This window comes from Aquarana catesbeiana, linkage group LG03, assembly GCF_042186555.1.
Source record: "Aquarana catesbeiana isolate 2022-GZ linkage group LG03, ASM4218655v1, whole genome shotgun sequence".
NCBI lineage: Eukaryota > Metazoa > Chordata > Amphibia > Anura > Ranidae > Aquarana > Aquarana catesbeiana.
The window spans coordinates 550,435,458-550,953,380 of NC_133326.1; the positions used below are offsets into that span (position 1 = coordinate 550,435,458).

The 517,923-nt window shown below is 44.0% G+C and overlaps 3 protein-coding genes across 13 annotated transcripts in view; 1 reads left to right on the forward strand and 2 right to left on the reverse strand.

The window, feature by feature from the left end:
- The first annotated feature begins 418 nt into the window (after positions 1 to 418).
- RAD52 (RAD52 homolog, DNA repair protein) lies at positions 419 to 257,922 on the forward strand. Its single transcript, XM_073621619.1, is given in 13 exon segments — positions 419 to 497; positions 34,019 to 34,103; positions 35,355 to 35,456; positions 74,122 to 74,215; positions 120,660 to 120,727; positions 133,235 to 133,353; positions 134,143 to 134,218; positions 147,397 to 147,620; positions 159,986 to 160,101; positions 160,104 to 160,142; positions 232,603 to 232,704; positions 245,152 to 245,370; positions 257,643 to 257,922. Coding segments are annotated over 12 exon segments (1,308 nt in total). The 5' UTR covers positions 419 to 497; positions 34,019 to 34,022; the 3' UTR covers positions 257,711 to 257,922.
- Positions 257,923 to 397,905: 139,983 nt separating this feature from the next.
- Positions 397,906 to 517,923, reverse strand: part of LOC141132778 (serine/threonine-protein kinase WNK1-like) — a 252,474-nt gene continuing 132,456 nt past the window's right edge. For 2 of the 11 annotated variants that reach the window (XM_073621620.1, XM_073621631.1), the window contains 26 exons: positions 499,238 to 499,326; positions 497,643 to 497,862; positions 493,424 to 493,751; positions 491,038 to 491,192; positions 479,690 to 479,758; positions 475,843 to 475,953; positions 463,864 to 464,337; positions 463,370 to 463,603; positions 447,034 to 447,113; positions 446,667 to 446,829; positions 445,105 to 445,221; positions 444,844 to 445,014; positions 444,682 to 444,739; positions 437,844 to 437,975; positions 435,959 to 437,421; positions 428,523 to 428,606; positions 428,181 to 428,267; positions 418,085 to 418,154; positions 414,892 to 414,962; positions 412,419 to 413,008; positions 410,845 to 411,047; positions 410,492 to 410,674; positions 409,504 to 409,596; positions 404,246 to 404,287; positions 403,413 to 403,603; positions 397,906 to 400,890 (listed from right to left, as the gene is read on the reverse strand). In XM_073621620.1, the coding sequence (XP_073477721.1) occupies positions 400,570 to 400,890; positions 403,413 to 403,603; positions 404,246 to 404,287; positions 409,504 to 409,596; positions 410,492 to 410,674; positions 410,845 to 411,047; positions 412,419 to 413,008; positions 414,892 to 414,962; positions 418,085 to 418,154; positions 428,181 to 428,267; positions 428,523 to 428,606; positions 435,959 to 437,421; positions 437,844 to 437,975; positions 444,682 to 444,739; positions 444,844 to 445,014; positions 445,105 to 445,221; positions 446,667 to 446,829; positions 447,034 to 447,113; positions 463,370 to 463,603; positions 463,864 to 464,337; positions 475,843 to 475,953; positions 479,690 to 479,758; positions 491,038 to 491,192; positions 493,424 to 493,751; positions 497,643 to 497,862; positions 499,238 to 499,326 (5,799 nt within the window). In that variant the 3' untranslated portion in view covers positions 397,906 to 400,569. Of the gene's footprint in view, positions 400,891 to 403,412; positions 403,604 to 404,245; positions 404,288 to 404,324; positions 405,925 to 409,503; positions 409,597 to 410,491; positions 410,675 to 410,844; positions 411,048 to 412,418; positions 413,009 to 414,891; positions 414,963 to 418,084; positions 418,155 to 428,180; positions 428,268 to 428,522; positions 428,607 to 435,958; positions 437,422 to 437,843; positions 437,976 to 444,681; positions 444,740 to 444,843; positions 445,015 to 445,104; positions 445,222 to 446,666; positions 446,830 to 447,033; positions 447,114 to 463,369; positions 463,604 to 463,863; positions 464,338 to 475,842; positions 475,954 to 479,689; positions 479,759 to 491,037; positions 491,193 to 493,423; positions 493,752 to 497,642; positions 497,863 to 499,237; positions 499,327 to 517,923 lie in introns of those variants that run through there. The other 9 variants (XM_073621621.1, XM_073621622.1, XM_073621623.1 and 6 more) reach the window with 9 other exon arrangements.
- LOC141132780 (uncharacterized) lies at positions 479,767 to 483,991 on the reverse strand. The gene has a single exon (XM_073621632.1). The coding sequence runs from the start codon at positions 482,413 to 482,415 to the stop codon at positions 481,237 to 481,239; it is 1,179 nt and encodes a 392-aa protein (XP_073477733.1). The 5' UTR covers positions 482,416 to 483,991; the 3' UTR covers positions 479,767 to 481,236.

Here is a 517,923-nt window from a genome sequence, read left to right on the forward strand (position 1 = left end):
GTTAGAAAAAAAAAAAGCTGTGCATTTATGGAGCTGTGGGACTTTTATATATATATGTGCAGTCCATAACCAATTCCAACTGCTAATCCAGCATTGCAAACCAAAAAGGATTGGGAAGTGGAACACTTGCTACACGCACCAGGACGTGTAAGTATACAGTTCACGTATTTTTGAGGAGCACAAACATGGCGCACGTCTGCTTCAACCATGACTAGCTTTCTTTGCATTCGTACACCGAGTTCTAAAGATCTTATTCCACGATGATTCGGTCACTGATGACTCTGAAAACATTTGCTGAGCTTTAAAAAAAAAGTAATAAAGAAAACTGCTTTGCTGTACACCCAGCCTCTCAGCCACCCGCCACTCCGTTCAGTCAGAGTGAAGCCACTGCCTTGGGTGTAGGCGGCGTGTCTATCTCTTTTACGCAAGCCGACTGCGCGGCTCGCTGATTGGCTAGGAGCTGGAGGCGGGAAGTGTTGAGAAGATCCGGAGCGCTGGTGAGGCGACGGCTGAGGGAGGGTGTAATGGCATACCAGTGTATTTTATACAGCTGTAGGGAAATAATGGACGTGATTATTTGCTGTATTTGTTACCTATCAGCTACCATAGGGTTATATTAACATAATACTGTTAGCAGGCCATATCATGGTTATCACATAAAGCTAGGTTCACATATGTACAGATCAGGGTGCATAATCATGTGTGTTCCTGACCCACAGTCAGACCTGCTCTTTTAGGAGACTTGCAGCCCATATCTGCAAAATGCCTGCGTGAATGCATGGTGCTGTGGTCCCAGGTGGTGTGTTTGCAGGAACTTTCCCCTGCAAGTATAGCAGCCCATTCAAATGAATAGGCTGCTGTGCCCTTGCAGACGTGAGCCACGCCATCTAAACAAATGTAGACCTATCCGTTTCTTTCCCTGCATTTCTCACGGTTACATGAATGAGCCACTGTACCTGCGATGTTCACATGCAGAAGTGTGAATCTGGCCTTAGGGGCCCATCAACACCTTTTTGTTGTATTAAATTGACCCATTTACCACTTCAGCCCGGGAAGATTAGGCTGCTCAATGACCAGAGCACTTTTTACAATTTGGAACTGTGCTGCTTTAACTGGTAATTGCTCAGTTATGCAATGCTGTCCCCAAACAAAATTTGCATCCTTTTTTCCCCCACAAATAGAGCTTTCTGGTATTTGATTGCCTCTGTGATTTTTATTTTTTGCGATATAAATGGAAAAAGACCGAAAATTTCGAAAAAAAAAAAAATATTTTCTAATTTTTGTTATAAGAAAAATACAATAAACTCAATTTTAGTCTATATTTAGGCCAAAATGTATTCAGCCACATGTCTTTGGTAAAAAAAAAAATGTCAAGCGTATATTTATTGGTTTGCGCAAAAGTTATAGCGTCTACAAACAAGGGTCCATTTTCTGGAATTTACGCAGCTTTTAGTTTATGACTGCCTGTGTCATTTCTTGAGGTGCTAAAATGCCAGGGCAGTACAACCCCCCCCCCCCCAAATGACCCCATTTTAGAAAGTAGACACCCCAAGGAAATTGCTGAGAGGCATGTTGAGCCCATTGAACATTTTATTTTTTTGTCACAAGTGATTGAAAAATTACAAAAAAAGAAAATTACACAACATCGTCACTAGCTATTTGCTGAGAGGCATGTTGAGTCCATGGAATATATTATATTTTGCCACAAGTTTCAGGAAAATTATTATTTTTTTTTTTTTTTACAGAAAGTTGTCACTAAATGATATATTGCTCAAACATGCCATGGGCATATGTGAAATTACAGCCCAAAATACATTCTGTTGCTTCTCCTGAGTACACGGATACCACATGTGAGACTTTTTGGGAGCCTAGCCGTGTACAGGACCCCGAAAACCAATCACCACCTTCAGGCTTTCTACGGGCGTAAATTTTTGATTTCACTCCTCACTACCTATCCCAGTTTCGAAGGCCATAAAATGCCAAGATAGCACAAACCCACCCCAAATGTCCCCATTTTGGAAAGTAGACACCCCAAGCTATTTGCTGAGAGGCATGTTGAGTCCATGGAATATTTTATATTTTGCAACAAGTTGCGGTTAAATAACAATTTTTTTTTCTTTTTTGCACAAAGTTGTCACTAAATGACATATTGCTCAAACATGGCATGGTTGTATGTGGAATTAAACCCCAAAATACATTCTGCTGCTTCTCCTGAGTACGGGGATACCACATGTGAGACTTTTTGGGAGCCTAGCCGTGTACAGGACCCTGAGAACCAATCACCGCATTCAGGCTTTCTAAGGGCGTAAATTTTTGATTTCACTCCTCACTACCTATCACAGAATATGTCCAGATAGCACAAAACACCCCCAAATGACCCCATTTTGGAAAGTAGACACCCTAAGTTATTTGCTGAGAGGCATGGTGAGTATTTTGCAGCTCTCATTTGTTTTTGAAAATGAAGAAAGAAAAAAAAGAAGTGTATTTTTTTTTTTCTTTTTTCAAAACTTTATCACAAAAAGCGAGATCTGCAAAATATTCAACATGCCTCTCAGCAAATAGCTTGGGGTGTCTACTTTCCAAAAAGTGGTTGGGGGGGGGGGGGTTGAGTTGTGCTATCTGGGCATTTCATGGCCTCCGAAACTATGATAGGCAGTGAGGAGTGAAATCAAAAATTTACACCCTTAGAAAGCTTGAAGGCGGTGATTGGTTTTCGGGGTCCTGTACGCGGTTAGGTTTTCCAAAAAGTCCCACACGTGGTATCCCCATACTCAGGAGAAGCAACAGAATGTATTTTGGGCTGTAATTTCACATATGCCCTTGGCATGTTTGAGCAATATATCATTTAGTGACAACTTTCTGTAAAAAAAAAAAATCCTGAAACTTGTGGCAAAATGTAAAATATTCTGTGGACTCAACATGAATCCCAACAAATAGCTTGAAGTGTCTTCTTTCCAAAATGGGGCCATTTGGGGGGGGGGGGGGGGGGTTGGGCTGGGTTATCTTGACATTTAATGGCCTCCAAAACTGTGATAGGTAGTGAGGAAGGGAAATCATAATTTCTCAAGTCGTCTTCCAGGACGGCACCCTGAGAGATGACTGGTCCACCTGACAGGAAACACAATCAATCAAGAGGTTAAAGGCCCCTGCCCCTCCCGATGCTCCTCAGTTTTTGATTGTGTTTCCCCACAGCGAAACCGTTTGTTATTTTTCTGTTGACCTAAAAGCCTGGGGCTGGTGGTCTCCCCCTGGGAGCTGGACCAAATGCCTGGGAAGCCTCTGGGTCCGGCCGGATGGTTCTCATCCTTCCTGGGGGGTTTCCCAATCCGTGTCTCGGGGGGGGGGGGAGGCAGCAGACCGTGCTTCTTTCCATGGAAGAGCCCCCCCGAGTGCTGAAGAACCCTGGGTGCGGTGGTGTACCCAGAACTTCAGGGGCCAAATTTCCTGTTGCCCTTCCTTACCTGTGCGGTGGCCGCGCAGTTGCAGGAGTTGGTGGTTTTCCTTCTACTGGCTACAAGACCACAGGAGGTGAGTCTGGGACCCGTTCTGGAGTCTGGCCAGGGCTGCTATTCGTCCGCCTGTCCACCGACCGGAACGACCGTTCACGGGAGGTCGCGCGGCAAGAAGCTCTACATGGAGCGCTTTTCTTCCAGGGACCTTGCTGAGTGTAGCTCAGCACCATTTTCCTGAAGATCAGGAAATGACATCACTTCCTCCTCTAAGAGGAGGAAGTGGGAAGGGCTGCAGCAGGAAGTGACCTTAGGTCCAGTATCACTTCCTGTCTTCGGAAGCATACAGAGGATATAAAAAGCCACAGGGAACAGGCGCCCATGTCTCCTCTGCGTTCCTGTATGCAGCACCTCCAGGGAGAGATTGGAAGTAGCATGAAACATGAGAAGGAGAGACCTGCAGGGTCTGTGGCCATGGAAGAAACCACAGGGGGTGAGTCTGACCGGCCTTCGGAGGTTTAGAGGGGGAGGGTACCCCAACTCTTCTCCTCTGACTCTCACAGTGTATGCCTGTGTGTTTTTTTTTCAGGGGACGACGCTATTGCCCATGAGGTTGCCAGCCGTCCTGTGAAATCCTCCACCCGCTTTAAACGATGTGGGAACTGTAATGATAGGCTACCCCCAGAACATCCAAAGCCCTTCTGTTTTAAATGCATACAGAAGTTGATAGGGAAGGAGACATCTCAGATAATGAAGGAATTTCTTACTGTGCAAACTGAGATGCTGTCCACCTTAAAGCGGGGGTCCACCTATCTATCGTTTTTTTTTTTTTTTGGAGTTCATTCACAAACTTTTCTTCTCATGATTATCTACTCACATGTTCTGTGTAATAAGTCCGCCTGTGTCCGATTTTGTTGTAAAGAATAACTTATAAAATTCACTGAAGGCGGTTTCCATCTTCATTGTGGGCATTTGAAGCCCACAAGCATGTATTTCCTGGATGCGGTGAATGCTGTGCTCCCAGCATTCACCGAGATGTTGTGATAACGCTGTTGCACAATGCATGCTGTGAAGCCTGAGACTAGCTCCCAGGGGACTGTGGGAGGTCTGGGAGAGGCTAGAATCACGCCTACTCCCATGGGAGGAAAACCAGGAAGTGCTAAGAAGATTAGAAAAAAAAGGTAATTACGGCGATTTAAATTTTTTTACACAGCATGTCAGCATCTAGGCAAGGAAGAGAATGCATAGAGATAATGTTTAAAATTTGGGTGGAACTCCGCTTTAAAGTCTTTTCAGGCCACCCTTAAACCTAGGGATTCAGAGGCTCACTCTAGTAAGGATGCCTCTTCCCAGGAGAGCTCCGCCTCCTCTAGGAGGTATCGGGCGGAGGTACTGAAGTATCCACTCCCCCACGATTCAAAGGAAGAGTGTGATTTAGAAGTTCCTAATCAGGAGTTTTCTGATGAAGGGGTGGTGGACAGCCAAGAGGAGGATGGGAGGGAGGAATCCAGGTCTAGCAGACCTATATTTTCTGCCGACGACATGGAAGATCTGCTGAAAGCTATTTATGCCTCAGAAGAGATTCAGGAGCCTGCTGCACAGGTGTCCGCTCAGGATAGGAGGTATAGAGGCTTGATTAAACCTCAGGCCAGGGTCCTTCCGGTACATTCCGCCCTTAAGGAAGTCATCTTAAGGGAATGGAAAGAACCAGAAAGAAGGCTTCTGAAATATAAAACCTGGAAGCGTAGATGCCCCTTCTCTGAGGAGAATGAGGAAAAGTTTTTCAAAACTCCTAGGCTAGACGCTTCCTTAGCACAAGTCTCTAAGCAATCAGATCTTTCCTTTGAAGATACCGGTAACTTAATGGATCGCAGGGCTGAAACCATTTTACGCAGAGCCTGGGAAGCTAACGCTGCGGCTATGAGCCCCGCATTGGCCTCAGCTTGCATCGCAAGGAATGCCGACACGTGGGTCTGTAAATTAATGGACCACGTATCCCGAACCTCAAAATCCAAGGAGGTCCTGGATTCTCTGGAGGTCATAGGGAATGCTGTCGCATATTTAGCAGATGCTGCGGTTGAGACAATGCGTACAACCGCTAAGACAGGTGCCTTACTAAACTCAGCCAGGCGAGCCCTCTGGGTTAAAACCTGGGATGGGGATAGCTCATCCAAGACCCATCTATGTGGTCTCCCTTTTGAAGGGACGCTCCTTTTTGGTGCTGGCCTAGATCAGGCTCTACCGAGAAGGGGAAAAAATTTCCTACCAAACCTAGGAGAGAGAGGAAGCGTTTTTTTCGTGGCCCCCAGGCAAGGAATCGCTTCTCCGAGAAAAAGGTCTCCCCTAATAGACGTTGGGGCGCAGGAAAAGACAAACAAAAAACTGGCGTTCTCTTTTCCAGCCAGAAGTCAGTTGACAAGACCCCCAAATGACTTTCCGGTAGGGGGCAGACTTTCCCACTTTGCCTCTCAGTGGGAAAGGATCACCCAAAGCCCCTATGTACTTCGGATCATAAGAGAGGGTTACAGATTGGAATTTCTCTCCCCTCCACCCCCCAAGTTTCTCTTGACCTACCTTCCCAGGGATCCCTGCAAGGTGGTAGGAATCCTTCATAATATAAGAGAGCTGGCCAGTCAGGAGGTTATAATACCTGTTCCAGTGGACCAGCAGGGTCAGGGGTTTTATTCCCACATTTTCGTGATACCAAAACCCTCAGGAAGGTATCGTCTTATTATAAATCTAAGGAACCTCAATGTTTTTCTTCGTTACAAGAAGTTCCGCATGGAGAGTGTCTATTCCCTCAGGAGACATCTCCTCAAAGAAGTGTTTATGGTGACCTTGGATTTAAAAGACGCCTACCTTCATGTCCCCATTTTTCAGGGCCATCAAAGCTTCCTGAGATTTGCGATCGCCTCTCCAGAGGGAGTGCAACACTGGCAGTTCACAGCCCTCCCCTTTGGACTGGCATCCAGTCCGAGAGTCTTCACAAAGGTCATGGCCGAGGTGGTGGCTTTTTTGCACCTCCAGGGAGTGGCATTGATTCCCTACCTGGACGACATTTTGATTTACAGTCGGGATCAACTACTTCTGGATCTATCCAGAGTAATGCAGACCTTAGAAGACCTGGGATGGATTGTCAGCAGGGAAAAGTCCTCACTGACTCCTGCTCAGACAAAGTTGTATCTAGGTTTCCTGGTGGACTCCTCAGAACAAAAGTTAATTCTACCTCAGGGCAAGGTAGAGGGCCTCATATCAACGGTCAGGTCGCTGTTACAGGCAAGCACCATCTCCTACAGAGGTATCATGAGAGTTCTGGGTCTAATGACGTCAGCTATCCCAGCAGTTCCTTGGGCACAGCTATACTCCAGGCCCCTCCAGCACTTCCTTCTATCCTCTTGGGACAGAAGAAGAGACTCTCTGGACATAGAGATAGCCATTCCTGTCGAAGTAAAGAACTCCCTTCACTGGTGGCTCCTTCCTCAGAGGCTTCAAGGGGGCCTCCTTTGGAGCCAACTTCAGCCTCTCAGGTTAACTACAGACGCAAGTTCCTGGGGGTGGGGAGCCCACCTAGAGGAACTAATAGCTCTGGGGTCCTGGAATTAAGAACAGAAAAGGGCCTCCTCCAACTTTCGAGAGCTGTTGGCCATAGGAGAAGCACTAAAGGCTTTCGTGGGAAGGATCAGGGGCCAGGAGCTGCAGGTCTTGTCAGACAATGCCACAGCAGTGGCGTTCCTGAATCATCAGGGGGGTACCGGATCTACAGCACTCCTATCCCTATATGCAGAGATCCTGTCCTGGGCGGAAAGTCGGGTTCCTTCCATCTCCGCAGTCCACATAAAGGGGACATTAAATGTAGAGGCAGACTACCCCAGTCGGCAGCCGATTCTGCAGGGGGAATGGGAACTGAATCCAGAGGTCTTTTCCCTGGTAAGTCGGCAATTCGGCGTTCCAGAGATAGATCTCTTTGCCCGCAGGAAGAGCAGAAGGGTAAAGAGATTATTTTCCCTTTCTCGAGAGAGAGGCTCAGAGGGGATAGACGCGTTGGCACAGGTCTGGGACTTCCGACTGGCCTATACCTTTCCCCCTCTGGGACTAATTCCGAGGGTCCTTCAAAAACTGTTCCTCTCGGAAAGCAAGTTGATTCTAATAGCCCCTTGGTGGCCCAAGAGAGCCTGGTTTCCAACCCTGCAGGGTTGGTCCATAGCCCCACCGCTTCAACTCCCGGTCCGGGGCGATCTTCTCCTTCAGGGTCCTGTCCGCCACCCAGACCCCAGCTTCTTCAAGCTGACGGCCTGGTTCTTGAAAGGCAGAACCTGCGGGAGAAGGGGCTGTCGGACAGAGTAGTGGATACACTGCTCCTTAGTAGGAAGCCAGTCACAAGGCGTATTTACGCCAAGACCTGGGCGATTTTCTTTCGCTGGTGCCAGGAGAGAGGGACTTCTCAAAGAGAGATCCCTGCTATCTTAGAATTTCTCCAGGATGGAGCAGATCTAGGTTTGGCAACCAAGACCCTTAAGGCGCAGGTTTCAGCCCTGTCCTGTTTCCTTGAGAAACGTTTGGCATTACACCCCCTGATCAAGAGATTTCTCTTGGTCAGGGAGAGGTTGTCCCCTGTTCAAATGTCCAGGTGTCCTCCTTGGGACCTTACACTAGTACTGGAGGGGTTAACAAAGGCCCCATTTGAACCGATAGATCAGATTCCCCTTAGGATCCTGACCTTTAAATTAGCCTTTTTACTAGCAATCACCTCAGCTAGGAGAGTAGGTGACATTCAGGCTTTTTCTATTAAAGAACCATTTTTTTCTTTAGGACAGGGTTATACTTAGGCAGGACCCCCTGTACCACCCTAAGGTAGCATCAAAGTTCCATAGGACTCAAGAAGTGGTGCTGCCTTCCTTTTGTAGTAACCCCAAAAGTGAAGGGGAAGTTTCTTTTCATTGTCTGGACGTCAGACGCTGTTTATTATCCTACCTAGAAAGGGTTAAGGAATTCAGAAGGTCCAGCCATCTTTTAGTTAATTTTTCTGGCCAAAAGAAGGGCCAACAGGCATCCAAGGCTTCTATAGCTAGATGGATTAAACATACCATTTCGTTAGCCTATGAGCAGTCAGGTAAAGCAGCTCCTAGAAATCTTAGAGCGCATTCCATGCGATCTCTGGCAACCTCCTGGGCGGAAAGGGCCGGAGCTTCGGTGGAGCAGATATGTAGAGCCGCTGCATGGTCAAGCCAGAACACGTTCCTGAGGCATTATAGAGTGGAGTTACTATCTCCTCAGGACCTGGCATTTGGCAGGAAGGTCCTGCAAGCGGTGGTCCCGCCCTAAAGGTAGGCCTGAGCTACTTGCTCTTCTCTCAGGGTGCCGTCCTGGAAGACGACTTGAGAAAAGAACCAGTTACACCTACCGGTAACGGTGTTTCTGGGAAGTCTTCCAGGACGGCAGGCCTACTTCCCACCCGTTCTATTTAGGAAACATGTAATGTTTAGAGTGTGTGGTGGTTATGTTTTTCACTCTCGTGCACTGGTGTGGGTCAATACTTTGTCACAACTGAGGAGCATCGGGAGGGGCGGGGGCCTTTAACCTCTTGATTGATTGTGTTTCCTGTCAGGTGGACCAGTCATCTCTCAGGGTGCCGTCCTGGAAGACTTCCCAGAAACACCGTTACCGGTAGGTGTAACTGGATCTTTTTACGCCCTTAGAAAGCCTGAAGGCGGTGTTTGGTTTTCGGGGTCCCGTACGCGGCTAGGCTCCCAAAAAGTCTCACACATGTGGTATCCCCATACTCAGGAGAAGCAGCAGAATGTATTTTGGGGTGTAATTTCACACATGCCCATGGCATGTTCAAGCAATATATCATTTAGTGACGACTTTGTGCAAAAAAAAAATACAAAATTTGTAATTTTCCTGCAACTTGTGGCAAAACATAAAATATTCCATGGACTCAACTTGCCTATCAGCAAATAGCTTGGGGTGTCTACTTTCCAAAAAGGGGTCATTTGGGGGGGGGTTTGAACTGTCCTGGCATTTTATGTACAACATTTAGAAACTTATGTCACACATCACCCACTCTTCTAACCACTTGAAGGCAAAGCCCTTTCTGACACTTTTTGTTTACATGAAAGAATATATATTTTTTTTTGTGCCAGAAAATTACTTTGAAACCCCAAACATTGTATTTTTTTTTAAAGCAAAGGCCTTACAGATTAAAATGGTGGGTGTTGCAATTTTTTTTTTTTTCACACAGTATTTGCACAACGATTTTTCAAATGCACTTTTTTTGGAAAAAACACAAATTTTTTAAATTTAATGCACTAAAACACACTATATTGCCCAAATGTTTGATTAAATAAAAAGATGATCTTATGCCAAGTACATGGATACCAAACATGACATGCTTTAAAATTGAGCACAAACATCTTTACAGGTTACCACTTTAGCTTTACGAGGAGGTCTACTGCTAAAATTACTGCCCTCGATCTGACCTTCGCGGTGATACCTCACATGCATGGTGCAATTGCTGTTTACATATGACACCAGACCGACGCTTGCGTTTGCCTTTGCGCGTAAACACAGGGGGTGTTTTTTTTAAATATTTATTTTGCTTTTTTATTTTATTTTTAAACTGTTTCTTTCATTTTTAAAAATAATTTTTATTCTTATCTCAGGGAATGTAAATATCTCCTATGAGAGCAATAGTTAGTGACAGGTACTCTTTTTTGCAAAAAATTGGGTCTATTAGACCCTAGATCTCTTATCTGACCACACCAAGATTGGTGTGATAAAATGCTTTCCCAATGGTGCTGCTTAAATCCGGCGAAACCTAAGTCATGAAATGCTCGTAGCTTCCGGTTTCTAAGCCATAGAGATGAGTGGAGCCCTTCCTTCTGGTCTGTAATCAGCTCTATGGTCAGCTAGTGGAACCACCGGCTGCATTCTCGGGTTCTCTGTTGGGACAGGAGAGCCTGTGAAAACCATGGAAGACGGTGGGGGGGGGGGGCGTTCCCTCCCACTGCTTGTAAAAGCAGTCTAGAGGCTAATTAGCTGCTAGGATTGCTTTTACATGAAAGCCGACCACTGGCTGAAAAGAATGATACCAAGATGATACCTAAACCTGCAGGAATCATTCTGGTATAACCACTCAAAGTCCCACAACATACCAGTATGTCACTGGTTCTCGTTGGGCATACATTGTAATGTTCTTTTTTCTTGCAGCCTGTAGGCTGAACGAAAAAAAGAGATTGATTGGTGGGTATGCCCACTATTAGAATACTGCCCTTCATCCACCCACTTCTAATGATGGGCATACATGCACCATTTTTTTTTAATTGTGCTGGTGAAATCACCTGCTACAGCGCTGCAGTCGCTGATTTACGTATCGTGGGGGCAAACGCTGTTGTTGTCAAGATAAATAAATCAGTGCTGCAGCTGAATGGCGTACCTGCTAAGCAAATGATGGTTAACAATAAAACAAAGTAACATTACACTATAACAGTAAGACATACCATACCTGCAAAGCAAATACAATAAAACATTGTAAAAACAAAACTTTTTTTAACGCATTCTGTGCCTAAAAAATTTATGCCGAAGCATGGGGGCAATCCGCCTTAATGTTAGGAGCAAATCACTCCTCCATCCCTGCCCCATGCTTCGGCATATATGCTGTGTTTTTAACTGTGGTGGTGAAATCACCTCCTACAGGTCTGGAGTCACGGCTTTACGTATCGTGGGAGCAAACGCTGTTGCTGTCAGAATAAATAAACCTGTGCTACAGCTGAATGGCGTACCTGCTAAGCAAATGATGGTCAACAATAAAACAAAGTAACATTACAGTATAACAGTAAGAGATACCATACCTGCAAAGCAAATACAATAAAACATTACAGTTCTGAAATACAGTAACAACAGAAAGAGAACAATAGATACAGAACAATAGTGAACAGACAATAGTGAGCAAACATAAGAGAGAGAAGAAAAATAAAACCACAACTATTTTTGGCTTTTTTATTTTATTTTTTTTGTTTTTTTTTGGTTTTTTTTTTGCACTTTAAAAAAAAAAAAAAAAAAACTGAACGTTCCAGATTAGGGTCTCTCAAAATGTGATGGCCATCTCCTCTTTCGAGGCCCTGTGTTAGTGTGCCCTAGGGCTGTGCAGTGCTGTACCCTACGCTAATACTCCACTAGTGTGTGGTAGCGTTTGAAACAGTCACCGATTTAGAGACCAGGTTGGTCAGGACAGGAGGGACAATAACAGTGGGTGTCACGCCTAAATCCACGTTTTATGCAGACACGACATCTTCTTTGGGGTGTTCTTTGGGCAGGGGTACCAGGGAGGACGTACGGAAAATGCCTCTCATGCAGCCAGCTCACTGCATTTGCGTTGAGAAGGTGGGGCATAGCACTGGCTGGAAACAGAAGGGCTCTGACGATCCCTTCCTGGAATTTTAGGAAGGATCCAGTTCGTCCTGAAGCTTTGTATAGCAGAAAATGTTCAGCAGAGCCAATTGAAATAAGTATACACACTTTTTTGTATCAGCGTCTGGCCTTACGGGCAATTAGGTACGGCGCCAACAACTGGTCGTTGAGGTCCACCCCTCCCATGTTAAGGTTGTATTCGTGGATACAGAGGGGTTTCTCCACAACACCAGTCGCTGTAGGAATTTGGACTGTCGCATCTGCGTGAAGGGAGGACAGAATGAAAACATTCCGTGAATCCCTCCACTTCACTGCTAACAAATTATTACGCTTCAAACTGGCTCTCTCCCCCCCGTCTAAGTCGGGATTCTACAAGCCGTTGGGGGAAGCCCCGGCGATTAGGTTGCATGGTGCCACAGGCGCCAATTCCACAATCAAAAAGGTGACTAAAAAGTGACACGCTTGTGTAATAGTTGTCCACGTACAAGTGGTACCCCTTTCCAAATAAGGGTGACAACAAATCCCACACAATCTTACCAGCCCTCCCTATGTAGTCTGGGCAGTTCTCGGGCTCTACGTGACTATCTCTTCCCTCGTAAACCTTAAAACTATATGTATAGCCTGTTGCCCTGTCACAGAGCTTATACATCTTGACTCAATATCTGGCACGCTTGCTGGGAAGATATTGTTTGATAGACAAGCGGCCAGAAAACTTAATCAGGGACTCATCAACGCAGACAACTTGATTGGGAGTAAACAAGGCTGCAAACTGCTGCTTGAGGTGGTTTACGAGGGGCCGAATTTTGTAGTGCAGGGTCAAATCCAGGGTCACCCCAAGGACAACAGAGTTCATTATCATTGAAGTGCATGAACCTCAAGATCTGCTTGTATCGTGTCCTGGTCATGGAGGCAGAGAACACGGGCATATGGTGAATTGGGTCAGTGGACCAACATGACCCCAACTCACTCTTTTTAGTTATGCCCATGAGGAGGGATAGGCTCAGGAAGGTCTTAAATTCGGAAACCGTAATAGGTTTCCAATCTCTGGCAAGGGTCAACTGGGGATTAGCCGAGATGAATTGACCAGCGTACAAATTGCTTTTGTCCACAATAGATCTTCCATGAAAAACAGCAAATAAAAATCAAGTGACGTAAAATCAACTGTCTCCACTGAATTCCGGGTTGGCCAGTGAATGGGGGAAGTACGGGTGCTGTAGAAGTGGTGGGCTCCCAATTCGGATTGACAAATGCAGCAGGAAGGGCACTATGGGCTTGATGGGCCTGTGTTTGTCTTTTTCTTGGTGGCTGCGGGACACTAGTTGTGCTAGCCACCTCACCAGCTTGAAATGCACTTATGGGACTCGCCACGTCACCACGTGATACTGTAGTGCTGGATGTATGACCAGGATGTACTAGGCCGCTGGTGCTTGCCAGTTCACCAGAAGGATGAGCGGCACTAGTACTGGCTCTCTGCTCTATACGAGAGCCCTGCAGTTCTTGCACCTCAACGACAGCAGAAGAACGGGGTCGGGTAAGCCTGACCTAGGCAGGGACCACTACTCTGTCATCAGAGCTATGTGTCAGGATGCCGCTGCTGTCTACATGTTCGTATTCTGAGCCTGAATCTGACAGATGGGTGACTTCCTCTTCGCTATCTGTCATGCTCAGAAACGTGTAGGCCTCTTCACTACTGTACCTTCGATTTGACATTTTGGTCTCTAAATTTACTGGTACAGTAGTGAGTATCACAGGAAAAAGAGCCCCTGACTGTCAGCGACTGCTACAAAAAAAACTGTTAGCCTTCGCAGGGATCAGGCCTAACGCTGCAAATGCTGCAGTTATGTGTTTAGTGTTTTTGTAAGTGACAGTGATTGATACTGCTCTTGGGTGGGCTGGCCTGTGCGGAGGGGCTAAACGCAGGTGCTAGCAGGTATCTGGGCTGATCCGGCTAACACTGGGTTTTTGGGAACCCTAAACTGCTGGAGACGCTAGTAAAGATCTGATCAGATATTGATCCGTTCAGACACTATACTACTAAGGGAGGTATATGGGGTGTGTGTGGGTGTTAGCACTAGTGGCACTAATCTGACGCTGCCTGGGGCGACGCAGACCCTCACTGACACTGATATCACCCGCCGGGTGATCAGGGGGTTAAACCTTTATTTAGGTAATATACGGCAGGTGCCCTGACGCTATAAAAAAAAATAACTAGCTAACCAGCGTCACCCGTGACACTAATACGTGATTACTGGTGACGGGGTGATCAAGGGGTTAAACCTTTGTTAAGGGGGGTCCCTAGACTTATCTGGGCCTACCACTAAGTACCCTAACACTGATTTTTGGTACTAATGACACCAGTACAGTGATAAAAAAAAAAAATTTGAACACTGCACTGGGTGACACAGTGACAGGGGGTGAAGGGGTTAACGGGGGGGGGGTGATCGGGGGTGAGACGTGTACCTACGTGTACTGGTGTCAGTGTAGTGTTGGTGCACTTACTCTGAGATGTCTTCTCTCCTCTCTCTGGAACAAAAAGACTTCCACGAGGAGAGATGACATCACTTCCCCTGTCCGTGTTTACACTTACACAGGCAGGGCAGGATTTCACTCGTCAGGACCGATCAGCAGGTCCAGGTCAGAAATCATTGGCCTGGGCCTGAGGACTGATCAGTTCTGAAGTGAATCCGATCATCGTGGCCGCCTAGGGGGCGCACGTGCCCGACGTATAGCTATATAACCTGCTGCAGTATAACTGCGGCGGCTGGTCTGGAACTGGTTAAAAAAGGAGAAATTCATTTAAAAAAAAATAAATGCACATTTTTTGCAGGTAAAATGTGCATTTATTATTTTTCTTAGCTTGGAAAGCATTGCACCAGCGATCAGCAGACTGTCAGTGTGAGCTGTGTGCCCCTACATTGTATGGCCAGGCAGGTTCACACTGACAGGAATGCCCCGTACACACGATCACACATTTCGACAACAAAATCCATGGATTTTTTCCGACGGATGTTGGCTCAAACTTGTCTTGCATACACACGGTCACATAAATCTTTTCGGAAATTCCGAACGTCAAGAACGCGGTGACGTACGACGAGCCGAGAAAAAGAAAGTTCAATAGCCAGTGCAGGTCTTCTCCTTGATTCTGAGCATGCGTGGAACTTTGTGCATCGGAATTGTGTACACACGATCGGAATTTACGACAACGGATTTTGTTGTCGGAAAATTTGAGATCCAGATCTCAAATTTTGTGTGATGGAAAATGTCCAATGGAGCCTACACACGGTCGGAATTTCTGACATCAAGCTCCGATCGAACATTTTCCGTCGGAAAATCTGACCCTGTGTACGGGGCAGAAGACTTAATGAACTACCACAGCGCCATGTTAGTTCATTGAGAACTACAAGCCGCAAGCTGCAAAGGATGTCAGGGCTTGTATTTAAGTCATACACAGAACTTTGAATAATTGACGCAGCCGTGAGCCGCACTGTTTTCAAAAAGTGACAGCTAGTATGGGGAACTGTGCTGTCACAGGGAAAGAGGGCAGTGGGAACATGTGGCATGTCCCCAAAGATGAACTTAGCCGTTAAAGAGTAACTCCACTTTTGTTGAGAAAAAAACATTCCCCTCTGGGGGATCTATGTACATTGCAAGGAATTTAACAAACTTTGATGCAGGATCCTACTGCTATTCTGAAGAAATCACTGTTTGTTCCTCCGTGCTGAGTAATAATTTTTCTCAAGTCATCTTCCAGGACGGCATACCTGAGAGATGAGAGGCTCCTCCCCACAGGAAACACAATCAATCAACAGCTGTTTTAAGTCCACACCCTTCCCCCCGATCCTCAGTTTTTGATTGTGTTTCTCCCTACACGGCAAAACTGTTTGTTTTTTTCCAAATGACCGAAGCCTGGGGCTGGTGGTCGTCCCCTGGGAGCCGGACCAAATGCCTGGGAAGCCTCTGGGTCTGGCGGGATATATTTATCCTTCCCGGGGGTTCCCCTATCCTTTCCTCGGGGGGGGCAGCAGAAACTGGGAAAGCCCCCCTGAGAGCTGAAGGCCCCTGGGTACAGTGGTGTCCCCAGAACTTCAGGGCCCTTTATCCTGTCTCCCCCCCCTTACCTGTCCGGACGTCCGTTCAGACGGGGGTGCTGGCCGTCGGTTCTTTCCAGGGGGATCGCATCCCCTGACTCCTGGGTTCCTGGTAGCTCGCGTGGGCTGCTGGGGAGGGCACCGCCTGAACGACCCGCGTTCTTACCCAGGAGGGAAGGTTGAGAGTCAGCAGGAGCAGGCACCAGTTTACTATGGTGAATGTCTGCCTAAACCACCTCAGATGGGAATGAGGAACGTACGGCATTGCCCCCCCCCCCCATGTGTATATACTGACTGGACAGTGCAGGACACAGCCTAACCTTGCAGCTCCCTAAAGGGACAGCAGTTGTGTGTGGGGGGGGGGCACTTTAGCGGCTATCCTCCTTGCGTGTGGACCATAAGGATGGAAAAGCAAGCCCGGTGGCTGTGGCAAAAGGGGAAGACTACAACGGTGAGTCAAAAATCCCCAATCCCAGCCAGTTGGTTTCTGGGCATTTGAGATAATCTCCCCTGGGGTCTGGATTCAAATAGCCCAGAAGCTTTTGCTAAAGACACCAGCCACAACTCCCTCCTACATCAGAGATGCTGTATGGTGGACAGGTGGTGCAGAGGAGCGAGTGTGCCTAAACCACCTCAGATGGGAAAGAGGTATAAGGCATTTTTTCCCCTTCCACCTGTATTTACTGAGTGGTGCAGTGCAGGACCTGGGGTCTCCATAACAAAATAGCCCAGAAGCTATTGCTAAAAACCACCAGCCACAGCTTCCTCTTATAGCAGAGACACTGTGGTTATCACAACAGTAGGTTGCCAGCCTCTCCCTACATACCCGGTTGTGGTACATTAGTAGGGGTGAATACAGCAAAGAGGGTGACCTGCTAGAACAAAGAGTTCTTTACTGGCCAGGTATACCACTGAACAAGTTATTAATGGTGCAATGGTTGAAGGATTCAGGAGTAAGCTCCCTTGCTCAGCAGGTGCACTAGGTTATCTGGCTCTATTAGCCCAGCTGCTAGGAATCTGCTTAAAGTTGCTCCAAGATGCTTAAAAGCTGACCTAACTTTCAACAATGTGGCAGGGACCAAGCTTCTGTGTGACACAGTAGGGGTTCCCTTGTGACAGATCCTCCTTTTGGGGGTTGCTTGCTATGGGTAACTTTTCATAAGCTCCAACCTCCCACTCCACTCTTACATTGTGGTTATATTTTAATGCAGGGAGTAAGAAAAACCTTTTTGTTGGTTTGGGCTACAGTCCACTCAGTGACAGATCTAAAAGCGATTTACCATAAATCGTTTTTCCTATATCCTTTGATTAAGGATTTTCTGTGCAAATATATGCAAGAGCTATATGATTGCTTCTTTAACCACTTCAGCCCCGGAAGGATTTACCCCCTTCCTGACCAGAGCGTTTTTTGCGATTCTGCGTCGCTTTAACTGACAATTGCGCGGTCGTGCGACGTGGCTCCCAAACAAAATTGATGTCCTTTTTTTCCCCACAAATAGAGCTTTCTTTTGGTGGTATTTGATCGCCTCTGCGATTTTTATTTTTTGCGCTATAAAGAAAATAAGAGCGACAATTTTGAAAAAAACGCATTATTTTTTACATTTTGCTATAATAAATATCCCCCAAAAATATATAAAAAAAACATTTTTTTTCTTCAGTTTAGGCCGATCGTATTCTTCTACATATTTTTGGTAAAAAAAAATCGCAATAAGCGTTTATTAATTGGTTTGCGCAAACGTTATAGTGTTTACTAAATAGGGGATAGTTTTATGGCATTTTTTTAATAATTTTTCTTTTTACTAGTAATGGCGGCGATCAGCGATTTTTATTGTGACTGCGACGTTATGGCGGACATGTCGGACATTTTTGACACATTTTTGAGACCATTGTCATTTATACAGCGATCAGTGCGATTAAAAATGCACTGATTACTGTGTAAATGACACTGGCAGTGAAGGGGTCAACCGCTAGGGGGCGGGGAGGGGGTTAAGTGTGACCTAGGGAGTGATTACTAACTGTAGGGGGATGGGCTGTGTGGGTGACGTCACTGATCTCTGCTCCGATGACAGGGAGCAGAGATCGAGTGACACTTGTCACTAGGCAGAACGGGGAGATGCTGTTTACAACGGCATCTCCCCGTTCATCCGCTCCGTGAGGCGATCGCGGGTATCCCCGCGGCGATCGAGTCCGCGGGACCCGCGACCCAACTCACGGAGCTCCCGGCCGGCGCACGCACGGGCACGGCGGGAAATTCAAATGGACGTACAGGTACGCCCATTTGCCCAGCCATGCCGCTCTGCCGACGTACATCGGCGTGCGCCGGTCGGCAAGCGGTTAAGGGCTGCAGGTGGCTATTTACCTCCAGACTAAATTGGTAACCACCTTTTTTAGAGGTCTTATATTGGTCTCTAGGGCTGGGCTCATTGAGACTTTAGTTACTGATCAGCCCCACCCGTGTATGAGCTGGCTAGCGTTTGCTCAATCTACGGAGGTAAGGTAGGACAACAGCTACTATAGTAAGGTGTCCAACTATTTTAGGATTGGTTCCTTCACTGGTGGTGAAGGATTAGTATCTACAGCCCAGGCTATGCCTATAAAATAATTTGCCCCTATTTGGTTATTTCATAAAGGGATACACCATGACTCCTTCTTGGCTGCTCACCAGTAGACCTCAGTAGTGAAGGTTTGTCCTTGCTGGGGTGTTTGGTGGCACAAGTACACATTGAGATTTGTGACATCTCTGCTGAAGCTTGTTGGGTGTTTTTTATATCCTAAAGGTACTGCTTTGTTTGGCTACAGATCAGAAAATACAACAGGGAAGGTGGTATGTACTTTCTGTTTTTTTGCCGCACGCCAGAAACGCACATCATTGAGTCTGGTGATGACATTTCTGCTCATAATTGTTATATTGGTCTTATGAGGCGCTACGGAATCTACTTTACCGGGGCCCTAGAGCTCCCTTTCCTCTTACATTAGCAATGAGGGCGGTCATACGGGCATGGTCAGTGGCAAATTCAATACGCCCTATACCTTCCGGGCACATTTCTCCCTATAGCCCTCTTTGGTTTAACTCGAAATTGCCAGAATTCGGGTCCATTCCCGACCCTGGGGTATGGGCATGCAAAGGCATCAAATATATTAATCAAATTTGTCTTGAGGGCAGAATACAAACTTTTGACAGGTTGAAGCAACAGTATGATTTACCTAACTCACACCTGTTTAGATTCCTGCAGCTTAGGCATGCCTTCAACACCCAGTTTGAAAACGCCCAAGTGGCCTTTTACACCTCGAATCTGGAGACTCTGCTCAGAGATGAAGCTCTATCTAAGCCCTTATCTACTATATATAAAGCACTACTCCCCAACGTACACGCGGGGCTAGAAAACCTCAGGGCACAGTGGGAGGTAGATTTCCCTACACTAGACACAGAAGATTGGGAAGAAATATGGGAATACCCCTTTTCACAACTAGTATCAGCTAGAGATAAACTAGTACAATTTAAAATAGTACATAAGGTATATTACACACCTGTGCGCTTACATAGAATCTATCCATCTATCTCTGCCTCTTGTTGGAGATGCAACTCAGCATCAGCGGATTTCACTCATATTTTTTGGAACTGTCCTTATATTGAATCTTTTTGGGTTGAGGTAACCAAGTTTATTTTGACTGTCACCACTGTCCCCGTGCCATTGTCTATAGAGGTATGTCTGCTGGGACTGGTGGAACCACTGGCCCCACGCCGGGCACTCAGAACCCTGCTAGGATTATTACTTTACTACGCCCGTAAATCTATAGTACTCAGATGGAAGGCCTCATCTGCACCTTCATTAAATTTCTGGAAGAAGTTAGTGAATGCGGCTCTACCCCTGTACAAAGCTACTTACCTGTCACGTGGCTGTGGCAAAAAATTCCACAAAATATGGGATATTTGGACGGAATCCCTGTCCACTAATGCAGATTCAATTGATGACTAGTCCACTCTATTAGCACCGGGAATGGCACAAGTGACATCCCTGATCTCATGAACGTCACTAGGCTGCTCAATCGATAGTTATGGGGAGGGGGGAATAGGAATATGTTTACTGCAATGTACATCTTATTTCATGATTGACTAGTGGGCAATACAGGATATACATGGATTTAGAGGTACTACTTTGAACATTCTGTGCAGGTGGTTGAGCGTACAGTAGTTTAATTAGAATATATATATATTTTATATATGTATATATGGGTTTTTTTTTCTTTTTTTCTTTTGTGTTTTTTGTATTAGTGTGTAGTTCTTATGACCGAGCCTGGGTATGCCCAATAGGCTCTGTTTTGTGGTTATATTTACCTTGAAATTACAATAAAAATAACTTAAAAAATAAATAAATAAATAATTGTTATATTGCTGCACATCAGACCTACACAAGATTGAGGTCTGTCTGGGGGGTTTTTGTGTCCTGTATTACTGCCTTATTGGTTGCTTATCAGAAAGGCAGCAGGAAAGATTGATGGCAGGGGTAGTACATATACTGCCTTTGGTAATTGGTACAGCACCACAAGGTGGCGTCGTGCTGATTCAGACAGTGCTATTAACGGCAATAGCTGCCGATTTTAGGCATGCAATTTGACATGTGAGTCGCATGCCAAATCGCTTCAATATGGATGTGCTATCTCTATTCAGAACTGTTATTGCACATCAGAGATATACAAGATTGAGGTCTGTCTGTGGGTCCTGTATTACTGCCTTAATGGTTGCTTATCAGAAAGGCAGCAGTGATGATGGATGGTCCTGATTTTGTTGGAAAATACAAAATTGAACCTGTGCCAGGGGTAGTACACATACTGCCATTGGTAATCAGTGCAGCACTACAAAGTGGCCTGTGCTGATTCAGACAGTGCTATTAACGGCAATGGCTGCCAATTTTAGGCATGCGATTTGACATATTGAGTCACATGCCAAATCACTTGAATATGGATGTGCTATCTCTATTCAAGATTGTTGTTGCACATCAGACACATACAAGATTGAAGGTTGTCTGTCCTTTATGTCTTTCATTTACTGCCTTATTGGCTGCATATCAGAAAGGACACAACAGTGAAGATTGTTTGTCTTTTTCTGATTTGTTTTTGCTGCTCAGCAGGGAGACACATTGAGGGTGATGACATCTCTGCTCAGTATTGGTATATGCTACACATCAGACATACACAAAGATTGAACATTGTTTGTGTCCTGTATGTCCTATATTTACTGCCTTATCGTCCGTATATCAGAAAGGCATAGCAGTAAGTGGTGTTTCTCATTGATCTTCCTTGCTGTTTCTTAGGTATACACAGTAGGGGGTTGTTGGCTGCACTCCTCCAGGGAGCCACAGCATGGGGACCCCTTGTTTGTTCGACCCGAAAACTGCTTTTCCTGCGACCTGTGTAATCTTGAGGTCTGTGGTTCCGTAAGCAGGGACTGCTGGAGACGCTGCGACCTGGAGTCGCACAGTCACGAATGGTACCCTTTGGAAGCCATAGTATATGACTTCTCATGCGTCTTGCAGTCCCAAGTGGCAGGTTGGGTCGCACGGGTGTGGGAACCCTAAGCTTATCTGTACCTTCTGGTTCAGGTTTTGCAACGCAGCAGGAATACTCATTGTGGAGTTATTGCCTTATTTTGCAGTAGACCAGAAAGATTGCAGCTGTAAAGGCTGTCTGTTGTTTCTTTGTTTTTATGTTGCTGCACAGCAGAAGTACTCAACATTGAAGCTTGTTGGTGCTTTCTGTTTCATATTGCCTTACCTTATGGCACTTCAGAAAAACACAATGCTGTAGGTTGCTTGTGTTCTTTCTCTGTTGGTTCTATGTAACTGCACTACAGAACTGCATAACAGGAAGGATTGTCTTTTATAACTGTACTTGGTGGTTCGTCATAAATACGCAACATAGACGTTTGGGTCTTTCTGTCTTCTCTTTATAGCCTTGTTTTGCTGTACATCAGTAAAACACCACTGTAAAAGGGGGTTCCCGTCCTTTCTGTATTTACCAGTTATGACCTAGCTAGCTGCACTTCAGAAATGCGCAGCATTTAAGGTGTGTTTGTGTCTTAATGCTTACATATTGGCCGCACATCAGAAAACCAGACTGTGAGGTTCAGATTTGGGTCTCTTCCCATATTTGATATTTTGGTTTAGCTAGTCACACTCAGATACACAACATTGTTGTCTATGCTTGTGTCCTTTCTGTCTAAATCTATTGTGCTTTGTCCACAATCTATGATTTTTTTATTTGTGATATTAATAATACATGTATCACCTTTTTGTATTTCAGCCTTCTCTTCCGTGGAAGGGCCAGGAGTTCTGGCTGCAGATGTCACATGTCAGAAAGCCTCGACCCCTTACATTCAGGGATGCCAGAGCCATTTCCTAGGGTAGAGTTATGGGTCACTCGAGGAAGGCGACAATGAATCGCCCTGTTTAATAGGAACTTAGGAAGTTCGGTTCAGAGGAGTTTTATGGCCTGAAGATGAAGTATAAACATGTATACCCGACCAAATAGGTTACAGCTCGGTGCATGGCCTTCATTTTGCCCTTCTAGCAAAACTAGATGTAGCAATTTGAGTGTTCTTCTCCTGCTATAGATGTTAATCTCCTGAGTAGGCTCTCAGGCATAAGTAAAACTATAGATTGGGCATGCCTTAAACCCAGGGATTAAGTTTTTATTAATCTATTTCCCTTAAGTAGGTTTCCCTTCAGTCTTTGCTGACATAAAGATAAAAATGAACAAAAAGGGGTTGTCTGTCAGGGGCCCCCCTTTTTTGGCAGTTTGATTTCCCTGGACAGGGTTGTGTTAAGACAGGCCCCCTTATGGATCAATGTAGTGTCCTTGTCTTACAACACAGGTCTCCGATTAATCTTTTTGGTGGTTGTAAACAGCACCTATAGGCAGAATAGGCCATTGTTGGTAGATGTGTGACAGGCAACATTGATAACCTACAAGTTTAACATGTTTTCTGATTCCATCTTTAAGAGCCAACTCCACCTAGATCCTGCATCCGAAACAGAGAAGGCAGGGACACCGGTGGAGTAGACCGGCAGATCAGCCGCATGATCCAGCTAAGATACCTTCATCAAGCATATGGAGTAAAGGTAAAGCTTACTGCAGAACCGAGGTTCGCCAAGAGAGTCTTGCAGTGGTCCCACCCTAAGGTAGGCCTGAGGTACTTGATTATCCTCTCAGGTGTGCCGTCCTGGAAGATGACTTGAGAAAAGTACTAGTTACTTACCGGTAACTGTCTTTCTGGGAAATCTTCCAGGACGGCAGGCCTACTTCCCACCCGTTGGAGGAGGGAAAATTTTAGAACACTAGAAGGTGAGTGCCTATGAGGAATGATTTCCCTTGTGAACCAGGTTCAAGAGTTACTTCTCTACAAACTGAGGATCAGGGGGAAGGGTGCAGACTTAAAACAGCTGTTGATTGATTGTGTTTCCTGTGGGGAGGAGCCTCTCATCTCTCAGGTGTGCCGTCCTGGAAGATTTCCCAGAAAGACAGTTACCGGTAAGTAACTAGTACTTTTTTTTTATAATTATCAATCAGCTGCTGCACCTGCAGGGCACTAATGAGGAAAGCTGCTGGGCCTGCATCCCTTGTTCCTATTGGGAGTATCTCACCAAAAATGACATTTTTGCTGCAGGGGATGCCTGAAATCTGACATGTATCTTAGTGCAGACTTCTGGGAAAATCTGTGAGCCAATCACACGAACAGGAAACTATGTTTCTGGGGGACATTCTGTGTAAAGAACACCTCCAGGTAGCCATATTGCATTTTAAGAAAATTACAGAGCTGCAGATTGAAAAGGAATGGTAATTTTGAATGACATTCAATTACAATATGACTTGTGTCACAATTGTATACGCTATATCAGTGTTTCTCAACTCCAGTCCTTGAGGCGCCCCAACAGGTCATGTTTTTAGGATTTCCCTCAGATGAAATAGCTGTGGTAATTACTAAGGCAGTGAAACTGATCAAATCACCTGTGCAAAATAATAGAAAGCCTGAAAACATGAACTGTTGGGGGGCCTTGAGGACTGGAGTTGAGAAACACTGTGCTATATTTTTTTTTTATATGCTATTCCCCCCCCCACGAAAGTGGAGTTACCCTTTAACCACTTCAGCACCGGAAGAATTTACCCCCTTCCTGACCAGAGCACTTTTTGCGATTCGGCACTGCGTCGCTTTAACTGACAAATTGCGCGGTCGTGCGACGTGGCTCCCAAACAAAATTGACGTCCTTTTTTTCCCACAAATAGAGCTTTCTTTTGGTGGTATTTGATCATCTCGGCGGTTTTTATTTTTTGCGCTATAAACAAAAAAATAGCGTCAATTTTGAAAAAAAAAACGCATAATTTTTTAATTTTTGCTATAATAACTATCCCCCAAAAATATTTTAAACATTTTTTTCCTCAGTTTAGGCCGATACGTATTCTACATATCTTTGGTAAAAAAAAACGTAATAAGCGTTTATTGATTGGTTTGCGCAAAAGTTATAGCATCTACAAAATAGGTGTTAGTTTTATGGCATTTTTATTGATAATTTTTTTTTTCACTAGTAATGGCGGCGATCAGCGATTTTTATCATGACTGCGACATTATGGCATTAATACAGCGATCAATGCTAAAAAATTGCTTTGATTACTGTAAAAATGTCACTGGCAGTGAAGTGGTTAACCACTAGGTGGCGCTGTAAGGGTTAAGTGTGTCCTAGGGAGTGTTTCTAACTGTGGGGCGGAGGGGCTATGTGTGAAACTACACTGATCGCCGCTCCCGATCACAGGGAGCAGAGATCAGTGACAGTGTCACTAGGCGGAACGGGGAGATGCTTGTTTACATTAGCACCTCCCCGTTCTTCCTCACCGTGAGACGATCGCGGGTATCCCCGCGGACATCGGGCCTACGGGACCCGCGATCGCGGTCACCGAGCTCCCGGCGGGCAAGCCGCCTCTTAAAGGGCAACATACAGGTACATTAATCTGCCTGTACGTGCCCTTTTGCCGCAGTATATCTGCGTGAGGCGGTTAAAGCTAATTTACATTTAGTTTCCTGTCACTTTAAATCATTTGTTTGGGCCATGCTGGTCTAAACAAACTATTTCCTTCTCTAAGCACTGCATGTAGCTTCAGCTACATACAGTACACAGTGCTGGCTTCCAGCTGTGAGACAGACTTCCCGTCTCACACCTGAAGAAAACAGAGTTGGGCTTAGTGGCGTTCAGCCATTCATTTGCGGCTTGGTATTCTGTGAATGAATACAATGCTTCCTCTGGCTGGGTCATAGGTGCAGGCTGAAGACATCATGCTCTCCAACTTAGCCAATCAGAGGAAGCTTTGTATTCAGTCACAGAATACAAAGCTGCCAATGAATGCCTGAGCGCCGCTCAGCCTGACTCTTTTTAGTTTGGAAGTCTCTGTCTCACAGGTGGAACCCAGCACTGTGTATTGTGTTTAGCTGAAGCTACATGCAGTACATACAGCGCTTAGAGACACTGCAGCACTTAAAGTGTGAGTTCATCCTGTAAGGTGAACTTACACAGGACCCCCCCCCCCCCCCCCCAGTGTCGATAACCTGGACCGTGGAAGTCTCCCATTCTGAGACCTGGTATATCTGCGTCAGGAATCCGAGGCTTAGAAATCCCCTCGGCATCCACGCATCTTCTTCATAGCTGACAGAAGCTGCTGATTGGTCGGCGCGGTCAATGTGATGTCGCTGACCAATTAGAATGCTTAGAAACGTCCCTCCTGACGAGGTATGTTTTGGACATTCAGCTCAGGGGATTTCTAAGCCCCGGACTTCTGACGCAGATGTACCCAGCCTCAGAATGGGAGATTTCTGCGGTCCAGGTCAGCGGGACCGGGGGGGGTGAGGGGGTCCTGTGTAAGTTCACCTAACTTTCCCTTTAAAGAAATAGTTTGTTTGGACCACTTTGGTCCAAACAAACTATTTAAAGTGACAGGAAACATGGAAATCAGATTGAAATAATTTCCAAATGCACCAGGAAAAAGTTGCATGTTGAATTTCAGGAAGTGCAATGTGAGGGCCTACTCACATTGCTGCATCTGTGTTTACTTGTGTTGGTGCACTTCATTTTTATGGCACCCCAGGGATGGAAGTGCATTTGTAGCACAGCATGGCTTGGATGACAAAATATTCACATGTTTTTCTATTTGGATTAATTTCCTAAACAAAAATTGTTAATCTTGTGTGAAAACATTTATAAATAGACTCCACAGTATAAGTGATGTGGCGCTGTGAGGAGGGGGTTGTTTTATATTTGTCTCCACACCAACAATTTGGCAATTTATACATTTTTATCGTGTGACCTATTCACCGTGCGAATATGGTATCTATTGCCATAGTCTGTAAGAACTGCAGAGGCTTGTTTCAAGATGTTGCTAGCCAAAATTATCACAGTCTTTGCGGCTTTGTTATAAAAGTGGATGTAAACCCGAAAAAATGTTTTTTTTTTTTTTTTTTATCATACTATAGAGTATAAGATTTGCTATTATTTGAGCCCAGTCTTGCCACACAGAGTTAATCCATCTCTGAGCAATCCTCTTTTATTGTTCAGTGAGACAATTCTTGACAAACTGAGAAAAACTTTGTCAAACCCTTGCTGTGAGTGACAGGTGATTTACATCTCCTGCATTAGCCTAAGAGACATGCAGTATTTTTAAATTCCCTCCCCCACTCCTTTCTTCAGCAGCTCTGCAAGGATTGGCTGTTCCACACCTCACCATGATTTGGCATGCTGAAGTCATGTGGTTACTTTCCTGTCTTTTCACTGGATGTTAGAGATCATAGCAGAAGTTCAGTGTTAGAAATACACAGAGAAAATGCATATTGACAAGGGGAGTGTAGAGGTGGGCGGGGAGTCTACTGACATCACGACTCCACCCACTGAGCTCCAGACAACAGACCCACCCACAGAATCTTCAGTTTTTCGGGTCTAATAACAGACAGAGGGGGAGACATTTGACAGGTAAAGATACATGCAGGAGGCATGTATATCCTTATAGATGACCCCTATGGCAGTAGTTTAGAAAGGATGACATTGGGTTTACATCCACTTTAAGGCTCCCTGATGACCATGTATGCATTGTATAAAGTATGTCTGTACTCTTGATCATGAGAATATCTGAAGTTAAATGACTGTTTACATGCATCAAAGCAGTTGTAAAGCGTGAGGGCCTCAAAGTCCATTGGCATATAATTTAATTCCTCTTCTTGCTGCAATGATGGCACTCACAAAAAAACATTGGTATGAATATCTTCACGATGGACGTGTAACTTATTGGTGCTTGTGTTCACAGGAGAACAGGAAGAGCACTAGAGAGGTTTACGCATGGCCTTTCTGATGTGCATGTGTCACCACGACAGGAAAAGACATGCGCCAGGGACTGACAAGCAGGGATGAGCTCAGGCATGTTCAGACAGGAATCAGAACCTGCCAGGAAGCTGTCACTGCGGGCAACCAATCATAAGTGGTATAGCCATGCTGTGCCCCTTGTATACAGTGCCATGAAAAAAGTATTCATACCCCCTTGAAACTTTCCACATTTTGTCGTGTTGCAACCAAAAACGTAAATGTAATTTATTGGGATTTTCTGTGATAGACTAACACAAAGTTGCACATAATTCTGAAGTGAAAGGAAAATGATAAATGGTTTTCAAATTTTTGCCCCCTTTACCCTGGTACCCCAAACTAAAATGTAATGGAACCAATTGCCTTCAGAAGTCACCTAATTAGTAAATAGAGTCCACCCATTTAATTTAACCACTTAAGGACCAGCCGCCGCAGTAATACTGTGGCAGGTTGGCTCCCCTGGGCGAATTGCCATAATGGTACGTTGGCCGCTTTTAAGAGCTGTAGGGGGGAAGAGTGCGACGCCAGGGGCCAATGCGCATGGACGGAGGTCGCGATGGCTGCCAGCCACCAGTGATCGCCCCTGACAGAGACAGAACGGAGATCTGTCAATGTAAACAGACAAATCTCCTTTCTGTCAGGGGAGGCGAGACAGATCTGCTGCTCCTAAAGATTAGGAAGAGCGGTCGGTCTCATCCTCCAGGCAGTCCCATCCCCCCCACAGTTAGAACACACATGAGGGAACACATTTAGCCCCTTGATCGCCCCCTAGTATTAACCTCTTCCCTGCCAGTGACATTTATACAGTAATCAGTGGCTATTTTTAGGTCTGATCGCTGTATAAATGTCAATGGTCCAAAAAAAAGGGTCCGATCTCTCCGCCGCAATGTCGCATATTTATTATATTTATAATTTTTGGACATTTATTATATATTATTATTATAGCAAAAAGTAAAAAATATTGTTTGTTTAATCGTACATCACGGGACACAGAGCCATAGTAATTACTATGAAGGTTATAGTCCACCTTCAGGTGCTAGACACTGGCACACCCTAAACAGGAAGTTGCCTCTCTGTATAACCCCTCCCACTACTGGGAGTATCTCAGCTTTTTCGTCAGTGTCTTAGGTGTTGGTCACGAGTAAAGATGTGCTGTGCTGAGCTCCACTGGAGCAATCCTTGCTGGGGCTAGCTATGCAGCCGGATCTATTCAAATTTTTTTTTAGGCCGAATTGAATGATACCTGGGCCTCGTATCTGAAGAAACGAGGATTTGCCTGTAATGCTTCTCTTTTTAGAGAGCTGGCCCCCGGGATCCAGTGCTTTTGGTATTAAGGCCATAAAGTTTTACTGGCGGGGTGCTTTTTACAGGTCCAGGACTGTGGGTTCCCCGAGGGTCCCAAGTTTCTGAAGGTTTGTTAACGGAACCCACCGTGAAGAGTGAAGATTGGGTTTGTTGGTTTTACCACAGAAAACCCTGTGGCGGGAAAGGTAAGTGGAGTTTTTCTAAGGAATTTTTAAATTTAGTTATGAAATGTCTCCTTTAAAGTAAATGTTGTAATGCCTAAGCCACTGGGGGCTGTATGGAGCACGTACCTTCTCATGCTTTGCTCAGAGTCACGCTGTGTCACAGAAGCAGCAGACTTTTTTCCTCCGGCTAGCAGGCAGTCCTCCAGTGAGTTTGGGGGGGTTTGCTTCCTCCAGACACCCCCACCTGAGCTGAACTCTTCCCCTCTTCAAGAGGCCCAGTATAAGGGAGAACTAAAAACGATCACCAATGTTTTCTTTCACCGCCCCTACACGGTGGCGGCTTCCAGGTCTCCTCCACGCCATCCCTCCCTCATTTAGCCGATCCCGTCGGATTGGAGGCCCGTGCTTGCGCGGGAAAACCCTTTTTTAAAAAAGAAATGAGGGGGGAGGTGATGCGACGGTGGGGGCGGGGCTTAGCTTGGCATCCTCCAACATGGGAGCGTGTTTTAAAAAAAAAAAAAAAGAAAGAAAAACTTATGCTGGCTGCAAAATTGTCCCCCTCATCCGTGTTATCTCTGGTCAGCATGATTCTCTAAGTATATAAACAGTAAAAAAGGGAGGATAGACCATATTGGCCCCATAAAGAATGAGGAAGGAGATCTTGTTACAAAGGATGGGGAGATGGCAGCGGTATTGAATTTATTCTTCTCCTTAGTCTTCAGAGGGAATCGGGGGGGCTTCAGTAACCAAAACTGCAGTGTTTATCCTCATGACACATCACAGGAAGCACCCTCATGGCTAACAGAGGGCAGAATTAGAGAGACTTGGAAAACGTAACATTAATAAGTCACCGGGACCATATGGCTTGCACCTGAGGGTCCTAAGGGAACTCAGTCAAGTAATTGCCAGACCATTGTTCCTAATTTTTACTCAGTCTACTAACTGGAATGTTACCAGCTGATTGGAGAAAAGCCAATATAGCACCAATATTAAAAAAGGGCCAAAATACATCCCTGGGAATTACAGACCAGTTAGCCGAACATCAATAGTATTAGTAGTAAGATTTTAGTAATTAAAACGGTATTATCAGTAATCGGCATGGATTCATGAAGAATCATTCTTGCCAAACCAATCTATTAACCTTCTATGAGGAAGTGAGCTGCCATCTAGATAAAGGAAGGCCCGTAGATGTGGTGTATCTGGATTTTGCAAAAGCAGTTCCCCATAAACGTTTACTGTACAAAGTAAGGTCTGTTGGCATGGACCATAGGGTGAGTACATGGATTTAAAACTGGCTACAAGGGCGTGTTCAGAGGGTGGTGATAAATGGGGAGTACTCGGAATGGTCAGGGCTGGAAAGTGGGGTCCCCCCAGGGTTCTGTGCTGGGACCAGTCCTATTTAATTTGTTCATAAACGACCTGGAGGATGGGGTGAACAGTTCAATCTCAGTATTTAAGGACGATGCTAAGCAGGGCAATAACTTCTCCGCAGGATGTGAAAACCTTGCCAGAAGATCTGAACAAATTAATGGGGTGGGCAACTACATGGCAAATGAGGTTTAATGTGGAAAAATGTAAAGTAAGGCATTTGGGCGGCAAAAATATGCATTCTACTCACTGGGGCGAGAACCGCTGGGGGAATCAAGGATGGAAAAAGACCTGGAGGTCCTAGTAGATAATAGGCTCAGCAATGGCATGCAATGCCAAGCCTCTGCTAACAAATAAAACAGAATATTGGCATGCATTAAAAAGGGGATTAACTCAATAGATTAAGTGATAATTCTCCCACTCTACAAGACTGGTCCGGCCTCACCTGGAGTATGCTGTCCAGTTTTCAGAAAGTATGTACTGGAAATGGAGCGAGTACAGCGAAGGGCAACAAAGCTAATAAAGGGACTGGAGGATATTAGTTATGAGGAAAGGTTGCGAGCACTGAACTTATTCTCTCTGGAGAAGAGACGCTTGAGAGGGGATATGATTTAAATTTACAAATACCACACTGGTGACCCCACAATATGGATAAAACTTTTCAGCGGAAGGGAGTTTAATAAGACACGTGGCAACTCATTAAAATGAGAAGAAATGAGGTGTAACCTTTAACTGCGTAGTGGGTTCTTTACTGTAAGAGCGGCAAGGATGTGGAATTCCTTTCCACAGGCGGTGGTTTCAGCAGGGAGCATCGACGATTTAAAAAAACTATTAAATGGGCTCCTGAATGACCACAACATACAGCGTTATACAATGTAATACTGACATATAAGGAACACACATATGTTGGACTTGATGGACTTGTGTCTTTTTTTTCAACCTCACCTACTATTTAACTCCACAAATCTGGCCTTTATGGAAGAGTGCCAAAAAGAAAGCCATTGTTGAAAGAAAGCTATAAGAAGTCCCATTTGCAGTTTGCGAGAAGCCATGTTGGGGACACAGCAAACATGTGGAAGAAGGTGCTCTGGTCAGATGAGACAAAAATTGAACTTTTTGGCTTGAAAGCAAAACACTATGTGTGGTGGAAAACTAACACTGCACATCACTCGGAGCAAACCATCCCCAATGTGAAACGTGGTGGCAGAACATCATGTTGTGGAGATGCTTCCAGCAGCACAACAACTCTGAACATAAAGCCAGAGCTAAAATGGAATGGTTTAGATCAAAGCATATTCATGTGTTAGAATGGCCCAGTCAAAGTCCAGACCTAAATCCAATTGAAAATCTGTGGCAAGGCTTGAAAATTGCTGTTCATAGACACTCTCCATCCAATCTGACAGAGCTTGAGCTATTTTGCGAAGAAGAATGGGCAAAAATGTCACTCTCTAGATGTGCAAAGCTGGCAGAGACATACCCCAGACTTGCAACTGTAATTGCAGTGAAAGGTGTTTCTGCAAAGTATTGACTCAGGGGCTGAATACAAATTTACTCGTGTCCGAACCCGTCTGAGTTCATCCCTACTGACAAGGCTAGTAGGAATTAGCAGTGCAATCTAGTGTTGTTCTGATAAGGGAAATACACAGGAGCAGTGCATAATATCAAGATACCAAAGTACTTGTAAATTGTATAGGATCATGCATAATCCATCTGTTCGGGAAGTGTTACATCCCTGGTTCCCATTAGTGCTCAGTGCTTCCTCCTGCTGGCCCCCTACATCACTAAAGGACACAATAGTGACATAGGGACTGACAAGAGGAACCAGTAAGCAATTGGTGACCCATGATCTAACACTATGGACAGCTGGATTTGGTAGGATCTTCAGCTAGCAATACCTCTTCTGTTGCAGATGTTACTTGTGTGGCAAAAAGAAGAGGTGAGTATTTAAAGTCATTCTAAAGACATTTTTTATTTTATAAAAAAAAAAAAAAAAAACTTGTTATACTTACTTGCTCTGTGCAATGATGTTGCATACCTCACAACTTTTTGAGATGGTAACGAGGGGCACCTATTGGCAAAAGTATGTAGGCATAGCGCACATCCCCTGTCATGTCCCCTAAAGGACAATTATTCAAAAAAAGATAAGTTAAACCCACAAGGGCTTTCTTTTTACCACTACATTTCCTTTATACTGCCTTTTGATGTGTACAATTACGACAAATTAGAAATTGGTTGAAAGGTTTAGCACTGTGAAACACTTTTTGAAAGATAAATAGTGATAAATAGTGCATTTTAAATACAACTATATAGATCTGACTGAAATGAGGGACAAATGAGGAGGAAAGAGGGACTTTATTACAATCCAGGCACAGTCCCTTTAAATCAGGAACAGTTGGGAGCTATGATATTTCTCCACTGGAAACAAGGCCAAATGTCAAAAAGAACTGAAGTTAACACAAATAAAAGCAGGTGCTCTAGACTGTTAAATCAAAATGTAATTGGCCAGTACATGTATGAATGACTGCAGGCAACAGTGAAACATGGTGAAGGATACCTGTAGACTTCGGGTTGCACTTCTAGATTGAAGTGGTTGGTTTTGTCAAAACTGATGGCATCCCCAATGCTGAGAAAATCAAGCACATTTTTTACCCATGTAGTATCATGAGGGAGGCATCTGATTGGTCCCAACTTACTTTTGCAGCATGACAATAACCCCAAACATATAACACACACTGTACGCAGCAAAAATCATAAAGAGCTATTTGCTGAAAAACTGTTTTAGGGAATTTACAGGTGTTATGGTCCCCATAGAGCAGCAGTGAAAGGATGTAATACAGACAAAGCTGTGGAGGAACTGTGGCAAAGCTTCCAGAATGCTTGGAAGTGTACAGCATACTTGCACATTATGGCACACTCTAGCGTGCCCTTCTCCAGGAATGAGATTTGGGGTCCATTTGCTACTTCAAGTCGGCCACTTTCCCCACTGATTGTTCTAAACGTTAACATGTCTTTTTGGCTATTGGGTAACCATTGGCGTTGTAACTCCTGCACCAATTTATATCTGTTATATCTGCCTTGCCTTCAGCTTTACTATAAGCCTTTATTGGCTTCTACAGCCGCAGTGGAGTAATTCACAATAGGAGCACTTTCATTCAAGTCAGGTCTCGGCTCTATGCCCACCTTTCTTCCTGTGCTTCTGCTCTGTTGCACATTAGAGATTACAAGGTTGGTCAGCCATTGCTGGTAGCTGTTTTCTGGCTGACAAATTTTAAACTTAAATGAATTAAAACACATCAAAACTTATGTCATTACAAGTACTAGAATGCGTATTGATGAACAATATGACATGCATTGACATTCAAAACAATGTGGATTGCAACCCGTGATGATGCAAGTTCATATGAATTTACATGCGAGTTTACATAAATGTTGATGTGTTTTCATTGATTTCAGGTGTAAAAAGGCCTTAAAAGTCTTTTGCTGTAAACTTTGAAGAATGAATTAGTCCACAATGCCTGCAGCTACAGAGGTCAGCGAGGGATTTTAAAGTTTATGTACTGCATTTTAGAATATGTAAATACTTTGAAGGCCTGGAACTAATATTTCCTGGTTTTCGATTGTTTAATAAGCTGTTTGGTTGGAGTTAGTTTTTTTATGGTAAAACGACTCCCAGAAATGGGTCTTGTCTATTTGGATGTTAAAGGTAAACTCTCATTGAGTGCTAAAGCCAGCACAATTTCAGAAATTAGGTTTATTCTTGTTTGTTTTGCATACAGTTCTATTGTGAGAGTAGGTTTTGTTCTTATTCATTTATCTGACCTTTTTTCCTATTTGCTTACTGTCAGAGCTATGTCTGCAGGTCAGACTGGAGACCTGGTAAAGCCTGGGCAGGTAGGATCAAGTGGAAATGGACCTTCATCCTTTGGACAGGTAGGTAACTTTGTAGTAGTTTATAGAATAATAATCAAACCTCATTATTTTTATTCTCTGGTTCTTGGGTATTACTGTGCATGGTTTCCACGCTGTAGGTAGCTGTTCATGTGTGTTTCTTAGGGCAGTGTCACTAAAGCGATTTTTGCTCATACGAAAAAAATGATTTGTGGTTACTGAAATGTTCAGGTTGCAGTACTCCAGACAACAAAATAAAACCTGACAGGGATTTTTACTATTTCCTACGCTATCCAAAATAAAAGTTTAGATATAGTTTAAAGTTTATAGCTAAATCTGTTTTTTGTTTTTTTTGTTGTTTGTTTTGAAGCGGCCATAGAAGAGATTTTTTTTTTTTTTTATTCCTATCTCTGTCGGAGAGATTCACACTATTTGTCCTGGTGACAGAAAGTAATAGTGAATCCAAAATGTTAAAATTTTCACCAAAACAGCAGTTGCTTTGGAGTAATTTATTTTCACTTTCTGTTGAACCTTATTCAAGTCCCGTTCCCATTGGGACACGGATAGCAAGAAATATGACATTAGAGTTTAAAGTGATTGTAAAGTCTCGTTTTTTTTTTTGTTTTTTTTTTTCTATTAAGATAAACAAACATGTTATACTTACCTGCCCTATGGAGTGGTTTTGCACAGGGCAGTCCAGATCCTCCTCTTCTTGGGTCCCTGACTGGAGCTCCTGGCCCCTCCCTCCTGTTGAGTGCCCCCACAGCAAGCAGCTTGCTATGAGGGCACCCGAGCTGAGCCGCAGCTCCGTGTATCCATTCAGACTCAGAGCCACGCCTAGGCCCCACCGTCTATCTCAACTCATTGGCTAACTGAGTTGGACAGCAGTGGGAGCTAATGGCGTCACTGCTGTGTCTCAGCTAATCAGAAGGGAGAGTCCTGGAAGACCAAGGCATTCGTGGATATCGCTGGATCCAGAGGGAGCTCAGGTAAGTATTAGGGGGAGATGCTGCACACAGAAGGCTTTTTATCTTAATGCATAGAATGCATTAAGATAGAAAACCTTCTGCCTTTACAACCACTTTAATTCACACTCACAATCTAAAACTACAAGAAAATGGTTATACATACACATAAAAGGTAGCAGTGGACTCGCTTGTCTCCCCAAGGATGCATTTTTTATAACGATAATCTAGAAGCTTACTATGTCTGCACCTAGCATTTAGTTTTTCTTTTATGGATTTTAAGCCATCTGTCTGACATATTGATAGGCTTTGTTTTTTCCTGTTGCAGCACAAGTACACAGCGGAGGAGTACCAGGCTATCCAGAATGCTCTGCGGCAGAAGCTGGGACCAGAGTATATCAGCAGCAGACAGGCAGGAGGCGGACAGAAGGTACAAACGTCCTGTCACTTTGTCCTGCTGACATATGTTTGGTGCTCACAATATCCACTGAATCCAAGACTGCCGCATAAACCTAAATTTTTGGATTGGTCCATGTGTTGTAGCTGATTGCTATAATCCTGTTGACAACTAAATCTCTTGTATGACAAACTCAGTTCTGCTATTTTACAGAAAAGATTTAGTCGTACAGTACAGGAAAATAGGCTTCTGTATACCTTGACCATGGGTTGTATGCTGCCACTGTCAGGCGAGGACACTGGCAAACAACGTTGTTAAGACAGCCTATATTACCCCTACCACTCCCAGCAATTATCAGTTTTCCTAAGGCTAGGTCCACACATGTCCGGGGCGAATTGCCCCTCAGTTTTCATTGCGTATTTCCAAAGGAGCTGTGTAGCTGCGATTCAGATTCAAATATTTGGAGCCAGCATCCATCGGGGTCCCTAACATTAGCTGGTTGTTAAAGCGGTAGTAAACTCTGAGGGGGGACCCCCCCCCCCCAAAAAAAAACCTGCAAGATAATGGCATAATGTGATAGTATGCATTGCATACTAGCACATTGTGAAATACTTACTTTAAAACGAACCCCCCGCAGCGGTGCCCGGTCACCGCTGAGGGGGCTGACATGTTCCCCCGGTGTTTCTTCCAGGTTTAGCGGGCTCCGGCGCTGTGAGTAGCAGGAGACACAATGACGTCACTCCCGTGCATGCGCGCTGGAGCCCTCGATTCCGGCAAGAAGTTCTGAAGTTCCATCACGATATGCTGGACCTTCAGAGCGCATGCGCCGCTAGAGTCAGCGGCTGCATGCAGGATGAATATCTCCTAAATGGTGTACGTTTAGGAGATATTAATTTTACCTACAGGTAAGCCTTATTATAGGCTCACCTGTAGGTAAAAATCACAAAGTGGGGCATACAATCGATTTAAGGAGCAGGGCTGGAAGACGCCTGCCAGGTCCTTAACGGATTGCCAGCAATAAAAAAAATTGTCCCCCCCAATCCATGCCATGCCCTTTCGGGTCTTGTATAGATTTTATGGGGAACCCCACACCAAAATTTAAAGTAATAATGGCCTAGGGTCCCCCCAAAATTCATGCCAGACCCTTATTTGAGCATGCCGCCTGGCAGGCCCCCCACCCCAAAGCACCTTGGCCCCTTGTTGATGGGGACAAGGGCTTCTTCCCCACAACCCTGGCCAGTGGTTGTGGGGGTTTGTGGATAGGGGGCTTATCAGAATATTGAAACACCTTTTAACAAGGGGGCCCCCAGATCCTGCCTTCCCATATGTAAATAGGTAGTGTACCCCTACCTTTTCACCAAAAAAAAAAAAAAAAATGCCAAAAAGAAATAAAAACAAAGACAGTTTTTGATAAGTCTTCATTAACCGCTTCCCGACCAGCCGCCGCAGTTATACTGCGGCAGGTTGGCTCCCCTGAGCGAGCCGTCGTAGCTGTACGTCAGCTCTTTAAGACACTTTAGCAGGGCGCGATGACCGCCGGGCACCTGTGATCGCTCATGACAGAGCGAGAACCGGAATCTGTGTGTGTAAACACACAAATCCCGCTTCTCTCAGGGAAGTAGAGACAGATCGTGTGCTCCTACTAAGTAGGAACACCGATCGGTCTCCTCCCCTAGTCAGTGCCATTCCCTCACAGTTGGAACACACTTAACCCCTTGATTGCTCCCTAGACTTAACCCCTTCCTGGCCAATAACATTTATATGGTAATCAGTGGCTATTTTTAGCTCTGATCGCTGTATAAATGTCACTGGTCCCAAAAATTGTCCGATCTGTCTGCCGCAATGTCGCAGCCACAATAAAAATCGCTGATCACCGCCATTACTAGTAAAAAAAAATAATAAAAATGCCATAAATCTATCCCCTATTTTGTAGATGCTTTAACTTTTGCGCAAACAAATCAATATATGCTTATTGCGATTTTTTTTTTTTTTACCAAAAATATGTAGACAAACACATATCGGTCTAAACTGAGGAAATTTTTTTTTTTTTTTTTTTTTTTTTTAATTTTGGATATTTATTATAGCAAAAAGTACAAAATATTGTGTTTTTTTTTATAAAATTGTCGCTCTTTTTTTGTTTATAGCGCAAAAAATAATAACGGCAGAGGTGATCACATATCGCCAAAAGGAAGCTCTATTTGTAGGGAAAAAAGGACATCAATTTTGTTCGGAAGGTACAAACAAACGTCGCACGACAGCGCAATTGTCAGTTAAAGCGACGCAGTGCCGTATCTCAAAAAATGTCCTGGTCAGGAAGGGGGCAAATCCTTCCGGGGCTGAAGTGGTTAAACAAAAAACAAAAACCATGTTCCCCAGTGTAGATCCGGTGTCAATCACAATGAATGCCACTGACCCGAAAGAAAAACAAACAAAAACTCTGCAGCCATTGCTGGCTCCCGACCACCTGCCTGCTCTGTCATCTGACAGTTCTTAAATAGCTTAGGGGCGGGGCCACTAGGCCCCCTCTTGTGACGTCATCGACCATTCGCTATTTAAGAACTGTCAGACAGCAGAACGGGCAGATGGCGGGAGTTTTCATCTGCACCAGCACTAGACTGGAAGTTCAGGGAATTTAGGGATTTGTACTTTAACAGTATTTAGCCTACAGACAAAGATCATGCATTATCCTGTGTAGTGCCATGCTGCTTGGCTTATATTTTAAATAAATAGAAACATCTGACACTGGAATGTGATGATGTATTCTACTATAGACTGTCTGTACAGACAAGTAACGCCATGGATCTACATGGTCATTGTACATCTTAGGCAGATGAAAGGCTGGTAGATAGATTCATAATGCCTTAATGGGTGGTGGTGGTGGGGGGTCAGGTTTGGCTATGCTTTTCCCCAATATCTTTGCTTCCCCTAGTCATCAGGAAAATCATCCTAGACAAAACAGAACAAATTTTGATAGCCCCATGGGTGAAAAAAGAGCTGGGTCTCAGCTCTGAACTCTTTGACAGTCCGTTCTTCCTGGATTCTGCAGTATTGTCTAGATTTTTTATCGCAGGGACCGATGTGCCATCTGAATTCTTGGCTCTTCCACCTGATGACTTGCAGGCACATAGCTGATAGCCATAAAGTGAATACCAGGAAACTATACACTAAAGCTTGGGAGACATTTTTACACCCTGCCAAAAAAAAAAAAAAAAATTGGCATACTGTCAAATTCAATTCCTACAGTTCTTGGTTAACTCCAGGAAGGAGTTAAAAAGGGATTGTTCTTTCCCTGGAACCCCTCTTGTGTACAGTAAGGGCACACCAGGGCATTGCTAGCTACCAAAAATCATTGGGGTCGCATAAAGTAGCCGTGTTTGCAGATGATTTGATCTTTTTTCTGATGGATCCGCTCACTTTTCTTCTGAAACTACTTAAGTCCATACAGGATTACTAAACTCTTTAGTTTTTCCGAATCAACTTATCCAAGTCCTCTGTCCTAAACATTACGGTCAGTAGTGACACGGTCCACTCTCTTTGTTCCCTCTCCACTTGGTGAATAACTCTCTCTATCCACTATTTGGGAGTGGACATCACTCCCGACCCCTCTGCACTTTTCTCAGCCAACTTTGCCCCCTTGCTTCTTCATCTCAAATCTGACCTACTCCACTGGCACTCGCTTACATTAACCTGGTTCTGCCGCTGTAGTGCGCTCAAGATGACCATGCTACCTAAGGTGTTTTACCTGCCACAGACGGACACCAGGCATCCATGGCGCAGATCTGCAAGGCAGCAACTTGGTCTTCTGTCCATACATTCACTAGATTTATCAGATGGATGTAAGAGGGCATGAGGATACCACTTTTGGGCGCAGTGTCCCGTGATGTATGAACAAGAAAATAGGATTTTTTAAAACAGCTTACCTGTAAAATCCTTTTCTTGAGATTACATCACGGGACACAGAGCTCCCTGCCCCTCTTCGGGAGATATCTCCCGAAGAGGGGCAGGGAGCTCTGTGTCCCGTGATGTAATCTCAAGAAAAGGATTTTACAGGTAAGCTGTTTTAAAAAATCCTATTTTTTCCCCAAAAAATTGCGTTTGAAAGACCGCTGCGCAAATACAGTGTGACATAAAATATTGCAACAACTGCCATTTAATTCTCTAGGGTCTCTGCTAAAACAATATATATAATGTTTGGGGGTTCTAAGTAATATTCTAGCAAAAAATATTGATTTGTACTTGTAAACAACAAGTGTCAGAAAAAGGTTTAGTCTTTAACCACTTGCTTACTGGGCACTTAAACCCCCCTCCTGTCCAGACCAATTTTCAGCTTTTAGTGCTGTCCCACTTTGAATGACAATTGCGCGGTCATACAACACGGTACCCAAATGACATTTTTTTCCCACAAATAGAGCTTTCTTTTGATGGTATTTGATCACCTCTACGGTTTTTATTTTTTGTTAAAAAAAATTTAAAAAGACAGAATTTTTTTAAAAAAATTATATTTTTTTTATATTTTGTTATCAATTTTTGCAAACAGTTAATTTTTCTCCTTCGTTTATGTACGCCGATGAGGCGGCACTGATGGGCACCGATAGGTGGCAGTGATGGGCACTGATGGGTGGCGGTTATGGGCACTGATGGGTGGCAGTGTTGGGCACTGATTGGGCACTGACTGATGGCAGCACTGCTAGGTGGCACTAATAAGTGGCACTTGTGGGCATTGATAGGTGGCACTTGTGGGCATTGATAGGTGGCACTTGTGGGCTTTAATAGGTGGCACTTGTGGGCTTTAATAGGTGGCACTTGTGGGCTTTAATAGGTGGCACTGTGGGCACTGGCAGATGGCACTTGGAGGCACAGATGAGGCATCTGTGCCTCCTTCCTCTTCGGGACCGATGTCCCTTTGACATGAGCCGGTGATCGGCTTTTTTTTCCTCCTCACGCTGTCAGCGTGAGGAGAAAACGAAACCGATCACCGAGCTTTTGTTTACATCATGTGACCAGCTGTCATTGGCTGACAGCTGATCACATGGTAAGGGGCCGGGACCGGCCCCTTACTCGGATCTGTGATCACCCGAGTCTCCGTGACTCGGTGATCACAGCGCGCACACCGCGCGCCCTGCAGGGTGCGCGCGGTGCGCGTGCATAGGGGAGGACGTCATATGACGTCCTCCCGGAGATTGAGGTCCGCGCTGTAGCCGTCATTCGGCTATGGCCCGGACCTCAAGTGGTTAAGTGGTTAAACTTCCCTCATTTACAGACCGAAGTTCATCCCTTTGATCTAAAAGGTACAATGTTTCTCTCTATCTCCGTCCTAAGGGATGTTATCATAAACTTGGCAGGCTTGCCTGTTTTTTTTTTTTTTTTTTTTTTTTTTTAAACAGCTCTCAGCTGTGAGCAGAGAAATCTGTATAGAATTGGGAAAATGCTTTAAGATCGTGAGGGGGGAGGAATCACAATCTGAATTTTTTTTTTTTAACGATTAATCGTGCAGCTCTACTACATGCTTTCCATCAACTCTGACCAGCTTCCCTATCCCTGGTGAAGAAAAGCATCCCCACAACATGATGCTGCCACCACCATGTTCCACGGATGGTGTGTTCAGGGTGATGTGCAGTGTTAGTTGTCTGCCACACTTAACGTTTTGTTTTTAGGCCAAAAAGTTCAATTTTGGTCTCATCTGACCATATCACCTTCTTCCACATGTTTGCTGTGTCCCCCACATGGCTTCTCGCAAACTGCTAATGGGACTTTTTATGGCTTTCTTTCAACAACGGCTTTCTTCTTGCCACTCTTCCATAAAAGCCAGATTTGTGGAGGTGCACAACTAATAGTTGTCCTGTGGACAGATTCTCCCACCTGAGCTGTGGATCTCTGCAGCTCCTCCAGAGTTACCATGGGACTCTTGACTATTTCCCGGATAAATACTTTCCTTGCCTGGCCTGTCAGTTTAGGTGGACGGTTTAGGTCTTGGTAGGTTTGCAGTTGTGCCATACTCTCCATTTTCGGATGATGGATCGAACAGTGCTCCCTGAGATGTTCAAACTTGAGATTTTTTTTTTTTATAACCTAACCCTGTTTTAACCACTTGCCCACTGGGCACTTGAACCCCCTTCCTAACCAGACCAGTTTTCAGCTTTCGGTGCTCTCACACTTTGACAATTACTCAGTCCTGCAACGCTGTACCCATATGAAATTTTTGTCCTTTTTTCCCCACAAATAGAGCTTTCTTTTGGTGGTATTTAATCACCCTTGGGTTTTTTATTTTTTGCGTTTATAAATCAAAAAAGACTGAAAATTCGGTAAAAAAAAAAATTCTTTGTTTCTGTTAAAATTTATTTGCAGAGTATTGACAGAGTATTGCACAGTGTTAACAGAGTATTCACAGAGTATTGCACAGTGTTGCAGAGTAGTACACAGTGTTGGAGAGTATTGGCAGAGTATTGCACAGTGTTGCAGAGCATTGCACATTATTGGCACTGAGCAGCGCTGTGGGCACTACACATCCAGCCCACAGCGCTGCTGCAATCTCTCCCCTCGCACTGTACCGATCGGTACAGAGAGGGGAGGGAGGAACCGGCGCTGTGACGTTACGCCGGTTTGTTTACAAGTGATCGCTCCGTCATTTGACGGAATGATCATGTGGTAAATGGCCACGATCAGCGGCTGTTTACCGTGATGCGCCGAGTCCTCAGGTCCCGGCGGTCACGGATGTTCCCGGGTGCGCACCCCAGGGGGCGCGCGGGAGCAACATTCTGGAAGGACGTCCATGGACGTCCACCCAGAAAAAGCCAACCGCGCTGTAGCCGTCTTTCGGCTATGGCCCGGTCAGCAAGTGGTTAAACTTCTCCGCAACTTTATCCCTGACCTGCCTGGTGTGTTCCTTGGCCTTCATGATGCTGTTTGTTTACTAAGGTTTAGAGCTGCACAATTAATCGTTAAAAAATCGTGATCTCGATTCACCTCCCCTGATGATCTCTCCTGCAGAGTTTGCGATTCTTTCCATATAAACAAGTGGAGAGACTTTATCTGCTCATTCAGCTGTCAAAAGAAAGCATCCAGGCATTCTGCCAAGTCTTTTAACTTGAAACATTGTAACTAAGCTTTCTTCTTAGATCAAAGGGATAGGACTTCTGTGTAAACAAATAACCCAGGCAGTCTGCCAATTTTTCAACAACCTGTAAATGCAGGAAGTTTAACCACTTAAAGTCTAAATCTTTTTCTGACACTTCTTTCTTAAGTTAAAATCAATATTTTTTGCTAGAAAATTACTTGGAACCCCCAAACATTATATATATTTTAGCAGAGACCCTAGGGAATAAAATGGCAATTGCTGCAATAATTTGTCACACTGTATTTGCCCAGCGGTCTTTCAAATGCAATTTTGTGGGAAAAAATACACTTCAATGAATAAAAATAAAAAACGAAACAGTAAAGTTAGCCCAATTGTTTTTTGTTTTAATGTGAAAGATGATGTTACACCGCGAGAAACGTGAGAGAATCGTGATCTATCTTCTAAGCAAAAAAATCGTGATTTTCATTTTAGCCAGAATCGTGCAGCTCTACTAAGGTTCTCTAACAAACCTCAGGGGGCTTCACAGAACAGCTGTATTTATACCAGAATTAAGTTACACACAGGTGGACCTAAAGCTAGTGGAACCTATTGCCTTCAGAAGCCACCTAATTAGTAAAAAGTTACTAATTAGGTGACTTCTGAAGGCAATGGGTTCCACTAGATTTTAGTTGGGGGTATCAGAGTAAAGGGGGTTGAATACAAATGCACACCACACTTTTCAGATATTTATTTGTAAAAAATTTTGAAAAACAGTTATTTTCCTTCCACTTCACAATTATGTGCCACTTTGTGTTGGCCTATCACACAAAACCCCACTAAAATACATTTACATTTTTGGTTGTTTTAATGTGACAAAATGTGGAAAAGTACTGATGGATTAGAGATAAAACAATTTCAGCATTCATCAGTTCTGGCCAGTTATTACCTGCTAGCATTACAGCTCGCTCCTTAAGGTCAATGGCCTCATCAGGAGCAAGGAGGGCAGATGATTCCAGGGAAGGAATCTCTAATGCTGCAGTATGGTCCTCAAGCCATACTTTCACTTTCTGGAAGCGCCTACCACATGGAAATGTCCAGCCAGGACTTTTGCTTCAGAAGGAAGGTGTTGGAGGCATTAGTGTCCACCCCCCCCCAAAGGTTTGTTTACATGTTTATCCTCTCAAGTAGCTGCCCTGGAAGATGATTTGGGAAAACCATGGTTACACTTACAGGAAATGGTATTTCCGAGAATCTTTCAGGACAGCATTCATATTCTTACCCAGATCCTGTTGGTGTAATAAAGTGTTGGTGTTTGAAACTATTGCAGTTTTATCTAAAAATTCCTCTTCAGTACATTGGTTGAGGTTCTTTACTTACAACAACCGAGGATGGGGGGGGGTGTGTCTTTTTAATATCTGTGACAGACCTAGCCGGGAGAGAGACTTTTGGAGGGGACTGTATGCTAGCCTCTTGCCGATCGATCGGGGGCCCTTGCATTTGGGGGAACGGTGCTCTTTGTGAGCTGTATGCCTGGGGACCCTTGAGGTGGTATTACTGTGGATTCGGGTCCTGGTCCCCCAGGTTACACAGACTCTGGGGACACTGGATTTGCCATATTGGAATAGTGGCTGATTCATAATGCTGGGACAGATAATGTTAGGAGATGCTGATGTAAATTCCAGCACCTGTCTGTTGTCTGCTAAAATGTGTATTGTAAATAAGTCTATAGTATGGGATCTAAGAGTCATTAGATCCCCATTGTTGTTTGTGTTAATTAGCTCTGCTATTGTGTGAAGAAGAGTCTATGTTGATTGTGATAATGTTGATTGGATTTTCTGAACTACAAGACGGCCAGTCTGGCCTAAAAGTCATGTCTGAGTCATCTAGGCTGTCTAAAGGGATTAGTTAATTAGCTCATGTTAATTAGGTTACAGCTGTATTGTTAGAGTAATATGAGCAGGAGGTCTGCACCTCCACTTTTAGTGTATAAAAGCCTGTATTTTGCAATAAAGTGAGATTCCTGGTTAAACTTACATACAGCCTGCCTGGTGTTTGTTCTGAGCTATCACAACTGGACTAGAACGGCACAGAGCTGTAGTTCTAGTCCCGGAGCATCGGATGACCGAACAATCAGATGTTGTGATCTGCAGTCTGATTCTATAGCAGCAGAGGAGTGTCGGGAGAGTGGAACTGAGCGAGCACGGGGCTCGTTACAATATCTTTCTGGTTCGTGTTTCCTGTTGAAGGCGGAGCCAATCTCTCAAGTAGCTATCCTGGGAGATTCTCGGAAATACTGTTGCCAGTAAGTGTAACCATGTTTTTTTGCTAGTTTTCTTAGGTAATAGACAATAATGCTCTACTGAGAACAGATTTCAGGCCTTGAAATTCTGATCTTTCTGAAAGATAATACATTCTGCTGGACAGATTGAACTTCTGAAAAACTGCAAAGTTGCTGGCTGAATCACCAGATGAAAATATAAGACAGCCAAAAAAAAAGGAAACAAATACAGCTCACAGCTATGACATCTAACAATTGGTAAACTGCAATATGATAAATGTTTGCTTTTGGATTTAATACTGCTTTAAGTCCAGTGATGGCATTCACCCCATCCTAGACTTAAAATTTCTCAACACCTTCTTGCGGGTCTTAAAGTTCCAGATGGAATCTGCTCAGTCTGTAACTACAGTAGATCACTGCAACTAGTGCCATTTCTAGCATCTATAGACATGAAGGATACATCTTTACATATTCCATCAGTGGTTCTAATGGTTTGTGTTGGGCCTGCAGCATGTCTACTTTGTGGCTCTTCCCCTTTGGCCTGTGCAAGACAGACCTGTTCTCTTTGGCCTGTCTTGAATGATCACTCTCCCCCCATCTACCTCTCCCCCCCCGGCCCTGGAAGCCAATGTGGGTTGAACGATAGACACTTGGGATCTTTGGGTGGATTCTCAGCCTACAGAATTCTGCATTGGATCAAACCCACCACTTGTAGTACCTGATCCTAATCTTGAACATGGCCCAAGCCTGGGTGTTTCCTCCCCGTGAACTAGTGTTTACCTTCTGAGCTCACGTCCAGACCCTTCCTACCAAAAAGCTTTTGGCGGTCTAATTTTGCATGAAGGTACCAGACATCATGGTGTCCTGATTCAAGGTTGTGATATTTGTACAGTTTCACTCCAGACCTCTGTAGCTCAAAGTACTGACACCATGCTCCAGTACTCTCAGGACAGGCTGATGAGTCTATGTCCCAAGGCCAGGATATCCCTAATCTGGGGGCTGATTAGCCCTGTGCTGGAATCAGGGAAGTACTTTCCCTTTTAACCTGGGGGAGGTCTAATAATGGATGCCAGCCTCTTGGGGCTTGGGAGGTATGCAAAAGGATGGTAACGGTTCAAGGGACATGGCCATTGAGATTGATCAGCCTCCTATCAACATTTTAGAACTAAGGGCCATTCGCTTATCTCTGCTGCTGTGGACCAATGAGCTTCAGGGCCGACCGACAACACCACGGCTATGGGCTACATGAATTGGGACCACGCCAAAGACCATGTGGCCCTTCGAGAAGCAGGCTTATATCTGGCTTTGGCCGAAAGGCACATTTGTGCCTTGTCCACAATTCACATTCCAGTAAAGACAGTTGGCAGGCAGACTTTTTAAGTTCGCGCCTGGTTATGGTGGAATGGTCTCTTCACTCAAAATGTTATGTGTCACTTGTCACCACTGAGGGATGCTGGATGTAAATCTGTTGACTTTAATAACACAGTGGACATGTTTGTCACCAAGATGAGGGATCCAACAGCCTTTACAGTGGACACATTGCTGACCTTATTTCTCCAGTACATAGTCTTCCTTGGCTGCTTTGCAGGATCAACATGGTTGGACATTCTTTAACTCCTAGGAGACATACAGTATCTCACAAAAGTGAGTACACACCTCAAATTTATGTAAATATTTTATTATATCTTTTCATGTGACAACCCTGAAGAAATGACACTTTGCTACAATGTAAAGTGGTAAGTAACAGTGTAAATTTGCTTTCCCCTCAAAATAACTCAACACACAGTCCCCTTCATTTTATCAGTGTGTTGTACCTATAAACTCACCCTTCGGTGAGGCCTAGCAATCCTGCTCTGTGCTACATCTTCCTCCAGTGTATCCTTTGAGTCAATCCACCTAAACCAGACCTTCCTAAACTTCTTAGGAGCCTCCCCTGGCCTCATATGTCATCCGGTATAGCAGAACATCCGCATTCACAACCTTCACCCACACCCTTAACGTCAGTTGTTCTCCAAAGATCCACCTCCTAGCTATAAGTTTCCAGACTCCAAAATATAGAATCCTTAGAAATAGTTTGGTATATACGCCCAACTCCTCTTGGTCAAAATTCCCAGGAGGCATCTCAAGGGGGAACATATATTAGGGAGGTCAAATTTATCAGATGTACAGTGCCTTGCAAAAGTATTCACCCCCTTGGCTTTATACCTATTTTGTTACATTACAGCCTTTAGTTCAATGTTTTTTAATCTGAATTATATGTGATAAATCAGAACACACTAGTCTAAGTTGGTGAAGTAAAATTGGAAAATTAAATTGTAAAACTATTTTTCAGAAATAAAAAACTGATAATTGGCATGTGCGTATGTATTCACCCTCTTTGTTATGAAGCCCATAAAAAGCTCTGGTGCAACCACTTACCTTCAGAAGTCACATCTTTAGTGAAATGATGTCCACCTGTGTGCAGTCTAAGTGTCACATGATCTGTCATTACATATACACACCTTTTTGAAAGGCCCCAGAGGCTGCAACACCTAAGCAAGAAGCACCACTAACCAAACACTGCCATGAGGACCAAGGAACTCTCCAAACAAGTAAGGGACAATGTTGAGAAGTACAAGTCAGGGTTAGGTTATAAAAAAAAAAAATATCCAAATCTTTAATGATCCCTAGGAGCACCATCAAATCTATCATAACCAAATGGAAAGAACATGGCACAACAGCAAATCTGCCAAGAGATGGTCGCACACCAAAACTCATGGACCGTGCAAGAAGGACATTAATCAGAGAAGCAGCACAGAGACCTAAGATAACCCTGGAGGAGCTGCAGAGTTCCACAGCAGAGACTGGAGTATCTGTACATAGGACGCCAATAAGCCATATGCTCCATAGAGTTGGGGCTTATGGCAGAGTGGCCAGAAGAAAGCCATTACTTTCAACAAAAAACTAAATGCCACAATTTGAGTTTGCGAAAAGGCTTGTGGGAGACTCCCAAAATGTATGGAGGAAGGTGCTTTGGTCTGATGAGACTAAAATTTAACTTTCTGGAGCAAACCCAACACATCACATCTCCCAAAGAACAAACTTCCCCACAGTGAACCGTGGTGGCTGCATCATGCCGTGGGGATGTTTTTTAACAGTCGTGACTGGGAAACTGGTCAGAGTTGAGGGAAAGATGGATGGTGATATATATATATAGAGATATTCTTGAGCAAAACCTGTACCACTCTGTGTGTGTGATTTGAGGCTAGGATGGAGGTTCACCTTCCAGCAGGACAATGACCCCAAACACACTGCTAAAGCAACACTTGAGTGGTTTAAGGGGAAACATGTAAATGTGTTGGAATGGCTTAGTCAAAGACTAGACCTCAATCCAATAGAAAATCTGTGGTCAGACTTAAAGATTGCTTTTCACAAGTGCAAACCATCCAACTTGAAGGAGCTGGAGCAGTTTTGCAAGGAGGAATGAACAAAAATCCCAGTGGTAAGATGTGGCAAGCTCATAGAGACTTATCCAAAGTGACTTGGAGCTGTGATAGCTGCAAAAGGTGGCTCTACGAAGTATTGACTTTAGGGGGGTGAATAGTTATGCATATTGACTTTTTATGTTATTTTGTCCTATTTGTTGTTTGATTCACAATAAAAAAAAAAAATCTTCAAAGTTGTGGGTACGTTCTGTAAATTAAATGATGCAAATCCTCAAACAATCCATTTTAATTCCAGGTTGTGAGGCAACAAAACACCAAAAATGCCAAGGGGGTGAATACTTTTGCAAGGCACTGTAAATACACTCACCATAGACCACAGGAGGCCTATCTTAGGGCATTCCCAGACCATGTGACTAAAAGTCCCTTCCGCCCCAATACATTTGTGACAGGTTGCAGAATCTCTCTTATGCATGCAAAATAATGTAGCTGGTGTATAGTTTGCCATTTCTGTACCCTCTCTCAAAAAGCCCTTATAATCGTTGTCAAATTTAGTTCCAAGAACCTAGAAATAGGAAGCTGCACCAGAATCCCCAAATATTTAAACAATTTTGACAAAGGAATGGGGCAGTCCGAGGAAACCGCCACAGTCATCAATGGGAAATGTCTAGTTAATTCGGAACCCAGAATAGTCTCCAAACTCCTGGATCAGCCTGAAGGCCGCCGAGAGTGAGGGACCCGGATCCTGTAGATACAGTAGCATGTTGTCCACATATAAGGAAACGCGTTCCTCCAACTGCCCCACCTGAAGACCAGACAGGTTAGTACTAGATCTCAGCCAAGCCGCAGAGGGCTCTATGGCTAGAGCAAACAGGAGGGGAGACGATGGACAACCTCGCCTAGTCCCATGGAAAATAGGAAAGGATTCCGATATAATACCATTAACCCGTAATCTTACCAGCGGTTCCGTATACAGTAGCCTCACCAAGGAGATAAAGACAGGACCGAATCCATAGGATTCCAAGAGACGGAACAAGTAAGACCACTCCACCGCATCAAAAACCTTCTTGGTGTCTAAAGAGGCCACTACCCTTGTCCCGGAGTTGTTATGTTTAGTCTTAAGGTTCACAAAAAGCATCCTGACATTCATCTGAGCACATCTACCTGGGATAAATCCCATTTGATCCGCATTAACCAGTTATAGGATAACTGTTTGCAGTCTCTCTGCAATAATCTTAGCCAGAATTTTTGTATCTACATTCATTAATGGGATCGGATGGTAGGAGTCGCACTCCCTAGGATCTTTCCCACCTTTAGGGATCAGAACCACCAAAGCTTCTCTCATAGAAGGTGGCGTTCTACTCTCCGATCTGGCCAAAGCAAACACACGAAGCAGGCGAGGCGCTAAACTATTCCTAAATGTGTGGTATCACTCTGAGGGAAGACCATCAAGACCAGGAGATTTTCGGGGAGCAAAAGAAGAAATTGCCCCCTCCACCTCTTCCACAGTAATATCCTATCTTCATTTGTCAATACAGGTAGATCAATATTAGCTAAATAGGTCTCCAATGCATCTCCTCCCGCAGAGGCAAACGACACATAACGTTCCCCTAAAGAATTGAGTAAAGATATGTAGACTTTCAGCCGTGTCACACACCTCAGATTGGTGCCTATTTGTAAACACTTTTTATATAGACAGACATATTCCAGTCTAGCTAAGTGTGCCAGAAGTCTGGTATTCTTATCCCCAAACTCAAATATGCGCCTACTTTTGTGTAATCCTAAGTTTAGTAGTCTGATCAGTCAGAACAGAATGTGATCCCTAGTTTTTTCCCTCAAGGCCAGTAATCCCTGGTACCGTAGAGGCCCGCTAACCTCAGCAATAAACACCCCTCTCGAAGTATCTTTAAAAGCTTCCCACTGAAGGGAGTAGACCCAGCATCCCTATTTTCAACCCAAAAGAGGCTGATAACTTGATTACAATTGATCTTAACATATTCCTCTTGCAATCAACTAGCTTCCATCCGCCAATGACGGATCCCGAGTTTAAGCCCAATATTAAGTTCCATCAGAATGGGAGAATGGTCAGAGAGAGCTCTGGGCAGATACAGTTCTGCTCCATAAGTTTACATGCCCTGGCAAAATGTATGATTTCTTGGCCATTTTGTCAGAGAATATAAACAGTAGAAGTCTGACGACGAAACGTGCGTAGGGCGGGTTACGAACGTCTTGCAGCACCTCTAACAAAGGGAATTCGCTGACTTTTGGCATGCTTGATTTGTTCATTTGAAATGTGAGTACATTTGTCTGTTAAGTTTTAATAAAAGTTCTCCTATGGTTTTACGCGATGGGCATACCTTCTTTCCTTTACATGTAATTACTACACCACAATACGCAAGTAAAGTTTGGGGGATATCCTTGATTGCTGCACAGTGGCAGACACTGTGACCGCGCATACCCCTGCAGGGGAAAGGAGAATCCGGTGAGTGCAAGCATTGTCAGAGCATGCAGACAAGGCACTAATTAAAGAAACCAGCACCTGGATAAGAAGCTTTCCTACAGATATTTGACCCTCAAAGATTGAACACTACAAAATACTCCAAAAAGAACTTGTTTTTTTCATAAACGGAACTTTTCCTATCCAACCAATACTGGTCACAGCACAAGAGTCACTATTTATGATGGATACTTTGCACAATGTTGTATGGATTTGTATGATTTAACACTGGTCACTTTAGTGATGCTGCACTATGCACTTTTGTTGAATAATTGAAGCACCTTATGTTGCAATTGTACCTTTAACAGTAAGGACTTGGCACCAGTCACATATTTATTCATTTTTTCATTTTTGGCACACACACTTTAGGAATTATAAAGTCATTTTAAAGAGAGGTGTTTTTTTTTTTTTTTTTTTTTTTAACACTTTCCACCTAGATGATATTACATCTATATCCACAACTACTTTATTACTTAACTTAAAGGGCACAATGCACCTTTGTTGAACAATTGGAGCACCAGTTGTTGTATTTTCATTTTGAATAGAAATATTCACCACCAGTCAGTTTTATTCAATTTTTGAACATATACAGGTTTTAGAAGCAATTCTATAAGGATACTAGGCAATACATTCACTACAAAGAAAGAAGAAAAAAAAAAAATTTTTGTCTCCATAAGGGTAGCGCCATACTACTCCTGCTTTTTTACCATTTTTTAATACTTTCCACTTAGGTGGTATTGTATGTGTAGAGTCAGCAGCCATATCCATAACTAAAACATTCAATTCATTGCGCGGCTTTACCCCATACACCTAATATAGATAACACAACTTTTCTTTCACTCATGGTTAGTGTTTGGCTGAACCCATTTATTATCAATCAACTGTGTTTACTCTTTTTAAATCATGACAACAGAAACTACCCAAATGACCCTGATCAAAAGTTTACATACCCTAGTTCTTAATACCGTGTATTGCCCCGTTTAACATCATTGACAGCTTGAAGTCTTTTGCGGTATTTGTGGATGAGGCTCGTTATCTTCTAAGATGGTAAAGTTCCTGTAAATTCTTTGGCCGTCTTGCATGAACTGCACGTTGCGATCTCCCCAGAATGGCTCAATGATATTGAGGTCAGGAGTCTGAGGGGGCCACTCCAGAACCTTCGCTTTTTTCTGCTGTAGCCAATGACAGCTCGACTTGGCCTTGTGTTTTGGATCATTGTCAGGTTGGAATGTTCCTCCAGTATTTTTTGATAACATACTGCATTCATCTTGCCATTAATTTTGACCACATTTTCTGTGCCTCTGTAGCTCACGCATCCCCAAAACATCAGCAATCCACCTCCGTGTTTCACAGTAGGAATGGTGTACCTTTCATCATAGGCCTTGCTGACTCCTCTCCAAATGAAGCGTTTATGGTTGTGGCCAAAAAGCTCAATTTTGGTCTTATCCCTCCAAATGACTTTGTGCCAGAAGGTTTGAGGCTTGTCTCTGTGCTGTTTGGCGTATTGTAAGTGGCATTTGCGTAGTAATGGCTTTTTTTCTGGCGACTTGACCATGCAGCCCATCTTTCTTCAAGTGCCTCCTTATTGTGCATCTTGAATCAACCACACCACATGTTTTCAGAGAGTCCTGTATTTCACCTGAAGTTATTTGTGGGTTTTTCTTTGCATCCTGAACAATTTTCCTGGCAGTTGTGGCTGAAATTTTAGTTGGTCTACCTGACCTTGGTTTGGTTTCAACAGAACCCCTCATTTTCCACTTCTTGATTAGAGTTTGAACACTGATGATTGGCATTCTCAATTCATTGTATATCTTTTTATATCCCTTTCCTGTTTTGTACAGTTGAACTACCTTTTCCTGCAGATTCTTTTGACAATTCTTTTGCTTTCCCCATGAATCCAGAAATGTCAGTGTAGCACTGGATGAAAGATGCAAGGGTCTGTCAGGAGTCCAGCAACTCATTGACCTTTTATATACACACACTAATTACAGGCAAACAGATCCCAGGTGAGGATGGTTACATTTAATAGCCATTCAATCTCCTTTGTGTCAACTTGTGTGCATGTTTATCAGGTCAAAATCACCGGGGTATGTAAACTTTTGATTAGGGTCATTTGGGTAGTTTCTGTTGTCATTATGATTTAAAAGGGGGGAAACATAGTTGATTGACAATAAATGGCTTCAGACAAACACTAACCATGAGTGAAAGAAAACTTTTTGTGTTGTCATTCATATTCTCTGAAAAATGGCCAAGAAATCATAAATTCTGCCAGGGTATGTAAACTTATGAGCACAACTGTATGCCACCTCCCTGATCAGCTCCAATCCCTCCCCCTCACTAAGGACGGTGTCTATTCTGGATAGCGATTTATGTGTTTCAGAGTGGAAAGAATATTCCTTAGTGTCCGGATGGCCCTCCCAGCCTTTCCATGGCCACTGCATTAAAATCACCCAAAATGAAAATCTTCCCTTCCGCTTTCTCATATGTGGCCCGTCGCATATCCAAATGAGAGAGCGAGAAGGGAGGGAGGGACATATGAATTCACAAATGCCAGGACCTTATTCAGCACTTTAACCACCAGAATAACACATCTACCCTTAAAGTCAGTCTTAACCGCATTCATGGATATGGGCTGGGCATAGCTTTAGTAACCAATGTAGAAACTCCCCTGGCATAGGAAGTAAAACTGACATTAAAAGCTCCAGCAATATAGGCCCTTTTTAGAGAGAACCCTGGCGCCCTGCAAATGAGTCTCATGCAATAGAATTAGGTGTGGTTACGGCCCCTTTCACACTTGTGCGACTTCACTGCGATTTCATGGACAAAGTTTTGCCGCGATTTTACTGCAATTTTTGCACCATTTTGCCGCGATTTGGGAGCAGTACTACTTTGTACAACTGTGCCACGACTTTGGCATTAACCATGCTTATGCTTACAAAGTCGTACTGAAATCGTGTCTATATTATTCAGGTACGATTTGCATGCTACTTGAGGGTTTAACATTGAGGTCTATGTACATCAACTCGCATGGAAGTTGGACCAAAGTAGTGCAGGGACTACTTTGAAGTCAGCACGACTTAAAGTCGTGCCAATATGAATGGTAGTCATTGAAAATCATGGAGAATGACTTGTCATACGATTTTGCAGTACAAAATCGTGGGACAAGTCGTATAAGTGTCAAAGGGGCCTTATACTACTTAATAAGGAACGCTTAAATTTAGAATTAAGGCCTCGGACGTTCCAGGACACAACTCTAAGATTCACCTCTATTGCAAATGATCATGAAGCAGATAGGTTCCCCCCTGTAGTGGCTGGAAACAAAAGGCCAGGGCTCCCTCCCCAGCAGAAAATCTAGCAGAACAAGGGAGATAGACAGCAGCACATTGCCAGGGATGATATACTTTACACACACTGACCATAAGAAAATCCAGTTCATGTAGAAAAAATTTGCCCAAAAGAAAAAAACACCCATAACCCCCCACCCAGCCACAACATGCCAAGTGCTTGGATCCCATAACCATTAACTAAGGAAAGCGAAGCTGATGTGAGACTTGGCAAAGCCCCACAGCCCCAGCACCAAGAGGTATGAGTCCTTAAATGCAGTCTAGAAAAAATAAAACCAACTTGAGAAAAAAAAACAAAACATAGTCCGTGCAGTATACAGAACAGTCTGCAGGTCCCTATTATGTAGAGATACATCTGAACAGCAAAAATATATATGTATATAATAACAGCACAGGTCGTCCGGAGTGCTGGGGAAGTAAATCTGTGGATCAGATTCCCGGGCAAGGTGTCGCATGACAGAAAGGGGGAAAACAAAACTCCCAGACAGGACTTCCGCAGAGCTTACACACTCCCTCCATGATCTCAGCCGAGCAATCATAGTTGCTAGGGAGGATGTGGGGAATTTCCACCCCTCGGGCGACCCTGGGCATCCAATCATCCTAAAGCCTCAGTAGGGCTTGTGAAGAAATAGACTTTCCCATTATCCACAATGCGCAGTTTAGCTGGGTAAAATCTACTGTAAACCAGATGCAGATCGCTGAGGTGCTTCTTTACTTGGTGAACACTGCCCTCTGTTTTTGAGTGGCAGCCAAAAAAATCAGGGTGAATTGAGATCCGATAGCCATTAAACTCCAGCTCAAAACCAGTCCTGGCCCCCTTCAGAATATTCTCCCGGTCACGGAAATGCAAAATCTTCGCTATCATAGGGCGGGGATTACTCCCTTCGGCGGGGCTCTACTTGGGACACGATGCGTCCGTTATATAGCAAACAGGTTAGTGAAAGTACCAGGAGCCATATGCTCTTTGAGCCAGCCCTCCAAGAACTCCTCAGGGTGTCTCCCCTCTGGGAACCCCACCAACCGAATGTTATTCAGTCGCATGCGATCCTCCATGTCGGCCATTTTTTAAGTATCCTCAGATAAGGTTTTCTTTGCCACCTGGACAGCAGTGTCCATAGGCCTGACAGTATCTTTCAAGGAAGCAATACGTTGATTTGCAACCTGAGCCTTTTCCCTGATTCTCTGCATATCATGCTTCATTAATGAGAACTCAAGTTTAAGCTCTCCAAATGAATCAATAAGTTTGTTCTGACATATCTGTATGGCTGCCATGATCTGTGTAAGGGACGGCTCATCCTCATCTTCCTCCCCCCAGCCTGCTCTGCCCGTGCGGGCCTCCAGCCTGTCCAGAGATCTCCCTCTGCATTTTAGGTGGGCCCTCTGTGGTCTGTGACTCACCCGGTTCTGTGCAGGGGACGCAGGTTGAGCAGGCTCCACATTTCTCACCAGCAGGGGCCATTCTTCCTCCTCCTCCCAGCCACCGGCGCCTTCTTGGGATCCCCAGGCAAATCAGTCCAGCCGTACTCCTGGTGTTTTAGGTGGAGGTGACCATCCTCAGGGGTGCCAGTGATGTCCCTGCACACCTACCCCAACTGTCCGGGTCAGGATCGAGCGTTCTGCTCACAGGATTAAGGCAAAATCAAAAGCCTGCAGATGGAGCTCTGTCCCTGCGGTCCTCACATGCTGTGTGCTGGCTCTGCCCCCCAGGTGGTTTCCACCTTAATCAGGACATCCTCTTCTCTTTTGTCCATCTCCAAAGCACCCCAAAGTGATTTCTTTACATTGTTATACGTAATACATGCAGTGCAAGTTTAGCTCTCCTCTACTGCCTTTATTTGAACTTCAAATTCTTTGTTTGTCCTACCTATGGTCTCTTGCAAAGGCTGTCACGCATCTTGTTCATCTCTAGGTGGATTAGACAGATGGAAAGATGTAAATTATTCTCTCCCTGTTAAGGTAAGTCTCCCCTCTATTCTGGCGTTTTTCTCTGATTGCTAAAAAAGTGAGGATCGCTGGGAGTGGGAAAGGTTATATAGCTGTCCTAAAAAAAATTATTTGCCAATGTTCTCATCTGAAGGTGGCAGTATATAACCCATGTTAGTGGGTCCTGTAATGTACTCTAAGAAAAATATTTTACATGTATGTCAAAAAACCTTATATTTGATACCAGAGTTATTTGCAAACAAACTATTAGTGCTGCTTAAAGTGGTTGTAGACCCTTACCTACTGTATACCCAGTGAAGTGACTGCCCTCAGGTTATACACAGAAATTAAATCCTCCATATGTAAGTTGTACCTGTTTATCTGCAGGCTTCTGCAGAGGGGTGGAGAGCTGAAGTTACACTCTGCAGAGCTCATTGAGGAGAGCTCTGGGAGCTGATTAGAGGGAAGGGACCAGGGACCCCCACCCCTCCACACAGGACACGGGAACAGAGCTGAGGCTGTCAATCAGCTGGTCTCCCTCCCCGTCACCTTTTTTCTCTTGGTGTCAGGAAAACTTATCAGAAGTGATTTATGCTGATAGCAGAGGAACAAGGCAGCAGACAAATGACACTTTGTGCTCCTAATTGAGACCAGTACACACTCTAGAACGGGTAGGCAACCTTAGAGAGATGGAGATCTACTTAAACAACAACGATGAAGTCAAAGATCAGCGGGCACAGTGTCCTGTTAGGGCCGGTTCACACCAGAAGGTGATGCCAGAAAGGCATGTTCCATGTGTTTCCTGCATAGTGTTCAAAATGCACTCCCTTTGTGATCTACTGCGGGTGATGATACATTGTTAACCCCAAAATAGATCCCAAACGCAGTGGACACAAAAACAAAAAGTATTACAAGAGTGTTCAGGAATCAGGAGTGCGTTACGCTCAAAATGCAAGGATCGGGAGTGTATTGCGCTCAAGATGCAGGGATCGGGAGTGCATTGCGCTCAAGATGCAGGGATCGGGAGTGCGTTGCGCTCAAGATGCAGGGATCGGGAGTGCGTTGCGCTGAGACGCAGGGATCGGAAGTGCGTTGCGCTGAAGACGCAGGGACCGGGAGTGCGTTGCGCTGAAGACGCAGGGACCGGGGGTGCGTTGCGCTCAAGATGCAGGGATGGGCCATAGCATTGCCCACTGCCACCTTCACCTCACCCCCACACACACACACATAGTAGTGTAGTCCCCCCCCCCCCCTTTCCCTCCCATTGCATCCTACCGGTGCACACAGGAGACCAAGAAGCAGCACAGTTCTGTAGAGCTTTTTTTTGGTGGTATTTGATCACCTCTGCGGTTTTTAGTTTTTGCGCTATAAACAAAATAAGAGAAAAACAACTATATTTTTTACTTTCTGCTTTAAAACATATGTAATAAAAATATGTAAAAAATCAAATTTCTTCATCAGTTTAGGCCAATTTGTATTCTGCTACATATTTTTGGTAAAATATATCCCAATTAGCGTATATTGATTAGTTTGAGCAAAAGTTATCACGTCTAAAAACTATGGGATAGATTTAGGGATAGGAGTTTTAGTTTTTTTTTGTTTTACTAGTAATGGCGGTGAACAGCGATTATTTATTTTTTGCAGGACTATGACATTGCGGCTGACAAATTGACCAATACAATGATCAGTGCTAAAAAAATGCACTGATCACTGTATAAATGACACTGGCAGGGAAGGAGTTAACAGGGGCAATCAACGGGTTAAATGTGTTCCCTGGGTGTGTTTACTAGCTGTGTGGGGGATGCTGACACTGGACAAAGAGAGAGATCTGTGTTCCTGACCACTAGGAATCACAGATCTCTCTCTTTGTCTGTGACAGAATGACGGCCTGCCTTGTTTACATAGGCAGACCGCCGTTCTGTTAATACCGAGCATGATCGCGGATGGCCAGCCCTGCTGATTGGCTCCAACTGCGTCCAATCACAGCAGGAGCGGGTCGCCGTTGGCGCGTGGGCCCCAGACCAGGGAGTGCGGACAACGTACAGGTACGTTGTTTCGCGCAGTCGGGCCGCCCTGCCGCAGTATATGTGCAGTGGGTGGTCTGGAAATGGTTAATTGAACAAGTCTAAGGCCTGGTTCACACTGGTGCAACATGAAAATTGTGCGACTTTTGTCCTGACTGCCCTGCAACTTGGGTCGGACATCAATCCGACTTCCCTACTTCTTTAACCACCTCAATACTGGGCACTTTCACCCCCTTCCTTCCCAGACCAATTTTCAGCTTTCAGTGCTCTCTCGCTTTGAATGACAATTACTCAGTCATGCTACACTGTACCCAAATGAAATTTTTATCATTTTGTTCACACAAATAGAGCATTCTTTTGGTGGTATTTATTCACCACTTCGTTTTTTATTTTTTGTGATATAAGCGAAAAAAGAGCGAATATTTTGAAAAAAACCCCAAATTTTCTACTTTCTCTTTTAAAAGAAACCAAAAAAATTAAATTTTGTCGAAAATTTAGGCAAAAATGTATTCTACCACATGTCTTTGGTAAATAAAATCCTGATAATTGTATGATCATTGGTTTGTGTGAAAGTTATAGAGTCTACAAGCCATGCTACGCATTATTGAAAATGTATCAATCCTAATGCACTAATGGCCTAATGCACTGATCTCATTTCTTGAGGCCCTAAAATGTCAGGACAGTACAATAACCCCCCAAATGACCCCTTTTTGGAAAGAAGACAGTCTGAGGTATTTAGTAAGAGCCCTTTCACACTGGGGCGGTTTGCAGGCACTATTGCGCTAATAATAGCGCCTGCAAACCGACCCGAAAGTGGCGCTACTTTCATTCCAGTGTGAAAGCCCCGAGGGCTTTCACACTGGAGCGATGCGCTGGCAGGACGGTAAAAAAAAGTCCTGCCAGCAGCATCTTCGGAGCGGTGAAGGAGCGGTGTGTATACCGCTCCTTTACCGCTCCTGCCCATTGAAATCAATGGGACGGCGCGGCTATACCGCCGGCAAAGAGCCTCTGCAGAGGCACTTTGCGGTGGTATTTAACTCTTTCTCGGCCGCTAGCGGGGGGTAAAACCGCCTCGCTAGCGGCCGCATACCGACGGTAAAACGCCGCTAATAATAGCGGCGTTTTACCGCCGATGCCGCTCCCGCCCCAGTGTGAAAGGGCTCTAAGAGGCATAGTGAATTTTTTGAAGTTGAAATTTTTTCCCCACAATGCTTTGGAAAATTAAGAAATATAGATTTTTTTTTTCTTCACTAAATTGTCATATTTACATATTTACAAGTTATTTCTCGCACACGGTGCAGGCATAATTGCAATTACACCCCAAAATATATTCTGCTATTCGTCCTGAGTATGTCGATACCTGATGTGTGAGACTTTTCCACAGCCTGGCCACATACAGAGGCCCAACATCCATATAGCACCATCAGGCGTTCTAAAGGCATAAATTACACATTTCATTTCCTGAGTACCTATCACATTTTTGAAGGCCCTGGAGCACCAGGACAATGGAATTACCCACAAAATGACCCCATTTTGGAAAGAAAACAACCCAATGTATATTCTATGAGACATAATCAGTCTTTTGAACAGGTCATTTCTTTCCACAAGTTTTTTGGAAAATGTGGAAAGAAAATGAAAACCTATTTTTTTTTCTCACAAAGTTGTCAATTTAGAAGATCTTTCTTACACATAGCATGTACATAGCCAAAATGACACCCCAAAATACATTCTGCTACTCGTCCTGAGTATGGCGATACCCCATGTGTGAGACTTTTCCACTGCCTGGCCACATACAGAGGCCCAACATGCAAGTAGCACCTCCAGGCTCCTAACACATAGCATGTACACACCAAGAATTACACCCCAAAATACATTCTGCTGAGCAAAAGGTAAAAAAAAAAAAGCTCATCTGTGGTTTTAGCAGGCAGGAATACCGTTCCAGAGCAGCCAAAGCATTTGTCCAGACAGCCAAAGGAAATGTCCAGGAATTGTCCAGGCAGCAGACAGATATGGAAAAGTATGAACATGGTTCAGTACAGTCCAAGGTTTAGCAGGCAGTTCAGGTAACAGGCATAGGCATGGCCAGTCCAGGTGGCAGGCAAAGGCATGACAAGGTCATGTGGCAGGCAAAGGCATGGCCAGTTCAGGTGGCAGGCAGAGGCATGACCAGTTCAGGTGTCAGCAGGCAGCACTTTGTACATTGGGCCTTGGTCAGGTAAGACCTGAGGACAGGGGTAGAGGCTTCTTCCCACCCAAATCTCTACGAAGCCTGGGAGTCTCCAGACCCTAATCCGAGAAAACTAAAAACCCGGAGAAAAATGTTTTCTCCACTCGGAAAACCTTTTCTGGAGCCCCTCACATATGTGAGACCCCTGTGCTGTACAGTGGCAGGGCAAATGATCAGTTCAGGAGGCAGGCAAAAAGCATGGTCATTTAACAGTCCAGGTCAATTCACGTTGAAGGCAGAAAGATGTTTGGCAGAGGCATAGTTGTTAACAGTCCGGGTCATTCACAGAAATGGCAGATAGTGGAAAAAAATCATCTTCCCTGTACTAATAGTGTAGTGAAGTATGATAGCTCCGATAGCACGTTCCAATACAGAGGCCTGGTTGGGAGGGACATTGGGGACAGTAGTATCTGGTGTCACGGCGAATTCCTCTACTTGCACACACACGACTTTTTTGGGGGGTTTGCGACCTGTTTGGGTAAGAGGGAGGATTTCGGGAAAGTGCCTTTCATGGAGTCTGGCTAATGAATCGGAGCGAATTAGTTGAGGGGCTTGGCCTTGGGGATAGAGAAGGGCTGTGACAACGTCTTCTTTGAATTTTAGACTTTGGGTGCACTTAGAAAAAATGATATATGAATTAAATAGGGCAAGTTGCGTCAAATAAATGGCGACTTTCTTGTACCAAAATAGTGATCTCCTGGTGGCCAAGTAGGGCTGCATCATTTGGTCGTTCATATCCACCCCCCCATGTATAGGTTGTACTCATGCACACATTTTGGCTTCTGTATGGGGCCTCCTCTTGTCTGAAGTGCCACCAAGGTGTCGTCATGTATTGTTGAAAGGATGTAGACATCTCTCTTTTTTTTATCTCTCCATTTCACCGCTAGTACTTCTTCAGTCCGGATACTGGCCATTTCACCCTGCTTCAATTTCTTGGCGACCAATCTTTGTGGGAAGCCAAATTATAAAGTCATATGTGTAACCCGCGGCCCTGTCACACGCCTTATAAAATTTTACCCCACGTCTGGCTCTTTTACTGGGGAGGTATTGTTTTATTCCGAGTCTTCCGGTGAAGTGTACCAGGGATTCGTCCACACATATATTTCTATCAGGGGTAAACATCTCCTTGAAGCTGGTGCAAAAAAAATTGATTAGGGGCTGAATTTTGAATAATTTATCATAACTGGGATGATTTCGAGGGAGGCATTGGGCATTGTTATTGAAGTGTAAAAATCTCATGATCATCTCATAACAGGTTCTGGGCATCAATGAAGAATAGACCGGCATGTGGTGGATAGGTTGGGTAGACCAGTAGGAATGGAGTTCATTTTTTTTGTCAGCCCCATGTTGAGGGTTAGGCCAAGGAAAATTTTAAATTCTTCCACGGTGAGGGGTTTCCAAACAAAAGGACGGGCATATGAGGAACTTGGATTGTTGGCTAGATGTTGGCTGGCGTATAGATTACATTGCTCCACAATGTAGGTTAGGAGATCATTGGTAAAAAATAAATGAAAATAATAAAGTGGGGTTACATTTTCCGTCTGCATCTGAGGGCCTAGCTGGGCTGTAAAAAGGGGTATTACAGGTTCTACTGATGTATCGGGCAGCCATGTTGGATACAGTAGAACATCTGGGAGGCTAGTATGGGCACTGCCTCGTTGATGGGATCCGTTGCTAGCATCTGGCCTATCTTCTAGGAAGGTTGCAGAACTGCTGGTGGATGCCTGCCTATCCCGGAGTGCTGCGCTGCTGGTGGATGCCCTGGAGTGCTGCGCTACTGGTGGATGCCTGCATATCATCCTGGAGTGCTGGGCTGCTGGTGGATGCCTGCATATCATCCTGGAGTGCTGCGCTGCTGATGGATGCCTGCTGGATGCCTGCTGGTGGATGCCCTGGAGTGCTGCGCTGCTGGTCAATGTCTCCTCCTGCTCATTTCTCCTGATTCTCCTTGTTAGGATTCTATCTTCCTCTGTTTCCAACTCGGAGCCACTGCTTTCCACTGGCTCGCTGTCCGAGTCTGACGGAGAGAATTCCCCGCTACTCTCGTCCAACATACTCTGGAGTATTTGGAGAGCCTCCTCTGCGCTGTAAGATCTTTTCGTCATGTTGGTGGGCAGATGTGTCAGATGGCAGGCGGCAGATGTGCCAGATGGTGGGTGGCTAGATGTGCCAGATGGTGGGCAGATGGCGGGTGGCAGATGTGCCTGATGGCGGGTGGCAGATGTGCCTGATGGCGGGCGGCAGATGTGCCTGATGGTGGGCGGCAGATGTGCCTGATGTTGGCGGGCAGATGTGCCTGATGATTTGCGGGCAGATGTGCCTGATTGGCGGGCAGATGTGCCTGATGATGGTGGGCGGCTGATGTGCCAGCTGTTGACGGGCTGATGTGCCAGCTGTTGACGGGCTGATGTGCCTGATCATGGCCAGATGGCGGGAGGCAGATGTGCCTGATGGCGAGCGGCAGATGTGCCTGATGTTGGCGGGCAGATGTGCCTGATCGTGGGCAGATAGCGGGTGGCAGATGTGCCTGATGGCGGGCGGCAGATGTGCCTGATGGTGGGCGGCAGATGTGCCTGATGATTGGCGGGCAGATGTGCCTGATGATGGTGGGAGGCTGATGTGCCAGCTGTTGACGGGCTGATGTGCCAGCTGTTGACGGGCTGATGTGCCAGCTGTTGACGGGCTGATGTGCCTGATCATGGCCTGATGGCGGGCGGCAGATGTGCCTGATGGCGGGCGGCAGATGTGCCTGATGGCGGGCGGCAGATGTGCCAGATGTTGACGTATGAGATTCCCCCCCAAATCCATACCAGACTCTTATGCGAGCATGCAGCCTGGCAGATCAGGAAAGGGGGAACCGTACCACGCCACATGCCCTCAACATAGGGGGTTCTGCCCCCCCACCCCAAAGCACCTTGTCCCCATGTTGATAGGGACAAGGGTCTATTCCCCAGAACCCTGGGCTGTGGTTGTGGGGGTCTGCGGGCAGGGGGATTATTGGAAACTCAAAGCCCCCTTTAAAGAAAGGGTGCCCCTAGGTCTTGCCCCCCCCCCATGAGAATGAGTATAGGGTACTGACAGGAACCGTGAAACAGACGGAGACAGAAAATGCAGTAAAAAAAACACACCTTTTAATAAAGTGGTAAAAATAGCACAAATAGTAAATGTAGTCAAAACATAGCCAGGGTTTGGTAGCCAAGTTGGATAGACAGAACAAGCCAGGAAATCGGGAAGCCAGAGATCAGCATAGTCAGAGGCAGCAGGCAGGATTAGGAACCAGAAGGGATGTAAGCCAGGCAAGTCTTCAACAGGAACACAGCACAAAGTCTCTAGATATGTTGACCAAGACAAAGGCGCTAAATAAATGAGCCAGGCTGTTTAAATAGCCAGAAGGGGCTTTCTGTGGGCTGGACTGAAGAGCAGGAAATGAACACCAGGTGAGCAACTGTGGAACGTTGAGTGCTGACAATTAACCGACAACTGAGCAACCTTAGCACTGAGAAGGGAGAGCTAAGCCTGGCCCTGAGAGTGCCCCCCTCCTCAACTAATGCTCCCCTCAGAGGACCACCAGGTTTGAGGGGAAAATGCCAATGGAAAACACAGAGGAGAACAGGAGCATGTACGTCTGAGGGTGAAACCCAAGAGGGTTCCTCTGGACCGTACCCCTTCCAATGAACCAGGTACTGTATGCGCCTACGGGAGTCAATGATTGATTTCATATTCCTCATGGTTCTCAACCTGCATTGGGCGAGGATGTGGTACCGAGGTGGTGAAGCGGTTGCACACTAAAGGTTTTAATAAGGAGACATGAAAAACATTCGAAATACGCATGTTAGAAGGTCTAATGCATAAGCCACTGTGTTGATCCTACGAAAAGGCCCAATAAACCATGGTGCCAGTTTCAGTGAGGGAACACAGAGTCGAAGGTTACGAGATGACAGCCAGGCCCTGTCCCCAACCTGGCAGGAAGGCGCAGGCAGGCATTGGCGGTTGACATGGAGTCTGTACCTCTCACTGGCACATCGCAAGGACTCTTGGACCTGCACCTAAGTGGAATAAAGACCACAGAGATGCTCCTCTAACACAGGAATTATTTGAGTTACAAATGAGTCAGGCAACGTGGATGGTTGGAAACCATGATTCACCATAAATGGAAACAATCGGGAAGCGGTATTGAGGGCCCTATTGTGGGCAAACTATAACAGAGTTGAAACTTCTCCAAGGCTTGGTTGGCTTGTTCTGCGGCCCCATTGGACTGCAGGTGATATGCAGAGGAGAAAGAAAGCTGAATTCTTAACTGTGCATAAAAGGCTTGCCCAAACCTGGAGACAAACTGGCTATCCCTATCGGAGATGATAACCTTTGATAGCCCATGTAACCAAAAGATCTTCCAAACAAGAATGCATGCCAGTTCTTTGGATGTAGGCGACTTCTTTAGTGGTATACAATGTGACATTTTCGAGGACCACCATGAGAATAACTGTGTTGCCCTGGGAGTTGGGTAACTCCACAATAGACAGGAGGGTCCAAGGCCTCTATCCATTGGGTATGGGGTGTAGGAGGCCCACTGTAAGGTGTCACAGGAACAGGCACCGACTCAACCTTGAAAGCGGAGGAAAACTGACGCGACAATGCGCCGGCCCTTACATTCTTAGTACCGGGTAAGCATGAGACTATGTAATTTGAAGCTTGACAGAAAAAGAGCCCATCGTGCTCTTCTGGGAGATGAGCATTTTACCTCTGACAAGAATGTGAGATTCTTGTGGTCAGTCAAAATGAGGACGGCACAGATGCCTCCATTCTTTAAGCACTAAAATGCACAGGAGGCTTCTGCAAGCGCTCCTTAAAGGAATGTTTCTCTCTGAGTCTGGAGTCGATGAGAATGGCAAACATGATCAACTTCTCCAGATCCATAGGTATGTCTTGGGCTGCTATCTCATCTTTGATGTTATCTGAGAGACAATAAGAAAAAGCAGCCACGAGGGCCTCATTGTTCCAAGCGACCTCTTCTGCCAGAGTACGGAATTCAATGGCGTAATCGGCAATAGTTCTTGTACGTTGATGGACATGAGGCTCTTGGCAGCAGAAGTGGAGAGTGCGGGAACGTCAAATACCCTTTTAAAGGAAACCACAAACTCAGGGTAACTCAGGACAATGGGTTTTTGCATCTCCCATAGAGGGTTTGCCTAGGCCAAGGCTCTATCAGAAAGCAAAGAAATAATGAAGCCTACTTTGCTTCTGTCTGTGGGGAACGCCTGGGGCAGCATCTCAAAGTATATCCCAACCTGGTTGAGAAAACCTCTGCATTGAACTGCCTCCAAATCGCTGGGGAAGCGGAGCGGAACCAGACATACCTCTTACAGAGGTGATATTCGAGGCAGGTGCCTGCACAGAGACTGGAGCAGCAGCAGGGACGGCCTGCAACACAGGTTGTATCGAAACAGCCACAGTGGGAGGATCCAGGTGAGCAGTGCGAATCAGGAGCATCTGTAACGCTATGGCATACTGATCCATGTGGTGATCCTGCACATTTAACCTGGAAAAAATATTACAACAAGGTGGATTGCCTGCACCTTCGGAATTCATGGCGTTCCCCTACTGACAGGAACCATGAAACGGACGGAGACCGAAAATGCAGTAAAAAAAAAATCACACCTTTTAACCACTTAAGGACCGGCCTCGTTTTGGATTTTAGGTGTTTACATGTTTAAAACAGTTTTTTTTGCTAGAAAATTACTTAGAACCCCCAAACATTATATATAGTTTTTTTCTAACACCCTTGAGAATAAAATGGCAGTCAATGCAATACTTTTTTTTTGCACCGTATTTGCGCAGCGGTCTTATAAGCGCACTTTTTTTGGAAAAAAATCACTTTTTTGAATAAAAAAATAAGACAACAGTAAAGTTAGCCTAATTTTTTTTTTATATTGTGAAATATAATGTTACGCCAAGTAAATTGATACCCAACATGTCACGCTTCAAAATTGCGCCCGCTCGTGGAGTGGTGTCAAACTTTTACCCTCAAAATTCTCTATAGGCGACGTTTAAAAAATTCTACAGGTTGCATGTTTTGCATTACAGAGGAGGGCTAAAATTATTGCTCTCGCTCTACCGGTCGCGGCGATACCTCACGTGTGGTTTGACCACCATTTTCATATGCGGGCGCTACTCACGTATGCGTTTGCTTCTGCGCGCGAGCTCGTTGGGACGGGGGGTGTTTAAAATTTTTTTTTTAATTCTTATTATTTATTTTGCATGATTTTATTTATTTTTACACAGTTTAAAAAAAAAAAAATTGTCACTTTTATTCCTATTACAAGGAATGTAAACATCCCTTGTAATAGAAAAAAGCATGACAGGACCTCTTAAATATGAGATCTGGGGTCAAAAAGACCTCAAATCTCATATTTACACTACAATGCAATAAAGAAAAAAAATTTTAAAAAGTCATTTAAAAAAAATGACTTTGAAAAAATTGTGCCTTTTAAGACGTATGGGTGGAAGTGACGTTTTGACGTCGCTTCTGCCCAGCAGTATCATGGAGACGAGTGGGCGCCATCTTAGCCTCACTCGTCTCCAGGCACAGCACAGAGAAGGACGCGATCGCCTCCGCCGCTACCGATGGTTCCGGTAAGCGGAGAAGGGCACTGGATCACAGCGGGAGGGGGGGCCCTCTCCCGCCACCGATAAAAGTGATCTTGTGAATCCGCCGCAGAGACCACTTTTATCTTAAAGCCGACCGCGGCACGAAAACGGGGATACCAGGGTTATGGCAGCTAGCTGCTGCCATAACAACGATATCTGCCGCCAAAGTTTGGACATACATCAGCGTGCGGCGGTCGGCAAGTGGTTAATACAGTAGTAAAAATAGTACAAATAGTAAACGTAGTCAAAACATAGCCAGAGTTTGGTAGCCAAATTGGATAGTCAGAACATGCCAGGAAATCAGGAAGCTAGAGATCAGTGTAGTCGGAGGCAGCAGACAGGATCAGGAACCAGAAGGGAGGTCAACAGGAACACAGCAGAGGGTCTCTAGAAATGTTGACCAAGGCAAAGGTGCTGAATGAATGAGCCAGGCAGGTTAAATAGCCAGAAGGAGCTGGCTGTGGGCTTGACTGAAGAGCAGGAAATGAACACCAGGTGAGCCACTGTGGAATGATGAGTGCTGGAAATTAACCGACAGCTGAGAACTGAGAAGGGAGAGCTGAGCCCTGCCCTGACTGGTACCCCTACCCATTCACCCAAAAAACAAACAAAAAAAACTCTAGTATAATGAAAACATGAGTCAGTTTTTGACAAGTCCTTTATCAAAAATGAATAATGTGCCCGTGATAGCTCCAACATCAAACACAATGTCTTACACAGCCGCCGCTGAACCTCTAAAAAAAAAAGAAAAAACGCTCCTCCTCCAATGCTGGCTCCCGCCATTCTGTCAGCTCCGGTGTCTGACAGTTCTTGTGTAACTTTGGGACATGGCCATCTGGTGACATCACCCAGAGACCTCGCCCCCTGGTGACATCACATACCCATCATGCCTGGGGCAGTGATGTCACAAGGGGTGATGTCTCCGGTTGATGTCACCTGATGGCCACACCCCATAGTTATATATAAACTGTCAGACACCAGAGCTGACAGAATGACAGGAGCCAGCGTTGGAGGAGGAGTGTCTTTTTTATTGTCAAAAACTGACTCTACACCGAGTTCCACTATTACACTACACTGTTTTTTTTTTTTTGTTTTTTTTTGGGTGAATGTGTAGGGGTACCTCATGCTCATTCACATGGGAGGAGGGGCGAGAGCTGGGGGCCCACTTTCTTAAAGGGGGCTTCCAGTTTCTGATAAGCCCCCTTGTCCGCAGACCCCTACAGCCTAGGACCTGCCAGGCTGCATGCTCGGATAAGGGTCTGGTATGGATTTTGGGGGGAGCCCCACGCCATCGTTTGAAAATGATTTGGCCTGGGGTTTCCCCTCAATTCATACCGGACCCAAATGACACGTATGTATTATTCTCAATACATTTTGCATTGCTAACATTGCCTCTGAGCACACGTTGTATGTCACAAGTCGGATCAGTTAAGATGCTGATCCGACTTGGATGCGACTTCAATTAAATTCAGTGGGCTGAAATCAGACCCAAGTCGGACCAATGTAGTGCAGGAACCTTTTCAAAAGTTGGACCGACACATGTCATACCAGTTAGGACAGCTCTCATAGGGAAACACTGATTTTTACATGTCATGCGACTTGTGCTCTCAAAGTCAGAGCGATTGTCGCACCAATGTGAACCGGGTCTCAGAAGCTGATTGGCTACCATGCACAGCTGCACCAGGTTTTGCACGCTCCAGTTTTAGAATATTAACTCCATTATGTGTGTGACTCACCTTGCTCCTCTACACAATAGCACAGAGACCTTTAAATCAGGACTAAAGTATTTATTTATTTTTCTGCACGTCACTTGGCCCGGCTATCTCACTACAGGTAATCTCCTGCACACTTTTCACCTCTCCACTGACACCTGCAGTGGCCTCCCGGATCTGCACACCCACTCTTCGGTTTATACATCTCTCCCTTTGTGATGGGTCTTTTCCACCTTCCCCACTTTTGACACCAGTTGGCTTCACTCCCTGTCTCCTCTTCCACATCCACCCCTTACCTTCACTCCATTCACTCACAATCCCAATTCTCTCCTTTTCATCCCCAGCAGTTATTCCCGGGGCTCGTCACCTGCCCCCATTTGGTGGCCCCAGTAGGCGCTCCGGCCACTTTGCCGGTTGGGGCCGATGGTCTTTTTGGAGCGCGCTCTCTGCCTCAACCCCGGGTAAGATTCAGTGTGCCCGGACCAACACTGCATCACAATGTATGGGCTATCATTCACCCATGCATTTCTTGTGAGTATATCAATATAAACTTGTATGTGTATACGCCAATTTTCCTCATACTTTCACTGATACATAGTTATTGTTATTTTTTTCAACGCAGCTACACTGCATCAGACTCCTGACGATTGGTTGTAAGCCAAGAAACGCGTTGAGTTAACATCAATTGATGCATACTTTTATTCACTGTATTATGTGATATATCATTTTACTACGTTTTGTACATATATAACCATCATTTGAACCATGTCTGTAAACCTACTCATGTCCACATGCCCCATTGTGGCCCAAATGTATCTCTTTTATCATGTATCTGATTTATTGATTTTTTTTTGTAATAAATCATGCATTATCTTCTTGCAATATATTTTGTCGGTATCATCACTAGATACAGGATTGTCTTTAGTCATCCTACTATACTAGTTTTGTGATGTGGATACACTCACCGACATGCCTCACACAAAGTCCCGCTTTCATTCTCCATTGCTTCGTAATTTATGGGATGGAGGCATGTCGGTGCCTGCACACAACACAAGTGGACAGGTCACAACCCCATTTTTGATATTTGAATACCAGGGTGGCAGACACCTGTTCCCTGTGACCTGATAATCCACCTATCTAGCTCATACTCTTCAACCCCATCCACCCCACTATGCCTTACTTACCCATCCCCCTTTTTTCTTCCATTCCTCTTATGTTCCTATACTCATTCCCTATCCCTTGTCTGTTTTGCTGTCTCCCTTTTCTCCTTGGTATCATTCATGTTATAGAGACCTACGGTCCGCCTCTCGCTTACTGACTCATTTCAGTGCAAGAGTTACCCCAACACAGCTATTTGATACCGTTAGCATATTTTACTTGTTTCTATTTTTGCCATTTCCCCCTTTTAGCTATAATAATACTGATTCAATTCAGGGCTAAAAATTTGTGTCGTTTTGTTCCCCCCTTTAGTCAGGCAAACACTGATTTAATTCAGGGCTAAAGTTGTCTCTTTTTTTCGTCCTGTGGTTTTGTTCTTTGTTCCTTGCTTTTTTCGTTTTTATCTTTTGATTTTATTTGTTTTCTCTTTAGTCAGGCAAGATAAACTGATTCAATTCAGGGCTAAAGCTGATCTATAATTTTTTTTTACATTCATTCTTTTACCTACCCATCGTTTTTCCCATCCTCTACTCTTTCATTCCCTGTTATCCCCGTAGTTATACTATATATCCAAGTCCCTAAGTAATGCATCCACACTCTCTTGCTTAATGATTTCATTCATTGCAAGATTCTGTGGCTACCATAATACATTCTTTGCCATTCTCTGTTTCCAATCCGGGCAGAGACTAAAAGCCTTCATATGGCCTGTTTATTCTATGAACTCTGCCTCTTCCCAGGCTTTCTATCTCATTTTATCATTTTTTTGTTTATATTTCCCTTAAACTCAATTTTTCCTGACCCTTCACATATCTGTTTTATACTTTCAGGATGCAGTGGTTGCAGGGACCCATCTGCTCTCTTCCCGGGGTTGCGATGCGCCCAGTCCGCGACCCGCCGCCCGCCCTACTGCTGACGGGGGCGGGCCCTGGCCTCGACGCATCGGCGTCATCTCTCCTACGCCCCGCCTCTGACGCCTTTGGCTGCTATAGGCGGAGCTCACAGGAGATTTACCATCCAGGACCTTGGCGCTGCGGGGTTGGGGATCGGCCGTTTGATGCCTCTGGCCGCCCGCCGCGTCATTATGTCCGTCAATGACGTTGGCGTGAGCGTGCCCCTAACCCTCGGCTATATAACGGCCGTCACTGACCGAGCGCCTCGAGTGTTCACCATGTCCATCTGGGGCACGTCACTTGGCCCGGCTATCTCACTACAGGTAATCTCCTGCACACTTTTCACCTCTCCACTGACACCTGCAGTGGCCTCCCGGATCTGCACACCCACTCTTCGGTTTATACATCTCTCCCTTTGTGATGGGTCTTTTCCACCTTCCCCACTTTTGACACCAGTTGGCTTCACTCCCTGTCTCCTCTTCCACATCCACCCCTTACCTTCACTCCATTCACTCACAATCCCAATTCTCTCCTTTTCATCCCCAGCAGTTATTCCCGGGGCTCGTCACCTGCCCCCATTTGGTGGCCCCAGTAGGCGCTCCGGCCACTTTGCCGGTTGGGGCCGATGGTCTTTTTGGAGCGCGCTCTCTGCCTCAACCCCGGGTAAGATTCAGTGTGCCCGGACCAACACTGCATCACAATGTATGGGCTATCATTCACCCATGCATTTCTTGTGAGTATATCAATATAAACTTGTATGTGTATACGCCAATTTTCCTCATACTTTCACTGATACATAGTTATTGTTATTTTTTTCAACGCAGCTACACTGCATCAGACTCCTGACGATTGGTTGTAAGCCAAGAAACGCGTTGAGTTAACATCAATTGATGCATACTTTTATTCACTGTATTATGTGATATATCATTTTACTACGTTTTGTACATATATAACCATCATTTGAACCATGTCTGTAAACCTACTCATGTCCACATGCCCCATTGTGGCCCAAATGTATCTCTTTTATCATGTATCTGATTTATTGATTTTTTTTTGTAATAAATCATGCATTATCTTCTTGCAATATATTTTGTCGGTATCATCACTAGATACAGGATTGTCTTTAGTCATCCTACTATACTAGTTTTGTGATGTGGATACACTCACCGACATGCCTCACACAAAGTCCCGCTTTCATTCTCCATTGCTTCGTAATTTATGGGATGGAGGCATGTCGGTGCCTGCACACAACACAAGTGGACAGGTCACAACCCCATTTTTGATATTTTCTGCAAAGATGTTGATATTGTAAGCTAAAGCCGAACTACTTACCTTCAGTCTTGCACAGTTGTGCCGCTGCCTGTCTCATGCTGAGATTGTTTCCTCTTGTTTCACTGTGAACTCCCTACAGTGTACATTAGAAGCTAAAGAAAGTCACATAGAGCCCACCTAATTTCCTGTCTTGAGAACATCCAGTATCCTCTATTGCTTCACTCCCCAGCCTGACTGTCCCTTTTAATTAACTTATTTTAGTTCTTTCAATCATGGAGGTACAGAATCACGTGAGCATTACCTAGGTAGGTCTGCATGCAAATACTGTCAGCCTAGGAAAGCCCACTTCCGCAAACTGACATTGAAGCCACAAGGCATTTTTTAAAAGTCTTTGTGTATGTCGTTACAATACAAGACTGACATTTATACCATCAAAGTCAGATACTCCTATCAGTATCATGTTGGAAGTCCTAATTGGAAACATAAACATTAGAACAGAACGGCAAATGTCCTTTTTAGTAATACACAGTTTTCCAAAGACTTATGAGAGGACAAATGGGGGGATAAGGGGGAAGATGGCCATAAACAACTCTATGGTCAGGCCGATATCCAGAATTACTTTGTAAGTGGAAGAGATTAAATAGTCATTAATTGTATACATGTTGTGGGGTATATAAGTTGTCATTTAAACTGGAGCTTTTACTATAAACCAAGCATAGGTGAAGGAAAGAATGGTAGAAGTCAGATTGAGTGATGGAGGGGAAAGAAAAAGGACTGGGGTGTCAGTAAAGTAATATTGACAGGAGGCAAAGGGGGTTGCTACTCTCCCTGGGAAGTGGGTAAGGGTTAAAAAAAAAAAAAAGAGGGAAGGGTAAGGTTGTGACATGGGCAAAAAAAAAGGGGGCTGAGGGTAGCCAGTTTAGGGGTAGAGAATTGGTAAAGAGGTGTGATTTTGAGACATGATGCCTAAATATGCATCTGTAGTGGTGAAATAGTGTCAGGGTCTCCATGTCCATCCTAAGTTTTCCTCCGAGTTGTGCAGTGTGGAAGGGAGATCTTCCATAGTCATGATGTCATCTACCTTATCAAACCAAACAGATTTAGAGGGAGGTTGGACCTGCTTCTACATTAGTGGAATACAGGCTTTTGAGGCATTTATTCCCTCAAGGCATTTTAATATTTACATGACTCCTCCCAGGAGCCAGCCTATTGCTTGCATCAAGCCTGAACGCTCTTGAGAGGAGTACTGAGCCCCTCCCACCAGCCATGATCTACATTTGTTACATAGAGAAGCACATTGAGTTGGGTGATGAACTAAAAAGGTTTTTAATAATAATTGAAAGGTTTTATGTAAAAATTGAATTTGCTTTTGATGGACAGGAAGGAGGACAAACTAGGGAAGGCAAACCATAAGAAGATTAAATGGTAGTGACTTCTGTACTATTATATATCTGTTCCATGGCAAAAAAAAAAAAAAAAAAGTAGTTCATAAAGAACTTCCTGCGAGGGAAAGATTACCTGAAATGCTGAGATATTTGATTTCTCTTTAATTCCATTACATAATCTCCCAGAGAGTAGCCATGACTCATGACTAATTATTCTGTTTGTCAGGTTTGCTGGGGGTGGGGGGAGGTTGATTTGCATATTATAAAGTTAACCAGTTGGAGCCTGCCATTGCTGACCACCTGAAAATACCAGTTGCCAGTGTTTATGCTGATCTACTGAGTTCAAAACACAAGCTACTGACCTTGAACAAGTATTTAGATCAGGAGTGTCAGAGATCAGTTAACAATCCTTCTCTACATTCTTTTCCCATGTGAGTAACTCAGAAGGTATTACTATAATGGAGTCCATATGACATCCAGACAACTACTATTGACAGCTGTCTTTCTGTGCTGGCAGGTTCCCTTTAACTTACAGCCTTGTGGTGTTTTATGGTATCACAGTATACATTTGCTCCTTTTAATTGCCCAGAACAATCAATTGCTGTGTAATGGAAGGTGACTAGAGAAGGTTGGTTGGGTTCTGCTAAGTGAACAAGCCACCTAATGTTGTGAGGCGTATTCCACAATAAAGGAGGAGTTTCAAATGGATTTGATTTGTCTTTGTGTGTAATGACTAGGTAAGGATGTAAGCAGTAATGAGGAGGATGTTGCAGAAACTTAAACAATAGCTTCACTTGGAATGTAATTTGCGAAGAGCGGTTTGTTTTTTTCAGGATGCATTATCAGTGTATCTTTTTCTCTTATAAGGTCTGTTATATTGAAGGGCATCGAGTAATCAGCTTGGCGAATGAGATGTTTGGGTACAATGGCTGGTCGCACTCCATTACTCAGCAGAATGTGGGTGAGTTTCAATGACGGAAAACAAAAAATAGACATTCTTTCAGTTTTAAGAAATATATTCTGGTTATAATTCCAGGAACTATTTCTATAGTGTGTAAGCTTTTGTCAAACTCTGGATAAATCCCAATGTAACAACAGAACTTTCATTTGAATTTGCTGGACTTTGAGACACCCACCTTATCGGCAGGTTGCTTTGCCTGAAGCGGATCTGGCCTTTCAGTTGACACCTATGAGTGGTCTTGTTGGGTGCTAACTGCTTAAATCTTATTCTACAGTACCAGACACAGGCTGAGTATAACCCTAACCCACTCAGAGTCCTCAGTTTTTTGCTAGTGTCCTAAGGTGATGGACCATTTCTCTCCTACAGAGAAATCACTTAGCTTAACCACTTGAGCCCCGGACCATTATGCTGCCTAAGGACCAGAGGTCTTTTTCCAATTTGGCACTGCGTCGCTTTAACTGCTAATTGCGCGGTTATGCAATGCTGTACCCAAACGAAATTTGCGTCCTTTTCTTCCCACAAATAGAGCTTTCTTTTGATGGTATTTGATCACTTCTGCAGTTTTTATTTTTTGCGCTATAAACGGAAAAAGACCGAAAATTTTGAAAAAAAATGATATTTTCTACTTTTTGTTATAAAAAAAATCCAATAAACTCAATTTTAGTCATACATTTAGGCCAAAATGTATTCGGCCACATGTCTTTGGTAAAAAAAATGTCAATAAGCGTATATTTATTGGTTTGCGCAAAAGTTATAGCGTCTACAAACTAGGGTACATTTTCTGGAATTTACACAGCTTTTAGTTTATGACTGCCTATGTCATTTCTTGAGGTGCTAAAATGGCAGGGCAGTACAAAACCCCCCCAAATGACCCCATTTTGGAAAGTAGACACCACAAGGAAATTGCTGATAGGCATGTTGAACCCATTGAATATTTATTTTTTTTGTCCCAAGTGATTGAATAATGACAAAAAAAAAAAAAAAAAAAAAAATATTTACAAAAAGTTGTCACTAAATGATATATTGCTCACACAGGCCATGGGCCTATGTGGAATTGCACCCCAAAATATATTCAGCTACTTCTCCTGAGTACGGGGATACCACATGTGTGGGACTTTTTGGGAGCCTAGCCGCGTATGGGACCCCGAAAACCAATCACCGCCTTCAGGATTTCTAAGGGTGTAACTTTTTGATTTCACTCTTCACTGCCTATCACAGTTTCGGAGGCCATGGAATGCCCAGGTGGCACAACCCCCCCCCAAATGACCCCATTTTGGAAAGTAGACACCCCAAGCTATTTGCTGAGAGGCATATTGAGTCCATGGAATATTTTATATTTTGACACAAGTTGCGGGAAAGTGACACTTTTTTTTTTTTTTTTTTTGCACAAAGTTGTCACTAAATGATATATTGCTCACACAGGCCATGGGCCTATGTGGAATTGCACCCCAAAATACATTTAGCTGCTTCTCCTGAGTATGGGGATACCACATGTGTGGGACTTTTTGGGAGCCTAGCCGCGTACGGGGCCCCGAAAACCAATCACCGCCTTCAGCGTTTTTAAGGGCGTGAATTTTTGATTTTACTCTTCACTGCCTAACACCGTTTCGGAGGCCATGGAATGCCCAGGTGGCACAAACCCCCCCCAAATGACCCCATTTTGGAAAGTAGACACCCCAAGCTATTTGCTGAGAGGCATGGTGAGTATTTTGCAGCTCTCATTTGTTTTTGAAAATGAAGAAAGACAAGAAAAAACTTTTTTTTTTTTTCTTTTTTCAAATTTCAAAACTTTGTGACAAAAAGTGAGGTCTGCAAAATACTCACTATACCTCTCAGCAAATAGCTTGGGGTGTCTACTTTCCAAAATGGGGTCATTTGGGGGGGTTTTGTGCCACCTGGGCATTCCATGGCCTCCGAAACTGTGATAGGCAGTGAAGAGTGAAATCAAAAATTCACGCCCCTTAGAAAGCCTGAAGGCGGTGCTTGGTTTTCGGGGTCCCGTACACGGCTAGGCTCCCAAAAAGTCTCACACATGTGGTATCCCCGTACTCAGGAGAAGCAGCAGAATGTATTTTGGGGTGTAATTTCACATATTCCCATGGCATGTTTGAGCAATATATCATTTAGTGACAACTTTGTGCAAAAAAAAAAAAAAAAAAAAAAAAATTTGTCTCTTTCCCGCAACTTGTGTCGCAATATAAAATATTCCATGGACTCGACATGCCTCTCAGCAAATAGCTTGGGGTGTCTACTTTCCAAAATGGGGTCATTTGGGGGGGTTTTGAACTGTCCTGGCATTTTATGCACAACATTTAGAAGCTTATGTCACACATCACCCACTCTTCTAACCACTTGAAGACAAAGCCCTTTCTGACACTTATTTTTTACATGAAAAAGTTTTTTTTTTTTTGCAAGAAAATTACTTTGAACCCCCAAACATTATATATTTTTTTAAAGCAAATGCCCTACAGATTAAAATGGTGGGTGTTTCATTTTTTTTTTTCACACAGTATTTGCGCAGCGATTTTTCAAACGCATTTTTTGGGGAAAAAACACACTTTTTTAAATTTTAATGCACTAAAACACACTATATTGCCCAAATGTTTGATGAAATAAAAAAGATGATCTTAGACCGAGTACATGGATACCAAACATGACATGCTTTACAATTGCGCACAAACGTGCAGTGGCAACAAAATAAATACATTTTTAAAAGCCTTTAAAAGCCTTTACAGGTTACCACTTTAGATCTACAGAGGAGGTCTACTGCAAAAATTACTGCCCTCGATCTGACCTTCGCGGCGATACCTCACATGCATGGTGCAATTGCTGTTTACGTTTGACGACAGACCGCCGCTTGCGTTCGCCTTAGCGCAAGAGCAGGGGGCGACAGGGGTGCTTTTTTTTTTTTTTTTTTTTTTCTTTATTATTTTTTTGCTTTTTTATCTTATTTTTAAACTGTTCCTTTCATTTTTTTTTTTTTTAAATCATTTTTATTGTTATCTCGGGGAATGTAAATATCCCCTATGATAGCAATAGGTAGTGACAGGTACTCTTTTTTGAAAAAATTGGGGTCTATTAGACCCTAGATCTCTCCTCTGCCCTCAAAGCATCTGACCACACCAAGATCGGTGTGATAAAATGCTTCCCCAATTTCCCAATGGCGCTATTTACATCCGGCGAAATCTAAGTCATAAAATGCTCGTAGCTTCCGGTTTCTTAGGCCATAGAGATGTTTGGAGCCACTCTTGTCTCTGATCAGCTCTATGGTCAGCTGGCTGAATCACCGGCTGCATTCTCAGGTTCCGTGTTGAGACAGGAGAGCCAGAGAAAAACACGGAAGACGGTGGGGGGGGGGGGCATTCCCTCCCACGGCTTGTAAAGGCAGTCTAGAGGCTAATTAGCCGCTAGGATTGCTTTTACATGAAAGCCGACCGCTGGCTGAAAAGAATGATACCAAGATGATACCTAAACCTGCAGGCATCATTCTGGTATAACCACTCAAAGTTGTGAATGGCGTACCTGAAGACAAAAAAATGGTTAACAATAAAGCACAGTAAACAATAAAGTATAAATAATTACATACCTGAAAAACAAACATGATAAAACATAATAACAATAACAATAACAATAACAACACTGCAGAATAGAATACAGTAAAAAAAGAGCAGAACAATAGAGAGAGAGAATAGAGAGAGAGAACAATAAAACGACAACTATTTTTTTTTATTTTATATATATTTTTTTTTTTTTTTACACTTTTTTTGTAACTAACTTTTATAACTGTAACCGGTTCCAGGTTCGGGTCTCTCAAAATGCGATGGCATCTTGGGAGACCCTGTGAAAGTGTGCCTAGTCTGTGCAATGCTGTACCCTACGCTAATACTCAACTAGTGTATGGTAGCGTTCAAAACATTCACCAATGCAAAGACCAGGATTGTCAGGACAGAAGGGACAATAATAGCGGGTGTCACGTCTATATCCGCGTTTGCTGCAGACACAACATCTTTTTGGGGGGGGTTCGTTGGGTAGGGGTACTCGGGAGCACATAAAAATGCCTCTCATGCAGCCGACTGCATTTCGTTGGGGGATGTGAATGGGGGAAGTACGGGCGCTGCAGAAGTGGTGGGTTCCCAATTAGGATTGGCGAATGCAGCAGGAAGGGCACTATGGGCACGACGGGCCTGTGTTTGTCTTTTTGGTGGCAGCGGGACACTACTTGTGCTTGTCACCTCACCAGCTTGAACTGCACTTATGGGACTCGCCACGTCACCAAGTGTTACTGCAGTGCTGGTTTGACTACGACCGGGGTGTACTAGGCCGCTGGTGCTTGCCAGTTCAATAAAAAGCTTCCAAAAAAACTGTTAGCGATCGCAGGGATCAGGCCTGACTCTGCGAACGCTGCAGTAATGCGTTTAGTGTTTTGTAAGTGACAGTGATCGATCGATACTGCACTTGGGTGGGCTGGACTGGGCCGGGCGGAGGGGCAAAACGCAGGTGCTAGCAGGTATCTGGGTTGATCCCGCTAACACTGCGTTTTTGGGAACCCTAAACTGCTGGGGACGCTAGTATAGATCTGATCTGATCGGATCAGATATTGATCCGTTCAGATACTATACCACTAAAGGAGGCGTATGCTGCGTGCGTGGGTGTTAGCGGTACTGGCGCTAACCTGACGCTGCCTGGGGCCGGTGCTTGCTAGTTCACCAAAATGCTACCAAAAAAACTGTTAGCGATCGCAGGGATCAGGCCTGACTCTGCGAACGCTGCAGTTATGCGTTTAGTGCCTTGTAAGTGTCAGTGATCGATCGATACTGCACTTGGGTGGGCTGGGCTGGGCCGGGCGGAGGGGCACAACGCAGGTGCTAGCAGGTATCTGGGCTGATCCCGCTAACACTGCGTTTTTGGGAACCCTAAACTGCTGGGGACGCTAGTATAGATCTGATCGGATCAGATATTGATCCGATCAGATACTATACCACTAAGGGAGGTGTACGGTGCGTGCGTGGGTGTTAGCGGTACTGGCGCTAACCTGACGCTGCCTGGTGCTTGCTTGCCAGTTCACCAAAATGCTACCAAAAAAACTGTTAGCGATCGCAGGGATCAGGCCTGACTCTGCGAACGCTGCAGTTATGCGTTTAGTGTTTTGTAAGTGACAGTGATCGATCGATACTGCACTTGGGTGGACTGGGCGGAGGGGCAAAACGCAGGTGCTAGCGGGTATCTGGGCTGATCCCGCTAACACTGTGTTTTTGGGAACCCTAAACTGCTGGGGACGCTAGTATAGATCTGATCAGATCAGATATTGATCCGATCAGATACTATACCACTAAGGGAGGCGCATGCTGCGTGCGTGGGTGTTAGCGGTACTGGCGCTAATCTGACGCTGCCTGGGGCGACGCATATCACCGCCGGGCGATCAGGGGGCTAAACCTTTATTAGGTAATAAACGGCGGGTGCCCTGACACTATAAAAAATAAACGAACTAACCTGCGTCACCCGTAACGGTTATACGGTGATCAGTGGTGAAAGGGTTAACTAGGGGGCAATCAAGGGGTTAAAACATTTATTAGGTAGTATATGGGGGTCCCTGTCACTATAAAACGCTGACGGCGAACCTAAATATTTACCTCACTAACTAGCGTCACCAGCGACACTAATACAGCGATCAGAAAAATGATCGCTTAGCAACACTGGTGACAGGGGGTGATCAAGGGGTTAAAACTTTATTAGGGGGGGTTAGGGGGGTACCCTAGACCTAAAGGGGGGTAATATTCACTGTCCCAACACTGTAACTGTCACAAACTGACACTATGCAGTAATCAGAAAAAAAAAAAAAAAAAAAAAAAAAAAACCTGCTGGTGTCAGTTTGTGACAGGGGGGGGGGGTGATTGGGGGGGGATCGGGGGGCGATCGGGGGGGGGATCGGGGTGTTTTGTATGCCTGGCATGTTCTACTGTGTGTGTAGTGTGTTGTGCACTCACATTGATGTCTTCTCCCCTCGGCGCTGGAACGGAAAATACCGAGCCGAGGGGAGATGACATCATTTCCTTTGCTGCTGTTTAGCATACAGCAGCAAAGGAGTGTTCCCATTGGCCGGCGGCGATCGCGAGGGGGGGGCCACGAACGGATGGCCTCCCCCTCATCTCGGATCGCCGGGGAACAGAACGGGACCGCTTCGGGCACCGGGGGGGGGTCCGATCGGACCCCCCACCCGCGAGAGGCAAATCACGTACATGTACGTGATTTTGCCTGCCCGTGCCGCCTTGCCGACGTAAATCGGCGTTAGGCGGTCCTTAAGTGGTTAAAAGTGTAACAAAAGGAAAACTTTTTTTTCTAACTTCATTTTGGAAGAGGGGTTGTAACCCTTCACTTCCTGTCCTATAACCAAAACGGGAAGTGAGAGGAAATCCCTCCAAAATTAGGGAATTCCTGCGAGTTACCAGGATCACCAGAACTAGCATTCCCATTGGAAGATTTCCCCTCTAGTAGTGTTCTGATTTCAACCCAAAATTTGGGATTTTCTTTTACTTTCATTTTCGATGACAATGGTAAACAGGACAAATAGAGATAGTAAATCTCCCTAAGGAGGGCTCAGACACTGTTAAGGACTGGCAGGTGTTCTAATCCCTCTCCACTCTATCCAAAACTAAAACAAAAGTTTTGTTACATTTTAAATATTTTTTTTTTTTAATTCTTTGATTAACGAATTTGACTCTTGAATGGGCTTCACTGTCTACTAATACAACTGTAGTAGCAGTGCATCCAGATTGGTGCAACCTTGATAAAACCTTGGAAACTGTACCTGGACCCCATGCTGTAGGCATAGTCTGTAATGTTGCTTCAGACACTGGTTCCTGTATGGGCACTTACCTTGGCACTTGGTGCAACGTGTGTAGTTAGCCGTAGGGTACTATACAGGTCCATGGTCCATTCCTATGAAACCCAGACCCTGAAGACCCCTTCAGGGGTATACGCAAAGTGATGGCTGAAGCCTGGACCCTATGTAGAGACCGGCAATGTGGACAGGTAATACAGGGTCACCCTCTATCTCTGACCATTGCTGTGTTTGGAATGTATTCACTTTACAGTGTAAACATGGCAAACTTGGCACTAACCGCCTCTCAGAGCTTGGCATCAGGTGGATGACCAGGTGTTACATCACACCACAGGTCGCATATTTTACAGACACTTACGCCTATACTTTTTTATAAGGTACCCAGTCGCATCCTCCGTCCTTTCGACCACAAGGACTTTGATACAGGATGGTCTTCACTTGGGTAGCTGTGTACTCTTTCTCGGACACACTTACCCTATATCCCACATCCTTCTCTATGAGTACCCTGTAGGTGAATACTTTTACCTGTACTTATGGCAGAAACCAGGTGAAAGGGGGCCACAGCAAATGCTCCTGCAAACATTTGTTTTGCTGAAGGCCCGCAAAATACTCAACTGCAGAATTACATTGCTTCCCTTGCACTAGAGCAAAACCCGTTTTTAACACTGGTCTTTGCATCTGATTCTAGCTCTATCTCAGAAACGCCTACCTGACTAAAGCAGATGTTTCTGCAACAATGTCACAATTCCTTGGACAACTAACAGCTTTAATAGGGCCATCACTTTCCATGGTTCAAAAACGCCAGGGTCCTTTCCCAACTCCACCATGTCTACCTGAATCCGATCCTGATAGGCAGACATAGAACCAGAGATGGCTCTTCCTTTACAATTTGTGTAGTATACAGTCCCCTAGGACAGACTAAAGATTATGATAGATGAGGTAACTTAAATAGCATTGAAGCGAGAGGTTTTAATTATGAGTAACTTCAACATGCCTGACATTATCTGAAATGTAATAGAGGCACTGAATTGGGTTCCTCTGAAACAGTAAAGCGGATGAGGGAGCGAGCGGCTCCGCGGGAGGACCGGGCGGCTTGGGCGGGTGAGAGCAGGCTAGGTGTGAGTGGGGGCGGCTGCCCAATCAGCGAGCCGGCGTGCAGGGGAGCAGAGAGATGACATCATCTCTCACTGCCCCGCATCCCTGCAGTAACTGTTCAGGCAGTGTGGGCAGCAGAGAGATTACATTATCTCTCTGCTGCCTGATCTGGGACAAGGAAGAAAGAGGCAAGCAAAACACCACCTTAGCAGCTATGTGACAATCCGCAAGGTGTGTCAGGTGACGTGGCAAGTGACAATCATCAATGTGTGGCAAGTGACAATCCGCATCTGGTGGCAGGTGATGTGACAATCTGCAGTGTGTGGCATGTGACGTGGCAAGTGACAATGTGCAAGGTGTGGCAGGTGACGTGGCAAGTGACAATCCACATTTGGTGTCAGGTGACGTGGCAGGTGACAATCTGCATCTGGTGGCAGGCAAGTGACAATCCGCAATGTGTGGCAGGTGACGTGGCAAGTGACAATCCGCATCTGGTGGCAGGTGACGTTTCAAGTGACAATCAGCAATGTGTGGCCGGTGACGTGGCAAGTGACAATCTGCATCTGGTGGCAGGTGACGTGGCAAGTGACAATCCGCAATGTGTGGCCAGTAACGTGGCAAGTGACAATCTGCAACGTGTGGCAGGTGACGTGGCAATTGCCACCCCGAGAAATTTGTTGCGGGCGGGCGGATGAGGGATCGGGCGGCTCCCCGAGCGGATGAGGGAGAGGGCGGCTCCCCGAGCGGATGAGGGAGCGAGCGGCTCCGCGGGAGGACCGGGCGGCTTGGGCGGGTGAGAGCAGGCTAGGTGTGAGTGGGGGCAGCTGCCCAATCAGCGTGCAGGGGAGCAGAGAGATGACATCATCTCTCACTGCCCCGCATCCCTGCAGTAACTGTTCAGGCAGTGTGGGCAGCAGAGAGATTACATTATCTCTCTGCTGCCTGATCTGGGACAAGGAAGAAAGAGGCAAGCAAAACACCACCTTAGCAGCTATGTGACAATCCGCAAGGTGTGTCAGGTGACGTGGCAAGTGACAATCATCAATGTGTGGCAAGTGACAATCCGCATCTGGTGGCAGGTGACGTGGCAAGTGACAATGTGCAAGGTGTGGCAAGTGACAATCCACATCTGGTGGCAGGTGACGTGGCAGGTGACAATCTGCATCTGGTGGCAGGCAAGTGACAATCCGCAATGTGTGGCAGGTGACGTGGCAAGTGACAATCCGCATCTGGTGGCAGGTGACGTGGCAAGTGACAATCAGCAATGTGTGGCCGGTGACGTGGCAAGTGACAATCTGCATCTGGTGGCAGGTGACGTGGCAAGTGACAATCCGCAATGTGTGGCCAGTAACGTGGCAAGTGACAATCTGCAACGTGTGGCAGGTGACGTGGCAAGTGACAATCCGCAACATGTGGCAGGCAAGTGACAATCTGCAACATGTGGCAGGTGACGTGGCAAGTGATAATCCACAATGTGTGCCAGGCGACGGTGGCAAGTGGCATGCTCAGGGCTCCCACAGATTCTGCATTATGGTGAGTTGAACCATTAAATTTTATATTACAATATATTAATAGAAATAACAACCATGGTGCTGGGATAATTGAAGCGCCAACACCAGCCATTTCCTCGATAAATTGCCCACAAAAGAACGTATTTTCTGGCATTGCCCCTCCCGAGACTAGACTCTGGATCCGCCCCTGTTTGCGATCAATTGTCTAATGTTGTGGTGGGGAAAATTTTGGATTCTGGTGACTACTAATGTCTTTTGGTTTGGTATCCAGCACTGCAAATATACGAAAACAAAACTTTTGATTTCAAAAGGACAGATTTTGCTGAAATAGATGAATTTCTAAAAAATGAATTAAAAGGTTGGAGTAAGACAACAGGAGTCAGTGGACACTGTTAAAGTCTACCATTCTGGCGGTAACTAGATTACAGTGATTCCTGGGAACAGAATGTGTAGCTCAGTGCGGGTCAACTTTCTTGATATGGGGGGCCTCAGGTGCAGCCCCCAACATCACCAAAGGGCCACACATAAAATTCAGTGAATATACACTATCAGCGACAGCAAACACACAACAGGATCTAGTCAGACTATGAGCTTGATACAGGATTTTGTCTGAGACTATGGACATGATAAAAAAGATGGTCAGAGACTGTGGACATGATGCAAGAAATGTCAAGACTGTGGACATCATGTAAGGGATATGACCAGAGACTATAGACATACTACAGGAGATGTTCAGACAATACGAACATGCTATAGGCCTTTTGGAGATTGGAAACATGCTTTAGACCGGGTTCACACTATCTGCAGCCTCTGCTCACAGCAGGGGGTTCGGTGAGTCCCTGTTCTCTGTTTTTTTTTTTGCCTAAATTCGGACCTGAAATGGAGCCAAAGACTTTCAGGACCCTTTTTCGAGCTGGTCACAGACTCCTGTCATGCGAATTGGATGCGTTCAAAGTCGCATTGTCCGCATCCAATTCACATAAGTGTGAACCCAGCCTCAGAAGAAAATCCTAAACTGGAGACATTATATGAAACTGCTAAAAATCACTACTATAACAGTGCACTAGGAAAACACAGATTAGTGTTGTTAGGGGCCCCGAGGGCTGCACAAAAAGTGCCAATGATAAATAGAGAAGTATATAAAAATGTATGTGGCAGAGGATTGCACGCCATTGTCTATACATAATTTCATGTGGCTACATCTGTAATATAGATCTTTCCTCACTAATTCTATTTCATGCCACTCTCTGTAAATTTGGGATGATCTCAACTACTCTGGGGGACGTCTATCGCCACCCCTACCACTATTATTGATCCGACACAATCCCGTTTTTGACCCTGGTTTTGAATCACTGCACGCCTTCAAACAATGGAGTACCCTAAAAATTACTCTGTCACGCTCGTGTCCATCGACGGCATAACATCTTTTACAGACCCTCAAACATCCCACCATTTTCCTCAGGCAGGGTTGTTCTCATATTTGCAAGTCAAGCATTATGTTTCCTCCACAATTTGATTATAAAGAAATAAATTGACTTTTGCCCCTTTTGAATCAAAATGTCAAAATTACCTTCGTTCTCTGAGAATGATCTCCCTTCTGTACAATTTATTAATTCAAATATATATGTATACAATTTAACTTCTCTAAATTTACTGTGGAAACGATTCCTTGTGTGACTGATTGGGAAAAGGATCTGGGTACATTTGGAGCACAATGAATGGGACCCAATTTGGCACACCACCATGTTCTGCACTCCGGATGCAGCCGTGGTTGAGACTAACAATAAAGTCCTTCTTAGCTGGTATGTGGTGCATGTTAGATCCTCGTCAGCTCCGATGTTCACCCGACCTGCTTTCATGGATGTTCGAACATGGGCACATTCCTTAAAGTGATTGGAAAGTCTTGTTTTTTTTCTATAAAAATAACAAACATGGTAAACTTACCTGCTCTGTGCAGTGGATTTGCACAGGGTAGCCTTGATCCTCCTCTTCTCCGATCCCTGGCTAGAGCTCCGTGCCCCTCCCTGCTGTCGAGTGCCCCCACAGCAAAAGGCTTGCTATGGGCGCACTCGAGCTGAGTCACAGCTCCCTGTGTCCATTCAGACACGGAGCCGCTGCCTGGCCCTGTCCTCTCTCTTTCCTGATTGGCTAACTGACTTTGATCGAGAGCAGCAGGAGCCAATGGAGCTGCTGCTGTGTCTCAGCCAATCAGGAGGGAGAGTGGACATCGCTGGACAGAGATGGGGCTCAGGTAAGTATTAGGGGGTTAAATAGAGAAAATGATTTTGCACAATATTTTAGTGAATAAAGGTGAAATTAATAACTATAAATTGTGCATCCAGTGTGCAAGGCATACAAACCTCTAAATAGTAGTGTACTAAATGATGTGGCATAAACAACACTCACTATAGGGACAAAATTGTCTCACATGTATAATGGATGCTGTGAATCCTCATATATAAAGAGAAAAGCTTAATATGTGCAAAGCAGTGCAATATGACCATGTGTGCTGATAATACCGCAGTGAAAGGTTAAATTAAAAATACACTAAAATAGATAAATTAAAAAATATATAAATAAAATGCACAGTTGGAATAATGAACGTGATTCAGTCCATGAAAAACAATCAGTTATAATGGAGAGTCTCTTATATGTGGGATTTGGAAGATAAAAGGTTCTCTAATCAGTAACTGGCTGATGTTAAAGTGTGGTGAAATGACCCATTAAAACTCCATGTAATGTCTTCTGAGTGTGGTCTCGCAGAACTCTCACCTTCAAACTGATGTATATTAGCATGAAGAATAGGTTGTTGTAATTTCTAGTGGGTTCTGTCAGTGAAGTCCTTAGATCTCTCCCTTAAATTCCTCCATCGATATCTCCTCCTCTGTGACGGTGCTCCGTACACCCCGAGGCTCCGGTGTTTTCCTTCTCGGGGCTTCCAATCCGAAGGACGTTACGTTGAATCTCAGCACAATCGCAGCACAAAAATTTCCATAGGCGAAGTTTAAAAATTTCTCCAGGTTACCAGTTTTGAGTTACAGAGGTGGTCTAATGCTAGAATTATTGCTCTCGCTCTAACGTTTGCGGCGATACCTCACATGCAGTTTGAACGCGGTTTTCATATGCGCGCGAGACTTACGTATGCGTTAAATTCTGCGCGCGAGCTCGGCAGGATGGGGCGCTTTAAAATTTTTTTACTTGAATTTCTTCTTATTTATTTTATTTTTTATTTTTACAATGTCCTTTTAGAAAACATTTTTGGGTCAGTTTAATTCCTATAACAGGGGATGTAAACATCCATTGTAATACAAAAAAAGCATGGCAGGACCTCTTAAATGTGAGATCAGGGGTCAAAAAGACCTCAGATCTCATACTTACACTAAAATGCAATAAAAAAAATTCCCCTTTAAGACCATTGGGCGGAAGTGACGTTTGACATCGCTTCCTTCATACAGTGGTGTGGAGCCGTGCAGGGGCCATCTTTCCCTCTGCATCCAGCCTGTGAGGGAGGAGGACCCAAACGTCTCTGCCGCTACCGACGGCTCCGGTAAGCGGTGGAGACGACTGTAGGGGGGGCCTTTCCCGCCATCGATAAGTGATCTTGCGGCGAATCCGCCACTGAGACCACTTTTATCTGAAGAAGAGGTCAGCGAGGAACGGTATTCCTCACCGACGTACAACTGCGGCGGGCGGTCCGTAAGTATTTTAGTCGTTAAAAAAAACACGATTTCGATTCAACCCGACTTCATGATCTTAATCCCACATGTCCATGATTCATGTAACAAGCGCAGAAGCCGTTCTCTGCTCAGAGCGGTCAAAAAAGAAAAGCCTGCAAAGTTTGCACTGAGAGATAAAAAAAATTGCATCATTTGGTTCTTTTAGATCAAAGGGATGAAATTCGGTCTGTAAATGACGTCAGTTTAACCACTTCAATACAGGGCACTTATACACCCTTCCTGCCCAGACAAATTTTCAGCTTTCAGTGCTCTCACACTTTGAATGACAATTTAGGCCAGGTTCACACTGGTACAACACGACAGTCGTATAACTGTGGATCCGACTTTGCCCTGCGACTTGAAGTCCGACATCCGTCCGACTTTCATGAACGGGGATCTGACTTAAATCCTGACAATGCCAGGCACTTTGTGTCTGGTATGAATCTTTAGGGGGAACTCCGCGCCAAATAAAAAAAAACAGCATGGGTTTCCCCTCCAAGACCATACCAGACCCCTTGGTCTGGCATGGATTTTAAGGGGAATCCCGATGCTGAAAAAAATGGCATGGGGTCCCCCCAAAATCCATACCAGACCCTTATCCCCCCCCCTGGAACTGTACCAGGCCACATGCCTTCAACATGGGGTGGGTGCTTTGGGGGCAGGGGGGCCCTGCGCCCCCCACCCCAAAGTACCTTGTCCCCATGTTGATGAGGACAAGGGCCTCTTCCCGACAACCCTGGCCGTTGGTTGTCTGGGTCTGCGGGCGGGGGGCTTGTCGGAATCTGGAAGCCCCCAGATCCCCAACCTATGTGAATGAGTATGGGGTACATTGTACCCCTACCCATTCACCTAGAAAAAGTGTCAAAAATAAAACGCAGTACACAGGTTTTTATACTTAATTTATTAAGGCAGCTCCGGGTGTCTCTTCCGATTTCTTCTACCCTCTCCAGCTCTTCCCTCCTCCGCTGATGTCTGCCTCTGCCGGTTCTTCTCCCCTCTCTGCTTCTCCTTCGCTGTCTGCTGATGTCTTCTAGCCCTCTCCGGTTATTCTCCCTCTGTCCGCTGTCTTCTGCCTCTGCCGGGTCTCCTCTCTGAGCTGTCTTCTCCCTCTGTTCTTCTGATGTTGCCTCGATGTGCTCTCCCGGTGTAATGCCAGAGCCGCCATGTGCTATGACTTATAAAGCCATGGGGCGGGGCCATCCGGTGATGTCACAAGACCCCACCCTTTATGACATCACCACCCCATCATGCCCCGGGCAGTGATGTAATAAGGGGGCGTGGCCTCTATATGATGGCACTGGATGGCCCTGGCCCATGTTTTTATAAGTCATAGCACACGGGGGATCTGGTATTACACTAGGAGAGCACGTCGAGGCAACGTCAGAAGAAAAACAGGGAGGAGACCTGGCAGAGGCAGAAGACAGGGAGACGAATCGGAGAGGGCTCAGAAGACCTAACTGGAGAGGGGAGAAGAACTGGCAGAGGCAGAAGACATCAGCGGAGGAGGGAGAAGAGCCGGAGAGGGGAGAAGAAATCGGAAGCGATGCCTGAGCTGCCTTAATAAATTACTTTAAAAGCCTGTGTACTGCGTTTTATTTTTGACACCTTTTTTTAGGCGAATGGGTAGGGGTACAATGTACCTCATACTTATTCACATAGGGTGGGTGGCCAGGATCTGGGGGCCCCCTTGTTAAAGGGGGCTTCCAGATTCCGATAAGCCCGCAGACCCCGACAACCAACGGCCATGGTTGTTGGGAAGAGGCCCTTGTGCCCATCAACATGGGGACAAGGTGCTTTGGGGTGGGGGGTGCAGGGCCTCCCCCTACCACAAAGCACCCACCCCCCCATGTTGAGGGCATGCGGCCTGGTACAGTTCCGGAGGGGGGTGGTCGCTCACGCCTCCTTACCCCCTTTCCTGACCTGCCAGGCTGTGTGCTCGGAAAAGGGTCTAGTATGGATTTTGGGGGGGACCCCACATCCTTTTTTTCCGGCGTGGGGGTTCCCCTTAAAATCCATGCCAGACTGAAGGGTCTGGTATGGTCTTAGAGGGGGAACCCATGCTGTTTTTTTTTTTTTTTTTTTTTTTTTTTTTTTCGGACCAGTTAAGACGGCTCTCATAGGGAAACATTGATTTTCACACGTCATGTGACATGAGCTCCCAATGTCGGAGCTTTTGTCGTACAAGTGTGAACCCGGCCATAGTCATGCTACACTGTACCCATATTACATTTTTATCATTTTTTTTCTCAAAAATAGAGCTTTCTTCTGGTGGTATTTAATCACTGCTTGTTTTTTTTTTTTTTTTTTTTTTTGCGCACTAAGCCAAAAAAGAGCTAACGTTTTGAAAAAAAAATAAAAAAATTTTTTAGTTTCTATTGTCAAATTTTGCAAATAAGTCCTTTTTCTTCATATATTTGGGCCATTTGCTACATATCTTTGGTAAAAATAACCCAAATTAGTGGATATTATTTAGTCTGTGTGAAAGTTATTGAGTCTACAAGCTATGGTGCCAATTATTGAAAATTGATCACACCTGATGTACTGACGTCTCATTTCTTGAGATACTAACAAGCCAGAACAGTACAAGTAACCCCCAAAAGAACCCTTTTTGGAAAGTAGGCAATCCAAGGTATTTAGTAAGAGGCATGGTGAGTTTTTTTAAGTTGTATTTTTTTCCCACAATTCTTGGTAAAATAAAGAATTTTATTTTTATTTTTTACACAAAATTGTCATATTAACAAGTTATTTTTCTCACACAGCACATGCATGCTTGCAATTACACCCCAAAATACTTTCTGCTACTCCTGAGTATAGCGATACCACATGTGTGAGACTTTTACACAGCTTGGCCACATACACAGGTCCAACATCCAAGTAGCACCTCCAGGCATTCTAGGAGCATAAATTAAACATCTAATTTCATTTCTACCAATCACATTTTTGAAGGCCCTGGAGCACCAGGACAGTGGAATTGCCCATAAAATGAATCTATTTTGGAAAGCAAATGCCCCAATGTATATTCCATGAGGCATTATGAGTGTTTGGAACGGGTCATTTTTTTCCCGCAAGTTTCCAGAAAACACAAACTTGTCAATAACAAATTTCTTACACATAGCATGTACATAGCAAAAATGACACCCCAAAATACATTCTGCTACTCCTCCTGAGTATAGCGATACCACATGTTTGAAACTTTTACACAGCCTGGCCACATACGGGGGCCCAACATCCAAGTAGCACCTCCAGGCGTTCTAGGAGCTTAAATTACACATATAATTTTCTGACTACCTATCACTCTCTTGAAGTCCCTGGAGCAACAAGATGCAATGGAAATACCCACAAAATTACCCCATTTTGGAAAGCAAATACCTTTAAATACCTCACGGTATATTCTCTGAGGCATTATGAGTCTTTTGAACATGTCGTTTTTTTCCACAAGTTTTTGTAAAATGTGGGGAAAAAATTTAAACTTATTTTTTTTTTAACACAAAGTTGTAAATTTATAAGATATTTCTAACATATAGCGTGTACATAGCAAAAATGACACCCCAAAATACATTCTGCTACTCCTGAGTATGGCGATACCATGTGTGAGACTTTTACACAGACTAGCCACATAGAGAGGCTTAACATCCAAGTAGCACCTCCAGGTGTTCTAGGGACATAAATCGCACACGTAAATTCCTGCCAACCTATCACATTGTTGAAGGCCCTTCATATTTCTAACACATAGCATGTACTGTACATACAAATTACAATCCAAAATACATTCTGCTGAGCAAAGGGTAAACAAAAGATTACCCGTGGTTTTAGTAGTGCAGTGGTCCACAGAGGAGAGCATCTGAGCAGGCAGGAATGTGGACAGCGACAGCAAAATTGGCAGCAGGCAGGAATACTGTCCATAGTCAGTACAGGTAGAGATATTGTCAGTACAGCCAAAGTATTGGTCCAGGCAACGGGCACATGGTCCATAAAAGGTCCTGGGTCAGCACAGTCAAAGTATTGCTCCAGGCAGTAGGCAGGACCATCAAGCTTAGGACCTCGGTCAGGAAAGAATGGGGACGGGGTGGAAGCTTCTCCCACCTAAATCGCTTTGAAGCCTCTGGACTCCAGACCCTCTACTGGGAATTACAAAACTAAGAGAAAACCAAAAACTGTTTTTCTCAACTCGGAACACTATTCTGAAACCCCTCACATATGTGAGACCCCTGTGTAGCAGGGTGAAACATCAGTCCAAGTGGCAGGCAAAAACATGGTCAACAGGTCGAGGTCAGTGCTGGTAAAAGGCAGAAATAGATAGTAGGCAGAGGCACAGTCGATACAGTCCAGGGTCAGTTCATGTGAAAGGCAGAAACATGGCGGATAAAACAATGCGGACGGCAGGCAGAGGCATAGTCGATAAACAGGCCAGGGTCAGTTACATGGAAGGCAGTGATATGGTTGATTGAGTTACCAGGGAAATAATCAGCACAGAAATTGAAAATGGGAAAATGGCTTAGAAATATGAATAGAATAGAAAATAGGCTAATCGTTTATGAGAGTACGATAGTGTCTGAAGCATTCTCCGATGCTTAGGCCAGGTTGGGAGGGACATTGGGGACAATGGAAACTGTTTTTTTTTTTTCCTAACCCCTCTTTTGCTGCACACGCAACATTTTTTGTGGCGTTGTCTTCCGGTTTCTGATGGTGGAATATTGTCAGGGAAATGGCGCTCATACAGTCTGCTGACACAATCAGAGCGAATGCTTTCTGGGGAGGGATCCTTGCTGATAGATCAGGGCAGTGACAATATCTTTGATAAATTTGAGGAAGGTATTGGGTATTTCCGTTGATTTTTGATAGGTGATGTATGCATTATAAATAGTAAAATGGAAAAATTAAATTGCGACTTTTTTTATACCAGAAGAGGGACTTTTGTGTTGATAGATAGGGCTGCAGCTGGACGGGACTGTGTCTTCTGTGAAGTTCCACTGAGGTGTCATTGTGGATAGTGGACATGATGTACACATCTTTCCTATCCCTCCCCTTCACGGCCAAAATTTCCTCGTTTTTCAGGCTTGCCGATTCCCCCTCTTTGTAGCCTTGTGGTGACTAGACGCTGTGGAAAGCCCTTCCTGTTTTTTTTTTTTTTTTTTTTTTTTTTTTTTTTTTTTGCTGTACCGCAGGCCAAAGTTTTCTGAAGGTATAGGTCATGGAAAAGGGACAAATGTAAATGTGATACCCCTTTTGTAAGAGTGGGAATGCCAACTCCCAGACAATTTTCCTACTTATTCCAATGTACATTGGACACTTAGGGGGCTGGAGCTTGGAGGCTTTGCCTTCGTACACGCGAAGGGTATTCGCATATCCAGTGGAGCTTTCACAGAGCTTGTTGAGCTTTAATCCGTACCTGGCCCTCTTACTGGGGATATACTACTTGAATCCCAGCCGGCCTGTGAAATGGACCAGGGATTCATCCACAGAGATGTTCTGGTCAGGGATATAAAGTTCGGCAACCTCTTAGAAAAAAAAATCAATTAGGGGGTGAAATTTACACAATTTATGGAAGTCGGGGGGGGGGGGGGGGGGCACTGCGAGTTATCACTGAAATGCAGGAAGCACAGTATAATGTATAGCGTGACCTGAACATGACAGCTGATAAAATTGGCATGTAGTGGATGGGGTTGGTAGACCAATATGCATGCACTTCGTTTTTTTTTTTTATTTTTTTTTTTTTGTGTGTATGTTGAGCGTAAGGCCTAAAAAGGGGAATTGTGGCTGACCCTGTGCTAGAAGGCAGGCACAATGGGTTTGTGAAGGCATCCGGAAGATGGGTTTGGGCCCTGATTCTTTGGATCTGGCGTGAAATTTTAGCGCTTGTACTGGGCCTTTCCTCCTTGGGTCTATCGCTGTTGGCATTTGCCGATTGGCCATTGGGGTGTCTGACACTGCTGGCAGCTGCCTGATCTTCAATCTTCTCTTCGCCTGGAATACTTGGGTTTGATGCTAGACAAATCCCAAGCAATAGTCTTACTTTTAGGGAAGAAACTGCTTTCTATTAGAGCTCAGACTCGGGATCAATAAACCCAAAAGCAAACATTTATTATACTGCAGCTTACCATTTCTTAGATGTGATGGCTGCATTACTTTTCTTTTTAGGACTTTCTTTCCTTTTTTTTCCCCCCGTGATCCTCCTAGCAATTATGTTTTTTTTTTTTTTTTTCAACAAAACGAGCTGTCCTACAGATCTAGCAGTTAGACCGTTGAGACAAACCATTTACCACTGACAAGAAACTAAAGAGATTGCCTCAATCAAATTAATCTAAGAGTAGGGGTGGGTACCATCATCCATAATATTGGATTTTGGAATATATACATATACAAAACACATTACAAGTACCTGGGGCTGCCCCAAAACATGCCCATGGTAAATAAAAGGACTATCTTGGTACCCAAGAAAAAGGCGATGATTATAATTAAAATAACAACCGTGCATAGTTCATACAGAGGATTTCAAAAAGTTGGTGAACCCCTGACAAGGGTGCTTACAGTGATCATCTTTTATATATTAGATGTAAAATCCTTATCTCAAAAGGAAAGAAAACTATTGCTGTAAGTGAATATAAGGTATTAACTAGAGTCTGGCTTCAATTTGTTAGTATATTTAAATCTGATAATTCATCTAACACTTTGCTCCTGACAATGTTGCCGAATGGTGCTCCCTGTGCGCTTTCATTCAGAGTGGTGGCACTAAAACAGGGGGAGGGCTATCAGCCAGATCACCAGGTGAAAACAGTGGGAAAAAGCCTTAAAAAAATGCAGCCACCACATACATTTAAAGGCCAAAGAGTCACCCTTCTGTGAGATTCTCCATGAAAGTTCTAGGTCTCATGGTAGCCTTTTCGAGGCTGTCCTATTCATCTAATTTCTTTTGAGACCTCTCCAACACAGCATCTTGTTGGCATGGAACAAGCAGACTCCTTCTCATGACCTACCCATGCTCCTGTCCAGCCAAGCAAGGAAATCCCTAGCTTGGTGAATCTACAACCCAGCCTTTACAATGGGGAAGTCTTTTTTTCCCTTCCTTCTCACTGAAACGTGATAATGACATATGCCAGTCTTTTAAGTTAGAGTAATCCAGTCTCACACAGTTCAAGGAACATGGTGATCCGTGGAAGCCAAGCTACCCATCAGCATCCAGGAGCTCTGAGCAATAAAGGTGGCTCTGCAACACTGGACTTCTGTTCTGCAAGGACACCCAATCAGGATGCAATCACACGCCACAGCTCTGGCCTACATCAACCACCAAGGGGGCACCAGGAATCATGCAGGCTTGAGGGAAGCAAGCCAGATCATCTTTTGGATGCAGAAACATTGTCCAGCGATATCTGCTGTTCATTTCCCAGAAGTGAACAACTGGAAGCCAGGTTACCTCAGTCATCACTGCCTGGACCAAGGGGAATTGGCCCTTCACTCGGACATCTTCAACTCAATGTGTTGGAGATGGGGGACTTTGGACATGGGTATCCTGGCCTCCAGATTCAACAAGTTACCTCTCTTTGTGGAAATGACCAAGAATACTGGCATCAGATGCCTTGATAATTGCTTAATTTCTATTTAGGCTGATCTATTGCTTCCTTCCTGTGGAAGGCACAAAATAAAGAGCATGAAAAGAAACTGGCATCTTCATTGCATCAAACTGGTACAGAAGAGCTTGATACATAAGACATACTTAAACAACTCCTAGCCTCTTCCTTACAGCCCCCTAGCCTCATCCAACCTGCTTTTGAGTCACTAGCTTGAACATCATGGCTTTTACAGCCTATATTTTAAGGGAAAGAGAGATCCCCCGAGTCTATTGTTCCTACTTCACTAAAACCAAGAAGAGCCACTTCCAGAAAGAACTACTACTGTACCTTGAAATTCTTCTTTGCCTGGTTTGAGCAGTCACTTAAAGAGGGAGTCCCGCGAAAATTTTTTTTTAAAAGTCAGCAGCTACAAATACTGCAGCTGCTGACTTTTAAAATATGGACACTTACCTGTCACAGGGTCCAGCTGATGTTGGCACCTGAGGCCGAACCGTCCCTCGGTCCACGGATGCTGCCGCCGCCACCTTCATTATGGGAATCAGGAAATGAAGCCTTGCGGCTTCACTTCCCAGTTCCCTACTGCGCATGCGCGAATCCCGCAGAGCAATCTGAATGGTCCGTGCTGTCTCTGGGACCCGTGTGTGTCCCAGCAGACAGCGAGACGGGAAGAGGCATAGACTCCCGTGGGAGTCTATGCCCGGAAGTGGGTGCAGATACCTGTCTTAGACAGGTATCTGCACCCCCCTCCCCCCTGAAAGGTGCCAAATGTGACACCGGAGGGGGGAGGGTTCTGAAAAGCGGGTGTTCAATTTTTGTGTGAACCTCCGCTTTAAACCCCAGAGATTACTCTGTACCTCGCAATTTGGCCTTCCTACAATCAGGACTTAACCAGAACTTAAAGCACTCTGAAAGCACAGATTGTACATTCTTTTTTAAAAAATTCTCGGTCTCGATATCCCTGGTCAAAACCTTTATTTAAGGTCTATCTCTAATCATCCCCCTTTACGGCACCCTGTGCTTTGTTGGGTCCTCAATCTGTTTCTCCCTGTCCTGCAGAAACCACCCTTTGAATCCATAAAGGATAACCTCATAGATAATCTCTCCTGCAAAGTGACCTATTTGGTTGCTTTAAAATCGTCCGAAAGTGTCTGATTCTGGTAAGGAGCTTGTAACGTGGGTCAGAAGTAGATTTTTTTTATTTTGTGAAAGCAATTTCTAATCCAGAGACAGTGTGTAAAGAAGTCATTTTATCTGCATAATTGATCAGTTTGCTCCTGTGCTCACCCACAAAGGCTCCACTCAGCAGATAGCACAGAAATTATTGTATCATGTACCAGATACCTTGGCACTAGCAATTTGGGGCTGAACCCAAGACTGAAACCAGACCCTCAGGATACTTTGACCCAGGAGCCTCTTCCCGGTGCCACTTGGCCCTCACATCCTTCTTTGCCTCTGCTGTTATTTGCCCTTCTACCCAGTGAACCTGATGCCCCAGTCCTACACTTTTTTTTTTTTTTTTTTTCTGGACACCACAACCTTCCCTGGCTGGACTCTGCCAATCCTTATTCTATGGATTACCTCACTCTTTAATCTGTGACCCTTGTGCTGCCCTGCTGCCTGGGTGCACTGCAAACTGCAGCTGGATGCTCAGGACCTGCTCTGTCTGCTTCCCTGGATCCAGGAGCCTCCTGTGCCTACTCTGACCCTTTACCTTCTGCTGGACCCTCCATGTGTTGAAAGAAAAACAGCATGTAATGTAAAGTTGTTAATAAACTGACAATACTGTATGCATTATAACATTGTATGCAGCAGGTGTCACTGTGGTATTATAGTGTATAGTTCTTATATTCTATGACATAACAGGATGTATTGTCTGTCTATGCTCAATGTACTAGTCTGTGTTCTCTTCCTGTCTGTCTCCATGATGATAAAAGGCATGTAATATATTTCTCCATAAAAGTAAAGCTGTTTGCTGTATCCAAGAAGCTTCCAAAGCATGATGTCAATACTCAGCTAATAGGTTATGGGACCCAGGCATTGGAGAGGATACTACAGGCACTTAGCAGCACCCAGGCACTGGAAAAGAGAATTCTGCAAGACAGTGAGTCATGAGTCACATAGTTACATAGTAGGTGAGGTTGAAAAAAGACACAAGTCCAACCTATGTGTGATTATGTGTCAGTATTATATTGTATATCCCTGTATGTTGCGGTCATTCAGGTGCATCTAATAGTTTCTTGAAGCTATTGATGCTCCCCGTTGAGACCACCGCCTGTGGAAGGGAATTCCATATCCTTGCCGCTCTTACAGTAAAGAACCCTCTACGTAGTTTAAGGTTAAACCTCTTTTCTTCTAATTTTAATGAGTGGCCATGAGTCTTGTTAAACTCTCTTCTGCGAAAAAGTTTTATTTCTATTGTAGGGTCACCAGTACGGTATTTGTATATTGAAATCATATCCCCTCTCAAGCGTCTCTTCTCTAGAGAGAATAAGTTCAGTGCTCACAACCTTTCCTCATAAATAAGATCCTCCAGACCCTTTATTAGCTTTGTTGCCCTTTGTACTCGCTCCATTTTCAGTACATCCTTCCTGAGGACTGGTGCCCAGAACTGGACAGCATACTCTAGGTGCGGCCGGACCAGAGTGTTGTAGCGTGGGAGAATTATCGTTTTATCTCTGGAGTTGATCCCCTTTTCAATGCATGCCAATATTCTGTTTGCTTTGTTAGCAGCAGCTTGGCATTGCATGCTATTGCTGAGCCTATCATCTACTAGGACCCCCAGGTCCTTTTCCATCCTAGATTCCCCCCAGAGGTTCTCCCCATAGTGTATAGATTGCATTCATATTTTTGCCACCCAGATGCATTATTTTACATTTTTCTACATTGAACCTCATTTCCCATGTAGTTGCCCACCCAAATTAATTTGTTCAGATCTTTTTGCAGGGTTTCAACATCCTGCGGAGAAGTTATTGCCCTGCTTAGCTTAGTATCGTCTGCAAATACAGAGATTGAACTGTTTATCCCATCCTCCAGGTCGTTTATGAACAAATTAAATAGGATTGGTCCCAGCACAGGACCTTGGGGAACCCCACTACCCACCCCTGACCATTCCGAGTACTCCCCATTTATCACCACCCTCTGAACTCGCCCTTGTAGCCAGTTTTCCATGTAACTCACCCTGTGGTCCATGCCAACAGACCTTATTTTGTACAGTAAACGTTAATGGGGAACTGTGTCAAATGCTTTTGCAAAATCCAGATACATCACGTCTACGGGCCTTCCTTTATCTAGATGGCAACTCACCTCCTCATAGAAGGTTAGTAGATTGGTTTGGCAAGAATGATTCTTCATATATCCATGCTGATTACCGGTAATGATACCGTTCTTATTACTAAAATCTTGTATATAGTCCTTTATCATCCCCTCCAAGAGTTTACATACTATTGATGTTAGGCTAACTGGTCTGTAATTCCCAGGGATGTATTTTGGGCCCTTTTTAAATATTGGTGCTACATTGGTTTTTTCCAATCAGCTGGTACCATTCCAGTCAGTAGACTGTCTGTAAAAATTAGGAACAACGGTCTGGCAATCACTTGACTGAGTTCCCTAAGTACCCTTGGATGCAAGCCATCTGGTCCCGGTGATTTATTAATGTTAAGTTTCTCAAGTCTAATTTTAATTCTGTCCTCTGTTAACCATGGAGGTACTTCCTGTGTTGTGTCATGAGGATAAACACTGCAGTTTTGGTTTACTGAAGCTCCCCGATTCCCTCGTGAAGACTGAGGAGAAGAATAAATTCAATACCTTCGCCATCTCCCCATCCTTTGTAACCAGATGTCCTTCCTCATTCTTTATGGGGCCAATATGGTCTGTCCTCCCTTTTTTACTGTTTACATACTTAAAGAATTTCTTGGGATTTTTTTTTGCTCTCCTCCGCTATGTGTCTTTCATATTCTATCTTAGCCGTCCTAATTGCACCCTTACATTTCTTGTTGTATTCCTTATAAAATCTGAATGCTGAGGATGATCCCTCAACCTTGTATTTTTTGAAGGCCTTCTCCTTTGCTTTTATATGCATTTTTACCTTGGAGTTAAGCCATCCAGGACTTTTGTTCGCTCTTTTAAATTTATTACCCGATACATTGGCTAATGCCCTTATTTAATATGTTCTGAAAGCAAACCCATCTCTCCTCTGTATTCTTTGTTCCTAATATTTTATGCCTTTTAGCAAGGTTTGTAGTTTAGGGAAGTTGGCTCTTTTGAAATTCAGTGTCTTTGTATTCCCTTTATGTCTGTAAAAACTGTATACAAGCAGCTGAAAGATGGCAAGCGGTTCAGATGTAAAGTTTGCTATTGCAAAGCTGAACAATGAAAACTGAAATTACCAGCTGTGGAAGTTTAAACTGGAAGTGTTTATCAGCAAGGATGACTTGTGACAAGTGCTAAATACAGACAGACCCAGAGACGGAGGACTGGGATAGGAAAGATAGACAAGCAAAAGTGATTATAAGCTTGCTAGTGGAAGATGACCAGCTTATTCACATACGAACAGAGAAAACGACCAAAGGTATATGGACTTCATTAACAAAAAATGCGTGAGCATTCAAGCCTCAACAGTAAGCTCTTTCTACTAAGAAAAAGATGAGACTAGAAAAAGGCCAGCAAATGTGTGACCACGTGAAAGCTATGCTAGAGATCATACTGCAGCTGCGTGCCATCAGAGAGGACATCATAGATAACCATATTGTTGCTCTGCTCCTCTGCAGCCTTCCAGAGACATATACTGCTCTTATTAACCAGAAACGAGACCAGAACAGGAGCTGACACTGGAATATGTCAAAGGCAAATTAATTGCTGAATATGACAGAAGGAAAGATAATACACACCATGATGGCAAAGCTCTTAAGATGTACAAAAGCACAAAGCACAACAAAGAAAGCAGAGCCTGTTTTTGCTGTAAAAGGAACGGCCATTTAAAAAAAAGGACTGTTCTATCTGGAAAGCCGAGCATTGAAAACTAGAGCTATCCACAAAAGAGATTTAAAGCAGCCACAAAGGAAACTGCAGACACATCATGGAGTGACACCTTTAACCGCTTGTCCATCAGCAGCCGTTTTACGGGGCAGGTCGGCTCTCCTGCGCAAATCGCCGTAGCTGTACAGCGGCTCGCGCTGCTGGAGCATGCCAGCGGGTTAGGCGGACTCGATGTCCACCGGCGATCCCCGATGGCCTATTACAGAGGCTGGACGGGGAACTGCCTTTGTAAACAAGGCGATTTCCTGTTCTGACAGGTGACATGGCAGGGATCTACTGTTCGCAGTGATTGGGAACAGTGATCTCTGTCATGTTGCAGTAAGCCCATCCCCCCTACAGTTAGAAGACACCCAGGGAACACATTTAACCCCTTGATCACCCCCTAGTGTTAACCCCTTCCCTGCCAGTGACATTTACACAGTAATCAGTGGCTATTTATAGCACTGATTGCTGTATAATTGTCAGTGGTCCCAAAAAAGTGTCAAGTGTCTGATCTGTCGGCCGTAATGTCACAGTCCCACTAAAAATTGCAGATCGCTGCCATTTACTAGTAAAAAAAAATTAAAATAATAAAAATGCCATAAATCTATCCCCTATTTTGTAGACGCTATAACTTTTGCGCAAACCAATAAATATACGCCTATTGCGATTTTTTTTTTTTTTTTTTTTTTTTTTTTTTTTTTACCAAATATATGTAGAAGAATATATATCGGCCTAAACTGATGAATACATTTTGTTTTATTATATTTTGTTTTTTGGATATGTATTCTAACAAAAAGTAAAAAAAAAAGTTGTTTTTTTCCAACATTGTTGCTCTATGTTAGCGTGAAATAAAAAAACGCAGAGGTGATCAAATACCACCAAAAGAAAGCTCTATTTGTGGGGAAAAAAAGAACGTCAATTTTGTTTGGGTACAACGTCGCACGACCGCGCAATTGTCAGTTAAAATGACGCAGTACCGTATCGCAAAAAATGGCCTGGTCATTAAAGGGGCAAATCCTTCCGGGGTGAATTGGTTAAAGTGACACAAAGCGGCAAGCCACGTGGCTGGTGCATAGACCCAGGTGCGACAAGCTACATGACTAGCGATGAGACCAAACATTGATTACAGTGCAAAAGACAAAGTTTTCCTAGTAAACAGGAAAAGGATCACTGCACAAGGTAAAGGTCAGGGCTTCCTGAACTGCATTACACCACAAGGGAAGCAGAGTATCCTTGTAAAGAAAGGATCCAGAACTATCATTGCAAACAATGGTCTCACAGTTAAGTTTCAGGGTGATGAATGCACAGTTCACAATAATAAGCGATTCCTTGCAAAAGGAAAACTGGATGATCACCTATACAAGCTCATCACCACAGAACAGCAAGCCAATATAGCCTCTAATGACCTACACAACAAATGTTATCACTTATGGCACAGGTGGCTCGGACCCAGAAGTCCAGAAGCTATACAGGACATTATAAAAAAAGGTTTATCAGAAGATTTGACAATAGCACCTTGCAAAGTACTCATGAAATGCAAGTGGTGTATTGAAGCAAAAGCCACACGTGCTCCCCTTCCGCAAGCATCCCAAAGATAAACTACCCACCCCCTGCAGCTCATACACAGTGACGTATCTGGTCCAGTGAAAACTCCCACGTTAGGTGGGAACAGATATCTACTGACCTTCATTGATGATTATTCCAGGTACACAACTACTTGTCTGATGAAACACAAGAATGAAACATCAGAGAAACTTCAAGAGTCCGATGTCATGTCTAGCATTAAATTCCAACGTAAACCAGGAATAATACGCACCGACAATGGCAGAGAATACATAAGCAAAGAAGTGGCCTCTTACCTGAAGAGACCAAGAATAGTACACAATACAAACACACCATACACTACTGAACAAAATGGTGTAGGAAAAAGTAAAAATTGTACTCTTATAGAAATGACCAGGTGCATGTTGTTGGATGCCAACCTACCTCACAAGTACTGAGGAGAAGCAGTCATGATTGCAACCTACCTACAGAACAGACTACCCCTTAAAAATACTCCATTCGAAATGTGGCATGGATCAAAGCCTACTACAGGGCACATCAGAGTGTTTGGATGTAAAGCATATGCCTATATTCCAAGTGAAAAGCGATCCAAGCTGGATAACAGAGCCATAGAGAGCATTCTAGTATGCTACAGTGATCAAACTAAGGGTTACAGAATCCTACACCCAATGATTGAAAAAAATGACAATAAGCCGTAGTGTTTATTATGATGAGAGCCCATGATCAGAAACACTAATCTCTGAAGGCTGTTAAGTGAATATGCAAAGCAAACCAGAAGAAAAGGTCAATCAAAGCGAACCTGTGCAGGAGTCAGAACAAGATTTGGAACTCACATCGCCTAAATCAGCTTCCCCACCAGATCCTGCTGAACTGCCTGAAGTCAGGAGATCCACTCAGACTACAAAGGGGATACCATCCCGCAAGCTGTCATACACTGTCAAAACAGCATACTTTAACCAACATCCTGGAAAGACAGAAATAATCCCAAAACATGAAGCCAATAAATGGAGAAAAGCAGCAGAAGAAGAATTAAAGTCACTTCAAGAAAATAAAACCTAAACACTCACAGAGCTCCCTCCTAACCACAGAACTATAGGACTTTCAAAGTAAAGTCAGACACAGAAGGGAATATCCACAGATACAAAACCTTACTAGTTGCCAAGGGTTACTTCCAGAAATTCAGTGAAGATTGCGAAGAAACATTTGCTCCCGTCGTAAAACACTCCACAATCAGAGCGCTTCTTAGTATTGCAGCCGGGAAGGGAATGCAAGTGAAACACCTAGATGATAAAACTACTTTCCTATGTGGAGACATTAAGAAAAATCTCTATATGGAGCAATCACCAGAGTTTGAGCAAGGGGACAACCTTCTATGTGAACTTCAGAAGAGCATCTACGGTCTTAATCTGCAAGGATGTAGAATGAGAAAGTGAACAAAGTACTTATCAGAGAGGGATTCTCAAGAAGTAAAGCACACCCCTGTCTCTACTCCAAGAATCAAGAAGACAGATGGATATACATCCTTATCTATATTGATGACATTATAACTTGTTTTGAACATGAAGGGGATTACAACCAGATAGTTCACAAGCTGAAAGAAAATTTAGAAATCAAAGAACCAGAAAACATTAGCTACTATATGGGAATCCAAATAGAGAGAGATGATGATCGAAGTTAGCTTCTCAACCGATCTCAGAAAATCTCAGAAATCTTGGAACAGTTCCATATGCAAGATACAAAGGAAATTAAAACTTCTATGGAACCAGGCAATCTAAAGAGCAATGAAGCAGAAAACTTGCTACCCAACAATGACATGTATCGCAGAGCAATCGGTAAGCTGCTATTTGTTGCCACTGTGACAAGACCAGACATAGCCGCAGCAGTGGGCATACTGTGCAGGAACGTTTCAGCCCCCTGTCAGTGTGACTGGAATGCAGTAAAAAGAGTGATGCAGTACCTCGAAGGAACAATGCAGATGAAGTTACGGTTACCTGCAACATCCAATCCAAAACTGGTCGGACATGTGGATGCTGATTGGGCCAGGGATTGCACAGACTGCAAATCCAAAAGTGGATTCATCTTACAGTATGGGGAAGGACCCATAAGTTGGTCTTGTCAAAAGCAGACAACTGTCGCTCTATCTTCAACTGAAGCAGAGTACATTGCAGCAGCACACACTTGTCAAGAAGCGATATGGATTCGTCAACTTTTTGTGGACATTGGGATAGACATGTCAAAACCTATTCCCGTTTTTGAAGACAACCAAGGTTGTATAAAGCTTACGCAATCAGAAAGGGTCAATCCTAGGACCAAACACATCAACGTCAAGTATCGCCTACTGAGGGACAATCAAGAGTAAGATCTTATTGACATTCAATATTGCCCATCAGAGGAGATGACTGCCGAGGCACTCGCCAAGCCTTTGTTGAAGAAACGTCAATTAATTATTTCCAGAAGAAGCTGAATATAATTTGACAAAGCACATGCTGTTGAGAAGGGGTGTTGAAAGAACAACAGCATCTTATGTAAAGTTAATAAACTGACAATACTGTATGCATTATACCTATCTATGCAGCAAGTGGCACTGTGGTATTATAGTGTATAGTTCTTCTAGTCTATGATGTTACAGGATGTATTGTCTATCTATGCTCAATGCACTTGTTTGTGTTCTCTTCCTGTCTGTCTCTATGATGATAAAAGGCATGCAATATATTTCTCCATGTAAGTCAGGGGTGTCCAAACTACGGCCCTCCAGCTGTTGCAGAACTACACTTCCCATGAAGCATTGTAAAATTCACAGACATTACTAGGCATGATGGGAATTGTAGTTCCTGAACAACTGGAGGGCCATAGTTTGGACACCCCTGATGTAAGTAAAGCTCTTTGCTGTATCCATGAAACTTCTAAAGCATGATTTCAATACTCGGCTAATACCATGATCTTCAGAAGTGTGAGTAGCCCCCTCTGTTACCCTATGATCCCTTCCCTGTGAACTGTTTACCTTTGATTACTGCCTTGTGAACTGCTGCTGTGTGGCTGCTAACTTGGGATTACTGATCAGCATCCCTGCTGTCTGTTCCTGCCTAGATTGCCCCTTGTGACCTTGGACTTTTTGATTGTGGTACCATATTTCTACTCAGGACACACACTCTGCTGTTTCTTTCATTGAGCCTTAGCTGGTTACCTGTTGACTCACCAATATGTTGTTGCACCCTAGGGCTCGACAAATCCCAGGTCGCCATGGGGACTAGAAATTGTGTCCTTGTCTGGGCTTTTGTTAGCCCATTCACTGCAGGGATGCACAATTTATATCGCCCAATGCCTGGGACATGCAGTTACGGGTCCCGGGCAGGTAGTTTTTGTAACATTTAGCTCTGCTGTGGGCAAGCATGCACCATGTATCCTGGGCTCCGCTTGCCCATCAGCAGGACCAGGACCGACATAGCGGGTGCCGCCGGGTAGAGGGGTGGGAGGAGAGCAAACACACATCCGCTCTCCTCCCCATCTTGTTCCTGACCCGGAAGCGAGGTGTATGACGTCACTTCCAGATTCACGTTTTCAGAAGGGAGGTGAGCCAACACAGGTCCTGCCCACACAGCATGCAACACACACACACACCAAAAACTCCACCCCAACAACCTCAAGTGTCAAATCCCCACACCCCCGAGAGCCCCAAAGGGACTCGCATCCCCTGAAATCACCGAGTGAGAAAGCTGTCCCACCCAACAACACCACAACTGAATGAGACAGCTGCCCGACCCCCAAATCAAATTTATTTATTTATTTTTTTTAAACTGGCTTTTTCATTATTTTAGCTGGCTATTTGTCAAGCCCTGTTGCACTTTATTTTCCTTTTGTGGTCCTGCTGAGTCTCCCTGGCTGTACCTTACTGTTATCTTGCACCCCTTAAGTATACCGGAATAGCCCAATAAATACCTTGCATGTTGAGTTCCTTTTGATTTGCCTCCGTATGCTCTCTTTGCACTCCTAGTTCATCACTGAGCCACTCCTTATTCTTCACAAAGAAAAAGGTAATCTTATTGCCAAGACCACCTTTTCATCCTAAATTGGTATCTTTCTTCCACCTTAATGAAGACATACTCCTGCCATCTTTGCCCTGCTCCTAAACACCCAAAGGAAGTTGGTCTTTACTGCCTGGATATAGTCAGAGCGAGTCAGTTTACTTCATAGCAACAGCTTCTATGAGAAAGATGGACTCACTGTTCTTCCTACTCTCAGGACCTCACAAGGGTATCCTGCTTCCAATGGACAATTGCTAGATGGTGATATGACTGATTTCTGATTGGGACTCTAAAACAAAGTTAATACTGCAGCTGCAGGAACAGATTCACAGGACTCAATCACTATGTTTAAAATGTCCGTTCAGTGAAAATTTATTATTACATGTTATTTTATACATAGATAAGAAAGGGGTGGTGTGAGTTGTTATTAAAAACTAACAAATAGAAATATGTTATTAAAAGCTAACAAATAGAAATATATTATTAAAAACTAGTAAATAGAACAATTGCAAAAGTAAAACCTTGAGAAGGGAGGGGGGAGTAGAGAGCGTTTAGTAGGAGACGTGTCTGTGTGTTAGGTGAAGGTTACAGAACACATTTCAACAGTGAGAACAAAATGGAGTCTTTTGTGCTTAAATGAACAGTACAGTGAATGTCCATGTCATTTCCCCTCTTTTGTTTATTTGACAACATTCTTGTCCGCGTTACATTCAGCCGATTGCTGGTAACTCCTGTTACATTGGCGCAGAGAGACGGTGTCCTGTTCAGCTCTCTCCTAGCTTTCTCACAATAATGGGTTCATCAGGGCTGGTGGTACATTTGTTGGTACAGCGGGTAGTCACACAAAGGCATAGCCTGATGAGGAAGTAAATAACAAATATGAGAAATAGGAACATCACAATGTAAGCGCCTAGTTTCTGTAACCATGTTGCTATGCCATATAAAAAATTACCAAAACCTCCTAAACCCTGAAAGGGGTTCCATCCATCTTTAGCAATATCTCTGGCCTTATTCTGTAGTTCTCTTATGTTAGCAAGATGCCCTTTAATAATGTCCTCATTATCAGAAATGTATATACAACAGTCAGTGCGAAATACCTTACACATCCCACCTTGAGGTGCAGTGAGATAATTTAGCGTTAATCTGTGCTCTAATACTACTTTTTTAAGCTGAGCCATTTCTTCATTTAATAAACCTATATCAGTGGTAGTAAGGTTAATAATATCATCTACAATTATAGTGTAATTATTTATTCTTTTCATTGCTTCAATTCCCCATCCTGTCCAGGAAGGGAACCATGACCATGCCATGTCACCTTCAGTGAACAGCTCTCTTTTGAACACTAAAGGGTATTCTGGACTTTGATCTGGTCGCACTGTATCTTTGCCAACAGCCAAAGCAGGTACTAACTTCCCAATATAACATGTACCTGTAACATTAGTAGGAAGCCAGGCGTAAGCTTTATTTCCACATATATAATATAACCCTCTACGTATGGATGGTATGCCTGCTCCTAAAAAACTGGAAGCAATAACATGGAATCTCAGGTAACCGATATTTTCACATATTAGGAACTGTGAGCAATTTGTACTATAAAGGGTTCTATTTAGTTCTGGATCTGGGATATAATAATATTGACCATAGTTTCCGCCATAAACTGTAATTTTTGCTTTGGTGCAATCTGAAAGGCCCAACCGTGTACATTTAGTGTTAAACGGGCATGTAATGTTTAAACAAATCTTTGGAGTTCTCAAAAAATGGGGGAAACAAGGGATGATGGGATTATTGCGGTGCCACCAAAATTCAAAATTACTAGAATGATATTTTATATAAAATCATTTATTTTATTGATATCAAAAACATCTAAAATGTTTACATGAAGGAGTACAAAAAATATACAAAGCAAAAACAAAAACAGAAATACAGTGCAAATAAATGACCGTTACCAAAGATGTTGAGGGGTGATCATAGTCTTATGTTCCCAACTAGTTTCGCCAAAACATTGGCTTCATCAGGGCAATGTAGAGATGTACTGCAGAGAGTAAAACCACTATAATAAAGAAAAAATGCATTATTGGATCAACATAGTCTTGTAATGCTGGAGGCAAGCCAATCGCATCGCATAGCGGTCAAATTGCCGCCCCCCCATATCCCACGGTCTTCCCACCCCTCACACACCTGAAACATACCATGCAGGCTCCAAAACGCAAGGGGGACACTACCGAGACACTGAGAATGGAAGTTGCACTCAGCCCAGTATTTGGATACAGGGGAATTAAAGGGCGCCTAAAAAGAGAAGTATAGCATATAAGTATTGAAAATTCTTTTAATTTTGTTTAACAAAAGAGACCTAAGCCTCAATTACATACCCTAATTATATGCAAAACCAAGGCACTCAATGTTGCGCAGTTGCCCCGCCCGCCTGTCCGCTCCTGATCAGCTGATTCATATCATGCTGATCAGGTGGGGGTTTTAAAAGGCAGCCTTGCTCTCAGTGTGTTTTTTATCTCCTTGCTGTGGGACCATCCTGGGAAGCTGGCTACATATGTAAAAGGTAATAGATCCAACAAACTTTTTTTCATCACAGCAAGCATCTGTCATTATATTGCCACATATGGCTGTACTGGCTGAACTTTCTTGCTAACAGTCCCTTTGTTATATGCATTGACTTTCAGATCATCTATAATAACCAGTGTTACCAGAAAGACTCATTGTGGAGGTTCCAACGTTTAGCCAAGATATTGGCGGAACCTTATTCATAGGATGCATTTTTTCTAACTTAATGCGTATTCGGTAAGCCCTACTAACTATATCCAACATATTTCACTATGTCCTCCAAATCTGAAATTCACTGATATATTTATGTGTATCAATATCATTTTTCTCATACCTTTTTTTTCCCCTCTCTTGAATCTATTTTACAGTCCTTTTGATCGCATTCATGCGATTTTTTACATGAACTGACTGCGCTGTGAATCTCCCTTGTGCAACATTGAGTGCCTTTGTTTTGCACATAATTAGGGTATGTAATTGAGGCTTAGGTCCCAAGTGTTAAAATTAAAAGAATTTTCAATACTTATATGCTATACTTCTCTTTTTAGGCGCCCTTTAATTCCCCTGTAGCCAAATACTGGGCTGAGTGCAACTTCCATTCTCAGTGTCTCGGTGGTGTCCCCCTTGCGTTTTGGAGCCCGCATGGTATGTTTCAGGTGTGTGAGGGGTGGGAAGACCGTGGGATATGGGGGGGCGGCAATTTGACCGCTATGCGATGCGATTGGCTTGCCTCCAGCATTACAAGACTATGTTGATCCAATAATGCATTTTTTCTTTATTATAGTGGTTTTACTCTCTGCAGTACATCTCTACATTACCCTGATGAAGCCAATGTTTTGGCGAAACTAGTTGGGAACATAAGACTATGATCACCCCTCAACATCTTTGGTGACGGTCACTTATTTGCACTGTATTTCTGTTTTTGTTTTTGCTTTGTATATTTTTTGTACTCCTTCATGTAAACATTTTAGATGTTTTTGATATCAATAAAATAAATGATTTTATATAAAATATCATTCTAGTAATTTTGAATTTTGGTGGCACCGCAATAATCCCATCATCCCCTGTTTCCCCCATTTTTTGAGATCTTCGACTCGGGATGAGGTGCCGTATCTGGTAGGACACACCACCCACCATCCAAATCTTTGGAGTGTTTATCTGTTTCGAAACCATCAAAGTTACTGATCTGTGCTCGTTAGCTGTGGAGACGATGTATGAGCCATTTATTCTGGTCCTGTTTAGATCAGTGAAATTGAGAGGCATTGCTATCATGGGTATTGTTCCTGTTTGGGGATGTAAGTGAGAACACACCCAGCAGTTACTAGCATTGCTATGGGTTACATACAATTTTAACATTTGGATGAAAGGGTTATTTTTCCATGTCTCAGTTCTCACAAACAACAAAAAGAAAAGAAACATTATCATAATTTTTTCAAAGGATATCATCACTTCAGGATTTTCTCGCAGTGACTGGCGTGAATCCAGGTGGGCTTTCCTTCCAACTTGACAGCAGAACCGGTTGTCAAAAGCACCAAATATGATCGATCAAATTTTGGTTCTAGTGGCTTTCTGACGTGTCGCTTGATCACCACCCAGTCACCTGGTTGGATTCTGTGAATACCTGAAACAGAATCTGGGACGGGGATAGATTTATAAACACCTTCATGTATTTTATTCAATGTTCTTTGCAAAATCTGAAAATATTCTAACAGATTAGAGTGAGAAGCCTGCAACTGTTGGGGAAAATATAGCCCTGTTTTGGGTTGCCCTCCAAATAAAATCTCATAGGGGGACAGCCCATGTCGTTGTTTAAGGGTAGTTCCTACAGAATATAGGGCTAATGGCAAAGCTTCCACTCATCCTTTTCCTGTATCTGCTTTAATTTTTGCACATCTATTTTTCAAAATTCCATTAAGTCTCTCAACTTTACCACTACTTTGTGGATGATAAGGTGTATGGAAAGCTTGCTGTATGTGAAGTGCTTCCATTACCTCTTTCATTACTTCCCCAGTAAAATGGGTTCCTCTGTCACTCTCAATAGTTTCAGGAACTCCATATCTACAAACTATTTCATTCAAAATTTTATTTTTTTTTTCTGTTTTTGCATTTGCTTTAGCTACTGGCCAGCTCTCGGGCCAACCTGAGAACATGTCAACATACACTAAAGCGAACTCATAGGTGCCAATTCTGGACATCTGAATGTAGTCTATTTGAATTCCTTGAAAAGGGAAATCTAGCTTAAGAGAATGCTTTTGGGGAACATGGACAGGCCTCCCTGCATTGTACAGAGCACAAGTGAGACATGAAGCACAAAACCTGGCTGCAAATGCACTAAATCCAGGTGCTATCCAATAGCAGTCAGTAAGTGCCACCATCGTGCCCTTAGCAAGATGACTGACGCCATGTGCCAGTTGTGCTAAAACTGGGTACAAACTCCTGGGTAGACACCACCTGTTGTCAGCTCTCCACAGGCCCTGCTGATTTTGGGTAGCATTACATTTAATCCACTTATCCTTCTCTTCATTAGGGGCCTGGTTCTGCAACTGAATTAGAGTTTCTACATCCCACTGCTCTTGATGAGGGGAATCTGTCCCCGCTACCTGGGTGACCCCTACAGTGGGTGTGACTTCAAATGCCATAAGGGCAGCATCCGTTGCCGCTTGGTCCGCTAAAGCATTTCCTCTGGCTGTCATGTCATTTCCCCTTGCATGCCCTTTTACCTTCAAGATGGCAACTTCTGCTGGTTTCTGAAAAGCCTCAAATAGCCGCTCTATGAGTTTTGCATGTCTCACTGGCTTCCCTGCACTAGTCAGAAAGTTCCGTGCGTTCCAGATAGGCCCAAAATCGTGGGCTATTCCAAATGCATATCTGCTGTCAGTGTAAATGTTTCCCCTTTGATTCTCTAGAAGATTACATGCTTTGACTACAACACACAACTCCGCTTCCTGTGCTGACATCTGGGGTATCAATGTTTCCTGATGTAAAATGGTGTCTGTAGTTGTTACAGCAAACCCTGTGTGTGGCTGACCATCATCAGTATAAAATCTGGAACCATCTATGAATAAGTGTGTGTCACAATCTGATAAAGGCTCATCTTTTGCTGGTGTGACAGAGGCCCTTTCTACCTCCATAAGAGCCATACAATCATGAGAAAAACTCTCAGGTTCTACATCAGTACCATTTGTTGCATCTTCCTCATCAATTATAGGAAGAGTAGCCGGATTTAAATTAACACATCGTTTGATTGTTAAATTCGATGGAGCAAAAAGAGCAGACTGGTACTTGTCAAATCTACTGGCAGACACATGTCTGGTATTTACTTGATTCATGATTTCCTGTACTGCATGTGGCACATACAGAATCAGAGCAGAATCTAGTACAAGCTCCGTTACTTTGTCTAGCAGCAAAATGCAGGCTGCTATGGCTCACATACAACTGGGGGAGCCTTTGATGACAGGGTCTAATGAGGCTGATACATACATCACAGGCCTCTGTTTGTTTGTCTCCATGTAGCTGGGTGAGTACACCTGCAGCAAATCCATTGACTTCATGACAGAACAACGAGAAAGTCTTAGTATAGTCAGGAAGTCCAATGGTGGGAGCTTCAGACAAAATTTTAATATGCTCCTTCATCTGCAATTCATTGTCCCATGTGAGTTTGAAAGGGTTTCTAGTGGTAGCCTCATATAGAGGAGCCATAAGTTCTGATGCATTTGGAATCCAGTCCCTACAATATCCAACTAACCCCAGGAAGGCACGTAGTTGCCGTGCATTGCCGTACGTTTCTTGGCTTTTCAAAGTTTTGTAGAGTTTTAACTTGATCTGGGGCTAGGTGACGGATTCCATGTGAAATGCAGTGACCCAGGAAGATCACTTTCTCTTGGCAGTATTGTAGCTTATCTTTGCTAACTTTGTTGTTACTGTTATAGAGAAACATGAGAAGGCTTACTGTTTCTCTGCTACAAATGTCCTTTGTATCAGAACAAATAAGCAAATCATCTATGTACTGAAGCAAAACTGTGTTTGGGTGTGAGGGGGACCATTGGTCCAATACTTGCTTTATTGCAGTATTATATTCAGAGGGGCTACTCACACAGCCTTGGGGCAATCTTGTCCATGCTAACTTTTGGGCATCATGGGTAAATGAAAAAAGGTGCCAGCAATCTGGGTGCAGGGGCACCGAAAAGAAAGCATTTGCAAGATCAATTACTGTAAAGCAGGTGCTGGAGGCAGGTATTCCACTTAGTAAAGTGCGGGGGTTGGGCACGATCGGGGTATCTGCCTCTATTATATTGGTAATGGCTCTCAAATTATGCACCATGCGGTATGTCACCTGCCCACCCTTCATGTCTGGCTTATTTGCAATTGGGAACAGGGGTGTATTGACTTGGGACTTAATTGGTACAACAACCCGTGCTGCTTTCAGTTGAGTGATTTAATCCCTTATCCCCTCTGAGCAATACTCAGTAGGTACTGTTTAATCTGTGGGAGATGGGCTCCTGGTTTAATTGTTGTCATGACTGGGGTGCAATCCAGCAGACCTACATCATATTTTCTGGTGGCCCATAATTCAGCGGGAATCACTTTCAATTCTGGTGGAAATGGCGGAGTGGAGTCCTGGATTAAAAATACTCCACAGGCAGAATTTAAAACTTCTGAAAGACTACTGACCACTTGGACTCCTGTAGGAGTGTAGTCTATGTTTGCTGAAATTTGGTTCAAAATGTCAGCTCCCAAAAGATTGGTAGGAACTGTGTCTGAAACTAACACTTTAGTGACAATTTCTGTTTGCTGTCCTAGCCTGAGTTTAAGTGGCTTGGACTTAACCAAATCAGTAGAGGTCCCAGTTAGGCCAACACCAGAGATAGCATTTGTAGATAATAATCCTGGAGGTAAGTCCTCTATATTAAAAACACTTCGGCTTGCACCAGTATCAATTAAACAGGTTAATTCTGTTTCTCCTCCAGGATAGGGGAGTTCTTGTAATAATACTTTTACTCTGGCCTCGGGACCATTGTCTCCCCTATTTAACATGATTGATACTGGCATTCCATTTTCCTATTCCTGATCCACTGCTTTTGACAGAGAACTGGGATCAGCATGAGGTGCCTCTAAGCTCTTTTCCAGTCTACGGTCGGGAAGATGGCAGGATTTGGCTATGTGTCCTTCCCCATCACAATTGTAGCATATAATTGGTCCCCGATTGCCATGATTTCTGAAATTGCCTTTGCCTCTTCCTCTTCCTCTCTGCTTCCCCATGTACAAAACCTTGGGTTTGCTGTCTTTTTGGTTAATCCTGTTTTCTATGGATAACAGGATAGGCAGGACGTCTCGAATAGACATATTGCCTGCCTCAGGCCTTGCTGTGAACAACTTTTCTTTCAACTGGGGTATTAAACCATCAAGAAACCTTTGTTTCACCAGTTGTGTAGATGGACTTGCAGTCTCTCCCGCCTTCTCTTCCTCTATTTTAATGCCTGCTTCCTCAGCCATATCGCTTAACTGCCTCCAAGAAGCCCCTGCTGCTTCCTCTTCCCCTTGATTAGCATTCATAAATTCAGCATATCTGGTTTGTCCATATATTTGGGGCAATTTTTCCTTCAATTTCTCACAAACCTCCCGTCCACTAACCATCTTACCTAGATTTTTGACGTCTACACCACATTCTTTAAGTATATAGCCAGACATGTTGCTTCCCACTGCTTTAATAAGAAGCTGATGAATGTCAGTAGCAGAAGCCTCATATGCTTCCTGTGCAGCGCTAAGTTTGTTTGCAAACCCAATTGGATTCTTTCTAGGATCTCCCAATCCCTCTAATATGGCTCTCATATCTTGGGGACTAAAAGGTACATGCCATTTAATTTGAGACTTACTGTCAACAGCATTACCTTCAAAAACTAATTGGGTTCTGACAGGATAAACTGCAACAGATTGCTCTGTGCCAGGGGCAGAAGGGCTGGCATCTCCCTTCCTTCTCTCTTCATCTTGCTGCCACAATTTGGAAATTATGGTTTGCTCTGGAAGTTCAGACTCTATCTCTCTTTCTCTGGCCAAAGCCTTAAGTTCAGAGAGATCTAGTTTTGCATATGTGCCTTTTGATTTATGCCAATCATCTGTTTCTAGGATACGAGCCAAAATCCTCTTTGTAGGTTGATATGGGGCTGTTAAACCTCTGCTCTCTACTATATTGCATAGCTCATCTTTTGTGTGTTCCATGTAATCTAATTCTTTTGCTTTTGTACGTGGACCCCTTAAAGCCAAACTGGCAGCCACATAAGGTGGGGGGTCCTCCTCTACAGAGTCTTCTGGCCAAACGTAGTAAATTTGGGCAGTACTTTTATTAAATATCTCTGTCAAGCCAGTTTGATTTTCTACTTTAGCTTCTGTCTCCCATGTGCAAGCTATTCTCCACGTTCCTTCACTGCACAGTAGTGGTCCATAATCGTGCAGAAAAGTTTGCCATACTTGTAAATCAAAAGTCCCTTCAGATTTTAAAGGTTTAGCTGTTCCCTTTGTCCATTCTACCCATTTATCTAGGGGCTCAGTATAGGCGGAACCGTACCTTCGGTTCATATATTCTCTAGCACTCATCTTGCGCTGGGCATTTTCTGAAGGCCTCTCTCCCTTCATTCCCTTAATTAATTTAATGCCCATAATAACTGGCCAGTCTTCTCTACTTGTGCCTATACCCTCTTGCCTCTAAAACAAATAGTACAGCAAATCTGCAGATTTACAAGAATAGTCTGCACTTATCTACGTGGATAGAAGGGGTTTATGACAATAGACAAAACACTCATTAAGAGACCCTCCTTGTCTCTTCTCTTCTGAGTTTTATCTGACCCTACCATGCGCCTCTGACCCAGGTCGCCCACAAGGAGTCAACGCAGGGAACTGCAGAGGATTTTCCCTATCCACACACAGTCCAACCCGTGAAGGGGGACACATACACATTCACACATACACGTTACCCAACCAGAAAGGTCCGAGAATGGTCTGGTTTCCTTGAGAACCGACAGATAGGATACATAGGAAAAGGCAGAAATATAGCAAGCGTAAGGGCAGCTTACCTAGCCGACATTTGAGGTCTGCGTTTCCCGATGATCCCGCTCGAAGCGCGGTTCCTTCTGGAGACTCTGCCAAACTCCTGGCTGGCTCGCCAAGACTGATATGACTGATTTCTTATTGGGACTCTAAAACAAAGTTAATACTGCAGCTGCAGGAACGGATTCACAGGACTCAATCACTGTGTTTAAAATGTCCGTTCAGTGAAAATTTATAATTGCATGTTATTTTATACATCGATAACAAAGGGGTGGTGTGAGATGTTATTAAAAACTAACAAATAGAAATATGTTATTAAAAGCTAACAAATAGAAATATATTATTAAAAACTAGCGAATAGAACAATTGCAAAAGTAAAACCTTGAGAAGGGAGGGGGGAGTAGAGAGCGTTTAGTAGAAGTATCTGTGTGTTAGGTGAAGGTTACAGAACACATTTCAAAAATGTGAGTGAGAAAAAAATGGAGTCTCTTGTGCTTAAATGAACAATACAGTGAATGTCCATGGATAAGACAGCTCATCACCAGAGCTTTCAAGCCAAAGAATAAAGCTTTTCCTACGCTTTTTTGCGCTCACTCCACCAGGTCAGTGTATGTTTACTAGACATTCTGGCAAAAGTTTTGGAAGGCCACCACCAGGACCTCTGTTCATATCTTTTCAAAGTTTTACCAGGTCCAGTCTCCTATGCTTTCAGCTGCAAGGTTCTAGCTGTGGCATTCTGAAGTTGGGGTTTGTTAACCCTTGTTTTTGTTGTTGGGCCTATTGCCACAGATTTGTTTGCCTGGTTTTTGCACACCCCTCTAATGTTCTGCTTTGGAATGTCCCAGGCTCTATGAATATTAAGCCTGTGTCCTGTACTGTACAATTAGGATAAGAATTTTGACTTACCTGTAAGTTTTTTGGAGTAGAGAACAGGATACAGATCACCTTTCCTTCTAATCCTGGGTTACTCTTCATTACTTGCTAAAATTGAGGACTCGCCAAATGGTGTAAACCAGGGGTCTCAAACTGGTTGCCCTCCAGCTGTTGCGGAACTACAAGTCCCATCATGCCTCTGCCTGAGGGAGTCATGCTTGTAACTGTTAGCCTTGCAATGCCTCATGGGACTTGTAGTTTCACAACAGCTGGAGGATGGTCAGTTTGAGACCCCTGGTGTAGACTTATGTGGAGGATGCCCAGGGGGCCTTGTCTCCAAAAGCTTTGCCAGCGTCCAATCACCTGAAGGTATCAACCTATAACCCAGGGTCTATGAATACTAAGCCTGTGCTGTAAACTGTACTCTAAGATATGGAATTCACAGGCAAGTCAAAATTAATTGTATTGTTTGGGGCACAGTGAGTGATCATCTGATATATTCTGACCTGACTCCCCAAACATTTGCACAAAGGACCCTAGCTGTTTGATATCTCGCCAAATATGCCTGTAATTTGAAAATATCTTGCAGCTCATACACGGGTTTATTATCGTCGAAAATGGGTTGGTTAGGCTTCATTCACACCACTGTAAAAAACGCATATACGAGTGTTTTGTTAACCACTTCAGCCCCGGAAGAATTTACCCCCTTCCTGACCAGAGCGTTTTTTGAGATTCGCCACTGTGTCGCTTTAACTCACAATTGCGCAGTCGTGCAACGTTGTACCCAAACAAAATTGACGCCCTTTTTTTTTAACACAAATAGAGCTTCCTTTTGGTGGTATTTTTATTTTTTGCGTTATAAGCAAAAAAACAGCGACAATTTTGAAAGAAACACAATATTTTGTACTTTTTGCTTTAATAAATATCACCATTTTTTTTTTTTTTTAAAAAAAAGCTAATTTTTTCTCAGTTTAGGCCGATATGTATTCTTATACATATTTTTGGTAAAAAAAAATCGCAATAAGCGTATATTGATTGATTTGCGCAAAAGTTATAGCGACTACAAAATAGGGGATAGATTTATAGCATTTTTATTATTATTTTTTTTTTTTTACTAGTAATGGCAGCGATCTGCGACTTTTATCGTGACTGCGACATTATGCCGGACACATCGGACAATTTTGACACATTTTTGGAACCACTGGCATTAATACAGTTATCAGTGCAATTAAAAATGCATTGATTACTGTAAAAATGTCACTGGCAGTGAAGGGGTTAACACTAGGGGGCGGTGGAGGGGTTAACTGTGTTCCCTGCTACATGATGCTAACTGAAGGGGGAGGGACTAACTACAGGAAGTGACAGATCGTGGTTCCTAGCCAATAGGAAGTCACGATCTGTCAGAACAGAACAAGGAAATGTGTGTTTACACACACTCGTCCCTTTTCTGTGTCTACTGGTCACGAGTCACGATCGCTCGTGGCCGGCGGTCATCGCGGCCGTTGGCCGCGGGCATGGGCACCCCCCGCTATGCAGTGGGCACGCGCCTGCTATCCGGACCCCGCGAGCCAACGTACAGCTATGTGGTTTCGCGCAGGGGAGCCAACCTGACGCAGTATAACTGCGGTGGCTGGTCCTGAAGCGGTTAATTATAGATCTTAATGCAGCTTCATTGTTTTCAATAGTCATTCACACAGGTGCGCAAACGTGCACTGCATTCAGATCTGTAACACGGAATCCAAAAATCTGCATTGAAGAACATGCGCCTTACGTGTATAAACTTATGTATCTTCATTTGTAAGCACGTAAATAAAGTCTAAATTATCATTATGTACGCATTTTAACGTATATATAGGCAAGTATCATTTGGCAGGAACGTTTCTCCTAGAAAACACATGCGTAATAAAATCAGATCCTTGTACTAACACAAGCGATGTTAGTAAAGCAGTCTCCCCTGCTGTGCTATTGTGTTCTGAAGGGGACTGCCTTGCCAGGACACACCAATCGGTGCTGGCCGAAAGTTGGCCAGTTCCTGCCAATCCGGAAGTTTATGGCCAAATTTCGGCATTATAGTCAGCTGGATGGTCACTTGCCTGTTCTCTGTTCATGACTAAATAAATTGACTTCGCCCCATAATCTTATTAGTGCTACGTAAATTGAGTTTATAAATTATGCTCTTACTTGGCCTAGCGAAGGCTTCCATCCAGTGCTGCCAGTTGGCATTGCATTACTCGTGAGGAATAGCAGCTCTGGGAGGGACACTTATCTGGCAAATTAGTAGCAAAACTAGATCCACACTTATTGAAAATCGTGCTGCCTAATGATTGGCAAATGATATGCAAAAGTTTTTTGTGTGTGTATTTGTTATCCTAGTCCTGGACAGAGGGCCAAAACAGTTTTGCAGTGGTCTTTAACAGATTTGGTATATATACAGTGGGGACGGAAAGTATTTAGACCCCCTTACATTTTTCACTCTGTTATATTGCAGCCATTCGCTAAAATCATTTAAGTTCATTTTTTTTCCTCATGAATGTACACACAACACCCCATATTGACAGAAAAACACAGAATTGTTGAAATTTTTGCAGATTTATTAAACAAGAAAAACTGAAATATCACATGATCCTAAGTATTCAGACCCTTTGCTCAGTATTTAGTAGAAGCACCCTTTTGATCTAATACAGCCATGAGTCTTTTTGGGAAAGATGCAACAAGTTTTTCACACCTGGATTTGGGGATCCTCTGCCATTCCTCCTTGCAGATCCTCTCCAGTTCTGTCAGGTTGGATGGTAAACATTGGTGGACAGCCATTTTAGGTCTCTCCAGAGATGCTCAATTGGGTTTAAGTCAGGGCTCTGGCTGGGCCATTCAAGAACAGTCACGGAGCTGTTGTGAAGCCACTCTTTCGTTATTTTAGCTGTGTGCTTAGGGTCATTGTCTTGTTGGAAGGTAAACCTTTGGCTCAGTCTGAGGTCTTGAGGACTCTGGAGAAGGTTTTCGTCCAGGATATCCCTGTACTTGGCCGCATTCGTCTTTCCCTCAATTGCAACCAGTCGTCCTGTCCCTGCAGCTGGAAAAACACCCCCACAGCATGATGCTGCCGCCATCATGCTTCACTGTTGGGACTGTTTTGGACAGGTGATGAGCAGCCTGGTTTTCTCCACACATACTGCTTAGAATTAAGGCCAAAAAGTTCTATCTTGGTCTCATTAGACCAGAGAATCTTATTTCTCACCATCTTGGAGTCCTTCAGGTGTTGTTTTTAGCAAACTCCATGTGGGCTTTCATGTGTCTTGCACTGAGGAGAGGCTTCCGTCGGGCCACTCTGCCATAAAGCCCCGACTGGTGGAGGGCTGCAGTGATGGTTGACTTTCTACCACTTTCTCAGATCTCCCGACTGCATCTCTGGAGCTCAGCCACAGTGATCTTTGGGTTCTTCTTTACCTCTCTCACCAAGACTCTTCTCCACCGATAGCTCAGTTTGGCCGGACGGCCAGCTCTAGGAAGGGTTCTGGTCGTCCCAAATGTCTTCCATTTAAGGATTATGGAGGCCACTGTGCTATTAGGAACCTTAAGTGCAGCAGAATTTTTTTTGTAACCTTGGCCAAATCTGTGCCTTGCCACAATTCTGTCTCTGAGCTCTTCAGGCAGTTCCTTTGACCTCATGATTCTCATTTGCTCTGACATGCACTGTGAGCTGTAAGGTCTTATATAGACAGGTGTGTGGCTTTCCTAATCAAGTCTAATCAGTATAATCAAACACGGCTGGACTCAAATGAAGGTGTAGAACCATCTCAAGGATGATTAGATGAAATGGACAGCACCTGAGTTAAATATATGAGTGTCACAGCAAAGGGTCTGAATACTTAGGACCATGTGATATTTCCGTTTTTCTTTTTTACTAAATCTGCAAAAATGTCAACAATTCTGTGTTTTTCTGTCAATATGGGGTGCTGTGTGTACATTTAATGAGGAAAAAATGATTTTAGCAAATGGCTGCAATATAACAAAAAGTGAAAAATTTAAGGGGGTCTGAATACTTTCCGTCCCCACTGTAGATGAGAAATTGTCACTCAAGCGTGCCGAATTAAGAATTGCTTAGGCCCCAATTCACACCTGGGTGATTTTCTGGTTTTATATTGTCATCTCTTTTATAACTATTTTAGAACAGCAACAGAGGGATTTCAAATCAAACTGCTTGTTTAATTTATATTATTCATTTATTATAATAAATGATTATTCAATATCAGTCTAATACTCATTTTCACTGCTTCTTCTAAGCATCACCTTGCTGTACGACTAAAGTAATGTCTTCCATTGTATGTAATGCTGTAGAGATTTGCTTTTTTCCAGATGTAGCACCACTTCTGCAAGTTAGATGATGGCATCTGCCAGTACTGGATGTGGACCTCAGCTTTGACCAAAACCAGCAGTCCTGTCAGCTTCTGTAAAATGGTTGACTGTTAGCTTCCATTTGCTAATGACACCTGAAAATACAACAGAATAGAGTTGAGCATGAGTTGCAAAAGACAATTCCATTTGCACATAGTACAATGCTTTCAGTCATTGAAACAATACCCTGTTGTAGTGCTAAAAAATTCAAGGAGAGCGCATAGATCTTTGTACTAATTTTATGTTTTCTGTACAGATTTTGTGGACCTGAGTAATGGAAAGTTCTATGTTGGAGTGTGTGCGTTTGTCAAAGTCCAGCTGAAGGTAGTACATTTTAATGATCAGATCAAGCTTGTACCTTGTCCTGATATCTTTTTTAGTTTTTTGTTTCATTTTATTTTTTTCGGCACTGTTCATATTAACTCCAGGCACAATATTTTTTTGGTATGGCCTGGCAAAAGAAAGGTTCTGTAAGTTTGTTGTTGCTTTGGGTTGCTCTTTCCTCACTTATGTTGTCACCAGGATGGTAAGTAAAACTATTTTGCAATAAAAAAAACAGACAGAAGTAGAAATCTGATGGACATTCAGTGCATCCACACAATAAGTGCTTTGTTGTCTCATTTCTCTTGAACCCTTTCGCTGCCAGGTCCTGCGCTCTATTAAACTCAGGTGGCCAGACAACTTTTACAATTTAAACATTTTTTTCTTTTAATTTTTCCCTTACAGCTTTTAGTGTTTGTAAAAGTTCCTCAAACCATACATTTTATGAAAGCAAAGGACCAGTAGAATAAAAAGAAGGTGCTACTGATTTTTATAGATCCAGCAATAGTCGCACAAATATTTATCAAAATAATAATATTTTCTCTAAAAGTACACTAAAATCATTATTAGCCAACACAAACACAGCGAAACTTAAAACAATGCTTTATCTAAATATTTCTGCTAAAAGTACACTAAAATTACTAGCACACATAAACACAGCAAAACGTACAAAATTTCTGCTAAATTCCTACAAAATCAATAAGTTAAAATTTGTATTGTGTTAATCAATAACAAATATTTGTACATTTTAAATTGTTCCTTTTTCTGCAATGGTGAAATTCAAAGGTGCTTAAAACTGTTTGTGACTAGAGCTGCATCCAGACAGCCTTTGGTACTCTATGGGGGCTACCTAAAAGACAAATATTGCCAAACCTTTTTTGGCTATACTTCTCTTGTGGGTCACAGAAGTGCACTTACTTGTGCTCTTAAAATGTCAGGTTTCTGTGAAGTAAAAAAAATGAGACAGATAACTTATTTAAGAACTTTTTCCACCTTTTAATGTGACCTATAAACTGTACAACTCAACTGAAAAACAAGCTGAAATCTTGGGGAGTAAAAAAAAAAAAAAAAAATTTGCCTCTGATTAACCCCAAATAAAGTTCAGCTGTTCTAGTGGGTTTTTTCTGACATTTTCTTAGTCTCATCCTACAGCAAAAGCCATGGTCCACAGAGTGCTTTCAAAGCATCAGAGGGATCTCATTGTTAAAAGGTGTCAGGAGAAGGGTACAAAAGAATTTCCAAGGCATTGGATATACCTTGGAACACAGTGAAGACAGTCATCATCAAGTGGAGAAAATATGGCACAACGGTGACATTACCAAGAACTGGACATCCCTCCAAAATTGATGAAAAGACAAGAAGAAAACTGGTCAGGGAGACTGGCAAGAAGGCTTCAGTAACAATAAAGGAGCTGCAGTAATATCTGGCAAAGACAGGCTGTGTGGTACAAGTGACATCAATCTCCCGTATTCTTCATGTGTCTTGTCTTATGAAGAAAAACATTCAAGCCCAGCTAAATTTTGCAAAAACACATCTGAAGTCTCCCAAAAGCATGTGGGAAAATGTGTCATGGTCTGATGAAACCAAGATTGAACTTTTAGGCCATAATTCCAAAAGATATGTTTGGCACAAACACAACACTGCACATCACCAAAAGAACACCATACCTACAGTGAAGCATGATGGTGGCAGCATCATGCTTTGGGGCTGTTTTTTCTTCATCTGGAATAGGGGCCTTAGTCAAGGTAGAGGCAATGATAAACATTTCCAAATTCTAGTCAATATTGTCAAAAAACCTTCAGGCTTCTGCTAGAAAGCTGAACATGAAGAGGAAATTAATCTTTCAGCATGACAACGACTCAAAGCATACATTCAAATCAACAAAGGAAGGGCTTCACCAGAAGATTAATGTTTTGGAATGGCCCAGCTAGAGCACAGACCTGAATACGATTGAAAATCTGTGGGGTGATCTAAAGAAGGCTGTCCACAGGAGATGCCCTCGTAATCTGACAGATTTGGCGTGTTTTTACAAAGAAGAGTGGGCAAATATTAAGATGTGTCATGCTGATAGACTCATACCCAAAAAGAATGCTGTAATAAAATCAAAAGGTGCTTCAACAAAGTATTAGTGCAAGGGTGTGCACACTTTTGGAACCATAATATTTTAGCTTTTTAGTTTTTACTTCCTTCCACCTAAAAGATTTCAGTTTGTTGTTCAACTGAGTTGTACATTTTATAGGTCACATTAAAGGTGGAAAAAAATCTGAAATTATTTATCATTCTCATTTTTTTTACATCGCAGAAACCTGACATTTTAACAGGGATGTGTAGACTTTTTTTGAGAACTGACAATTTTTATTGATTTTTCATAAAAAAGGGAATTTCCAACATAAAATACAGGAAAACACGCTTTTTTGTTGTGAAAGTACATCTGGCAAGTAATCAACAAACATCTTGGCCAGTGATAAAGTTCAGTGCAGGCATGCATAGCTTACAACCATTGGCAGTATGTATAATTGTCATGTGAAATAGATGGTACACCAAAATCTAGCCTGCATAAGTGCGCGTAAACAAATGGAGGAGGAGAAAAGTATAATGAAAGGGTTAAGGGGAGTCAGGGATAGGAGAAGAAAGAAACGGAAGAAAAAGTAGTAAAGGAGAGAGAATAAGAGAAGACAACCACCCGCCCTAAAAGCTCCACATCACCTAATAGGCACTAACATAAGTGCAGATAATCTCTGGGAGATCGAGGGCTACGGAGTATTAGGTTGTAGGAGTCTCCAATAGGACCCATGGCTCCCATACTCGATTATGTTTATCAAGAGTGTTATTTAGAGAGGCCGTCAGGTACTTCATTCTTTTAACATCTCTGATCCTGGAGTGCAGCTCGAACAGTGAGGGGGGTTCCCTCTTTTTCAACTTCAGGGCTACCAAATACCGCACTGCAGTTAGCACGTGGGCTAAGAGCTTTTTTGACAGTTTAGAAAAGTATGTGAGTGGGAAGCCCAGAAGAAAAGTTTTCGCGTTGAAGGGGACCTCAATACAAAGATGGATTGAAGCAGGGAGTGCACCTTCTGCAAATAGGGGATGAGTAGAGGGCAGGTCCAATAGATATGATATAGCGTTCCCCTATCTTTATGACATCGCCAGCATTGGGGATCGGCAGAGGGGTATATGGAGTGGAGCAGGTCAGGGGTCTGGTACCAATGAAATAGAATCTTATATTGATTCTCTTTATAGAGTGTACAGATGGAGCTCTTAGCGGCCTGCGACCATATGAGCTGCCACGTGTTCAGGGGTATATCTACACCCAGGGCCTGCTCCCATTTACCCATATATGCATGTCGTGGTCCGGCTGGCGATAAATCCATGGTCAGGAGCTGATAAGTATGCAAGATAATACCTTTAGGGGACGAGCCCCCTAGACATAGTTTTTCAAATTCAGTTAGAGGGGAGAATTGGAGATTCGCTACCAAAGATTGCGCATAATGCTGTATTTGTAACTAACTAAAAAAAGCCTGTCTGGGTATGTTAAAGGCGTCTTGCAGATCTTGAAAGGATCTCAGGGTTCTGGTTCTGGTGTCTACCAATTGACCATAGCGAAATGGGGCCTTATCCATCCAGAAGTGAGACATCTGCGAGGTCAAACTATCTGGGATATTGGGTGTGAATAGGAATGAGGTGACTAGGGAGGAGGTGGTGGTAAGCAGGTATGTCGATTTTGCGCGCCGCCATAACGTGCGCAGAAGCGCCATTGGCCCTAATAGCTGTATACCGCCAGACACTACATCAGAACTCCATAGCATGGAATTCGGGTGGACAGGGGCTAACCATAATTTTTCAATTTGTGTCCATCGGTTATAGGCATGGAGAATGCACCAAGAGGCTACAGGGCGTAACTGGGCAGCTAAATAATTCTTTGCTATGTTAGGGAACGCAAGGCCACCTTGAATGCGTGGAGGGTACGGGACCGTTCTAGCGATATGGTGCCTCTTATCGTTCCAGAAAAAATGTATCAGGTCGCCCTGGAGTCTCTTAAAGTGCGAGGTTGGGATGGGGATAGGTAGTGTCTCAAAAAGGTATTAGTTTAGGCAGAATTGTCATCTTTAAGGTCGCAAGGCATCCGAAAAGAGATAATTTTAGAGACTTCCACTTGGCTAGGGAAGCCCTGATGGAGGTGTATAGTTGGGGGAAGTTGGTTTTATAGAGAGTGTCGTGTGTAGGTGTGAGGTGGACCCCGAGGTATTTTAAGGAAGAGGTCTTCCATGTGTAATTAAATGTTTGTGAGAGGGCTGATAGTGTTTGGTGGGATATATTGAGGGGGAGGCCTTCCATCTTTGAGTTATTGATTTTGTACCCTGAGAGGGCACTATACCGGTCTAGTTCTACGTGTAGATTCGGGAGAGAAACATAGGGTTGCGTGAGGGTGAGGAGGACATCGTCAGCAAATAAGGATATCTTAAAGTCTCTAATACGGACTGGGATACCGTGGATTTTTGGGTTCTTTCTAATATGGGCTGCTAAGGGCTCAATACATAGGGCATATAAAAGAGGAGAAAGTGGGCAGCCTTGTCGGGTCCCGTTGGAAATCCTGAAAGCAGAGGAAGAGGCGAATTGGGTCCAGGGCCGAGGGAGATGAGTATAAGTGAGTGATGGCTCGGAGAAAAGGGCCTTCAATACCAACCCGATGGAGAGTTGCAAACAGGAAGGGACAGCCCAGCGTATCGAAGGCTTTTTCCGCATCTAAACTGAGAAGTATTGCGTGTAGACTTTTTATATTTACTGTATGTATGTTTATTTTCTCAAGTCGCCTTTGAGAGAGTGCAGCTCCACCCATTTTCCAGGAAACACATACAGCCTTTGCCATGGTGGAAGCGCATGCTGGAACCAGGGAGCTGCGCTCTCTCCAAGGTGGAGGGTGTAGGCTTACCTCTGTGTCTTTTCTTTTGCAGTGACCATCCCAGCATCCCCCAGTACGGGCAGGAGGTGTTCCGAAGTCCCCGGTCTCTCCAGCTCAGGAATTACAAGGTCCCGCAGGTGGCACGGTGTCTGTGTGCCCGGGGTCCGCTGGCACGGCCCTGGTGGCCGGGCGGATGCCACTGCTGGTCAGCGATGTGTCGGTTCCAGGTCCCGGACGGAGGGTGACATTATATCCGGTGACGCGACTTCCTGCAGGGGCGTGGTGCCAGTGGTTCTAAGCACCTGGAACGCAGAGACTAGGGGGCGAGTCCGTCGACCGGCGCTTCCGGTTCCGGCCCCCATTGATGACCCCGGGAAAATTTAAAAACCAGATGCGATTGCATTGCTCGAGGCACTTTTTCCTTTCTGTCCGGTGGTGGTCTAGCTGTGCACTAGGGGTTGGTAAATTAGTTTAGGGGCCCTAGGTGAGTTTAATTTTTTCTCATTGCAGGAAAAAGCGTTAGGAAAGTCCAAGCATTCAAATCCACCAAGTCAGAGGAAATGTCCCTCCTGGAAGAACCCCCTTTAGAGATTAATGGCAGAAGGCAATGTGCAGGTCCTGTATTAAGGACTTGGTTGAAGTGGAAACGTCCCAGCAATACAAGGACTTGCTCTCTTCAGTACAGGAACTTACGAGCTCACTGAGTTCAGTCAAGTACATGCTGGTACAGAGCCTGGCAGTCCCAGGTTGAGCCCCAGCATCCACCATCCAGCCCGAGGACATCCTCCTCCAGAGCAGTGAAGGTTGTGGACTCAGGTGATGAGGGGGCAAGTACTCTTCCCTCCCTCAGGGATTCAGATGAGGAGGAGGAAGACTATAGCCGAGCCCCTAGGTACAAGCTATCTTTGGAAGAAGTGGACAACCTTCTGAGAGTGATCTACACTACCATCGAAATCCAGGAGGAGAAGGCGCAACTGTCAGTTCACAACAAAATGTACCAGGGACTGGATGGCACTAAACACAGAGTATTCCCAGTCCATAGCGTCCTCTTTGAGAAGGTAAAGAAGGAATGTACCCTGAGAGAGGCCCCTTCTTTTCCAAGACCCTTAGAAGAAGGTTTCCCTTCAAAGATAAGGAGTCAGAGGTATGGAATAAGAAACCACGGGTAGATGCTGCATTCTCGCAGGTTTCCAGATGCACAGACCTAGCATTCGAGGACATGGGGGTGCTGGAGGATGCGATGGATAAAAGAGCGGACTCCCTCCTGAAAAAAGCGTGGGATTCCGCATTAGCCAGCCTCAAACCCGCTATGGCTTCCACGGTTGTCGCAAGGAACCTTGAATGCTGGGTAGAGAAGCTGAAGAGCCACGTAGAGGCAGGCACATCACGGTAAAATCTTTTGGAGTCCTTTCCATTGATACTGAAGGCAGTAAAGTACATGGCTGTTGTATCTGCTGAATCAGTTAAGATGACAGCAAGGTCGTCAGCGTTGGGGAATTCAGCCAGACATGCTAAAAACTTGGTCTGGTGACACAGCTTCCAAAATTAAGCTGTGTGGCTTACCTTTCTCGGGTGATCTTCTTTTTGGTCCGGACCTTGAAACAGTCTTGGACAAGACAGCCGACAAGAAAAAGCCTTCCCTTACAAGAAGAAACAACCTATCAAAAATAATTTTCATGCTGTTCAACAGCCCCACAAAAATAGGGATCAAGACCACAAGAGCCGCTGGGTCTCCCAAAGGGGTAAGGGAAGAGGAGTTCTCTTCAGATCTCCCCCAGACCAGCCCCCTAAAAACAAATGACAGTCTTACCCAAGTAGGGGCAAGACTGTCTGCCTTTCACCTTCAGTGGAACAAAACAACTACAAGCCTGTTTGTGAAAAACATCATTTCCCAGGAATACAGTCTGGGTTTTCAGAGCCACCCCCAAGCAGATTCTATGTTATGGCCCTGCAAAGGGATCAGGAAAAAGCTTCTGCAATGATGATCCTGCTGCAGGATCTGATTCAACAAGAAGTGATTATCCAGGTCCTAGAAAGTCAGGAAGGCCGAGGCTTCTATTCCCATATCTTCCTGGTGAGGAAGCCTTTGGGAAAGTATCAGTAGATTCCGTACTTAAAGATCCTGAACAGATCGATCCACTACAAACATTCAGGATGGACACGATCCATTCAATCACGTGATTACTGACTCCAGACTGTTTCATGGCATACCTAAATCTAAGGGACGCCTATTTACATGTTCCCATAACTCAGGCTTCTCAATGCTTTCTACGTCTTGCCCTCAACTTTGGGACCTCAGTCTGGCATCTCCAATTCAGAGCTCTGCAATTCGGACTTTCATCCTCCCCCATTATCTTTACAAAGATAATGGCGGAAGCTCTGGAACCTCTGAAGCTGAAAGGAATTTCAGTCATTCCATATCTGGACGACCTGTTGTTTTTCGCAGACTCCGAAGAACAAGTCTTGACAAATCTCCTGGTGTCTGAGGCTCTCCTCAAGGACTTAGCGTGGCTCTTAAATCTAGAAAAATCGAATCTAGAACCCACACAGGAGATGAAGTTCCTAGGCTATAACATAAACTTGGTGCTTCAAAAAGTTTTTCTGCCACAGGAGAAGAGGGAGAAGATCCAATCTGCAGTGAGACAGGTTCAGACCAACCTCTCAGTGTCAGTCAGATCAGCCATGGTAGTCTTAGGCCTTCTCGGAATCAATTCCAGCTATTCAGTCGGTCAGATTACATTCCAGACCCCTCCAGATGAATATCTTACAAAGATGGTCACACCAGGAACCGCTAGAAAAACAGATCAAACTTACCTCAAACGTAAAGCAGGTGCTCTGGTGGTGGAGGAATTCAACTAACCTGGCAAAAGGTCTTTCCCCTAGATAAATTTCTAACAACAGACGCAAGTGCTTGGGGATGGTGAGCCCACCTAGACGGTCAAAACTCTCAGAGGGCCTGGTCCGCAGTGGAAGCCGGAAAGTCCTCATTGGCGGGAACTGAAGACGATCTTTCTAGGTCTTCTAGCTTTTCAACAAGTGGTAAGGGGACAACACGTTCAGGTTCTCTCAGACAATACAACTGCAGTAGCTTATGTTTTGAAACAAGGAGGAACCAGGAGCAGAGGGCTCCTAGAGCTGGCCAGTCAGCTACTTACCTGGGAAGAACATATTGTGGCCTCATTTTCAGCAATCCATCTGAAGGGATCCCAGAATCTGCTAGCAGACCTACTAAGCAGAAGGAGACTGGTGGAAGCAGAGTGGAGTCTGAACCAAGTTTTCTTGATGATCTCCGAAGCTTGGGGGCAACCTCAAATAGATCTGTTCGCCAGCCAACAGAACTCGAAAGTACAGAAGTTCTTCTCTCTACACGGAGAAAACCGGGCAGTAGACATAGATGCTCTCGCCCATCTGTGGCATTACCAGCTGAGCTACGCCTTTCCCCTGATACCACTGGTTCTAAGGAAATTCAGGGAGGAAAATACCAATCTGATCCTGGTCACTCCCTTCTGGCCAAAAAAGCCCTGGTTCGTGAGACTACTAAACCTGGTCACAGAACCTCCATGGAAGCTGCCGCCCAGAAAGGACCTGTTAACACAGGGGTCAGTGAGCCATCCGGAAGCAGAACGACTACATCTAACTGCTTGGTTTCTAAGGAAGACCTCCTGAAAGCCCAAGGGACTGTCTGATAAATTAGTGAAGACCCTACTTTCCAGTAGAAAAGAGGTAACTCGGGCCATATACCTGAAAGTTTGGAAAAAATTCAATTCCTGGTGCACTTCTAAGGGCCTCCAGGTCAAAAGTTTAGTGTCAGTCTTAGAATTTCTCCATGATGGAATGGAGAAGGGGCTGGGAGCCAGCACCCTGAAAACCAAGGTGGCGGCTCTATCAGGTTTTTTTTTTTGAGAGGACTCTATCCAGAGAAGTCTTAATTTCAAGATTTGTTAGGGTACTTGCACGAAATAGGCCAGTAGCCCTCAAAGTTTTTCCCAGTTGGGATTTGTCTGTTTTACAGGATCTCATGGGAGCTCCGTTTGAACCCTTACAGCGAGCATCCTTACAGAACTTAGTTCTTAAAACTATTTTTCTGGTAGCTATCACGTCAGCAAGAAGAGTCAGCAAGCTTCAGGCCCTGGCAGTCACAGAACCTTTTCTGAAGGTCTTTTCAGACAGAGTGATCCTTCAAACAGACCCAGCGTTCCTACCCAAGGTTTCTTCGACCTTTCCCCGCTCACAGGAAATAGTCCTGCCCACTTTCTCTTTTCAGCTCCTGCCAATACAGGAGAAGAAGCTTTTCACTCACTGGACGTGAGGAGATGTTTGTTACACTTTCTAAATGTCACTAAAGATTCAGAAGGTCAAACGCTCTCTTTATGATATTTTCAGGCTCACGGAGAAAGCTTACAATAGCACGCTGCTCAGATGGCTTAGATTGGCAATCACGGAGGCTTACAAGGCCAAGGGAGAAATACCCCCCTCAAATATTGCTGCTCATTCTACAAGATCAATGACAGTTTCCTGGGCCGACAGGGCCGGTGCTAATCCTGAACAAATTTGCAGGGCTGCCACTTGGTCCAACTACTCAACATTTCTCTGACATATTATAGGTTGGACTTGCTGTCCTCCGCAGATCAAACCTTCGGCAAGAAGGTACTGCAGGCAGTAGTCCCACCCTAGGGTAAGTTTCTCGGGTTATCCTCTTCAAGGTTGTCCTGAAAGGCGATTTGAGAAAGACTTAGTTAGACTTACCGGTGATGGTATTTCTAAGAGCCTTTCAGGACAACCGCTACTTCCCTCCCTTGCTTCTCTTAGTAGTTTTAAGTGTCTATCATGGTTGTTTGGTGGTTTTCTGTTTTTCAGTGTGTTGGAGACTACACAATAACAAGCCATGGTGGAAGAGGAGGGATTTAAAGGCTGCATGTGTTTCCTGGAAAATGGGCGGAGCTGCGCTCTCTCCAAGGTTGTCCTGAAAGGCTCTTAGAAATACTGTCTCTGGTAAGTTCTAAGTCTTTTTCAACAACCCCAAAATTCTCCTTTAAAATTGCCAGAACATCATATGCCCTCTTAAAGCAAAGAACCTGTAGAATAAACAGATGGTTGTTGCAATTCTTTATGTCCACAATGTTTGCACAGCTGTTTATTAAATGCTTATTTTGAGGAGAAAATATAATAAAATGAGTTATAGCGCAAACACACACAATATAATGCCCGATTTTTTTTTTTTTTGGTCTCATGCATACTGGACGCTTTCTAAACTCTCACATGTATGTTGAGATTGAAGTTTGCATAAACATGCTCACCCTGGGCATGCATTTGCTTTTCTGGGTGTGTGTAGGATAGAGAGGGTTACGATAAAAAACAATTTCAAAACGTTTTATTATAATCTTTATTTCTCTTAAATTCATTGAGGGACACAACTCTTCTATTCTTGACCTTAGGGTTATAGCACCACCTACAGGGGTAGAACACTAGGCCGAAAAAGAATACAGAGCCACCTTATGGGCAGTCCTAGCTGGTATAAGTCACCATAAGCAAGCCAGTTTTTTTATGCCTAGTGTTTTAGGAATAAAGCTTGCCATAGATGGAGCGATTTTCTTTCCTGCAACCACAGGTGACTGTGTTAATGGGGGAATCCCTCCTGCAGAGCCATTGTGTTCCACCAGGCTGCAGATTTTGTCCAGCCTTCTCTGTGCCCATAACCTTCACACCCTGAGGAGGTTGTGTTGCAGTCCTTGGCTGTGATCTGGGTGGTTCATGTATACCTGTCTGCTACAGCTTCCTTCAGGAGGCTGCATTCTTTTTTGTAATGATGGATGGCCCCTAGAATCGCCTTTCTTTCTCCCCTGCCGTTATTTCCTGAAGGATTCGGCAGATGTTTTCTACCTTTAAGAATTTGGCTTCCCTTCCTTCCCACCCCTTCCCTTCATGGCACACTGCTCCAGAGCAATTGGTGCCTCTTGAGCATTCTTACATCAGGGTCTGTGCCTCAGGTTTGCAAGTTGGCTTCCTGGTCATCTGTGCACACTTTTACTACTTTGTTGTGTTCTCATCTTCAGATGCTTGTTTTGGCTGTGTTTTGCAGGCCGCTGTTTATCGTCCCTTGTCCCCCCCGGGAGGGAGGGTTTGTATGGGTGTTTGGCATGTTTGCCTAGTTGCCTGGTTTTGGTTTGCCCCCCACTCATTGAGGCACTGCTTTGGGATATCTCTATGAGCAAGAATAGAAGAGCTGTGTCAGTCAATGAACACAAAAGAAAATGAGATTTTTTTTTTCTACTCACCGTAAAATACCATTCTCTAAATTTGATAGATACAGCAAACACCCTTATTCTTGAGTTTTTCTATCTTCTTACACTGCTTTGTGACTATCTGGCTAGCTGGCTTGCCCATCGTGCAGAGGAGGTTTATATCAGCTAGGGCAGCCCCTAAACAGTACTTTGTACTTTTTCTGCCTAACGTCCTACTAGTGTGGTAGTGCTATAACTATGTGGTCAAGAATAGAAGAGCTGTGTACATCAATGAACTCAGAGAAAGGGATTTTATGGTGAGTAGCAAAAAATCCATTTTTTTTTATTGCTATCACAAGGGGTTAACAAACCCCCATGTGAGAGTATTGTCAGGTGAAAGCTACTCTTTATGGGCAAAATCTCCCCTGCCCTCCAAAGAAGTGTGCCCACACTGTGAAAGCGATCTTTTGCTTTACAGCTGGGAGGTGCCTGAGGAAAATGGGCACAAGCTGATGGCTGCTATTGCAGCCATCAGCTTGTGCTTAACCCTGTAATCTTTGAGCATACGTCCAAAGGGCTGAACTAGTTAAGTAGCCCATTTTGGGGCTAATATGTTGCTAATATAACTTAGGCAGTAAATCCGCAAGCCTGAACTGCCACATGAGAGTGTGATGGGACCATTTATATCTGTCAACTTTTACCTTTATCGGGAAATGGAAATTTACATTTGCATTTTTGGGGAGGCTTTAGCATTAGATAGAGGTTATGGGGGAAGCACAAGGGAGGCAAGTACAGCATACATACTGTGGGTAAAAGACAAATTTACTTATTTTATATTGTGTGACGTACGTTTCATCAAAGTTAATCCCTCTGAAAAGTTACAAAATTTCACCCAACATTGAAAAGGATGGGCACTGATTTTAAGAGCTGGCTCATGAAGTCTGTGTTTTTACAATCCATACTAGTATTGCATTTAGTGTAGGGACCACACAAACCTGTTAGATGCAACCACAGCCAGAGTCGCTTTTCCACCCCTTTTATCACTGGCGCAGTAAATGTAGGAGCCATAGGGTTTTATTTACTAAAGACAAATCCACTTTGCACTAGTAGTGCACTTGGAAATGCAGTCGCTGTAGATCTGAGGGGGAACATGCAAGGAAAGGAAAAAACAGCATTTTTGCTTGTACATGATTGGATGATAAAATCAACAGAGCTTTCCCCTCATTTCAGAACTTCCCCTCAGATCTACAACGACTGCACTTCCAAGTGCACTTGTAGTGCAAAGTGGATTTACCTTTAGTAAATCAACCCCATAGTGTTGGATTGTTTTAGTATATTTGCTATCCTGTTACACAAAAATGTTCAAACTTTTCTCTATACCCCAACCAGGACGGCTCCTTCCATGAAGATGTTGGCTATGGCGTTAGCGAGGGACTGAAATCTAAGGCATTATCCTTGGAAAAGGCTCGCAAGGAGGCTGTCACTGATGGATTAAAGAGAGCGCTCAAGTAAGAGAGACTCTTGAGTTGTGTGCTTCAGCCACACTTCTACATTTTCCAGCTATTCTGTTTTACTGCCCTATCTGAGCAATGTTTGGCTTGCTTATATACACCAGTAAATATGATATGCAGATATTTATAAAAAAAAAAACTTGATGCGATGGGTGCGTATGATCTGCTGCTTTCTTTCTTAAAATGTTATTTGTTTGCTGTCACACATACCTTGGCCAAATATCAGGAATTAGGGCTTCGCTGACTGCAGGCATGTTCAAGGCCATTGAATTGGAAATTAATGAAGCCTGGGACCAGAAGTTTTAGAAACCTGTTAGCAATGGCAGATCACATAAAATTTTTTTTACGTTTTGGATAGCATGAGAAAGTGCTAAAACCACTGTCAGGTATTTATTGCTATTGGCTGCATGTGCTGATCGAATGCTGGTTTTCCAGCAGGACTGTTCAACAGGAGCCATTCTAACGACTGGCTTCTGTTGAACAGAGAGGAGTAGACATGTACCATGATTCAGCTGGTTCTTGCGGAGTACGTGTGATATGTACCCGGCTTTAAACCATAGATTGATGAATTTTCTAAGCCTTATTTTTGTTTTCCGTTGAACACTTGTGCCACGCACCCTGAAATGCACACTGTAGACAACATTCATTTTTTTCATATCTGAATTTAGCTAAATATATATATATATATATATATATATATATTTTTTTTTTTGTCACTGCTTTACAAAAGGTGGTTTATCTCTTTAAAAAATAGTTATTAACCCCCCTTTTTTTTTTTGGTGCTAGGTGTTTTGGAAACTCTCTTGGCAACTGCATCATGGACAAAAATTATCTTCGAGCCGTCAACAAGCTGCCCAAATTGGTCAGTGATAGTCAAGATTGGTATTGTACCTGCTAATTTGACTCCTGTTCTTTTCTGATTTCAAAGCCTGTACCCATTCCTTGAATGCCTATATCAAATACTTTCAATTTGGATGTGGATGGGCAAAATAAGCAGTTAATGAGAGTCTAATAGAATTGACCACACATTTTAAAATGTGATTGTGCGGTCTACTAAAGTTAAAGTAGAACTATAGGCAAAACTTTTTTTTCAATTTGGATAGCGTAAGGGAAGGTTATAACCCCTATCCCATTGCAGAGATTTCCCTTCACTTCCTGTCCCATATAACCAAACAGGAAGTGAGAGAAAAACACTGCAAATTAAGGGAATTCCTTGGGGACCCCCAGGCCATCAGATCTAGTGTCCCCATTGGAAGATTTCCCCCTATTACTTTTCTGGGTACAACCCAAAATCTGAGACTTTCTTCTACTTTCACTTTAAATGATAATGGTAAACAGGACAAATAGGATGAATCTCCTTAACCGGGGCACAGACAGCAATAAACTGACAAGCGTTCTTATCCTTCACTCCATCCAAAACAAAAAAAAAAGTTTTGCCTTTAGTTATACGTTAAGATATAATTGTATGTAATTCAAGAATTTTGCGGGCTCATTTGAAATCCATTGTGTTAATAAAATTTGGAAGAAATTGTATGCAACGTTACTTGTATAAACTGGAACAGTAGTAAAGATGGAATTCTGCTTTAATTTTATGAAAACACCTAAAATGTTTCTGCTAGACCCTATATGATCTTTGCTTAGGCTTTTCTTTCAAAATAAGCAGCATTCTTGGAAATATTTTTTTTTTTTATCTTAATTGTGCATTAAAAGATCACAGGTGGAGTCTTCGTAGACCCTCGTAATATGCTCCTACCTTCAGGTGATTATATACTGGCAAGCTTTTGAGGACATGACCTCTAAGCACTTCTCCCATAACCCTACCACACTCTGTGAATCCTCAGTTTTGTGCTAGTGTTTAAGGGTGATGGACCTTTTGGGCACTGGATACTGTAGGGGTGCTCACCTCGGTACTTTGTGCAATGTGTGTAGTCAGCCGCAGTGTGCTATACAGGTCCAGGGCTGTTGGACATCCCTATAGCATCCAGACCCTTCAGGGGGTATGCCTACTTTGACAAGTGAAGCCTGGACTTTATTTAGGGCCTGCCATCAGGGTCAGGTAAGACATGATCACCCCTGTATCTCTGCCCATAAAACGGGGACTATGTTTATTCATTTTACAGTGTAAACTTTTCAAACTTGGTGCTAAAACTTGGCCACTCAGAGCTTTGTCAAACCACAAGTTGCACACTTTAACGGCAGTTTTAGCTAGAACCTTTCTAACATACTCAGGTGCTTCCACCCACCTTTTTCACCACAAGGACTTTGCTCCAGAATGGTTTACACCTGGGTCCCTGTGTTTTACTTCCTTACCCGATATTTCGCACCATATTCTGTGAGTGACCCTAAAGGAAAAATACCCTCACCTGTAGCTATGGTGGAAACCAGGTGAAAGGGAGCCACTGCAAAAACTCAGGCAGACATTTGCTTTGCTGAAAGCCTGCACAACACACCATGCTTCCCTTACACCAAGGCAGGACGATTTCAATGCCAGTCTCTGCATGCAACTCAAGTTCCATTCCGGCATGCAACAAGCAGCTTACCTGACGACAAAGGCAGATTTTTCTGCATCTGTGTCACAATTTCTCTGACAACTAATGCCAAGCCCTGTTTCCAGTTTCTCTGTTCCTACCTGAGTCAGATCCCGATATGACCGGCCTAGAGGAGGAGAACATAGAACAGCACAAAGGACCCAGAGGTGGTGTTAGAGGAGGCTGTGGAAGATTTCCCACCGCCAGACTCTTATGCACCTGAAACTGCAGCTCAACGTAAAATTCTTACTAATGTGAATATGCTCACTTCTGCATTGTTTCATTGGATTCTCCTCTGTCTTGCCATGCCCCTTTGGGTACAGAGACCTGCAAATTTTTTTAAAAGACAAATGTCTAACGAATGTGTTTAAATAGCGAAAGCCTTAGACATTGTGTATGTGAACAAAATCCCAGTGTTGTGCTGAAGATAAATAGTAACTTGTTGACAAAATATATTTCAACGCAAAATACGCGAATAAATAAATGAAAATTGGTATGTGTAGGACCTAACTTTTGTTTTTAGCCTCTGAAATCCAATTGTTATTTGATTTGTGTTAGTCTCTGGCAATTATTTACCAATAAATTTATATATATATATATAATCCTGGCTGTGCTCCTGTGCGTAATTTTACCCAAACTTAGTGTGGATTATTCTGTTTAGATGTTTAGTAGATATAAAGTGCTAGTCTTGTAAATAAAACGCTGTAATCATATATTACATATCGTTGCGTAAGTAAGTAACAAAGTGCAAATAGTGCTTAAAACCAAGAAGGTGCTGGTATACTCTTTGCTAATTAAAAAGTGACTTGTGCTTACATATAATAAAGTGATTTGTGCTTAGATATAATAAAGTGACTTGTGTACAAAAAACCCATGCTTATTGGAAAAGACAGTTTAGTTTCTTTTAAAAGTCTTTTTATGTGGTTCAAAGGGGTAAATCCTCTTTGGAAGACCATATTGTGTGAGAAACTTCTTATCCAGGTGCTGGCTTGGTGATGGTGCCTCTTAAACGTGCTCTTATTATGCTTGCACTCAACGGATAACCTTACCCCTGCAGGGGTACGAGCAGTCACAGTATTTGCCACTGTGTAGCAACTTTGGATGTCTCCGGTCTGTGCTTTAAGTGCTGTTTACCGATTTACATATGTTCATCATAAAAGAGAGAAGGAATGCCCATAGTGTAAAACCGTATGGAGAAGCTTTATTGTAACATAAAAATATTGTACTCACATTTTAAAAGGTAAGTTTAAGCATGAAAGAGAGTAAATTCCATCACAAACAGCCTGTGCAAGACGTTCGTAGGTCCCTCCCTGCGCGTTTCGTCATCAGACGTCTACTGGAGCTGTAAATCGGTAAACAACACTTAAAGCACAGACTGGAGACATCCAGAGTTGCTACACAGTGGCAAATACTGTGACTGCTCGCACCCCTGCAGGGGTAAGGTTATCCGGTGAGTGCAAGCATAATAAGAGCACGTTTAAGAGGCACCATCACCAAGTCAGCACCTGGATAAGAAGTTTTTCACACAATATTGTCTTCCAAAGAGGATTTACCCCTTTGAGCCACATAAAAAGACTTTTGAAAGAAACAAAATTGTCTTTTCCAATAAGCACGGGTTTTTTGTACACAAGTCACTTCATTATATCTAAGCACAAGTCACTTTTTAATTAACAAAGAGTATACCAGCACCTTCTTGGTTTTAAGCACTATTTGCACTTTGTTACTTACGCAACGATATGTAATATATGATTGCTGCGTTTTATTTACAGGACTAGCACTTTATATCTACTAAATGTCTAAACAGAGTAATCCACACTAAGTTTGGGTAAAATTACGCACAGGAGCACAGCCAGGATTATATATATATATATATATATATATATATATATATATATATATATATATATATATATATATATATATATAAAATTTTATTGGTAAATAATTGCCAGAGAGTGTAACACAAATCAAATAACAATTGGATTTCAGAGGCTAAAAAAAGTTAGGTCCTACACATCCCAATTTTCGTTTATTCACGTATTTTGCTTTGAAATATATTTTGTCAACAAGTTACTATTTATCTTCAGCACAACACTGGGATTTTGTTCACATACACAATGTCTAAGGCTTTCGCTATTTAAACACATTACCTAGCCTCTACACAGAAGTAAGGAGACCACACAAAGCACAAAACGGTGGTTCATCAGTAAAAAATTTTACCCCACTAGAGCAGCGCCATATCTACACCTGCTTTCTATATACACCCTAATACACTCCACCTAAGTGGAATTGTATCTGCAGAGGCAGCAGCTTTATATCTCAGTAGTACCCATATCCATTGCGCGGATATACCTTACACAAATGTCTAGCAACTTTCCCTGTTCACAACAGAATAGAATGGGCAATGTATTACAGTTGGGTCTCTCCAGAAAAGATTTTTACTCCTCTGAAAATCAAACTCTGTCCAGTGGAAAAAGTGTTCATTAATAAGTGGTCTGTTCCGGTAGTTGATCCTGCTATCGGTTTTAAGTAAACATCTCACTGTACCATTTGAAGATGATCCTTTGTTTAGAGGTATGGATGAGAAGTTTGAGACCCTCTTAAAGGCTCCCTTTACACTCGCAGGCCCAGCTCTTCAACCAGCTGTTGCTGTCATTTCTGGCTGTCACACTGCAGCTAACTGGACTAGGGCAACAAACAACCCACATGATCCTGTATGCCGGGTCTGTGCCCTAACTGGGCAACTACAGCAAATAACTTCTGCTCTGCTCTTTTGTGTGTGTGGATGGCCTAGAACAAATAAATACATACTTTTATAGAATGGCTCTAATCTCTATTAACATTTGCAGAATCTTGTAGCTCAAAACCGGGACAGCTAAAGCTGCCTGTAAAAGACGCCTCATACATATGCCATTTGAAGGAGTCTGTCTTTGGTGAGGCACGTGACGATTTCAGAAACAATGTCACATGAGGGAAGGTTCTACTTCCTTAGTGGAAGACTCCAAAACTCCACTCCATCAGTCCCTACAGCTTCAAAATGAAGACCACCTAATTAGTCTACCTAACCTTTGACTTCAGAACCTCAGCCCTTTATTTCGATGCAAGTCTTGTCCCAGAAAGCCCACCAAGTCTTCCTAAAGCCCTCTTCCCAATAAAGGGAAGCCCTCACTCCTTAGAGTTGGGGGACACCTGTGGGCTCAATTAGTTTTTCCAAGGGGTACAAAATAAGAGTTCAAAATTCTTCACAAAGGTCCCAGCATCTCTTTTTCCACTTCTCAGAACTCTGGGCATTCAGGTCACAGGTTATCTGGATCACCTTATCCTGAAGGACTTATCTCACTTCCAGCTGTCAGCAAACATCCACAGGACAATTCAGATGCTCCAGTTTTTCATTTGGGTAATCAATTTCCAACAATCTGCCTTCCAGTTTTCTTTTCACCTAGAATACTTGGGTCTGGTCCTGGACATATCCCAAGCAAATGTTTTCAAGCTCACGCTGAAAAATTGAGGTCAAACAGACATCCTAAAATGAGATTCTCTAAGAGAGTTCTTTGATTCATGGTAGCCTCCTTCAATGCTTTGCCATTGACCCAATTGAATTCAAGATCTCTCCAATACAACATCTTGTCGATCCGGAACAAGCATACTCCACTCAACCTGCCCATGTCTCCTGTCCTGCCAAGCAAGGAATTCTGTAACTTGGTGGATCTCCAGCCCAGCCTTACCATTAAGGAAGTCTTTCCTTCCTTATCAATTAAAGATGCTAGTCATTCAGACTGGGGAGGAGTGTTCCAGTCCCTCATGGTCCAGGGAACATGGTCTTAGTCCAGACTGATCTATGTTTCCCCCCCCCATTGCAAATTCGTCTGCTGCACAAGATAGAATAAAAGAAGAAGATGGTGATTGTCATTGCACCAAATTAGTCTAGAAGGATCTTTTACATAGATATAATCAGACTACTGTCTCTGGGCCCTCTGTTCCCTCTGGCTTTAGTAGCATGGCAGTTGAAGCCTACATCTTAAGAGACAGATTTGTTGGTTATTCTTTATATTCTGAATCAAGATTTACCATATATATGTAAAATTATATAAAAGTAAATAGTGGCACTAATAACTCAAAACATAAAACACCCAGTGATAAGCGTTAAAATCAGAATACATGAACATAAATATCATCATATTCCGTGCTTAAATAGTCCATAATTGAGACATGATGTCTCACACACTCTTCTACACAATGTAATCTTGGGTTCTTCCACCACACCACGTGCACTTGGTAATTCCACTCCCCTCTGGATATGCACTCACCAAATAGAGATGCCTTGCACTCTCATCCTCGTCAATAACAGCATCAACCCTCACAGGGTTAAGAAAAATAGAAAATGGGTTCAGCGCAAGCTACAATATCATGCACTATCATAAGCTGATGCAGCACCTAAAATTAGTGATAACTAATAAAGAAAATGTGAAACAATAAAGGGTGCAACAGTAGTGCAGTTAAAAAAAAACTGGACAATCAATATGTGAATACACAATTAACGTGAATTAAAAGTCCATATTAATGTCAAATATTGCTGTGAAACGTGAATAAATGGATCTTCTATATTTGCTCCAATCACCGTGTAGTACTAAAGTGCAAAAATGCTTAAAAAAAAATGCTTCACCCGAAGTGGTATATCAAAGCGCTCACCAAATTACATCGGCCACCAGGCATGCAGTAAACAGAAAAAATTCCTTTCATCCGATGTATCCCTTCATGGGTTTTATAGCATAGGCCCGCTAATTGTGGATCAACCAGATCTCAATCCAAGCGAAAATGGTATAAGATGCTATATGCATCTTATATCCGCTGTACCTTGAACTGGATTTGTAAGTGCAGCCTTTTAAGCTATTAAAAACTTTATTAAACTATCCATGCCTTTCTGTGGCTTTTCATGGCGGAGCCACTTTTTGCAGATGATTTGGATGTGAGCTGGTTTTACTAAGGAGTTACCCATATGTATATACCATTTTCACTTGGATTGAGATCTGGTTGATCCACAATTAGTGGGCCTATGCTATAAAACCCATGAAGGGATACATCGGATGAAAGGAATTTTTTCTGTTTACTACATGCCTAGTGGTCACTTGGTGGCCGATGCAATCTGGTGAGCGCTTTGATATACCACTTCGGGTAAAGCACTTTATTTGAAGCATTTTTGCACTTTAGTACTACATAGTGATTGGAGTAAATATAGAAGATCCATTTATTCACGTTTCACAGCAATTTTGACATTAATATGGACTTTTAATTCACATCAATTGTGTATTCACATATTGATTATTCAGTTTTTTTGAACTGCCCTTGCAGGGTTAAACATCCACCGATCTCCAATCGTGTAACAGATGTCAATAGACTCTCCACATAAAAAAAGTGTAACGCATGATGCCTCATAGCACACTGTACTGTACAGTGGAATGAATGACGCACCGCAGTATACCAAAGCACATATACCTTATTATTATATTATATTTTGTTATACAGGATTTTTATAGTGCCAACAGTTTGCGCAGTGCTTTACAAAATGAAGCCAGACATTACAGTTACAATACAATGTGATTTTCTTTGTGGCAGAACTATTTGTAATGAATCTGCTGCCTCAGTGGGCAAAGTAACATGCATTATTGCACCACAATGGATTGCTACAGTGTGAATCAGCTCTTAGACTAGCAGGCAGAAGCAGATCTCACACTGCAGATTTACAGTTAGAAGGCTACAGATCAAGGGATCCTAGGCACAGGAATGGTACTGCTGTTTTTTAGGTGGTACTCAGGACTAGGGATGAGCCGAACACCCCCCGGTTCGGTTCGCACCAGAACATACCGAACAGGCAAAAAATTCAGCAGAACACACGAACACCGTTAAAGTCTATGGGACACGAACATGAATAATCAAAAGTGATAATTTTAAAGGCTTATATGCAAGTTATTGTCATAAAAAGTGTTTGGGGACCCGGGTCCTGCTCCAGGGGACATGTATCAATGCAAAAAATTTTTTTTTAAAGTCAGTTTTTTAGGGAGCAGTGATTTTTTTTTTTTAATGCTTAAAGTGAAACAATAAAAATGAAATATTCCTTTAAATATCGTGCCTGGGGGGTGTCTATAGTATGCCTGCAAAGTGGTGCATTTTTCCCGTGTTTAGAACAGTACCACAGCAAAATTATATTTCTAAAGAAAAAATTGTCATCTAAAACTGATCGCAGCTGTAATGAATTATCGGGTCTCGGCAATATAGATAAAACTCATTGAAAAAAAGAGCATGGGATCCCCCCCCCCCCCAGTCTATTACCAGGCCCTTCGGGTCTGATATGGAAATTAAGGTGAACCCTGTGCCAAATTTTTTTTTTAAATGGCGTAGGGTTCCCCCCAAAACCTTCAGGTCTGGTATGGATTTTAAGGGTGAACCCTGCGCCAAAAAAAAAAAAAAAAAATGAATGGCGTAGGGGTCCCCCCCAAAATCTATACCAGACCCTTATCCGAGCACGCAACCTGGCAGGCCGCAGGAAAAGAGTGGGGGACGAGAGAGCACTCCCCCCCTCCTGAACCAGGCCACATGCCTTTAACATGGGGAGGGTGCTTTGGGGTAGCCATTTCACAAAAAGTGTCAAAATGTTAAAAACGACAAGACACAGCTTGGGGACAAGTCCTTTATTTTGTAACGCAGTTTTTTTTTCCTTTTTTTTTTTTTTTTTTTTTTTTTTTTTTTCCTCCTCCTCCCAGTTTTTTCTTTAATTTTTACAATTTACCTGCTCCTGCAGTCAAATTTGGCAGAGTTCCTCCGATTTTTTTTTTCCGAAATCTGCCGACTCCTGACGATTATTGCCGATTATTACCGATGATGAATTTATGAAGAAAGATTATTTTGATTTGTAAAATGTTATAGCAGAAATGAAGAAAAACTTTATTTAAAAAAAAAAAAACAGTCTTTTTTTGATTTTATTTAGCAAAAATTAAAAAAAGCAGCGGTGATTAAATTACCACCAAAAGAAAGCTCTTTCTCCAAAAGATGATAAAAATTTGATTTGGGTACAGTGTAACATGAATGAGTAATTGTCATTCAAAATGTGACAGCAAGAAAATATGAAACTTGGCTTGGGCAGGAAGGGGGTGAAAGTGTCTGGTATTGAAGTTGTTAACCGATTCAGCCTCGGAAGATTTTTACCCCCTTCCTGACCAGAGCGTTTTTTGCGATTCGGCACTGCGTCGCTTTAACTGACAATTGTGCGACGTGTCTCCCAAACAAAATTTACATCCTTTTTTTCCCACAAAGAGAGCTTTCTTTTGGTGGTATTTGATTGCCTCTGCGATTTTTATTTTTTGCGCTATAAACAAAATAAGAGAGACAATTTTGAAAAAAACGCATTATTTTTTACATTTTGCTATAATAAATATCCCCCAAAAATATATAAAAAAAAATGTTTTCCTCAGTTTAGGCCGATCGTATTCTTCTACATATTTTTGGTAAAAAAAAAAAATCGCAATAAGCATTTATTGATTGGTTTGCGCAAAAGTTATAGCGTTTACAAAATAGGGGATATTTTTATGGCATTTTTCTTAATAATTTTTTTTTTTTTTACTAGTAATGGCGGCGATCAGCGATTTTTATTGTGACTGCGACATTATGGCGGACATGTTGGACATTTTTGACACATTTTTTGGGACCATTGTCATTTATACAGCAACCAGTGCTATAAAAATGCACTGATTCCTGTGTAAATGACACTGGCAGTGAAGGGGTTAACCACTAGGGGGCGGGGTTAAGTATGTCCCAGCGGAGTGATTACTAACTGTAGGGGGGATGGGCTAGCAGTGTCACTACACTGATCACTGCTCCCGATTACAGGGAGCTGTGATCAGTGACACTTGTCACTAGGCATAACGGGGAGATGCTGTTTACATCAGCATCTTCCCGTTCGTCCTTTCCGTGAGGCGATCGCGGGTATTCCCGCGGCGATCGAGTCCGCGGGACCCGCGACTCGACTTACGGAGCTCCCGTCCGCCGGCGCGCACGCACTGGTATGGCGGGAAATTCAAATGGACGTACCCTGTAAGTCCATTTGCCCAGCTGTGCCATTCTGCCGACGTACATCGGCGCGCGCCGGTCAGGAAGGGGGTTAACTTTGCCTTTTGGAACATGTTATATGTGTATTTAGGGTGTAACATAGCGCTATAATGCAAATTCCCTGCAACCGCTGTCCGTTTTTCAGGGATCTGTGAATAAATGATCCACAAGTCCCATCTACCACTAAGATGAGCTTGTAGTTCTCAGTGGAAAAAGAGTGTGGTAATCCACCATACTTATATGTATACGTACGTACGTAATCTGTTGTCCGTGCGTTGCTGTTTCTGCTAATGAGAAGTCAATCGATCAATCAACATCTTATGAACATGACTGACGTTTTATTAAAATTTCAGTTCGATCAGTGCTGATCTGTGAAATCTGGTGGTGGGCAGGCGGGGGAGTCTCCCTGTTGGCAGAATACAATGACACAGGGGGGAGGATTCCTGCATCCACACCGAATGTTTGGATGACAGAATTGGTTCATGTTTTTGTGAACCATGTATGAGCGGCTTTAGGCTCCATGCACGACTGGGCTTAAAAAACGCCAGTTCCTTTGGCAGAAAAAAATGCTCATATAGAGTGTTTTTTGTACATAGTTAAAGTGGATGTAAACCCAATGTCATCCTTTCTAAACTACTGCCATGGGGGTTATCTATGGATATACATGCCTCCTGCATGTATCTTTACCTGTCAAATGTCTCCCCTCTGTCTGTTATTAGACCCGAAAAACTGCATATTCTGTGGGTGGGTCTGTTGTCTGGAGCTCGGTGGGTGGAGTCGTGATTGCAGTAGACCTCCCGCCCACCTCTACACTCCTTGTCAATATGCATTTTCTCCTGTTTATTTCTAACATTGAACTTCTGCTATGATCTCTAACATCCAGTGAAAAGACAGGAAAGTAACCACATGACTTCAGCATGCCAAATCATGCTGAGGTGTGGAACAGCCAATCCTTGCAGAGCTGCTGAAGAAAGGAGTGGGGGAGGGAATTAAAAAATAATGCCTGTGTCTTAGGCTTTCACTCACAGCAAGGCGGAGTATTTGACAACGTTTTTCTCAGTTTGTCAAGATTTTTCTCATTGAACAATAAAAAAGGATTGCTCAGAGATGGATTAACTCTGTGTGGCAAGACTGGGCTCAAAATGATAGCAAATCTTATACTCTACAGTATGATATAAAAAAAAAAGAATTTTGGGTTTACATCCACTTTAAGGTGAGTTTTGTGTTTTTTTTTTTTCTGCCAGAAAGCTCCAATCAGAAACGCAGAAGTTTTTTTTTTCCTGCCTCTAAACGCTGAGCTCAAAATAAGCCTGTAATCATCCTAATGTGCATGGACACATAGGATAACATTGAGCTGTTTCTACATGAAAAACATAAAACTCCTGTAGAAGCAGCGCTTTTTAAACCCCTGTGTGCATGGAGCCTAATGCCCTGTACACACGAGCAGAATGTCCGACGGAAGTTTTTTATTGTCTATTCCAATTGTGTGTGCCTCATCGGACTTCTTTATTCGAAAATTCTGATGGACCTATAAATGTAATATGTTCTAAATATTTCTGACGGAACCAATTTCTATCGGGAAAACCAATCGTCTGTATGCTGTTCCGAAGGACCAAAAATGACACATGCTGTGAAGCAAGTACGAGACGGAAGCTATTGGCTACTGGCTATTGAACTTCCTTTTTCTAGTCCCGTCGTAAGTGTTGTATGTCACCGCGTTCTGGATGGTCAGACTTTGGGTTGACCATGTGTAGGCAAGAACGCTTGAATGGAATTCCATCGGAGTTCCGTCGGAGAAACCTTTGCAGTTTATTCCGACGGCAAAACCGGTCGTGTGTACACAGCATAAGCCTTTCATGCAGCTACCTTGACTTTTCAAGTGCAATTTTCCAGATGGCCAGTAGATGGCAGAATAATATAAGACGTTTAAAGCGGGATTCCGGCCGGGGAAAAAAAATGTAAAGTCAGCAGCTACAAACACTGTAGCTGCTGACTTTAAATAAGCACACTTACCTGTCCTGGGTGCCCACGATGTCAGCCGCCCGAGGACGACCCGTCTCTTGGGTCCCGGCACCGCCATCCTAACTAAGGGAAACAGGCAGTGGAGCCTTACGGCTTCACTGCCCGTTTCCTACTGCGCATGCGCGAGTCACGCAGCGCTTTGTGAATGGGACACGATGTGTTGTGGGACACACACAGTTCCCATAACACACCGCGCCCCATTCCGGAGAAGACTGAAGATCACCGCGGCGTAGGAAGAGGCAGATTAGGAAGACTGCCTATCAACAGCCATTTCATGTAAGTTAAAAAAAAATTTTTTTTTTTTTTTTTCCATTTTTTTTTTAGGTTTTTTTTTTTTTATGCAATTTTTTTTTCAGGGTGGACCTCCACTTTAATATGAGGCAGAACACCTACTAGCATATTCCGGGCTTGGCCAAAATTATTCTTTTGTATTGCTGATGGTATGCACAGGGACTTCCACACCAGTTATTATTATACAGGATTTATTTAGCGCCAACAGTTTACGCAGAGCTTTACAATATATACCAGTTCATCATTAAAGTGGATCTTTCCATCTATTAAATCTTTTGCCCTTGTTGATTTAACTTTGGATAGTACATTTTTTTTCTGCCAGTAAATACCTTCTACAGCCCACTTCCTGTTTCTTGTCTGGTAATAAGCCTAGGCTTGTGACATCATGCACAGCTCTCTCTCTCACTCTTGTTAGAATTAGCCAGGAAGGGAGGGGAGATATGTCATAAGAGGGCCAATGAGAGCTGCAGAGATAGAGGCGTGCCTCTGTGTAAATCCAGGAAGTGAAAAGGCAGCAGCTTCATCTGCCCACAGTTAGATTGGCTGCAGCCAGACTTAGTGGAGAGAGATTTCTGCAGCATATTTGGCAAGTACAGAATTACAGTATATATAAAATAATATGCAAAGTGGCTGGAGGGAAGCTTCAGAATGGCAAAGATGTTTTTATTACAAATTATGTGAGCAGAGTGCAGCTCCTCTTTAAAGAGAACTTATGAGGAAAGAAATTTGAGCTCTTTCCTTAATAACCTTTTTAATATCCTTGCTTTGGGGCTGTCATCTTCATACTGTATTTGCTACCTAGCGGGTCACTAACCTATTGTAGAACAGGTTAGCAGGACAGGATTTCAGATTTCCATTTCAGTGACTGATTAAACCAGGATAAGAATAACGGCTCCAGAACATGCATTTTTTTTATTACAAGTCAGCAGCAACAGCTCCTATAATTCTATATCCACAGGTTGCTTTTAATCTGAATCTTTATTGATTTCAGCTGCAGTGAGTTTTTTTTGTTTTTAGCTCAATCTGTGCAATAAAAATGAAAGTTAGTCCTGTTAAGCTCTTTATACGCTTTACTAACAAACAAGTCAATGCTTTTCAGCCTCTTCCGGATCTTGATGGGGCACAAACAAAGCGGCAGGACTTTGATGCTTCCCTGGAAAAGGCTCGATATAACAGTCTGCTACAGCAACAGAAAGACATAGACCAAAATCGTCCAGAAATGGCTGAGCTGCAGCTGACATCATCATGTGAACAGTCTCCTCCCAAATTGCACCAAGAGGACAGTAAAAAGACTAACCCAAGACCCAACGTCTGTGGCTCTAGGTATGTGACTCCATCCTCTACTGTTTTTTACATGATTTGCATGGAAGAGTTGCATGGTTGCCATAATAACATCGGACCGCTCTGGATTTACATGTTCCAACATATTGTAATATGTATATTTCCCCACTCATCTTCCAGGTCAGCAAACTGAGGGATGATTGGTTCCTTCTTCAGGTCACCCGACCAGGATTCTTTTGGGTTATGTTGCAGCGGTGGCTTATGTCAACTATCGGGAGGGACCGGTTTTCTTGCAAACATAGCTGGCTGATTCTGCCTTGGATTAAAACTTCTTTTTCCTGCTCTGTCTGCCGTGTTTATTCCAGGCTTGGGAAATTGGCTGGCAGTTTTTACTCAGTTGACAGCGTTCAGATTTAGGATTCTCTGAAAGAGTAGAGTGGTGGTCCAAGAAAAATGTGTACATGGGCTGCCTACATCCCTAATTAAACCTGTAGAGCCATGTATATATGGCTCTATATGTATATAGGACTTTAAGAGGCAATGACCATGAAATAAAAGTACAACATAACTTTATTTTACATCATTAAAAAAGATTTAAAAAATCAAAAGCAAAACCGACCAGTAGTAACATTACATGCTTGGATAACATGCAAACGTTCATTACATTCTTGGATAACATGCAAACGTTCACCCACAGATAGCTCCATAGTAGGAAAGAATAACAATGATATATCATGCAAACAGATTACTCAATGGAGCAAACATAAACATCTAATGCATTTTGAGAATGCTTATTTCTCTTTTCGTTCATTGACGGACACAGCTCCATTAATCTTGACCATAGGGTTATTACGCCACCTTAAGGAGAGGACTAGGCAGAACATGTATTACATGTGAAAAATAGAACTGTACAGCTCCTCCCAGGGGGCGGTCCCTCTGGCAATAACCCCTCAGCCTGCTTCCTGCAGCTCAGTTTTTTTCTGCCTAGTAAAGGAGAAGGACCTAAGCTCCCTGTCGGGACCATCGGTCCTGGGGATTTTTCTTCTGGATTTTTGCCTTTTGCGTAGGATTTTAAGATCCTGTGATCTTCTATCAACAGCCGGCTGGGTGACAGGCTGGATAATATAGATCCTTGTAGTCTCCCCAGCCTGGCCATCGAGCGTGTGCAGGCCCTAGATATGCGCTGGGTCGGCCATGACATGCCCCTCAGGCTCTAGGAGCGGCCGGTGAGCGCAATGCTCCGGGGCACACATATGACCGGACTTTGGATGTCTTTGTCACAGTGTGCCGTGGCCCGCAGCCACCCCGTACTGCTCGGGTGTGGGTCTGTGGTGGGATGCCTCCAGCTTGTCCGGATGGTAAGTACAACTCTTCCTTTCTTCTCTCCCTGTCCCTGCTTGCTGATGCTGCATGACTGGGCTGTAGTGCGGTGTGTGTACCTGAGCCAGGGGTCCTCCGGGGGGCTCTGATCCTTGATTGGGGGCTGCACTGGCTGTCTGTGTCCCTGTACCGTCATCTGTCTCTCTGGATGTCTGTGGGCTCTGCATGTGCTGCCGCCATAGCGCTGACCGCCGCCATTATTTGTGCATTTTCTGTGTACAGCAGTGATCGTTGGCCATTTTCTGTTAGCCTCTGTGAGAAGCATGGTCGGCAGCCATTTTCTCAGAGTTTGGTGGCCATTTTCCCTGTGTTTTCTGTACAGGGCACCCAGCGGCCATTTTCTTGTAGCCTCTGCGCGGTTTTTCCCCACAGCGCTGGTTCCTCTGCCTCAGAACAGCGCGGTTTTTGTTCCTGGACACTTGTGAGCTGACACAGGATACAGCCATCAGCAGCACGGTGCAGCACTAGGTCAGGGTGGTGAGTCCTGCGGTGGGGGCCCCTCAGTCTGTAGCAGCTAGGAGGGTGGGATTGAGCACCTTGTCCTAAGTCCCCAAGGGTGGCAGAAAGAGTGGGTCAGCATGACGTCAGAAGCGGGCGTTTCTTCCCCAGACCTCCCTGCAATTGCAACTGGCTCGCCTGCAAGTAGTGCAGTGCCTTTGGACGCTTTGTCGGCGGTCCTTGAAACGTTCGTTCCCAGGGTGGAGGCGGCGTGCGGGCGCAAGGGGGGTAAGAAATGGCCCCTGCCCCCCCGCCCTCTGATTCAGACTCGGGCCCCGCAGTGACTGGCGGCCCCTGTTCTGATGTGTCAGAGGACGCTGACCAGTACCTATCGGACAGTGAGGATGATTCCGGGTCCGCGCAGGAAAAAGCGCTAGTTGGAGCACTTATCACCTCTGTGCGTGATACCCTGAAAATGCAGGATGCGGCAGGATCCTCTGCAGAGGTGGCGGTCCCTTTTGGGTCCCGTAAGCCAGCCCATACACCTAAGGTGTTTCCGTATCTGACTTACTTTGATAAGTTCATATACAAGGAATGGGGGAGCCCGCAACGGACCTTTTCGGTCCCAAAAAGAATGGCGGTGCGTTACCCCTTTGAGGAGAGCCTTCTTATAAAATGGTCGGCTTCCCCAGTCGTGGACCCCCCAGTATCCAGGTTAAACAAAGTAACCACGATCCCGGTAGAAGGGACTCCTGCATTTAAGGACCCTACCGACAGGAGGGCCGAGGCAGTGGCCCGGTCTAACTTTACGGTATTGGGATCAGCGCTACGACCGGTACTGGCCACGGCATTAGTGTCGCAGACTCTTACTGAATGGGCAAAACTATTGCACTGTGAATTGGAGAAGCAGCAGTCTCCTCCAATCTGCGTGGAACTAGCAGACCAGTTGGTGCACAGCCTTAATTATGTCTGTGATGTGGCCCTGGATACACTTCCCTTGCTCTCCAGAGCATCAGTATCAGCAGTGGTACTGCACCGCCTTATCTGGCTGAAATGCTGGTCTGCGGACCAGGCATCTACAAAAGCCCTGACGGATTTGCCCTTCCTTGGTGAGCGGCTATTTGGAGCCTCGCTGGATGACATTATTAAGAATATCACAGGTGGGAAGAGTACGTTGCTCCCACAGACCAGGAAGGGTAAGGAGCCATGCCGCAGGCAAGGGCCCTCCTTTTCCGCTCAAAAGAGGCTTTTTCGTCCGCCCGGGACCTCAGGTAAACACTCCCAGTCCGACAGGGCAACTGCTGAGGGACAGAAGCGTCCCTGGCCTCGCAAGACCGCGAGCAAGAGTGCTACCGCATGAAGGTTGGCCCCCACCGAACACACGGGTGGGGGGTCGCCTTCGGGAGTTTGCAGTTCGGTGGGCCTCTCGGCTGTCCGACCAATGGGTCTGCAAACTCATTTCATCGGGCTACAAGATAGAGTTTCTCTCTTGGCCACCAAACAGATTTTTTCCCTCCAGCATACCCTTACTCCCAGCTCGCCGGGAGGCCCTGTTTGGGGCAGTAAGGGACCTGCTCAGCCATGGGGTGATGGTGTTCTATTCCAATCTGTTTCTAGTCCCCAAAAAGGAAGGGGTACGTCCAATCCTGGATCTGAAAGCCCTCAATTGCTTTGTGAAAGTACAGAGGTTCAGAATGGAATCAGTTCACTCCGTAGTCGCTGCACTCCATCAGGGGGGACTCCCTGGCGTCTCTGGATATCCAGGACGCGTACCTGCACATACCCATATGCCTCAGGCATCAGAGGTTTCTGCGATTTGCAGTAGGGGAAGACCACTACCAGTTTGTGGCTCTCCCCTTTGATCTGGCTTCAGCACCCCGAGTCTTTACCAAGGTATTGGCCCCAATTTTGGCATTGTTGCGACAACATGAGATCACAATCGTGGGTTACCTAGACGATCTCCTTCTGAGCGCAGCTTCCGCCTCAGAATTAAGGGAGGATGTGGCGATCACCATACACACTCTACAAGAGTTTGGGTGGGTGTTGAACCTCAAGAAGTCGGTACTAGTGCCGACTCAACGTCTGGAGTACCTAGACTTATTGCTGGACTCCGTAGAAGCGAGAGTGTTTCTCCCTTCGGACAAACTGCAGACTCTCAGGACTGCGGTGAAGCTGTTGAGGAACCGCAGGTGGTCGTCGCTGCGTTTCTGCATGCGAGTTCTGGGCCTTATGGTTGCTGCCTTCAAGGCGGTTCCGTACGCCCAATTTCACACCTGAGTCTTGCAGAAGGAGATATTGTCCAAATGGGACAAAACTCTGTTATCCCTGGATCGGCAGATTCAGGTGAGCCAGTTAGTCAGGGACTCTCTTCTCTGGTGGCTGAGATCTCTGGCCCTTCGGTCCGGGAAATTGTTCCTACCTCTTTATTGGACGGTGATCACAACGTATGCCAGCCTGACCGGCTAGGGTGAAGTATTGGGAGTGCAATCGACCCAGGGCCTTTGGTCGAGGGAGGAATCCCAGTTAACGATCAATGTGCTTGAGCTTTGAGCGATCAGGCTATGCCTCTCCACATGGTCGATGAGACTACAAGGACGTCCGATCAGAATTCAGTCAGACAACGCCACGGCGGTGGCATATGTCAACCATCAAGGAGGAACAAGAAGCTCAGCTGCAGCACGGGAGGTCGCTCACATCCTTCGGTGGGCAGAGCGACACGTACTGGCCCTGTCGGCCATATACATCCCGGGAGAAGAAAACTGGCAGGCGGACTATCTAATTCATCAGATGCAGGACCCAGGAGAATGGGCTCTGCATCTGGAGGTGTTCAGGCTTCTTTGCCTGCGGTGGGGCACACCAGATGTGGACCTTCTAGCCTCTCAGCTCAAGTGAAAGGTGTGGAGGTTCATGTCCAGAACAAGAGATCCTTGGGCGGACGCGTCAGATGCGTTGGTGGCTCCATGGGAGCAGTACCCGCTGATTTACGCCTTCCCTCCGCTCAAACTGTTACCCCGTCTGCTCCGCAGAGTGGAGGTCGAGGGGATTCCAGTAATACTGATTGCCCCAGATTGGCCTTGGCGTCCTTGGTTCGCCGACCTGGTGGCGGATGCTCTTTGGTGGTTGCGATGCGGGAGGACCTCCTATCGCAAGGTCCGATACTCCATCCTGCTTTACCGTAGCTGGTTTTAACGGTATGGCTGTTGAAAGCCAGGTGCTAAGGGACTGAGGTCTGTCGGACTCGGTAATTTCCACTATGCTGAGGGCACGAAAATCTTCTTCCCGGAAGATATACATATCATACGTGGAAGGCTTATATCTCCATGTGTGAGGAGATGGGGTGGCACCCACGCACCTGCTCCGTGGCCAGGATCCTGCTGTTCTTACGGCGAGGAGTGGACCAAAAGTTAGCCTTGAGCACCGTTAAGGGACAGATATCAGCCTTGGCTGTTTTTTTCCAACGACCCCTGGCGTCTCACTCATTGGTGAGCCTTTTTGTGCAAGGGGTTCGGCATGTAGTCCCTCCGGTATGTCCACCCCTACCTCCGTGGGATCTGAACCTGGTGCTATCGGCGCTTCAGAAAACGCAGTTTGAAAACATCAGGGAAATTCCTTTGTTGACTCTTTCTCAGAAGGTCTTTTTAGTGGCTATTACATCTGCCAGGAGGGTTTCTGAGCTGGCGGCCTTGTCTTGCAAGTCGCCCTATCTGGTTATTTACAGGGATAAGGTGGTGTTGCGTCCGCAACCTTCCTTTCTGCCAAAGGTGGTTTCGGCCTTCCACCTCAATGAAGACATTGTGTTACCATCTCTGTGTCCTAAGCCGACACATCCTAAGGAGGTGGCCCTCCATTCCCTGGACGTGGTCCGGGCTCTAAGGGTATATCTGTCTGCCACGGCTCCCTTCCGGAAGTCAGATTCTCTGTTCGTTTCGGTGGCTGGTCCAAAAAAAGGGCTGGCGGTCTCGTCGACCACCATTTCCAGGTGGATCAGACAGATCGTGGTCCAGGCTTACGCCTTGAAGGGGCAGGTGCCCCCCTTTCCTGTCACGGCCCATTCCACCAGGGCAATTGGGACCTCTTGGGCTTTCCTACATCAAGCGTCATTCTCCTAGGTGTGTAAGGCGGCGACTTGGTCGTCCGTTCACACTTTTACAAAGTTCTATAAAGTTGATGTAAACGCATCTTCGGATGCCTGCTTTGGCTGCAAAGTTTTGCAGGCGGCCATGCAATTGTTGCAATTCACACCCTTTCCTTTTGTTAGAGAAAGTTACATTATAATTGTCAATGCACTCTGATGCATATGCTTACCTCAAGTTCTGCTGCGGTTGGTTCAGGTGGTGACTCCTCCGTTGGGGAGCACCTCTGGTTGTGGGTGAAGTTATGTTTGCTGTTCCCACCCCTCGTTATGACACTGCTTAGGGACGTCCCTACGGTCAAGATTAATGGAGCTGTGTCCATCAATGAACGAAAGAGAAAATAGGATTTTTGTACTCGCCGTAAAATCCTTTTCTCTGAAGTTCATTGACAGACACAGCACCCACCCCTCCTATAGTTTACGTTATACTGCTTGTTGACGTACTGAGCTGCAGGAAGCAGGCTGAGGGGTTATTGCCAGAGGGACCGCTCCCTGGGCGGAGCTGTACAGTTCTGTTGTTTTTCACATGTAATACATGTTCTGCCTAGTCCTCTCCTGAAGGTGGCGTAATAACCCTACGGTCAAGATTAATGGAGCTGTGTTCGTCCCTAGGAAACACTTAACCCCTTGATCGCCCCCTAGTGTTAACCCCTTCCCTGCCGGTGGCATTTATACAGTAATCAGTGGCTATTTTTAACACTGATTGCTGTATGAATGTCATTGGTCCCAAAAAAATGTCCGATCTGTCCGCCGCAATGTCACAGTCCCGCTAAAAATCGCTGATCACTGCCATTACTAGAAAAAAAAAAAATAATAATAATAAAGATTAGGGATGCACCGCAGAAGAGAGAAGAGAGCTGCCATCTGGTTGATTAGAGCGCAAGGCTACACTGGGGACACACAGGCAAGGCTGCACTGGGGACACACAGACAAGGCTGCGCTGGGGACACACAGGCAGGGCTGCGCTGGGGACACACAGGCAGGGCTGCGCTGGGGACACACAGGCAGGGCTGCGCTGGGGACACACAGGCAGGGCTGCGCTGGGGACACACAGGCAAGGCTGCGCTGGGGACACACAGGCAGGGCTGCACTGGGGACACACAGGCAGGGCTGCACTGGGGACACACAGGCAGGGCTGCACTGGGGACACACAGGCAGGGCTGCACTGGGGACACACAGGCAGGGCTGCACTGGGGACACAGGCTGGCTGCATCTGACGGGCACTGGTAAGGCTGCATTGATCTCTTATATCATGTCTGCAGTCTCTGACCATCTCCTGTTGTATGTCCCCAGTTTCTGACCATCTCCTGTACCATGTCTGCAGTCTCTGACCATCTCCTGTACCATGTCTGCAGTCTCTGACCATCTCCTGTACCATGTCTGCAGTCTCTGACCATCTCCTGTACCATGTCTGCAGTCTGACCATCTCCTGTACCATGTCTGCAGTCTGTCCATCTCCTGTATCATGTCTGCAGTCTCTGACCATCTCCTGTACTATGTCTGCAGACTTTGACCATCTCCTGTTGTATGGCTGCAGTCTTTGACCATCTCCTGTTGTATGGCTGCAGTCTTTGACCATCTCCTGTTGTATGGCTGCAGTCTATGATCATCTCTTGTATCATGTCTGCAGTCTCTGACCATCTCCTGTACCATGTCCCCAGTCTGACCATCTCCTGTACCATGTCCGCAGTCTCTGACCATCTCCTGTACCATGTCCCCAGTCTCTGACCATCACCTGTATAAAAATATTTTTTAAAAACAGTCATTTTCGGTTTTTGGCCTAGTGTATTTTCCATTTTCAGTATCGGTTTCGGCACCAAAAAAACCCATTCGGTGCACCCCTAATAAAAATGCCATAACTCTATCCCCTATTTTGTAGATGCTAGAACTTTTGTGCAAACCAATCAATATACGCTTATTGCGATTTTTTTTTTTTTTTTTTTTTTTTTTTTTTTTACTTTACACCAATAATATGTAGAAGAATACATATCGGCCTAATCTAATAAATATTTTACTTTTTTTGGATATTTATTACAGCATAAAGTAAAAAATATATATTTTTTTTTTTTTTCAAAATTGTCGGTCTTTTTTTGTTTATAGAGCAAAAAGAAAACCCTGCAGAGGTGATCAAATACCACCAAAAGAAAGCTCTATTTGTGGGAAATTAATATGCTAGTTAATTGCCTAAAAAAAAAAAAAAGCGCCCAACCCCAGTGATCTTTGAAGGCTGCTGGAACACGCAGGTGCCCTGCCCCCCAATGAATAGAAAGCATAAGGAAGCCACTACCAAACTCGGGAGCCCTGCAAGCAGGAGCCACAAAAAAGTGCTCAGGGCTTCAATATCCCTACTTGTCAGTTTGAGAAAGGCAGACAAGTTAGAACTCAGTCTAGGGTAGGGGAAAACATCTGATTTGTTTTCTTAGGGGAGTGTAGAGGGGCAAATTGAGTAAATTGCGTAGGCCTGTCCACATTTCTGAGGAAAGCATACAAATCAATTAGATCTATGGTATATAATCAGAATATAACCATTCAGCAAAGTTCTCCTTCAAAGTTCTCCTCCGAAAAGGACATAAAATCTTACAGAGCCTTGGACTCTGCCTCAGTCAACTCTGTTTTCTGATGTGTTCTTTTTTGGCATGTAATCCCTTCTTAGGCAATAACTTCCAAGCAAAAAGATGTAAATCTTTGATGGTCTCAAATTTGTCCAAATAATTGTTTGGACAAAAGTTGAGGTCCCAGGACAACAAAGACATTTCATCCTGGGTCAATGTGTGTAAATACAAATAGACTATATTCTGCTATATTTGTGTCTGTTATCTTCATGTATGTGTCTATGCCTTTCCCCAGTCGGTGTTAATGTTTCTGAATGGGTGTTGCTTAAAGAGTCCCCTGCTTGGGTTTAAGGGTAGCCCCTAAACCTTTAACTGCAACCAGGTTGTGCGTGTCCTTAGAGTGATTAGAACCAACACCTGAAGAAAAGGAAAGAGAAATGATTTTGACAGGTACTAACTTCTGCTCCGACCACCTAGGCGATCGAAAGAGGAAGTTCTCCTTGCTCCCATTTTGTAGCTGCTGACTTTTTCACAGGGGACTGGGCATCAGATGGAATCTTTAATCTGCCTCTCAGCCTCGGTTCCCTTTTGTGTGCCTTTGTGGATACATATCTGGCCCATTTGTGGCCTTATATGCTACTCACAGCATGGTGAGATTCTTTTCGTGGTGACCTTAAGTCCAACGATGTTCGTTTATGCATAGGTTTAGCTGCGTAAGCATGTATTGCGTTTGTAAGTATACCAGGCTGTAATGTGCATGTGTTGTTTTTTCACACTGTTTTTTCGCACTGTTCTTTATGCTGTTTGTCAACATTAATTGTGACTACTCCACAGATTCAAGAGTCTCTGCACAACCTTGAGAAAGAGGGAAAATTAGCATCCTCCGGTGTTTGCTCCATAAAAGAATCTGTATGCTTGATACATCATTGCATCGTTATTATACATTCCTACTATGGGGCTATCTGTGCGTGAATGTTCAGATGTTAACCAAGCATGTATATGTTACTACCAGCCGGGTTTGTTTTTGTTTCAGATTTTTAAAATCTTTTTTAATAATGATGTAAAATAAAGTTTTTGTACTTTTATTTCATGGAGACTGCCTTTTAAAATCCCAGGACATTTAGGAGTATGGTCCCTTTACCCACAGGTGTTTTAGATAGGGATGCACCGAAATTTTGGCAGCTGAAACATATCGGCCGAAAATGGTGTTTTCGGCACATTTCCCGAATAGTAGCCATCCAGGAGGGACGGTACCCACTCTCCTATGCAGCCCTGTATGCTCCCGTCTCCCGAGTCCCAACTGCGTTTCAACCACGAGGAACGTGCTCTCATATCCAGCATCCATCCACAGAGAAAGTGCTCCCAACTCCAGCGTCTCAACCGCAGGGAACATGCTCACGAGTACAGCGTCTTAACCACGAGGAACGTGCATGCTGTCAACGCAGTTGTGCCTGTTCTGCACTTTTTCTAATATTTGGTTCTCCTTTCTTGCCTGTTTCACAGGCTAGAGATGGAGGGTGTTTCTCCTTACACTGAATTGACTGACGCAGATGAGTACTTGGACCTTGTCGGGCATTCAGCACATTCTTCATGAGCCCTTCCTCATTTACTGGTAAGCGTATTTCTCATGGTGTTAGGAAAAATAAATAAATCCCATCCCAAGAATTTCTCTGAGGGACAAATCCTGTCTTTCTCCAATCCTTGTCTAGGTCAGCACCTGGCTGTAATTAGTTTCAAGGGCCAAGGTCAGCCTTTGTGTTTTTTTTTTTTTTTTTTTTTTGTTTTTTTTAAGTTTGTTTTGCTCTTGTTTCTTCTTCTCTCTGACTGGCTATAACAGCACAGCTGTTAAAGCCCTGGTCCTAGAGTTAGGGGTCTATCAGTTTCCGTTTTCCTATCTATAAGCTTGGGAACAAGGTTTACTTTCTCACTCAGGTGTAGTTCTTATGAGACGGGCCAAGAAAATTCCACCCTAGGATATCTCCATGTGATGCAACATGGCTTTTCGCCAATCCAGTCTGGGACTAGTCTATCATCGCACCTAAAAGCATTTTTCTCATAGTGCGAGGCAAGGAAATCTCTTCTCAAAGAGTTTGCCATAGGACAAAGCCTTTGTTTTATGCTAGTCCAGCCTGGATCAACTATTGGACCTTTAATTTCCTTTTGGGGGCCAGTTCTCAGCTCTTGCAATTGTTTGTCTTATGCTACTTATTATTAATACATGGTTTATATAGTGCCAGCAATTGGCACAGTGCTTTACAATATAAAGGGAGACAGTACAATTACAGTACAGTTAAATAAAGCTTGTATTTGTTACTACCAGCCGGGTTTGTTTTTGTTTCAGATTTTTAAAATCTTTTTTAATAATGATGTAAAATAAAGTTTTTGTACATGGAGCTTACAATCTAAAGGAGGAGATGCTACAAAAGATAATAGCTGTAGAAGATGATCTGATGGTGGCTTAAATACAGTTTTTAGGTGGAGGTGGGGTTGGCTTCCCTGATTAAATGAGTTTTCGAGGATTGCTTAAAGGTAGACAGGGTAAGAGCTAACCTGGAGTAGGGAGTTCCAGAGGATGGGTGAAGTTCTGGAGAAGTCCTGAATGTGAGTATGGGAGGAGGTAACGAGGGAGCTAGAGAGCAAGATGTCTTGAGAGGAGCGAAGTGAACAATTTGGGTGCTATTTCGAGATGAAGTTGGTGATGTAGATGGGGGCAGTGGTATGGATGGCTTTGTATGTTGTAGTTAGTATTTTTAATTTTTTACCCTGGGCTAGTGGAAGCCAGTGAAAGGATTGGCAGGGAGGGACAGTAGCCATGGAATAACTAGTAAGGTGTAGAAGCCTAGCAGCAGCATTCATGATAGACTGAAGGGGGAATAGCCTGTATAGAGGTAGGCCAGCAAGAAGAGAGTTGCAGTAGTCAAGGTTGGAGATATTCAGGGAGTAAATAAGTTGTTTTGTTGTTGTCGTTAAAATGTGTTACTAAACCCACAACAGTAAAATCAGTCTATATGCAGCATATAATGCTTGTTTTACTTACTGTGGAACTTAAGGTGTTAATCCTCTGCGTTGTGTAAAAAGGTTGTTTTATCCTGTATGCATAGATCCTTCCCTCCCTGCACTGTCAATCTGGGGAAGGCAAGCTAACACAGGCAGAGTAGCCGACCTGCACATGCTCAGATGTGTCTTTTATGCTGAAGAGCACATTTACTTGTTGATCAGAGCTAGCCAGGTCGCATGATATTAACATTACACATGTGGACATGTATACAGGCTGCAGTGGAAATCTCCTCCTTCCTGATCTCTCAGCACTGGAGAAACTATGCAGTTTATCAGGTAACCGTGGTATACAGATCATCCAAATGGTATATAGTAGCAGTATTTTAATGTAAAAAGATGATTTATAAGTTGTAGGCACTGTGGGGAGGGCGGATAAACAATTTTCATATTACTGGGTTTAGTAACACTTTAAGAAGGGGCAAATTCTGGAAATTTTATGGAGGTTAAGGCAGCAAGATTTAGCCAGTGTTTGGATGTGGGGCTTGAAGATGTCAAAGTCTAGGATTTCACCTAGCACCCTAGCGTGTGTGGAGGGACCAATAATTGTGCGATTGATCTCAATTGTAAAGTCATGAGGGGGGTGATCAGGGAGGAGGATATAGCACAAGCTTGATTTTGTTACTGAGTTTGAGGAAATTGTGTGACATCCATACTGTTATGTTGCTCAGTAAATTTGTCTTGCGTGTGGAGATCGAGATGGTGAGCAGGGGAGTGGAGAGATAGATCTGGGTGTCATTGGCGTATAGGTGGTATTGGAAGGCATAGCCTTGGAAACCTTAACCAAGAGGGGGAAATTTTAAGAATTGGAAGCTATTCTTATTTATACAAGACTCTCTCACTCTTTTCAGCTCCAGTTTTGGCTCATCCCTTTCAGTTCTTCAGCCAGAGATGGACGCCACCCATCAACGCAAATTGCGGCAAAAGCAGCTACAGCAGAGATTCCGTGAAGAGATGGAGAAGAAACAGACCAGAGTGCTTCAACATTTCTAGATGAAGGACACAGAGGTGAGAAATGCCAAACAGACTGACTGTTGTGGTGGAAACTGAAGGCTCATTTTCTTATTGATATAATTGTTAAATCCTTTTCTTGAAATCCATTGAGGGACACAGGAATTCTTTAACCTTTGGGTAATAATGTCACCCACAGATGTATTGGACACTGGCAAATCATTATATATTTTTTTTTTACTTACCTGTAAATTCCATTTCTTGAAGTACATCATGGGACACAGAGCATGCTATAATCATGACCAACTGGGTTATGCACCACCTGTAGGTGAGTAGACAAAAAAACAGACAAGAAGTCCTTCCCTACATAACCCCTCCTATACAGGAAGCACTTCAGTTTTGTAGCAAGCAGTGAACCCCCAGAAAGAGGGGAAGGGACCTTGGTGTCCCTTGATGTACTTCAAGAAATGGATTTTACAAGGAAGTACAAAAAATCCAGTTTTCTTTATCATACATCATGGGACACAGAGCAGGCTATAATTGTGACCATGATAAAAAATAGACGCCACTGCCCCCATCTATAGCTGGCCATCTCAGTAAGCAGCATTGGAAGGCTACATAAGGTATAAACAGGGCCAAGGATAAATCCAAGGGGAAAAAAAAACAAGCTTACTTACCGACCAGCTCGCAGACACCCAATAAAACCTGTCTAACAGTATGTGTTAAAAGCAGGGGTTTAGTCTGCACGCATTTGCAAATGCATGCGTAAGCCACAGAGCCTCACCACGGCACCCCGGTATCTGTGGTACCCTAACACTAACTTATAAGTGTCTCCACAGTGGAGGCACATGCATTCTGATGCATAGGTGAGGGCAGGTGGACTGAAGGGGAGCCAGAGGCGGCTCTCTAATTAGGCAAATTAGGTCACTGGCCCCCGTGCCGCTATGATTCCTGTAAGTAAAAAAATGCCGCACCAGTGATCACAGGGGAGGTGAGCAGTGTCAACTCACCCTGTCCTGTACAGGTCCTCTATGATTGTCTATGAGGATGCTCGAATCAGCTCACACACCGCCCGCAGATAATGCTCTCCTCTGCACATCTGCAGATAGGTGTGCTGGAGTGCTGACAGGTGGGCGTGGCAGCGAAGGCAAAACATCTCACTGCTCGCCGTGCTCTGTCCAGAGACTAATAAGCTGCAGACTGCGGGGTTGAATGCTTGGTGAAGCCCCGCCCCCCACGTGTGTTGTGGATTCACCCAGCAATGCAGAGGCTGCTCAGAGCACCTGAGTGTCGGTAGTCTGAGTTCGGGGATTGGGTGAGTCCGATGACAGGGACGATCTGTTTTTCTGCACACTGATACATGACCGCTCTGTTCATCACCCAGCAAACCACTCCTCTTCCATGGATGACCCTCTCCTCCCTGTCTTCATCCTCATCCCTCTCTCTCTCCCGACCTCTCTCTCTCTCCCCGCTCTTCATCCCCATCCCTCCTCCTCGCTCTCTCCTCCTCCCCCTCTCTCCCCCCTCTTCATCCCCATCCCTCTCTCTCTTCCCCCTCTTCTGCCTCTCTCTCCCTCCTCCCCTCTCTTCAGCCCCATCCCTCTCTCTTCCCCCTCCCCCCTCTTCTGCCTCTCTCTCCCTCCTCCCCTCTCTCCCTCCTCCCCTCTCTCCCCCCCTCTCCTCTCTTCCCCACCCTCTCCTCTCTTCCCTTCCCCCTGCTCTCCCCCCTCCTCTCTCTCCCCCCCTCCTCTCTCTCTCCCTCCTCTCTCTCTCTCCCTTCCTCTCTCCCCCCTCTTCATCCCATCTCTCTTCCCCCTTTTCTGCCCCTCTCTCCCCCCTCCCCCTCTCTCCCCCCACTTCTCTCTTCCGCCTCTCTCTCCCTCCTCCCCTCTGTTCAGCCCCATCCTCTCTCTCTCTCTCTCCCCCTCCCCCTCTTCTGCCTCTCTCTTCCCCCTCTCCTCACTTCCCCCGCTCTCTCTCTCCCCCCTCCTCTCTCCCCCCCTCCTCTCTCTGCTCTATCCCCCTCCCTCCTCCTCTCTCTCCCCAATCTTCTCTCACCTCTCACCCTTGTCCCTCTCCCCCCTCATCTCACCCCCTCCCCATTCTTTCTCCCTCCCACCCCTCTGTATACTCATCCCTCTCACTCCCCTCTCCCCCTCCTCTCTCTCCCCCTCTCCTCCTCTTCCACTCTCTCTCTCTCCAATCTTCTCTCTCTCCCCCCTCCCTCTCTTCCCCATCCCGCTCTCCTCTCTTCCCCATCCCTCTCTCCTCTCTTCCCCACCCCTCTCTCCCCTCTTCCCCACCCCTCCCTCCCCCTCCTCTCTCTCCCCTCCCCCCTCCTCTCTCTCCCCTCCCCCTCCTCTCTCTTCTCGCTTCCCCCTCCTCTCACTCCTCTCTTCCCCCCTCTCCTCTCCCCCCCTCTCCTCTCCCCCCCTCTCCTCTCCCCCCCTCTCCTCTCTTCCCCCCCCCCCCTCTCCTCTCTCCCCCCCCCCCCTCTCCTCTCTTCCCCCCCCTCTCTCCTCTCTTCCCCTCCTCTCTCTCTCTCTCTCTCTCTCTCTCTCTCTCTCTCTCTCTCTCTCTCTCTCTCTCTCTCTCTCTCTCTCTCTCTCTCCCCCCCCTCTCTCCTCTCACCCCTCCCACTCTCTCCCCCTCCCTCTTCATCCTCATCCCTCTCTCCCCCTCTCCTTTCTTCCCCCTCCTTTCTTCCCCCCTCCTCCCTCCCCCTCTCCTTTCTTCCCCCTCCTCCCTCCCCCTCTCCTTTCTTCCCCCTCCTCCCTCCCCTCTCCTTTCTTCCCCCCTCCTCCCTCCCCCTCTCCTTTCTTCCCCCCTCCTCCTCCCCCTCTCCTTTTCTTCCCCCCTCCTCCTCTCCTTTCTTTCCCCCTCCTCCCTCTTCCTCCTTTCTCTGTCCCCATCTCCCCCCCCCCCCTTCTCTCTCTCCCCCCCCCCTCTCGCTCCTCCCTCCCTCTCTTCTCCCCTTTCTCTTTCCTCTCTCTCCACTCCTCACTCATCCCTCTTTGTCTCTCACCCCCACACTATTTTGCTCCCCTTTTCTCTGTTTCTCCCCACCTCTCTCCCACCCCCCTTCCCCCACCTCTCTCACATATTTTCCTACTTCCCTCTTTCTCTCCTCTCTTCTTCCCTTTCACCCTACTTGTTCACCCCTTTTGCTCCCCTCTCTCTTTCTCCTCCTCTCCTCCTTCGCCCTCTCTTGACAGGGGAGAGGGAGAGCGGGAGGTAGGCCAAGTTGCTGCACCATGGGCCTCTGGCTTGTACTTGCACCCTGGGCCAAAAGTTGCCAGTCGGCCCCTGCTTTCATTTTTCTCTACACTAGTTTGCCTTTTCCTGACACTGCAGTACAAAGAAATTTAGCAGGTGCTTTTCTGTATTCAGGTTCTCTGACCATAGCAAATGCATTGTCTGTGGCCACAGCAGGTATGGGGCATAGGTTTAGGAAAATAGATGATGGATCTATGGCCTTTGTTAGGTGATTTACGCATAACGCAAAGCTGTCTAGTAAGTGACGTTCACTATACAGAGGTAGCTTGTGTTGCAGTGCATATCCTGGTGAGAGATGATCCAATGACATGCTGGAATCCTTGAGGACTGGCCATGGGTGAATTGCCATCAGTTCATTGTACAATGTACAATGCAATGTATTCATTTTTATTATTATGAGTGGGGCCTCATGTCTAAGTTTTCCCTAAGGCCTCACAAAGCCTAGAGCCGCCTCTGAGGGGAGACCACCCCTTCTTAAAGGTACTGGAGCACACTGAGCACCCAGCATGTAGCTCAATGGCTACCAAGGTGTCAGTGCGTTGCCTGTCCAATATACACGACAGTGATACAAAGAAGACGCCACTGCCCCCATCTATAGCTGGCCATCTCAGTAAGCAGCATTGGAAGGCTACAGTGCCTTGCAAAAGTATTCACCCCCCTTGGCTTTTTACCTATTTTGTTACATAACAGCCCTTAGTTCAATGTTTTTTTTTTATCTGAATTATATGTGATGGATCAGAACACAATAGTCTAAGTTGGTGAAGTAAAATTAGAAAAATACATACATAAAACAATTTTTCAGAAATAAAAACTGATAATTGGCATGTGCGGATGTATTCAACCCCTTTGTTATGAAGCCCATAAAAAGCTCTGGTGCAACCAATTACCTTTAGAAGTCACATAATTAGTGAAATGATGTCCACCTATGTGCAATCTAAGTGTCACATGATCTGTCATTACATATACACATCTTTTTGAAAGGCCCCAGAGGCTGCAACACCTAAGCAAGAGGCACCACTAACCAAACACTGCCATGAAGACCAAGGAACTCTCCAAACAAGTAAGGGAAAATGTTGTTGAGAAGTACAAGTCAGGGTTAGGTTATTAAAAAAAAATATCCATATCCTTAATGATCCCTAGGAGCACCATCAAATCTGTCATAACCAAATGGAAAGAACATGGCACAACAGCAAATCTGCCAAGAGATGGCCGCACACCAAAACTCACGGACCATGCAAGAAGGGCATTAATCAGAGAAGCAGCACAGAGACCTAAGGTAACCCTGGAGGAGCTGCAGAGTTCCACAGCAGAGACTGGAGTATCTGTACATAGGACAACAATAAGCCATACACTCCATAGAGTTGGGCTTTATGGCAGAGTGGCCAGAAGAAAGCCATTACTTTTAGCAAAAAACAAAATGGTACGTTTTGAGCTTGCAAAAAGGCATGTGGGAGACTTCCAAAATGTATGGAGGAAGGTGCTCTGGTCTGATGAGACTAAATTTGAACTTTTTGGCCGTCAAAGAAAACGCTATGTATGGCGCAAACCCAACAGATCACATCACCCAAAGAACACCAGCAGTCGGGACTGGGAAACTGGTCAGAGTTGAGGGAAAGATGGATGGTGCTAAATACAGGGATATTCTTGAGCAAAACCCGTACCAATCTGTGTGTGATTTGAGGCTAGGACGGAGGTTCACCTTCCAGCAGGCTAATGACCCCAAACACACTGCTAAAGCAACACTTGAGTGGTTTAAGGGGAAACATGTAAATGTGTTGGAATGGCCTAGTCAAAGCCCAGACCTCAATCAAATAGAAAATCTGTGATCAGACTTAAAGATTGCTGTTCACAAGCGCAAACCATCCAACTTGAAGGAGCTGGAGCAGTTTTGCAAGGAGGAATGGGCAAAAATCCCAGTGGTAAGTTGTGGCAAGCTTATAGAGTCTTATCCAAAGTGACTTAGAACTGTGATAGCTGCAAAAGGTGGCTCTACAAAGTATTGGATTTAGGGGGGTGAATAGTTATGCACATTGACTTTTTCTGTTATTTTGTCCTATTTTTTTGTTTGCTTCACAATAAATAATAATAAAAAAAATCTTCAAAGTTGTATGCATGTGCTGTAAATTAAATGATGTAAATCTTCAAACAATCCATGTTAATTCCAGGTTGTGAGACAACAAAACACGAAAAATGCCAAGGGGGGTGAATACTTTTGCAAGGCACTATACATAAGGTATAAACAAGGCCAAGGATAAATACAAGGGAAAATACCAAGCTTACTTATCGTGACCATCTGCAATGACGCTGAGGGGAGGGGGGCACAGAACAAAACCATTATCAAGCCCAAGGAAACTATTCTGCAGCCCACAATACACAGACGCAGTATCCCCTGCGGGGATCCTCTTACATCCACTTGGTAAAACCTTGTAAAAGTATGTACCGAAGACCAGGTTGCAGACCTGAGCCACTGACGCCTGATGCCGGATAGCCCAAGAAGCTCCTACACTCCTAGTAGAGTGCTCTTTTACTTGAAAAGGCAAGATCTTACCCTTCAGGCCATAGGCCTGAGTAATTAACTGACGGATCCATCATGAAATTGTCGCTTTTGATGCCATTTGTCCTTTCCTAGGACCTTCCAGGAGAACAAACAATGAGTCTGACTGGAGAAAAGACAAAACGTGACCAATCACATACTTTTTGGGGGTGCAAATTTCTGGCTTCACACCAGAACACATAAGACTTCCAAGTCCTTTAAAAAATCTTTCTAGATGCAGGCTACCTAGCCTTCAGTACAGTAGAGACAACCGGCCCAGAGACTCCTCGATCTGTCAGCACCTGGGCTTCATTAGCCATGCTGTCAGACCCAGCGATTGTGAAGCAGGGTGTAATGCTGTATACTGAGACAGAAGGTCTGGCTGGACCTAAAGTGCCAAAGGGCTGTCTACTGCCAAGGTCACTATGCCGTCAAGATTATTAGCATTACTTATTCCTGGATCCTGCACAATAAATGTGGAAGCAGTTGAACGGGTGGGAGAGCGTAAATCCCATGGCGCTACTAGAACATCCACCCCTATCGCCTGCAGATCTCTTGTCCTGGAGACAAATCTGCCTACCTTGTTGTTGAACCTGGGTGCCAGGAGATCAACGTCTGGGGTACCCGACACTTGAGAAATTGCACTGAATACCTCGGAATAAAGAATATTCTCCCAGAATCAACCGCTGGGGCCTGAGAAAGTCGTCTTGCCAGTTCTCTACCCCCTGGATGTGTACAGCTGACAGAGCCAGTGTTCTGCCGAGAAAGGTCCCCCGTTGGATAGTGTCCGCCCTGTACTGCGCTTGCGCAGTACGGAGGACAAAGGAGATGCTGAAAGTCTCCAAACACGAACAGCTGTTCATCAGCTGTACATTGTGCCACACTCTCCCGATGCCCCTGCAACTCTGCAAGGAGCGGGTGTAGGGGCGGATGCATACAGAAGAGGCCGCATGATGGGCAGAGCTCATATGATGGGGGTGGATTTCTCAAAGGGGCGGATGTATTATTGAGAAGCATGTAAGGAGCGGATGCCTACAGAAGAAGCCATATTTTACAATGATGGGCAGAGTTGATAAGTTTGGGCTGGTTTTTGGGGTGGTTTTATCAATAAACTACACGTCAAAACCTACCCTTCAATTGTGTAAAGACTCCCCGCAAAGATCCGCTCCTTTGAGAAATCCACCCCCATCGTATGAGCTCTGCCCATCATGCGGCCTCTTTTGTATGCATCCGCCCCTACACCCGCCCCTTGCAGAGTTGCACGAGCATCGGGAGCGTATGGCACAATGTAGTCTTAATTGCGCAGGTGCCGTGTACAGTTGATGAACAGCTGTTCATGTTCGGAGACTTTCGGCGTCTCCTTTGTCCTCCGTACTGCGTAAGCACTGCGCCTGCGCAGTACAGGGCGGACACTATCCGAAGGGCGACCTTACTCGACAGGACACCGGAACATGACGTTCTACCCATGTTGGAATATGATTCACCTTCTTTTGGGCAGCCTGACTCCTGGTGCCACCCTGATGATTAATATATGCCATTAATATTAATATATAAGCCGTGGCATTGTTGGACTGAACCCTGACTTGGAAGATCCTGCAACTAGTCTGTCCAATGACTTTGTGACAATCGAACGGTCCAAAGCTCCAGAATGTTGATGTATAACATCCTTTCCTGAGGGGACCACGTCCCATGTCCCCTATACCATGACAGATCCCAGAATGGCACCCCATCCTTTCAGGCTGGCATCGGTAGTCACTACCCTCCAGACTACTGGAAGGAATGACTTCCTCTTTTCCAGGTTCTGGGGAACCATCTACCAGTTTAATGACTGGTAGATAGGGAGATCTGGCAATCCAGACACTGCACTTTCCTGTTCCAAATGAAGCATTGCAGACACGCTCTGCCCTAAACATAGAAATGACGATCTCTTAGCAACAGATCGTCTAGGTACCCCAGAAAACACACTGGGGCTAAGACTTTTGTAAATACTCAAGGAGCTGTGGCCAGCCCAAAAGGCAAGGACACAAACTGAAAATGCTGTTCTTCCATTGCAAATCGTAAAAATCTTTGAGCAGGAACAATTGGCACATGGAGATAGGCGCCTTTGATGTCTATGGACGCCACAAAATCTCCTTTCTGCAGTGAGGCCACCACTGACTGCACGGATTTGAACCTTTAGAAACCTGTTTAGACCTTTGACGTCCACAATTGGCCCCATGTCTCTATTTGGCTTTGGGACCGTGAAAAGATTGGAATAAAAGCCCATTAATTTTTAGTTCAATGGAACCGCCTTGATTACTCTCCATGCCAATAACTGATTGCGTGCCTGAAACAAGGAAGCTCTTCCTTGCTGATTTGCAGGTACGTTTGACCTCATAAACTGAGGAGGAGGAAGAAGCTGAAATTCCAACTTGTACCCCTGAGAGATTGTGGAAATTACCCACTTGTCCAATACAACCTCTCTCTCGGCACCTGAAAAATCCAGCAATCTCCCTCCCACCCTACATAGTGAAGAAGACTTGGACTCTGGCTTGAATTATTTAGCCAATCAGGGTTTTCTCTGCCCCTGGCTCTGCTTTTTCCCTCTGGATCCAGTCACCTGTGAGTGCCAAAAGGGCTGTCTGGATAATGAGGTACTAGCTGCCGAAGCAGCAGATCCCCTATAAGCCCAACTCTTGCTCTTCTTTTTAAGTGGCAAAAGGGAACGCTTCCTATCTGAGATCTTTTAGATGTATTTATCCAAATCCTCACCAAATAAGTGATCCCCATGAAAAAAAGTCAGCCAACATTTTTTTACAGTGTAGCTTAGCAGACCAACTTTTTAACGACAGTACCCTGCACATGTGAACCGACACTAAGGCCATCCGCAAAATCTGCTGGATAGAGTCCACCACAAAACATAAGGCCTGAGGCAATTCTGTAAATTCCTTACGAGTGTCACCCCCTTGTGCGGTGGGACCTTTCTTACCAATTGCTTAAGACAATTCTTTAGGCTTTGGTAAACAGCAGCAGACTGCATTGCAAAAGAAGCCTTCAGAAGGGATTCTAGCTTCTTATCTACTGAATCTTTGAAAACCTGGGCTTTATCCATCGGATAAGTTACATTTTTATTAGGGCAGGAGATGGCTGCATCCACTGTAGGAACTTCTCTTCTATAGGATAAACCTATAGATTCTACCAGAGGCAACATAATGTCAGAGCGAACCATTTTAGAAAGGGACTGCACTAGTACTTTCTGTGCCTGAGATACAGATAAGGCCTGTGTCTCCCTAGAAAGGCAAAAACTACCTACAGAGTCTTAACCCCATCATGTTCCTATGCAAAACCAAAAAAGCTGTTTGCAGGTTAAGGCCACCAGTTCAGACACTTGCCTCATATAAAATAAAATAAAATGGGGTCCCTACCCTTAAAGTGATTGTAAACAATTACTTTGTAAACCAACCCTTTAGGTTTAAAATAGAAATGAAAGGCAGAACATTTTTTTTTATAGATATAAATTAAATTAAAAATCCCTTTTTTTTCCTCTTCTTTTTTTTTTTTTTAATTTTTAATAAATTATGACATTCCCTCAGTTCATGTTCAGACATGTGCTCAGCTGCATAAGAGCTAGGCGGAGGAGGAGCAGCAGCACACTGTGCTTGCAGTGAATGGCTGTGCAGCGGGGGCGTGTCAGGACAAGTCTGATCATTGGAGGAGAGGAGGCTGAGTTCCCAGCATAGCTAGAGAACTGACCATGCTGTGCCCTCCTGCTTAGTGTGGTCAGTTTTTAATAGGAAAGCAAGGGGACTAGCAGGAACACCAGGGATTTCACATGAAGGAAGCAATACAAAGAGAACAGGATACATACAAGTACATGGTACAGCAGGTACATTTTAGGAATATGAAATGTTGGTAACAAACGCTTTATATGCACCTAAGTGAAATAATTAAAGTGATGCTGCTTCCCCTTTTTAAGTGTTTAACAACACTCAAAATAATGTACAAAGGTAAAGCGCTTCACCATTAACCACTTGCTAACTGCTCTAAAGCACTTTTACTTCTACAGGGCAGCAGCTGTGGGCAAGATCACGTATATGTATGTGACTGTGCACTTCTGCCTGTGGGGGCATGCACCGCCGCCAGGCTGCTTGTGCTGTGAGATGTCCTCCAATCATCGGTAAGACACAGAGAAATGAGAGATGCCTATGTAAACGAGGCATTTCTCGGTTCTGATGGGGGGAATGGGCTGATCCTGTGTGTTTGCAAAACAGGGACTAGAATCAATATCTTCCCCTAGTAAAAGCATTACACTGTGTACACAAAAACACTGTCTAGGCACACAGTTAACCCTTTGATCACCCTAGATGTTTAACACCTTCCCAGCCCGTGTCAGTAGTACAGTGACAGTGCATATTTTTAGCACTGATCACTGTGTTGGTGTCACCTGTTCCCGCGTGTCAAAAGGGTCAGTCATTGTCTGATAGTCTGCCGCAATATCGCAGTCCTGCTATAAGTTGCTGATCGCTCACTTTTTTTTTTTTTTTACCAAATACATGTAGCAGAATACAAATTGGCCTAAATGTATGAAGAAATTTTGATTGAAAAATTTTTTTTTGATGTGTTTCATCTCAGAAAGTAAAAAATATTGTGGTTTTTTTTTTTTTCTTTTCAAAATTGTCTATTTTTTGCGCTATAAAAAAAAAAAAAAAAAGTGCAGTGGTGATCAAATAACACCAAAAGGAAGCTCTGTTTGTGGGAAAAAAAATGACATAAATTATTTGGGTACAGCGTTGCACGACCATGCAATTGTCAGTTAAAATCACGCAGTGCTGTGTCGCAAAATATGGCCTGGTCATGAATTATTGTGCACCTGTATGCTGTGCATTATCATCTTATTACACAAATAAAAGTCCATTTAATGTCCATAATCCTAATTGAAAAGATTACATCCCATCACCGTGCAGCTGAAAATGTGTGTCTTTTTTCTTATATCAATATGTGCTCTACGTCGTAAAGTCTAAAATGCAAGCTTGCCGGACAAATGGCCAAAAATGGCCCAATCAGCATGTCGCAAAACTATATCCTCCAGAAATGGGGGAAAAGGTATTTAACACTCCAGCAGTATCCAGGCATCTGAAACCTCTCTCTATTGTAAACCACATTATCAGATACCATGTGAAAGAAAGATCCTTCTAGTATAGTAATTTTTATTGAATAAACCCACAAATAAGACAAAATGGCAACACACTCACATGGAATGGTACCAGAATAGCACCAATGCAAACATCCTGTGGTAAACAAAACGAGAGTGCTCTGCCACTCCTAGACATGGAGTCGGCATGCGTTCCATGGACTGGAATAACTGCCAACCAGAAGTGACATCACAAAGAGATCCGGAGCTGATGACAGCTGCCCCGCCTAAACGGGTTTTGCACTGTAGTGTCCTCGGGAAGCGTGGAATACATGCTGACTCCATGTCTAGGAGCAGCGGTTCGCTCCCCTTCTGTTTTTAACAGGCTGTTGGAATGGTGTCAGAATAGCACCAATGCAATGTGAATGTATTAGCGTTTTGTCTTATTTGTGGGTTTATTCAATAAAAATGACAACACTATAAGGGTCTTTCTTTCGCATGTTATCTGTCACTATCATTTACAATGATAGACGTCTTCTCTGGATCGCCCCATGTGCCCTTTCTCTCGTTAAATTGGACACTGATGACAACAGATGCTAGCCTGTTGGGATGAGGATGTTTGTTCGGGTCAGCGACAGTACAGGGATCTTGGTTGCTGCAGGAATCTTGGCTTCCTATCAACATCTTGGAAATCAGAGCTGTTCGCATTGCACTTCAGAGGTGGACAAGCTGCCTTTGAGGCCTTGTCGGCAGTTCAGTGGATAGAAACTTGGCAGGTGGATTTTGTCATTCACTAGTCAACAGATAGTGTGGTCCAGAAATGTTTTGGGACATCTGTCTGAAATAGGGAACACTGGATGTGGATCTCTTGGTATCAAGATTCAACCAAAAGGTTCGTGTCTCAGTCACGGTATCAGAGAACTTTTCTGGTGGATGTGCTGGGGACCCTAAAGAATCTGTTCTCCCTGATGTTTGGCTTTCCTCAACTAAAGATCCTCCGTCATCTGCCTCACCGGATAGAGTCCAAAGGAATTCCAGTAATACTCGCGGCCCCAATTGGGCAAGAAAAACTTGATATATGGATGTACTGCAGCTTCTAGGGCACATTTTGTGGCCATTACCAGATCGTCCGGACCTCCTGTCTGAGGGTCTTGTGTTCCATCCTGCTTTTTGGTCACTGGCTTTGATGGCTTGGCTGTTCGAGCCCAAGTCCTGAAAGACAGATGTCTGGCTGAATCGGTCACACCTATGCTTTTAAGTGCCAGAAAATCAACTTCTCAGAAGATTTATCACCGCACCTGGAAGGTTTATTTTGCATGGAGTGAATGGCAAGAGGTTACCCTTGACAATTCCCCATGGGATGTGTCTTGGCCTTTCTGAGGTTGGGGTTGGATCAGGGCCTTAGTACAGTAAGGGTCAAATATCAGCCTTGGCTATTCTTTCAATTACTTTCAATTACTAATTGCATTGCACTCCCCGGTGAAGGCTTTTGTGCAGGAGATGTGTAATAAAGGGTTAACCTTTTATTACTTCCAGGTTCCTATGTTAAACCTTTCAGAGATGTGGATGTGGTACATAAATTCAAACAGCTCAAAAGTAGTATAATATAAGAAATTTGCTTGGTTTAAAGATGTAATACAGATGATAAAAATAGACAAAATACAGCATCAGTTAGGTCCAGGGAACCCCATAGTTTCATTTGAAATTTCTGAAAGTGACAGTCTTTTCCCAGGCGCTTTATCCTTTAGCAGTATATATAACTAATTGCAGGGTCCTTGACTACGGTTAAAACCAATTTTAGCCAAACAATCATAAAAACAGAAAGGAATGTGATAACACATAAAATGTCAGAGGGTCACAGGTATGATAAAAATGCTGTAAATTTAAGAATGCTTTCAGAAATAGAAGTGTTAATGGTTTATTTTTACCAATTAACAAAATGGATAGTAAACAAAAAAGAAAAATCCAAATCAAATTATTCAATCCCCTGCAGATTTTGTAAGCTTGCCCACTTACAAAGAAATAAAGGGTCTCTATTTTTTTTATAAATTGAGTTGCAGTTCAGTGGGTAAAAATAACTATTTGATGCTCAAGCAAAACATGACTTCGTACTTGATGGAGAAACCCTTGTCGCCAAGCACAGAGGTAAGATGTTTCTTGTAGTTAGTGACTAGGTTTGCAAACATCTCAGGAGGGATTTTGGTCCACTCTTCTTTACAGATCATCTCTAAATCCTTAAAGAGGAACTGCAGTCTGCTCACATAATTTGCAATAAAAACATCTTTACCATTCTGAAGCTTCAAAGTGAAACCACTTTGCACATTATTTTATATATACTGTGATTCTGTACTTGCCAAATATGCTGCAGAAATATCCCTCCACTGAGTCTGGCTGCAATCAACTATGGGCAGCTGAAGCTGCTGCCTGTTCACTTCCTGGATTTACACAGGAACACAGAGGCGCACCTCCACCTCTCTCTCGTTGGCCCTCTTATGACTCACCCCCCCCTCCCTTCCTTGCAAACTCTCACGAGAGTGAGGGAGAGAGCTGTGCATGATGTCATAAGCTTAGGCTTTTTTCCAGACAAGAAATGGACTGTATAAGGTGTTTCCTGGCAGAAAAAAAAAGTTAAAACAACAAGGGCAGAAGATATAATAGATGGAAAGATGAAAAAATGACTGAAGTTCTGCGTTAAGGTTTCTTGGCTGTGGCTTGGCAATTCAAAGTTTCAGCTCCCTCCATAAATTTCCTGTAGGATTAAGGTCTGGAGACTGACTAGGCCACTCCATGAGCTTACTGTGCTTTTGCTTGAGCCACTCTTTTTTTGCCTTGGCCGTATGTTTTGGGACATTGTCACGCTGAAAGACCCATCATTGACACATCTTCACTGTTCTGGCTGAGGGAAGAAGGTTCTCATCCAAGATTTTACAATACATGGCCCCATCCATTGGTCCCTCAATGCGGCAAAGTCGGCCTGTACCTTTAGCAGAGAAACAGCCCGAAAGCATCATGTTTTCACTTCCATGCTTGACTATAGGGATGGTGTTCTTAGGGTCATAGTCAGCATTTTTCTTCCTCCAAACACGGAGAGTCCCCCTCCTCAGGAAGACACATGTACAGTCATGCCAATGAACATCTAAATGATTCAGAGAAGGATTGGGAGAAAGTACTGTGGTCAGATGAGACCAAAATTGAGCACTTTGGCATTGACTCAACTTGCCGTGTTTGGAGGAAGTAAAAACAACCCATTCAGTTAAAAAAGAAATGAAACGCAAAACATTTTTTTATAGATATAAAAAAAATTATAAATACCCCCCCCCCCTTTTTTTTTTTTTGTATATATATTATCAAATTCCCTCTGTTCTCAGCTGCATAAGAGCTGGAGGGAGAAGAAGCAGCAGCACACTGAGCTTGCTGGCTGTGCAGCGGGGGCATGTCTGGACAAGCCTGATCGTTGGAGGAGAGTACACTGAGTTTCCAACATAGCTAGAGAGCTAACCACAGTGTGCTTTCCGGCCTAGTGTGGTCAGTTTTTTTAATAGAAAAGCAAGGAGACTGGTAGGAACAACAGGGTTTCACATAAAGGAAGCAATACAGAGAGAACAGGATACTTTCTCATACAAGTACATAGTACAGCAGCCACATATCAGGAACATGGAGTGTTGGGGGTTACAAACTCTTTAAATTTAAACTGTTGATCATGTACAAAAATCTACTACAAACCAGATAGCAGTTATATGTAAGATCCAGATTTAAACCTTTAAATGTACTTTACTTACACTTTCTCTTCCTGTATTGTGCATATCCTGTGGATTTTTTAAAAACTTGCTATGAATGTATGTGCACTCCACCAGTGGTTGCGCGTTACAATTCCACTACAATGACACTGGCAGAATGTGCCAGAATGTTACACATTGGCACTGCTGCTAAAGTCCTACTTGAGTACACACAGGAAAGGACAGTCCAGGAACATACACAAAAACATTTTAATTTAAATGTTTGGGTTCAGACACCCTCCAAGGCATTGAAGTTAAGTTTACTATTCGAAATGTGGATACAATATTACTCTCAATAATGTTGTCTGTTGTTGTTTCAGATTCAGCTTAAACATAGAAAAACTTTTAGATAGCTATCATGCAGCATCAAGATTATAAGCTGCTCTGTTGTACACTTGATCTTAAAGTCGTTCTAAAGTTTTAAAGTGGATGTAAACCCACCACTCACCCAGTATAAACGAATGGCACAGTATTAATGTTCATATACACACAAGCCTCTTGCATGTATCCCTACCTTGCTAATGTCACCCCCATCAGCAGTAGGAGCCCCACAAAACTCTGGAATCTGTGGGTGGGTCTCTTTGCCGAAGCTCGTTGACGGAGTCGTGATGTCACAAGACTTCCTGCCCACCTCTACACTCTCCTATTACCCTATTCCTGAGTTTTGAGTAACATCCACTCAAAACTCAGGAAAGGCACCACATTAATTCAGCATGTCCAATCATGCTGAGGTGTGGAGCAGCCAATCCTGGGAGAGCTGGAGAAGAAAGGCGGGGGGGTTGTGAAGCTGGAATCTTAACACACTCTCTCTCTGCTCTAATATCATTCATGAGAGAAAAAAAATCAGATGTTAGTCACATCAGTGGGGGAAGTGGTGACACAAACTTATCTGTGTCTTTTTTTTTTTTAAATCTTTTTATTGAGTATAAGACCTACAAACAGAAAAACAACAGTAAACCCGCTACAGCATTGGGACTAGATCCACGCAGAGGCCAGTGCCAGCCGGCAATTGGGATGCTTCCATCATTAGTGACATACAGCTGTAGCACGTCTACAAGAAAAGAACAAACAACCTAGTGATGTATTGGCTCCTGCTCAATTGAAATAGCTAAGGATCAGATAATTAATTCGAGACCCAAGGGACAATAATAGATATCAAATAAACCCATATCAGAGATTACAATACAAAAGAGTCACCCAAAGTATCAAAATCACATCCACCCGTAGAGTGGTATGTACATGCTCAATCAGTCTGCGGTTGCCGTGGAGGCCTCCGCCAGCCATTTGGCCCACACTCTACCGTATTTTTTGGGGCATCCTCTATTTTGGTAGGTTTCCTTATAGAGTGGTAGTACTTTATTGACATGTGTTTTCCATAGCAATATTGATGGCGGGGCACGTTTTTTCCAGCAGAGAGTGATGATTTTTCTGGCATAGAAAATCAGGAGTCCTATCAGAGTTCTCTCTGCTATCCTGGGGGCTAATTCTACTAAGCCTAGAAGGCGTATCTGTGGGGTTGGGGCTGTATCTATTCCCACCACTTCTTGTTTTACAGATTTTACTTGTGACCAGTAGTTTTGAATTGCTGGGCAGGACCAGAAGATGTGTATAAAATCGCCCGGATCCCCAGTACACATCCAACACTCCAGGGAGGTTCTCATTTTATGCAAGCTATACAGGGTAATATATGCCCGGTGTAGTATTTTGTACTATATGAGGCGGTCACTAAGTGAGACCAGAATTTTGAAGGGGAAGTCCCACATGTCCTCCCAATCCTCGGAGTCCAGTCCCTGAATGTCTTGTGTCCATCGCTGACGGAACTTTAACAGAGGAAACTCTAAGGAGATGTGCATAGAGGACCGAAGTCGGTTTCCTGGTGCATTCATATCTTGTGACCCTCTCCAGATCGGATTGCACTATTTGCGTGTCGGGTAATATTTGGGCTTTAAACGCATGAGACAGTTGCATATAACGAAATAAATGCGAGGGGGGAACATTATTGTGGCATACTAGATGATTGAAGGGGTGTATTGCCGTGCCGGTGGTGAGGTCAGATATCAGTTTAATACCACATTTGGCCCATATTTTGGGGTCTGGTAGTGAGTAAAGATGGGGTAAGGCTGGGTTGTTCCATAGGGGGGCATGTGGGGAGACTGCATTCCGTGGGAACTTCTCAAGTCCCAGTCCTGCCTTCCAGGCCTTTAGAGTCGTGTGCATGGAGGTGGTCAAGTCATATGGAGCCTTGGGACCTCGAAGGGGTAAATGTGTTAGGGCCTCCACAGAACGGACTGCCGCAGCCTCCAGAACTGCCACGGGGTTGAACGCGTCTGGCACTAGCCACCAAACTGCCGTGACCAGCTGAGCTGCCAGAAAATATTTCTGGCAGTCCAGAAACGCCACCCCCCCGCGACACTGGACGCATCAGTGTGGACAGTTTAAATTTAGGGGGGTTTGAGCCCCAGAGGAAGGAGGAGAACATTCGGTTCAATTTCGTAAAAAATGAGCAAGGTATCCATTGTGGGGAATTACGGAATAGGTATGTAAATTTAGGTATGATTTTCATTTTAATTAAGTTAATGTGTCCTAATAAGGATAGAGGAAGGTTCTCCCAGGCTTTTAGTTTGGCTTTGACTCCTTGGACCACCGGGTCTAGGTTAAGGGGGATAAAGCTGGATGCGTCTCTCAAGACGTGCACCCCCAAGTACACCATTTCGTCTACCCATTGCAGTTGGAGATCTGGTGAGGCTAGTCTTTTTGCCTCAGGGTCAATAGCTAGTAATTGGGATTTTGTCCAGTTCACCTGTAATACTGTTATTTTGAAGAATTCAGTCAATACTTGCAGCACTCCTCTAAGGGAGGAGTCTGCATCGTTCAGAAAGGGTAGGAGGTCATCCGCATACGGAACTACCCTCTCCTCCAGCCACGCTATTTTTAGTCCTTTTATGTGGGGCGGGACCCGCGGTGCCTCCACCACCGGTTCCATAGCTATTGTGAACAGTGCTGAAGAGAGAGGGCAGCCCTGCCTGGTAGCCCTGGACAGTGAGAAGGGGGGAGAGATGTCACCCCCCAGTCTGATGGCTGCCTTCAGGGATTTGTATGTAGTTTGCAGCCACGCAATAAAAACCAACGGAAATCCCATCCTCCGCAGAGTTTCCCAGAGAAATGGGCATTCGATCGAATCGAATGCCTTTTCGATATCAAAGGAGGCAACCGTTCTAGTGCCCACATTGTCGTGTATGGCATGCAAGTTGGTGAATAGTCTGCGGAGGTTAATATCCGTTGATTTATGGGCCATGAATCTGGTCTGTGTCTATAATAGAGGGCAGAAGTGGGTTGAGTCTAACAGTAATTAATTTAGATAAGATTTTGAAATCAATGTTGAGAAGTGCTATGGGCCTGTATGAGGCGCACTGTTTGGGATCTTTATTGGGCTTAAGGATTAGAATAACATGCGCATCTGCCATGGAGGGTTGGAGCGCTCCCTCCTCCAGACATTGGGTATACAGGTCTGCCAACAGGGGGGCTAGGAGGTCCGCATGAGACCGGTAGAATTCAACGGGTAGACCATCAGGGCCCGGGACCTTCCCAGTTGCCAATGAGTTAATAATAGCATGTACTTCCTCTGCAGTGATAGGCCTGACCAGATATGACCTCTCCTCGTCTGAGAGCCACCCCAAGGCCAGGGGGTCCAGGAGAGGTGCCATCTCGCCAGGAGTCATATCCTGAGGGAGCGTAGTACTGTATAGTGTCTGATACTCCTTCAGGATACCCTTTTGGGATGTAATAGATTCACCTGTAGGAGAGACCAATTCGGGGATCAGAGTCATAGGGGTGTCGTGATGAGACATCATTGCTAGCAGTCTACCATTTCTATCACCCTGCTCAAAGAATCTTTGTTTGGTGTGGAATAACTCTAAACGTGTGATCTCAGTGAGATGGGGTTGGAGATCTTTTTGTGGACTGCAGCCGTTCGAAATTGGAGACCGAGGGGTCAGACCCGTAAGTGGCTGATGCATCTTCAATCTCCCCTTCCAAACGCGTTGTGCTCGCTTGTTGATTTACCTTCACCGCCTTAATTGCTGACATATAGTGTCCTCTAGTGAACGCCTTGAAGGTGTCCCAGACTGTGGGAAGAGAGGATGACCCCGCGCATGTTCCCAAAATTCACGTAATGTTTGTGGGGTCTGCCCTGATATCTCATCATGGGAGATCCAGTGGGCCGCAAAGCGCCACATGGAGCCACTGCCTTTTTCTCGGGTCTGCATAGTGATCTATGGGGAGTGATCAGAAAGTCCACTAGGTAGGTAGGTTGCCTCCACTATGTCAGTTAACATAAGTCGATTTGCGAACGCATAATCAATTCTGGAGGAGGTTTTATATGAGGTAAAAAAACATTAAGCTTTAGTCTGGGGATGTAACCACCTCCATACCTCAGTAACCCCTGCCGAGTGTGTCCACCCCAGCAGGTCCCCCGTAGAGGACTGTGATGGTGTGGGCCTGTCAAGATCAGGGGAGAGGGTGTCGTTGAAGTCTCCTAGGATTAACAATTTAGCTGGACAATACGGGGTAATCCTCTCCAAAATAGTGTACAGCACTTCCGGTTTGAAAGGTGGTGGGATATAAACTCCTACTATAATATACCTTTGTAGCCAGGCCGTCAATACCACAATTACAAATTTGCCATAGGGGTCTGTATGGACTGCCTCAACTTTACACGGGTAGGATTTATTTATCAGTATTGAGACCCCCCTGGCATATGAGGAATACGTGGCATGAAAAGTTTTCTGAACCCAGGGCTTTTTCAAGGCCATCAGTTTGCCACCCATCAAGTGGGTCTCCTGTAGCAAGTGGGTCTCCTGTAGGATCAGTACCTGCGGGTTGTGCGCCTTGACATACTGGAACATCAGTGCCCTTTTAAATTTGGAGTTGAGGCCTCTGACATTCCAGGATATCACCGACATTGTTCCCTGATCACGTGACGTCTAGATTCCAGGGGAGAATTGCTAACTTCAGGGTGAATGAGTCCCAATTGATGAGTGTTTTTAGAGCAAGAGCCAACCGCGCGTAACACATAGAAACCATAGAAAACAATACAACTTCCCAAGCACTGTGTGCTTTTCCTACCAGTACCCCCCCAAAAACACTGGGGATGGGCCGGGAGCTGGTCTATATCCAAAACTGAACACAACATTGTAAAGCGGTAACCTGAGAACTAGGCCGCACTACAGTCCTCCGCAGCACCGAACAGAAGCCTCGGAGGCGAGATTGGGGGGATGTGTATCCTGTCACAGCAAGAGGGGCCTGGTGACAATTTCTCTAGTTAGATGGAGAGCACCAGGTCTCTGGCTTCTTGTGAACCTACCCAGTCGTGGGGGTTCAATGTGGATCACTTGTCGAGGTACTTTAGAGGTGGCTTCGGTACTTACAGGAAGTTTTAGTAGGATATAACTGGCAAGGATGTGGGAAATCTGTGCATCTGATATCCTCATGGGATTAGGTCATCAATGCAAGGTGGTCAGCCAGTCGTCAGCATCCGCTGGGTTATCAAAGAACCGGATTGCTCCAGCATGTTGGACTCGCAGGCGGCTGGGGTAAAGCATGCTATATTTTATGTTCTTATCCCCGAGTCGTCTACGAACATCGTTGAAGGTTTTCCTCTTCCGCTGCAAATCGTCCGAAAAGTCGGGGAAAAGATGAACGGAGGTGTTACCATAATTGAGAGTGGGATGTTTGCGGGCTTCAGAAAGAATCTTGTCATTGTCCCGATAATTGAGAAAGCGGACCAGAAAAGGCCTGGGGAGGTTCCCCGGGATGGCGCAGCCGCTGGGCACCCGATGGGCCCTTTCAACCATGTACTTAGGAGGGACATCTGTGAGGCTCAGGAGATTTTTAAAGAACTCCTCCGCAAATTCAGCCAGGTGGTCCCCTTCCTCTTTCTCAGGTAGCCCCAGGACTCTGACATTGTTGCGTCTGAGTCTGTTTTCGGCGTCATCTGATTTTGTGACAAGTGACTGTACCGTGCGCTGCAACTCAGCAATGGAGGAGGCATGCGTGACGGTAAGATCTTCGGTGGCGGATACTCTGATCTCAGTTTCAGTCATTCTCCCTCTTATTTTGTCAAGGTCATTCCTGATAAAATTGCACTCCTCAGCAAGATGGTCAATGCACAAAAGCAGTGAAGTCCTACTCCGCTGGATCGCAGCGAAGATCGTGGCTGTACCATATTGCAATAGCGGGGCTGACTCCTGTGTCGCTGGAACGTCCCCGGGGCCTATCTCCATTTCAGCTAATGAGGCCCGGAGTCGTCCAATCAGTATGGGGTCTGACTGCGGCGAAGAGAGTTGTGGCTGCCGGGGCGATGAGCCGATCCCAGCGGCCCTGGTGTTCTTCTTCCCCTTTCTGGAAGGGGGGGACATCTGATGAGTCACTAAAGGGGGGCCCTGACAGAGGAGCAACTCGTGCCCAGATCAGTGACCAGGAGGCAGCCGTGGTCGGCCCAATGGAGCGGTGGGTAATGAGCCAGGGAGAGCAGAGTCCAGGCAGGCAGACAGCGATCCCTTGCAGCCCCCCTCTTCACAGCAATCCCCTGAGCAGAGGCAGTCCAGTAAGGGAGAAAAGCTGGGAGTGTGATCAGGAAAGGCCCAAAGCAGGGGGGACTCAGGCAGAAGGATGGCAAAGACACCAGGCCCCTGGGCACCTACACTGGCCCACACAGGCAGTCCCCACCGGTCAGCACACCAGGCCACCGCAGGGAGATGGGTGGATGGTGAGGCAGGTGGGGGCAGCAAGATCTGCGCTCTTGATTTGAGGCTGGGCCGGCCACGGCGCACTCCTGCGGGGTAGCCGCCCAGGAAACAGCGCTATCAGGCAGGCTTCACTAGGCCGCAGCCGCAGCGAGTGCTCCCAGCAGTCAATCGGACCAAGCCAGGCAGGTGAAGGGCACGCAGGAGGGGGGATGGAACACAGTCTCAAGGACGGATGGCAGTCTCTTACCCCAGGCTGGGATCAGCTCGCTCCGGCGGGTACAGGTCAGCAAGATGGCGGCTGCAGGCCTGTGCAATGCACAGCCTCCCGGACGACCACGGCAGAATCTCCACTCAAGATCCGCTCAGGACTCAGCAGGGGACAGAGAGGAACAGATTGGCAGGTTGGCTGGTCTTTTTTGGGCAGTTAGATGGGTGGATGGCGAAGGATTGAGTTCAGGATACCCGCAACTCCTCTCAGACACACAGGCAGTCTCCTCTGGTCAGCACACCAAGCCACTGCAGGGAGATGGATGGATGATGAGGCAGGTGGGGGCAGCAAGATCCGCACACTTGATTTGAGGCCGGGCCGGCTGCAGAACAATCCCGCGGGGTCAGGCAGGCTCCACTAGGCCGCTCCCGGCTGCCCAGCAGGCAATCAGACCACGCCAGGGAGGGAGGATGGAACACTGTCTCAAGGACGGATGGCAGTCTCTTACCCCAGGCTGGGATCAGCTCACTCCGGCCGGGTACAGGTCAGCAAGATTGCGGCTGCAGGCCTGAGCAATGCACGGCCTCCCAGACGACCACGGCAGAATCTCCACGCAAGATCCGCTCAGGGCTCAGCAGGGGAAGGAGAGGAACAGATTGGCAGGTTGGCTGGTCTGTTTTGGGCAGTTAGATGCGAGGATGGCGAAGGATTGAATTCAGGATACCCGGAGCTCCTCTCAGACACGTCCGCCGCCGCTCACATCCGGACACGCCCCATCTGTGTCTTTTTTTATCTTACTACAAAAAGACAAAAGGATTGCTCAGAGCTAGATTAACTCTTCATGGCAAGACTGGGCACAGATGACTTGACATCCTCTACTGTGCCAGGTAGACATCTTCATTTAAAAAAATGTTTTCAGGTTTACATCCACTTTAAGGTTTTTCACCTTAATGCATACTGTGCATCAAGGTGAAAAACCTGTGCTTCAGCTGCCCACTAGACCCCCAGTTTCCTTACCGGAGTCCATCCGATCCAGCGATGTGCACGAGCACAAACGGCCCCCACCGCTGTCTCTCTCTTCATTAGACAGATTGATAGCAGCGGGAGCGATTGATTCCTGCTGTTGTTAATCAAATCCGGTGACACAGGAATGGGGGGCGGGGCCGTGTCCCTCTGTGTCAATGGACACAGCAGCGGGGATCGGGAGCGAGCATGCATGGGTGCTCTCAGGAAAAGTGGCTTTCCCAGGGGGGCTTGGAGCGCCGGTGGGGGACCCCAGAAGAAAAGGATGGGGGCTGCTCTGTGCAAAACCTTTGCACAGAGCAGGTAAGTATAACATGTTTGTTATTTTTATTTAAAAAAAAACTAACAAATAAAACAAGCTTTATTACCACTTTAAAAAATATTGCATTTAATTGAGTTTCATATCATTAGGTTCACATATTACACAGAAACATAAAAACAATAATAAAATGTTGGAAATTGTCCATGGAGGCTGTGGTTTTCATCTTTAAATCTTTCACATCAAACCATAACAGATAAGTTGATTGATGCGGTTAAGTACCATCTAGGAACTAAATACAAATTTAAAAAGGTAATCGTGTAATATCATTACATTTCCCTCCTAGAAATTAACGAATGGTTAAAACCAAAAACACATTACACAAAATCATATGGCCTTTTTTTGTTGAGTCATAAGTGCCTGTTCTGTTACCAATAGTTAATGAGCTCATATCAATTAATTAAATCAAAACCACATAGGTTTTCATTGTTAAGGTACACTTCTTTAAAGGATGTCCACTAAAAGTTGTCATCAATGGTTTACTTGACGTTCAAAATAAATCTATCTCATTTGTGCACAATGATTATACAGGTAAAAGCCAGTAAATTAGAATATTTTGAAAAACTTGATTTATTTCAGTAATTGCATTCAAAAGGTGTAACTTGTACATTATATTTATTCATTGCACACAGACTGATGCATTCAAATGTTTATTTCATTTAATTTTGATGATTTGAAGTGGCAACAAATGAAAATCCAAAATTCCGTGTGTCACAAAATTAGAATATTACTTAAGGCTAATACAAAAAAGGGATTTTTTAGAAATGTTGGCCAACTGAAAAGTATGAAAATGAAAAATATGAGCATGTACAATACTCAATACTTGGTTGGAGCTCCTTTTGCCTCAATTACTGCATTAATGCGGCGTGGCATGGAGTCGATGAGTTTCTGGCACTGCTCAGGTGTTATGAGAGCCCAGGTTGCTCTGATAGTGGCCTTTAACTCTTCTGCGTTGTTGGGTCTGGCATTCTGCATCTTCCTTTTCACAATACCCCACAGATTTTCTATGGGGCTAAGGTCAAGGGAGTTGGCTGGCCAATTTAGAACAGAAATACCATGGTCCGTAAACCAGGCACGGGTAGATTTTGCGCTGTGTGCAGGCGCCAAGTCCTGTTGGAACCTGAAATCTCCATCTCCATAGAGCAGGTCAGCAGCAGGAAGCATGAAGTGCTCTAAAACTTGCTGGTAGACGGCTGCGTTGACCCTGGATCTCAGGAAACAGAGTGGACCGACACCAGCAGATGACATGGCACCCCAAACCATCACTGATGGTGGAAACTTTACACTAGACTTCAGGCAACGTGGATCCTGTGCCTCTCCTGTCTTCCTCCAGACTCTGGGACCTCGATTTCCAAAGGAAATGCAAAATTTGCTTTCGTCAGAAAACATGACTTTGGACCACTCAGTAGCAGTTCAGCTCTTTTTTTCCTTAGCCCAGGTGAGACGGTTTTCGCGCTGTTTCTTGGTCAACAGTGGCTTGACACGAGGTATGCGGCAGTTGAAACCCATGTCTTTCAAGCGTCTCTTGGTGGTGGATCTTGAAGCACTGACTCCAGCAGCTGTCCACTCCTTGTGAATCTCCCCCACATTTTTGAATGGGTTTTTTTTCACAATCTTGACTAGGGCGCGGTGATCCCTATCGCTTGTACACTTTTTCTGACCACAGTTTTTCCTTCCCTTTGCCTCTCTATTAATGTGTTTGGACACAGAGCTCTGAGAACAGCCAGCCTCTTCAGCAATAACCTTTTGTGTCTTTCCCTCCTTGTGCAATGTGTCGATGGTCGCCTTTTGGACAGCTGTCAAATCTGAAGTCTTCCCCATGTTTGTGTAGGCTTCAGAACTGGACTGAGAGACCATTTAAAGCCCTTTGCAGGTGTTTTGAGTTAATCAGCTGATTAGTTTGTGGCACCAGGTGTCTTCAAAATTTAACCCTTACACAATATTCTAATTTTGTGACACACGGAATTTTGGATTTTCATTTGTTGCCACTTCAAATCATCAAAATTAAATGAAATAAACATTTGAATGCATCAGTCTGTGTGCAATGAATAAATATAATGTACAAGTTACACCTTTTGAATGCAATTACTGAAATAAATCAAGTTTTTCAAAATATTCTAATTTACTGGCTTTTACGTGTATATCACCATATCTATATGGATTTAACTATCTCATCTTCTCACCCAACCCTAACTATACAGATATTGGAAAGTCTTGCAAGAACAGGTCTGGTTTCTCATGTGTTAATGAGAACATTTTAACCCCTTCCCGCCGACCGTACATAGATATGCGTACTCGGCTTTCCGGGGTTATACCGGAATGATGCCCGCAGCTGCAGGCATCATCCCGGTACCGTTGTTTACAGCGGGCGATCGGCTACCCGTGTATAACAACCGATGCGGCTAAAAGCCGCTCGGTTGTTATACCGGAGGAGCGGGAGGGGCCATCCCCCCCTCCCGCCGCCTCCCTCCGCTGTTACCGGGCCTCCCGTGCGATCGGGAGGCCCGGTGTCTAATCGGGTACCTTCGGCGGCTGGGGGCGGGCTGGAACGAAGCTGTGAGCGGCTTCGTTCCAGCCTTCTTGTTGTAAACGCGGAAGCGACGTCATGACGTCACTTCCCGTTTACTCGGCTGCCAATGGCGCTGAATTTAAAAAAGTACACAGTATTCAGAATCGCCGTTTTCGGCGATCTGAATACTTTGAAGTGTAAAGGAGGGATGGGGGGTCTTTTAGACCCCCCCATCCCTCCATAAAGAGTACCTGTCACCACCTATTACTGTCACAAGGGATGTTTACATTCCTTGTGACAGCAATAAAAGTTAAAAAAAAAAAAAAATTTTTTAAAACACAATTTATAAAGTAAAAAAATAAAAAAAAAAAAATTTTTTTTAAAGTGCCCCTGTCCCCGCGAGCTCGCGCAGCGAAGAAAACGCATACGGAAGTCGCGCCCGCGTATGTAAACGGTGTTCAAACCACACATGTGAGGTATCGCCGCGATCGTCGGAGCGAGAGCAATAATTCCAGCCCTAGACCTCCTCTGTAACTCAAACCTGGTAACCGTAAAAAAATTTTAAAGCGTCGCCTATGGAAATTCATAGGTACCGTAGTTTGTCGCCATTCCACGAGTGCGTGCAATTATAAAGGGTGACATGTTTGGTATCTATTTATTCGGCGTAACATCATCTTTCACATTATACAAAAAAATTGGGGTAACTTTACTGTTTGGATTTTTTAAAATTCATGAAAATGTCCCTTTTCCAAAAATTTGCGTTTAAAACACCGCTGCACAAATACCGTGTGATAAAAAATATTGCAACAATCGCCATTTTATTCTCTAGATTCCCTGCTAAAAAAATATATATAATGTTTGGGAACTCTAAGTAATTTTCTAGCAAAAAATACGGATTTTAACTTGTAAACACCAAATTTCAAAAATAGGCTTAGTCATGAAAGGGTTAAAAACCATTAGTGATATATTCCAGAATATTACACTTCATTACAATAAAAAATAAAGGACAATATTAAGTAGACACATTAATCAGAAACATGCTAATTTCTAGTGCAATCATTCACTATTACCTCATTGTATGCTGCAAGGTAAGATACTCCTAGCTTGGTCACAAATATAATATGTTATATTGAACTTCACAGGTCGACTGACTTGTGCAAATCACTGCCTTTAAGGAAGGTACAGCAGTTTTGTAAGTATGGGGTGGTACTTAATGTGTACTCTACACCTTCCTCCTTTTCCATGCCAAGTTTGTTGGAATGGAAAGCTAAAAATTTAAATAATTAAAATGTCATGGCTGCAAAGAATGCTGGCTTTTCAGGAATTTAAAGTTTGCCAGTGCCAGTCAACCATTTTCCTTTAATTTCTTTGTTCGAATGATCCTAAGATTTATATATTAAAAATTAACCAACTCATCTAAGGTTTTATTTTGCTGAATATTTAATAACTTTCTTTTGCATTATAAAATCTCTCACATCACCTAAATTTTACATACACACGTTATATTACACATTTCACAGATAGCATTATTTGAAGTCAAAGGTTAACAATCTTCCTGCTTCACGGAAATTATATCTATTAACCACTTCAATACCTTAGGGCGTCATATGACGTCCTTGACTTTGGGGATATCTGAATGATGCCTGCAGCTACAGGCATCATTCAAATATCATTCTTTCCAGCCGGCGATTCTGTGCACGATAAGAATGATCACAGTGGCAGTTCCGCCGCTTGATCGTTCTTATAGGCGACGGAAGGGGACGTTCCCCTCTCCCGCCACCATCCGGTGCTTCTGCGGGCTCTCCCGTGCCATTGGGGGCCCGGAGAAAGAATCGTCCGGCGCCGGATGACGACTATAGAGATTTCCGGGGGACCACATGGTCACCAGTCATCTCTATGACCGTCGGAGGCCAGGCGCGACGTTATGACGTCACGCCCAGGTTCCCGGAAGTAAACAAAGTCGAGATCGCGGCTGTCCGTATGAGATGAATTTTTTTTTTTCGATCTCATGCTTTCCAGCCTGGAGGAGAGATGTGGGGTCTTATTGACCCCGCATCTCTCCATAAAGAGGACGTGTCACTATAGATTCCTATTACAAGGGATGTTTACATTCCTCGTAATAGGAATAAAAGTGTTTTTAAAAAAAATTAAGTAAAATAAAAAAAGATAAGTAAAATAAAGAAAATTAAAAAAAAAAAAAAAATTTAAAACACCCCTGTCCCCCGGTAGCTCTCGTTCAGAAGCGAACACACGCTAAAGCCCCGCCCACATATGTAAACGCCGTTCAAACCACACATGTGAGGTATCACCGCGTGCGTTGGAGCGTGTGCAACAATTCTAGCACTAGACTTTCTCTGTAACTCTAAACTGGTAACCTGTAAAAATTTTCTAAGCGTCGCCTATGGAGATTTTTAAGTACCGAAGTTTGGCGCCATTCCATGAGTGTGCGCAATTTTAAAGCATGACATGTTAGGTATCTATTTACTCGGCGTAACATCATCTTTCACATTTTAAGAAAAAAATTGGGCTAACTTTACTGTTTTGTTATTTTTTAATTCATGAAACCGTTTTCTTTTCTGAAAAATTATTGCGCAAATACCGTGCAAGATAAAAAGTTGCAATGACCGCCATTTTATTCCCTAGGGTGTCTGCTAAAAAAACATATATAATGTTTGGGGGTTCTGAGTCATTTTCTAGCAAAAAAATGATGATTTTTACATGTAGGAGAGAAGTGCCAGAATAGGCCCGGTATTGAAGTGGTTAAAGAGGAAGTAAACTACTGAATTTTACCTATAGGTAAGCCTATAATAAGGCTTATCTATAGATAGTGTAAATATCTCCTAAGCATGCACCGTTTAGGAGATATTTACTGTGCATACAGCTAGTGAAATCACTGGCGCATGCGCTCTGAAGGAACGGCCGCCCGTGCCGTTTCTTCAGAGCCCTGTGCTGTGACCGCTGGCTCCAGTGCGCATGCACGGGAGTGACGTTGTTGCAGTTTCGGCCACTCACAGCCCAGGAGCCCGCAAACCTGGAAGAAACATCAGGGAATATGTCAGCCATTTCAGTGGTGTGCAGGTGCCGCTGGAGGGATTCGTTCTAAGATAACTATTTTATAATGAGCTAGTATGTGATGCATATTAGCTTATTATGCCTTTGTCTTACTGTTTTTTTTTTTTTTTTACAAGAGTTTACAACCTCTTTAAGGGGAGGAAAGAGGGAATCTGCATAGGTCTTTCTCCCTTTGTCATGTCCATTGTCTGTCAAGGGGTTTAAGTTGGTACATTTCTCTTTCACACAGACATTCTAAAACTGCATCATCGCACAACCGTGCAATTGTCAGTTAAAGCGATGCAGTGCCGTATCGCAAAAAATGGCCTGGTCATTAAAGCGGGGTTCCACCCAAATTTTGAACATTATCTCTATGCATTCTCTTCCTTGCCTAGATGCTGACATGCTGTGTAAAAAAATTTAAATCGCCGTAATTACCTTTTTTTTTTCTAATCTTCTTAGCACTTCCTGGTTTTCCTCCCATGGGAGTAGGCGTGTTTCTAGCCTCTCCCAGACCTCCCACAGTCCCCTGGGAGCTAGTCTCAGGCTTCCCAGCATGCATTGTGCAACAGCGTCATCACAACATCTCGGTGAATGCTGGGAGCACAGCATTCACCGCATCCAGGAAATACATGCTTGTGGGCTTCAAATGCCCACAATGAAGATGGAAACCGCCTTCAGTGAATTTTATAAGTTATTCATTACAACGAAATTGGACACAGGCGGACTTATTACACAGAACATGTGAGTAGATAATCATGAGAAGAAAAGTTTGTGAATGAACTCCAAAAAAAAAAAAAAAAAAAAAAGATAGGTGGACCCCCGCTTTAAGGGGGGGGCAAATCCTTCCGGTCCCTAAGTGGTTAATTATGGCTATATATATATATATATATATATATTCTGTTAGCTGTGACCCTCTGACCTTACTATATGTGTGATTACATTCCTATCCGTTTTCACCATTGTTCAGCGAAAACTTTTTAACTAGTCAAGTAAAACACAGGCTAGGTTGAGTTCACCCACGGCTAAGAATAGAGCGCCTGGTCAAAAAGGACTGTAACTTTTGAATTTTGAATGAAATTACGGGCTCCATTGGACTTTAACCACTTCAGCCCCGGAAGGATTTACCCACTTCCTGACCAGGCCATTTTTTGCAATACGGCACTGCATTGCTTTAACTGACAATTGCACGCTGTACCCAAACAAAATTGACATCCTTTTTTTCCCACAAATAGAGCTTTCTTTGGTGGTATTTGATCACCTCTGCGTTTTTTTTTTTTGCGCTATAAACAAAAAAAAGCGACAATTTTGAAAAACAAACAATAATTTTTTTTTTTTTTGTTATAAAAAAATATCCAAAAAAAATATAAATTTCTTCATCAGTTTAGGCCAGTATATATTCTTCTACATATTTTTGGTAAAAAAAAATCTAAGCGTATATTGATTGGTTTGTGCAAAAGTTATAGCGTCTACAAAACAGGGGATAGATTTATGGCTTTTTTTTAATTTGTTGTTTATTTTTTTACTAGTAATAGCGGCGATCAGTGATTTTTAGCGGGAATGCGACCGGCAGATCGGACTTTTGACACTTTTTTTGGACCATTGACATTTATACAGCGATCAGAGCCAAAAATAGCCACTGATTACTGTATCAATGTCACTGGCAGGGAAGGGGTTAAATGTGTTCTTTCATGTGTGTTCTAACAGTGAGGGGATGGGACTGCCTGGAGGAGGAGACTGCTGTTCTAAATCTTTAGGAGCAGCAGATCTGTCTCTCCTCCCCTGACAGGACGGAGATCTGTCAGTTTACATTGACTGATCTTTGTTTTGTGTCTGTCAGGAGCGATCGCGGGTGACTGGCGGGCACTGTGACCTCTGGCGTTGCGCCGCCCCTAGAGCTCTTAAAGCGCCCGTTGTCCCATGACGGCAATTCGCCCAGGGTAGCCAACCTGCCGCAGTATAACTGCAATGGCTGGTCCTTAAGTGGTTAATAACATAAAAACTATTACTAAGTTTCTTGTAAATCAGTAATTAATAAAAACCTATAATACACTATAGGGTGGCTTATATTGTTCCCCCCAGATGCTGTTTGGTTGCATCGTAGGACTTGAATCTGGTACTTTTGTCTCTGCAGGTTCCTCCCTTTGGAATTGTTAAGGATATTTTGTGGCTGACCTTACTCGCATGATGGCTTTTCTGATTGCTATCACCTCTGCCAGGAGGCTGTTGATGCTGGCTGCCAAATCTTGTAAAGAGCATTTTCTACTTGCTCACAAGGATAATGTCCTCCTTCGGCCTATGGGCCTCCTTTCTGCCTGATGTATTCTTTTCACCTTAATTAAGACCTAGTGCTTCCATCCTTTTGTCCTGGTCTGAAACACCCCTGGGAGGTGGCACTTCACACTCTGGATGTGACTAATTACGTGCAAGGAGACAATTGCCCAAAAGGAGTCTCTGAATTGGGGAGAGGAAGAAGGAAGAAAAATGGACTATCTCTGTACCTTGAACAGATTAGACATCAGATAAACATAAGAATTTTATTGATACATAGTTAAAATATAGTAAAGTATCCAAATACAATAATTGCAACAAAAATAAAATTGTACAAATTTAACATTACACTGGTATTCAAATACTCTCCATTATGGAAAGTAGGACTTTGGATTTCCTCAGTGCACGATCAATCCTCTACATGTTTCGCAGCTATAGACTGCTTCTTCAGGAGGAACACAAAATAAGATCTATAGATGAGGTGATAAAATTTACACGTTTAGCACCAATCATTAATACTTGTATACAAACAGAGAAAGCTAATTTAGGAAGAGAAAAACATTCAACCAGTGAGGACCCATAGGAGATCAAGGCTGAACAGCAGTGTCACCAATATTTCCCTGTGGCTGACATGGGGGACTGGATAGGTAGTAGATTTGCTAGGGCTGATTAGCCACTAGAAAAGAGGATTTGTTGTACAAAGTTTTTTGTTAGTACATGTAATCCAAGTAACTAACCTGTTAGGCCAAGGGTTAATGTCTATGATGAGGGAAAAAAGAGGGCAGGAAGTACCCACCTGGAGGCTGCGGTGGGGTATGAATACCCCCACACAAACAACTTGGAAGCATAGACAGCAAAAAGGGCCAGAGATCAAGGAGTTCCAATCTAGTTTACAATGTGGAGATTATTGGTATATAGATGGAAGGATCAATCATGACCTAGGAGGAAAAATAACCCCTATTAAGTAATTCAATTAAAATAATAGCAGTAACCGCTGGAACCACTCTAGCAAATATCATATAACGGTCGATAATGGAGGAATGACCTCCACATCCAAACAGGTCCACTTGGTAAAGTACAGCTAACCTTGCTTACCTGAATTGCAGCCTCCACAGATATCCCCCATGGGCGACCATCCACCACACCATCCAGCAGGCTATGCCTGCTAGATATAGTCCCCAACCCGATGACTGACACCAAGCCGGCGTGTGACATCACCAGGTCAGATCCTCCACAATGCACGCGTGAGGACCATGTGTGCATGCGCACTGGATTTGCGGGTCGCAGCTCAAAGAAGGGGCGGATGACTGGAGACTCCTTTTGGGGAATTGTCTCCTTGCACTTAATTATTCACTATTGCTATTTGGATGATGGTACCCCCATCATTATTTTTTTATTCACTTAATTGGAGGTTTCCTTGCTTCACTCTGGATGTGGTGCATGCTGTTAGTCTACCTTGCAGCTATAGCCTAAAGCCCCATACACACTATCAGATTTTCTGCTGATTTTTTTCCTTCAGATTTACCAAAACCATATAATATGAGGTCAAACCTTAGGAGTTTCAATTTGTATGCAATCAGGCAGGCCCTTGCACTACATAGTTTTGGCAAATCTGAAGACAAAAATCAGCAGAAAATCTGATAGTGTGTATGGGGCTTTAGATGGCTGTGGTTCGGATCTACTCAAGGAAGGATAGAGTTCCTCCTTTCTGGTGAAGGCTCATTGTACTAGATACATCCTGTGTATTTCAGCAACAAGCTTCTGCTTTGCAAATTTGTAAGGCTGCTACCTGGTCTTTGGTTCATGCGTTTACCAAGTTTTATTGGGTCGACCTTCTGGCCTCTGCTGATGCTGTTTTGTGCTTCAAGCTGCAGTTTAAATTGGTCCTGAACCCCCTTTTTTGTGAGGGGTATGTAGGCTGGTTTATGTTGGCTTTTACGTTTGTCTTGTTGATGTTGCTTGGGGATGTCCCAGTTTTTCTCCAAATCTGCCTGCATCCTGTATGGTATAATCTTGGAGTACAATACAGGCCACAAGCCACCCTCCCCTCTGTGGTCTTGATTGCTTGCCATAAAACTCAGAATTGCTGGGAACAGGAGGGATTTTATAGGGTTATGTAGGTTTTTTTTGTGTCCATTCACTTGAAGGTACCTGCCTATAATCCAATCGTCTCCTAAACTGCCTGTGTCCTGTACTGTACTCTAAGAAATAGGTGAATTCCATTATTCTTTTCATTTTGGTATTGTTAAATCAAGTTAGGGAGTCTCCAAACAAGATTCAGATGAGATAGTAGATCCAAATACTTGTAAAAGAAAATTAGATGCTTTTATTGATACACTGCAATGGAGAGAGACAACGCACACTGATCTCTAGCTCCACCTTGCCGTATGAAGAAGGAAGTGTCTCTGGCTTACAAACATCAAGTTTAATAATATATACTTATGAATATGCATAAGGTCTAGGCACATTATTTTTTTTTTAATCAGAAAGGTTTTTATTTTGCATAAAGAAACAAATACAGGTAGCATACAGATACTCGTATATGACATGTACAAATTTCGGAATTCTCATAAAGCATGTTATGGGAACAATTATCAGCTACCTTAGATTATTGTAGACTGTTCCGATGATATGCTATCAGGAGTATCACCTGTCGTACTCATATCTTTTAATTATAATAGGTCTAACACGTAATATATTTCGCAGGGAGTATGACTCCACACAAGGTACAGATTTAAGCAAATACCAGCTATAATAATATTACCCTTATATGCTGAACGCTCTAATGATTTCTAATCATATTAGAGTATAAAAATAGCGAACCTGTTGTTCATTCAACAGCAATATCAGAATCAACTCTTACTGTATTATAATTCCGACAACCTTAACTTGATTCGTTATGTTTAGTTCAATATAATATTCATCTTTTTTTTTTTTAAATTCCTTTATTTTGATACACAGAAGGCATAGAAATACAGTCTAGGTTACAGCAGGTGATGTATTCCATACAAAAATACTTTTGAATCGTATGAAGTATAACTGTAGCCCAAAATTCAAGTTATTTACCAAACAAATATGGTAGCATAGATATGTTCTAGCCAAAAGTATATCAGTTTCAAACATAATATATTATATCAAGGTTGCCTACCAACGGGCCTCCTTGCATAAAACTTAAATTGTTTATGAACAGTTTTGATATCTATTAAAATATTTAAACCTTTAAAGACAGATATGTCTTTTGCTATATAGGTGAGTGTTACCTGCTCACTTCAAGAAATGTCGTTCACATTATATTCGTAATCGCCGTCACCACGGCTGCTTAGTGAGCTGATCGAGACATAAGATACTAAAGAGAAGAAAAGAGTAGAACGTGGAAAGAAAAGCGGGGTATGAAAGGGGAAGGGGATGCATGAGAGGGTGAAAAGAGGGCAAAAAAGAAGGGGTTGTGAAGGGATGGCTGCGACACCGCCCCCAACACGATCCCACCCGCCACACCCCAAAGGGGTGTATACGTATATCTGTTTCAATGGAGTTTTTGGGGTTGTATCTCAGGTAGGCGGAGACTGTGTCTCTGCCATGTCCTGCAGATATGCGTCTGTACCCACAAAATATCTCCAGGGTCTCCATTTGTCAATAAATTGTTCCTCTTTGTTTTGTATAGTTGCCGTCAGTTCCTCCATGCGTAAAATACAGTTAACTTTTGAATACCACATGACCCTGGACGGAGGGAGAGGATTCCGCCAGAGCGCCGGAATGCATGTCCTAGCTGCGTTTAGGAGTTGCATTGTCAATGTTTTCTTGTATTTTTGAATCGGTCTCGTGGTCAGATGTAGAAGGCATGCGGCCGGGTTGTCTTTGAGATTGACCGAGGTCAGACTTTGAATAGTCGTGGTCACCTCCTCCCAAAATGGTCTCAGGAGTGGGCACGACCAAAAGACGTGAAGCATACTTCCCACTTCCCCGTCACATCTCCAACACCTATCTGACAGCGACGGGTTCATTTTATGTAACATATATGGGACTCTGTACCACCTGGTCAGGATTTTATATCCCGCTTCTTGATAATGGCTCGCAATCGAGGACTTATGTGCTAAGACTAAGACCTTCTCTCTTTGTTGAGTGGAGAACTGTATCCCCAGGTCCCTTTCCCATTTCAGGAGGAACTCTGGAGTTGAGTCCCCCCCCTGACTCATCAGAAGACCGTATAGAAACGACAGTGTGTGTCTGATTGGTTCCCCAGATTTGCAGAGAGATTCCAGGGGAGTGTGGCTCCGAGGGGCATAGTGTAATTTCTGGAGGGTCTTCAGATAATGTCTAAGTTGAAGAGTGCTGAAGCTGTCTAATGGAGGATCTATGAGTCTGGAGAGTGTAGAGGCAGTTGGAAGTTCTCCCCGGGGCCAAATCTCACCTAGGGACTGTTTTTCACTAATCGTCAACTGTCTCAATCGGCGACTTGTGAGTCCGGGGGTAAAGTCCGGGTTACCTATAATCGGCGTCATGGGTGAGGGTAGCGGTGCTATGTCTGTAGTGCGGAATATTTTCTTCGCTACCCGGAGGGTGGCACCTATTAGCGGGTGAGATTTCATGTCCACCGGCGGGGTGGACATGAGCCACGGGGATGGGAGTAAAGGAATAGAGGAATCTTCAATTTCCATTCCCACCCATTGTTTGGAGTCTCTGTTACAGTGCCAATCGGCAATCCTGGCTAAGTGAACCGCTTGGTAATATCGAGAGATATCCGGGAGACCCACTCCCCCCCTATCTTTGGGTTTGGTCAGTGTTTGTATTTTCGCTCTGGGGGATTTATGAGACCAAATAAACTCTCTAATGATAGACTGAATTTGCTTAAAGAAAGTAGTTGGTAACTGAATCGGTAATGTTTGAAGTACATATAAAATCCGGGGTAGGGCTGTCATTTTCAGGGCGGTACAACGCCCAAACCAGGTCAAGGTAAGTCTGTGCCACGTCTGGAGATCTATCTTAAGTCTCTGGAGTAGGGGTACGAAATTGCTGGTGTATAGGTGTGCCAAGTCCGGGGTGATGTCCACCCCCAGGTAGCGGATAGATTTCTCCGCCCACCTAAAGGAGAAGGATTTGCTCATGTTTACAGCTTCTCTAGCTGGTAGTGTGATATTCAACACCGCGGACTTGGCACAATTGACTTTGTAGTTTGATAATTCCCCATATGCCTTAAGAGCTGAAAGGATGTTGGGTAGCGTAATCTGTGGGTTGGAGACGAAAAAAATCAGATCGTCGGCGAAGGCCGCGATTTTGTGGTGTCCGGAGGGTTTAGTGATTCCCGTTATATTAGGATTCCCACGAATGCTACACATGAACGGCTCGAGGGAGAGAATGAACATCAGTGGGGACAGGGGGCACCCCTGTCTCGTCCCGTTTGAAATGTCAAAGAATTCCGAACGCCACTCATTGACCCGTACCGCCGCCGAGGGAGCCGAGTACAAAGATGAGATCCAGCCTCTCATGTTTGGGCCTATTCCAATATGCTCCAGAGTGGCCCGCATAAAATGCCAGGCCACCCTATCAAAAGCCTTCTCTGCGTCCGTGGAGAGGAGCAGAAAAGGCTTCTGGACTGATCTCGCTTCATGTATAAGATTGAGAACTCTAATGGTATTGTCTCTCGACTCCCTCAGCGGCACAAACCCCGCCTGGTCCAGGTGGATCAATTGTGGGATATACGGTAAGATTCTATTGGCGAGGATTTTGGAAAATAATTTCAGATCCACGTTAAGTAACGCAATCGGGCGGTAGTTACTGCAGTAATTGGGATCCTTCCCTTCCTTTGGGATCAGGGATATAAATGCCCGTAGGGAGTCTACCATGTTAGTACTACCCCCCTTTAATGTGTTGTACGCTTTGAGAAAGTGTGGCGACAGGTTGGGCTCAAAGGTCTGGTAATAGGTCAGGGTGAAGCCATCCGGCCCCGGTGCCTTCCTGGGTTTCGTTTGTGCCAGCGCTAGCACTAGTTCTTCCTGAGTAATGTCCGCTTCGAAAGCGTCACTTATTTCAGTTGGCAAAGTAGGCATACCCGAGGACCTGATGTATTCACCCGCCAACCTCTCCTTCTCCTCTAAAGAACCCACGGGTTCCCCCTTGTGTAGGTTGTATAATTGTTGATAATACTTAACGAATTCGCTGGCTATATCTCTGGAGGTGTGAGCTTTCGCCCCTTGTGAGGTCACTATTGATGGAATGTAAGTGCGCTGTCTTGGACCACGTAGAAGTCTGGCCAACATGGTACCTGGTTTATTGGAAAATTCGAACATAGATCTTCTAGCCCAAGCCAGATTCTGTAACGTTTTGTGGTACAGAAGATCTTTCAAGTCACCTCTGGCCTTCAATAGAGCCTTGAGGTGTGTTTCGGCCATAGACTTCTTGTGTAGCAGCTCGAGAGACCGCACCTGGGATATCAAGGAATCAATCTGTTTGGTTCTTTCCCTTTTTTTTGCAGCCCCGATCCTAATTAGTTCACCTCTTATTACACATTTATGGGCCTCCCATATTGTCATTGAAGACATCTGTGGGTCCGTGTTTTCTGAGAAATAGTTGGTTAGTGTCCTATTTATCTCTGTGCGTACTTCCGGGATCTGTAACAGCGACTCGTTTAGTTTCCAAGTTGGGGGGGATCTAAGTTCTGTATCCCAGCACATGGTTACATGTGTGGGAGCATGATCCGATAGGGAAATGTAATCAATTTGGGATGAGGTGACATAAGGGAGATCCTTATGTTGAATCTGGAAAAAGTCTATCCTGGAGTAGGTTCCATGCACCGCAGAGAAGTAGGTGTAATCCCTCTCCTCAGGGTGCATGGCCCTCCAGGGATCGACTAACTGCAGGCCAGCCAACTCCTGTTTGAGTTTTTTCAAGTAAGCGAAGGATAAATGAGACGCTCCTCTCGAAACGTCGAGTAGTGGCTCCGGGGCAAAGTTAAAATCACCGCCCATCAGGAACAAACCCTCCCGGAACTCCAGGATCAAGGGAGTGAGTGAACGCAAGAAGGACAGGTGGTCCGAGTTGGGAAAATAGACATTGACCAGGGTCACTGTGGTATTTCTGATTTTGCCCTTTAAGAGCAGGTACCGCCCATGTGGGTCTGCTCTCTCCTCTAACAGCGTCCACGGTAAAGATCTGGCTATCAATATGCTAACCCCCTTCGATTTCGACAAAGGGGAGGGAGCGTGGTACGCATTGGGAAAGTCCCTGTTACTAAGTCTGGGAACTGCCGACTGTTTGAAATGTGTTTCCTGAATAAACGCCACCTGTGAGCGTGTCTTTTTCAGGTCTGAGAGTAATCTGGAGCGTTTCTCCGGTGTCGCCAGACCCCTAACATTGAGGGAGGTAAATTTTATCTCTCCTCGCGTGCGTGGACCCGTGGGATTACCTGGGGGGGCCATGTCGCACACCAACACCAAACAAAAATATAAAAATAAAGAAGATGCCCAGAGAGGTATAAAGCGGGGGGGGGGGGGGGGGGCGGGGGCGGAACCACCGCCAGGGACGAGAGGGGGTGGAGGAATAAGAGGAGGACGGACAGATAGGAAGAAGTAGAGGGGAGGACTGAGAGAGGGAGGGAGGAAGAAGGAAGTGAAAGCTAGGAGATGAGAAGAAACAATACTAAGAAGGACAAATGAATTATCCTACTGTTGCTAAACTAAGCCTTGCGCACGTATGCGCTACCTATTAGTGGGTGTGGAAGACTAGACTCTGCGACACAGTGGGAGACGTGTCGACAGGAGAGAACCGGTAGAATAAAAGATACCAGACTATTACCGCTATAAATGGAGCATAGATATAAAACATAAAAATAATAAAAATTCCAAAAACAACTCTATTTGTCATGTTGCTTAACCTTCAGGCTGTGTGTATGTGACCCCCTGTAATGTAGTGTATGTGAACACAGAGAAACGCATACACTAACTACTCGTCTGTAACATAACTTTCACAGTGAACTTTGGTGCCTAAGATCAAAACAGTATTAAGCTATACACAATACCGTGTCTTCTGAAACAGGGCTCCCCCAGCGCCGCCACCCCACGTCCCCAGAAAAAATAAATAAATAAATAAATAAAAATAAACGGGGAGCAACAAAAAATGCCTCCGTTACAAGTGGGGAACCATGGGGGGGAGGCGCAGCGAGAAGGCCTCAAAAGCATTTGGGTCTAAACAACCATTGTAGGCATTGCCACTCTGTAACAAGGTGCAAGGCCTTCTAATAACCCATATACATAATAAGCCCCTTAAACTATACAGGACCCACTCACGGAACCGTGTGTATATTTTATGAGATCAGGAAGAATAGTCCAATCAAGACTCTGGTGAGGTGAGATTGTCTCTCGGGGATATCCTGGACCTTGAGCGCCATTGTCGTCTACTGGATCTTTGGGGTCTTGGTGATGCAGAACGTGGGTTGTTGAGGGTGATTGGAAAGTCCAGCCAGTTGGGCACGGAGAAACCGGGGCACTCCAAGAACCCGAACAGGTCGGGAAGCTGTTCCGGCCATCGCAGTACGAATGAGTTGGTCCCTTTCAGAACAATCAAGTGGAAGGGGTGTCCCCATCTGTATGTGGCTCCTGCTGATCTGATTGCTTCAAGTAATGGACGTAGTTGGCCTCTCATGCGTAGGGTGAGTCGCGATAAATCAGGGAAGAGTTGCACAGTCGCACCATCAAAGTCCAGGGGGCCCTGGGTCCATGACTTCTGTAAAATTTCCTCCTTGATTGTGTAGTAATGAACTCTCGCCAATACATCTCTCGGTGCTGGATCGTCTCCTCTCCTAGGACCCTGCACACGGTGCACTCGGTCCAGTTCCAGCTCAGCTGTAGGTGGTTTGTCCAGCAATCGATTAAATATGGCCACTATCGTAGCTCTGAGGTCACTCCCTGATGTGGCTTCAGGTAGGCCGCGTACTCTGATGTTGTTTCTTCTGCTGCGATTTTCTCCATCATCTATGGAAAGTTGCATCAGGATCAGGCGTTTTTTATAATCAACATGAACCTTTTCCATGGCTGACATTCTGGATTCTAGCAGGGAAGTGGACGTTTCCACCTCAGATACCCTAGAGTCTACTGTATCTATCCTCTGCTTAAGGTCATGGATTTCTTTAGAAAGGGTATTCACGATAGTAGCTGCCGAGTCAGAGATGTCTTTTTTAGTGGGGAGAAGGGCAATCAGCTCCTTCCAGCCTTCAGGCAGTGCTGGCCCCTGAGTGCTGGCAGTCTGTACAGATTGCGCGAACGAGCAACTGTCTATCCCCGGGATTTCCGGGGATATGATCGGGGAGTCCGGTCTGTGGGGGAGAGACCCGTTACCTTGAGAGGCACTGGGGGGCCCTTTGCACGTCTTTTTGAGCGATGCTGTGCCTGCGTTGTTGTTGCGCGGCGGCGCCATCTTGGATTCGGGGGCCTGTGACGGAGTGGCTGTATTCCGCAGGAAATAAGCTGAAATGTCCGCGTTTTTGTTGGCTGCCGGTGTTCCCGGAGGTCTGTCCGTCATGGACATATAGTTGTTTGCACGGTAGGTGCACTAGATCCGGTTCTCAGTCTGAGCGAAGCACGGAGCTCCCAGAAAGAGCAGCCTCACAGCGCCATTGCCAAGCCACGCCCCCCTAATATTCATCTTTAAAGTAAGGAAATAAAATAGAAGGGAAAAACAGAAGAGATAGAGAAAAGGAGAAAGAGAAAAAGAAAGATAGGAACAAAGCAGAGTAAAGCCCTGCCATGCAGTACCTCATCATACATACTGTTTCATATTCCCCAGGGGCTGTCTCTTTTTTAAAATTTTACGTTCCCTTGCATGCGCATAGTTACTATACAGTAGTCAAGTCTACATCAACCCAAGAGTAACCTATCCCTAATTAATTGATGCGGGGCCAAACCAGGAACGTCCAACCACGCCTGCCATATGGAGAGGAATTTTTGTGGAGCCTTCCTACGTTGGTAGGTTATTTTTTCTCTTATTAGGATCCTATTCACGCTGTCTCTCCATTGCCCCCTGGTGGGAACTCGCGGGGTAATCCACCACTGGGCAATTAATTTCTTTGCTATGTATAGTAAACGAAGAAGCGCTATACGTGTAGGTGGGGGTGCAAACTCCTCGTCTATTCCCCCCAGTACACAGACCACCGGAGTTCTCTCAAGAGGTACCATATATACTTCTGAAATCGTGTCCAGTACTTCCTTCCAATATCTGAATAGCTTGGGGCATTTCCAGATCATGTGGAGTAGATTTCCATGATCCCGTTCACATTTTGGGCACAGGGGTGAATCTCTAATTCCCCACTTATAGAGTTGAAGAGGGGTTCTGTACGCCCTATGTAGAAGGTAAAGATGTGAAAGTTTCTGTGATGCAGAAAGTGACACCAAGGGGGCACTCATAAGGCATATCTCCCAGGTGTCTCCATCTATTGCTCCTAAATCTTCCTCCCACCGCTGTCTGCATGGTAGTCTAGAGGGGTCTTGTATTCGTGCTATAAGTGTATTATAACATCTAGATATCATGCCCTTTTTAACTTCATCCATAAATACATCCTGTATAATCGGATGTTCTGTCGGTTGGATTCTAGCATTTCTATTCTGGGTTTGTAAGGCATGTCGCAATTGGAGGTACTTATAAAAATTATTATGTGGGATTCCAAACTCTGTGTGGATCTGTTGGAATGATTTGAGAGTGTTGCCCTGGTATAACTGTGAGATATATTTGATGCCTGCGTCCTCCCAGCCCTTGAAGTCTTTTAGTTTTTGTATTTCTTTCAGTTGTCTATTTCGCCAGAGAGGCGTGCTGGACAGAAAGCCCGTGATGCCCATTAGTTTTTTGACATAGGCCCAAAGTGAGTTTAATAATTTAACTGTAGGAGCTTCCGGGTCTAAGTGTAAGAATCCCGCCTCCAAATTTGTCAGTGCTGAATAGTTATTGTCTTCTAGCATTACAAGTTTACGGATCGGGTCTTTCGGGTCCAGCAGTCCCCATCCTCCTAGTTGTTGTAGTTGGGAGGCGAGATAATACATCCTAGGATGAGGGACTGCAAGTCCTCCCTCCTCTTTGCCGTATTGTAACGTTGATAGTTTTATCCTCGCTATTTTTTTTCTCCATATGAGCTCTCTGAATTGGGTCTCTAATCTATCGAACCATTTTTTAGGTATCCAAACCGGGGAATTGTTAAGCAGTTGTGGTGCCCAGACCATTTTAATAAGGTTAATTCTACCAACAACAGACAGGGGCAGTTTACACCAGGCCCTGCTTTTTTCGCGGAATTTGGTTAATAAGGGTGTTAGGTTCTGTTCAACATAAGTGGCTGGGTTAGGGGTCACCTGGATCCCTAGGTAGCGGAATGAGCCTACTTGTTGTATCATCTCTGCACCTAGTGGTAATGGAGTGTTCAGGGGGTCAAGCGGCATCAGCACTGACTTGTCCCAGTTAATGGAGAAGCCCGATAGCTCCCCGAAGTCCTTGATGAGGGACATAACCGTTTCTAATGAGTCTTTTGTGTCTCCTAGGTAGAGCAGGGTATCATCTGCGTACATGGACACTGCATCTTTATTCATACCTCTTTGGAATCCCGCTATTCTAGAGTCTCCTCTGATTTTTGCTCCCAGAGGTTCCAGGGCCAAGGCAAACAGCAGGGGCGACAGTGGGCACCCCTGTCTGGTGCCTCTAAACAAAGGAAAGGGTTCTGAAAGTTCCCCATTAATCCGTATTTTGGCCGTGGGCGCAGCATACAAAAGCTGTATCCATCGAATAAAGGTATTTCCCAATCCCATATTTTGTAATGTTTTCCACAGATAAGGCCACTCGACACTGTCGAAGGCCTTAGCTGCGTCCAGCGAAAAAATTGCTCTATTGCCTGTGTTGTCCACTGGGAGCTGTAAGTTCAGGAATAGTCTTCTTATATTTTGGGCCGTGGATCTCGTGGGGATAAACCCGGATTGGTCTCTATGCACTATTTTATGAATTACCTTGGTCAATCTGTTTGCTAACATCCGGGCCAGCAACTTGATATCGGATGTGAGCAGTGAGATGGGTCTATAAGATCCCGGGGAATTCGCATCTTTACCCGGTTTTAATATAACAATAATGATTGCCTCATTCATTGAACTTGGCAATGAACCCTCCTTTAATGCCTCATTGTATACTTTCAGCAGTGTGGGGAGCATGGAGTCTGCATAGCGTTTGTATATCTCTGCAGGGAGGCCATCTATACCTGGTGCTTTATTGTTTTTAGTTTGAGATAGGGCAATATCCAGTTCTTCTGCAGTTAAAGGGGCATTGAGCATGACCCTATCCTCTAGTGGGAGACTGGGGAGTTCACAGCTATCTAAGAAGTGTGTTATTGCACTATCAGTGGGCATAACTTTAGACGTATAGAGATCAGCATAGAAATCACCAAAGACCTTCAGAATATCAGGAGTAGAGCATTTCAGAGCACCCTGTGCGTCACATATGGCGGAGATGAGAGAGGTCGATTGTTGAGACCGCGCCAGTACTGCAAGCATATGACCAGTCGTCTCCCCCTCCTCAAAATGTGATTGTTGGAGAAAAAAGCGTTTGTTCTCCGCCAGCTGCAACGCCAGTTGTCCAGACATTGTCTGTGCACTCAACCATGCCCTCTTATTGTCTCCTGTGGGGTTGTTAATATAATCGTTTTCAGTCTCGGTGACTCTATTTCTTATCAATAGTTCCCAAGCCTTGGTGTCAGTTTTAATCTGTGATATTGTTTTGATAAGTTGTCCTCTCAAAAAGGCCTTCGCTGTATCCCAAACCAGCCCCAGCCCAGCCGTGCCAATGTTATCTCTCAGAAACAGTGTAAGTGCTCTGGCTATAGGATCTGGCTCGGCAAACAACGAGAGCCAAAAGGGATTAAGTTTCCACATTGGCCGTTTGTACCTACTTGGTAATGAAATGGTTACACAAAGTGCCGAGTGATCAGATATATGCCTGTCTGCATAGTCAGATTCCACTATTAAATGTAGCATCTTGTCATTCCCAAGGCCCAAATCTATTCTGGATAACCCGTCATGTGAAGCTGAGTGGCAGGAGTATTTTTTATCATTTGGGTGTTTGGATCTCCAGACATCTATCAGCCCTGTTTCTTCAAGTAATCTGGCAAAGGGGGTACAACTTTTCATCTGAGATGTGCCAGCAGTAGGTACAGGAAATTTATCTTTGAGAGGATTTAAGAGATTATTGTAGTCCCCCATTGCCAGTAAGGGTACTTCTGGGTATTGGGCCATAAAACCTGTTAGGTGTCGGATAACCTCTGAGTTATACGGTGGGGGTATATAGATGCTAGCAAGAATACATTTGAGGCCTGTAATTGAGCATAAAAGAAAGACATATCTGCCAGCCGGGTCAATGCGTTTTCTAATGCAATTGAACTGAAAATCTTTTCTGAACAGTATACTTGCTCCCCTTGAGTAAGTGGAGTGGGTTGCATGAAACTGGTTAGTATACAGTCGTGGACAGAGGCTTGGAGGAGGGTCTGCAGAGAAATGGGTCTCCTGTAGGCAGACTACCCCCGCATTCAGCGACTTGAGATGTCTAAGGACCGCCCCCTTTTTAACTGGATTTCCCAGTCCTCTGACATTCCAAGTCACAATGGACAATTTAGTCATCCCCATTTTGTTTCAGGATCATTGACCAGGCCGGCATAATTCTCGACAAGACTCCCGGGTTATACCGTAACATGTTATCTGGAAGGGGGGATAGGCCCCTTTTCTCCAAATTATGCTTGTTTTCTCCTTTCAGAGAACATGTAGGCATTTGTAGACATGAAATCATGTTGCAAGGCAGGGAGAAATACATTATTAGGTTAGTACATAAGTACAGAAGACAGTAAATTATTGGGTTAATGCATGTTACTCTGCATGGCAAGAATCTAAAGGTCAACAGTTTACACAGCCACTTGGCTGCAGCGTTAACTTTTCCCACACAACAGGTGTGGGGGGGGTAAAAGCCTTGAAAACTCCTAGTTAACCAGTAGGTTAGTTTCCGTAGGGGTTTCACAGCTACGGTAGGCACGTATTGCTTCATTATTTGTAGGCAAAAATGTGGACAAAAAAGGGAGCAAAAGGATAAAAAATAGAAAAAAAAAAGGGAAAAGAAAATCCTGTGGGGAGGAGGGTGATACAAACAAACAGTTCTCCTCGGCCGCCTGAACATCGGATGTGAGAGTAAGAACTGTCCTCCATAGACAACAATTATTTTGAATCTTAAGGCCTCTTCACGGCCCAGGGATTTATCCCAACAAAAATAGACCTGGTCTTGCCAGGTCATTGCATATCCAGGACTTATCTCTTAAGCAGGGACATCTCTTTGTGGTCTGGCAGCTTTAAGGGCCCTATCCTCACGATCTAACCATTGAGCCACCATGTCCGGGCGTTCAAAGAAGCAGGTTTCTCCGAGTGCGACTACCCTAAGGCGGGCAGGATATAGCATCGCATATGGCAAGTTAAGGTCCCTTAATCTTCGTTTGACATCCATAAACTTTGCTCGCTGCTTCTGGAGTTCAGCTGAAAAATCCGGAAACAGGGAGATTTTGGAGTTTTCAATGGATAACTTACTGCCCATGGTTCTGGCTTTAGCAAGGATGGCATCTCTGTCCTTGTAGTTTAAAAGCTTAAACAGAAAAGCACGCGGGTGATTGCCAGGGGGTAGTGGGCGAGATGGCACTCTATGCACTCTCTCCACCGCAAATAGCGGAGAGAATGCTTCTTTCCCAAATGTAGTGAGGAGCCATTGTTCGATGAAAGCGACAGGGTCTTTACCCTCCATCCTTTCTGGGAATCCTAAGGCGCGGACATTGTTGCGGCGCATGCGATTTTCCAAATCATCTAAACGCGCAGCATGCTGATCTGCAAGATGGCAGTTATACTTTAAATCTCTCTGCATGGGTACTAAGTCATCTTCAATAACACTGACCCTACTCTCCATTGCAGCTGTGCGCTCTCTCAGCTTTTGCATGTCCTGTCTCACAAAGGATATTTCAGCTTTAACACCCTTCACTTCATCAGTCAGGGTTGAGATGGATCTGTTGCATATAGTCACTGCAGAGAGGATATCTCTGAGAGTGGGTTCAGGGCCATCCAGGGGGATACTTGGTGTCTGAGTGCCCTGATAGGGATGTGATACTGTACTCACTGTGGCCCAGTCAGATGGGGATCCAGCGCCATCCTCCAGTGGGATAGTATTATCCATCTCCAGCTGGTTTGCTTCTTCCTCACTGAGGTCAGATGTGGGTGATGGTATTTCTTTTGATGATTTATTACCAAACAGGAGTTTCTGGGCTGCTTCCTTATATTTTTCCTTTTGAGATCGCTGTGGCAGAGCGCCATCTTGGGCCTGTGCTGCGGGCGGGCCGCCACCAGTCTTGTCCCGTTTTGGCATGCTTTTCTGCTGTAGATCGGTCGGGTGGATGGGTCTGCTGTGGCCCGGATAGCGTGCGGTTCCGATCGGAGGTGTCAGCGGGCTGGATGAGTGATCTGGAGGATGATTACCAGGATTTTCGGCGGAGCTGAGGAGAAGTGTGTCTAGGCACATTATAGGTGTGATCGTATAGTTTAGTTCAATCAGCATTCATATCTTCTTAACAGCAAAGGAACAGTTAAATAGGTGGTTACATCATGTGAGTGATAGAAAGTGGAAGAAAACATGGGCGCCGCCATGACAGTACTGGATCAGACCAGCTAGATAAGACAGTCCATTTCTTGGAACAAAAAGGGAGTAAACTGTTGCTTCTTATCTGGCGGTGAAGGTCATCATAGACTGAAAACTGTTTCTAAAAAATAAAACAAGAAAGTGCTTAAAAATTCTTAAAGTGATAGTCATATATAAACTCAGCATTATCAGACCCCTATAATTCTACTCAGTATAATGGGTTTAACGGTACTCTGTGGGATGTTTTACATTTTGAGATTTTTTCTTATAACCAAACCCTGGTTCATACTGTTCCACAATTTTGTCTCTGACCTGCTTAGAGAGCTCCTTGGTCTTCATGTTTCTTGCTTGGTGGTGTTGCAGACTCAGGGGCTTTTCAGAACAGGTGTATTTTATTTATACTGACATCATGTGACATTTGATTGCACACAGGTGTACCTTGTGTAATCCTTTAACTATGGGACTTCTGAAATTAATTAGTTTGACCACATCTTAACAAATCTCACTATCTGAAATGAGATACATTGCCATTAAAATCAAGACTATTGCACAAACATAGAACAACATGGTATTGTTTAGAAAGCATATGTTGAATCATTTAGGGAAAACATATCAAGGACGAGCAAAACAAGGGGGGTACCTTAATTGGAGTACGTTATGATATATACCTGCAGCCTGGATAGGCGATGGGTTTCCAAACTATGAGAAATCAAATGTGATAGATTTCAGTAAGTATACCACTAAAAGGATATATGGCACAGCGAAGATATATATGAAGAGCAAATACTTACTAATAAGTGAATTTCAAATTTTATAAACTGGCAGGTAGAGCCTTCACTCCAAAACATGTATGGGGCCAGCTGAGCAGTACTATAGGGTCCGACATATATACAGGAAACAGACCCTTATTAGGATTCAGTAATGCTCATGGCTAATAAAGCCTGAAATAGCATGCTGTGCCTATAAACAGAAGATATAAAGGTGTAAATTAAAGATCTTTGATGACAAACCAAATACTTACACAGCAGAGAGAGTAGTGGGTAGTACTTACATGGGGGATATAGTAAGAAAAACGTGCCGTGGGAGACAGCCGGATGCTGCACAACCAGCCCATAAACAGAGGAGCTTTATTTATACTGGTAAGTGAGGTCTCAGCAAGTCATTGAGATTATATCGTATTCACATAAGCTGGCCCTTTAAAACAAGGGAATTATGGGCATTGTAGGCAGTGGGGCAGGTGAAACCTGGCGTGCGCATGCGCACCCCGGGCACTGCACAATAAAAAGAGTTATGGGTATTGTAGGCGGTGGGACGAGACCTAACACGCCGTGCGCGTGCACAAACCGGGCGCGCATACAAGCAAAGAGAAAGCTACGGATACAATAGGCTGCGCAGCGAGTGGGACACCACTTGTCATGACTAGTACTTGCCGAGGCCAAGATGCCGAGAGCGGCTAGCCCTTAGGACCACACGCACCCTGTCCCCCGGAGATGATACAGGGAGCAGGGGGCACGCAGAGGCACGGGCCACCAGTAGGTGAGTTCTCCAGAGGTTAGAAGGACTGTATGCAAGGTGGTGATTTCTGACTGGAGGTACTAATACTGAGTCAGAGGATCAAGTGCGGAATAAACAGGAAGTCCATGAAACCAGCCAGGGGTCAAAAACCAGGTGAGCAGACAGGCAAATCCGTAAGGCAGGCCAGGGGTCGACACAGGTATGTAGATCAAAGCAGAGTCCGTTAGAGTAAGCCAAGGGTCAAGCACAGGTAATCAGATCAAGCAGAGTCCGTTTGGATAGCCAGGGGTCAAGCACAGGTAGTCAGATCAAGCAGAGTCCGTTTGGATAGCCAGGGGTCAAGCACAGGTAGTCAGATCAAGCAGAGTCCGTTTGGATAGCCAGGGGTCAAGCACAGGTAGTCAGATCAAGCAGAGTCCGTTTGGGTAGCCAGGGGTCAGATCGAGGAGAGAGGTGGCGAAGTCAAAAATAGCAATCCGGGTCAAACAGGTGATCAGCAGAGTACACAGCAAACAGGAACTATGGGAAGCTGACGACAAACCAGCAACCTCACTGGGCACTGGAGCCGTCTAAAGTAGCCCACCACAGTGCGCGTGTCGGAGTGACGCGCTACTGTGCACGAGCGACCGCGCACACTCGGGGACCGTTGTGCACCCGCACGCGCCGCACCATTGGGCCACGTACGGGTGTGCGCCGAAGAGCCAGACCACCGCGGAGACAGAAGACGTGCTTTGACAGTGCCTCCCCCTAGGGGCGGACACTGGACGCCCAAGCTGGACATCAACTCTGGGTGCTCTTGGTGAAAGGCCTGAATTAAACGTGGTGCATGCAGATTCCTAGCGGGCTCCCAAGAATTGTCCTCAGGAGGGTATCCTTTCCAGTGGATCAGGTATTGAAGCTGCCTGCCCCTTTTTCTACAGTTCAAAATGGACTCCACTTCAAACTCATTTTCCCCGTCCACAATAATTGGCGGGGGAGGAAGTTCCCTTCTTCCGGGAAAAGGGCTGGGCACAACAGGTTTCAACAAGGATGCATGAAATACAGGATGAATTCTGTAAGAGTTCGGTAATGCCAGTTCAAACGTCACATCCTTTTAATCTGAAACGGCCCGATGAACCTAGGTCCAAGTTTCCGTGATGGCAGAGGTAATTTAAGGTTTGTAGTTGACAACCAGACCTCCTCACCCACAGTGAAATTTGGATTCTCCCTCCTCCCTCGATCATACTGTTTCTTATAATCATCTTGAGCTTTTTGTAACATATCCTGGATCCTTCGGAAGTTAGATTGTAGGGAAGTTATCCGATCTTGAACAGCAGGAACAGCCATCTCAGGGATGTTATTAGAGAGAAAAGTAGGGTGAAACCCAAAGTTTGCCCAAAAGGGTGTTTGATTAGTAGCCGAATGAATAGAGTTATTATAGGCGAATTCGGCATACGGGAGGAGACTTGCCCAATCGTCCTGAGAGCCAGAACAGAAACAACGGAGGTATTGCTCCAGGGTTTGATTTGTCCTCTCCATCTGGCCGTTGCTCTGAGGGTGGTATGCTGAAGAGAGGCAAATTTTGATATCCAAGGTCTTGCAGAGTTCTCTCCAGAATTTAGAAGTAAATTGTACACCCCTGTCCGACACAATACTTTTAGGCACACCATGGAGTCTAATTATCTCTTTAAAAAAAATATTGGCTGTGTCCACGGCAGAAGGGGTGCCCATCATGGGCAAAAAATTAGCCATCTTGGAGAGACGGTCGACTACAACTAAAATGTAGTGAAGCCTTCTGAGGCAGGCAAGTCCACAATAAAATCCATGGACACATCAGCCCATGGTCGTTCTGGGATGGGCAAGGGCTTGAGCAATCCCCAAGACTTGGTGTTTTGCCCCTTGTTATGCTGGCACAGAGGACAGGAGGAGATGTACTCCTTACAATCCTGTCTCCACCCAGGCCACCAGAAGGAATGAGAGATCAATTCAGACGTCTTCTTCGTCCCAAAGTGACCTGCCAACTTGTGGTCATGACACGTCTTGAGGGCCAAGGGCCGTGTTTCTCGTGGTACAAACATTTTCCCCCGAACCCAAAATAGATCATCAAATTTCTCCAAAGTATGTACCTCTGATTCGGAACAATGACCGGATGAAGACTTGATGGAAGTTATTAAGTCTGTTTGGGTAAGACCCAGGAAATTTTGTGAAAAGAGGATGGTGCCGGGTTCATTCGTTTGAGGGTCTGCAGAGAACATCTGGGAAAGTGCATCTGCCTTTCCATTCTTTGAATCGGGTCTGTAGGATATGTGAAAGTTAAAACGGGAGAAGAAGAGGGCCCAACGTGCTTGTCTAGGTTTCAGGCGTTTTGCTGTCCGGAGGTATTCTACATTTTTGTGTTCTGTAAAGATCATAACTGGGTGAAGTGCGCCTTTCAGTAAATACCTCCACTCCTCTAGGGCGAATTTAATGGCCAGCAGCTCCCTGTCACCCACGTCGTAGTTGAGTTCTGGCGGGCTGAGTTTCCGAGATGCGAAGGCTACAGGGTGTAAAATGGCTTTAGGCCCATGTCTTTGAGAAAGGATAGCCCCTGTTGCGATTTCTAATGCGTCTACCTCCAATACAAATGGTCGAGTTGGGTCAGAATGGCGGAGAATCGATGCAGAACTGAATAAGGTTTTCAATTTGATAAAGGCTTCTTGTGCCGCTTGAGACCATTGAAAGGAACTGTGCTGACGCGTCAACTGGGTAATAGGTGCCACAATAGAAGAGAATCCGACAATGAATTTCCTGTAGAAGTTGGCGAACCCTATAAAACGTTGCACCCCTTTTTTATCAGATGGAGCCGGCCATTCTTGGATTGCTTGAATCTTTTGTGGGTCCATTGTGACCCCATTGGTTGAAGTGATGAATCCTAAAAATTGTACAACTGACTTCTCGAATTCACACTTTTCGGCTTTCAGGTACAACTTATGTTGTCTAAGTATGGTAAGGACCTTCCTTACATGCCCTCGGTGCAGTTCAATAGTGGAGGAAAAGATAAGAATATCATCCAGGTAGACAATGAGGAAGTCGTCAAGGTATTCTCGGAATATATCATTCACCAGGTGTTGAAAGGTGGCCGGGGTGTTGCAGAGCCCGAACGGCATCACCAGATATTCAAACAGTCCAAATCTGGACCTGAAAGCCGTCTTCCACTCGTCCCTAGCCCGGATCCTGATGAGTTTATAGGCACCTCGGAGGTCTAGCTTGGAGAAAATTCGGGCTGATCGGAACCATTGGAATAACTCAGGAATGAGTGGCAGTGGGTACCTGTTTTTGATGGTTATATTAATAAGCTGTCTGTAGTCCACACATGGCCTTAGGGACCCATCTTTCTTTCCACGAAAAAGATGCCAGCTCCGGCAGGTGAGGAAGAGGGATGAATGAAGCCTTTCTCAAGGTTTTCGTCAATATACTGTTTGAGGGCTTTTAGCTCAGTTTCTGATAATGGGAATATACGGCCGAACGGAACCTCTGAACCAGGCAAGAGATCATTCGGGCAGTCATATGGCCGATGAGGTGGTAAACAGTCGGCCATTTGCTTGTTAAATGCATCCTGAAACTCGAGGGATACAGGAGGGACATGTTGGAGATTGTCAGGTGTGGTTGTGACTGCTGCGCAGACCCTCGGAGCAGTGGGGAGGCAGTGTTGGGAACAATACTAAGATGAGAAAGATACTAACTTGGTACTCCACTCGATCTGTGGGTCATGTGCCTGAAGCCAGGGCAGGCCAAGTATAATGGGGAAGATTGGAGAATGGATGAGGTCCAACCGTAGAAATTCTTGATGGCCAGAGTCCGTGGTAACGAGAATGGGTTGAGTCTCCTGGGTGATGGGGCCTGAGCGGGGAAGTGACCCGTCTGCTAGGTGTATTTGTAAACCTTGTGCCTTGGTTTGAAGGGGAATATGCAGACTGTGGGCCAGAGTAACGTCTAGGAAGCAGCTGCAAGCTCCTGAATCAGTTATGGCCGGTAAGCGAGTTTCCCCTTCCGTTAGCTGTAGGGAGACAAATAACATCACGTAAGTTTTAGGAACAGTGCTGACTTGACAGTTCATCAAATTTGGCCGATAGGACTTACTGGGTCTTACTGGGCAGCTGCGCAGGAAGTGTCTGGCACCTCCGCAGTATAAGCACAAGTTAGATTGCCGTCTGCGTTGCCTTTCTTCAGAGGTCAGCGGAGCACGGACCAAGCCGAGCTGCATAGGCTCGACTTCGGGTGTTGGTGTTGGAGCTGCAGTTGGAGGTGACACCTGAGTTGGAATGGGTCTGGACGATGTCCAGGCTGGGCGTGGCCCCTGAAAACGCTCTGAGCGTCGCTCACGCAAGCGCCTGTCTAGTTTGGTGGCCGCTTGAATTAACTCTTCCAAGGAGGCTGGAGTTTCCATCCTGGCCAATTCGTCCTTAGGAAGCTCAGACAGACCCTGACAGTACTGGTATCTTAGGGCAGGCTCATTCCAATTTGTCCAAAAGAAAAACTGCGCTTGGAAAAAAGAAAAATAAAGCTGCGGTTATAAGTGAGGCACACCAAAACAAAACAATATACAAAAAACCGCGCTAAAATATTAAATGTGTAATCTTAGTATAGTCCTTGTAGTCCCATATAAATGTCCACAACCGGTGAGGGAAATAGAACTAATATATATAAATATCATGAAAGTTCATCCAATAAGGTAAAATGACAGTGGAACTGGAAAAACATCAAATTGTTGCGCTTACCAGACGTAAGCCAAATATGAACAGATGGCTTAAACCCAGCCTGGGCCTTTAAACAGATGTCCTGGACGGATCAAGATAATCGCACTCGTCTCATGTGCCCAGTCCATAGAGGTATTTATCCAAAAATATATAACACAAGCATAGCGTAATACTGATAATTTTAAAAAACACTCAAAATATGAAAAAAAGTGCAACACTCAACACAAAAATAATCATTGATATCATAAATCATCCAAAGTTGACGCTGCAACTAAGGATGGTAAGTGAGTGTCATGCAATCATGCAAGAAAGTGAAGCAGGGTGAATTAAATAAAGGTGAAATTTAGCAACACCCAATGTCTGTTAGACAGATTCAGGTGATGATAAGACTGTACCCAATCACCCAAAATTATTGGTAAAAGAAAAAATTTATATACCAAAAATACGTGAAAAAGGAAAAAACAAGAAGAACCCTTTACAGGCAGCACACCACATGCATTCAATGAATGAAAACGTCAGCGTGTGACGAAACGCGTCTGGGAGGGACGTGCTGACATCACCACGTTTGCCCTGTGAGGACGGGAGTGTGTTTGAGTGCCGGCCGGCTCCATTTCTTGCTGTTTTAACTTCTTTTTATGTAAGTGTTACTCTACAATTGAATAAACCGGACCATACAGTATTATACTATTGGTGTTTTTTACTCCTTATGCACTGCTGAGCTTGGGCTTGATTTGGCCAGGACGTGTCTATGCCGCTCCAGATAGGAGCCTATCTGTGCTCCATCCCATCTGCCTATTCTATGAGGATGTCTGGTAAGCAGAATATCCCCTAGGTTCGCTGGTGTAATCCTATCTTATTTACACGCTGGGTTGTGTGCTATTTTGCCTATATGAATCTGTTATCTGGTAAGCAGCTTGTGCATGTGGTGTGCTGCCTGTAAAGGGTTCTTCTTGTTTTTTCCTTTTTCACGTATTTTTGGTATATAAATTTTTTCTTTTACCAATAATTTTGGGTGATTGGGTACAGTCTTATCATCACCTGAATCTGTCTAACAGACATTGGGTGTTGCTAAATTTCACCTTTATTTAATTCACCCTGCTTCACTTTCTTGCATGATTGCATGACACTCACTTACCATCCTTAGTTGCAGCGTCAACTTTGGATGATTTATGATATCAATGATTATTTTTGTGTTGAGTGTTGCACTTTTTTTCATATTTTGAGTGTTTTTTAAAATTATCAGTATTACGCTATGCTTGTGTTATATATTTTTGGATAAATACCTCTATGGACTGGGCACATGAGACGAGTGCGATTATCTTGATCCGTCCAGGACATCTGTTTAAAGGCCCAGGCTGGGTTTAAGCCATCTGTTCATATTTGGCTTACGTCTGGTAAGCGCAACAATTTGATGTTTTTCCAGTTCCACTGTCATTTTACCTTATTGGATGAACTTTCATGATATTTATATATAATAGTTCTATTTCCCTCACCGGTTGTGGACATTTATATGGGACTACAAGGACTATACTAAGATTACACATTTAATATTTTAGCGCGTTTTTTTGTATATCATTCCAATTTGTATTGGCTGCCCATTTACTGAATTCCACCGTATAGTCCTCGATTGGTCTTCTTCCTTGTGACAGACTGTGTAAAGTCGCTTCAGCTGTGGCCGTGCGCTGCGGGTCGTCATAGAGTTGGGACATACTCTCAAAAAAGGTATCTGTTGTATTCAGCACCTATTGTATTCAAGCCGTGGGCCCAGGCTTGAGGTTCCTCAGTGAACAACGAGATCACAAAACCCACCTTAACAATCTCTGATGAAAAAGTTCTGGGCTGCAGGGCAAAATAGAGGGAACAGGCGTTTTTAAAAGCCCTATACTTCTTGCGGTCCCCTGAAAAACGCTCCGGTGTAGGAACCCTGGGCTCCGGGAGTGCCATTACTACAGTGGGATTAGTGGTGGCCTGGGAAGATGGACCCCCACTGCTGGGTGCAGGAGCTGCGGCCGTAGACGGAAGTGATCCCGTGAGTTGCTGTAGGCGGCTGTCCATCTGAGTGTATCCTTCCTGCAATTTTTGGACGGAATCAGCAAGAGCGGAAACCTGCTGGCACAAGATCTCCAGAGGGGAGCGCGCTCTGTCGGCCTCGGACATCTGGCTGGTTTGTACTGTCACGACTAGTACTTACCGAGGCCAAGATGCCGAGAGCGGCTCGCCCTTACAACCACGCGCACCCCGTCCCCCGGAGATGATACAGGGGGCACGCAGAGGCACGGGCCACCAGCAGGTGAGTTCTCCAGAGGTTAGAAAGACTGTATGCAAGGTGGTGATTTCCAAGAGCTGACTAGAGGTACTAATACTGAGTCAGAGGATCAAGTGCGGAATAAACAGGAAGTCCGTGAATCTAGCCAGGGGTCAAAAACCAGGTGAGCAGACAGGCAAATCCGTAAGGCAGGCCAGGGGTCGACACAGGTAGGTAGATCAAAGCAGAGTCTGTTAGAGTAAGCCAAGGGTCAAGCACCGGTAATCAGATCAAGCAGAGTCCGTTTGGATAGCCAAGGGTCAAGCACAGGTAGTCAGATCAAGCAGAGTCCGTTTGGATAGCCAGGGGTCAGATCGAGGAGAGAGGTGGCAAAGTCAAAAATAGCAATTAGGGTCAAACAGGTGATCAGCAGAGTACACAGCAAACAGGAACTATGGGAAGCTGACGACAAACCAGCAACCCGACTATGCGCTGGAGCCGTCTAAAGTAGCCCACCACAGTGTGCGCGTCGGCGTAAATTGGAAGGAGATAGACACCCCATGGATAAAAGCAGTCTGGAGTTTTAGGACTATTCTGTTCTGTCCGGGTATAATGTTAAGTGAGGCTCCTTGAGTGCAAAGCCTGCAGTTCTGACATCCTTCTTCACAGAGGTTGTAGGAACTAGAAATACGGTCTTTAGGGTTTGCAGAGTGTAGTCAATTCTGTAGGATAGAAATGAGTCTTTGATAGAAATTAGGACCATAAGCAATTTCCACATAGGGAACAATGATTTCCTGGGAGGCCTATAACTTCATGCAAGCCTTTTAAGAATTGCATCACTAAGGGTTAAGGACTCCTTAAACCCCTGCAAGTGCAGACAAAGGTGAACTTCGAGCTTTAAACATATTTGAACCTAGGCCCCTGTTCAGCCCCAGTTGTAAGAACTGTGGAACCTTGGCTGGTTTAGGTGATAAAGGACTCCAGGCTTTTGCTGTGTGAGATCTGCATAATTTTCCCATATTCTTAGGTAAATCTTATGCATGAAGACCTCTCTGGTTTTACACAAGGTAGGCACTACCTGCACTGAGCATACTTGACTTGGTAGCTACTGCCTCTCATCTTCCATGCCATCAAAAGTAGTCTCTTGGAGCTGGATGGCAAAACTGTCCATGAGAGAGTGAATCCATCATCACTGGAAGGGGCAGTGGTGATTTAATGCTTAAGAGTAGGAGAAAGAGACACTAGAGCCTCCTAAGCCAAAATGGTACATTTGCAATTATTGATACAGGAAGCTCCGCTGACAGCCTAAGAATTCTACCCTTCCACTGCTGCCTAGGCACAGTACAAATCTTGCTCCTCTTGCTAAAAGGAGTGAATCAAGAAATTCAATACTATTCCTCATAAGCTTAACATCCCATGACCTTAAGCAGCTTGGTCTTTGAAATGAGTCCCCCAACCTTTCTAGCTGGGGTCTGATGTGATAATGTTCCATCTGAGAATAATTGGTCAGTTACGAAGAGCCAAGGATACTCCGGCACTGTTCTGCTGGAAGAGACTTCACTCCCAAAGTACCTTTGTCTTTCTCTATCAGAGGATGGAAGTTCCCTTGTGTAAGTTCTACTGAATTTTTCCCGTCGCTATTGCAGACAGTAAGACCTTTGTGAATGCCCTGGGAGAGATATACAGACCGAAGGGGAGGAACTCAACTGGTAGAGAAATTGAGGATAAATTGGGACAAGTAGGTGTCTGATAAACCTACAGGAGAATCCAGTCTCCCAGATTTATGAATAATATAATTGATTGGAGGTTTTCCATCTTGCACGACTCTAACTTCCTGTGCTGCTGGTCAATTTTTTTTTTTTTTTTTTTTTAACTTTAGCACTGGGCACAGATTACCTGTTTTTCATTTTTGCTAGGAACAGAGGTGAACCGAATCCTCATCACCTCTGGGTAACTGGAACCTTCACGATTGCTCGTTTTTTTTTTTTTGTTTTTTTTGTTTTTTTTTTTTCTATCCAGATACAAACTGGAACAGAATTCCCCTTAAACTTCCGCCAATGTCACGCCAATATAGCTGATATGGCCCACTGATCCTGAAGGTTTTCCCTCCAGGTTTGTGCGTAAAGCTTTGCACAAGCACCCCCTGGATTAGTGCACCCTTAAAAGGGACTTCCGCTGTTCTCCTAAGACAGGAGCCTTAGAGCTTTAAGGCTTCAATAATGAGGATTGGGTACTTCTCCAGTTCATTTACTAATCTTTTCCCCGGTCCGTAGGATTTTGCCTCCTGGTGTCTACTGGGAGTCGCCACCTGTATGCTGGACCTTTGAATTTTCTGTTTTTGTCAGATAATATTTGCCCTGACCTGCTAATGGTCACCCTTGAGGTGGCTGTATCCTGTCTACTCCCAAATAGATTGGATCTGTGTTCTGGTGTCTTGCACCATTTTTTTTTTTTTTTTAATCGGGATCCACCAGCCATGGCTTCAGCCATAATGCACTCCTTGCTGTGACCGCAGGAAACACCGCTCTTGAAAAACATCAATTAATGTCTGACACATCCACCGCAGAGTATGCCGCCAATTTCAGCTCTTACAAAGCTGTTACCCCCTTGTCTCTTTACTTCTTCCAGATGGGCTTATTTAAAGGGTTACACCACATTTTTTTTTTTTTTTCAGGGCTGCAGTTTTCTGTAAAATGCAATGAAACATGACCATCTGGAGGTGCTCAGCACACAGAATGTGTACAGAACACCCCCTAAACATAATTTCACAGAAGTCTGCACCAAGATAAGTCAGATTCCTTGGCATCCACACAATAAAAATCTCATTTGTGATAAAATACTTCCAAAAGGGAATCGCGTCTAAAGGGATGCAGACCCTTCCACTTTACTCAGAGTCCTGCAGGTACAGCAGCTGGTTGCCAATTATGAAACCACTCCCATTAAGACTCATTCAGCACATGGGCTGGTTATTGCTGGTGTGCCAGCACCTGCAGAAGCTACAGTAAGAAGGAGCACTTCAGATCTAGATCTAATTTTCTGAGCCTCCTTGAATGTGCCATGTCTTGCCAGCTACATTCATGATGTATCCATCATCAGAGAAGACTGCAGCAGGTTGACCTCTAGCTTTTTCAGGGTATACAGTTTTGACAGCCCGTTTATAAGCATTTTTCTCTGACCCCTTCAATTCTTCCTGGTTTAACTCTTCCAGTTGTTCGGTGAAGGAAATTAGTACTTTCTAACCTTGTGGAGAGTTTCCTCCACTACAACCCAGGTAATTGCGTCCTTAGCTGTCCTTGCAAAAAAAGTCTCTATTGGCCAATCTTCAAAGCTTGTGCAAGCGTTCCTATTTGGACACCACCTACTGGCTCTGGATGGAAGTGCTAGGCAATTTATGCACTGTAGCTTGTCAAGCAATGACTTTCCAAAACGAATGCAGCAACCATTGAGGTTGGTAATCTGTGGTGTTCGTAAATGGGGAGCAAACAAAATGAGAGGTGAGAAGATGACATTGATCAATGTTGTCTGTATGTCTGCGCTTTGAACGGTGACTGTTCTGGCTTTTAGCAGGCTCTCTTCACCTTGAGGTCCTTGCAGGGCTGTATAGTGCTTGCTCCGAGCAGATTTGACATACTAGCTTGGCAGGCAAATGACCTTCCACAACAAATGCAGCGAATATTAGGGCTAGTAACTTGTGATGTTTGTGAATGGGGAGCAATGATAATGAGGGGTGAGATGATGAGTTTAATCAACATTGCCTCGATGTCTGTTCTTAGACGGTGACTTTGTCTTGACCATCAGAAGGCTCCTTCCATCTTGTAGTTCTTATAGGACTATAGATATTGGCTCTCTTTTTCTCAATTTTCACTACTTACCTAATCCCTATACCTTAAAAGCAATGGGTGGTCTGCCTGGACAGCATTTCCCATAGAAACAGAGCAAAGCAGCAGACTGAAATGAAAAACAGCATAAGCTTTGTCTCCACTATTGCGACCTGAAAGTCGCAAGATTTTGCTGCAATTTGATGGGACTTGAAGCAATGCCTGTGTATTCTTAACCACTTCAGCCCCGGAAGGATTTACCCCCTTCCTGACCAGAGCACTTTTTACAATTCGGCACTGCGTCGCTTTAACTGCTAATTGCGCGGTCATGCAATGCTGTACCCAAACGAAATTTGCATCCTTTTCTTCCCACAAATAGAGCTTTCTTTTGATGGTATTTGATCACCTCTGCCGTTTTTATTTTTTGCGCTATAAACGGAAAAAGACTGAAAATTTTGAAAAAAAATGATATTTTCTACTTTTTGTTATAAAAAAAATCCAATAAACTAAATTTTAGTCATACATTTAGGCCAAAATGTATTCGGCCACATGTCTTCGGTAAAAAAAATGTCAATAAGCGTATATTTATTGGTTTGCGCAAAAGTTATAGCGTCTACAAACTAGGGTACATTTTCTGGAATTTACACAGCTTTTAGTTTATGACTGCCTATGTCATTTCTTGAGGTGCTAAAATGGCAGGGCAGTACAAACCCCCCCCAAATGACCCCATTTTGGAAAGTAGACACCCCAAGGAAATTGCTGAGAGGCATGTTGAGCCCATTGAATATTTATTTTTTTTGTCCCAAGTGATTGAATAATGACAAAAAAAAAAAAAAAAAAATTACAAAAAGTTGTCACTAAATGATATATTGCTCACACAGGCCATGGGCATATGTGGAATTGCACCCCAAAATACATTCAGCTGCTTCTCCTGAGTACGGGGATACCACATGTGTGGCACTTTTTGGGAGCCTAGCCGCGTACGGGGCCCCGAAAACCAATCACCGCCTCAGGATTTCTAAGGGCATACATTTTTGATTTCACTCCTCACTACCTATCACAGTTTTGAAGGCCATAAAATGCCAAGATGGCACAAACCCCCCCCCAAATGACCCCATTTTGGAAAGTAGACACCCCAAGCTATTTGCTGAGAGGCATGGTGAGTATTTTGCAGCTCTCATTTGTTTTTGAAAATGAAGAAAGACCAGAAAAAAAATTTTTTTTTTTTCAATTTTCAAAACTTTGTGACAAAAAGTGAGGTCTGCAAAATACTCACTATACCTCTCAGCAAATAGCTTGGGGTGTCTACTTTCCAAAATTGGGTCATTTGGGGGGGTTTTGTGCCACCTGGGCATTCCATGGCCTCCGAAACTGTGATAGGCAGTGAAGAGTGAAATCAAAAATTTACGCCCTTAGAAAGCCTGAAGGCGGTGATTGGTTTTCGGGGTCCCGTGCGCGGCTAGTCTCCCAAAAAGTCCCACACATGTGGTATCCCCGTACTCAGGAGAAGCAACAGAATTTATTTTGGGGTGTAATTTCACAAATCCCCATGGCATGTTTGAGCAATATAACATTTAGTGACAACTTTGTGCAAAAAAAAAAAAAAAATTTGTCTCTTTCCCGCAACTTGTGTCACAATATAAAATATTCCATGGACTCGACATGACTCTCAGCAAATAGCTTGGAGTGTCTACTTTCCAAAATGGGGTCATTTGGGGGGGTTTGAACTGTCCTGGCATTTTATGCACAACATTTAGAAGCTTATGTCACACATTACCCACTCTTCTAACCACTTGAAGACAAAGCCCTTTCTGACACTTTTTGATTACATGAAAAAATTATTTTTTTTTGCAAGAAATTTACTTTGAACCCCCAAACATTATATATTATTTTAAAGCAAATGCCCTACAGATTAAAATGGTGGGTGTTTCATTTTTTTTTTCACACAGTAATTGCGCAGCGATTTTTCAAACGCATTTTGTGTGGAAAAAACACACTTTTTTAAATTTTAATGCACTAAAACACACTATATTGCCCAAATGTTTGATGAAATAAAAAAGATGATCTTAGGCCGAGTACATGGATACCAAACATGACATGCTTTAAAATTGCGCACAAACGTGCAGTGGCAACAAAATTAATACATTTTTAAAAGCCTTTACAGGTTACCACTTTAGATTTACAGAGGAGGTCTACTGCTAAAATTACTGCCCTCGATCTGACCTTCGCGGTGATACCTCACATGCATGGTGCAATTGCTGTTTACATTTGACGCCAGACCGACGCTTGCATTCGCCTTAGCGCGAGAGCAGGGGGGACAGGGGTGCTTTTTTTTTTTTTTTTTCTTTATTATTTTTTTGCTTTTTTATCTTATTTTTAAACTTTTCTTTCATTTTTTTTTAAAATCATTTTTATTGTTATCTCAGGGAATGTAAATATCCCCAATGGTAGCAATAGGTAGTGACAGGTACTCTTTTTTGAAAAAATTGGGGTCTATTAGACCCTAGATCTCTCCTCTGCCCTCAAAGCATCTGACCACACCAAGATCGGTGTGATAAAATGCTTCCCCAATTTCCCAATGGCGCTGTTTACATCCGGCGAAATCTAAGTCATAAAATGCTTGTAGCTTCCGGTTTCTTAGGCCATAGAGATGTTTGGAGCCACTCTGGTCTCTGATCAGCTCTATGGTCAGCTGGCTGAATCACCGGCTGCATTCTCAGGTTCCCTGTTGAGACAGGAGAGCCAGAGAAAAACACGGAAGACGGTGGGGGGGGGGGGGCATTCCCTCCCACTGCTTGTAAAAGCAGTCTAGAGGCTAATTAGCCACTAGGATTGCTTTTACATGAAAGCCGACCGCTGGCTAAAAAGAATGATACCAAGATGATAACTAAACCTGCAGGCATCATTCTGGTATAACCACTCAAATTCGTGAATGGCGTACCTGAAGACAAAAAAATGGTTAACAATAAAGCACAGTAAACGGTAAAGTATAAAAAATTGCATACCTGAAAAGCAAACATGATAAAACATAATAACAATAAAACATTGCAGAATATAATACAGTAAAAAAGAGCAGAACAATAGAGAGAGAGAATAGAGAGAGAGAGAACAATGAAACGACAACTATTTTTTTTTATTTTTGTTTGTGTTTTTTTTTTTTTTTTTTTTTTTTTTTTTTTTACACTTTTTTTTGTAACTGTAACTTTTATAACTGTAACCGGTTCCAGGTTCGGGTCTCTCAAAATGCGATGGCATCTTGGGAGACCCTGTGATAGTGTGCCTAGTCTGTGCAATGCTGTACCCTACGCTAATACTCAACTAGTGAATGGTAGCGTTCAAAACATTCACCAATGCAAAGACCAGGATTGTCAGGACAGGAGGGACAATAATAGCAGGTGTCACGTCTATATCCGCGCTTGCTGCAGACACAACATCTTTTTTGGGGGGGTTCGTTGGGTAGGGGTACTCGGGAGGACATATAAATGCCTCTCATGCAGCCGACTGCATTTGGTTGGGGATGTGAATGGGGGAAGTACGGCGCTGCAGAAGCGGTGGGTTCCCAATTAGGATTGGCGAATGCAGCAGGAAGGGCATTATGGGCACGACAGGCCTATGTTTGTCTTTTTGGTGGCAGCGGGACACTACTTGTGCTTGCCACCTCACCAGCTTGAACTGCACTTATGGGACTCGCCACGTCACCAAGTGTTACTGCAGTGCTGGTTTGACTACGACCGGGGTGTACTAGGCCGCTGGTGCTTGCCAGTTCACCAAAATGCTACAAAAAAAAGTGACAGTGATCGATCGATACTGCACTTGGGTGGGCTGGGCTGGGCCGGGCGGAGGGGCAAAACGCAGGTGCTAGCAGGTATCTGGGCTGATCCCGCTAACACTGCTGGGGACGCTAGTATAGATCTGATCGGATCAGATATTGATGCGTTCAGATACTATACCACTAAGGGAGGCGTATGCTGCGTGCGTGGGTGTTAGCGGTACTGGCGCTAATCTGACGCTGCCTGGGGCTGGTGCTTGCCAGTTCACCAAAATGCTACCAAGAAAACTGTTAGCGATCGCAGGGATCAGGCCTGACTCTGCGAACGCTGCAGTTATGCGTTTAGTGTTTTGTAAGTGACAGTGATCGATCGATACTGCACTTGGGTGGGCTGGGCCGGGCGGAGGGGAAAAACGCAGGTGCTAGCAGGTATCTGTACTGATCCCGCTAACACTGCGTTTTTGGGAACCCTAAACTGCTGGGGACGCTAGTATAGATCTGATCGGATCAGATATTGATGCGTTCAGATACTATACCACTAAGGGAGGTGTACGGTGCGTGCGTGGGTGTTCGCGGTACTGGCGCTAATCTGACGCTGCCTGGGGCGACGCATATCACCTCCGGGCGATCAGGGGGCTAAACCTTTATTCGGTAATAAACGGCGGGTGCCCTGACACTATAAAAAATAAACAAACTAACCAGCGTCACCCGTAACAGTTATACGGTGATCAGTGGTGAAAGGGTTAACTAGGGGGCAATCAAGGGGTTAAAACATTTATTAGATAGTATATGGGGGTCCCTGTCGCTATAAAACGCTGACAGCGAACCTAAATATTTACGTTCCTAACTAGCGTCACCAGTGACACTAATACAGCGATCAGAAAAATGATCGCTTAGCGACACTGGCGATAGGGGGTGATCAAGGGGTTAAAACTTTATTAGGGGGGGTTAGGGGGGTACCCTAGACCTACAGGGGGCTACCACTCACTGTCCTACCACAGTAACTGTCACAAACTGACACTATGCAGTAATCAGGAAAAAAAAAAAAAAACCTGCTTGGTGTCAGTTTGTGACTGGGGGGGGAGGGGTGATTGGGGGGGATCGGGGGGCGATCGGGGGTGTTTAGTGTGCCTGGCATGTTCTACTGTGTTGTGTGTGAGTGTTGGTGCACTTACATGTCGTCTCTCCTCGGCGCTGGAACGGAAACTGCCCAGCCGAGGAGAGATGACATCACATCCTCTGCCTCTGTGTACTATACAGATGCAGGGGATGTTTCTCATTGGCTGGGAGCGATCGCGAGGGGGGGGCCACGATCGGATGGTCTCCCCCTCGTCTCTCATCGCTCCCAACCAAATGCCGACCGCCGATGGCACCGGGGGGGGGGGTCCTGTCGGACCCCCCGCCCGCGGGAAGGCAATCACGTACCAGGTACGTGATTTTGCCTGCCCGTGCCGCTCTGCTCACGTATATAGACGTGAGGCGGTCGGCAAGTGGTTAAAGTCTATGAACACAGATATGAACGGTACTCATTGGAAATCATGGGGTACGGCTTGACATGTGACTTTGCAGTGACAAGTCGCACTAGTGAAAACTGAGCCCGACACAGTGATCCCAGAGCAAGCATAGAAAAGGGGATAGGAAGAGCCCAGGTGAAGGCCATAAAGAGCACAATGATCCTAGAGCAACACTGAGAAGGAGATAGGAAAAACAGGTGAATGCCATAAAAAGGGAAAACATACCTGCAAACAATGACCACATAAGCATCCAGCATGCATGAGTTGCCCAAAAATGCCATGTTAACAGAGTTTTCTATTGTTGATGTATTCACAGCAGAATTTGGAGGCGAAATGATATTGGGGTTCGTATCAGATGACTGTGTTTTAACCGTAGGGAAAAAATTATCTATACGTTATTTCTTTGAATTCTTTTGGATTGCCCCAGCTGCCGCTGTACTAGCGGGTCTCGAAAGGGCAAACGTTTTTGCACAATCTATAATTTGTAGTAGAGTGTCAAGTTCTGCTTTGGAAGTTACCCATGTAGTGATGGAAGAAGTGTCAGAAGAAGCACCCGGTGTTTGATTAGGAAACATAGAAACCCCTCTATTCACCATAGGAGTGGAGTCAGTATGTAATACATTCTTATTGTCTGCTGATGGATTAAGATCACCCAGTGCTCTTTTTTTGTCTGTACCTGTTTGTTACCCTCCACCAGTTTGTGTTCTTTTTTTTGAGCTTCGACCTCTTTGTCGTCCCCGATCAGATGTCCTAGAACTTTGTGAGCTTTTTGAAGGCATACAAGTTCCCCACCCTAGAATTCCTACCTTTTATTCGCTCCCCAAAATACATAAACATCCTACAAAACCACTAGGACGTCCCATAGTTTCTGGCATGGGCTCGAAAACAGAAAGAACAAGTAAATTTGTAGATGAATACCTACGCCTTCACGTCATCACACTACCCTTGTATATCAAAGATACCCCTGATCTCCTGAGAAACCTGGAAGGCCTCATTGTGCCTCCTGGCTGCTCTTTGGTTGCCATAGATGTGGAGACGTTATATTCATCTGTTCCACACAAACTGGGCATGGAGGTTGTTGCTACTTTCCTCAGTGAGAGGGGACCTAATTTAGCAGGTCTCAATGGCTTCGTACTACAGTTACTTTCTCATATTCTTACAAAGAACATCTTTTCCTTTGACAGATCCCACTTCCTCCAGGTACAGGGAGTCGCTATGGGTACGTGTTGCGCACCCTCTTATGCAAACCTGTACCTGGGGGGTGGGAACAGGATCTGTTTGCCAACAAGGGGCACTCAAACCTTTTCTCTTACATGCTGCGGTGGATCCGCTACATAGACGACATTTTGGTGCTATGGGCGGGACCACCAGAAGCGCTTAATGAGTTTATGGCCATTTTAAGTCATAATGACTATAATTTAAAATTCACTATGCAGTCAAGTCTCACCACTATTGCATATTTGGATATCACTATCAACATCACTATGGATGGCCTGATCAGTATGTCATTATATCGGAAACCCACTGCGGGTAATACAATTTTGCATGCGCTAAGTCCACATCCCCAGCCCCTCATTCAAAGTATCCCCTTTGGCCAATACCTGTACCTTAAACGCAATTGCTCTACTGATTCTGACTTCAGGCGGGAGGCAGACCTTCTATATGAACGTCTTTTGGCCAGGGGATACAGCAATACCAGCCTTAAAAAAAGCTTTCAAAAAGCTATGGCTAGACCAAGGAGTACTATTCTCTTTCCAGGACCCAAACAAACTGATTCCGACAGAGTAAGATTCATAACGACCTATTCTGATCAACATCGGGTTATACGGTCGGTAATTCAAAAACATTGGCACATCCTGCTGGCAGATCCCACTTTGACCAAATATATCGGGCCCAAGCATGAAATCACTTATCGACGAGCAAGATCTGTCAGAGACTGTTTAGTGCGGAGCCATTATTGCAAAACTAATAACATAACACAAGGTCCACCAGGCTTATTTCAATGTGGTATCTGTGATTTTTGAGATCTACTATTGGTGGGACCCTCTTTTCCTCTCCCAAATGGCCGCATTCATGTTTTACGACATCACATCACCTGCCAAACTCAAGGAGTCATCTACATTTTTTTTCTGTGGAGCATTCTAGTTGGCAAAACTATCAGGCCATTTTGGAGAAGGATCAAAGATCATGTATACTATGCCACTAGTGGTCTTCTGAATACCACTATGGGCTATCATATAGCTTTTAAACACAAATACAACCCCATAGTTTTCAAATTCGCTGCTCTTCACGTAGATCCCCATGGAGGTAACTTTGACAAAAGAGTACTCCAACGAGAAACTCAATGGATACATAAATTACGGGCCCCCGTGTATCCAGGCTTGAACGACATGATGAGCTTTAGACCATTTCTGTAATAATGACCAATCAGGTTAACTTGTTGCTTTGCATTTGCATATATCCTGCCTTTCCCCTCCCTTTTTGTCTTCCCTCGGTTGCTCCATGATATCTGCCTTCTGATATAGCTTTTCTGTCTATGATCATTGTATATATTTATATTTAGAATCTATGTCATTCGTAGTGTATATTTAGTCAGTGGAATATGGGCCCCACAAATGGGTCAATGGGACACCACAGGGTATACATTTAGTATGGTTATTTAGGAATATGTATTTTTCTTTATATTCGAATGTTACTCATTTCTGATTATTTGTAAACAATGGTAACCATCCTTACAATTTGTTTATATGTTTAAATATTCATATGCATACCTGTTTTGTTTTTATCTGGCTTGTGTTGCACACTCATAGGACTCAAGGATGTTACATTTTATGTACCAATTTATACTACATGGCTTTATTTATTCTTCCATGTCTTTTTGCATATTATCCCAGATAGGCATTTATAATGGCGTTTTGCTTTATAGCGACCACCAATCCGCTCCTGTGAGTTCCTCTACTCCATGGTGATGCATATTGGTGTGGAGTCAATGTAATTGCCTGTCTGGTACCTTGCCTACAAACCCCATAATCCGTTCTGTCTATATCCTTCTATATCCTGCACTGTCCCACTCGCTGCGCAGCCTATTGTATCCGTAGCTTTCCCTTTGCTTGTATGCGGTGCCCGGTTTGTCCCACCGCCTACAATACCCATAACTCTTTCTATTGTGCAGTGCCCAGGGTGCGCATGCGCACGGCACGCCAGGTTTCACCTGCCCCACTACAATGCCCATAATTCCCTTTTTTAAAGGGCCAGCTGATGCAAATATGATATGATCTCAATGACTTGCTGAGACCTCACTTACCAGTATAAATAACGCTCCTCTGTATATGGGCTGGTTGTGCAGCGCCCGGCTGTCTCCCAGGGGCACGTTTTTCTTACTATATCCTCCATGTAAGTACTACCCACTACTCTCTCTGCTGTGTAAGCATTTGGGTTGTCATCAAAGATCTTTAATTTACACCTTTATCTTTCAAAATCTTTTATTAGTTTTACAAAATAAAAAACAAAAGCAAAACAGAATAATGCAAATAACATCAGAGTATTACATGTCGTACCCCTAAGCGGGACGTTTATACTGACAACACCAGGTGTAAAAGTCTATCGAATAATCAAATCAAAAACAGGGCCTACGGAGCTGCTGCATCTCATCAAGGAATGTGTAGACCGCCAAGTATGAGTACAGTTGCGTAGAGAGGCCCGAAGAGATTCCGCCGGCACCCCGAAAGGGATCCAGCTGTGCGCGGGAGGATCTTTACAAGCCACCCCCAACTTATGTTTACCATGGAGCCTCGGGGTCAAAAAAAACACTTTGAAGTAGCTGTAGCCTGGTTTGCTAACTTTCTAGAAAAAATATATAAAAGCTCCTTTCGGGGTATGTTTTACACCCAAGTCTGGAGGACTTTTCCCAGCCCCCCTAAAATGGTGAGCAGAAGAGTAGTGACAGTAAAGGAGAGAAGAGGGGAAGGCAGAGGAAAGGGAGAAAGAAGCTAGCCCATCATCGGGAGGGGCCCCCGCCCCCTATTTAAAATGCTCGTGATTTTAAGGTTAGACGCCGGGTATGAGGGAAATACCAATAAACTGCGCCCATGGTTCCCAGATAGCTTCAAATTGCGCTTTGGTGTCGTATAGAACGCTCAAGAGTTTCTCTTGGGACATAATCCAGGAAACTTTACGAATAGCTGCCTTAAAGGAAACCTTGGGTTGTTTCCATGCTTTGGCAATGGTGAGTTTGGCACCTAGGAGGATGAAGTGTATTAGTTTACGTGACCGTTTTGGAGTCTTGGGCAAGTTGTCATTGAGAAGAGCTATGGCTGGGGTTTTCGGGATTTGGATCCTCGTTATTTTTCGAATCAGGGAGAATATCTTGCCCCAGAAGGGCCTCAGTCTGGGGCATTCCCACCATACGTGGGCCATTGAACCCAAGAGCTGACACCCTCGGAAGCACTTGGGGTCCGCTGTTGGGAACATTTTGGATAATTTGGCTGGGGTGAGATACCATCTGGTAATGACCTTGATACTTGATTCAATAAGGGAGATATTCTTAATGCCCTTAAAGGCTCTGTTAAAGGAGCTTCTCCATTTATCAACTTCCCAGTTGAGGGAAAGATCACTCTCCCAGGCTAGCATGTAAGGAGTCTTTTGGGATTGAAGGACTAGTGACTGATAGATGACAGAGATCCCTCCCCTCTGTTCCATGGATCGCCCACACCATAATTCGTATGGTGTAAATGTGTGAGGCGGAGAAAGTGTCTTATTTGGTGAAATCTATAACGCTCAGAATTTGGTATTTCAAGATGATTGAGACAGAACTCAAGAGAAATAGGGCCCTCATTAGTGAAGAAGTGTCCGATTCGGTACAGTCCCTTGTCCAGCCATCATCTGAAGATATCCAACCCTGGGACAAAGTCTGGATTATTGAAAATGTGCGCTAGCGGGTGACATCTCGAGATTAAAGTGGGGTTGTTTCTTAGGTTATCCCATAGTTTGAATGATTGGGATAGAGACGGGGAAAGTATTGGGGGTCGCTGTCTTGGGGGAACCCAGAGTAGAAAATCCAGGGTATAGGATGGGGCAGCCTGTCTCTCTATCTGAATCCAGTCTGGTTTCTCTGCCTTAGAGTAGACCGTGGAGAGTTGGGCTAACCTGGCAGCTTGGTAATACCCGTAATTTACACCTTTATATCTTCTATTTATAGGCACAGCGTGCAATTTCAGGCTTTATTAGCCATGAACATTACTGAATCCTAATAAGGGTCCGTTTCCTGTATATATGTCGGACCCTATAGTATTGCTCAGCTGGCCCCATACATGTTTTGGAGTGGAGGCTCTACCTGCCCCTGTTTATAAAATGTGAAATTCACTTATTAGTAAGTATTTGCTCTTCATATATATCTTCGCTGTGACATATATCCTTTTAGTGGTATACTTACTGAAATCTATCACATTTGATTTCTCATAGTTTGGAAACCCATCGCCTATGCAGGCTGCGGGTATATATCATAACATACTCCAACTTAAGGTACCCCCCTTGTTTTGCTCGTCCTTGATATATTTCCCCTGAGCGATTCAAAATATGCTTTTTAAACAATACCATGTTCTATGTTTGTGCAATAGTCTTGATTTTAATGGCAATGTATCATTTCAGATCTCAGATTCAGTGAGATTTGTTCTCTTATCTGTTGCATCTTTGAACCTTGGTCATGGCCTGATGAAGCCTAACGGCGAAACGCGTAGATGCACAAGGGCTTACTGTACAAATTGCATAAATGCATATGTATGATGTTTTTTACTCTTTTCAACAATTATGTTTATATTTGTATTTTTTCAATAAATGTGATGCTTTATATTGTTTCTTTCTCCATTGTTTCCTGGCCTATAAAGTCCGACTATAGGTAGTACTTCCAGTAGTACCCCCTTTTTCTTCCCCAATATTACGGATGTGGCAATTGAGTGCCCTCTCTTTCTATTTATGAGGTTTCATATGGCTCTTTGCAGCAGGAGATTCTTCCTTGATGATATATAGCAGGAAAGAGAGCACACTTGCATGATACTCCTCCCGGTAGATGACATCAGTTCTTGGTCTCACAGTGATAACCCATCCACAGCAAAACTGATGGGAAATGAGGAATAAAGGTGTCAAGCGACTTACGTAAATGAGGTAGCTCCAGTGCCTGGCCTGTCTACTCATTAAGTGAGTCTTTACATACAGGGCAATGCCAGTGGCTTTGCACCTGGAAAGAGATCTGCAGCTAAGTTTTATCAGAGTGGTGTCTGAAAACCACCTCATACAGAACCTAGTGCCCAAAAGTCACTGTCAAAATGTATCCAGAGTCCAGATATAGTAATCCAAAAGCCATGCTGATGAGGACAACCGGTACAAATAGCTGCAGAAACAAAACTCTAGCAGTGATGTAGTTAAGGGTTTTGTTTGAAAAAAAAAAAATTGAAAGCGTTAAAAGGCAATGCTATCAAAAATTTTTAGTCTTGACCACAGCAGAGCTGTTAAAAACCTAGACTAGATTTAAAAAAAAAAAAAGAGGCATGTTGGTAGTGGGAGGTGTAATCTTGGGGCAGGCTTACAGTTTCTTAACCGCTTCAGCCCCGGAAGATTTTACCCCCTTCCTGACCAGAGCGTTTTTTGCGATTCGGCACTGCGTCGCTTTAACTGACAATTGCGCGGTCGTGCGACGTGGCTCCCAAACAAAATTGACATCCTTTTTATCCCACAAATAGAGCTTTCTTTTGGTGGTTGATCGCCTCTGCGATTTTTATTTTTTGCGCTATAAACAATATAAGAGCCACAATTTTGAAAAAAACGCATTTATTTTTTACATTTTGCTATAATATCCCCCAAAAATATATAAAAAAAAAAAAATTTCCCTCAGTTTAGGCCGATCGTATTCTTCTACATATTTTTGGTAAAAAAAAAATCTCAATAAGCGTTTGATTGGTTTGCGCAAAAGTTATAGCGTTTACTAAATAGGGGATAGTTTTAGGGCATTTTTATTACAAATTTTTTTTTTTTACTAGTAATGGCGGCGATCAGTGATTTTTATTGTGACTGCGACGTTATGGCGGACATGTCGGACATTTTTTACACATTTTTGGGACCATTGTCATTTATACAGCGATCAGTGCGATTAAAAATGCACTGATTACTGTGTAAATGACACTGGCGGTGAAGGGGTTAACCACTAGGGGGCGGGGAGGGGTTAAGTGTGTCGTAGGGGAGTGATTACTAACTGTAGGGGGATGGGCTAGCAGTGTCATTACTCTGATCACAGCTCCCGATGACAGGGAGCTGTGATCAGTGACACTTGTCACTAGGCAGAACGGGGAGATGCTGTTTACATCAGCATCTCCCCGTTCGTCCTCTCCGTGAGGCGATCGCGGGTATCCCCATGGCGATCGAGTCCGTGGGACCCACAACCCGACTCACGGAGCTCCCGGCTGGCGCGCACGCACTGGCACAGCGGGAAATTCAAATGGACATACAGGTACGCCCATTTGCCCAGCCGTGCCATTCTGCCGACGTACATCGGCGTGCGCCAGTCGAGAACCAGTTAAAGTGATTGTAGTCGGCACTCCTGGCTTCTCCTTTTCTCTGTTTTCACCCCTAGCAAACCACTTGCTATGGGAGCACACATGGGCTTGCTCCCGAGCTGAGCTGCCTGTGCCCATACACACACAGTGCTACCGTGTCCCGCTCCCCAGTCTCCCCTCACAGCATTTAATAGCAGCAGGAGCCAATGGTTCCTACTGCTGCCTGAGTCCCCGTTAGAAGAGAAATAGAAGAGAGAGAAGATTGCAGCCGGGCACAGCGCTCAATCCCTGGCCAGCTCAGTTAAGTGTTTGGAGGGGGGGGGGAGGGGATAGTTAGTGTGGTGTTTTACCTTAATGCAGGGAATGCATTAGGGTAGAAAAAAAAAACAGGCATTAGAACCACTTTAATTTGTCAATGTCCAATTCTCCTGTAGGCGGCAGCATAACTTGATTCTGTGAATGGGTTTTGAAAAAGTGAATAAAGGTCTCAGGCTTTGAAATTATTTAAAGTCTTAACTCCAGGTTTAGTTGCCTTGGGTTCAATCTATTCAATCCAGAGCAGCCCCACTAAGTAATTTCTTGCTGCCAATTTATGTGGCCATTGTCATTCTGCCCACTTCCTGTGAGCCCAGCCTGTTAGTCATGCCGCCTGGGTTTGCATAATCACGTAGTCTGTGGTCCCACTGCTAGGCAGTCAATGAGGAAAACACGACCACCACGGAGGAAGGAGGACCCATGGCGTCACTGGACCAGCCTGCAGGAAAAAAAGGTATGTATAATGTTTTTATCTTTTTTTTGGGAGGAAGGAAGGAGGAGTTCAAACAAGATTGAGGAAGATTGGGGTCTGAAATTCTAGCTTTCCACTTTACCTTTCGATCATGGGTTTTAAACTGTTACCTCTCATTTCAGGAGCATCGAGTGCTACCAAACTCCCTCCCTTGGATCACAGCACTCCCACAGTTGCAGGATCTGCACAGATTATGGCAGCCCTGGAAAATGAATACCTGGCAGGTGAGACTTTGCCATGGGAGACTTTAAGGTCCTGAGCTGTTCATGTCCTCTAATTTTGTATATATGTATGACCTTGTAAAGCACAGAATGTTTATTGCTTTATTGTCTGTTCTTACTTAGTAAATACTTTTAGCACACATTTTATGCAATTTCAGATGTTTCTTTGTAAAAACCGCTTTATTTAGCAGCTATCCTTGCTTTTTTAAGTGGTTTCACATTGTGCATAGTTAAAGACCCCTGTCGGGTTTCATTTTTTAAAAAATTTTTTCAGACTCTTACCTTACTTTCTGCCCCAAAGGGCACAGCAGGAAGGGAAAGAAAATTTCCTTTTAGACAGCTGCCACCAGAATAAGTGTGCAAGATTTCTTCCCATCCCCAGTTCTGGTGATGACCATACCATTTTGGATTTTCCATCACTCTGTCTCGTTTTCCATGTTTACTAGGACAAATACAGTGTGGAAAATAACTTTTTGATCCCCTGCAGATTTTGTACGTTTGTCCACTTACAAAGAAATGAAGGATCTATAATTTTTATTATAGGTGTATTTTAAATGATGGAGTCAGAATATCAACCAAAAATCCAGAAAAAAACACGATAAAAATTTTTATAAATTGAGTTGCAGTTCAGTAAGTAAAATAACTATGTGATCCCTGAGCAAAACATGACTTAGTACTTAGTGGAGAAACCGTTGTTGGCAAGCACAGATGTAAGACGTTTCTTGTAGTTGGTTACCAGGTTTGCACACATCTCAGGAGGGATTTTGGTCCACTCTTCTTTACAGATCTTCTCTAAATCCTTAAGGTTTCTTGGCTGTCTCTTGGCAACTCGCTTCAGCTCCCTCCATAAATTTTCTGTAGGATTAAAGTGATTGTAAAGCTTTGAATATTTAAAAAAAAATAAACATGTCATACTTACCTCCACTGTGCAGCTCGTTTTGCACAGAGTGGCCCCGAACACCGACTTCTGGGATCCCTCGGCGGCTCTCGCGGCTCCTCCCCACATCAGATATCCCCCTAGGAGAAGCGCTCTCCCGATGGATTACCTTGTGGGCACGCTCCCAAGTCCATCATTCGGCGTCCATAGCCGCCGAATGTATGACTCGGCTGCGCCCCCAACACCTGTGTCATTGGATTTGATTGACAGCAGCGGGAGCCAATGGCTGTGCTGCTATCAATCTATCCAATCAAGAGCCGAGAACCCTGGGCAAGGGGACAGCGCGTCCCCGCCGGGTGAAGTTCCAGGGCTCAGGTAAGTAAAACGGGAGGGCTGGGGGGCCGGTCACTGCCAGGTGTTTTTCACCTTAATGCATAGGATGCATTAAGTTGAAAAAACACAAGGGTTTACAACCCCTTTAAGGTCTGGAGACTGGCTAGGCCACTCCATGGTCTTAATGTGCTTCTTCTTGAGCCACTCATTTGTTGCCTTTAAATCCTATAGAAAATTTATGCAGGGAGCTGAGTCCACCAGGTGGTATATAAGCCAACAGTTTTTTTTTTTCTTTAACCAGCTGAAAATGCTGTAGTTTTTCTTTAACCACTTGACCCCCACCCCCATGACCAGGCTATTTTTTGTGATACGGCACTGCGTTATTTTAACTGAAAATTGCGCAGTCATGCAACGCTGTGCCCAAATAACATTTGTCATTTTTTTCCCCACATATAGAGCTTTCTTGGTGGTTTTTGCGCTATAAACAAAAAAAGACTGACATTTTTGAAAGGAAAACCCAATATTTTTTACTTTCTGCTATAAAAAAAACAAATCAAATGTCTTCATATATTTAGGCCAATATGTATTCTGCTACATATTTTTGGTAAAAAAAAATACCAATAAGCGTATATTGATTGGTTTGCGCAAAAGTGATACTGTCTACAAACTATGGTATATATACTGGATTTTTATTTATTTCTTTTTATACTAGCAATGGCGGTGATAAGCGACTTATAGTGGGACTGCAATATGGCGGCGGACAATTGGACCCTAATTGACACTTGTGGCAACCATTGACACTAATACAGTGATCAGTGCTAAAAATATGCACTTTCACTGTACTAATGACACTGGCTGGGACAGGGATAAACATCTAGGGTGATTAAAGGGTTAACTGTGTGAGTAGCCAGTGTTTTTGTTTAAACTGTGTACTGCTATTTCTAAGGGAAGTGATGGATTTTATTCTCTCCTTTGCAGGGACACAAAATCCATCACTTTCCCCCTGTCAGAATGGAGCTCTGCTTTGTTTACATAGGCAGAGCTCCATTCTGTGTGTCTGCCGAAAGATCGGCTGGTGCAGGCTGACATCCATTGCTTGGCACTTGCAGATAGAATTGCAGTAGAAGCGGGCTGCCGGCAAGGCAAAAGTGAGAAATCACGTACAGCATAAATACGTGATTCTGCACAGGGGCAGTCCGAAAGTGGTTAATCACTTGTTGTCCAGCTGCTGTAAATAAACTCCTGACCAGTTACAGCAATCACACATGTAAACAGAGGCTGCATGTTGCAGAGAGGAAACAGTGTTTTTCCACAGTGATCGACACTTTTTTTTTTTCTTTAAAAACAATTTGCCGACCAGGCTTTTTCTGGCACTTTTTGTTTACAAGTTTAAATCAGTATTTTTTGCAAGAAGATTACCTATTACCCCCAAGCATTTTATTATTTTTTTTTAGCAGAGACCCTAGGGAATAAAATGGCGATCATTGAAATTTTTTATGTCGTAAGGTATTTGTGCATCGGTTTTCAAACGCAATTTTTTTTAAATAAACACGTTTTAAACACTTCCCGCTCGCCAAATAGGAGCATGACGGACAGAAAGTGGTTTCATTATCCTGACTGGACGTCATTTGACATCCAGCAGGATAAGCCGCGATCATGCGCCTGGGGGGGGGGGGGGCGCATTGCGGCGATCGTTGGTGTGGTGTGTCAGACACACCGCATCTCCGATCTCGGAAAAGCGTCTCTGACGTGGGGGGGCGCGCATTGCGGCGATCGTTGGTGTGGTGTGTCGGACACAACGCATCTCTGATCTCGGAAAAGCGTCTCTGACGTAGGCTCTTTACTCTGTCCAATCACAGTTGATCACAGTGTAAACAAGAAGAGCCGTTTTTTGGCTTTTTCTCCCCTTGCACTGACAGATGCGAGTAGAGGAGAGCTGATCGGCTGCTCTCTTGACAGGAGGGGGGTCTGCGCTGAATGATTATCCCCCCGAGGATGCCCACTCATGACCACCGGGGATGCCAATCAGTGCCCATTACAGATGCCAATCAGTGCCCATCAGTAATGCCTGCCGGTGCCTCCTCATCAGTGCCGCCTATAAGTACCCATCAGTGCCACCTTTCAGTGCCGTCTATCAATGCCCATCAGTGCTGCATATTAGTACCCATCATCAGTACCACCTTATGCGTGCCCACCAGTGCTGCCTCATCAGTGCCCATCAGTGAAGGAGAAAACATACTTATTTACAAAATTTTATAACAGAAACAAAGAAAAACTTTTTTTTTTTTTTTTTTTTTAATTTTCAGTCTTTTTTTTTATTTAGCAAAAAATAAAAACCACAGTGGTGATCAAATAACACCAAAATAAAGCTCTATTTGTGGGAACAAAACTATAAAAATTTTGTTTGGGTACAGTGTTGCGTGACTGCGCAATTGTCATTTAAAATGCAACTGTGCTGAAAGCTGAAAATTGGCTTGGGCAGGAAGGGGGAAGTGCCCTGTATTTAAGTAGTTAATAAAAAAAGCACTATATATACCCCAAACTTTTTGTAAAATGTGAAAGATAATGTTACACCGAGTAAATAGATACCTAATATGTCACACTTTTTTAAAATTGCACAAGCTTTTGGAATGACGACAAACTATGGTACTTCAACATTTCCATAGGCAAAGTTTTAAATGCCTTTACAGGTTAGCTGTGTTTTTCACAATAGAATTACAGGTTAGCTGTTTAAAGTTACAGAGGTCTAGCGCTAGAATTATTGCTCTTGCTTTAACATTCGTGATGATACCTCACATGTGTGGAGTGGACACCGTTTTACATATGCGGGCGCAACTTATATATACGTTCGCTTCTGCGCACAAGCACGGAGGGATGTGGGTGCTTCAATTTTTTTTCATATTTATTTTATTTTTACGCTGTCTTTACTTATTTTATCACTTTTATTCCTGTTACAAGGAATGTAAACATCCTTATAATAGAAATAAGGATGACAGGTCCTCTTTATGGAGAGATCTGGGGTCAAAAAGACCCCAAATCTGTTCTTTCCCTTTAAAAGCAAAAAATCTGAAAAACAATTTTTTTTTAATCTTTTGCTTTAAAAAAGTTTTAAAAATGATTTACTTCCAGCCTGGACCGGAAGTGGTGTCATGATGTCGCTCCGGTCCTCCAAGGCCAATAGAGGCAATCAAAGAGGATCTACTCTTTCATTGCCTATGGGAGCAGCCGGCCGTACTGTCAGAAACGGTAAGCCTGAGAAACACTGGCCGGAAGCCCCCTCCCGCCACTTCAGAAAGCGTTCCAGCGGCACATGGGCCGCTCGGACCGCTTTCATGAGAAAGCAAGCTGCCGGCTGCAAAAAACTATACCGGGGTTATAAAAACAGAAAGCACTCGCGCCTTGGAAATAATGGCAATGTATAACCCGCTGCTGTCAAATATTGTCCCCACTGGGGAGCAAGGTTGAATTAAATATTTGAAAGACAGCATCTGCTCCACCTTGACTATGTCTAAATGCCAATGTATAAGTCCATATAAGTGACTATATCAATAGTCACTTATATGGACGAGTAGAAAGAGTAGATCCTCTTTAAATAGCCACCCCCCACACCTGTATCTCCAGGTGTGAGTAGGGATCAGCAGACACACCACCTGTCCCAATTGCTTATAGTGTTGGGTACTGAGAACCAAAAAAGAGGAGGGGGGTGGGATGGCTCGTCTTGTCTCATTGTACTCTGATATAAAATAACATAAAGCATCAAATACATGTCAATGGATAAAGAACACCAGGAGCCAACCGCCTCTCACCACTCAGACACAACACAAATACAAGTGGATACCAGAAAACCGTTATGCCATCTCCCTCCCCCCTCCCCTTTTTTGGTCACCAGTACACAGCACTATATCCAATAGGACAGGTGGTGTGTCTGCTGAGCCCTACCCACACCTGTAGATACGGGTGTGGGGGAGGGGGGCCTATTTAAGGAATGTCAGTGGCACATCTCAAGGTGATGAGTAGGCACAATGTAGTTGTGTGAAATGCCTCCACCTCTGTCCCGGCTATTGCACTTGTGTATGTCATGTACTTTTCATGTAGCTTTTAATAAATAGACTTCTGTTACTTCGGTGTGCAGCCAATTTCTTTGATTCAGTTTTCCATGACAGGCGAATGGGGGCTTGCACCCGTATGAAGAGTCCCACCCATCTGATTTCATCTAGATCTACTCAATCTACTCACCTGGAGCAGCAGTCCTTTTTGGTGTTTCCCTCTGTGTTTTGCTGCCACGCCTGGCTCGGTGAGTTAGCTCTGTATTGACTTTGATTAGGCTACACTATTGAATTAAGATGACTGATGAAACTACACCACAAGATGCCAGCCGCACCTTCAAGCAGTTGGGGGATAATCCCTTGAAAGCCAATGCCCATGATATATTGAACAGTAATCTGGAAAATGGGGTGGGCTCCTTCAAACTGCTCCTCCGTCGGCTTGAACGCAGCATGACTAAAGGGATCCGGGCTTACTGGAATGTGGGCACGTCATCAGAGTATTTGTCTATAAAACGCCTTCCCAGGGGTCTGAGGATAAAGAAATGTCCATCTTTTGAATTACAGGATGAGGCTCTTAAGAAACAGTGGACAGATGCTGTGTCAACTTGCTCGAGTACTCCGGTGAATATTATCCTCATGTCCAAACAAAAGGAGATGGATGCTTTACAACAAGAAATATTAGTTTCACAAAACAACCTATTAGACTGTTACAAGGTGCAACAGATTTCTTAGACCTTGACAAACATCTGAATGACCAATTAAATCACCTTGAACAAGAAATAATCGCAGGCAAAAAGGAAAAGATGCTGAGGGATAAAATTTACTATGAAACCAATAACATCCACATTTGGAAGCGTGGACGCCACTGAAACAGTTCATCTCAGCTGGCTAGCAGCTTCAAAAAACGTGAGCTTTTCTGATATGGAGTCAGATTTAATGGAGGATACCTTCGCAGCAGTGGCGGACTGTCCATTAGAAAAAAAAAAAAGGAAGAGGAAACCAACCAATAAGGAAATCCTGACAGCTTTTACCACATCCCAATTGCGATTAGAAAAAAGGAAGGGTGTGCCCCAAGGGGATGGTGTGGGTAAAAGGGTGGACAGGATATTGGCAATAGAATCATAGAAGATGTATATAAAAATATAAATTTTATTGGATAAATATATACAAAATAGAATAGAATATACAATAAACTTTTAAAATCATGAAATTGAAATACATGTACGATAGAAATCAGCAGCTAATTGGATGTTGAGAGCATACAACATTACTAGACTGGAAGTCGATTGAATATGGTGGGCACAACAAGTCCCAACATGTTTCGGGAAACAGAGAAAAGGCTAAACAGACTGTATTAATTTCCTTCTTCAGGGGTTAGATGGAAGCATGCTGGTAACATTAAGACATATTCCTAGACAGTGTTGCACAGCATTATTCGGATAGATGGTCCCTCACGCCTCAGAAGGAAGGCTAAAATTGCATGGCAATATTCAGTAGATGAAAGCATTAAGACATTTTATACTTTTAAAGGATTTTGGAAGATTCCCAGAGCACAAATAGTAGGTGATTGAGGATGATGTTTTCCCAGTGGGAGCGGCAAATCAGGGTACACAAGGACACCCTCAAACCAACCAACAAACCAACCAACAAGTGGCAAACCAACAAGTGGCTAGACAACCGTTTAATAGCCAAGTGTCTGCAATTGCATGGATACCAAGGCTGTGCAGCCAGACTGTCCATTAGGAGGACTGGTCCTTCTCTCACGCCACCCCTATATGCATAATCTATAGCCACCCCCTGTAAGCATGAATCTATCCATGGCCACCCATTCATGCATTCGGCTCCTTTCGGGGCACTGGGCGCATGAATTACAGTGGCAGGGGATTTTTTTTTGAAGCACCTGATTAGTTAGAGCCATAGGCTGTTTGCCTCCCCTCCCCCCCAAGAAAAATTCCACCAGCCGCCACTGCTTCACAACCTCTAATTCGGAGGGGTTGCCGATACAACTGACTACCTCTAATCCACAGGAGTGTACATACACCCCAAGTTCATCAAAAAATGTCCAGCGAAGATGAAAACACAGGAAGGGCCGGCAAAGGGACTTAAGGGGACCCAGAGAAGAGGTAAGAAGCGGAGACGCAGGAGACCAGAAGCAATATCCATTCCAACGTTCACCACGTTAAGTTTAGAGGAATGTCCTGTGATATGAATCTATCCGATAGACTACTTTCTGAGGACGATATATGTTTATTGTCTAAGGGGTTACATTTTTGTCCTCAAAGACATTTTAACTTGTTTGATACCATCTTGGATATTAATACGCTTATTCAGAATTTAACAATTAAAAAACATTATTTTGCAGCAGAAAACTGAGAGCCTGCTGATTCCATCCAATCCCCTGTTGACACCTGACGCCATTGAGTTTACTTTTAGGGAACATTGTGCTATCAGAGACCTGGAAGATTTGGTCCAAGATAGCCAACCCTCAGTTACACCCAATACCGATGGGGGGTCTGTCCAGTATGAAGATTTCAAGACTATATCTGAGTTTTACCAGGACAGTTCCCCCACTCCTGAGATGCATACATTCCAAAAAATTGTTGAACGGGATCTGACCAATTTGGCTCAGTCTACTCTTGAAGGACAATTTGTATGGCAAGACAACCTCACCAAGGGTGAACGGTTGTCCTTAAAGAATTTGGAAGAAGATAAATCTATTGTGATTCGAAATTCGGACAAGGGGGATTTGATTGTGGTGAAGAATGTGGAACAGTATAGAAAGGAAGCAATCTGCCAATTATTCGATTCTAAAACGTACACCACTCTTAAAGGTGACCCCACACAGAGATACACAAGGCACTTCTATCTGGGTTGGTGGACAGGGTTATTCAAACGTAAGGAAGTAAAGACACTGGTCCGAGAACATCCCGTTCTCCCCACTTTCTACCATTTGCCCAAAACTCATAAAGGACTCAACCCCCTTCATGGGAGACCGATTATATCGGGAATTGGGTCCCTTAATGAGAAGATTGGGCAATGGTTGGATAAACAACTACAGCCTTTAGTGGTCAAACTACCGGGATGTCTAAAATACACCAATCACCTGTTGCAGATAGTTAACAACTTGGAGTGGAAAGAATTTTTTTTCCTGGTTGACTTGTGATGTATGCAGTTTATATTCTTTAATACCTCATGATTTGGCTATTGAGGCGGTCTCGTTCTATTTGGAACTTTTGACTGCATTACCTGTGGCACATCGCCTGTTTATTTTGGACACTTTGGAGTTTCTTCTTTCTCACAACTACTTTGCATTTGATGGGGGGTTCTATCTCCAAAGATGCAGGGCTGTGATGGGGGCAAAGTTTTCGCCCTTCCTTGCCAATCTGTATATGGGTTGGTGAGAGCAGTCCCGCATCTTTGGATCAGAGAACCCCTTTAGACCTTTGATCAAGCTATTTCTTAGGTAGTTAGACGATCTGTTGATCGTCATGGAGGATAGGGTTGCACACCTCGATTCCTTCCTTGTGTTCCTGAACTCTGATATTAAAAAATTGTTGTTCACAGGGCAGGGGGACAACAAAACCATATGCTATTTAGATGTGGAATTGATTGGTAAGAAATTGGGTGTTACTACTTTCCTTTATAGAAAGCCTTAATCGGGCAATACTCTCCTCCTCGCTTAGTCATGCCATCCAAAACCCATGATCAAAGGGATACCTGTTGGACAATTCTTGAGAGTTAGACGGATCTGCAGTAGCGATACCATCTTTGAACAAGAGGCTTCTGCTCTATAGAAACGCTTCCCAGATAGAGGTTATCTGAGATTGATGCTCCACAGAGTGCTTTCTATTGCGAGGGGAATAGACTTATTATCTAGAAAGCACCCCTGCAAGGCTAGTAACCTGATCAAAACTAGGGAGCAGTACCTTAGACTTACTGTTACCGCCCCTTATAGCGCAGAATTTGACTTCATAAGGAATATCATTCTTAAAAGTTTACCGATTTTATGTTCGAAGGAGATCTGCGCAAAGATTTTAAAGGAGGGTATAAATGTGGTATCCCGTCGGGCATCCACTTTGGGTCATTCCCTGTCCCCTAGCTTTTTCAATAGGAAACCCATCAAATCTCTCGCTTGGCTACATTGCAAAGGGAATTACAAAAGCGGGGCCGTTGAGTGTCCCTGTAAATATATTTTTGGGGGAAACAAATTTTACTCTATTTCTAACAAGAGAATTTAATATTGACTCCTCCTATAATTGCAACACAAGCTTTGTGATATACCTTATTACATATATTACCTGTTGTGTCTAATATGTAGAGAGGACAACCAGACGTCTACGTGATAGATTTTATGAACATGTTCATAGTATTGACAAAAATAAATCCACAAATGTAGCCAAACATTTTACCTTGTGTCATAGAGGCAATAAATCCACCATGCAGGTCTAAGTCAAAGACAGGATTAGAGTTCAGAGGAGATGCCTTCTACTTGTTATGTCGTAGACAGGTGTTTTGGATATTCCATCTTCAGACTCGTATTCCCATGGGTTTGCACTTTGAAATGAGATGTGAGTCATTTTTATGAATAAACTCCCAACACCTATCTACCGTCTAAGCGAGATTCTCTTTGACACATTCTTTGACATATACAATTTTAAAATATACAATTTTTAATATTTTTTTACTTATATTTTTCTACATACCGTACTTTCTAATAAATCTTTATTTGCGTAGTCTATTACTTTACTTCATTCTTAACTCCATATTTGTCCACTAGTTCATTCCTCCAATCCCCCTCTCTATTGCCAACTTTTTCTGTCATGATATAATTAGACAGAGATTTTCTACATGTTTATTTAAAGTTATATATTTTCTCTAGTTTTTTTTTATTGGCCTATAGGTTGGGAGTTTACATGTTTGGTATACACAGTCCCATATATTGTGTGTGTTTTTCTCCACTGTGTCCAGGTCAGTGTAAGATAGTCACTTCAAATTTGTTATTAACAATTCAGTCCCTCTATTGGTTATCATATAACTATAAGACATATGCACATAACTCAGGTTTATTTTATCTTGTTTACTTTTTTAATTATGTTTGTGTGCATCATGATTGCTTACTACTACTGATTTTATATGTATTTTTTGGCCTTATTTCCTTTTTGTTTTTGTTTTGTGCATTTGGAGCCTGTCTCCCTACTTTTTTATTCATTTTTCCATTTATTTTTCTATATATGTGTAGTATATTCATATGTATATATTTATAAACACATTTTATTCTTGCCTATAGTTTCAGGGTTCTATATGTTGTCTATTGTGGTCAATTGTCTGTTGGTATCCACTTGGCATTTGTGTTTTGTCTGAGTGGTGAGAGGTGGTTGGCTCCTGGTGTTCTTTATACGTTGACGTGTATTTGATGCTTTGTGTTATTCCTTTATATCACACTATAATGAGACAATTTCAGTTGGGACAGGTGGTGTGTCTGCTGACCCCTACCCACACCTGTAGATACGGGTTTGGGGGGGCTATTTAAGGAATGCCAGTGGCACACCTCAAGGTGATGAGTAAGCACAATGTAGTTGTCTGAAACGTGTCCATCTCTGTTCCCGCTATTGAACTTGCGGTGTTGTGTCATGTACTTTTCATGGAGCATTTAATAAATGGACTTTTGCTACGTTTGTGTGCAGCCACTTTCTTTGATTCATGTGCTTGGTCTCACCTGAAATACTTCCTAGGGTGGTAGACATTTGTTACTTGCCAAGAGCAATCGCAGACCATTCCCCCTTGCTCCTGAGATTTAGTCTCCTGACTTAGGAGGGTTACAAGGTTTGGAGGTGGAGTCCGCTATAGTTAACGGAGGAAACTTTTACTTTTATGACAGCTAAAGATACTACTGATCAGTAAATACTGCGGGCACTGCCAAGGGAGTGGCCTGGGATGCCTTTGAGGCCACCCTTCAGGGTTCTGTTGCAGGGGTGATCAAAAGGCTGAGAGATGCCTGGGCCTGGAAAGTGTTTTCTCATGAACAAGCAGTTACTGCTGCGGATTTAGAGTATATGAAGAACCCCTCTTCCTCCAAATTATGGTCTGTGGAGAAATTGTGCTAGGCAACTAGAATTACCAGAGTTAATGTCTATTTGTATACGGTGATAAGAATAGTAAAATCCTGGCATATCTTTTCCGAACAGGGTATCCCCCTACCTCTATTTCGGGTATATATTTCAGTGTATCATACTCAAAGAAAGGAGATTACCAGTATTTTCACTAGTTTTTATACTGACCTATATAGCTCCAGAATAACATACACTCAAGATGAACTGGCTCGGTATTTGAATGATGTCTCATTAACAGGATTGTCTGATGAGGATGCCAATACCTTAGACTTACCTATTACTGAAGAAGAAATGGACAAGGCTATATCCACCTTCACTGCAAATAAAACCCCTGGACTAGATGGGTACTCTATTAAATGGTACCGCACATACTCAGAATATCTTGCCCCCAAGTTACTAGCTATGTACTCTGAGGCTTTCGATCAAAATACCTTACCAGCTACCTTACGGGAAGCCTTGATAGTCTTAATACCAATTGGGTTTTGTGGTGCTTGCACGTTCCTGTGATAATTTTGAAATAATTTTTGTGGCCCTGTGGATTACAGGCTCAGACTGTACACCACACCTCCACTGTTGTCCCAGTCAGCACTAAGCTCTGCCCATTCCATTGAGCAGTCTATTGCCACAAACACAGTGGCCCTGCTACTTGACATGAGTAGTAGGCAGAGGTTAGTAGCAGAAGGGTAATGGGCCTTGGTCCCAACCTAAACAGAAGGAAAGTCTCTATATACAGTCCAGGCCTGAAATCCAGAGGTTCTCCAAGGACATAGAAATATATGTTCTTTTCAGCCCAATAAAATGTAATATCAGTATAAGTTGTACTTGATGGTATAAGTACTCATTATGGAACAAACTAGAAAGCTCTGTGGAGGTCACACACCTGATTGCAACACATACACCGACTGGGCTTCCTTCCTGAGTGGGACCAAAGAATGGTCAATGCAGCCCAGGATTCCGAGTGAAAGGCGGATACTGATTGTCTGAAATAGAAAATAAAATTTGTCCTTGCATGCTTTTATAAACAACAAAATGTGTGCAGTGTTTGGTGTGGTATCCAGTTATCTTGTCCGGTGTTTGGCTACAGATGATCCTGAGCTCTGGGATATCCCACTGGATGCTGTAGAAGTGGAAAATTTCTCCAATGGTTGTGTCCAGTCTGCTCCAACCCTGGCCACACCCCTTGGGCTTCATCAGATGACAACACGCAGCAAGACTCCTCAGCGCCCAGCCAACCAGCGCCAGCCAATGCGACAGAACTCGTGGAATCAATCACATGGAAATCTGACAGCACAGCAAAGAGCAGGTAATGTGAATCTGTATTGCTGACAAAAATGAATACATAAACTACAATGGTGCTACACTGCTAATACATGTAACAACTATATGTAAACCTTCATTGGTGTATTAAAACATATAATATAATGAATATCACATATAAATAATATCCTTATGTGAAAGTCACCACTCAATTACAGTGCTACAGCAATCTTTGAACATGTGGTGAGCACTCCTCCAGTGCTCTACTCAGTTATACATTCATATTTGTGCTGAAATATAGTTCAACAATCCTGATAATCAAAGATTATTCCCTTATTGGTAAACTATGTAACCACAACTCCAGTGCCGCACTCCAATCACGAGTGTTCCTCCTCAGTGTAAGTAATGCCTTCACCTTCAACACATGATCCACATCACACATTACAGTATTCAGGAAGATGGTTCTAGAAGATTTGGATAAAGTAAAGAAAGTTATAGATCCTAGTGAAATAGAGAAATTAATTGGGAGTCTTTAATCTATACTCTAATATATTCTAATCTATACTGAGCATTACTGTGTTTATTACAAAGTGCAGGGCTGGAGAGGAGAAGACTGAGACCTTAATCTCTTTCTCTAAGGTAAAAGTGAAACATCAGGGGTCTTGGCCGTTTGATATTTCCCAGGAGTCCCCTGACCATGTATTGCGCTGCAGTGCATTATTACAGCACATTGAGCGCATGTTTTATTTTTATTTATTTATTTAAAAAAATAAAAAAAGAAATCATTCAACTCTGTCTGTTTGGTGTTACAATAAAATGTATGCCTGCCTCATTTTATTGTAACACATATGAACACAGCACACACATGAACGGCTCTGTGGATCGGGAGTTACCACAGTTTTCACAATTTCAAAAAAAGTTAAAAATGTGTTATTTATTAAATAACTTAAAGTGCTTGTTACCCTAACACTTAGTATTCTTGATATGTGCCTGCTGTGCCATGTACTTATATGAGAAAGTATCCTGTTCTCTTTGTATTGCTTCCTTTATGTGAAATCCATGGTGTTCCTGCTACTCCCCTTGCTTTCCTATTAAAAACTGACCACACTAGTAGGAGAGCACATCATTGTTAGGGTTGTTTTACAAGGTGATTGTTTACAATCACTTTAATACAGTTTTATTGTGTATTTTTAGTAGGAATTTTTTAAGGCATGTTGTGTTTGTGGGTACTAATAATTTTAGTGTAGCACCCTCTAGTGTGTGCTACTAGTAGAGCAGAAAAAACATAGCTGGCTCTGGGTTACACCTGAGTCATTAAATCTGGGTCAGGGTTCCTAGAGGCCAGGGCCAGATGACTCATCCTGGCAACTCTCTGGTACCGCCTCCTGTTTCCAGAATGTTGGAGAACGTTCTGGAACTAGTGGGAGGAGCTGCCTTGGATATTTCTGGGCCCTTAGCAAATCCCAAGGAGTGGGCCTGGCAGGGAATTAAGAAAGCCCATAAATAAACATGGGGCATGGCAGCAGAGGAGTTTAAGTAGAAGATGAAGTAGCAGTGCTGAGGGAGGCTGTCGTGGCCCTTAAGGGACCCCTTACCAGGGAGGGGAGGTTACCTCATGCTGAAGCTCGGGAGGCTGGCCCGGAAGGATCCCACCGCAGGAGGCAGTTGGAGGGATTCAAGCTGGAGAGGCAGCGGAGAGAGCAAGGAGAGACAGTGAGTAGACCAGCACGGTGCAGGGACATCTGTGTGATCTCTCAAGTGATCTCTTGAGGACAGCAGTGTGCCAAGTTTTCATCCAACCTTGCCCTGAGGAGTTTCCATGTGTGTGTGTGTCGATCAGGAGGACTGGAAAGAGAAACAGCCAGGTGCTAGTGGCAGCCAGATTGGCTATCATTCTGCAAGGAAATGGAAGTACAGTGGGGACGGAAAGTATTCAGACCCCCTTAAATTTTTCACTCTTTGTTATATTGCAGCCATTTGCTAAAATCATTTAAGTTCATTTTTTTCCTCATTAATGTACACACAGCACTCCATATTGACAGAAAAACACAGAATTGTTGACATTTTTGCAGATTTATTAAAAAAGAAAAACTGAAATATCACATGGTCCTAAATATTCAGACCCTTTGTTCAGTATTTAGTAGAAGCACCCTTTTGATCTAATACAGCCATGAGTCTTTTTGGGAAAGATGCAACAAGTTTTTCACACCTGGATTTGGGGATCCTCTGCCATTCCTCCTTGCAGATCCTCTCCAGTTCTGTCAGGTTGGATGGTAAACGTTGGTGGACAACCATTTTTAGGTCTCTCCAGAGATGCTCAATTGGGTTTAGGTCAGGGCTCTAGCTGGGCCATTCAAGAACAGTCACGGAGTTGTTGTGAAGCCACTCCTTCGTTATTTTAGCTGTGTGCTTAGGGTCATTGTCTTGTTGGAAGGTAAACCTTCGGCCCAGTCTGAGGTCCTGAGCACTCTGGAGAAGGAGATCCCTGTACTTGTCCGCATTCATCTTTCCCTCGATTGCAACCAGCAGTCCTGTCCCTGCAGCTGAAAAACACCCCCACAGCATGATGCTGCCACCACCATGCTTCACTGTTGGGACTGTATTGGACAGATGATGAGCAGTGCTCAGCCACAGTGATCTTGGGGTTCTTCTTTATCTCTCTCACCAAGGCTCTTCTCCCCCGATAGCTCAGTTTGGCCGGACAGCCAGCTCTAGGAAGGGTTCTGGTCGTCCCAAATGTCTTCCATTTAAGGATTATGGAGGCCACTGTGCTCTTAGGAACCTTAAGTGCAGCAGAAATGTTTTTGTAACCTTGGCCAGATCTGTGCCTTGCCACAATTCTGTCTCTGAGCTCTTCAGGCAGTTCCTTTGACCTCATGAGCTGTAAGGTCTTGTGTAGACAGGTGTATGGCTTTCCTAATCAAGTCCAATCAGTATAATCAAACACAGCTGGACTCAAATGAAGGTGTAGAACCATCTCAAGGATGATCACAAGAAATGGACAGCACCTGAGTTAAATATATGAGTGTCACAGCAAAGGGTCTGAGTACTTAGGACCAGTTTTTCTTTTTTTAATAAATCTGCAAACATGTCAACAATTCTGTGTTTTTCTGTCAATATAGGGTGCTGTGTGTGTACATTAATGAGGAAAAAAATGAACTTAAATGATTTTAGCAAATGGCTGCAATATAACAAAGAGTGAAAAATTTAAGGGGGTCTGAATACTTTCCGTCCCCACTGTAGGATCAGTGGCCACGGGAAAGCAGAAGGTGAAGTGAATAGCTGCTTACTCCAATTTTGTACTTTGACAAGGGACTGAGATTTCCTGCCTGCGATAGGCTGTTGCTGAACTAACAATATACAGTAAAGCCTGGTACAAACAATGAGATTTTTGGACGGATAATCTCTGTTTTTTGTTGCATGCTAATCTCATATAAAAAATGAAGAGGTTTTTCAACGTACGAAAATTCTCGTATGACAGAATACAACTTCAGAAGTGATGTAATGTGTTGAATTGATTTGTAATGTATTCTTTCGTTTCTGAGCATGCATAGTGTTGCTCTTATGATTTTTTTTTTTGGATGAAAACTGTAAACGAAAATCGAACGTTGTGTTCACTTACGATAAAAATTTTATAGCCTGCACCTTCTGGTTTTGTCTGAAAGTAATAGGAGATAATTGGCCAGTCGTTCGTATGAAATTTTCCTTCCGATTTTCTTATCGTTTGTACGGGCCTTTAGTTCCCTCGGGAGTGAGCCAGCAGAAGCTGTACATAGGAACCAAGTTTATGAAGGTGGCAGGAAGAAGAGGAGTCTGTAAATAGAGAGGAAGTGTCCTTAAAGTTCTGTTGTCATACTGGGAATCCCATAATCCCTTACCCCATCCAAGTTATGATCCCTTAATAAAACAACAAAAACAGGCCAAAGACTGATTTTCTGTGTCTGGATGAAAGAAGCAAATGCTGAGTGACTAGCTGTGCAGCAGTGAGGAACCCAACTTCAGCAACTCCTACAGGAGTAGTGCTGCATTAGCAAAAATATTGTTTTGCTAAACATTTGCACAAGACATACAAAATCAGTAGCACCAGCTTTTATTCTATTGTTCCTGTGGTTCAAAATTTGTATGGTTTTGGGTGTCTCTTGCAAATCCTGAAAGCTGTAAACCGGAACATAAAAAGGTGAGGAATTGCAAAAATGGTCTCTCTGTCTACGTTTAAGAGCCCTTTCACACTGGGGCCACCCGTGCGTTACCGCTGTTTAGCCACTTTGGCCCCTGAAGATTTTACCCCCTTCCTGACCAGAGCACTTTTTTTACAATTTGGCACTGCGTCGCTTTAACTGACAATTGCACAGTCATGCAATGCTATACCCAAACACAATTTTTCCCACAAATAGAGCTTTCTGTTGTTGGTATTTGCTCACCTCTGCGGTTTTTATTTTTTTGAGCTATAAACAAAAAAAAGCGTCAATTTTGAAAAAAAAAAAAAAACAATATTTTTTGCTATAATAAATACCCCCAATTTAAAAAAAAAACAAAAACAAATTTCTTCATCAGCTTAGGCCGATATATTATTATTCTACATATTTTTAGTAAAAAAAATCCCAATAAGTGTATATTGATTGGTTTGCGCAAAAGTTATAGTGTCTGTAAACTATGGGAAAGATTTATGGTATTTTTATTATTATTTTTTTTTTTTTTTTCACTAGTAATGGTGGTGATCTGTGATTTTTAGCAGTATTGTGGCGGACAGATCGGATACGTTTGACACATTTTTGGGACCATTGACATTTATACAGTGATCAGTGCTATAAAAATGCACTGATTACTGTGTAAATGTCACATGCCACGGAAGGGGTTAACACTACGCGGCAATCAAGGGGTTAAATGTGTGTTCCCTCAGCATGTTCTAACTGTATGGGGATGTGACTTACTAGGTGAGGAGACATATCGTTGTCTCCTCTGCCCTGACAGCACAGGGATTTATTAGCTTTACCGCTAATGCCTGCACTGCCCCAATGTGAAAGGGGTTTAAGAGTAACTCCATTTTGTTGAAAAAAAAACAAAACACATTCCCCTCTGGGTGATCTATTTACATTGCAGGGATTTTAACAAACTTTCTTGCAGATTTCTACCTTTTGTTATTCTGAAGAAATAAAAGGGGATGCTCAAAATCTGGTATGTATTTTATTGCAGACTTCTGGGAAAATCAGTAAGCTAATCACACAAGCAGGAAATTACATTTTCAGGGGGCTTTCTGTACACCTGCATGCATTCTGTACACAGATGGTGTACAGCAGTGTTTCTCAACTCTAGTCCTCAAGTACCCCCAACAGGTCATGTTTTCAGGATTTCCCTCAGAAGAGACAACTCTGGTAATTACTAAGGCAGTGAAACTGATCAAATCACCTGTGCAAAATAATGGTAAGCCTGAAAACATGACCTGTACTTGAGAACTGGAGTTGAGAAACACTGCTGTACACCATCTGTGTACAGAATGCATGCAGGTAGCCATATCGCATTGCATTTTACAGACAATTACAGTGCCGCAGAATAAAACGGAAAGGTAATTTTTAATAATATTCAATTATGATATTATTTGAGTTGCTATGTATATGCGATTATTTTTTTTTTTTATTTGCTATTTTTTTTCTTACAAAAGTGGAGTTACTCTTTAGGTTGGATTGGTCACTTGCAGTACTTATTATTTGTCACAAGATGTCCTTGGTCAGGAGTTTTTTTGCAAAGTATATTGAAGCTGGCCACACACTGATATATACTGTATACGGTGTGTGTGTGTACAGTATATATATATACACACACGCATAACTATGCAAAAAAATTTTAGGCAGGTGTGAAAAAATGCTGTAAAAAAAGAATGGTTTCAGAAATTGACATGTTAATAGTTTATTTTTATCAATTAACAAAATGGAAAGGAACAGAAGAAAAATCCAGATCAAACCAATATTTTGTATGACTATCCTTTGCCTTTAAAACAGCATAAATTCTTCTAGGTCGAGGGTCAGCAACCCGTCAATCGTGGCCACCTGGCATGGTATATGTAAAGCTGAGTGCACATATTACCCTTGCAGAGCTACAGTGGGATTGCATCCGGCACTAACCTAGCATACATACACACTTCTCTGTCAGGCGGAGTGCCCCCCATAGCAAGGCACTTGTGGGTGCGTATTCCCGAGCTGGCTCTCTGCGTCCATAAGACACAGAAAGCGTGGCTCTCCCTACCCCCCGCCTAACTGGCTGTGATTGACAGCAGCAGGAGCCAATCAGGAGGGAAGGACCCATGAGAGCTTTAGGTCCCGTGCACATCGCTGGATCGAGATCGGCCTCAGGCAAATATTAGGGGGGCTGAGGGGGGAGCTGCACACTGAAGGTTTTTTACCTTCCTGCATAGAATGCAGGAAGGTAAAAAAAAACTTCAGCCTTTACAACCACTTTATCCGGAAGGTTTTACCCCATTCCTGACAAGGCCATTTTTTGCGATACGGCACTGCGTTGCTTAAACTGACAATTGCGCAGTCGTGCGATGCTGTACCCAAACAAAATTTATGTCCTTTTTTCCCCCACAAATAGAGCTTTCTTTTGACGGTATTTGATCACATCTGCGGTTTTCATTTTTTGCGCTATAAACAAAAAAAACAGACAGATTAAAAAAAAAAAAAAAAAACATTATTTTTTACTTTCTGCTATATAAAAAAAATTTAAAAAATAAAATTTCTTCATCAATTTAGACCAATATGTGTTCTGCTACATATTTTTGGTAAAAAAAAATCCCAATGAGCGTATATTGTTTGGTTTGCGCAAACGTTATAGCGTCTTCAAACTATGGGATATTTTTATGGACTTTTTTTTAATTGTTTTTACTAGTAATGGCGGCGATCAGCAATTTTTAGCGGGACTGTGACAGTGCAGCAGACAAATCTGACAGTAAGTGACACTTTTTGGGGACCAATGACACCAATACAGTGATCAGTGCTGAAGAAAAAATGCACGGTCACTGTAAAATGACACTGGAAGGGGTTAACATCAGGGGCGATCAAAGGGTTAAGTGTGCTCCTAGGGAGTGATTTCTAACTGTGTGGGGGATGGTTTAACTGAAGGACAGACATCTGTGTTCCTGATTAGCAGGAACTCAAGATCTCTCTCTTCTCTGACAAAACAGCGGTCTGCTTTGTTTACATAGGCAGACCACTGTTCTGTCTCTCCTCTGAACGATCAGGGGTGGCCATCATGACCGCCGGACCTGCTGATTGGCTTCCGCTGTGTCTAATTACAGCGGGAGCATGGCTCTGGCGGCGTGCGCCCCAGAACCGACCAAGGGGATGACGTACAGGTACGGGATTTTGCGCTTAAGGTCCGCCTTGCCGTGGTGCATGAATGTGGGGCGGTCTTTAAGTGGTTAACCCCCCTGTGCTGCATTAGTGGTACAAGTGTCAGTGTTTATTAACCCCTTTATTCTGCAGCATATGACTGGGTATAATAAACACTACCACTGGCCACTAATGCAGCAAAAAAAGGAGTTAATTGACACTGCCACTGCCCACCAATAGGGATGGTTAGTCTGAAACGCTACCACTGACCATCAGTGCAGAAAGATTAAAGTAGAATTCCAGCTACCTGGAAACCTACTTGGCCTTAAAAAATGCCCCTCCCCCTCCTAACACCTATGCTTATTGACCTATTTTCAGACCTCTGCAATCTGATTACGTTATCTCATCATCTCACCTGTGTAAGGCAGCTGTGTATGCAGTGGAGAGAAGGGAGCGCCAACAACAGTTGGGACATGGGAACCTGTGGTTGACAACACTGCTCCAGGCTTTGCCAGCCATTGTCAAGCGTTCTCTCCCCTGCAGCCGCCACTGCCTGACACAGGAGATCACGTGACCTGTAAGTATATACTTTTTTTTTTTTTTTTTTTAACAATGACGTTTGTTTCATTGTACTTTTATTTATTTTTTTTTTCATGCCACAGTTTTTGAAGGAACTCAGCAGGTAGGTTGTTCCAAACATCTTGGAAAATTAACCACTGATCTTCTATGGATGTAAGCTGCCTTACTTTATGTAATCCCAGACAGACTCAATGATGTTGAAATCAGGGCTCTGTGGGGACCAAACCATCACTTCTAGGATGACTTCTTTACGCTAACGATAGTTCCTAATTACATTGGCTGTATGTTTGGGGTCGTTGTCCTGCTGCAGAATAAATTTAGGGCCAATCACACGCCTCCCTGATGGCATGGCATGATGGATAAGTATCTGCCTGTATTTCTCAGCATTGAGGACACTGCTGATTGTGAACAAATCTCCAACTCCAATTGCAGAAATGCAACCTCAAACTTGCGAGGAACCTCTACCATGCTTCATTGTTGCCTGTAGACACTCTGCCTCCTGCTACAGCCAAATATTTAAAATTTGGACTGATCAGTCCAGAGCACCTGCAGCATTTTGTTGTGCCCCAGTTCCAATGTTTTTGTGCATCATTGAGTTGCTTAGCCTTGTTTCTATGTCGGAGCTATGGATTTTGGGCCGCAGTTCTTCCAAAAAGACTACTTCTGGTCAGACTTCACAGGACAGTAAATGGGTGTACCCATTGGTTTCTGCTAGTTCTGTGCTGATGGCACTGCTGGGTATTTTCCAGTGTCGAAGGGAAGTAAGCATGGTGTGTCTTTCAACTGCTGCATTAGATTTCTGTGGCTAACCACTGCATCTACGGTCCTCAATGTTACCCGATTATTGGTGTCGTCGATGCTTGGAAAGGCAGGTACTATCCATCATGCCATACCATCAGGGAGGAGTGTGATTATTATTATACAGGATTTATACAGCGCCAACATTTTACGCAGAGCTTTATAATATAAAGGGAGACAGTACGCTTATAAAACAGTTTGATACAGAAGGAATAGGAGGGCCCTGCTCATGGAGCTTACAATCCAAGGGTGATGTTGTGGATGGCCTTGTATGTTGTGGTTAGTATTTTAAATTTTATACGACGGGGTAGGGGAAGCCAATGTAGAGACTGGCAGAGAGGGGCTGCAGTCACTGATAGTAAGGTGTATTAGTCTAGCAGCAGTATTCATAATAGACTGAAGGGGGATAGCCTGTGTAAAGGTAGTCCAGTGAGGAGGGAGTTGCAGTAGTCAAGGCGGGAAATAACCAAGGAGTGAATCAGTTGTTTTGTGGTTTCATTAGTCAGGAAGTGGGGGGATTCTGGAAATTTTGTTGACGTTAAGACAGCAAGATTTAGCCAGTGATTGGATGTGGGGGCTGAAGGAGAGGTCAAAGTCTAGAATTACACCTAGCATGTGTGGAGGGATCAATGGTTTTGCCGTTTATCTCAATGGTCAAGTTATGGGAGGAGGAAATATACGCTCAGTTTTAAAAAGATTGAGATTGAGGAAGTGGTGTGACATCCTTACTGATATGTCGCTCAGTAAGTTTGTAAAACGTGAGGAGATTGAGAGGGTGGGTTGAGGATTCGAGAGATAGATCTGGTTGTCATCAGCATAGAGGTCGTATAGGAAGCCATGGGAGGTTATTAACTGGCCCAGGAAAGAGGTATAGAAAGAGAATAGGAGGAGCCCAAGGACAGAGCCTTGGGATATCCCAATAGAAAGAGGAGCGGAAGAGATTATGTGGTATGTGACACTGAAAGTGCGCTGAGATAGGAGGAGAACCAGGAAAGAGCACAGTCATGGAGGCCAAGGGAGTGGAATTTATTTAGGAGTGGGTGGTCAGCTGTGTCATAAGCAGCAGAAAGGTCCAAGAGTATGAGTATAGAGTACTGGCCGTTGGTTTAGCCGTTAGGTCATTGGTGAGTTTTAGTAGGGCAGCATCAATGGAATGTTCTGGGCAGAAGCCGGACTGTAGGGAATTGAGAAGGTTGCTGTCAGTAAGGTTGGCCCCAAATGTATTCTGTAGCAGAACAAGAACCCCAAACAAAATTTCTTCTGCTTGCTTACTTTTCATTTTGTAAATTGATCAAAATTAAATCACATATTTTTTTAAAGCATTCTTACTTCACAGCATTTCTTCACACCTGCCCAAAACTTTTGTACAGTACTGTACATACAGTATATATTATTTTTTTTCATCCTGTGAACTGAATGGAAATAACAGATTCCTCCATGTATGTTATGCAGTGTGGATGATTGAATTTTCCACTGTGGCTATTGTATTTTGAAAGTTGACCCCACTGGTTTGAATGCGTCTTCTGTTTGCCCAAAAAATTTCCAGAAGACTCTGATCGATTTTTGTTGAACAGAACTGGACTAGCACGGCCACTCACTGAGTGAATTTCATCTGGTTCCTCAGGACCTGCTGGAGCGTGGGGGACGTCATCTGCCAGGGAGTGAAGGATCAGGTAAATTAAAAAGGAATTTTTCCTTACCTGAAAATTCCATATCCTGGAGTACAGTATAGGACACAGGCCTGATATTCATAGACCCTGGATTATTGGCTGGTACCTTCAGGTGATTGGACAATGACAAAGCTTTTGAGGTCACACCTCTTGGGTTTCCCCCCTGTAACCCTACCCCATTCCTTGAGTCTTAAGTTTCTTTTGCAAATAAAGCAGAGTAACACTGGAACAGAGGAGAGGGAGTCTTGTACTATACTGTACTCCAAGATAGAGAATTTACTGGTAAGTCAAAAATCCTTTTATTTTAAGCATAAAGTACAGGATATGGGCTTGATATTTATAGACCTTGCTACGTCTTCAAGAATTTAACGAAAATGGTGGGCAATGAGGAAAACAGAAATGTGCCAACAGGCCCAACAGTAACAAAAGCCAACTGATCCAATTCAGTGCTGCTGTGAGTAGCACTTGGAAAAGGTATGAAGACCAAGTTGCAGCCTTATAAGGCTGGGCAACAGCTGGGCTTGATGTTGGCATGCCAGGAAACTAATACTGACCTGGTGGTGTGGGAACATACTAGTTCAGGCGGTGCTTAGGATAAAGGGCACAAAGAAAGAAGGACTATGTCTTTGTTGAGGTGGAAGGCTGACACTACCTTATAAAGGAAGGAGGATTTTGAGTGCAAGTCTACTTTGTCCTTATGAGTAATGGCTCTTAACAAGAAGCAATAACTTGAAACATGTCTGACTGACGTGAAAACAACCAAAGAGGCTATCTTGCAGAAGAGATAGTCAAAAGGGATTTCTGTGATGGGTTCAGTGGGTGATTTTTGCAGGGAAGAGAGAACCAAATTGGGGTCTCAAAGGAGGACAGGATGTTGGGGTGGTTTAATCTCAGAAACAACTTGAATAAAGGTTTTTACAAGGGAAAGTGAAGCTAGAGGGTTTTTTTGGGAAAAGAATGGACAAGACTGAAATTTGTCCCTTAAGAGTACTTAAGGCCATGTTCTGGTCAAGTCCTGAGTATAGGCAGGCCAGAATGTAAGGCACAAAGCAATCTCTCGGGTTGAAGGATTTCCGGGTACAATAGTAGATCTTTCCTGAAGTGGCTTTCCTTGCTTTTAGCAATACTGGAATCACAGAACCAGAGACCCCTTTGTCCCTCAAGACCTGGCTTCAAAAGTCACGTGGTTAGTGAGTGACAAGGATGCAGGATGGAACAGGAGGCTCAGGGGCAGCAGGTCTAGCCTGTTTGGAAGAGGCCATGGGTCGTCTCCTAGAAGTCTGAGTATGTCTGTTTACCAGGTTCTTCTGGGACTTTTTTTGCTATGGGAACCACTGGTTTTTATCTCTTGCTTTTTTGTGGAACAATCGAGGCAGAATTAATTGTACAAGAAAATTGTATAATGTATGTCCAGGCCTAGTCAGGTGGATCCCTTGTTGCATGCCTGAAAACAGAGCTAGAATTGGATGCCAAGAACAGTGATAAAATGGTATCTGGCTTCGGTACCAGGGGCAAGGCAAGCAGCAACACTTTGCGCAGTTTGAGTCTTTTGGAGGCCTTTGGCATAGCAACAGTTTTCTTGGGATATTGCGGTTCCCTTGTGCCTGGTTTCTTCAAGTTTTATCAGTGAGGGTATTGCCCTATGATGTACCCATGGAGTAGGGTGTGGAAATGGGTAGGCGTGCCCATGGAAGAATGCACATGCAATCTGTGTGTCCACCATCCTGTAGCGAAGTCTACTTACACTACTAAATTTTGTCTGGGTGTCTAGATATAACCTCCGGAAAGGGTTAAAGGTCTACTAGGCCAAAAATGTTCTTTTGAATTTGGGAAAGAGTGGCGAAATGCTGTTTCAGATTTTCATTCCTGACTCTTCCCCCATGGGAAAGATTTTCCATCACTTTCTGTGTGGTCTAACTTAACATTCCATCTCTGTTTTTGTATAGATAAAAGCCCTTATGGACTGAACCACACTGGTCTTGTCATGAAAAAGAGGAGACTGGACCCATCTTGATCCCGACCTTCATTGCCCATCCTTCTCCCTCCTCAAAGCCTTGGACTCCCATGTGAAATGCTGGATTATGGCCTGCTCATCATAAACACATTTATCAAAATGTTTCATGCACAAGCGCGTTTCTTTTATTCAGTCAGCCACGACAGTTTTATAATAATTATATCTATACAATTCATTTAATGTCCAATAAAACATTTTATTCTTTTTTTTTATCCACGATAACTGTTATTTGTATCATGCTGGTTGTGGCCCTGTATTTGGTACAGCCTTTTCTTGGTGTGCTTTACTTATACAACAAACTTCACTGTCAAGTGAACCCCAGCTCTGGCTAACTTTTCAGTTTTAGATGAAGTGGAGAAGAGCTAAATTTCTGTTAGATTTTTTTTTTCTGTCTGTGAGCGGCACAGTGCGTAGCATTCTAACCTAGCAGTAAAAAGGGTCGCTGGTTCAAATCCCAACCATGACACTACCTGCCTGCAGTTTGCATGTTCTCCCTGTGCCTGCGTAGGTTTCCTCCGGGTACTCCGGTTTCCTCCCACACTCCAAAGACATGCTGGTAGGTTAATTGGCTTCTGTCCAAAATTGGCCCTAGTATATGAATGTGATTTGGGGACCCTGGATTGCAGGGACCGATGTGAGTGTGCGATATATGTGTGGAGCGCTGTGTAAATTGACGGCGCTATATGGGTACCTTAAATAATGATATAGACAAGCATCTTAACCACTTGCCGACCGCCTCATGCCTATATACGTGAGCAGAATGGCACGGGCAGGCAGTCCGATCGGACACCCCCCCCCCCGGTGCCAGCGGCGGTCGGCATTTGTCTGGGAGCGTTGAGAGGCGAGGGGGAGGCCATCCGATCGTGGCCCCCCCTCGCGATCGCTCCCAGCCAATGAGAAACATCCCCTGCCTCTGTATAGTAGGCAGAGGATGTGATGTCATCTCTCCTTGGCTCGGCAGTTTCCGTTCCGGCGCCGAGGAGAGAAGACATCTGAGTAAGTGTAAAACACAACACAGTAGAACATGCCAGGCATACATTACACCCCCGATCACCCCTCCCCCCTCCCTGTCACACTGACACCAAGCAGGTTTTTTTTTTTTCCTGATTACTGCATGGTGTCAGTTTGTGACAGTTAGAAGTGGTAGGGCAGTTAGTGTTAGCCCCCTTTAGGTCTAGGGTACCCCCCTAACCCCCCCTAATAAAGTTTTAACCCCTTGATCACCCCCCGTCACCAGTGTCGCTAAGCGATCATTTTTCTGATCGCTGTATTAGTGTCGCTGGTGACGCTAGTTAGGGACGTAAATATTTAGGTTCGCCGTCAGCGTTTTATAGCGTCAGGGACCCCCATATACTATCTAATAAAGGTTTTAACCCCTTGATTGCCCCCTAGTTAACCCTTTTACCACTGATCACTGTATAACCGTTACGGGTGACGCTGGTTAGTTTGTTTATTTTTTATAGTGTCAGGGCACCTGCCGTTTATTACCGAATAAAGGTTTAGCCCCCTGATCACCCGGCGGTGATATGCGTCGCCCCAGGCAGCGTCAGATTAGCACCAGTATCGCTAACACCCACGCACGCAGCATACACCTCCCTTTAGTGGTATAGTATCTGAACGCATCAATATCTGATCCGATCAGATCTATACTAGCGTCCCCAGCAGTTTAGGGTTCCCAAAAACGCAGTGTTAGCGAGATCAGCCCAGATACCTGCTAGCACCTGCGTTTTGCCCCTCCGCCTGGCCCGGCCCAGCCCACCCAAGTGCAGTATCGATCGATCACTGTCACTTACAAAACACTAAACGCATAACTGCAGCATTCGCAGAGTCAGGCCTGATCCCTGCGATCGCTAACAGTTTTTTTGGTAGCGTTTTGGTGAACTGGCAAGCACCAGCGGCCTAGTACACCCCGGTCGTAGTCAAACCAGCACTGCAGTAACACTTGGTGACGTGGCGAGTCCCATAAGTGCAGTTCAAGCTGGTGAGGTGGCCATGGAATGCCCAGGTGGCACAAACCCCCCCCAAATGACCCCATTTTGGAAAGTAGACACCCCAAGCTATTTGCTGAGAGGTATAGTGAGTATTTTGCAGACCTCACTTTTTGTCACAAAGTTTTGAAAATTGAAAAAAGAAAAAAAAATTTTTTTTTCTGGACTTTCTTCATTTTCAAAAACAAATGAGAGCTGCAAAATACTCACCATGCCTCTCAGCAAATAGCTCGGGGTGTCTACTTTCCAAAATGGGGTCATTTGGGGGGTTTTGTGCCATCTTGGCATTTTATGGCCTTCAAAACTGTGATAGGAGTGAAATCAAAAATTTATGCCCTTAGAAATCCTGAAGGCGGTGCTTGGTTTTCGGGGCCCCGTACGCGGCTAGGCTCCCAAAAAGTCCCACACATGTGGTATCCCCATACTCAGAAGAAGCAGCCGAATGTATTTTGGGGTGCAATTCCACATATGCCCATGGCCTGTGTGAGCAATATATCATTTAGTGACAACTTTTTGTAAATTTTTTTTTTTTTTTTTTTTGTCATTATTCAATCACTTGGGACAAAAAAATAAATATTCAATGGGCTCAACATGCCTCTCAGCAATTTCCTTGGGGTATCTACTTTCCAAAATGGGGTCATTTGGGGGGGTTTTGTACTGCCCTGCCATTTTAGCACCTCAAGAAATGACATAGGCAGTCATAAACTAAAAGCTGTGTAAATTCCAGAAAATGTACCCTAGTTTGTAGACGCTATAACTTTTGCGCAAACCAATAAATATAGGCTTATTGACACTTTTTTTTACCAAAGACATGTGGCCGAATACATTTTGGCCTAAATGTATGACTAAAATTGAGTTTATATGATTTTTTTTATAACAAAAAGTAGAAAATATCATTTTTTTTCAAAATTTTCGGTCTTTTTCCGTTTATAGCGCAAAAAATAAAAACGGCAGAGGTGAATAAATACCATCAAAAGAAAGCTCTATTTGTGGGAAGAAAAGGACGCAAATTTCGTTTGGGTACAGCATTGCATGACCGCGCAATTAGCAGTTAAAGCGACGCAGTGCCGAATTGTAAAAAGTGCTCTGGTCAGGAAGGGGGTAAATCCTTCCGGGGCTGAAGTGGTTAATGAGACACAGTGTAGAGGGATATGTTGAACTAGATGGACTGGTGTCTTTATTCAACCTTACAAAATATGTAACTATGGGGAGATTTTCCATCACATCTTGTTCTATGAGAGAAGGGGGGGGGGAAGGGAGTTGCGACTTTATATGAGCCAATGAGTGGGTAGGTTCATCTGCCTCCATCCCTGGTAATGTATTAAAAGGAGAAAAGGTTGTGGGACATTATATGAAGCATAACTGCAAGGTACCGTATTTACTTGAGTATAGGTCGATACGAGTATAAGTCGAGGCCCTAATTTACTTATTGACCCGAGTATAAGACGAGGGTGAGAAATGCAGCAGCTACTGTAAGTGGAAAAAGAGGGTCAACAATGCCCATCTGCAGCTGCATGCATGTGTCCCTGTGTCCTGTGCATGTGTCCTATGCATATGTGTCTGTGTCCTGTGTATGTGTCCCTGTGTATGTGTGCATGTGTCCTGTGCAGCCTACCTCTGTCCTGTGCGTACCTTTGTGTGGCGATCTCCATCCTCCGTGTGCCGCTCTGCACCGATCAGCCTGTGATAATACCATTCGGCGGCCATTCTACTGTTCAAAAGCCGCACCTCCTCCTCGTCTGTGATAGGCAGAACACTCCATTTCCCAGCGGTCAGCCTATCACGGACATTCTCTCATCTTCATACAACGGACGAGGATGAGAGAATGTCCGTGATAGGCTGTACACGGACTGCTGGGAAATGGAGTTTTCTGTCTATCACAGACAAGGAGGAGGCGCTGCTTTTGAACAGTGGACTGGAATGATATTATCTCACGCTGGCCGCCGTCTGCCTGCATGATACGCTGATCATGTAGGCAGACGGCGGTGACTCGAGTATAAGTCGAGGGGGGCACTTTCAGCCCAAAAAAAGGGCTGAAAATCTCGACTTATACTCGAGTATATACGGTAAGTATGCAAAGACATGTTTAATGATTCCTCGTCCATATACAGAGATTCATAGTAAATAATGTTAACATTGGTAACAATAGATATCAACTTAATATTTTATATTTCATATATATATATATATATATATATAATATTAGGGCTGCGGAAATTAACGAGTAATTCCTCGATTAATCGTTAATTTTTTTGATTGATCAAAATTTTTTTGATCGGTAGGCTGCCTGCCCTGGGGCCGCTTTGGGCCAAGCTGTGGCTGCAGCACTCCGCTCCTTCCTCCTCTTCCACTATATGTCATACACAGTCTGCAGGCATCTCCCGCTGTGTGTCTCCGAGCTGAGTGTGAAAACTTTGGCTGAGCTGTGAGAAAAGTCCCGCCCTCCTAGATCAGCTCATGTGATAGACGCAGTGTTCTGTCTATCACACAAGCTGATCTAGGAGGAGGGCGGGACTTTTTTCACAGTGCGGCCAAAGTTTTCATACTCAGCTCCGAGACATACAGCGGGAGATGCCCGCAGACTGTAATCCAGGCACAGGCACTGACTACAGTGAGGCTGCGATTATGTGCACGGTGAGACTGCATTGTGGGCACGGTGAGACTGCATTATGGGCACGGTGCGACTGCATTATGGGTACGGTGAGGCTGCCATTATAGGCACGGCGAGGCTGCGATTATGGGCACGGTGAGATAGCATTTTGGGCACGGTGAGGCTGCGATTATGGGCACGGTGAGGCTGCGATTATGGGTATGGTGAGACTGCATTATGGGAACGGTGAGGCTACGATTATGGGCACGGTGAGGCTGAGTTTATGACGTGTGTTGTCCTAGCCATGCCCCGCTATGTCCGACTTCGGCCGTTGCCATAACAACGATGCTAAATCAGCTAATTGGATCTGTATGTGCGTTATAATTAATCGGAATTAGTTGATTAATCGAACACGAAAATTTTATTCAGTAAGAGCCCTAATATATATATATATATATATATATATATATATATATATATATATATATATATATATATATATATATATATATATATATATATATATATATATATATACACACACACACACACACACAGTGGGGACGGAAAGTATTTAGACCCCCTTAAATTTTTCACTCTGTGTTATATTGCAGCTATTTGCTAAAATCATTTAAGTTAATTTTTTTTCCTCAGTAATGTACTCACAGCACCCCATATTGACAGAAAAACACAGAATTGTTGACATTTTTGCAGATTTATTAAAAAAGAAAAACTGAAATATCACATGGTCCTAAGTATTCAGACCCTTTGCTCAGTATTTAGTAGAAGCACCCTTTTGATCTTATACAACCATGAGTCTTTTTGGGAAAGATGCAACAAGTTTTTTCACACCTGGATTTGGGGATCCTCTGCCATTCCTCCTTGCAGATCCTCTCCAGTTCTGTCAGGTTGGATGGTAAACGTTGATGGACAGCCATTTTTAGGTCTATCCAGAGATGCTCAATTGGGTTTAAGTCAGGGCTCTGGCTGGGCCATTCAAGAACAGTCACGGAGTTGTTGTGAAGCCACTCCTTCGTTATTTTAGCTGTGTGCTTAGGGTCATTGTCGTGTTGGAAGGTAAACCTTCGGCCCAGTCTGAGGTCCTGAGCACCTCTGGAGAAGGTTTTCGTCCAGGATATCCCTGTACTTGGCCGCATTCATCTTTCCCTCGATTGCAACCAGTCGTCCTGTCCCTGCAGCTGAAAAACACCCCCACAGCATGATGCTGCCACCACCATGCTTCACTGTTGGGACTGTATTGGACAGGTGATGAGCAGTGCCTGGTTTTCTCCACACACCGCTTAGAATTAAGGCCAAAAAGTTCTATCTTGGTCTCATCGGACCAGAGAATCTTATTTCTCACCATCTTGGAGTCCTTCAGGTGTTTTTTATCAAACTCCATGCAGGCTTTCATGTGTCTTGCACTGAGGAGAGGCTTCCATCGGGCCACTCTGCCATAAAGCCCTGACTGGTGGAGGGATGCAGTGATGGTTGACTTTCTACAACTTTCTCTCATCTCTCGACTGCATCTCTGGAGCTCAGCCACAGTGATCTTTGGGTTCTTCTTTACCTCTCTCACCAAGGCTCTTCTCCCCCGATAGCTCAGTTTGGCCGGACGGCCAGCTCTAGGTTCAGGTCGTCCCAAACGTATTCCATTTAAGGATTATGGAGGCCACTGTGCTCTTAGAAACCTTAAGTGCAGCAGAAATGTTTTTGTAACCTTGGCCAGATCTGTGCCTTGCCACAATTCTGTCTCTGAGCTCTTCAGGCAGTTCCTTTGACCTCATGATTCTCATTTGCTCTGACATGCACTGTGAGCTGTAAGGTCTTATATATACAGGTGTATGGCTTTCCTAAGCAAGTCCAATCAGTAACGCAGCTGGACTCAAATGAAGGTGTAGTAGAACCATCTCAAGGATGATCAGAAGAAATGGACAGCACCTGAGTTAAATATATGAGTGTCACAGCAAAGGGTCTGAATACTTAGGACCATTTTCTTTTTTAATAAATCTGCAAAAATGTCAACAATTCTGTGTTTTTCTGTCAATATGGGGTGCTGCGTGTACATTAATGAGGAAAAAATGAACTTAACCACTTGCCGACCGCCTAACGTATATATACGTCGGCAGAATGGCACGAGCAGGCAGAATCACGTACCTGTACGTGATCTGCCTCCAGCGGGCGGGGGGTCCGATCGGACCCCCCCCCCCCCGTGCCAGCGGCGGTCGGCATTTGACTGGGAGCGTCGGGAGGCGAGGGGGAGACCATCCGATCGTGGCCCCCCCTCGCGATCGCTCCCAGCCAATCGGAATCCTCCCCTGCCTGTGTGTAGTTTCACACAGGCAGAGGATGTGATGTCATCTCTCCTCGGCTTGCCAGTTTCCGTCCCAGCGCCGAGGAGAGAAGACATGTAAGTGCACACAACACAAACACACACAGTAGAACATGCCAGGCATACTTTACACCCCCGATCCCCCCCCGATCACCCCCCCCCCCCCGTCACAAACTGACAGCAAGCAGTATTTTTTTTTTTTTTTTTTTTTCTGATTACTGCATGGTGTCAGTTTGTGACAGTTACAGTGTTAGGGCAGTGAATATTACCCCCCTTTAGGTCTAGGATACCCCCCTAACCCCCCCTAATAAAGTTTTAACCCCTTGATCACCCCCTGTCACCAGTGTCACTAAGCGATCATTTTTCTGATCGCTGTATTAGTGTCGCTGGTGACGCTAGTTAGGAACGTAAATATTTAGGTTCGCCGTCAGCGTTTTATAGTGACAGGGACCCCCATATACTACCTAATAAATGTTTTAACCCCTTGATTGCCCCCTAGTTAACCCTTTCACCACTGATCACCGTATAACCGTTACGGGTGACGCTGGTTAGTTCGTTTATTTTTTATAGTGTCAGGGGACCCGCCGTTTATTACCTAATAAAGGTTTAGCCCCCTGATCGCCCGGCGGTGATATGCGTCGCCCCAGGCAGCGTCAGATTAGCGCCAGTACCGCTAACACCCACGCACGCAGCATACGCCTCCCTTAGTGGTATAGTATCTGTACGGATCAATATCTGATCCGATCAGATCTATACTAGTGTCCCCAGCAGTTTAGGGTTCCCAAAAACGCAGTGTTAGCGGGATCAGCCCAGATACCCGCTAGCACCTGCGTTCTTCCCCTCCGCCCGGCCCAGCCCAAGTGCAGTATTGATCGATCACTGTCACTTACAAAACACTAAACGCATAACTGCAGCGTTCACAGAGTCAGGCCTGATCCCTGCGATCGCTAACAGTTTTCTTGGTAGCGTTTTGGTGAACTGGCAAGCACCAGCCCCAGGCAGCGTCAGGTTAGCGCCAGTACCGCTAACACCCACGCACGCACCGTACACCTCCCTTAGTGGTATAGTATCTGAACGAATCAATATCTGATCTGATCAGATCTATACTAGCGTCCCCAGCAGTTTAGGGTTCCCACAAACGCAGTGTTAGTGGGATCAGCCCAGATACCTGCTAGCACCTGCGTTTTGCCCCTCCGCCCGGCCCAGCCCACCCAAGTGCAGTATCGATCGATCACTGACACTTACAAAACACTAAACACATAACTGCAGCGTTCGCAGAGTCAGGCCTGATCCCTGCGATCGCTAACAGTTTTTTTGGTAGCGTTTTGGTGAACTGGCAAGCACCAGCCCCAGGCAGCATCAGGTTAGCGCCAGTACCGCTAACACCCACGCACACACCGTACACCTCCCTTAGTGGTATAGTATCTGATCGGATCAATATCTGATCTGATCAGATCTATACTAGCGTCCCCAGCAGTTTAGGGTTCCCACAAACGCAGTGTTAGCGGGATCAGCCCAGATACCTGCTAGCACCTGCGTTTTGCCCCTCCGCCCGGCCCAGCCCAGCCCAGCCCACCCAAGTGCAGTATCGATCGATCACTGACACTTACAAAACACTAAACGCATAACTGCAGCGTTCGCAGAGTCAGGCCTGATCCCTGCGATCGCTAACAGTTTTTTTGGTAGCGTTTTGGTGAACTGGCAAGCACCAGCAGCCTAGTACACCCCGGTCGTAGTCAAACCAGCACTGCAGTAACACTTGGTGACATGGCGAGTCCCATAAATGCAGTTCAAGCTGGTGAGGTGGCAAGCACAAGTAGTGTCCCGCTGCCACCAAGAAGACAAACACAGGCCCGTCGTGTCCATAGTGCCCTTCCTGCTGCATTCGCCAATCCTAATTGGGAACCCACCACTTCTGCAGCGCCCGTACTTCCCCCATTCACATCCCCAACCAAATGCAGTCGGCTGCATGAGAGGCATTTTCTTTATGTCCTCCCGAGTACCCCTACCCAACGAACCCCCCCAAAAAAGATGTCGTGTCTGCAGCAAGCGCGGATATAGGCGTGACACCCTCTATTATTGTCCCTCCTGTCCTGACAATCCTGGTCTTTGCATTGGTGAATGTTTTGAACACTACCATTCACTAGTTGAGTATTAGCGTAGGGTACAGCATTGCACAGACTAGGCACACTTTCACAGGGTCTCCCAAGATGCCATCGCATTTTGAGAGACCCGAACCTGGAACCGGTTACAGTTATAAAAGTTAGTTACAAAAAAAAGTGTAAAAAAAAAAAAAAAACACAAACAAAAATATAAAATAAAAAAAAAATAGTTGTCGTTTTATTGTTCTCTCTCTCTATTCTCTCTCTATTGTTCTGCTCTTTTTTACTGTATTCTATTCTGCAATGTTTTATTGTTGTTATGTTTTATCATGTTTGCTTTTCAGATATGCAATTTTTTATACCTTACCGTTTACTGTGCTTTATTGTTAACCATTTTTTTGTCTTCAGGTACGCCATTCACGACTTTGAGTGGTTATACCAGAATGATGCCTGCAGGTTTAGGTATCATCTTGGTATCATTCTTTTCAGCCAGCGATTGGCTTTCATGTAAAAGCAATCCTAGCAGCTAATTAGCCTCTAGACTGCTTTTACAAGCAGTGGGAGGGAATGCCCCCCCCCCCCAACGTCTTCCGTGTTTTTCTCTGGCTCTCCTGTCTCAACAGGGATCCTGAGAATGCAGCCGGTGATTCAGCCAGCTGACCATAGAGCTGATCAGAGACCAGAGTGGCTCCAAACATCTCTATGGCCTAAGAAACCGGAAGCTACGAGCATTTTATGACTTAGATTTCGCCGGATGTAAACAGCGCCATTGGGAAATTGGGAAAGCATTTTATCACACCGATCTTGGTGTGGTCAGATGCTTTGAGGGCAGAGGAGAAATCTAGGGTCTAATAGACCCCAATTTTTATAAAAAAGAGTACCTGTCACTACCTATTGCTATGATAGGGGATATTTACATTCCCTGATATAACAATAAAAATGATTTAAAAAAAAAAAAAATGAAAGGAACAGTTTAAAAATAAGATAAAAAAATAATAATAAAGAAAAAAAAAAAAAAAAAAAAGCACCCCTGTCCCCCCTGCTCTCGCGCTAAGGCGAACGCAAGCGTCGGTCTGGCGTCAAATGTAAACAGCAATTGCACCATGCATGTGAGGTATCACCGCGAACGTCAGATCGAGGGCAGTAATTTTAGCAGTAGACCTCCTCTGTAAATCTAAAGTGGTAACCTGTAAAGGCTTTTAAAGGCTTTTAAAAATGTATTTAGTTTGTCGCCACTGCACGTTTGTGCGCAATTTTAAAGCATGTCATGTTTGGTATCCATGTACTCGGCCTAAGATCATCTTTTTTATTTCATCAAACATTTGGGCAATATAGTGTGTTTTAGTGCATTAAAATTTTAAAAAGTGTGTTTTTTCCCCAAAAAATGCGTTTAAAAAATCGCTGCGCAAATACTGTGTGAAAAAAAAAAATGAAACACCCACCATTTTAATCTGTAGGGCATTTGCTTTAAAAAAATATATAATGTTTGGGGGTTCAAAGTAATTTTCTTGCAAAAAAAAATTATTTTTTTATGTAATCAAAAAGTGTCAGAAAGGGCTTTGTCTTCAAGTGGTTAGAAGAGTGTGTGATGTGTGACATAAGCTTCTAGATGTTGTGCATAAAATGCCAGGACAGTTCAAAACCCCCCCAAATGACCCCATTTTGGAAAGTAGACACCCCAAGCTATTTGCTGAGAGGCATGTCGAGTCCATGGAATATTTTATATTGTGACACAAGTTGCGGGAAAGAGACAATTTTTTATTTTTTTTATTTTTTTTATTTTTTTTTGCGCAAAGTTGTCACTAAATGATATATTGCTCAAACATGCCATGGGAATATGTGAAATTACACCCCAAAATACATTCTGTTGCTTCTCCTGAGTACGGGGATACCACATGTGTGAGACTTTTTGGGAGCCTAGCCGCGTACGGGACCCCGAAAACCAAGCACCGCCTTCAGGCTTTCTAAGGCCGTAAATTTTTGATTTCACTCTTCACTGCCTATCACAGTCTCGGAGGCCATGGAATGCCCAGGTGGCAAAAAACCCCCCCAAATGACCCCATTTTGGAAAGTAGACACCCCAAGCTATTTGATGAGAGGTATAGTGAGTATTTTGCAGACCTCACTTTTTGTCACAAAGTTTTGAAAATTGAAAAAAGAAAAAAAAAATTTTTTTTTCTCGTCTTTCTTTATTTTCAAAAACAAATGAGAGCTGCAAAATACTCACCATGCCTCTCAGCAAATAGCTTGGGGTGTCTACTTTCCAAAATGGGGTCATTTGGGGGGGGTTTGTGCCACCTGGGCATTCCATGGCCTCCGAAACTGTGATAGGTAGTGAGGAGTAAAATCAAAAATGTACGCCCTTAGAAATCCTGAAGGCACTGATTGGTTTTCGGGGCCCCGTACGCGGCTAGGCTCCCAAAAAGTCCCACACATGTGGTATCCCCGTACTCAGGAGAAGCAGCTAAATGTATTTTGGGGTGCAATTCCACATATGCCCATGGCCTGTGTGAGCAATATATCATTTAGTGACAACTTTGTGCAAAAAAAAAATTTGTCACTTTCCCGCAACTTGTGTCAAAATATAAAACATTCCATGGACTCAACATGCCTCAAAGCAAATAGCTTGGGGTGTCTACTTTCCAAAATGGGGTCATTTGGGGGGGTTTTATGCCATCTGGGCATTTTATGGCCTTCAAAACTGTGATAGGTAGTGAGGAGTAAAATCAAAAATGTACGCCCTTAGAAATCCTGAAGGCAGTGATTGGTTTTCGGGGGCCCCGTACGCGGCTAGGCTCCCAAAAAGTCCCACACATGTGGTATCCCCATACTCAGGAGAAGCAGCTAAATGTATTTTGGGGTGCAATTCCACATATGCCCATGGCCTGTGTGAGCAATATATCATTTAGTGACAACTTTTTGTAATTTTTTTTTTTTTTTTTTGTCATTATTCAATCACTTGGGACAAAAAAAATGAATATTCAATGGGCTCAACATGCCTCTCAGCAAATTCCTTGGGGTGTCTACTTTCCAAAATGGGGTCATTTGTGGGGGTTTTGTACTGCCCTGCCATTTTAGCACCTCAAGAAACGACATAGGCAGTCATAAATTACAGGCTGTGTAAATTCCAGAAAATGTACCCTAGTTTGTAGGCGCTATAACTTTTGCGCAAACCAATAAATATACACTTATTGACATTTTTTCTACCAAAGACATGTGGCCGAATACATTTTGGCCTAAATGTATGACTAAAATTTAGTTTATTGGATTTTTTTTAGAACAAAAAGTAGAAAATATCATTTTTTTTCAAAATTTTCGGTCTTTTTCCGTGTATAGCGCAAAAAATAAAAACGGCAGAGGTGATCAAATACCATCAAAAGAAAGCTCTATTTGTGGGAAGAAAAGGACGCAAATTTCGTTCGGGTACAGCATTGCATGACCGCGCAATTAGCAGTTAAAGTGACGCAGTGCCGAATTGTAAAAAGTGCTCTGGTCAGGAAGGGGGTAAAACCTTCCGGGGCTGAAGTGGTTAAATGATTTTAGCAAATGGCTGCAATATAACAAAGAGTAAAAAATGTAAGGGGGTCTGAATACTTTCCGTCCCCACTGTGTATGTATATATATATATATATATATCAACATAATCCACAATTATAGTGATAAACATATTGATATAAAGTACATATTTAGATGTAGACATAAATGATCTTAAAATTAATAAAGATAAAAGTTTTTTGATGAAATGCATAGTCCTGGAGAATCTCAAGCACATGATTGCAAGGTGCAGCATATATCGGCTCTACGCGTTTCGTGGAGTTGGTAAACTGGGAACCATGGGAACAGCCCTCCCCGGCCACGCAGTGGCACAGTCAGCAGGAAGTGAAACATCTATGGGACTGTAATTCCCAAAAGCAATTGTGTAGTATATACTGAGTGATGATTCCAGAAGACTTCTGCTTGCTGTACAGAGGTAATGCTGATCCAATTCCCAAGTGGCAGCGCTTGGATCCATAGGAATGGTCCCCTCACCTGGAGATGTTCCATGACTTGTCGTATGTGAGTGATGCCGGATATGGACCTCCTGGCCTCCAGATTTAGCAACAATCTGGGCAGCTTTAAATCTAGGTACAGGGATCTTCTGATTAGAAGCACTGGATGCTCTGGTTCCGTCATAGGATTAGTATACCCTCATCTGTGCTTTTTCCTTTTCTGAAACTTTTTCCTTGTAAGCTTCTCAGGATTGAGATGGAGGGCATTCCAATGATCATTTAACTAGAACTACAAGCAAAACTTTTATCTCGATTTGGATAGAGAAAGGGAGGGTTATAACCACTGTCAGATTTGTTCTCGCCATCTGTGTTTGAGATTTCCCTTCACTTCCTGTCCCATAGCCAAACAGGAAGTGAGGGGAAATCCATACAAATTAAGCGAATTCCTTGGGGACCCCCAGCTCACTAGAACTAGTGTCCCCATTGGAAGATTTCCCCTCTATTACTTTTCTGGGGACAACCCAAAATTTGGGATTTTCTTTTTTTTTTTTTTTTCTTTTTAATTTCAATGATAATGGTAAACAGGACAAATAGAGAGGGTGAATCTCCTTAACGGGGACACGGACAGCAATAAAAAATGACAGGTGTTTTAATCCCTCTCAACTCTATCCAAAACTAAAAAAATAAGTTTTGCCTTTAGTTATACTTTGATGCTTAGCAATGGCCCAGGAGGATGTGGTATATTGACCTGGTAAGACTCCTGGCAGAAAATAGATGTCAGAGATGCCCTTCAGAGCCTGAACTTCAACAGCCACACCATTAAAGTAATTGACTGTGAAGCAGGATGGCAAAATGGTTTTTGGGGTGGAAGATTCTAATGATATAATAGGGCCCACAGACTGTCTGTCAGGTCAGCATACCGCATAGACCAGGAGTCTCAAACTGGCGGCCCTCCAGCTGTTGCAAAACTACAAGTCCGTTGAGGCATTGCAAGGCTGACAGTTACAAAAATGACTCCTACAGGCAAAGGCATGATGGGACTTGAAGTTTTGCAACACCTGGAGGGGCGCCAGTTTGAGACCCCTGACATAGACTGTCTCACAAGTGGCCTTTCGAACTAATTCCTACAGCTCATCGTATACTCACTACCAGCCTATATCAAGGATACTGGCCACATTTTTGATTCTCTGCAGAAGTACACTTGGCAAGAAGACTACCTTCAGTACCTTACTGCCCTTCAGTATCTGTTGGCCAGCAGCCACAGTCCTAACAATGCCCAAACAGGCTTCATAATCCAGGCTGCCCATTTTATCCTCTATCACAACTATTTAGGGTTCAAGATATATGTTATCTACAAACTAAGGGCACAGCAATGGGGGGCCAGTTTTACACCCAGTTATACTAACACCTTTAAGGGCTACTGGGAGGATGTGTTCATCTAGTCTAATAACCACTTTGCCAGACATTTGGTCTTATTTTGCCATTACATCGATGAAATCCTTATCATTTAGCAGGGGGACCTCCACTTCATTTTCCAGTTTGTCCAATACTGTAATGACAACTTATTTGGGACGCTATTTACCTCAGTGGTGGACAAAGATACCCTAGTCTTCCTTGATGTCGAATTGGATCATAATGGCTCGAGGTATCCTTTCCAGAACCTTCTTTAAACTGACATTGGACAACTCCAGGCCAGTTGCCGTCTACCGAGTTGGAAGAACAAAATTCCATACAGCCAATTCTGTAGATTACATCGTAATTGTTCCACCTTGGCTGATTATGACGCACAGAGCAACACATTGATTTAGAAGTTCTGTGAGAAGGGATACTCACTAAGTTTCATCACCTTAGCCAAGAACAGAAACCATATCTGGGGAAAGAATGTTCAGTTACAGTTTAATGGCAGCTATCTACCTATCAAGAAACACTGGCCAATTCTTAAGAATGATCCCAAACTGGACTCTTAATCTCCTGACAACCCAAAAGTTATCTTCCGCAAAGTTAGAAATATCAAGAATGATCGCTCCCAGTAAAATGCAGAAGCCTTGTGTCAAGAGAATTGAGAATATCATCGGTTTTTATTCCATGGTTGGCAACGAATCTACGCCATCAAAAAGTTTCTGACCTGTTCCTCTATCTGGATGGTATACTGTCTAACTTGCCCCTGCAGGTTATGGTAAATAGATAGAACCATAAGAACCTTCAGGACTAGGGTGTGGAACACAGAAGGAGTTTTGAGCAAGGTTCTCCCAAATATAGCGTGGCCAGACACTTCTTTATATACTGCAACAAAGACCCCCAACTACTGCAAGCTTTTGCCATCCAATATATCCCCTCTATCTGAAGGATAAGCTTTCAGCAAATTACGTGCATGGGAAACATTTTTGATTTTCCAACTGGATAGCCTCTTCCCTGGGGTTTGAGCGAGAAGTTGGATGTACACTATTCTTTTAGTTCAGTGGTCTCCAAACGGAGGCCCGGGGGCCAGATGCGGCCCTTTGCTTCCCTTTATCTGGCCCTTGGGGCACTATTCCTTCCACTGATACGAGACACTATTCTGCCACCAACAATGGGGCACCTTTTCTCCCATTGACACGTATTATGGGGCACTATTCCTCCCTATGATGCTAACGATGGGGCACTATCCCTTCCCCTAATTACAAATCTGGCAATGTTTACCCCCATTGATGTCAGGAAAATTTCCACTTCCACTGGCCACCATCCGACCCTCCTAAAATCTGAAGGACAATAAACTGGCCCTTTGTTTAGAAAGTTTGGAGAACCCTGCTTTTAGTTGTTCCATCTCAGCCTTCCTAGGTTTCCTCTCATTGATGTCAATGTTCTCCTTATTCCTGGATAATCACATGGTCCCCTAACCAAATATCACATTGTTACAGGCACCCACACCACCACACTCCTTTCGTGGGGTGCCCTTTTATTAAGTATTTGCATGGTGACCAGCTTCTTTCTTGCTTCTCCCAGGGCCGTACCCCCCTGACCAAGGTGATCCTCTATTCTCCAAGCGGTATCAGGAATCCTAGTCTCATTTTTCACACCATCCATTCAGTTCTTCCCCTCTATGGCAGTATGATAATCACATGGTCCCCCACCCAAACATCACACTGTTACAGGCTTCCACACCACCACACTCATATTGTGGGATGCCCTTTTATCAATTGTATTGCATGGTGGCCAGCTTCTTTCTTACTGCCCACAGGGCTTTTGCAGTACCCCTTCTGAACCAGGCAATCCTCCATTCTCCAAGTGGTATCAGGAATCCTCATGGTATCAGTCTCTCATTTTTCACAACATCCATTCAGTTCTTACCCTCTACCCCTCTTTGGCTCTTTGGCAGTATTTTAATATTTGTTCTGTCAATTGACTTTCACATCCAATTGTGGTAGGTTTTTGTCTCCACACTTTCAGTATTGTTCTTTGATTTTTTTTTTCCTCCTTTACAAACGGACGGGGGGGGGGGGTTGGGGTATTGACGCAAGATGTGCCCCCTTATTGCCTTAGCATTTCAAGGAGTTAAAGTTATTACCATCACTATGCTCGATCATTATTTCTTCCATCTTAGCCAGCTAATTACTATAACTATGGCATTCTTTGGCATTTTAATGTCATGTTTCATGCATTTTTATCCAAATTTATGGGTATATTTATCATACAAATCACCATGAGTAACATCAAATATAGATCTTTTATAATATATTTTGTACATTATTATTTTTTTTTATTATGAAACAAAAGTTTATTGAGTTTTTTGTTTGTACAGACTAGTCATACAGAGTACAGTGTGTTGTTTACAATGTAAAGAATCTTACATCTCAATAAACTGCTTATAAAAAAAACAAACAGCATAAATATAACAGGTAATGTTGGTGTCTATTTTTTCCCCTATAAGCCGATAACCATTTATTATTTACATGAACCCATCGGCAATTTAGAAGAGAGGGCTTAAATTGTGCTAGCATGTGAAATGACAAACAGTCTATGTGGTACATGTTGAAGAGGACTGTAACCATCTATCCCAGATTTTATTGTACTCAGTCGGGCACCCTCTGTTTGTGTAAATCACCTTTTTGTAGGGTAAGGTGTTGTTGATTTCGGCAAGCCAGGCAGTTAACGTAGGGGCAGCCGTCTGGATCCAGTTTTGGGCTATTAACTTTCTTGCTGTGAATAGTGTTTCATGCAAAAACTGAAGCGTAAATTTATCTATACCATCCTCAGGGAATAAGCCCAACAGGCACTGTCCAGGATCCAGGGACACAGGTGAGCCCATTTGGTCATGTAGAAACTGGACAACCTGTGACCAGTATCCCTGGATCTGAGGGCGCCGCCAGATGATGTGATCAAAGGTGCCAACTGAGATCAGGCACCTGGGGCACATAGCGCTGCGGGAGGGGCAAAACTTAGCTAGGCGTTGTGGAGTCATGTATGCCCTATGCATGATATAAGTTTGTGTGAGTCTGTCGGACAGTTTGTGGGATACCAACTTAGGGGTCTCCAACACTTCACCCCAGTCCTCATCCTCCAGTTCTCCCACAGTGTCTACCCACTTCTGCTTGATAGAGTATGCTAGTTTTGTTGCAGGTGGTGTGGTGAGCATATTGTAAAAGAGAGATATGAGTTGACGTGGTTCTTCCTGATATATCACCTCCAGTACGTCTATGTAGGATATGTATCCATAAACTGAGTGCAAAGTGCATGACGCACCTGAAAGAAGCAAAAAAGCATGTAATTTTGGAAGTTGAATTCTGCTTTCAACTGATCAAATGTTTTAATTTCTCCATTATGAAGAACATGGGACAGCAGATAAATACCCTGAGATATCCATATGGTGGGGTCAGGTACCTGGAGGAGCTCCGGGAGGAGTTTATTATACCACAATGGGGTGTTGTCATAAAATACAGGGCATTCCATCTTGGAGGTCACCAAGTCCCAAATCCTTTTGTGCTGAAATGAGAGTCCAGAGCGATTTGGATAGACCATCGAGCCCTTCAGCCCTCTCAGTACATCACAAAATGGTTGTGGGAGTCGTGAGTGCGCTGAGTTGCCTACCAGGGCCAAGTATCTATATTTATCTGACTTGTCTATGTGATATAGGTGGGAGAGCTGTGCTGCCAAGTAATAAGTCCCAAAATCTGGTACTGCAAGGCCCCCCAATGTCGTTGGACACTGTAGGGCCTTCCATGAAAGTTCGTGCCTACCTGGTCCCCATACGAAGGATTGCAAAAGTGTATCCATGATTTTAAAGTATTTTAGAGGGATGTATATTGGAGAATGCCATAACACATATAGGATTTTGGGTAGGAGTATCATCTTAATTAGCCCTATGCGCCCCATCACCCCCACCAGTAATCTTACCCATGTTTGAATTTTGGACTTAATGAGCGGGATTAATGGGTCTACGTTTAGTGGAAGGAAGTCAGCCAGTGTTCTGGAAACCATTATTCCCAAGTGTTTAAGGGTATTTACTCTTACTAAGGGTAGGACGGATTGGTCTCTCGATGTCGCCCATTGCGTCAGACCTCAGGATGATGACCACTGGGGGTCTGGAGTCTAGATGAGCCAAGTAGGCGAGTAGTTTGCCTGGGCATTCACCCTGCTCAAAAATCTTTTGCTTACTAAAGAACATCTTGTACCGAGCCCGCTCCTGGCACAACTGCTCTGCTTTGGAGCTTCAGCTGTGCCAGTATGGCGGGTGAGGGAGATATCACATAGGTATCCTCCATTGCAGTTAACTGTGCAGTAGCTTGTACATAGGTTAGCTTGGAATTTCTCCTAAACCTGGAAATGCATTTGGTGAGGTGCATTCTAACGTGTTTTTTAAACGCTTTCCATACGGTCAGTGGGGAGGTCGTGTCGGTGTTATTTTGAAAGAAGAACCCCCATTCCATGACTGATCTGCCCGTGTCTGGGAGTATGGTCAGCCAGAAGGGATTTTGTCACCCCTTTATGGGGGGGGGGGGTTTGGGTTGTTATATGAAGTCAGCTCAATACAGTAAGGGGAATGGTCTGATAAGATTCGGGGGCCAAATTTTGCAATCTGGGGATTAGGGTGCTAGATAGCCATACATGGTCTAGTCGGGACATGGTTGAATGGGAACTAGAGAAACAGGAATAGGCTTGACGCTTAGGATAAAGGTGTCGCCAGGTGTCCACCAAGTCAAAGCTCGTCATTAGGCGGCCAAACCTGGTGTCTCGATCTGGCATGGGTGTTTGTGAACTCTGTCCCATACGGTCAAGAGAGGGATTGGTTACCATATTAAAATCACCTAGCCATATTGCCGATGTGGCTGGGTATTTTGCCATAAATGAGAATCCTTCACTAAGAATGGTGGAATTAAAGGGGGGGGGATATACCAGGCCAGTATCAAAATGGGGTTACCTGTTATCTTAGCGTGTATAAATACATATCTGCCTTGTGGATCTAGTGTTACAGATTGAAGCTCAAAGGACACTGACTTGGCCACTAGCACTGAGTCACCCCCGGAATATGTGGTGTGGGTGGCATGATATGCCCAGCCGATCCAGGGGCGCTGCAGCGCTCACTGCAGATATCCCTGTATATGAGTCTCCACCAACACAATTACGTACGCCCTTTGACATTTAAAGAAGGAAAATACTGCAGTATGTTTCAACTTATCTCTCAAGCCACAGACATTCCATGTTAAAAATTTCAACCTGGCCATAGACAAATCACAATGTAGTAGGTAGGCCATGTATACCCCCATGTAGTACAGACACTGCGGTGCAGCCATGCAGCTGCACCAGTTTTTCAGTACAGTAATGGATAGCAGCATATCAATGGTTATATTCATGTAAAAAACATATGTAGACACCAAAAACATCAATAATGATAATAGCAAAACCCTAACCCTCCCAGCTCTACACATACCCAAATTTGTGCAAGCATATGTCCCAAAAAAAGAACCCAACTTATGGAAGCATCGCATTGGACGCCAGCGTGATGCCCAAAAAAAGTGGGTCACCAGCTGGGGTAGTTCACTTGAAAACATAGAAGAAAAAGTTATTTGTAGGGTGATTGAGCTGATCAAGCCAGTCGCTGGCAGCTTTTGGTTCCTCAAAAAAAAGAACACGGTCTTCTCCAACGACCCGTGGGTGAGCGGGGAACAGCATGGAGTATTTCAGGTGGTGAACTTGCAGGCGCCTATTGACATCTGTAAAATGGCTGCGCTGCCGCTGAACCTCTGCAGAGAAATCAGGAAAGGCCATGATCTGATGATTATGCAGGGGTATGTTGTCCTTTTCTCTGGATAAGCGTAGTATGGCATCACGGTCCTTGTAGTTGAGGAATTTAGCAATAAAAACTCTCGGGGGTGCACCCTGGGGTGGCTTCTTGGTGGGCATCCGGTGTGCACGTTCCACAACAAATGATTGGGAGAAGGCCTTGCGCCCATATGCTGTAATTAGAAGCTCCTCCAAGAAGGTAGCCGGGTTATTACCTTCTGTGCCCTCAGGGAGATCTATGAATCGCAGATTATTCCTCCTCATGCGATTCTCGAGGTTGTCTTGCTTCTGCTGTAGTTGGGCAATGAGGTGACTTGCTTGGTCAGATGATTCTTGCAGTGGGGGGATGGCATCCTCCACCCGGCCTAGGCGCTGTTCCGATTCCCCAACTCTGTTCCTTAGCTGCTGCATGTCTTGTCTGAGTAAAGAGATGTCAATCTTTACCTCCTCTATTCAGGTGGTGAGGGATGTTTGGCATGCAGCGATCGCTTCCAGGATCTCACTCTTGTCTGTTGCACGAGTGGCAGATGAGGAGGACAGGGAGCCGCCATCTTGGGCCTGTGCCTGTCCGTCCTGATGGCGGAATTTCTCGAGTTTTGTGGCCGTTCTGTGGGGTGGCGACATAGCTCCATTGAGTAACGAGACTGTGGAGGTAGATTATCGGGCTGATGGTTTGAATGTTTCTTTTTTTTTTTTTTTATCTTGGTACTTGTTTTTTACATTATCGCATAATGTTTACATCATTATTTTTTTACATCGTTATCTTTCGTTCATTATTCATTATTAATCAGTTGATTTATTAAGCATAGAATCAAGCTGAGAGAAATATATTTATACAGTATACATTTTAGCCATCCTGTATATGTCATATGTACATCCTAATATGTCATATTTTAATATTACCACCATTTCATGTATTATTTATTTTTATTCATTATTACATTTTTTTTATACACTGTTACCAAAAGTATTAGGACGCCTGCCTTTACACGCACATGAATTTTAATGGCATCCCAGTCTTAGTTTGTAGGGTTCAATATTGAGTTGACCTCAGGGGCGGATCCAGGGGGGGGGCAACGGGGCAATTGCCCCCTCCGAGAATGTGGGTCAGTAAATGTGCTGGCAGGCGTCGCTGTGGGTGAGAGAGCCGGCGGGCGGCTCCGTGGCTGAAAGACAGCGGTGGGGAGAGACAGCGCGTCTCGGGTGGCTCCGGTGGGTACTGGGGAGAGACAGCAGGCGGCTCCGGTGGGGACTGGGGAGAGACAGCAGGCGGCTCCGGTGGGGAGAGACAACGGGCGGCTCCTGTGGGGACTGGAGAGAGACAGCGGGCTGCACTGTTGGTGAGCAGCTGTGCGGCTCGGTGACAGCAACGTTTGGCATGGGACATGGCAAGTGACAATCTGCAACTTGCGGCATGGGACGTGGCAAGTAACAATCCACAACGTGTGGCATGGGACGTGGCAAGTGACAATTCACAATGTGTGGCATGGGATGTGGCAAGTGACAATTCGCAACGTGTGGCATGGGACGTGGCAAGTGACAATCTGCAACATGTGGCATGGGACGTGGCAAGTGACAATCCGCAACGTGTGGCATGGGATGTGGCAAGTGACAATCCGCAATGTGTGGCATGGGACGTGGCAAGTGACAATCCGCAACGTGTGGCATGGGATGTGGCAAGTGACAATCCGCAACGTGTGGCATGGGATGTGGCAAGTGACAATCCGCAATGTGTGGCATGGGACATGGCAAGTGACAATCTGCAACGTGTGGCATGGGATGTGGCAAGTGACAATCCGCAACGTCTGGCATGGGATGTGGCAAGTGACAATCTGCTACTAGTGGCATGGGACTTGGCAAGTGACAATCTGCAACATGTGGCATGGGACGTGGCAAGTGACAATCTGCATCTAGTGACAGGCGACATGGCAAGTGGCAATCCGCAACGTGTGACAGTGGCAAGTGACACGCTCGGGGCTCCCACTGATTCTGCATTATGGTGAGTTGAACTATTTCTTTTTTTATAACAATGTAATAATAGTAATAATGCGCTTCAATCATCCTGACACCATAACAACCAAGCACTGCTGTCTCAGCCAATGAGGAGGGAGAGGCCCGCTCCCGTGCACAGCGCTGGAGAAAGGTCAGGCTTAGGGTAAGTTGGAGGGGAGAGGTGGGGGGACTGCTGTACAGAGAGGGTTTTATTTTACCTTCGTACGTAGAATGCATGAAGGTAAAAAAAAAAACCTTGAGCCTTTAGAACCACTTTAATTATATTCTGTACGTGGACTTGGCTCTCCCTGAAAAATCATTCACCCTCCCAAAAGGTTCACTTAGCAATATCACATGAAGAGTGAGTTCACTAAGAAATGCAGTAAATTCAGTAAATCCAGTGGCTTATTATTTCATTATGAATCTTTGGTGCCCAGTGGACGATGTGCTGGTATTTAAGGATGCTTTGGACAAATGTCTGGAGGCTTAATTTTAAGCTTCATTTGCCTTGGTGCGGGCAGCTTTGCAGCTGGCAATTGTGGCTATAAAGGTGTCTGCCAATGTCTCAAGATCTGGGCTTGTCGCATGAGGAGAAAGAGGGACCCTGCTAGCAGAGATACTGATTCAAGCAGAAACCTGGAAGAATTCCCTGGTGCCCTCAGCTTCTCAGTGGACACACTGAAAGTGGAACTCTACACGTAGTTCACTAAAGTAAAGCTCACCACTTTGCATTATGAGTGGTCTTTAGGCTCCTCATATCCCCTTCAAAGCTGTGTAATCCTCAAATAGATGTACAGCTACCTTCACTGCGCATGTGCAGCCTGAAGAGTTTGGCATGTGGGAGAAGTTTGCTGAAATATGCAGCAAGTTCTTGTGCACAGATGTTAAGCTTGGTTGAGACAGCTCAAACTGTGATTGCGATACCAGAGCTTTGTATTCTTCCCATCAGACTCTGACGATGTTCCCATAGTAACCAAAGCCCTGTCATCTCAAAGACAGCAATGTTGAAAGTTTAAATCATACAGATACCTTATTCAGTGCTGGGACAAGGTCAGGCTAGAGCCCAGGTCGGACATGCCAAACTGCACCCCCTCCAGATTTATGAGCCTTATGTGTCAGCAAGCCCCTCCCAAAAAAATTGAGCATTAATCTGCATGCTTATCCCCTAAGCATAACAACCCCCCCCCCCCCCAAAAAAAAACAAAAAAACAAAAACCCAAATCACCCCTCTTTTAGCACAAACCCTCCAATTCTCCCCTTGTAGCACAAATCCTCTTCCCCATTCCCCCTACCAACACAAATCCCCTTAAATCACCAGTCCCTAAAACATTCCACCAAATTTTCCCTCCTAGAACAATTGTTATCCCCTGCCGCCCCCCAAATTCCCCCTTCTAACACAAATCTCCTTGCAGCCTGTCTTGACCTGCTATGTGCCTTCCACTAATTATAGAGGATGGGCTAGGTTCAAGATATGTGCACAGATCAGTCCACCTTTCTGCCCTCTGATCAGTGTTTTATTGGAGTAATTTACTGTTAGCAGGGGCTTAGGTTACCTTCTTACCATCTGCACTATTTTGACAGACCAGTTATCTGTATTGCCTGTATATCCTATGCTGACCACCTTTAGAATTTGCACCCACAGCTATGGCTGACAGCTACTCACCATCACCCCCTTGTTAGGAATGTAGATGGTCTAGGGGTATATTTAGACCCTCGATACCTCTGCATAAGGTGTACCTTACAATCCCCACAGGCCTGTGAGATTAGCCCATTGAGACAATGATAAAAAACAATGACAAGGTCTCTTCGAGCACATCTAAATCTTTATTCTGTCTCTGTGAATATAAAGGGCGTATTGTGAGAAAATACAGCCTCCTGAACGTCATTACGTTCGAACGTCATATCCAATCAATAGGAAGCAAAACCGAATTTAAGCAAAAGCGTCATTTCTGGGAAATCATGTGCTTTACAAGAAATGTGAAGTAACTTATGAGAAACGAATCTGCAAAGAAAGATAACAAGAACAATGAACAGTACATGCACACAGCTGTTTGTGAGATGGAGTACAGGAAAGAACACAAAATAGAAACTGATTATTCTAAAATGGATGCAGTAAAGCTAAATATGCCTTCACCCCTGTCATCTGTTATCACAGAGCATTACAGACCATCACTACCACTGGTGATAGCAGATGTCATGAGGAGCTGGTAAGCACCTTTCTTCAACTCTCTGCAGCCTGCAATCTACCAGAACTTGGGTGCTTAGAACATGACCACACAGTGCTTAGCTCCTGTTCCCCCATCCTGATCATTTTGTACCGCTTTTCCCCCAGTTTGTTTAGGCAGGCCATAGATTATACGATTTTTTTCCCCTGTGTAGCCCCGTTCCTAAATTTGGAGCTACAGTGTAAATTTAGTTTTTGGCTGAGCTGTAAACAGGTCAAATTTGATTGTATAGTTTATTTGGTTCTGCTCTAAACTTACCTGAGTGCATTTCTCACCTTTGCCAGTAGGTGTCACTGGTACCACAGGCCAGTACGAGAATTACAACTAGGTTGAGCTATTTTTCCCACCTTTTGTGAATACTTTGTGTCACCCTACCTTGTTTCAATCCCTTTGGTCTAGCCATCTGAACCAACACACATCCACCCATCTCCACACTCCCTACCATACTTCCCTGATTATGTACCTCTACCACCCACCCCACCTCCTAAGGCTGGGGCCCTGGGGGCTATCCTATGTGCGCGCTCAATAGCGAAGGTGTTTGAAAATGAATCCTTGCCAAGTTTCTCCTTCAGCCAATCTTCCATAAATTGAATGGGCTTATTCCCCTCGCAGCCCTCTGGGAGCCCTAGCACCCTCAGATTTTCTCTATGCAACCTGTTCTCCATATTATCCATTTTCTGTAAACAGTCCTTCAGTTGGATTTTCATGAGTGCTACTTCTTGTTTTAATGGATACACATCATCTTCCATTTGACTAAACCTCTCCTCGAGGGCTGTTGTCCGGGTGCAAACTGCACGCACTTCTCCCTTAACGGCAAGTAATTCATCTCTAATGTCCTTAAGTTGCTCAGACACATCATTAATTGATTGCTTGCAAGTATTGACAGCCAAAAAGATATCATTAAGGGACGGCTCCCCCTCTTTTGCCTATCCACCCTGGCCTCCCCCTACCGCCCCCTCCAGACCCAAAACCTGTTGCTTTCCCGGAGCCCCACCTGCTGCCGGGCCTGCTAGTGGCATAGCTGCCAAAGTCCCGTTTTCTTGGGTCTGGCTTCTCCTCCCGGGGTGGCCAGCTTGATGCTGACCTCCCCCTGTACTGCTGGCCTTTTTGGGGGTTTGGTTTGGGGTATGCGCAAATCGCTCCAACTTGGCGGCCACTTGGTTCCCCTTTTCTTTGGCTCCGCGGGTTCCAGGAGCCCCTGTCCCTTCTTGAGCTAGCCCGTCCTCCATCCCTTTCTTCCTAGTCATTCCGGCAGGAATCAATCCAAAACTCTGTCCTAGGTCTGTAACAGTTCTTGTTCCCCACTATATCTGCAACAGTGGATGACCCAGTGGAGCCTATATGCTGTGATATGTTGTGGGTGAGCATACAAGGCAGCAGCCAACTCACCCCTCCTGCGCCATGAACAGGATCCTCTGCTGTTCAGGTCTTCCAGGGACTCTCCAGCACTGCCGCTCAATCCCGGATGACGGCGCCTCCCTCTCTCACTGTGACAGGCGCCGCTGATGCCGTTCTCGGGGGAGCTCCGTGTGAGTCGCCCTGCTCTGTAGGGCGGCGTGTAACAGCCGCAGCGGCTTCTCACGATGCTCCGGACGTTCCCCCTCCTCAGTGCTTCCGCTCGATCTCACCATCCGCTCGGTCTTGTCATATCAGGTGTGGGGGCAGGAGCGAGGGGAGAGAGCAAGGCATGGCCACAGCGCTCTCCCTCACCTCAGCATCCGGTCACGCCCTCTCTTGACTGAATCTCTCTTTTAGGTTGAGCTATTTAATGATTATTCTTTTTCCAGAACAGCCCAGCACGAGGCCGCTGTGCATTCTGGGAAGGGGGTATTTATTGGGCAGAGCCATGTGCTCTTTCTCTTCTCTTACCTCGGGGCCCTCCTGGCCTGAGGATGTGTTGCTGCAAGTAGGCCCGGAAGCCTGTCTGGGGCCTACTAATCCTGTGGTGGTCCTTAGGCTGTCTTGCCTGTGTGGAAGAAGCCGAGCCAAGCTGAGGAGATCCAGGGGAGGACCCTTGCTGGAGAGAGCCAGGATGAAGGCTGGTCTGGTAACTCATTTGGAGGACGCACCTATGCCTAAACTACTCTTACAGTGTTGCCGGATGGCTTAAAGGTTCTGACACTGTGAAGCTGAATCCTATTTTACAATCTAAACAGTGGTAACTAGCTCCTGGCTGCTAAGTCTGTGAGAGAGGCTTATCCAAGAGTGCTACTGGCTGCTAAGTCTGTGAGAGAGGCTTGTCCAGGAGTTCTACTGGCTGCTAAGTCTGTGAGAGAGGCTTGTCCAGAAATTCTACCGGCTGCTAGGTCTGTGTGAGAGGCCTATCCAGGTAGTCAAGGTCTGCTAAAAGAGAAAGCCGTTTTACCTTTGGATTCAAGGAGTCTGTAAGTGATCTGCAAATGGTATCTGAAACCTCCCATAATCCTGTCTCCTACTACTTCTTTCAAGTTCTTTATTAAAGCATTGCAAATATATAAAGTGACTGGCGCCCAGATTCTGTCCTGACTTCTCATTATAGCCATGGACTCAGCCCTGGGGTGAACGTAAGCTTGCCCCCTGTCTCTGGAGGTACCTCTTTGCTCCCAGTAGACCCAGGAGGGCGCTACACCTGCAACCCAAAATCACTTGATTACCCCATCAACAGTCAGTGTTGATAGGGGAATCCCGCACGCGGAGCTATTGTGTTCTCCCGGTGGGGGGAGGGGAATAGTGAATATTGCTAGCGACTATAGCTGCTGGCAATAACCGCATCCAAAAAATCCAACAAGCTGGTTGTACCCAAGTCGTTCGATATGGGTACAATCCACCTTCCCATACATGGTTCGCATCTCGGCCAGTTCAGCAGGGACTAGCCAAGATTCAGTTCCAGCACTTTAGTTCCGTTTTGCTCTTCCACAGCCTGTTCTGTTCCTGGCTATCTATACTGCACACTGTCTAGTATCCAACCTCCCCTTTCCTCTGATTTTTAACAAGTCAGGATAAAGTCACAGCTAGAATCTGTTGAAGGGCAGGGGCCACCAGCAAGAATAGAACTCTAGAAAGTGCTTCCAAGCGCTTATGGTCTTTAACCACTTCAACACCAGGCACTTTCCCCCCTTCCTGCCAAAGCCAATTTTCATCTTTCAGCGCGGTCACTTTTTTTTTTTTTTTTTTTTTTTTTTAGTTTTTTATTTATATCAGGCAAGGGGGGCCCGTATGGACCGACATACAAATAGTAAACATCAACACGTTAACAGTCATAACGTTGAGCACAATCATATAATCCAATATATAGTTAAGCCTGTTATTTCTTTCTGTTAACATCTGTCGTCTCAACGCTTTGGTAACAATTAGAATATAGGAAAAAACAAGAATATAGACCGGAAGAGGAATATTCTACGTATTCTTTAAGTATTCTTGTATTAAGTGGTGCAGTCCATCAGGCTCCCCTCCTACCATTATTACTTTAAAGTCTTAAGATTAGAAAAAGAGTAAGAGCAAGAGTAGGAGTAGAGAGGTGGGGATAGGATGTGGGGGGGGAGGGGGGGGGGAGTGGACACGTGCCTCGCAATCACGGAGTATTTAAAGAACTCTCCGAGGCATGACTGTACTTGTGACACAGATGTGTGTCTCGTTTGTTAATTTACCATGTGGTTGATTGGAGGGTTATTCAGGTCTCCAGCAGGGTTTGGCCCTCGCTGGAATAAATGAACATATTCCACAACTGCCATGTCTTGGAGAATTTTTCCTGTCTGTTTTGAGCTGTGTGTATAAGGTCTTCCATTCTTTTGATTTCTTCTACTTTTTTGATCCACAAGCCTAAAGTTGGGGGTGTCTGGGATTTCCAGTGGAGCGGTATGCAGGCTTTAGCTGCGTCCAGAAGGTGGCGGAGCACGGACTTTTTATATATTTTGGTAGGTATATTGGATGCATGTAGGAGAAAAAATGCCGGGTCATTAGTAATGTTATAGTCTGTAAATTTCTGTATAATTGTCTGTATTGTATGCCAGAAGTTCGTCAGTTTAGGGCACGACCAGAATATGTGTAATAATGTCCCTTTTTCTGCTTGGCATCTCCAGCAGAGTTCAGGTGTCATTGGGAAGTATTTGTGTAAGAGTGTTGGGGTTCTATACCAATGTGTTAAAATTTTGTAATTCGTTTCTTGGGTTTTGGCGCATATCGAGGATTTGTGTGTGAATCTAATAATTTGCTGTCTTTTGGTACTGTTAAAATTACAGTTTAGTGCCTTCTCCCATTTAAGTAAGCCTGGTGGTACGAAATCTGGTGTGGGAGTGTTCAGTAAGGTATATGTCAGAGAGAGTGTATGCTGTAACACCCCCGGCGTCGAGCACAGGTCCTCAAATGTGGTAGGTGGTAGGGCATTTGAGGGGGGCTGAATTGATTTGAGGAAATGGCTCAGTTGGAGGGCCCTCAGGAAATCTAGGTGGTAAAGGCCCGTAGGTGCAGCAAGTTCTGCGCTCGTCCTCCACCTCCCCCCAATGCTAAAGTGGGAGGCTTGATAAAGACCCTCTCCAGCTAGTCTCTCAAAGATTGCGTCCTGTAGGCCTGGCGCAAACAAAGGGTTTCCCAGTACTGGGTATAAGGGAGAATTTGGTGAGAACAGGGATGCACGGGGCAGAAGACGAGCACAGACCTGTATGGTGTTTCCTATTAGAGGGTGTTTCTTGATTTCAATCGGAACTGCTGAGCAGCACCAAGGGGCTCTCCGGAGTGGAACTATACTTTGTTTCTGTTCTATCTGAGTCCAAAGTTTGGTATCGGTATGACGGCACCAATCTATCAATCTTCCTAGGTGTATTGCCCGATAGTATGTGCGCACATCAGGGAGTGCTAGTCCGCCATGTTGTTTTGGGAGGATTAGTATTTTGTTAGAGAGTCGTGGTCTCTGTTTGGCCCAGACAAATGTCGTAAAGAGCGATTGTACTTTCCTGAAATAAGCCGCGGGTATCGCGACGGGTAGTGCCTGCATAAGGTAAAGGAATTTAGGTAGTATAGACATCTTTAGTATGTTGCAGCGTCCCAGCCATGAGTGCAGTCCTGTGTCCCATTGGTTTAAGAGAGCTTGGACTTTTTTTAAAAGTGGTGGGAAATTCAACTCGTATAGTTTGGACAAGGTTTGTGGTATGTGTGTACCTAGATATTTTAATGAGGTCGTAGTCCATTTCAAATTGAAGCTAGATTGGAGAAGCGAGTGTTGTGGTTTAGGAATTCCCACCCCCATAGCCTCTGATTTGGTGAAATTGATCTTCAGATTTGAGAGGGACCCATATAAGTCAAATTCCCTAAATAGGTTTGGGAGTGATATCGTTGGTTTCGTGATTGAGAACATAAGGTCGTCTGCATACGCAGACACCTTATATTGTGACTGGTTTATGGTAACTCCCGATATGTTTGGGTTTAGCCTTATGTGGCACAGAAAGGGTTCGAGAGAGAGTGCAAAAAGAAGGGGCGATAGAGGGCACCCTTGCCTCGTCCCGTTGGTGATTGGAAACTCGTCTGAGATCACGCCATTCGCCCTGACCCTGGCCGTCGGTGTGGTGTAGATCGCTTTTATCCAGCGCATCATGTTATCGCCTATTCCCGCGTGTCGGAGTGTTTCAAACATGAAGGACCAATTTACACGGTCAAACGCCTTTTCGGCATCGGTGCTTATAAATATACTCGGTGTTTTGGTGAGGTTAGCTGCGTGTAGTAGGTTTAAGACTTTGATGGTATTGTCCCTCGCCTCTCTACCCGGAACGAAGCCCACTTGATCTAGGTGTATTAAGTGGGGAAGGTGTTGTTGTAGTCTGGTCGCTATTATTTTTGTAAATAGTTTGAGGTCAGTATTAAGTAGGGAGATTGGGCGGTAGCTCCCACATTGGGTCGGATCTTTCCCTTCTTTCGGAATGACCGATATTTGGGCCTGTAGTGTGGATCTATGGAACAAACCTCCCTCTGTAAGATCGTTAAATAGTTCGGTCAAATGATCTCCCAGAGGCAGTAAAAGAGCCTTGTAGTATTGTATCGTAAGGCCGTCAGGACCTGGGGCTTTCCCTGGCTTAGTGTTTTTAATTGCTACTTGTATTTCTGTCAATGTGATAGGTTCCTCTAATAATGCACTTGTATCAGTCGTCAGGGTGGGCATAAGGGAGGTAGTCAGGTATTCCCTCATCTGTTCTGTCGTTGGCTGTGTAGTTGATATATTATAGAGTTTCTCGTAATACGATTTAAATTTGTTTGTGATTTGTTGGGGTAGGGATATTTTATGGCCCGCTTGTGAGGTTACGTGTGGTATATAGGATGCTGCCTTTTGTGTTTGTAGGGATTGTGCCAGCAGTCTACCACATTTGTTTCCAGATTCATATATTTTTTTCTTTGAGATTTGCATCGCTGCTTTAGCTTTAAATTGAAGTAATTCCATAATTTGCGTGCGTGTCATATCTAGCTGGGCGCCTAGTTGTCTAGAAGGGTCCTGTTTGTGTGCTTGTTCTAATGTCTGTAGTTTATTGATCATCGTGGTCATTTGTTCCGTCCGTATTTTTTTCAGTCTAGCCCCATGTTTTATCAGGATGCCCCGAATCACAGCTTTGTGCGCTTCCCATACTAGTCCCGCATCGCAGTCTGGGGTGCGGTTTACTTGAAAGTAATTTGAAATTTCTTTCGTCACGTCCGCTACTATCTCCGGGTCCTGTAGCAAACTCTCATTCAGTCTCCAAGGTTTTCTTTGTCCCCTGTAAAAATCAGTCAAAGCGTATCGCATCGTGACCGGGGCATGGTCGGACCATGTAATAGATCCTATGTTAATATCTCTGATTGCCTGTAATTGACTATGGGGTATCATGAGGTAGTCTATTCGCGAGTACGAGTGATGTGGGCGGGAGAAGAACGTGTAATCTCGTTCTCCAGGGTGGAAAAGGCGCCACACATCTATCAGTTGTGTGTCATGCAGTATGGAGTGAATTATTTTGTGTGCACCTCGAGATGTGGAGGACGTTCCCGTCGAGGTATCTTCCATAGGAATAAGGGGGATATTGAGGTCTCCACCAACTATAAGTTGACCTTCAGAGAAGGTTTGGAGAAGTTTCATGTGTTTTTTAATGAAGACTTCTTGATGGCAGTTTGGGGCGTACAGGTTGGCGATAGTCACTTTAGTCTCTCCTATCTTTCCCTTAAGGAAGAGAAATCTGCCCATCGGGTCTGTCTTTATGTCAGTCATGGTCCATGGGATTCTGGCCGAAATCTGAACAGAAACCCCTCTAGATTTGGCCTCCTTGTATGTCGAGTGGTAAACTGTTGGATAGTGCCTATTTTTCAAAATAGGGAAGGCATTTTCCCTAAAGTGTGTCTCCTGTAGCAGGACGATGTCTGCCTTCATGCGCTTCATGTCATTTTGTAACATTCTACGTTTTTCTGGGACATTGAGGCCTTTTGCGTTTAAGGTGACGATTGTAATTTCGTCCATGATTGCGGAGGGCGTGGTGGGGGGAGGGGGGTGATGTAGTGGGGTGGATGGGGAGGGGAGTAGTTGGAAAAAGATATAAAGTCAAAAGGAAAGAAAAAATGAAATAGGAGGGTGTGTGACCCTCTAAGTGAAATCTAAGGTAATAGCAAAATTTTGCTTATACGCTCTTCAGGAAAAACCTGAGTGGTGAGCGCAGGCCTAGGTGGGGGTTTGATCAGCAAGGGCCTTGGGGGGCTCCCGGTTGTCAACCAGATCCCTCTCAGCCCGTTCTGAGCGTAATAAGCTCTACAGGTGAGAGTTTATAGAAATTACTGATAAAATTCTTCAAATAAAAAGGAAAAAACAGAAACCATATTCTTCAACAATGTTTCTATTACGGTAATCTTTAAAACATGTTAACTCTGCAGGGAGGGTCTGCAATTCGTGTTATCTCCACTAAATCCAACAGTTCCCGCCCTGTGTCTCTCAGACAAAGGGCCCCAGGCCTGCTGCGTGGTTTCACAGTGTGCCCTCGTAGACCTTCCTCCAAGAGAGAGGTTGGTAACAGGAGGGGTGGGGTACTCTTATATCGTGTCCCTGGCATCTCACACCCACCCCCCTCCCTGGTGTATCTGGGCCCTGCCGGTTTCTACCCACCCCTCATAGACTTCCACCCTTCTGCTGCTTATTGTTTTGCCCGACCTCCCCTGCAGGGATTGTTAGTCTGAAGCTTTTAGCTCTTATACCCCACGTACACTCCCCCCCAGCATACTTCAGTCTATGGTCTCCGTATAAAGGATGCTGGAGTAGGAGATCCGGTGGAAATTATATAGCCAAAAGTCATTTAGAGTGAAACCGGTGCAGAGCGTCCTTACCATCTAACATGCAGGTGTTAAAACGACCATTTTGTTGGTGAGTAATGAGTTGAATTACAGACACTGCAAGTTCATGTTCTGGTCTTGTAAGTCTGGGTTTGCTATGAGTAGTCTTTCCGGTTCCCAGTCCTTATTTTTGATTGCAACGGAGCTCTTAGAGTGGCTGGAGTGTCGCATGTGTATAGGATGGAGGGCCCATTACCCGTTGCCACCGAAGGTATTGCTCATTAGAGGGAGGGGGTGGGGATGCGCCAAACAGCACCTCGCCAGACTCAGCTCATCTCTTCTCAGGACACCACTGGGTAGCATAAGTCTCGGTAGCTCGAATAAAGGCAGCGGTAACAGTGTCCCACTTATATTCCGGAAGTTCATTAAGGTGTAACCGAAGGTGCAGAACTGTACCCCGGACTGTATAGAAGTTTCCTCTAGTGGAGCCATGTGTTCAATAGGGAGTTCAGGTCAGTTTCAGCTCGGCAGCAATACAGTCCACCTGGGTCCAGTCGGGGGTGTAACCGCCGCTCGTTGGATATCGGCACTAGGTTTGACATGGTGACAGGTCCTTTAATCAAAACAGGTAAAACTCCAGTGGGAAACAAAGAACAAAAAAGAACAAGAAAGAAAAAACCCAAAAGAGGAACAGTAACCCCACTGGAGGATAACACATAACTTGCTTCACGGATGAAGCCCTATACATCCCTGCTTGTTAAAGAGTCACGGGTTGATGTTTGTTTATGACTCACGCGATCTGTTATTTGTGGTGGATCGAGATCTTCCTCGGCGCCTCTGAGAGCGGGTATTCCGGCCTGGGCCCGCTGCCACTGGGCCCGATCGGCCCGCCGGCCTTGTTATTTTCATTAGCCAATTCGGCACTGGAACCGGGTCTGTCCCCAGGAAGGTGAAGAAGGCGGGGAGGTCCGAAGGTGTTCTCAACGTGAAGGCGGCTTGGTTGGAGCGAAATGTCACTGCCAAGGGATAACCCCATCTGTAAGTGCAGCCTCGTTGTCTGGCGGCCTCCAGTGCCGGTCGCAGCATAGCTCGTCTCTGTAATGTGGCTCTGGAAATATCCGGTAGTATCTGGACACGGGCGCCATCAAATTCAACTTCGCCACTCTCCCAGGCCGCGCGTAAGATAACTTCTTTTTGGGCATAGCGATGCAGGCGGCACAGGACATCTCGTGGCCTCTCGGGATCCGTGGACTTCGGCCCCAGCGCACGATGGACCCTGTCAATCTCTAAGGTAGGTGGTGGGGTTTCCAGCAGCCGATGGAATATGGCTGTGACCGTTACTGCCAAGTCCTCAGATTCTGTGGCCTCTGGAATCCCCCGCAGCCTCAGGTTGTTGCGGCGGCTGCGGTCCTCCATTTCCTCTAAATGAAGCTGCACCTCTTGGAGCTCCCTGTCCCGGGACTCCTGTGCTTGTTCTAGAGATAGAATCCTAGATTCCAGGGCGGATGTTAGGCTCTCTCCGGTGGTCACCCTGTGGTCAATTGTTTGTATGTCCGTTTTGATTTCTTGTATGTCTCTTTTATGGGCCTCCTCTACTCGCTGGATTAGCGTCTCAATGTCTGCCCTCGTGGGTAGGGCCTGTAGCATGGCGCGGAGATCGTCTTCCAGGCGAGATTGGCCTGGTGTGGGATCAGCGGTGGCCGATCTGAACACTGCGGGGGTCCCCATGAGTGGGCCTGGATCTGTCGATATTGTCGGGGAGGGTGCCCGTGACATATCGGTGTTGTTAAAGTCACTCACAGTGCGGAGATCACGTGGAGAGGCTGCAATGGCGCCCTGGGATAGCTCTCTTTTGTCCGTCAGGTATCTCTGGATGCCGAGCTGTGTGGTCGGTGTTCGCGTCTCTTTTGTGATCGCTCTGGTTCTGTATCCTTTAGGGGTGTTCATTCCGTCTCCATAAACGTAGCAGGTCGTCTGTTTGGCCGAAAAGGATCGGTTGAGGCTGGGAGCCCCTGCAATACACGTCTCTACTCGGGCATTGCTAAGTCAGGCCCCTACTGGTTAATATTTTGCCAAGAACTGCATTTTTTTTGCCCTGGAAGTTATGTAGTGCTGGAGGGATCCTCTTCAAGCCTCCACAGGGACATGCAATTCGTCCACAGAGGGCCTCACCAGGGAGGTCAGGGATGGGGATGGTATAGGGCCTGCTCCGCTGTCCAGGTGGAGGCCTCCAGCCGTTTCAGGGCCCCCTCCTCCAGGCACTCAGGATCAGTCACTCTCCCAGGCAGTCCGGCGGCCCTGGATCCTCAGGAAAGGCCGGGGTTGCGGCCTATTTGTTCGTGGGGGGTGATGGGGAGATCAAGCCCCGTGCAGCAGCTGTGACCAGGCCCGAGCCCGGCCTTTAGATCCCACCCGCAGCCGCAGCAGGCTGTGATGTATGCCGGAGGCGCCGACCGCGCCAAGGGTCCACGAGGCCGCGGCGCGGTCCGCTGGGAAAGTCCGCGGCTGCGGCCTAGTACCGCGAGGTAGGCCGGGGACGTCCGGCGGGCCTCGATCTCCGCCGAGGACGGCAAACTCTCCTCTCCCCTCAGTGCACAGGAGACCCACGAGTCCCCCACAGTCAGCTGGGATGTGTCAGGGGAAGATTAGAGGCTGATGGATCCGGATTAATGAACCGGTAAGCGGAGCTCTCTAAAAACGCCGCCGCTCACCTCCTCAGCGCTGTCACTTTTTAACTGACAATTGCGCGGTCATGCTACACTGTGTCAGAAACCATGAATCAGACCGAGACAGAAGTACAGTAAAATCACACTTGTTTATTAATAAAAATAAAAAGGTAAATAGAGTAAGCATAGTTAAAGCATAATAAAAACAGAGCGGTGCAACGCTCAGAAGCAGTATGAATAAAGTCCCAAAGCATGTAGTTCCCGTAGAAATAAGCAGATGTCACCGCAACAGACAGAGAGGAGACCCCCTAAAGGTGAATAAGGTGCTGTAATGGAAAGATGGTAACAATCAATGAACCAGGATGATATTAAAGAATATAATCAGATTCGGAGTACACAGCATAAACATAAAAAAACAGGTAGGTGGCCGTCACAAAGCCCCTCGCACGCGTATCGTCCGTGGGTAAGGACTTCCTCAGCGAATCTGATTATATTCTTTTATATCATCCTGGTTCATCAAACAGTCAATCTTATATTGACTGTTTGATGAACCAGGATGATATAAAAGAACTGACGCACGGGCCCCTAATCAGATTCGCTGAGGAAGTCTTTACCTATTCAGTGCCACTCTTGTGAGTAATTTTTATTCAATAAAGAAGTGACTTTTATTGTATTGAGAGCACTATGTTTTTTATTTTGTTTTAACATGACCTGTGTATGCCGATGATTATGCTATCTGGATATCGCATGACCGAGGGGAGGACATATATGAAGCCAGTCTACTCATCTTTATTATTACCCTTATGAAGGGACTGCATTTGTGACCTGATAGCTCAGTGGGTCCATTTCAGAAGGTGAACGGCCTGCACTTCAGGTGGTGGAATACACTTATTTGGAAGCACGATTGTTACCATCGTTCCATTACAGCACCTTATTCACCTTTAGGGGGTCTCCTCTCTGTCTGTTGCGGTGACATCTGCTTATTTCTATGGGAACTACATGCTTTGGGACTTTATTTATACTGCTTCTGAGCGCTGCACCACTCTGTTTTTATTGTTCATTTAAGGATTTTTTTTATATTGACCTTCGGTGTCCAGCTGCTGTGCGTTAGGATTGGTTTTGTGCTGTCTGACTTTTTCTTTACTATTATAGTCAAAGCATAGCCAGAGTCCAGTAACCGGATCGGATAGTCAGCCAAGCCAGAGTTCAGTAACCAGATCGGGTAATCAGCCAAACCAGAGTTCAGTAACCAGATCAGGTAATCAGCCAGGCCAGAAGTCAGGGATCCAAGTAGAGGAACAGCAAGCAGTATAAGTAGCCAGAAGCAAAGCCAGTCTTTAAACAGGAACACAGGAGATGGTTTCTTGTGATGTGACCAAGGCGAAGGCAGGAATGAAGTGAGCTGGAGATCTTTAAGTAGGTGGGACTGATGAGCAGATCCACAACAGCTGGTTAACTGTGGAGAGGGATGAGAGCTGGCAATTAGCCGACAGCTGAGCGGCCAGCTCAGAGAAGGAAGGGCTGAGCCAGCCCTGTCAGTACCCCTCTCCTCAACGACCCCTCTCCCTCTGAGGACCACCGGGCTTGAGGGGAAAACATCTATGGAAATCACGGAGCAGGGCAGGAGCATGTACGTCCGAGGATGAGACCCAGGAGCGTTCCTCCGGACTGTACCCCTTCCAATGCACCATGTACTGTATGCGCCCACGGAACCTATGGAAGCCAACAATGGATTGTACCTCATACTCCTAATGGTTTTCAAGCTGTATAGGGTGAGGACGTAGCACCGAGGTGGTAAAGCGGTTGCAGACCAATGGTTTCAGTAAGGAGACGTGAAAAACATTAGAGATGCGCATACTAGCAGGAATGTCCAACGCGTAAGCCACTGGGTTAATCCTGCGAAGGATACGGAAAGGCCCAATAAACCGAGGTGTGAACTTCAGTGAGGGAACACAAAGTCGGAGGTTGTGAGATGAAAGCCAGACCCTGTCCCCAACCTGGTAGGAAGGCGCAGGCAGGTGTCTGCAGTCGGCATGGAGTCTGTACCTATCATTAGCATGATGCAAAGCCTCCTGGACTTGTGCCCAAGTGGAACGAAGACCACAGAGATGCTCCTCTAGCGCAGGAATGCTCTGCGGAACAAACGAGTCAGGCAACATGGAAGGTTAGAAACCATAATTCGCCATAAACGGAGACAATTGGGAAGCAGAATTCAAGGCACTGTTGTGAGCAAACTGCCCATGGTAATAGGTCTGACCATTTGTTGTGATGGTCAGAAATATAGCAATGTAGGAATTGCTCCAAGGACTGATTGGCTCATTCTGCGGCCCCATTAGACTGCGGGTGATACGCAGAGGAGAAAGCAAGCTGAATTCCCAGCTTTGCACAGAGGGCTCGCCAGAACCAGGACACAAACTGACTACCCCTGTCCGAGACAATCACCTTGGGTAGCCCATGTAAGCCAAAGATCTCCCGAGCCAAAATGGAAGCCAGTTCCTTAGAAGTGGGCAACTTCTTAAGTGGAATACAATGACACATCTTTGAGAACCGTTCAACCACCATAAGGATAACTGTGTTGCCTTGGGAGTTGGGCAACTTCACAATGAAATCCATAGACAGGTGAGTTCAGGGCCTCTCTCCATTGGGTATGGGTTGTAGGAGGCCCACTGGAAGGTGTCATGGAGTCTTACTCTGAGCACACACGGAACAGGCAGTTACATCAGCACGTAGACTAGGCCACCAGAATTGTTGAGAAATGGCCCAAACGAGTTGATTCTTACCAGGGTGGACAGCTGCCTTGGGAGAATGGTAAGTCTGGAGCACGGCAGTACGGAGACACTCTGGGACAAATCAGCGGTCACAAGGTTTCTCAGGAGGAGCATCGACCTGAGCAGCAAGAATTTTGTCACCCTAAGGAGAAGTAAGTGTGGTGCGAATCGTAGCCAGAATACGATCAGGAAGAATCATAGGAACCGGAACCGACTCCTTGGAAGTGGAGGAAAATTGTCGTGACAAGGCGTCAGCCCTTATATTCTTAGTACCGGGTAAGAATAAGACAATGTAATTGAAACTTGACAAGAAAAGAGCCCATCACGCCCTTTTGGGAGAGAGGCGTTTAGCCTCAGACAAGAATGTGAGATTCTTATGGTCAGTAAGAATGAGAACTGTCACAGTGGTACCTTCGAGGAGATGTCTCCATTCTTTCAGGGCTAAAATGATTGCCAACAGCTCTCTGTCACTAATCTCGAAATTGCACTCGGCAGGTGACAATTTCTTGGAAAAGTAGCCACAAGGATGCATAGCACTCTCAGAGGTAGGACGTTGAGACAGAAGGGCGCCAACACCAGTCTCAGAAGCATCAACCTCAAGGATAAAAGGTAACGTAGGATCAGGATGTGCCAACACACAAGCAGAAACAAAGGCAGCCTTGAGACTTTCAAAGGCCTTAATTGACTCCAGAGACCAACTCTGTGGGTTACCATTCTTTCTAGTCATATCGGTCAGGGGCTTGACCAAAGACTAAAAGTTACGAATAAACTTCCGATAATAGTTAGCAAAACCCAGGAAACGCTGCAGAGGATGTAACCCCATAGGTCAAGGCCACTGTAGGACTGCCAAAAGTTTCTGTGGGTCCATCAAAAAAACAGCAGTGGAAATGCCCAGGAATTTAACCTGTTCCCGATGGAACTCATATTCTCCAGTTTACAATAGAGATTGTTCTCTCCTAATTTCTGAAGCAGAGGACAGACATCTGTGTGGTTGCTCTCCAGGGACTTGGAAAATATGAGGAAAATACCGGCTTGACCTTTGTCAAAGACATTGCTAATATCACGGCAGGGAGGAGAGTGAAGAGGTACACAGGACCTTGGCTACCTTCCGGAAGCATGTTTCACTGCATTGTGGTGACCAGGAGAGAACCTCAGCACGGATCCAATCAAAAGAGGGGTTATGCCTCTGTAACCAAGGATAACCAATAACCAGCGGAAACTTAGAGGAAATCACTTGGAATTGGATTATCTCATGGTGAAGAGCCCCTATGGCCACGGACAACGGAACCTTCTCATGTCACATGGGCAGGCTGTAGAGATCTCCCGTCAAGAGCCTCAATGGCAAGTGGAGTGTCACGCAGCTGCAGTGGAATCAAGTGCTTTGATACAAAGGCAGCATCAATGAACAGGCCTGCAGCCCCAGAGTTGATTAGAGCCTGTATCTCGATAGACGACTTAGCCCAAGAAAGGGTGACCGAAACCAGGGGCTTATCCTTCTTGATAACTGGGGACGACACAACACCACCTAAGGTCTGTCCATGACAGGACCTCAAGGTTGGGTGTTCCCAGGACGGGTAGGACAAGACTTCAAAAAGTGACCTGCCTAGCCACAATAAAGGCACAATCTCTCCCTCCTCCTAAAGGCTCTCTCATCCGCAGAGAGACGCGTGAAGCCCAAGTGCATGGGTTCATCTTCACTGACCAACTCGGTACCAGGAGGTGAGGGAGGCACGGGTGGGACTGCAAAGCTTGGAGGCAAACGTACAGGAGGCTTCTGCAAGCACTCCTTAAAATAAAGTCTTTCTCTGAGTCTGGAGTCAATGAGGATGGCAAACGAGATCAAGCTCTCCAGTTCAGTTGGTATATCTCGGGCTGCTATCTCATCCTTGATGGAATCTGAGAGACCATGACAAAAAGCAGCCACGAGGGCCTCATTGTTCCAAGCAACCTCTGCTGCCAGAGTAGGGAACTCAATGGCATCGGCAACAGTTCTCGTACTCTGTTTGATGGACATGAGGCACTTGGCAGCAGAAGCGCAGCGTGCGGGAACGTCAAATACCCTTTTAAAGGAGGCCACAAACTCAGGGTAGCTCAAGACAACAGGTTTTTGCGTCTCCCAGAGAGGGTTAGCCCAGACCACGGCTCTCTCAGAAAGCAAAGATTTAACGAACCCTACTTTGCTTCTGTCTGTGGGAAACCCTCTGCATTGAACTAGATCGCCCCCAAATCACTGGGGAAGCGGGGCGGAGCCAGACATACCTCTTATAGAGGTAATACTCAAGGCGGGTGCCTGCACAGAGACTGGCGCAGCAGCAGGGACAGCCTGCAACTCAAGTTGTACCGGAGCAGCCACAGTGGGAGATTCCAGGTGAGCCGTGTGACTCAGGAGCGTTTGTAACGCCATGGCAAACTGATCCATGCAGTGATCTTGCTCATCCAATCTGGAAAAAATATTACCTACAAGTGGATTGACTGTATCTTCTGAATTCATGGCCTTCGCCTACTGTCAGAAACCATGAACCAGACCGAGACAGAAGTACAGTAAAATCACACTTGTTTATTAATAAAAATAAAAAGGTAAATTGAGTAAGCGTAGTCAAAGCATAGCCCGAGTCCAGTAACCGGATCGGGTAGTCATCCAAACCAGAGTTCAGTAACCAGATCGGGTAATCAGCCAAGCCAGAGTTCAGTAATAAGATCGGGTAATCAGCCAGGCCAGAAGTCAGGGATCCAAGTAGAGGAACAGCAAGCAGGATAAGGAGCCAGAAGGGATGTCAGCAAAGCCAGTCTTTAAACAGGAACGCAGGAGATGGTTTCTTGTGATGTGATCAAGACGAAGGCAGGAATGAAGTGAGCTGGAGATCTTTAACCACTTGACAACTGGGCACGTAAACCCCCCTCCTGCCCAGACCAATTTTCAGCTTTCAGTGCTCTCACACTTTGAATGACAATTACTCAGTCATGTAATACTGTACCCAAATGGATTTTTTGTCCTTTTTTTATACAAATAGAGCTTTCTTTTGGTAATGTTTGATCACCTCTGGGTTTTTTATTTTTTGTGCTATAAATGAAAAAAAAAAACGCATTTTTCTTAGTTACTGTGATAAAATTTTGCAAATTATTAATTTTTCTTCATAAATTCTGGCCACAGTTAATTTATACTGCTACATATCTTTGGTAAAAATAACCCAAATTACTGGATGTTATTTGGTCTGTGTGAAAGTTATAGAGTCTACAAGCTGTGGTGCAAATCATAAAAAAATTGATCACACCTGATGTACTGTGGCCTATCTCATTTCTTGCGACCCGAACAAGCCAGGAAAGTACAAATACCCCCCAAATGACCCCTTTTTGAAAGTAGACATTCCAAGGTATTTAGTAAGATGCATGGTGAGCTTTTTGATGTTGTCATTTTTTCCCACAATTCTTTGCAAAGTGAAGATTTTTTTTCTCCCCATAAAATTGTCATTGTAATAGGTTATTTCTCTCACATGGCATGTGTATACCACAAATGACACCCCAAAATACATTCTGCTACTCCTGAGTATTACGATACCACATGTGTGAGACTTTTTCACAGCTTAGCCACATAGAGAGGCCCAACATGCAGGGAGCACCATCACGTATTCAAGGAGCATAAATTACACATCTAACTTGTTGACTACCTATTACACTTTTGAAGGCCCTGGAGCACCAGGACAATGACACATGACACTGACGTGGCACTGATGACATATGGCATTAATACATGGCATTGATGACAGATGCCACTGATACGTGGCACTGATGACACGTGACACTGATAACAGATGGCACGTGACACTGACAGGTGGCACTGATACATGGCACTGATGACAGATGGCACTAATAGATGGCACTTATACGTGGCACTGGGGACAGATGGCACTGACAGGTGGCACTGGGGACAGGTGACACTGGGGACAGATGGCAGTTGGGACAGATGGCACTGACAGATGGCAGTGGGGACAGATGGCACTGACAGGTGATGTGGTCACTTTATTTTCTGTTCCGATCGCGCTGTAAACGGCTGCTGTGATTGGCCATTTACAACAATCTGTGACTGGCTGTGTCCAAGGGACACGGGCAGCACAAAATTTCCCCGATGCGTGCCTGCGGGAGTGCGCATCGTGGTAGTAAACAGGAGGACGTCCAGGGACGCCCTCCCGGCAATTGGCGCCCATGCTGTAGCCGTCTTCCGGCTATAGCACGGGTGCGAAGTGGTTAAGTGGGCGGGACTGACGAGCAGATCCACAACAGCTGGTTAACTGTGGAGAGAGATGAGAGTTGGCAATTAGCCAACAGTTGAGCGGCCAGCTCAGAGAAGGAAGGGCTGAGCCAGTCCTGACACACTGTACCCAAACAACATTTTTGTTCCCACAAATAGAGCTTTCTTTTGGTGGTATTTAATCACCTCTGCGGTTTTTATTTTTTGCTAAACAAAAAAAGACCTAACATTTTGAAAAAAAAGTTTCTTTGTTTCTATTATAAAATTTTGTAAATAAGTAAGTTTTCTCCTTCACTTGATGGGCACTGATGGGCATTGATAGGCGGCACTCATAGGTGGCACTGATAGGCGACACTGGGCACCGAAAGGCTGCACTGATGGGTACTTAGTGACACTGATGGGTGGCACTGGCAGGCATTGCTGATGGGCACTGATTGGCATCTGCCTGGGCACTGATTGGCATATCCCTGGTGGTCCAGGGTGGCCTACCTGGTGGGCATCCTGTGTGGGCATCCCTGGTGTCATCCCTGGTGGTCCTGGGCGGGCATCCGTGGGGGGGGGCTGCACTGATAAACAATCAGCACAGACCCCCCCTGTCAGGAGAGCAGCCGATTGGCTATCCTCTACTCACATCTGTCAGACACGAGTGAGGAAAAAACGATAAATGTCTCTTCCTGTTTACACTGATGAACCGTGATTGGACACAGCTGGTCATGTGATAAAGAGCCTCCATCAGAGGCTCTTTACCGAGATCGGTGTTGGGGTGTGTCAGACTTACACACTGCAACACCGATCGCCGCTTATCCTGGACGTCATATGACGAGCTGTCGAGGAGTGGCCATCTCAGGCTCTCATTGGCTCGCTGAGCGCCTGAGACGGGTATCAATCCAGGCACCTGGTGGATCCAGACTTTATTGTCGTGATAACGCAGTGCCTGGACTGATTCCTGTGACGTCAGCATGCATGCATGGATTTATTTTTAAAGGCTGTTTCAGTTTAAAAGTGAGTGTAACCATTGAAGTGTGTTTGAAGTGATTTTAATAAATCTGTCAAAATGGTATCACGCTATGTGGAGCACTTTATTCATTTTTTCACATATGGAGCTGGCTTGATTGGAGTCACGGTTCATCACATGCAACCCAGGTGTGGTTCAATTGCTGTTTTGCCGAACACGAAAGTGGGAGGCTATACAATCTGGTGATTGCGCTCTTCAGAGGGAGTGGTGTCACTATCACGGTGGTGTGGTGGAAGAGTAGAAGATTTTTCACACAAGAAGATTGAAAAACAACTGTTGAACTTGATCATTCATTTCTTGTATTTTATTATTTATAGTGACACTTTTCACTGGGTGTTAAAGAAATTTCTTTTCATGATAAAATTAATATTTTTCATGACACTATTATTATTAATACTTTTATGCATAAGTAGAGGGTCATAGGCATTCTACTGCTCTGACCCATCATTTTACACAATTTATATTAGCGCCGCTATCTCTATCTGTACACGTGTGAGAGGTATAGTTTTGGGATTCTGATCAGGATTTTTGACTTACCGTAAAATCCGTTTCTCTGAGTTCATTGACAGACACAGCCTTCTTTATTCAGAACCATAGGGTTATATCGCCCCCTACAGGAGTAGGACACTAGGCAGACAAAAAGACCTGGCTACGCCCATGGGCAGTCCTAGGTGATATACATCCCCCTATCTGCTACAGGCCTTCAGTTATGTAACAAGCAGTATCAGAAGTATTAAAAACTCCATAGAGGGGTGGGTGCTGTGTCTGTCAATGAACTCAGAGAAGAGGATTTTACGGTAAGTCAAAAATCCTATTTTCTCTTTCGTTCATTGACAGACACAGCCTTCTTTTTTCAGAACCATAGAGATGCCCCAAAGCAGTGCTAAACATGAGGGGTGGGGCAGCCAACAAAAACAAATAAACCCCAGACAACCTGGAGCTCAGTGAAAACAACCTGGAGCCCACCCGACCAGCAAAAAAACTCCTTTACAAGGGAAAAAACCCTCTAGACCACAGCCTGCAGAACCTTGCGACCAAAAGAAACATCCGCAGATGCCAGCACATCCACTTTGTAAAATTTTGTGAAAGTGTGCACCGACGACCAGGTGGCCGCCTTGCAAACTTGCGCTACTGACGCCTGATGACGGAAGGCCCAGGAGGCACTCAGCGCTCGAGTCGAGTGCACCTTCACCGGGAAGGGAGGAACCTGAACCGTGATAGCATAGGCCTGTGTCACCGTCTGCCTGATCCATCTAGAGATGGTCGCTGAGGAAGCAGATAGCCCCTTTTTTGGCCCGTCCTTGATCACGAACAGAGAGTCTGACCTTCGAAAAGACTCAGTGGCCACCAAATACACCCTGACTGCCCATACCACATCTAAGGTGTGCAAGGCTAATTCCCTCGAATGTTGCGGCCGGGGACATAGAGAAGGCAACACAATGTCTTCATTTAAATGGAAATCAGAGACAACCTTTGGAAGGAAAGAAGGACGAGGACGAAGCACCACCTTGTCTTTGTGAAGCACCAGGTAGGGCGTGCGACAGGATAGCGCCGCCAACTCTGACATCCTGCGAGCAGAAGTAATAGCCACCAAGAACGCCACCTTCTGTGATAGCGTGAGCAGGGGAATTTCTCGAATATCCTCAAACAGAGGCTTCTGTAGAACTGAAAGTACAAGATTCAAGTCCCACGGTGGCAAGGTAGATAGCACCGGTGGAACCACGTCACACTCCCTGAATGAAGGTAGGCACCAGGGAATGCAAAGCCAGAGATCGTTGAAAGAACACTGCCAAGGCCGACACCTGGCCCTTGACAGTACTCAAGGCCAAATTCTTCTCCACGCTCCTCTGAAGAAAAGTCAAAATCCGAGCCACCGACAAGGAATGTGGGTGAAACCCCACTGACTCACACCATGAAATATACGCTTTCCACGTCCTATTATATACCTTCCTGGAAGAAGACTTTCTAGCTGTGAGCAGCGTCAGAATCACCGACGCAGATAAGCCCCTATCCTTCAAAACCTGGCTTTCAATAGCCACGCCGTTAAAGCCAGCGACGGTAAGGCAGGGTGGAAGATTGGTCCTTAGGATAGCAGATCCTCCCTGAGAGGCAGCCGACAGGGGGCATCTGCGACAAGATGCACTAGGTCGGCATACCAGGACCGACGAGGCCAGTCCGGGGCCACTAGAATGACCGGAATTCCTTCGGCTTCGATCCTGCGCAACAGCCATGGCAGAAGTTTGAGAGGAGGAAATGCATAGATCAGACGATACTGGCCCCACGGAGCGACTAGAGCATCTGAGGCATCCGCCAGAGGGTCCCGAGACCTGGCCACAAACCTCTGCACCTTCCTGTTGTTTCGGGATGCCATCAGATCTACCTCTGGAGATCCCCAGCATAGGCAAATCTGTTGAAATACCTCCTGATGGAGAGACCACTCCCCTTGGTCCAATACTTGACGACTGAGGTAATCCGCCTGCCAGTTGTCCACCCCTGGAATGTGAACGGAGGAGATGGCCGGGACGAAACGTTCTGCCCACCATAGAATGCCAGCTACTTCCTGGTTTGCTAAAACACTCCTCGTTCCTCCCTGGTGGTTGGTGACATAGGCCACTGCCGTGGCATTGTCTGACTGGATCCGTATCAGGAGCCCCTGAAGCCGATCCGTCCAATGATCCAGACAGAGTCAGATCGCCTGAAGTTCCAGAATGTTGATAGGTAGCCTGGATTCCTCCAGCGTCCAGTGACCCTGAGCCAAGTTCAGGCCCAGGACTCCTCCCCACCCGGACAGACTGGCATCGGTGGTGACCACCGTCCAGTACAGCAGGAGAAAAGACTTCCCCTGCCAAAGAGCCAGGGAAGGAAGCCACCAGATCAGGAAATAAAAATGATGGATCTTCCAGAAGATAGCTACCAGATGAGATGGCTTGCTGTTCTAATTCAACCAGCTGATTCGATCACCCTTTTCTGTTCATAATCTCCATATCCTCCAGAGCTCAAACATATAACAGAAGAGAAAACAATAGTGTAATACTGCAAAACTAGTGTCAGCTAGCTAAAGCCGATGCACTCAAATACGCCCAATGGAAAACAGCATGTATGACAGTCAGGCTCACTCCTCCCCGCAGCCTGTTCGTGTAGCTGCACACTCGTGGCTGACGTCACTGGCTCCTCCTCCCAATGCGTTGCGTCACAGGTCACATGACATTCTCAAGGGAATCCCTTGAGAATGTCGTGACCTGTGGCGCAACGCGTCGGGAGGAGGAGCCAGTGACGTCAGCCACGAGTGTGCAGCTACACATAGTTACATAGAAGGTGAGGTTGAAAAAAGACACAAGTCCATCAAGTCCAACCTATGTGTGATTATGTGTCAGTATTACATTGTATATCCCTGTATGTTGCGGTCATTCAGTTGCTTATCTAATAGTTTTTTGAAGCTATCGATGCTCCCCGCTGAGACCACCGCCTGTGGAAGGGAATTCCACATCCTTGCCGCTCTTACAGTAAAAAACCCTCTACGTAGTTTAAGGTTAAACCTCTTTTCTTCTAATTTTAATGAGTGGCCATGAGTCTTGTTAAACTCTCTTCTGCAAAAAAGTTTTATTTCTATTTTAGGGTCACCAGTATGGTATTTGTATATTGAAATCATATCCCCTCTCAAGCGTCTCTTCTCCAGAGAGAATAAGTTCCGTGCTCGCAACCTTTCCTCATAACAAAGATCCTCCAGACCCTTTATTAGCTTTGTTGCCCTTCTTTGTACTTGCTCCATTTCCAGTACATCCTTCCTGAGGACTGGTGCCCAGAACTGGACAGTATACTCTAGGTGCGGCCGGACCAGAGTCTTGTAGAGTGGGAGAATTATCGTTTTATCTCTGGAGTTGATCCCCTTTTTAATGCATGCCCATATTCTGTTTGCTTTGTTAGCAGCAGCTTGGCATTGCATGCCATTGCTGAGCCTATCATCTACTAGGACCCCCAGGTCCTTTTCCATCCTAGATTCCCCTAGAGGTTCTCCCCCCAGTGTATAGATTGCATTCATATTTTTGCCACCCAAATGCATTATTTTACATTTTTCTACATTGAACCTCATTTGCCATGTAGTTGCCCACCCCATTAATTTGTTCAGATCTTTTTGCATGGTTTCCACATCCTGCGGAGAAGTTATTGCCCTGTTTAGCTTAGTATTGTCTGCAAATACAGAGATTGAACTGTTTAACCCATCCTCCAGGTCGTTTATGAACAAATTAAATAGGATTGGTCCCAGCAGAGAACCCTGGGGAACCCCACTACCCACCCCTGACCATTCCGAGTACTCCCCATTTATCACCACCCTCTGAACTCGCCCTTGTAGCCAGTTTTCAATCCATGTAGTCACCCTATGGTCCATGCCAACGGACCTTATTTTGTACAGTAAACGTTTATGGGGAACTGTGTCAAATGCTTTTGCAAAATCCAGATACACCACATCTACGGGCCTTCCTTTATCTAGATGGCAACTCACCTCCTCATAGAAGGTTAGTAGATTGGTTTGGCAAGAAAGATTCTTCATGAATCCATGCTGATTACTGCTAATGATACCGTTCCTACTAAAATCTTGTATATAGTCCCTTATCATCCCCTCCAAGAGTTTACATACTATTGATGTTAGGCTAACTGGTCTGTAATTCCCAGGGATGTATTTTGGGCCCTTTTTAAATATTAGTGCTACATTGGCTTTTTTCCAATCAGCTGGTACCATTCCAGTCAGTAGACTGTCTGTAAAAATTAGGAACAACGGTCTGGCAATCACTTGACTGAGTTCGCTAAGTACCCTCGGATGCAAGCCATCTGGTCCCGGCGATTTATTAATGTTAAGTTTCTCAAGTCTAATTTTAATTCTGTCCTCTGTTAACCATGGAGGTGCTTCCTGTGTTGTGTCATGAGGATAAACACTGCAGTTTTGGTTACTGAAGCCCCCCGACTCACTCGTGAAGACTGAGGAGAAGAATAAATTCAATACCTTCGCCATCTCCCCATCCTTTGTAACCAGATGTCCTTCCTCATTCTTTATGGGGCCAATATGGTCTGTCCTCCCTTTTTTACTGTTTACATACTTAAAGAATTTTCTGGGATTTTTTTTTGCTCTCCTCCGCTATGTGTCTTTCATGTTCTATCTTAGCCGTCCTAAGTGCACCCTTACATTTCTTGTTGCATTCTTTATAAAGTCTGAAGGCTGAGGATGATCCCTCAACCTTGTATTTTTTGAAGGCCTTCTCCTTTGCTTTTATATGCATTTTTACATTGGAGTTAAGCCATCCAGGACTTTTGTTTGCTCTTTTAAATTTATTACCCAATGGGATACATTGGCTAATGCCCTTATTTAATATGCTCTTAAAGCAAACCCATCTCTCCTCCTTATTCTTTGTTCCTAATATTTTATCCCAATTTATGCCTTTTAGCAAGGTTTGTAGTTTAGGAAAGTTGGCTCTTTTGAAATGCAGTGTCTTTGTATTCCCTTTATGTTTCCTATTTGTGTGATTTATACTGAAACTAATTGACCTGTGATCGCTGTTACCTAAATTGCCCCGTATTTCCACATCCGTGATCAGGTCTGTATTGTTGGTAATCAGTAGATCCAGTAATGTTTTATTTCTAGTTGGTGCGTCTACCATCTGACCCATAAAATTGTCCTGCAAGACATTAAGGAATTGGCGAGCCTTAAATGAATGCGCAGTTCCCTCCGCCCAGTCTGTCTGGATAATTAAAATCTCCCATTATAAAAACACTTCCCATCCTTGCGGCTAATCCAAATTGTGATAGGAGATCTGTCTCCACTTCCTCCCTCAGGTTAGGGGGCCTGTAGCATACTCCCAGTATTATTTTCCCCTTAGCTTCATCCCTTTGGAGCTCTACCCATAAGGATTCCACCTCCTCCCTAGCTCCCTCAGTGATGTCATCTCTCACATTCACTTGTACATTATTCTTGATAGGCATACCCCTCCCCCTTTTTTACCCTCTCTATCCTTGCGGTAAAGGGTATACCCTTGAATGTTTGCCAGCCAATCATGAGAGCTGTTGAACCAGGTCTCTGAAATTCCCACAAAATCCAAATCCTCCTCGTACAACAGTATCTCTAGTTCACCCATCTTCTCCGCCATGCTCCTGGCATTGGTGAACATGCCACATAGTTTAGACCGGTCGCATATTGTCCTCATATTGGGTGTTTCAAGATTGCAACTAGGACTTGCTACTATACTTACCTTGTGTTTTTGTGCTTTGGTCAACCTACCACTAATGCCCCCAATACTACCCTCTGGAATATCTTCCGCGCTGACTATCTCTACCTCTGGACCCTCCCCCCATCGCCTAGTTTAAAAACTCCTACACAAACAGGCTGTGAGGAGGAGTGAGCCTGACTGTCATACACGCTGTTTTCCATTGGGCGTATGTGAGTGCATCGGCTTTAGCTAGCTGACACTAATTTTGCAGTATTACACTGGCAGGTACTCACCAAGGCTGAGATGCTGAGAGTGGTTCCCCTTGCAGCTGAGTGCGCTATAGCCGAGGCTCAAACACCTTGATCTGGAAAAGGTAACTGGAGCAGGGTCTGATTAGGAGGCCGAGGGTCAAACACAGGGATCCGATAGAGGAGAAGTCCGTTAAGCAAGCCGGGGTCATGCACAGTAATCAAGCAATAGAGAAGTCCTTAGAACAGGCCGAGGGTCAAACACAGGGATCAGGCAATAGCAAAGTCCTTAGAGTAGCCGGCGGTCAAACACAGAGATCAGACAGGAAGAGAAGTGCGTTAGGCAAGCCGAGGTCAAGTGCAGGAGAGATTCAGAGGTGGTCAAGACGATCCGGGTAACTGCAGGCAGGCACAGGTAAACAGAACTTTAGGAACAGGAACACTGGAGCTGAAGAGACAAACCAGCAAGGGGCAGAGCTGCCTTTTATAGGCCCACCAGGGGGATCGCACGTTGTGCGCGCTATGGCGCCGGCCCGTTGGATTGTGCACTCGTATGCGCCGCTGCGTTGCTCTACCACGCAGGCGCACAGGGAAGTTATCTTCCGGGGAGTACCCCTTCCATTTAACTAGGTACTGAATCCGTCCACCCCTCTTTCTACAGTCCATGATTGCCTCCACTTCGAACTCTTCTTCACCTTCAACCTCAACTGGTGGAGGTGGTGGTAGTTCTCTTCCAGAAAAAGAGTTGGGGACCACCGGTTTTATTAAGGATGCATGGAACACCGGATGAATCTTATAAGAACTGGGTAAAGCTAGTTCGAAGGCCACAGGATTAACCACCCTTTTAATTTCAAAAGGGCCAATGAACTTTGGGCCAAGTTTACGTGATGGAAAGGGTAGTCTGAGATTGATAGCAGATAGCCATACATTGTCTCCAATCTTAAAATTCGGGTTACTCCTTCTCCCCTTGTTATAATATTCCTTGTAACTGTTTTGGGTCTTCTTCATGGCTTCCTGGATCTGTAAAATATTAGTTTGGTTAGGGTTTATCCGATCTTGTACTGCAGGAGTTGAGACTTCAGGAATGGAGTTCGGCAGAAAGGAGGGATAGAAACCATAATTGGCCCAAAAAGGCGTTTGCTTGATGGCAGAATGTATGGCATTGTTGTAGGGGAGAAGGGCTGACCAATTATCTTGGGAGCAAGAGCAAAAGCAACGGAGATATTGTTCAAAGGTCTGATTAGTCCTTTCTGTTTGGCCGTTGCTTTGCGGGTGGTATGCTAAAGAAAGGGAAGTTTTGATTTCTAGGGATTTACAGAGGTCCCTTCAGAACTTTGAGGTGAATTAGATTCCCATATCTGACACGATGTTGTGAGGAACACCATGGAGTCTTACTACTTCTTTAATAAAAGTGTTTGCTGTAGCCAGAGCAGAGGGAGTACCCATCATGGGCAGAAAGTGTGCCATCTTTGAGAGGCGGTCGACTACTACTAAGATGGTGGTACATTTTTCAGAGGGAGGTAGGTCGACGATGAAGTCCATAGAAACCTCACTCCAGGGTCGTTCAGGGATATGTAAGGGTCTTAGAAGCCCCCAGGCCTTAGCGTTTGCCCCCTTGCTGCGTTGGCAGGTAATGCAGGATCAAACATAATTTTTACAGTCCTGTCTCCAACCCGGCCACCAGAAAGAACGATGGACTAATTCAGAGGTTTTCTGTACTCCGAAATGCCCTGCCATCTTATAGTCATGGAAGGTCTGTAAAATTTGAAGTCTTACAGAAAAGGGAACAAATACTTTGTTCTGGACCCACAGCAAACCATCCCTCTTTTCCAAGGAGGATACTTCGGATTCGGTGCATTGGCTAGAGGCCTGTGTAATGGCAGATTGAAGGTTAGGCTGGATAAGATGGAGAAAATTATGAGGGAATAAGATGGTTTCGGGTTCTGTTGACTCGTTGGCTTCCAGGAACATACGGGAGAGTGCGTCTGCTTTCCCGATCTTTGAACTAGGTCAATAGGAGATGTGGAAATTAAACCTGGAGAAGAATAATGCCCATCGGGCTTGTCGGGGTCTAAGACGCTTGGCTGTTCGGAGATACTCCAGGTTCTTGTGGTCCGTGAAGATAATGATGGGTTGGGACGCACCGTCCAGTAAGTATCTCCATTCCTCTAGAGCAAATTTTATGGCTAATTTGACAAAAGCATCCTGGGCTTCCTGGGACCATTGGAACTTGATCTGCTGGCGGGTTAGTTGAGTGATGGGAGAGATGATTGAAGAGAACCCTTTAATAAACCTGCGATAAAAACTGGCAAAGCCCACGAATCGCTGAACTCCTTTTCTGTCTGAGGGGGCTGGCCACTCCTGGATGGCTTTAACCTTTTGTGGGTCCATTGCCACCCCTTCAGTAGTGATGATGAAACCAAGGAATTGGATGGTAGTTTTTTCAAACTCGCATTCCTCTCCTTTCAAGAACAGACTGTGTTTCCTGAGAGTACCTTCTTTACATGAGCTTGATGTAATTCTGTTGTGGTGGAGAAGATCAAAATATCATCAAGATAGACAATCACAAAGTTATCTAGATACTCACGGAAGATATCATTGATTAGGTGCTGAAATGTAGCCGGTGCATTGCAGAGCCCAAAAGGCATCACTAAATACTCGAAGTGACCAAACCTGGATCTGAAAGCTGTCTTCCATTCGGAATTGGATGGTAGTTTTTTCAAACTCGCATTCCTCTCCTTTCAAGAACAGACCGTGTTTCCTGAGAGTACCTTCTTTACATGAGCTTGATGTAATTCTGTTGTGGTGGAGAAGATCAAAATATCATCAAGATAGACAATCACAAAGTTATCTAGATACTCACGGAAGATATCATTGATTAGGTGCTGAAATGTAGCCGGTGCATTGCAGAGCCCAAAAGGCATCACTAAATACTCGAAGTGACCAAACCTGGATCTGAAAGCTGTCTTCCATTCATCTCCGGCACGTATCCGAACAAGATTGTATGCCCCTCGTAAATCCAGTTTGGTGAATATTTGGGCAGTTCGGAAACGCTGAAAAAGTTCAGGGATGAGAGGAAGCGGGTATCGGTTTTTAATTGTGATTTTATTGAGTTCCCTATAGTCCACACATGGTCTTGGAGATCCATCTTTTTTTTCAACGAAGAAGATACCCGCTCCAGCTGGGGAAGAAGAAGGACGGATGAATCCTTTTTCAAGATTTTCATCAATGTAGGAGCGGAGGGCTTCCAACTCGGACTCAGACAGGGGGAATATGCGGCCGAACGGGATCTCGGAACCAGGCAAAAGATCAATAGGGCAGTTGCAGGGCCAATGAGATGGTAAACTGTCGGCCTTCTTTTTATCAAAAATGTCCAGGAATTCATGATATGCTGAAGGGACATGCTGTAGAATGTCTGGTACTGGTTGTATGGTCAAACAGGAGACAGTCTTATTGGAAGTTGGTACAAAGCAATGTTGGGAGCAATATACTGAGGAGAAGACGATTTCTTTTTTACTCCAATTGATCTGAGGGTCATGAGCCATTAACCATGGGAATCCCAAGATGAATGGAAACATGGGTGAATTGATGATGTCAAAGCAAAGAAATTCTTGGTGGCCAGAGTCTGTAGAGGTGAGAATGGGTCTGGTCTCTTGAGTGACAGGTCCTGAACTAGGTAGGGACCCATCTGCCAAGTGTATTTGGAGGAACTGTTTCTTGTCTTGGAAAGGAATGTGCAGACTTTGCGCAAGTGATGCATCCAGGAAACAGCTGCATGCTCCAGAGTCAGTGATGGCCAGCAGCCGAACCTCCTCTTCCGCCACCCGTAATGAGACCGGGAGGACAAGGTGAGATTGAGTTGAACCAGCAACTTGAAAGTTCATAGCGTGCTGCAAGCGCTACTTACTGGGTCTCACAGGGCAGTTGCGTAAGAAATGGCCTGCTTCCCCACAGTAAAGGCAAAGGTTGGCTTGACGCCGGCGCAGTCTCTCATCAGGGGTGAGTGGAGACCGAACTATACCTAGTTGCATGGGCTCACTGTCGGAGGAAGAGAAAGGGACCGTGGAAGGTGCGGGAACAGGAGGAATCCAAGGTAGCATCCAGGTAGGCCATGAAGACTGGAAACGTTCAGAGCGACGCTCCCACAGGCGTCTGTCGAGTTTAGTGGTGAGCTGAATCAGATCTTCCAGAGAGGTAGGAGTGTCCACCTGCGCCAGTTCATCCTTAAGTGTTTCGGAAAGACCCTGGCGGTACTGGTATTTTGAGCGGCCTCATTCTAGGTGGTATCTCCAGACCATTTTTGGAATTCTACGGTGTAGTCCTCTACTGGTCTTTTTCCCTGGGTCAGGGTGTGCAGAATTGACTCGGCTGTGGCTGCGCGTTGTGGATAATCATATAATTGAGCCATAGCGGTAAAGAAGGTGCTCAAGGAGGTTATGGGCCCAAGATTGAGGTTTTTCAGACAATAAAGAGATAACGAATCCCACTTTTACAGATTCTGAATGAAAAGTCCTGGGTTGGAGAGCTATGTACAACAGGCAAGCATTTTTGAAAGCTCTGAATTTCTTTTGGTTCCCGGAGAATTGATCCGGAGTGGGAGCCCTGGGTTCAGGAAGAGGCATTACCACTGCAGGAGCTGGGTTGACTTGACTTTGTGAGGAGGATGCCCCACTGGCTGAGGCTGCATCCAAAGAAGCCGGAGAAGTAGTCAGGTGTTGGAGGCAGCCTTCAGTTTGGAAGTAGTCATCTTGGCGTCTCTGGACAGCCTGAGTAAGCGCTGTGACCTGCTGGCAGAGGGCCTCGAGGGGGGAACCGGCTCTGTCGGCCTCTGACATGGCTGGTTTGTACTGTCAGGTACTCACCAAGACTGAGATGCTGAGAGCGGCTCCCCTTGCAGCTGAGTGCGCTATACCCCTGGAGGTGGCACAGAGGGTATCGGGCACGGAGAGGCACGGGTCGCCAGCAGGTAGGAGAGGCTTGCGTGAAGATCTTCTGGCAGAACGAAGAACCGTGCAGAGTGGACTAGGACACTGGTCCGCAGAGAAACCTGGCCGAGGCTCAAACACCTTGATCTGGAAAAGGTAACTGGAGCAGGGTCTGATGAGGAGGCCGAGGGTCAAACACAGGGATTCTTGTAGAGGAGAAGTCTGTTAAGCAAGCCGGGGTCATGCACAGTAATCAAGCAATAGAGAAGTCCTTGGAACAGGCTGAGGGTAAACACAGGGATCAGGCAATAGCAAAGTCCTTAGAGTAGACAGGGCTCAAACACGCAAGCCGAGGTCAAGTGCAGAAGAGATTCAGATGTGGTCAAGACGATCCGGGTCACAGCAGGCAGGCACAGGTAAACAGAACTTTAGGAACAGGAACACTGGAGCTGAAGAGACAAACCAGGGGGATCTCACGTTGTGCACGCTATGGCGCACACGTGCCCACGCATCGTGCACCCGCGTGCGCTGGCCCGTTGGATTGTGCACCCGTATGCGCCGCTGTGCTTCTCTACCACGCAGGTGCACAGGGAAGCGCCGCTACTGGCAGATAAGGTTCCTATTATTCCTCTGACATACACTATTGTTTTCTCTTCTGTTATATGTTTGAGCTCTGGAAGATATGGAGATTATGAACAGAAAAGGGTGATCGAATCAGCTGGTTGAATTAGAACTGCAAGCCATCTCATCTAGTAGCTATCCTCTGGAAGATCCATCATTTTTATTTCTTGTTATTTATTTCTCATGCTTTCTTACCTGGCTTCAGCTTTTCCAGCGGAAACAATAATGGATGGGACCTTCTGCTTATAATTGGTCATCATCAGTGATATTCAGTCCATTGTATAAACCTAATATTTCATATACCTGGCTTTATATTACTAGCAGGAATAACATCGGATGTGATTGGTTTTAAGCACGCATATACCTTTGTTGCAATTCACCATTATAGTGGGAATTAGTTCATTGTGCACACCCAATATTTAGCACATTTGTTTTCATTTGTCTATTATAAGTTTTCCAGGTTTGTCTCTAGGCACTTTACACTTTATATAGTGGTTAAGCCACCTATAGGAATCACTATAGCACATAGCACTTATTAATATCAGCATTTGTGATATTAGCGCACCATATATTTTTTATTTCATATTATTTGTATTAGTGAGAGATCACCTTTTTGGTTGCAGCTTTTATCACTTCATATATATAAATTATTTTTATTATTGTTTATATATTTTTTACCACACCAGCGCTTGAGTACTAATATCACCAGATCAGGGACTCTCTTTGGCTCCTTGACTCAGCCGAATCTGATTGTCCAGTGACTCAGCACATTTCTCCCATTTTAACAAGATTTCCTTTTGCAGGGGTCTCGTATGAAACTGAGCGAACGGGACCGCCTCGAACGTAGACACCATCACGCCCAGTACCCGCATGCAAATCCGCAGGGAGACCCACCTGCTGGACAGCAGTGATTGTAATTTTTGGAGTTTGTCCTGCGGAAGGACCACTCTGGCCCGAGCGGAATCCAGAGTCAGACCCAGATAAACCAATTTCCAAACTGGGGTCAACACAGACTTTTGGTAATTTATCAGCCACCCAAAATCTGCCAGAGTCTGAACAGTGATCTCCAAGTCGCCTTTCAGGGCCGCTGAGGTCTCTGCTCGCAGCAGGTCATCCAGATAGCCCAGAACAGAAATTCCCCGCTGGCTCAGCAGCGCCAGAACCGGGGCCAACACTTTGGTGAAGACCCGAGGAGCGGAGGCGAGACGAAAGGGTAAACGCCGCAAACTGATAATGCTCCTCTCCCACAGCAAAGCAGAGGAACCGCTGGTGCTGTGCACAAATCGCAATGTGCAGGTAGGCATCCTTGATTTCAATGGAGGCAAGAAAGTTTCCCTAATGAAGAGATGCCACCACGGAGCGAATGGACTCCATAGTGGTTCAGGGCCTTGAGGTCCAGAATCAGATGTACCCTCCTTTTTAGGGATTGTAAATAGGTTTGAATAAAAGCCCTGGAAATGTTCCATTACCGGGACAATCACCCCCTGGAGCAAGAGGCCTTGTACCGCACCCTGGAGGGCTAACAAGCAGTCTGGAGACAGATGCAGATTGGATGGAAAAAATCTGCTTGGGGGACAAGTCTGGAACTCAATCTTGTAACCAGACAGAATCACTTTGTGGACCCACTTGTCGTTTATCAGAGAGGTCCACGGGCCCGGAAACCAGCGAAGACGTCCCCCCACCCGGACTACGGGTGAGGGCGCCTCTTCGTGCCGAAGGAGCCTTATCTGGGGGTCTGGAGAAACTTGCTTTCGGTTTGCCCGACCAGGGCCGCTTAGAACTTCCCGAGGGGGCTTGAAAGACTTCGAGCCTTTGTCAGTGGGCCCTGAGGGACGAAAAAACTTTCTGTGTGTCGAGAAGGAAGCGCCATGCTTGCGACTTGGCTTCTTCCCTTTCTTTGACTGTGGAAGTACTCTTTCCCCCTGTGACATTCTTAATGATATCATCCAGAGTGGCCCAGAATAAACAATCGCCTTGAAAAGGCAGATCAGCTAGGGCCTTCTTTGAGGCCTGGTCCGCAGTCCAACACTTCAGCCACAATACCCATCGAAGCACTACCACTGAAACAGACAGCTTAGAAAGCAAGGGAGCTGCGTCCAAAGAGGCATCGCAGACAAACTGAAGCCCCTGGACCAGTTGGTCCGCTAAATCCGTGAAGGCAGTTGGAAACTGGTCCCCTTCCAGGTCACGGCGCAACAGCTTTGCGTGGGTCGCGGCCAGACTGGGGTGACCACTGGATCGAATGTCCAGCCCGTCCCCCAGCCCGGCAGTTGATTGTAGATCTCACCGGAAAAATCCAGGGGAAAATAAATAAATAAAATTGCCAGGACAAGAGATCCCAACAGGGAACTAGGTCCTTACTCCTGACTAGGCAGAAAAAACTGAAGGCCTGTAGCAGAGAGGGGGGTGTATATCAGCTAGGACTGCCTATTGGTGTAGCCAAGTCTTTTTGTCTACCTAGTGTCCTACTCCTGTAGGGGGCGATATAACCCTATGGTTCTGAATGAAGAAGGCTGTGTCTGTCAATGAACGAAACAGTAATATATTTTCTAATTAAAAGAATTTACTTACCTAGGTGGATGCAGCATCGCCCCCCCGCACCTCTACACTGAGAACACTGCGATTGAACACCACCGATCACTCGGTTTTTAGAGCTCCGTAAGCAGAGAGCTGCTTACTCTCAGTCACAGCTCTTTGCTCTGCTCCTTCCTCACTCATTGGAGCGCTGGGCTCTGGAGGTGGCAGGGGCTGCTCAGGCTTTTAGTGCCTTGCTAAAAGGCTGAGCCGGGTGTCAGTCCAGGGATCTGGCGAATCCCGACTCCGTGGTCATGATGACACGGAGCCTGGACCGACTTCTGCGACGTTAGCAGAGAGCGGACTTAAGCCCGCTATCTGCTGAAAATGGGTCACGGGAGTGCAGAATGAACTGCACTCCTGTGATCCACAGGAGAAGTACAACCAAACGAACTTTGGCTGTACTTCTTCTTTAAAAGTTCCTCTGTTATTCCCCTTATTAACCCCTTAGTTTACGCTAGTCAGCACTGATTAACTCCTTATTCGCCTTCTCCATTCAATTGTAATTTTCCTGGTGATTTTTTTTCTATTTTATTAACTAATAGTTAAACTTGTTTTCTCTTTTTGTTTGCTTTGTTTATTCATATTTTTACACCTTATACATATATTTACACATATTACACTGAAAAAAAGCACAAAAATAACCCACTTTAATTTTTAAAAAACGTTGTATTCAGGGGGCGTGTCCAAGATGGCGGAGTGACCGGACATCTGTCCCGGAGCTCTGCTGGAGTGTTCTAATATTATCCGTACCTTTAGAATCCGTACATTTAGAATCCGTTTTCCCCCGGGTATACCCCTTGTGGAAGGCCCCGACCCTCAACCTAGGTCGGAGCGGTGGCAGTGTGCCAGCATGGCGTCCCAGACAGACTCATTGGAGGAGCCTGCCACTTCCTCGTCGGGGATTCCGGCAGTCATGGCAGCGATTGCCTTGTGTCAGTCTGCCATTGCCTTGTGCCAGACGGCCCTTACAAGTCAAATTGAGGCAGTGCAACTGGATGTGGGATGTATCCGGTAAGACATGGACAAGGTCCGCTCCCGCCTCACAACTGCAGAGGGGCGGATAGGCCATGTAGAAGACACAGTGGTGGAGCATGATGGCGCTCTCCGCACACTTCAGTCTAAAGTGAAAACCCTGGAATACAGAGCCGAAGATGCAGAAAATCGTTGCCGGAGGAACAATATCCAAATCATTGGCCTGGCAGAGGGGGCTCAGGGCAAAAATCCTATGGTCTTTGTGGAGGAACTCATGCGATCCCTTTTGCCTGTGGCTCAGTTGTCACCCCATTTCAGGGTAGAGAGAGCTCACCATATGTCGCCTGAGCCAGGGGTTTCAGAGACCGGGATGAGATGCTGAGGGCGACAAGAGCTGCAGGTGAGCTACATCGGAACAATCGGTTGATGCTGTTCCCTGACTACTCTGTGGAGACACAGAAGCTCTGTCGGTCCTTTGATTTGGTTAAAGCTGCACTCCGTACCAGAGGGATCAACTATAGCGTCCTTTTCCTGGCCAAGTTGAGAGTCGATGGTGAGGCAGTCCGTTTCTTTATTCCTCCAAAGATGCAACAGACTGGCTGCAATCCCTACCTCCGCAGGGATGAAGACCCTGGACACTGATACAGTCTGGATACTACTTACCTGACTGCTATCTCTGGGATGCATGCTATAGGATCCTTCTGTTTTTCTTTTTTTTGGGGGTCTCTCTGATTTGCCCTTTTGGTGTTTCGAGGGATCCACTCATTGTTTTGGGCTCCCTCCCAGACTGCAGGGGAAATCAAGACATCGCTATTGCGTGGACCTTTCAAGCTTTGTGCCCCTGGCCTAGCCCGGATAAATACTCTGACTCAGGTAATATTATCAACAACAGAAAGAGGAGACAAGGGAGTCCCCAGAAAGCAAAAAAGGGGAATGGTCAACTACGGCTTATGGTACAAAAATGCAAAAAGGCTTTATTAAGGGTGGGGGGGTGGGGGTATTTACATATACAAAAAATTCCAAATATATGTAAGATAAACAATGTATCTAAATAACACAATCCGTCTCACTACACTAAACCAAAATTAAAAACCATGCTGCAACATTGATGAATAAAACTGCAGAGCGTGCCTGCAGGCCAAAAACGCATGCAGTGTCCATTAGAATCCAAAGAAAAAAGTATAGCAGCAAACATTACTTGGGGTAAGCTACTGATGGGATATCGAGTCTTATGTGGTCTAGTATTGACTGTGCATCAGATTGAGCAGTACTGAAAAGAAACTACATATATCCACATAGACAAGACCTTACATAGCTGAATTAGGTGGGGTTTTTTAACCCTCTGTTAGAAAGAAATCCTCCACAAGCAGCTTCCAACCTCAGTGCACTAAATGTGTGTATACACCAGTTGTTTTGGAAATAGAAAGACCAGCGTTCCTGTTACTAGGTATGTCCAGTGCACAAACACTATTTCCTCAATGCAGCATATAAGAAGCAAAGGACAGACCACTCCAAAGAAAGGGCTTAGTCTCTTTTCCAATCTAGACCAGAATGATATTTTCACAGTTCATCAGTTTCAAATGTGTCAATCCATGCAGGAGGGTGAATGGCAAACAGATGCAAAGACTATTAATAAGCAGATAAGGAGGGAAAGAGAAACTGCCCTTTAGGGCTCTCACCACTTTCAATTACTGGGGATGTCCTCAGACTCTGCTGTCTTGCTGTTTGGCATGGAGCGGCTCACAGTCAGTTCAGAGCAACATTCAGTGTGTAGTCATAGCACACCATTCTCCTCAATAGTAGACAATGCAGACTGTGTGATCACATGACCGGTCATATGGTTAGGAAAAGACCAGGAACCAGGAACTTTGAATTCAATTGCTGATGCGGAAATAGCTTGTGAAGTATGGTGCTGTATGCAAATCGCAGGGAAACCCTTTTACATTGCTGGAAAGGGAAGCATGTTGAAGGCCTGCTGACAAGCCCTGGAGGGGCTGCGTTAACGTTTCGTACGCCTCCGCGTACTTCTTCAGAACAATTTGGCATTGAATTAAGGTTGATTTAAATAGGGAACAACGTCCAATCAGATCAAACCATGCCAAATAGCTATTTACTGCCATCTTGTGGTCACATCAGGTAATGCAGTCAAAAAGAAAAAAAAAAAAGGTGCCAATCAGTTGCTCAAACGAAAAAGTACTTATTTGCAAGGGGGGAGAAAGAAATACAATCTCACATATCACCAGGCATCAAGTAAAGAGCGCAATAGACATTTTAATAAATTTCCTCATAAAGTGGAATGGCCCTCATGGTCAGAATTAAATTCTATCAAAAACAACCAAAGCAGATACAAGAAAACCAAGAGATCAATCGGGAAACCTTTATAAAACACTTCAAACCTAATGTTTATGGTTCAAGAAAGACACTCAGGCTTAGTTCGTGGTTCAAGCCATTAGGTTGAAGAGTACCAAGCCTGAATATCCATTTTTTCTCTTTGCGTAGGAGTACCCTGTCAAAGTCACCCCTACGGTCTGTCAGAGAAAGGGCATAAAAGCCCTTTACCCTCAGACCTGTGGTTTTGCCCTGATGAAAATCCAAAAAGTGTTGAGCCACTGAAGTTTCTTCCTTTAGCCTGATACTCTTCAGGTGTTCCCCGAATCTAACACGCAGCTGTCTCTTAGTTTTGCCTATATACAATTTATGACATGGGCATTCGAGAACATAGAGTATTCTAGTTGTGGCACAGTTAATGAAAGACCGGATCTCAAATTGTTGACTACCATCCGAATTTCTAAAGGTTTTTGAGCGGTCCACATACTTGCATGTGCCACAATGGCCACACGGAAACATGCCGTTGACCCGAGGCATATCAGTGAGCCAACTTCTATTTGAGGGCCGTACAAACTCAGATTGCACCAGCATGTCATTGAGGTTTTGGGCTCGTTTAGCAACCATTGACGGTCTCTCACCGATCGTTTGCCTCGACCCAACAGCCCACAATAGTATGTGCCAATGTTTTGAGAGGATCGTATTCACCCGGTGCCACTGGGCCCCATAGGGGGTGATAAATCTCACCAGTCCCTGTCTCCTGTTGTGTCTTTTTCTGGGGTAAGAGGAGGTCAGCTCTCCTCTTATGTCCTGCGATGCTCATTGCTCGCTTGAGGGTACGGTGGGGATATCCCCTTTCCCTGAATCTCTGGTAGAGTTGTTTAGATTCGGAAAAGTAGTCCTCCTCAGTAGAGCAGTTTCTGCGGATTCTCATGAACTGGAATGGATCATGGTGTAGTCTTTTATAGGTAGATTCATCATTTAGGAGTCGTCGTACCTCCCCCTCCTAAAAATCCACCGAGAGGAGGACGACATTACCTCCTTTATCACTCTTTTTGCTAATCACTTGGTCCGCTTCCCTAAGCTCTTTTAATGCCTTCCTTTCCTCAGATGTGAGGTTATCACCCATGATGGTTTCCCAATTTAATTTGGTGAGGTCCTCCTCGACAAGGTCGAGGAACACCCCAAGCCATTTGTTCTTCCGAAATAAAGGCATTTTGGTTGAACGGATCTTTAATTTGGGATCTCTTTTCCACCCTGACATCCCTGGAGCTTCCTCCTCACCAGAGGACTGGCCTCCTTCTTCCATCAATATCATTAATGATTCTAGGGCCTCAGTTTCCCTGGTATCTAGCTGTAGATCATTTAGGGGAGTTTTGTTGGAATAGATCTCCTTGAGGTATACTTTCCTCAAAAAAAGGCAGAGGTCCTTATATACCCCAAAGTGGTCCATACTCGTAGTAGGGGAAAAGGATAGACCCTTGCTTAATAAATCAATATGTCATTTCTCCAATTGAAAATCAGAGAGATTAATGATTTTAAAATCTTCTACTGGGTCATTCAAATGGAGTGCATTTAGCTGGGGCGTTTTTGGCTCCGAGTCGTTGTCCGCTCTGTTCCTATTGGGTCCCCCCTTCCTTCCTTCCTTGTCTTCCTTTTCCTCGATTCCCTCCTCCTCCTGTTGTCCCTTGTCTGCCTCCCTTTAGTATACCCCTGGACGGGGGAGATTCCTGCTGGTCCAGTAGGTCTTTGTCTAAAAAAGACACGGTATGGCGTGTTTCGTCCTCACTACCAGAAGACTGGGCACCTGTCTCTGTATCAGAGCGAGAGGGGAATCTACGATTCCGCGATCTACTTCTGCTTCCCCTTACTCACAGGTCAAAAATTTCCCCTTTTGCCCAGTCGTCTAAATCCCTCTTAAATTTGTTGTGTTTGGTAATTTTAAGATTTTTTTGAGTTCTATCGACTTCCTTCTTGAGGAAATCGTTGAGTCTCTCAAAATCAGGATTATCCTTCAATGGCTCAAGCTTTTCACTAGTCTCTTGAATCTGGATCTGTGACAAGGTCAATTGATCTTTCTCCTCCTCTACAATTAACCGCATTACTTCCAGGCCATGTTTAATACATTGTTCTTTCCACTTAGTTAGGAATTTCTCAGTATGAAGGTGGGTAGCCGGCACTACCCTCTCCCTTAGTCCCCGTGGGACAATACCCCTTTCTATATAAGACTCAAGTGACAAAATGTCCCATTTTCTATTCAGGGATTTAATAATTAATTTTTTGTGTTCCTTAAATAAGGGTTTTAGGTCGTCTTGCGCTGGCGGCTCCACCCCCACTGAACTCCCATAAAAAGTGGCCTTTATTTCAGCATCAAAATCATCCCCGGGTATAAAGGCCATTCCACCACAAAGAGAAAAAATATAAATCAAAAAGACATGACAATTACAAAGAGGCACCAATATGGTATTAGTGGAGAGAAATATAACACCGCCACCCCCTACACTTAAAGCCAAAAACAAGGGAGGGGATCCAGACTCAAAGAAGACCGTAGAATGGTCAAAATAGTAAAGCAAAAAATGGGGGGGGTAAAAGGTCCTTGAATCCACACTCACCAAAGTTACAAACAGCAAATAGAGTACCAGCCGATTCGTCAATATGTGACGGGATACCTGCCCTAAAAGCAATGGCACTATATCAACAACAGGAAGAAGAGACAAGGGAGTCCCCAGAAAGCAAAAAAGGGGGGAATGGTCAACTACGGTGACTCGGTTAAATTGATGATAGGCAACTCCTATCCTCATATTGATTAGTGGTTCCAAATTAATAATAACTACTGCAGTAGGGAACAGACACAAAAGATACGCTCAGCATCTTTCCAAATAACTGTTCTGCTTTATTATGACGCAATTGAAGGTTTTTATGCACATGATTACGTAGGTATCACATTAATATTACAATTGTACATTTATGGTAACAAGGGGCGTTACATAGGCAGGCTAATTCTAATCAGGACTCGAAAGAATGTAAACATGTACTGAAAACATTATTAGTGCTGTGTGCACAGTGAGGGCAATGTGCAACACATACAAAATACAATACAATTATATACAGAACTTACAAATTTCCATTACAACGGCTTATGGTACAAAAATGCAAAAAGGCTTTATTAAGGGTGGGGGTATTTACATATACAAAAAATTCCAAATATATGTAAGATAAACAATGTATCTAAATAACACAATCCGTCTCACTACACTAAACCAAAATTAAAAACCATGCTGCAACATTGATGAATAAAACTGCAGAGCGTGCCTGCAGGCCAAAAACGCATGCAGTGTCCATTAGCATCCAAAGAAAAAAGTATAGCACCAAACATTACTTGGGGTAAGCTACTGATGGGATATCGAGTCTTATGTGGTCTAGTATTGACTGTGCATCAAATTGAGTAGTACTGAAAAGAAACTACATATATCCACATAGACAAGACCTTACATAGCTGAATTAGGTGGGGTTTTTTAACCCTCTGTTAGAAAGAAATCCTCCACAAGCAGCTTCCAACCTCAGTGCACTAAATGTGTGTATACGCCAGTTGTTTTGGTGTTATTCCTTATCCAGTACCTCCTGTCTGGAACTTAATGCATCTCCACTCCGCTATCATTTTCAGAAGGAAGGCAGGACTAAAGATTTTTATGGGTTGATTTTCACTCACATTTTGATACTCGTCTCCCGAGTTCCAGTTGCCTTCGGGCAGGTTATCGGGGATCTAAGCAGTCTCACATTATGTGGGCTCCGCGGGGTAGGGGGAAATTCGGCAATTGCAAACCATGGTTGAACAAGTGGGTTTTTTATGTTACCTATGTGGTTTTATTATGTACCATTACATTGTTATCCGTTTATGGCATGGACTGTTTCTCCTTGATATACCTAATGGCAATATGGTACTGCAGAGGGGTAGTATCAGGGACTGGCTCTGTATGGGAGAGTCCCTCTGTCTGCGGTTCCTGGGGGGGATGGAGTGCTGGCTTATGTATATGTGCTAAATTTCAGTTATGTGACCCTAGCCTTATGTCGACTGTATCTGTAATTTCCGGGAATGTACGTGGTATCAACTCCACCGTAAAGAGATCCTTGGTGTTTGAATACCTCAAGAAGTACAACCCCCAGATTGTTATTTTGCAGGAGACACACCTCCTGGGGTCTCGCATTCTAGGCCTTAGGCGGGCATGGATTGGCTCGCATTATCATGCCACGCACTTCAGCCACTCCAGGGGGCTCAGTATACCGGTACACAGATCTCTCCCATTTCAGCTTTTAGACCTTAAAACAGATCTGGAGGGTCGCTATTATAATGTTGCGGATGTACCCCTGGTGTTAGTGGGCCTTTACTCACAGCCTCCAGCTGATGTTTCCTTGCTTGATCCTATTATGCAAACAGTGCTGGCGTAGGGGGTGGGTGATGTGCTTTCTCTGGGGGATTTTGATATGACCCCTACTGCGGATCTGGACAGGTTCTCTTCTGCCTCCAGGTGGTCTCATGGCTTGGACCAGTGCATGGGTGCGTTCGCTCTGGTGGATGCCTGGTGACACTTTTATCCGAACCTTTGGGTGTTCTCGTGCTATTCGGTATCCTTTTGGACATTTCTCACATGTTGACTTAATTTTCGCTACCCACACCATGCTTAATAGAGTGTCCAAGGTCACCATCCTTCCTGTGGGTGACTCGGACCATGCCCCGGTGAGAATTGCACTGAGGATCAGGGTGTCAGGGGAGTGGCTGTGGAAACTGTCCAGGTACTGGATAGAGGATCCTGCTGTCCAGGAGACTATTCAGGAGGGGGTGTGCCAATACCGGATTAATAATACTGACTCTGTTAATCCGATAAGTGCTTGGGATGCCTTTAAGGACTGGTCTCGTGGTGCTTATATCTCCCGTATTGCAGCAGCTCGTATGGCCTCTGCACAGTCATTACATGAGTTGGAGAAGGAGGTTTGTATAAAGGAGGCTTCCTATGTTGCTGACCCTAGCCCTGCTGCGTATGGGTCTTGGCAGTTTGCCCTGCAGTGGCTATCCTTGCTCCACGTGGACATGACCCAAAAGTCTATGATAGATACAGCACAGAGAATATTTGAACATGCCAATAAGAATGGTAGGATACTGGCGTGGCTTGCTAAGGGTCAATTTGCCATGATGCACATTAGTGGGGTTAAAGATCATGAAGGGGAAATACTGAGGTCGCCCACTGACATAAATGATAGATTTCTTAGTTATTACCGACATTTGTACTCTTCACGTGTGACCTATACTACATCTGTCCTACACACATACCTGGACAGTATTGCCTTTCCTAGACTTGACTTGGACAATAGCGCTAACCTAGAACAGGATATTACTTTGGAAGAGGTCCAGCTGTCTATGACTCAACTCAAATCAGGGCAGACCCCGGGGGCAGATGGACTTCCTACAGAGTTTTATACGCAGCATTTTGACTTGCTTGCCCCTAGGCTTACGTCATTATTAAACAATTCTTTCTATTGAAGGCCTTGCCCGATTCTATGTCAGAGGCGGTGGTGGTACTGGTGCCCAAGCCGGGAAAGGACCCGGAGGAATGCTTGTCATACCGACCAATATCTCTTCTTAATGTTGACGCAAATATTCTGGCTAATCGTTTATCCAGAGTACTTGAGAATGTCATTCATGTTGATCAAACAGGGTTCATGCCTGGGAAGGGCACTGATATCAACCTCCACCACCTCTTTCTGAATCTCTCTATCCCCCATGATAATAGCGGACAAAGGGTCATAGCTTCTTTAGTTGCCGAAAAAGGCACTTGATTCGGTAGAATGGGACTTTCTCTGGGAGTTGATGAGTAGATTCGGGTTTGGATCCAAATTCCTTTGGTGGCTGAAGATGTTGTACAGCTCTCCTAGATTTGTACCACTAATAGAATTTTTGAGTCCTTTGCGCTACAGTGGGGGACCAGGCAGGGATGCCCCTTGTCTCCTTTTCTCTTTGCCCTAGCCTTGGAGCCTCTGGCAATTCTTATTTGAGAATCTGTCTCAGTTAAGGGTTTACGGGTGGGCCTTTAAAAGAGAAGATATCTTTATATGCGGACGACGCTCTCCTCTATTTGCAAGACACAGATTCCTCTCTAAGAGCGGCTCTGGCCCTGTTTAATGAATTTGGTCACTTTTCAGGGATACGTATTAACTGGGATAAATCCACATTGTTTCCTTTTGATCCCCACGTGTGAACTGATTACCCGACCACCCAGTTGGAGTGGGTTGAACGGTTTAGATACTTGGGCATCCAGGTTGGGAGGGACCCAGCTAGGTCTTCTTACCTTAATATACTCGCGCTGTTGTCCCAGCTTGGGGCAAAGTATGTGGGGGTGGTCATCTCTGCTGCTGAACCTGCTGGGACGCATTCATCTCCTCAAAATGATTTTTCTCCCTAAATTCCTTTATGCCTTTCGAAATTGTCCAACCTGGATGCCCAATTCATTTTTTAAGACTGTGGAGCGGTGTATGGGAAACTTGGAGACTTAGTTTGGGGGGGGGGGACAGCCACAAGCATGACACCCAAAGGCAGAGGCATGATGGGACTTGTAGTTTTGCAACAGCTGGAGGTCCACTAATTGCATATCCCTGCTATAGAGGAACTATTGGCTCGAGACTCCCTGTCCAAACCTCTATCTGCTCTATATTTTTACTTGCTTAGTGTCGACTCTCCCAAGATGGACCGCCTGTGGGATAGATGGAAGGCTGACATACCCGACCTTGACAGGGAGGATTGGGAGGACTGCCTGGGGGATAGTGCCAAACTGTTGATCTCTTCCTGGGATAAGCTAATCCAAATTAAATTCTTACACAGGGTTTATTATACACCCCAGAGATGGCATAATATATAACCTCGAAGATCCCCGGACTGTACTCGCTGTGGGGGGGATGTCGGCACTTATATGCATGTGTTATGGAGCTGTCCGAGAGTGACTGGCTTTTGGATAGAGGTGATTGACCTTATAAATTTCCGCCTTCGGCTGGCCCTTACGGTTACTCCTGAGTTGCTGCTACTAGGTGTCCACGATGATGACCAAAGGCCTAGATATACCAAATTGCAAATTTTTTACTTGTTGTGTTATGCTAAGAGAGAGATTATCCTTAAGTGGAATTCTCGTACCCCTCCCACCATAGCCTCATGGGAAAGTTACTAAATGCTGCACTTCCTATGTACAAACTGATATATCAACAGGAACTGCCCTAAGAAGTATGATCAAGTGTGGCAGCCATGGACTGCATAGGTGGGGGTGTTTCCTTTACCCTTGATTGTTTGTGCCTACGGCTGTTCTGTTCTCTCAGGGTTCTCCTTACCTGACTCTGTTAATGGGCTCTGCTGCTGTAATATTTGAAATTTACCATTGTTCTGTAAGATTTGGATGTAAGAACTAAGCTCCTCCCTTAATGTATCTGTATATCAATTGACATTGCTATTTTACAGTGGGGCAAAAAGGTATTTAGTCAGCCACCAATTGTGCAAGTTCTCCCACTTAAAAAGATGAGAGAGGCCTGTAATTGTCATCATAGGTATACCTCAACTATGAGAGACAAAATGTGGAAACAAATCCAGACAATCACATTGTCTGATTTTTTTTAAAGAATTTATTTGCAAATTATGGTGGAAAATAAGTATTTGGTCACCTACAAACAAGCAAGATTTCTGGCTCTCACAGACCTGTATCTTCTTTAAGAGGCTCCTCTGTCCTCCACTCATTACCTGTATTAATGGCACCTGTTTGAACTTGTTATCAGTATAAAAGACACCTGTCCACAACCTCAAACAGTCACACTCCAAACTCCACTATGGTGAGAACCAAAGAGCTGTCAAAGGACACCAGAAACAAAATTGTAGACCTGCACCAGGCTGGGAAGACTGAATCTGCAATAGGCAAGCAGCTTGGTGTGAAGAAATCAACTGAGAGAGCAATAATTAGAAAATGGAAGACATACAAGACCACTGATAATCTCCCTCGATCTGGGGCTCCACGCAAGATCTCACCCCGTGGGGTCAAAATGATCACAAGAACGGTGAACAAAAATCCCAGAACCACACGGGGGGACCTAGTGAATGACCTGCAGAGAGCTGGGACCAACGTAACAAAGGCTACCATCAGTAACACACTACGCCGCCAGGGACTCAGATCCTGCAGTGCCAGACATGTTTCCCTGCTTAAGCCAGTACATGCCCGGGACCGTCTGAGGTTTGCTAGAGAGCATTTGGATGATCCAGAAGAGGATTGGGAGAATGTCATATGGTCAGATAAAACCAAAGTAGAACTGTTTAGTAGAAACACAACTCGCCATGTTTGGAGGAGAGAGAATGCTGAGTTGCAACCAAAGAACACCATACCTACTGTGAAGCATGGGGGTGGCAACATCATGCTTTGGGGCTGTTTCTCTGCAAATGGAACAGGACGACTGATCCGTGTACCTGAAAGAATGAATGGGGGCATGTATCGTGAGATTTTGAGTGAAAACCTCCTCCCATCAGCAAGGGCATTGAAGATGAAACGTGGCTGGGTCTTTCAGCATGACAATGATCCCAAACACACCGCCCGGGCAACGAAGGAGTGGCTTCATAAGAAGCATTTCAAGGTCCTGGAGTGGCCTAGCCAGTCTTCAGATCTCAACCCCATAGAAAACATTTGTAGGGAGTTGAAAGTCCGTGTTGCCCAGCGACAGCCCCAAAACATCACTGCTCTAGAGGAGATCTGCATGGAGGAATGGGCCAACATACCAGCAACAGTGTGTGACAACCTTGTGAAGACTTACAGAAAACGTTTGACCTCTGTCATTGCCAACAAAGGATATATATAAAGCATTGAGATTAACTTTTGATATTGACCAAATACTTATTTTCCACCATAATTTGCAAATAAATTCTTTCAAAAATCAGACAATGTGATTGTCTGGATTTGTTTCCACATTTTGTCTCTCATAGTTGAGGTATACCTATGATGACAGTTACAGGTCTCTCTCATCTTTTTAAGTGGGAGAACTTGCACAATTGGTGGCTGACTAAATACTTTTTTGCCCCACTGTACATGTTTATACGTGTGAGTTAGGGGTGAGTGGCGCTGTCTAAGTTAATAAGTGATCTTAGTGGATCACCCTTCTCAGGTGAGAGTACATTAAGGTGAATCACCACCAAGTTTATTAGAAATTTGATGTGCTCAAATGCTCCACCTTCTAAAAGTAATGAAACTTTTTATTTATTTATTTTTTTGTAATTCCTTTATTTTCCAAAAATAAATGTTACATTTCAGTAGACATAGCATAGAAACATTATACGGCTTATGAGTTTATAATAAAAACAATAGTAGAAATAAGTCATTAACAGAGTTATTTGTCGTTTCGATACTATAGAGTAACGATTCTCTTGCTTGCACGATCTGTGGAACATATATGAGACAAGAAAAAATGGGTCATACAAAATAACTGTCCAACTGCTCAACCGGAGAGGTTTCCTGAGAGTGACCCTATGAAACTTTTTATAACCTTTGTATAAAACAGTCTACATTCATCAAAATCCTATTATATACATTAACAACAAAATACCACCACTTGATATAAAAGTAAATATTCCTAGAGTCTCCTCCAAGACTTATAAGTGTGACTGGATAAAGATCAACTCTTAGAGGTGTTTATAACCACATAAGTGGTAAGTGTGTCCTTTAAAAAGCTTCAACTAAACACAGTGCAAAAACAAAAGAAAGAAAATACAATATATATATTAAAAGGCAGGCCAATCTTATATGAACGTTTATAACACAATTTTCAGGTGACTTGTGCAGTATTCAAAGTGACTTGTGCTTGAATTTGTTTCCAATCCTTGTGCAAAGTGATGGGTGACTGTTGTGCTCCCCTTTTAAATCCCTACTCACCAGATCCTGGCACCTCTACAGGGGCAAACTGCATGTAGTGAGTATGTGGTGGCTGCCGGGCCGATCACTCCCTCCTTCAGCACATCCTGGGAAATCCAAAGCCTCCAGACTCTCAAAAGGACCGTTGGAACACACTGTTAACCCTGGGTCAGAGTGTAGCAATCTCCTTCTCTGTGACCCCGATATTGTATCCTCATACAGAAAAGAGATGGGCTCTCATAGTGTAAATCTGAAAAGTGTTTTTTATTAAAAAATAAATTTAAACATTTTTTCCTTAAGGAAATGGGTGGTGGTCTCCAACCCAATACAGCTTAAAAACAACAAAAAAAACAAAAAACAACTAGGTCAGCGTGCATTCCACAGACCGGAACTTCGCTGGAACAGAAATGACGTGTGTGCGTAGCCCCACTTACACGTTTTGACACTGGACGTCGTCTGAGGCGGTGCCATCTTAGTGCACCTCACGTCATTTATGGTGAGCGGCCGTGCCGGTTCCACCCCCTGTAAATTGGTTGCAATGGGAGGGTTGTAAAAGTAGATTACACTACTCCCACAATGCTTTCGATTCGGGATGCCGTATTCCACCTAACTTATATCCCTTGGGTCAATTTACAGTTAGTATCCCGCATAGCCACTCTCCCGGTGCAATCCTGATATTACCTAGTAAAACAGACATAAATTCTAGGTTTTGAGGAAATGTTTGTACTATGCAACCCTAATTTCCGCACCATCCATAGATAATCACTAAATTCTAAATCACAACTACACCCTCTCAGTAGTGAATATATAAAAAAATAGGGCTGTTACTGATTAAAATTTTCATGTTCGATTAATCGTTCTTTTAAATCGATTAATCAACTAATTTCGATTAATTATAACGCACATACAGATCCAACTACTTTTAGCTGATTTAGCACCGTTGTTATGGCAACGGCCGAAGCCGGTCATAGCGGGGCATGGCTAGGACGTCACACGTCATAAACTCAGCCTCGCCGTGCCCATAATCGCAGCCTCACCGTGCCTATAATGGCAGTCTCACCATGCCCATAATGCAGTCTCACCGTGCCCATAATGCAGTCTCACCGTGCCCATAATGCAGTCTCACCGTGCCCATAATGCAGTCTCACCGTGCCCATAATGCAGTCTCACTGTGCCCATAATCGCAGCCTCACTGTAGTCAGTGCCTGTGCCTGGATTACACAGTCTGCAGGCATCTCCCACTGTGTGTCTCGGAGCTGAGTGTGAAAACTTTGGCAGCGATGTGAGAAAAGTCCCGCCCTCCTCCTAGATCAGCTCGTGTGATAGACAGAACACTGCGTCTATCACACGAGCTGATCTAGGAGGAGGTCAGGACATTTCTCGCAGCGCGGCCAAAGTTTTCACACTCAGCTCAGAGACACACAGCGGGAGATGCCCGCAGACTGCGCTGCAGCCACAGCTTGGCCCAAAGTGGCCCCAGGGCAGGCAGCCTACCGATAAAAAAAAATTAACGATTAATTGAGGAATTCATCGTTAAGTTCCGCAGCCCTAAAAAAAAGTTAATAAAGCGCTACCATCAGCCTTAATATAGCACAGTGATCCAATAAATATTGTGAACCTATAAAAAATAAATAAACTAATCATATATATGTATCCAGTAAACCACACTGTCAAGTCTGTAGTGTGAGACCGGGTTGCTGAGAGGGCGTCCCTTGCAGCTGAGTGCAGCTGGCTGGTTGGCTGTAAGTAGCTAGAGTGCGTTGTGGCAGCTGTGCGGAGAGAAGTCTTGAGTAGCAACAGCAGGGTAAACCAGGAACAGGGTCCGCAGCCAGGCCAGGGATCAGATACCAAAAGACAGTCTGAGAGAGGTACAGGAACAAGCTGGGTCATACACGAAGGGCAGAGGATCGGCGTGTAGTCAGCCAAACCAGGGTGAGAGCAAGGAGATAAACAGGAACACAGGTCAAGCCAAGCAAAGATCAAAGCAGAGGTTTTCAGAGTATACAAGGCACAGGAACACAGGAGCTGTTTGATAATCCAGCAAACTGCAAGTGTCAGTGGCAGGTTTAAATAGGTCGGGGGGGTGTGCCCACAAGATTAGGGCGTGCGCGCACCGGCGCGCGCAGACTGCCGTGGTCTGGCTGTCGCGCATCTGCGTGCGCGCAGGTGCATGGAAACTCGCCTGGCGCAGCCATGACGGTTACTGATGGAATTGCCCACAACACAGCCATTTCCCTGACAGTGCCCCCCCCAAGGGGCAGCCTCCGGATGCCCAACCAGGCCCATCTTTCGGGGTAACGAACTCGGAATCTCTGCAGAAGTCTAGGAGCATGTATATTGGCTGCAGGTTCCCAATAACTTTCTTCTGCTGGGTAACCCTTCCACTTTATAAGAAATTGAATGATCCTACCTCTCCGGCGGCAGTCCAGGATGGCTTCTACTTCGAACTCTGTCTCATCTCCCACAGAAACTGGAGGCGGAGGATCTTCCTTCCTTCCTGAAAAAGAACTAGAGATAACAGCTTTAAGTAGGGAGACATGAAACACAGGGTGCACTTTGTAAGAACTCGGAAGTGACAGTTCAAAAGCTACTGGGTTAATCTCCCGTCTAATCTTGAATGGGCCAATAAATCTTGGTCCCAATTTCTGGGAGGGACAAGGAAGTTTAAGATTTGCCGAGGAGAGCCAAACCTCATCTCCAACCTTAAAGCTAGGGCTCTCTCCCCTCTTCTTGTCATATTGTTCCTTGTAGTCCTCTTGGGCCTTTTGCATGGTTAACTGGAGGGTTTGATAATTAACCTGAATGGATTTTATCCTGTCTTGAACTGTTGGGACTGAGGTCTCTGGAATGACATTAGGTAGGAATGAAGGATGGAACCCATAGTTGGCCCAAAACGGTGATTGATTGGTGGTTGAGTGTACTGAATTATTGAATGCGAACACCGCACAGGGGAGTAGCGAGGACCAGTCATCCTGGGAAATGGAGCAGAAACAGCGTAAATATTGCTCTAAGGTCAGATTAGTCCTTTCAGTCTGACCGTTGCTGGGGGTGATAGGCAGAGGATAGGCATACTTCAATAGACAAAACTTTGCAGAGCTCTCTCCAAAATTGGGAAGTAAATTGGACCCCTCCATCAGACACAATGCTATCAGGAAGGTCGTGAAGTCTGACTATCTCTTTTATGAAAGCTTTTGCTGTGTCTGCAGCAGAAGGAGTACCTGTCATAGGCACGAAGTGTGACATCTTGGACAGACGATCTACAACAACTAGGATCGTTGTGTATCTTTCGGAGGGGGGCAGCTCTACTATGAAGTCCATAGATATATTCTTCCATGGTTGTTCTGGTAGCGGCAAAGGACGTAGCAGACCCCAAGACTTAATGTTGGACCCCTTGTTTCGCTGGCAGGTAGTGCAGGAGCTTACATACCTTTTGCAATCGGTTTTCAAGGTAGGCCACCAAAAGGATCGCTGAATAAGATCCATAGTTTTCCGAACAACGAAGTGGCCAGCAAGTTGATGATCATGTGAACTTTGTAAGATCTGGATTCTGGGTTGTTGTGGGACAAAGATCTTGTCCCGGTACCAGAGATACCCACCCTGGCTTCTTAGAGAGGAAGTCTCTGGTTCCTTAGATCATGTTGCATCAAAAGAAAGTTCTGTGGAGACAAGATCGTACTGGATGTTGTTTCTTCTGGAGTATCAGGGAACATTTGGGATAAAGCATCGGCCTTGCCGTTCTTGGAGCCAGGGCGGTAGGTGATGTGAAATTTAAATCGTGAAAAGAACAGATCCCAGCGAGCTTGACGGGGTCTCAGGTGTTTGGCAGTGCAGAGGTACTCGAAGTTTCTGTGATCAGTGAATATCATTATAGGGTGCATGGCTCCCTCAAGAAGGTATCTCCACTCTTCTAAGGCTGTCTTAATGGCTAGAAGCTCACGATCACTTACGTCGTAATTTCTCTTGGGCTGGCTCATTTTCCGGGAGGAGAAGGCCACAGGGTGAAGCAGACACTTGGGTCCCAGGCACTGTGAAAGTACTGCTCCTGTAGCTACCTCTGAGGCATCGACCTCTAAAATGTAGGGCAGGGCAGGATCAGGATGTTGAAGAATTGGTGCAGAGGTAAACAGACTTCAGTTTCTCAAAGGCAGATTGGGCTTCGGAGGACCACAGGAAGCGAACATGTAGGCGGGTTACTTGGGTTATGGGTGAAATGATGGAAGAAAAGTTCCTTATAAACCTTCTATAAAAGTTTGCAAAGCCTACAAACCTTTGTACACCCTTCTTGTCTGATGGAGTTGGTCAGTCTAGGATTGCCTGCACTTTCTGTAGATCTATAGCTACACCACCGGTAGAGATGATGAGCCCTAGGAATTGTATGGATTTCTTTTCAAAGTCACACTTCTCTGCTTTTGCGTAAAGTCCGTGTTTCCTTAGTGTGAGTAATACTGTTTTTACATGAGTCCGATGGAGCTCTAAGGTGGTTGAGAATTTAAGGATGTCATCCAGATAGATGATGACGAATTAGTCAAGATATTCCTGAAAGATGTTGTTTACGAAGTGCTGGAAAGTAGCCGTAGCGTTACAGAGCCCAAATGACATCACCAAATACTCAAAGTGCCTGAACCTCGTTCTGAATGCCGTCTTCCATTCATCGCCCTCACGGATGCGAATGAGGTTGTAGGTACCCCAGAGGTCGAGTTAGGTGAACACTTGGGCTGAATGAAGTCTCTGGAAGAGTTTGGGGACCAGTGGAAGTGGATATCATTTTTTTATGGTGATTTTATTTAGTTCCCTATAGTCCACACATGGTCTTAAAGTCTTATCCTTTTTTTCGACAAAGAAAATGCCGGCACCGGCAGGACAGGAAGAAGGACAGGTGAAGCCCTTTGCCAGGTTTTCGTCTATGTATTGTCGTAGTGTTCCCAATTCCACTTCAGAGAGGGGGAATATACGTCCAAATGTAACTTCGGCCCCTGGAAGCAGTTCGATAGGACAATCATATGGCCGATGTGGTGGTAGAACATCGGCCTTTCTCTTATCAAAGACGTCCAGGAATTCATGGTACACCTGGGGTACATCCTGGTTAGTGGGGGATACAGACTGGACTGTCAGACAACTGGTGGTATCTCTGGATTCAGGGATGAGACAATGTTGTTGGCAATAGGGGGAAGTGAACAGGACTTCCTTCTTGATCCAATCGATCTGGGGGTTATGGGCTTGGAGCCAAGGGATACCCAAGATAATTGGAGACATAGGTGAACTCAAGGCGTCAAAACTTATGAATTCCCCATGGCCATCGGGAGAAGTAATAAGGAGAGGAGACGTCTCTTGAGTAACAAGGCCAGAGTTAGGTAATGTGCCATCTGGTAAATGGACTTCCAGACCTCGTTTCTTGTGGAGGAGGGGGCAGCCTAAGGTTTCTTGCCAGGTTCAAGTCCACAAAGCAACTGCATGCTCCAGAATCGATTATAGCCTGGAGTCGGATCTCTTCTTCTCCCAACTGCAGTGTGATGGGGAGAACAAGTTGTGAGGGAGAAGTCCCGGAAACCTGGAAATATGCTGGAGAGTAGGTGGGTGGCTTCTTGGACTTTCTGGGACAGTCACATAGGTAATGTCCGTTTCCTCCGCAATAGAGGCAGAGATTGGCTAGGATACGATGACTTCTTTCATCGGGAGTTAGTGTGGAACGTAACAGGCCAATCTGCTTAGGAACTGATCCAAAGGTGGATGTACTGGCGGGTCTGCAGGTTCGTGATTGTTCAGACTGTCTCTCCCGCAAACGTCGATCCAGTTGGATGGATAATTGGATGAGACCCTCAAGTGTAGTGGGAATCCCAATCCTGGCCAACTCGTCTTTGAGGGATTCAGAGAGTCCTAGGTGGAACTGGTGTAGTAAAGCTGCCTCATTCCAGGCTGTGTCTGCAGACCACCAACGGAAGTCCACGGTATAGTCCTCTACTGGTCACCTACCCTGCTGCAGAGAATGCAGGGCGGCTTCAGTGGTGGCAGTACGCTGGGGATCCTCATAGAGTTGTGCCATAGCTGCCAGGAATGCATCCACCGTGCAAATGACTGGACTCTTTTGTTCCCATAAGTTATGGGCCCAGGCCTGAGGTTCATCGGACAGCAAAGAGATGAGGAACCTGACTTTAACAGTTTTTAAAGCAAAAGTCCGGGGTTGCAGGGCTAGGTACAATAGGTAGGCAGTCTTGAAGGATCTGAACTTTTTCAGGTCTCCGGAGAATCGCTCCAGAACGGGAACTCGGGGTTTTGGAGGCAGGAACATCATCAAGGGAGCCGCAGAGGATTGTTCATGAGCAGATGACTCTGACAGGTGTTGCAACTTATCCGTTAGTTGAAGATAGCCTTCCTGTAACTTCTGAACTGCTTGGGTCAGAATAGTGGCTTGTTGACACAAAGTCTCTAACAGGGACGCACCTCTGCCGGCCTCAGTCATGGCTGGAATATACTGTCAAGTCTGTAGTGTGAGGCTGGGTTGCTGAGAGAGCGTCCCTTGCGGCTGAGTGCAGCGCTTCCCTGGATTTGATACAGGGGATGCGATGCACAGAGGTGCACGGGTTGCCAGGGATACTGCAAGCTGGCTGGTTGGCAGTAAGTAGCTAGAGTGCGTTGTGGCAGCCGTGCGGAGTGAAGTCTTGAGTAGCAACAGCAGGGTAAACCAGGAACAGGGTCCGCAGCCACGCCAGGGATCAGATACCAGAAGACAGTCCAAGAGAGGTACAGGAACAAGCTGGGTCATACACGGAGGGCAGAGGATCGGAGAGTAGTCAGCCAAGCCAGGGTCAGAGCGAGGAGATAAACAGGAACACAGGTCAAGCCAAGCAAAGGTCAAACCAGAGGTCTTCAGCGTATACAAGGCACAGGAACACAGGAGCTGTTTCATAATCCAGCAAACTGCAAGTGTCAGTGGCAGGTTTAAATAGCCAGGGGGGTGTGCCCACAAGATCAGGGTGTGTGCGCACCTGCACGCGCAGACTGCCGTGGTCTGGCTGTCGCGCATTTGCGTGCGCACAGGTGCACAGAAACTCGCCTGGCGCAACCATGACCGTTACTGGCGGAATTGCCCACAACACGGCCATTTCCCTGACACACACTAGATATAAATTAATTACGGTTCTTCCAAAATGCTTGTAGATTTCTAGAGAAACTGGGAAAGACGTCAAATACCACTCATTTGTAAGATAAAACAAAAAAGGACAATGATACCCAAATGATCAGGTGTGTAGTCTCTGATGATGTTCACATGTGGTGGATTGCTTTCAAACCTTCATTGCTTTCAATCCTTCATAGATCGATATTGCTCAAACAAAAGAAAGGATATAACTCATTGCACAAATAAATAAACTAAAAACGACATGTGGGTAATAAAACACAGTTGCACTCACACATGCCCCGCAATAAGATCACATTTAAGAAGGTCAGTTGCATATATTCCAAGACAATCTCCTCACTTAGCTGTTCCTGCTCACTCAGCACTGGGGTTACTGGCTCCTCCTACGCGTTCCATAACTGGCACGTGACTTTTTCAAGGTTAACCCTGTGAGATAATTGCTGCGTATTTATTCCTGGTTGGGCATACCTATTGCCATGGTAACAAAGGAGCGTGATGCATCATCATGCGATCATTATCACATAGTCAGCATATTATGCAAGATACAAATTTTATTAATACATAATAACAACTTTAAAAAATGATTATATAATTTAAAAACAAATGTCCAAATACATTAATATGTTTAGAATCGAGAAAGATTCCTTTTTATTGCAGGTAGATATAAATGTTGTGCACTTTTGACCATTTTGTTTGGTGTTCCTACAGGCGTAGCATTTCTTACATGGAAAAAAACCTTTACCCTGATAAAATGTAAACTCATGTGATTTTTTGGGGGGATCAGTGACATTTTTAGCTGCTATGTCTCTTAATGTAGGTGCCTTCCTATACACAAAACACGGTATCTCTGGTAGTATAGTCCGCAATGGTTATCCGCTCGGAGCACTGACCAATGCTTCTTAAAAATCCGCTCAACTTGCTGGTGTTGGATGTTATAATCCAGGATTAAAGGAACTTCTTGATATTGCTTTTTTCTTTCTTTATCCTTAATTAAATTATCTCTTTGAATATGTAATACTTTCTTTATTTTCTCTTCTATAAAATTCTCATTGTACCCTTTGTTGATAAATTTCTCTCCAATCATTGTTGCCTGTTCAATAAAGGTGCTGTCATTAGTGCAGTTTCTTCTTAGGCGTATCATTTGCCTCTTGGGGATGTTGATAAGCCAGGGATCAAAGTGACAGCTATCGATAGGTATGTAGCGGTTTCTCTCAACAGGTTTAAAAAAGGTTTTAGTTATGATTCCATTCTTTGTTACATCTATTTGCAGATCCAAGAAGTTTATAGACGTATCACTCATTTCATATGTAAGTCTGATATTTTTTTGGTTGTTGTTTAGTTTCTCAAAAAATTCAATTAGACTATTTTTATCCCCATTCCATATTATGATACAATTGTCTATAAATCTTCGGTACAAAACTAGGGGTATTTGAATGAACCTCATTTTCCTCCCATTTTGCCATAAAAATATTGGCCACGCTTGGTGCATATTTAGCTCCCATTCCGATACCGTTAAGCTGCCTGTAATATTCCGAATTGTACCAAAAAACATCTTAGAATCAACATTTTTTGTTTCAAAATAAAATTATTATATTTGTCCATAGCCCACCTTGATGCCTTTTATAGCCTCCTCATGATCAATTACAGTATAAAGCGACGATACGTCAGCTCTAGCAATCAGATAGTTTTGATCTGGCTTGATCATGGTATTACAGTGGAACCTCGGTTTAAGAGTAACTTGGTTTGAGAGCGTTTTGATTTGCGAGTAACTTTTTTTTAAAAAATCTGACTCGGTTTGCGAGTGTTGTCTCGCAAGACGAGCAGAATTCAACCTAATAGGGCCTAGAGTACCCAATTTGGCCTGACGTGCTGGGACACAGGAGCCGAGCAGAGCTGAACAGCGACGATCGCAGCCGATCGCCGCCATTCGGCAATGCTCAGAAAGACACTGAAATACACGGAAATACTCAGTTTCCGTGCCTTTCTGGCATTTGCAGAACATGAATACAGGGAAAGAAAAAGCCAGAGAGCGTAGCATAGGTAAAGATACCTGGTGTGCAGGATAGGGCATTGTAGAGGAAGAAAAACGGTATGCATTCCCAAACAAGCATGACATCCAGTGAAGTGAGGAGCCTCGAGATCCTAACCCGCCGAGGCCGCGCCCTTATGAGCGCCACCCCAAGGACCGCCCACCAACGTCACGCCGCACACACATGGGAGGGGCGCACGGCATCGCCGATCGGGCACCAGGCGCCCGGCCAGCCGACGCCTACGTTCCATCCCCGTAGTGTGCGTGAAGGACACCATCCAATCGAGCGCGCGAGCATCCAAAGGGTGCGCGCGTCCGATGGGGAGTGCGTGACGCTGACGCACAGTGGCGGCGGATCCACCCCTCCCTGGGGGGAAGGGGGAGGGGCCGTCAGGTGCGTCACAGCTCCCGGAAGGGGGAAATAACCAAAGAGCCAAGGTGTATTGAGGCCAAAGGGGCCACCACCAAGGTAACCGAACCATATACAAAGCTGATGTCAATTTTTACATAATTGATGATTATTACAAAGAATGTTGATGGTAAAAATAAGATCGAGCAATTAAATAAAAGGAGGCAAAAAAAGTTTAAATATATCACAGCAAGTGTGATAGGATTGAAAACTGGAACAATTTCACGCCTATCCATCCCTGTACATTTATATTAGAGAAGGGTTTGGGACTAACCATCCCATGGGACTTTAAATGAAACCATGACCGGATGAGGTCATGCGTTTCCATCCCTATACTAGTCTAAGAAAAAAGCAACAAAAGTGGGACTTTAAATGAAGTGCGTGAATGTCCAAAAAACAAAACCGATGGACTACTAGGAAAATATTTATTTGTTTCATAGAAATAAAACATGCATATAATAATAATATGTCAATCACAAATAAAGAGAAATATCAGCAATAATAGCAGCAAATATACATGATTCAATGAATACAATAATTCTCCATGGTACACCAGTAAAATGTTGATACACAACCATATATAAAAGAGTATTGCCTGCAAAATGAGCCTCCAAAATAATCAAAAAATTAGGAAATGGCATGACGCTGGTGAGAAACGCGACAGTGGTAGCTCTACGCGTTTCGTGGCTTGTTGTGCCACTCGTCAGGAGCAAGCGCGTATCTTGATCTAAATTAAATTTATTTTCCATCTGCACTTTCTACTCCAGGTTTGCCTCGGGGGTCCTTGTCTGCCTTGGATGGCGCCCTGTGGGATTGCCCCCTTCGGTTCGTCCACCTCAGCTCCCGGGGGGTGGTGTCTCCGATTGCCGAGTGATATATGGCCTCCGCCACCATCTCACGAACCACAATGTGTAAGCATGTACTCTGTGTGGGGTTCTTTTAAATACCCCAACCCCGTTTCATGTTTATAATTACTAGAATATTTTTTCACCCTTCTTAATTTAGATCAAGATACGCGCTTGCTCCTGACGAGTGGCACAACAAGCCACGAAACGCGTAGAGCTACCACTGTCGCGTTTCTCACCAGCGTCATGCCATTTCCTAATTTTTTGATTATTTTGGAGGCTCATTTTGCAGGCAATACTCTTTTATATATGGTTGTGTATCAACATTTTACTGGTGCACCATGGAGAATTATTGTATTCATTGAATCATGTATATTTGCTGCTATTATTGCTGATATTTCTCTCTATTTGTGATTGACATATTATTATTATATGCATGTTTTATTTCTATGAAACAAATAAATATTTTCCTAGTAGTCCATCGGTTTTGTTTTTTGGACATTCACGCACTTCATTTAAAGTCCCACTTTTGTTGCTTTTTTCTTAGACTAGTATAGGGATGGAAACGCATGACCTCATCCGGTCATGGTTTCATTTAAAGTCCCATGGGATGGTTAGTCCCAAACCCTTCTCCAATATAAATGTACAGGGATGGATAGGCGTGAAATTGTTCCAGTTTTCAATCCTATCACACTTGCTGTGATATATTTAAACTTTTTTTGCCTCCTTTTATTTAATTGCTCGATCTTATTTTTACCATCAACATTCTTTGTAATAATCATCAATTATGTAAAAATTGACATCAGCTTTGTATATGGTTCGGTTACCTTGGTGGTGGCCCCTTTGGCCTCAATACACCTTGGCTCTTTGGTTATTTCCCCCTTCCGGGAGCTGTGACGCACCTGACGGCCCCTCCCCCTTCCCCCCAGGGAGGGGTGGATCCGCCGCCACTGTGCGTCAGCGTCACGCACTCCCCATCGGACGCGCACACCCTTTGGATGCTCGCGCGCTCGATTGGATGGTGTCCTTCACGCACACTACGGGGATGGAACGTAGGCGTCGGCTGGCCGGGCGCCTGGTGCCCGATCGGCGATGCCGTGCGCCCCTCCCATGTGTGTGCGGCGTGACGTTGGTGGGCGGTCCTTGGGGTGGCGCTCATAAGGGCGCGGCCTCGGCGGGTTAGGATCTCGAGGCTCCTCACTTCACTGGATGTCATGCTTGTTTGGGAATGCATACCGTTTTTCTTCCTCTACAATGCCCTATCCTGCACACCAGGTATCTTTACCTATGCTACGCTCTCTGGCTTTTTCTTTCCCTGTATTCATGTTCTGCGGTGCTTGGTCCTTTTGTTTGGCGGCCTTGTTTGGGTGCTTTCATTTAGCTCCCTTTTTTCCCAGTCTTCCACATGGTTACACACCTTTCTTCTACTTTTCTGGCAACTCCATCTTGGTATTCTCTGTTCACACTTAGTTGCTCATCTCCATAGTATGGTCGCAATTTATTTTCCATCTGCACTTTCTACTCCAGGTTTGCCTCGGGGGTCCTTGTCTGCCTTGGATGGCGCCCTGTGGGATTGCCCCCTTCGGTTCGTCCACCTCAGCTCCCGGGGGGTGGTGTCTCCGATTGCCGAGTGATATATGGCCTCCGCCACCATCTCACGAACCACAATGTGTAAGCATGTACTCTGTGTGGGGTTCTTTTAAATACCCCAACCCCGTTTCATGTTTATAATTACTAGAATATTTTTTCACCCTTCTTAATTTAGATCAAGATACGCGCTTGCTCCTGACGAGTGGCACAACAAGCCACGAAACGCGTAGAGCTACCACTGTCGCGTTTCTCACCAGCGTCATGCCATTTCCTAATTTTTTGATTATTTTGGAGGCTCATTTTGCAGGCAATACTCTTTTATATATGGTTGTGTATCAACATTTTACTGGTGTACCATGGAGAATTATTGTATTCATTGAATCATGTATATTTGCTGCTATTATTGCTGATATTTCTCTCTATTTGTGATTGACATATTATTATTATATGCATGTTTTATTTCTATGAAACAAATAAATATTTTCCTAGTAGTCCATCGGTTTTGTTTTTTGGACATTCACGCACTTCATTTAAAGTCCCACTTTTGTTGCTTTTTTCTTAGACTAGTATAGGGATGGAAACGCATGACCTCATCCGGTCATGGTTTCATTTAAAGTCCCATGGGATGGTTAGTCCCAAACCCTTCTCTAATATAAATTTTATTTAGCCTTTGATACCTTCAACACCAGCCTACCTAAGGAACACGAAACATCTGATCCAGATATTAAATAATACCATCATCAAGCCAGATCAAAACTATCTGATTGCTACAGCTGACGTATTGTCGCTTTATACTATAATTGATCATGAGGAGGCTATAAAGGCATCAAGGTGGGCTATGGACAAATATAGTAATTTTATTTCGAAACAAAAAAGGTTTATTCTAAGATGTTTAGCATTTGGTTTGCAACACAACTGTTTTTGGTACAATTCGGAATATTACAGGCAGCTTAATGGTATCGGGATGGGAGCCAAGCATGGTCAATATTTTTATGGCAAAATGGGAGGAAAATGAGGTTCATTCAAATACCCCAACTCAACTAGTTTTGTACTGAAGATTTATAGACGATTGTATCATGATATGGAATGGGGATAAAAAATAGTCTGAATTTTTTGAGAAACTAAACAACAACCAAAAAAATATCAGACTTACATATGAAATGAGTGATACGTCTATAAACTTCTTGGATCTGCAAATAGATGTAACAAAGAATGGAATCATAACTAAAACCTTTTTTAAATCTGTTGAGAGAAACCGCTACATACCTGTCGATAGCTGTCAGTTTGATCCCTGGCAACATCCCCAAGGGGCAAATGATACGCCTAAGAAGAAACTGCACTAATGATAGCACCTTTATTGAACAGGCAACAATGATTGGAGTAAAATTTATCAACAAAGGGTACCATGAGAATTTTATAAAAGAGAAAATAAAGGAAGTATTACATATCCAAAGAGATGATTTAATTAAACATAAAGAAAGAAAAAAGCAATATCAAGAAGTTCCTTTGATCCTGGATTATAACATCCAACACCGGCAAATTGAGCGAATTTTTAAGAAGCATTGGTCAGTGCTCTGAGCAGATAACCAATTGCGGACTATACTACCAGAGATACCGTGTTCTGTGTATAGGAAGGCACCTACATTAAGAGACATAGTAGCTAAAAATGTCACTGATCCCCCCAAAAAAAATCACATGAGTTTACATTTTATCAGGGATTAGGTTTTTTTTCCATGTAAGAAGCTAGTCCAAAATGTGCTGGAATGACAAAGCCTGGAGGAGTGGTTGACAATGCTGATGCTATGCTAAGTTGAGCCTGTGATTTAAACAATTCAGGGTACTGAGTTATGTAGGCAGAACCAGCAGTCCTTAATTGGCATACAAATATATCAGGAAAGTCATAAGGTTATGATAGTGCAGTAGGTGCTGGAGTTCTACTTCCTACATATAATTCAAAGAAAATCCAGTATATGGAGGTATTAATATTCAACGGCTCAGTCCCCAGGCTAGGTCATTAATGATTTGATAGGAACAGCAACATTAACATTCATGTCAACCACTCCTCCAGGCTTTGCCATTCCTGCACATTACAAGCTCCTAGACCCATTTCCCATTTAGCACCTTCCCCCTACTCCAATTTGGACTAGTCTTGGTTTGATCAACTTTGTTGCTGGCGGTAATATGTACAGTGGTGATATGTACAGCAGTGCCACTACTGAGAGGGTGTAGTGGTGATTTAGACAGTGATTATCTATGGATGGTGTGAAAATTAGGGTTGCATAGTACAAACATTTCCTCAACACCTAAAATGCATATCTGTTTTACTAGGTAATATCAGGATTGCACTGGGAGAGCGGCTATGCGGAATACTAACTGTAAATTGACCCCAAGTGATATAAGTTAGGAGGACTATGGGATCCCGAATGGAATGCACTGTTTTCAGAGTGCTTGATCCCGAGTGGAAGGCTTCGTTTTTACATTGCTTTATCCAAACATAATGTAATGGGAGCAGCGTAATCTACTTTTACAACCCGCCCATTGCAACCAATTTACAGGGGTTGAACCTTCAGGACCGCTCACCATAAATGGCGCGATGTGCACGAAGATGCCACCGCCTCAGACGACGTCCAATGATGAAACTCGTAAGGCTGGGCAACGCACACAAGTCATTTCTGATCTAGCGAAGTTCCGATCTGTGGAACACACGCTGACCTAGATCACTTGTTGTTGTTTTTAAGCTGTATTGGGTTGGAGACCACCACCCATTTACCTTAAGGAAAATTTTTTACAATGTTATTTTCTTAATAAAAAACACTTTTCGGATTTACACTATGAGAACCCATCTCATTTCTGTATTAGGATACAATATTGAGGTCACAGAGAAGGAGATTACTACACTCTGACCCATGGTTAACAGTGTGTTCCAACAGGCCTTTTGATTGTCTGGAGGCTTTGGATTTCCCAGTATGCGCCGAAGGAGAGAGAGATCGGCCCGGCAGCCACCACATACTCACCACATGCGGTTTGCCCCTGTAGTCACTTTGAATACTGCACAAGTCACCTAAAAATTGTGATATCAACGTTCATATAAGATTGGACTGCCTTTTAATATAAATATATATATATATATATATATATATATACAGTGGGGACGGAAAGTATTCAGACCCCCTTAAATTTTTCACTCTTTGTTATATTGCAGCCATTTGCTAAAATCATTTAAGTTCATATTTTTTTCTCATTAATGTACACACAGCACCCCATATTGACAGAAAAACACAAAATTGTTGATATTTTTGCAGATTTATTAAAAAGAAAAACTGAAATATCACATGGTCCTAAGTATTCAGACCCTTTGCTGTGACACTCATATATTTAACTCAGGTGCTGTCCATTTCTTCTGATCATCCTTGAGATGGTTCTACACATTCATTTGAGTCCAGCTGTGTTTGATTATACTGATTGAACTTGATTAGGAAAGCCACACACCTGTCTATATAAGACGTTACAGCTCACAGTGCATGTCAGAGCAAATGAGAATCATGAGGTCAAAGGAACTGCCTGAAGAGCTCAGAGACAGAACTGTGACAAGGCACAGATCTGGCCAAGGTTACAAAAACATTTCTGCTACACTTAGGCCCCTTTCACACTGAGGCGGTTTGCAGGCGGTATTGTGCTAAAAATACCGCCTGCAAACCGCCCCTAAACAGCCTCCGCTGTTTGTTCAGTGTGAAAGCCCGAGGGCTTTCACACTGAAGCGGTGCGCTGGTAGGACGGTGAAAAAAGTCCTGCAAACCGCTTCTTTGGAGCGGTGAAGGAGTGGTGTATTCACCGCTCCTAAACCGCTCCTGCCCATTGAAATCAATGGGACAGCGCGGCTATACCGCGGCTATAGCCGCGCTGTACGAGGGATTTTAACCCTTTTTCGGCCGCCAGCGGGGGTTAAAACCGCACCGCTAGCGGACGAATACCGCTGCAAGAACGACGGTACAGCAGCGCTAAAAATAGCGCTGTTGTACCGCCGACGCCCCCACCGCCCCAGTGTGAAAGGGGCCTTAAGGTTCCTAAGAGCACAGTGGCCTCCATAATCCTTAAATGGAAGACGTTTAGGACGACCAGAACCCTTCCTAGAGCTGGCCATCCGGCCAAACTGAGCTATCGGGGGAGAAGAGCCTTGGTGAGAGAGGTAAAGAAGAACCCAAAGATCATTGTGGCTGAGCTCCAGAGATGCAGTCGGGAGATGGGAGAAAGTTGTAGAAAGTCAACCATCACTGCAGCCCTCCACCAGTCGGGGCTTTATGGCAGAGTGGCCTGACGGAAGCCTCTCCTCGGTGCAAGACACATGAAAGCCCGCATGGAGTTTGCTAAAAAACACCTGAAGGACTCCAAGATGGTGAGAAATAAGATTCTCTGGTCTGATGAGACCAAGATAGAACTTTTTGGCCTTAATTCTAAGCGCTATGTGTGGAGAAAACCAGGCACTGCTCATCACCTGTTTAATACAGTCCCAACAGTGAAGCATGGTGGTGGCAGCATCATGCTGTGAGGGTGTTTTTCAGCTGCAGGGACAGGACGACTGGTTGCAATCGAGGGAAAGATGAATGCGGACAAGTACAGGGATATCCTTGAAGAAAACCTTCTCCAGAGTGATCAGGACCTCAGACTGGGCCAAAGGTTTACCTTCCAACAAGACAATGACCCTAAGCACACAGCTTAAATAACGAATGAGTGGCTTCACAACAACTCCGTGACTGTTCTTGGATGGCCCAGCCGGAGCCCTGACTTAAACCCAATTGAGCATCTCTGGAGAGACCTAAAAATGGCTGTCCACCAATGTTTACCATCCAACCTGACAGAACTGGAGAGGATCTGCAAGGAGGAATGGCAGAGGATCCCCAAATCCAGGTGTGAAAAACTTGTTGCATCTTTCCCAAAAAGACTCATGGCTGTATTAGATCAAAAGGGTGCTTCTACTAAATACTGAGCAAAGGGTCTGAATACTTAGGACCATGTGATATTTCAATTTTTCTTTTTTAATAAATCTGCAAAAATGTCAACAATTCTGTGTTTTTCTGTCAATATGGGGTGCTGTGTGTACATTAATGAGGAAAAAAATGAACTTAAATGATTTTAGCAAATGGCTGCAATATAACAAAGAGTGAAAAATTTAAGGGGGTCTGAATACTTTCCGTCCCCACTGTATATATATGTATATATGTTAGAAGGCCAGTGTGCTGGCCTGAATTTATGGGAGGAGCCCGGAGGGTATTTAAGCTGACCACTTCCCCTTCCTCTTTGTCAGTTTCAGTGCACGATACTACATGTCACTGTGCTGACTCTTCCCAGCTTACCTTGTGTTCATAAGTCTGTGCGTTCGATTACAAGTGGGTTGCGGCGTCTTCGTCGGCGGTTCTCGCTTGCTGTTGCAGGTAGGGTTCAAACCTTTTTGTTCATATGCAATGTTACCATTGGATATGTTTCCTATACCTGCAAACTTGGATTTGCAGGCTCGCTCTGCCTTGCTTGTCATCCTATCCACAAACATACGATTCGTTCGTAGATCCAAGGCTCTGAGCCATTGTCGGTTGTTCTCTGATATCACTCGATACAGGCTTCATTTTCTCATAGGATTCACTGTCTATGGGGTTGCCATCTCATCCATTTGGAGATCAGCATGTATTATTTGCATGGGTTTTGTGTCTGATTGAGGTGGTAATTAGACCCACATGGGGCCTTGTCTGCACTTTGATTAGCCTGGGGGGCTGGGTGGTTGGAATGTGTTCGGTTTTAGAAGTAAGGTGTGGTATACACGCTGCAACCGATTTGTATTGGATTCACTTCATACATCTTACAACCGATTTGTATCAGTGCCATCTCTTTACAACCAATTCATATTGCATACCTGCTACAATCCGATTCGAATCTAGTCGCATCGGCAGCACAACGGTTCGCATCGGATGCATCCCGCATACTGATTCTTATTAGTCACTGTTGTACCCCACAAATGGTTCGTTGTTTATGTAATTTTCTACTGACTGTTTCATATTGCTTTCATGTCATACGAATCAGTCGGATTCAAGCCTAGTTGCCTCGGCGGCACAACGGTTTGCATCGGTCTTATCCTGCACACCAATTTGTAGTGGTTCTTACCACACCCTACAATTCATTATTTATTTTTTGTCCGATTCACATCACCTCAGCAGTTACATGCATCACAGTCCACTCCGAACCTAGTCGCACAAGCGGCACAACGGTTCGCGTCACGAGTATCCCACACACCAATACGTAACAGTCCCTATAACAAATCTCAGATTCGTTACGTATGCCACTTCGCAGTTCCTTCCTACATATACAATTTCTGCTATCCTTTTCTTTTTCGCCTACCAGTAGGTGACCTTTCTTGCAATCGCTGCAAGCTACGCATCTCATCATAACTCCTTGCAATCGCTGCAAGAACACGCATCTCAACATTTACCCATTTGCTATCGCTGCAAAAACATGCATCTCAGTATAATCTCCTTGCAATCATTGCAAGATCACGCATCTCAACATTTACCCATTTGCTATCGCTGCAAAAAACATGCATCTCAGTATAATCTCCTTGCAATCATTGCAAGATCACGCATCTCAACATTTACCCATTTTTGCAATTGCTGCAACATGCATCTCAGTATAAACTCCTTGCAATCGCTGCAAGATACGCATCTCATGATAACTCCTTGCAATCGCTGCAAAAAACACGCATCTCAGCATATACCCATTTTGCAATCTCTGCAAAACATGCATCTCAGTACAAACTCCTTGCAGTTGCTGCAAATACACGCATCTCAGCATATACCCATTTTGCAATCACTGCAAGAACACGCATCTCATCATAGCTCCTTGCAATCGCTGCAAGATACGCATCCCATCATAGCTCCTTGCAATCGCTGCAAGATACGCATCTCATCATAGCTCCTTGCAATCGCTGCAAGATACGCATCTCATCATAGCTCCTTGCAATCGCTGCAAGATACGCATCTCATCATAGCTCCTTGCAATCGCTGCAAGACACGCATCTCATCATAACTCCTTGCAATTGTTGCAAGACACGCATCTCATCATAACTCCTTGCAATCGCTGCAAGACACGCATCTCATCATAACTCCTTGCAATCGCTGCAAGACACGCATCTCATCATAACTCCTTGCAATCGCTGCAAGACACGCATCTCATCATAACTCCTTGCGATCGCTGCAAGACACGCATCTCATCATAACTCCTTGCGATCGCTGCAAGACACGCATCTCATCATAACTCCTTGCAATCGCTGCAAGACACGCATCTCATTATAACTCCTTGCAATCGCTGCAAAAAACACGCATCTCGGCATATACCCATTTTGCAATCTCTGTAAAATTATGCATCTCAGTACAAACTCCTTGCAATTGCTACAAATACACGCATCTTACCATTTACCCGTATACAATCACTGCAAAACATGCATCTCAGTATAAACTCCTTGCAATTGCTGCAAATACACGCATCTTAGTGTTTACCCACTTGCAATCGCTGCAAAACATGCATCTCAGCATTTACCCATTTTTGCAATCACTGCAAAACACGCATCTAAGTATAAACTCCTTGCAATCGCTACAAAACACGCAGTTCAGCATTTACCCTTTTTTTTGCAATCACTGCAAAACACGCATCTCAGCATATACCCATTTGCAATCGCTGCAAACATGCATCTCAACATATACTCCTTGCAATCCCTGCAAGCACACTCAGTGGTGCTCATACAGCCCACTTCATTTTTTAGTGGCACTTAATCGGTCACTCGTCTCCAGTGGCATTCATACGAGCCACTCATTGTTTTCGTCTATCTTTTCTCCCTCAGGTCAGTCGAGTTCAGGTTCCATCCTGTACCAGGTTGGACGTTATTTCCCAGGTAAAAAAAAAAAAAAACGCTATGTTTGCATCTTCACCAGGGCCAGTCGCATACAAGGGGAACACATAAAAAAAAGAAAAAAAAAAAGGAAAAAAAAAAAAAAAAGTAAAGAAATCTTGTTGCACTCATGTCACCCCTACTGCAGGTGTTCCCGGTCGACCGAGTTTCGATCATAACCAGGACCTCGCTACTAGAGCGTCAGTCAGGGTCTAGTTCATGGGCTTTTCTATCACATCATTCTGCAGCACCCTTTCACTATACTGTTACTTCACATACATCATTGGACGTGATCTCCAGGCGTTAGTTCTGTCACATATGTCTATACATGACACTCTGTTTTCGAAGGGCGACCCTTCACCTCGCAGACAAGGTCGCTTAACAGTAGACTTGCTGGCAGGGCAAGTGTTAGCAGGCCGAGCACACGTCACCCCCTACAGAACGCAACATTCCTACGTAGGCCGTACCAGACTTCTACTTCTCGCCCCAGTACGCCCTGGGCTTCTGGTCTTCAGGTTTGTGCTTGCCACAGACAGGCACCCGAGCTATCGGTTATCTGGCCAGTCACCTCCTGGCCCACCTCGGTTGCCACGCACTCTTCTGAGTTTTCTAAATTTCCACTCAACATAAGTTCTGCACAACAGAACTCTGTCAGCTCCTGTCTATGCCTATCATTCCTTTTTCTGTACTTCTTCCTTTTTCCTCCTCTCTGAGTTTTCTCTTTACCACTCCGCTCTCTATCCTATGGCTATGACTCCTCTTAAATATGAGCACCCAGCCCCCTTTTTGTCTTCTGGCAGCAAGGACTTCACACCCGCCCCTCTGTTACCCCCCCAAACGGCTCAGAGCTTGGCTGCCTGCAGTCCCTCAGGGGACGGAACATCCCCAAACTCATAGCTGAGTCGCAGGGATATTCCCTTTCCTGCTAACGGCCAGGAAGGCAAAGCTTTTCAGGCTCCTCTTCCCGCCTCCAGCTGCAGCTGGGCCCAACAGGCATCCCTACAATCCATCCACGGGGCCCAGCTGCACTCTTTGGTCTCCCCCTTAGCCACAACAGTTCGGACGTCCAGACCAGAGTCACACCTTTGAAAGTTCGCCCATCCATGGCCCTCCCGGACCTGGTCCCGATGACAGCTTCTCCTTCTGCAGGTACACCAGGCTCTGCACCTATCGTCCTCCCCGTTCATCTTGTCCCGACCAGCATCAGGGAGGATATATTGGAGGGAAAAGATGTCATTTGGCATCCCTGCTCATCTCAGTCCATGACTTGGCGGACAACAAATCATACGCCTGGGGGGATGTCTCAGTGCTTGTCAAGTCGAGAGACCCCAGCCTCAGTCGTAAGCTGTCAGCCACTGAGTTCTCCCTGGCCTTCGGGATGTTCAGAGATGTACTTTGTTCAGCCACCCTCAGCAGGAGGGAGGAGCGGGACTTATACCTTCATGCAGTGACAGATCTTGCTTACAAATATGGAGGTTTTGCCGTCTACGACCATCGGCCATTTGTCAGCCAAAGCAGCAGCGAGACTTGCCCAGTTCCAGATAAGCTCTGACTGGAGCCTCACAGACACGGAACTCTTTTGTCGCCACTTTGCTCACAAAGCTGACGGTTTCGCCCAATCCCTCACTTGAACCTGTCACACCAGGCCCAATGTCACAGGGTTATCCATAATCCGGACGATTTTCTGCTTATCGAACACCTAGACATACCCCCCCCCGGTAGATCTAGACAAGCTAAGAGGTCTTCAACAATCTCAATGGACACATAGTGGAAGGCCCAACACATTTCATAAGTTTCTCAGGCATCGTCCTGGATACGCATGCCATGCAGCCTAGCCTGCCTTCTGACAAATTAGCTTGTGTTAGGTTGGTCATTCAAGAGTTTACCCGGTCACAGGAATGTACTAAAAAACAGCTGCAGTCCTTGATAGGGATGCTCAATTTCGCTATGAGAACAATTCCTCAGGGGCGGTCGTTCATCTCAAGGCTCTTAGTCTTTCTTGCCCGAGTGCAGGACCCGACCAAGTCCTCAGACTAGACCCAGCAGCAATAGCAGACTTGGCTTTGTGGGACGAGTTCCTCTTCAACTGGAATGACATATCAATGTTTTTCCCTCAGTATCAGCTCAGTCGCCCCAGGTAGTCACAGATGCTGCAGCCTCCACTGGCTTTGCTGCAATTTTTGGCCATCACTGGTTTTCCAGACCTTGGCCCCCGGAAATCTGCCTGATTCCTGGCTTCCCTTGATCTTTGTCATTGTTCGAGCTGTACCCCATCGCGGCAGCAGCCCAAGTCTGGGGCCACACGTGGACAGATCAGACAGAGCTCTTCACCAGACAACCAGGTTACAGCTGACATTAATAAGGGTAGATCCAAGTCGCTCCCCGTCATGTCCTTCCTGCGCAGTCTGCTGCAATTGTCACTACATCACCAAATTTAACAGTTACTGTAAGCATATCCCTGGCAAGTGCAATACCGCAGCCGATGCACTGTCCCGCTCCAATTTTGTCTCATTCTTCCAGCAGGAACCCGGAGCCGACCCATCATCCACTCCTATCCCACCTTGGTCTCAACTAACAATGGATTGAAGCCACACCTTGCCAATGCAACCCGGCTCATCAACCACTCACTGTCTAGCAACACACTAAAGGCTTATCCCACGGCCTGGTACACCTACCGTAGGTTCCTTGCCACTTGTCCCGGAACCACAGTAGATGACGTCACTCATGTCCTAGCCTTTATATCTTATTGCCACACACAGCTGGCTCTCCCTCATACCCCTATCAGGCTGTACCTGGCCGGTATCCAAGCCACTATGTCCTTTATCTTACGGAAAACGCAACAAGCCGGACCCGGAGTGGATATAAACTTCTTTCAAACCAGCAACGCCTGGTGCCCAGCAACGATCTTTTGACCGTCTGCTCTTTCACCTACCCAGCCAGTCTCCAGCCCGTTACTGCCTTTTCAGGTCAACCCCCTGAGTGGAAATCAGTTTATTAAACATGTTTGGGTCCTACTGGTCAACTTAGGCCTAGACCCCGGGCGGTATTCTGGATATTCCTTTGGATCGGCGCAGCCTCAGCCACATCTCAGCAAGGAGTACCAGACCATGTGACCAAGAAGCTAGGCAGGTGAAAGTCTGCCTGCTTTACCAGATATATATTCCCTCAAGATGGCCCTTTCTCCAAGCTCACTCAATGAGGTTAGAGGCAATAAAGATACTTCCCTACCTGGTTATTTTTGGCCCCTTTTCTTGCCATACCTACCAGACGACCAAAAGCCACACCTCAGGTCTATTTATGTTGTGAGTCTTGTCGCGTGTTTATGTGATCCACATTTGTCTCGGTCTTAGGGCCACGACCATAAGTTAGAAGGCCAGTGTGCTGGCCTGAATTTATGGGAGGAGCCCGGAGGGTATTTAAGTTGACCACTTCCCCTTCCTCTTTGTCAGTTTCAGTGCACGATACCCTCCCTCCCATTCCCCTTTTTACAGCACTTCTCAGCAAATTCTCCTCCACAATCATCCATTACTTATCTTGGGTATGGCCCCTTTTCTTGCCATACCTACCAGACGACCAAAAGCCACACCTCAGGTCTATTTATGTTGTGAGTCTTGTCGCGTGTTTATGTGATCCACATTTGTCTCGGTCTTAGGGCCACGACCATAAATATTGTTTTTTCCCTTCTTTTGTTTTTGCACTGTGTTTAGTTGAAGCTTTTTAAAGGACACACTTACCACTTTGAGTGTGGTTATAAACACCTCTATGTATTGATCCTTATCCGGTCACACTTATAAGTCTTGGAGGAGACTTTAGGGATATTTACTTTTATATCAAGTGGTGGTATTTTGTTGTTAATGTATATAATGGGAATTTGATGAATGTACACTGTTTTACATAAAGGTTATAAAAAGTTGCATTACTTTTAGAAGGTGGAGCATTTGAGCACATCAGATTTCTAATACACTTGGTGGTAATTCACCTTAATGTACTCTAACCTGAGAAGGGTGATCCACTAAGATCACTTTTTAACTTATGGGCAGTGCCACTCACCCCTAACTCACACGTATAAACATTGCAACTGGAGTTCATTTGGGGCCCCCAAGGGGAGGCTGCAGCCTAGCCTACACCTAAGCGCGGATCTATTAAAATACATATTGCTATTTTACATGTGGTTTTATTCTTGTACCATGCCCAACTTTCAGTAAAGGAACATTCTGTTTAAAAAATAAATAAATAAATAAATAAATAAATAAAAACGAAAAATTTTGCAATGCTTTGTACCAAAGTCATAATTTTAGTGTTGTTTTAAACAGGAAAAATTACAGAATAAAATGCACTTTTTTATGTGCAGTAACACTATTTATGTTTAACCACCTCAATACAGGGCATTTTCACCCCCTTTCTGCCCAGGCCATTTTTCAGCTTCCAGCGCTGTCACACTTTGCATGACAATTGCGTGGTCATGCTACATTGTACCCAAGTTAATTTTTTTTTTTAAATCACAAGGTTTTTATTGCTCAAGAAAAACAAAGCAAAACCAAACAAAATGATAAATCAGTTACACAAACATCAGTCATACCTTACACTAAACAGGTGACATTAAGCATTTATTGCTTGGCACATACAGTGTTAAATTCCATATGGCGAGATACTGCGAACCCTTGCCATTGTAATGGCAGCCATATCATTCCCGCTTTTTCCTTACAATGTTACATATTACACAGGTAATCATTTTTGTGGGCACCCACTATGTCTATAGGGATCTATGCGGCCTCATCTGTACCAGTTCTCTGGGACTAATTCCTGGTGTGTCAAGCCATGTGGCCCATAGTCTGTCAAATTTCCCAGGATTCCCCCTATGTTGCTATATATATTTTTCCAGGATAAGGGTATTACCCATGTGTTGAACCCAGGATTTAACCGAAGGCGGAATGGCAGATTTCTAGCTCATAAGTATCATTTTCCTAGCTTAAAATAAAGCTCTGGTGAAGGCCATTCTTGTCATCTCCTCTGGGATTACCCCCTCTAGTACACCTAGAAGGCAACACAGTGGATCAAGAGGGACACTGGTTTGAAATACCTGGTTAAGCGTGGCCAGGATATACAGTTGGGACACTTTTTTACGTTACATTCAGCGAACAAGTGTTAAGAGCTTGAAGGGCCTCTTCCCATTGCTCTCCTGTAATGGGGTCTAAGTCTGCCTCCCACTGGGCCGCTGCTTTCATAGGGTATCCATCTGAGAGCGCGGATAGGAGCATAAGATAGCACTGGGATATTATACCCTTTGTGTCCCTTGCGGTTTGCAGTATATGGAAAACGGGTGGGTGGTTGTACCGACTCCACTGCGGCCCTTGTGCTTTAACAGAATGTTTTAATTGTAAGTAATAGTAGAGCATGCTGGAAGGCAATGCATACTTAGATTGCAGGTCTGAGAAAGAGAGTAGTCTCCCATGATGAAAGACATGCTTGAGGTGAGTTATTCCCAGGGGACGCCACCTGGGCCCCTGTTGGAGTTTGGCTAATTCCTCATATGATTTATTCCCCCAAAGTGGGCTGAAAGATGTGTACCCCATTACCTGCTGCAGTTGTTTGGCCTTATGCCATACCTTAAGAATGAGTGTGTAAGTGGGCATTTGTTTGTTGAGCCGTTGAAACAGCTGTACTTCCAGGCCTTCCTGCACGGACTCCCTCTCTGTGTCAACAAGTAGGAGTTTGGCTGATGAACCAGCAGGCTTGGGAGCCATAGCTAAATAGTATATACAAGGGTTGGGGAGTGCCAGACCACCCCTCTCCTTCGGATATTGCAGCTGCTCCAGTTTGATCCTGGGGGGATTTTTATGGCATAGGAGTAATCTGAATAGGGAATTGACCACTCAAAATATTTTCAGTGGAATAAACACAGGTGTGTTGTGAAGCTGGTATAGAAGTTGGGGCATAAGAATCATCTTAATAAGGTTTGTTTTCCCTGCCAAGAACATTTTAAGTCTGTTCCATATGTTTACTTTGTCTCTGAAGCGAGTCAGTAAGGGATATATATTTAGGCTATAATAGTCAGTCAGTTTGGGTGAAATGTAAATGTCTAAGTATTTAAAGGAAGTCACTATAGGGATAGGACAGGGGAGCTCCACGCCCGACCCAGGTTCCCCATCCAGAAACATCAATGCGGATTTCGACCAATTAATGGTTAGGCCTGAATAGTGGCCAAAATCTGCGATGAGTGACATTGCATGAGAAAACTAATTGTCCACATCCTCCAAAAAGAGGAGCATATCGTCGGAGTAGAACATTATTTTCTCATACAGGTCATCATAGTGAAATCCCTTGATTTGTGCATGATCCCGCACCCAGGCAGTGAGAGGCTCAATGGCCAGTGCAAAGAGCAGGGGGGACAGGGGGCAGCCCTGTCTAGTCCCCCTGCCCAGTGCAAAGACAGGAGACATCCTGTCTGACATGTGTATGACGGCCTGTTGAGAGCTATTCATTAACCATGTCCACTCAATAAATTTAGGGCCAAATCCAAATTTGGACAGTACAGCCCAGAGAGAGAGCCAGCTGACACTTTTAAATGCCTTATTGGCGTCAAAAGACAACAGTGCCCTTTTGCCCGCATTATTTGCTGGGGTCTGCACAGTCAGAAAAAGTCTTCTAAGGTTAGTTGCAGTGGATTTTCGGGGGCATAAAGCCTGCCTGATCCGGGTGAATAATGGACAGAATAATCCTGCTAACCCTTAAGGCTAGAATTTTGGCTAGTATTTTTACGTCACTTTGAAGCAATGAGGTGGGCCTGTATGAGCTTGGATCTACCGGGTCCTTGCCTGGTTTGAGGAACAGTATGATATTTGCCCTGGACATACAGTGCCTTGCAAAAGTATTCACCCCCTTGGCTTTTTACTGATTTTGTTACATTAAAGCCTTTAGTTATATGTGATGGATCAGAACACAATAGTCTAAGTTGGTGAAGTAAAATTAGAAAAACATATACATAAAACTATTTTTCAGAAATAAAAAACTGATAATTGGCATGTGTGTATTAATTCACCCCCTTTGTTATGAAGCCCATAAAAAGTTCAGGTGCAACCAAATACCTTCAGAAGTCACACAATTAGTGAAATGATGTCTACCTGTGTGCAATCTAAGTGTCACATGATCTGTCATTACATATACACACCTTTTTGAAAGGCCCCAGGGGCTGCAACACCTAAGCAAGAGGCACCACCAACCAAACACTGCAATCAAGACCAAGGAACTCTCCAAAAAAGTAAGGGACAATGTTGAGAAGTACAAGTCAGGGTTAGGTTATAAAAAAAAATATCCAAATCTTTGATGATCCCTAGGAGCACCATCAAATCTATCATAACCAAATGGAAAGAACATGGCACAACAGCAAACCTTCCAAGAGACGGCCGCACACCAAAATCCACCGGGCAAGGAGGGCATTAATCAGAGAGGCAGCACAGAAACCTAAGGTAACCCTAGAGGAGCTGAAGAGTTTCACAGCAAAGACAGACTGCAGTGTGTACATAGGACGACAATAAGCCGTACGATCCATAAAGTTGGGCTTTATGGCAGAGTGGCCAGAAGAAAGCCATTACTTTCAACAAAAAACAAAATGGCATGTTTTGAGTTTGCGAAAAGGCATGTGGGAGACTCCCAAAATGTATGGAGGAAGGTGCTCTGGTCCGATGAGACTAAAATTGAACTTTTTGGCTGTCAAAGAAAACGCTATGTCTGGTGCAAACCCAACACATCACATCACCCAAAGGGTGTGCCGTCATATGATGTCCACCCAGAATGAGAGCCGCACCACACTGCCCCTCCGTCATTTGACGATGGGCAGGCAAGTGATTAAACTAACACTGCTAAAAAAAATTGAAAAACTGCCTTTAGTTTTATTTTGTTTAATTGTCTAAGGATTGCAAAAAAAATTATTGTTGGGGGACAATTTTCACAAAAAGAAAGCTTGTCCTTATCATAACAGTGTAATACATACATTGCTTTTTTAAGTAATGACAAAACGATTGCCGAATAAATAGGCTTTGAAAATTGCTGTGGACTATAAGGGATAAACAGGTGTGAACCTGGGTTCACACATACAGTGGGGACGGGAAGTATTCAGACCCCTTTACATTTTTCACTCTTTGTTATATTGCAGCCATTTGCTAAAATCATTTAAGTTCATATTTTTTTCTCATTAATGTACACACAGCACCCCATATTGACAGAAAAACACAGAATTGTTGACATTTTTGCAGATTTATTAAAAAAGAAAAACTGAAATATCACATGGTCCTAAGTATTCAGACCCTTTGCTCAGTATTTAGTAGAAGCACCCTTTTGATCTAATACAGCTATGAGTCTTTTGGGGAAAGATGCAACAAGTTTTTCACACCTGGATTTGGGGATCCTCTGCCACTCCTCCTTGCAGATCCTCTCCAGTTCTGTCAGGTTGGATGGTAAACGTTGGTGGACAGCCATTTTTAGGTCTCTCCAGAGATGCTCAATTGGGCTTAAGTCGGGGCTCTGGCTGGGCCATTCAAGAACAGTCACAGAGTTGTTGTGAAGCCACTCCTTCGTTATTTTAGCTGTGTGCTTAGGGTCGTTGTCTTGTTGGAAGGTAAATCTTCGGCCCAGTCTGAGGTCCTGAGCACTCTGGAGAAGGTTTTTGTCCAGGATATCCCTGTACTTGGCAGCATTCATCTTTCCTTCGATTGCAACCAGTCGTCTTGTTCCTACAGCTGAAAAACACAGCATGATGCTGCCACCACCGTGCTTCACTGTTGGGACTGTATTGGACAAGTGATGAGCAGTGCTTGGTTTTCTCCACACATACCGCTTAGAATTAAGGCCAAAAAGTTCTATCTTGGTCTCATCAGACCAGAAAATCTTATATCTCACCATCTTGGAGTCCTTCAGGTGTTTTTTTTTAGCAAACTCCATGTGGGCCTTCATGTGTCTTGCACTGAGGAGAGGCTTCCGTTGGGCCACTCTGCCATAAAGCCCCGGCTGGTGGAGGGCTGCAGTGATGGTTGACTTTCTACAACTTTCTCCCATCTCCCGACTGCATCTCTGGAGCTCAGCCACAGTGATCTTTGGGTTCTCCTTTACCTCTCTCACCAAGGCTCTTCTCCCCCGATAGCTCAGTTTGGCCGGACGGCCAGCTCTAGGAAGGGGTCTGGTCGTCCCAAACGTTTTCCATTTAAGGATTATGGAGGCCACTGTGCTCTTAGGAACCTTAAGTGCAGCAGAAATTTTTTGTAACCTTGGCCAGATCTGTGCCTTGCCACAATTCTGTCTCTGAGCTCTTCAGGCAGTTCCTTTGACCTCATGATTCTCATTTGCTCTGACATGCACTGTGAGCTGTAAGATCTATAGACAGGTGTGTGGCTTTCAAATGAAGGTGTAGACCCATCTCAAGGACGATCAGAAGAAATGGACAGCACCTGAGTTAAATATACGAGTGTCACAGGAAATGGTCTGAATACTTAGGACCATGTGATATTTCAGTTTTTCTTTTTTAATAAATCTGCAAAAATGTCAACAATTCTGTGTTTTTCTGTCAAGATGGGGTGCTGTGTGTACATTAATGAGGAAAAAAATGAACTTAAAGGATTTTAGCAAATGGCTGCAATATAACAAAGAGTGAAAAATTTAAGGGGGTCTGAATACTTTCCGTCCCCACTGTATGCAAACACAGACATCGCATGTGATTCACACCGCATTGCTCCGCCGATCACATGCAATGTCTGTGCAATGTGAATTCAGCCATACAGTCGTATGGCTGAACTTGCATTGGATTCGCACAAAAAAAAGGTGCAGGAACCTTTTTTTGCCCCCGCAGTGGAATCGGAACGTATGGGTGTTCACATTCATAGTGTCTTTTCAGGCCAAATTGAATGGTACCCTGGCCTCGTGGCGGAAGACACAAGGTTTAGCCCGTAACACTACTCTTTTTTGAGAGCTGGACCCCGGGATCCAGTGCTTTGTTTTTTTCAGCCATAAAGCTTCCTGGCAGGGTGCTATACGGGTCCAGGGGAGTGGAACCCCCGATAAAAAGGGGCCCGGTCCTTAAAGGTTTTTTAACGGAGCCCGCTGGGAGGGGTGAAGATTGGGTCTGTTTGGTTTTACCACAGAATCCCTGCAGCGGGATAAGGTAAGTGGAGATTCCTAAGGAATTTTAAATTTTCTTATGAATTTTCTCCTTTAAAAGTAAATGTTGTCATGCCTAAAGTCACCACTGGAGGCTGTATAGAGCATGTACCTTGTTCATGCTTTCCATATCTCGCTTTGTGTCAGCAGAAGTTGCAGGCTTCCTCCGGCTAAGCAGTCCCAAGCCTTCGGTTGTTGAAGGGGGGATTTTTTTCTAAAACACCCTCCACCTGGGCAGAAGCTCTTTCCCTCTCCCGGAATAGGCAGGGGGAGCCCAGAATGATCGGCGGATGCTGATCTGCTCTTCCACCGCCTCAGCACGGCGGTTCTCCATCTCCTCTCCACCCCCCCCACACACACACACACACACACACACACATGCTGATGGCCCGCTCACGCACAAGAAATTGTCTTTTTTGAAAAGAGGGGGGGTACGGTAGGAAGGCAGAGGGGGCATGGCTTTGCGCGGCGTTGGTGTGCCTCAACGTCCACAGCGCGGGTGCATAATAAAAAGCTCCATTTGCAGACTGCAGGCTGACGGAGGGACACGAGCAGATAGGGGCATGTAAGTGGTGGCACAGGCATTCCTCTAGGCACATTTACTGAGCATCAGGCTGAGCATTAATAGCAGCGGCAGTTGCTGGACTATTTGCTCAAGGAAGAAAGGTTAGCGGCTTTAATCGTATCTTCCCAGAGTGGGAGAAAACGCAACAGGTCCCCTTCTACTACCCAGGACCCTCAAACAGAGGAACTGGAGGCGGGAGAAGATGAATTCCCCTCAAGGGACCGTGAAGAGGCTGATGTCCTTCAGCTTCACAATCTGAAAGATTGCTGGTGCAATCTCTTACTGAAATGGTCCGCTCCACATTTATGTTACCCTTAACTGAGTCGGTTGGTAAGCCCACTTCTTGTTTGGGTTTGCTAAAGCCTCCTCAAGCTTTGCATGCTTTTCCTGTCCATTCATTGCTGGAGCAGCTTATGTATTCTGAGTGGGATCACCCAGATAAAATTTTTTTCCTCCAAAAAATTCTCAGCACTTCATCCCATGGAGGAAAAATTCACCAAAAAGTGGGAGATACCAGCAATTGACGCTGCTATATCCTCTGTGAATAAAGGTTTGACTTGTCCGGTAGACAATGCTTAAATGCTTAGGGATCCAACTGATAAAAATTGGAATTCCTGTTAAAAAACGCATTTTCTTTGGCAGGTTCAGTGACTCAACCTGAAATGGCAGCATTTGGGGGCGTGGCCAAGGCAGGCATGTGAGAGGACGCATCTCCCACAGCTCCCAGCAGTGATCCGGTAACCGATCCTCCCCCAGCCCACATACCGACTTTATTTTGCCCTATGCAGCACGGGCACGATCCTGAGACCCCAGGGGATCATCCGCCGGCTCTCTGCACCAGAGGAAAGTTCCGAAAAGGACAAACTGAGATGACGGGCCTGGAGATCCAAGATGGCGCCGCGGCGTCCTCAGTGAAGCACACACCGCGCGGACAGGACAAGCTGAAAGACTCTTGGTCTAAAGCAAGTAAGACGCCAAAATTCACTGGTAAAGACGCCCCTAGAGATATGATCTACTATGCACAGAAAATGGCTGGGACATTGGGAACAGAGCAGTCATCCAGCCAGGCTGGGACACATGCTATGCAGGCAGACATCACACAGATGCTCTGGGGAGAGGAGGAGGGGGAGCAGTCAGCCCTTGCATCTGGGGAACCACAAAGCTCAGCGGACCTGGACGCTGTACAGCCTACTTTAGCTGATATACTCAGAGCTGTGAACAACTGCACAGCTTCAGTTAACACCTTGAGGGAGCAATTTGGGGGCCTGAGAGAAGATGTGTCATTACTAAGGCAAGACATGCAAAAAATACGTGAGCGCACCACGGCTGTGGAAAGCAGAGTCAGTGACATGGAAGACCAATTACCACCTATAACACAAGATACCAGAACAGCACTGCAATTAGCCAGGGATGCATGCGATCATGCTGAGGATTTGGAAAATCGCTTAAGGCGAAACAATGTTCGCATAGTGGGGCTGCCTGAGAAGGTGGAGGGCAGGGACCCCACTACCTATGTTGAAAACTGGCTATTGGAACTTTTTGGGAAAAATGCATTCTCCCCAATGTTTGCGGTGGAACGTGCTCACAGAGTGCCCTCACGCCCTCCTCCACCAGGGGGCCCTCCAAGATCCATTCTTGCAAGAATTTTACATTACAAGGATAGAGAAGCAGTGCTGAGACATGCTCGAGAGAAGGCAAATGTTCTCCACAATGGTGTCCGGGTATCCTTCTACCCGGACTTCTCGGCAGAAGTCCAGAGGCGCAGAGCTAAATTCACTGACGTGAAACGCAGATTGAGACTTTTGCAACTCCCATACGCTATGCTATATCCAGCAAAACTTCGGATTGTGGTGAGAGGCCAAGCACAATTCTTTGAATCCGCTAAGGACGCTTCAGTCTGGTTGGATAGAAATGAGCAGGCACTGAAACGGCAGGCTTCACAAGACGAAGACTGAAAGGACTGAACCGGCTACTTGCAGAGAGCTGGGATACTAGAAAATGTTACTCTGTTCCTTTTTTCTAGATGGGCAACCAGAACATACCCTATCCTCTATTTCCAGTGTTGACAGATGTTCCTTGGCTGGGGGACTGAATATTCCTAAGCAGTGCAATGAGAGCGAATTGGACTAAAAGTTGAATTTACGAATGATCATTTTCAGTAAAAAAGAGCGATGGAATGTCGCACACGTTGCTAAAGTTGCCATGTTGGCAGAATGTGCAGTTTATAGCACAAGAGAGTTTTCTTTTTCACCACCCCCCACTGAAGCGGGGAAGATCCTAGCAATAAGAGTTACAAGCAGAACGAATGATACCTCAACAGGACACGAATTCATCAAACCTACGGCAAACCTAGCAGAACCTCGCTACAGAAATGGATCCACTACCGTGCACAGGTGCACACAAAGTACCGGTCAATACTACTCACCTACAAGCAGACATGGCGGACATCCCATTAGTATCCTGGAACGTTAGGGGACTACACTCTCCATTGAAGCGCACCATGATTCGCATGTGTTTGAAGAAGTACATCCCCGGAATTCTCTGCTACCAGGAGACCCACTTGACGGCGGACACTGTGAGCTTCCTGGGATACTCCTGGGTAGGAAAGGCCTATCACTCCACGCACACCTCCTATTCTAGGGGGTGAGCGTGTTGATCCATGGCAACCTGGACTTTGAAGAAATCGCAAATGAAATTGATAGTGAAGGTCGTTATGTTTTTCTCCATTGCAGGTTGGGTACACTGACTTGTGTGCTGGCGGTGGTATATATTCCTCCCCCCTTCACGGCGGCGGTGCTTAGGTCTCTGTTGACATTTATGGATGGCAGGCCTGATGCACCGCTGTTGGTAACGGGGGACTTTAATTGCTGCTTAAATCCAGTTGAAGATAGACACCCAGGACCCGGAGCCTCTGCCCTCTCCAGGGCTACCCCCCTGGCGCGGTTGTTGCAAGAGGTGGGCTGGGTGGATGTCTGGAGACATAGGAACCCAGGAGTTAGACAATTTACATGTTTTTCCAAAACCCATGGTTGTTTATCTAGAATTGACCTGGGGGTGTGCAGCTTAAACATGCTCCCGTTTGTTTCTGATGTGATGCATAGGCCCCGCAGTGTATCAGATCACTCACCAGTGGTTATACGGCTTATAATTGCCCCAATAATTACATTACCTAAAGCCCCTTGGAAATTCAATGCTTTTTGGTTGAAACTATTCCGCTCACACGAGGGTATAGTTGGGAGCATGTGTGAGTTTTTCCGCACCCAGGATCCAAATGAATCGATGATTGGGCAATGGGATGCCTTTAAGGCATATTTGAGGGGTGTGTTAATTGCTGAAATGAATAAGGTTAAACAAGACTCTTCAGCACTTAAAAATGAACTTGAAACTAGAGTACAAGAGATGGAACAATTATATGTCACGGATCCTTCTGATTCGACCAAGGAGGCATGGCAGGCGGCTCTTTCTGCATATCGCCAACTGCTGTCCTCATCGGCCGACAAGAAGAGATTCTTTGCTAAGCAGGCGTTTTTTGAGGAGGGCGAGAAAACAGGCCGCATACTGGCGAGAATCGCAAATTCATACCAGAAGTCCCCAACTATAGGAGCTATTAGGACTAAGGAGGGTAACATAGTTAACACGCCTGAAAAGGTGCTGCAGGAACTAAACGCGTTTTATGAAGATTTGTATAAGCCGGGTACATCTTATACATCTGAGGAGTTAGAACAATACTTAGGACAGATAGATTTCCCTAGATTAAACAAAGATCAGAGAGGGCTCTTGGAGAATCCCCTTACAGTGGAAGAACTACAGGAGGCGGTTGGATCTTTTCCTAACTGCAAAGCGCCCGGGGAAGACGGAATTCCCATAGAAATATATAAACAGTATCCTACTGAGTTACTACCCCAGTTGCTTAAAGTCTTTAATAGAGCTCGGGAGGAAGGCCGCCTACCAGGATCAATGTCAAAGGCCAATATCATTTTGTTACTCAAACCTGGTAAGGATCCAGTAGATCCAGGGGCGTATCGCCCGATTTCCCTGCTACAGAGTGACGTGAAAATATTAGCGAAAGCTCTGGCCATTAGATTAAATGGAGTTATTACTTTAATTGTCCATGGAGACCAAGCCGGTTTCATGCCCAATAAATCGACGGCAGTTAATTTGAGAAGACTATTCCTTAATATGCAATCCAAGGCAGACAATATGGGTTCCAGGGCCTTGCTGTCACTGGATGCCACTAAGGCATTTGACAGCATAGACTGGAATTATCTGTGGTCGGTCTTACAGAGTTTTGGATTTGGCCCCCAGTTTGTTTCTTGGATTAGGCTCCTCTATAGTCGACCGGAGGCCGCTGTGAGGGTTTCCGGCTATCCTTCCCCAAGCTTCGTGCTGAGGAGGGGTACGAGACAGGGATGTCCCCTGTCTCCTCTCCTCTTCGCGTTGGCTATTGAACCATTGGCGATCGGGATCAGGGCAAATCGGAGCATTACAGGCTTCTGTTACGGTGACATGCAGGAAAAAATTATGTTGTACGCCGATGACACCATGCTCCTACTCGGTGACACCGGCCCCTCCCTTCAGGAGGCCATGTCGACCATATCTAAATTCGGGAAGTTCTCTGGCCTGCATATAAATTGGTCAAAGTCTGCCCTTCTTTTATTAGATGGAGATGAATCACAGGAGGTGTGCTCCACTTGTCCCATCCCGATTGCCACTACCTTCAAATACTTGGGGATCCAAATCACGTCCCAGCCCCGGGACTTCATACATTTAAATATATTTCCACTCCTACAGCGCTTCAGAGACAAAATTAAGACCTGGAACTCTCTCTTAATGTCAGTAGCAGGTAGAGTAAACCTAGTGAAGATGATTCTCATGCCACAGCTACTTTATTTTCTACATAATACCCCTATGGTTATCCCCTTAAAAATATTTCACATAGTAAATGCCATTTTCCGAACCCTTATTTGGAAAAATGGACCCGCCCGGATCAAATTAGAACATCTACAGAGACCCAAGGACTGTGGTGGATTGGCATTGCCCAACCCATGGCTGTACTATCTGGCCTCTCAACTGCAGCATCTGATTGGTACATTTGTCCCGTCACAAAACTCATCCCACAGGCTAATGATTCACACAGTGGGTAAGGGACCGATTCACATGGCTTTAGAGGCGTTGGCCTTCACTAAACCACATAAAAAATACCCAACGTTCAGTCTGATTCAAAAGGTGTGGAATAAGACCAAATATCTCCAGAACGTAGATGGATATACGGAATATAGTCCTATTTGGCACAATGACACATATGGGGAACTAGCTAAACTACAATGCGGAGCTCTTTGGAAGCAGTTTGGAATCACTCATATAAAGCATATATTTAGGGAGGGTGTGCTGCGCACATTTTCTGATTTAAAAGAAGCGTATAATCTGCCAGCATCAATGTTATTTTACTATATGCAACTCAGACACGCAGTACAGACACAGGGCCGCTCTTCAGAGTGGCACTTATCGCCAACCCCGGTTTTCAACCTTCTGGGGGATGCTGGCTCATCTAAGGGATTTATCTCCCAATGCTATGCCATCCTGTTGCAATCCGTGATGGGACATCATCCCTTGAGGGTGAGGGAGAAGTGGGAGGCAGAGGTGGGACAGCTAGACGGGGATCAGTGGGAGGAGATCTTTCAGGCAGTGAACCAATGTTCACTTAATGTGTCACGAAAACTCACCCAACTATATATACTATTGAGAACATATTATACTCCGCACAGGTTACATTTAATGAACAGGCTGACGGAACCAACATGTACTAGATGTAAACGTGAACATGGTGACCTGATACACATGCTGTGGAGATGCCCCAAGTTACACATGTATTGGGCAGGAGTGGTGCAAAATATTAACTCAATCTTTAATGTGAGTCTTCCACAGGATCCTAGAGCGTGTCTCTTGGGTGCTTTGGAGGAATACGAATGGGAGGGACACAACAGAGAAGCTGTGCATAGAGTACTTTTTCAGGCCAGAAGGCTGATTATGACTCACTGGAAGTCCGATAGGTCCCCGACTGTCAAAGAGTGGACTGAAAGTATTAACACGACTCTAAAAATGGAAAAGTTGATTTACCAACATAGAGGAAGCATGCCAAAATTTGAGAAAATATGGGGTCCATGGTTAGATGTACCGGGATTAGCACCTATGGAACTGGTATATGACAGGTTGTTAGGAATCAATGCCGGGTGAGACATGGATAGAGGTTAACTGTGATTGGAACAAGCTTTTAGCTGTTATATTGAGATTGTTACTTGGCTATTGGATTATGTGTTGCATAAGAGGTACTGTGTAATCCTGTTTACAATGTTTGTAATGCTTTCCCTGCAAACTCAATAAAATCTTGTTGGATAAAAAAAAAAAAAGAAATGGCAGCATTTGGGGTATGTCAATCCTTGAAAGACCAGTTAAAACAGGTGCTCAAGGTTATCCCTGATCAGCAGGCCCAGGATTTAGCCGAGCTACCAGGGGCTTTATGTTTTGCAATTGACGCTATGAGAGATTCTATTCTTCAGGCCTCGCATCTTACACTTGGGCTGGTGCATATGCGTAGAATCCTATGGTTGAAAAATTGGTCAGCCGAAGCGCCATGCAAAAAACTCCTGGCTAATTTTCCTTTCCCCGATGAACGGCTGTTTGGGAATGATTTGGATAAATACATCCAAAAAATTTCAAGTGGGAAAAGTACCCTTTTGCCAGTTAAGAAAAGAAGTAAACGTCTTTCATTTAAACTAACTCCTTCTCCAGTACCAGGGGCATCATCCTCCAGGCAGTCACTACGGCCTTCCGCTGTCAGGTTCAAGAGGTAAACCTCAGGGTCAACCCCAGGGACAAAAGAAGTCCTGGGAAAGGAAACCTACAAAACAAAATACTAAAGCCTCTTTATGAAGGGGCGTCCCCACTCGCTCGAGTGGGGGGAAGACTTTTACAGTTCTCAAGGATCTGGCAGGAGGAGTTTCGAGACAGATGGGTGATCTCCACGATAGCTCTAGGTTACAAATTAGAGTTCCGAGAGCTCCCGTCTCCTCGTTTTCTCAGATCAAACGTTCCCAAAGATCCAGAGAAAAAGAAGTCTCTCTTTCAAGCATTAGACCGGCTTGTGTCTCAGAGTGATCATGGAGGTTCCCATGGAAGAGCAGGGGCTGGGGTTTTATTCAAACCTCTTCACGGTGCCAAAACCAAATGGTGATGTCAGACCCATTCTAGATCTCAAGCATCTGAACCGATTCCTAAATATCCGCTCGTTTCGCATGGAATCAATCAGATCAGTAGTCTCCATCTTGCAAGGAGGAGAACTTCTGGTGTCAATCGACATCAAATATGCATACTTGCATGTGCTTATTTTCCCCGCTCACCAGAAATATCTAAGTTTCGAGGTAGAAAATCTCCATTTTCAGTTTGTAGCTCTGCCTTTCGGTCTAGCTACTGCTTCTCGGGTATTTACAAAGGTCCTGGCCCCTCCTCTGGCCAGATTAAGGGCTCAAGGTATAATGATTATAGCTTACCTAGAGGATCTGCTCTTGATAGACCAGTCGGTAGCCTGCTTAGACCGAAGTATGGTCACCACAGTCAACTACCTGAAATACCTAGGTTGGATTCTCAACCTAGAGAAATCTTCCTTAAAACCATCAAAGAGATTAGTATACTTGGGTCTGATCATAGCTACAGCCCAGAAAAGGGGTATTCTTGCCCCAGTCAAAAATTAGCGCCATAAAGGAGCTGGTTCAGGTGGTCAGAGCAAAGAAGAATCCTCCTATTCAGCTTTGAATGAGGTTATTGGGAAAGATGGTGGCTTCATTCGAGGCCGCTCCTTACTCTCAGTTTCATTGGACACTGCTGCAAAACAGTATCCTATGGGCCTGGAACAAGAAGGTCCAAGTTCTAGATTTCCCAATGCGTCTGTCTCCAAAGGTGCGCTGGAGCCTCAGTTGGTGTTTGATATCCAAAAATCTACAGAAGGGAAAATCCTTCCTACCAGTTACCTGGAAGGTGGTAACAACAGATGCCAGCCTTTCGGCTTGGGAAGCAGTCCTGGAAGAGGCGACTGTCCAAGGGAAATGGTCCAGAACAGAAAGGACCTTGCCCATCAACATTCTAGAAATTCGGGCAGCGTGCTTGGCCCTGAGGGCCTGGACATTCAGGTTGCAGGATTGTCCTGTCAGGATCCAATCAGACAATGCCACTGCCGTGGCCTATATCAATCACCAAGGGGGCACAAGAAGTTGTGCGGTCTAGAGAGAGGTGAATCATATCCTAAGTTGGGCAGAAAACCATGTACCTTGCCTATTGGCAGTCTTCATTCCAGGAATATAGAATTGGCAGGCGGACTGGTAGCCATATCTTCTGCAAGAAGGGTATCAGAGTTGGCTGCTCTTTCTTGAAAAGAGCCATATTTAATTATTCACAAGGATGGGGCAGTAGTGCGTCCTCATCCTAACTTTCTACCAAAGGTAGTGTCAGGTTTTCATCTAAACCAGGATGTTGTTCTACCTTAATTTTTTCCAGAACCCTGTTCTATGGAAGAAAAGTCGCTACATTCTCTTGATTTAGTAAGAGCAGTCAAAGTCTACTTGGAGGCGACTGCTCAGATTCGAAAAACTGATGTTTTGTTTGTGTTGCCTGAAGGTCCTAAAAAAGGACAGGCAGCATCAAAATCTACTATTTCTAATTTTGGCAAGTAATTGTTCAAGCTTATGGTTTGAAGAGGAAGATTCCACCTTTTCAAATCAAAGCGAACTCTACCAGGGCTGTTAGTGCGTCATGGGCAGTGCATCACCAAGCCTCCATGGCTCAAATCTGCAAGGCCGCAACTTGGTCTTCAGTCCATACATTTACCAGATTCTATCAGGTGGATGTAAAAAGGCATGAGGATATCGCCTTTGGGCGCAGTATGCTGCAGGCAGCAGTATAGGTCCTCAGGTCTGATGGTGCCCTACTTTTGTTTGTGTTTCCCTCCCCTCAGATAGCATTGCTCTGGGACATCCCACATATTAACTACTATGGCTCTGTGTCCCGTGATGTACGATAAAGAAAATAGGATTTTTATAACAGTAAACAGTGCTACTTACCTGTAAAATACTTTTCTTGGAGTACAGCATGGACACAGAGGTCCCTCCCCTTTTTTGATACACAGATATTGCTTTGCTACAAAAATTGAGGTACTCCCAGTAATGGGAGGGGTTATACAGGGAGTGAACTTCCTGTCTTAGGGTGTGTCAATGTCCATCACCTAAAGGTGGCCTTTATAACCCACATAGTAACTACTATGGCTCTGTGTCCCGTGATGTACTCCAAGAAAAGGATTTTTACAGGTAAGCTGTTATAAAATCCTATTTTTTTTACTTTTTGCTACAATAAACATCCCAAATTTAAAAAAAAATAAAAATCTTCATCAATTTAGGCCAATATGTATTCTACATATTTTTGTTAAAAAAAAAAAACAATAAGCATATATTGATTGGCATTTTTATTTTATTTTTTACTAGTAATGGCGGCAACCAGCGATTTTTATCAGGACTGCGACATTGTGGCAGACAGATCAGACACTTTTTTGGGGACCATTGACATTTATACAGCGATCAGAGCTAAAAATAGCCACTGATTACTGTATAAATGTCAGGGAAATGGGTTAACACTAGGGGGCGATCAAGGGGTTAAGTGTGTTCCCTAGGTGTGTTTCTAACTGAGGGGATGTGACTGACTAGAGGAGGAGCCAGATCGCTGTTCCTACTTAGTAGGAACAGACTATCTCTTTCTCCTCCCGTCAGAACAGGGATTTGTGGGTTTACACACAATTCCTCATCCTGGCTCTCGTGCCCATGATCGCGGGTGGCCGGCGGCGATCATGCCCACTGGCTATGTGCATTAGGTCCCCCCCGCTGTGCAGTGCACGCTTGCTATGGTTCTTAAAGGAGCTGCTGTACATACACGGCGATTCGCGCAGGAGAGCCATCCTGCACCCGTGTATGTACAGGAGCTGGTCAGGAAGTGGAAAAAGAGTAAAAAATGTAAGTGGATGTGAACCCTCACATATCCCCAGTGAAGTGAACAGACACAGATGATACACAGTGATAAAACAAATCTCCCTCCATTCGTTTTACATGTATATCTATCTGCTGTCTTCATATATGGTTTAGAAAGTTCAGATCATGTTAGATTTTCTCTTCCTGTTCAGCACTGTAGTGAAGACTGGGCATACAGCCAAGACAGCTGATTGGAGGAAAGGCACTTACCCCCTCTCTCCTTGTAGGTACAAACTTTCCACTCTTTTTTGTGAATTGTTTAGGATTCTGCTAATCTATTTATAGCATCCTCCCCAACACAAAACTCAGGCTGCTTTTATCATATGTGACAGAATACTTATGGCGTTATCAGGCCGATAACGGAAGAACGGAGCAGGAGACGGCTACGGGATATAAGGCTTTGAAGAGAGATAAGACAACACTGCAGATATATGTGCCCAGCTCAAATTTCATGAGTCGGGTTTACATCCACTTTAATACACTTCATACATCACAAAACAAACAGAAAGTGCATAAGTAACTAAAACTTCCATAATTCATTAAGTCTATAAATCATCTCAGATATGCTGCTGTCCCTGACAACGTGCCTTTACATGAAACACACAGGGCAGAGCTTACTTGTGTCATCATCACACACGCCAGAGGTCAGGAGAGTTGGCAGGTGGTAGTGCCAGTACTGTGTTGGATGTTTTATGCCTTGAGATAGATCTTTTTGATAAACCGGTTGATTTTAGTTGATACTGGGCCATGGACTATTTATATATCTATATATATTTTGTTTTCTCTCTGAATGGCATGCTTTTTTGTTGTTGATTGAGCTGATGAAATAGTAGAGCCCCTGAGTGTGTGGAATGCCAGAGGTGTATCCCGGGCTGTGGCTGCTGTGCTCATTCCATCCATGCTGTATTGACCTCCTATAATTTTGAGGTCTGCCTGTTTGGTTAAGAATGTGTACTGCCGAGGGCTCCAAACTTTCTAAACAAAGGGCCAGTTTACTACTGTGCTCCACATTTTAGGGGGGCCGGACTCTGGTCAGTGGGAGTAGATGATGACTCAGGCTTGGTGGCAAGTAAAGGAAGGAGAGGGGCAGAAAAAATAATTACACAGCACCCCTGTGGTTTGGAGAAGGACTAGTGCCCCATCATTGCTGTCAGTGGGAGGAATAGTTTCCCAAGGGTCGGATAAAGGCAAGCAAAGGGCCACATTTGGGCTGCAGGTTGCTGACCACTGTTATACTGTATATCTGAAAGTGGTGGAGAACTTTGAACACTAGCAGTGATTGGAAATTTCACAAGCACCAGTCGGAGATGATTTACGAACTTGTTATTTATGAGGAAAATTTTATACTTAACGGTAATTTTCCTTTCCTGATGCAAGCATGACAGCATATACATATGGGTAGGCTCCGCCCCCTGCCCTATCACAGGACCGGTTATACTATAAGATTATGTCTCCTCCCTGGCTGCAGTATTCTCGTAATTTAGTATCACTGCGAGGCCTTTCGTTTCTTTCTTTCCTTCATTTTTTTTTTTTTTTTTTTTAACGGGAGGGACCCCTATATGCTGTCATGCTTGCATCAGGAAAGGAAAATTACCGTTAGGTAAGTATAACATTTTCCTCATTCCTGACACAGCATGACAGCATATACGTATGGGATGTACAAAATCACCAGACAGATGGGTGGGTAATGCTGTACTATTTATTCTATATACACATTTATATAGTTTTATTTGTTTATGTCAATTGCTCCAACACCGAGTGGCCAAACTGTGCTGTAGTTAAAGCCGCAGGATCCACTTATAGTGGTTTAGAAAGGTATTGAAGGTTGCCCAAGTCGCGGCCCTACAGATTAGTTAAGGGGTAACCCCTCGGAAATTCGCCCATGAGCCGCCATTCCCCTTGTAAAGTGAGCCCTAAGCTCTGCTGGGGGATCAAGGTTTTTTGCGGTATAAGCTCTCCGTATGACCTGTACTAGCCACGATGACTGTCCTTGTGGGCTCTGCTAGCCCTTTTCTGCTCCCTTCTGTGATGATGAACAGATTTTCTGCCTTCCTGAATGATGTCGTCATTTCTAAGTAGGTCTTTAAGATGGACCCAACATCCAGATTGTGTGGTATGTCTGACGTCTCTGCCTGAAAGGTTGGTAGTACTACTTCCTGATTCCTATGGAATGGGGTATTGATTTTAGGTCTGTAGCGCGGTAGTGTTCTTAATATTACCCTGTCTGCGAGGTGGCAACAGTATGGTGGCTTATAGCCTAAGGCTTGTATATCTGATACCCTCCTGCCTGAGTCGATTGCTGTAAGAAATACTGCTTTTAGAGACATGTTCCATAGAGATGTAGTCTGCCCTGACTCGAAGGGGCTTTGTAACAAAAAATCCAAAACTATTTGGAGATCCCATGGAGGGACATATGATCGTTCTGCGGGACGAATTCTCGCACTTGCTTTTAAAAACTGATGGATTAGGCACCGTGATGCCCACTTAACTCCTGACAATGCTGTCAGGGCTGAGATTTGTACTCTGAGTGTACCGACACTGAAGCCTTTGTCCAGACCTGTTTGGAGGAAGCTTAGAACCTGGGGTTCTGATGGTGCCCGGGGGTCGAACTCTTGGTCTTCCGCGAAGGATATGAATTTTTCCCATATTCGGGAGTAGGTCTGGTTAGTGGTGGTTGTTCATGCCTTTAACAATGTTTCCACTACAGCTGCTGAACACCCTGCTTCTTCTAGCCTTTTCCTTTCAGCCTCCAAGCTGCTAAGTGTAGAACTACTGGGTCTGCATGTACTACTTGGCCTTGTTGTAGTAGGTTCGGTATGTTCGGAAGAGGTATTGGAGGTTCCACCGCTAAGGGATATTGGAGGTTCCACCGCTAAAGACTGCAATAATGGGAACCACGGTCTGCGTGACCACATTGGAATTATTGCTATCACCATCCCTGAGTGCGTCTTTATTCTGTTGAGTAATCTGAAGACTAGTGCAATCGGAGGGAACACATAAGCTAGACTGCAAACCCATCTGGTATTAAGGGCAGCTGTTGCTTCTGCTTCTTGGAACCTTGCCCTGGACAGAAACCGCCTGCACTTTGTGTTGGCTGTGGTTACCATTAGATCCATGTCCAGGTAGCCCCATTATCTGCATATCCAATGGAAGACTGATTGGTTCAGAGACCATTCGTTGTGGTCTAAGGTTCTCCTGCTCAAGGTGTCCGCAATAAAGTTTTGCATGGCTGGGATACAGACCGTTGAAAGATGGGCTAGATGTTGTTGTGCCCACTCCATTATTGGTGTTACTTCAGCGAGTAACGACCGACTTTGCGTTCCACCGTCTTCTCACATACGTGACTGCTGTCCTATTGTCCATCTGGATGACCACGCTTGTTCCCTGAATCTGTGTGTGAAATGCCTTCAATGCGCAGAGGGCTGCCCTCAACTCTATCATATTGTAGACCTCTCTCTGTCTGTGTCTCCACCTGCCTTGGGCTAAGAGCCCCTTGTAGTGTGCACCCCATCCCGCTGCTGAGGCATCTGATGTTATCACTTGCGGGGGTTTGGTACTAGTTGATGGTGTTTGTGAAGATTTGCCGGATCTTTCCACCATTCTAGGGACTTTCTCATCTTTGACCATTGGGATTGTCGCAGCTAATGTTCCCAGGAGACTGAGGCAACGTGATGCTGATAGATAGGTCATCTTCGATATCTCTTCTACTTTGGTCAGGAGTGCTGCCATCTTTTCCTTGGGCAGCTCTATAGTGTTTCTGTGGGTGTCGAGGACTGCACCTAAGAATAATAGCCTTTGTTCCAATTGGCTCTTCCACCAATTGATAATCCATCCGAACTCCTGTAACTTTTCTATCAGTATTTGACGATGGTTTAGCAGTATCTGTGGGCTCTTCGTTGTCAACAGGATATCGTCTAAGTAGTGAAAGGCTTGTAGGCCTTGTCTGCGTAGAATAGTTATTATTGGTAACATAACTTTCGAGAAAGTTCTGGGCGAGGTAGACAGGCCAAACGGTGGGCACACAAATTGGTAATGCTGATTTGATACTGCGAACAGTAGATACTTGTGGAACTGCGGATGCACCGAAACATGCAAGTATGCATCTTTTAGGTCGAGGGACAACATCCAGTTGCCCTTTGACAGGGCCTGCACTACAGACTGCAATGATTCCATCTTAAAGCTCTGGACCGAGATTCATTTGTTCAGGTCTCTTATATCCAGGATGGGCCATAAGTCGCCTTTTTCTGCACCAAGAAAAGTGGTGAATAGAAACCTTGCATTTGCTCCTGTACTGGTTCTATTGCGCCCTTCTGTAGTAGCGTCTGGATATATTCGAATATTATCCGCGCTCTCTGTTGATTGTGTGGTAATCGTGTGGGAGAGAAAAGGGGCGTTTTGGGTAGGGATAGGAATTTCCAACGATGTCCTGCTTGGACCACGTCTATGACCCAAGGCTCTTTGACTTACGCTCGTGTCTGGACAGAGTATCTGTGCAACCTGGCTCCTATTGCCCCCATCTGGAATGGAAAACTGTCAAAAGGGTTTCTGCTGCTCCGAAGTTGATCCTGTCTTTGGCATTCGTGCCACTGTATTCTGAGCTGTTCTTCCAGCTTTTTATACTCCTTTAAGAGGTCTGAAAGGTCTGAATTCTCTCACCTTACTTGGATACTGCTTTCTCCCCTGGAAACGTCTTTGTTTTGGTTTCATATCTTGCGGGAGCATACCTGACTTGCCTCCAGTGACTTTTGAAATTGCTGACTCTATTTTTTACTAAACAGGGCAGTTACGTCGAACGGAATGCGGCACCAGTTTATCTTTGATGATATATCTGCTGTCCACGATTTAAGCCACAGCGCCCTCCTCGCCATTACTGATGACTGCATGGCCCTGGCTGAGCAGCGCATGGCATCAATTGCTGCTTCGCCGACAAAGTCACCCGAAAGTTTAATGTTGGTCAATAATTTGAGGGCTGTGGTCATATCTGTTTCTGATTGCAGATCTGCTTCTACGCTCTCTGCCCAAGACATAATAGCCTTGGCCAAAGAGGTAAGCACCAGAACAGGTCTACATGTGTTGCCTGCTGCTGTAGGCTCTTTTTATGTCCGCATCCATCCTTCTGTCTAAAGGCTCCTTAAAGGACACTGCACCTTCCATGGGAAGGGTTACATGGCGGGCGAGTCTCATAACTGCCGCATCTACAAGAGGTGGTGTTTCCAAGGAGTGCATATCCTCCGTTTTGAATGGGTACATGCGATTAAATCTGTTGACTGGGGATACTTTCCTGTCCACCTTCTCCCACTCTTCTTTAATAATGTCTTTCACCTCTTCGATAAGAGGGAACGAGAGACTTGTTTTTCTCAATTGGGGGTAATATCTCCTAGTTTTAGCAGGTTGCGTTATTTCTTCTTCCCACTCTAGTGCTTCCCTAACTGCCTTTACTAAAGACTGTACTGAGGAGTATCTGAAACTTATGGTGTCCTCTTGCTGGGATTCCTCTCCAGAACTGGACCCTGGGGAAGGATCTCTTAGCCTCTGGGCTGCCGTCAGGCTCACACCACTCTCCCCAGGCTGACTAGTTGTGGTCGTTAGGTCTTGTAGAGACTCTTTGACTGTTTATTTGATTATTCGGACCATTTCAGCCTTTTCGGCTTCTTTATCCATTGCCGCTTCTAATAGGCAAACTTTACATAACATTTTCCCTGTAAGAGCTTTTAATCCACATCCTACGCAGAGACCGTCTTTAGACCCTTCTTCCTGATGTGCATATTCTACTCTGTGCTGGCTTTGTTTGCAGGCTTTAGAGTGTGTAGCCGACCTCTCAGAGCTTGAGGCATGTTGCTGCTGTGTCTCCTTGCTCTTGGAGGAGTGTTGTGGCTGATAAGGGCTGAAACAGATTACAGCCTGTCAGTATGTGCACTCTTTTTTAGGATGTCATGCAGACACATATACCTACCTGCCCTTACCTTAAGATACGTGGCTGGTCCCTAGGAGATATAACCAAAAAACTGCGCTGGCAACGAGAAATTATATGGTGAAAATGAGAACGTGTCAAACCAAATGAGAACCCAAATGCATAAAAAAATTGTGGGAACAAAATAAATAAAATGTTGATATCAAAGATAAATGAGGTAGGATATATACCTAGCACACCACACTATGCATATAATGAAACATGCACAAAAGCGTTAGAAAACATAACTCATGATAGCATGTATAAAGTGTACATAACATACATGTGCAACAGTGAAGTGATATGGGTAGACCTATCACTGCCCCAAAACCAAAAAATTAGATAAGGGTGTGAGCATATATAAAGTGTACATAATATACATGTGCAACAGTGAAGTGATAAGGGTAAACCTATCACTGCCCCCAAAATCGAAAAAATTGGGATATGGGTGTGAGTGCTCACCTATTTTAACAAACACCAATATAAATGACACTGATGGGATCTTCTGAAAAGATGCTGCATGAATTAATAAAAAAGTCACCAATAATAAAGGTTACAAACTAGAGGTGTTAGGTTGGATGGCAAACTCCCATAGCGGAAACAGTAAACAGACTCCCAGCCAACCTCTCCGTATAGTATGCAGAGCAAGCGGTGAACTGATGCTGGAAAAACCCGGAAGGAGCCTTTGGAGGACCTCAGAAGCTCGCGTTCCACACAGAAGGAGAGAAAAGAAAAGGTATATGGTGTAAAACCTTAGGGTACCAAGGGTCACCTGCGCATATTATGCGCTACTCACGGGACCGCGATGTAAAGCAGGCAATCAGATGCTAGGTTGGTTCGCCGCTGGCCAGCGTGCGTTCCACCCGCTCCAGGAAGTGATGTCACTGGTTACTGGTTCCTAGTTTAGCGTAGGCAGGATGTTGCGTCGACGTGTTTCGCCCCTCCCCCAGGGCGTCATCAAAGACAGTACTGTCTCAGTCACTTGTCCCAACATTGGCAATGTAAACTTTCATTTGCATGTCTCCTACCTGTATTCTCGGATCGATTACCGTGGCGCCTGACAACTTCACGCTGGTACATTTGTGTCCTCACAGGTTGCGCACTGTCCTCCATACCTTGAAGCTATTTAAGTGCTGGGGTGGGTGAGCTCCTTCTGCGGCCTCCTGAGACGCTCCTCGTGCTGTTTCCGATACCAGAATTACCTCCGCCGCCATCTTGCTACACCCAGAAGTTATAGCTTGTATTTTGATGTACAGCTTACTGGAAGTTGTGTTTCCGCCATCTTGCTTCACTCAATGAGGCTGCTAATCCCGGAAGTAGTGATTCCGCCATTTTGAGAATGGGCAGCCCTCTGCATGTTTGCTGTTTTCTGATGGCTCTCGTAGACCAGATACCTGCACCCCTCTCCAGGATCCTTGTGGGGTGAGGTCTCCCCCATATAGGCGTTCATGTCAGCCTTTACAGCGGGGAGCTTCAATACAGGAAAGGCTTGAACCTGTGCGGCTTGGTCAGAAGTGTCTGACAAGGTGAGGGAAAAATTAAATATCCTGCTCTTTCAGCAGCAGTGGCTGTTAGCAGTGAGGAAAAAAAAAGAATACTACAGCCAGGGAGGAGACCTAATCTTATAGTATAACCGGTCCTGGGATAGGGAAGGGGGTGGAGCCTACCCATACCTTTATGCTGTTATGCTGTGTCAGGAATGTACCGCTTCACATTTGGTGGTGTATGAAACTTATTAACTTTTTTTTTTTTTAACACTGTCAAAGTTATGATTTCCATCACATGACACTTATGAATTTCACATACCGTATTTTTCTGTGTATAAGACGCTACTTTTTCCTAAAATAGACTGAAAAATGAGCAGCATCTTATACATGGTCAGTCAGCCTGGGAGAGAGCCGCGCGAGTGCGTAGCTGCTCATAGCTTGTCAAACGGCTTCTTCCAATCACAAGCGTTATGTTAGTGACGTCAGCTGGATGTGGAGGCGGAGAGTGCGCAGATGCAATCCCGTTGGATGTGGAGAGTGTGCAGATGCATCACGGACCGGAGCGTTTTGAGCCCAAGATGTCAGAGAATACCGGTAATAAAAGTAAGCGATTGTCTTATTCTGCAAAATTCAACTGAATGTAGTTAGCTATGCAAAAGAGCATGTAAATAGAGCTGCAGAGACAGTTTGGACCTCCCCCCACTGAGAGTATAATCAGACAGTGGAGAAAACAGAAGGAGCAACATCTTAAGATGCCAAAAAAAAGAAGGCCTTAAGAGGAAAAACAGCATAATGGCCAAATTTGGAGCAGAGGCTTAAAACATGGATTATGGAGAAGCACCAGAGTGGCTTATGTGTGTCAACCAAACGTATTCAATGCCAGGCAAAAATGTTTGCAAGCAAAATGAACATTGTCGATTTTACAGGAAAGGCAAAATGGTGCTTCAATTTCATGAGGAGAGAAGGGTTGGCCATGAGAATACAAACAAAGTTAGCGCAGAAAATGGCACCAGTTTCACTCCTATGTCATACAACTTCGGAAAAAATATGATTTTGAACCAAGTCAGATTGCAAACATAGATGAGGTCCCCCTCAATTTTAATGTGCAAGGCATCAAAACAGTGGCACACAAAACAACTGGCCATGAAAAGACACACTATACTGCTGTGCAGATGGTACTAAACTGCCTCCTATGCTAATTTTTAAGAGGAAAACCTATCCTACTGAGACCATACCACCTGGCATTATTGTGCACATTCAAGGGATGGATGAATGAAGACATTATGGCGATTTGGTTTGCAAATGTTTGGTCCAGAAGACCTGGAGGGCTCTTAACCGCTTCAGCCCCGGAATATTTTACCCCCTTCCTGACCAGAGCGTTTTTTGCGATTCGGCACTGCGTCGCTTTAACTGACCATTGCGCAGGCGCGCAACGTGGCTCCCAAACAAAATTGACGTCCTTTTTTTCCCCCAAATAGAGCTTTCTTTTGGTGGTATTTGATCGCCTCTGCCATTTTTATTTTTTGCGCTATAAACAATATAAGAGCAACAATTTTGAAAAAAACGTGTTATTTTTTACATTTTGCTATAATAAATATCCCCCAAAAATATATAAAAAAACATTTTTTATCCTCAGTTTAGGCCGATCGTATTCTTCTACATATTTTTGGTAAAAAAAATCGCAATAAGCGTTGATTGGTTTGCGCAAAAGTTATAGCGTTTACTAAATAGGGGATAGTTTTATAAAATTTTTTTTTTTACTAGAAATGGCGGCGATCAGCGATTTTTTTTTTTGTGACTGCGACGTTATGGCGGACATGTCGGACATTTTTGACACATTTTTGGGACCATTGTCATTTATACAGCGATCAGTGCGATTAAAAATGCATTGATTACTGTGTAAATGACACTGGCAGTGAAGGGGTTAACCACTAGGGGGCGGAGGAGTTAAGTGTGTCCTAGGGGAGTGATTTCTAACTGTTAGGGGGATGGGCTGGTGTGTGACGTCACTGACCTCTGCTCCCAATGACAGGGAGCAGAGATCGAGTGACACTTGTCACTAGGCAGAACGGGCAGATGCTGTTTACATCAGCATCTCCCCGTTCGTCCTCTCTGTGAGGCGATCGCGGGTATCCCCGCGGCGATCGAGTCCGCGGTACCCGCGACCCGACTCACGGAGCTCCTGGCCGGCGCGCACGCAATGGCACGGCGGGGAATTCAAATGGACGTACAGGTACGTCCATTTGCCCAGCCGTGCCATTCTGCCAACGTACATCGGCGTGCGCCGGTCGGGAACTGGTTAAAGAAGCCAGCTCTGCTTGTCTTTGATCAATTCCGAGCACATTTAACAGAAAAGACTAAAAGGGTTGCATCAGATTTGCGAACACACCTAGCAGTTATTCCTGGTGGACTTACAGGTCAGCTACAGCCACTAGATGTTTCAATTAACAAACCATTTAAAGTCCTGATCAGAGAAGAATGGAGTAGATGGATGCAAAAAACAGGTGATAACATGACACTGGCAGGAAGAGTAAAAAAAAAAAACAACCTTTACTGAGGTCTGCAATTGGGTCCTAAACTCATGGTATGGCGTCAAACAAGAGGTGATTGTAAAGTCCTTCAAGAAATGTGAAATCAGCAATGCCATGGACGGAACTGAGGATGATCTCGCATATATAGACAGTGACTCAGAAGACAGCAGTGATGCAAAAGAAGTTGAAGAAATTCTGTCTGGAACTAGTGATGAAGAAGAGAACATTAATGCAACAGTGGCTGATTAAAGTGATATGCTGCATAATATACTGGTATGTAAACGTTACCTAGGGTAATTACTAAATAAAATGTGTTATGTTTTACCTATGTTTAAAATATTGATTTCTTAATTTTGGGTTGGAAAAGTGAAGGGCATCTTATACATGGAAAAATATAGTAATTGATCAGATTTTTATATTTAAAGCAACAAAACATACTTTTCTTTTTTTTTCCAAACCTGCACAACAGTAGCAGGATGAGCTAAAGGCCTTTGTATATTGTGCAGTGAAAGGAAATGATGATCACAGCCAGAAAAGGTATAAGCCTCGATAAGAATTTGATAAATCCACCTGAAAGACTAAAGCCACATACATACAGGTAGAATGTCAGGAGAGATTTAACACCAAAAAACCCCGGCCAACATTCTGACCGTGTACATGTCGGTCGGCCGGTCTGTCAGACAGCAGCAGCCGTTTGGACGTGCATGCTGGAAAACCAGCAGCCTACCGCCTCTCACACAGCTCAGCGAGGAAGTTAACTGGACTAACCTTGCATGGTTAGTACAGCGGCTCCAAATGGAGCAGGCAGATTTTGCACAAAAAAAATAAACTGGTGTGTTCCCAGCTTAAGTCGCTTGACCTTTTCACAGACCATCCAGTTAATAAATAAAATGACTCGCCGTAGCAAAAAGGTAAACCCTAATGGCGTGAACCACATGAAGGCAATGAAAGGCCACCTCTCTGGGATGTGTAGGATGAGGACAGAGATGGCAGAACAATGTCCTTTCAAGTAGAAGGCTGACACCACCTTAGGTTATATGGACAGGCAAGTACGAAGAACCATTTTATCGTAGTGCAATACCTAAAAGGGCTGTTTACAAGAATTAGCTGCAAGCTAGGACACCTTATACAAGCGGACGTGATTATCTCAAATAGTGGCCTTTCTGGTGGCTAAGACAAGAGGGGAATATCCCAGATATTTTCAAAGGGAGTCTTTTGCAAGGCAGACAAAACAAGACTTAAGTCTTAAGAGGGCAAGTAAGGTCCCGAAGGGGGAATAATGTTGGTAACCCTTTGAATGAAGGTTCAAATGAGGGAAACAGAAGCCAAGACCTATACCTGGCCTTTCACAGTGCTGAGGGCCAAGTGACAATCTACGGCTCATAGTAGGCAAAGTAGGCCTTCCAGGAGTAAAAGTAAATAAACCAGAAAGGGAACTTCAAAGCACAAAGCTTGGTAGAAATGAGCCCGAGAAAGGTACTTGTTCTTCAGCACCTGGTTTTCAACAGCCAAGCCATTAAAGCCAGCATCTGTAAAGCGGAGTGGTAAACAACCTTGAGAAAGGTGGTCTGGACGGTGTGGAAGGCACCACAGAGTGTCTACAACCAAACTCTGCCTGGCCAGTCTGCAGCTACCAGAATGCCCTCATGTTGGATCCTTGTTAACAACCAGGGGAGGCATAGATCGGGGAGTACATGTGCCACGGAGCCATCAGAACATCTGATGCTTCTGCCCACGGAGCCTTTGTCCTAGCTATGAAACATGGGAACGGTTTATTTTTTTCCTGGGCGCAGAGATCAATGTCCAGAGTGCCCCATCTTTGGCAAATCAGAAGAAAACCAACATGATGCAGGGACCATTCCCCTTGATCTAGACTCTCAACGCAGATAGTCTGCTTGCCAGTTGTCCACCCCTGGAATGTGAACTACCAATAGGGCTAGTACATTAAGTTCTGCCTAGTTAAGGATGTTAAGGGCCTCCAGAGTCAGGCCAAGCTCCTGGTGTCCCCTTGGTGATTGAGGTAGGCCACCACCACTGCATTGTCCTAGTGTACCCTGGTTGGGTAAACCTGGAGCAGAGTTGTCCAATGGGAGAGGGAGAGGCAGATCGCCTGACATTCCAGAATGTTGATGGGAATTAGATAACAGTGGCTAATCCTTGTAAGATACAGCACTGAAAATGATCCCAAAGTGAAAGAATATACTAAAAATAGAGAACTTAAACAAAAACGTGTGTCTTCAATAAAATAAACAAACAGTTTGGGTGAAAATCTCAACAAAGGGTCTCAATACAAAAAAAAAAATCTACATCTTCCCTTCACCACTTGATAGTAGAATCTGTGATGCTTCTTATTTCAAGGACAGTACATAAATCACTCAAGTGCTGCCCACCACCGAATCTAGGACATACACTCACCGTTAACAGTTGCCCAATAACACTCAATTTGGGCTCAGATGGATGGAACGCAGCACCTCCAACCTTGGCACTTGCTCAGGATAAAAATACACAAGCTGGCAAGCAGATGGAGGTATAGAACACTCTACCTTCAGCCTTGGCTACCGCTCTGGTTTACACATCAGAGCAGCAGTGTATAAAGTATACTCCTCCTGGCAGCATTCATTATACCTCTTAATATTCATATGCAGCCACTCTGTCTGTACAGCCTCCCACTGCTCCTTACTCCCAACCTGACAAAGCCACCATTAGACCCAAAATGTTCATTTAGAAGCGGATGGTTGCAGTGCGCAGAGAAATTAGGTGACGAACATGAAAGCATAGCTTTTAAAGCTGATCAACCAGGGTGAGTACCAGGTGCTCCAGTTAAGGAGATAGAACCAGCAATGACTCGCAAAGGTTCAGATTCGGTCCAAATTTCTCCAATGTCTTCATTGTGATAGAGAGATCGTGCTTGAAGGCTGATGCAGACAGTGCTTGCAGAAGCAGGTCATCCAGAAATCCCACAACTGCTATCCAGTGTAGGCGTAACAGAGTCAACATGGGAGCTAGCATCTTGGTGAAAACCCGCAGCGCCAATGCTAGACCAAAGGGTAAGGTCATGAATTGGTAGTGCCTCCCTCCCATTACAATATAGGAGGGATGCTGTTAAATTTCAGAGGCAAATGAGGATGTGAAGGTAAGCATCCTTGAGGTCTACTGAGGCCACAAAATTCCTTTGACGTAAAGAAGCTACCACTAAGTGAATCGACTCCATGTAAAACTTGCACACCTTTAAGAAGGTGCTGGGGGGTTTTAAAATCCAGAACTGGATGAATACCATCCTCCTTTGGAACAGTAAAGATTGGAATAGAAGTTCCTAAAATCTTTCCAAGGATTGAACTAGGGCTGTTACTTCCTGCTCTAGGAATGAATGTCAAGTTGTAAGTCGGCTATGCTGGGGGGGGAAGAGGCACAGATTGGAGGGGAAAACAATCTGACAGGATTGGAATTCTGTCTTGTAGCCTCAGGAGACAGCCTCCAGAACCCAATTGTCTGAGACATAGGAAAGCCAGTCATATACATACAAAAACCCAATTTGGAACCGAGAATAGCTGTATCAATGTTAAATTGTTGCGGTGCCTACAACCCTATATTCAATCCAGGGGAAGTGTCTCCAAAACACATAGTACAAAAAAAAAAGCCCTCAAAGTTATGACACCTAGCTAGTAGGTTGAAAATAGCAGAAGACCCCCCCACCCACCCCTTGAGATGGCGAGGTGGGAGTAACACCTTCACGCAGAGGAGGGCTTAGAAGACTTATTTTTACAGTAGCCTTTGCCATGAAAAATGTGTTTGTGGGCTGAAAAAGAGAGACCAGGCCTGAGATGTGTGTCCTTCCCCTTCCAAGTTTGAGGCAGGAAGGTACTCTTTCCTCCAGTGATGTTCTTGATGAGCTTTTCCAGGGATGCAGCAGAGATGGCCACCCCACTAAAGGCACGCCAGGAGGAACTTTTTTTTTTGGTCAGATACACAGACCAGCAGAAGAGCCAAAGCAACAGCAGAGACAGACAGATGAGAGACCAACTGGCTAGCATTTACTGCTGCATTACACAGGTATTGGAGACCTTGGACTAGTTTGTCCTCCAATTCCACATAAGTGGGAGACACTTGTTCAGAAGCCAAACCCTGGCGTAGTAACTTAGCCCATTTGGTTAAGGTCTGAGAGACCCATGGCAGAGGCAATTATTGGGTGAATTAAAGCAGTATTAAACACAACATCAAAAATGTATTATATTGCAGCATACCAATCATTAGATGTGGTAGCTGCATTGGTTTTCTTTTGCCTTTTCCCCCTCTGTTTTCACCTGATGATCTGGCCAATAACACACCTCCTGTATTGAAAAGATAAAAACCGCTCACATTTAGTAAGAAGGTATACAGCAGTGTGAAGCGTCCAGCGCTTCTAACCACAAAGATGGCCACCGTGTCACCGTCCCACCGCTTCCTGCGTCGCCAGTCTCTATGATCGCCCAACATGTCGTCATCAACATGCGTCTTCAGGGGCGTAGTTATGACGCAAACTGACGTGTATTTATAGGAACAACAGAACTGGACAGGTGGAAGTCAGAGGACAGGAAGTATGACCTTCCGAACCGGAAGTAATATATCTCAAAGAGATTGATATATTAGATAGTAGTAATACTCAGTTTAGGCAAAGGACTTGAATCAAAGATAAAAATATCCTCAAAACAAATCTTATTATAAAAGAATCGAAATATGGGTGATCAGTAAATCAAAAATGTAGAGACGGAGCAGCGGTGGTTACCGGTGGTAGCGACATCTTGTGGCCAAAATACAAACTACCATATAAATAATGAATACAAAGAATTTTCATACAAAAAATACCTTACCCCAATGAATATCACTGGAGGTGGCAGCATCTTGTGGCCAAAGTACAAACTACCATATGAATAATAAATGCAAAGAATCTTGATAAAAAAATACTTTACACCAATGAATATCAGGAGGTGAAGAAAAACGACCACACCACATGATACCCAAAAAACATACCGAAAACATAATCAATAATGCAAAAATGAAACAACATAAAATAAAAATAAAATAAAATGGAATAAACGCAGGAAACCTAGCTGATGCTAATAAAGGCATTCAAATCCCATTCCACATTCATCCCGTATAGAAAATAGGTCCTGGCTTGGTATATCCATTTGGTCTCTAGCTGAGAGACCCCTCTAGTCATGTTGCTTCCCCTCCAATGGCCAGAGAATTTATCAATTCCCAAAAACACAGTGCCCTTTGGATTACAGTCATGTTTCAGAGCATAGTGCTTCGATAGACTATGCTTAGGGAACCCCCTTTTTATATTATCAACATGTTCTTTAAGTCTGATGTGTAATTTACGGATAGTACGCCCTATGTACTGAAGCCCACAGGGGCAAATAATAATATACACCACATGTCTAGTAGTACATGTAATGAAGGGCTTAATTGGAAAGGATTCATGGGTGGCAGTGGATTGGAAGGAATCTACTTTCCTAGATTTATGGGTGCTAAGCTTACAAATCGGGCATCTCCTACAAGGAAAGAAACCCCCCATCTTTTGGAAGAACGAAATCTGCTTAGGTGGATTGATAATATTGGGAGCTACCTGTAGCCTCAATGGGGAAGCTCCTCTATATACCATACAAGGTAGGTCGGGCAAATCAGGGCCCAAAACCCTGTCTCCCTTCAAGACTTTCCAATGCCTTTGAATAATTTTTTGAATCTTACAATATTGGTTAGAGTAGGCAGTGATAAACGAAAATTTAAAAGAGGTATCTTGAACTTTAATTTTCGCAGTTAGCAAGTCCTCCCTATTTTTCTCTCTTGCAACGCCACATCCAAGGCTTTCTCTAAATAACCCTTTTCAAGAAACTGCTGCCTGAGAATAGAGGATTCAGACACAAAGTCCTCACTGTTTGTGCAGTTACGCCTCAACCTTAGGAATTGGCTCTTAGGTACTGATCCCAGCCAGGCCTTATGGTGACAGCTTTTAGTGTCTATATAGCCATTGCGATCTGTAGCTTTAAAATAGGTGGAGGTAATAAGAACACCTTCATTCACTCTAATCCTAAGGTCAAGAAAATGTATCTCAGTAGTGCTAGCCTCAAATGTAAGGGCAATACCCCTATCGTTAGCATTGAGACCAGCAATAAACTCCGACAGGGACTCAAAACTACCATCCCATAGGAGGAGGATGTCGTCTATATATCTTTTCCGGAACACCAGCTCTACCCTGGGTTCTTGATAGACGACATCCTCCTCCCATTTGGCCATGAAAAGATTGGCCGTGCTTGGGGCAAATTTAGCCCCCATGGCTACACCCCTATTTTGCAAATAATAAGAGCCATCATGCCAAAAATAGTTGTGTTGCATGGCATATTCCAGTAAACTTAGAATAAGGGTGGTTTGGTTGTTCTGGAGAGAATCCTTCTTCAAAAAGTGCTCTACTGCTTCTTTACCATGATGGTGCGATATTACAGTGTAGAGTGAAGCAACTTCTGCAGTTGCAAGAATATAAGAATCTTTCCACTGTATACTGCTAAGCTCATTAATTACTTGCGTTGAGTCCCTCAGATAAGGGACCACAACCACAAGAGGCTGCAAAAAATGGTCCACATATTTGCCCACCCTGGAAGTAACCAAGTCAATACCGCTGACTATCGGCCTTCCAGGGGGGGCAAATGGGATCCTTATGAACTTTAGGTAAGTAGTAGATCACTGGGATCCTAGGGGCTGATGGAATAAGGAAAGCCTTTTCTTTTTTGGAAATAATTCCATTATTGAAACCCTCTTCTACTACCCTAACCAACTCCTTCTTATATTGGGAAGTTGGATTGCCTCGCAAAGGAAGGTAAGTATCTCGATCTGAGAGCAACCTAAACATCTCTTTGTCATAGGCCTCTTTGTCCAAGATTACCATACCCCCCCTTTTGTCTGCTGGTCGTACAACGATATCAACACGATCTTTGAGTTGTTCTAATCCCTTTTTAAACGTATATTCCCTCCTGTTCTTCTTGACCTGTAAAGCAAGTAAATCCTTGTTCACTAGATCCCTGAAAACAGAAATACCTGGGGCTTGTTGTACCGGGGGGTTAAATAATGAGGCATTCCTTAAATTAGATTGCCTAATCCCTGTAGACACCGCCACATTAGGGCGAGAGGGATTTGTCAAAAAATGGCGCTGAATGTTCATTTTCCGAATAAATTTTTGAACGTCTATAAAGGTTTCAAACTTATTCAAAGGCTTTGGGGGGGCAAATTTCAGTCCATGATTTAAGACGTGTTTCTTCTCAGAGAGATAGGCCTTACTCAAATTGAAAAGTCCTGAGTTCCTTATGTGCATTTACTTTTTTGCGTGGACCCGCCTCCCCCCTCTGGTGCCCCTTTTAGGTCTAAGACCCTTTTGTTTTGCTTGGCCTCGGGAAAAAAATTGTTATCATAACCTCCCCAGGCACCCCCATCTCTCCTTGACTGAGTGGGCCCTAGGGGGTAATGTTGTTGTTGCCACCAATTATCTCTTACCGGAGTTCTAGGGGAGTAACCTTGTTGTGGATAATAAGGGGAACCCCAGTTATCATGACAATCAGTAATGAACCTATCATCTCTACGTGGACTATCTAGTCCACGCAGTGGGTCAAAACGATTATGAACCACAGTGGGAAACTGGTTATAGGGTGCATGCTGTCCACCTCTCTTGCGCCCCCCCCCCTTCTATTTTTGGGACCTCCTTTAAAAGGCAACCTCTGTGGGGGTAGTTGGTTAGAAGCTGGAAGCAATGGAGGTAGGGCTTGCAATGGATTGAGGACATTGCCCTGGGAAGAAGGCATCCCACCTGCAACTGTTATCCCAGACTCCATCTCTGGACTTTATGTGGTTTTAGTTTGCCATTTAAAGACACTTATAGTAGAAGCTGCTGACACAAAAATTGCTGGATACAATTGAAGAAATATCAATAGGAAAGGTGCAGCGCTAAAAAATATTAATGTAAAAATGTCCCAATAAGAACCAAAATAAATGTGGTCAAACAAAAGTCATCTCCGTCAGGAAGAAATAATACTCTAATCAGCGAGATCCATATTGAAAGGAGACACAGAAGAGAGATGAAAACACCGTCACCAACACCCAAACAAACTGACCCTTACCATCAGTGTATGGGTTTTACACGTGTGTAGAAAAAAGGCAGTCTTCATAGAATAAACCAACGATCTTCTAATGGAGTAGCACCAACATATTCCCCTCTGAACTAAATGGAAGGCTTTAGATCTCCTTTTGGTAGCTGGATATTAAACCAAGTATACTCCAGTATGCATATGCACCTCAAGATAAAAAGAAAATGCTCATTGCGCAATCTCCATAAACAAGGATAATTTATTGAAAAGATAAAAACCACTCACATTTAGTAAGAAGGTATACAGCAGTGTGAAGCGTCCAGCGCTTCTAACCACAAAGATGTTTATGATTATTGCACGGTTATGAGTACGTGATCTGCGTTTGCAGCTGGCCATTGACTTCAGTTGGTTCTCCATTAAGGTATTGGATTATTGTGGCTCGCATGATTTTTTTCTTTTGTTTCTGTCTCTTATTTCATATACTTGCTAGTAGCCTATGGATCCATTCGCCTTTTTTGATAACAGGGAATTAGATCTGGAGGATCTATTCTCTGATAAGAAAACTAAGGATGATGATATTGCACATTTATTTAGAAGATTAGGTCATTGTATGGATAAAAAAAGCAATGTCTGGTGGGACCAGTCCACAATGGAGAAATATCTAAAGGACAACTTGATCCCTAGAAAATTAAGATGGGATGTCCCGATTAATGATGGCTTGTTAGGAAATGAAGACATTGAGGAATGGTATACCTTCTTTGAGAGTAAAGGGAGAGAGGTCATGGAATTTCTGATAAAAAGAAAACAGCGAAAATTGAAATTATTAGAAAATCAGATTAAGGAGATTAGGGACAAAATCTTTCCATTTAAAGAGACACCAGAATATAGTAAACATATGGGAGAATTACAGAAGAATATGCAGAAGAAGGATTTGGAGAACAGGAATGGGAAGAAAAAGAAATACCTAAGAGATTTAGATGATTATCAGAACAAACGAGCTTATAGATGGCAATCAACGTTGGAAAATAATAGTACCGTTAACTCACAAACAGAGACCACAAGAGACCAAAATGAAGGCGCCAGAACATCGCACCCACAAAATCATCAACAACAGGATAGAAGACCATCAAATAGAGGATACCCACCGTATCAATATGAAGACAAACAACTACATACACCCCTTCGTCAACCCCCTAGAAGGATGCAGAACGATTACGATGAATATCACGGACCGAATGAAAATAGACACAATAACCCATATCAGGGCCCCCCCGGCCAACCAAGGATATTGGGGCTATGGGGCACCGTACAATAGGGGAAACGGTCATAAGGCCTATCAAGGTAGAAATCAATATGGTAGAGGATACTATTCTAACCACACACCGAATAGGAGGGGTGGTCAACAGAGGGAGCAACGTCCCTATGGACCACAACGAAACAGGAATCATGGTTACCAACAAGGGACACCAAGGAGAGGTGATCGACGCCAACCATATGGGGACCCTCCAGCACCCCCACCATCCCAACCCCAGGGTTATGGACGTTTTCCTCAGCATAGGGATGACTTCCAAAGAGGCAGAGTGTATTACTCACCTAAACCCCAGAGGGTAAGATATGATAGACACACACAGGACCAATATGGGGTTCCGGTGTATAATAGCTACCAACCACTTGCAGATAATGGAGATCGTTATGCAAATGAGTCTTTTTTAGGGAAGGACCGGGATGGATATGCCCGCGAAGGAAGAAACCCAGAAAGAGAGGAGGAAGAGCCGGACGAAGGCTACAGCAAAAAAAGAAGGCGGGAAGATTAGGTGAAGGGATCTATAATTTAAGTGGCAAGGATTTATCAAGGGAAGAAATCTTAACACTTGATAAGGGTATAAAATTTGCACCTAAAAAGGGACTCAACAAGTTTGAAACTTATGTTGGGGTACAAAAATTTATAAGGAAACTTAATATCAAAAAATATTATGCCCTGAACCCGGTTGAAAAAACGATCATCAATGAGAAATTTACGGGTCTGAGAAATAACTCAGTTTTCAACCCGTATGTGGCTAACAATAAATATGTGGACCTTTTTAAAAAATTAGTCAACACAGAGCTCGAACAACTACCCATAAAAAAAGTGTATGAGCATAGGGATTTCAAGAAGGGATTGGATTCATTGGAGAAAAGAACAGATATAATTATAAGGCCGGCGGACGAAGGAGGGGGCATTGTGGTACTTTCATTACAGCAATACAAGGACGAGATGGATAGGATATTAAATGACAGTAGCACATATCAGGTATTGAATACTGATCCTTCTAGGAATTTCAGGAAGGAATTAGATTTAATTATAAAATACGGTGTAGATAATGAATTCCTGAATAAACAAGAAGCCAAGTACCCAATTCCCACAGTTAGCAGGATTCTAGTGATATATTATCTACCCAAAATTCATAAAGACAGTGTAAATCCACCTGGACGGCCCATTGTGAGTGGGATTGAGTCCCTAACTTCTAGATTGGGGGAATACATTGACCTCCATCTACAACCTCTGGTAAGAAAAACACGAGCTTTTCTCAAAGACACTAAGCATACCCTTCAATTGCTGGATGAACACATCACGGATAATAATATAATCATGGCTACGGGTGATGTGTCATCATTATATAATAATATTAACCATGAGGGTGCCTTGGAAGCCGTGGAATGGGCCTTAGATAAAGAAGAAGGGTTTGATAGGGGCTTATGTGGATTTATTTTGAAATGTTTGGATTTTTGTTTGCACCATAACTTTTTCTGGTACGATAATAGGTTCTTCCTGCAGATAAGGGGTGTCGCTATGGGCGCTAAGTTCGCCCCGAGTGTAGCGAACCTTTACATGGCGAAATGGGAAGAAGAGTCAGTGCGGATTGAGCAGTATGGGGATTTACTATTATATAAGAGGTGCATAGACGATCTTTTGATCATGTGGAAGGGAAATTTGGAATCACTAATGGAACTATTGGAGTCCATGAATAATAATGATCGGAATATCTCCCTGACTTGGGAGGTCAATAGGGAACGTATACATTTTCTTGATCTGGAAATTCTGGCTACAGCAAATGGTATTATCACTAGGTCCTTTTTTAAAGCCACTGATCGTAACTCCTACATTCCTACCACCAGCTGCCATCACAAACCGTGGCTTAGTAATATCCCCAGAGGACAGTTTACGAGAATGAGGAGAAACTGTACATGGGAGGACGATTTTGAATCCCAGTCAGATAAATTAAAGAAAATGTTTTTAGATAAAGGTTACCAGGAAGAGTTTTTAGAAAGAGAAAAAAATTTGGTGAAGAATTTTAAGAGGGAAGATTTACTGAAGGATAAAAGTGCTACTATGGGTAATGATGAATATGATGGGACGTGTATAGTTTTGGATTATTGTTTACAAAGTAAAGAGGTAGAGAGAATTAAAAAAAAATATTGGAACGTATTAAAGCAAGATTGTCATTTGAGAGATCTATTACCTGATAAACCTAAGATCGTCTATAAGAGAGCACCCTGTTTACGTGATAGATTAGTACACAATGTAGTGGAACCCCCCCCACCAAAGCCTAAGATGTTCTGGGATTTAAAAGGCTTTTTTGGCTGCGGGAGATGTTATAGTTGTGTAAGAGTACCGTCCAATATCAAGAGAGTTAAAGAGTTCTATAACCCCCGTAAAGAACAAACACACATTATAGAGGATTTTGTATCTTGCGATACCATTGGAGTGGTGTATGCGATTCAATGTCTCTGCAACTTACTTTATATTGGTCGCACCATCAGGGCCTTGAAAGACCGTATGGAGGAACACGTGAGGAACATACGTAATGGATCTGACAGCCATTTCCTTTATGTGCATTTTAAAAATGTGCATAACCAAAGCACGCAGGGCATGAGGTTTTGGGGATTAGAGGCTCCAAAACGCAACTGGAGATGCTCTAATTACATCAGGGATATCAGTAAGCGTGAATCATGGTGGATATACCAACTCGGCTCTTTGTCACCTGGTGGGTTGAATAAAGAGTTTGATCTCGCATGTTTTTTGAGTAATTTAAAAAAAAAAAATTTTTAAACTATATGCTAAGTGACTGATTTCTTCACATACCAGTTTGGCTTGGGTCAGCTGGGAGATTGATATATGCCTCTTTATACCCTAATTTTATCCCGTAAATATAAGATACAAATTTAATTTATTCTATCTGATGTTTTTATCCATTTAAGGTTGTTTGATGTTTTAATATATAGATTCAGTTGTAGCTATTTGGATATACTCTACGATACCTATGTATTGGGGTTTTTTCAAACCCCCCCCCCCTCTCTGAAGTATATAGGTTCAACTCAAGATGGGAGTACTCCCCTTTTTTGAGGATACATAATAGGCATTTATATCGGATTTTTAAAGGTCTCTATATAAAATTTTTTTTTTTTTTTTTAATTAATTTTTTATAGATTTTAAAAGGTTTTCCTATTTAATAAAATAAAAGGAATTTTTTAAACATATGTTTTTTCCCTACACATAAAGATGGGATTTAAGGTATAGATGGGGGTTTACCACACATACCTATGTACGCCGCTTGCTTCACCAATAGGAGAGACACAGTTTTTGATGGAGGGCTGCACTTAGATACGGCTTTTAATCATGGTAAAGCGAGCTGATTCACTGACCATTGCACACCATGGGTTCTAGTAGGTTGATATATAGGACTATATTGTAGATTTTTAACAATTCTTATGTTATTTAGATTGGTGTAATTTATGATCGTTATATATGAGACCGTTTTTATGTTTTTTTTAATATTGGCTATAGGAGTGCTGTGCGGTGTTTTGCTTCCCTTCCAAACTCCGTCCTGGGTATGTGTTGTTATATAACCTTTTTTCCCCTATGATTAGCATGATTAGAAAGGTTACAATGATAAAACGTTGCTGCGCTGGGAATAGAGGAGCGGAGCCCAATGTATATGGGTCTGTGGTCTCAGGGAAAATGGCCGCCGTTAATGTATTTAAACTGTAGAGCATCCGTCCAATCATATCCCCCTGATGAAGACACGTGATTCCCTGTGTCGAAGACGCGTAGGGGAGGGGCCAGGATGGAGCGATCAGCACAGAGCTGGGTTGTGGATTTCTCATACCCCGCAGCACGCCGATTAGCGCTATTTGGACCTCTAATGTATGGTGCACATTAGCACCTAAAAAATGTGAGTACCCCAGTGTGGGGATTGGGTGTAATTTTAATAAAGTATCTGGCGGTATCACACTATATAGTCCTTCTCTTTTTTTGGTATGATGCTTATGGAGCCATATAGAATCTGCTTGGAGTATCATCTGTTATCAATCATTGAGCCCAGGGGTGGCTCCATAGCGTGTATTGACGCAGCTGAACACTGTGTCACACGCTCTAAGGTGAGCGCAACCACTTTGGGGGTCACCGAGGCACATCGCGGCATGATTTGGGCACTCTGATTTAGCAACTGAATCTTCTCTGAAGCACTTATTTTACCAAAGTTTTCTTTTGGAACTTTTCACTGCACATTGGTTGTGTTGGAAGATTTTTCACAAATAAGGACAATTGTTGTCTTAAATATCGCTTGTCACACATATGATTTTTTATTTATTCAATATCACCTATCACTTGTATGGTTATAGTGAAGTTTTGCATGTGTTATGTATACAATATATTGTTTATAGTGCACGTTTTTTATTCATTTCCTTAAGTATTATTGAGTAACTAGTGTTTGCTATATTATTGAGTAACAAGTGTTTGCTGTATTTATTTATTTATATATGCATAGGTGATTTCAGATCCGTATTATTTGTACATTACACCTTGGGATTTATTGTGTATGGCACTTTGTTGTACTTTTTAACATATTTATTTATTTAAGTATGCAGAGTTGATCTCAGATCTGTATCATCTGCACATTGCACTTTAGATCAGTTTATATGATACCATTAGGGTATACGGACACATAGATATATTCCTAAGCGCAGCGCAATTTTTTGTTTATGATTATTGCACGGTTATGAATACGTGATCTGCGTTTGCAGCTGGGCATTGACTTCAGTTGGTTCTCCATTAAGGTATTGGATTATTGTGGCTCGCATGATTTTTTTTTCTTTTGTCACAAAGATGGCCACCGTGTCACCGTGTCCTGCGTCGCCAGTCTCTATCATCGCCCAACGTTTCGTCATCAACATACGTCTTCGTAGTTATGATGCAAACTGACGTGGATTTATAGGAACAACAGAACTGGACAGGCGGAAGTCAGAGGACAGGAAGTGTGACCTTCCGAACCGGAAGTAATATATCTCAAATAGATTGATATATTAGATAGTAGTAATACTTAGTTTAGGCAAAGGACTTGAATCAAAGATAAAAATATCCTCAAAACAAATCTTATTATAAAACAATCGAAATATGGGTGATCATTAAATCAAAAATGTAGAGACGGAGCAGTGGTGGTTACCGGTGGTGGTGACATCTTGTGGCCAAAATACAAACTACCATATAAATAATGAATGCAAAGAATTTTGATACAAAAAATACCTTACCCCAATGAATATCACCGGAGGTGGCGGCATCTTGTGGCCAAAGTACAAACTACCATATGAATAATGCATGCAAATAATCTTGATAAAAAAAAATACTTTACACCAATGAATATCAGGAGGTGAAGAAAAACAACCACACCACATGATACCCAAAAAACATACCGAAAACATAATCAATAATGTAAAAATAAAGTCTTGAAGGGAGACAGGGTTTTGGGCCCTGATTTGCCCAACCTACCTCGTATGGTATATAGGGGAGCTTCCCCATTGAGGCTACAGGTAGCTCCCAATATTATCAATCCACCTAAGCAGATTTCTTTCTTCCAAAAGATGGGGGGTTTCTTTCCTTTGTAGGAGATGCCCGATTTGTAAGCTTAGCACCAATAAATCTGGGAAAGTAGATTCCTTCCAATCCACTGCCACCCATGAATCCTTTCCAATTAAGCCCTTCATTACATGTACTACTAGACATGTGGTGTATATTATTATTTGCCCCTGTAGGCTTCAGTACATAGGGCGTACTATCCGTAAATTACACATCAGGCTTAAAGAACATGTTGATAATATAAAAAGGGGGTTCCCTAAGCATAGTCTATCGAAGCACTTTTCTCTGAAACATGATTGTAATCCAAAGGGCACTGTGTTTTTGGGAATTGATAAATTCTCTGGCCATTGGAGGGGAAGCAACATGACTAGAGGGGTCTCTCAGCTAGAGACCAAATGGATATACCAAGCCAGGACCTATTTTCCATACGGGATGAATGTGGAATGGGATTTGAATGCCTTTATTAGCATCAGCTAGGTTTCCTGCGTTTATTCCATTTTATTTTATGTTGTTTCATTTTTTCATTATTGATTATGTTTTCGGTATGTTTTTTGGGTATCATGTGGTGTGGTCATTTTTCTTCACCTCCTGATATTCATTGGTGTAAAGTATTTTTTTTTTTATCAAGATACTTTACATTCATTATTCATATGGTTGTTTGTATTTTGGCCACAAGATGTCGCCACCACCAGTCACCACCGCTGCTCCGTCTCTACATTTTTGATTTAATGATCACCCATATTTCGATTGTTTTATAATAAGATTTGTTTTGAGGATATTTTTATCTTTGATTCAAGTCCTTTGCCTAAACTGAGTATTACTACTATCTAATATATCAAGCTCTTTGAGATATATTACTTCTGGTTGGGAAGGTCATACTTCCTGTCCTCTGACTTCCGCCTGTCCAGTTCTGTTGTTCCTATAAATACACGTCAGTTTGCGTCACAACTACGCCCCTGAAGACGCATGTTGATGACGAAACGTTGGGCGATGATAGAGACTGGCGACGCAGGATGCAGTGGGACGGTGACACGGCAGCCATCTTTGTGGTTAGAAACGCTGGACGCTTCACACTGCTGTATACCTTCTTACTAAATGTGAGTGGTTTTTATCTTTTCAATAAATTATCCTTGTTTATGGAGATTGCGCAATGAGCGTTTTCTTTTTATTCCCTACGTACCACGATCTTGAGGCGCATATGCATACTGGAGTATACTTGGTTTAATATCTAGCTGCCAAAAGGAGATCTAAAGCCTTCCATTTAGTTCAGAGGGGAATATGTTGCTGCTACTCCATTAAAAGATCGTTGGTTTATTCTATTAAGACTGCCTTTTTTCTACACACGTGTATAACCCATACGCTGATGGTAAGGGTCAGTTTGTTTGGGTGTTGGTGACTGTGTTTTCATCTCTCTTCTGTGTCTCCTTTCAATATGGATCTCGCTGATTAGAGTATTATTTCTTCCTGACGGAGAGGACTTTTGTTTGACCACATTTATTTTGGTTCTTATTGGGACATTTTTACATTAATATTTTTTAGCGCTGCACCTTTCCTATTGATATCTCTTCAATTGTATCCAGCAATTTTTGTGTCAGCAGCTTCTACTATGTTTTATTAAGCGCAACAGATTATGTTTTTATTTACCTCCTGTATTAGTGAGGCACAGCTCTGGATGAATGCAAACAGGAGGCACAGCAGAGAGCAGCTTCGTCAGTCTGCTGGGGCGGGAAGTGATAAATGTATTAGCAGACATAGATACACTAACATTGAATTGACGCCAAACTCCAGCTCACACTTTATAATCAGTTACAGCAGTTTTTCAGGATAATTTTTTTGCATTAATACAAAAAAAAAAAAACTCATAATGTTAATAACCCCTGCCAGGTTTAAATGGTTTGTCTCATCCATGTAATCTGATACATTCTGCTGGAGAGCTTGTGCTTTTGAAAAACAGACTTGCTGGCTGGATCACCAGATGAAAATGGAAGAAAGCCTAAAAAAGGAAACAAATGCAGCTTATCAAATCATAGATGTGATGGCTGTAATATATTAAATGTCTGCTTTAAGGCTCCAGAAACTGCATACACAGTGCTCTCCACCTTCCTGTCAGATGGGTGTCTAAAGGAGGGGGATTCTTCTGAGAGAATGATGGTAGCCCTACTAAGGCTGGATACGGGAGGGTCTGCCACCTGGGGGGTAGACTACTTTTTGACAAAAGCTTTCTCAGAGGAATAGCACACTGAAAAACATGTAGGTAGCATAAATAACTTAGCCTAGAAAAAAGGCTTGTAGATAAAATCAAAGAAGAGGTCGTACAGAAACACTTTGGAAGACTTTTTGCATTTGTGTGTTCCATAAGGCATCAGGGAAACTTTGAAAATTGAGTATTCCCCATCCCAGGCGTCAAAGTTTCCCTGATGGCTGTAATGAGATTTAAGACCAACTCCTTCTCCCAAGCCATTTTTGCCACCAGCAGTGATTCCTTATCAGAAGGAAGAGTGGAGGCAGAGTTTCCGAATTAAGAGAAGACTTTTTATTCGTCGGAAGTGGATGCTTGCTGACGGGTTTGCATAGCAGAGCCCACTCTATACACGAAACAAACCCGGCGCCTTTTTGTTACCTGCCCGGTACATAGCAACCATAAAAGGGAGCTGCAGATAGGGAGTGGGGAGTACATTTACCCCCTGCTAATTGTAAAGCTTCAGAGTTTGTTAAATCAAAACAAACATGTTATACTTACCTGTTCTGTGCAATGGTTGGGGGTCTGCATGCACGTGATGGCAGAGCTGGGGGGGCTACCCAGATCTATATTTGGCCTGCCACCCAGCACCAGTTGATTTAAGAAAAAAGTCTTCGCTGACTGGGAACAAAAATTCAAAGAAAAAAAAAAAAAAGCGTAAAAAATAAATAAATAGCGTGTCCTACTCCTGAAATGATGCTAGTATAAAAACGGATATCCTTGCTGCAGATGGGGAGTTTGTCCACCTGCAGAGGGTTGCACCTGCTCCTGTAGGTGGAGATATCAAACCCATGCAGGCATATACAATTAGCGGACCTCCAGCTGTTGCAAAACTACAAGTCCCATCATGCTTTGTGGCTGTCAGTCTTGCTATGCCTCATGGGACTTTTAGTTCTGCAACAGCTGGAGGTCCACTAATTGCATATCCCTGATCTAAAGAATGGCCGTGTCTTTCAATGAACAAAATATTTTGTTGCTGTATTACTGTGACATCGGGAATGTGTTCATGTAGACCTGTAGAGTAATTGAAATGTTCAGATCTCACCACAAGCAGAATCATGTCACACATAAAATTAACACCAACATAAAATAAGGCTTCCTTTATTAGTTTTAATATCAGTCTACAGAGGCGATAAAAAGAGAAAAGTGCAAATTTGTACAGAAAGATGCAGGACAAAAAAAAAAAAAAAAAAGTGCAAAACGGAAAATTCACAGCTCCAGGGAATCCCACAATCTCATTTATTTCATTTTATTTTCATACAGTGTTAAATATCATGGAAAAAAATTAAAAAAAAAAGACTCATCTGGGGAGGGATGGTATAAGATGCAGAATAAATGTAAATAGATTGTAAAGAGTTCAGTAGCATTTATTTTTTTTATTGTGTCCACAGGAAGGAAGAAAGTAAATCAGTGAAAACAATGCAAAGCATGCACAACTTAAATGAGGAAAAAAGTTTTCAAACTTGACAAACTGGAAAAAGATATAAAATATGTAAAATAAATATTAATCTGCTGCCAAGTGTGCAAATCCCTTGTTGGAATTCTTCTGTCCTACTTCCAGACACTACCCAGACCCTTAACCACACTTGCCACACCCAACTTGCCTCAAAGAGGGTCAGTCAGCTCACAGATTTCACAGCTACCTCACTATATCTCCCAGTGCAAGGCAGGAGAAATCTAATTTTTTTAGTAGTGGGCACTTTCACTTTACCAACATGGGACAGAAGAACTAGGTCCCTTAACTATACCTTGCAGCTTTTTATGCAATCATCAGATCGAAAAAAAACACAACCCAAATAGTTCTGCTATAGAAATACATCCTTTATGCCGAGTCGACGAGTCATCTGGGGGACCCTAAAAATCAGGGCACAAGTGAGCAGGCCTTGTAAGTTTTTCTGACTTGCCATAAACTGATCTAAGAACTTTCACCTGTTAGGGATCTGAATAAAGCCAGCAGAAAAACAGCAAAAATAATGACGCCTCTAAGTGCCAGACAGACCAGCAGAGCTAAAAAGAACATTGCAATAAAGGGGACCTAAAACCCATCGATTTAACAGTTTCAAAAAACAGTTAAATTCTCAGCATGCCAGGAATGCCAATTGTCACAGTTGCTTGTGCTTTTTAACAAAACTATCAAGCTATCAAATGTCTGGTGTCATAACTGATCACATGCGCAGCATCATGGCAGTTGCAAATCAAACAGAGCCTAAGATGGCAGCTTCCTTGGCTGAAAAGGATAGGAGGGTTTAGTTCCACTTTAAGTTCATGTTCAAGTTACAGCTTCCTTATTGGTTAAATATACTGCATATAACTATATAACTAGCAGACACATGACAGAAACTGCTGCTATTTTTCCATCTGAAGAGGAACGACTCTACTGTAGGCTGATCACTTTGGTGTAAACTAGAAAACAGCTGTGCAACGGGACAGAGTTAATACTGTTTGCGGGTTATATTTATATTGTTTCTAATTATTTGCTAAAGGTGCCTTAGTGAGGTGAGGCATTAGCAGTTAGATTCCAGGATTCTTTATTAAATACCTTTTCTAAACAGAAACAATGCACTAAATTGCCCCTTCGGCTCTCATACCCCAAGGCAACATCACAGCTTCTAAAATGAAAAGCTTAGCTTTTGTATCCCACGTATTGCTGGGAAACGGCAATACCTTGGCAGAAAAAAACAAAGTCCTTCACCAAGAGGAAAAATGACCTGCCTTCCTTCAGCTGTGACCGCTTGACAGCCATCTGCTAAATACTTCCTCATTCGCTTCTAAACTTCCGGCTAACGCTCTAAGCAACGCCATGTGTACAAGATAGGACAGCGATACAAATCCACTATGTATTTGTCACTTACTCCAACCCCAAGACTCAGATCACCTGCTGCACTCTCCGGACCTGCCAGCACATTAGGTTTTACTAAACGCAGACAATACTTATGTGTCCCTGCTGGGGGACAGAGAGGTGCAGCCACAAACCAGCTCTCTCCCTCCTTTGAGAGGAACTTTCAGGCTGAATGTCTCTCAAGGCACCAAATATGCAACAGATGACTGTGGGACAACAAAGCTAGGTTCAAGTTCTGTACAATTTTACATTCACATTAAAACCAATAAAAGGACAGAACAGAGACAAAATATGATATTTTTTTTTTTTTTATTAAAGTGACTGATGAGGAGATAGGAGCGTGATGTTCTGGTTTTCTCTGTAACCTTCTTAACGTTCTGCTATTTTATCATAACTACTAATGTTGTCCAACAACATAAATATATTATATCACAGTGTATCCACATCATAACTGATGGCAGAGTATTGTCCTCACCGAACTTTTTTTTTTTCAATTACTTTTTTATATATTTATATATATTTATATATTTACTTTAATTCATACAAGTATAATGCTGCAGTCGATAGCCGTTAAAGAGTTCTTAAATTGAAAGCATTAATGACCTATATACCGTAAGAGCAGAGAAGACAGAAACCCCTATCTGCTGCTCATCAAACGGGGTCTGGAACCTCCCTCACTCCCGTCTCCCTGAATGTGCTACGGCCATTGTGCACAATTTCAGAGCGCTCACAGCAACCTTTCAGATGGAACGGGTCCCGCCTCCTTGGATGGAGAAACAGGGACAGAAGCGAACGCGAGACAGGAGTAATAGCACTGTGGGGCTTGCGATGGCTGGGAAGATCTTGTAGCACTCTCCCCTCCTGCTCTTCCCCTCAGTTTTGCAGTATTTGTCAGGGTTCCATTCTCCTGCTAGGTAGTCCTCAGGTTGGACCCCTGAGGGTTACTGATTGATTTTTGAAGGTTGCTGATGTTAAAGTTTTGTAAGGAAGTAGTCACAGTCGGAGGGAACTGGTTGATGGGCTGGGAAGATGGTGGGAGTCCAGGACCACTCCACTGCCCTTGGAAGGCTGCACCAGAGAAACCGAACTGCTGAGGGGGGCAGACACCTTTGGGGTACTGAGCAAGGGAGTTGGCAGAGGCTGTAGGCATGGAGACTGGTACTCCAAGGGACGGAGGCAGATTCACACACAATTGTCCAGGGGCAGAAAATTTCCGAGCCATACCAGGACCCTGAGAGAAAAAAAAAAAAAAGGAAGAAACTCTTTGAAACTTATCAACCACACAGGATGTGTATGTAATGGAAATACAGAGCCTATTTTATCTTGTCCCTATGTATGGATTTACAGCGCATCTGAAAAGTATTCACAGCGTCTCACTTTTTCCATATTTTGTTAAGTTACAGCCTTATTCCAAAATAGATTAAATTTATTATTTTCCTCAGAATTCTACAAACAATATCCCATGACAACGTGAAAGAAGTTTGTTTGAAATCTTTGCAAATTTATTTAAAAAAAAAAAGCTAAAAAAATATCACATGTGCACAAGTATTCACAGCTTTTGCCTTGACTCAAAATTTAGCTCAGGTGCATCCTGCTTCCACTTATCCTTGAGATATTTCCACAACTTGATTGGAGTCCACCTGTGGCAAAAATTCAGTTGATTGGGCATGATTTGGAAAGGCAAACGCCAGTCTATATAAAGGTTCCAGTTAACAGTGCATGTCAGAGCACAAACCAAGCCATAAAGTACAAGGAATTGTCTGTAGACCTCCGAGACAGGATTGTATTGAGGCACAGATCTGGGGAAGGGTAGAGAAAAATTTCTGCAGCATTGAAGGTGAGCAGTGTCTCCATCATCTGTAAATGGAAGAAGTTTGGAACCACCAAGACTCTTCCTAGAGCAGGCCGCCTGACCAAACTGAGCCATCAGGGGAGAATGGCCTTAGTCATGGAGGAGACCAAGAACTCGATGGTCACTCTGACAGAGCTCCAGCGTTTCTCTGTGGAGAGAGGAGAACCTTCCAGAAGAACCATCTCTGCAGAACTCCATCAGGCCTGTATGGTAGAGTGGCCAGACGGTAGCCACTCCTCAGGAAAAGGCACAAGACAGCCCACCTGGGAGTTTGCCAAAGGGCACCTGAAGGACTCTAAGACCATGAGAAACAAAATTCTCTGGCCTGATGAAACAAAGATTGAACTGTTTGGCCAGAATGCCAAGCATCATGTCTGGAGGAAATCAGGCACCGCTCATCACCTGGGCAATACCCATCCCTACAGTGAAGCATAGTGGTGGCAGCATCATGTTGTGGGGATGTTTTTCAGCGTCAGGAACTGGGAGACTAGTCAGGATAGAGGGAAAGATGAATGCAGCAATGTACAGAGACATTCTTGATAAAAACCTGTTTCAGGGCTCTCTTGACCTCAGACTGGTGCGAAGGTTCATTTTCCAACAGGACAACAACCCTAAGCACACAGCCAAGATAACAAAGGAGTGGCTAGTGGACAACTCTGAGAATGACCTTGAGTGGCTCCAGCCAAAGACCAGACTTAAACCCGATTGAACATCTCTGGAGAGATCTGAAAATGTCTGTGCACCGGCATTCCCCATCCAACCACATGGAGCTTGAGAGGTCCTGCAGAGAATGGGAGAAACTGCCCAAAAATGGGTGTGGCAAGCTTGTAGCATCATACTCAAAAAACTTGAGGCTGTAATTGGTGCCAAAGGTGCTTCAACAAAGTATTGAGCAAATGCTGTGAATACTTATGAACATTTTTAATACATTTGCAAAGATTTCAAACAAACTTCTTTCATGTTGTCATTATGGGGTATTGTTTGTAGAATTTTGAGGAAAATAATGAATTCAATCCATTTTGGAAGAAGGTTGTAACATAACAAAATGTGAAAAAAAGTGCTTTGAATACTTTCCGGATGCACTGAATACCTCCACACCAAAGTAGTATGCTTTTTCAAGGCTGCTCTTTGCTTTAAATGCGTATAAAAACAAAACAAGTTTTAGATATACCAGTGAATGATTCAAAAACCCTTTAGGATTTTTTTCTTTTTGCTGTCTGTATCCAATCTCGGCAATTTTTCTTCAATTCGCGCTCTACACAACATGGCGCAAAGCCACCAAAACTGAGGAGACCTCCTCTTTTATATACAGCTGTCACCAGAACAGGTCTCCTTGTTGAAAAATTCTCCCTCTATTTTGTTCTTGCAACAACTAAAATATTTTTGATCGCTCATCATTTTCTGTACGGCTAACAATGCTTACCAGGACAAATAGAGGTTGAATCAACTTTGTAAGGACACAAAACAGCAAAAACAAATTTTCCCAGGTCAGGATCTCAAAGTATGAAAGCAAAAAACAGGTGGAGCACTAGAAGATGTTGGTGTGCAGATTTTGTGCAATGATTTACTGCTAGGCTGCAAGTTGCCCATGCAATATCTCCTGCCATTCAGGGCACACACAGCTGAATTAGATAAGGGATTCCCTTTCTATTTGTTAGCTCAAGCTGGCCATGTGATCTTGTATTCCCAACCAAACTGACCAAAAATTAGCAGCGTTCCCCATTAACATTTGCAACTAGAAGAGAGGGGAAGGTAGGAATGCAATACATCTGCTGAGTTGGGTCAATTGTTTTTATGGAAAGGGTTCTGGAAAATTAAAATTTTGGATAAAGATGTCAAAAAAATAAAAGCATTACTAATGTGATATTAACTCATCAGGGAGGCGGGATTCTTCAACTTACTTCATAGCTGGGGTGTCCAGGTGTCTTGCTGCTCTTTTTTCCAGTTAGGTTCATGGCGTCCCGGGCCCAGTTATCGACAAGCTTGTGCAAATCGTCTGTGAACGTCCCTTTGCGACTGGAGGATACCGGGGCTGTGTTGGTTTGCGGGGCTGGAGCAGTGGAAGGGGCGACTGTATTTGTACTGCTTGTCCCTAAAATAAAGAAAACAAAATGTTCAACCCAATGGCATGGCTTCAGACAATGACGTTCCCCAGGAACAAAGGATGACAGCTCACAGAGACTTTCATAACAATCCAGCCTTTTTACATTCCCTCATTAAGGTGTGAACAGAAAGGCCAAAACACTCTTCAATTCAAACTTTATGACCTTTTATACTCTGCTGGGTGACATCTATATCTTGTATTCCCAACAATGGGCATCATTCCTAAGTTTAATATGAGGGATAACTGACCACAGCTGCGCTTCTTAAAAACATGCTGTTTTGTCAATTTTTTGGGGGGGACAAAGCAGTAAAATGCGTTTTCTAAATAAGCAGTTCAGAAAAAATGACGTTCCACGTTTTTTTTTCGGTTTTCACTCTGAGCAACTATTATAAATGTACCAGTGAGTAGATTTCCAGTACTCAAACTGTGTATAATATATAAGTGCAAAGTAATGCAAAACATCAAGTTTTCTGCTGGTTACCGAGACTCCACTAGATGACAAGACAGAAGGTGCATCATGGTGTGCAATATGTGGGACACACAGGGCTCTCAAAATTTGTACAATGATGAGCAACAGTTTGCAGAACATGAAACACAGAAATGAAATAGATATATAGAAAAGATAGTTACTACAGAGCTGGTTGCAAGGGCAGACTTTTTTCACCATCTTCCCTGAAGCAGAAAGAGAGACATGTGTTAGCACAGAGCTGACATCCCAACAACGGAGATAGCTGGATGGGGGAGATCAGATAAAACGGAGCACAGGAAATGGGTAGAGCCAAGCAGAGAGCGCAAAAAGCTCCACCAAGACCCCCGCCCAAGGGTGCAGATTAAGCAAAAGCAGACCAACCAGGAGTTACAAGTTCCACCACCTAGGCAAGGCATGCTGGGTATGTGCAATCTTCAATGGCTGGGTAGTAAAAGCTGCTATTAGGCAGAAACAACTCACCGAGTTAAACTAGGAAGGGAAGGGGGGGATATTGCAGAAAGTGCAAATGTTGATGCTGATACAGAGTTACTGAGAAAGTGTTTAAGAATAGAAGCATGAACGTTCTTTTGAATCTTTTTAAGGTCCCAAGTATTAATGGCTCCAAGAACTAAAAGGCCAGTGGATCATACGAATGTAGGAAGTGGTAAAACATAGGTCAGAGGCAGATGGTCACCTGCTGGTCAAATGCACCTGTAAGGAACCCTAACACATCTCAAACCAGCTGAATGTGACAAACGCAACACTGCATTTGCCCATTTGCACAAACTCTAAAAACCTGTAATGAAGACAAAAACATTCTGTGAAGCAGAAGCAGGGGACAGCTGGCGTAGCCATTCTGCCGTATTTCTCAGAGGCATACAGAAAACGAATGTATCACTTCAAAAATTCAGCAGCCCAAGAATTATTTCATCAAAGAAGTCCAAAGTTAAGCCATCTAATTTCAGGGGCTAAAACATGTCTTGGTGTTACACATTTATATTAATTCTGGGGGGGGGTGAATGATACAGGCCCCAAAACACAGTGATGAAATGAATACTCTTGAGCTTATTGTGTGGCTCTGGTTTTCCATACACCTTCCTGTGTAAACCTAAAGTGACTCTTAGGTCTCACTCACAGTGTTAGAGAGCCACCTACCCAGAGTTATTGTACTCTACTGTAGGGGCTTTTGCTTCACACCTTGGCCTCTGACCAACAGACACTGGTTTTCTCAGTCATTTTAGAGACTGGGGGTTGCTCATCTGCAACTGGATGTCTTGCTAACCGTAGCATACCATTTCTGGAAGAGACCTCATTGTACTGCAGGCCCTACTGCCTAGTATTTGGGTGACTTGCCATTTGTTAGGCTACCTGCCCAGTGCAGCTCCCTGCTCATTACAAACAGGGTTCATCGAACACCTCAAAGAGTGGAACTAGTAAAAGCTGATCACAACACCATGCTGTCTCAGGCTGAAGTATTTGTACACATACAATTACTGCTGAAAGCTATCAGAGCCTCATCACATCCCAGATTAACTATGGTCAACACACTCCTCTGTAAATGTCCACTGACCAGATTGGTGACACTCCAACCCAACCTAATCTGTTCTGCTCCTCTGCCTTTTCTCACTTTTCTGTCAGCCCCTCTACTGGCTCCCAACTAGATAGAATTAAAGTCCAAATTGTTAACTCCAACCTACAAGGCTCTTTTCCTGGATCCTCTGCATATAACCCAAATTTAGATAATATCTCCAGTCAATGACCCAAGCATTACCTCATTGCCATCTGATAGGGCACACTCTTACCTTATATATTGATGCAGCACGGCTTCCTCCTCCACTATCTGTCAAGACACATTATGCCTACTTATATACAGGTGGAAGGTGACCCAGCACAGCTTCTTACTTTACTATCCGACAAGGCACACAGGGTCACTTTATATACAGTTTGTGGATAATCCACTGTTTCCACTATCACTACTAACATTTTTTTTTTTTTTTTAACAGTTTACCGATCCCAGCACTGCTTCATCCTCCACTCTTTGGCATGGCATGCACTGCCAGCTTTCATACAGCACTGCTTTCCCGTCCACTGTCTGAGAAAGCATATAGCTTATATAGCGTTAGCGTAAATGCAGCTTACAGATCCAGCACTGCTTCCTCCTCCACCATCTTACAAGGTGCACTCCATCAGCGCATATACAGCTAACTTATTCCCCTATGTACTGTTTTCATCCTGTCAATGTAGATGCTAATCCAGGAAAGGTTTGTAGTTTTTTTTTTTGTTTTAATTCTGTTCACTGAAGGGCTTGTAAGTTTAACTCTCGGAACTGTATGTACTTTTGATAAAAGAAAAATATATATGCATTAAGATTTTCTTTATTAAAGATGAACTCCAGATACTTTTTTTGCGTATATACTGTACACCGATACAGCTTGAACCAGTGCAAGTATACATGTTGGAAACCTGGCTGATCCTTGAAAAAGCAAAGAATCATTGTAATAGCTGTAGCTCAATTTCTCCTTTCAGCCTCTCATCCAAACAGAAAACGCTTTGTAATCATTAGGAAAGGATGCAAGGTGTCCTCTGAATGATGCTAGTGCCAAGCAAGCAATCTCATGTTCACGCTAGTGGTTGTTTAATAAACCGAATGATGGCACTCATGACTATATCAGAATTATCAAAGGGCTTTAACCACTTCCCGCCCGCCCACCGTCACATGACGTCCTGGGCTTTGGGCGGGTATAGCTGAATGATGCCTGTAGTTACAGACATTATTCAGATATTGCCGGTTTCAGCCGGCGAATCTTTACACCATAGGAATGACCATAGCGGCCGTTCCACCGCTTGATCATTCCTATGGGAGGCGAGAGGGGACATCCCCCCCTCCCGCCGCCCTCCAGTGCTTGCTCCGACTCACCGTTACGATCGGTGAGGCAGAGAGCGGATCCGCCGGCGCCGGATGTAGATCATAGAGATTTCCGGCAGACCAGATGGTCGCCGGAGTCTCTATGATAATCGGAGGCCGGGCGCAATGTTATGACGTCACTCCCGGCCTCTCCATTCAAAAAAACGGCGCTGCTTCGGCTGGGAAGCGATGATCGTTTTATTATTTTTTTTTATTTCAGGCTTCCCAGCCTAGTGGTGAGATATGGGGTCTTATTGACCCCATATCTCACTATTAAGAGGACCTATCATGTCATATTCCTATTACAAGGGATGTTTACATTCCTTGTAATAGGAATAAAAGTGATCAAAAATTTTTTTTTTCAAAAAAGTGTCAAAATAAAAAAAAGAAAATATAATTAACAATAAAAAAAAAAAAAATAAAATTTTTAAAGCGCCGCTGTCCCCGTGTGCTCGCATGCAGAAGCGAACGCATACCTAAGTCCCGCCCACATATGAAAACGGTGTTCAAACCATGCATGTGAGGTATCGCCGCGAACGTTGGAGCAAGAGCAATCATTTTATCCCTAGACTTCCTTTAACTCAAAATATGTAACCAGTAAAAACATTTCAAGCGTCGCCTATGGGGATTTTTAAGTACCGAACATTGGCGCCATTCCGTGAGCGTGTGCAATTTTGAAGCGTGACATGTTAGGTATCTATTTACTCTGCGTAACTTCATCTTTCACAATATGCAAAAACATTGAGCTAACTTTACTGTTTTTTTTTTTTTTTTTTTTTTTTAAACACAAAACTGTTTTTTTTCCCAAAAAAAAAAAAAAACGCATTCGAAAAATTCCTGCGCAAATACTGTGTGAGATAAAAAGTTGCAACAACCGCCATTGTATTCTCTAGGGTCTTTGCTAAAAAAACATATATAATGTTTGGGGGTTCTATGTAATTTTCTACCAAAAAATGATGATTTTTACATGTAGGAGAGAAATGTCAGAATTGGCCTGGTAGGGAAGTGGTTAAAACACCATGGGACAGAATGCTGACATAACATGCAAAGGGGGCACTTTATGCAGCTAATTATGGGATCTGTATGTTAGGTTATAGAAGCCTGTAGTGTAAGCTGCAGCAGAAACTGGGGCCAGCAGAAGCAGTCAGACAGAGGAAAGAACAGGAGGGTTTTTAAAGTGCTTTATGTTCAACCAAGGTCTAACTTAGTGTCTGTGTGATCTGCAGATACTGGATTATGGGCTAAGCAAAAATTTTCTAATATACAAAAACCATTCTTACATTTAGTGCCGGTTCACACAGGGGCGACTTGTCAGGCGACCTAGCCGCCTGACAAGTCGCCTCCCGTTCTGTACAATGGAACCGTTCTAATAGGAGCGACGCAAGTCGCTCCGACTTAGAAAAAGGTTCCTGTACTTCTTTTGGGGCGACTTGCATAGACTTCTATACAGAAGTCGTTTTGCAAGTCGCCGTGGATGTCGTGTGCAGGTCGCCTCGGTGAGGCGACCTGCAAGTCGTGCCGCCCCTAGTGTGAATCGAGCCTAATTCTAGCATATTTCATCCAGAACTGTGCAATAATCCAGCACAAAACTGCTCCTGCACTTTGCTCCTCTCTCCTTGTGCTGGGTGACTGGTCTTGTACCGGCCCACCTCCTGTAGTTTTTTGCAGGCAGCCTGTAGTGGAAGAACCTGCTGGGTCCCACCCACAATATCAGGTGCGTGCAAAAGTATTGGGATGCACACAACCAGATTTTTTTGGCATATAAGGGAAAAAAAGTAAAGTTTAAGGTTAGCTTTTCGCAAAAAGTAAAAAGGCTACACTCTGCTGCACTTACATCCATGGGTGATTAGCTGTCACTGCCCACACAGCTGGTGCAGCAGGCTGGATTTTTGAAAGCCCTGCTCACCTTCCCCTTCTTTCTTTTGGCCTGCCAGGAAGGATCAGAGTGATTCTGATCTTTTTCAGGACAAGTGTCCTTTATATTTTCCACACTACCACAGCTCAGCAACTTCTGCAGGATGGCTATGTTTGCTCTCCTAATAAGTTGTAGCGAAATGGTTTATATAGGCCAGTGGTATCGATGAATCAGCTATACACCTGCTCCATACAGTGACTATTCACAGCTATACCAAAGTGGAAAACTGAAGATGATCGCTCTCATTTCTGCCACAAGGAAAGGGAAGAAAAATCTGTTCACATGCCAATGTTCAGGACTACAAGTCTACAATACATTCAAAATATATTTTGGCCCTTCCTTTTTTATTAGAAAAATTAGCAGGAACTTAAAAAACAAAGCAGCAAACAAGTCGCAGTTCAAAAGAACAGTATGAGACTTCTGAAAGTGCACAAAAAAAAACAAAAAAAACCCCAAACTACCCCAAATCCCCACTGTTCCTCTTCTGTCTCAGCGGGAAGCAGATCTGCAGCTCATGGCGAGCGGGGTGCATGCATGGCAGGAAAGGGGTGGGAGGGAAAGAGGAAGAGAGACAAAGGAAGGAGTAAAGAGTTACACACAAAGAGCCAAGCAGGGCGTACTCAGAAATCGCGTCCTCCTGCCGGCAACTTTGAAGGATACCCGCTCTGATGCACAGTTAAACTTGGCCCAGCCTGTGGTGGAGATGGAATAAAACAAAGAGACAAGAGGACAGACGCTGCAGAGACAGATAACAAATCACAAGACAGCACATGTAAAAGGGAAACTTTGGATAAGAGTGTTTGGAGTGGAGTTCAATCTGTGCTGCTCTGTCCAGCATTTTAGTGCCAACACAGAGCAGTGCAGGGGACAGTGAGAGAAACCATAAGTCAAAGAAAGTTCATAACTTACAATGGCTGAACTACTTTTTAAACCCTTTTTTGGCAAATTGCAGCCATACCAGTCCCTGCTTCCCCTGACCCTAGCAGGATAATTGGCTCTATATTTTAGACTGCATCTATGCCATAAGTGGGCAGCTATGGATGCACAGTTGGATAAATAGTTATACATTCAGGCTGTTGTAATCCAGCCACTTCAGATGTACAGTTGGAGAGAGATATTATAATATATATATATATATATATATATATATATATATATATATATATACACACACACACACACATACACATACATACACACACACAGTAAAAGGGCTTTAAATAAAAGGCTCTATGGTTAAGCTATTATCTGAGTACCTGAGTATTATCTGAGCTACAATCTAAGGTCTCTGAATGGCCAGTTAAATGGCTATTTAGGTTTATATGGGCTATAAGCCAGCTTTTCTGCTATCTAGGAACAAGAGAAATATGCATAGTTCAAACAATTATTTCAACTAGGGAAACAACCTTCTTTGCTTTATAAAAAATCATAAGCTATATTGAGGACAATCCTGCACTGCTAAGACAAGGCGAAAACACGTGTCAGGAGAGCCTCCCACTAGCACCTGTGAAAAATGGGAAGGTGACAGAGTATTCCCAGTTAGTTTTAGAAAGGTAAATGTTCCCAGGGTGTGCCTTTTGGGTTTACCTTGTCCCTGGGCGGATAAACTGGGCACAGAGAGGGCAGCGTCACTGGTGAAGGCAGAGCAGAGGATGTCACTGGAGGGTGAGGGTTTCAGGTGGTGTCCGGGGTCCGGCACACTAGTAGGGGGAAGGAGAAGGTTCTGCTGGGGGGGAATGGTGGCAGGAGCGCTCTGTGTGGACAGGTCACCTACAGGTAAAAGAATAGAACAGATGAGCCAGAGAGGATTATGGGAGGAGCGCTATATTTCCAGTGGGTTGGCCTCTGAGTTAGTGGTTTCCAAGGCACTCACTACCTTCCCTGTCTGTAATGAAAAATACATTATATATGTAATGTATAGACTTGCTTCTCCTAGGTACCTGAGAGCTGAGGACTGCGGTTCCCAAAAGAGCTCCCCCTACTGGACTTGCTGCCTTTCCCCTTGGTGGGTCTCCTCCTCCGACCTGAGAGTGGCGCTGCGGGAGGGATTATGACAGCAGGAGGGACTTTGCCTAATGTTGAATACAGCTGCTCAATTTCCTGCTTCTGGCGACTGTGTAACTCATGGATCTCCTTCAGGTGCCTGTGGGAGAGCAAACAAATCATGTCGATAATGCACAGAGTTCCCATATACACCAACATAAAAAAAATTAAAACAAAAACAGGTGTATAAATACTTGTAAATATGTGCAGATCAATTACCAAAGCCTCTCTCAATTAATAATATGACAGCTCAGCTGTTTCTTCTCTAAAGCCCCAGTTCTTACTCAGCAGGAGGCATGTTGGCAGGTATAGGTCCTTCACTGCAGTATGATGGCTGACAGGCTTTACTAGTCAGAGTATGGCTGAAAAACTGTTTTTCTAGCCAGGGTGTGGCTGAACCAGCAAACTGTAAGACTTTGAACATATTGGGGTTTATTTACTAAAACTGGAGAGTGCAAAATCTGGCGCAGCCGTGCATGGTAGCCAATCAGCTTCCAACTTCAGCTTATTCAATTAAAGAGTTAAGTTAATGCAACAACCTTTCAACAATCCCCTCTGCTATGTTAAACAATGTCCCCAGTGTATTTGTTTTTTTTTTTAAAAACAGCTGTTGTATACCTCCTTATTTTATAGCGCCGATTGGCACTCACATGACCGGCCACCTCTCTCCAGCTGACAGCCCCAGCGGGCTAGGCAACTCTTGCTGACATCAGTCAGGAGGAAAGAGGAGGTCCTGTCATGTGAGCGCTGATCTGTGCTATAAATAAGGTATACAGCGGCAGTTTTTCTAAAAAAAAAAAAAAAAAAAACAACAAATAAACTGGGGACATTGTTTAACATAGCAGAGAGGATTGTTGAGAGGTTGTATGAGAGCAGGAGAGCAGGATCGCGGAGTGGACAGAGCTGACAGGCAAGGAGGGGGGAGGGCGACACAGGAGAGCAGAAAGCAGGGCTACGGATGACGGAGGCACGTAAACTGACCACGGTGTCAGGGCACAGCAGCCATGATTAAAGTAGTCAGTTTACAGGGGGGGCAGAACCAGGCAGGATCAGCCAGGTATTTTAGGTGAAAAATTACAAAGGCCCAAGCACTGTGCTGTATAACATGCTTTAAGGGAACAGGATCCATCATTTTTTTTTTTTTTTTTTAAGGGTAACACTTTAAGCTTTGATTGGTTTCTATGTAGAGCTACACCTGAAATGTATTTAGCTTAAACTGAAAATCCACTTGGTCTTGAAATCAATAGTAATTAACTTGTAAGCATGACAGGCCTCACATGTAGGCTCTTGTTATCACCAAAGAGCCAATCACCAAAAAAAGGGAAGTGGCTAAATAGGGGGCATTTAACAAGATGGTGTACATGAGAGAAAAAAAAAAAGAGGGGAAAGAGAAAAAATAGTCCTGAACATAACACATTATAAGAAAACAAAACATTCAGTAAAAAGCTTTCAGAAGAGAGTGGTCTCTCACTTATCCCGTAGCCTCCGAAGCTCTTTCTTTAGCTCCTCGTCTTCTATATCGGATTCATTGTCACTGCTCATGTAGGAAGAGTTAAAGGAGTTGCTGAGACTTTGCAGGCTGGCCTTTGAACCCAGAGGGTGAGGCATAACAGGGCTCCCCAGGCTGTCATCATGGACTCCTTTGGGTGGATCGCTTAGGGTGGCTGATGATTCGGGATGGGAAGATGGTCCATTGAGATGGGGCTGCGTCTTTGGGGAAGAAGCTCGTGGCTGCTCTGTCTCTGTGTGACCCGATGATAGGTCCTCCTGTGCACGAGATACTGAAAAGCGGCCTACTCTATCAGTGATGGAGGTGGTAACCTGGAACCGCCCCACCTGTACAGACTGTTTTGGGGAGGAGCCATGTGTGGGAACTTGGACTGGTCCTACACCATCCACTATGTCCAAGGACCCCGATGCACTGAGCCTTGGCTTCACCAGTGTACTCTCTGGGCTGCTACACGACATGGAGGAAGATGAAGAGGAGGTGGATGAAACTTCCCGCTGTGGCAGTTTTGGCTCCTCGCTCAGCTTCAGGGCATCATCTACAGCTACAGACACCTACAGGAAAAGAGAAATACGAGAACTTTGCCTTCTTGCTTAATACACACCCAAACTCCAGTATCAGCATATTATCCTGTTTCTACGGAAGAAACTTAAAGCCCAACTCTGTGTAAGGACGTGGTGCTATTTTCTGCAGCATTCCTGTTTAAGCCCAGGGCAGTTTAAATAAATACTTCCTGAGGGTGTAGGTCCATGAAGGAACATTTGTCTGATAAACCTACATTTTGTAGGTTTGTAGCAACGTACATTTCCAAAAAGGTCGTCACTCCTCTTCTAGGAGGGCAACAACCTTGGGATCGCTTCTTTCACTCAGCCTTTTTGATAAAAAATAAATAAATATCTGATTCTGGTCTTCAGGTGAAGGGTTCTGTCACACATGGGCTCAATATATATGTAAAGCTCTTACAAAAACAAGAATTGCACAATCTTTAGTGACCGAGACTGTTTCTATACATTTCAATGTAAATGTGGATATTACCTGTTCAGACTGCAGGTTACAATATGTGGGATGCAAATGAAGGCCACTGCAAGGCCAGATAGGTGAATTTTGTGCATATATGCCATACCATGTCTAGATAATACAATGTTGCTAAACATGGAAAGTACACAGGTACAATATAGGTTCTTTTTTTTTTTACATATACATACGGTATTTCTGTATTTGTAAATTTTCAGATCTTTAAAAGAGAAGTATGGCCAAAGCTTTTTTAGCCATACTTCTCTACTGGGTTATAGGAGTGCATCTATTTCTGCACTCCTATGACCAAGATTTCGCTAACAGCTGGCTAAAACTGGCTAACAGCTGATGTCACAGAGCTGGTCCAAGCTCTGATAGAATTCCAAAAATGTTAAATTCTGCCCCAATTTTTTAGGATTAGTTAGTTATATCTCAGAATTCTACTTTCATTTTGGCAGATGGGGAGTTAATATCTGGTTTTCCTCTACCTCATCCTCCACTGGTTCCTCCTCTTAACAAGGAGAGGGGGAAACCTGCCTGCAACCAAATCGGTCCAAGACAGAAAGTATTCCAGAAAACAGTTGCTGTGAACCAGTGATCGCAGATGAGAATTCTTCCCTAGTAACAAAGGACCTGGGAAAATATTGCCCGTAAGTAGTGGAGATACCAGACAGGTAGCAGGAGTCAGAGCCGTATGGGACACACCGACTCCCAAGGTATATATTGCACAGGGGGCTGCACCCAAGTTCCGCCCTACCTGTAGGAGGTATTTGGGACCAATCAACCTCTACATCACTTATTCTGCCGTCGATGAGACAAATCCTGACCAGTATAAAGAGACCTTTGCTGGGAACAGTGGTTCAAGTCAGCAATAGGGCAATGGGGCACTAAGCACCAGGGTGCTGGTTATTCCAGGAGATTTGACACCCTACTAATTCTGCCAGTGCCCCACTGTCCCACAAAAATAGTTGTGTGGCCTCTTTGGTCCCACAAAGTCGGTCTGCTGTGACCTGTAGTCCCACAAGTCAACCACTCTGCTGCAACCTGCTGTCCCACTAGGAAAAGCATTCTCCTGCAACTTGTAGTCCTACAGGAGTACACACCATTTCCTCACATGGGAATCCAAGATGGCTGTCACCTGTGTATTTTACCCCACTCATGACATCACTGGCTGTACTGTGCATGTGGCCTAGTCAGTCTAGCGTGAATGCAGGGGGCGGAAAAGAAAGTCTGCAACAAGATTAATCTACAATAAATTGGGGGATGGTGTCATTTTGAAGCTGAGCATATACAAAGTGCAATGAATGGGCACTGCCCAAAAGCCCAGCTTTCAGAAACAGTTTCTCTGTACATTAGAAGTAGGCTGCTTGTAATAAATCTGATAAGTCACCCAGAATATGAAATTTAATTGAGAGAAACCAACCTGAAATCGCCCCATTTTCAGGACTCCACCGCCTGTCTCTGTAGCTGGCTTGGCTTTTGCCTGCTCTGGAACTGAATAAAAAAAAAACAAAAACAAAAAAAAAACACGTTACTGTTAAAAAAAAGTTATACCTACATTCCACTATTATTTCTCTAAATTAAATTGTGTAAAAACACAGTAGAACACTTATGTTTTGGTGTAAATAGCCTGACCCTACTCGTGTTGATATGGCATAAAGGATGCTAAACTAAAAAGGCCTTGTATACAAATAATTGTTAGCATGCCAATCATGAGAGGTGTTGGCTGTATTTCACTTCCAAAGACACCTATCAGTCCTCTGAGTGTGTCAAGTCTCATTAGTATAGAGCAGCCTTTCTCACCCGGTGTGCCATGGCAAAATACTTCCAACAAAGGCAAATACTGTACCAACAATGGCGGATCAAGTAGCGTGATCCAAGCCTGCCTTACTTTATTAGACAGCTGCAGGTCCTAATACCAGTACATGTCCGACCCTTGCAGGGCTGCCCGCCCACGTCCTCCCAAACAATGATGTAATCGGTTACCAAGGAGCAACAGGTTATACTTACCTGCTCTGTGCAGTGGTGTTGCATAGAGAAACCCCCATCCTCCCCTTCTCTGGACCCCCCCTCCCTCATGCCAAGTGCCCCCATAGCAAGCAGCTTGCTATGGGGGCCCCTGAGCAGGCTCATTCCCAAGCTGCTGCTCTGTGTCCATTCACACATGGAGCGCAGCTCGGCACTACACTGCTCCCCACTCTCTCCTCATTGGCTAACAGGCAGTAATCGAGAGTAGTGGGAGCCAATGGATCCAGCTGCTGTCTCAGCCAATTAGAAAGAAGAGACCCAGGAGAGTCGCTGCTCTTGTGCACATTGCTGGATTGAGAGGCTCAGGTAAGTATAAGGGGGGTGGCGGCGGCTGCTGCACATCAGTGTTTTTTTTACCTCCATGCATTAAAAAAAAAAAAAAAAAAAAATCCTTGAGTTTTTACAACCACTTTCAATTCCCCTCATTTGCCACCAAGGCCACAGAGAGGGAGGTATGGGTAGACGGTAGTGGGGATGGGCAGCTGAGTTGCCTTTGGCTCTCCCCATAGTTTGGCAACGATTTCTCCCTTTTGCACCTTGCAGAGTATTATGGGGCCTAGCTGCCCTGGTGCTCAGCAGCTTTTCCTTGGTCAGCCAGGTGGTGGGCAGGACCAGGGGTGTGGTCACTTCCTTACATCCTCCCAAAGGTGGCAGACTTGGCTGATCTAGCAGTTGAAAATGGGGAGCAGAGATAGTAGGCCTGCAAGCATCCAGCCCTGCTGTTAAGTGTTTGTCTGCTCACTGACTGCCCTGCCTCTGCATACTGAACACTGACTGCCCTACCAATATACGTACTGAACACAGACCGACGCGCGCCCCCCCCTTTTTTTCTTCAGTCATCATCATCACCATCAGTGGTGCCCCTTTTGGCAGCGCATGTGTCCTATGGCTTCAGTATTCACAGGGAAGTATTGTGTTGCCCACTGACTAAAAGTTCTAGCTGACGATAATGCACTTCCGGTGTGCTCTCCCGAATCACTGACTGCCCTGTTGCTACATACCGATCACTGTCCATCCTACCGCTACATATTGCTCACCGATTTGAATACTGTATGGGTACAAGGCAACTCTGTCACAAATTACATTTTAGGCCTCGTTCACACGGATGTACTTAAAGTCCAGGCTAAAACTAAAATCCCTGGCATCTATAGCCACCAACAGTAACACTAACCTATCAAGCCCTGAAAAGAAAAAAAAATCAGTATATATACCTTTTCTGCAGGCGCTCCGACCCGATCTCCAGCGGCGGAAGCCATGCAGAGGACACGGCCGACAATGGCTGTGGAATAATTGGGAAGTGACATCATCCATAGATTTACTATGGGGCTTCCGTTGACAGACGTGTCTTCTGCACCCACCTACACAGCGAAGCTGCGGCTGACAGCTCAGCGTGGGACCAGAGCTTCCGCTGCTGGAGATCGGATCAGATCGCCTGCAGAAAAGGTAAGTATACTGATTTTTTTCTTTACAGGGCTAGACAGGTTAGTGTTAGAATGTTGGTGGCTATAGATGCAGGGATTAAAGTGGAAGTCCATGCCAAAACTTAAAGCATACGCCCATGTGAGGGCCCGCACAGGGATGCACCGGTATCCTATGCATCCATGTGCAGGCAATCCTATTCATGTCAATTGGGAGGCCGCGACTGCACAGAGCTGACATTTGCATGGGTGCCTGTCCTCGAATGCAGACAGCTTGAGTTCAGGGATGTCAAATCGGGAGCAACAGTTGCATCCCAATAGACATGAATAGGATGCATGTGACACCTGTGCACTCCAGGTGGGCAAAGTTGGCCCTCGTTTTGGTGTACCAGGCCTTAAGCTGATGCAATTAAAACTGTGCATAATTTTCAAGGGTGTCTTGACACAAAAGGGTTCAGAAACACTGGTTTAGAGGCAGTGAGAAATGTGAAAACCGGTAAAAAAAAAAAAAAATCCTCTCCATGTAATCTGCAAATGGTCACTTATGAAAACTTCACAATACACTCTGCACAGAAATAGTAAGACATGTGTGAAGCACACTGTAGCACTTTCAAATATAGTACTAACGTTAAGTCTTAATTATATATGGAAACTCTATATTACATGCCAAAGGTCACCTAAAGTTTGACAACTGCAGTCCTGATCCCTGCTTACCTTAATGCTACTCCCAAGAATGCATAACTGTCTAATATCAGGCAATATTTTAGGCATTTATAATGCGCAGACAATTTACATAGCACTTTATATCCTGTACATTCACATCAGTCCTTCGCCTAAAAGGAGCTTATACCCCAAGGTCCCTATTGCACATGCTTTCATATTTAAGGGCCAATTTTGATAGGAGTCATGTCATCTTTGAATGTGGGAGTAAAATGCATAACCAGAGAAAACTCACGCATGCAAACTCCATGCAGGTAGTGTTCTGGTTAAGCTCGGACAAAATCTTCTGTTCACTGCACAAGTTTAACAGATTGCAATACAGTACATTTTAACAAAGTCCTTCTGATCTATAGCTGTCATATGATGTCAAGCTTTATGTAGATAAAGCTGGAGCTTTGATTTGGTATCTGGTTTGAACAGCTTATTATGACTGAGCCGTGATACACTTACCATCAGTGGTGAGTTTGGGCTGGATATCCACTGGAACGGCAGCAGTTGTAGTAGCTGAACCTGGCACAGGCTTAAAAAAAAAAAAAAAAAAAAGGAAGAGTGAATGGAAGTTAAAAACAGACTTTCACGTATAGGTTCTGTGGTCTCTAACACAAAAGATGCCAAAGCCAGATAGCACTAAAAGAATACACGCCAAATGTTTAGCAGTGTCACCCACACTACAGTTGGCAGTTCAAGGGACTTCAGAACACAAAGTAACGGATCAAATTATTTTTTTCTGCAACAAAACAGTAACCAACTAAGGAACTTGGATATACCTTATACTCTCTACAGTCCTTTACTGCTGATGGCAAGCTTATGGGAATGAATGTTGGGACATGCTGTGTGACAGAGCCACTATCAGTGCTCCTGTTATTTGGAGTGGAGTACAGTAAAGAACCATAGATTATTTGTTGCTACCTTCAGGTATTTGGACACTGCCAAAAGCTGCACTGGGAACTGCCCCCCAGTCTACCAATAGAATCCATGAGGCCCAGTTATTTTAGCAAGGAGTAAGAGGGGAGGGAGCTATCTCTTGCACTATATCCTAAGATATGGAATTTACAGGCAAGTCAAAATTTCTATTAAAGGCTAAGCTCACTTATAAATGGTTTTTAAAGGACACATTTTACAAAGCATTGCAACCCCAATCAGTGGATCGCGGGTGAATAGCTGCAGCAGGATTTTTACTTTAATGTATGAATAAGGGTAAAAATCCTTAAGCCTTCAGAAAACTTTTAATTGTACAGTTCACAGAAGTTGACTCTTAGACCATGGTATATCTGAAAGCAATAGATTGAGGGGTACTGAAAAACACAATGGCAAGAAAATAGGATTTTTTCATCATACTTACCTGTAAAATCCTTTTCTTTGAGTACATCATGGGACAGTTAGGCTAATATTCATTACCTACTGGGTTATACGACATCTCTAGGTCAATTGACACTGGTAGACAAAGTCTTAGATAGGAAGTGATCCCCTATATAACCCCTCCCATACAGGAAGTACATCAGTTTTGTAGCAAGCACTGAATCCTTAAAAAAGAGGGGAGGGATCTTTGTGTCCCATGATGTACACAAAGAAAACGGATTTTACAGGTATGACGAAAAAAATCCTATTTTCTTTTTCAAACATCATGGGACACAAAAAAAAAAAATCATGGGACACAGAGTTAGGCTAATATTCATTACCTACTGGGACGTCCCAGAGCAATAGCCTCGTGGGGAGGGAGACACCCTGCCCAACAATAGCCATCAGACCTTATTCAGCAGCCCGCAGTACATTGAAGACCAGGTAGCAGCCTTACAAATCTGAGACACAGATATCTGATGACGAAAAGCTTAGGAGGTTCCTACACACCTGGTAGAATAAGCTCTCACCCTAAAGGGAGGAGCTTTATGTTTCAGACAATAGGCTTGAATGACCAATTAACTGACCCAATTTGGCAATGGAAGCTTTGGAAGCTGCCTGCCACTTCTTGGGTCCTTTTGGTAAAACAAAAATAGTCTGATCGTTGGATCTCCGCAGATCTAGACAAATAAACCTCCATCCAAGGAATGCAGTCAGCCTCGTTCGGCGGAAGAGAGACGAGAGAAAACAGAAGGTAAAATAATGTCCTGATTTAAATGAAAGGCTGACACCACTTTTAGCAAAAAGGTCGGAACAGGTTGTAACACGACCCTGTCATGGTGAAAGCTCAAGTATGGTTCCCTACATGAAAGGGCTGCCAACTCAGACACCCTTCTAGCCGAGGTGTTGGCCATCAGGAAGGCTAGCTTGCGTGACAGCAAGTCTAATGGAATTTCCTTGATAGGCTCAAATTGTTGTTTCTGTAACACAGACAGAACCAAGTTCAAGTCCCAAGGGAACACACAGGTGACCTAATGGGGGGAAGCAAACGATTTGCCCCCTGCATAAAGGTTCGGACCAGCAAATGGGAGGCTAAAGGCCTTTGGAAAAATATTGACAGGGCCGAAATCTGACCTCTGATTGTACTGAAAGCCAATCTGATTTCCACAGCTGACTGTAGAAAAGAGAATTCTCCCAATCACATATTTCCGAGGATGCAATTTTCTGGCTTCACAGCAAGCAATATAAGTCTTTCAGACCTTAAGATAGATCTTGCTAGCGAGAGCTTTTCTAGCATTCACTAGGGTAGACACCACTGGTCCCGAGATGCCACTGTCCTTCAACTCCCTGGCTTCAATAGTTATGCTGTCAAATTTAGAGACTGAAGCTCTACCGCCCAGGTCCGTAGGGCCGGGCGTACTGCCCGTAACTCCAGGATGTTGATGGGCAGGTTCTGTTCTGTCCTTGATCATCTCCCCTGAGCTGTGAGCCCCTCTAGGGTTGCTCCCCAGCCTGAGAGACTGGCATCTGTGGTCAGTACTCTCCAAGTTACCGGAAGGATCTTCCCTTTTGCAAGTTCTGATCCTGCAACCATCAGCTTAGGCTTAAGCATGCCCGAGGAGATAAGAACAGTGGATAATCCAGGGCTTGTCCTCTCCTGTTCCAAGTCAACAAGATGTCTTGTATAGGCCTGGAACGGAACTGGGCATAGGACACTGCCTTGAAGGACACCCATCCTTCCTAGAAGACTCATACAGAGCCGAATGGAGGGTTGCCTGGGGCCCGTTGTCTGACGCACCTGATCCTTCAGGGCACAGATCCTTACGGGTGGCAAAAATAACCTTGCTTGAACCGTATCTAGGATCAGACCTAAATACTTCAGACTTTGAGCTGGTCTCAAGGCTGATTTTTCGGTATTTATGACCCAGCCTAAGCTTTCCAAATACCACACTGTGCAGGTTATGCTCTGTTCTAGAGCCTGTATTGAGTGATCTCTGAGCAGGAGGTCGTCCAGATACCCAAGCACCAAAATCCCTTGGGCCCTTAAAAGACCCAGTACTGGTGCTAGGACCTTTGTGAACACCCGGGGAGCTGTGGCAAGCCCGAAGGGTAGAGCCACAAACTGAAAATGACGTTCCTTTACTGCAAATCGCAGGAACCTCCGATGAGGCTGAAAGATAGGTACGTGTAAATATGCGTCCTTTATATCGATAGAGGCTAGAAAGTCTCCCATCTGGAGCGAGGCTACAACTGAGCGGACAGACTCCATCCGAAAGGACTGGATTAGTGGATAATGGTTCAGGGATCTTAGAAACCTGAGGGGGAACCCCCTGTAATTACAGCTGGTAACCGTGGGATATAGTCGAGGTGACCCACTGGTCCTGAACCATTGTTCTCCAAATGTCCATAAAGTGCAGCAGCCTTCTCCCCACCCGATAGAGTGGGGGGTCCCCTCAAAAGGAGGGCTTGGGGTCGGGTTTAGAAGAGTTTTGGACCCAGGGCTTTTTCTGGCCCTGGCCTTGTGGCTTGCCCCTGGCTCTAGCGCCCTGTTGGCAACAGAACTGCCATGGTGCTGAGACACCTGAGGAAGCAATTCCTGAGGTTTTAAACGAGGGACGTCTGGTGCTTCTCTTTTCAGGAAGTAGAGAACTCTTCCCTCCGTAAATCTTTTGGATATATTTGTCCGGTTCATCACCAAACGTTTACCATGAGAGGGGAAACCTGCCAATAACTTCTTACAAGGAAGCTTGGCTGACCAGTTCTTAAGCCACAAACGTCTGAGCATATGTACAGACAAGAGAGCCAAATGAAAAACCTGCTGTATTGAATCCTTTAAGGCATCAATAGCAAAACACGGTGCTTGAGGAATATCGGTCTTATTTTCAGCAAGATCATCCTCCTGGTTAGGCCACATGATCAGACTGGCTGCAACAGCTGGCTGAATAGCTGAACTAGCCAAAGAAAAAGGAAGCTTTTAATAATGACTTCAGTTTCTTGTCAACAGGGTCTTACAAGCCCTGTGCGTTATCCAACGGACAAGTTAAGTTCTTGTTTAAAGAAGAGACTGCTGCATCTACAGCTGGCATGCTCCACTTAAACTTTTCATCCATGGGATATAAAAAGGGAAAACCTCATAAGAGGAACAAAAATCCTGTCAGAATGTTCCCAATCAGCATACACTGCCTGTTCCAAGAGTGAGTGTAAGGGGAAAGTCTGTGCGGCCTGAAGAGGCCTCAGGGATGCCAAAGAGGACCTGGGGGACTCAGTAATCTCTGCAAGAGGCAACTTAAAGGCAGAACGAACCATCTCAGTAAGAGTCTGGGTCAAAAGCCTCTGCGACTGAGAGGCAGACACCAACTAGATACGTTCTGCGCATGCATGCGCAAGTGGTCCCGGCGAACGGGCGCGGCTGTATTCACGACACAAATCTTCACACAACCAGATTAGGCTACGGCGCATGCACAGCTCCGAGTGTGCACATCGCCTGCGGCTAAGCCGCATGCGCCATGGCCGCCAAACTGTTGAGCATTTTGTGTCTTTGCGAGGCTCGGGTACCATTTATCTAAGCATATAGAGCCTGTGTCAAATGGATCTGATCGGTCAATCCCTTGATTAATTTAAGAACCTTTTGTGGGACTAGAGACCTGCAGCTCAAACAAACGTGCCCATCCACCTTGTAGACACTGGTAAAAAACTGATGTACTTCCTGTATGGGAGGGGTTTTATAGGGGATCACTTCCTGTCTAAGACTTTGTCTACCAGTGTCCATTCACCTACAGAGAACCTGGTAGGTAATGAATATTAGCCTAACTCTGTGTCCCATGATGTATGAAAAAGAAAAACAAAAAGTAACTTCTCGCAAAAGGGAGTGCACTAGGGAGTGACAAGGTGTAAGGAGGAGGCTATACAAGGCCTCTCAAACACCAGCTGGGTATCGAGGCTAGGTGTTTTGCAATTTAAACAGAAGAAGCTGCAGCATGATAAACTGAAACAGCTATAGGATGGGGTTCCCTTTTGTGACACGGTGAGAACTACCTCACATGATAATGATTGAGCATGTTGAAGAGCAATCTCTATGCTCCCAGAAGAGATGGGGCACTCAACCCAAAAGTTGTAATGTGTCCAACTGGTGATTATAAAGGAATTTGAGATGCTTGAAGATCGCTGGGGAGAGTCTGTAGAGTAGTCAATTAAGAATTTAGGGTGAGACAGGAAGGCAAGTGACAAGGTACCTACAACACTGCATGTGGAGGGTAAATAGGTACATGAGGGGGTACTGAGAATAAAGGCCTGCAAACCTTTCCAGTACTAGGTGGGTGAAAGGTTAGCTGGTGCCAAGGCCAAATCCTTTTGAGGAGACAAGATTAGAAGGACTTGTCAGCTCGTAAAACAGGTTGCCTACTGATCCTTGACCCCAATATAAGGAGGGAGGGTCTATCAAAAATGTAGAAAGAATTTGAAGGTTAAAGGCCAGGGAGGCCTGTGTAGCAAAAGGGAGGTCCACATAGTGAGAAGTAGGGTTCCCACAACCTTGAGTAAAGTAGAAATTCTCATTCTCATGGGGCTGCAACTGAAGGGTGCCAAATAGCAGTCTGTTCATAATGGGGGTCAGCAAAAGACAAAATGTCATGCTAAAGTGAATATAAATATTAGGAGATAAAGCTTAGGCAGCGATATACAGAGTAGTACAAGGCTGGGAAAAGGCTGAGAAAAATGCAGGATCATCAGCAGAGGGAAGTGATAGCATAAGTGTTTAGGCCTATGGCTGAAGACTGGACTCATGAACTTTTTAAAAGAAATCAATTTAAAAATGACATAATGGCTCTGTGGGAGGGATTCCCCCTTTAACACTGACAGGCTGTCCCCCTTTCCAGTTCCATCGCTTAGCACCATACGAGAGCTTGGGGAATACACTGCATTGGTCTACTTGTGTTCTCCTACACGGCTTACTCTACATGGATGATTAGCCAATTGGTCACACAGTTCCTCATGATTTATATTTTGTGACCTGTTCCGTGCTTTTATTGGTTTGTTCACTCCTTTTTGCATAAATCAAGAATTTATATAAAAAAAAAAAAATAGGCAAAGTCTTATAGCTTTTTTTTATGGCTCCTCTAATGATGTTTCTTGCTATAATCTGGATGTATGTTACCAGACAGATATCATTAAAGATGTCTTAAGTAGTTTTGGCATTGCATATTTATTTCTGATCAATAACCATGGTATGGCCACCATCTAGCCAGTCATCTTATGACATCTATAATTAAACACGTGGGGTGTAGACACATGTCGTCAACACGCACCGCAATCGGTGATTGACCGGCCTTGGAGAATCTGCCTGTTTATATGGAGCAAAGCAATGCAGATTTTCAATGCGAATGCACACTTTTCGTTTAAGTGGTTGGGTTTTACGTATCACACTATGGCTTGTGCTTTCATTTACCTTGGTTGGCTGTAAACACCTTCTGAGAATGAGTGGTATCAGAATCTGGGCAGTATTTGCATAAAGTGCCTTTAGACCATTTTAACCCTATGGTCAAACAGATCAAGTAAGGGGATTGACATTTGGTTTTCACACTCTCAAAAAGGTGTGGCGCTTACAAGTTGACACATTGTCAAGTGTGCGAAGTTCACTTGAATCTATGGAAAAATTGGAAGTTCACTATAGGAACCCATTATCTTTGGACACTATTATTTGTGTTACAATCTAAATGGTTAGATCAGGGGTGTCAAACTCAAATTTCATTGCGGGCTGCATCAGCATTATGGTTGCTGTCAAAGGGCCAGTTGTATCTTTAAGACTAGATGTCCAGAGCACCCTACTCCCCCCTACATCAGATTTCAAGAGCCTCCCCCGCCCTCCCTTACATCACTGTGCAAGGAGTTCTGTACACCTCTCTGCTGCCCACTGCTGAGATGGGGAAGGGGGTGGGGGGCAGAGCCGAGCCTTTCTGGGGCTACACAGAGAAGCGCAGGATCTGGCGGAGGAGTTTTGTCATCCTCTCTGCCGTTGACTGCTGGGACAAGGTGGGGATAGAGACAAGGGGGTTGCCGCAACTGCAGGAGAGGTGCAAGGGCCGCATGAAATGGCCTGGAGGGCTGAATTCGGCCCAGGGGCCTTGTGTTTGAGACAGGCGAGTTAGAGATTGGTCACCATTCACAGATTGGTTGATGCATGGGCGATTTGCACTACATATGGGGTTTGTTTCCCTTTAATGTCTTTTCATGATTGTTTATGTTATTTGGAATTACAGATATAATTTATAATACAGAATATGGATGGGTATAGAGCTACACTTGATTTCTGTTTAAGTTTGGTATCACAAATTTGTGCGTTTGCTTTACTCATTCTGTATTACAACAGATTTTATTTGATTGTCTGAGATAGACTAACAGCTAAAACCACAACTAGAACACCACCCCCTAAGGCAGCTTTGGAGCAGGACAAAAAGATGGAAAGCACAATGTACGGATGGAGGTGAAAAGAAGATACCACCTTACGCAAAAAGAATACTTAAGGCTGAAGGACAACTTTATTCTTGCGAACTACCAGGAAGGGCTCCTTACAAGATAAGGCCACCCAGCATAGACCCTCCCCTGGCAGATGTGACAGCGATCAGAAAAACCACCTAGTGAGCAAGGTCAGCCAAGGGTATACTGTTAATTGGTTCCCTAATGTCCCACTAAGCTACCAGAGAATGCCTGGGGGCAATATGATGTGCCACACTCTGCACAAAAACCTTTACCAGAGTGTGCAATGCCAAATTTGAAAAATCATACTCGGGGTCAACCTCTGGTGCAGTTGAGACAGAAAAAAAGCCAATAAGTCCCATGGCATACTGGGAGGACCAAAATAGACTTTGAGAAGTCTACTTTCAGGCACTTAAAAGCATAGGGGTGACAGGCTTCCATCTCTTAGGACTTGGGCTTCAACAGCCAGGAAACAGGATGGAACACAAGGTGGAAGAATCTGGACAGCCATGGCCAGAGGCTAGAGTACATCCGCATACCAAGTTTTTCTTGGTCAGTATTTTTCTAAAGATCTGAGGAAGGAGGATCTTTAGAGGAAAAAGGCATATTAGGGAGACCCAATCTCATGGAATCACCTGTGTGTCCAACGTGAAGGCCATCAGATCCATAGACACAAACCTTTGCATGCTGTAGCTGAACTTTGTCAGGAGATCCACATCGGGCATCTCCATTCTCTGATAGATGTCCTGAAACACTTCCCAGGTGAAGGGGCCACTCCCAAGTCTAGCTCATGTCGACTGAAAGATTCTGCCTGCCAATTTTCTACACCTGGAATGTGTACAGCTGGACAAGGTCGGAATTTGTGATATTCTACTCAGAACAGAATTTGATCAGCTTTCCTTTGAGCTGCTTGAAATCTGGTCCCCACCATGGCGACTGATGTAAGTCACAGGCATGGCATTGTCTGATTGAATCTGGGGTGTTGGTAGTCCCCAAAAGCACCTTTAAGGGTGAAGCAAACAGCAATCAGTTCCAGGATGTTGACAGGAAGTGGGGGTCTTCTGTAGCGACCAAGGAGTTCACTGTACTGCCGCTGTTTTGAGCACACCTTCACATCCTGATAGGTTGGCATTTGCCGTCTAATGTAAAGGGAGAAAGGACTTCCCAACCACCAGTATTGGATTGTGTATCCATCACACAAGAGCGTATCTGGCCTCTGTGGCTAGATGTAAGGGGCAATCCAGAGAAATTGACTTGACCCACAGTGTCGGAATGCTGTGCTATAAACAGTTGAGTTAATCTGGGCATAAAGTACTGCCTCAAATGAGACCATCCGACCCAGGGGACTCATATGCAAAACCCAACCGAGGGCCAACGACGAAACGGAAACGGTAGCATCCTTCTCTGAGATTTCAGATTTAGATTTTTTTTTTGTAGGTTAAAGAAAGACCTGAAACAAGCGATGAGTCGGAGTTCATGCAGACTTCTGGAGGAGTGAGAATCCAACCAAAGGGCATGCAAAAGGCGAGTCATCTGTTGAATGTTGCTTGACAATATATGGGCACTATGTGCTCTCCACAAATAGGGCAAGATCTTTGTGAACAATGGAGAAGCCATAGACAACACAAATTGAAAATGTTTCTCGCCCAGGGCAAATAGTAAAGAGTTTAAATAGGGACATGAAGCTAGGAAGTCCCCTTGTTGAACAGTAGTAATGACTGACCTGGCAGATTCCATGTTGAATTTTCAGATTCTCAAGTACTTGTTGAGGACCTTCAAGTCTAAAATGGGGATGTATGTCTATTTGGTTTTGGAACTAAAACAAAACTGAAGTAAAAGCCTCAAAACCTTTCCTCTAGAGGTAAAAGCTAAAGACTGTGCTGACTGCAGAACAGAGGGCAGATTTGAAGTAATGGAGCTGGGAAAGGCCTGGAATTGACGCTCCAGTTGGTAAACTTGGTTCATGACAGACTGAACCCGTACCCAGGACAGCCAACAGACATCTTCACATTCGAAAAAGTGGGAGCATTCTGTCATTGGGCAGACGACTTGTAACATGTGTTTGCCTTTGAGTAGAAAACAGTGTTTAAAAGAACATCTGTCTACATGAGCCCTGAACAACCCTTAAAAAACAAACAAAAAAAAAACCTGCAAATGAAGGTTTACATCACCTCACCTGTCCTACTGCATATTTCTTTGACCTTCGCTTCCATGCAGAGCAACAGGCACTTCACATTTGATACACTTTTAGATGTGGGGTACCCACTATGCATTGTGTTACCCCTTACCACAGCACACAGCAGAGAGCGCAAGCATCCAAACACTCCTAGAATTGCAGAATGTGCAGAGTATGCTGTAGTTCTTAAAAAGAAGAACATAAACCCCCCCCCAAAAGTTGATTTAACATGTACAGTACCTTTTACAAAAGAAACCCGGTAAACTTCAAGCTGGTGTTAAATATAGGAACATCTACTTTTCCGCTTCAGGAACCCAACAATTTAGATCCACATATCTAATTCTCCTGCTCTAAAGCCAGGCCCACCGCAGTGAGCTATAATTATTGGCGTAGGTCTGATTTGCACATCATTTTAAGTGAATATTTAGTGGGAGAGCAGGACTGTAGAAGCAAATAGAGTACAGATGACAGTGAAAGTTACATTATCTTATATATTAAACAAAAGGGTGAAATGGGGAGGGAGGGGGTTAAAACAGACACCCTCACAGCCTTTACACTCACACAGCTGGGTGCAGAGGACACAGGGACACTTTCTGGGCTCAACGTTCTTCTCAACTGGAAATCCAAGTCTTCCAGGGGCTGCTGGGACTGTAATGAGAAGCAGGGAGGGTCAGAGGAGAGGGTCCTTGGGTTACCCCTGCCCTACACTGAGCTCAGTAAGGTGAAGTAGTTGGAATCTAAACCTGTTTTGCGGTCTTTTCACTCACTATAGGGTGTGCCTGTGCTGGAAGGGTGACAGACAAAAAAGGTATGGGATAGAAGGTAAGGCAAAAGGGCATGCACAAGACGAGGGGAAACATCCATTAAGAGGTTACATGGAAGAAAAGAAGGTTCATGCTGCACCTGAGTTAGTGAAGGTCCAGGAAGAGGAGGTGGCTGTTCGCCAGGCGGGCTCCCCACTGTGCTCTCTGCCCCGGCCGGGAGCACCTACAGGATAGGGATATTTAGTGCCATCAGACAAAGTTTTACATACAAAACCTGTTTATCTTTGCTGTAATACTCAATAATGCTCCACCTATTAGAGATAAGACCACCCGTTATCCGCTATAGTATCTCAACCGAGCAGCCTCAAAGATTGGATAGAACATCCTTAGGCAAAACCACCAGGGTGATGTTTATGAGAACACAACAGATCCAAAAGAAGAACAAAAAGCAGGAACTGGTCACTACCCATTCAGGGTAAAGTGACAGTGTCTGCACATAGGCCACACCCCCATTATTTACTTAGTCATGTTCCTTCATTGCTCCTCCACAGTGATGAGCCTTCGCTAAAGCCAGCCATATATGGATTGAAACTCTGCCGATTCAGCTGGGACTGGCTGAATTTTGATCCATACATAGGCACTGTGGTTGTACAGAGATCGTTCTGCCAATCAACTTCTGTACAATCAGCTTGTTAGCTATAGCCGGCAGTGTCAATCAGTGTCTTTCAATAGCATGGTAGTTTCCCCACTATCCGATTACAAACGGCTCAGTGGGTGGATTCCCCCATTCTCCACAAATGTATGGATGGGGGAATCAGGACTTTTTTTTCATTCAACCAGCAGGTTGCATGGAAAAAAAAAAAAAAAAAAAAAAAAAAAAAAAAAGAAGAAGGGCTGCCCAAGACTTGTTACTGAGAGGTTTTACCACTTGCTGCCAATCATCCTTTCAGCAGGGCATCCAATTTTAACATACTAAAAACAAGGTAAATGCTGACCGGTGGGTAAATTTCTCAGGAGTAAGCCACTGAAATCGCAGTCCTAAGGACAACTTCACACTAGAAGATTAGTAGCATAGATCTGTAGAGCCAACAAATATTTCTGCTTAGGTTACCTTAACATGTGACATCTCATAATGCCACCCACTCCTAACCAATATCCATTGAAAGCCCTTCTAGCAGCCAGTGGTGGAAGTTTTTTTTTTTTTTTAAAAGCTAGAATAATGAATGGGAATGGCTTGAGGAGGGAGAAGCTGAGAACCTGGTTACAAAATGTGTTAATCAGTGGAATGTATAGATTTGGAGTGCTAAATTTTTAAACTTTGCAAACCAAGAGATTCAAGATAAGATGCAACTTTGTTAAATTAAATTAATGTAGCAGTCAGTTGTTTAATAATAAAAGGAGCCAGAAAACACCTTTTAAAAGGGACAATGTCATTAACTAAAAAGATCCTTAAAAAGGCATACCTATAAAAAGACCGAATATTTACGTTGGCCATAGATGGAGCAAATTTCCTTCCTGCGACGACGGGTTGCAGGAAAAAAGTTCTCTCAAATCCCCTATCAACACGGGGGGGCATATGGGTCGAACAGTCCACGCTGGGGGAAGATCAACATTACTGCTAGCGGCTATAGCTGCGTGTACAGTAATCTCATTTAAAATGCGGCAAGCTGGTACATTCAGCCTGCCCATACATGGGTCGAATCTCGGCCGGTTCCTGAGATTCAATCAGTATATGCCTGGCTTTATGTTTCCTGCTGCCCAATCCTTAAAATGCAACACTGATCCTGAGAACTGGTCCCTTCTTCCCCACATCCCCAGTTAGCTGGGACACCTGCTCTTTAAGGATTGGTTATATACTGGGTCCAAGGAAGCTTTCACTGGTTTCTACTGCTGACCTTTACCCATTACAGGAAATTGCAGCGACATGGGAGATCAGCAGGGGGACCACAGAGAGCTGCAGGGGACCCAAGGGATCAGTACACACCCAGAAGTGTTCGTTTACCAGCGGACAGTTTCTCAGGATTGGAATGGCACTCAGCAGCGGAAAAAAAAAAAAAAAGCATTCTCCATTAACCCTTTCGCTCCCAAAGCCGGTTTTTGTGCATTTAAAAAATAATTTTAGGCGTTAAGATTACATAAAGCCAGCAGCCAGAAGTGTTTGTAAAACACCTGCTGTTGCCAACGTATACCAAACATTGTTGGCAGTGAAAGGATTAAGGGCCAGTTCACACCAGATGCAGTTCCGCGTGCCTTTTTTTCTGCACTAAAAATGCACGCACAGAGTTTTCGATGTATTCCAATGGCTCTAGTTCACACCATGCAGTCAGTTTCCGGTGCAGAAACTGACTGCATGGTGTGAACTAGAGCCATTAGAATACACAGAAAACACTGTGCATGCATTTTGTGCAGAAAAAAAAAAAGCGCACAGAACTGCAACTGGTGTGAACTGGCCCTAAGGAATTTAGATATTTCCTTACCTAATAAAGGGTAAAGTTAGTACCATGCTATTTGAATTAATTTTAGGTGCACTGTCTTCCTGGTACTTGCTCAAATGTGGTCAATACACCTGGGAAATCCTCTCTCGTAATGCCTAGCAAGTTGTGTCAGCCACAGAAATCCTGGAGGTCACTGGCTTCTTCTCAAGCACAAGAGTGACATCATACACAAGTCACTTAACTAAGAATGTCTGCCTGTTCTCATCGTGAAATGCAGCCAGTAAAGAGGACATATAGAGAGTTAGGATAGAATGTCACAGCTTCTCAAGCTGCTGAATATAGATTAGAAGTGAGCATTCACGTTAGTCCTATGGAAAAACAGAATGACTGTCAACATTTTTAAGCAGATGATTGATTCTACACATTGCCATTAGGGACAAAAGAACTAATCTGTGGATTGGGAAAATATAGCAAACCTGTTTTCTGACAACCACATTTTCTAGAACACATATAAAAAAAAAAAAAAGTCTGGGGACAGGTCCCCTCTAAATACAAAGATTAATTAAGTTAAAGCAAATCAAATACAACCCCTGGCAAAAATTATGGAATCACCAGTCCCTGAGGATGTTCCTTCAGTTGTTTTGTGTAGAAAAAAAGCAGATCACAGACATGGCCAAAAACTAAAGGCATTTCAAATGGCAACTTTCTGGCTTTAAGAAACACTAAAAGAAATCAAGAAAAATAATTGTGGTGGCCAGTAACAGTTAGATTTATAGAACAAGCACAGGGAATAAATTATGGAATCACTCAATTCTGAGGAAAAAATTATGGAATCATGAAAAACAAACAAAATAACACTCCAACACATCACTAGTACTTTGTTGCACCACCTCTTTATAACTGCTTGCAGTCTCTGACGCATTGATTTAATGAGTGATAAACAGTACTCTTCATCAATCTGGCTCCAGCCTTCTCTGATTGCTGTTGCCAAATCATCTTTGCAGGTTGGAGCCTTGTCATGGACCATTTTCTTTAACTTCCACCACAGATTTTCAATTGGATTGAGATCCGGACTGTTTGCAGGCCATGACATTGGCCTTATGTGTCTTTCTTCAAGGAATTTTTTCACAGTTTTTGCTCTATGGCAAGATGCATTATCATCTTGATAAAATGATTTCATCATCCCCAAATATCCTTTCAATAGATGGGATAAGAAAAGTGTCCAAAATTTCAATGTAAACCTGTGCATTTATTGAAGATATAATGACAGCCATCTCCCCAGTGCCTTTACTTGACATGCAGCCCCATATCATAATTGACTGTGGAAATTTGCATGTTTTCTTCAGACAGTCGTCTGCATAAATCTCATTGGAACGGCACCAAACAAAAGTTTCAGCATCATCACCTTGCCCAATGCAGATTGGAGATTCATCACTGAATATGACTTTCATCCAATCATCCACAGTCCACGATTGCCTTTCCTTAGCCCATTGTTACCTTGTTTTTTTGGGTTTAGGTGTTAGAGATGGCTTTCTTTTAGCTTTTCTGTATGTAAATCCCATTTCCTTTAGGCGGTTTCTTACAGTTCGGTCACAGATGTTTACTCCAGTTTCCTCCCATTTGTTCCTCATTTGTTTTGTTGTACATTTTCTGTTTTTAAGGCATATTGCTTTAAGTTTTCTGTCTTGACGCTTTGATGTCTTCCTTGGTCTACCAGTATGCTTGCCTTTAACCACCTTCCCATGTTGTTTGTATTTGGTCCATGTTTTAGACACAGCCAACTGTGAACAACCAACATCTTGCGCAACACTGTGTGATGATTTACCCTCTTTACCTACATACTAACAAGCAGATTTAATCTGATGCAGGTGTTAGTGTTTGTAATGAAAATTTACAGGGTGATTCCATAATTTTTTCCTCAGAATTGAGTGATTCCATAATTTATTCCCTGTGCTTGTTCTATAAATCTAACTGTTACTGGCCACCACAATTATTTTTCTTGATTTCTTTTAGTGTTTCTTAAAGCCAGAAAGTTGCCATTTGAAATGCCTTTAGTTTTTGGCCATGTCTGTGATCTGCTTTTTTTCTACAACAATAAACAACTGAAGCAACATCCTCAGGGACTGGTGATTCCATAATTTTTGCCAGGGGTTGTACTAGAAACAAAAACATAATATACTGCAGCTTACCAGTCTTTAGAAGCAGTAGCTGCAAAATCTTTTCTTTATTTCTAGCTTTTTAATTTTTTTTCTTGGTGATCCTACCAGTAACACTTTGCCCTAAAGTGAGAAAAGCCCTAAAGGTGGCCACACACGGATCAAATTTCATCTGGTATGAAAAAGGGGTACTCTATCCGGTCCACCCATGCTCCTTGATTTGGGGTGCCCCCCCTCTCTGGATCCCATATATAAACATCAGTGCACTGGCCCAATGGCATTAACTTTAACCATTTGGCGTCATTGCCTCAAGCGCTACCCCCTTATATCCCCCTGCTCTCCTCTTGTGAATGTATTATTCAGCCCACTCATTCCAGACAGTATGTCCCTGGGCAGGATTTTTCCATGGATTAATGTACATCTCTTTCAGCTCCGGAACCTGGTCCATCCCATAACGAGGAGACTACATACTTTCGACACTTAAGGTGTAAAATTTGATATACCATCACATCTTTTCCACTTTTACCTACAGGTTAGACACTTCTTCCACTCTAAATCGCCAACCTTGACCCTTGATAAGCCAACTACCTTTGAATACCTATGTGCTCAGGGCCCACATCAACTGCATTTAATTTCATGTATTTACCGTATCCTCCATGAGTCGATTCCTATCACGGAAACTTTACACCATTATATGAGCAGGTGGTCCCACTTAGTGGGCCGTCCTGTCACAATACAGATGTGGGATAGGATTTGGTCTTCTACTTTTAGATCTTCCAAACGTGTCACCCAGAGGGAGACATCCATTAAAATTCTCATGTTTTGGTATAGAACTCCTGATGTAATTCATAAGTATGATCCCTCGGTCCCGCCACATTGCTGGCGGTGTGGGACTGACATAGGCTCTTTATTTCATATCTTTTGGCAATGCTCCCTGATTCAACCCTTTTGGTGTGATGTGCATTTACTTATACAAAAGGTGGTTGGGGTGTCCCTTCCGATGGATCCTTTGAATTATCTGTTAGGTTTACCTTCTTTAGGTGTATCTAAAAAGGCAAATAGACTAATATCCTATATTTTACTAGCCGCCAAGAGGCTTATCCCACTGTCCTGGTTATCCAATGCACCTCCTTCGTGGTCCAGATTTCTACAACTGGTGGGTAAGATTCGGACGATGGAGTTTTTGACGGCCTCGGTACATGACTGTATCTCCCAATTTAACAAAATATGGGAACCATGGGATCTTTCGGAATTCGGGACCCCCATACTACCAAACACGCCCTAATCTCCTATTGAATCTATACTGATTGTATTTGAGTCCTCCCCCTTTCCGGTGCTCATCATTTGATTCCGCACTAGGTTTATTATTACATAACCTGCACCTCCCGTGGAATTCCTTGCCTACTATATGGCTTTGATTAATCTTGAGGTTCTAGATTTTTATCCATAATACGCCTACTGTGTACATCAAAGGGAAATGATGCAATTCACACTTGTGCCTAGTATCTGTGAACATTTTTCTTTTTACTTATAATTGTTAAGTTCTATTTTGTTTTTCCTTTCTATTATGAATGTTTATAATGCACTTTCATGGATAGTGTAATGTACACTTTGTTACAATTTTGTACTTGTTCTCTGATATCCCAATAAAAATACAATTATAAAAACAAAAATTCAGCTGGTACAACAGGGACTGGGCACATTTCCAACCATGTGTGCACACTGTAGTTGAACAGTCCATCAACTTCTGTACAACCGCCCTGTCAGTTAAAAGCTGCTCAAGCAGCAGCTGCAGCCAGTTGGGGGAGGGGTCTCCCTGTTGTCAGAAGAGCACAGCTGGGAAGATTTCCCCATCCACTTTGAATGTGGGAATTTTTGTTTGCTGGCTGAAAGAAAAAAACTGAACCATGTATGGCCAGCTTCACTGTATAGGCAGTGTTGTCACCATAGGCTGCTCAGCTGATTTACTAAACATGTCTTCTCCATTTCCATTATGGATGAGGGCAGGGGATTAGTAGTTTACAGCAGATTGTATGGAAGGAGAGAACACTGTCTCTCCTGGTTAACTCAGGAATGGCTAAGGACACTATATTTCTGGCAAAATCAACAAATTTTCAGAACCTGCCAAAAAGGTATTTAGCACCATGCGATTTCCTGCCGCATTTTTAAAAAAAAGGTGCAAGAACCTTTCTATGCTGGAAACGCAGGCGCAGCAGCTCATTAAAATGAATGGGCTGCCATGCCTGTGCAAACGTGGGCCGTAAACCTGCACAACGTAGGGTAAGGACTGTTTCACTGGAAGTTGATCCGTTATGATCAGCGGAGAGATCTGCATGCAGATCCCCTGCTGAATCAGAGCCGAACAGGACAAAATGTCTTTTTTAACATCCGTGCCCATTCAGTTTGTGTCCGAAAGACACACGTGGATCGTCATAGCTCTATGGGAAACTTGATAAATAAAAAAATAAATAATAATAATAATAATAATAATAATAATAATAATGTAGCCACCACATTAATGGACTGGTAAGCTGCAATAGAATACATTTTTGTTTCTGAGTTTAATACTGCTTTAAAGCAGATCCAACTCCATAGATGAGGTTCATTTTATGACATGCTCGGGTCATTCAGCTCGCCTTTTGCTAGGACAGTGCTAGATTAGGCCCTCAAAGATACGGAAGGTTGTTTGCCTGTCATTGCTCAGCATCCTAATTTCGAACTAAATCTTTCTACAACCCATCCATCTTACAGCTGCCATTTATAAAATGTGAGTCTGAAAGGCAGCATTCATAATTGACACTCAACCCCAGCAGCATAACTAAATCCATACTCTTGTATAACCAATCTCATAAAAGCAGCTAAAGTAATAATTTAAAAAAATGAAATAACCATGGGTCATATCGAGATAAGACCAACGTGATGAAAGCTAGGGTATGGGTGATAGAAATGTGAAGTTTCACATATGTAGTGAGAGCACAACTTACCGGTACTCTGCTGAGTGGGGGCTTTGAGGGAGGGGTCCCAGCTTTTCCAGGAGCTGCAGTAGCAGCTGCTGCAGAAGCAGCTGCTGCAGATACATAGGTGACTGGGGTAACAGCCTGTCCAGGAGTCACACCTTGGCCTAAGACGGACATGCCAGACTGTCCTAGAGGTAAACTGGTGGGTGGTGCTGTAGATGTAGGCTTGGTCTGGGTGGAAATGGTGGTTGATGGAGGTCCAGGCAAGGGAACCCCCTCTTGTCCAATTGGAGCTTCTTGTGGGGTTAAGCTATGCTGTGTGCCAACACTGCCATGCTCGCTGAAAAGCGACCTCAGCTTCTCTTCCAAAGTCTTGATATCATCTATTCCAGACTTTGTCAGACTGTCTTCACCTTCAATAGAATGGGTGTGAGGAAGACAGGGGGCCGTGCTAGGCAGTGTCTGACCATGTTGCAATGTGTGCTGAACAGTGGGGATCTGGTGGTTTACAGGCACAGCTCCAGATATAGGAACCTGAGAGGCAAGTGGCGTGGACACTGTTCCACCTGTTTGTGATATAATCGGCGTTGTTGCGATAGCTGTTGGAAGATGAGTGGGATGAATAATAGGCGCACTATCAGCCACCGCTGCAATACCAGAAGCTGCCACTCCTGCGTATGTGAGAGGAGCAGAGATAGGGAGGGACATACCCATTGTACTTATGGCAGCGGTGACTTCTGCCGGTTTCTTCATGACATCTTGATGAGCAGCACTAGAGGTGACACTTTCTACAAAGCTCGGAGTGGAGGTGCTACTGCTCAACTGAATTTGCGCTGGTGTCACAGTGCTCATAACTGGCGCAGACACGGATGTGTGAGGCAGGGTACAAGCTACATTGCCTACTGGCAGCTGCAGTGGAGGAGATGTAAGGGTCTGTGGTACGACTGCAGCGGTGCTTGCCGGTGGAAGGGACTGTGTTGGGGGTGACGTCACTGTCCCAGGTGCCACAGGCATGCCCCCAACTAAAGGCAAAGTAGGAAGTGATGTCACAGCTGAAGGTACACATGTGGACACAGAAACCCCAGATATCACTCCTGTAGTGAGTGGCTGGGTAGACACAGTGGTGATTGTAGGCACAGTGCTTGGCATGGTGCTATGGGCCGGCACTCCTGTAACGCTAGGAGTCACAACACCTTCCACCAGCAGCTGGGCCACTCCCGATTGCAGGCTGCTGGGAGCAGCTGTAGATGATGGGGGCAGGCCGGATAACCCTCCTGAGAAGGACCCAACGATATTCGTCAGAGATGTTGGAAACGGAGGTCCAGTTTGATTAAAAATTGGTGGAGCCGTGCTGGGACCATCAGCCATCTGAGCCTGTCGTAGCTCTGCAAAGGCATTATGGAGACTGACAGATGATGCAGAATGAGAGAGGTTCATCCCAGGTGCGTGAGAAGTGGTAACTGCGATGCCAGGGCCATGGGAAGCGGGAACTACAAAAATGAAGAAAAAAATATCTCTGTAAGGCTGCTATAATTGTAGATACCCACATAGAGATGCTAAGACACTATCTACTAATCACAATGCAAAAAAAAGGTCAAAAAGTAGAAAGCGGCTCATTTCAGTTTTAATATCATACATTACTAATCAATAGTATCCAATTTTTTTTTTTTTTAAACAGACAGCCATAACATCTGCGCAAGTTAAACATGTCAAATTAATAATGTATACATTGTTTAACCTAAGGGGGAACTCCAGATAAATTCCTTTCAATACCTGTCAGGTTTTTGACTGAAAGGTTACTTTAACAGTCTATCAAATGAGCAAAACTACAATAGACTTCCTGAGAGGAGGAAAACAGCAACAAGTGATCTCCTACAGCAGGTCCATTGCAGACACCACACAGCATGCTTACCAGTCATCTGTGGATCCTGTGATGGTGCATTAAAGAAGGTCGGCTCCCTCAGTCGGCTCTCTGGAACTGGACTGACTATGAACCGTCTACCGGCAGAGTGAACAACTTGGGCATGGAGGCTGGGAGCGAGTTCTAAATATATATAATAAAAAAAAAATCACAACTCCATAACAAAAGATGAGGAAGGAGAACAGAAGGCAGAAGTGATTGAGAAAGATATGCTGTTTCTAGACTGATTTTATACTGGGGACTGCACAGATGAAGATTGTCTATTGTGATCATCAGCTGATTTTTTGTAAATATAGATTTTTGGGCCTGGATACTCACTTCTGTTTTGAGACCCTTCACATACACAAACACCTCCCACTGTTAAAACAGGCTTGCTTGGCTAATATTTAGGCATAACTGGCCATTTCACAGCTCTACCTTCTCAAATAGAGAACTGACATATTTACTACCAATTGACAGGCTATTCATTTTGAGAAGAAAAAAAAAAAAAAGTCTGTACTGGCTAGCTTGAATTTATTCAGCCCATCCTGAAAAATAAAAGAAAACATTCTCATTTGTTTGTGGTTGAAGGAGAGATAAGGAGGCATGGTAAATATTATACAATGCAGGAGATGGACAGTAAAAATTGGGATTTTGACTTACCAGTACAGTCCATATTTTGAAGTTTAGTACAGGACAGGAAGTCAGACTGAGTTATATGCCAATACCCCCAGGTGATTGGACATTGACAGCTTTGCTGGGAAAGACCCCATGGCGCCCTCATATAACCCCACCCACTCCATGGGACACAAGTTTTGTAGCAATCAATACAGAGAAACCATATAAAAAAAAAAAAAGTAGGTGAGGAACCCGTGTCTTGTATTCCAAGTTATAGAATTTACTACAAAGTTAAAATTCCTAATATCTCATACAGTACAGACCAAAGCACAGAAAGTCAGACCATGGGACATTCCAAAGCAATAAACTGAGGGTTGGAAAACAACATAGCAGACTGCAACAAGCCCAAAAGAGGAAGAGTCACAGATGATAGCATGAAGCACCTTGCGGCTTAAGCTTTCATCAGATGAAGACCCACCCAGTAAAACTGAAAAATTCTAAATAGAAGACCTGGTGGCAGCCTTGCAAACCTGCAAAACTGATGCTGAACGGCCCAAGACGCACCTACAGGTCTGGCAGAATGGTCCCTACTAGGGAACAGAGGAACCTGCACCTTGCTGGTGTAGGCCCTGAAAAACAAACAGCCTGAGCCATCCAGTAATAGTGAAAGAGGAAGCAGAATGTCCCTTCTTTGGACTATAAGGGAGGACAATTAGGGACTTTCTGATGGAAGATGTTGAAGCTAGGTCAGCCCTAATTGCTCTGACCTTCTAAATGAAATCTCCTTAGCATTTTGAAGCAAGACCTTAGAAAAGATACTATCCTCATTAAGGTGAACAAAAGACCTATTCTCAGAACCAACTTGTTCCTAGGTAAGGCAAGAAAGGGCTACTTACTAGAAAGAGCATCCAACTAGGAGACAAGCATGGCCACAAGAGAGGACACCTCACTCGTGAAATCCCCCAATGGGAAATCTCGAATCAGTTCAAAGAGGTTTGTGAAGAACTGAAACTATCAGATTCAGATCCCAGAGAGACACAAGCAAGTCCTTGTATTAGGGTTCTGACAAGAGTGCAAAGCCAAAAGTGTCTGGAAAAGCATAGACAAGGCAGTAACCAGTTCCCCTAAAGTACGAAGAGCCAGATGCTGGTGCAGACCAGACAGGAGCAAGTTCAGAATACAGGCAATAAAATATTTCCAGGTGTTGAGGTGCCTGCTTTCACACCAAAGTAGGCCATCCAGGTGCGATGGTAGGTTTAATGAGGAGTAGATTTTCATGCCTCAAGTGCGGCGGGAATGAGAGTCAGCATTGCCCCCAATCCTTTCAGACCTTTGTTTTAACAGCCATGCTGTTAACAACCATGCCAATGACTGAGAAGTAGGGGGAAAGAAAGAGCCCCGTTGACAGAAGGTCTGGCCTGTTTGGAAGAGGACAAGGCTCGTCTGCCAGGAATCTGTGCACCAAGTTTCTGAGGACTCCTGGTGCAGAGGAGAGCCTAAACAGTAGGGTGACAAGTTGAAAGTGTTGGTCTTCTACAGCAAAGTGTAAAAAGCATTGGTGTTTGGGAAAGGTAGGAATGTGAAGATCGGCATCTTGGAGGTCTACTGATGCCACAAATTTCCTAGACCTAAGAGAAGAAATGACAGCTCTTACAAACTCTATACAAAGTTTCTGCACATGCGCTTTGGTAGTTTTAGGTCCAAAAAAAAGAGCAAATGGCTCCATTTGGTTCTCCAGGACAGTAAATATGTATGCATAAAACCTTTGAACCTTTTCTCTGTAGGAACTGGGATTAGTAACCCTTGGGCCTGAAAGTATTTGTATAGGTAAAACCACTTCAGCCCCAGAAGAATTTACCCCCTTCCTGACCAGAGCACTTTTTGCAATTCGGCACTGCGTCGCTTTAACTGACAATTGCGCGGTCGTGCGACGTGGTTCCCAAAACAAAATTGACGTCCTTTTTTTCCATCAAATAGAGCTTTCTTTTGGTGGTATTTGATCACCCCTGCGCTTTTTATTTTTTGCGCTATAAACAAAAAAAAGCGCGACAATTTTGAAAAAAAAAAAAAAGCATTATTTTTTACTTTTTGCTATAATAAATATCCCCCAAAAATATATAAAAAATTGTTTTCCTCAGTTTAGGCCGATACGTATTCTTCTACATATTTTAGGAAAAAAAAAAAAAAAAAAAAAATCGCAATAAGCGATTGATCGGTTTCTATATATATATTTTAATGGCAGCGATCAGCGATTTTTATTGTGACTGCGACATTATGGCGGACACATCGGACATTTTTGACACATTTTTTGGGACCATTGTCATTTATACAGCAATCAGTGCTATACAAATGCACTGATTCCTGTGTAAATGACACTGGAAGTGAAGAGGTTAACAACTAGGCTGCAGTGTAGGGGTTAAGTGTGTCCTAGGGGCAGGTTTTTAACTGCATGGGGGATGGGTTGTGTGTGACACGTCATTGATCTCTGCTCCAACATTGCTTCACTTGCCTCGCCCCAGGTTAGTTTTATTGTTGATTTGATTGAGTTTGCCACACAACACAACTATTTTTGGTTTGACGGAAGGTTTTATCGACAGCATAAAAGGTGTGGCAATGGGAGCAAAGTTTGCTTCCAGCCTGGCCAATTTGTTCATGGCCAAATGGGAGGAGGATGTTGTCTATGCCATGGACAACCCACATCTCCTGCTGTGGGTACATAGACGACATCCTCCTCCTGTGGACTGGCACACATGAGGGTTTGGAGGATTTCTTCCAGGTCCTTAATGACAACGATAGGGGTATCACCCTGACTTTTGAAGCAAGCAAATCTTCAATCCACTTTTTGGATCTGTTCATTGAGAGAACAGAACAGAAATTTGTTTTTAGTACCTATTTTAAACCAACTGATAGAAATGGGTATATACCAACCGACAGTTGCCACCATAGATCGTGGATTAGATCAGTCCCTAAGAGCCAATTCCTGTGGTTGCGCAGGAATTGTATGGATTTAGACATTTTTAAGGTTCAGGCTAATATCCTAAGAAAGATTTCTTGAAAAGGGTTACGACCCTTCCGATATAGATAGGGAAATTGTTAACACCTGTGCTATTGACCGCTCGTTACTGTTGGAGGATAAACCTCGACAGGAAAGTGATGACTTCAAGTGGTCTTTAACATCTTTTTCTATCCAGCATAAACAAATCAAGAAAATCTTAGAACATCATTGGGATGTCTTGAAGACGGATAAGGTCTTGGGCCCCCTATTGCCTGAAACTCCCAAGGTGGTTTTTAGGGGTGTACCTTCACTCCGGAATAAACTGGCACCCAATGTTATCAACCTTTCGTATAAACCATCTTTTTTCCCATGATTGGATTGGATTCCATCCATGTAGAAAGTGTTTGGTGTGCCAGTTCAAAACGTGTGGTAGGAAAGCTAGTCACAGCTTCCTTTCCACCATAACTGGCCGTTCATATAAGATAAAACAATTCTGCACCTGTGCCACTACAGCAGTAGTATACCTGCTGACTTGTCCGTGTGGCAAACAGTATGTGGGCTGGACTATTAGATCTTTTTCGACGCGAGTCTCTGAACATATAAATCTAATCAAGGCGGGTAGCACTAAACATACTGTTCCATCATTGGTGTCCCCTACTCGCAGTGTCATTTTGCTATTTTTGAGACCCCTGGTGAATTTGCATTTCGGTTTCCATATATCTTGTCTGGATCTTATTTTAAAATAATCTCATAATACAATTATATCATTATTTAAGAGATCAGGTTTAATTTTTGTTTTCCAACTCTGGATGTATTTACATCTAGTTGCTGGATTAAATTAGTATACTTTTCTTAGTACTTTTAATCATAAATTGCTGTCCTTAGGCACATTATGTTTTATCTGCAAGTCTTATGAGTTATGAGGCTTGGTTCGTTTTTTTTGTGCTGGCGCCGTTGTTGTGACTAGTGACGTCACAACGCTCTGTGCGGATGCTATTTGGTTCCGCTTGTTGTTTTCTTTGCACGCTTGACACGTCAGCGTCTAGCGTGTCATGTGACCGACCTCAGTCCGAGGCTTGGTCCAGTGTGTGGAACGTTACGACGCCGCACTATCTGTGCGGGTCGTGACGTCACACCGTCATGCAGGAGCGAGGCTTGGTCTGTGTAGCTTCGGATTACCTGTATGAAAACGAGGCATGGTTACGTTTTTATCCAAATATGGTTATTGCCAGCTTTTTAGACATCTAATTTATATATTCTTTTGTTTACATTCTCCTTAAGGGGTAAAGACCTCCTGAGTCTCTCTATTCATATTTATATGGGAGCCAGATTACAAACCAGAGGTCTCTCTAAACCGGAAGTAATACAACCCCATTGCACTTCCGGTATTATGACACTTTCAGGAGGGGTCATTATTGGTTTATATAGCGGTGAGGTGGGGGGGTTCTGCACCCCAGATGACGGCTCTTTAGCTGAAACGCGTCGGTGGATCCCTCACGATTACCGCTACTTGAATTTTGTGCTTTTATGATCTTCTAACATGTGAGTGTATTATTATTATTTTAATAAACCAGTGTTAAACGTTATCACGCTATGTGAGTTTTTTTCATTTCTCACATGGCATATGAACATTCGTATGGCCTCCATTGGATTGTTTAGGTTGTGTGAATATTGTGGAAGTCGTATCGCCATCTCCATTTGCAAATTATTGAAGACATCTGAAGAGACGTATTATCCAGACCTGTTGGTCATTAAGCCTTTTTGACTTGTATGACGTATGTCCTTTCAAGTCAATAAGTTCTGGTTAGCCTCTTGATGCCTTCGGTGACGGCTCCTGTACCACCAACAGCCCTTCTGTTCACCTTTGGTGTTTCTACACTTTTACTTACCTGCCTGATCCAGTTGATCCCTTTTATTGTAGTATTTGGGAGGATTTTGATCCTTTGCCTCTGGCGGTTTTTCTTCACGTTTACATTTCTACAATCAACATTTGTGGACTTTCTTGATAAAGAATTCTCAATGGTGTTAATTCCATTGGGCCTCTTTTTGGACTTTATCTCTGTTTTTATCAATTAACATATTAATTAATATTTTTTAATTTTTTTTTGGTACACTAAGTAATAGTTTTAGTTTATAGCACTTCACTTTGCTACACTTTGTATTCTAAAGGATACATCATAAGTCTGTGATATCAGTTTCATATACACTGCATATTGTTAGATTTATTTAAATCTATTTTGGGGTTTATAGCGCTACACTTTTTTGTATATCGTCTTTACCTTTGGTCTATAGGTGTGTTGGCTGCTATTTACTTCCATCCTCTAGTGCAGCGCTGTATTTACATTTCTTACACTGTCACTAGGCAGAACAGGGAGATGCTTGTTTACATTAGCATCTCCCCGTTCGGCAATCGCGGGTATCCCCGCGGCGATTGAGTCCGCGGGACCCGACTCACAGAGCTTGCCGACTCTTAAAGGGGAACGTACAAGTACGTGATTCTGCCTGTACGTGCCCTTCTGCCGCAGTATATCTGCGTGAGGCGGTCGGCAAGCGGTTAACCACTTCATGCAAAATCACGTACCTGTACGTCATTAGGTTGAAGTGGATATATGGGGGGTGGGGGGGTGGGGGTGCATCCCCCGGTAGAGTTTTTCAGAGCTAGCGGTCAGCCATCTCATAACAACCAACGCAGCTAATGAGCCGCTGTTATCATAAATAGCGGGAGGGGAAATCCTCCCCCTCCCGCCCCACCCAAAGGGGTCCTCAGGGTCTTGGTGCAATATAGATGGACCATGATCCTGGACCTATATAGTACCCTGTAGCTTTCTACACTCATTGCCTTCATATGGCAATCCAGTGCCTGAAGTAAACATTACAGGCTGGCCCCTGTACGTCAAGGGTAACCAACCTGGAAACTGCTAGTGAGCCTTAAAGAAATAAACAGTTGGATCTTGATAGAAGTTTTGGTCGAAGTGGCCAAGAAAAAAAAAATGGTTTACAAAACTTGTTCATAGGAAATGTCCATCACCTAAAGACACTAGCCAGGAGTGGGTGGGGTTATATGAGACTGCACTAGGACCATTCCCAACAAAGCATTTGCCAGTGTCCAATCACTTGAAGGTAGTGGCATATAACCCATGGTCTACGATTTTCTGTCCTGTGCTGTTATACTTTTAAGATAAGAGGTTTCTAAAAATATTCCCAAGGTTGCTACATTAGTTACATCAGATAGCTTACCTGCTCTTTGGGGTAAGTAATACACTGGGTCCGGCTTTCTGAACTCATCCTCCAGCTTCTATCCAGAAAAAAAAAAAAAAGACAATATAAGCGTGGTATGGCCACAGCCATCTAATGGGAGATGGGAAGGTAAAAGTTAGTGAATAAATAGGGCTTCCGTACCTGAGATTCTGGGTAATACCCATCCTTTATCTGCATACTCTCCACCTCTTGTTCGCCTTCAGGCTCCGCACTGACATCCTCATTTAGCATTTCATCTGCCTTTTCTATGATGTCTTTAACCTGCTCGACAAATGAGTCTCTCTCTGTGGCCAGGATGAAGACATTCTGAACCTGGTGTCCAAAGGAAAGGTACTGAGATTGGCTGGTGAATCACATTAATAGCATGGCCTACCCTCATCATAAATCTATCATCTTACGCACCATGATGGTCGCTATTTCCTCTGGATTGTCCCCATCTAGGTCAAATTTGAAGGTGACCATTTTGCGGTTGTGTGTTTCCAGCTGACATTCCACTACTCTGTCTCCCTTGTTTGACACCTACGCCATTAAAATAAAAAATACCATGTACAAACATAATAATCCAAACATTCTTACAGTACATCTAAAGCAATTTTGTTTTTAATACAGTTGTGAGGGTAAATCCGATTTTTTTTTTTTTTTGTTGGCCATCTGTCTCATTAGAAAGATTTCCCTTTATCAGCATTTCTGTAGACAGGAAGTGAAAGGATATCTTTCCAACATGAGGGAAATACTCTTACACAGCGGCCATCAGTACATGTGTCACCATTGGAAGATGATCCCTCAACAACTTAATAGGAGGGCCTAGCATTTGCCCATTCTATCCAAACTAAAAAATAAGGATTGTAAGTCCTTTCTTGCTGTACTGCTCTACCAAGAGTGTACGCCAAGTATAGAGTGAAGTGTTGGAGGCACCTTACAGGCCAGCACCCCATATTTTACATAAGGTTTTTATTTCTCCAATTAAGGCCCCCCATTTACTTAAAAGGGTTGTAAAGGTATTTTTTTTTTTAAATAAAAAACATGTTATACTTACCTTCACTGTGCAGCTCATTTTGCACAGAGTGGCCCTGAACCTGGTCTTCTGGGGTCCCTCGGTGCCTGTTTCAGCTCCTCCCCGCAAGGACTCACCACCTTAATGCGAGCTCCCTCGCATGGTGGTTAGTTCTTGCGGGCGCGCTCCCGTGATACAGCCGGTGGCTATAGACGCTCACTGTATCACTCGGCCCCGGCGCGCCGCGTCATTGGATGTGATTGACAGCAGCGCAAGCCAATGGCTGCGCTGCTTTCAATCCATCCACTGTAGCCAATCAGCGGCCAGGCTGAGCGGCGAAGAGAATGTCGGGAGCGAGTGCGGGACTTTCGAGGGGTCAGGTAAGTAAAACGGGGGGGCTGGGGGCGGCGGTATTGTCAGAAGTTTTTTCACCTTAATGCATAGAATGCATTAAGGTGAAAAAACGTTTACCTTTACAACCCCTTTAACCTCTTCTTGCTCCAACACACACAATTGCTCTTCAGTCCAGCGCCAGATGTTTTCAAAGCAGAACACCGTCATTCTGCCCATTTCCTATGAGCCCAGCCTGTCCTTTATATGATGCCCCCCCTAAGGGGTGCGTAATCACGCAGGCTGGGCTTACAATACTGCAGGACTGAGCAGTTATAGGATCGCGGCTTATTACAGGAAGAATGCTGTCCCCCCGACACTGCCAAAAAGTGGAGAAGCTGCTGTGGCGTCAGACTGGCAAGAGATGACTGCAGAGGAAAAAATCACGTATAGGAGTTTTAAAAAAATAATAATAATACTGAGGAGGGCTTTAAGGGATCGAAGGGAGGCAGGAAAAAATTGCTGAAGCAACAAAGAAATGGAAGTATGATTAAAAAAGATAAACCAAGACCTAAAATCTAACAAAAAGCTGCCATTATATTTAAACAGCATTCTAGGTTCGGCAAATAAAGGAACTTACATTAAGGATTCTAAGTTTCGGGCGTGAGGTTTTTTCATGTCTTGAGCGGCTGCGCACAGATTTTCGGTAGTGCCGTTTGGTGGTGCGGCCTTCGTGTCTACCACTGGAGCCGGAAACTCCCTCATTACTGTCACTGAGCCCAGATGCCACATCTGAGTGGGCGCTGAGAGAAACACAATTGTTAATACAAAAGGATGGCAGCTTTAAAAAGAGAACCTGTTATCAAGTTGCTAATTTGTGAAATATTAGGTATTCAGCGTACTAAATTTTCAAAGAAAGATAAATCAACAGGCTGGCTTTCAGGTCCACCCAAAGATGGCTGCTTCCCTGCAAAAGTACATTAAGTTAACCAAATTTGTATTTTTACCTGTCAATGGAAGACACCACTTGGGTAGTTTGTGCTGATGGCATCTCCACAGGGGCAACTTGAGAGGTAATTTGCAGGCCCTGAAAAAGATTAAGACAACATTTATTAGTGATTCTAGCAGTCATGAGAACACGCCCTCAGACGAAGTCAGGAAGTGATGAAACGTGTCAGGGATGTGATCTCTGTGGTTTACCGGAAGTAACGTGTGCGTGTTATGGACTGCCGAGGTATCAGGAAGTAGGATCAAACAGCTGATGTACACAGACGTTTCCCACACCATTACCGGCAACCGGGTGATGTTACTTGCACAGGCACCTTTTATTGCTTGAGTTTTATAGATTTCTAGTATGTATATTTTGGGGATTATTAAAACTTACCGACAGTATTACGCTATGTGGACAATTTGTTTTTTCACATGGACACACTGGAGCCCTGCATAATACGGCTATAAGTTTGGTGGATGTTTTGTCTGAGCGGTGGAGAATCAGTTGTTGATTAAAGGCGCATTTTATCTGCATATGTGGTGAGTGCATTCCCAAAGGGGAGGTTATCTCACGTGGTGAAGTGTCTGGTGGAAGGTGTTCTCTTCAGGTTTGATTTTATTATAAGATACTACTGAACTGCATCACAATATCATTCCATATATAAACATTATATTGAAGCTTGCCATTTTTGAATACATGACAAGTGCGCTGCTACAATATCATAAAGGACTCTGCTGCTTAGAGTTTTTTTAGTATTGTTTTTATATTTTGACTTTTTTTAGCGGCTGCTACTTATATTTTGATTTTACAATTAATTTTGCATGTTCAGGTTCTGATATTTACACTTAGTGACCTCAATTGCTTTAATCCAGGGCGCCGAGCGGTGCTTTTTTAGGCAGGCCATTTAAAGCATTTTTGTATATTCTAGAACTAGAAACATAGATATTAATAGTCTATTCATGAACAACGAACCAACCACCACTCAGGTTAATTTTAATGGAGCTATGTCAGCACTAGGTAACGTTTTGGAGAAGCAGGACCTGGTGGGACATATGCACTTTAGAACAATATATTAAAGCAAAGATAATTATTAGAAGTTGAAGATGGAAAGCAATACCACAGGATGGTTTGGATGATCCCGGTTCCATCCAGGAATGGTTTGACTTCTTTAATGGGGTGGGATTTAAGTTGCAGGAGCTGATTCTTCAGAGGAAAAAGCGTAAAATGGCTAATCTGGAATCTAGGATAAAAGACTTGCAACAACAGCTTGACCCCATTAAGGATACGCAACAAATTATTGATTTTAACACTAGAGTCAAAAAGAGGCTGGAAAAAGTTGACAAGGACACACAAAAAAGAAAGTAAAAAAATATCAGAGATATGGAAGATTTCAAAGCCAATTCAATTTATGCTTGGCAACAAGCATTACCTGATAATAAAAATTTGGTAGAGAAACCTTTATCCATACAACCTGTGAGAAATCAGAACCCTATAGCTCCCTCTAGTTTGGCTTGTGAATACGCCAATGAGGATGGACATGAATTAACACAACTAAACTCCCGGGCACTTTTCTCCACCCCCATTAAAAGGGGTAAGGGAAAAACAAGAGGCAATAGGGGAACAGATAACCAAATGGGGTACCATCAACAAGTACTCTATCAGATTCCGACCCATAACAAATTTCAACCGTTATGGGAATATCAGGATGGTTATGAAGTTATACCTCCCCCTTGTCCTTTTTTAGGGAGAGGACATGGAGGTCAGAGGAGAGGTCGAGGTTACTCACCTCGCAGAGGGAAGACACACACATACCCCCAACCCTTGCCTTACCACAGAGATCAGACATGGAAAGATCAACAACCCCAGTGGGAGAAAGATCATGTACAATATCAACGTCCAAGAATAGAAGACCCTGAGGCCGTAGGGCCGGATATAGGACCCAGAAAAAGAAGAAGGGAAGTGGACTAGGGGGGATTTTCAACTTAAGTCAAGAATTTTTTTTATTGTTTACAGAATGTGGATTTGGTAGGAAAACCACATGTCCTGCTTGTAACAGCAGATGTTGCATCTCTGTATTCTATAAAACAGCATGATGATGCCCATCTGGCCTTAAATTGGGCTCTCAGTCAAAGAGATGATCTCCCCCAGAATCAAAAAATATTCCTTAGACATGCCTTGAACTATTGTTTATCCCACAACTACTTCTGGTATGGCAATACGTTTTATTCGCAACAAAGAGGAATTGCTATGGGCGCAAAATTAACGCCCAGCATAGCGAACTTATTTATGGCAGAATGGGAAGACAAGGTCATTTTTAAAAATAAGCGGAAGGGCTCTTTCACACGGGGCGGATCAGTGATGATCCGCCCCGTGAACACCCGCTGGCTCAGCGGGGATCGCTCCGCCAATCCCCGCTGAGCAGAAAGATGACAGGTCCATCGCTGCATGCTGTGCAGCTACGGACCTGTCAGAGCGCTGCTCTCCCCTATGGGGGATCGGATGATGACGGACCGTAGTGTCCGTCGTCACCCGATCCGATAACGGATGGAAAAGTAGGTTTTTCCTCCGTTACACTTTTCGGATCGGAGCGGCGTCGGATGTCAGCGGACATGTCACCGCTGACATCCGACGCTCCATAGGGATACATGTATGTCCGTTTTTCATCCGAAAACGGAAGGATGAAAAACGGACATACGGATCCCCCGTGTGAAAGAGCCCGAAGGAGTTTATTTTTTTAAAGACAATCTTTTTTACCTGGGCGGGATCAAGGAATCTCTACTTCAATTTTTACAACATAAAGTTAACCTCCCATTGGCACACTGAAGAAATTAACTTCCTAGATGTAAAGGTTTATCGTCGCAATGACAGATTAGAAACAAAAGTTTACTTCAAAGCGACAGACAGGAACAGTTATCTCCCTACTTCTAGTGGCCACCACCCTCTCTGGCTTAAAAATATCCCAAAGGGACAGATCATGAGGGTCAAAAGAAATTGTTCTGAAGATGTTAAATTCATCCTACAATCTAAAACCCTTACTGATAGGTTTGAGGCCAGAGGATATGATCCTCAATATCTTGAAAAGGTGATTGAAGAAGTGAATGCAGTTCCAAGGGATATATGTCTATGAGAAAGGGATCCTCACTTCACCCCTGGATTGAATAATAATAAAGCACAGGGGGTTCATTTCAGGGTTTCATGCCCAATATAAAGAAGTTGAGTCAATCTTAAGCAACACTGGCACGTCCTGCTTTTGGACAAGAAACTAAGTACTACACTACCATCTGCACCTCAGTTCATATACAGAAAAGCGCCCAGTTTCAGAGATAGGATTATAAAAAAAAAAAAAAAAAAAAAAAAAGTATTGGACCCCCCAAGGCAACCTTTATCATTTTGGGATCGAAATGGCTTCTTTTCTTGTAGAAGCTGTAAGGCCTGTAGAGAGGTCTCAAGACCAGAGGACTAGATTTATTCAGTTCTCCTGCTAATAATAGAAGTTTTGACATCAATTTGTCATATGCAACAGTACACGTTGTTTACGCTTTAAAATGCCCATGCGGCCTGTTATATATAGGGCGCACTAAGAGGATGCTGAGGATAAGGGTAGCTGAACACATCCACAATATAAAGATAGGGCTCAAGGACCGTAATGTGTCCCTCAATTTTAAACTGAAACATAACCAGGAACCGGCAGGTGTAGAATTTTGGGTGGTCGAGCATTTAGAGCCACATTGGAGGGGCTCATTCGCGAGTTGTCAAAATGAGAAACTCAGTGGATATATTTAACAGATATCCCCTCCCCCAAAGGATTAAACATCGAATTATATATCAATTGTTTCATTATATAGGATACATAACATGATCTTCCACTATATTGATTTCAGGCAATATTGATTTCAGGTAACCTTGATGAATTGGGCATTTGAGCAACATGCTGACATGTCATGCAAATGCCCAGTCAGTCGATTTTATTTGAAACATTGGGCTGTCTAAAAAGACCTCCATGAGATTTTAGTGTTTTAATGTGGTCTTAATTATGTACTTAAATTATCTTTTCATATTTGGTTGCAATTTTAATCATGTATTAAGATTGTTTCTCATTAATTGATATTTTTTGTGCGCTGCTACATATATGTATGTTTTTGTGCAGTTATAGATATATATAGTTTTTAGGCAGCTGTTTCGCTCTGCCCATGCCAGTGTGTCAGTGCTGATGCAGAGGGGTGGATAGAGTGATTCTTTAATCATATGTCCCATACTCCAATATGATGATCCACTTTTGTGGTTATATAAGTGCACTTTATTAATTTATGGTTATAAGTTTGCCACTTTTATTCATTTGTTTTTAGCGTTTAATCTATTTTATGATTTTAATCATGTTTAGGAATAGTTTTATATGAAATCTTAGTGCCTATATTATCGTTACCGATTGGTGTTGCACTTTGTCAGTTCTGTGGCCGTGAAGACCTCCATTTGGTTTGTTTGCATGTTAGCGCATTTGTTATGCGCGATGCGAGTGAACACAATGGATGTCACATGATTAGTGCCCAGGGCAGAGACATTGATTTTACAAAAAAACTGGTGATCACAATACAAGATCACGCCCTCAGACGAAGTCAGGAAGTGACGAAACGCGTTAGAGACGTGATCTCTGTGGTTCACCGGAAGTGAAGTGTGCGCATCACGGGTCTGCCTAGGTATCAGGAAGTAGGACCAAACGGCTGATGTACACAAACCTTTCCCACAGCATTACTGGCAACCAGGTGATGTTACTTGCACAGGCACCTTTTATTGCTTGAGCATTATAGATTTCTAGTACGTATATCTTGCATGGGGATTATTGGGTTTATTAAAACTTACCGACAGTATTACGCTATGTGGACAATTTGTTTTTTCACATGGACACACTGGAGCCCTGCAGAATACGGCTATAAGTTTGGTGGATGTTTTGTCTGAGCGGTGGAGAATACCTATGCAACTAGATCATCCAGCCTTACCTTTTCTCCTTCCGCTGGACCCAGTGCTTTACTACCAATTATTCAGTGTGTCAGTTGATACAGACATATTGGGATTGTCGGATTGCCTAAACTGGAATTTTGGGAGATGCTAGGTCTGCGAGTCATTTGTAGCGGCCATCTACAACAGCGGGAGACCTTCACTACCCAGGATTGGGTGACAAGCCCTTTTCAGCTGGTAATCTGGTAAGCCTGCATCCCTTAAGGTGGTAGAATCATTGTTTCCTGACCCATCAAGATTTGTCACAGGGTGTCGCAACATCATCATCGTGTTGATTACTACTGTCACTGACTGTTTTGTGCATATTTTCCTTTATCAACAGCATCACTGACTGGTTTGTGCATATTTGCCTTTATCACCAGCACCACTGACTTTTTGTAATGCATTTTTGATCCGGTCTATAGTGTTCACTAGCATTATAATTCTGGTGTGACACACATATTTATGCACAATTGTACTTTAATTTTTTGTTTTCATTCACTTAATAATATTTTGATTTTCATTTATTGTTTGTTTACCACTAGCGCAGCTCCTTATGTTCTACTGTTTTGTTTGTGTTGTATATCACTTTCGAGTTGCAGCTTTCTAGTATTTTGAATAGCGTAGTTGTTCTTTTTCCAGATCTAAAAAGGAGACTGTACAGTGTATGGTGAGCTTTAAAGACTTTAAAGGACACACTTCTCCTGTTTTCAATACTACTACAGCTCTGCTCTACATGGGCTGTTATGCGATTGCTCAGCTCCTGCACACACTGCCAAATGAGTGACCTATGCAAGAAGAAGGTAAAAACTATTGATGGCAGTGTATAGAGGGTGAAGTTCACTGGCAATGTCTGCATTGAATTAGCATGTAACTGTAGAGATGGGTGGGATCAATTTCCTGAAGGGGGAGCGCAGGTGTAAGGTAAGTGTTAATGAGGCCAGCTGCTAAAAGTACTTGTAACAGTTTTTCCATCCCAAATACCAAATTTCAGGACGGATAATAGAGGAGGTAAGAAAAGAAAGCTTATTCTTTTCTGCAACAGAGGTACATTACGAGTATATTGTGCCCAGGGAAGTTTGAATTTGGGGGGGTGAACTTAGCCTTTGAGGGGGCTATACACTGCCCTTGACAGCAATGACACCCTTGGCCATTATACTCAACAGGTTTCAAAAAAGCTGGTGGAAAAGCAGGCAAAAAAATAAATACTTTCCTCCAGGCACAATAGTCAAAGCACGACCTCCACAGTCTAATGATCTCAAATTATAGTTCAGGACAAGGAATGGCAGCAGAAACTGTAGGATTGTGTGGCAAGGACACTTGAACGGGAATAAAGTGACAGAATGAAGTCACAATCTAATGAGCATATAATCCTGATGTTGGCTTTAACCAGTTCCTTTTTTACATAGGTACATTAATAAAACAAGGTGGCTTTCAAATAGCCAACAGAAAAGGCATAAAACTTTCATGGGTAGTAAAGCAAACTCGCTGGCTTTTCAGTAAAAGTGATCTGGATGGCTGTACACCTGTCCAGATCACTTTTACTGAAAGTACAATAAAAACCTGAAGCCTCCATAAACAGAACATGTCACCTGCCCATGCTAGTCATATTGGGGGCTTGTTAGCCCCCTTGTGGTAACAAAGTTAAAGTAAAAATATTTTGACTTACCGGTGATTCCATTTCTTGGGACTACAGTACAGGCTGAATATTCATAAACCCTTGTTATAGGCAACTACCTTTAGGCGATTGGACACTGGCTAAACTTTACTAATTCAGAGACACATCTGGCTACTAAGGTCGTTTTGCAGGAGAGATCATCCAAAGAAAGTTGTCTGATGGGCTCAAAAGGATTATCTCAGCAGAGCAGGAAGAGAAATCCCAAGGAAGCACAGGGTGCTAGAAGGGCGGTTTAATCTGTAAATCAAACTGAATAAAAGGTTATTTAAAAAGGTAAAACGAGGCCAGAGACTTTTGGAACAAGATGTCCCGATAAGAGTAATTAAGGCCAAATTTTATCCAAGTCCTGACTGTAGGAAGACCAGAATGCAAGGTTAGGCCCCTTTCATACTAGGCAGACTCCGTAATGCGCATCCACCTGCTCAGCAGGGAATCTCTCAGCTGATCCCTGCTGAACAGGAGAATGAGATGCTATGCAGAGCGTGTCCGTTTCCATCCGGCTGTCATCCGATCCCATGGATGGATAGGGAATGAATCCCCAAATCAGTTGGCTTTTGGCGGACAGGATCTGACGCCAGTGGACACATGTCCAGGGCAGTCTGCAAATCTGACTGTCCTTGACAAGATTTCAGTTGGTTTGAGAGAAGAAAACAATATAGGTAGTAGAGTTTTGTACCCATTTGAAGCCACCGATTGAACCCATAGGTTCTTGGATATCTGTGACCCAGAGAAGGGCAAACTAATAGATCCCCCACCATTTTTGGGAGTGAAGGTGCCTCTTCATTGTGAAGAAGGTTTTGGAGTGGACTTGGGAGATTTTGCATTCAATGTCTTGTGCTGAAAGGAAGGACTATGTTTTTACTTTGAAAATGAAGCCTGAAAACAGTAATGCAACGCTCTTTTCAGGGCAATAGAAGCCATCGAGGAATGGGGGTTTAAGAGCCTCCTGTGACATCTTTGATATTTTGTCAAGTGCCTCACAAAATAGATGGCCTCCCTCAAAGGGCACATGGGTGAGGCAATGTTTGCAAGCAGCTTCAGATGACCAGGCTTTTAGTGATAAGATTTGGAGCATATGGAGCAGCCATTCTGCAGATCTGTGTCACAACTTGTCCTAGGGCAAGAACACAAAAGAGCAAGGCAGAGGGCAGTGTATGCAAATGCCCTAAGGTTTGGTCCTGAAAGAAAGGATCCTGCTTTTTGTTCATTGCCATAGTCCAATGAGCTGCAGTCTAGCAAACAGAAATAGCAGCAACTGGTGTTTACAGAGCTGGGCCTGTGAGGTTAGAGAGTCTTTTAACCACTTGCCGACCGCCTCACGACGATATACGTCGGCAGAATGGCACGGGCAGGCAGAATCACGTACCTGTACGTGATCTGCCTCCCGCGGGCAGGGGGTCCGATCGAACACCCCCCCCCCCCCCCGGTGCATGAGGCGGTCGGCTTTGGTCTGGGAGCGATGAGAGGTGAGGGAAAGACCATCCGTTCGTGGCCCCCCCCCCTTGCGATCGCTCCCAGCCAGTGAGAATCTTCCTTTGCTGTTGTATGCTAAACAGCAGCAAAGGAAATGATGTCATCTCTCCTCGGCTTTTTTTTCGTTCTGCGTCGAGGAGAGAAGACATCACTGTGAGTGTAAAACACACACACACTCAGTAGAACATGCCAGGCACACATTACACCCCCCCCCCCCCCCCCGGTCACACTGACACCAAGCAGTTTTTTGTTTTTTTTTCTGATCACTGCATTGGTGTCAGTTTATGACAGTTATGCCTCGTACACACGGTCGGATTTTCCGACGGAAAATGTGTGAAAGGACCTTGTTGTCGGAAATTTCGACTGTGTGTAGGCTCCATCACACATTTTCCATCGTATTTTCCGACACACAAAGTTTGAGACCAGGATATAAAATTTTCCGACAACAAAAGCTGTTGTCGGAAATTCCGATCGTGTGTACACAAATCCGACGGACAAAGTGCCACGCATGCTCAGAATAAATAAAGAGATGAAAGCTATTGGCCACTGCCCTGTTTATAGTCCCGACGTACGTGTTTTACGTCACCGCGTTCAGAATGAACGGATTTTCCGACAACTTTGTGTGACCATGTGTATGCAAGACAAGTTTGAGCCAACATCCGTCGGAAAAAATCCTAGGATTTTGTTGTCGGAATGTCCGAACAAAGTCCGACCGTGTGTACGGGGCATTAGTGTGGTAGGGCAGTTAGTGTTAGCCCCCTTTAGGTCTAGGATACCCTCCTAATAAAGTTTTAACCTCTTGATCACCCCCCGTCGCCAGTGTCACTAAGCGATCATTTTTCTGATCGCTGTATTAGTGTCGCTGCTGACGCTAGTTAGGGAGGTAAATATTTAGGTTCGCCGTCAGCGTTTTATAGCGTCAGGGACCCCCATATACTATCTAATAAATGTTTTAACCCCTTGCCCCCTAGTTAACCCTTTCACCACTGATCACCGTATAAGTGTTACGGGTGACGCTGGTTAGTTCGTTTATTTTTTATAGTATCAGGGCACCCGCCGTTTATTACTGAATAAAGGTTTAGCCCCCTGATCGCCCGGCGGTCATATGCGTCGCCCCAGGCAGCGTCAGATTAGCGCCAGTACCGCTAACACCCACGCACGCACCATACACCTCCCTTAGTGGTATAGTATCTGATCCGATCAGATCTATACTAACTTTCCCAGCAGTTTAGGGTTCCCAAAAACGCAGTGTTAGCGGGATCAGCCCAGATACCTGCTAGCACCTGCGTTTTGCCCCTCCGCCCAGCCCACCCAAGTGCAGTATCGATCGACCACCGTCACTTACAAAACACTAAACGCATAACTGCAGCGTTCGCAGAGTCAGGCCTGATCCCTGCGCTTGCTAACAGTTTTTTTGGTAGCGTTTTGGTGAACTGGCAAGCACCAGAGGCCTAGTACACCCCGGTCGTAGTCAAACCAGCACTGCAGTAACACTTGGTGACGTGGCGAGTCCATAAGCGCAGTTCAAGCTGGTGAGGTGGCAAGCACAAGTAGTGTCCTGCTGCCACCAAGAAGACAAACACAGGCCCGTCGTGCTCATAATACCCTTCCTGCTGCATTCGCCAATCCTAATTGGGAACCCACCGCTTCTGCAGCACCCGTACTTCCCCCATTCACATCCCCAACCAAATGCAGTCGGCTGCATGAGAGGCATTTTCTTTATGTCCTCCCGAGTACCCCTACCTAACGAACACCCCCAAAAAAGATGTGTCTGCAGCAAGCGCGGATATAGGCGTGACACCCGCTATTATTGTCCCTCCTGTCCTGACAATCCTGGTCTTTGCATTGGTGAATGTTTTGAACGCTACCATACACTAGTTGAGTATTAGTGCAGGGTACAGCATTGCACAGACTAGGCACTAGGCTAGTGCACACTTTCACAGGGTCTCCCAAGATGCCATCGCATTTTGAGAGACCCGAACCTGGAACCGGTTACAGTTATAAAAGTTAGTTACAAAAAAAAAAAAAAGTGTAAAAAAAAAAATTATTATATATATATATATATATATATATATATATATATATATATATATATATATATACACACACACACACACACACACACACACACACACACATACATATATATAAAATAGTTGTCGTTTCATTGTTCTCTCTCTCTATTGTTCTGCTCTCTTTTACTGTATTCTATTCTGCAATGTTTTATTGTTATGTTTTATCACGTTTGCTTTTCAGGTATGCAATTTTTTATACTTTACCGTTTACTGTGTGGGAGGGAATGACCCCGCCCCCCCCCCCCCCAACCCCCCGTCTTCCGTGTTTTTCTCTGGCTCTCCTGTCTCGACAGGGAACCTGAGAATGCAGCCGGTGATTCAGCCAGCTGACCATAGAGCTGATCAGAGACCAGAGTGGCTCCAAACATCTCTATGGCCTAAGAAACCGGAAGCTACGAGCATTTCATGACTTAGATTTCGCCGGATGTAAACAGCGCCATTGGGAAATTGGGAAAGCATTTTATCACACCGATCTTGGTGTGGTCAGATGCTTTGAGGGCAGAGGAGAGATCTAGGGTTTAATAGACCCCAATTTTTTCAAAAAAGAGTACCTGTCACTACCTATTGCTATCATAGGGGATATTTACATTCCCTGAGATAACAATAAAAATGATAAAAAAATAAAATAAAATTGAAAGGAACAGTTTAAAAATAAGATAAAAAAGCAAAAAAAAAAAAAAAAAAGCACCCCTGTCCCCCCCTGCATCATGCATGTGAGGTATCACCGCGAAGGTCAGATCGACGGCAGTAATTTTAGCAGTAGACCTCCTCTGTAAATCTAAAGTGGTAACCTGTAAAGGCTTTTAAAGGCTTTTAAAAATGTATTTATTTTGTTGCCACTGCACGTTTGTGCGCAATTTTAAAGCATGTCATGTTTGGTATCCATGTACTCAGCCTAAGATCATCTTTTTTACTTCATCAAACATTTGGGCAATATAGTGTGTTTTAGTGCATTAAAATTTTAAAAAAGTGTGTTTTCCCAAAAAATGCATTTGAAAAATCGCTGCGCAAATACTGTGTGAAAAAAAAAAAAAAAAAAAATGAAACACCCACCATTTTAATCTGTAGGGCATTTGCTTTAAAAACATATATAATGTTTGGGAGTTCAAAGTAATTTTCTTGCAAAAAAAATAATTTTTTCATGTAAACAAAAAGTGTCAGAAAGGGCTTTATCTTCAAGTGGTTAGAAGAGTGGGTAATGTGTGACATAAGCTTCTAAATGTTGTGCATAAAATGCCAGGACAGTTCAAAACCCCCCACAATTACCCCATTTTGGAAACTAGACACCCCAAGCTATTTGCTGAGAGGCATGTCGAGTCCATGGAATATTATATTGTGACACAAGTTGCGGGAAAAAGACAATTTTTTTTTTTTTGCACAAAGTTGTCACTAAATGATATATTTACACCTCAAAATACATTCTGTTGCTTCTCCTGAGTACGGGGATACCACGTGTGAGACTTTTTGGGAGCCTAGCCGCGTACGGGACCCCGAAAACCAAGCACCGCCTTCAGGCTTTCTAAGGACGTAAATTTTTGATTTCACTCTTTACTGCCTATCACAGTTTCGGAGGCCATGGAATGCCCAGGTGGCACAAACCCCCCCCCAAATGACCCTATTTTGAAAAGTAGACACCCCAAGCTATTTGCTGAGAGGTATAGTGAGTATTTTGCAGACCTCACCTTTTGTCACAAAGTTTTGAAAATTGAAAAAAGAAAAAAAAAAACATTTTTCTTGTCTTTCTTCATTTTCACAATGTACACCCTTAGAAATCCTGAAGGTGATTGGTTTTCGGGGCCCCGTACGCGGCTAGGCTCCCAAAAAGTCCCACACATGTGGTATCCCCATACTCAGGAGAAGCAGCTAAATGTATTTTGGGGGGCAATTCCACATATGCCCACGGCCTGTGTGAGCAATATATCATTTAGTGACAACTTTGTGCAAAAAAAAAAAAAAAAAAAAGTCACTTTCCCGCAACTTGTGTCAAAATATAAAATATTCCATGGACTCAACATGCCTCTCAGCAAATAGCTTGGGGTGTCTACTTTCCAAAATGGGGTCATTTGGGGGGGGGGGCCAGTGCCGTCTGGGCATTTTATGGCCTTCAAAACTGATAGGTAGTGAGGAGTGAAATCAAAAATTTACGCCCTTAGAAATCCTGAAGGCGGTGATTGGTTTTCGGGGCCCCGTACGCGGCTAGGCTCCCAAAAAATCCCACACGTGGTATCCCCGTACTCAGGAGAAGCAGCTGAATGTATTTTGGGGTGCAATTCCACATATGCCCATGGCCTGTTTGAGCAATATATCATTTAGTGACAACTTTTTGTAATTTTTTTTTTTGTCATTATTCAATCACTTGGGACAAAAAAAATTAATATTCAATGGGCTCAACATGCCTCTCAGCAATTTCCTTGAGGGGTCTACTTTCCAAAATGGTCATTTGGGGGGTTTTGTACTGCCCTGCCATTTTAACACCTCAAGAAATGACATAGGCAGTCAAACTAAAAGCTGTGTAAATTCCAGAAAATGTACCCTAGCTTGTAGACGCTATAACTTTTGCGCAAATATACGCTTATTGACATTTTTTTTTACCAAAGACATGTGGCCGAATACATTTTGGCCTAAATATATGACTAAAATTGAGTTTATTGGATTTTTTTTTATAACAAAAAGTAGAAAATATCATTTTTTTTTTCAAAATTTTCGGTCTTTTTCCGTTTATAGCGCAAAAAAAAAAAAAAAAAAAAAAAAAAAAAAAAAAAAAAAACGGCAGAGGTGATCAAATACCATCAAAAGAAAGCTCTACTTGTGGGAAGAAAAGGACGCAAATTTCATTTGGGTACAGCATTGCATGACCGCGCAATTAGCAGTTAAAGCGACGCAGTGCCAAATTATAAAAAGTGCACTGGTCAGGAAGGGGGTAAATCCTTCCGGGGCTGAAGTGGTTAAAGCATCTCAATTTTATATCTGAATTTTTTTAAATATCGGAAATGAAGCAACATCTTCTGTAAGTACAGATGTTTTAAGAGACTAAGATGGCAGGCTCTACTACCAGCACAGACTACTTATTAGTACATTTTTTCCACTGGATAGAGTCCAGGAATGGCTTTCAGAAAAAAAGTGAAAATATTTTCAGAATTAACTCAGTCAACACAAATTGCAGATTTTTCATAAATGGGAAAAGTCTTTTTAGATTAAGCTGGTCTCTTAGTATTAAAGGGGACATGGTGGTACAGGGGAAAGGAGTGCAATGTGTGTCCTTTAGGTGAGGCATTTCGCTTTCTGACTCTGGCAGACACAGCGGGGGTGGAGAAGGAGCCTAGCGCTTTTGAGTTTTGGACAGTGATGGCTGTATAAAGTGTTGTTCACGCTGGCATTAAAAGCAGGCATTTGAGGCATGTTTTTAACACCTCTCAAACACCTAGTAAAGCCGTCACCAATTGATGGACAGCGCATAGAGTTGTTCACATTATCAAAACATGAAGAGTTTGCTTTGAATTGCTGCGCTTCAAAAATGAAGCCACATGTTGAGTTAGGAAGGCGTCAAAACATTTCAACTCCTTACATTCAAGTCAATAGTAATACGGATGGAGCATGACCCTGAATCTGTATAACACCCCGAGGCCAACTACAATAAGGAATTGATTGAAGAATAACGAGTAAAATGATAAACTAGTTAATAAAGAATAATTTCTCTAAAAGGAAGAAGAGGTTCATCGCCAAGGTAACTAGCATAAAACTGTGGAGTGAGGTAGGGTTATAGGGGTACACACGGGAGTGTTCAGCAAAGTTTGCCAGGGTCTAATCACTTGGAGGTAGCAGCCTATAGAACAGTGTCTATGAATATCCAGCCTGTGTTCTGTGCTGTATGTACACACAAGGAAAACACATAGGAAAATATAAAAGCAACTGCACCACACATTGGGTATCGTCACAAACGTGTCATAGTGAGAACAAGAATTCTAGGGCGATAATTCACAGGTAACTCTAAACTGGTAATCTGTAATGGCATTCATTGTTGGGTACTGTTGCTTTTTGAGGCTTGACATGTTTGGTATCCATTTACTTGATACAACCCCATCTTTTATATTTTAGAAAAAAAAATTGATATTATATTGAGTTTGTGCGCACTAAAATTTATTTTAGTATATTTATTCCTGAAAGTATAGATTTGGTAAACGTTTGTGTAAATACAGTGCTACAAAAACAAAAAAAAAAAATATATAAACTATAGGGAATAGTATTAGTTTAAGAAGAAAAAAAAAAAAAAAAAAAGACAGATTTTAACATTTGTGGAATAAATGAACCACTTTCAGCCCAGCCAATGTATATAAACGGCCGGGAGGATGCTCTACAGTTCCAGGACGACATACCGGTATTTCCTTCCAGAAGCTTGCCCCTCACACACCCCCAGGGGCTTGCAGCGGCACAGCGGATCATGGAACTGGGCCTGTGTGTCTCTGCCTGAGGCCTGAACTGACCCATCCGCACACCCTGACTACATTCATTCAAGACACAAGGCTAGTGGACATGGCATTCCTGGGGGGCAGCCAGGCATCAGCAGACTAAAAGGAACTGAGACTGCTATAGGTGAAGCTTCCCTAAGCTACATTCAGTGGCAGTGCGTCCATAAGGGCGCATTGTCGCCGCTCCCTCTCTCCAGCCACCCCTCTAGCACCAATAGATAAATTCATGCATTGCATGAATCCATCTATGGCCACCGCTGCCATCCCCTATTCAGGTGCCCGGCCCCTTTTCAGGTGCCTGAATTACAGTGGAAGGGTTTCTTTTTTTAAAGCACCCGATTAGAGCCATAGGCTCTAATAGGCGTCAAAAAAGGTGACCTGCGAGCGCTGGGCACCTGCAGGTCACTCAGCTGTCTTAGAAAAGCGAATGAACATTCGCTTTCCCAACACTAAAACCGCCTCTCCACCAATCAGGTGATCGGATCTATTACCCATCACCTGATTGGCTGAAAGGACAGGCGCTGTGATTGGACACCTATCGGGCATCCAATCATAGCAGAGGACGGGAGAAGACATCGAGGAGCTGTCCCACCACCACCGAGACAGGGCAAGTATAGACGGCGGGCGGGGGGCACAGCGAGGCTGCGTTTGATGGGGCACAGCGAGGCTGCGTTTGATGGGGGTTATTTTTCTGAATTTTTCAGTTTGCGCTCCTCCAAAAATGTTGAGGGCCATTACAGTACAGTTTTGATGCAATTGGTTGGATTGTTTGATACATAAGATACAAAAGGTATCTAATCAGTCTAGACAAGGAAAACTTGACACACATGTGGTACCAATATAGTAGCAGGAGTAGCAGAATGTGTTTTGGGATGTAATAATATGCCTATGTAGGATGCCCATGTCTGCGTATGATAAATCTCTTACTAAATTTGTGACTGCACGATTTGGGACTGCAAAAGTAGCATGACAAGTCATTCCCCATGATTTCGAATGACAATCATTCATTATAGTACGACTTCAAAGTAGTCCCCGCACTACTTTAGTCCAATTTTGATGCGAGTTACACAGGCATTCCCTGAAATCGCAGCCTAAATTGACAACTTTTTGTAAAAAAATAAATAAATTATATATATATATATATATATATATATATATATATATATATATATATATATATATATATATATATATATATATATAATCTATATATAAAATCTGGAAATTGGACTGGGCAGGAAGGGGGTGAAAGTGTCCAGTATGGAGGTGGTTGAAAAAACTGCCTTTGACGTGAACTAAAAGCTCTTAGTGCTTATTCTAAAGTCAATTTGGACTCGGAAGCTGCTCCTTGAGTAGACACATCAGGTTATTGCCTAACTGCTGATGAAAAGCGATATGTCATGCAACAAGGAAGCTTGCAGTTGCACCACCATTTCTCAATCCAGCTAATCACTATGAGTCTATTAGATTGGAACCTATGGAGAAAATCTGTGTATATATACCAATAGCCACCAAAAGTTATTTTTAAACAAAAAACTGATTGGACTCTGGAAGCAACAGTCTTTTGTCTTGCATGCAATGCAACTGCATGAAATTGTTCAAGGTAGTGTAAAGAAGTTGACAGAGTAATATAGGGGGAAAATGTTGGTATTTACTGTTGCAGCCTACCTCTGGAACTGGCTGTGCCGAGCCAGGTAAAGGTGGTGTTGGTTGCGATGCTGGGATGCCCTGTGGAGGCAGTCCACTGCCCTCCAGGTAAGGCTGTGGTAAGCCAGTGCTGTACCCAGTTTGTGGCAGGCAGTCTGTGCGGATGGTAGGTGACATTAATGATGAAGGGTGGACAGAGGCAGAAGGAAGGCCTGTTTCTACAGGCATCTGAGAGGTTACAGGAGGTTGAAAGGCCTGGGTAAAAAAAATAAAAACGTCGATGAGTAAAAAGTTTAGTATTTACACACACACATACATAATCGGATAATAAGACATACATAGAATCATTCAACCCCAAACGAGACAGTTTCACATTTTTAAAATCCTCCTTCGCATAACACTTGACTTGATCTAAAACTAACAATCTATCCGCTACACTACAGAAAATCCCATACATTTATACAGCATGTGAGCCGACACCCAAAGTTTCCAGCAAAGCCCAGAGAGGGCAGTACCTGGTATGCAGCATCTCCAGGAGGAAGCAGAGGCTCAACAGCTTGTCCCAGGACGGTTGGAAATCCAACAGGTGGAGGCACAGGATGCACAGTCAGAGGTGGGACCTGTGGCAAGGGCTGGAGAGCAACAGGCATGTGGCTTGGAACAATAACTGCCTGTCCAGGAGGAAGCACTGGTGTACCTAAAAAAGAGGGGGGCAAGCCTGGCACTGCCTGGCCAAACCCAGGGGACATAGGCACAGGCAGGGCAGGAAAGCCTGTGTGTACAATGGTGGAAGGCACAGTCATTGGCAACTTGGGAGCAGTGAACTGAGGGATTAGAGGGAAGGCCACTAAAGGTCGAGTTAAGGGTAAATATTGGGGTGGCATGGGGGCAGCCACACTCGGGACAACATGCGACTGTGGGGTTGGTACTGTTGGAGCAGGAACCACAGGCTCTCCTTGGACAGCTTGTAAAGGCTGAGAAACTGGCAGCTGGGAATTAAGAATGAGTAAAAGAAATGTAAAGATGATTGTTCTTAGCAAGCAAGGTTCAGAAGCAGGGCTTGTAAATATTAAACATAAAAAAAATTAAACATTAAACATAAAAGCAAAATTTGTTTCATAAAGGCATGCAGTCAAAAAAGCAGAACAGAAACCAGCCCATGAGTCTGTTGTGAACGGAACAAGGAACAAGAGATGGAACATGAAATTATGTTGTCCAAATTAGAGCTGGACTTAAGCTCCAGGAAAACCTTTGTATACACAGTTGAAATACATGCATGGTTACTATTATACATGCAGAAGAACTTGTAATTTTGTTCAACAGAATGCTATGGTTTTCTGCCACTCTGCACAAACACCAGATAGAGGACACTAATTTTCTTGGTTCAAGAATGTAACATTGTGTCCTCTTTGTGCCTCCAGCCTGCTACCAGGGCAACAAGTATAAATCACCCTTGCTCAATGAGCAGGGTGATGATGCAGGGAGAGCTAATGCCAAATCACAAAGTAGAAAGAGCCTAAAGGACAGATGTGTTTTACATAAGGGTTATACAAAATTACAAATCCCTGGGCACATAAAACAGGAAATCTGTTTGAATGCTGTTTTTAGCCATTTTGGAGCTCCACTATATTAATATTGACACCAAACCTACAGATCTAAAAATTCTATTTGGAAAAAAAAAATTATCTTTAAAAAGGGTTAAGCTGAAACACCCTCTAAGGTTTTAAAGCTTACTGCATTCTATGCATTAAGGTGAAAAACCTTCTGTAGTACAGCAGCCTCCCTTTTACTTACCTAAACCCAATCTTTCCAGCGACGAGAACGAGCCCAGCAGCTCAAGCCACTGTCTCGGGTTCTCATTGGACAGATTGATAGCAGCAGGAGCCATTTGCTCCCCCTACGGTCAATCAAATCCAGTGACACGGGAGCCAAGGGGCGGGGCCGAGTCCTGCTGTCTGTGTCAATGGACGCAGCAGCAGGACTCAGGAGTGCGCCCACACGAGCGCCCCCTTGGAAAGCAGGTCTCCGAGGGGGCACTCGATGCGGGGAGGAGCAAGGAGCGCCACGGGGGGATCCCAGAAGAGGAGGATCATGGCCACTCTGTGCAAAACCCTTGCACAGAGGTGGCAAGTATACCATATTTAAATAAAAAAAAAAAAAAAATCAAAGCTTTTAAACCCCTTTAACTCTTGTCTACACATCACAGAGACAGCCATTAGCTGGAATCAGATTCGTGGAAATGCACCTTACACAGAATATAAGGTACAACCCGAGTCCAAATCACATGCCAGCATCCCAATATATAGAGTACAAATGGGTAAACAGGACTTTAAGGGCACGGAATCAAAAATACACAGATAAATACTTGATTGACTTTAAATTATTCAAAGAAAAAAATTGTTTAAAAACCAATGGCTGATCAAACAGGAAAGATATTTGCTCTAACAGAAACAATATTTCAAAACCTCACAGTATTAGCACAAGCCGCTGTTTACACTTGTAATTGACAGACGGAAAACCCCATGTTCTTACTGCCCCTCAACCACACCCCCTGTTGCTACGCCGAGGGATGTACATATGCTGCGGCCACAATGCTTTGCTTCGCAGCAGGAACTATGCCCTTTGACCCATTTAAGTGAATGGGGCTGTGCTGCAAGCACGCATGATTAATGAGGGTTAAAACAGGCAGTGAGGAGGCAATACAACGCTACAAAGCTGCTTTCCCCTCCATCAGGATCTATGCGGACAGCCTGTTCCTCATAGTGCATCAGTGCCAAGATGTGTTCAGGCTGGTTACCTGTCGGGGGTTCCTGCACACGCCTCCCATCTCCATGAACCCCGGGCTGAGTGCCCATTGGATCCAAGGGCTAGACTGAATTTAACTTGCCTATGGCTGATAAGTATATTACTCATTGTTTCCATCATGAAGTTCTCTCTCTGTCCCTAATGAAGAGTTTTTAAAAAAAGGTATTGGGCAAGGGCAAAATGCCATCTTCGTCTGTTAATAATTATGACATTCCCCATAAAGTATATATGCAATCTACAGTATTTTGTTTGTCTGCTTATGGATAGTCAGATCTTGATATTTTTAAATATTGTATCCATGAGAGTAAATAGCTTTCCCGTCTGATCATAGTTTTTTTTAAACAATTTTATTTTTGGTATGAATAAAACTCAATTAGGTTCTTTTTTATCTGTGTTTTTGTATTGGTGGCTGTAAAGTCCTTTTGACCCATTTGTACTATATCTCTCTATCTATATTTTCATAGATATGTACCAAATTTATTAGAACTAGCATCAAATTCCAATGAGTACAAATAGGAAGGCTATATTTTAAATGATATCTCTAGTGAATGGAATCATTGTAACCCCAGTGATGTCACTGATCTCTATTTAATCGATAGCCTGTATTCTTAGTGATGTCACAGATCTCCAGTAAATGGATAGGCTGCACTCTTATTGATGCCACTGGCCTCTAGTGAATGGATAGGCTGCATTCTCTGTGATGTCACTAGTCTAGTAAACAAATGGGCTGCAACCTCAGTGATGTTAAAGGTGTCTAGCGAATGAATAGGTTGTATTTTCAGTGAAGTTATCAATCTCTAGTGAGAGCATATGCTTATTCTCAGGGATGTCACCTGTCTCTAGTAAGTGGATAGGCTGCATTTGCAGCCTTGTCACCAGGGGCGTAACTACCACCATAGCGACCCATGCGGGCGCTATGTGGCCCGCAGCCGAGTGGGGCCCAGTGAGTATAAGAGCACCGCCAGCAGTCTCCCAGCCAGGGGAAGAGAGAGGAAAGGAAGAGGCGAGCTGTCCGTATCAGCAGAGAGCTGAATTGCCCGATGTAAGAGCTTTCGTTAGAACTTCCAGTGTTCCCGGTGCTCACGTCACATAGCTCCACCTTTTGGCCCGGTGCCTTTGATAGACAGAACGGTGATCCAATGCGGGACATGTGACGTCATCAAAGGCGTCGGCCAAGAGGTGGGGCTATGTGACGATGAGCCCCGGGAAGACAGGAAATTCAAATGAAAGCTATTACAGCGGGCAATCCCGCTCTCTGATCCGGGTGGCTTGCCTCTTCCTCTGCATAGGTGGGGCTGTATGGGGCACAGGCAGACCAGGCTGTATTGGGCACAGGTCACGCTGTATTGGGCACAGGTCACGCTGCATTGACACTAGGGCAGCTGGGGGGGGGGGGGGGGGGCCTGTTTGCAGGGGGGCCCCATACAACATTTTGCTATGGGGCCCTGCTATTTCTAGTTACGCCCCTGCTTGTCACCTTTCCCTAGTGAAAAGATGAGGCTGCATTCTCAGTTACATTTCTATCTAGTGAATAGATGAGGCTGTACAGGTCTTCAATAAACAGGCTGCATTCTCAGTAATGTCACCGGCCTCTAGTGTAGAAAAGGCTACATTCTCGGAGGGAGCTACATCCTATTGGCAAGGATTACACCTACTACTCCCATCCTCACCATTCCCACTCCAGAATTGATCATATGTTTGTTCTGAGGAAACATCTCCCCCTGGTTGTGTCCGCTTCCATTTTAGCAGCTCCTTGGACAGACCACGACCCTGTTTTGGTTATATGCCACTCGCTGCTCAGCAAACCCCAATATTCCCCTTGGACTATGAATGACTCTCTCTTATCTTTTAAGGAAGTCCTCACCGATATTACTAAAGCCTCAGTGGAATATTTCAGGCTTAATGCTGGGTCAGTTTCCTCCGAGGTGACTCTCTGGGAAGCATACAAAGCGGTACTCAGGGGGCATATAATTCAGCTGGCAGCAAAACGCAAACGAGAGCGTATAGCAATGCGTAAATCTTTAGAAGCGCGCCTAGAATCCCTATCCACAATTTTTAAACAGTCCCCTACCCCGGCTAACCGTAAACTATTAGATGGGGCGCGTACAGAACTCGACCTATGCCTCACTGAAGAGGCAGAACGTACATTACGCTGGGCCCGCCAGAAATGGTACACCAAGGCCAACAGACCCAACTCAATGCTGGCCAATAGGCTGCGCACCTTTACCCCGAAACACAACCCTATCACTCTCCGCACGAGACATAATGTCCTCACAAGTAACCCGTTGAAAGTGCTGGAAGAATTTAGGTACCGCCTCACCTCCCTCTACAAGGCCCCCACTCAGCCTCCTACTCAAGACCTGACATCCTTCCTGACAGGACTGACATTGCCTAAGCTATCCGACACACACGCATCGTTAATGGATCGAGATATTCAGTTAACGGAAGTATTACAGGGTATAAAAGAACTGAAAGTAGGCAAACGTCCAGGCCCGGATGGCTTCACGGCCCTTTACTATAGGAAGTTAGCAGACGTCTTAGCCCCCCATTTAACAACTATGTTCAATGCAGTAAAAGATGGCCATGCACTCACACCTTACCTTTTAACCGCCAATATTGTTATGATTCCAAAACCCGACCGTGACCACACGTCTTGGACCAATTTTAGGCCCATCTCACTTATTAATGTAGACATTAAAATACTGACCAAGATCCTGGCCAATCGTTTAAACTCCTTCCTACCACGCCTGGTCAAAAAAGACCAGGTGGGGTTCGTTCCGGGTAGACAAGCAGGAGACGCTATTAGACGTATAATACAACTTCAGCACACAGCCCATAGCCGGTCTATAGCAACTATGTTACTGTCTCTTGACATGAACAAGGCCTTTGATACTTTGTCCTGGCCTTACCTGACAAAGGTACTCAGTCACTATGGCTTCGGATCGTCATTCTTGCAATGGGTAATGGCACTATATGATTCCCCCCAGGCTAGGGTCAAATACTATGGTTTCGAATCAGTTCCATTTTCCATCAGGAGGGGGACTCGGCAGGGATGCCCACTCTCCCCACTCCTATTTATTTTGGCCATGGAACCTTTGGCAGAGGCGATCCGATCCCACCCGGACATAACTGGTGTTGAGATAACAGGGACACCCCATAAGATATCACTGTTCGCAGATGATATTCTCCTAACCCTAACAAACCCTAGAATCACCCTACCTAACCTGTTCTCTTTACTAGACTCTTTTGCCTCCCTTTCTGGCTTGTCCGTTAACCCCACCAAATCAAAAGCCATGTCAATTAATCTTCGGTCCTCAGACTTGATAACCTTAAAAAATACCTTCACGTTCCAATGGCTGACCTCATTACCCTACCTGGGGATCCGGCTCACCCCAACCTACGCGGGACTCTATAAGGCAAATTTTCCTCCTATGTTTAAGAAGCTGACGGACATGTTGTCCTCTTGGACTCATCTCCCATTATCCTGGTTCGGCAGGATCGTGGCAATTCGTATGACATACCTGCCGAAATTACTCTACTTCTTTAGAGTCCTACCGGTACCGATCCCGCCGCATATCCTGCGAATACATCAGCGCAAAATCCTGAAATTTGTCTGGGGTTCTACCCGCCCCAGAATCAATAAACAAATACTATATGCCCGCAGAATCAATGGTGGACTTTCAGTCCCTAACCTACAAGCCTACTATATAGCTGCAAACATAGCCCCGTTATCCCAACTCCATGCACAACACCAAATGCCGCTATGGGCCACTATGGACCTAGTGGACTCACACCCAACACCAATCTCCTCATTGCCCTGGCTCCCTCCCACACATCGTCCTCTCGTGACGGGGCCATGTCTGGCCCATTCCCTTCGCATGTGGGACTCGGTAAAGTTTTCGGCCGGCCTGATTTCTCCTCATCTACCCCTACTTCAATTTCCCCAGTGCCCATTGTTCCCACCAGGCTGGGAAAATCCCCAGCAATTCTCCTGGTGGAAGACAAACGGATTCACGGACATTCACTCTTTTTTCACCCCCACCAGGATAATATCATTCGAGGCTCTACGCTCCTCTCACGATATTCCGTTACGTGAACACTATAGCTACCTGCAGATTCGCCACTTTCTCCAGGGGCTTATAAAATCTCAACCGACCCCTTACATTTTGACCCCCTTCGAGAACTTCTGCAGAGCAAGACCCCAAACCTCGGGTTTAATATCACTGATCTATTCCTCTAATATTACCTCTAAAAAAACACCGACACGACTCTGTCACCTTCAATGGGAAAGGGAACTAGGAAAACAGCTCGATCCGGAGGATTGGCAGGTCATGACTTTAGCAATATCCAAATGCTCAAAGAATGTCATCTTTTTAGAAAATGCCTATAAGATACTTTACAGGTGGTACTACACGCCTGCTAGACTGGCCCGGTTCATTCCAGCCTACTCTCCCTTGTGCTTCCGAGGGTGCTCCTAGGAGGGCACAATGTCGCACATCTGGTGGACCTGTCCGAGGGTACGCAGGTTATGGATTAGAGTTTACTCCCTCCTCCAAAGCATACTCCATGCTGACCTCAAAAAGGATCCGTTCGAGGCACTTCTCTGCAAACCAATTGCGGAGCTGCTTCACCCGGAGCGCCAGCTGGCTCTGCATCTCTTTACTGCAACCAAACTAACGATAGCTAGGGCATGGAAGACACAGACACTAAGTTATGAGGCGGTTAAGAATCGCATGGATGATATAATGGTTAACGAAAAGCTGACCGCTGTCCTTTCGGACACTCATGATAAGTTCCTGAAGGTATGGAGGCCATGGGTCGAATATACTAATCCCACTAGATTTGATACCACCCTTCTTCGGATTTAATGCACTCTTGCTCCCCACCGCGGGGACCCACCCTCCCTCCTTTCTTCCTCTTTTCTCCTTTACCCTTTTCTTTACTCCTCCCTTCTCAACTAATCTCTGCCCCTAGCTTTTCTTTAACCTCCCTTTCAAAAATGTTTTCAGCCTCTGTTATATTCTTATTGTTTTGTTTTTCTCTGATTTACTAGCATACTTATTTTATTTATAAGATGCTAAACTTTTTGTTATGTTTATTCATGATGCATTATCTACACTGTTATACTGTGAAATTGCTATGGTTATCAATAAAACCCTTTGTAAAAGAAAAGGCTACATTCTCAGCGATGTCACCCATCTTTAGTACATGGATAGGCTGCATTTTTATGAGGTCACTGGTCTAGTGAAGAAAGGCTAAATTCTCAGTGATGTTACTGGTCTTTCATATATGGATAGGCTGCACTTTCTTTACACTGCAGCATAAACAGAAAATGGCTGCCTCTGTTGTGTATACTGTACAAAGAGGGTGAACAGCAACCAAAACAGTTATTTTCCGATTTCATCACATTGTAGACTTGTATGTACACAGATAGGGTCGCTGAAGGTTCTCTGTACACAATCCACCAGAAGATTGATAACTAGGGAAATGAACGTAAAATTTAAGCTTTCAGTTCACTTTAAATTGTTTGGTGAAAGTTTCCATTACACTTTAATGCAACTTCTAAGTGCCCCGCAATGTACTGTAATAGGAGCAGCTACATACAGTAAGTGACACATTTCCAACTTGCCATCTGCTGCCAGAACTAAATAGGCTGAATTCTTTTCCACCATTCAGGAGAAGCTCTGTATATTTATCAATGAATACAATGCTTCCGCTGATTGATGGAGGTAGATGTCATCCACCCACCTCGAGCAATCAGCAGGAAGCTTTGTATTCACCGATATAAATATGAGGCTTCTCCTAAATGGTGCAGGACCACTCAGGCCGACTACTTCTTAGGTCCAACAAATGGGAAGTCACCTGTACTGCTGAGGAACACAGCACCACTTACTGTTTGTAGTTACTACTACAATACATTGCATACACAGCATATACATCCATGTGTAATGGGAATCATTTGAGCCAGCTTGGTGCACACTTTAAATTACAATTGCTAACAGAATATTTATAAAGTCTTCGATTTTTTTCCTTGAATGACATGAGATGTGAAGACAGCTAAAATTGCTCTTGAAATACAGATTTGATTTTACCTAAACAAAAAAAACTGTTCCTCTTAAAAACGGGAGACAAGGTCATGTGTTGCCACCAAAACCAAAAAATTAAGATGGACCCTGGAAGACACAATCCAGAATAATCTCCAGTTGTAATGTGAGGAGCAGTCATACCCAAAGTGATGGAAAAATCACTTTGTGACATTTCAATAAAGTTAATTTAAAATAAATAAGTGTGATGTGCCACGATCAGCATATCGGCACCGCTGACATCCCATGGCACACCAGCACTGATGCTCATAACACCACCAATCCACACCATTCATGAATGAAGAGGGAGGAAAAAGCAGACACAAAAGGTAACCATGCAAAGGGGAATTTAGAAAGATGTGGGTGCAGGGTCATTCCAAATTAAAAGTCGGTTAAGAGATCTAGGTAAAGGGTGTAGGAGAAGTGCCAGGTAGTGGAAATTCACCACATTCCAAAGACCAGCTGCTGCCAGAGTGCCTTACGTGCATCCAGAATTGCACATGCAGATTTTCTTAAAAACAAAAAAAAAATCTAGCAGAAAACAGCACCAATGTGACCCTAGTCTACAAATGATTATGTTCCATCTTACAGTAGACCTGTCATAACAGAAACATAGAGCTGCCCCATAAAATCGCAAAATCACACACATGTTCCGGGTGAGTGAATATGTAGTGATGCATGAAACTAGCAACTTCTGGGAGTCTCCACATATCAATCATAAATGTATCACATTAAAGAATTTCAGACAACGCTAAACATTCTTCTCTGCAAATGCAGTTTCAAGGACTGTGTTTCAATTTCCGCTTGAACATATCAACGATAACAGCATGAGAGCAACCTTTTGCATTTCTGGGGAGGTTGAAGCCCATGGGAACATTTTTAAAATGCGTACTCTTATTTGGAGAAAATAGGTTTCCACTGCTGACTTCTTCCTAAATGCTGGCTGCATACTAGTCACGGTGTCCCATTACCTTTTGAGGTACTAACACAGAGGTTCAAAAAAGTCCAATATCCTTTATTTGTACAATTGACTTGCCTCAGTGAATACATGACAACCAAGCTGCTGGTATTTTCAGATGGTGCGTTAAATAGTAATGCCACTTTTGCTAAGGAAAAAAAAAAAAAAAAAGCAATTCCCTCTGGGTGTTCGCTGTACATCACAAGGAGTTTAACAAACTTTGTTGCAGATGTCTACCTGTTTCTGCTCTGAAGGAATAATTGTTTTGTAAACATTGTCCTTTGCACAGTGATTCTGGATTGGTGAAACTACCTAATTTTAATCAGATGCCGCACTTTGAGTGTTCTGATGAGAAAAGCTGTAGTGTCTGTTACCCATTTAGAAGAAATGATTATCCCCTGGGAAGTATCCAACGTAAAAAGATATTTTTTTTGGAGGATGCCTGAAACCTTACTTATATCTTAGTGCTGAGTTCTTTACCCAAGCAGGAAATTACATTTCGGGGGGCGTTCTGTACACCAACACTGTACAGAATGCCTTCAGGTTGCCATATTTCATTGAATTTACAGAAAAGGAAAGGTCGTTTTTAATAACATTAGATTAGAATATGCCTTGGGTAGCAATTGTATATGCTACATTTTTTTTCTGCAAAAATTTTTAATGACAATTTGTTTAGCCCCCTAAACGAGTTTATGTCACTAAAACCTCCATATATAAAACAGACTAATGGTATGTGATAATATCAAGGAGCCTGCAGAAAACAACTTTCACTAGGGTTTATTCATATGTCTGTTGGGCTGCATTTTTCTGCATGCCATCAAACATGTATGATGTGAACAGACACATACAAAACATTTGTTTTGTATGTGCCCCTTTCACACCATACGCGTTTGATGGTATGCAGAAAAATGCAGCCCAACGGACATGGCGTGAACAAGGCCTAAGACTTTTCTTCTAAACTGTATCTTACTAATTGCTGTTAATCACTGCACCACTCCCTGCAGCCTATTAAACTGGCCTTCCTGTATTCTAAAAATGCAAAATACACTCATTCATTCTGTAAACCAGATCACCAACCTCTGGTACGTCAACAGCAAAAAACACGAACCCTAAGAATCCCCTGTGCATGCGGTTGTACAGAGCAAAGACTGCAAGATTTAGCAAGTGACAATCAGTGATTAGGGTACAGCCATGTTGTGCATTTTAAGGGTGGTTTGAAAGTCAGAGCAGAGTGGGAGTTGTGTGCATTGTACTGACAAAGTAGCTGGTTGTGTAGCAATCTCTAAGCAGATAGAATAGGACTGCATTGACACCTATGGTGGCTTAATGTGGGGCACTAAAAGAGAAGTCCAGCCTGAGCTTTTTATGCTCGGCTTCTCCTATAGGTCACAGGAGTGCAATACATTTTGTGCTCCTGTGACTCGTTTACAGCCGACAGCGGTCTTAAGTCTGCTCTCCGCTGACCTCACTGCAATCAGTTGAGACAGCCTGTCCACCTGACTTAGGAAGTCTGGATCTGCCAGCTGCCTGGACTGATGGCAGTCTCTGCCTCTCAGCGAGCCACTGAGACAGCTGCTCCCTGCCCCTCCACAGCTCAGCACTCCAGTGAGCGTGGAGGAGCAGAGCAGGGGAGCTGCTGATTGACAGGCAGCAGCTCTCCGCTCGCAGAGGTGAGAGAACCGAGTCATCGGTGGTGTTCGGTGGCTCCGTTCTCAGTGCAGAGGCGGTGGGGGGACAGAAGCAGCATCAGTCTGATGCTGCATCCACCTAGGAAAGTATGAATAAGGAAAAAAAAAAAAACAAAAAAAAAAAAACAAACATACTTCTCTTTTAAGTATATTAAAAAAGAAAAAACTCTTGGAAAAACTCTTGTAGCATCTGTGGTGTTCTTTTCAGTAATAAATAATAAAGAATGGTACTGCATGAAAAGGAGTCAAAAACACCTTATATGCAATGCATGAAGAGGTATGAATGAATCCAAATTCCAAGTTTTACAGATAACAGGGGTATGCTTAATTTTATTTTAAAGAGGTTTAGCTAGTCAATGAAGTAAGTCTGCAAGTGTAATTAATAAACCACGGTATACCTTTTTTTTTTTTTAGCTCTGAAGCCATTGTGAGCTCATAATTCTGCAGCTATACCCAATTGATTCATTACAGCTTAGAAACACTGTAGAACAATGTTTTCAACCCTGGTGATGTCATTTGTTGGTGAACAGATGTCAATAATGGTCATACCTACAAAGCTGCCATTTCCACTATGCATAACACAACAGGTACCCGTCAATTCTTAAAAGGAACCAAACCATTGCGCAGGTTCCCAGAAAACTTCCAAACACAATTTAAAGGAGAACCAAACTCATTAATTTAAAGATTTCCCAAAACAATTACACTCAAGGCATGCCATGAATGATCACTGTCACAGTTGCTTGTGCCATCAACCAAACTTTGAAGCCATCAAATGTCTGGTGTTGTAACTGGGTGACATAGGCAGCACCATGACAACTACAGATCCAACAGAAGCTAAGATGGCGGTTTCCTTGGCTGTAAAGGATAGAGAGGTTTAGCTCTGCTTTAAAGTGCAATATTCTATTATATGTAAGCATAGAACATCTTTCTATTGCACGCAAGCACACCAACTGCACTGACCTGGGGGGCAGGAACAGTAGCTTGGGTAATGACCGTTTGAGTTGGGGCAAGCAGACTGGACATAGCTGTTGCCACTGGGTACTGTGCTGCCTGATGAGTGGGGGAAACACCCTGAAACATAAAAAAGGCAAATCCTGTTTAAAACCACAAATTATTATAATAAAATGAGTAAACTGACATTTAAACATTTTTGGAAAAAGTGGTGGAAAGCATTGTCATCAATGATATAATACACAGTAACCTCCCTAAGTTATGAAGTTAGGGTGGCATCTTGCCATAAACAAAATACAGTGACTTTCCCCCCCCCCCCTTTTTTTTTTTCTTAATCTAGTCGTGTTCTGTGGCCCATAGAAAATGACTAGGAATAGAATTCATCATAAGTCATGCTCATTCTTCAGTCACAGCTAGCCTTATCATATGCAGTAATCCTTTCCTGTTGCATTGGGCAATTTTCCATCAGTGTACTGAAGCAGGATTTGGGTTTAATACAATCTTATCAGGTGAGGATATCTACATACATCATTTTGGAACCCTTGAGACTACTAAACATGAAATGAGGAACTTCTATAATTTGAAATAGTTCTGATTAATATTGACAAGCGTAATAAAGTGTAATGGGTGCAGGGGACAGGTGAAATTACAATATGATTGCAGAGGAAAAGGTTTTAAACATTACTAGTTCTTCCCTTAAAAAAAGAGCACTGTTCTTTAGCAAACTTATTTCACCTGATCTACTTCTACTACCACTTCTGGGAAATCCTTTTTTTTGTACCAGGCCTAGAGTCCCAAGCACATTCCACTAGTGGACATGTAAAAACGTCTTTATATTCCTTTCTGAATGGCAACTATTTACTCCTAGGGGAATAATTGGAATACATTTCAAGCACTCCACTCAGGCATGTCTCTCTACATGCAAATTAAACACTGTTTTTTTCCTGTCAGTTAAAGTCCCTTCCCAACTATCACTTTTTGAATACATCTGTTACCACCTAGCACTCTCAAAATTGCTGTCATCTATTCACAATGTAAAGCCCAATTCAAGGCTGCTGCCAGACTCATCCACCTTACCAAACTTTTAGTGTCTGCCACCCCTCTCTGCCAATCCCTCCATTGGCTGGCACTCGCCCAACAAATTAAATTCAAAATACTCACAATTACTTACAAAGCCATCCACAACTTGGCCCCAGCTACATCACTAACCTAGTCTCAAAATACCAACAAATCGTTCTCTACGTTCCTCCCAAGACCTCCTGCTCTCTGGCTCCCTTGTCACCTCCTCTCATGCTCGCATCCAGGACTTCTCCAAAGCCTCTCCGATCCTATGGAATTCCCTACCCCAAATCGGTCCAATTATCTCCTACTCTGTCCACTTTTAGGTGATTCCTGAAAACTCATCTCTTCAGAGAAGCCTATCCCTCCTCCACCGAACAACTTTATTTTCTCCAACAGCTCATCACCCCCAGTTATTACCTTTTGTATCGTTTGACCCCCCCCTTCTGGATTGTAAGCTCTAAGGACCTTCTGATTCCTCCTGTATTAAATTGTATTGTAACTGTACTGTCTGTTCTTGTGTTGTAAAGCACTGTGCAAATGGTTGGCGCTATATAAATCGTGTATTAGAACTTAAGGAAAAAAAAAAAAAAAAAACACATCACTTGCAGTGGGGTTGAATGCTCATTAAAGTATATGGGAACAAAGAAAGAAAAAACCCACACATTTAATTACAGGAGTCACTTCTCCCCCCACGGTCTAGCGTTCTAGGGTCCCGAGATCATCAAGACCTAAGCAGGGTACATAGCCCTGCATTCAATGTGTTGACACTGGACAGTCCACCGCCAGAGCGTCTGCTGAGGAAGTGGAGGATCAGGTAAGTAAAAACGTTTCACTTCTCCCCTAGAAGAAACGAGCAATTAAACCTGCAGTGCAGGCACAGCCCCCCCACTGCAAAGGACAACTTAAAATTTTCCTGGAATTGGGCTGTAACAGCTTAGCAGTTCATACAACCCATACCTGTGTTACCAAGTGGGATAAAAACCAGGTCTGAGGGGGACTGACACCACATCTGGTCCATAGCGGACTCAAAATAACATCAACAGTATCTGCCATTAAAGTTCTCATCTGATGGTATACGATACCAACCAGCCTTCACCCTTCCCACTCTACATTATGCTTTTTGGGCTGTAACAGCACAGAAGATGCTGTGCACATTTGATGGACTTATACAAAACTAGTCAGATTCCGGACCAAAGTGTTCGAACACCATGCAATTTATTTCATTGCTCTTCCGAGGGATCCAAGGTTTGCACTCCTCCACTTAAGTCTAGGTTCACATTGGAGTGATTTGCAATATCACCGTCCAAGTCGGTGTGGCGCCACACCGATTCCCAAAAGTCGTTTCTGTACTACTTTTGCAGACTTGGTGCGATTTCCATAGACATCTGTGAAGCAACCCGCACAGATGTCGCTGAAATGGCCCCCGAAGTCAGGACTGACATGCGGGAATTAAATTAAGCTGAACTTGCACAATTTAATTCCCGCTGTCAGTGTGAACCTGGGCTAAACCTCCCTCCTCTACCAAATCTCAATTTAAACCAACTACCTACAGTGGATAAAAAATGTCTACACACCCCTGTTAAAATGTCAGTTTTCTGTAATGTAAAAAAATGAGACAAAGAAAATCATTTCAGAACTTTTTCCACCTTTAATGTGACCTATAAACTGTACAACTCACAACAAACTGAAATCTTTAAGGTGGAGGGAAGCAAAAATAAAAAATGGAAATATGGTTGCATAAGTGTGCACACACCCATACTAATACTTTGTTCGTTTTTTTTTTTTAAATACCGGGGTTATGGCAGCTAGCTGCTGCCATAACAACGGTATTTAACATTAAACTAGCGACGTATAGTGACAACGACGGCTGGTCCTTAAGTTGTTAATGTTGCTGTTGGCCTCTTGAGAGCCTCCCTGATCAGTTTTCATCTAGTATTTTCATAAATTTTGGGGTGACGCCCAGTTCTTGGTAATGTTACGGTTGTGCCATATTTTCTCCACTTGATGAGGACTGTCTTCACTGTATATCTAATGCCTTGGAAATACTTTACCCTTCTCCTAACTAATAACTTTTAACAATGAGATCCCTCTGATGCTTCAGAAGCTCTGCGCGGACCATGGCTTTCGCTGTAGGATGCGAATAAGAAAATGTCAGGAAAGACCTACTAGAACGGCAGAACTTTATTTGGGGATAATCAGAGGCACTTTAAATGATGGCAGGTGTGTACGGACGCCCATTTAACATGAGTTTGAATGCGATTGCTTAATTCTGAACACAGCTACATCCCCAGTTATAAGAGGGTGTTGCACACTTATGCAACCACATTATTTTAATTTTTCATTTTCACAGCCGCCCCCCCTCCTCAAAAGATTTTAGTTTGTTTTTCAATTGAGTTGTACAGTTTATAGGTCACATTATAAGTGGAAAAAGTTCTGGAATGATTTATCTTTGTCTCATTTTTTCCACATTGCAGGAACCTGACATTTTAACAGGTGTGTGCAGACTTTTTATATCCACTGTATGTGCTGCAGGCAACCAAACAAAGCATCGCCATGGCCTGGGAAATGCAATTTGCAAGAAGCAAAAAAACAAAACAACAAAAACAAAAAGGGATGCGATAATTTACCCATAGCACGCTCCCACACAAAAGTCTAACTAATCTGCAGCACCTCAATTCAGAAGAGAATACCTAAGAACTCCTGAGTATTGAGATGAAATCTACGAGGGATACCTACCCCAGTGACAAATGTGAAATTTTATCTAACTCTTACACTTTATGCAATGTATGCTCACCTGTGTGTGAACAGCTGGCTGGGTGCCAATCGCCACTGATGTTAAAGTGCCCTGTCCTGGAACCTGTGTCTGTTAGAATGAAATGAAAAGTAGAATATCAGCGGTCCATAATTTACAAACTTGTTTGCTGCTCTCAGGTATAACCATGTCACATTGTTATGGACATCAGAGCTTCTATATGAATTAGTCTGGAAAACCTCTGAATACCATAGATATTTTATATGCCATTTCTTCAGCCTGTGCATAACAGAAATTCATATTACAAAAGCTAAGAAACCAGACTATCTCATCATTTATGAGACCTTGCTTATGCAGTGTTGTGAAACAAACTAGAACTTTAAAGCCCCTTTCACATGGGCAACTGTTCTGCCGCTGTTAAAAGCATGTTTGTTATTTTGAAATTCAGAGAATCCCAGCGTTCACTTGCAGTTGTACATTGCGATCAGCTTTGTTTACATGCTTTTACATGCGGCTGCGTTGGAACATTCTTGCCATTTCTGATGTGCTTCCTGTTTTTCTTTCCTTGTTGCCGCTGCTATCTGCAGGAGAAATAGTACACTACGATTACCTGCAGTTATTTGCAGATAGCTGCAATAAATCGTTCCTGGACGCAGTCAAATTTATTTTTTCTATCTGCACCAAACCCTATGTAACGAAATGGTTGCTAAATGCAGTGTGTGAATGGGGCAATAGGAAAGCATTGTGTGAGTTTAGCTGCGGTGGATAACTTGATCTATCCGCAGCTAACAGCTGAATACTATCCACCCGTGTGAAAGGGGCCTAAGCTTTCATTTTGGATAGAGCAAGCGAGGGTAGCAGCCCCTGACAACTTTTTTTTTTTTCACAATCTGTGTCCCACTGCGGAGATTTCCCTTCACTTACTGTCCCATAAGCAAACAGGAAAGCGAGAGGAACTCACAAGAACTAGTGTCCCCATTTGGAACATTTCCCCTCCATTACTTTTCCAGGGACAACCCAAAATTTGGGATTATTTAACTTTCACTTTCAATGATAACGGTAAATGGAGGTTGAATCTCCTTAACGGGGGCACAGACAGCAATACAAACTGACAGCTGTTCCATCTCTACTCTAGCCAAAACTATAAACACACAACAAAATTTGCCTTTAGTTATACTTTAAAATAAAACTACTTTTTGGAAGGCTTATGCATCACCTTTGGGAAGCTGGCTGTTAAGCAAATTATATTTGCTCTGTTGCAAGGTCTATAAAAGCCCACCTATTCAGTTTATGGTTGAATAAGGACACACTGATCAATGTGAACATCACATTAATAGGGTCGCAAAGAGAAGAGATACAATGAAATGTAACTTAATCATCAGTGAAGACCCTGGGCCTCAACAATAGAAATGTCAAGAGACTGAAAAAGTCTCCTGTTCAAGAAAACCCATAAAAAAGAAAATACATTTCTAGTGACTAAAACTAATTTCCCAAATAATTCAGAGATACTGCATAATTTCTCTTTTTTCATGGAAGAAATAAAAGATTTGTTAATTTGTTCATTCAAACCTGACTCCAGCCAATAAGTATTAATCATAGGAAATTAAAATCAGAAAAGCTGTGATCCTAGTAACCTGTTGGCTATAAACAGCAGGCTGTATGGGAAAAGCTCCCGATCCAGGTTGTGGAAAACAGAAGAAGACATGTGGCTCTGGAAATATCTTCTGAGTGCAAGTTACAGAGGCATCAGATGTGACTCCAGCCGCAGATGGAGAAAAGTAATCCCCGGGGTCTGAGGAATTTCGCTGTGATGAGTCACTGGAGTATTCGGAGCTGCCATCTGGCCTATACACCCCAGACAGAGGCGACATTGGCTCTGAGCCAAGGTTGTTACACTGTTCCTCAGCAACAGTCTGAAGTCGGCTTTGCAGTAATGAGCTGTGTGTGACCTCCTCCATTTCCAAAGATCCGCGACGTGCTCGGTAGACACGGTGTGGCAAGTACACAGCCCCCTCAGGTCCAGAAGAATGCATGTGAAATTCAAACACACAACCCTGATGCCCTTCACTGCCCTGGGAGAGAACTGGAGGAGCAGACTGGGGCATAAACACCTTATGGTATACAATATGAGGCTCTGCTGTAACTGGTGCAGACATACTACCCTGTGGAGAGGGTTGGTTGACTGTGCTCTCAAGCCTCAGACTTTGGACTGGGTGAGCTATATAGGTTTGACTAGTCTGGTAATCGTACATCGAGCCAAGTTGTGTCACCCCTGGATCCTTAATGTTACCAGGTCCATCTGCAGCAACAAAAGCTTCAGCTTGTGCACTGTATGGCACACTAGCCAAGTAAACAGCCTCCATAGGTATCATTTTGCCATCATTAGCCATTCCATGCCTTCCTTCAACGAACAGTTGGCAATCAAAATTCTGTTGTATGTGGTTGGTTTCCATGGAAGATCCGACGGGTGGCTTTCCTTGAAGAGTCACCCCATCTGACCTCCAGCTCACACTGTCTGTGGAGGACAAGAGTAGACTTGGTCCAAGTGACCGTACGTGAGGTGAGCCATGACGGGTCTGCGACTCCAAGAAGGAGGTGCTTTTTCTCCTTTGTGTGCTGGGCAATTTGGGAGATGAGAAGGTGGGAGGTGGAGAAAAAGACATGGGACGTTCATGAATGGTCGGGAAAAAGTGCGACGCCTCTGGGAAAGTTGGATGCATCATGGACTGAGGCTGCATTAACATGGATGAGATAAGGAAGTGAGACATTTAGACAACAGGTAAACAATTAAGCACATTTTCTTTAAAAATTCACTAAAAGAGGGGATAAACAATGAAAGACGTACAACAAATTTTCATTAAATACATGTCTGGGTGACAGAGTGGCTGTGTTCATATAGACACGATTTGCCTGTATTGTTGCTTTCTAATTTGTCAAAGAAAGATTAAACAAAGCCTCAAATAGTTTACAGATGCTTAAAGTGGTTGTAAACCCTTCACTTTTGACTACAGATAAGCCTATAAATAAGGCTTGCCTGTAGGTACCGTGGATATCTCCTAAACCTGCATGGTTTAGGAGATATCCACTGTATCAGCATGTGCCGAGGTTATCGGCACATGCGCACTGTTGAAACGGACTGAGCATGCCATTTTTTCAGCTGTGCCGTTACCGGCATGCGTGGGAGGGATGTCATCGTGGCTCCGGCCAATCACAGCGTCGGAGCCCATGATACAAGGAAATCACTCCGAGAGACATGTCGCTGGCCAGAGCAGTGTGCCGGGACTGCTGCGGGGGCTTCGATCTAAGGAAAGGATTTCATAATGAGCTAGTATGCTATGCATACTAGCGCATTAAGCCTTTGTCTTGCAGTTGTTTTTTTTTGGTGGGTTTACAACCACTTTAAGGCGTCATGCACAGTGGTTTTTTGTAAATGCCGTTTCTCCTGACAGGAGGAAATCAGCATTAAAAACTCACCTAAGCTGCATTTTTTTCAAACCAGTTTAGGTGAGTTTAGCAGCATTTGGTGTTTGGGAGTTTATTCTATTGGCCAGAGTTTTAATTTATTCTGGCCATTGAAATGTATAAATGCTGAAGTTCTAAACGCGCCTAGCGTTTAGTAGTCTAGTCGCATTTGCCTCCCATGCCGTCCGAATGTGAAAGCCCGAGTGCTTTCATACTGAGGCGGTGCGCTTGCTGGACGTTAGAAAAGGTCCTGCAAGCGACATCTTTGGGGCGGTTTGGTAGCACTGTATACAGCGCTCCCAAAACACCCCTGCCATTGGAATCAATGGGCAACGCTTCGGAAACGTGGCGCAACATGGGCGCTTTTAACAACCCTTCTTCGGCCGCTAGCGGGGGTTAAAAGCGCCCCGCTAGCGAGGAAAAGGGTTGCCTAAACACCGCTAAAACGAGCGGCACTTTAGCGCTAATGCGGCCCCAATGTAAAAGTAGCCTTAAAAGAAATGTCCTGTGTGCATGAGGCCTTAACGTATAGACAAAACCAGGAAGCATAAAAAGCACTGAACGCTTTATAGAAAGAAGTCAAACTATATTTACAGTTAATACAGAATTAAGTGCAGTTATTTGATTTAGAAAGCAACGGCAAATAGCAGCCTCTTTTTTACTAGAGGAGACCTAGTGCAGTCTCTAATAATATAATATAAGAGGGAAGGCTGCTAGGGTGGAGGGTGAGCCTTCAGTCAAAAGCTGCCTTTTAAAGCTAACACTTTCTAGGATTGAGCAATGAAGACAGTACAATGTACTGCAAAGCTTAAGCTGGCCATAGATCCAATTTAAGTTGTGCAATACATTTCACTAATCCAGCTCTTAAATGGCAATGTGAAAGTCATATCCAGCCACATGTATTTAATGGTAACTTATCTGCCATGCGAGGGTGCACAGGACTACATACAGGGTTGGAATAGAGGGTAGGCAGGCTGCAGCGCCGCTGGTGTTTGCGAGGGCTTGTGGCGTGCATAGGCAAGACGCTCTCAAGAGCCTTGGAAAGTTTCTCAGCAAAGGATTCTTCAGGGGATGTCCACAGCGGAGAGGCAGGGGCAGACAGGATATGGGGAGGGGTGCAGGGAGCACTGGGAGGACATTTAGGCAGGAGAAGAGTAGAAGGAGGAAGGATGGGGATGCAGACTGACATGCTACGACCTCGGCGGGGCTATGGGAGAGAACAAACATGGAAGAAAAAAAAAAAATAAATAATATTTAAACACAAAAAAAAAAAAAAAAGAAACAGGAAAAAAAAAAAAAAAAAAGACAAACAAGTGTGATGACACTTAGAATCGAAGTGGCAATGGGAAGGCAGATTCTAAGCATTGATGATTTGGTTATGGTTAATGAAATATAGTTGGTGAGTTTATGGTAAGAACACAGGTTACATTTAATTAAATAATTGGCAGTTAAAGACTTGTGTGGGTGGGTTGGTTTAGATGGCAAAGTAGAAACCTAATAAAGAAAGTTAGAAGTAATAAAACATAAGCTCAGTTTATTTGTTGTTTAATCCCCCTTCAAAGAAAAGGTTACACCCTCTATGGGGTGGTGCAAGAGTCTATTCCATCAGACAGCAACAATACTGTACCCTTTTACACCAAAATACTTCTTGGTCTTTTCACTCATACTGGGTTATGTGGCATTTCACTTCTACAAAAGGCAGTAATGTTTTTGGAATACAGCCTTTAGTCACAACAAAATAGAGGTATCCCAATACCTGACCTCCAGAGCTAGCTTTAGAAATTCAGACCTATATTGGGCCAAGAAAGTGTACACTGTCAAGCAACTCTTGAAGTGTAGGATACCACAAAAAAAAAAAAAAAATTTGACTTGTCTGTAAAATCCCAAAAGGTAAGTAATTTCTTGGAATACAGTACAAGCCACAGGCAAATTCAGAGATGACTGGGTTATAGGCAGGTACTTTCAAGTGATTGGACAATAGCAAAAACTGTGAAGACCCAGAGACGACTGGGACGGCCCAAAGCAATGCCAACGAGGGGAGGGCAAAAAAACAAAGCAAGCCAAAAGCTCACAGGTTATACCCAAAAGAGTTTGAGTACCCAAATTAAAAAAGCATCCCCGAAACACCTTGCAACTAAAAGCTCACCTGAGGCCTTAACATCCACCCTTGAGGTCTAATATTGGACACACATTGCTGTTCAGTTTTGGAACTGTGAACAGGTAGTAAAAGCCCTGAAAACTTTTTTATTTTGGGGGATCACTTTCCGCTCTGAGTATGTCTAGGGAACAAAGATTTCCTTTGGAAGCCTCAGAGGAGGGTTTAAGGATGTGATGTCCACATAGGTGTTGAGACTGATAAAACCCTGTGAAGAAAGGATAGTATTGGGTGTAAGACAATCTGATCTTTGTGAAGTATGAGAAACTGCTCCCTGCAGGAGAGAGCCACCAAGTTAGACTTGTTTAAAACATGGAAGCAACCAAAAGGCTACTTTGCTGGAAAGGGCATCCAAGGAAATATCTTTGATGGTTTCAAAGGGTGGTTTCTGCAGCACAGAGAACAAAGTAGTGATCTCAAGGTAGCACAGTGTGCTGCGATGGGGGCCTAATGCGAGATACACCTTGAATAAAAGTTTTTACAAGACAGAGCGACAGTAGAGGTTTTTGAAAGAATAGACAAGGCTGAGACCTGTCTTTTTAGAGTTTTAGAGTTCAAGACTGATTGTAGAAAGGCCAGAAAGCAAGACACAAAGTAATCTCAGAGATTGGAGTATCTGTGTTCACACCAGGCAAAGAGGGATTTCCGAGTACAATAGGAGATCTTTCCTAAAGTGGGTTTTCTTGTTTTGAGCAAATTAGAAAAAACGGACTCTGAGACCCCCCTCTATCTTTAAAAACCCGGGCTTCAACAGCCATGCTATTAAAGCCAAGGACTGAGAAGTAGGATGGAATAGAGGGCCACTGAGATAGCAGATCTGGCCTGTTAGGAAGACGACTGGCATCATCTGCAAGAAGTGAGTATGTCTGTGTACAAAGTCCTTCAAAGCCAGTTCAGTGCAATGAGAATTACTAATTTGCTCTATTCTCTATCTTTTTGAGTACACAAATCAGAATTTGCACGAGTGCAAAGGCATAGATTAGCGTGAACTGAGACCAGTGAATTATCAAGGCATCCAAGGCCAGCACTAGAGGATCATTGGTCCTGGTAAAAGAGGTAGTAGGTTAGATGTCTACCTAGAGAGTCCCCCAATTCTGCAACTGTAAAGTCTGAGTGAAGGGCCCATTTCCCCATTGAGTTAGTCAGCTTCCCAGTTTTTCACTCCTGGCATATGGATGTCAGCGATCGCGGTACTGTCCGTGACACTATCTGGTTTGCTTCCTTCAAGGCTACAAGTCTCCTGCTGCCCCTCCTTGGTTGCGGATTTAAGTCACAGTCGTGGCACTGTGACTGCACTATATTAGGTGTTCACACAGATGGGTAGTCCAGTGTTGCAGAGCCATCCAAACTACTCTGAGCTCCAAGGTTTTGGAGAGCTTGGCTCCTACTGCTGACCAGGCTTCTTGGATCATAAGCGACTGACCACCCACCCCTCCCCAGCCTGAAAGATTGGCATCTGCTATCACTTTCTAGTAATAGAGAAGGGCAGACTTCAGACTTCTCTATCGCTAGGGTTGGGCTTGAGAACTTTCATGGAGATTCTCATTGTAGGATGTCGCTTTGACCTGAACTCCCAGCGTGGGCTCAGAGGGAAAAAAAACAAAAATTCCTGGAAAGAAAATCTTTGCTTGGCCTGTGTCCAGGACCCATGAACTCTTGCGAAAAGTAGGCTGGAGAGTAGTCTTTTTAAAATTGGTTACCTAACAAAGCCTGGAGTATCTAAATTATCCTGTGAACATTTGCCATCAGCTAGAAGGGAGAGGAGTCCTACAGGAGGTGGTCATCAAGATAACCAGTTACCTGGATGCCTAGAGTTCTAGTAAGGGCAAGATGAGGTGCCAGAACCTTTGTGAATACAGAGGGAGCAGAGGATAGGCCAAAGGACAATGTGGCAAACAGGAAGTAGAGATTGCATGCAAAATTTTGGAATTTGTTGGGGAATTTTAAGTCCAGAATACTGTGAATACTCCCATTAGGGTTTGATACCGTGAACAGGTTTCTATAACAGGTTTAAATAGCCTGTCTTGTGGGGGTACTGAACAACTACTCCCAGGACAATAGATGGTTCAGGGCATTTTACAAATCTGACTGTCCATGAACAGTCTTTGGTTGATTTTGGGGGGGGGGGGGGGGGTGTAGAGACTGAGCTCTATTTTGTGAAGTCACTGATTGAACCCAACAAGTCTGAGATTTCTGTGATGCACAGAAGGGTAGCGATGCAAACTAACAACCGTCCCTCCACTCCTAGGAGTGAGTGTACCCCTTTATTGAAAAGCGGGCTTAGTGGGCCGTCTGTGTTTAACAGAGGTAAAGGCTCCAGGGAAAGGAGGTTTTGGGATCTTTCGCTATGGAAGTAAAGCCTTCCCTCCGACGGCATCTTTGATAATTGGTACGTGCTTTTACAAAACTTGAAAAGGCATTCTTGTGAGGTGCTTTTTACAGGCAACTTTAGCTGCCCATGCTTTAAGCCACAAGATTCTGCACATGCGAGAGCCATTCTGAAAATTTGCCTCATGACATGTTCTAGGGCATTCAAACAAAAAAGCAGAGCAGAAGGTAGTTGTAATTGCTCTGGTAAATGACAATCATGTAAAAACAGGATCATGTTGGTTGTTCATTGCCCTAGTCCAGTTAGCTGCAGTTTCACATGCTGAAATGGCAAAAGTGGGTTGCGTGGCTCAGTCTGCAAGAGTAAAGAGATTAATGACAGCCTTTAAGAGTGCCTCAAACTTTCTACTTGCAGAAGCTTTGAAAGAAGAAACATCTTCAATAGGTACAGTGAGATGTTTAAGATTAATAAGACTAGCCATACAATATACAATTTTCTTGCACCCTTTTCCCTTAGATTTACGCAAACCATATAATATTAGGTCAAACCTAAACACTTTCAGTGTGTATGCAATCAAGCAGGCCCTTGCACTACATAGCTGAAGGTAAATCTAAAGGAAATCGAATAAGAAAATTGTATAATATATGGGCAGCCTAAGAAAGTAGGATCAACCACAGGAATAGACCACTTTTTGTGAACACTTTTTCCACTGGAGAGAGTCCAGCAAACATTTTGGGGATGTGAAAATCCTTTCTGGAGTGATCCAATTGTCAGACTGCACAATCTGTTCATGAACAGAGAAACATTTTAAAGATTTTGCAAGTCTTTGTACCCAAAGGGGCATAGTGAGATTGAGGAGAATACAGTTGTACAAAATACCAAGGCCTTTTCTCTTGAGCAATATAATATATTGCTTAATATATAATATACCGTATTTATCGGCGTATAACACGCACTTTTTTCCCCTTAAAATCAGGGGAAAATCGTGGGTGCGTGTTATACGCCGATCCCCGCTATTTTGTGATCTATCGGACCGATCGCCGCCGACATTCACATAGCGTGTAGTTTTAAATATGGCGCCGCGGAGTTCGGAGGGACTCGGCGGCACTGAACGAGCGCCGCCGAGAACACAGTGACTGGGCGGAGCCGAGATACACATAGCCGAGGGTTCTCGGCTCTTCTCGGCGCCGTTCACAGTCACGCCCAGTCCCGCCATTGGACCTGTGTTATGTCCATCATAGGGACTTGGCGTGACTGAACTGCGCCGAGAACCCTCGGCTATGTGTATCTCGGCTCCGCCCAGTCACTGTGTTCTCGGCGGCGCTCATTCAGCTCCGCCGAGTCCCTCCGAACTCCGCGGCGCCATATTTAAAACTACACACTAAACTTGTGTATCTCGGCGGGATCATGTAACACTGGGGGCAAGGCTGCACTGACCACTGGGGCAAGGCTGCACTGACAATTCTGCACTGGGACAAGGCTGCACTGGGACAAGGCTGCACTGGGACAAGGCTGCACTGGGACAAGGCTGCACTGGGACAAGGCTGCAGATGGACACGATAACGCTGCATTGATGGGCATTTAAATGTAAGTTTTTTTTCTTAAACTTTGCTCCTAAAAGATTTTTTCCTTAAAATTCCCTCCTAAACTTGGGGTGCGTGTTATACGCCGATAAATACGGTATATAATATAGTGGCAATCTAGGGAGAAATATCCTGCAGCTTTCACCAATATTGGGTCAACGTCCTCTTCACTCCCTTCTGTGTCGGTCTCATCCAGGGCTGGCATATTGTGATCGGACTCGGGTAGAGAAACAGGCAAAAATTGTAGTATTGAAGTAATTTTTCCAAGGAGTAGTGACATATATGCAGACTATTCTGCATTTGTTAGGTATGTCACTTGATGCATGCCTGAAATAAGAGATAAAATTGCATGCAGAGAATGGTGTTAATGATGGCCCCTGCTCCAATGCAAGGGGCTCACTGCCACTCTGAGATTGAGTCCTGTGTCCTCTACTGTACGATTAAGTATTTGCTTTACATACACATGTTTTATCCTACAGTCAGCGTACAATCAAAAAAGTATAACTGGTAGAAAAAAAACGCTGCAAGATCTTGTCTGATGACCATAACCACCTGATTCTGAGTATAAAAAAGGAAAAGGTTTGACTTCTATACAATATATAGTTTATGTAATAAAGTTATAGCACATTGCAATCTTCACAAACGCAAGCATCAGGACCAGAATTCCACATGCCTCTCTGTGTCACAAACAAGGCAGCAAAGATAAATCAGTTAGTGTTGCTTATGGACAAGCTTCGTCCTCAAAAAAAAAAAAAAAAAAAAAAAAAAAAAAAGTGTTAACTGAAAACAATTAGAAATAAATTAAAGAATGGTTTCAACTGTTGATTAGACAGTTATTTTTATTTAGACAATAGGAAAAGCAAAACTGAAACTAAATGTAAAACTGTATAAAATATAAGTAATGGGACAGGATACATGCATATATGGTATCGGGCAGTTTCTAAGAGCTATGGGGGATAAAAATCAATCAGGCTGGTATCTGGATGCATCATTATCATGCAATATTCCATAACAGACACAGTAAAATAACACAAAGATAAGCTGACTTTTCTCAACAGAAACATGTCTATAGCGCTCACGAATTATATACAAATAAAATCCCTAAGATCACAGCATAATACACTCAATAAAAATGCTTAGTAACTTCTAACTTAAGACTACTCTGGAAATAATGTATTACTGTAATTAATAAACACTCAGAGCATTTAATGTATGTCTTGCCTCTTTAAAAAGGTTGCAGTACAGAAAGAAGAAAAAAAAAAAAAACAACACACAACAACTGTTCATCTGCCAGAAGTTTGATGAGCTTCTAACATTATGCAAGAGGAAAACAGTGCTGCCTCTGCTGCGCTGAAATTCCAAGCAGTGTTGTCAGTCCTGCCCAACTTTCCTATGCTGGACTACAGAATCTCTCACCACTCTCAGAATAAACCACAATCTTTATGTAATCACAGCTTTTTAAAGCTGGGAGAATGTTTTGCGCATGTTTAAGTTTTCCCAGATAAACGCTTTAAAAGTTGGTCTATGGAAATGAAACATGCTAACACCTACTTCCAATAAATATACCTAATGTTTTTTATGCTTTTACATGGATCAAAGTTAAAATGGAACCCAAATGTTTTTTTGAAAATGTAATTAATGAGTAGACTTTAGCAGATTTACAATATATTCAGAAACACAGAGCAATGTTCAGATTTCCGGGATACCATGTGCATTTAGGGAGTTCCATTTTGTGCTAAGACACAAAGCTTTCCATTCCTTGAGAAAATTTTGCTCTAGATTGCTGGGTTTTTTTTGTTACTAACAATAAGACTATTCTGGACAAACTTATATCAGTCAGAAATTCAGTTTGCTTCCTTACCCCGACCCCTGGCTGAGCTGGAGTGCTATATCCAGATATGGTGCCAGAAGGGAGGATAGGATCCTGTTGGGAGCCATAGGAAACCGTTTGCTGACTGCCCACTCGAGACTCAGAGTACACAGAGGAGCCTTGCCCGCTGTCTACGATTCCATCTGCTGTAAAAAAAAAAAAAAAAAAAAAAAAAAGAACATGACAGAGCAGAGAAGTCAGAGTGCAAGAGAAGAGCAAAGGTGCACAAATTAGCTGGCAAACCAATTTTAACAAACCCATAGCAGAATAAAACTACACAAAAGGATCTTTAAATGAGTACAAAGATCTCTTCTAGATAGTGAAATACAAATTATCTAACACACATCTTAAACTTCCTTGGTTAGTTCCATCTCCTCACTGCTCTACACCCAGTTATTAAAGACGAATTCCATTAATTCAGCCACTTTGTAAAATATGCTTGATTACAAGAGGTCAAGTTTGGAAAGGTGCATGCCACCTCATAGATTTAACTCTAAATGAGAATTGACATTTTTACTGGGCACTAGAAAGACAGTTAATGCTATACTCCAACGATGGACCTTCTGGACCAGCTGCAGAGTTGCATGCAGCCGCTGTTCCACAGCCCTTCCTTCCTCCAGGCCAATCACAGAACGCTTTATATTATGTGAACCCATTCACAAAACACAAAGCCTTCTGTAAATGAACAGCAGAGTAGCAGGGTGGGCAGACATGCTGTGCTAGAAGACAGTGTCACTCCTGCAGGGTGGATTTGATTTAAATTCAATAAGGTAATACAGCGCTATCATATCTAGTGTATGGTTAATATCATAACTAAAAATGACCATATAAAGCAGCAATTATGTGGGACACACACAGCAAATAAAAAAAAAAAAAAAAAAAAAAAAAAAAAAAAAAAGAGACTGTCTCACATGCGACCCTCTCCGATGGAGGCCTCCACTGGACTCACTCACCCAGACCCAGTGCACAGAAAGGAGGTGGAGGTGAACCAGCTGCATGGTACTGTGATACCATGCAGTTTGGAGGCTGGAAACACACGGCGTTTGCAAGATGCATTTGGAGTGTCATTAACCGTTCATTAGGTACCCACACATCTCATAAGGGCAAAATCACATAGGCCTATAAAGTAAAAATGCATACACAAAAGAGGTTTTACCTGTCAAAGGATTTGTATTGCTGTTTGTTAAAATTTACATAGACTAGCTGGACAGCACAGCTAGGATGGTGACCTGTCTTTTCTTTATTGAAGTTAAAGCAATACAGCCTCTCTGCTTGTGACTGGACAGTAATGGAGCAGCAGCAAACTGATGGTCATCTCTCTGCTCTCTCCTTCTGTCAGCACACTTCACTAGTTTCAAGTGGTACGTCTCCCTTATTTAGCCTTAGCGCTTCTGTGTAAGGGACCACAGGAAGCTAAAATTAAGTTAAATTCAAGTTGACAGACACCATTTATATATAAACATACATAAAAATTGCATTCACAGGTGTTAATATATGCCTAGAGCTCAGTTATAACTTTAAGTATCTGATTTGCATAGAAGACTTTACATTTATTCTGTAGAGTGCAGTGGTTGCCAACCAGTGGTCTGTGGACCACGGATGGTTCATGAGAAAATGTTGGTGGTCCTCGAGGGTTCTGCAGCAAATCAACATTGTGGCAGATAATTACTGCCCAATGTTGTTTCAAGTGCTGTTCTCAATGCGCACTGACAGTCAATACTTGGGGGGGTTGCAGAGAGCCAGGGCATTGTGGGTATAATGCAGCAGTGTGATCCAGGCAGAGGGGGGCAGAGGGCTGGAGCATTGTGGGTAGAAGGCATGTAAAATTCATGTTAGTGGTCCGCGGGATTCAAAAGGGTGAATTTAGTGGCCCCAAAGATTGGCAACCATGGGTATAGTGCATTGCATGCCCTGCTGCCGACGATGAGACATTGTAATAAAACAAACAAATGTCAGACATTTCAATCATTCAAAGTGAAAAACCCATCCTGCTTTTAATTTTCTAAGAGAAACTTTCCCTGAAACTAGTTTGCCTACTTTACTATGGGTCAGACTTTCATAACTACTTAGCTAAGCCCTGTCTACTGCCACCCCCACTCAAATAAAGTGCCTCACTATCCAAACTGAGCACTCTTAGGCAGTTCTTAGTCCAGGGAATCAAGCCCTATTAATGTGAAAATAAATCGGAGAAGAGTGTTTTAAGAATTTAATATTTCCTTGTGCATAAAAAATGGTCGTTGTAAGCACCGTACATCTTTCAACAGCCTTTATGACACAAACAATGCAAGACAGGCAGCACATTTGCAAACTATCCACTAACTGAACCATAATATCAAACTTATTGAAAATTTGCAGTGGCACTTCAAGTACAACTCACATGTCACTGATATGCTGGGCTGCTGGTACTGCAGATGCTGATCAGCTTCAGGCTCCTCTGGCTCCACCTGGCTGGCAGAGGCATTTGGAACAATGGTCAGAGCAGGGGCTGGACCAGAGCTAGGTTGTGTGGATATTCCTGTGCCCTGAGGTGGGGTCGGGAGCTGTGATTCAGGCTGCTGCTGGCTGATCTCCTCTTGCTTCCTCTTCTCCTGCTCTTCTCGCACCTGTTGGCGTTGCTCTCGTTTACGTTTGATCAGCGACACTCTATCTTTGATTGCCTTGGCCATGGTTTTGTGATCGCCTTCACAGACGTAGCCAGATTCTACCTGTATTTGGGGGGGGGGGGGTTTAAAAAAAAAAAAATAAACTTAATACAACTCTGCCTCCCTGGATGAAAAAAAACAACCAAAAAAAACAAAAGAAAACCCTACTACATTTCTTCTATTCCCTATGGATAAAAGGTAGGTTTAGCTTCTATGCTGATCATGGTCTAAACAAGCCAAACCTACAGGTCTCCAATTCCAGGAAGCTGAAAAAAAGCTCTTTGTGGTCAATTCTCTAAGGCCCCTTTCACACTTGGGCGGGAGCGGCGTAGGCGGTAAAACGTCGCTATTTTTAGCGCCTCTTTACCGTTGTTTTAGCAGCCAAAAAAGGGTTAAAAGCACCGCAAAGCGCTGCTGCAGCAGCGCTTTGCCGGCGGTATAGCCGCGCTGCCCCATTGACTTTAATGGGCAGGAGCGGTGTATACACCGCGCCAAAGATGCTGCTAGCAGGACTTTTACCGTTCTGCCAGCGCACCGCTCCAGTGTGAAAGCTCTCGGAGCTTTCACATTGGAGATACAGCGGCGGCTCTTTCAGGGCGCTATGCAGGCGCTATTTTTATCGATGTAGTGCCTGCAAAGTGCCCCAGTGTGAAAGGGGTCTAAGGGATAAATATGTGAGTTTTTGCCTTAAAATAACTCATGTGGTATTTATCTTAAAAGCAGTCAATTAACTAAAAAACATGTTTTATTTACTGAATGAGTTAAAGCTTAATATTTAGTGCCTCATTTTACTAAAGATTTTTAAGTTGCTTCATTGCTTTTTTTATCATGACCGTTCTGTGGAAAACACTCCAATGTTTCTGCCTTCACAGAACAATCTCCCTCTAGTGCAATTTTACAAATTATGCTGTAGTTACATTCCTGAGTTATGAGAACAACAATTCCAGGTGGATATAAGGTCCCCTCATTATTTTGCACATTCCTAAAGTATCAACTGCCTATACCATGAAATAACAAATATGTTTTTCTTTATCAATTTGTAACAGAAAAAAATGCTGCACCAAACTCCATTCTATACATTAAGTCAGCATAGTGTAAACAAAATTCTCAACTATCAATTAACACACAAATCATAAAAATCAATCCTACACAAAAAAATGAAAAAAAAAAAATCAAATAGACCCTGTCCACCTATAAGTGCATATTGTGACAAGTGTTTAAAGCATGTATAATGACCAGTAGTGTTACAATCTTTTAACACACAAATGTCCTTGAATCTGTGAAAAAAAGTTTCAAACTGTCTCAGTAGTCCAAATTTCCGTGTTTACTTACAAAATACACATTAATGTCCAAATGTAATAATCCTTTATCTTTTAGTGTCCTCCACAAGTGATTAAACCAGCTCTATATTTGTGTCCAGTGAATACCACCACTCACATGTACACTTTCTCACCTGAAAGAAATTACCTTTGAACAACAAGGTAATGTGCACACATCCCCTTTAAAGCCGGGATCAAGGCTGCTACACCTTCAATGATTGTAAAAGAATCAGGGCATCCAGGGTGATTCCACATATGTTAACTCAAGGAGACAGTGAAAGATGGTGCTCACTATGATAAAGAAAATGTTTATGAAAGTAAAACTGCACTTATAGGAATGTAAGGGACTCTCGCTTTAATCTCTTGTCTATACTTGCGGTTGGGGGGGGGGGGGTGTCATGTTTTTACTGCCCCTCAACCACTATTACCACATATTTAGTTATAACATCTGCACTTTAATGTTTTTTGGCTTAGTATCAAAGTGTGCACAGAATAAAAATTGTTCCAATTTATCTTTTTTTTTTTGCGGTATCACACATTTACTGTGAAGAACTGACTCCCATTATCACTTCGCAATATTTACAAAAAACACAACTACTGCATTTGATAACCGTTCGTGAATTGACCCTATGTGTTTTATTACCCCAACTAGTCAGAAAACCTTTTAATATTTGTACTATAAAACACTTGCAGTTTACTCTCCAATTCTCCCCCACCTAATTTCTTTGCTCTGCTTTTATTTAAGGCCGATTTTACTATAAGTAATAGAGGTAATCATTTAGAGACTCACCCTCTATGTGCCCATTGACCAAAAGGTGTGAAATCAAAATGTTTGGGTCATTGCAAGAACAGGAGGTGAGAAATTTTTTCAAGAACGACACCCATTTCAGCAACAGCTAATAGGGAATTTCCTCTCACTTCCTGTTGCGTTCTACAGACAGAAAGCAAAAGGGAATTGCCTCAAAAGTCTATTGTTCACCATTATGCTTCATCCCAGTCACAACATCCCACATTGGTTGTTGTAATATTAGAAGCAAAATGCAGGCAGCTAAAAATCAATTATGAAAAACTTAAGGAATATTTAAAGTCAAACTTTCATATTCCCGAAATGTGCCTGCTGTATCACGTACTTGTATAAAAAAAGTACTCTGTTCTCTTTGTATTGCTTCCTGTGTGTGAAATCCCTGGTGTTCCTGCCAGCCCCTATGCTTTCCTATTAAAAACTGGCCACACTAAGCAGGAGAACCCAGCAGAGGTCAGTTTTCTAGCTGTGCTGGGAACGGTCTGCTCTCCCCCAATGATCTAATTTTTCTTGACACGCCCCCACCCTGCTTCAGCCATTCACTGGGAAGCTCTGTGTGCTGTTGCTTCTCCTTCCCCCAGCATTTATGCAGCTGGGAACAGAGGGAATGGAATTATAAATAAGGAATAAAAAAAGGTATTTGTATTTTTTTTTTTACATCTATATATTTTTTGAATATCTATTTTAAACTGAATGGGTTGTTTTAAAAGGTGACCGTTACCAATGTGAGTGGTGTCACCGGCGCAAACCAAGAATATAAATGTGTAAATATAGGATCTGCTGCAGTTATAGATTCCCCACTATATAGTGTGGGATAGTAAAGAGTGTATATATGAAGGATAACTGCGCCAACCCTAAACCTATACCTTACCTTGTGTCTAACCAATTCTGTCATACAATTCATGTGAATACAAAATTGGGTGAATACATAAATATATAAAAATATGTAAAGAATAAAAAATAGATATTATAAAAAAACTTCATGCTTTGATGCACCACCAATTTTCTGATTCACCGCCACCTTCCAAAGTTTGCACTCACCAGAAAGCAATAATAAAACCGCCTCAATATTATGCCAGGATTAGTTTTACTTCCATAGAGTATAACACAGGTTTGCCAGCAATTATCACAGCTTTCCTTCCATGCTTCAACAATCTCAAAATCTCATGGAAAACGAATAGAATGTTGCGCAATGATGGCCAAGCTTTATTTTGTATCTTTAAAAAATGTATCAATTTTTTAAGATACAAAATAAAGCTTAGAATGTTGCGCAATGATGGGTATTTGTTTTCCATGAGATTTTGAGATTGTTGAAGCATGGATGGAACGCTGTGATAATTGCAGGCAAACCTGTGTTATACTCTATGAAAGTAAAACAAATCCTGGCACAATATTGAGGCGGTTTTGTTATTGCTTTCTGGTGAGTGCAAACTTTGGAAAGTGGTGGTGAATTACAAAGTGGTGGTATAAAAGCATGAAGTTTTTGAGCACAAGGGATATCTTATATACTTCTAGGAGCAGCACTGGGACTTTGTATATATATTTTTTGAAATATTTTTTTCACAAGTATTTTTTTTTATAATAAATATTTTTTATTCTTTACATATTTTCTAATTTTTTTTATGTAATCACCCAATTTTGTATATCCATATGAATTGTATGACAGAATTATTTAGACACAAGGTATAGGTTTACGGTTGGCGCCGTTATCCTTCATATATACGATCGTTAACAATCACTTTAACAGTTAAAAGTAATGACTTGATAATATGTGATGGCTTAACAGGGATTCCTTTTGAGCAGTGTATGGGACAGAAATTGAGGAAAGCTCACCATTTCTTGAGCTACATCATCGGGGACATCCCTCTCCAAGTCAAAAGAAAATTCTATGGCTTCGTTATCCTTGTATTTGCCTTTTAATTTCTTGATATCTTCAATGCGTAACCACAGCTTTATGGCTATCTTTTCTCCATCATCCTCTTCTGCCAGTTCCACTCGCACCCCAGTCTCCTCTTGGAAGAAGGCATGGTTCAGTAAGTCTTTAATGGCATACCTAACCAAACAAAATCAACAACTTCAGGGAGATCACAGTGCAAACATGAGTGAACCACACACGAGTGCCTCACAATGTGACAGATAAGTTGGCAGAGATGTAAAGCATATTTTCTCAAGATGCACTAACTGCGAACATAAAATAAAATGTCACATGGATGTTCACTGGCACAATCCCTGTCACAGATGTCACCAAAAAAGTTGAAGTGTTACCAAACCCAAAACTGTAAAATCAGTCTGTATATGCAGTAAAGCATGCCTGTTCTACTCACTGTGGAATTTAAGGGGCTAATCCACCATATTGTGTAAAAAGACTTTGATCCTGTCTTCTCTGATCCTACCCTTAATGTCCCCAATCCATCTGCTGATAGTACAGAGCCCTAGGAGGCAATCTGCACATGCTCAGTTTGGTGTGTGTGGTGCAAGAGTTTTTTTTTTTTTTTTTGAGGATGCATGTGATTAGCTCAATGCCAATCAGCACTGTCCAGAGGGTCAGGGGTCATGCAGCCTCATAAGCACCGAAAAGCTTTAACCAGCGCTCGGCCAGAAACTGAAAGTCATCACAAGACTGCTATATACTGCTGATGAGAAAAGTTATTAAGCAGTTTATATTTACCAAAAGAATTGCATTTCCATGTTCTGTGTACTGTGGGAGGCCAGATATAGTGAATGCAGGGTCCTGGGTTAAGTACCACTAAGTATAGCTTCAGACAAAACTTTATTCTTTAGTTTAAAACTGATAGAATGGGCAAGGATTAGAGACATTTGTCAGGCTTTTACGGCTGTCTGTGTGTCTTAGCCAACTTTAGTTTTCGTCCTGTGGTCCACTGTCACCCGGGGAGAATGAAAAGAACGCAAAATATTATGATGGCTACTGGAACAGGAACAAAATGCATAATTTCCAGTGGGGGGGCATATGTTCTGGTGACAGCTGTCAGGTGAGATTTCCCCTTATTTTGAGGAGAATCCCATGTACTTCCTGCTTCCTTGAGACAGGAAGAATGGGGAAATCCTAGGGGTCACACATAGCAAAAACCTGACAGAGGTTTTACCTTTCCTCAGCTAAACAAATCTTGGAGGGATTTTTGGCAAGCGTTACACTGTAAGGGCCTGCAAAAGTAGGCAAGACTTCTGTGCTGTGGAATCCCGATCCAAGTTTTTAACTCAGAAAATATACTGAAGGGTCTTGAAGAAACTCGGCCCAATGGGGTCTATAGTGGAAAGGGACATAGGCTTTTCTGGAGAGGAAATGCATGTAAATAAAGCTTTATACACTGAAGGTTGAACATTATAGGCACCCTGTCCATCAAAAACACATTCCAGAGAATATAAAGAGTCCGTTACATATCATATAAACCTAGGACATCTTCGCAAACCTTTCATCCTTATTCTGGCGAATGCATCCCTCGATGATCTCTTTCACCTCTGGAATAGCAACCTTATCAAAGCTGGCTGGCTTCACACCCTGTAAATACAAGACGTAGAGGAAATTACTTTTATTGCAAGTAACTTGCTAGCATAGATCTACCTCTGGTAAATAATTTCCAGAAGCTAAATCTGGTTAACCTGGTTTACATCAGGGGAAAAGTTACACCATGATCGACACATCTGTAAAGAGGCAGAGGTTGGAAACCGCTCGCTGACTGGTAAAGTGTGTATATCATGCCATTTGGTCTGCAGCATTTACAGTAAATTAAACTTTCACATTGCCCATGACCAGGTTCAATGCCTGTTTAAACAGGGAATCCTAGACAATATGTTCATCCTTATTTAATTAAAAAAAAATAAAATAATTCAGATTGTTTTTGACACACTGGTAGATATTCACTAAAAACTGGTGCACAAAATCTGGTGCAGCTGTGCATAGTAACCAATCAGATTCTAGATTTTCTTGTCAAAGCTTAATTGAACTAGCTGAAGTTAGAAGCAGATTGGTTACTATGCCCAGCTGCCCCAGATGCTGTGTGCATCAGTTTCAGTAAATCTCCCCCAATGCATTAATTGAAGGGGTCGCAAAGTATTTTAAAAAAACAAAAACAACACAATCTAGTTGGTAAATTAGCTACAAAAGACATATTTCAGCGTGTTGGATGTTTGTGTGCGAGGATGATAGTCCTTTCCTTTTCTCTACAGAAGAGTAAAATTGTGAGTTGCATTTACAATATATAGTACAAATGTTTGTGGACACCTAACCACAAAACATTTTGCTGGACATGCTATTCAAAAAACATGGCATTAATATGGAGTTGGCTCCTTTTTGTGGCTGTAGCATACTCCAAATTGTATAGAAAATCTTCCGAGCACAGTGGAGAATCTGCAGGGATTTGTGCCCTCTTGTAAGGCCAGGTACTGATATTGGACATGAAGATCTAGCTTGCACATGGCTTTCCAATTTATCCCAAAGGTGTTCAGTAGGGTTGAGGTCAGGGCTCTGTGCCACCACTTGAGTTCCTTCACACTAGACTGGTCAAGTCTTTATGAAGATTGCTTCGTACACAGGGGCAGTCATGCTGGAACACAACAGGGCCTTTCCAAACCCATCTACAAAAAAATCATTGTATGCTGCAGCAATATCAGTACCCTTTAACGGAAACACATGAATTCAATCATTTGGAGGGATGTCTACATACTTTTGGTCATACAGGAGGTGTGATGGTCAGGCAACCACAAACCTTTAGCCATATGGCTTACATGTTGGCTTAGACCAGTGTTTCTCAACTCGAGTCCTCAAGACTCCCCGACAGGTCATGTTTTCATACTTTCCATTAATTTTGCACAGGCGAATTGATCAGTTTCACTGCCTTAGTAATTACCACAACCGTTTCATCTGAGGGAAATCCTGAAAACATGACCTGTTGGGGCGCCTTGAGGACTGCAGTTGAGATACACTGGCTTAGACAGAACTTGCTGAATATTGCGGACATCTAGAAATACTCTGTTACATAGTAGTGTTTTTTTATTCCCACATGAAAAGATTTATGCACCTTTGCATCATAATAAACTGTGGCCAAATTAAATCGTTCAGGTTGTAAAAGTTCAGTAGGTTACCCATTGTTCTTCACTAGAAGTTATGCATTTTGAATTGGAAATCCTATTAAGCATTCAGAAATATTTGGTGGTAATTTCATTAAAGTGGATGTAAACCCTCACATATACCCAGTGAAGTGAAGAGCCTCAGATGATACACAGGGATGAAACAAATCTCCCCACATAAGTTTTACATTGATATCTGCTGTCTTCAGCTTTATATATGGTTTAGAAAGTGCACATCCTGTTAGGAGATATTCTCTTCCTGTTCCACACTGCAGTGAAGTCATGGCATACAGCCAAGACAGCTGATTGGAGGAAACACACGCCCCCTCTCCTCATAGGTAGACTTTCAGAGCTGTTGGTTGAATGGTTCAGCACTCTGCTAATCTTTTTATAGCATCCTCCCCAACACAAAACTCCAGCTGATTTTATCACAGTTGATGGAGAACCTGTCAGGAATGATCAGGCTGATAACAGAAAAAATGAAGCAGGAAACAGCTACCGGACATAGTGCTTTGAAGATAGATAACAAACCACTGCAGATATATGTGCCCAGCTGAAATTTCATGAATTGGGTTTACATCCACTTTAGGCAAAGACTATACAATGGTCACATCCTCTGCAACTAAGTAAATCTAACCTCTGGCATATGGACAATATCATGTAAATGTTCACACCACCATTAAAGTGATCTGAGGTACTCCAGAAAGTTCCTAGCACAGAAAAATGCAGCAGAAACAAGCACCATGTCATTTTTAATGCCTTGTCAAATGCACCAATGCAGTACAAAACTGCTGCTGGTCAATAGCATCATACATATTTGGCATTTGTGTAGGGAAATAAAGAGCTGTGACTTTTAGGCTTGGTTCACACTGCCGCAACTTGGGATCCGACTTGTTAGACCCCAAGTTGCGTGAAATGTGAAATCTCGGGTTAGTCAAAGATAGCCGTCTTAATTAGCACTACTTAAGTCACTCCAAATTCAGAAAAGGTTCCTGTACTACTTCAAGGCAATGTCTATTCTATACTTCTATCAAAGTAGTACTCAAGTCGCCAGGAAGTTGCCTGGCAAAGTCGCAGCTTTCAGGTCGAGGCAGTATGAACCGAGCCTAAAACCATCTGTGCACAGGGATACACTGCTACAGTTTGGGTGCCTTCGGGATAGGAACTGTAAATAATATAATAAATAAGCATAGTCTGTAGTGGTGCAACCAGTTCGGATCGTCACACCACGCGATTCGCGGAGCGCTCCGCTTCCTCGGCCTTAGGAAAGGCAGCGGCTTCGGCCTAGCTCCGGAGCGGCGGCCATCTTGGTACACCCGGCGGCAGTGAGCTGCGCACTGACGTCATCACCCCTCAGGCCGGTGTAACGACATATTTGGCGGCCCATCGCAGTTTGCTATGGAAGTGACATCCCATCACTGCCATCTTGCTTCACTCCACACTCGTCCAGAGTAAAGATACACTAAGAAGGGGGAAAGCGGACATGTTGTTACACCCACCGGAGTTTTGCATTTTACACGTATTTATAACAGTAAAGTCAGTTTATATAGTGAAATACAGGACTTACAACTCCGTCTGACTACTTAGATCTTGAATTTTAAAAGCAGCGTCAGCCCTGCTCATCTCACAGGTTTACCTAATCTGACAGAAGTTCGCTGCTTTTAAAATTCAACATCTAAGCTGTCAGATGGAGTTTTAAGTACAGTATTTCACTATATAAACTGACTTTACTGTTATAAATACGCATAAAATGCAAAACTCCGGTGGGTGTAACAACATGTCCACTTTCCCCCTTCTTAGTGTATCCTTAGTGTGGACGAGTGTGGGGTGTAGCAAGATGGCGGCGACGGAACGCCACTTCCGTAGCAAACTGCGATGGGTCGCCAAATATGTCGTTACACCGGCTTCTATTCTGGTAAGGTAAGACTAAACACTAGTCTTCCTATACTGTATACAGTGGGGAGATGGCTGTGGATATTACAGTGAGTGGGGGAGATGTCGTGGATATTACAGCAGTGGGGGAGAGGACACGGATATTACAGCAGTGGGGGAGAGGACGTGGATATTACAGCAGTGGGGGAGAGGACGTGGATATTACAGCAGTGGGGGAGAGGACGTGGATATTACAGCAGTGGGGGAGAAGACGTGGATATTACAGCAGTGGGGGAGAAGACGTGGATATTACAGCAGTGGGGGAGAAGACGTGGATATTACAGCAGTGAGGGAGATGACGTGGAGGTTACAGTGGGGAGATTGTGGAGGTTACAGTGGGGAGATTGTGGAGGTTACAGTGGGGAGATTGTGGAGGTTACAGTGGGGAGATTGTGGAGGTTACAGTGGGGAGATTGTGGAGGTTACAGTGGGGAGAGATTATTTTTGCTGATCCGAAAAATGATCCGATCCATGACGCTGATCAGAGGAACGATCTGAACCGTGAGATTTTTGATCTGTTGCACCCCTGATAGTCTGGCGCAATTATCAAATGTATTACCCAAATAGAATGTGCCCCGAGCTTGATTTATACACGGATATACATTCGAAAACATTTGTGGTGGGGACATTAGACTTAAAGCACCTTTTGTTGGACATAGACTGATGGTAATGGAACTGGGTAATAAGTTGGCAAAAGGTAAAACTGTGAAACGAATTGTTTTAAGTAAAACTTCCCAAATATAAGTACAAATGAATTAAAATGCTGGTAAATTCATGTCACGATGCAATATAAAAATAGCCTGGTCCCAATGTTTTCCTATCTGCTGCTCAATATATTTTTACTTATGGATACAAATAATGCAACTCCTCTGTACAAAGGGAGTTTGGTGTGTTTAGACCAAGATGGACGGTTACACTATGACTGGAAATAACTACTGAAAATATTAACCCGCTGTTTAACTAGCAATAGCCCTGGCTCTGCCATAATGTATTTTAGAAGGTTTTAAAAGTTTAATGTGACAAGACCATGACCGTTCTGTAGAGGAGAAGAGACCTTCTGTAAGGAGTTGCTGTATTTTATACAGGTGAAACTTGTGACTTTTTGTAATTTGTTACATTAGTATAGATGTACATCCCAAATATATGGGGGGGGGATTCCACTCAAGCCGGGATCTAAGAAAGAACGACATTGATCTAGGCCACTGGTGCCCACCTGCGGCTCTAAGGTTTAAAGTGCAGCCCTTGGATCTCAGCAGTCTGTACAGGAAGCACCAATTTGAAAAGGAGCCCTTAAAACTAGGCAAGTCTAGTGCAACATGTGCAGAGAGGAGGAGCCAGAAGCACTGGTGGGGGACTCAAGAAGAGGTTCGGGGTCTCTCTGTGCAATTCCAATGCACAGAGCAGGTAAGTATAAACCTGCTTGTAATTAAAATAAAAAAATATGTTTATATTTACAATCAGTTTAAAATTAAACAGGTCAATTAAAAGGAGAAGGCAAAATATAAATATTTAAAAACAGTGTGTAAAGCTGCAATAAACAGTAGACAAGGTGTTAATTTTGTCGACTAAAACAATTGAGATGACTAAAATACGAATAAAACTAAAATGGCATTTTAGCCAAAAGACTAAAACTAAATTGAAATTTGACATCAAAATTAACACTGGTCTGTAGTGCATAGTCATACCACAACAACATAAATAATAACATATTAGATTTTTCACTCCAGCAGTATATAAGGAGTTTGGAAATTGTAGAGAAAAAGTGTAACGGAGGGAAAACGTACTTTTCCATCCGTTATCGGATGACGATGGAGTCTACGGTCCGTCATCATCCGATCCCCCATAGGGGAGAGCGGCGCTCTGATAAGTCCGCCGCTGCACACCTGTCATCTGCCCCCTTGCCCCCTTAATGACCAGGCCCTTCTTTGCAATACAGCACTGCGCCACTTTAACGGACAACTGCGTGGTCGTGTGAAGTTGTACCCAAACAAAATTTACGTTTTTTTTTTTTTTTTTTTTTTACAGAGATTATATATATATTTATATATATTTTCTCAAATCTTCCCCCCCCCCCCCCAAAAAAACAACTACATTTCTTCACCAGTTTAGGCCAATATGTATTCTACATATTTTTGGTATAAAAAAAAAAAAAAATCACAAGCGTATAAGCAATTGATTGGTTTGCGCGATCTGCGATTTTTAGTGGGACTGCAACATTGCGGCGGACAGATTGGACACTTTTGGGACCATTGACATTTATACAGCGATCACTGCTATATAAAATGCACTGATTACTGTATAAATGTCACTGGCATGGAAGGTGTTAACACTAGGGGGCGATCAAGGGGCTAAGTGTGTTACCTAGGTGTGTTTCTAACTGAGGGGGTGTAACTGACTAGGAGGAGCCAGATTGGTGTTCCTACTTAGTAGGAACACATGACCTGTCTCCCCTCCCGTCAGAACAGGGATTTGTGTGTATGTTTACACACACACACCCCCCCCTCTGTTCTGACTCTAGTGCCCGCGATCGCGGGTAGCCGGCAGTGATTGCGCCCAGGTCCCTCACTGTGCAGTGTGCCTGCTATGGCTCTTAAAGGAGCCTCCGTACATATATGGCGATTCAAGCAGGATAGCCAACCTTCCGCCATATATGTATGGGAGCCGGTTGGGAAGTGGTACTTTCGATGGTTCATCTGGGTTTAAATCTTTCCTCCATCATGATTGAAGCTGTAGCATGCACATCTGCATTTAACTTCTACAAAACAAATCCAAACACTACTTGTTTTATTCAGGTGTCCGTACTTAAAGTAACAAATAGCATAACTTTTTAAAGTATTCAAACATTTATCTTTTTACATGCTTAAAACCCTATTTTCCCCTTTTTTGCAAGGTAAGGGGGAGCTAGGGAGTTAGGTTTGCTATACATAACCCTTTCTGTACCGTGCTGGCAAATCTTTATTATAAGTTGTAAACTAGATGTGCACAGTATGTCCTAATGAAGAGTTAATGATCTCAAGGCTTGGGTGGTATATTGTATTTTAATACACTTTGAGGCACCGTGCACACTGGGCTTAAAAAAAACTCCAGTTCCTCTGGCAAAAGAAAACACTCATATAGAGCGTTTTTTGTACAGAGTTTAAGAGAGTTTTGCGTTTTTTTCTGCCAGCAAACTCCAATCAGAAAGGCAAACCAGAAGGGTTTTTTCCCTGCTTCTGAACGTTAAGCTCCAAATATGCCTGTATTCGTCCTAATGTGGATGGACACATAGGATATAACATTGAGTAGCTTCTACAGCTAGAACACAAAACTCCTGTAGAAACAGTGATTTTTAAGCCAGTGTGCATAGAGCCTGAAACAAATCTGCCCCCAATTTTACACTGTAAGCTATTAAGCTGCAATTTTACATGTAAGCTGCCCATAGAGTCCTACAAACATGCCCCAAAAACAAGAAAAGTGGGTGGGGCAAAAAATTAAAATATATATATATATATATATATATATATATATATATATATATACACACACACACACACACACATATACACTCACTCTTCCCCCTCATGTATCGATGTAAATTTGACCGCAAAGTTGGCAACACATATTACGCAAATTCTATTGTTCTGCAGTGAATCCTGTTGAACCAACAGCTACACTTTTGCTAGCATGGAATAAAAAAAAAAAAAGAAAAAGAAAAAGCAAGAAAAAAAAAAAAAACCCTCACTTATCAAAACTACAGTACATTATACAGTCAATCCTGAGAAGCACAAACAGTATAGGAGAAATGGTCAGAAGCTCCCAATACTATTTAATGAAATACAGCCTTTTTTGATGGCTAGAGATATCTATCTCTCTATATACACACACATACATTATATATATATATATATATATATATATATATATATATATATATATATATATATATATACACACACACACACACACACACAGATATATATATATATACACATACATACATACATACATACACACACACACACATACACACACCATTCGCTAAAACGAAGCCACTACATTGCAGTGAATGTGACAGACAGGAGTTCTTGAACCTGCCAGAAGATTGTGGCAATTGTAGAACTGTAAATATAATCTAAATGTTAAATCCTCTGGTTGATGGTCACTGACCCACCTGACCTCCCGGGCAGTCCTGAGAACAGCAGCAGCAGTGAGAGTTCACTATGAGGATGACAGGACAAAACTCCTTCCACATGTAATCCATTGGACAGAGAAGTTAAGATCCAGAGAAGGGGATATAGTACTCGGTCACTGCACACCAGACAGAAAGGAGCAGTCAGAAAGGGAGCCCATCATTGTTACTGGTTTCTTAGAGCAGGAAGCCAGGAGAGAGGAATAAACAAAACATTCTTCATGCTCTATCCAGAAGGAAGAACAGGTAACCTTCACTCTACTCCCACCCACTATGTGGACAGCCCAGTTTAGACCAAGCCCCTCCAATACAAAGGTAAAATCACAATCCTTAACACAATAAACACCGCCTCCCTAATCACATCTCAAGGCTACATGGCTAGAATCATCCAAACTGTATACACTAAATCATTCAAAATTACATAAAAAAACAAAAAAAACAAAACAAAAAAGGGAATACAAACACAGTTGCACATAAGAATAAAAAAACGTAACATTCTTTACTGCACGATAAAGTGATGAAGGTCTGATAAAAATAAGCTATTCCCCACATCTGTGGATAATTGTTGCAAGAATCAGACCTCAGAGTGAAAATTCTAGCACAGTTAGGCCACTTTCACACTGAGGCGTTTTAGTGCTAAAAATAGTGCCTATAAAAGCGCCTCTGTCATTCCAGTGTGAAAGCCCGAGTGCTTTCACACTGGAGCGGTGTGCTTGCGGGACGTAAAAAAAACAAAACAAAAAAACAAACAAGTCCTGCAAGCTGCATCTTTGGGGTGGTTTAGGAGCAGCTTGGGGGGTTAAAAGCACACCGCTAGCGTAGGCAAAGCGCCGCTTACTGCCTCAGTAGGAAAGTGCCCTTAAGGTTAGCCATACATACCTAACCCTAAAAACAGCATGGATGGATAAATCTTTGGCTGCGGCTATTGTATTTGGACAGCGGCATATGCCGGCTATCAGAATACTGGAACAGAGGTTACATTTGACTGGATGCAGCTGCTGTCCAGCTGACAATTTTCCAACCACTTCCTTAGATTGTTCAATCAAAGGATGTCAGGGAAGAGAATTCCAATAGGATTACTCATGAAGCAAACTATGTGGTCGCTTACCTCCTCTTCAGGAGTCTCTCGTCGGCACACACCTTTCCTCGTGAGTGCCCCCTCAGCAGGCCATGTACTGAGGGGGCACCTGTGAGGGCACACTCCTGGGCTAGGCTGTGCACATCCGCAGACCCACACAACACAGCTTGGGCATGCTGCTAGCTCCCTCCTCACAGGATTTGACCTACAGCAGCAGAATCCTATAGCTCCTGCTGCTCTCAGAGCATCTTGTGAGACAGAGATAAGAGCAATGCTGGCAGCAGGACAGCACTGGATCAATGAGAGGTGCCATTTAAATGTTTAAAGACAGGAGGGGGGCTAGGAGAGTTAGTGGGGTATATTTAATCTCAATGCAGGGAATGCATGAAGGATAAAAAAAAAAATTGATTAGGTTTAGAGCCATTTTAAACTTTTTTTTTAGTATTCTTTGTCTTAATTGGGAAATTTCCCTTTACCTCCTTTTATATGTAACAGAAAGCGAGATAAAATCTCTCTAAAGTGAGGGAAATTCACTCCTAAACAGTTGTCAGCAAGAACAAATATCCCCATTTTAAGATGATTTTTATTTTTGTTTTGGGCTTTTCCCTTACATTCTGTAGTGGTGAAAAATGGTCACCACAACAAAAGGGTGCATCTCCCCAAAGGGGACAAAGACAACAAATACCTGACAGCGCTTCCAAACCCATAGTACTTTTTTGTTCTCTAGATATACTGAAAAAGCACCTCTTTCTGCAGATGTGCGATTATATATAGAAATAAAATTAAAACATGACGAGGGATTAGCAATTGTCACAAGAAAACTAACTAATCTACTTGTCAGATGATATTATGTAACAGTGAACGGGATTCATTCTGCTTCCACCAGGGTCAGGCCTTCCCACAGCCACAGAGATTTATCAGCCCATTGTGTTGACACGAGACACGTTGTAGTGGATCATTGTTCACCCTTGGCAGTTGAGGTGATGTGGAGGATAACTGTGTAGAGAACATTCAGCAGTATAGCGATGCACTGATATTCCAAATCAATTTCCTTACCTAAAAAGCACGTTAAATATAGTATGCGAGTGTCAAATTATGCAATTCGAAAACTAAATGGAGACTCTGCACACAAAACTATTGCAGTTAAAAGAAAAATTCTATTTTATTTTTCACCAACTATACTTGACGGTTTAGTGCGTAGACATTTAATTCCTCTTTCTCTAGGCTGCTTAGTGATTTTTCTCACTAATCAAATAAACCAAAAAGCAAAAATAAGACCCTCAATGCTGGTTGTCACAGGCAAAAGAACATTTTACTTATTAAAACATTGTCACACACAACATCAATACAGCCATTCAACAGGGCCTAATTATACAGATGGTGAAATGGTTTTCTTTTTCTGCACTGCACACCATCACATTTTTTCCCCCCAAGCCAACAGGGGGCTTTACAAGGTGCAAAAGGAAAAACGTGTAGTGTAAATCCGCTGACAGTAAAAATACACATACATTGCTTAAAACTTGCCATCAAAAATCCTACAATGGCCAAACAAAACCTTTGGTTGTTATCAAAAGTCTATGACCACAAAAACTATCATATTTTTATATTGAACAAAACACAAATCATATGATCAAATTGTGAAGGTATAGGAGAGGACATTATGTAGAACATCACAATGATCAACACCAAGTCAATTATAATTGAAACACAGAGGCTATAATTATTAGGGATCACAAATCTGGTCTGAACTGTCTTGCAGTCTATGCAAACTGATGGCAGCTAATAGAAATGCTGGTTTCAATACAGTTTAAGCAAAACAATGAAAATCAAATGTTGTAACTTTTTACGTTTTTATTGCTGGCAATATCCCACTTACTACCTATGCTGTCTGCATAACACACCCTTGAGCTCACATAACTCTCGGGGACAAAATAATGACATTGATGAACTGTCTCCCGGCACGCAAATACTGTGTGAGGCCCACAGTAAAAACATGGAGTCCTAACTGTCAGGAGCATGAGCAGTAATATTATTCTTAATAAGTAACTGCTCTAATCTTCTCCTCTGCTTGTCAGCATGCCCTAGGCCTCCTGTGCTGGGAGAGAGAAGGGAATGTAGGAAAGACTTGCTGCACACAACAAGCTCATTACTGAAGTCATTATTCCTAGCCAGTTGGGAACAAGACCAAACTGGAGTGGTTATCTACCAGTCCAAAACAAGTTCCTGTCTAAAGACTGACCGCTGTGATTTAATTAAATGCAAAAACTGACATCATCACAGCCGTTTTAAGCTGATCATAGACGTATAGGAGAATTTGCAGGCAAAATTAGAATTGATTAATAACACAGATGCATAAACATGTATGTTTGGATTGCCTGAGCAGCTTTTTGCCTACACAGGAAAACGTGTGAGCATGTCCAGACACCTCCAATGTTCACATACAGAATGGAAAACTAGAAATCAGTAGAACTTTTCCCAATGCAGCATTTCTCCTGAGAACGGATTTCTCGATCAGGTGATCATTTCATGTGTGACTAAAGAGGCTATGCATTGGGGAAACAAAACATGGCAACCTCACTTTCTACAGACTGCAGGGTAACAACTCCGTACTATGAGTACCATTACTGTGTAATACTTATAACCCATTTTGGTCCATTATACCCATGTAGTTCTTAAAGAAAACCCAGTCATTAGGGTAATAAAAATTAAAGGAGAACTCCAGCTTTTCCTCCCCAAAACAGATGAATTGTGTATGTGAGTGAATCCCAGCCACACTGTCAGTCTGTGTGCAACTTATCTCCTTTAAAGTGGATGTAAACCCGATTTTTTTTTTTTTTTTAATATATACTGTAGAGTATAAGATTTCCTATCATTTGAGCCAAGTCTTGCCACACAGAGTTAATCCATCTCTGAGCAATCCTCTTTTATTGTTCAATGAGAAAAAATGTCAAATACTCCCCCTTGCTGTGAGTGAGAGCCTAAGAGACATGCATTATTATTTAATTCCCTCCCCCACTCCTTTCTTCAGCAGCTCTGCAAGGATTGGCTGTTCCACACCTCAGCATGATTTGGCATGTTGAAGTCATGTGGTTACTTTCCTGTCTTTTCACTGGATGGTAGAGATCACAGCAGAAGTTCAGTGTTAGAAATAAACAGGAGAAAATGCATATTGACAAGGGGAGTGTAGAGGTGGGCGGGGAGTCTACTGCAATCACGACTCCACCCACCGAGCTCCAGACAACAGACCCACCCACAGAATCTGCAGTTTTTCGGGTCTAATAACAGACAGAGGGGAGACATTTGACAGGTAAAGATACACGCAGGAGGCATGTATATCCTTATAGATAACCCCTATGGCAGTAGTTTAGAAAGGATGACATTGGGTTTACATCCACTTTAACTGTATACAGCAGGTTTCTCTGTGTCGGTGATGTCATCACCACTCCTGGCTGAATTTCTAAGTTCTCTGACTTCATTTTCCAGTTCTCATACTACATGTCCATGCTCCTTTGAGACTCTGTAGTTTCAGAGCGGGCCATGAGCGTCACTTGTACCAGTTCTGGTAGTTGATGTGGGTGGGTCCTAGGGTTACTGTGGGTGTTACAAGGTGTAAATGTGTCATTCCTGCCTTGCAGCATGCCAAAGAATATTGGCTTACTGCAAGACTACAGAGGAGGCTAGGGGAGGTCATTATGAAGGGGTTTCCTTCATATGCAAATTAATCACTTTACCCTGGCTCTGGAAGGGTGGGATCTGAGGGGTGGGACACTCCCTGTTTGGCATATTTAACTGTCAGGATTGAATTCTAATTGTGATCTATTCACTCCTGGTCAGCAGCAGCACATCTAGTTTTCAGGCTGTGTATATTATATGAAGGGGTTTCCTTCTTGAATAATGCTGATCTGGGAGGTTTGGACTCTTTAAGTGTGACTGGGCAGGATGGCCTGCTAATTAGGATGTATTGAATCCCACCCACCATCAGAGCTGTGAAGGAAGTTATATTTTTTTGCAGAGTCTGAAAGAATACAAAGGGGAGTGTTATAGACTCTAGATGCTGCAGGAAGTGGCTGTGGAAGGGAGAGTCTATCAGCAGGATATAGAGTGTCACATGACACAAAGCAACAACTAAACCCAGAATTTCAGGGGATCTGCAGACAACAGAGCAACATGGCATAGAGGTATGATCTATGCTGGGATTGATCATTCCATTCAGTTCTAGGGAAAAGAAAGTTGGAGTTCAGCTTTAAATCCATCCAACTTCTGGGTGTCTCTAATACCCAATTTCCTCATCGTGCTCTGTGCTTCTACCCACTGGCTCAGACTTCATTACGGTGTCCTGTACTTATGTAAAGGCTTGCAGGAGGACCCACAGAATGGCTCTGCTTAGCAACTGAGCAAAGATTTCAGGAACAGGCCCTGGGATAGGTTCAAGTGTATTTATAGTTTTGCAGCCAAACTGGTGTAACACCTACTTGTTATTTGTTAAATCTTCTTACTCACATAGCATCATTTTAAAAACATTTTAAAATTCTTGCTCACCTAATTGCTTTTTCTTGCTGAAAATCGTAACTTTCCCTTCTACGAAATATTAGGGAGGGGACAGTGGGAACTGAGGTTTACGATAATTAATCCTACCTGTACTGTGCTGGGAGATTTCATTATCAGTTGTCTTGAGCGGTTTGGAAGTCCTCCTCCTTTTACTTTTCATTATTAGTGGTAAACTAGATTTACCAAATTTACTGTTCTACTGAAAGGGTTAAAGGTTTCAAGGTTTGGGTTTTGCATTGTATGTTAAATGCACATAAAAAAAAAAAAAAGAAGAATTGCAGCTACCCTCTATCTATACATAGCCATCTATGCAAGACAATAGAAGCTTGTCTATATGATCCAATGTATAAACCTGCTGTAAAGAAACCACTAAAAAGTTAATATTTTGTTTTTCTAGTCTTTAGGTATGCTGTGTAAATGGGAACACATAGTGGGATTTCTGAAGTTTGACTGCAATAAAACAGTATAAGTGTGAAGTGCCTACATTACCATTTACAGCAGTAAGTTTTTTGTTTTTTTTTTTTTTTTTTGGTTTTTTTTGATAGGGCCAACCACAGATACAGGTTGATCCATTTTGGTCATATGAAACTATAGCAATAAAGTGAAATTCTAATCAAAAATTCTAACCAAGGTTAAAATCTACTCCCAGCCCCATTCTAAGACTATTTCATCTACACTGTAAAAGAAAAGAGGTCTAATACTTGCCTATCCTGAAGCCACTCTGGTCATATGATCTGGTCCTACCGCCGGCTTCAGTGTACAGGAGAGGCAGCGACAATGGTTGCAGAGCCTGAGAGATGATGTCACCCATAGGCTTACTATGGGGCAGCCATTGTCGGCTGTCCCTCCTTTACACTGAAGCCGGAGCTGGAAGCCATTCATGTGACCAGAGCAGAGTGATTACAGAGTAGGAAACTATAGACCTTTTCTTTTGCAGGGTAAATTGAAAAGTCTTAGAATAGGTGTGGAAGTAGATTTAGCTTTCGTTAGAATTTCACTGGAATTACACTTTAATGTACCAACAACCTGGTATTACACGCTCTCGCTGCTATTCCCCAACTAATCATTATATATTGCATTTGTCCTTCTATGGATTTGCAGCAGCAGATGTATTGTTATGGATGGATTTTATCCTGGGAAGAAACAAGGTCATGTATGGTTTATGGATTGCTAATAAAGTAGTATATTTAATCACAAGGCTGAATATAAAACAGGGCCAAAGATCATATCTGTATTCTTCTGGCAGTAATGTCAAACAGGTTCAGAAATCCAACTTTTTATTTTATTTTTTTTTTTTTAAAGGTGACTTCACAGCAGATAACTGCTGAAATACTGCAATTATTTTATTTAAAGTGGATGTAAACCCGATTCGTGAAATTTGAGCTGGGCTCACAGTGCCTTTATAAAAGTATTCATACCCCTTGAAATTTTCCACATTTTTTCATGTTACCACCATAAAATGTATATATATTTTATTGGGATTTTATGTGATAGACCAACAAAAGGGCACAAATTGTAAAGTGGAAGGAAAATGATAAATGGTTTTCATTTTTTTTTTTTTTTTTTTTACAAATATGTGAAAAGTGTGGTGTGCATTTGTATTCAGCCCCCCTGAGTCAATACTTTGTAGAACCACCTTTCGCTGCAATTACAGCTGCAAAACTTTTTGGAGATGTCTCCAGCTTTGCACATCTAGAGAGAGTGACATTTTTGCACACTCTTTGCAAAATAGCTCAAGCTCTGTCAGATTGGATGGAGAGCGCCTGAACAGCGATTTTCAAGTCTTGCCACAGATACTTAATTGGATTTAGGTCTGGACTTTGACTGGGCCATTCTAACACATGAATATGCTTTGATCTAAACCACTCCCTTGTAGCTCTGGCTGCATAGGGTTGTTGGCCTGCTGGAAGGTGAACCTCCGCCCCAGTCTCAAGTCTTCTGCAGACTAACAGGTTTTCTTCTAAGATTGCCCTGTATTTGGCTCCATCCATCTTCCCATCTACTCTGACCAGCTTCCCTGCCCCTGCTGAAGAAAAGCATCCCCACAACATGATGCTGCCACCACGTTTCATGGAGATGGCGTGTTCAGGGTTATGTGTTAGTTTTCCATGTTTTGTCTTTAGGCCAAAAACTTGAATTTTGGTCTCATCTGACCAGAGCACCTTCTTCCACATGTTTGCTGTGTCCCCCACATGGCTTCTCGCAAACTGCAAATGGGACTTCTTATGGCTTTCTTTCAACAATGGCTTTCTTCTTGCCACTCTTCCATAAAGGCCAGATTTGTAGAGTGCACAACTAATAGTTGTCCTGTGGACAGATTCTCCCACCTGAGCTGTGGATCTCTGCAACTCCAAGAGTTACCATGGGCCTCTTGGCTGCTTCTTTGATTAATGCTCTCCTTGCCCGGCCTGTCAGTTTAGGTGTACGGCCATGTCTTGGTAGGTTTGCAGTTGTGCCATACTCTTCCCATTTTTGGATGATGAATTGAACAGTGCTCCATGAGATGTTTAAAGCTTGGGATATTTTAAACTTCTCCACAACTTTATCCCTGGCCTGTCTTGTGTGTTCCTTGGCCTTTATGATGTGGTTTGTTCACCAAGGTTCTCTAACAAACCTCTGAGGTCTTCACAGAACAGCTGTATTTTTACAGAGATTAAATTACACACAGGTGGACTCCATTTACTAATTAGGTGACTTCTGAAGGCAATTGGTTCCACTAGATTTCAGTTTGGAGTAAAGAGGGCTGAATACAAATGCACACCACACTTTTCAGATATTTGTAAAATAAATCAATTTGAAAACGATCGCTTTCCTTCCACTTCAATTATGTGTCACTGTTTTGGTCTATAACAAAATCCCAAGAAAATACATTTACCTTTTTGGTTGTAACATGACAAAAATGTGGAAAAATTCAAAGGGGTATGAATACTCAAGGTACTGTATATCTGTAGTGTTTTCTTATCTCTCTGTGTGTTTCTTCTGTTCCTAGCTCTGTTATCAGCCTGATACTTCTGACAAGTTATCCTAGATGGGAGATAAAAAGTTTGTGTCTGGGAGGTTGCTATAAAATAGATTAGCAGACAGCTTGCGTCTCACAGCAGAGCTCCGCACATTCCTTCCTTCGCCTATGTGGGGGGGTTTGCCTTTCCTTCAATCAGCTGTCCTGGCTGTATGGCAAAAATTCACTCCCAGGAAGAGAAAAATCTGTAACAGGACGTGCACTTTCTACAGGAAATATACAGCTGAAGACAGCAGATACACATGTTAAACTTATGTAGGGAGATTTGTTTCATCTCTGTGCATCATCTGAGGCTGTTCACTTCACTGGGTATATGTGAGGGTTTACATCCACTTAAAGGGTCTGGATCAATCAGATTTTTGTTTGCTTCAAAATTGGTTTCACATACCCATGCAAGAATATAGGGATGCAAAACTCACTTATTGCAGGACAGGTGGTCAACTGCACTTGCCAATGAACGCTGAATGATCTCAGAAGTGTCTCAAAATGATGGCATTGACAAACATAAAAGTCAGTCTACACAGGCGTTAAAGCAGTTTGTGGCATTGATCGTATCTGGATCTCTTAGAAGTAGTATTTCAACAAGTGAAGACGCATGTCTTCAATGTCAGTTGCTTTCTTTTGTTTCAGAGGCCATTTTAGCTACAGGCCACACAGGTGATCATAAATCAAGGTTCACACATCTCTGCAGCTGGACCGATGCAAATTGCACAGGAGCCCTGTGAGTCTTTTGGTCTGTTTCGGGTCTGAATTCAGCCCAAAATTTGGGCTGAAATCAGACCTGAAATGGTGAATGGAGACACACTAGACTCCTGCTTGTGAGTCACTGCGATCTCCAGTGTGAATCCAGCCTAAGGGTATATTTAAAAAAAAATCAAAAAGGTGCAAATAAAAAAAATAAATTAAAGTTAGCTTTTTTTTCCTATAGCAACATATTTTGGGATACCAGCGGAGAGCCCATTGTGATCAAGCTATTTTCTCTCTTAAAAGTGTAAGTTCACTTTTTCAGAAAAGGTGAACACCCTACACCCTTCCCACCCGCCAGTCACTGCTGTACTCACCGCTGCGGATGATGAGCGATCAGAGTCTATGCAGCATATGTAGCGGTCCAGAGCGTGGAAATTCCTGCTCTTCTCCCTCTTAGGCCCCTTTCACACTGCTGCGACTTGAAAGTCACGCGATTTTGAGGCTGCAACTTTACCCCGATTTCAGGGAATGGCAGCAAATTGTGTAAACTTGAGGTCTATATACCTCAACTCGCACAAAGTCGGACCAAAGTAGTACAGGCACTACTTTGAAGTCAGTGCGACTTGAAGCCACACAGATATGAATGACTATCACTGGGAATCATTGGGTACAACTCGTCATGCGACTGATGTCCAAAGAAACAGGAAAAGTCGCACAAGTGTGAAAGGGGCCTTACTGTGTCACTTTTGGAATGGATCAGAGCGATTCAGGGCTGGGACAGAGCATTGCCCTGATCCATTCTGGAAGTGCTGCAGAAAAAAAGGGATGGGGATTTCAAATCTCCAGACTCCACTAGCTGTGTGGACACAGACAGCTCATCACCCATGGAGACAAGTACACCTGGGATCGGGGGTAGGGAGGGTGTATGGGAGTTAAATCCCCTTTTATTTTTTTTCTGAAAACAAACCCTTTAAGAAAAAGCTCAAAACTTCCCAACATTTCATGCTTCAAACAGGGGATTGCAGTGTATGCCATCAAACTGGATCACATGACTCCACTCTCTCCCACGGGAAAAGTACCTAAAAGGCTGACAGTTCAAATCAAATCCGGCACAGCGGCTCAGGGAAAACATTTTAACAAGTCTCTAATCTGGGATAAGAGAGAATTTAGCAAAAGCACTATGACAAATTGACTTCCATCTGTAGAAACACTGAGCACTCAACTCTGTTCTCATAAGGAAATTTGCACAGCTACTGACAGAAACCAGCAACATAGTCATGCGACTTCCTCTGAATTTAAAGTAGTTGTAAAGGCAGAAGTTTTTTTATCTTTATGCATTAAGATAAAAACCCTTTTGTGTGCATCAGCCCCCCCTCACACTTACCTGAGGTCCCGCTGTCCACGAGTGTCTCAGCCATCCAAGATTCTCCCTCCTGATTGGCTGAGACACACACATATATACCTTAACCTTACACATTAACCTTTCAATTTATCTTTCGGCAGAACATTTCCAAACTTGTCCTTCGTGTTTTTTTTTAGCTCAAAAACGTCCCAGCCGATTACCGATTTGTGTCCATTAACTGGCCGAAAAACGAAC

Bases quoted from the DNA above. Each gene is read 5' to 3' on its own strand.
- LOC141132780 (XM_073621632.1), bottom strand. From the start codon at position 482,415: ATGTCTCACTTCCTTATCTCATCCATGTTAATGCAGCCTCAGTCCATG.